The 557,728-nt window shown below is 39.2% G+C and overlaps 6 protein-coding genes and 3 long non-coding RNA genes across 19 annotated transcripts; 4 read left to right on the top strand and 5 right to left on the bottom strand.

The window, feature by feature from the left end:
- Positions 1-27,685: 27,685 nt before the first annotated feature.
- CNGB3 (cyclic nucleotide gated channel subunit beta 3) lies at positions 27,686-158,146 on the top strand (the record flags this gene model as incomplete). Its single annotated transcript, XM_082315882.1, has 18 exons — positions 27,686-27,755; positions 28,447-28,617; positions 96,136-96,247; positions 116,431-116,585; positions 118,024-118,209; positions 118,788-118,996; positions 120,872-120,922; positions 122,863-122,949; positions 124,245-124,309; positions 128,890-129,012; positions 136,886-137,027; positions 138,999-139,158; positions 139,568-139,665; positions 140,720-140,803; positions 142,932-143,050; positions 147,837-147,983; positions 150,911-151,208; positions 152,253-158,146. 18 exons carry the CDS (start codon positions 27,686-27,688, stop codon positions 152,493-152,495), a joined length of 2,520 nt encoding a protein of 839 aa, XP_082172008.1. The 3' UTR covers positions 152,496-158,146.
- Positions 156,008-189,054, bottom strand: CPNE3 (copine 3). Of its 3 annotated transcripts, XM_082319915.1 has the most exons (18): positions 188,664-188,733; positions 188,096-188,203; positions 187,741-187,882; positions 179,252-179,391; positions 178,483-178,662; positions 177,637-177,711; positions 177,102-177,173; positions 176,188-176,271; positions 174,417-174,506; positions 168,986-169,084; positions 166,132-166,218; positions 165,477-165,536; positions 164,412-164,545; positions 163,901-163,955; positions 163,748-163,799; positions 162,959-163,092; positions 160,554-160,790; positions 156,008-159,085 (listed from the first exon to the last, which is right to left on the bottom strand). In XM_082319915.1, exons 4-18 carry the CDS (start codon positions 179,381-179,383, stop codon positions 158,975-158,977), a joined length of 1,602 nt encoding a protein of 533 aa, XP_082176041.1. In that variant the 5' UTR covers positions 179,384-179,391; positions 187,741-187,882; positions 188,096-188,203; positions 188,664-188,733; the 3' UTR covers positions 156,008-158,974. The 3 variants fall into 3 exon arrangements, with proteins under 3 accessions (XP_082176041.1, XP_082176040.1, XP_082176039.1); XM_082319914.1 differs by lacking the exons at positions 187,741-187,882; positions 188,664-188,733 and adding an exon at positions 188,982-189,054; XM_082319913.1 differs by lacking the exon at positions 187,741-187,882.
- Positions 188,986-206,325, top strand: RMDN1 (regulator of microtubule dynamics 1). Of its 2 annotated transcripts, none has more exons than XM_082319950.1 (10): positions 188,986-189,182; positions 189,673-189,784; positions 192,424-192,511; positions 194,262-194,421; positions 195,097-195,186; positions 195,844-195,899; positions 198,011-198,098; positions 199,700-199,730; positions 201,018-201,151; positions 205,500-206,325. In XM_082319950.1, the coding sequence occupies exons 1-10, from the start codon at positions 189,036-189,038 to the stop codon at positions 205,518-205,520; spliced, it is 927 nt and encodes a 308-aa protein (XP_082176076.1). In that variant the 5' UTR covers positions 188,986-189,035; the 3' UTR covers positions 205,521-206,325. The 2 variants fall into 2 exon arrangements, with proteins under 2 accessions (XP_082176076.1, XP_082176075.1); XM_082319949.1 differs by lacking the exon at positions 205,500-206,325 and adding an exon at positions 203,214-203,361.
- A 118-nt stretch (positions 206,326-206,443) lies between these two features.
- Positions 206,444-272,305, bottom strand: WWP1 (WW domain containing E3 ubiquitin protein ligase 1). Of its 7 annotated transcripts, none has more exons than XM_082319850.1 (24): positions 271,783-272,305; positions 243,675-243,765; positions 239,799-239,937; positions 237,291-237,415; positions 234,428-234,490; positions 234,194-234,257; positions 231,862-232,043; positions 228,387-228,735; positions 226,155-226,250; positions 225,335-225,509; positions 221,877-221,931; positions 221,698-221,782; positions 221,471-221,599; positions 220,461-220,533; positions 220,299-220,370; positions 219,177-219,265; positions 216,308-216,467; positions 213,350-213,483; positions 213,111-213,251; positions 211,630-211,750; positions 210,323-210,427; positions 208,962-209,058; positions 208,567-208,639; positions 206,444-207,373 (listed from the first exon to the last, which is right to left on the bottom strand). In XM_082319850.1, the coding sequence occupies exons 2-24, from the start codon at positions 243,742-243,744 to the stop codon at positions 207,274-207,276; spliced, it is 2,697 nt and encodes an 898-aa protein (XP_082175976.1). In that variant the 5' UTR covers positions 243,745-243,765; positions 271,783-272,305; the 3' UTR covers positions 206,444-207,273. The 7 variants fall into 7 exon arrangements, with proteins under 7 accessions (XP_082175976.1, XP_082175974.1, XP_082175973.1 ...); XM_082319848.1 differs by having other exon boundaries at positions 234,353-234,490; XM_082319847.1 differs by having other exon boundaries at positions 234,194-234,260; positions 234,353-234,490.
- A 22,180-nt stretch (positions 272,306-294,485) lies between these two features.
- Positions 294,486-312,588, bottom strand: ATP6V0D2 (ATPase H+ transporting V0 subunit d2; the record flags this gene model as incomplete). The annotated part of the gene is made up of 8 exons (XM_082307709.1): positions 294,486-294,647; positions 295,158-295,235; positions 296,606-296,782; positions 300,075-300,152; positions 302,012-302,091; positions 304,037-304,215; positions 306,123-306,294; positions 312,459-312,588. 8 exons carry the CDS (start codon positions 312,586-312,588, stop codon positions 294,486-294,488), a joined length of 1,056 nt encoding a protein of 351 aa, XP_082163835.1.
- A 113,852-nt stretch (positions 312,589-426,440) lies between these two features.
- LOC309595897 lies at positions 426,441-435,426 on the top strand. The gene is made up of 3 exons (XR_014229397.1): positions 426,441-426,624; positions 433,318-433,463; positions 435,324-435,426. It is a non-coding gene; the product is annotated as an uncharacterized lncRNA (long non-coding RNA).
- A 445-nt stretch (positions 435,427-435,871) lies between these two features.
- On the top strand, positions 435,872-448,437 carry LOC309595851. 2 transcript variants are annotated; one of them, XR_014229364.1, is made up of 6 exons: positions 435,872-435,992; positions 436,319-442,460; positions 442,944-443,048; positions 444,557-446,060; positions 446,157-446,244; positions 447,339-448,437. It is a non-coding gene; the product is annotated as an uncharacterized lncRNA (long non-coding RNA). The 2 variants fall into 2 exon arrangements; XR_014229365.1 differs by lacking the exon at positions 447,339-448,437 and having other exon boundaries at positions 446,157-446,842.
- A 13,541-nt stretch (positions 448,438-461,978) lies between these two features.
- On the bottom strand, positions 461,979-468,242 carry LOC309596840. The gene is made up of 3 exons (XR_014229634.1): positions 467,365-468,242; positions 467,158-467,269; positions 461,979-466,480 (listed from the first exon to the last, which is right to left on the bottom strand). It is a non-coding gene; the product is annotated as an uncharacterized lncRNA (long non-coding RNA).
- Positions 468,243-469,704: 1,462 nt separating this feature from the next.
- LOC309596829 (carbonic anhydrase 2) lies at positions 469,705-487,187 on the bottom strand. The gene is made up of 7 exons (XM_082325564.1): positions 487,018-487,187; positions 486,259-486,456; positions 476,475-476,593; positions 474,957-475,049; positions 474,140-474,202; positions 472,938-473,093; positions 469,705-470,566 (listed from the first exon to the last, which is right to left on the bottom strand). Exons 1-7 carry the CDS (start codon positions 487,049-487,051, stop codon positions 470,447-470,449), a joined length of 783 nt encoding a protein of 260 aa, XP_082181690.1. The 5' UTR covers positions 487,052-487,187; the 3' UTR covers positions 469,705-470,446.
- Positions 487,188-557,728: the final 70,541 nt, after the last annotated feature.

Here is a 557,728-nt window from a genome sequence, read left to right on the forward strand (position 1 = left end):
GGGTTCGCCTGCCATCCCAAGCATGGACTTGCCTCCATTCACTCTTTTCCTTTAAGCTACTGCCTTCAGCCTGGCATAAGGAGGATACAGAATCCCCTTGATCTTGTTTTTTTTTTTTTTTTTTCTGGTGGCTGTTCCTGTTTCTGTCTCAGGGAGGCAGAGCATGGTTCCACCAGTCTACCTCATTCTCAGACTCCCAGAACCGTGAAGAGAACGATAAAGGTTGAACTGGTTTTGTCTGGGATAGAGTTAGTTTTCTTCATAGTAGCTAGTATGGGTCTATGTTTTGGATTTGCAACCACAACAGTGTTGATGATATGCTGATATTTTAGTTACTGCTGAGCAGTGCTTGCACAGAGTTAAGGCCTTTTCTGCTTCTCACACCACCCCAGCAGCAAGCGGGCTGGGGGTGCACAAGAAGTTGGGAGGGGACACAGCCAAGACAGCTGACCCCAACTGACCAAAGGGCTATTCCACACCATATGATGTCATGCTCAGCAATAAAAAGCTACAGAGAAGAAGGAAGGGGGTGCGACATTTCGAGTAATGACATTTGTCTTCCCAATTAAAAGCTATATGTGATGAAGCCCTGCTTTCCTGGAAATGGCTGAACACCTGCCTGCTGATGGGAAGTAGTGAATGAATTCCTTATTTTGCTTTGCTTGTGTACACAGCTTTTGCTTTACCTATTAAACTGTCTCTTTCTCAACCTACGAGTTTTCACACTTTCACTCTTCCGACTCACACACCCATGCTGCTGGGGGTGTGTGAGCAAGCAGCTGGGTGAGGCTTGACTCCTTACTGGGGTTAACCCACATGAAGTGCATTTTCTGTTGTCATTAGAATCTGTTAGATGATATAACAACATGTGAATTTGATTCTTTTCAATTATAATCATCAGCACATTTTACCATTCTTCTACATATGAAATATATAATTCCTAATGTTTCCTTTTTGTTTAAAACAACCTTTCACTTCCACTTTTAAACCACTGTATAACCTTCAAAATATATAAAAATATACACTTCACTATAAAAAGGTAAAAAACCTGAGCATTACCTTATGAGCTAATAAAACACCGTCGTTTATAGTTTTACAGTATTAACAATATGTGCTTCATTAAATCTTAATTTAAAAAGGAGGAAAATTAAAACCACTGGGTTTTTTACTTGCCCATAGGAAACAGCAAATTAGAGCAACAGACAGAAGGAACTTACTAATAAATGTAGACTCTTGATTAAATTTAAAAAATGAAAATAAGACAATCTAAAATTATCAAATATAAGTTTGCAGAGAAGGTCCTTTCTGTAATAGTTTAGAATAGATTAAAATGTTAAAATTCTGGCTATCGGAATGTCAAACAAGCAAGGCACCACAACCCCGAAGTGCTGGATTCTCATTCAAACCCTGAAGTGAACATGCTGCAAGTTTATCTGTTGTTTTCCTCTTACTATTTCTTATAGGCTGCCTAAGACAGTATTCCATCCTACAGCAGATTTAAGGTTTCTCTTTGGTCAATCCAATGTTCATGGATTTTGCTAAGATTTCACCCCTTTCTGCTTTTTTCTACTGGCTTGGCGTAACTGTCATTTCTGCAACCTGTGTTAACCTGAAGATGAATATAAAAAGAGGCACTGACTAGCCAGAATTAAAGAAGTATAATTAGGTGTTTACATACTCAGCCTGGCTTCTCTATTATTCCTCCTCCCTTGTTTTTATTTTGTCCATGACCGTTACCTTGCTTGCAGATTTTACAGCCCACAGAAAAAACTAACTCCTCCCTTAGAGATAGCTAGTCTATTTTCTCTCACTTGGGAAATAAATCTGCTCCCACAATATTTATTTCCTATATTACTGCTCTTCATCTTCTCTAAAGGAGAAAAAGGAAGACTAATTAAGCCCAGCAGTGTCAATACAATTTGTGTTTCACTTGATACAGATACACCAGAGAAAGCTATTTGCACATGCATGAAAAATGAAATAACTTCATGGGTAAAAAAAGATTGCAGCAGGCTGAATAGAAGTTATAGAAGCCTCAGGAAGAGGCATCCTTATTTTTAAGCTATCAGTTAAATTAGATCCTGACCCAAAGTCATTGATGATAGGGAAATTATCATCTATTGATGCTATAACCATGTCAGAATTTAATTTAGCCTTCACTATAGCCTCCTCATCAGAGCTTTGTAATTCTTAATAATAAAATATCTGCCAATAGTACCAATATAAATATAGTGGTATAGCTCCTATGTCAACATTTTTGTTGGTTGTAAATTACCCTACTCTTTCTTAGCCCCCAATTTTCAAATTGCTCCCAAATTACCAAAAAAATCAAAAAATACTGTTTAAAGTATAGCAGAAAAGTGTTTTTTTTCAATAGCAATTAGGAGTTTTACCACTGTTAGTATAGAGGTATAATTGCTTTGCAATGTGTTTCCTTCATACAGAAAAGTTCTGACAATGCCACATACTAAATTATCCAGTACAACTGGATTCAAATGAGATTCCCTTACTACAGATTGCCAGTTTTGCTTCCATCTGTAACATCAGGGAGTTTTGAGATATTCAAAGTATTAAAGTTAATGTAATCTGTGTGACTAAGTTAAACAGCTTTAAAAATCTTTATTTCATGACTGTAATCAAAGGCATTGAAGACAGCAGTTGAATAAAATAATAATCAATAATAACATTCCAAAAAGTGAGTCAGTGGCCCCGAGTATTCTAGCAAACAATACATTCATTAAATTCAGATCATCCTTCTGTTTGTGAGTTGTCCATAGACAGACTATTTTGAAAAACCAACACGCTGTTCAGAAAAAGGTATTTTGTGTGAACACATTGCAAAACTGGCACAATACATGTGATTTGTTCATTTTAAGCAAAACTTCGAGTAATACAGAGTTGCAATTCTTAGAAGAATGCTTTGGTCTGTATCACATGGTAGTGCTATTGCTCCACAACTGATCAACACAAACTTTTTAAAGAAGGTGACTAGATGAAAAACAGCATTTTGATTCTGAGAGACTGGATGGGAGCAATTCAGATGCACAAATAGCAAACCTTGTAATTTAATTAGAATCGTAGAATAGTTTGGGTTGGAAGGGACCTTTAAAGGTCATCTAGTCCATCCTCCCTGCAAGGAGCAGGGACATCTTCAACTAGATCAGGTTGCTCAGAGCCCCATCCAACCTGACCTTGAATGTTTCCAAGGATGGGGCACCTACCACCTCTCTGGGCAACCTGGTCCAGTGCTCCACCAACCTCATCGTAAAAAATTTCTTCCTTATATCGAGTCCAAATCTACCTTCCTTTAGATTAAAACCATTACTCCTTGTCCTATTGCAACAGGCCCTATTAAAAGTTTGTCCCCATCTTTCTTATGAGCCCCCTTTAAGTATTGAAAGGCTGCAATAAGGTCTCCCTGCAGCCTTCTCTTCTCCAGGCTGAACAACCACAACTCTCTCAGCCTTTCGTCATAAGAGAGGTGTTCCAGCCCTCTGACCATTTTTATGGCCCTCCTCTGGACCTACTCCAACAGGTCCATGTCCTTCCTGTGCTGAGGACCCCAGAGCTGGACGCAGTACTCCAGCTGGGGTCTCACCAGAGTGAAGTAGAGGGGCAGAATCACCTCCCTTGACCTGCTGGCCACGCTTCTTCTCATGCAGCCCAGGATACGGTTGGCTTTCCGGGCTGAAAGCATACATTGTCGGCTCATGTCCAGCTTTTCATCTACAAAAATCAGACCGAATTAAACTTTGTGATTTCTTCTCCTTGCCCACATGAAAGGATCCCAGATTTCAAAAATGGCCTTGTATTTCTTCCTCTGTCTGAGTATAGTCAGGTTTGTGGAACGTGATTTGCAATTCCTCTTGAAAACACCTCAGGTTAAACATGAGAGTCAGTCACAGCGTACCTTGGAAGTTGTGAAGCTAGAGTCAACTGCAAATGGTTGAAACTAGGGTTGCGCAGATATTCAAGAGACATTCCTCAGGATATGGTTATTATGTCTGTCAAAACAGTGTTCTGGCCACTTCTGAGCATACAAAGACGTATCACACCTCCTTTCTTCTCACAGTAGTTTGCTCCAAGTGGCATGGACAGATAATTATAAATCTGAGAAAACTGAAAGATGTGTGGCTACTAGTAGCAGGGAAAAATTAGAGCAGAAAGAACACGGCAGGAGCCAGAGAATCAACAGTAAGCCTCTACACAGTAACCATACACGCCATTCACAAAATAAACACATAAAACAAACTGCCTGGCAATGATCTTACTTCTGTATTGCAATTGTTTCACGTCCTTTCCACTAGAAAGTGAAATATTTGATATGTCAAAGATGAGAAAGGTGGGAGACTGGGTAAACAGGGCTAAGTCAGTGAATACAAGCATCAACATTTGGAAGCCATCACTAATAGGCAAACAAAAAAAGCTGCTAGCAGCAGTGAGAGTCTGGGTGTCAGAAATGTTTGTTTCTCACTCTTGTGAAGGGCTCCTTTCTGTGAAATTTAATTACACAATTAAAGTCATGAGTGTTTTCTCCACACGTAAAATCCACAGTCTGCTGAGTAGAGCAGCTCTGTTTCGTAGCTTTATACTCTACAAATTCTGGGGTAGAAATTGTCTCAAGCTAAGCCCAATGGACCACTTATATCTGACTGGGGCCCATAATGGGCAGTAAACAACGAGCCTCCTTTTACATATACCATAGCATAAATGGTGTGTACTGGGAAATATATGCACTCCTTGATGCACCCACAAATGGCTGTGGAAACGGGCAGCAAATGTATTAGGTTTGCATAACAACATCACATTAACACCTCTGCTAAGACAAGATTCACTTGGGAGAAGGGCAAGCTGTGACACTTGTGCATGAGATGAGGGTAATTCTCCAAATGCTGTCAGAAAGAATAAGCATTTAATTTACGGGCCTCTATTTAACTGTATGTCCCTCCAGTACCAGGAGTTTGCCTACATGATTGCAGCAAGTGTGATGCTGTGTACTTGAAGAATAGAGCAGTATCAATACGAGTAGAGATCTGCACTTCAGTTTATAGATCTAAAGATTTTGCTGCCTATCATGTAACGTCATCATAGCTTAACCACAAGTACAAGTGTCAGTTGCACTTAAAATTAAAGAAAAAAAAAAAAGTAATGACAGGCATCACAGTAGGAAAATGGCTCAAACGGCTGCATGTGCAGGGAGAATGGGAACCAAAAGGGAGAAGACATAAAAGTTTCTAAATACTACTTAGAAAAGTGGCAGTTTAACTTAAATTCCTACACAGATTCACATTTAAATTCAGAATAGTTTATTTCCATTCAGCTTGCACTTATGTCCAAGTCCACTTAAACCAACCCCAGATAACCATCCAAACAGTCTTCCACTCTGTAGTAACATTATTTTTAAACAAGGCTCAGGACAAAGCTAACAGCACAGACTTTATACTATGGAAAACATACATTTTTCTGAAAATTTAACTTAACTTTCCAACATTTGGGAAACACCATTATAGAGCAGATCTTTTGACCACCTCTATTTCATTTTGATTAAACAGCTATCCATTTCGCCTCTCATTTAAAGGAAGAAATTTCTACAGCTCTGCACAGACTCACACACTGCCAAACCATAATTTTCTAAGAAAACTTGATTTAAGTTTTAAAACCAGTACAAAAGCCTTTAGCTGAACAAAACTTGCGTCGGTTAACATACGTCTCAACTAGTGCCCATAAGTTACAGTGATGAATATCAACCAGCTGTTGGTCTCCTACTCCAAGGAATGCTGCTTTATAAAGATACACTGCTCATGAGATTGTTTTACCGGTACCTCTGACACTGCTTTATGAGAAAATGGGTCAAAAGTTTCAAAAACTGGCAAAATACAAGAAGCAACTTAATAAAAAGTCATAAAGCCAGTTTCCAAAAATCCATCCTTTCTGGGCTTTCAGGTACATTGAATTTGCTAGATCTTTAATTCTTAGAAAATTCTGGTGGTTTTAACTGGATTGTGGTGTCCTTTGGGGGAATTTTTTTTTTAAATGCGGGGTGGGAAAAACCAGCAATCAAACCTTTTTTTTTTTTTTTTCACTGAAAGATTGTTTAAACTTTTTCCATGTAATGTGGAAGCCCCTCTTCAGCTCTTGCAAAGTACATGACAGGTTGTCTCCATTCTTACTTCCAGGCCCAATAAGCTACTCTCCCTTCCCAGTCCGAGAAACTTTATTAAAGCATTGTCTTTATGCTATTTGTATTCTCTGGAGTGTAAAACTTGGAATTTGGTTTGATTAAGTAGAATGGGTTTTTTTTGAATGCTTGAGCATTTTCTTTAGGACCATTTATATTCCTCAGAGAAAACTAGAAGGGAACCGTTGACTACTTCCCCCCGCCCCTCATCTAACAGGATTGTCCATCAAGCAATAAACAAGTCATTAGTATGTAGGTACATCTTTCTTTACTCCTTATACCCTGTAGTTAATATATGTGTATAAACTTATTAGCTTATTCATCTTTAGTTCAATTGTAAGCTAAACTACACAGGATATACAACGATGATTTAATGGGTCATTCAGAACATATTTCAAGAAGTTTTGAGTGCATCAGCAAGAATGAAAGCTTCTGCTTCAAAATATATGTATATATATTTCTTCTGTCTGAATCTTGGACAAAATCATCGCTGCTGATCTGTATTTTCTCTGTAAGAAAATAAGTAACAGTCCCCTGAGTGCTGTAATTTATTGAATGGCTTCCTGAAAGAAAAGAGATTGACTGTCAATGACTGCTACAAAGTCCTGTAACTGTAAACACTAGACTAGATTATATTTTAAATAATAAATTTCCATAAAGGAATTCATTCCATCCTATAGCCATCTCCCTCCAAGACATTTCTGTTAACTTAAGTATATCAACTCAGACGATTACTGCTAAATATATAATACATCCTGATTGCTCTTCAAGATTAAAAATTGAAAATGATTATGATGCTGTGTTCTCTGTATCTAACAATATACATTAGGACATTAAAACTGCCCAAGTAACGCCAGATTTTAAAATTTTACTTGCAGGAGGCAGAACGTGCAAATTTGAAGCAACTTCTCTACACTTGCATTCCTACCTTACAGTCTTCACATTGCAATGGTTGGCTCCACACAATTGTGAAAAAACTTCTGGAAAAATCATAGTGGTAAGCTTGGGTTTTACTTGTTCAAGACAAGACATGAGCTTGACTGGGACCTTAGATACAGTGTCTAAATGCAGATGTTCTTCTCTCCTACTTTTGGACTACTTAAACATCCTCAGATGTACACTTCTGTGATAGGACTTAAAGATACACTGATGTAATGGGGAATACTACAGAACTCAAAAAGACCTGAGGGAAGAAGAATCTTCACACTTTTTTTTTTTAAGTTGGTGTCAACCAAAACTACCACAGGCCAAACGTCCACTCCTCAACATTCAAAGCTTCTTTACTTCAGGCAGGAGAGCAAGCCATTGAGCCATTCCCCCACAGCGCATTGCTAGTTGTGGCTCACGTTTAGTGGAAGTTGTAATGATAGAAAGTTCCAGCTCTATCTTCATTGCATGCTTCAGTACTATTTAAGAAGCCCCAAGCTAGCAAATCTATTGCCACAACAAAGGACAGCATATTTGTGCTAGAACCTGTATCACTCAACCCAAAGAAACAAGGCTAATTATTGCTAGCAGAGAGAACACTAAGAGGCCATGAAAGTGTGTTGTACAGTCCAGTGTGCACTCCACACTGCAAGCATGGAGAGCCATAAGAAGTCAGCAGTGATAACTGTGCCACAGGTCTATGCCAAATGGTGCAGACTGCCAGCCCATTCCCTACCCTTCATGCAAATGGCTGGAATCCACCTTCCAAGTCTTCATTCAATAGGCTCAAAACACACTTATCAACTGTGCTGATATTGCACCGTCAGCGAAGCACCAAAGACATTATTCTAGGATTAGCTAGAATGGCCAGATGAAAGGAGGGGATGAGGGAGAGGAAACTCGCAAGCATGAGAACAGTTCTCAAAACACTGGACTCCTGTTCAGTTGACCTTTGGCCAGCAATGGAAGTGAGTTAAATATCTTCATTTTCTCTAGCCAAAAGATTTAAATGCTGTGAAACAGCAGGTCCAATGAGACGAGACCAAGAGTACTTCATCCCAAAATACCATGTAATCTACAAGATGGGACAAAGATAGAAAAATTATTTCAGATCTCCCTCCTCTGAGATGGATGCCAAAACCAAAAGAACGCTGCATAGAAGAGATGACATCCTCTTTTTTCATCTTTGTTGGTCTCTTGAAAGAGAGGACTGATGGATGTGTGTTTATTTAAGACAAGTCTTAAGATTCACAGCCCTGAAGCCTCTCCTGGAATTACATGCCTAAATACCTGCTACATGCTTAAATACCTGCTACTAATTCTTAGAAAGTGCAAAATGATGGCACTTGCATCTCTTCAGGACTTCTGGTGAGCTATTTGCCTGGCATATTAAGAGTGGCTTTTCATTCTAACATTTAATTCGGGTTTGTAAATTCCTGCTGGCAGCATTTCCTGGCTCCATCTAAGCACCCTAGTGCTTTTTTGTTCCCTTTCCTCAAGCTGCTGTAGCCTGTTACAACATCCCCTACCAGGTTAACTGGGTGATCTAGTTGACTGGTTTTCCATTAATCTTGTCCTGTCCTGCACCAGACTTTTTTTTCAACATGAGAGCCAAAACAGAACTTTAACAAGGCTGTTGTAATGAACTAACTGCATTATGTATGGAAAAAACACCCATATCATATTAGCCACAGACATTCAAACTGTCTTGCTTTCTTCCTATCTCTCTGACCTTTTGAGATGCTTTTTGGTATATTTAGAGTGCAGCTTTCAGAGAATGCTCCTCTTAGGGTTCCAGGCTTGACCTGCATCCATGGAAGCCAACAGCTTTCTCATGTATCATCCAAAGATTTATTAAGTGAGATACTGTACTAGTCACACCATTATTGCAGTGATTCTACATCCTGCACACATATGCATTTTAGGAATCAAAGTCAGAACAGATTAGTACTTTCAAAAGACATTCATATGATCAGACAGGAATTTTAAAGGGGGACGAAATGTTTGGGGCAGGAAATGTACTGGAAGACATGCTTCCATAAAACAAAAAGAGAACTGCCCAAAATAAGCAGTAGTAAATTATTCTAAGCTGGGTGGGTCTTGCACATAATTAAGATCTTGCATTCTAACTTCAACAGTCCCAGAAGAAAACAATTGCAGATCGCCTCAAAGCCTGAATTCAGCATCAGGAGAATCTAAATATGCAAAGCTCAAGACTGCTTTGCTCAGTGGTGTTGCTGCAAGGCTCTTGTCTATAATCTAGCAATTACAATATTTGCCTAGTACTATGAACAATTCCCTATACAGCACTCTGCAGCTAAGCCTGATGCAAACAAGCTCAAGTCACTAGGCCAAATTTTGTCTTCAGATACACATGCAATAATCCCACTGATACCTGCAAAGCAAATTCTTTCCAAAAGAAAAAAAAGGAGAGCTTTTTCCACAAGTTTGGATCCCAGTCCCTGTCAGCATCAACAAGGGTAAGGTAGACACAGAAACAAAGAAACCATGTTACTAACCCTCTATTAAAAAAAATTAAAAAATAGAGAAAACTAATACAGTGAGGGGGAAAATTACAGTACTTTTAGTTCAAAAGTGTCAACACAGCTTTTACACATCTCAATGTTTTGTAAGAGAATCACATGTAAAAGCAAGATTTGTAGCTCTCCTTGGAAGGCCATGAGTCTGTAAATCAAGGAATAATTTGATCAATGGCCTAAAAATGTAGGGGTTTTATTTTTTTTTTTCCACCCAAACTGTAGCCGTATAATACTGATAACCTTCATTTCACTTCTGTTTTACAGGGCATCGCTTATGTGAAAGAACATGAGAGGATGTAAATTATAAAAAAAATGTGAGCAGAGGTAGAAGTAATTCATCATTATTTCAAGCCACCAAAGGCAAATGCTTCTATGAAATGTACTTTTTTTTTTAATTCAGGGTTAACTTTTCAGACAGAATAATCCGCGTCTGAGGACACTGATTCCCCAAAGCAGCTTTTTATACAGCAGGCTTAAGACTGATTCAAATACAAAATTAAAAGGAGTTCACATGATGTTATATCCTATATTTCCTAGAAAAAAGTGAAAATTTTGGCAAAATTTGCCATTTCTAGAGATAGCTCACAGAAGATAATTTGATATTTGCCTGTAGTTTAGTTATTCAAAACCATACTGCCTTTTCTATTACCAATTACTAAAAATATTTATTAAAAAAATAAGTAGTACTTTTAAACAGTTACAGAATAGTTTCAGAATTCATCTTCAACATACCTTCACAACAGGTAAACTTGCATAGTAGGTGCTACAGCATAGCACATTCCTGAGGCATCTTGACTCCACTGGTATTTTAATACCAATTTAAAAGTCCCTCTTAGTCCTTAAGTGCAAGATCTTGGACTGTAAGTCATCCCTAGAGTACTGTATATTGAAAAAGTATAGGAAGTCTGTTCTTTTCCAATATCGTTAATGGATTTCATGCATTCCTGGAAGACCATTCATTTTAGGAGTATTCTGTTTAAACACAATTATAATCACCATTAGGCTTAGCAAATAAAAAGTACCAGACTCACTGCTGAGTTGTAGAAATAAGACTCACTCCCAAGTATCCATATTCTTTTTTTCTGCATGTGAATAATACAAACAGATTCAATTTTATGGCTTGGTTGAAAAAAATCTCACCAAAATGTTTTCCTTTGAAAAATCTGACTTTAATCTAAAGGAAAAATATTAAATCATTTTGGTGTACAAGCCACTAAGTAGTGTACTGTGTTGGAGAGAAGGAAAAAAAAAATTCAAACCAAACCTGTAAGTTATCATCACTTAGTAGACCACATGCAAACTAATACTTATCAAAGGCATCTGTTTCAGTAAGCCACAGACTTTGGGGGTAAAAGAAGTCCACTCTGCATACCACCACAGTGGCCAAAACAAGATATAGCTGTACTTCAAGCAGCTATTGACACTGTCAAGGCTAAACACAGCCCATGGGCCAATGTCTGCTTGGGAGGGCATTGGGGCTGGCTGGGATGGAGTTAACTTTCCCCATAGCAGCCCTCATAGCACTGTGCTTTGCATTTGTAGCTGGGACACTGCTGATAACACACCAATGCCCCATAGACCTGTGTGTGTCTAAGTGGTGTAGCAGGTCGCTAACCATTTCCTCTTAGATTATGGGGGCTTCATTCTGCTCCCCGTCCCTGTCTGCCAGCTCAGGGGGCTGGGTACCCTGAGAACAACTGGTCTGACTATTAAAGACTAAGGCAAAGAACCTATTAAGTACCTCAGCCTTTTCCTTGTCCTCTATCACTATGTTTTCCCCCCATGTCCAATAAAGGATGGAGATTCTCCTTAGCCCTCCTTTTGTTGTTAATGTATTTATAGAAACATTTTTTATTGTCTTTTACAGCGGTAGCCAGATTGAGTTCTTGCCAGGCTTTAGCCCTTCTAATTTTCTCCCTGCATAACCTCACAACATCCCTGTAGTCCTCCTGAGTTGCCTGACCCTTCTTCCAAAGGTCATAAACGCTCTTTTTTTCTTTCTGAGTTCCAGCCAAAGCTCTCTGTTCAGCCAGGCCGATCTTCACGGCACATGGGGACAGCCTGCTCCTGCGCCTTTAAGATTTCCTTCTTGAAGAATGCCCAGCCTTCCTGGACTCCTCTGCCCTTCAGTATTGCCTCCCAAGGGACTCTGTCAACCAGGCTCCTAAAAAGGCCCAAAGTCTGTCCTTCAGAATTCCAAGGTAGCAGTTCTGCTAACCCCTCTCCTTACTTCTCTGAGAATTGAAAACTCTCATTTCATGATCACTATGTCCAAGACGGCCTCCAACCATCACATAACCCACAAGTCCTTCTCTGTTCGCAAACAACAGGTCCAGCGGGGCACCTTCGCTAGTTGGCTCACTCACCAACAGTGTCAGGAAAACTTTGCTTCTGCACATGGCCTTTGTTTTTCTGTATTAAACTGTCTTTATCTTGACCCATGAGTTTTTTCATCTTTTTTTTTTTTTTTTTCCCCTACTGTCCTGCTGAGAACAGAGAGCAATAGAGCAGCATGGTGGGCACCTGACAGCCAGCCAAGGTTAACCCACCACAGGGAGTAACTATGATCTCATAACCAAGCAGTCTTGTGGCCAGGAGCTTATAACATGCGTGCAAAGTACGATGTAACTAGACTGGCATACATGTATGCTATATGTACTTTCTCATCAGCAATGTACTTTCTATACAGCTCACATTTTTGCAAACAAAATGCAATAAATAAAAGCAGCCACTCTTTTAATCTTCCCCCTCCAACACACAAACACATCTTCCTCCTGAGAAGGGGGTATGTATAACTAAAATTTTTTGAAAGGTTGGACAAATGAACTTCTCAGCAATGAACAGATGTTTCTGCTCATGCAGAAAATTAATTTACCACTAGCTACTAATCTTTGTCTCCTCCAGCTGCTCCATTGTATGCAGTGGTAAAGCTTGACCTGACAGTATCTTATGCTGTTCTTTCTTAATCTTTCTCAAGAACAGCAAGAAAATAAACTTTTTTTTTTTTGAGTGCAATGAAATCAAAAGTATTTTTATTGTCTTTTGAGATGTGCTTCAGCAATTCTTGGCAATACACTGTTTTCCTGGTAGAACACTTTCAGATAAAGTTCAATAATCTTTTGATGAGCTCCTTGCATTAACTGTTTTCTTAAAAAAGACACCACAATGAAAACATAAAAAGTATATCATAGAAAGAAGGCACAGATACAGTGTAACTAAAAAGATCAAATTTGGTTTCTCCAGAGAAATAAAACTACCACCTAAAGAGAAGAGTTCTCAAAATGATTTTAAACAGTTGACTAAAGTCTTTCAAAAACAGCCTTAACAGGGCACCAAAGAATTCAGGATTAACAGTATTCATCTCTCATTCAAGGAGCTACATAGAAGTGTTGGTCTTGTCTGTGAGCATCTATAAACGATGCAAAACTTCTTGTCTCCTGCTAGAGTACATACATACAGAAGATTGCCAGGTGTCAGCAGTGCAATTCTACTGTTATGCTGTAGACTTGTGGCAGGCGTGCAATAGAAATAACCTGGAGAAAGTACTGAAAAAAAATTTAAAACCAGTCATGGGTGTCACAAGGGAATTACTACATGGCAGGTCAAAACCAACAAGGGAGGGAAGATTCTGCTATGTTAGTTGATTTGGAAAGAAATTTGAGTTTCCCAAAAACTTGTTCTGTTTTTCTTCATTTAACCAGTCAGCCTCATAAAAGATACTGAGATACTGCCTCTTTGTTTTACAGATACCTGCTTTGTAATTCCCTCTCAGAAGAGGTAGTACTTTATAATAAACAGACAAGCAAAATCTCTTTGCATTATTAACACACTAAGTAAATTTAATCAACTGGGCACAATAAATAAAAAAGTTATGCTCATAATAAAGAGTGTCATAACACAGTATCAAGCCCTGCCAAAGTCAATGAAGACTTGCCTATTAGTTTCTAAGAGAAGAAAATATCTAAGATCAGTCTGGTATGGTTATAAATATATGCAAGTTAGGACATTCATCCTTCTTTCTTTGCATGCTAAGATCATCCTTCAAATTTGTTAGGCATAGAAATAGTCATCTAAAGCACATATTTTTTATTGAAAGAGTCAAGGGAAATGAAAATTTATATGTTCCACTTCATAAAAAAAAAGGAGTTTGATATGTTTTTAACCAATTTCAAAAACATCTGAATATACCCATTGCCCAATTATTTCAACTGGGTACTATCCTGAAGAAACTTTTACTGGAATTATTCAGAAAAAACACTCCTGAGATGTCCCAAATGAAAAGCTTATTGCCATCAATAAATTATTCAGACACAGCTTAAAATTCATACTGTTTCCAAAGTATTTATTTTTGGATACATGTGTTACATTTGCTGTTTGTCATAGAAGAGCAGAGCCATGTGTGGGTACCGTGTTCCTTGCTGCCGAGTGACCGCTTCCCTTTTCACTTTATAAGGGGACAACTCGGCAACTCAGAGTAGTTGCACACGCTTAAGCTCAGGGGTCAGTCTAGTCCTCAATGCAGTTACATTGTTAGAAATGCACAAGGCGGTAGTCTTAAGGTTTCAGGCACTGTTGTGGATTTTAGTTTTCTTTGCTCTACAAATATTTGAAGTTGAAAACCACATTCTGCAATAAACTCTTCATCATAAATGCAACAACAAATTATACCTTTCTTCTCTTCTGAGGAGAATTCATAAGGAAAATTTAAAATTCTGTAGTCAAGACCACGCAATTATTCTCCTAAACATCACCAATTTAATGTTTCCCCTGGCAAAATATCAAATAACCTTTTTTTCCCCTCAAAAAAGTAGAAGTAAACAGGCAAAATTTGCATGGAACACATCCTGAATGTGAATTGCTTTATGAACTATAACAGCCTAGTCTGGAGATTTAATAAATGTACTAAACAATTCTCTTTGAGCTGTCTGATTTTATACTGACAGATATATCACATCCTGTACCGTGATCAGTAAATGTCTATAGTTGCTCTGGCTCTGTATGAAGGACTCCTCAGAGTGAAAAGTACAAGCACTTTGAACCAAAATAAAGAGGTCAGTACCATAAGAAGCATATATTACTGAGTAAAAGTTATTTAATGCTTGTAGGTTTTGTTGGGTTTTTTTTGATGTATTTGCTTATGGATTTTTTTTTTTTTTTTTTTTAAAGAAAAAACCCAACTTACACCGTGTAAATATTAAAAGTGAAATAAAACTGGTGAGGATACATGTTGTGTACCTGTTTCCGGCTGCTTCTCCCCTCCCAACTAATTATTTGAAAGACCATAGGATTGCTTTAAGTCAATTAAAGTGTTCGGAGAGCAGTTGGCATGCGTTTAAAAATGGTATTAATTAATGTATGAGGTAGTGGTTTGTTTTTTTTGTTTTTTGGGTTTTTTTTGTTTGTTTGTTTGTTTTTTACTTTCTCAGATGAACCAAACAAAGACATTGAGAATTCCAAAGATTTTTGCTAGCATAAGGCTAAATTGCAAAGTTGCTTTCATGCCATCTTCCCTGTTCACATGCTCTGTGGTAATTGTAAGCTTGGGTCACATTAGGCAGACTACACTCTCTCTCTTCTAAACGGAAAAACAATGAACAGAAACTCAGCCTCATACATGGTCCTATTAAAAATTTTCTGACCATATCATTCCTGTAATTTTTTTCTGTGGAGATCTATCATGTGGGACTTCATATTAAAAAAAAAAAAAAAAAAAAAAATCAAACAGGATTGCCACTTCAGCAGAGAGGATATTTGCTTTTCTGCTGGAGGACATATTTACATTATATATTGCAGTTATATACAAACATTGCAAACACTGGCGAGGCCATTTCCTAGCAAAGTCAAGTTTCCTCATTTCCAGTCTTTTGTTTCCTGGATGATCTGATGCCAGGACTAACAGATTATGGCAGAAAGAGTAATTCCCAAATATTATAGCCTCAGCATGAGAGTTCAAGGTAAACTCTACACTAGCAGGTAGCAATAGTAACTGAAGCATGACCCATAGGAGAGGCATGCACATCATGCTGGAGCTGTGACTCATGGCTGAATTTCCCTGGTAACACATGGAAAGGATCTGTATGTTTCTGGATACCTGATGTTGTGGTTTAACCCCAGTCAGCATCTAAGCACCACACAGCTGCTTGGTCACCTTCCCCCTCCCACCCCCGGTGGGATGGGGAAGAGAATCGGGGGGGGGGGGGGGGGGGGGAAAGAAGTAAAACCCATGGGTTGAGATAAAGACAGTTTAACAGGACAGCAGAGGAAAATAACAATAATAATAATGATAAAATAATATACAAAACAAGTGGTTCACAATGTAATTGCTCATCACCCGCTGACCAAGGCCCAGCACGTCTCCGGGCAGCGATTGCTGCCCCCCCGGCCAACTCCCCCAGTTTATATACTGAGCATGATGTCTTATGGTATGGAATAGCCCCTTTGGCCAGTCTGGGTCAGCTGTCCTGGCTGTGCCCCCTCCCAGCTTCTTCTGCACCTGGCAGAGCATGGGAAGCTGAAAAGTCCTTGACCAGTGTGAGCACTACTTAGCAACAACTAAAACATCAGTGTGTTATCAACACTATTCTCATCCTAAATCCAAAACACAGCACTATACCAGCTACCAGGAAAAAAATTAACTCTATCCCAGCTGAAACCAGGACATCTGAAAAAGAAATCATCTAGGCCAGAGAAACAGAGGCAGAAAAGAGCAAGGTAGGACCACAGACTATAAAAAGACCAATAGGAGCATAGCCCTAAAAAGCAGCTGTGTGAGTGGTTTAGGGTTAAGCAATAGCAAGGGAAGTTGGGATCACCTCCTCAACCACTTCATCCTCAGGGGCAGAAGGGAAGCCATAGAGAAGACAATCACTCTTCCACTGAGCAAGTCAACAAACATGAAAGTACATTTGACTGCAAAAGTAGCCAAGGGATATGCTTCCCTAGGCTAAAATTAGTCTTGTTAAATATCTTCATGCTCACTGTATTCTGGCAACCCCTTCTCTCACTCATGCAAACACCCTAGAAGCTTTAAAACTTACAAAAAACTTCCTAGTAACTATAGCAAATGAGTTGAAACTTCTAGTGTATATGCTGCGTAACATCACACTCTTCCTTTAAGTTTTCTAAAATTGAGAATAAAGAGGTCTTGAAGCTTTGGAAGAACAAAAAAGTGCATGAGGCTTCCTTTTGTTTGTTTCAATGCTCAGAAAGTGAAAACCTATTTAAAGTGAATCCTTGAAGAAATGCATTGCTTTGTAGAAGCCATTCTTCAAGCGAACTACTCAAACTTTCGCCTTTCCTAAGGATCCTAACAAATGGCCAGCTATAGGATTGATACTAGCAATCAGTTTAGCCTGCATGTGCCTGGGCATTAACAGCTGTTGTAACGTGTTTTTAATCTGTTTATACATAGGAAAATTCTCTAAGCTATGATAATCAAAATTAGTCTCATTTACAAAGAAGTTCCGGAATGTGAACAGGATGAATGCACATGTTTAGCTAATTCCCTTGCCACTGCTGTTTTAATCTGCATTTTGCTATTTACAGGAGTCCAGGAAGATCAGTATTTAATTCCTGAGACTCAGAAACTGACAATTCCTATTTGGCTTCCTGAAGAAAAAAAAAAAAAAAAAAAAATACTGTCAGAACACAAACCACTAAGCTTTCCTCTTGAAGAATGACATTACATCAGTCCTATTGAATATTGTCCATTTTAATTCATCTTGATAAAAAAATATATGCCTGCAATCCTACTTGCTTGTTCTGATGATCTATACCATATATGTGTAGCAAGTAAAAAAAACTACCAAGATAGAAGTGAGGCACTTTTGCTTTGAGTAGCTGCTTTTGTTAATGGATTCTTGATTTTCAGAGTAAAAAAGAAACCCTCAACAAATTCATGTAACACAACATATTCATGGAATCATAGAATGGTTTGGGTAGGAAGGAACCTTTGAAGATCATCTAGTCCAACCCCCTTGCCATGGGCAGGGACATCTTCCACAGATTAGGTTCCTTAAAGCCCCATCCAACCTGACCTTGAACACTTCCAGGGATCTGGTATCCACACCTTCTCTGGGCAACCTGCTCCAGTGCCTCATCACCTTTAACATAAAAAATTTCTTCCTTATGTCCAATCTAAACGTACTGTCTTTCAGTTTAAAACCATTACCCCTTGTCCTATTCCTACAGGCCCTGGAAAAAAAGTCTCTCTCCATCTTTCTTATAAGCCTCCTTTTTATATATTGAAAGGCCTCCCTGGAGCCTTCTCTTCTCCAGGCTGAACAACCCCAACTCTCTCAGCCTTTCTTCACAGGATAGGTGTTTAACAGGTTATGTCTTTCTTGTGCTGGGGACCCCAGAGCTGGACACAGTACTCCAGGTGGGGTCTAACCAGAGCAAAGTAGAGGGACAGAATCACATCCCTCGGCCTGCTGGCCACAGTTCTTTTGATGCAGCCCAGGATACGGTTGGGCTGCAAGCATATATTGGCACAGGTCCAATTTTACATCCACCAGTATCCCCAAGTCCTTCTCTGCAGGGCTGCTCTCAATCCCTTCATTCCTCAGCCTGTACTGATACTGTGAATTTTCCTGACCCAGGTGCAGGACCTTGCACTTGGCCTTGTTGAACCTCATGAGATTCATATGGGCCCACACTTCAAGCCTGTCCAGGTTCCTCTGGATGGCATCCCTTCCCTCTAGCAAATCAACTGCACCACTCAGTTTGATGTCATCTGCAAACTCGCTGAGGGAGCACTCAATCCCACCATCTATAGGGGTGATGAAGATATTAAATAGTATTGGTCCCAATACAGATCCTTGAGGGACACCACTTGTTAATGGTGTCCATTTGGTTACTGACTGTAACTCTTTGGATGTGGCCATCCAGTCAACTCCTTATCCATCTAACAGTCCATCTGTCAAACCCATCTCTCTCCAATTTAGTGGCCAAAATGTTGTGGGGGACCACATCAGAGGCTTTACAGAAGCCTAGGTAGATTACATTGTAGTTCTTCCTTGTCCACTGATGCAGTCACTTCATCATAGAAGACCACTACTTATTAGTAGTAAAATAGAGATTTGGAAGAGATTCCAGTTCCTACTACACTTATATCACTTGGGTTTTATTAAAGCCATAGTAATGTTGAAGACAGGGAAAAAAAAAGGATCAGCTGAAAGAGAAAGTGCTTCTGAAAAAAGAGAAGTTTGCAAGAAGATAAACTGCACAAGACTGGGAAAGGCATTAACCATTTTTACTACATATCACACCTGTCTTTTAGAATTATCTTAGAAGTATATTAACACCAGATTTAGGAAGACTCTGAACATGACTGGAAATTGCTGGAAAGTGACAGCACATATGACTAACAGCAGTTGCTACAACCTTCTCTCCACCTCACCTGACTACTTTTGTATCTTGGATTTCTTTACAGTCTCCTTGCTGGACTTAGGAATAAATGTTTGAATGCCCCTTTTTCTATTAATTCCCTCTTTCTTCTTGCTCTCCTCTTGCTGCTGTTCATGAACTGCTTATCACAGGGCAATATGATTGTGATACCTGCAATATATTAGTCAGTCACAGCAATATGCAGCTCACTTCAGCTTTTTGCATAATGCAATCTCTCTGTTTAATATGCCTTAAAACTTATTTTTAATTATAAAACAAAAATCTTTGATTTACAAATTTTGAATGGCTGCATATCTACAAAGTGATTTGCATAAGATTTATCTCTTCCAAAAATCAGAGAAGCAACTCATCACACATGCAAACAAGTCAGCTTTAGCATAATAAATGAAATCGCCGCATTAATAAAGTGCTGTGGCTGAGGTTCTCCATGCTCCGAAGTCTTGACAGCCTAAGACTTCTGTTTCCTTTCAAGGACAGACTTCTGTGTACTTGTGTTATTTAGAAGACCATATCACATTAAAGCATTTAATACAAAACACATCTATACCAATGCATGACTTAAAATACATGATGTCTTAACATTAACACAGCTGGCTGTATTTCCATTTAACGCTAGGTCATTAGTAGCATAGACTTGATCATCATGAGACTTTTTTTATTTTTCCCATATGATATTGTCAAGTAATAAAAATTTGTAAAAAATATTTCTTGGAGTGACCCACCCTGCCTTGTGTATTCTAGTTTTAATATGGTCGCCATTCTCATCAGTGTTAAGCCTACTTGCAATGTGTGTCAGAAGAGATTATTTTCTTCTAAATATCACTGAAGACTTATTAGTACTGGAAAAGTGAAGAAGTATATTTCCATGCTATAGTACACATCAGTTTTGCAAAGCTGTCCTAATTCTGTAGTGTTTGTCAGTATAAGTTGCAATACTCCCAGCCCCAAAGAAAGGAAACAGTGCTGAACATAAGCAAGGAGCAAATTACAGCAGGTATATTTTCCCCACAGACTTCTCAGGCCAAAACCACGCTTCAAGAGTCTTCATAACTACTTTCCTCCTTCAGTGTAACTCTAACAAATACACTGGCATCAGCTTACAGTTACCTGTTCTGGAGCCCACTGATGTTACACAATTCATCCAAGTCATCATAATTTACTTTTTGAGTTCTTCTCTCATCTGAAAGAATAAATAAGAAACTATGAATTACACCCTCAGAAAAAGTGAAAGCTCTCAAAAATATTCAGAAAGGATTAATATTGGTTTTGGACAGGGTTTTAGATGTCAATCACAACCAAATGAATGACAATGATACCTGGGGAAAAATAAAGGCCAAGTCTGAATGGCCAGGAATAGCCTGAAATAGAACCATAAGAGTCTAACACATATCCCACTGGAACTGCCTCTCAGTTTTTATTTCTCTGGCTTTTCTGGTTCTGAAACTTTCAAGTATAAACTGCTGTGTGTAGCCAGTTCAGAAAAACTAGCATTTCTCTTACATGAAGAAATAGAACCAGAACTTAACCTTTATTTATCTAACATGTAAAATGGATTGAACTAATGAGGTAAAAGAGAAGTGAATTAATACATTAATATTTTTCCTCCATCAAAAGAAAACTAAGAAGTCCAGGTCCTCCGTATAGCTTTAACATTTACAAGCCTGAAATAATTGCATAGAAGCTTTTTCACAGGACTTACTTCAGGCTCAGTAACACAGGATATTAGAAAACTGTGCAAGATTTACACACATGAAGCTATTCATATATGTAAATATTTATGTAACTAAGGATACAAAAAAATATGATGAAGCTAGATGGGTAAGAAAATGTTGCCTAATGCAATTCCTTATAAGACCAGTTTTATTTATTTACAATTTTGCTAAACCCATCAGGCTGAAGTCTTCTACATCAGCTAGAATCCCAGATCTCAGACTGAAATAAGATTGCTTCTAATAATGCTTAGATCAGTGTAAGTCAGAAACAAGTTCACTGACTCACAGTATCACGCTTACTTTCATTGGCTTTCCAATGGTTTAGCCAAACTCAAATTACCTAGTTTTCTTCCTTCTGTTACCTTTGCTTTCCAAAGAGAACATTCTGAAACAAAACTATTTATACCAACTTGTTGAGGTGTAGCCTGAGATTTAACTATTAGTTAGTTTCTTCTCTAGGAAGAAAAATATTAACTTGAAAGTCCTAGACAGGAATGCTAGATATTACCATTTTCTGTACCAAAACAAACAACGAAGATCAATCATTCTTATTTGCCCCAGGTTGAAAACTACTGAAATCCAGAGAGTAGAGAGACAATGAATTCCAGAAAGCCTTGCAATTTTATTATGGAGCCAGGGAGCCAAAAAATGAAGCTCTTGGCCAGGACCAGCGATATATAAAGTTACTCGGGAATTTATGCTACAGAGACAAAAGGGTTTTTTTCTGGATATGATTGTAGCGCATGCCTGCAATAGAAACAGGACAACAACTAGAAGCTGAGAGAGAAGACACCAAAGCAGCACAGGATGCAGCCACCTTCTTCCCAATGCATTGACCCAAATCAGCAAGGAAGAGGCAGAATGCTTTTGATTAAGTGTTGCCTTAGATAGTCTTGGGGCTAAGTGCTAAAGAACTTCTCCCTTTTTCCACCCCACTGACATTCAGGAGAGCCTTACTTTGCATGTGAGACTTGAAACCACCTTTAATTTTCACCTCTAGCAAATCTATAAGGAACAGGATCCCATCCTGCCACCTCTCACAAGAAACTCATGTTATTCTCACTCCAAAAAAACCAGCAGATGTGCAGTAGAACACATTTTTTCTCATAGCCAAATCAATTTGGAAAGCTTATGACATACCTGTTCTGCCACACTATATGGAGCACATGTAAGTTGCATCACAAAAGATTCAAAAGGAAAAATAAGCCTTTTTCTAACAGCAGACTACATCAAACACCAAGCCTACAATGTATACATTAACATGACTTGCTTTAACATTATCACTACAAGCTTTTCTCTCAGCTCTCTTCAATATAGGCTTTTCCCTTCCTTTTTATTTCTTCCAGCTGGCAAGCCAGGATCATGCTTGAACATTGCAAACAGGTGCTTTAAGTTAATGTCAAAATCAGCTCATTAACCTCTTCTTTCCCTGATACTGTCTAGGTTTTTTCACCTTATCTCACAAAACAATTTATCAATGATGTGTCAGAAATCAAGAATTCAAAACTTGAGTTCATTGTTGTATTACACTTAATTTTTCATTAACTTTAAAGATCGCCAGAGCTACCTGTAAACTTGCATTATTTGAAACCCTAAAGCTTACAAGGCCAAAAAAAAAAAAAAAAAGAGAGAAATTATTTCTATGGGACTTGGACAGGCCATATACAAATTTGAAGAACATCCCATACAATTCTCACCCTAAAATAATTGTACAAACATAATCCACTGCCCTAACTGGTCTGGGAAAAGGCTGCTCTCAATCCCTATGAAATGTTTTCCTGGCTGCATGTTATAATCAGCTACAGCTATGGTAGTCCTCTGAGTTGAAAGCACTGAAAGTTATTGTTATTCTTTGTCACAGACCAGGAAAATTTGGCATTTGGTTTCTAATTTCCTAGTGTGAAGATCCCAATTTTTAGAAAAGTTGGGGTTTTTTTTCAGTACAGGGAAGAAGATTGTGAGTAAGTGAAAATTTTGCCCCAGTAACATAGGCGGATTAAGAAACTGATGGCAAAATTAGTCCAAACAGGTCCTTCACCATTAAGCAAATATCCTAGAAGCTGTAGTGAAGGTCGATGTCCAGTCCTGAAATGGCACATGCAAGGTATGTCTTGGTTTGATGGCTTTGACTACCTGATTTCCCTGTGATTTATTATGCAGCAGACTAGACTGGAGCCATACATGCTAATCTTGGCAAAGAAACAGATCAAAAAGTTCCCATCTTTCTTGATCTCATCCCTATTTCTGCCCATATGTTGCTGTCTGTGCCTTCTTTTCAGGTTATCTTTTAGCTTAGATCAGCCCAGTGATTCAGTTTTTACTGAAGACAGAAAAAAATTGCCAGCACAGCCAAGATGATCGTGAAATCTGGCAGAGAGGTGAGAACAAGCAGTAGGAGAAGCCACTTCATAAATTACTTCATAAACTACCTTTGCTGTTAAATCCAGCAAATCCTGAAGTACAGCCCAAGTAGAGCCTACAAGAGAAGCAATATAGTAGCTAAGCAGACCTAGACCAGGTCATCAATCAGCTGTACTCGTCTTTCCGTAGATAATATATATCGGATGTTGTTGCAAAAATTAAGCAAGCACAACATTCTGGCATCCCAGTAGCTGAGTGAACAGATCAGGGACATTATAATTTTCATTTACTTATGGCAGAAAGCTTTTCAAGACAACAGCCAAAATAGCAAATACGGGTAAAAAAAAAAAAAATACTAGTACAACTGAGGCCAAAACCAAGCTTCTACAGACCAAAGCAGGAGCACCAGAGGTATTTAAATCTTTTGCAATTTAGATGAGACTTCTATTCTTCACAGCCTGATTTTGTAAAGCTCTTCTCTTCCTACCACTAGAACAGATTTTCATGGACTGCTGAGCCCAAAATGTGTAAGCTTACAGCAAAAGGCTTTAAGAAAGAAATGTCTGTTATTTTCTAAGCCCAAAAAGAACTGTTCGGGCTCCTTCCAACCAGTGCTGCTCACAGAGAATGGTGCGGATCCTGCTGGGATATTCTCAATTACAAAATTACAAAGTGAAAAAGCTAAAACCCCCAAACTACTACCACTTTTTATTTCATATTTTTAGATAATGAAAATTTTGCCTTGGTACACAGTAAATCTTAATGGGAAGATAGAGCTGTCTCCAAATTAATCAGCAATGACAGATGCCACAATCTAATTATAGCACTGAAATGTGCAAAGAACTATAATGAAAACTGATTACTATCCACATAATTTCTACAATTTTAATTATAATAAATACTTTAAATGACTGATTAAAGTATGTCACATTTGCCTACTCCATTCCTCATAAAAATCCTACAGCAATACAGTTGCTATGCTCTACATTTTTATTCCATTAGTTTACTTATTCCATACAAACTATTTTAAATTGCTTTTTCCAAATCAGAAAATTTAACTTGCATGTTACGTCTGTACGAAGATGCTTAAAGAAGTAACCCAAAATATCTCATCAGTATTTAAGCCACAAATAATACAGAAAAAGAAACACAACAGTCTTACCCCTTTGAAGATAAAAACAGTGAATAAACAACCAAAGACAAACACCCTGCATAAACTTCTCTCTTTTCAAAATCCTAAGACAACCCAACAAGCCCTAATATATGTCCAGAAAGTCACCATGAAGGGCTGATTTCAGGCTATGTGACAGAAAATAGAGGGAATCTCAGAACTCAGGAAGTCTTCAGAGAAAGTGATATGTCATCTGAATAAGCAGCATCTCCTATGCTATCTTCAGCTAAAACATTTAAGGATGATTATAGATGAATGAAGTGGGGCTACAGAGGTCTGAAGAGCCCAGAAAAGAGAAAGATGTGTACAGAACAGAAGCAAAGTTTTCTCCCCCAAAAAAGAATATTATGGGTTCCCCTGTGAAGGTCGACCTGGAAGAACCATACTCACCTGGGCACTGAAGTTCCATTTTGAGTTCAAAGCTTCCACCACCACCCTACAGTAGGGCACTCAAGCAAACAAACCCATTTTTGGTGAAGAGAATGATATACAAAAACTCTCTCGTGCATTTTAGGGACTTAGTATACTGAGTCCTAAGAGTTAGAGTTTTATGGTAATCATGGAGAAAATGGCTAGATAGAATCTCAAAAGAGCACTGAGTCCTTCATTTGGTGCCAAATCAGTTTCAACAATATCAAATTCAAATATAAGCAGTACTCCCAATATACAAAGTTCATGCACAGTGCATGCAAGCAATACCTAGGTGAGTACACACACACACAGCTAATTTTTATCAAACGGGAACAACTCCCCTGCATGCTCTTGGGCAGGTGGTGTAGGAATAACAACTCCCTTCTGCACCCCTCCTCTAAGCACTGCTGCACCCTAGCTCTGCATCCACACACCCTCATGCACAAGGAATTTGTGTGCACATGCTTAATTCAAGCCTATGCAAAAATAGCAGTATAGTGGCGTTGCCTCTAGCTTTCAGAGGCTGGCCCATAAAGCTTTATCACTTGATAAAACACTTACTTTACCAAAACAGGCTTTGCACATGGGTGAATATGTGTCTCCTTTTAAAACAACACTGCATATCTTTCAGTGCTCAAGTCACTTTATAAAAATCCACTCAAATTGACTTATATTCTGAATATGCTAACACCTAATCCGCACTATGGGAGTGGAAGACAGAAGAGCGTGTTCTGATGAGACTGGGAGAAGGGTGGGGAGAGATGCAAAATATTTAAAGAAAAAGTTTCGAAAACATAAAAGTCTAAATTGGGCCAGATGCTTAACTGCTTTGAGTGTCCCTGGGCATACAGCTTGTGCCTAATGAAGCAGTATTAGTATAGCCTTTCAATGTACACAACACATTCAGTTGCCCCTGACTCATCACTGAAAATAATTGGGCCACCCTAAAGGATATCAGATGAGTGCCAGAGATACGTGTCATTCGAGGTGTAAATGTCATAATTATTTCAACTAGGATAAGAAATGCCCAAAATAAAGCCCTTGTAAAGGCTGGCAACATAAAGTGCATTCTCATTTTGAAGACAAATGCATTTAAAAACAAAACTGTTTGCTTCTCAGAGTTGCAGTGTTTTTATCCGTAATTTACTGTCATTCGTTATTTAATTCATTTTAATTCTGGTAAATTAGTTTTATTTTGTAATCCTTCTTAGCAAGTCGATGTGACAGATGGAAAACTATCAGTATTAGCACTCATATTCTTCACTGTTCAGGGATTTTCATGGGGTTTCCAAACAAGAACGGATGGAATAATTGTCCTGCTTGTACAATATGATGTTTGACCCAGAAAGGAGCAGCAGCCATTTGACAGCATTACAAAAAAATGTTGTAGGGTAAAATCTCATCTCTTCTATTGCTGTTGAACTGGATGGAAGTTTTGTCACCAGACACACAGAAGTCTTAACTTGATAATTTCAAAGTGCCACAGTGCTTCAGCTCATAAGAACAAATTCTGCTTCCTCAGCATTCTTCTCTGCAGCGAGGGTAACCCTGCCTGCTACGTCATCTTAAGGACAGCAAGGAGCCTACTACAGCCTTGAAACAAGCAGGCGCAACAGCTTAGATAAAGCACTAGTGGTTGATTATTTTAGGTGAAAAGGTTTCAGATATGATTCTCCCAGCCAGTGACATTACGGTGCAAGTATTGTGCTTCACCATGGTGCATGGAAGGAGGATGAGAGACAATGGACATAAATTGAAACAAGGAGGTTCAGACTGGAGATAATGAGGATCTTTTTCACCATGACACTGCTTTGAGTAGGAGGCTGGATGGACTAGAGAATTCCCGAGGCCCTTTCCAACCTGAATCATGGTCCTGCATGTGCAGAAGGAATAGCAATATGGTTATTACTAGGACTGGCTCTGTGCATTTGAATGAATCAATGCAGCAATAGCTGCTGCTACTCCATCTGAAACTGAAGAGACTACATCCCTTTCTGCTAAAGTTTCTGATAAAAAGCTGACTTTGTAGCACACGTGGAGTTTTTAAGGCTTTATGTAAAACATTAGTCTTTATGAAAATAAACACACATCATACAGAGTAAAACATATGTACCCCTTACACAAACTTGAATTGCACATTCATTTACTATTTCTTCAATGGTCATAAAAGTCTTTCAGATTATTTGAATAAATGAGACATCAGAGGAATCTGACCTTGACATATCCTTAGTTTCAAATGAAACAAAAAAATAAGAGCCAAGAGTCATTTTAAGCACTATATATTATTTGAGTCTCAAACCAAGACATCTTTAAGGTGCGGTTTTTTTGTTTGGTTTGGTTTGGATTTTTCCCTAACATAAAAGTTCCTCTCTCTTTCCCACTTCTGTTTCAATAATCTGAATAAACATCGAGGAAAACTGATCATGGAGAACCTGTCACTGTGCCACAAATGCATAATGAATTCAGAAGAGTAAAAGAGAATTATTTTCTTACTCCCTTGATTATAAAAAACTATGTTGTTACTTGTAAAAAACAAAGAACAACATAAGCAGGAATGTGATTTTAAAATTGCAAATCACCTAAATTGTTTAATAGCTTCCTAGTTATTTTTCCACCATTCTAAAGAATTTGATAAGAGATAAATGATTTTCTCAAAAGGAACTGCTGACTCAGATTCCTAGAAGTGTTTCTTTTGGCACAAGTGTGCATCTTCAATCCTCTATAACATATAGACCTCAGTTTGGCTAGGATACTAGATGCTTACTTTCAGCACTTTGATTTTTAGCTTGTGTTAGAAAAGCATCAATCTGGTTGTTTATGCTGCAGCGCTCATCGCTGGCCTGGGGTGTAAGTGGCCACAGTGTCAGCGCTGGGGCCACAGCCCTTTCTCTCACACACATTGCTTAATGAGACAGCAGTGGATGTGCAGTGAGGACTCTGAGCAGGGAGAAGACCCAGGCTCTGACCACAGGCTGAGATGTCAGAACCTGCAGCATTGCAGAAAGCATACAGCAGGGAGCAGGATTTGACCCTGGAGGAAGTGGAGGGTGAGGAGGGCTGTTGAAACATAACTGCACTTGCAAATCCTGGGTTTCATACAGTAATTCTCTTTTGCAGTCTCTTTTCTTAGCCTAGAGGGCACCGACTGTTTTGTTCCATAGCAGCACACTTCCGAAGAATAACCTGTGCTCAGGGCATTCTTCAAGTAAGGGCAAATATCTGTGGAAACATCACAAGCAGAAGCAGGTCTTCAAACTGGATCTGCCACATATAAATCAAATTTTAGCATCCTGGTGTTTCCTGATGGCACTCTGCTAAATCACTGGAACTGAACCATAGATAGTGTTGTCAGAAGCATCCAAGATAGGCTAGAACACTGCCTCCGAAGAAGAAAGTCAAAAGATTTAAAATAAAGATATGACAGACAAAGAGGAACAGCAATACTAGGACAAATTAATTTTAAAAGGATCCCTTATTAAGCTGTTGAAAAACACCTAACATTTTCCCGCTATATGAGATTTAAAATCTTCACATGATGAAGAGTGCGTGAGCAAAAAACCAAGTTGTGATAGCCGTTCCCTGTTTAAAACTTCAAAAGGATCAAAGACCTCTTTGTCTTTTGCTTCATGCTCCTGGAATTGATTTCAGATTTTAGCACTGTCTGTATGGTTCTGAAAAAGGACGATCGTTGTCAACACAAATTAAGTTGCTGAATTTTTTATTTCAATTCCATACTAGTGACCAAAACACTTCTAGTCTTGACAGAGATTTCTCAAGAAACAAGACTGAAGCACTTATTTCAGCTCCAGCAGAGGAAGACAGACAAAGAGAAGGCCAAGGACCCAGTAGAGTACTCTGAGGAAAGTGATGAAAGAGAACACGCGCTTCCAATTACAAATGCAGAAACAAGTAAACAAAATCCCAGAAGTTTTATTAACTGGTGTTACTCTAAAGAACTTTCTTTTTGACAGATTGAACATCTCACAGTTACAAACTGGTAGCTAATGAGAACCAGTGTCTTGACATGTAGTTTCTGCTTTGGTACTCCAACAGGCAGGGCCCCGTGAAGCTCCCCCTACCACTACAGGAGTGGAGGGTGGGAGATGGTTATTCAGAGCAACCTATTCCCAGTTTCACCATCTGCTATCTCTTGTTTAATATTTACATAAAGCTTACAGAAAAAATAATAACTATGCATCCAGTAAGAAAACCGTGCATAAATATTTCCTGAAGCCAGGAATGTGCTAATTAAGGTGCACAGATATTTATCAAGAGACTTAAGAAGAAGAGAGAAAGGAAGGGACTTCGTTCCCTGCACTGGAAGATGATATCCTGGTGCTAATTCTCAGGAAATGTCAACCAGACAATAAACAGGAAAGAGAAATGCAGATAATTTCATCTGGGACTGAAGAAGAAAAGTCTTGCCCCAAGCCCTAACCTGAATGACTTCAGTAAACAGCTTCCAAAACACAAGCAGGAGAACTGCAGCTCCAAGAACTCCCAAAGATGCACCAGTCCCTAAATGATTTTTTTTGGTCAGTTAGCCACATTTGAAGGCCAGCTTTGATGCTGAAACTGCATCTTTATTGTTAAATACATTTTAATAATTTATTTTATGAATTTTTTAGTAAGTTTGATTCATTTTTCTAAATCTCTGATCCTAAATCTATTTTATTTTAAATCCTGTTACATGTAACACGACTGAATAAACAAGGCGTTCCTCCATACAGAGTTGGCAATTTTGAAAAACATCCCGGATCATCTCCTCCTGTTTCCCCCCGCCCTGAGTACTGAGTTGTAACAAGTTCTCCTGTGTTCGAGCTGCACAGCCAGGCTCTGTACAGATGCAACCTTCCCCAGGGATGAAGGACTAGCAAGGAAAGCCGCTGCTTGTAACACGGCACGGCAGGGGAGACGGGGATTTCCTAAATCTCAGTGTGCAACGGTTCAATGTAAGAAGTGGTAGCTCAGGGAAAAACTGAGGGAAAAAGTGGCTGTTTGCTACTCCATGAAAGCACCTAACACATAAATACTCAAAGAATAAGATGGAGGTTAATAAGTAAAATACTGCAGAGATGCTGGCCTTTGCTACAGACAGCTGTGGGAGCAGGGCAGGAACCACACCACACCTGACATGGAGCAGCACTGATGTTCTCCAGTTTAGCCAACAAAACTTCCTAAACTTCCTAAACTTCAAGGTATTACTCAGCTAATAAAATGTTTGTCTGTTCTTGTAATCCTTACACATCACTAATCCCTACTCATACAAGAGTCCTAGCTCTGATCTCTCTTGTCTCTGAACAAAGAGTAGTTCTGTCAAAATAAACAATTACAGCAGAGAAGCTGAGATCAAATTTGGGCCAATTAATGTGAGGTTCCCGTAACTTCCACCAAAGTGCCACTCATGCATTGCTAATGACTGGAGCCTCATTCTCCCATTTGTATCTTTTTCTTTTTTTTTTTTCCCTTTAGTCTTTATTATCCGCAGTCCACTAAACATCACCCAAATTTCTTAATCATAACACACCTCTTAATTAGACTTCGTCCTAAAAAATTATATTCTTCTGTGATACTCCTGAACACACCACTAAAATGTTTGCAATGAAGTAAAATACTTTGCTGACACCATTGCAGGGTGGATCCAGGCTCTGTCTTCTCCCTGTTACGTTTCATTTCAAAGGACTTAAAGATTCCTAGTGTTATCATGCAGCATCTTCTCCCAGTCCACAGCCCAGTGTCCTTCACTGGACATCTTCTAGGATGTCAGAAGCAGAAAATGCTTTTCTTTTAAAGACTTTAAAAGAAAATGGTCCCCCTTTTTGGACACAGGCTTAATGATAATGTACTTACACATACACTTAGAGCTGTATGCATTTTTTCATAGTGTTTACCAGATAACTGATGTAAATGACTAAACAAATTTTGAAGAATGGACTTGAATTTGTGTTACACAAAAAAAAAGAAATTTCATTCCCTCAGCAGGAGGATGGTACTTTCATTTAGTCTTTTCATCTTAACAATCCTTTATTTTCTTTATTTTATTATGGAATAGAAAACACATATCCCATAACCTAATGGATAAGATAAACTCACAGGAGATTTGAGTTTGAATCTCCTGACCAGGAGGAACTGAAGTTCAATATTTTTTGTCCTGAATGTATGCTTTGTACTCTGCTCTCCTGTATACAAGGAGTGACATCCCTAGTGACATACCTCAAAAGAAAGCAGCTGCCATATTTCAATCTTGTCCAAACTGATGCATTTAGGACACACTGATAACGCTTACTAGATCTGTGTCACGGAGACAGAGCCATACCTAAGCTCTGGACCTTAACCAGACATGAAACCAAACTGAGGCGTTTGGTCGTATTAAACCTGAAGTATTTCTGTGCATTTCCAGACAAACCTTTGTTAAAAAATGGTGCACCGAGGAAGCTTAAGTATCACAATCCAACTAAAAATCAGCAAGGATTTTTCAGTCTCAACATTTTGAATTGAGATTCGAGCCATAGGAGTCTCAATTTATGGGAAGGTTGGGATGTTAGCTGAAGAGTGGCATAATTAAAATCAAATACATTCTTTCACAAAGGAGACTGCTATGGATGAACAAGAATCTTTGATGCCAGAGACAATGAAATATAGATTATTTTAGAAAGTTTAAGGGTTTTCTTTAGCTATTTTGAATTATAAAATATCCTATATACCAAAGATAAACATGAATTTGTAGAAAAGTTTCAGTGGAGGGTGAAAAAGCAAAGTGTAATTATAGGGCTGAAGAGATCTAATTTCTTTTTATCCATTGCTCTAGAAGATATGCATTATAGAATTGTGTGAGTTATATTTAATAGAAGCCCAAAGCTATTGCTATCAGAGGGGAACTTAGGCTTTTCCAAAGCAGCTTATTCTAAGTGAAATTAGTAGAAGAGTTGAAGAAACCTGATAAGTTTTCTCGGGGCGGGGGGGGGGGGGGATATCTTTTGGGGCTTTGGAGGGGGCTGCCTTATGAAAGTCATGATAATTAAATTGATCCAACAAAAGGTGAAGTTTGCTGGACATATTGGTTCATTAGGAGTGTTTCCTCTAGAGGTTTTCATTCTGCATTTGTTCATAAGTCTGACATGCACAGACATCATAACAGCCTCAAACCAGAAACGTTCACTTTTTTATTTTCCGTAGTATCTCGTGGCCAGGAAGACAGAGCTCCTGCATGGCTAAAGATGATAATGCAGGACTTCTTTTTACTCTGTGAAGCAGGAAGATATACGAGGTATACACTGCCTAAAAAAGAAGGTATAAATCTTATAAATTAATGCAAAAGGAGTAGAGGGGAAATCTAGAAGAAATAGAATTAGGTACTGGGTTTTCAGCTCATTCAGTTTCAGGCCTCAAGGACCTTTTTCACTGTGTCAGCAACAGGAAAATATCCTGGACATTTTGCTAGCATTTCAGAAGATTTGAAGAAAGATCACAAATACCTTATCACTGTGAATCCCAAACCACTATGGCATAATCTGAAAGGGGGTCCTAAAAATGTACAAACATATTTCACAAATTTACCAATATCCTTGTGCTTGTGACTCATGTTGCAATTTGACAGAATAAGCCTGTTCTAGCCACTTTTAATAACTATTATCAAAATTTAGCAAACAAGTGCACTTGAGCAAGCATGTTACTATGCTAATTATCTTAGTAAAGTAAACTACCTTAGTCAAAGATACACTACAGTTTCAAGGTAAGAAAGACAACATTCATAAGTTCATGAATAAATTTAGCAGATAATCCAATTAAATTGTCAGTCTGATGCTACAGGGCAAGGGATCTTGCATGCTTTTTTGCTTTTGCAGTGTACATTTTTCCATCTACTCTGCCTCAGAGACCACCTTTGTAGCTTTGGATTAATCAAGTAAATGCAAGTGGTTTTTTTTTAAAGAAAAAAACCAAACAAACCACAAATCCAAATCCTCTTCTGGCTTAAAAATTGTTCCACTGAGTCATACTGAGAAGTTTCATCATCTGAAAAATTAAATTAATCAACTATAGATTAAGGAATCTTTTGAGAATACAAAATCTGAAACATAGCTAATAGCATCCTGGCTTGCATCAGGAATAGTGTGGCCAGCAGGACCAGGGAGGTGATAGTGCCCCTGTACTCGACACTGGTGAGGCCGCACCTTGAGTACTGTGTTCAGTTTTGGGCCCCTCACTACGAGAAGGACATTGAGGTGCTGGAGCGTGTCCAGAGGAGGGCAGCGAAGTTGGTGAAGGGTCTAGAGCACAAGTCTTAGGAGGAGTGGCTGAGGGAGCTGGGGTTGTTTAGCTTGGAGAAGAGGAGGCTGAGGGGAGACCTTATTGCTCTCTACAACTGCCTGAAAGGAGGTTGTAGCGAGGTGGGGGTCGGTCTCTTCTCCCAAGTAACAAGCGATAGGACAAGAGGAAAAGGTACCAAGCTGCGCCAGGGGAGATTTAGGTTGGATATTAGGAAAAACTTCTTCACTGAAAGGGTAGTCAGGCATTGGAACAGGCTGCCCAGGGAAGTGGTTGAGTCCCCATCCCTGGAGGTATTTAAAAGACGGGTAGATGTGGTGCTTAGGGACATGGTTTAGTGGTGGACTTGGCAGTGATAGGTTAATGGTTGGACTTGATGATCTTAAAGATCTTTTCCAACCTAAACGATTCTACGATACATTCTTGGAGAACACACCTTCACCTTCTAGCTGATTTTAGCGATCCACAGTCAGTAGTAGTAGTTTGTTATAAAAAAAAGACTTTAAAGAATGCATTTTCTCTGTAAATTTTTAACATGTCTGTTAGTGTTTTCAGCATTTCCTAACATGATCTGGATTTCTGACTGACAAAGAATAAGGGAAATAGCAGCAATAACTTCATAACTTCTCAGGATGGCCTCTGTCCTGAAAATACAAGCTGCCTTTTATATTTTATCAAAGTAAAATCTATGCATAAACAATTAAAGTTTTCCCAGATTTAAATCATATTGTCCCCAAATCTCACAAGCGTATATATTAGTACTAGAGTGGCATATGGAATACTATGAGCACCTGGAAATTTACAGAGAGAGAAAATTTGTTGAAAAGTATCCCTTGTATAATATAAAAGATGGATGACATTCTCATCATAAGCAGAAACAAGCTGAACATCTGTCCACTCCAGAGAACTAACTTCAAGAGAGAGAGACATCAGGACATGGTTTGAAGAAAGTGCATTTCATGAGTCCAAAAAATGGTGTATGCCAGCTACAGATAGATAGGAAATTCACTCAGAGGCAAAATCACAGCAAAAGAAAAAACCTCAATACTACACAAAACATGACTATATTTATTTATCATCAATTATTACATTTCTCTCAAGTGTTTCAGGCTATTTCCAAGTCTTTCATTACCTCCTGGGTAAGGATATCTTTATAATATGAATATTTGGGAAGTCTAAAAAGCTACTTGGAACTGTTTGTTCATTTGGCAAGACAAAAATTAAACCTTTTATGCAGTGCTTCGTATATCAGACATAGACTTGTCTCATCATACAAAAGATATTAAAGATTTGCCAGCTTACTATGTTTCCAGGTCAGAAAGTAAGAATGAACAAAATTACTCTTGCTTTGAGAAATAGAAGTTTTGTAAGAACTAGAAAATATATATAAAAAATTAGATTTTTATGTGACACTTTGGGCAAATTACATGAATTTGGTATTATTCTTCCATGAGAAGACTATGGCAGCCAAAGCAGATGTCCAGCTGCACACTGGGGTTTAATATTATCAGCATGTGAATTAAATGGTCTAAAAAGCATGAATTTAGCTGTCTTCTGCTGGACAGACTTTTCTTGACAAACTGGTACCAGAACAATCTGCTTTTAAGGAGCTTTCAAGAGAAAGTGTTACTTTTATAACAATGAATGAGAGATAGTGAAATTTCACAAGCAAGAAGTTGGGTTAGGGAAGATGTGATCCCATCCCTGTATATCCTATCAATTTGGAGCCCATGGTACAGAGCAGAGCAGTCATCACTGGTGGGACACCAGTGGTTCCAGCCATCCAAGCTCCTGCAATCTTGGTGTGCACTGAGCAAGAGAATCCAGTGATGGGTAGCACGAGTGCCTACACATCAGGTGTACCTAACTATGGCACAGGGGAAATATCTTGTTCAAAAGTCTTGTATTTGGACACACCTCATCTGTAGGATTGTATCGCTGTCTCTGCTCCAGAGTTCACACAGCCACAGCTGGTCAACCATACAAACCCTACAAACTTGCAATCCCATGCAGTGCAAAAATGTTTTACTCATAACAATGCTATTGCCACATAACAGTAAGTGCATACAATGACCTCAGACAGCTCTGTGGGCACATGTGAAATGCTCATAAAAGTTTACAACACTTTGCAACCACACTTGTTACAAATGGCAGACCAAATTTTACAAATGTTGAGTTAAAAGACTTTCTGAGCAAGAATGAGACTAAGCAAATTCAGAGTTCTCCATATATCTTACTTCAAATATTCTGGCAGAGAGAAACCTAGGATTGTTTAATTGAGCACAGTGTAATATCACAGGGAATACCTGAAGCAGTATTCAAGAAGTACCGAAGTAGGATCAAAGACTATAGAGGGATTACAAGGAGCAACACTCCATAAAATGAAATGCAACATTTAAGAACCAAGTTTCAGGAATGGAACTCATAAATCCAAATTAGGAGCCTAATTACCTTCTTTGTTGAACAAGAAGACCTAGATTCTTTTAAATATGGTTTACAAAACACATTATGCTAAACAAGATGACATTTCCCAAGGCAACTGGAAATGCTGGAAAGCTGCCTCACCTCTTCCTGCATTTAGAACATGTTCTCCTCTCCTTTTTCACCTGTCAGACCCCAGAGCTGGAACTAAATGAAATATGGCAGAAACATTTGAAGTGAAATTCATGTTCACTAACTTTAGAATGCATAGTATTTTTATACAGGCGTGTTTAGGGACCTGGTTGACAGAGACCCTTTGGAGGCAATACTGAAACGCAAAGGAGTCCAGGAAGGCTGGATGTCATTCAAGAAGGAAATCTTAAAAGCGCAGGAGCAGGCTGTCCCCATGTGCTGAAAAATGAGCCATTGGGGGAGAAGACCGGCCTGGCTGAACAGAGAGCTTTGGCTGGAACTCAGAAAGAAAAAAAGAGCGTTTATGACCTTTGGAAGAAGGGGCAGGCAACTCAGGAGGACTACAGGGATGTTGTGAGGTTATGCAGGTAGAAGATTAGAAGGGCTGAAGCCCGGCAAGAACTTAATCTGGCTACTGCTGTAAAAGACAATAAATAACGTTTCTATAAATGCATCAACAACAAAAGGAGGGCTAAGGAGAATCTCCATCCTTTGTTGGATGCAGGAGGAAACATAGTGACAGAGGACAAGGAAAAGGCTGATGTACTTAATACCTTCTTTGCCTCAGTCTTTAATAGTCAGACCAGTTGTTCTCAGGGTACCCAGCCCCCTGAGCTGGCAGACAGGGATGGGGAGCAGAATGAAGCCCCCATAATCCAAGGGGAAATGGTTAGCGACCTGCTACACCACTTAGACACACACAAGTCTATGGGGCCGGACGGGATCCACTCAAGGGTACTGAGGGAGCTGGCGGAAGTGCTCACCAAGCCACTTTCCATCATCTATCAGCAGTCCTGGTTAACTGGGGAGGTCGCAGTTGACTGGAGGTTAGCAAATGTGACATCCATCTACAAGAAGGAACGGAAGGAGGATCCAGGGAACTACAGGCCTGTCAGCCATCACGCAGCACGTACAGGACAAGCAGGGGATCAGGCCCGGTCAGCACGAGTTTATGAAAGGCAGGTCCTGCTTGACTAACCTGATCTCCTTCTATGACAAGGTGACCTGCTTAGTGGATCAGGGGAAGGCTGTGGATGTTGTCTACCTGGACTTTAGTAAGGCCTTTGACACCATTTCCCACAGCATTCTCCTGGAGAAACTGGCTGCTCACAGCTTGGGCGAGTGTACTCTTTGCTGGGTAAAAAAGTGGCTGGATGGCTGGGCCCAAAGAGTTGTGATGAACGGAGTCAAATCCAGTTGGCGGCCAGTCACAAGTGGTGTTCCCCAGGGCTCAGTACTGAGGCCAGTTCTGTTTAATATCTTTATCAATGATACGGACGAGGGGATCGAGTGCACCCTCAGTAAGTTTGCAGACGACACCAAGCTGGGTGGAAGTGTTGATCTGCTGGAGGGTAGGAAGGCTCTACAGAGGGATCTGGACACGCTGGATCGATGGGCCGCAGCCAGCTGTATGGGGTTGTCCTGGTTAATAGAGTTAATTTTCTTCTTGGTAGCCGGTGTGGTGCCGTGTTTTGGGTTTAGGATGAGAAGAATGTTAATAACACACTGATGCTTTGGTTCTTGCTAAGCAGTGCTAAGTAGTTGCTAAGTAGTGCTCACACTGGTCAAGGACTTTTCAGCTTCCCATGCTCTGCCCATGTGTATATAAGCTGTGTATATAAGTATATGCTCAGTATATAAGCTGTGGGAGTCGGCCGGGGGGCAGCGACTGCTGCTTGACGGATGTGCTGGGCATCAGTTGGCAGGTGGTGAGCAATTGTACAGTGCATCACTTGCTTTGTATTATTATTATCTGTTCTTATCTCAATCCATGAGTTTTCTCTTTTTACCCTTCCGATTCTCTCCCCCATCCCACCAACAGGAGAGTAAGCGAGCAGCTGTGTGGTGCTTAGCTGCTAGCTGGGGTTAAACCACGACAGAGGTTCAACAAGGCTCAGTGCCGGGTCCTGCACTTCAGTCACAACAACCCCAGACAACGCTGCAGGCTTGGGGAAGAGTGGCTGGAAAGCTGCCTGGCAGAAAAGGACCTGGGGGTGTTGATCAACAGCCGCTTGAACATGAGCCAGCAGTGTGCCCAGGTGGCCAAAAAGGCCAATGGCATCCTGGCTTGTATCAGAAATAGTGTGACCAGCAGGACTAGGGAAGGGATTGTCCCCTGTACTCAGCACTGGTGAGGTCGCACCTTGAATGTTGTGTCCGGTTTTGGGCCCCTCACTACAAGAAAGACATCAAGGTGCTGTAGCATGTCCAAAGAAGAGCAATGAAGCTGGTGAAGGGTCTGGAGGACAAGTCTTCTGAGCAGCGGCTGAGGGAGCTGGGGTTGTTTAACCCGGAGAAAAGGAGGCTGAGGGGAGACCTTATTGCTCTCTACAACTACCGGAAAGGAGGTTGCAGCAAGGTGGGTGTTGGTCTCTTTTCCCAAGTAACAAGTGATAGGACGAGAGGAAATGGCCTCAAGTTGTGCCATGAGAGGTTCAGATTGGATATTACGAAAAATTTCTTCACTGAAAGGTTTATCAAGCATTGGAATGGGCTGCCCACGGAAGTGGTTGAGTCACTGTCCCTGGAGGAATTAAAAGACGGGTAGACGTGGCATTTAGGGACATGGTTTAGTGGTGGGCTTGGTAGTGCTAGGTTAACAGTTTGACTTGACGATCTTACAGATCTTTTCCAACCTAAATGATTCTATGATTCTAATTTTATTCTCCCTTTAAAAGCTGTAGAGAGAAATAGGTACTTACAGCATGATTCACTGGACCCATTTAAGGCATCTATAATACTGACCTGTGACCACTGTGTTAGAGGTCAGTCTGGACAATTAGTCCCACTAGAAATATCTCCAGTTGGTTGAGATGAATCCTACATGCACTATTAAAACCAGTGTGTATACCTCATTGTCTATATACAAATAAAGAAATTTAGGGAAGTAGCAAAAACTAAGTGATGAGTCAGTTTTCCAATTAGTAGATAGTTCTGAGATTACTCTTCTTGTCAATTAATTGTTGTTAATTAGACTGCTGACGGAGTTCAGAAAGCCAGCAATTATGTAGCCTGAAAAGTCCCAGGAGGAACAAGCGAACCAAGAACAGCCAGCAATTTTTTTTAGCCAGTCTGCCTTAATAAAGAGGAGCGTATTAGTTTTCCATATCTTCACCAAGTGGAAGCTCAGGCATTTCTTTTTTTTCCCCCACTGACCTGTTGACACTTACCCCACCAAATTCAACAGAACCTGGCAGTTGTTTATAAGAGTCTGAAACTCCAAGTAGCGCAGCTGAAGTCCTAGATTCTGATCCAGGCACGACAGACAACATAAGCGTCATCAGGTCTGTGAGCAGAAGGTTCTCACCTAACAACTCCTTTCTAGAGTTAAACAGAGTGACACTAGCAAGGTAGTGATCCCTAGCGTCAGCCTTTTACATCCTGGCTTCTTGTTGGTGTGCTTGCTCAACGCCTTAAAGTTTAAAGCTGCTTCTCACCTGTGTCTTTCATGACACAAAAAAATACCTTAGATGAAATATTGGGATAGAAGCCATTTTATACCTCCTTGCTGAAGCTGAATGACTATCCTAGAAGAGGTTTACATGGTCAGATACAATTAGTAAGACGGTGCTAGACTCTACAGCTCTACAAAGCTATCTTACGACTCTTGTTCATATTCTCATTTTGCTCTTTAACAGAAAAATATAAAAAGCATCACATAATGTCTTGTAATCCATTTATTTCAATCAGATACTTCAAAGTATAACCTTGTCTCTTTATGAGAAGAAAAAATATTGTGAAACCACAGATTTTTTTATGTAATTCTTTTAGAGTAATTACAGGAATTGACAGAGGAAGTTCACTGCAAGACGTAAATATACACATTTTAGACATCTCGATTATATAAAATTCTCAAACCCCTATGCAGTTATGAGAAAACAGATCAATTATTTACGCTCTCTCCTGGCTATACACACTGAAATTTCTTAATTAAAACCAAACAAACATATTTAATCTATACCAAACTTCACTTTAATTGACTGTGGACATGAAATGATTACTGAGAAAATACATTGCAATTTTGCTTGTATGAATTTAAAAAAAAAAAGTAATTTCTTAGTATTTCAAGTTCCAGGTTTTTACTGGGCTAATTAGATCCAATTTGACAGAGTTCCCTTCTTGTCATGATACTCTGAGCCAGCAGCTAAAGAAAAAAGCAGAATTTGTTCATGACAAGATAGAAAACACTTTTTGCTACAAAAATGGAATCCATCTTTTCAAATTTGTTGCCACTCTGCTGTGCATGGCAGTAGAGATCAAGAAGGCACTTACAAATAATGGAAAACAGAATTCCAGTGGCAGTGAATTTTTACAGACATGCTTGACTAGAAAGAAAGATGAATTTATAAATAAGGATCCTTTTCCTGGGTTTGTTCATCAAAGATAGCTGCAAGGTATAATACACAGGAATAGCTGTCAGTAGAGGGGTAAGGCTGTCTAAGTGTTATTTTAATAACAAAAAAAAAAAGTGTTTCATGGTAAAAGACTTAAAATGTTTTATGTTCACGTAGAAGCTTTTTCAACATTATAAAAACAATACACAAAGGAAATTTTTCTATCAGAAGTATTAAGGCATAAAGTCTCTTTCATGAGATTTCTGAAGATACTTCATTTAAAGTCTAATAGTTTATTCTAAATAATAGAGAGGTTTTAAAAAAACTAAAAAAAGATTAAGAGGTACATTCCAATCTTACTACACTGTAATAGAGTGAACTGTCAAATGCCCTCATGTAGATGAAAGATATGTTGAAAGACAAATTCCTTCTTGAAAAAGTTCCTTAATGTAGTGATATCAGGTTGTTATGCATATGGTAATTGTGTAGTTTAAGCATAATGAAAAACCCTTGGGACACAAAATTGTATGAGACCAATGAAGTCTTATTTCACATCTTAAAATTTTAGTTATCTTACCTTATAAATTATTCATTGTGAATACTTTACAGCTTTGTTAAGCTGTTGGAATTTGGGAAGAGGATTTTTTTTTTTCTTTATGAAACTTCCCATGACAAGCACATACCCAACATTACCTTAAATAAATACATGTTATAATATATTATTTTTTATGGTATGGCCAGACCTTGCCTAAGTGTCTCCAAACTGATAATGAAACTACTCTTCCTTGCTATTAAGCTATTGTGTTTTTTTAAATCAGAGTATAGAGTGATAATATGGAAAAAAAAAAAACAGAAACATGAGGGGAAAAAAAAGGTAGAAAAATTAAATTCCCTAGCAGATGTAGTGAATGACCATAAGAAACTACGTATCATTCATTACATTGCATGTGTATGAAATGTTGTTAACCAACCATGGCACTCTTACAGAGAGTCTTAGAAATTCACACTAGAGCTGAACCTATGTGAGTTTGTCATGGTTTAACCCCAGTCGGCATCTAAGCACCACACAGCCGCTTGCTCACCCTCTCCTCTTCCCCCTGGTGGGATGGGGGAGAGAATCAGGGGGGGAAAAAAAAAGTGAAACCCATGGGCTGAGAAAAGACAGTTCAATAGGACAGCAGAGGAAGAGAAAATAATAATGATGATAAAAAAATATACAATCCAAGTGATTCACAATGCAATTGCTCACCACCCACTGACCAACGCCCAGAACATCCCCCAGCAACGATCACTGCCCCCCTGGCCAACTCTCCCCAGTTTATATATATACTGAGCATGACAGCATATGGTATGGAATATCCCTTTGGCCAGTCTGGGTCAGCTGTCCTGGCCGTGCTCCCTCCCAGCTTCTTGTGCACCTGGCAGAGCAGGGGAAGCTGAAAAGTCCTTGATTTAGTATAAGCACTACTTAGCAAGAACCAAAGCATCACTGTCTTATTAATATTATTCTCATACTAAATTCAAGACACAGCACTACACCAGCTACTAGGAAGAAAATTAACTCTATCCCAGACAAAACTGGGACAGTTATACTCACATAAACCAGGGTCACACTGGAATTAAGGAGTGATGTTATTCCATACTACTAACCTGGTGAACAACTCTGGTGGTGGCACTTCTACATACACATACACACCCACCCCTTGCTTTTCTCGGCTTTGTAATATCTCCTTTATGAACTGCAGTGGGTCTTGATGATAAAAATACCTGTGTAAGAGGCTGACATTGAGCAGGGAAACATTAGTTTTGAAATGCAAGGAAACTGGTCTTTGTTAGATTCTCTGCATTCAGACCATATACCCAATGGGCAGTTCATTCCAATATTTCCAAGAGGGAATTTGAAAGCCAGTTCTGAAGCAAATGTAACATCCTCCAGGAGCACAACAAAATTAAAACAGGAGAAATGTCCTGGGTACCAAAGATCACTGGCTTTGGCTACCCCTAACCTTGTGCATAGACAAATTTCCTTGAAAATCTGGGAGAGGCACAAAGAGAATATCAAGTCCCAACAAAAAAGCATTTGGGATAGATCGTCTACTGTTACTGGCTAACGTACTCCACTGCCTTATATCAGGTCCCCACCATGTAAAATTCAGCCTGTGTTGTCGCCAGACAAGAAAAGAAATATAATGTGGGGATTGTGCAATTGCCTTGATTCAACCGGTTTGTATGCTTGGACGTTTTTAAGTTCTCAAAGAATTCCTGTTCACCTATTAGTTTCCATCAGGAAGAATGAAATAACAACGAGGGTATTAGGGTTTTTTCTTTTGAGTAGAAATGCAACAAATATATTTCCACAAGTAAATAGTTCAAAAGCACCATTCACAATTGGCTTTCAGCATGAAATAGCAGAACACACAAAACATTTTGGAACGTTAGTCTGGTTTCATACGGTGCTTTTCAAATGTTGTGATAAGAGGTCTTTTCAAAATAGAAGACTGAACGATGGAAATGTATTGACTGAAGGCAAGATCTGCCTTTTTTGTTATTCCATATGTCGTTACAAGCTTTTGACATTAGAACAAGTTTTATATAAATGATGTACTCTGCAAGAACTGCCCTTACTCTAAGAAAAATATCAGAAGCCAGTCAAGACAGCAAGGCAAAAAGCAGTCTAATTTAAAATCTGCCAGAAATACAGAGCCCTCCTGGTGAGATTCTCTGTGACAAGGTCTTAGATATGAGATCACATCCAAAGCCCAAGTTCTGTATAGAAGTTACAGCTTCAACTCAATACCTTTTATAGCCCCTCTCTTTTACCAGAATTGAATTATATCTAATAAAGAGCAAACTTTATCTCTGTCTGTCGCTGAAGAAGCAAGTGCTGCTGAGTCGTACGGAGACTTAACCAAGGCAGTAACCAGGGCAATTCACTTATAAAGTGTTAACCTGGCAAAGACAGCAGAATACTGTAATCAAATTCAATAGGATTACACCAGCAATTAGGCCCAGAGGTTTAGATTCTCTGCTGTGCTATACCCTTTAGATTTGTACATCTACAAAATGCCTGCATGGGAGATTCTAAACAAGATTAGAATGGTAGCATTTTACGTCATGGTATAATGGCATAAAAGCCACATTGCTGCAGAGACTGTATTCCCTCTTGTATAGCCTTTCTGGATCATAAATCTAGGCCTCCTGGTTGAACCTCTTGCATCACGGAGTCCAGTCCCCTGTCAACACAGCCACCTATCACTCTGTCATTGGTGCATTTAGCATGATCTGCAAAGCAGCTAGTCTCTTTGCCCCAGTGCTGTGATCAGAAGCAATTCCAGAACCCCCCCCCCCCGTCATTGCAAATCCAGGTTTGTTCATGGCCAATCTACACCTAACATCAGGTAAGATAACACAAACACACAGATACCTTAATGATCTGTCTTATATTTAACAAGTACTTATTATACACAAAATGCTTTTTTAAAATGAATATACAGAAATCCAGGTTATCACATAACCTCCAAAGCATCTCAGGTTCATTAATGGCCATTATGAGTCCTGCTACTCTTTCCTGTTGGTGTCTTATCACATGGGTACCAGAGCCCAGAAGCTTCCTCTTCCATTCTGTTGTAGAGCACAAGCATTTTTCCTTTATAATGGAGAAGGGCAATCATTTCAATGATACACTAGAGACCACATGCTGACTCAGCAGCAAAGATGAGCCATCCAGCATTCACAGCCACTCCTGTTTGACCAAAAGCTCTGGAGAGCCCCACCACTGTGTAAGAAAGACCCTCATAAACACTAATCTCTCATGAGGATTACTAGGGTGCTGGAGAAGGACATCTTGTTCTGTCAAGATCTTCAGAAGTCTCTTGCAAAGTGGAAGGGTACCTTTAATCATAAGAACTGTCCTTCCTCAGCTTTCTCATCCATCCTCAGCTTTCTCATCTCATTTCCCTCTGAACTCAGAGATGGTATGCAAAGCATTTGTATAGGTGGCCAGTTTAGAATGGTTGCCTGAGACCTCAGAACTGTCCTTAGACAAAGAACAATCCCTCAAAGTATAACTTCCTATCCTTTAAAACAGAATAAGTTTTCGAAGTACAGGACAATCAACAGTTTTCAACTTGTGAAGACATTAAGGGTACAAAAGAGAAGGCCTAATGACTTTCCATGCTGATTTACTTTTGAGGGAGATAAAGATTTGTACGTTAAATGAAACTCAGCATGAGGTTCACATCAGCTAACCTCATACACTTAGACTGGTATGCCTTTAGAGTAAGTCATCTGACCTATTTTAGGAGATGAGCTGGCCTGTAAAGATCCTTGTTTCTTTATTTCTGTTTCCAACAGAAGGAGTCTGATATAGTAATCTAAGATTTAGATGTCTAGGCTTTAATTGACTAAGAGGTGACTCTCACGGGCAAAGTACTGTCACTCAGAAGAAGTACCTCCAATGGTAGAATTCAGCATATCTAATAATTTGCCTTCTCCCCAGTATCACTTAAGCCTACCAGTAACATTGCCTCAAATGCAGCATATTTGAAGCTGGACTAGCAAAAGGTGTATCAGTGAATTAAGGGCTTGTGAAAACAAATATTAAACCTAGTAATAAACCAGATTTCTTCCTTTCTTCAACTGTTTCTGTGCATACTATTGTTGGTCTACAGGCTTCTCAACTCTGCTGTCCCTAAGACTTTTTACATGTCTGAAGATTTTAGTTCAGATGTTTTTTCCAACCAACCATTTTCACCAGCATAACGTCTTCAGGTGACAAAAACCCAAGCAAAGTCTAGGGTTGAAACTCAAGTCTCTGGAGACTTGCTGTGCTAAGCTTCTGTGCTAAGTTTTACAGCTTCTGTGCTAAGTTTTACAGCAATCCCACATTGTCATCACTGTCAACGGCAGACAGTGGTGGAAAACAAGGCCCTACTATCTTCTATATCATAAATCTGTCCTCAAACTTAATAGCACAGGTACTGTCACTCACTAATTTTAAGACACAGAATAAACCATAAACCAGGATTCTGGCACTGACAAGAGGAATAAAAGGGGATCTCGGATCTGACCTAAGATCTCCCTCTTTCTTGTTCTGGATAAGAAGGTGGTATGTCCCTGTATTTTCCCCCCAACAATCACTGATTTTTCCAGCGGAGCAAAGGAAAACAAGGAGAGCTGAGGAGAACAAGTCTAGCCCCACTGTACTCAGACAACACCTTTTAACCTTATTTTTACCAGACTTCTAGGTCAAACCAGATCCCAGCATTCAAGTCCAAAAAATTACATAGATGTTGAGAAGGATTAAGCAACCTGCATGGCCATGTAATATTCCCAGCGCACTTCAAATGTAACTTTAAGCCCAGCAGGAATTCATAAGGCATTGCATAGAACAGCAACAACAATTATTCTTAACTGTAGGCCCAGCTGGCTCCCAATCTTAAACCAGCAAGAGTTCTGCTAATAACCGTAGCAATAGCAGAAAAATAAATACCTTTGCTCAACACAATCATTATTTACTTGCATCCACCCCACTGGTGTAATTTAACATGGACTCTTTATTCTATCTGCTCTCTTCATGTCTCCCAACCAGAGTATCCAGGACATATGATAGCAAGGGACATTTTGAATAACTGCTCTGTTCCCGCACTGCAGAAGATCCAGAGTGGAGCTGAGAGCACTGAACTAAAAAGAGACTCATGAAAATCTGTACAGGTCTCTCTTATTTAATTAGTTTACCTCATAGACTGAATATAAACTTGTATATCAAGGTAAGGAATATCATCAGAGATGACAGCGTTGCGGACTGTGATTTGTGTCAGGAAAGAAGATTTCAGAGTAGGTATCTAGAATTTAATTTTTATAAAATGAATGAAAAAATACAGTTTGCCAGTCACAACAGTAAAGTTTTCAAGGAAGGAGGAGAAAAAGAAATGAGTGCAACTGAGTCAGAATGTGAAATTTGAATGTCTCCAGGCTGTTAATTCAGGAGAGGGTGTAGAATGGCAATTGCTAGAAATTAAATGGAAAGTAAGTTGTGACATTCTGTCAAACTTCACCTGCAAGTGCAGAATATTTATAAAAATAAACTCAGCTCAACCCTTCTGTTTCCACAAAGCATGAAAAATAGAAGATTGAGGTTATTTTCACAGTGTAATAAAAATGAATCGGTTTAATATATCCAAACTGAAAAACATGTTTTGCAATTCTAACTAATGTATTTATCACACTTACTATATTCAGGAATGTAGACTAACATTTTCAAAAGCGTCCAAGATTTTTCACTGGCCAGACTTTGAGTTCTCTTGAAAAGTTTCTTTTTAGTTTAAATGAAATGTGCAGAACAGCAGTTCCCAGCCATCATTGGTCCTTGAGCAACAATTCTGTGAAAGCAGTATTTTGAAAGCAGCCCTGTATTGTGTCCATCCCACTGTGCTCAATTTTAACCTTTCAGTTCCCTCTGACTGGGAGCAACATCACAGGATCGTACACAGTACCCCCCCCCCCCCCCCCCCCCCCAAGATATGAATTGGGAACCATTGCTCTGAAATAGCTTCAAGAGAAATAAGTGTTAGATAGGTTTGTTTTACTAAAGATATCTTAGACTATTGAAATTTTACTTTTTACTATTTATATTAATTGTTCAAAACCCAGTCCTGCAAGCTGATACATGCAGATGGATTCTAGTTCTTGTATTAAACCCCACTGATTTCTGTGAAGCTTTTTTCAAGCATATAGTCATATGGCTAACACAGACTTACAGCTCTTTGCACCTCATTCTTTCCGAAGCAAAAACAGATAGGCAAGTACCATTTGTCTCTGTATTTGCCTTTTCTTGGCTCTAATGTAGCAACATTACTGTCCAGATTCATTGTATTACTTTATGTTTGTTTACATACAAAAAATATATGTACTATAATGGAATTCTTTTATATAATTATCAACATGCTTCTCTTCATATAACACCTCTTTAAATCACTCTCAATCCTTCTCAGTGCTCTTTTCTGTAAAGTTTTGCAATAACACATTTTAATTTTTTGCTATTATTATTTGGCACAATACCATTGTAGTGACTTCTGCAATCTTTGCAAGATCTTTGGAAAGTATTATTAGTTCAGAAAAACAGGACTTTTTGTGACCTAGAGGAGTGAAGATCTCATTTGTTTAAAAGAAAAACATATTTTTTGAGGAATAAAAATATTGAACTTTGTTTCCCACTCAGACTAGGAGGAAAGGGAACACACAGAAATGATGTTTTAGAAGTTTCCCTCAGATGGTATGCACTTTGCAGCCATTTCTGGTGAGATGTTAGTACACAAATCAATTCTTCTCAGACAAGCTTTGACACCCTCCTCCACTTAAGATTTTACTGACACAATCTTTCAGTTATAAGTATAATGCTTTACTGAACAGAACATGGGCACGTGTCATTGCATGTATCTTGCATATAACTATACGCTTATAATAGGGGAAAAGGAATTGAGATGAGGGGGTGGACTGGTTTACTTACTGCACCAGTCTTAAATCAGTATAAATTTCCAGTGTAGGCAACAACTTACCTGGCTTCAGCAATCACAGTGTAGTGTGTAGGAGTTTTTCACAGTGTGGTAGGAGCCAGACTGCTCTGAACTCTTGCAAGCTCTGAGAAGGTTTTGGGAAAACTGGGACTGAGACTGAGAAAGCACAGCAATGAGCAACACCTGAACTTCATGAGCAACCAGCAAAACCCTGAATGAAAAAGATGAGTCAGTGGAAGCAGACTACACAACTGAAATACCTAGAACAACTTTGGCTTTGTGTGTAAGAAGAGTATAACCTACTTTCATATTCTAAAAAAAAAAATGCATTAAAGGGACTTGTATCCAATAATAAAGACCTGTCTTTCATTTACAACACGAGATCAGTGCTGCAACTCGGCTATATTCCTAAAGGATGATTAGATCAAATGCCAGGATCAAATGATCTAAATCACCGTGGATGATGCAGAAAGCCAGAATTGCGGTACTGAACAGGGAACATATCCTGATCATGTTAAATTTGTGTGAAATTAGGCTGGCGAACAGCCGCTGATATTCCTTTTCTTGCAAATAGTTCATTAAACTGCTTGTAAATAGCACCCCACCTCCCTTCAGAAGAGAAACTAAAAATAAAAAAGTACATTAAAATACTCTAAAATAAGGAAATGACAGAATTAAGATTGCCCATAAGATCTTGACAAGCTTCCCTGTGTATGGTGATAAGACCTCTTGGTCCTCAGGACAGCTGTCTCATTCATTCCAAAAAGGACAGTATTAACTGAATGAGCATGTATACCATGGGTTTTTTTGCCATAACTGAAAAATCTTTTTCTAGCAATTTTTAAATCACTGACCTTAAAACCCTGCTCTGAAGGGGGTGATTAATTCTTCTAGTCATCTCCTGATGCTCTTCCTTCTAACAGGTGTTTGACAAGCAATGTTTAATTTTCTTAAACTGTCCCTGACTGAAGACGAATGAGGATAATCCCTATTTTACAAATAGAGAAGGCAGTAAGATATCCCAGCCAAATCTCCCCAAATCTGCATGCCTGGTTTGAGGTACTGAATACTTTACTCACCTCTTAGCAGCCTCACTGAGCACTGGCCCGCTCAGTCCGCAGCCATCAGAGGGTTACAAACTTCTTCAAAGTGGAACCCAAGGCCTCCAGTCAGGCCCCCAGGAGACAAAGCATCAGACGTTTGGGGATCAAAATGATAAGGCTGGTTTTAGTGGCTTCCCTGCTATCAAAGGGAGCTCTGTGGACAAGGCAGAATCAGCAGTCACTTCTCCAAGGTGGAATTCATATCATTTGGGAGGAGGCTCTTCTTGCAATACCATCTGATTCAATACTTACCTTATAATTGAGGTAGGGAAGCCATAGAGTGCAGTCTCCTTCACAGATGCTACAAATCTGAATCATGACAAGATTAGCCACAACCCTATACTACACACTGGATAATCAAAAAGCAATCTTAATCCTGCCATATTCTGATCTACAACTGTGTAGCATTATAATCTCCAAATTTAAGAGTTCAAACATGAATGCCTAGGTTAAAGACAAAAAAACCCAGACAAATCTCATCGCGTGCCACCACACACAGCCTTTTGGCAGTATTTTGGAGAGGCATTATGACTTTCATGGAGTCGTGCATTATAACATTCTCTCTCCAACCAGCCTAATATATTATTCAGTATCCCTCAATGTACAGCAACAGCTTTTCTAAAAGATATGTGGAAGTGCTGTATATAGGTTTTAATTTGATATAGGATTGCCTAGTTGTGGAAAAGTGAGTATCTTTAGCTGCTCCAAGCAGGTTTGGATTTAGACTTTAAGGCTTCATAGTCCAAAGAAATATGTCTCCCAAACATTTCTGGTCATTGCTTAGATCTATTTTGAGTCAAATCACAGAGAAAATCACTTGTAAATGGTCTCACCACAGCCTCAAGTTACTCTCCTGAAATATGCCTGAAGCTTTTTCTCCAAGGCTGGCCTCTAACCCTCTGGCCATGAAAATCCCTTTGAAGCTCCATAGCAGGAACTTCGGAGTCTCTTGCTTGTGTTACTCAGAAATCCAGTAATTAGAGAAGAAAAACCTGAAAGCATCTCTGTAAAGCTTCAGATGGATGCTTCGTTTTCTCCCAATGCAGCTTTATTAGGCATGTTTGTTGCTTATAGATTCTGTATGTTCTGTTCTGATGTTAGGACTAGATTAAGGACTTTTTGGTATCATTAATTATTTCAGATAGTACACAGAGATGCAAGCATACTTTATTTCAAGTAGTATACCAGATGCCATCATAAACATGTTGCCCAGATCCCCTGCACAACAGTGGTCGACAGCTAAGTTGCACGCACACAGTCCTCTGGCTGAAGATGCTAACACACTGTAGAGATGGTTAAATTTCTTTTCAGAGTGCTTTCCATCAACCTATTAAAGTGGGCGACAAGATCTCCTAGAGGCAGTGGTAAAAGGCTATACAGACATGCAAAAGATATCACGTCCCAGAGTCAAATTAATCTATTACACTGAATCAGATGTAACTCATTTTCCACTACTCTGTACCAATACTGGGATTTATTTTCTTTACGTCTTGGTACCTGGTATTGGTGTGGTACCAAGCAGGATCCTGTATACCATATTGTTTATAGATGGTCACAGCAAAACAGTATTTCTGTCCTGTTCGCCATGGCATCTATTGGTAAAAAACATGTCCCGCTCCAGACTGACAATTATCTGAAGAAGTGACAAGGCAAAGTGAATTGATAAAATGTTATTTCTAATTCTTTTTGGGGGACCAAATCTGTCTCAAATCATGGTAATGTAAATTACTGTGGCAAATGTGATATCTCTGTCTGAGAGCATGTTAATGTAATTTACTGTAGTGAATATCACATCTCCATCTGCTAAAGCAATCTGTTAAAATTCACTAAGATTATTATCTTCAAGAGGCAGAGGTTTTTAATCTTTCAGGTTGTTGTTTTTTAAGTTCCTTCTGATGGAAATAGTATCTAACATGTGATGCTGACTGACAACATTTGATTAAATTAAAAATGGAGTATGTAAATTCCTAGCTCTTACCAGCTCACTGTAAAATAGCAGCTGGTAGGAAGTTAAGGCCAGAATTTCAATAGCTCAAAACATTCAGTTTCAGCCAGGATTTCATCACGAGTGGTAGATAGAGACCAAGACTGTGAGAGTAATATGATAAATTTTATATTTGCCTAAATAATGTCAGCTTTTAACAAGTCTTTGCTTATTACCAGATATAAAAAAAAAACTGTTCCAAAGTAAAATATCCTACCTTGGGAAGCTATGTAAAAGTAAAAAAAAAAAAAAAATCAGTGAAAGAATGCAATGCTTATAACTATTTCATTATTATGGTTATGCAGTGTTTAAAAGAGTAGGATACAACCTGTAGGAGCTACTTCTGTGAAAATCAGGAAAAAAAAGCTGAACTATCTCAAGGAATCACGTATCTTTCCTAAGAGCTACCCATTCTGTACCCATAATGCTTAACCTATAATAATATGGAAAACGGGATATTTTTACTCTTAATTGAAAAAGTTCCAAAACCTCATCTGGGGAGGACATGTCATGTAACTACATAAAACATTACAAGACTCTATTTCATGAAAGTCTAGAACGGGTCCAAAAAGACATTACTTACACATGATCATATAAATGCTGAAATTTGTGTTGAAAAGAAATTTCACTTTAGATTTTTTCACTTAAGCAGCTGACAGGTATTATGATCTTAAATAGAAAAATATACATTAATATGTATTAGAATAGCATCTTTAGGAGAAAAATAGATAGGGTACAATAGCCCTTCAACCGCTTTGATTAGGGTCCCTTGCACTGATTAAAACAGCCAAGTATCCCACTCTTAGTCACTTTTCCAGTGTTTGGGTGGATTTGGCCAGACTGGCTAGGGAGCACAGAGGCTTGAAAGCTGAAGTCAGAGACTACAGAGCTTTGGAGTTGTGGGGACGGGGAATAAAAATACTGTTACCAGGATCAGTAGGAAAAGAAATTAAGAGGTACCTCCTTTCTGGATGGAAGGGTTGCTTAATTTCCCTTCCCTCATTCCCCTCAGAAGATGGTTTCCTTCCTAGTGGTGATGAAGCACAGAAGAACTTCACAAAGTCAGCTTTCAAAGTGAGACATCCAAAATACATCCACTCCCTGTTCCAGCCTCACTCTAACTCTATCTGGCTGCTGGGCAGCTTCTTCACTTTGGAATATTGACACCTGCTGGCCAGTATAAAAATAGCAAACTGGCTTTTCTCAGGAACACGGTCCCAGAGCTGGATGCATATGGTTTCATATTCTTTCTCTACCATATGGCAGAAACTTTCTGATTCAAAGTGGTTGCAAGTAAAAATCGTAATTTTAAAACTATTACATCTTTAAAAAGTATCTGCTTTGGAATTTGTTGTACTACTAATGCCAAGACACCCTGAACAATGGAAGTGTTACCAAGTCTTTCCAAATACTCCAGTATGGTATGAACAACAAAAGTGTTCCTTGGTTTCTGATTTTCGTGGATTTCAATAAATCCAAAGAACTGTGTACTCCAGATTTTGCTGGAATATATTTTGAAATGAAAGAAAAAATAAGGGTCCATATATTGAGTCTATATATTGCTGCTTTTACTATGTATATGTAAATCTCTACCTCCACCTCTTCAATTGTTTCTTATGTGTTTAGCTGCAGAATCTAAATGAAGGACAGCATTGTTTTAAACATTTACACAAGCTGAAAGATTTTCAGTGGAAGACTGGAGAGATTAATGAAAAAAAAAAAAACCACTGAGAGTCAATAACTGCACAGGAATGACATTTGGCTTGATCTTAAAAAGACTGGAGTCTGAGAGATCATCAGGGGAAATGCAATATACTTGTTATTACTGCTTTCACACTTCATACCATTTTTCCTAGGCATGCCCTTTTGACTATTCTCCATGACAGGAAGGGTCTAGAGCACAAGTCTTATGAGGAGCGGCTGAGGGAGCTGGGGTTGTTTAGCCTGGAGAAGAGGAGGCTGAGGGGAGACCTTAGTGCTCTCTACAACTACCTGAAAGGAGGTTGTGGCGAGGTGGGGGTCGGTCTCTTCTCCCAAGTAACAAGCGATAGGATGAGAGGAAATGTCCTTGAGCTGCGCCAGGCGAGGTTTAGATTGGATATTAGGAGAAACTTCTTCCCCAAAAGGGTAGTCAGGCACTGGAACAGGCTGCCCAGGGAAGTGGTTGAGTCTCCATCCCTGGAGGTATTTAAAAGGCAGGTAGATGTGCTCGAGGACATGGTTTAGTGGTGGACTTGGCAGTGCTAGGTTAACGGTTGGACTTGATGATCTTAAAGGTCTTTTCCAACCTAAACGATTCTATGATTCTGTGATTCTTAAATACTGGAAAACATCTATTAATGAATACATCCTACCACAGATAAATGCTATGACCAGCATCCTACTCCTTGCAAGCTGGGGCTTAGGGAGAGATTCATTTGTATTCCTTTATGATCCCACTGAAGTCAGAGGCTCACAAGAATTTTCTGCTTAACTCTACATCAAATAATATCTCATTAAGTGTTTTACCTAATTATCAAAACAAAGCTTTACATTTGATATTCCACCACTAGTACTTGCTCACTCATATTTTGCAGACAGTATGTTCAATATTCAAAACAGTAAGGCAAACACATTAGGGGTGTAAATTTGGTTCTCATCTTCAGTTCACATTAAATCCCTATACAAACTCCTTCATTTAAGAGACTGAAGAGTAAAATGGTTTTAATTAACTGCAGAATAATCCTTAGAACAGTGGCACTGACTTAATGATCTCCATCAGTTTTCTTCAACGTTTCTGAACGTTTCTGCATAAACAAACCCTGAGAAGGGTTAACTTTGTTTCTCTCAATCTTTATTTTGGATAAACTATTGTATTCAGAGAGTACAAAAATTAATTAGCCATGCTGAAGACTCTAATCTGATTGTCATCATATTTTCACTGCAGGCAACATAGAACCACTCATTTTCACCATTTCAGCACCCTTTGTATCATCCAAACAATCTGAGCTACTGGAAACTGAAATGGCATGACGCATGACTGACGGGACATTGCAATATAGTACATTTTTAATGCCAGCTATTTTACATTTCAGTTTATACAAAATCTTCTCCACCACCTCTAGCATTAGTAGACCACTTTCCTACTCTATTTCATGAGAAGAAAGAGGAGGAATTATAGTCATTACCAGACAATGAGAGGCAGGTACTGAAACATTAATTAGAACAAGAGGAAAGAGGGGAGGGAAGAAAATCTTGTAATCTTCATAAGTGATAGTAAAACATTTAAATAAGCAAACAATGTAAGTCCGCACTGTGAACAAATAGAAGTGTCATGTTTCTCATTGTGAAAGACTCAGTCTAAGACAGGACACGACAAATAAAAATCAGTAATAGGCATGGGATATTAACGAGGTGAGGGAAAGAAGAATGCGAAGAAGGAATAGTGGTCGGGAGTCGGTGAGCTGACAGTCAACAACCTGAACAATCAAAACCACTCTGTGTTTTGACAGACTTTTGTAGATGGAAGAAACATCCTTTCAATACTCCACAGGGATTGAATAAGTTTCTTCATCATCACCAAGATGTGCCCATATAAATACTCTTACAAATAAATGAATAAATAAAGCCCAGAAATTAACTGATTCCTTGCAATACCTCCTCATGCGAAGGAAACACTGATTAGTAGCCTAGTAAAAACACAAACAAACAAAAACATACAGGGGTGGTTGACTTCTTAAAATAAGTACAAATCCAGAATACAGCATGTGATAAAAATGACTGCAAACCACCGTGCCTGGAAATAGGTTGTAACTTACATGAATCACTCTGGTGTTCATGATCTTCTGCTTACTTGCCTTACTTTAATTTGCAATTCTTTTATTTATATGGTCAGAGTATAACACTGTTTCGCCGACACAGTTGGTGCCAGTTTCCACGTCTTGCTGAAACCAACCAGAACTGTCAGAATGGAGGTAAGAGAAAGTGAATGCAACACCATGACATCTGGGGAGCTAACTCAATTTTCAGTTTAGTTTTAGAAACTCTCTGAACAACCAAATGCTCTTGGTTATCTTTCCCTGTTTCTTAGCTCTAATGTTTTTATATTAAGAGGAAAAGAGTTGCATTTGGTCGTGTGTCATAGCTGGAACGGGCCCAGACAACACTTAGAATATTCTTTCTTTAAAAGAAAAGAGTTCTGGGAGTGTTGTTGATTTGCTAATGTTTCTATCATCCCTGTTACCCCTACTGAGACAAAGGAACAAGGAGCGAGCAGACACATGACTTTAAGACACTTATCTAATCCAATGCTAACATACCACCTGAAACCTGGTAACATTCCACCTGTTTGCAGCATTTATTTCCACAACTCTTTCACAACTGGAAAACAGTATTCCTCACATTATTCTTCACATTCCTCAGGGTGAAAGCAAGCACCTGCATTGTCTGTAATTAAAAAAAAAGTATTAAGCACTGAGTGAAAATGAGCTGGTATGGAAGCACATAAGTGAGAAATGCAAACTACCAGCAGCATACCTTGACAAGTTTTGCTAATGCTTATGGTCAAAACTCTTGGTTTCTTCTCTGTGCTGACAATTGTGCTCCCCGTTTCACATGCAAGCCTGTTTACAGTTCACAAGCTAGGTATCCCAGCCCCATGGAAATGCTAAGAACACTCCACCAGTGCAGAAGTTCATATAAGGCATAGCAGTTTCAGCTGTTCCCATTAAATACATAGCTTGAAGAGAAAGGAGTGCTGCCAGCCTTATACTCTAGTCCAGAACTTTCCTCTAGGGAGCAGGACAGCTGGGCTTTCCATATATCAAAGAGAAATGAAGTTCATCTTTTCCATAAGAATATCCTAACCACCAGACAAATAAGGCTAGGGCACTCCCCCCAGAAAAAAGAAAGATATGGTTACCAAACTTTGTTCTTATGAGTATATGGGGACTTCGTTCAGTAACTGCTCAACTTAAAATGCATAAAATACCCTTAGGAGCAAGGACTGGGGACTGGCACCAGCCCTTTCCCCACTATGTACCCTAACATTAATGCAAAGGCATGCTCCCTCATACTCATCTTTTTTTACTGTCCCTTGAATCTTGTGTTCCCAACGGCATAATGGTTCAGACTTAGCAAAAAGGAGGAAAAACACCACCACTGCCCTCTACCCTGTCTGTACTGGTGCTCTTCTGTAACACAGTAGATGTGTCTAGAACACACAGTACTAAAGAGTGCATAGACCTTAAACTGACTGCTTTGTTTGGTAACCACAAATCTGTTACCTGCCCCAAATAATATCACTTTGGTTTGCACTAAAGGAGACAGGGACAATACAGCCAGTCCTGCACAAATGCATATCCTCAGTACCTAACCTCAGGTAAGGCAGAAATTTCAGCAAGGTCCTACTGCATGGCACAATCTGTTGGCCTATTTAGGCACCTGGCACTTGGCATGTGCTTGTGAATCTCAGGTTAGGTCCGGACTTAACTCAGGGTTGAGATTTTCACTGTTGGATCCAGACTCCAGGCTGAGATTTTACAGACGTGCATCATGATGCTGAAGTTTCTTTTTGTATCCAGAACTTCTGAAACATTTACCAATATCTACTTAGCTGTATCATCAAGCTGATTTAAAAATCAGAGATAATAATTTTAACCACTCGGTCCCACAATAAACTCTGAATCATCCTTCTGTTTCAGTGGTTCAGAACTTTACAACTTGATTTTAATTACCCTTAGATTATAACTTTCATACCTCCTCTAACATTAATGATTTGAAGAGACATGAGACTGCCAGAGGGGAGAGAAGAATGGATTTACAAATGCAATAATAGGACAACTTATGAAACAAGAAGCGTTCTTTGTTTAATTTGCATTCTGTATTTGATTATGTATCTCTCTGCATGCAGGCCCTGCTTTTTACCTTTCTGGATTTCCAGAATAATTTTGTTAATATGCACATTGACCTTTTGCAAACAATATAGGGAGAAAGGGAAAAATGTTTTATCAGTTTAATATTGATTTCAATCACTGCAAAGGTTTAACGCAGCCCACAAAATATATATGGAAATGAAGTTTGTTAGTCTATACTGGTGATGTGAGGTGTAATACAATAGCTATCTATAAGCTTAATTTATAAAATGTGGGCCTATATCCACTATTTCTCTTTTCTCTGATAAATACCACTTTAATGAAACAGGAACTTTTCGTATTAATTTGGAGTTCTTGCTTTCTGAAGGACTTTGCATGTGGTAAGGGAGAGAAGAGGGAAATGAAGACAAAGGAAGCCGAAGTTTATCCCTGAGGTTTCAACAGGTTGAGACAACTAAGCTGTCTTTGCCAAAACTGTACAAAGAGATGCCTGATGGCCTGCACCATGTGGTTCTTGGCTTTGGGAGTGTCATAGGAGGCAAAGTTCAGTATTCACAACAGGGCTGCATTTACCTCTAGCTATAAGCCACTGAAATATTGCACAGAATCCGCATGTGAAGATTTAGGGTAATTTTTTGTATTACAAGGCATTTTCACTTAGAGTGGAACATTAACTTTTTCGTGTTCTGACATCAAGCAAAACACTACACTTCTGATTATGGCATTTTAGTGTTTGTGAACTCAGGTTAAATTACGTGGTTTAACCACTGCATGTGATCTTCCTCTGCAAATAAAGGAGTAGGACAGAATTATGACTATGTGAGTGTCTTGGATAAGTATTTCCATACTCTTACACAGCTGGATCTAAATTCATTCCTCCCTCTGAACTCCCTGGATAAAAAAACATTTGGCTTCCTAGCAACCTCATTTGTCCTAGGCCATTCAGACACATTATTACAACTCTGTTCTAAAGTCTGCTTTGAAATTACGAAAAATAGCCGTGTTGCATATGTACAGTTTCCTTTGCAGTGAAACTCTTGTAGCAAGCAACAGAAGCAAGGTGGAAGAGACGCTTCAAGTACCATGCTCTGTTAATTCCTCTCCTGCTCCTTACACTCAGTGAAAGGATTGTGCAGGTATAAACCAGAAAAACCAAAACCATCTCTTGCCCTTTGCATATAACAGAAACTTAAGGAGGGATACAGAGGTGTCACACTGAAGGGAGCCCAGCAGAGTTAACCCAGATGGACAGTGGGCTGAAGCTCGTGGCACACAGAGTGAAGCTGAGAGCCAGGTTTGTTCAGTTTTCAGGAGAAGGCTAATGGTGATCAAGCTGAAGATGCTGCCTAATGGGGCAGCGAAACACTGGAGTCAGACTGTTCTTGGTGGGGTACAGCAATAGGATGATGGGTGTTAAGACACAGGTATAAGGAAAAAAACATCACAATGAAGGTTATCAGCCATGGGAACAGCTTACCTATCTGAGTAATCTTCATCCTCGAAGGTACTGAAAACTTGACCAGACAAGGTCCTGAGCAAATGGCCTAGGCCATCCCTGATTTAAGCAGGGGTTGGATGAGATGACCTCAAGAGGTTCCCTTCATTACTCTACAGTTCCAGCTTCTGTACATGCTACTGTTGCTGAAGCAGCTATGTTTCAACTACCCAGATGTGCTAGGGGATGCCTACTGTACAGAGCAGGTCCCAGACTCACATCAGCAAAGTCACTTTCAGGTTCTGCAAGTGCCTTCAGCAGAAGCAGGCCCTTGGCTTCAATCCCAACTATTTGCATTTATTCATCAGTGCAAGTTTACAAGTTCTGATGCTCATAAAGAAATGCTTGAAGTTGCTTCCTAACAGTTCTGCTTCATTTAAAGTATATGCAAGAGTAAAGGAATCCAAATTCAAGTGACTTGAAACTACCGTTAATCTCTCCCCATGATGAAATATTTTGTTTCATCTCAAAAACTAATTTAATAGCTTTGCTTTTCCATCCTGCATTTGCATCCATCCCTGTACTTCATTTTTTCCATGGTTTTTCCTCTGACACTTCAAAGAAGGAAAATAGAGCATGTAGTGTAAATCAGACTGTTTTTCTTGGGTACCTACTCTTCATTTTTATAAAAAGAACTAGTACAGAATTTTATGGTTTCCATGGCTGCTACTATCCCATTGAGTTCAACATCCCAAATGATGTCTTACAGCAGCTCCAAGAAATAGCCAAACACAGGAGTCCGTGTGCTTCTAAGTTTGGGTTTATTACATTTGATATTGCAATTCTTGGATTATTTGTTGCCATTGTTTTATGCAGATGTGTCTCAAACCTTAATCAGACCTGGAATGGACTTTTGCAAGGCACACAGACTTGAGGACCTCAAATTTCTATGTAATGTCTTTTGCATCTTTTTGAAGGCCTTCACTTCACTAAGCTATACAAAAGAACAGATGATAATTTAGACTGTACTGACACAAAAAGACCTGAAATTTCTCCCTACAACACACACATGGAAGAGAAGGGGAGGAACAGAAACGTGTGCATGACCAGCACAGAAGCATTCCCCAAGCACAGAGCCTGGTGATCAGAAACAGGACCAGTTTAGAGGGAGTAAGTTGCTGTTCCAGCACCTACAGGTCAATGGGGATATCACCAATTATTTTAGGCAGAGGAAAAAGTGACATAGCTACTCTGACGGTATTGCACTCCCTTGTAAGGAACATCTCATTGATTGCAAATCACTGGGTTTCAATAGATTTCCATAGTGTGTACATAGTGGTGCCCAAGCTTTGTATTCATCCCTCTCCAGGTTACACTGCCACTCTGAAAGACTGAAGAAAATCTGCTTTCTCCCCGTTTTTCAGTGTGAAAGATGAACATATTAAGTCTGTTAGAATTTATACAATCAGATCAGGCAACATTTCCTGCATGCATTTGGACAGTGTAATTCAAAGTTGGCTTTTGCTTAAGCCCAGTACTATTTTCTATCTGAAAATGTTAGTAAATAACGTGTTTCTGCATGTGTAATGTGTTGTTTACATCAGTTAATGACATTTTTAAGTGGCAGTTAATTTGTTTCTGGTTTGTTAAATCATTTTTGGTTGAAATTTTCAAAATTTCACATTATTTCCCTAAAAATGACACTTATAAGAATATCTATGTAAACATTTTCTCACTACAGCTAAACATAATAATTTCTGGGAAATTATATGGAAACATCACAGGTGTAACTATGGGTATGGTTCTGACCAGGCAACTGACGTACGACTGTCAAGGACAAGGATGTAGTGGAAGCCAGATGAGATGGAGCTTTGCAACACTGGGTGGACCACCGTGCCTTCTGGATGCACATCCAGAGGAACAGCTGAGGTAGAAGTTTCTAGCTACCTATGCATCTGTGTTCCCTGCAGTCCAGCTTCCTCAGCTGAAAATTCAAAACCTGCTGAATTTTACTGCTTCCAGTAACTTACCCAGTCTAGTTCCTCCACAGATATTTTGAGTATTTCTACATTGCACTGGACCTCGGCTTACTGGTGTGTCTGCAGCTGGACTACACGCTACTGAGGTAGGAACTAGCACCATTCAATTTTAAGGATGAAAGTAGTATTACTGTTTCTTCTTACCCAAGCCTATTCCTACACTGGGTGGAGTTTAGGTAGAAAAGAGAACCTGGGCCAAATTATAACGGTATCAAATACTACGCTAGTGACAACTGATTTTTTAATGGTGACAAATTGGAAATATACTGATTTTTTCAGATGAAAAGCAGAGCAATTACACTACTCACACATTGCAAGGAAAATAGAGAAATACGTCTGAAACCTTTGATGCTGACGTACGTGATTTAACTGCAAGACTACTGCTCTTCGCACATCAAAAAATGGTAATGACCATCTTTCCAATACAGAGTTACTGGAGAGACCGAGGGGAAGCCATCTCCAATCTGAGTAGGACTAAATTTTCCCTGATCTTACATTCTCTTTTTCTCACTAAGATGAGTGAGGAACTTCATATGCCTATCTGCCACCCTTTGGATCTCAGTATGCAGAGCGGTACATCTCACCTTTAGATGTTTTGAACACTAGAAACTCAAACTGCTGATAATTACCTTAGGTAAGTATAATTTTCAGAGTGTGACCAATGTATTTACTCTATTGACTGTACTCTCTGAAGTACAGTGCGGTGAGAGAGATATCCTGCAGAGACTAACGGTATCTACTTCCCATGGGTAAAACTGCCATCATCTTTTCTGTATTGCCACTAAGTGGCCTGATTACCCTCACGACAGAGCCAATTTTACACTGGAACAATTCCACCATCTTCAAAGAAGGTTGTCTTCATTTAAGTTTAATCTGAGGAGTATCAGGCTCCAAACATGTACAGGATTATTTTCTTTTAATCCACAGAAAAATCATAAGAAACTTAAAGTAGGTCAGTTTGAATCTTAAGCTATGTGATTTTGTCTCTTTTTAAAGAAAAAAAATAATCTTTTAGCACTGAAGAAGCAAAGTCAAGAGGTTTAGCCATCATAATCATTTGACTTACATAAACTGTTTTGTGCGCCCTTTACTCCGGTGTTACTCATCTCTTCCAGTTTCCTGCTTTTTTACTCTACTTCAAGGGAAATGAAATTAGCACTGAACAAAACCTGTATTTTTCAGGCTTGAGGTCTCAGACACATAACATTTTTGAACACTCAGCAGAAATTCTCCAGGGTTGTAACAGGTATTACAGTGGTTTATAAAGGCAGAACTGCAAAACAACTGGAGAGGATTACTCAAAATAAATTAAAACGAAACATAAACTGTAGTACTGGGATATACCTTATATTAGATACACTTATTAGACTTCCAGGGCTTCCTTTTCTCTTTCCAAAATGGTGATGTGATTTTTTAAGTGGAAATAGTATAATTTTGAGCTTTGAAGACACAGCACTTGCTCCAAAGCCCAAATTATTACAAAAAGTTAATAGGCATTGGATAAAACTCAAAAAAGTATTCAGATATTCAAAATAAAATATTCAAAATAAGCAGATCTATTTCTAGATTTGTTTTTCTTAAAAAAAAAAAAAAAAAAAAAAAAAAAGTGTGGCCATCACTTACCTTCCAAGTTATTTCCTAAGTAGAAATAGCAAAACTCTGATCTCTGAGTGTGTCCCATAGCACCTCTCCCAAGGACAGTAAATTTTATTTTCCTGTCCTCCTCCAGATCCCAGACTTGTCCTTCATCCTGCCCCACCACTTTGACCAAGCACAGGCCACCATACAGTTGGTTGATTCAGAGCTATGGACAAACTGATAAGTATTCATAGACTTCTTGGCTGGCTGATTTCTCTTTGATCAGCTCAGGGCTAACATCTACCTGCAAAATCAGCAGAAACACAAATTCAGATCTCTATCTAATTTTGTGAGAGTTTACGTTTTTGTCAGATTTGGCTAAACTGGACAACGTAAAAAAATTATTGGGGTGAACTAAAGACAGGTAACATGACTGTATAAGCCTGATTTTATAAAAAAAGTCAGGCTAAAAGCATTATCACTTTGTTATTGCAAACAATGCTGTTCTGTTACACTTTGAGTCACATTTGTATTGGGTAGTTTAAAGAATTGTAAAATCACAGAAATCCTGAACAAGTATATACTGTAAATACCAATAAAAGATTGTTTATTGTCCCCTGGAAGCACTTTCATCTTCTAGTTCTGTGAAAACTTTGCATGATGTTCTAAAAGCTTAATGCAATGCTCCATGTAACTCTGACCTTAAATTCAAGCAGAACAATGGAAATGCTATGTTTGCAGTATTATTTATTTGACCTAAGAATGCCTTGGGATTTATTGTAAACTTGGAGGCTGCAGAGCTCTGGAAGAAGCTTTTAGCAATTCACTAACTTACTGTCTTTGGACATATCCTGAAAAGTAGAAACACTCAATTTATTTTTATTTTTTTGCTCAGACTTGGACTCTTTTATGCTTACGTTGGCAAACACAAAACCATTTATAAGCAGAATAAAGAACAACTTTCCAAGAAATTAGTGAGGCTCACAGATGAAAGGGCTAGAGCAGTTACCTATAAAGGACTGCATGTAGGACTATTATTACTTAATTTCACAGTGAGTGATATCTTCAGGAAAAAAAAAAAATATTGTTCAGCATTAGAAAATAGAACAGTACACATGAAGAATTTTTAGACCTGTGGAGAAAGGAGTACTGAAGAACAGCTACCCTTCTATACAGTAATATCCACCTTCTTGTCCATGAGCAGGTCTGATGGTCAACTGGCACGCATTTCTCAAGGGAACTGACACCATCACTCTCCTAATCAATTCAGTTCTATGTTCGAGGATACTTTTCTTAAAATTACTCATAACTCAAGGAGATTAACCCATTTGAAAAAAATTTGAATTATTCCTACATAGACTCTTTGCCATCCAGTTCTGATATTTATACTACATAGTTTAACTGTACTGTGAAAGTTTTAAATATTTCTTTTATTGTAGCAGGAACTCCTACTTTTAGAAAAAAGGTGAAAAATCTGAGGCTACCTTACAATAACCAGTAGCTGAGTGGTTAAGATGCAAGAGGTGTGCGTGGGTGTAAAGATTCAAGTTTCTGCATAGTTTGGAGTTGCCCCCAAATCTGACCGACAGAAAAACGTGGCGAGCGATCATCCATAGAGCTGAATGATTCTACTTTCAACTGTCTGTCTTCCTTGTGTAGCCCTTACTACTTTTAAACAGGTTATAAATCAAGATACAAACTTAATCCACATAACAACAAATAACCTTTCTAAAAATAAAAATAACTAAAAAAAAATCCATCTCTCTCCTGCTCTTTTCTTGTTGAAAAAATTCATCCCTCACTTAAAGAGTGTTTCCTGTCAGATTCTGTATGTGCTTTTCCAGGAAAAGTTCAGTTTTGTTGAAGCAACATTTTCTGATGGAAAAAAGCCTTTCCACTGGAAAACTCCCCACTAGCTCTAATTCAATTCCCTTCCTTGAGGTCATAATGAGAGTTATAATATTCATTCCTGCTACACTTTCACCATAACTTCAAATTGGACATGCTGCCGTTCTAGAAGCATTATCCCGGGTCCCTTAAATTGCTGCCCCAGAGGTATTTTGCCCATCTAAAAGCCAGTTACAGCTGAAGCTTTCACTCTCCCTGTATTAAAATGCCTGCTCTTGAAGCTGATGTGAGCAGCAGCCACAGAAACCAATTGAGAAGGCAAAAGTTTTAAAGCACTGACAAGCCTCAGATGCGCTGCATGTCCTTCAGCACCACCTCCTGCCACACAACACGTTTATAACTGCGCAGGACTGCACAGGGTCTCAGAGCAGCTGCCCCCTGCTCTCCCCAGCCCTGAGACTGCAAAGCGGTAGCAAGGGGGCTGATGAGACAAGGCACAGCCTGTTGCCATCTGTCCCCAGCTGTGGTGCCTCTTCCAGTCTAACACAGCCATCCCATGGATTTGGGGAAGTCACAGCAGCGAAGGATTCTCGCTCACCCCTACTTGCAAGGCAGTTTTTCTTAGCGCAGAAGGTGCTGCAAGGCAAGACACTGAAAAGACACATCTCATTTCTTCAGAGCCTGCTTTCCCTCCTACACTGCTTCATTACAGCTTAATTCTGACCTTGTGCCATTACAAGCTCTTACAGGTTTGTGCTGCCCCTTTTTTTGTGACTTTGTAGAGGAAGTCTACATGTCCGTACCGGTAAGCTGCAAAGACCGCTAGGCTTTGTCTCTCCAGATTTGTGGCATAGTTGTACGAAAGAGTTTTACAAGATACTTGTTCCAAATTCGTAATTTTTCATTGTCTCCCATTCAAAAAAAAAGCCTAGTGTGAAACTGAACAGAGACATATCACCATCCAAGTTCAATCAAAAAGACAAGAAATTCAGCATACAATCAGCAGCATTTTATCACTTTGCATAGCTAGGAGATGTAAACCATTGCAAATATAGTACTCGATATGTATGGTATATGTAATACAATGCCATGTGAAAGCTTATTTATGTGACAGTGGCCTTGACGATAAATAAAATAGACTTGACAAGGACAGACTTAATGATGTGGTACTCTCATTTGAACTCCTATTCTGTCTCAGGACAGTGGGTAAGAATTCATCCACTCTTAAATGGGTTCTTCTAGTAAGAACTCCCATTAACCTTTTGTGAACCTTTTATAAACTGAGTAGTATTGAAAATGTTCTAAACCAGTAAATGGTGAAAATATGAAATAAATGTTGCAGAAACACAAATCCGCTGGGATTTATTCTCTGAAATCTTTCACCTTGCATGGATTTGAAGACAAGGACTTTCTTTCCTTCATAATAGGTATAATTTGAGTGATTGATTGCGTGTTTGAAAATTGAATTTAGTATTTTTGAAATATGCTTTGTTTAAGAACCCAATATATTTGAGCCTCCTTTTGTTTATGGCTCAGTAACTGCTCCACTAGCTTGCTTTCAAAGATGCAGGAATTTTTTCCCTCTGCTTATTGTCAGTTTCTCTAGAAAACTATGTATCTTGTTTAATGATTTTCTTCTCAAAATCTCTTTCAAGTAATTTAAAACTTTTTCTTTCAAATAGACAAACCTATATGAAGAAATCCTATAAAGATTCTTAACCCAAGGGACTGCAAGACTGATGTTCCTATCCAAATACAAATTCTCATCACAGACTCAGTACAGTCCATGATTCACAAATCCTATGGGATTATTGCAAAGCATTAAAAACATATACACACAGGCATACTTTTCATCAGTAAAAACAGTGTAAGAGGAAACTACAGAGAACAGAGATCACTCTATACAAAGACGTGGCTCTGAAGTTTATCGTTTCATAGAATGAAGCAGAATCCACAGAGAAATAAAGAAATGTTTTATTTCCTTAATTTGTTTATTCCCAGGAAGACGCTTACTGAACAATTAAACAAACCCCAAAACAGTGGGAGAACCCACTCACTATGGCTCTACAACACAGCAGAAATGAAGGGACAGTCTTTAAACCTAAGACGTATTCCAGGATTAAGATGCCACTGTAAGTGAGAAGGGGGAGAAGTTTCTTCCTCTTCTTCTCACCAGTAGAGTTTGGGGCATCTGAATTCATCGTGACTGTGACATCAAGTCACATTTACCTGTTTGTCCTAATGTGCAGCCATGTATAATCATCACATGCTCTATATACAATTCTCACTTCACAATATGCAAATATCTCAATACTTTTACCTTCAAAATTCTGTGGAAATTGGTCTCTCATCCTGGATTTTTCATACTGAACATCCAAATAGCCTCTTGACTCTTCCAGTCTTAGCAGTCTCATTTTCAATAGCTTATTTAATTGCTACTTCTGTTCCCCTTTTAATCATTCATGCCATGTTCAACCCATGCATGGAACATAACCTACTCTCTTCAACTAAGTCTCTGTTAAAATCCTATTTCAAGTGAGAACACTTCATTATTTTTTCCAAATATGCACATATTTCTTGAATTTATGAAAATATCCTGCCTTCTTTGTGCCTATCTTTTATATCATTAACTCTTCTTAGCAGAGACCACGTTTAATTTGTCTATTCAGAGTTGTGGAGTCAATTTCTGAAGTTGAATAAATATTTGTATCTCTTGTAAAAGCATAACATCCTTTATATATGTTGGATCATAAACTGAACTCTGTATTTTAACATCTCATGGATTTCATGTATTTTTGAACTTCATGTATGTATTTGGCACATTGATGCTAGGAAGTATGGGTCTGTTAATAGACAATGGTGCCTTTTGAATAGCTGGTCGAACAAGAAGATAAGTGACATAACATCCATGGATATTATGGGGACTTTTTTTAGTTTAAAAGTCACAGACAACTACATTTTGGAAGTCTAAGATAGACAGCTAATTGAGAGCTACATAAGCAAAAGAGGTAGTCATCTAAGACAGCAAGGCACTGCCAGCTACCCTTCCTACACTAAGCTGTCGTAACTTCTGCATCTGAGGAAGTAATAAAGGTGTATGCCAACAACTAATAGGAGTGAAGGGATATCATCTCCCAGCACTAACCTCAACCCTTCCATCTGTCCACAATGCAGGAGCAGCAAACTCAACCATCTAGCATGCTCTCATCCTAGCTCGCAGCCTTGCCACGACAACATGGAGTAGTTCCTTGTCCTTGAAGAAGCAAAATTCAGTTTTAACAACATTTCTGATAGACCATGAGCCAGTATTTGCCCCCCATTCATATTACATGCATCCAGTAACTATGTCTGGTACCTGGAGCATATCAGTTCATTAGATTAATCTAGCATCTAAAGTCAGCAAGCATTATAGGAGTTTTCCTGTCTGCAATAATAGTCCATCTTTTCCCAAATAAGAGTACAGGGCAAAAACCCAAAAAACCTCAGCCCCACCACCCCTCCACATTATTCTTTGAATTACCTTTGCAGAGGCAAACAAAATATTGAACAGCAGCCATGGTCTTCCACTATACAGAAAGGAAAAGGAATATAAAGATGGTGCAGGAGAACTCTAAACTACAAATTATGCTAAGAGCAGGACTTGGTGACTCAGCCCAGAACACAGAAAAGCTGTGCATCTTCCGAGATGGGAAGGAAATATAGGACACTCATCCTTGGGTACTACTGCAGTATCACGCCTTCTGTGCTATGACTTATAATAGAGTTAACATGCACCACTGAATAAAATTTGCCCATCTGTTAGAGAAGAACTCTTGATATTTACATTCTTGTGGCTTTGCTACAAGACCTCTAAGACACCATGTCAAGTAACTTCATCTACAGGCACTCATCTGAATTGCCCCACTCAAGAATTCTGTTGTCCTGATTCCTTTCATAATGTTGTGAGAAGGAAGGCATAAATGAGCCTAATCTCCCTTCAGGAGGTCTACTGCTCCCCCTCCAGATAGCTGGGATGAATCTCAGTCTCTGCACTCAGCTCCCCAGTGGTACTGCTTTAAGACATAGCAAAGAAATGAGAATAAACATGTTACAAGATGGGCATGTACTCAGATACTGTGATAATGGAGTCTCACAAATGCCGAGGAGAAACAAACACAGGGTAAGCAGAGTACATGGAGAATCTTGCAAAAAACCTTGCAAAAACCTTTCCTTTGCAATACATTTTGTTCATATGAAATACAAAGTTTTCCTTTCTCTTCCTTTAGCTTCATAACTAAAAGAAAAAAAAAAAACCTGTATACCAGTGGTCCTTTCTTTAGAAGGGATCATCTGTTAAAGGCATTGTAGCCAAAAAATGGAGTACAGTGATTTACAAAGAAAATACATACATGCATATAGACTTCCCACGTGTCGTGGTTTAACCCCAGCCAGCAACTATGCACCACACAGCCGCTCGCTCACTCCCCCCCCTCGGTGGGGTAGGGGAGAAAATTGGTAGGGTGAAAGTCAGAAAAACTCGTGGGTTGAGATAAGAACAGTTTAATAATTGAAGTAAAATGAAATAGAATAGTAGTAGTAGTAATAATAATATAATACAATAATAATAATATAAAGCAAGTGATACACGACACAATTGCTCACCACCCACCAACGATGCCCAGCCCGTTCCCGAGCAGCGATCGCTTCCCCCCCAGCCAGCTCGCCTCAGTTTATATACTAGGCATGATGTCATATGGTATGGAATAGCCCTTTGGCCAGTCTGGGTCAGCTGTCCTGGCTGTGCCCCCTCCCAGCTTCTTGTGCACCGGGCAGAGCATGGGAAGCTGAAAAGTCCTTGACTGGTGTGAGCACCACTTAGCAACAACTAAAACATCGGTGTGTTATCAACATTATTCTCATACTAAATCCAAAACACAGCACTATACCAGCTACTAGGAAGAAAATTAACTCTATCCCAGCTGAAACCAGGACACCATGTGACCTGAGAACTCTTGTTCCCAGGCTGTTTCCATGCTATGACAGCAGGCTTTAACCATTGCCATTCAAAACACTTCTCATGATACACTGTCCACAGATCAACAACATATGTAATACAACAGAGAAGAAAAAAAAAATCTATAAATTGCATTAAATTATATTAACACGGAAACCTGAAGGATAATATCTCCTCTTAAAGAAAATGTAGCAGTCAAAAAAAAGAATGATTTGCATTCCTGAAACCTGCATTCCAAAAATAAATATATCTCAAGGCAAAAACATCTCCCTAGACTACTTCTGGCACTGTATACTTGCAAAACAATCTCCTTATTTGAAGATATTTTTTTTCTGACTACCAAAGCAAGTTGGAAGAAACTTTGTTGGGTTCCAGAAGTAAAATAAACCATATCAAGTCAGAGTTTTTAAACACAGTGCTTATTGTCAAAGGAATCCTTTTCCAAATTGTCCTTTTCAAATTCATCGGACAGGTGTGTGACAAAGAGTAAATCAACATTAAACGGAGAGCAAATGAAATACACAGCAGGATTAAGAAACAATTAATACAACACAAAGAGTTGGCAAGAAAGTGACTGATGATTTGGAGCCTGCTATTTATCAAAGGATAAAGCATAGTAGGTGGCTGAAGTTATTGTATTTTTCTATCAATCAGTGACATCTGGTTTCTTGGCAGATTCTGTAGGCAGCAAGCACCTCAAAGCCATTTTTAGCTTTGCATGTGGTTAGGCTACTGAATCCAATGGAAATGCATAAGCTCTTCCGTGTAGCTCATCCTATAGGACATATTTATCTCATGTTATTGTGCTACAGAGCAGTACAATAAAATCTGCTTGCTCCTACCCAAAAAATACACACTTAAAGAAACACCTATATTAAAATGTTTGTATATTCAGTATGAACTACTTATTTCATTTAGGAATAGCAAAATATAATTTTCAGTCTATGTTAAATGGAACTGTAAAGACATGACATTATCTTACCAAACAGGCTACTCCTCCTGTGAGTCTAGGATCATACCTGCACACTTAGAAAATATTTGTTATTGGTTTTACCTCTCTTGGTCCTTCAAAACCAATACAGCTGAGAGTGTATGAAAAAGATTACACTTTTGTCGAGCTGACAGTGGCGAAATTATCTGACAATTTCTCCATCACTTGTGCCTGAGGGCACCACTAAAGCAGGAATAGTGCTAAAAGCAGAACTTGGTTATTCGTGAAGAACAGCAGGACAAATCAGTAATTTAACTACAGGATATGCACATTTTCAGAACAACCTGGGGATGGGAGAGTGGTAGTCGAAAGTTTGACTAATGCCTAAGATGAAGTTTGATTAATTTCCAGAAGACTGTAATACGTATCTACGAACTGTAATAGGGAAGCAAGACCTGATGACACAAGAGGCCCCTTCTTGTACAACAACATTATCTGCTAGAATAAACTAATACATGAGCAATTTTAAGTACTATCCAACAGGAGAGTATAGACTGCAGCATGAGGCTCTAAATCTATAGCATTTCACTAGGCCTGGTCCCTACGCATTCAGGATTACATTCACAAAAGGCATTTATGTGCACCTTATACTGTAATAGTCATTTAGTATTTATTGACTTTAAAGGGAGGTAAGCAATGAAACTTACTGGTATGAAAAGGATGCATGAAGCTACAAAACCCAATCTTTTATTGGGGCTTTAGCGTTACCTTCAAAACTGCTCAATATGTGTACTGGAAAATAGCAGGACTCTTCAACTCCGGACCTACTAACTACTTTTGGTCAATAAGCAGAAAAAAACATATCTGGTTGTGGTGGGTTGACCCTGGCTGGACTCCAGGTGCCCACCAAAGCCACTCTTATCACTCCCCCTTCTCAGCTGGACAAGGGAGAGAAAATATAATGAAATGCTCATGGGTCGAGATAAGGACAGGGAGAGATCATTCACCAGTTACCATCACAGGCAAAACAGACTCGACTTGGGGAAATTAGTTTAATTTATTACCAGTCAAACCAGAGTATGGTAATGAGAAAATAAAAACTAAATCTTAAAACACCTTCCCACCACCCCTCTCTTCTTTTCTTCCCAGGCTTAACTTCACTCCCAATTTTCTCTACCTCCTCCCCCCGAGTGGTGCAGGGGGACGGGGAATGGGGGTTGAGGTCAGTTCATCACACGTCGTCTCTGCTGCTCCTTCCTCCTCAGGGGGAGGACTCCTCACACCCTTCCCCTGCTCCAGCGGGGGGTCCCTCCCACAGCAGACAGTCCTCCACCACCTTCTCCAACGTGATTCCTTCCCATGGGCTGCAGTTCTTCACGAACTGCTCCAGCGTGGGTCCCTTCCATGGGGTGCAGTCCTTCAGGAATAGACTGCTCCAGCGTGGGTCCCCCACAGGGTCACAAGTCCTGCCAGCAAACCTGCTCCAGCATGTGCTCCCCTCTCCATGGGTCCACAGGTCCTGCCAGGAGCTTGCTCCAGCACAGGCTTCCCACAGGGTCACAGCCTCCTTTGGGCATCCACCTGCTCTGGCATGGGGTCCTCCATGGGCTGCAGGTGGATATCTGCTCCATCATGGACCTCCATGGGCTGCAGGGGGACAGCCTGCCTCACCATGGTCTTCACCACAAGCTGCAGGGGAATCTCTGCTTTGGCGCCTGGAGCACCTCCTCCCCCTCCTTCATTGACCTTGGTGTCTGCAGAGTTGTTCCTCTCACATATTCTCACTCCTTTCTCTGTCTGCAATTGCCCAGGGTGGTGTTGTTTTTTTTTTCCCTTCTTAAATCTGTTATCCCAGAGGCACTACCACTGTCGCTGATGGGCTCAGCTTTGACCAGCGGCAGGTCCATCTTGGAGACAGCTGGCATTGGCTCTGTCAGATACAGGGGAAGCTTCTTGCAGCTTCTCACAGAAGCCACCCCTGTAGCCCCCCCCACTACCAAAACCTTGCCACACAAACCTAATACACTACTGAACCATTGTCATCCCTTGCTTGGTCTAAATATCTTCTCCAAACACCTAGCTGAAGAGCCCTGGCTGTGATTTGCTTAGTACATTAGTGGTACAAGAATCTCCACTGACCACCAGAAGTTACCACTGCTCTTGCTAATAGAGCACCAACTGAGGATCCCAAAAAGCATCACCATCAGCTTGTACGGGCGGTTTCTCTATGACAGATTTGGCAGAGCAATAGAAAAGAGATTAGAGAATGGAAAATAGAGTCAGGAAGCCAATGAAGGTGACCTGCTATAATATCTAGCATGATTTTAAGCAGGACACAGCACTGGAGCACTGACTGAAGAAGCAAGAGAAGTCTAGTGGTCTCACAACAGAGTGATACTGGATCTCTGGATTCTCTGGTGTCGGCATGGTCAGAACCAAGATAAAGCATCTAAGGAAGAATATAATATTTAGTGGTTGTAGAGGAGCTGAAGAGGGAAATCAGAAGAATTAAGAGATATTTTGCAGAATGGGAATGAGGAATAAAGGAATTTTGGATTATTATACAAGTAAAAATTAATAACTATATGACTGCTAACATGATTCATGGGTTTTCTGGGTTGATATTTGGTTGGGGGTGAAAATGGGGGGAAGTTTTGCTAAACTACCAAAGGAACATGTTTCTCACGATACACAGGGGCTAAGGATGCAAAAGACCAAGGTAACTGGAGGTATGAGTAGTTGCCATCCTCCATGCTTATACACATGCACATAGAAGGAAGCAGAACAAGGTTATCCAGGAGCTCACAGTGCTTTGCTTCTAGTTCACCTCCATCAGTCAGATGCCCTTAAAAATAGGGTGTCTTTGCTAAAGACCAAAGAGCCATGTATGAATAAACAGGAAAGTTGTAACTAAGAACTTTTCCAGGATTTCATCTGAAGGAAAACTGACTGCTGGTCTGCTGCTTTATAACTCTGGAAAAACTATAATTTTAAAGAGAGACATAAATCTTCCACTTTCCCTGATAAAATTTACTGCTCTTCATGAACTGCTTAATCACAAACTTACTAGTGCTTTTGATTAATGACTGGGGAGAGAAAAAAAAGTCATATTTTATCTGAATAAGAAATGGCAGTTTTGTAGCAGTGAGAGCCATAACCAATCTAACTCTATAACAGAAGGGAAATGGCTTCTTCCCAGCTTTTACAGCACTGATTGAGCTTTTAAATACTAAATAAATCTCTTTTCCTACACTGCTAAAACTTTCATTGTTCCAAGAACAAGCTTAAACCTGAGATGATAGCAAATACATTAGCAAAGTCTCATACAGGAGGGGGGAAAAAAAGCCCTATTTTAACCACTCCTTTAAACTCTTCAGGTGTTCTGTGGGTTTTTTTCCCCTCCTTAAACAGAAGTAGACTTCCAGGACCAGAGACCTTAAAAAGCAAATACTTTATTGCATCTTACCACCAAACATATTGTATCACCTTTGGAATCTCTTTATCTAGGATTATCTCCAGTGCACAGTACTAAGAGTCTAAGAACATTCAAGTGTAACTCCTAACACTTAAGATAGTCTTCCAAAGACTTATGGACATGGTGAACTTTAAACAGACAAATAATTCCATCAAATTCATTTTTCCCCTCACAATTTCAGTGAAGGAATTTACCTTTTTTAAAGTTAGCCATATGCACATATCTCAGCAGACCCAGAATCAAAGAGCACGATAGCTGACGGCAAGTAGAAGAATCACTAGCGTAAGTAACTGTCTCACGCAGCTGCTGTATGTATACAGGAATCACTCCAATGTTATCTGGGGACACAGGAGACAGACTGGTATTTCAAATGGGTGCAAGCTAATTTCAGTACATTGAGTTAGAGAAGGTTAAGTTACCCTTTGCGTTAAATTATATGACAGCTGGGTAGAGGTAACCTTAAAAGTAAAGAAAGATGCTTTTGTGAAGAGGTTGGAATATTGAGGTTAAAGAGACAATCAACTAAAATGAAAATAAATCAGTTAAGTTTAAAAATATTGTTGGGGTTAGCAGGGCTCCAATGGATGTTGTGGGATTTTCCTATCCAAAGGATAGGAGAGTCAGAATTAGAAGAATTATTTTTAATTAGGAGAGCATATGCTAGTAACAATCTATCAATTTAAAATTTGCAAATGGAAGAAGAGCTTTTCATTCACATTGCCCTGAAAAATCTAAGTAAAAAGGGAGCATGAATTCTTCACAGCATTACCTGAACATAAGTAAACCCCTTCCTGCAAATATAAAGTGAATACTGTAGGTCAGCCAAATCACTAAAGGACTTTCTTTGCCATGAAATGCTTTTCTTTTTAAACCTCATTGTTTAGCAGGAGTGACTCTTAGTGGTGAAATACTAGCCTCTACGGCTTCTCTTAGAAGTGATCACATGTTACCAGAAGTATAATCCATGTTATATTTGCGAATGAGAGGTCCAGGAGAAGCAAGAAGTGGATCCTGATCTGCTCATAGAGTCAATACTCTTCTACCTTTTGCTACTGAATCAATTGAGTTGCCAAATCAAATCCAATCATTAACACCAGACCCTCGTGAAGTGCAAACCAAACAGGTCATGAGTACTATACAGGCCAGGCTTATTTGAAGTGTTTTCCTTTTGATTTTCACTCCTACAAGTTTCACATATTTTATCCAGTAAGTTGAAATGAAATTATTTGTATAAAATTTCCTGTCTTTACAGTAGAAGCTACCACCCTGCTCTGCCCTTCTGAAATGATGGAAGTGCAGGGCTAACACGTGCTCTTGCTCTCCCTCTTTTTTTGTGTTTCAATTAATCTTTGAGCTATAACCTATACAGCTATACTGATTCAACAGGAGATGTTGAGAATACTTCTTTTCATCTTTACAAAAGGTCAACCTAGTACTGCAGAAGAGTGGGAGCTGTGAATACGAATCCCTTTTTGTCAGAGGTCAGAACCAAAGCCACGTCTTGTATTTGAGCTTAGAAAACAACCCACTAGGCAGCTGCATTAAAATATTCTCACTGCTCTCTTTTAAAAGATAAGAAAAGAAAGCAGAAGTCACTACAGCACTCTGAAGAAGTTAATCGTGTTAGCCACTACTTTTTTGAACCAAGCTACTTACACGAAAAGTGAATGTTTGCCTAACATCTGGTTTTTGTAACGCACTGTCTCACCAGAGTGAACTGGGCTGTTAATTTGCCTTAGAAGTACCATTAGTAATGGATTAAAAACAATAAAATTTCCCATCCCTTCCACCAGAGGTTTCCCCATCCAAACAACCAATCTGGCATTCATCACAACTGCAAAAGCACTAAAAAATGCTAAAATCGACAACAAATAGATCGGTCTCAATCCATGTGTGGCAGGGAAAGCCTCCTCAGACAGTAATTACAACTCTACCTTTAAGTAGAGAAAAATACAAAGGAAAACCGTAAAAGTCTGATGGACTGGTTGAAACTGGGGCAAGTCCCAATTCACTGCTTTATCAACTATATCAAATTAATTCCATATTTAAAGAGGTTTTTTTAAAGATTATTTTTTCTCTGCTAAGCCACTGTTTGTGCAGTGCTCAGTTCTCAGTTTGTTGCTATGTTGTTGATTAGATTAGATAGCTTGTGTTGGTGGCATGCTTTAAATATTTATGTTAGCAAAAACATAAGGCTTAGCGTCACTGCAGTGGGAAGAGGATGCTCTGAGGGTACATATAAAATATGATGGGTTTAGAGGAATACATTACGCACTTCTGAGAGCTTTCATTCTTTTGATAACACAGTGAATTTCAGATTTCCAGAAGAGATGCAATCTATAACCAAATTCCTATTTCCATTTCCCTCAGATAGAAGTGTTAACGTTATACAAGTGTTAACATTACTGGCATAAACAGCCTAAATGCATCACCCTCTCCTCCTCCCCTCCCCACAATGATCATTTGCTTACAAGAGAGTATAGGAAAGCAGTAGCTACAGATGTTTGTCCTCCACGCTTATTTCTGCTCTTCCCCTGCCTTGCACCTCTGGGTCCTTTTTCATCCAAATTAAGCCATGTGTTCATCTCCCTAGTCCCTCTTAAAGAAAGTATGTCAAGCTTTTATAACTAAAATAATTGAAAAGTAAACTAGTCTTAGTAAAAAAGTAATGGGACTGTATCACTTAATTTGTCACATTTGCTTCTGTTTCTTCTCAATTTTATTGAAAAGGGAAGCTTCAAAAGCTCACAAATACTGAACATGGAAGTCCAACTCTGTCCCGATCACCTTCAGGTATTTTTCAGTGTAAACAAAACAAAAATATTTCCTTCTCTAAGTCTTCCCCCCACCCCCGGCTTGCTCCTATAAGAGAATATAATTGAAGAATATTGAGAGGACATTGGTCAGGCACCAGGCACCAAGAATGAGATTATATCTCGAAAACATTCTGAACAAGAGATACTTATTTCCTTTTTTTTTTTTAAAAAAAAACAGGGAAAAAATCCTTTTTTTAATGGGGTCTGCTTTTCACCTCATATTAAATGGTTTTAAGTTCCAAAACAGAACAAGTTCTAGATCTAAACCTTACCAAAATTTGAGATTCAGTCATGGTTCAAGAATTTCTCTGCTTTTAATGTACATTGAAGTTTCCTTTTCCTGATGTGCTCACACGTATGAAAGTTAAACTCACCTGGTGTTTTCTTACAGTTTTATTTAAGGGAATGAAATTCCTTTCTACCACTCCACAAAGATAAATACTGCCATCCTTGTTCTCCATGGGTATTCTACATAAGAGAAACAAATATTAGCTGTTAAAAAGGTCAATCATAACCAGCTAGTCGTATGTGAAATCACATGAATGCACTGACTAGAGAATAACTGTTACATTCTAGCTTTGAGTATACAGTTACATGTAAAGCAGTGGTTCTGAAATCAATATCACAGTATCTTTTGCAAATTGAAAATACTGTGATATTTTCAAAAGATATTCAAAATTTTTAACAGCAAGATGCATTCCAGGTCGCTGCTATTTTACAAGGCTAGAAAACAAAGCAGCAGAACCACATCTTCTTTTTTGGGAGTCTTGGCATTTTACTGAGCTTTTCAGCAGCCTACTATACAGTGTGTGCTTGCATGGTTCAGAAAAGATCTTACTGATCCTACTAGCATTTAGGGGAAAATCATTTTACCAAAGTGACTTACTTTTCAATCTCTTGATGTAAATAGCCTTCAGGCAGAAAAAAAAGAAACTTGTCCAGGAACTATGACCTCAGTAGTATAAGATCACTAAATGACTACACGTGGCATGAGAGCACTGCTTTTTAGGTGGTTTGCTTCTGACACAAGAATGACCTCTTTCACATTCAAAATTAGTACTGCTTACCAACTAAGGTTGTGAAGAGACCCTAAGTTGCCAGTTTGAGATTATGTGGTCTTCCAGGAGGAGCTGGAGGAGGCCCAATTCTTCCAGTGACCTAGCCCATGTCTGAGACTTGTCCAAGTAGGTCTCATGACCACTTTTCTGGAGAGGCGGTTCCTTTTTTCCCCTAGATCCAGAGACTTATTTTGGATATTCACTTAAGTGAGAGAGAAAAACTTTTGAGCACCACCCTAGCTGATAAAGCCTTCTCATGTGATGAGTCACATTTTAGGCAGTAACACACTGTTACTAAAGAAATTCTGCCCATAAGGACACATAAGAAATACAGGCAATAAACATCTAGTGGCGGTGCCTTTTTTGTTCTGAGGGGAAAAAAAGGCAGCAAAAAGACAGAGAGAAAAAAAAAAAAAAAAGCCACACATGCTAAGGGAAGTGTACTTTCCACTAGTACACATAAGCGTTTCCTCACCTTTTATTAGGCTTGCAGACCAATGGCATAATTAAACATACGTGGGCTTACATTTTAATTCTGTCTTATGCCCTATGCCTTTGATTCACATGTTACTTTCATCAAAAGAGGTCACTAGCAAGAGGTGGCATCAGCCATCATAATTTTGGCAGGCTGACAGTCAATTTTGTCACCTCCTCCAACCCACCCATCATGTTATGGCACGATGATAGTATCACACTCAGAGCTAGCCAGGATTTGGTGAAGGCTCCAGAAAACGAGTCTTTAGGATATGGCTCCTACCTTAACTAAGTAATTTTATATAGACAAATGTGAAAACGAATAGGAAATAGCACCCTGTCTTTTCCAGCCTATTGACACAGAAGTGTTCCCATCTGTTTTTTCTTGTAAGTTGAAGAAATCCTGTTAATTGGATTTGACATATAAAACTGAATTTGAAAGGAAAAATTAGAGTCTGCATTCCTTGAAGGCAAAAACAATCAAGATTATTGTGTATTTCCAGATTCCTCCAGACCATAAGACCTATCACTGCCTCAAACTTAGGGTGCATAGGCTGATTCTGGTACATTTGTGCCAGTGTATAAACTGCAATATAAGAAAAGCCTTATGAATCAGTGTCAAATTAGCTATATTGAAGCAACAAAGAATCACCTTTTAAGTAACCTTTGTTATTTCTAAAGGTACCTTACTGAATGCTACAGTTATTATGCATATATCTGTCTGTGACTGTGATAATACACTTAAGGAGACATATTTCCATTAAAAGTATGAATTAATTTTCTTTATTAAGGCACAGTTAGCTAGATGATAGTATCATCCGAGTTTAAAAAAGAAGACGATGAGTAGATACAAAAAATCCGAGATCCAGAACTGTTTTTTTCTGAGAGAGGAAAAAAACCCCCTGTTTTAACAAAGTCCTCAAAATTAAGGAAGACAGATAAGTTAGTGATATGATTTTTGTTAATCCACAAAAATAGGCAAAATTGTCAAATCTTACACTGTGCAGAGGAAATATTATAAGTGCTAGATTCAGCTTCTGTCTGACTACTATTACAGAGCTCTAAAGAAAGATGTACTACTCTTAGCTGTCAAGATCCTTGAACCATGGAGAGAAACTGAAGAAAGATACCTATGAAAAACACCTGCACATTACATTTTGCATCGTGGGAAGATCTAGAAGTGAATCTCAGGCTTTGATCTTTTTTAACATGCTACACCAAATTTAATACAAAAATAAAAACTTCAGATATCTACTGATCTGTACATTCAAACAAATGGAGCAACTGACATTGCCTGTTGAGGAATGCAAAGCAGTCCTTGGAATTCATTCTATGCCTATTAAACACACTGGTAGTCAAATCTGGGTTCACAGGGCTTTCAAACATTTTATAACAACAAGTACCAGGAAAAAAACAAAACACACACAAAAAAAACCCCAAACACCTCCAAGAACAGTCCTGAAGAAGGGAATCTCTTCTCATTAGCAACTGTCCTAATTATTCAGAAAAAGAAGTCATGCTTCCTTTTGCATATTCTTATGATTTAAGAAGTACTGCATTGTTTAACACAGCTTCAAATTGGGTGGCGGAAAAGAGTCCTGCCAATTGTTTTAGCAGTGATTACGAATCAAGTGAACATATGGCATTTAAACTACCTTAGTTTCTAGACACCTGCTATGCTTCATTGAGAATGATCTCTTGCACAAATTTTGAACGTAAGATCCAGTCTGTGAGTGCCTTGTTTCAAATTGCTTTTGGATTAAAAAAAAAAAAATCCCTCTAATAAAAATGTTATCAGAAGTTTGGAAAGCCGATGCGTATGCCAGATTTTTAAATGAAGGAGCGATATTTCCTTGAAGGAAAAAAATGGGAAAGAGGGTACATCATTAATAAATATAGGATGTACTCCACCTGTATCTAGAGAATGTACGAGACAAGCTTGAAATCCCTGCACCCTGTAGGGTTTACCATAAATACAGCATACAGTAAGCACTGGTCAAAGCCAATGTAGCTAAGAAGCTAACTGGATACAGGCTATCTGCTTTGCTGCTGCACTCTTAATCTTCTTACTTAACAGTGCATCACGATATTCAATTAACTGAAGTGCTTTTAGCATGTTCAGAGCCTGATAAAAATAACTAAATAGCCATAGTACATAGAAGAGAAATGAAATATTGAAGGAGATTAATCATCTTAGCAGGGTCAGGAGGTGAACTTGTACCTTCATTGGTATCAAAATATTAGATTTGTTGTGGTCTGCTTATTATTTACAAAATCAGGTCATATGAAGGGGTTTCAAACATTTATTTAATTAGTCACAGACTAAACCAATATAACATTCATTAATTGCAGACGTCAATAGTTATTAACAGGTTCCCAAAGGCACTTTCCTTTTAATGTCTGCTACATTCCTTTTGCATGCCTTTTAATTATAAATTAAAACCAGCATAAACACTCCAACAAAAAAAAAAAAGAATTAAAACTTGTTGTTTCTCGGCATTTTTTAAAAGACAAATGTGCATAATTTTGCAGAAATTCTTAAGAGAGAAATGTATTTTCCTTTAATAAGAAGTGCTACATATTTTCATTGTGTTATGCTTTATGCACAATTTCATCATTTTTAATAAACAAGGAAGAAAATTACCTATTCTAAAGAATTCTAAAAATGAAGAATTTCTTTTTTATAATGAGAAAACAGCTGCTCTCAAAAAGGCTCAGTCTGCAGGTATAGTTTGTATGTGGCAATTCATTGAAGTTCCCTGCATTAGCCAATTTAATCCACTAAAATTTTACACAGTAAAAGGAAAACTAACTTGTTTTCTAGGACTTCTTCTGAGATTCTTCTGTTAGGAGCCAATGTAAAAAGAGCACGGAGGCAGAATTTCACATCCAAAAGAAAAGAAGCTACCTATTGTCCAGACCTGCATAAATAAGTGAAAATACTTTAGATATTAATTTATAATTTAGTCATTCAAACACTAAGCTTAAACACAGACTGAAGCATTAACAAGAATGGCATTACTTTTAAAGTAAACCAGAACACAGACCTTAATAAAAAGGGAGGCTCCAAGCTCTTGCTGCATCTAACAATTAATTACAAAATCATGCATGTGGGGTAGTTCCCAGTTACAAGACTGAAGTCCGGCCAACTATTATAAGGTTTGCCTCATAATCATAGAATCATTAAGGTTGGAAAAGACCTTTAAGATCATCAAGTCCAACCGTTAACCTATCACTGCCAAGTCCACCACTAAACCATGTCCTCGAGCACATCTACTTGTCTTTTAAATACCTCCAGGGATGGAGACTCAACCACTTCCCTGGGCAGCCTGTTCCAGTGCCTGACTACCCTTCTGGGGAAGAAGTTTCTCCTAATATCCAATCTAAACCTCGCCTGGCGCAGCTCAAGGACATTTCCTCTCGTCCTATCGCTTGTTACTAGGGAGAAGAGACCGACCCCCACCTCGCTACAACCTCCTTTCAGGTAGTTGTAGAGAGCAATAAGGTCTCCCCTCAGCCTCCTTTTCTCCAGGCTAAACAACTCCAGCTCCCTCAGCCGCTCCTCCTAAGACTTGTGCTCTAGACGCTTCACCAGCTTTGTTGCCCTTCTTTGGACACGCTTTAGTACCTCAATGTACTTTAAGGTAGGAAAAAGGTTTGCAAACTAACTAGTGAAAATTGTTGGTTCATTCTTACAGTTACTACTATGGTAGAAGAAGGATTAGAAACCATTCTTGCCAGACAACAGAAGCCCCAAGGAGGCAGCCATTGGGACATTTTCAATACTTCAATATAATTGCTAAATATGTAATTATGGAAATTACATATGGACCAGCACAAATCAATTATAAGCTTTTAGTTCAAATTCAGAGCTTAAAGTGAAGGCGTAGACTTGTAATAAATAAAGTGGAATTAAGGACAAGAGACAATTAAGTCATAAAGATCCTTGTTAACAGGGGTGGAATCAACATGGACACTAGAGGTATTTGAAATTGAGTTTTACCTATAAACTAAACCATGCTTGATTTTATAGGGATTTATATAGGATGACCCAAAGCCTATAGAATCTCAAATTATGTCCTAGTTATAAACTCTATAAAAATTTATATTTTACTAATTTGTAGGACATTCACCTAAAACTTAACCTTATCAAAGCTGTAGCTAAGACTCTGCATAAAATAGTATTGTCTGTAAATACATTGGAAAATGAAATATGAAATTATTTCCATATTATAAAAGAAGAAGGGTGGAATAAAGTCAGGTATAAACTTGCTAAAACAAACCCCAACAGAAGACCTTTTAGTGTCACTCAAAAAAATAAAAAAAACTCTAAAAAGTTCAGGACTGCAGAGAAATTAAACCTCTTGAGATCTCATGTAATCTACTGGGTAGCTAACGATTATTATTCAATTAAGCTTTTTTTTTATTTCCTGGCTAAACTACAGGTGGATTTAAGACTTAAAACTTCATTTCTAAATATAAATTAAATGCTTAATATCCAGTACATAAAAGATTAGACACTGATTTATTCTAATCAGAAAGTGTATGCGCTCCTCTGAATCTGTGCATGAAAAGTTGAGGCTGCATATAGTGTAACCATCAACACTAGAACTAGTTTAGTCTATGACATAAAACAAAAGTACTAATGGTGAGAAAAAGCCATCACTGAAACAGACTGTGCAAGGAATTTCTTTAAGGCATTAATCAGACCTAAACCTGATTAAGTGTCTAATTGGCTTGATTACTGATGGCAAGAAAACATGTGCTATATACCTGTTCATGGTAAAAGCACTAGAGAAACTTCAGGAGAGTTGAATGGGCAAGATGTTTAAAAAACTAAAAGCAGTATTTTCTAGGGCAAAATTATCACCTGAGGAAACAGACTGCAAGAATGAAGGTGTTCCTCCGCCACCAAAGGCATCTACAGGCCAGGTACAGTTTTTATTGTTTAGTATAGACTCAGTAATATTACCTTTTGTTCAGAAAGTATTCATGTAAGTAAATGCCAAAGGTTAGATTTTCAAACATACTTACTGTGCATGGTATCAATCTTTATTCCCCTCCTCCCTCCTGCCTTTTCTTTATGAAGAAAATACAGGATTTCCTCCTTTTTCAAGTTGCTTTCCAAACAGGACTAACCTGAAATAGTACAAGCTTATGAGAGGTCTTGATCAACATTGCAAATGGAGAATTAGAAATACTGGTAGGGCTGCCTTTGATGTGCTGATGTATTCGTCTTCATCTTGTTCCCTGCTGGCAGAAAATGTCAGTATATCCTTTCTGAATGTTGGAATGGCATATCAGTATATATCAGCCTGCTTCCCAATCACTGTTGGAAAGGCAAAGTAATTTAGTAGCTTTTTAAAGAAGTATTTTATTTGGCTTGGTTTTACTAATAAAACTCCTGTTTGAAAAAAATACAGAAAGTCATGTTAGTCTACAGTATATATTTTTTATTTAGCAGTTCTTTAATGTAAAAGTTAACTCATTCTTTTCATTTTAATTAATGGAATATTTTAAAATGAGACAGAAGGATAGATACTCCTTCATTTGTTACCTTGGAATTTTTATCTTTTCCCAATAATGTCTTAGACAGTGTTTCGGTTTCTTCCAGGTTGACATAACCAAAATTTTACAAGACAAAAGGGCAACAATTTAGCGTTTCACCCAATAATTAGGAAAGTGAAACGAATTCTTTAGTATCAGCCTGAGCTATTAATCTGAATTCAGGCTTAATGAAACAATTGAAACTCCACCATTATACAGCTAAAATTAACTAAGCAGTGTCTTTTAACACATTCACAACAGTCAAGCATATACAAAGACTCTGACTTAACTTCTGGGAGCCTTGATACATGTACAAGAGTTCCATAAATTTTACAGTTTTAAGCAAAACTGATAGAAACATAAATGTTCGCAAGACTGAATCATTTCCTAGAACTGATGTTTTTCTGAAGTTCATAGGTTTGTACAACCTCAAGAGGAGGTGCAGTTCAATCCAGCTCAACTACATCTCAAATTTGATTTGCCATTATTATAAATGTGCAAAAACCATTTGTTTGATGAACAGGCATATCCACACTGCCATCCACACAAAATGGCAAAAATGTCTATGTTCAGCAAACTTCAGATACTGCAGATCTGTAGGCAAAGTATTGTTCATGCTTCTTTTAAAGTTCTGCGCATCAGTTTTCTTGGGTCAATAAAACATTATCTTGAAAGAAGAAAAATCCTGAATCTCAACAGCTGACTTCCGTGCAGCCTGACAGCTCACTTAGCAAACTGCTCTAGGAAAAAAATATATATATATTTAGATTTCTCTGGAGACATGGATTACTCTCTTCACCAGAATAATTCCATACATCAGCGCAACACTCGGATCATATCACGATCAGCCTCCACTATTATAGATAGTGTTAAGATGGAGGCAGATGAATGGGTCAAGGATTAAGACATTTTCTGCCTGCAAGGAGACATCATCTAAAGAGAAAAGAAACATACATAGTATCTGCTAACTGTAGAGCACTATTCTCACATTGATGTTCTTACACTATTAAGAGGAAGCCTGAAACAAAGAAAACAAATCTTTAAAACAAAATACCATACAAGTACCTTTAGTATGCACAGAGATTGATTGGGCTTTTAATTTTCATTTTTATATATATATATGTAATTTTTATATATGTATATTAGACTTCAGTGCCTGTCTGAATAAGAGCAGACAGGAAAAAAAACAAGTACTTTCATAAAAAAGACAAACCCCAAATTAATCTCAGAAACTCAAACAAAGAGGGAGAAGGAAAAAAAGTGCATGAAGACCTGAAACTCCTAAAGTCACATAATTTTCCATATGCTTATATTATCCACTATCTTTCTCTATTAACCAGCATGATAAATACCAGGCAAATTCATTCTATCTGGGATAACAAACGCTCATGGGCTTCATTAGCACTACGTTGTTACATGGTACTGTGAACACCTAAGACTCCCTGTACACTTCTCACTCCCTCCTCCAAGGGCCACTCTGTCAAAGCCAAGATGAACCAAGGTACAGGTACATGAGGACTTGGTTCATGGATCTAAGCCAGTAAGTGTGGGGAAGAAGTTTTCTTTTTGCAGTGAAAGTTGATACTGTCTCTGTATTTCGTAAAGATTGAGATCTGCCATTGTGGTAAGGTAGCTCAAAACACACCAGGTCCAGCAGAAGGTTTAGGCGGAAGAATGACTAATTCAGAGATGCAGAATGGCTTGTGCGCGGCAGCACTGAACAAGTCAGCCTTGACAACATGAAGGAGGCTCTGGGAACATGCAGCGGCAGAACTCCAGGCTTAGTAACTGGGTTTGCACAGCAGATGTGAAGACACCAGCTTTTGATTTCAGCATCCAAGTCCTTTTGTGAACCTATTTGGAAAGTCTCGTCCAAGAACGTACACAGAACACCCAGGAACAAAGCTCAGCCTGTGTCAACTTGGTTAATCAAATTCCTAGGAGAATGTTGCTGACATCAAACCATCCTTATCATTCTCAACAACGAGCATCTACAGTTTCTAATCCTGTTTATTTTTTTTTTTTTAAGGGTGAAAAGAAAAAAACAGATGAACCACAGAAAGCAGAAGCCAACAATAAAGCAGAACCTGTACCAAAGCAACAAGGTCAGTAATAAGTTACTTATGAGTATTCAAAGATTATCTGGACAAAATATATGTGCAATATATAGGGCTGTAAATAAAATTGTTCTTCTTCCAAATGTTCTGCCAGGTACTGATCTTGTTTTTTATTTGTGGAAGAAATTAAGAATTCTGAATTCCCTTTGACCCCAAACCAATGATTTGTTACAGAAATATGAGCACTATCCAACAGTAATAAAAGGCAACAAGCTTTGAAGCACACGGTCCCTTTATGAGCTTGTCCACTTTAATCGGCTAGTCTAACAAAATCTATTTCCTCTTACTGTAAGTTGACTTTTTAGAAACCTTACTTTAAAATAAAGGTATTTAGTAGCTTAAGAAAGAAAACTGTATATTTTTAGTATATCTTTTCGGTATACTTCTCATATGTATTAAAAAGCTACAAAGATGAGACAGATTTTAAACTATCTGACATTCAAAACTTTTGTTGAACAGCCATTCAGAACTTTTTCAAAAAAAGCAAACAAACAAATAATTAAAAAAAAAAGCAATGGCATTAAAATTGATTTGCCATCACCATTCAGAAGCAACAACTATTGCTGTGCCATGTCCCCTCTTCCCTCCCTCACAGCATCAGCGGCGCAGCCCTTTCCTTTTCCATCTCCAGTACTGCAGAAAAACACGAAGTCTGGTTCTCCTGTCACCTCATGCTCTTCCTTAGGGAGAACAACTCGGGTTCATTTCACTGGAGCAGCAAAGCAAAGGCTGAGGAACCTCCAGCTTTCTGTGATAAAGATGATTTAAGGAGAGAGGAGCAACTGGAAAAAGACTACAAAGAAATTTGCATAATCCTTACTTGTGCTTTGTGTAATCACAATAAGTATCACAATTCCTTTTCTCATATAATGAAACTTTAAACAAAGTCCATTTAATGCAATTATCTTGTTATATAATGGCTGTAGCACTAAATCAAGAGAAAACAAAATCTGACATGAATTAACTGGAGCAATAAGCCAACAATGGAAAAAATCAAATCTGATGTTTTGTGGCTTTTTAGCAACATTAAATCACAGATGCTATCCCACAACAGAATGAAGCATCATTATAGAAAATTTTTTTGTCTCCATCCAAAAGCTGATCTAATTTTACAGATTAATGTAATTCATTAATCTGTATTTTGGGATACTAAACTACTATTTCCCCACCCTTCTGAAATATGAAATAAGTGGTGACATAGAAGGAACTACCTCATCAGTTACTTTAGGAAAATATAACAACATAGTTAGGCTCCATGTTTATTTGTTTGGTTTTTTTTTAAATCCATAGTTTTCTGGAAGGTGCTTTAAGTCTCATTTTCAAACAGCCACAAGACAATTTCTCCTTTTGCATGTGGGTATTAATGAGTTCGAGAGACAACAGCAATACAGCCAGAGAACTTACACAGGCACCGCACCTCAGGAGAAGCTTCTGAATTCTAGCACCCTGTACATAAGTCCTCACCATCTGAGCTGAAAAAAAGGAACTCCATTATCTCCGGGCAGAAAACTGAGGCTGGTCTCCAGCAGTTCACAGGAAGGTCTAGATAAAGACTCCTGCAGAACTTGGTGAACTTTGTAACAGACCTAAAATCATGTAAACAGCTGCTAGAAAAAGAAAATAGGAATATCTGTGAGTAAGCAAACGACAAGAGACCAGCAAAAGCATTTTGCAGTGTATGTACAAATTTGGAGAGAGTTATTAAAAGCACAGCCACGGCTCAACCAACACTAGTTAAGGGAGATCAGTTAAATAGAAAAGTTAAAACTAGTTAGAGAAAAGCCTTTCCAAGATCTCTCATTAGTTTCTCTGGTATAACCAGAATAAAATAGACCAGTAAAGCCTCTAATCATAGTCCCATTTTGCAGCTCCATAATCCTGAAACACAAACCAAAGACTGAGTAGAGCTTATCTTCACCTTCTTCTTCTCACATGGCCAAAACCAGCCATCACCTTCTCCCTTTCTCCTAGCACTTCACAAGGCAGCATGATGTTCCCAGCACAGATGAGAACTCAGCAGGAAGCACAATTGGAGCCCGTTTGGTTAAAACTTGGCCACTTACATCACTCAGCAACACCTGGTACTTTTGGCTTCTTTGTTGGCTACTCATTGCCTCATCTCCACCTCCTCAGTTGCCCTCTCTCTCACTAGCTTGCTTTGTGATTAATTCTCTGCATAATTAGTTCACTCTGTAATTAATTCTCTGTGCTTAGTCAGTTTGTTCCATAATGGATCTATTTTTTAATTTATTCCCTGCATTTCTTTATGTACTTAACAAAGTGTGATTCACCTAATTACAGGTTCTCCGTGATATTGAATCCAATTGCTATAGTTTCTTTGCATATTTATCACCTCCCATAACTGACTGGCTATACAAATGCTTCACTTGTTTTACACACTGTTGTTCAATAGCTCTGTTGGTGGTTATGCTATTTAGAAGGCCACATCCAGCCTCCACCTGCTAGCTGGTCTCTGCATTATCATTCTCTGTATCGCAGTTTCTTTTGTTGTCCTAGCAGATCCTTCCAGTATGGTTCTCTCCAACTCAGCCCTTTTCTTTCCCTTTCTCTAAACACTCTCAGCACTGCATTTAAGTACTGCTCTTCTGAAGTCTGTCCTCATCTCCTTCTCACTTTTCCCTCACTAGAAACTGGCCTATTTCCAATATTCTGGTTTTTGGTCTTCCTATTTATACTAAATCAACAAGTGTCTGAAAGATTTTTTCCAGATTCACAGCCATATTTATGTAGCTTTTACTAAAGTCCAGTTTGACATTACCTTGTTCTTGGTAGGACCTGAGTGAGAAAGCTAGACTAAAACTATCATAGGTATTTCTATACATGCTACGATCGCACCTCTGGATCATAAAGTAGACAGAACCTCCCATCTGGGAGATTACCATGTTCATTTTCAGTGATATTTAGTATCTTCGGAGCCTAGATGCTTTGGAATTGACCCAGAGGAAATATAAAAGGTTATATACCTGCCCGCAAATTAAATTCAAGTGCCATTCTATAGCGTATGAGATTTTGGTGCTTTTGACAGAGTCAGAAAATCTATATCCTAAGTGAGAAGCCCAGACGGGGGTGGGGGGGGAGGGAACAACAACAACCAACCAATCTAGAATTTTAATCAGCGTCCCTGAACGTGTGACACCTCAAAGGAAGGGCTGCTCAAAAGGAACTTCTGTCCGCTCCAGACTCTCTCCCAGTGAGTACGCTTCTGTTTAAGTACCCAAGGAACATTCACTTTTCCAGTAAATGTTTGAATAAAAAAAGGAAAGCAGCAGAAGCTGGTGATAGCTGCCACCTTTCATGTATTAGCCTAGCTGTTTTACCTCCACTCTTTCATAATAAGGGAGTTCAAACCCATTTCTCTCACATTCCAGTAGAGTTCCCTAACTACCTACATAAAGTCTACACTAGAGAGATGTGGGAGGAAATTCTGTGGCCTTCCTAATTGCTGGGCCATCATACAGAAAGGAATGCAAAAACCTGTGAAGTTTGAGAAGACAGAGTACAACATGGAGCCTGGAACTAACCTAGAAGTTAATTGAAGCACTAACCTTGTAGGAGGAATGAAGAACTTCGATTTCAGTATGTATTTATATTACAACATTGTTGAATCTTAAAAAAAGGAAAAAATAATTCTCACAATGAGTATTTGACCTTATCGTAAATGAACAAGGCTGAGAGCGAAGATCTCCTCTCCGCAGAGGAAAGCTTTGATCTCTAGCTGCTATAGAAAAGATGGTCACTCCCTCTTCCTGTAGATAGAAATAAAGCAGATATATTTATTGAGGGTATCAAAATCCTTTTGCTGTGAAACCCTGGCTAATTTCTGCTATTTAGGCACCAACTAACTCTACATGGACTACAACCGAGTTATAAGCCTCTGAGAAGGGAGATTTGAATTAAATGTGAAATTTCACAGCTAAAACCTGCCTTTGGCCTGCTATGAATCTGACTCTTAAGCTGCTTTACAAAACTTGTCCCTAGCACCTCAAAATCCAGGGTTAAATAAGTGGTATTTCAAAAAATACAAATCAAGTACAGCATTTTGATATAATATGCTGCAGCTCAATGAACCGAACCTGTCAATGCAGAGACTTTTAAATAATAACCTTATTCCTTGTCTTCTTATCCTTTATACTCTTCACTGGCACGCAATCAACAGGCAGCTATTATTCCCATTAAATGTATTTTTTAAAGATTACCAAGAACTTGAATACGTTTAATCGGCTTGCTGCCACTCCTGCTGATGTGACGTCTTTTAATTCCTTTCAGATCTTCATTTTTCACAAGTGACAGGGCTAAATGTTAGGAAAATAAACCCAGCTTCTTCATACAATCTTTCTTTCTTTACATGGAAAATAAACTTTTATAATGCTTTTGTTAGCCACTGAAGTTGAGGGTTGAGTCAAGATGGACCTTCTTACTGATTGTTTTACTTCAACCCCACTGATTTCTGAACTGTTTTCCCCTGCACAGAGCATTTGTGCAAAAAATTTTGCTTGGAAAGTCACAAAGGTGTGTATTTTGCAATGTCAGAGCTGAAGCCCCTTCTCTCCTTCATCCATAGGTTTCTTGTGTGTTTATTTTTCTTGATATCTTCATAACCCTATAGCCATCTTTCAAGTATTTATGGACATAGCTCAAGAACACCTCTGGGAGGCAAGGACAATCAAGCAAATGATTAACTATGTCAGAAACTTCATATGCAAAGTCAGTCTCTACCCCTGCTATTTAAGAAAACCTGCTCGCTATGTTATTTGGCAGGTATTTAAGAGCCTATTTGAGACTTCTAATCCATTGTGAAACTTTTAATAGTTTGCAAAAAGAGGAAATGACAAAAAATCACTGATTTTAAGTGCTTAAAATTATGCTTCTAAGGGATATATGTCACTGAGACAGCTAAAAACCAAATTACTCAAACATGAGCCACTCTGCCTCCTACTAGCAGGCTCTACCCATGTCTTTATGCAGTGTTTCCCATTCCAAACAATGCTGTCTAACCTCAAGTATTTCCACGCACTGTTAAAATTGCCAACATTGTTGCTTATATATTAACTAAAATAGTTTTATCATATTAGCACAAACACCAAGCTACACAAGGTTTTCAGGCAACCATTAACTATACATATTCAACAGAAAGAAGATAAAGTATTCCTTTATCTTTAGCTTTTTCTCTCCCATGACTAATTCTCTTCTGTGTTTCTACCAAGTATCGAGAAGCTGATCAAGGCAATTCAGGCCAATCAGATTTTCAGGACATTTTTCTTTACTGAAGGAATACAAAAGAACAACATTCAATGTTCTTTAAATAAAGATTGCCTACATTAATCCCGGTAATAAACATCAGAACTGAGTGTTAATGTTTACAACTGTATTACATACATGGCAAGCCAATTACCTATATTTAGTACAGCACTATCATTGTGAGGTAGTATAGTATTTTTTAAGCATTTTGTACAGCCAAAAGAAGAAGCCCAGGGAACTTTGTTTTTTATATGAGGACCATGAGTAACTGCTAGCCATTAAAAGTTCTACCTTCACATATGCCCAACCAGTCCAGAAAAGGAAGGGAAGCATAGATAAGATACTGGTCAGACTTGCTAGTACAAGGCAATGGAGCTGGCTGGGAATTCTGGGGAAGAAAGTCTTCCCTTTCCGAATTATGGCAAAGCAAAAACACTTTTTCTGTTTTGTACTCAGGAATACATTTAACTCCTACTATCTAGCTGCTGACATTTATTCATATATTTATCTCTAAAAACTAATCTTTTGTTTGACATTTTGCTTCTCTTTATTTTTTGCAATAAGGATAATATATTTTGTAATACTAAAGGCCAGTTATTATGGCTACGGAATGTGTACCTGGACATAACTGATCCAAGAAATAGAACTTTTAAAGCCAGCCCCATGACTGAGAGATTTATCTTTTATTACTTTCTGGAAGAAAGTCCCTTCAGATTGCCTGACTGCTCCAGAGGCACACCTGCTGATGCTGAATAACCAGTAAGGCTCATGGTCTCCACAGCACAAAGTGCTTTCTTTCCTGTCCCTCAGCCTCCTGCTGCTGTTTCCATGGACAGAAGCAGGGGTCAGATAGGAGAAAAGAGCCTGCTTGCTCAGGCGATCTCTTCCCTTGCTCTGAACAGCAGGCTGGCAGCTCAGCACCTGAGTCTCCACATTGACCTCTGGAGGGAATAAGAGGAAGGAGATGTCCTAGCCAGGCTGGAAAGGTGGTAATTGCCTTTTGCAAACCTAAGGCTTTTGAAGAACACTAGTAACAGCAGGAATAGCACTGGGAATTAGAATAAATGATGAATTAATGTAAAATGACTGATTTAATCTGCGCTTCTCTTTGCTAAGTACTTACTGTGTTAGTAAATAACATTTTGTGCTCTACTGGTGGAAGGATCATGATAATATTCATGGTCACAAGGTAATACTTATCTCAGTGGATCCATGAGGTTTTAGAGTCCTTTGCTGACATTGCCTGTTGCCAGAAGAGAAGTCAGCAACACCTCTGTGGGGCTAGGCCTATGACAGAGATTTTTGGATCCACCAATACTTATATACGTTTAGGACTGAAGGCTTTAGAAGAATCAAAATGATTATGGCAAGAAAGAAAACTCTGCAATGCTGTGTCCTGGCGTTGACAGATCTGCCTATACCAACAGCTTCCTCTGTGGAAAAAGGTCCTTAGGACTAACGCCTACAGTTTTAGGACAGTGTGTACAGTGCTAAATTTTAAAAACATGACAGTGGAGTTGGTCCTATGTGAGCAGGTTTAAACTAAAAACAACTTTGCGAGCTCTTGCAATGTTGTGCTTAGCCTCAGAATATTCTGCTTTTTGCGAAGCCTGAACTCCTGGTTTCATGTGATTATTACGCAGTTTTAATAAAAACCCCAACATTCAGCCTTTTGAGTTGCAGAGGAAAAAAACCCTAAATTATCAGTCAAAAACTCTTAAACCCCATAGATAAGTACAAAGTATTGGGTTGTTTTGCTCTACGGCAAAAATGGGAAATACTGTGCTACAGGCTATTCTGCCAGTGTGTGTGTGTGTGTGTGGCAGCAGGAAACCAAATGAATTTGGAAAGACTGTCAAGGGCCTCTGTCCAAAACTGTGAAGTGAAAACTGAAGATAAAAACTGCTTTATGGAAACATGAACAAGGGAGTTGAGCAGCTTCAGAGTAAGTTGGATATACTCTTCCAATATGCAGAGATCTTCTGGCTGCTCTAACCTAATCCTGCAATACTGTTCCAATGTTGTTTTGCTGGAAGTATGAAAATAGAGGACAAGAATAAACAATGAAGCTTTAATGCATTGTCAACCTGACTAAGATAACATAGGTAAAAGACTGATGTCCCACCAATAGCCTTCTTTTACTACTTTTTGCCTGGCCTAGGTCTCTCCTGGAAGAACAAAGACCTGTGGAAAATGAGAAAAATCTGAAAGACTAAGAGAGGGAAACAAATAAATCTTATAACCTGCATCTTGTTCCTTGCTCCTTGCTATCCTAGGCAGATCACAGGTATGATGAGGTTTCAGTGGGCCTCTCAATTTAACCAGCTCTCTTTCTGAGGGATTCCACTAAGCAGTGTTTTGTGCCCACAAAGTTACACCTCCACAACTGGCGCTCTTCCCTTCCATCTTAAAACAGAACCAGCCACACTTATCCCAACTCAATTTTAAATTATATTATTCTTATGGGGAGGCCAAATGATGTAGAATACATAGACACCAGTGGGCTGCATTCCTCAACTCCCACTACTAATACGTTGGCAGCTTTACCTACCTATATTCCAATATAATGGGAATGGATATCATTTAGAAAAACTCAAATCCCATATTTTGTCGAGTAAGTGTGGATCTATCTGTTTTGAAAATTGCTTTAGATGTTAGTGCCTTGGAATAATTCTGCCTTGCTTTTCTCATTCATGATTTCTTTACCATGACCAAAGTTACGTAAAGCCAACAGAAGATTTGTTGTCCTGTAAGCCTTGCCATCTACCTGATGGATCATTATTTATTCTAGAAACCAACTGTTGTACTCTAAATGTTCCCTAAAATGACTACCACATTGTTCTTAAAGCCATTCCTCTGGGGCTGGTCTCATAAGTCAGAGGGGTATGAGCTAGATTTAAGCAGTGAAGAGCAACTAGGGTATTTTAAATGTGACTACACAGACAGCCCTCACAATTTCATACAGAAAGAAACAACTAAAACTTGACACACAGCTGGCAGAGGTGCTAGGCTGTGATATCCTAATCCTAATGCAAATAAGCCCTGTGCTGATCCTGGAGATTTATGAACTCTAAAAACTTGTGGAAGTTTGGAATATTCATGGGATTACAATGTTTTCCATCAGTCTGAGTCCAGTCAGCATTGAATGGCTGGTGTGCGTTCAGACTTCAGGCTGAATACTGTGAGAGTATCTAGCAGGCTGAGAAGCCATTATCCTTCTGCAGTAGGGTGCTTATGTGCAAACACCATATTTTTTTACTTTGTGGTCTTCCCTTCCCATACACATGTTGTCATTCCAGAGATGGATTGTCTTATTCAGCAGTCTGTTGCTCTAAATAGTGTGTCTACACTGGCATTTTATTTCAGATGAAGAATGCCCTCCTGAACCAAATTCCCTGATTGTCCCCCACTGCGCTCTGTTTTTTCACCAAAAAACCTCTACGAATGTATGACTGGATTCCTTTAGAATAAAATCAAACCAGAAGAAACACTCTGTGAGTCAACCTACTTTACTCGAGCTGCTGATGGTCATTCATTTCAGAGGATCACAATAGAACTGGTTTGAAATATAGCTGCCTGAAACAGATATAGCTTGGATGCCAGGCCTTCAGCATCATTTCACTGCTCTGATTATTCCTATCAGGTTGTATTCTCCGCTAGTCTAGATGGAACTAGGGGTAATCACTATAACAAAGAAAATTCCCAAAGTGAGGTAATTACAGAAATGTTGAGATTAGCCTTGCTGTCACTCTTGAGTACATGGCTTTTTGGCTGGGGGAGTCAGGGCAGGGAGAACTGGGAAACTACAAACCATGAATTCAGAAGGGAGCAGAAACCACAGCAAGTGCTGAAATTTTTGGCTCTTGCATCTTCTTTTCTACATCATGTCATGTTGACCACAAAACCACAGGAGGATTGTGTGCCAAAGTCAGTAGCATCATTTGTAGAGATCTCCTGGGGAAAGGGTTAAATAGAATTTTAACAGGTTAAGGTTCCATAGCAAGACCCACAAATTAGTCAGTTATAAATAGGTCCAAACCCCCTTTATTTTCTGTAACTGCAGCTCCACTGCAATTTTCCTCCACAGGATGTCTATGAAATTCCTAGGAGAAATAAATTCTATTTCACTATCAGAATGTATTCACTGTGCTAGAAGCCTGAACCCATTTTAAAATTCGTCCTCCCTAAAAAAAAAAAAGTCTTTTTGTCTGGAACTCCCAGAAAAGCATTTTTATCCTCTGTAATCAAATGGTAAGAAATGCTTTCATGGTTGCTTGAACCTTCCTGGGGACAGGAACAGCAAGAGTCTTTGGAGTCCTCATTTCCCTGAATTTGTGCTATTCTGTACCTTGAAAATTCCCTGGCAGATCCTTCAGGGAAGATGAAACATTCTGTAGTGTTATATCTTCAACAGACTTTTCCTTAAGATAGTACTGCAATACTAACTGCTGCAGAAAGGAAACAATAATCTGCATTTCCATTAAGTGGACAAGATACTGTTATCAATTTAAGCCATAAATCCAATCGAACATCAGAGTTTTAAATGGAATTGCTCACAAAAATCTTCCCAGCTTACAGGTGGTAAGTAATACAAATCCTGCAGACTGTCTCTTCATACTCAATAATGCTACATTTCTCCAAGTGACTATTTGAAAATTAACCCCTAAACTTGCTAAATCAAAACCCAGTTGACCAGCACATTGGGGAACATGGATTTCTTTGCTTTCTCTTCAGTTCCTTGTCTGACTCCGGTTTCAGTATTTCTGGCATCCACAGGTACCTCTGTCTAGGTCTCATCTCTGATCCGGTTTAAGAAATGAATTCCTCTAAGAGTAGCAGGGCTCACACAGGGCATTCTCGCTTCTTAACCTAAATACTAAGAAAAAACACTGGAAATACCCCACTGGTCCTGTAATCAATTGTCCATCTGGTGAAAGTCTGAAACTCAGCTCAAGAAACATTGTGTCTGTTCTTAATAGATGCTTGGAAGAAAATATTATCCCAAATCTGAATAAACGGTGGTAGGAGGGTAGTTTGGTTTATCAAGTGCTGTAAACAAACTGACTGGCTCTCCTTCACTCAGTTTTGTTTCAATACCATTCCAAGCAACAACCTTCCATCTGAGCAGCGTTACTGTTGTAACTGCTTTTACCCCTCTGAAATTAATAACAACTCTCTAAATATGGAGATTAACTATCAGAAAACTAATCTTACGCTATCTATCCAAAATACTCAACATTTCATTTTCTTTGAGCTGTCTTGAATTTAAAATACAGCATACACAACAGGTCCCTGATTTATTTGTTATGATGTTTTGCTGCCAAGCTTTTTCCTCTATAATCATATTACTTAAAGTATTTATGAAGGCTGAGTTTGTTCCTCCTTTATGCAAAGTGTCAGACTGATGAGAGCTTTCAAATTATTTTTCTGCATGAAAATTTAAAATAGAGATATAGGACTAATTGTAAAAATTAATCACATAAGGCCACTTAAATGGCAAGAGACTATACCACTTGCATAGAGTTTGTTTCAAACTCTACAAACTTCCCACTTAAACTCCTTTAAAAAAAGTTACTTGTAACAAAACCGAAGAAATAGACTAGCCAAAGTTCTACATGCTCACATCTTTAATGATATATTTCAATCATAATTTACCCAGCAACATACAGGACTGTCATGGCAGCTGAAGCAACAAGAGGTTTAATGCAATTCAAACACTGGAGTATAAATAATGTCATTAGCATTTGCTATGCATAAGCAAATAATAAGCTACTCTTCATTTTTCTTCCTGTATTTCACAAGGCATTTCTGTACAGATCTATCTATCTGTCCTCTACATATTTTTTTTAAATAAGCACACACTAAAATTCTATCATACCGCATGAGTTCTTGTCGCTTATAAATATAGAAGAGCTCTGTATTGATCATTGTTGAGCTGACTACAGATGCATCTAGTTTAAAAATCGCAAATCAGTTACAAATTCTAAAAGGTATGCTCATCATAAACATGTTCTGTACAGCTGGCACAGAAATAGATTTATGCAGGAAATTATTCAAATGTCAGGTCCCAGAATCAGTGTTGTGTACTGCTTGTCCACTGAAGAGATAATGGCAGCCAAGCTGTGATTCCTCCAAAAATATTATCATAATTCTTTAAAAGTTGGTATTCAAAAATTAAAACCTTTTTTCTAGATACAGTACCAGCAAAAGCACCTGAGCCTTCAAAAACTGAAAAATCAGCTGAACCAGCTAAGACAATTCAACAGGAACAACGTCAACTCAATGATGGGAAAGAAGATGCTAAGTGAGTAAATTAAATTAAAAAATTTGGGGCTTTTTTCCTGACATCCTGACATCCTGACTTAACATTTCTGTGTGCCATGCTTCAGTTCTTTAAAAGTTCCTCCTGTCCTGTAAGAATCTGAAGAGATTTATTTCAATTCTAAGGCAACCATATATATGAGGTATTCATTTAGTATGTGCTTTTGATAGTTTGTTTTGTACATCATCCTAAATTGCAGGAATGAGGAAAAGGATTTGCTCAACTACACTTATATACTAATCCTAACAATGCTGCTGCTCAGTTATTATTACTCTACCTTAGCAAAGGAGTAAGGCCCAGGATGCTGCCCTGAATAGCTGGAATGTTTGTCACATCATTCTGACCTAAAAGCTTTTTACCCTGTACATTTGTTTGCTGAGCTATACCGTTAAATCAGCATTAGTCTCTGCAACCAGAGTATTAAGACTCTCTCCTCCTCAGAAGAGACAAATAAATTAAACAGTAATGTTCCTTCAGGGGAAAATCTAGGGTCATTCAACCTTTGGAAAAAGCTTAGGTGATTGTTTGTTTTTTCTAAAATAAAAATAAATATGAAGTCGGGAAAATAATAATCTTGGAATAGTCTATATTTATAGAATCATAGAATCATAGAATCATTCAGGTTGGAAAAGACCCTAGAGATCATCGAGTCCAACTGTTAACCTAGCACTGCCAAGTCCACCACTAAACCATGTCCTTGAGCACCACGTCTACCTGCCTTTCAAATACCTCCAGGGATGGAGACTCAACCACTTCCCTGGGCAGCCTGTTCCAATGTCTGACTACCCTTTCAGGGAAGAAATTTTTCCTAATATCCAACCTGAACTTCCCCTGGCGCAGCTCAAGGCCGTTTCCTCTTGTCCTATCGCTTGTTAGTTGGGAGAAGAGACCGACCCCCACCTCACTACAACCTCCTTTCAGGTAGTTGTAGAGAGCAATAAGGTCTCCCCTCACCCTCCTCTTCTCCAGGCTAAACAACCCCAGTTCCCTCAGCTCCTCCTCGCAAGACTTGTGCTCTAGACCCTTCACCAACTTCGTTGCCCTCCTCTGGACACGCTCCAGCACCTCGATGTCCTTCGTGTAGTCAGGGCCCCAAAACTGAACACAGTACTCGAGGTGCGGCCTCACCAGTGCCGAGTACAGGGGCACTATCACCTCCCTGGTCCTGCTGGCCACACTATTCCTGATACAAGCCAGGATGCCATTGGCCCTCTTGGCCACCTGAGCACACTGCTGGCTCATGTTCAGCCAGCTGTGGACCAACACCCCCAGGTCCTTTTCTGCCAGGCAGCTCTCCAGCCACTCTTCCCCAAGCCTGTAGCGTTGCATGGGGTTGTTGTGACCCAAGTGCAGGACCCGGCCATTGAGCCTTGTTGAACCTCATACAGTTGGCCCCGGCCCATCGATCCAGCCTGTCCAGATCCCTCTGTAGGGCCTTCCTACCCTCCAGCAGATCGACACTTCCACCCAGCTTGGTGTCATCTGCAAACTTACTGAGGGTGCACCCAACCCCCTCATCCAGATCATCAATGAAGATACTGAACAGGACCGGCCCCAACACTGAGCCCTGGGGAACACCACTCGTGACCGGCCGCCAACTGGATTTGACCCCATTCACCATGACTCTCTGGGCTCGGCCGTCCAGCCAGTTTTTAACCCAGTGCAGAGTGCGCCCATCCAAGCCATGAGCAGTCAGTTTCTCCAGGAGAATGCTGTGGGAGACAGTGTCAAAGGCCTTACTAAAGTCCAAGTAGACAACACCCACAGCCTTCCCCTCATCCACTAAGTGGGTCACCTTGTCATAGAAGGAGACCAGGTTAGTGAAGCAGGACCTCCCTTTCATAAACCCATGCTGGCTGGGCCTGATCCCCCAATTGTCCTGCACGTGCTGCGTAATGGCACTCAAGATGATTTGCTCCATGACCTTCCCCAGCACCAAGGTCAGGCTGACAGGCCTGTAGTTCCCCGGATCCTCCTTCCGACCCTTCTTGTAGAGGGGTGTCACATTTGCTAACTTCCAGTCATCTGGGACCTCCCTGGTTGACCAGGACTGCTGATAAATGATGGAGAGTGGCTTGGCAAGCTCCTCTGCCAGCTCCCTCAGTATCCTCGGGTGGATCCCATCTGGCCCCATGGACTTGTGAGCATCCAGGTGGAGGAGCAGGTCGGTGACTGCTACCTCTTTGACAACTGGGGCTTCATTCTGCATCCTATCTCCATCTCCCAGCTCAGGGGCCTGAAAACCCTGAGGATGACCAGTCTGACTATTAAAGACTGAGGCAAAGAAGGCATTAAGTACCTCTGCCTTCTCCTCATCCTTTGTGGCAAGGTTACCTTCTGCATCCAACAAAGGAGGGAGATTCTCCCTGACCCTCCTTTTGTCGCTGATATATTTATAAAAACTTTTTTTGTTGTCTTTAACGGCAGTGACAGTCAGAGACTGCTTTCTCTCTGCTGTGTTGTATTTCCAGCAGATAGCTGGTAAGTTGAAGTCTCCCACAAGAACAAGGGCTAGAGATTGTGAGACTTTAGCCAACCGCTTGTAGAAAACTTCGTCTGTTTTCTCGTCCTGGTTGGGTGGTCTATAACAGACTCCCACCAGGATATCTGCCTTGTTAGCCTTCCCTCTGATCTTAACCCATAAGCACTCAACCTTATCATTACCTTCGTTGAGCTCTTAGACAGTCAAAACACTCTCTAACGCACAAGGCTACCCCACCACCTCTCCTTCCCTGCCTATCCCTTCTAAAGAGCTTGTAGCCATCCATTGCAGCACTCCAGTTATGAGTCATCCCACCATGTTTCCGTGATGGCGACCACATCATACTTTTCCTGCTGCACCGTGGCTTCCAGCTCCTCCTGTTTATTGCCCATGCTGCGTGCATCGGTGTAAATGCACTTCAGTTGGGTGATTGATCTCTTCTCCAACACAGGCATGCCACCCCTAGGCTCATCCCTAGCAAGCCTGGTTTTATCCACTTCCCCCTTCGAATCTAGTTTAAAGCTCTCTCAATGAGGCCTGCTAACTCCTGAGGCAGAATCCTTTTCCCCCTTTGTGACAGGTGAACCCCATCTGTCTTCATCAGAAGTGTAGATTCATAGAATCATAGAATCATTTGGATTGGAAGGGACCTTTAAAGGTCATCTAGTCCAACTCCCCTGCAAGGAGCAGGGACATCTACAACTAGATCAGGTTGCTCAGAGCCCCGTCCAACTTGACCTTGAATGTTTCCAGGGATGGAGCATCTACCACCTCTCTGGGCAACCTGGTCCAGTGTTTCACCACCCTCAGTGTAAAAAATTTCTTCCTTATATCTAATCTGAATCTACCCTCTTTTAGTTTAAAACCTTTACCCCTTGTCCTGTCGCAACAGGCCCTGGGAAAAAGTCTGTCCCCATCTTTCTTGTAGGCCCCATTTAAGTATTGAAAGGCCGCAATAAGGTCTCCCTGCAGCCTTCTCTTCTCCAGGCTGAACAACCACAAGTCTCTCAGCCTTTCTTCCTAGGAGAAGTGTTCCATCCCTCTGATCATTTTTGTGGCCCTCCTCCAGACTCACTCCAACAGGCCCATGGTTTTCCTGTGCTGAGGACCCCAGAGCTGGACGCAGCACTCCAGGTGGGGTCTCACCAGAGCAGAGTAGAGGGGCAGAATCACCTCCCTCAACCTGCTGGCAACGCTTCTCATACAGCTCAGGATACAGTTGGCTTTCTGGGCTGCAAGTGCACATTGCCAGCTCATGTCCAGTTTTTCATCCAGCAGTACCCCCAAATCCTTCTCTGCAGGGCTGCTCTCAATCCCTTCATCCCCCAGCCTGTATTGATACCAGGGATTGCCCCAACCCAAGTGCAGGACCCTGCATTTGGCCTTGTTGAACCTCATGAGGTTCACACAGGCCCAATTCTCAGGCTTGTCCAGGTCCCCCTGGACGGCATCCCATCCCTCAGGCATGTCAACCGCACCCCTCAGCTCGGTGTCATCAGCAAACTTGCTGAGGGTGCACTCAATCCCACTGCCTATGTCATTGCTGAAGATATTAAACAGCCTCATAGAACAGCTCAGGTTGGAAGGCTGCTCCAAAAGGAATGAGGTTCAAACTCCTGCTAAGAGCAAGACAAATTTAGAGGTTAGACCCAACTCCCAAGTTAGATCAGGTTGCCCAGAGCTTTGTTCAGTATAATTGTGAATGTGTATCATCTCCAACAATGGAGTTTCCACAGTTTCTCTGGGCAATCTGGTCCATTGTTTGACCATCCTTATTATGAAAATTATTACCTTACGGATAATTGAATTTTCCTTTGCTCTAACTTGCTTCTGTTGCCTCTCATGTTTTTGCTGTGCACCTCCAAGAACAGTCTGGATTCATGTTCTTTATAAGCACTCACTGGGTAGTGGAACACTGCAATTACCTCCATCTTGTCAACTTTTCATCTCCAGTTTGAACAAACTCTGCTTTCTCAGCATCTCCTCATATATCCTGTGCTGTAGTCCCCAGTCATCTTAATAGCCTTCTGCTAATGTTGCACTATGCAGTCAGTGCCTTTCATGTACAGGGAAGACTACGGCTGGACACAGATGCAACCTCATAAATGTCACACAGAAGGAAATAACCGCTCACCCTGAATCAGCTGGCTACACATTTTCTAAAGCATAGCATGTAGTCAGCCTTCATTGCTGCAAGAACACACTGTGGATTCATATTCAAGTTGTTGGCCACCAGGACCCCCAGATCCTTTTATGCAAAACTGTTTTCTACTCAGTCAGTTTCAAGCCTTTACTCTTGCATGGGGTTATTCCATTTCAGGTATGGAAACTTGCATTTGCCTTTGCTAAGCTTCATTTAAGTTCCTGCCAGTCCATCCCCCCACCCTGCTGAGACCCCGTTGAGTGGAAAATAATGGATACACTCAGTTCAGAACAGGGTAGAAACTCCTCCTGCCTGCTTTTGCGTTCTATTATTTTGATTATCCTGATGACACAAAATAAAAGCCTTTCCCTGACACTGAGTTATTTAGTTTATAGAGATTATCTATTTCCGCTCCTTCACCAAGACAGACTTTGTGCTGCAGTGACAAGGAATAATCAAGCAAAATACTAATGCATACGACTCTATAAAATAACACATGCAATTAAAAATAACTCTGATTAGAATGACTGGAAATGTTATAAATAACTTGGTAATTTAAATGTGAATCAGTAGGTCAACAATGAAAACCTAGATAAAGCATCTCCCTTTTTGTTGTTGTGGGATATGTTATTAGATGCTTACAGTTCCACTGGTAAATCCCGTAACCATGGTTAGCATAATTACAATCTGCTTATGAAACAAAGGGGTTATTTTGCTTATTAGTAGAAGACAAAATCTGTCTGTTAAAAGGAAATCAAAAATGTTTATGTTAAACATTCTCTTCTCAGAGCTGTTCTGACTCAATGTCGTGTGCATCCAGATATATCTAGTCAGTCTAATTTGAGCAACGGCTTCTAAAAATACAGTAAATCTTTGGTAAATTCTACTGTCAGAACAGTTACCCACTAAATTCTGCAGTAGAGCTTGGAAGGCATGGTGCTAGTGTCATTGCATCGGCATGAAACTAAACTAAAGAGATCTATTCTACGACTTTCAGAGCTGGAGGAAGAATCATTTTAAAAATGTGCCTTTGAGAGAATTTAATTCATTGCCCCTGAAGATTCATGGGAGTCTGTTCAGACATAGTTCTTGATCAAGGTCACTACCTTTTTGAGTCTATGTGTTCAAATTCACTCACTAGAGTATTTTTAAGGAAACAACTCCCTTTATGACATGAGGAAAGCTACATAAATATGTATGCATATGGAGAATTTGAGTCAAACAGATGCACATAGTCTACAAAAACAGCAGCAAATGAAACATGCTCAAATCACTCTCTAGCACTGAGGCCAACTGGAACAATACAAAAATGCCTCCTGAAAAAGTGTCAGTTGTGAATTATCTTTGCTCAATGCTAATTTCTGGGTATTCCTATACCCGGGAATTATTTGGAAGTGTGTCAGTTTGACTAGTCAAAACCATATCAAGGACTGTTCGTACAACTCAACAGGACAGTCAACTGAGAGTCCCACTGTCCAGGAGTTTTTGCTGTCACTGTTTAATCTATATTTGGATAATGTCCAAATGGAGATTAGTAACACGTGGTGTCCCTCGGGGGTCTGTACTGGGAGCAATACTATTTAATACCTTTATTAATGAAATAGCAAGATTGAGTGCAGCCTCAGCAAGTTTGCAGATGACACCGAGCTCAGTGGTGCGGTTGATTCACTGGAGGGAAGAGATGCCATTCAGAGAGACCTTGACAGGCTTGATGAGTGGGCCCATATGAACCTCATGAAGTTCAACAAGGCCAAGTGTAAGGTCCTGCACATGGGTCGGGACAATCACCAATATCAGTACAGGCTGGGGAATGAATGGATTGAGAGCAGCCCTGCAGAGAAGGACTTGGAGATATTGGTGAATGAAAGATTAGCTATGAGCTGGCAGTGTGCTCTTGCAGCCCAGAAAGCCAATTCTATCCTGAGCTGCATCAAAAGAAGCGTGGCCAGCAGGTTGAGGGAGGTGATTCTGCCCCTCTACTCTGCTCTGGTGAGCCCCTCTGCCTCCAGCTCTGGGTCCCCAGTACAATAAAAGCATCGGCCTGTTAGAGCAGGTCCAGAGGAGGGCCACAAAAATGGTCAGAGGGCTGGAACAACTCTCCTAGGAAGAAAAGCTAAGAGAGTTGGGGTTGTTCAGCCTGGAGAAGCGAAGGCTGCAGGGAGACCTTATTGCAGCGTTTCAATATATAAAAGGGGCTTATAAGAAAGATGGAGAGAGACTTTTTCCCAGGGCCCGTAGCGACGAGGGGTAATGATTTTAAACTAGAAGTGGGTAGATTTAGATTACATGTAAGGAACAAATTTTTTTATGATGAGGGTGGTGAGACACTGGTTGCCCAGAGAAATTGCAGATGCCCCATCCCTGGAAGTGTTCAAGGTCAGGTTGGACGGGGCTTTGAGCAACCTGATCTAGTGGAAGATGTCCCTGTCCATAGCAGAAGGGTTGGACTAGATGATCTTTAAAGATCCCTTCCAAACCAAACCAAACCAAACCAAACCTTTCTATGATTCTATGATACTGTTATGGAAAGAGCCATAATTTTGTTGGTTGAATGAAATCAAGGTTGGCAAAATGGCTAGTAGAATTTTCTTAACTGGAATCTCAGATTTTGTGCAGCTGTATTTCAGGGAGCAGCAAGGGCCAGCTGCTCCTTGAAGGAAGGGGAGATGCGAGCCAAGGGTAACCCCAGAGCAAGCAGTGTCCTTACCAACAAGGTGCAGTCCTATGAGGTCTGAACAGAGCAAGCAGAGCAGGATCCTAGTAAGAGGGTAAGACTAAGAATAACAAGGCAAAGTGAGGAACTAAGTTTAGGGTCCATCCAGGGAGTCCAGTCAGGAGCAAAAAAGACAGAGTCAGAGACAGGACTGGAGACAAGGCTACAACATGGCTCCAAAGCCCATCCAGGAGACAGGACTGGAGACAGAACTGGAGCTAGACACACCTAGGCGTAGCTCAGGCAGTGACTAAGGCCTGAGCTTAAGTGGACACCCCAGGCCCATGGGCAGAGGGCGTGGGTGGAAGTCCCACTGGGAAGCTGCTCAGGGCCATTAAGGCCTGTTGGTGTACTCAGGGTCCTGGTACCATGTTTTGACTTAGATAAGACTATTTTCCTACACTAATCATCCTCCAAGAGGCAAAGTTTAATAAAAAGTCACTTGATCTGCACAGTAAGAAATCATCAGTATGCCCATATCTTATGTGAGTAAGATACATAATAAGGTAAGGTTTGTGGATATGTATCTGTTCACAACCCATATACATCCAGAGCACCTCTACTTTCATGGAGATCACCTTACCTTCTGTTACTGTGACTTTTAATTTTTTAAAATGTATCTGTGCAGGCTCACATACATAGAGTAAGGAAGAGGGAAGAAGGCAGTTGTCCTGTTTGAAACAGCACACTTTTCATTTAGATCAGACCTGTGTCTCTCCATGCAGAATTTCAGGGGAAGGTAATGAGCTTCCATGTAAGGACTTTAAATTTTAAAATCTTAGGTAATATTGCTTTATGAACAATTATACTAATGTAATTAACTTATCTGTAATCAGTAAGACTACTTATATGTATGGCAGTTTGGAAGATTGTGCACCAGCTGTGTCCTTCTTCCAGTTCAGCTGCTTTAGAGTAGCTTTTTACTCACGGTGCTGCACAGCCTGTATTATCTATTAATAGGAAGACAGGTTTTTGAACTTCCTCTGAAAGAACAAATAATTTTTGTCACTCTTGCTAAGTGAATGACAGCTTTGACAAAGACTGCATTTACTCCTGAAAATTCCCATAGAAACTGTTTGTCCACAAGAAAAAAAAAAATATTTCTGGCTTTCCCTCTCAGCACATCCTCATTTTTAAAACACAGCAGCACATGGTGATGGACGTTAATAAACAGTAGAGAGAGACAGCATTGGTCTCAGCCACCTGAACACTATGTCTGAAAGAGGAAACACACAAGAATGCCTGATGTGCCAAGGCACTGAATTACGGCCAAGTGACTGAAACTTTTAATGTCTGTTTCCTAATGGCCTTGACAGGATTGCACCCAAGTCAGCCCTGTCTGCCAATATATTGTTTCTTCCCTCCATCTTTAATGATAATGTAACGAACGATAGGTAATTTCCACGAATAGCTATTTGCTGAGCAATAATAATCTCTGGGAGGGCGGGCTAAGACTACGCTGTCTCTTCACAGCAAGAAATGAGGGAACAGAACAACACTCAGGACCTAATTTGCACTCTAATAGAAGACAGTGGAGTCTTACTAACAAGGAACTAGCACAAAACATCATTGCAGCCTTTATAATACATTGAGATTGCTTTCTGCTGGGGAGGGTTCATAAAAACATGCATGTGCACACACAACCCTGCACTTATTTGAAATGCAGTGCAAGCATTTTACATGCAATACTGTGTAGCACTTAAGCAAATATGGCACATCACCAGGGAGCCACAAGGACCAGTCCCTGCCTCAGGGACGGGGAGCTGGCAACGTGGAGGACAGTGCAGGGGCCTCCTCAGCCAGGGCCCAGGCCCAGCCCTGAGCAAGGCAAGCAGGGCAGGCCCAGGGGTAGCAGCCAAGGCCAGCCCAGAGCCCAGATCATCAGGCAAGTCTGTGGTGACAAGGCAGGCCCGGGGCCAAGCCGGGAAGGCAGTCAGCCAGTCAGTGCCGGGTGAGGGGAACCGGGGTCAGACACAGCCCCGGGACAGCCGGGCAGGGCTGGGCTGAGGCCAGGTGGGGTGTCAGTCTGCGGCTGTGGGTCAGGATCAGTGGGGCCCACGGCCAGGCCCAGGCACAGTCACAGCTGCCACTCAGCCGGAGCCACAGCTGTGGCCCAAGCACTACAGCCACCACCGAAAGCAAAGGTCTCCAGACCACCTTGACCTGCGAACAGAGGAATATAGCCATTTGTACACAAGAGAAAATGACAACATGCTTTCTGAGGGTACTGTCTGGAACCCAAAATCTAACAAAAAAAAAAAATTAAAAAGACATGATTTAGATGATCACAAAGGTGGCATAGGAGAGGCAAAGGTGAGACCTCTGTATGTCCCTACACTGAAGGCTGGGAACCAACAAAAAGCCTGTGGCATGTGGTAGCTGATGAAGAGGAGAACTGTATAAAGTGCTCTGGCATGTAAGAGTAAAGGGGAGACAGATGCCCAAGGAACAAGTAGTAGTGGATCCCTGGCATCAGGGGATGAGACAAAGAAGTTGCAGCAAGTCCTAGAAAAAGTAGAGTATGGAAGAATGGTAAACAAAGCATCAGAGAGCATAGAGCAGAGAAAATGGAGGGATGCGAAGAGCTTCTATGACCTCTTCTCTCCTCTGTGTCTTTTAAAAGCCTTTAAGCCTGGCTAAAGTTGTAAAAGCATTTCATCTTCCCAGATTACCAAGGTGATTACAATGTACTATTAATACTAAGGCAGTACTCTGAAACCCCAGTCAAGGATCATGAACTCTACTCTGCAAAATGCCGTGTTAAATGACAATCCATATTCACAGGCTGCGTATCCAGGAGTACATAAAGAAAAAAATACAGTGGGCAACCGGGACTTCGGATACTTTTAGATTTCACCTCATGATCTCACGTATTCTGGGTTATGTTTAGAGAGGAACAAAAAATTATATCTCATATGACACCTTCAGAATCTAGGTATTATGAACAAAACATGTTTATATAAAATGCACTAAATAAATTTTAATAAAATATAAAAATTATATAAAATATGTTTAACATTCCCACCCAGTAAATGTACTCTTCTGATTCTGCTTTTGCAAATGCAGAAACCCTGCTTTCAACATTTTCAGAAAAAGGGAGCTCCAGTGTTGCAAACTGCCATATGAGCACAGGTGGTTCAGTAGGACTGAGTTTTGTGCTCATAGTTTGCCTTTTCCATAGCCACATCCTATTACCTAGTAGGCTACACCACTCCTTCTCAGGCCCATAAAGGAGATTTTTTTCCTCTCTAATTTGGCTAATAGCAAAAAAAGATAACAAAACAAACAAAGATTAAGAGGCAATTTGCTATGTGGTGCATAGCCAGGTTAATAAAGAGAACTCCTGCTGGTAGCATGTTCTTAGTGAGTAATGCACTTCATTTAGCTCAATTACCTCGACCAAGAAAATTACCGTGCTTATTAGTGCTTGCCATCCACTAGTTGCAACACATCAATTCACCAAGCAGATGCATCTTAGAGAAACTATGTCCTATCACATGAACAAAGTCTCAGCACCCTGGTGAAACAGACCCAGTATCAACCCTCTGCACAGTCTTTAGAAATTCTTGATTACTGTAGGAACACCAGGGACCCAAAAAGATGACACTCATGGCACTAAACTCCAATTGACCTGAGATAAAGTAAAACAAGGCCAATGCTGGGCACTTCTGAAAAATCCCAGCTTAAACATAGTTACAAGCATATTTTATAAAGAGACTAGTAGCTTTCCTTAGTTGTTTCCAGCTAATCACTGCAGTACTTGAAATTGTAAACAGATCGAACGTATCCAGTACATTTTGTAAGCCTGACTGAAAAGACATTAACGTATTAAAAAATAAAAATACTTTTCTTAGCACTTATATTCCTTCTGCTTAGGTCTTTCTTTCACAGCTTGTCACTTTTAGTGCTTTGATTTGAATTTCTGCAATGGCTAAATTGAGAACCTGCAAACTAAACAGAAAGGTGATGGTGTGCTGCCTGTACCAAAATGGATTAAACTTGCTGTAATCATTGCTGAGATGTATTTTCCTACAGCCTTTAAATTCTATCCGTTCTGCAGGATGCAGTTACCCATGCTATTTAATGCCATTCACTCTGCACAACAATCAAGTAGGTAGCCTGAAGCTAAAAAGGTAGCGAATTTGGAAGTTTTTCCTTGAAGACTAAATGAAGCGAGTAAAGGGACAGGAATGTCATTACACAGAGTGAAATGCTGCTTGTTTTTGTCTTTCCTTGCATTATTTTAAATTATATATTTATAATATGTGTATATATTTATTTCTGACTGTATAAATGGGAGAAATTCTTTTTTTAGAATGTGTAAGAAAACAGGGTATAGTTTGTCATACTTTGCCACTGATTTATTTCTTTAATTAAAAGGATTTTGTGTAAATCCTCCATTGACCTAACATTTTTCAAAGTAAGAAGATACCTTTTTTTGTGAAGGAAGAAATGATAATTTATTAAAAATACTATCATCTCAGCTATTATCTGTTGAGTCAATTGTGGGGAAAGAAGCAAAGCAATGAGCATTGAGACAGATACATTAGTGTGTGTAATATAATTGCACCAAACAATTGCAAATATATCTGTGTCTTTCTTCATAAATCTAAGAGACAAATAAATCTAAGACAAAATGCTTATTTTCATTTAGTAAAGGAAAACTGATTATTACTTCATGACTAGTGTAAGTATTCATGCCTATAATTAATCTTGTCCAATACTTTTTCTTAATATACCATCTCCTGTTGTTTACTCATTTTCCAAATGTTAGCTATTTAAGATTAAAACATCCCATTCTGTGCAGCACAAGACAAGATATGAGAATCAGATGAGAAGTCAATGGGGTCTGGCAGCCCAGTCTTACTCCATGCCCCAGATAAATGATACTCGAGAGGAAATGTGTGATCGTCTGTTGTCCACAGGGAACTTGCCTGCTTTGTTGCTGAATTTGGAAAAGAATGTGGCAGGAGCCTGCAGAAGGGGAAAGGATGGTCTTAGATAGGAGTAACTGAAAGTCATCTCAGAGGAACAGGTTCCTTCTCTCTCTCACCAAGTTTCATTGTCATACTAGGAAAGCTGCACGAAATGAGCTCCTGCACAAGTGGCTGTATAGCAGTTTACCACTAACCGAGGTAGAATTGCAACAAAGTTGGTTGCACAGAGCTGATTTTATATAATTAGCATAGGCAATAACAGTACATGGCAAGAAGTTCAGTATATTGTGAAAGTATGCCAGGGTTCCCAATAGCCCGCTATTAGTTGCCGCACAAGCTGATTCTATGCCACCGCTTCCTTCTCCTTTATTTTTACCCTTGCTAGTTGAATTAAAGCTTCCTGAAGCATAGATCAGCTAAAAGATTCTTATTCAGGTACTCACACCTCTTGCACACCAAAAATTATAAAACTAACTAATATTCTTAGTCATCACACAATTATTACCATTTTCCCAAATCTTTTTCCTTTGCAGAAAAACATTAATAGAAAATGAAAATGTTCAAATGGCCAAAAAGTAAGACAAAAGAGAAGGGACTATACATTTTATCCTGTGTTCACAGTGGATGGGATAAATTGTACCAAAAAAGATTTATGTTGAGAAAAATTCGTACAATGAGGCTAGTGAAGCATTAGAATAAATTCTTTAAGAAGATTATGTAATAGCCACCACTAGACATCTTTAACAACAGGTTAGACAAGAATCTGTCAGGAATGGCCCAGGTATACTTCATCCTGCTTTCAGCTGTGGGGACTAGGATTACAGGATGTCTCAAAGTTCTTTACAGTCCTATGCCGGTGTGATTTTTTTAGGATCTGTATGAAAACAGATGAGAAATGAAAGCATCTGTTTTCAAATTTGAGACGTTGTATTGCAACTTTTTTTAAAATTCACTATGGGAAACATTATAGTGTTTTCATTTTAGCTTTTTATTCCCTGTATATTAATAAAAACTGAAGAACAGAAAGTTTGAAGAAGGATTTGTGCTGTGCTCATGAACTCTGTGTAGGACTGGATCATACTCTAATTAAGACTTTTTTTTCCTTAGCCATAAATTATTATATGCTTATGTAAGTTATGAGTTTGCATTTAGATGTGCTTGAATGTAACAGATGTTATGTGTATGTAATAAGAAATACCTTTAAAAATTCCTGATAAGAGGCAGACGCCCCATACAGATTCGATCACTTACAGATAAAAAAGCCCCAATGATACACCACCACCAGATAAGGAAATACGTGAGGCAAGACTGCCTGACTTATTATCATATGGTTCTTTCTTAGAATATTATACTTTTGTTCTAAAGCGATTAGTGTCAGAACCGATGCTGCCCTTATTTTTTACATCATAGTAAATATCCAGTGCCATTAAACAACTTTTTATCACCAGTGACATTAAAGAAAGGCAATTTTTCAAAGTTAATTGATACTTTCAACATTCATCCTACTTTCTTTTGCATAGTTCATACTGCAAAATTACTAATGGAAATAAAATCTTATTCACGTTTTAATCTGGTACCTCAGTGAGAGCTCCATGTGTTCAGCATTGAAACAGACTTCTCCTTTGAGAGTACTGTAAAGAAGATTAGAGGATTCACAGCCTGCTGTGACTGAATAACTAGGAGGATTGTCAGAGAAGCTGCTGTGACAAACCTTTGAACTAAACAGGAGGAATGTCTTGCAGCCTAAATTATTAGATTTCAGTCTGCACTGCATCAAGAAGTTTGTTCTGAGTCCAGTGCCAGTAGATAACTCTGAAAGACAGTGGCTTCCTTGCACATGGTTGCTTTATATCCGTTTTGCTGTATGAACACAACACGAGATCTGGGAAAGGGATGATCTCTGCATTTTGTTCCAAGAACACTTGCTTAGGGCCAAAACGAGCATAATTTCTGTACAAAGACCCTGAACTAAGGGAAAGTCATGAATTGCAACAGAAAGTTTTATTTACATGGTGTCCATATGAAGCTTATTAATGCTTATGGCCTATTCTTGCTTCTGTATATAACCAAAACCAACCCAAATATTATTATATCGCTATGTTCAAATTAACGAAATATGCAAGAAAATAGACAGGAGAAACGTAACATCAGTTTAGATTCCAATCGCATTGTGAAGAACAACTCAATCCTAAAATAGAATGAAAATAAAAATGTATTTTATTCTTTTTTATTGCAAAGAAAAGTTAATATACTGCCAGAATTTCAAAACATGCAGCAAATAGAGAAAGACATCATCTGCTGGCTCACTAAAGATGGGTCTCTCTCAAACACTTTCCCTCTTAAAAGAAGAGATGATGGGACGGAGGAAGATACTTGTTTCAAGACTGCTAATGAAAATTAAAATTTAATTAAGAGCTTTTTGAAATTCCATGGGATCTAACATGTCAACAGTTTGTTTCAAGACTGTAAGATAATATATTTATCTTAAAAACTCACTTTCTTAGCACTTGAGCTGTTGAGATTTTGGTAGTAGTGGACCTGGTATGGTCTGTCATGCTTGTTCCAACTGCTACCCACCCATATTAGAAGGGTGTCTAGAATGCCGGTCTTCAAAGATTAAAAACTTTCTTCAGACCTTTAACTCATGCTAATTTGTGGTGTTTCTATTCACATTTATTCTTATTAAAATACTGTTCCTCAGCTCAAATACCTCTTTCCCCTACATGGTTCTCCACCAAAATTTGAATTTATAGACAACAACCGTATTGCCTCTCAATCTGTTTTGTGTTCTTTTTAAAGCCAGCTTCCCAGTAGCCTTTATCATTCTTGGAGACTTTATACAGTTTCCTACATGAATACATCTTTTGAGTACAGCTGGTCAGAATAACTCTCACCATTGGTTTATACGCCAATATTAATGCTTCCTTCACTGGCAATATGTCAGATGGATTCTAGGGTTACATTTGCACCAGTGTTTTTCATAGTCACATTACAGCATGGCTCATGGGCACCCTGGTGTTGACTAAAACACTTAGATATTTATCCTTTTGTAACCTGCAATTTATGATCCCACCATGTACAAAACAAATTCTTGCAATTTGTTTCTAAATGCATGTCTGCATTATGTGGCATTAGATTTGTTCTCGTTTCTATTACTCAGTCTAAATAAATAATTCAGTTTTTCCTGTATAGGAATCAGTCCTACTTTTTAATCTTCCAAATCCAATGCCCTGTCAAACACCATTAATACACTACTACATTTTGTACCAACGTCATTAAAGAAAATATTAAAGCTTACTGCTAAAACTCTGTAAGCTTCCTGTGCAGGCAAAGGAGAAGGACAGGCTCCTTTCGCAAGCAATTCAGAGCAGAAACCTATCTTAGTAACTCTGAACCTCTCCTCAGAGAAGCCTTCTATTGACTACAAAGGGAGCATAATCAGAATAGCTAAAGTTAGCTTTTTGGAACACCCCTATTCCTGTACCAAGCAGATGACCAACATAATTTTTTCTGTTACAGAGGAACATTAGGTTTCCTAGTTATTTAGGATGTGTGAGCTTAGACTTGGAACTGGGGACAGATAGAAGATTCTGGTTTCTGTAACATTACCCACACTCGGACTGTCAGCACAAATTGAAGACGTGTTTTTGAATCGATACCTTTCATGATGCCTAGAACTACATTTTTCTATCATCATCTCACTGAAATCTTTCTCAGCTATACCATCATGTTTTGTGGACATTTGTATAGTTATGCATTGTCATATCCTTCCGAAGATTGATTGGTTGAATTAGAGATTCTCCATAATTTATTCAAGACAATAAATTATTTTTTCAAGACACAGGCTGTAAATACGATAATAAATCATAATGTCAGTGCTCAATAAAAGCATTAAAAGTTCTATTGCAAGATCAAGAATTCTATTTCCAGGTAGACAGGAGAAAGTTTCTGAAGTGCTGCAAAAAGAAGGGTTATAACTGAAATCAGCAAAAAGTGGTACGGATTTTTTTCAGGCAGCAGCATACATTTATGAAATACATTTTCTCAGGGGTCATCTGGTAGATGAAAGATGCAGCTGAACTCAGGTATTTGGTGTTCATGGCAAAAAAGCAAGAAAGAATTAAACTCTAGGCTGCAACTCAGAAAAGGGTAAACTTGATTTATTCTGAAATAAGCTATTACATTTCTCGATCCTTGTTTTGTTTGAACTCTTAACACAGAAAACTTCAAAGCCACAGTACTTAACAGATGTTACATACATTAGCACACTCAAAACTGTATTTCCATGGCCTGCTCTTTCAAGGCCATTTTCTTCCATTATGCTGTAGGTGTCTAAATCTTTTCTCTTGGTATGGGGAGTATTAAGGCATTGTAATTTCATTCACTAAACAAACAAGTTAAAACCTACAAGTTAAAAAGATAAAACCTACAAATGAAAAACAAGAAAATGACTATTATTATTATTATTATTATTATTATACTTCTATTGTTACATATGTTGCTATTGCTAAACAAAATATGTTTGAGATAACAGCAAAACTGTGTGCATAGTACATGAGTTGTGATCCTGACATTTTCATTTCCTAGGCCATGTGAAATTATTTCTGCAGGGAATAAACATTTCTGCTCAGTAAAGGACCATACGACACAGTAATATAGACCTAGGCCTATTGTAACATATTGCACAAAGGTCTGAGATGAATTTGCTTCAAGAGTAACCTATCAGCTTAGAGACAAATCCTAGCACTCAGCGCAGCTCAGGACAGGAAACCAAAGGCAAAGTATCTCTCTGCCCAGCTAAGCAGTGTTAGTAAGGGAGCAGATTTACCTGCGACTGTGCAGATCTGCCCCTGTATGGCACAAACAATGTAACACAGGCAGAGACAAACCAGGAATTGATCGATATCCACAAGTTTGATCACCCTCTGAGATCTTTAATATGGAGAATAAAACCAAAAAGAGCCTGGTATGAAATCAATACAGTCTGTAATTATAACTGTGAGGTGAGATGAACATCATCATAGATTCAAAATGAGGCATTATCTCCTTAACAGAGCATGCTAAAAACATAAGTCAAACTAAGCTTTCTCACAGGCACAAGATCTGAAAGTCTGAGCAGTAGCAAAACAGAACCAGAAAACATCGCAATGTAGTACGATGGACAAATTACAATTATTAAATGTGGTGTCTTCAAAGAGAATTACCTTAGCAGGGTCTCTGACCTGGAAAATGTACTTGTTTCTGCCAGCTGTCATGCTCTGCTGGCAGCTATATGTTTATGTATATGAATTTATAAAACATATATTAATAAGAGTTAATAAAAAGTTTACCACATGAAAGAGTACACGCAGTGGAAGAAACATCACCAAACAAAAAAGACAGGGGAAAGAGGAAAGCACCGCAACTCTGCTGGGGAAATGATCTCAGGCCAGTCAGGAGGTGCTGAGCCAGACCCTAACTTCCACCAAGAGTGCTGCATGTGGTGAAAGGCATCTGCACGGCACTGGTGTCAACGCGTTCATGGCAAAGCACCACCTAATGCAAGAGATGGAGCCAAGCTTGAACAGGCTTCATTAGCCAAGGCAATTTAAAGTGCACCTCCACACGAAGCACAGGTACAATACACATCTTCAAATGAGCAGTATTCAACATGCAACCTCCTCCATCTGTATTAACCAGTGAAAATTTAAAGTAAGCATTTTGTTACTAGAAAATAATAGAGGAGAAGATAATGCAAACCAAATGAGAAGCAGAGCAAGGAAAATCAATTTCTCATCAACTGTGGGGCAAATAACGTTCAACAAACACACATAGTTTCTAATCAGCACCAAATAACAACATGGTCCCTTTAGGCTACACTGCAATGATAAAGCACCAAATTTATGATAGAAGAGACTTTAACTTTTATTGGAAAGGCTGTGAAATAACAAGAAAATCCCACACATCTTATAGCTTATCCCTAGAAAGCAGATAGAAGGGGCCTTTGGCGAGACACTTGTGATAAGTGTCTTTTACTATAAGATAGCTAACGCCCTGAGCAAATATGGCAACAGCAAAGAGTAAGAATTATTTGAAATTCTTTGCATAGAAGCTGAAAAACTAATTGTGACATGTTAGCTCAAAACAAGAAAGGATTTCATTACACTGCAGATGGCCTGAGCAAAGGGAAGCTGTGACACAAAAGGAACTGTGATGAGATTACAAAGTATATCAGAACTGTTTGATTAATCTCCTGTCTGGTGAGTTTTAAGAAATAGACACTACAGAAGACTTAAATTAGAGGAATGATAACTACATACTTCCAGACCTATGCGTCTTCTGGTTTTAACAGCTTATCTCCATTTTATCCAATGATTTTATTGCTGAAGGATTTTCACATCCTTAAATCATACTTCCTTGGGCACTGTGATATGTGTTGTGTCTCCAGAAAACTGTGCTTCTCAAAAACCTGCATGCATCCCACTCTGACACTTTCCTTTTTTAGTTACAGCTCCTTCTGTTAGGAACTTCAAAGTAGGTTTAGGTCTTGAGGAGGCATGGTGTTTATTTAAAAATCACTTTGGAGTGTTTTTAATTTCTTCCCTACTCAAGATGCTGTCATACCACTTTCCCTCTACTCATCTTTGGGAAGGTCTTCTCAAGAATTTGGAAATTTCAAGCATGCCTCACTCTAGGTCTGCTTCTTCTCTTGCTTTAACATCTACATCCCCACGGTATTTGGGATAGAGCTGAAAAACTGACAAGAAAGAAAGAACAATTTTCTGCTGTACTCCCTGTATTGGGCATAGCTGGCAGGGTTTCGGTGCAGGGGTGGCAGTTGTGACCTGTGTGGGAGGAGGCATCAAGCTGCCCTGTGCCAGTCACAGCCACTTCCAGCCAGCTCTGACACCAGCGTGTGACACCAGCTGAGAAGCGTTGAGTCTAGGACACGGAAGAAATCCCGTATCCTGGTCTCCACACAGAGGAAGTCCAAACGCATGGCTCATCTGCCAGCTGGGTGGTACTCCGAAACAACCCCAGTCTGCATAATCAGACGCTAGCACATAATCGAGGATGAAATTAAGAAGAGTTGATCAAGAATCACCTTCAGCTAGATTTTCTAAATGACTGCACAGTATGCATAGATCCCATTAAAAACATTTGTTTCAGTGCAGAATGTGAGAGTGCAGGTGTTTAAAAATGAAATGGTCCTCGGCTTTGAAGAAATGCTGTGAGTGCTCAGTGTTACTATGACCCCAAGTAAGTGTGCAGTGGGGAACTTCTTGGTAGAAGCAAGCAGCTTCAGCAAGAACACCATTGTTTTGCTTCTAATTGGTAAAATGTGTATTTTTTACCTCATATTAGCTGATATCCATTACAAAAATGAGATAAAATCCATTTTCCCAAGATTAGGAAGCATAAAGTAAGCATAGTCTCTCCTCCCCTACCTGCACATCACAGTCTTTAACTCAGTTATGTCTTGTCATCTTTAGGATATTACCATAGAATAAATGAGCACATTTTCATTCACAGTTGGTAAGAGCATGCCTTATATTTTAGCGAATACACAGGATAAGCTCTAGGCCTTACATAGCCACAGCAGAACTTGGTGAAAAGCAGCACTGGGAAGTCATTAGTGTAGTGGGCTATACAGAGCACAGGGTACAGGGACCTCCTCTGCCTGAAATATTGTACAGGCTGCGGCACGTAGCCAGCAGCATCAGTTGACATAAGCAGGAAGTAAGAGCAGATAACTTACTTAATGTCCACTTACCGTGAATTAAGCGAATAAGCACTGTGGCCAATAAAGATCCACTCTTACTGTCTGACTTCTGCTCAGAAGTAGAATTAGCACTGTTTCTTTCCAGTGCTTTCCAGTACATTAAGTTTTTTTCCTTTTGTTTTAATTAGCACACAGAAGCCAACACCTTCAGGTTTCCAAACAAATGAGTATGCTGATGCCCAGCTTCAAGACATTGTCAGAAAAATGCGGGAAAGGGCAACAGTCTATAAGGAAAAGCTGAAAGACCCAGTTCTGTCCTCCCCTGAAGGCAGTCCTACAGCTTGTAAGTGACTCCAGAAATAGCTGTGCATTTGTTGAGTTTAAAGATGAAAATTATTTTGTCGGAACAGAAAATACTGTGATAAAATTTTCAAGTAAGTATAGCGTGTTTATCCACTGAAATGCATCAGTTTGTGCCCACTAAAGTCAATTTATCCTCATGAGTCTACAGTAAACCAGGTCCTTAGGTACGAGCTCCCTTTGAATCACATCACTAAAGAACGTGGGGGAAAATCTTGGGCAATGTCTAGAAACACCTCTGTCAAGCAGTTTTATATATTTTAAAATACTTCCCAGATATGTTTATTCATGGAGATAAATCTGAAACGTATGAAGAAACATACATATCTAATGAGTAGATATTAGTCACTCTGAGATTAGATCTGCTGTCCAAAAGTAAATAAAATTTTAGCCACAGCAGCAACCTTCCAGACACACTGAAGACTCTAAGTACATGCTTCGAATGGAGCAAACTCATCCAAAATTGATTAAACAACAAAATATGAAACATAAAACAGATAAGGTATTTTTCCTCTTTAGAGGAAAGTTTGACTTTTTTTTTCCTTTTCACAAAGAAATGAGTGTGGTGATTTTATATTCTGACATTTTTTAGAAGCTGTTTATTGCTTACCTCTTTTTTAATAAGCTGGGAAAAATAGTGCCTGAAGTATTATAAATGATATCAGATGATAAAGGAATTCCTTTTTTTTATTATTATTTCTTAGCTCATTTACTTCTTTTGTTCTCTTTGTAGAACCTACAATCATTTACTTCCTAAATCATTATAGATGCAGTTTGCCAGTTTACTGCTGGGACTGTGTATCCTATTCAGAGGTAAAGCCACCATAATTAATGAGACAAATGTGTGGACAAAATTATCTTTGCCCAAAGATGGAAGAACTGGGCTCAGAGGAGTGCCACAAGACTTTTGTAAGCCTAGAAACATACAAAACCATAGGCCTCCCCTTAGTTTCACCTGCTGCATCTTGCATATCAGTTCTCAGGAGAGGGGAGAGATCAGCCCATGACACAGACATCTTTTCTTGTCTTCATCGTAATTGCATGCATTATTTGCAGCAATCATGTAAAGAGAAATGCCCAGTTGCATTAAGGAATGCTGAATTATAAATTACCTTATTTCTTGTCAGTGTTTTATAGCATTAGTTGTGGGCACTGTCCAAGGAAATACGGGAATATATATTGCACTGTAACACGAAGTGCCCCATTCTTGATAGAAGAGGTACGTGATTATATCAGTGGTGATTTTATTCTCCAATCTGTTTTCTAATGCATTCCGTGTTACAATGAATTGTAGCTTTAGTCACTGCCAAGTGTTTTTAGGAGAGTTTTTAACATGATGAGGCTCTTGTACATGTTAAAACAGGGTGTAGTCGTTGAGCCGTTATTAAAATGTAAACCTTTGTGGCATTCTATGTGGCTAGCACCATCAAAGAAGAAGCCTCCACACCCACCAAAAGAAGAAAAAAAAGAAGAAAAGAAAGAGGACGCTGAAGCAAAGCCAGAGGAGGATCATTACTGTGATATGCTGTGCTGTAAATTCAAAAAACCTCCACTGAAAAAATACATGGAGTATCTGCAGCTACCAGACAGCATAGACTCATACACAGGTAAATTAAAAGCTATACAATAGAATGGGGTAAAGGCATATTGAAGTGATCAAGTATTACACAGTACCTGTGAGCCACCATAAGATCTACATTCCAGTTTGCTACTCAAAGGGATGCATAGATCCTGCCCTAAAGAACATTTATTTCAAACAGGGAAAAGACATGGAAAGTGACAACAGTTGTAAAGATGGTATGCACAAAGCTGGTATGCAAACCAACCACAATTAAAACCCTAGTCTTCTGATTCTTGATCTAGAATTTGTCCCATTCATTAGGGCCAAATAATTCTTTTGTCAGTTATAACATACACGAGCAGCATGCAAAATGTATCAAGTTTCTTCAGATGCATTAAATTCTATATGCTCCCATAAACTCATCTTTTTTCTGTGTTGCAAATTCTTTGTGTGACTCCTAGTTCCAACCTATATCACTTTAGCAGCCTGTGCCATTGAAAAAGGGAGAACGGTAGGTTGCTCTGGGCAGAAACATTCCCAGATAGTGCAGGAGAATAAATGTGTCTAAGAGAATGAGAAAAGATTCTAAGTTCATGCTGTAAACTGAATGGTTTTTTCTTTCAGATCGCCGTTACGTAGCATGGCTCATGCTTGTGACAGTCGCCTACAACTGGAATTGCTGGTTTATTCCCCTTCGCTTTGTGTTTCCGTATCAAACCCCAAGTAATACAATATATTGGTTTACCATAGACATCATTTGTGATATCTGCTACCTGTGTGACTTACTAATTTTCCAGCCCCGAGTGCAATTTTTAAAAGGTGGAGATATAATAGTAAGTATTGGAAGTGGGATTTCCACGGGTAGTAGTTGTGTGTTAAAGTACATTACAGAAATCCCTCTAATCTGACACATTTTTTCCTGCTGTGTCAAACCTATGCAACGTTTTATTTATCAAAGCATACCTATGTTGTTCTCCACTGGCCTTCCATTATCCTATTTTGGAAGAAGGAAACATATCCATTGTCTGCATTCTTAAAAAAAGAAAAACCAGATTTGAAAGTAACAGATGAGAGTAGTTGGAACAGGCAAAAAGCTCTTTCTCACCAGGAGTAAACTGGTGCAGCTTCCCTGGAATCAGCGATTATACGACTATGTACTCATACATGTATGCATGTGTTTTTATGTTTGTGTGAAACTTTCAGCTTTCTATTCACCTTGTGCACAAATCACAGTTGAAGGCAGGGCATATTCTGGTAGGGCTGGACAGGATATGCATGTTTTGTTACAGATTGTGAGACTGTGGGGTTTTCTGCCAAAATCAGAGCAAATCCCTGTGATTTCAGGATGCTTTGAAAATATTTATTTGATGTATTTGGTGAAAATATGTACATTCTATTTTGCTTCTTGCTATTATTTTTGTGTTAACTTTTTTATAGAAAAATGCAAAATAAAACTCTAAGCAAGTATCTGAAAAAAGGTAAAAGCTTGCCCTTAACATATCAGAAGGGCATCTAGAACATTAACTTTCCTTTAAAATCTTCCCTACTTTTCTTTAACTTCTTATAGAAGAAAACCTAATGTGGAAAAAAATGAGTTTAGATAACTTCAGTGTGACACTACTGTGCCCAACAGACAGAAAATTCAAAATTATATATCCTCAAATGTAATTTGGAACTAGCTTTAGTTCAGTGCTTTACATAAAATTTTACACATTGTGCATACAAGATATTACTGATACCTTTGCAGAGGAATCTCAGATAAAACTCCGCAAATATAGTTTGGATAGATATTAAATGCAGTGCAGTGTAAGGTATTTTTCCATGCCAAGACATTCAGTAACTGGCAATCTTGCCTATATCCTACAAAACTCAACTTTTATGAACAAGGTTAAAACTCTAAAGTAGGAAGCTTACCTTGTATTTCCCTCAAAGCTGTTTGTACAATTCATAGATTTTAGTGTATGAAGAGATCATCTACTGCCTGATCTCCTGCATTTAGTTTAATGCTTAAACTGATAATAGTGAAAAGTTGGCATGGAAATACCCTTAAGATTTTAAAGCTATTTTTAAGTGCCCCTGGTATAAATACTGAAAGTATAATAATAGATAGATTTCTTTAGATACTTGTGATTACCCTTTCTTAAGGTATTAGCATCAGTTCCCATGGAGAGCAATTTAAAAATAAATAGCTAATCATTACTAATGAATGCAATGTTGATTATTATAATGCTAATTATGCTAGCATGTTAATGCTAGCTTTCAAAGAGCTAATTTTGTACAGCACCGTCAGAAATGTTCTTTGCATTTTTCTTGGAACCACTGAAGTCAAATGGAGTTTTTGGCCCCAAAACTGAAGGGGTTTGGGTCAAGCACCAGCTGGTAGAGATGTCTTGAGAGGGAAGATTTGTGGGAAAAATGTAACATGCTTTGCTAGACCAACAGCCAGACCTGGGAAAAATCAGACAAACCCCAAACCTGATTTTTTCAAGTAGGTCTAATAAAATCTGGTCCAGTGTAAATCGGTCTAATAAAAGTACTACTTCTTCCTACAGATATTTCTCCATTCATACTTTTAGACCATAATTAATACAACTGTCATCATTCCTACTATCATAAGAGAATTATTATTGTCAAGTAGCAGAGGCTCATTCTTGCTCATTCTTGACATTCTGTTCTTGACTATGCCTTTTTCTCTTTTCTCACTGTAGTCAGACAAAGTGGAAATGAAGAAATTCTACCACAGCTCTGTGAAGTTTCGGGTAAGCAGATCCTGTGTTACTGATGTCAATATGTAAGTTCTGGCTGTAGGATTTCACAGGATTTTTTTCATTCACTGAAAATCTCTGTTGGCTTCAGAGCATCACCAGAAAGCATTGGCTTGATGGCATGTCAGTGCTCACCAGCTGAAGACTGCCATCTTCATACATAGTGTTTAATTGTAAAACAGAATAATTATAAATGCAATTATAAATATAAATTCTGAATAATAATAAATTAATAAAATAGAATTAATAAAATTCTCTGTTTTGATGGGTTTGTGCAAGGTCATCCCCGCACACACACTGAAAGACAATAGCACAGTTTGCTAGAGATTCATTAAACAAAATAAAAAGTCTTGAAGTTAGATGATAACTCTATTTGATGAACTGTTATGCGTGGTACTGAATAGGTCATCACTCACACAAATAAGCAAAAATTCAGACCAAGATTTTTGATGCTCATTGCACTTTATAAAAGCAAAGATGCATTTAATTTAGGAAAAATGTTCATTTTGTTCGTAAGTATTGGTTTTGCCAACAGAGGATAGGTAGTCTATTGAATTCCTGACACACATACAGCTCTGTGACACTGAGCCCGCATCTCTGAAATCTGTTATTGCCCCCTCCTCTTCTGTAAATACTTTTGCACCTGCCTTGTTTCAGAGTTAAATTTGTCTCAGTGACTGTGGTATCATTACGTATATTCTTGAGGTTCAGCTATCCAAAAGTGCAGGATATACATTGTACAGGCAAGTGAGTAGGACAGAGTCAAACTTACAGCAAGAGAACTAGGTGGATATGTATGGTTTTATTTTAAGTTCACACTTGCAGTATGTTTAGTGCTCTTGATTGCTGCAGAAACTAATGAAAGTTGAGTGTTCTCACCACATGCAAGATATAATCTGGGAATTTGTCATATGATTAAGTACTAATTATCAGTTACTGATATTAAAGCACTTCTGACTAATTTTTGCCTCCTCTTAGACATGTGTCTGAGACAGGGAGAGAGGCCATAAAAGGCTCTTTGTCCTGAATCAATTTTTTGGTTTGCTTTGCTTTTTTCACAGAGTTCAGGTATTAACTGCATCTTACTTGCATGGAATAAAAGGTCAGTGCTGCAGGCTAGTTGCTGCCAACACAAGTTATGTCTCCCAGGGCAACAGCATTTCTGATGACAGTGAGATGAAGCCTACAGTTCCACATCCCTCTTTTGTTCCCAAATGATACCAGCAACAGGGCAAGGCACCACAGGATCTTCAAAAAGGCAAAGCCAAGTTTGCCACAGCTTTCCTTCTCTCTTGGAAAGAATAAAGCAGTCAGATTAAGAGGAGTAATCACACGGTTGATGTACTGCAGGGAGATGTTGAAAATCCTAGTGAGATGGGAACGAGAAGCATCTGAATATAATAAAAGACAATACCTATTTTAAAAAAATACATCCAAACTTATCATCCTATGATGAATCTGTTCTTTGGAAGACATGGCTTCTGCAGGTTGCAAGCAAGGAGTCTAATTCATCATGTTCCCCCAGATTGCTTTAGGCAGCCTGGTTTTAAAAGCTGTAGGAATACTAAGAAGTGCTTGTGGAGTGCTCTCCTTACATCCACTCACCAGCCACATGCCTACCATTTTAGTCTTGTCAGAACTGTAACTGAAATAACAGGATGTGTTAGTAATCAAATATCTGAGATACTGTCAATAATCCCCATGAAACAGATGAAAATCTCAGGCATGGGAGACTTCAAAACAAGGCAGAGCAAAGCTGTTGGTGTTCTCAAAGAGATAATCTTGCCTGCCAGTACTTTGGAAGTTACAGGCTTAGCATGCTGACTGTTCAAATATTACACTCAATCATGATTCAGTCTAAGTAGGTTTTTGACAGCCAGTAAATGCATTATGATTATTGTGAAGTTTAAATTGACCTCTCTGCTCTTCAACAGCTCGATGTGATATCAGTATTGCCATTTGAAGTTTTATACTTCTTCTTTGGATTTAACCCAGCATTTAGAGCAAATAGGATGCTAAAGGTAAGATCTGTGTTAGTGATGGATGGCTAACCACAGATAAATACTTTTACAACCCAATGGAAAGTTATTCATAATATTTAAGAATACGAAATTTAGAAATTGGAAAATATCTTCAGGATAAGCTACAACATCAGTAAACAAACCAACAAAAAATACAAGACATAATCCAGCCAAATGAAGCCCTTATTATCTTATTTTTCTTCTGATTTTATTATTTCCTACTTTCAAAAGGTGTTTTGTGATTAAAGCTGGTTTGTTTCCATTATTTAAACTAGATTAATCTTAAATTACCTGTTTAGTTTTCGAAGATCAAGAAAAAATTAATTTAAGATCCCTAATTAATGCCAATGTATTTTGCCCTTCTGCTGGTAATGTCAGTGCTTAAAAGCAAGGGAGGGAATTTTAAGGACAACATAAACTACACACAGCATATTTAACAAGCATAAACCCACTTCAGTTATTGAGTACAAAGACATCTGGAGTTGTGCAATGAAGTGGCTGAGAAGGCATTAGACTACAGCCCTCTCCCCGCATTTCATGGTACCTAGCAGGCCACTTTGTGGCTAAATACATTCCCCTTCACACAAGCAATATGTTGACAAAGAATTGGCTTTCACATAAGGCTGGAGGGGGAACAAGAACTCTGAGAATAAAATGAGGGTGCTCTTCACTTCAGTTTTCAAAAAAACTTCAGAATTCCATAAATCAGAATGAAAACAATATGAAAGAATGAAAAGTTAAATAGTACCTTGTGTTAGGCAAAGAGACGTGTACTGAACAAAAACAATGAAAAAAGCTATATGCGAATATTAAGGGCTATCATTAAAGGTAAATTACAAATCATTAACAGGAGGAATTCGATACAGCAGCAATTATTACTACATGGTATCATCTAGTATGTGGTTGTTGATATGTATGATCACTTACTGAGAATTACTGGAATTTCAGAAAGAGTAAAAAGGGATTTTAATGTGTGTAATTCTCTCCAATAAGGTTGCCCAAGCAATTATATATGTTTGAGGAAGTAGAAGTCATTCATCTGCAGCAGTCTGACCTAAACAGCAAGGTTATTTCTATAATCAGATTAATGGGACACTCAACACCCAAAATAATGTTTAACTCAATTTTCATTTTTGCTTTGCAGTTCATCTTTTAGTTAAATGGTTAAAGAAAGTCAAGAATACTGAAAAATCCATTATTTTCAAAATGTGTATGAGAACTAATGTCTGTACTATTAGAAAAAGATGTGTGGTGAGGAATAGTGATGGGATTACTTTCATTTGTTTTCCATTCAGCATAACACATTCTTTGAGTTTAATGATCGGTTGGAAGCTATCCTGGACAAAGCATACATCTACAGGTATGTGCTTATTAAACTCTTGCAGCATGCAAAGCTTGGCACAGAATGCATTTCATTTGATTTCATGACTTGTCAGTGAAGCACTGGATGGAACAGGCTGCCCAGGGAAGTGGCTGAGTCTCCATCCCTGGAGGTATTTAAAAGACGGGTAGACGTGGTGCTTAAGCACATGGTTTAATGGTGGACTTGGCAGTGCTAGGTTGACGGTTGAACTTGATGATCTTAAAGGTCTTTTCCAACCTAAATGGTTCTATGATTCTGTCTTTAACTGTTCAATTTAAGATTTTTAAAAATAACTGTCTTTATTGTAATCATTAAAATAATAAATGTAAAGCTTCACTCACATATGAAATTTAGCTCAATTCAGCTGACCTGGTTCAGGCAAAATGTTCACCAAACTGAGGCTCCTGACAAAATTTAACTGATCAGAATTATCAGGAAAGAGCTAAAGAATGATTTCTTTAGGTTGCTAATAGCAGTGCCAAATCCCCAGTAGCTGTTTATTTTTACTTAATAAGAGTCATGAGCTGGAGCCTGGGTCAACGTTTTTCTTCAAATATGCTCTCACCATGAACGTGGCATATACAGAAACTTGATCCTCCACTCATTGGCTAAACTTGGAATGAGAATCAATTCGGCACAGATCTCAAATAGTGATTATAACTCTTGTCTGCTGCACTTTCTCACCTTCTGCATTGACTAGGATAATACTGGAACCAACTCAAGCAGTCCATGGACATGGGTATGGCAAGTGTCATAGGCCCCTCAGCAGTCAGTGATGCTGCTAATACCCAATGAACCCATCTACTGTGTCACCATTATTGTAACCTGTCAGTGTCATCAGCTGTAGGTTATCCTGTGCAATTCCGACACCAACAGATTTTTTTCCCCTGTCCCGGTTTTGGGATATGTACTGTTCCTGTGTGCTGCTGCAGCAGAAACAAGACTTTGTTGTTTACCATCTTATTCTATTTTGGAGATTATTGCACTTAAATGGTAGACTTGGTATTTATACATTGCAAATGAGATGTTTTATGAGATTTAGAAACTAGTTAATTCGAAAAGGAGTTTGAAACATCATCTGTTTCATATTATGTACCTGCAAAATAAAACAAAACTTAGAAGTCTGAAAGTTCTGCTAAAGTATTTTTGAGATGCTGACCTCCACAAAGCTTATTCTTCTGTTGCCCTCTCCTTTCACTTATTGAAGAGACTTTTCTGGTTTGGGGTTTTTATCCTTTTTTTAAATTCTTGTTGGTACATGTTGCATCCTACCTGGGGGAAGAGGGGGAGTGACTAAGATTCACAAATCCTCTCGGTGTGGATTAAGGTGAGCCAACACTCAAGGTCCATACACAAACACCAACTTTAATGGAAAGCTTCTATAGAAACAAATATTGAGGGTGAATGTTTGATGCCTGCCAGCTCTCTCATGATTATATCTACCCCAGCTATGCGGCTAAGCTATGTGGCTTTATGGAAAATCAAGGTAGGTCGTGCAGTACTTAACTACAATTTAACAACTTTAAGAACTTAATAACCTTAGGAGAAGTGAAAGGCGGGGGGGGAGAGGAAAAGGAAAGAAGAGGAGGATCACCAGTCCTGGATCCAGCGTTGGGCCTGCCAATGGGGGTACTTGGTGGAGAGAGCCCCCAAGAGAGAGCCAGAGTCCCTATTTATAGATTTCAGTCTCTGGACCTCTGGAACCTTCTCTCGTCCCAGTTCCAGGAGTGGTTGAGATACCAGTCAAATCAAGAGAGGCGACCAAGGCTGTTTGAGACATCTCATCGTCTTGCACTAGCAATTTTCTACAGTACAAGAGAAAGCTTGTCTGAATTTCCACAAGATGACGAAATTGCTTTTCAGTTTCTGAATCGCTGCCTCCCTATCTTCTCCAATTTCTAATCTCATTAAAAAGAATGTTTTTTCATCTCTCTTGCTTATATTTTTTAATGTTTTCTAATGTTGAGATCTTTTAAAATTAATTAATTATTTTCCATATTACTTCCTCTGCTTCAGAGTCATAATTCAATGACTTCTCTATGTCTCCTGTAATATTTGCAGTGAGTACTGGGAGATATGAATTTTTAATACAGATGATTTTGCATCAAGTAATTAGCGTGTATGTAACAGTAATGTTGTGTGTATATGGCTTTCAAGGAAACAGGAACAAATTAGCAAACCCATTTTCACCCAAATAGGCAGTTTTGCAAGGGACAGAGTTTCACACTATATAAAAGTATGGAATGGGAAATGGTTGTTTAAAGGGCAATTTGCGAATGAGATGTGTATATCTTCAAATTACTAACTCTGAAGGATGTGATGTTGATTTGTGTGTAAAAAAAAGAGAAAGTGCTCATTTAGAAATGCTAAGACACACCCAGCAAGATCTCACTGGTCCTGTAAAATGTATGAAGTGGCTGGAAAGACAGAGACAGTTCACTCTGCAGAGCTGTTCTGCCTTGTTAGTTGAGATGGTTTTGTAGCATGGTACTGGTTGAGTGCCACATCTGTGTGTTGCTTCTTGTGTCTCTGCTTCCTGGTCACGGGCCCACTTACGTTTTCCAGTATTACATCACTTGCAGAATATAAACTGCAGAATGTAAATATTACAAATTGAATCCATTTTCTATCTCACACTCTTAAGAGGCTAGAAACCTGAAATGTGTGAAATAGAGCACTCTTCATAAATAAAATGCAATTTTAAATCCCGCTGAAGACGTACATAAAAACAATGGTAAAGCACATGGACTTCAATATTGCTCAGCAAATATAGGGTTAACAGTACTGACACTTTATTATCTATAGGATTTCCATCAGTGCATTGCTAAGGTCTGTGGTAGAAAAAAAATGCCTGCATGCTGTACCACCAAAATGTTATATTTTGTATTTGCAAAAACACCTATTAAATATGTCATGCCATGCCCTGATACAATTCTTTAAAACGTCCTTCAGAAAACACCGATTCTCACTTTTTGGGGTGCTTATTGGTAAAAACATTTATATGGCAGAGATCTTTTAACTGGCTTACCAGAAGGCATTAGGGTAAGGAAAGAAAAAGGAGAAATGGAGAAGAGAGGTCATTATACAGAAGAAGAGTACAAATGGGAGCTAAAAAATATTAAAAAAGACAGGTTGTTTGTGCAAACTACTGCATTTTATTTGAATGTAATAATGTTGTTTTGATCTGAGATCCTGGTATGGTCACCATTTGAGCAATAAGGCACCAACTAACTGGATAACATCAAACTAAATTTCTACACAGCAAGTGTATGTGCCTGGGTGGATTCTCTTCTCAAAGTCATTGAGTTTGTAGGAATAGACCTAACAAAAGTTACTACATCTTATCTACCCACTGTGGTAGATTCAACATGTACCTAGAGAAATATAATATATATTGTAGCAAAGGCTTCCAGAACCTCTACTCAGACCTCAGGAGTCAACTTGCATGGATTTAAACTCGTGCACAAGACCCAGCATGGTCAATATTGCAATGTTACTAGATCACATCAGCTATCTGCTGTTCTTGATAGCTTGCAACCCTAAGCAGAGCTGTCCTGGAAGCACAACAACATTTAAACAGTGACATTCATTTGTCAACATCCTAAAGAAGAAGAGTACACATAGGTAGATTGCTCAATGGCATGGAAAGGCAAAAGAGGGCATGCAATGGCACCGGCAGAACTAGCAAAGGAATGCATAATACAGAAGCAACCACAGAGATATTATCTCCCATTAAATTAGTTTATAGACCTAACTTAGGTAGAACTTATTAAATTTTCATAAAACCACACATTCAGTTACTATGCACTGAGAACTGTATTGAATTCTAGCTGTAGCAGATAAACTCATTACATACCAGCCTCCCTGTGTTTAGGCAAGCCCTGTACTTTTCCTGCTTATTTATCCCTTGCCTGTACGAATATTTGAATGGAGAGCTAAATCCAGGAGATCTTTCTTTTGATGCCCATGCACTGAACAGAGGATATACAATGAGATCATTATTGTATTAAACAGAAAGCTGCTTGGTGCTTAAGTAGCTCATCATTGGTGTTCTTCAAAGAACTGGCTATAAGCATAAGAATGGGGATTAGGAATGATGAACTCCCACTGTAGCCACCAAATCATACTATTTAGCGGATCTACTGCAGGCTTCCTAGCACAGCTCTTGTGAAGCAGCTCATTTCTGACCTCAGATGTTTCTTGGCTTTGGTTCACAAGTTTAGAGCCTATCTTGAACAGAGTTTGGCAAACACATTAACCCTCTAGCCTCATTAATATAGCTTCCAATTTCTGTAAATATTCATAGCCAATTAAAGAAGTGGATTATAAAGTCTTCAGGGAACCATAATTTAAGAATTATCCTATGTCAAATATTCTAGGAAAGACATTTATTTGACCTTGGACAAAAAGTGAGAGACAGGTAACTGCCAGCTATTTTTTTCACGGAGTCAATACAGGCGGGGAACTACTTAGTGGATGCTTAATATAAACACTGTTGATCCAAAAAAGCAGTGGGTTCCATATTAAAAGGAAGGAAAAATGTAAGTTGTTTTACAGTAATCTGTTGACTTTTACAGGGTCATTCGAACAACTGGATACTTGCTGTTTATCTTGCACATTAATGCATGCCTGTATTACTGGGCTTCGGACTATGAAGGACTTGGCAGCACTAGATGGGTGTACGATGGCAAAGGAAACATGTAAGTCCTTTTCTCTTGCAAGAGATTTTTGTTGATCTTGCTCCTTCCTGCATACCCCCTCCTTTTCCCATGCCTTTGCTTGCAGGGTATGCCATTACTTTACAAGTGCTTGGATAGCAAACTTTTAGCACCATGACTGCTGATTAGCAGCTTTCATTACTAACACATATTTGGAGGGCAGGTGCAGTGAATAATCAGTTTACCACTTTCAGCTTTTATAGGTTTATGAGTCAGTGCTAAGCACTAACTTAATTAAACATTTAGAAAGCAACAAGGGTCATAAATTCAACTTACTGATTGCATATGCACATGGGAACCGTTAGAAGGATTGCAGAACAATCCCTCAAAGGAATCGGAGGCACAGATTTTTCTTTCCTGCCACACAGCATTGTCGCATTAAAATGCAAAATTTTAGACCCTTTAAACAAAATGGTGATTGGTCTGAAAAAATTCCACCCACTTTCTCTGCTCTTTTGAGAGGGTCATGCTTAAACATGTGGCAGGGTGTCTCCAGTGGGAAGGACTGGATATTGGCACACTTTTCCCCAAACTTCTTGTGACAGCAGTAGGCTGGGTGCCAAGTAAGGGACATTCATGAAGATGATAGAGAGGAAGCAAGAGAAAATAGCAAAAATATATTTTGTGTGTAGTTATATAAAAACATATCTAGTAGGTTCAGATGTATGAACATTCATTTCTTTCAAAGGCCATAACAGTTAAAGCCACAGAAGCTCAATTTGTTCATTAATTACATTCTTTGCAAAACCACATATAATATACTACTGCTGTCATAAATCACCCTTCAAACAACTTTTCACGTTTCTCTTGGAAACATGCTCCTCTTGCTTGTAATTTTGTCAAGACTTCACAAGTTTGGTGTAAAGTCACTACCTTGAAGGGTAAGAAAATAGCCTTTGAGAGTAAAATACACTTTGTGTAAAGCAGCAGTTGTTTTTTATAATTATGGTTCTCTCTCAAAAAAATGAGATGTCTGAAGTTTCCACACACCACTAAAATACACAGCTTGAGTACTCCAGTCAGACACATGCAAGCAGGCTGATGGAGCTCAGTGGGACCACTTATGTAAGTGAAGTTGTACACAGGTATTTATTCACAGGATCAAGGCTTCCAGAAATCTGACAAGAAAAATGCAGAACGAATCTCCATTATAGCTATTTTTGTTAATGTCATTCTTGGGAATACTTGCCTCATAATTAAAAAATAAGGTAACTAAGACTGAGCAACCTGAAAACTCCAGAAGTAGAGCGCTTTCTCAGTCTTCAAGTTTTTAATGTTTCTTCAGAACAGCCTAGAGAACAGGCAAGAAAGTCTTCCCGTTTTTCACGGACAAGAATATTTTACATTTCATTCGGGGAAACAATTGGTAGAAATTATTTGCTAGCTTGATCACAGAAAATGCAGTTGTGATCAGAGGCAATGGTCAGGTTTTTTAGTATTTTGTGATACCTTTTCCATGAGAGGACAAAAACACTTCTCAAATAATGTCACACTGAAATCACATGGGATTTAGGGCAGAATTTTTTATAAACAATAATAATAAACTGATAATTCAAGGTCTGTGTTAAATTGAGATGCTGAAATAAAATGCATATTAGAATATATCCATGTAAGCCTCATTAAGCCATTAATCTACTTCATCTTGACATTGGTTGATGAATGTATGACTTCATTCTTTTGCTTGTATCTAACTCATACTGGATTATATGGTCTCATGTACATGGAACCCCAAGGAGCATCCCATGTTGAGGTGCATTTCATAAAGTATAGCTTGGTATCCCAATAACAGCAAATACCTTCTGTATAGGATAGTCATCGCCTCAGAGAATCAGGCACAATGTTTTATCATCTGGTTGTTGAATATTTGGGGATTTTTGACAGAGAGGTATTGTATGAACATTAGTTATTATTGGAGATGCAAAGTGAATTTAAACATATCAGACAAGATACTTCCAGGTAATTCATTTCTTTGGAAAGCAGGAATTAAGAGCAATCTGGGAAAAATCTGTCAGAAAAAGTGACCAGAACTGCAGTATATCATGGCACAGCAGTGCAGATGTAATTTCCTTTCACACAGCAGTCAGAGTTGCCCATATTTGAAGCAAAATATGCCATTGGTCTCATGTAGAATGGGAACGCATTCAGAAAGAAGGTAAGATAAACCTCACTTTTTAGCTAATTAAAAAAAATGACAGTAAGCAGTTTGACAAATAAATCAAAGTTCTAGTGGTCTCATATTGCACTACCCAAAGCAAATGATCTGGCACTGATTAGTGGCATGAATGTTTTATGTAGAATCCCTGCTGTGTCCATAAAATGTTGCTAGTTATGGCCAAAACCAGTTCTTAAAAATGTCAACACTTCTAGGATCATTTTTTTTTTTTCTTTCTAGGCTAAAAAGGATACACAAACAACAGTTTCCCTTATCAATTTGATTATATCTATGTTCCTGAGCAGGCACACTAACTGGTGAACTTCAATTTATAACTAACAGCTGTACACAGCACTCAAACCACAAGCAAAATCATCAAAGTAGCTCTTTTTGCATTTTCTGTTAGCTGTATTCTTTTCCAGCTCATGTGCAGATTCTAAAGTGTTAGTGCCAGTCCAAGAAGATCTGAGGTCTTTTGCATGGCAGCCTTCAATCAAAGCCTTTGACCTGAGGTGCAAAAGGCAGTCAACTTTACCCCCTTGCAATGCACCCAAATCAGCTACACAAGATGTTCCCAGCATTAAAACTGCAATCATGAGCTTGGTATAATTAGGCAGACAGACCCCAGTCTCTCGTAATGCAGAAGGATAGCATCCCTGATGCAACACCATAGTGTAGAGCCTGTGTAACCACAGCAGCAGGATATTGAAAAGGTCTCTTAGTTCTAAGTGAACAATTTGAACTATATGTGTTTATTTACAATCTAATTTAACTACCTAAGATCGGTCTCTCTAATTCCTCAGGAAAATGGACAAATCCTCTAGAAAGGGATTCAAGGCTGGAATGCAATGTCGTCGTTCTGACTTGTGCCATGGAAGTATCTGTCTCTTTCACCACTGCCCGTAAGGGGAACTAAAACTAGGGAGCTGAAATTCCCATGCAAACCCCCCAGGTCAGCATTAAGTTTGGGCAAAGCAAATCATTCCATTTTGCTCACGGTATATTTCTTCTGCTGTTCGCAAGTCATCCACAAGTAGTCAGCAAAATTCTCTGTCATATTTATTAATCAAGACAACTATGTGCATCCTGATATGTTTCTGTATAGCTTGCTGCCTTCCTGCTCTGGGCACAGACTTAACAGATATCTGGAAATCCCAGAAAATGGTCGCTGTACAGGTCTACAGCAACTCTACTTCTTTCGCATGCATTGCCCAATATGCAGTAAGACTGGCACACCTTAAGAGGTGTCTTGTGGGTATCAGCTATATACATCGCATTTGCAACAGGTCTGATGTGTCCCCTCGCAGCGCTTGCTATACAGAGGCAGTTTTGTGCCTCCAGACGATCTGTGAAGGCACAGCCCAACTCGAGTTATGTCAGACCTAATGCTCTGTCACAGAGGTAGGCTAAAACTAACCCAAACGAAGGACAAGCTCCAACAACTTTATTTCACAAAACAACCAAAACCACACAACAGAAACCAACGAGAAACAGGGGTAAACCAAAATCAATCAACACTCCAGTAACATTTAACACATAACAGGTGTTATGTTATGTTACGTTACCTCGAACGAGGTGCCCGTCGGGGTATTGTTACTACACATCAACACACACAGGAATGATGATCCGAAGTGGGCACACACACTCACTCACAAGGCGGGAAACTCTCTCCCTCCCGTGGGTACCCAGAAGATGCAGTCGCCCACCCGGGGGCGGGGGGGTGAGGGCTCACACAAGGCTATGCAGAAGAAATCACTCACCCCTAAGGAGGTGAGGGCACTCCATCCCCTGAAGTTTCCTCAGGCGGCGTCCCAGCCCAAGAGGAGGGGTTCCAAACACAAACCCACGACTCTCAAACACTCCCCCAAGGGCGTCTCCGGCGGCGCCCCATCTATACCCTGGGTGGGATCTGAGCTGTGGCCATCACTGGCCACGATCCAGAAGCCTCTCCGAGCCCAGGCGCCTGACTGGCTGCGGGCCCTGCCTGGCGGCCGAGGGGCCGCGCTCCGCCGGCTCCCCCTGCCGCAGGGTGCGCCTGCCGGCGGGCAGGGCACAGCACAAAAGGCGCGAAAATGAGGCGCGAAAAGCCGGTGACCGCCATGTTAAAAGCCCCGCTCGCCATGGGGGCCGGGGCAGGCAGAGGGTACCTCTGACATGCCTTCAGACCTGCTACTTGCAACCATACTTTTTGTAGGTTTTGTAGTTTGGGCTTTGTAGTTTACGTGATCCTGTCTGAGATCATCAAACCCACAGACACCTGATGATGAATAAGTGACTCAAGAAAGAGAGCTACCGAGAAGGAGGTCCTTAGAGTACCAGTTCTACAGAGGCCACGGCTTAAACCCCTCCTGGTTGTAACCTGAGAGGAGTCAAACGTGACAGCCCTGAAATAATGCCTCCCTGGGCTGAGATGAATGTGTGAATACCACCTGAAAATCTGATCGCCCCGTGCACAAAGATTTGATTTACCTGGATTAACCAAAACCATGTGAGCACTTCAGCGCATTCTGAAATGGACTTTTGTGAAAAAGATACTTCTATTGGCATAATATTACAAAGTATCTTAGTTGCAGTGTTTCTGCATGTTTTCATACCTAGGACTTATTTTAGGGAAAAAACTAGTAGTCTGATTGCCTGGAGGATAAACACACGCTCTATGTTGTGTAGAGGGAAAATCCCTTTCTTGCCTCATGTTTGCTTCAACAGTAATTTTATAGCAGGCTAGTAAGCCGTATGGTGAGCAATGATGGTTTCCAGACACCAGCTAGTAGGAAGCAGAGCTGCTAATGCTGTTGAAACAGGAGTCTGTTTTTTCTGGCTTTGCTTAAACAAAATTTACAATCCCATTTCTCCCTTTCTTAGGGAAAAAAACTGCTTTATATTTCAACTGCGTAACTTTCATTTCAGATTAAAATGAAAACAATAAAATGCGTAAATGGAGAAAATATAAAACCTGTGCCAAAGAGATAGTGATTATCATGTGACTTTGCCAGTAGAAAGTTTCTTTCGAAGTAAAATTACAGAAGAATATACTGTAATAACTACATCTTCAGAAAGGGGTGGGCGGATCTGAAAAAAATCTCTCACATTTTGGATATACAACACTGCAAAGAAGACTGTGACCCCTAAATTCCTTTGAGGAGCTGCTCTCATTCTTTGTAGACATTCCCAGAACGAAGATTATATTGTCTGTCATGGTGGACTTAGCAAGCTTGGCATCCACAGCCATTGGGGGTGAGGGAGCTGGTTAATTACTTTCATTTCCTACAGTAACTAGCACAGAAGTAATGTTAATTTCTTTACTTTTATATTCATAAATTTTACATGTTCCAAGAACAGCAGCATTCTCAGTTATGGCAAATGAATATGATATTAATATGCTTTATATGATAATTCCCCTCAGACAAGCTAAAGACATCATTTTATGCTTCAATCTGCAATTCCTGCAAAACAGATCTGAGGCTTTTTCTTAGTATTTATTTATGCTACAGACGTCTAAGATAAAGCTGCCACTTATGCATACTTTGCTGGAAGCATGCATAGGTGATGATTTTTTTTGAACCCAAGTGAAAATATTATAGCGGTGTAATCCAGCTGTTCATTTTGCATCTCTAGCAAGGGAAAATGGTATGATGGCAGATACACAATGAATTTTTTGATTTAAGGACTCTGAATGAAAACAGCCAATATTGCCTGTTAAAACCTAAAACTAGAAAACTATGGTAAAAGTGATCATTGTTACTGCATTTCATTAATCTGCAACCAAGAAAAAAGTGACTTTGTACTGAAAAGCAAAAAGCGATTGCTCGGTAAAGCCTGACATTTTAGGTGAAAGACTTGGAAACACTTCTGAGTGATTTAAATAAAAACCCTCATTGGAATTGGTTGCTATTGTGAGTTTATTTTCTCATATTTGCACAAAACTGACCCTCCAATTGTATTGTTATATGGACCATTTTTTATTAATAGGAGTGGAGTTCATATCTTAATAAGAGAGGAGCTTAAAAGTGGAGGCCACCAAATTACACATCTGAAGTCTGCAAGCAGATCAGGTGGCCTCAGGTTCAGGGTAGGCATGAGAAGATACATGCAAGACTGTATTTCAAAACAAACATCTCCAAAAGTATTTCTTCTGTGTTTTGTTTTTTTTTTTAATTTCAAACTCAATAAAATTCAACATATAGAAAGAATCTTCATTGCCTCAGAAGCAATAGTCATAGATGAAATAATAGAAAATCTCATTGTACAATTAAGGAAAATGAACTTCCACTCCTAATCGTTAGTGAAGCTGAAGGCTGATTGTACAGAGATTTAGGAAGTCAAATTCTAATTAATAGGGGGCCTTCAAAAATATTCCTAAACCAATTACTTGTTAGCTCAGGAAAGAAGGAAATGATGGCACATTCATGACAATGATTTGAACTAATTAATCCCAGCTGCACAGTATGGGGGATGCTGCATTACTAGTGGTGCCATGTTCTAGACCAAAATTTAAAACAGAAGCTTAGAGATGCCAAGGCACTTTATATATATATATTTATATATATATATATATATATATATAAAAGACAGTTAGTATAACTATCCTCAAAAAAATGAAAAAAAAGAATTCTGTCTAGGTCCTTTGTTGTTTTCATAAACTTGTGTTATCATACTAATAGAAATACACCACTTGAATGCAACGGGCGCTGTCATGCACAAGGCTGTACAAAGAGGGCTGTACAAACAGAACGAAAAGTCTTTGGCCAAAGCGCTCGCAATTCAGGTATGAGAAGTAAGAGACAGCGGACGGATGCAGGGAAGGAGTCAATATAAGCCGTACATTGAAGCAGAGTCTTAGTGACTGACCATTACTCACTGCTATATTTGGCTTCTAGATCAAGAGAGTTCTGAGGAAAGTCTTCAAGGGTGTTAACAAGGTGGTTTTGTAGCCATTGATGGACAGCTCTTCCCAGGCATGAGGGAAAGTAGTGAAGAAGGCAAGAAAGTTTTGTTAAGGTGATAGAAAGGGTAGCGGAGGCCAGCCACTAGGAGAAGTTAATGCAGGTGTCAACCTTTCAGTGCTGAATAAGTGAAGTGGCTTGGAGAAGCTGGATTAACATTCAGATTGTGGAAGCATGTAACTTCTGTTTGACATAATGCAGGGGGCAGAGCCAATGAAGGGTGCTCAGAAACAGAGTGGGAGGAAGACCAACATGGGTAAAGGGTTAGGAAAATGAACGGGCCGAGAAGGTCAACACTGCATTTGTCGTGCCCACCATAAGGCTTCACACTGGTGTCGTCAAGTGAAGCCATGGAAGAGACCTTCAGAGGTGTGTGCATCTAGTATGCTACAGATATACTCTAGGAAGTCTCTAACACTTTTACACTGCTTTTAATGAAGAATGGCATCTTCGCTGGTAGCGTTGTAACACTGTAATGTCCACCTTGGCAATTTGTTACAGAAGTCTTCTGTAATGCTGCTTAGAGTTACTGGAGAACAGTCAGTAACCGCTGCATTTCCCATATATTCTTATTCTGCTGCCAGTGAGGACATTCAGCTCAATATGATTTACATAACTGTATCATTTGTAAAATCATAACCCTTTATAAAAAATGCTGAAGGCCTTTTGGACTGAAAGGCCCAACTCAGGAAAGTATATGCTTAACTTCAACCACATAAGTACCTATAGTCAGTAACAAAAATGCTGTCTGTATCCACAGGTATCTGAGGTGTTACTACTGGGCAGTTCGTACTTTAATCACCATCGGTGGCCTTCCAGAACCACAAACCCTGTTTGAGATAGTTTTTCAACTGCTGAATTTTTTCTTGGGTGTCTTTGTCTTCTCCAGCTTAATTGGCCAGGTACATCAAGAAATCAATAACTAGATAACGTTCAAATTACTGTAACGTAGTGATAATATATTCAATTTAATGAAGTTTAGTTCTGGGAAAAAGTTTAGCTTCCATCTCAATGTCCCACTATTTAACTGTCATCTGTACTTATTCTTCTGACAAATACATATGTTTAATCAGTTCCCAGTTTTGTAGCCCTTTTGTACACAAGCTGATTTAAAGCCAAGACTCTGCAGGACACGGATGATTCTTGGAGCTATGTATAATTCCTTTTTTCCTCCTCACAGCCAAGGAGACAGTTCCTTAACATTCACACTATACTGTTAAATCTAATATAAAAATTATAATTGTAGGTATGATATTAATATGTACACATTATTGAATAAGTCATGCTTGATACTCCTGCCAATAGAATGCTGTTAATGGAAATCCCATGATTTCTGTCAAACTAGAATTCTGCTCTCTTCCACAACTTACAATGTATTTGTTAACCTGAAAATTAACTGTTTTCTGTTTCTCTTGGTTCTCTCAAAAAAAAAGCCCATAGCACAGCAAAACAGTTATATTTCCAAATGAATATAACTGAAATATTTCTGGCTTGAAACTATTAAACTTGGGCTTTAGAGCCATAGGTTTTAAAATACCTTGCCTACAAATGCCATGGTTCCTATTTGAGACTGTGTCTTATTGAATTCCTGTAGAAATTATTCCAGACCTTTTAATTTGTACATGTCTGTTATTGAAGGAATTATTATGAAAAAATAAAGGTGAAAACTGAAATTTAATTTTTATTGTGAATACAGGATTTGAAAAGTTCAATCAAACAGCTAAAAATTGCATGTCTCTTGCTGTTTATAAGTGCAAGAAGAGACATCACAAAACAGACTCTTGCTTATAGGATTTAAAATTCATCCACAAACAAGAATTACCAAAAATAAACCAAAGTAGTTCATATAAAATATTTCTTCTGCAAAAAGTATTGAATTCAAGTATATTGGATTAAACTTCAGAGTTTGCATATTTATAATTTTTCCTAAATTGATGTAACTGTCAATGAAAGCACCATTCCCCAAGAAGATTCTGCAGATTAGTTTTTATAACCAGTGTAGTCATTTGCAGATTCAAAATCTTAAATTAAAACCTTAAATTAAATTAAAACCTTAAATCTTAACACACAAACAGCTTCATTGCAGTTTGTTATAATTCCTGTTTACAAAGTGCTCTTAAAACTACTGAGGTATTCCTGGTTTAGCACACTTGCCTAAAAAATGTTATTCCTACTGCAATCAATTGCATCTCTGTAACAAAGAGCAGAATTCAGCCCACCGGCACGCTAATCCTTGGCCACTGCAGTATGAAGCCATTCGACTAAAACCACGTCTATACAGTTATGCTTTTGAAGAAGGAACATCTAGGAACATTAACTCATCCACTTTCTAAAAACTAAATTACATTTGTGTTGGAATGTTAAATTATGTTCTTGCACTAAAATCGTCAAGGACAACTTTCAGCGCAAAGTGCATTTTTAGGACTGATCTAGATTCACTTAACTATTTAAACAGTGGCAGGTTCTTAATTCTAGTGGTGCCAGCTGATGTTATTTAGAGAAATTTAGCCCAGTTTGCTTCACTTCTGACTTGCATTGCACACCAAATGCAGAGCAGCTTTATTATGGATTTTTAAGAAAATCATTATCTATATTTTTCTTCCATGTCCAGAAATATGAGGCAGAAGAATAAGCTAAAAGCCACAGATGATTCCTTTAAAATCATAAATATAGACTTTCCAACACAATTGGATTAAATCTGTAATGCTTCTCAAAAAGCAGGTGAAGCACCTATTCAAAACATGCAGTTGAATGTATAATTAATCAGTGATTTTGCAAACAAGTGTTTTATTCTTTTTATATGTTGTTGACAAGATATTCAAATCAGGACTATTTTTGCTGAAACGTGTAGTAACAACAACTGATGTTTGCAGATGAGAGATGTAATTGGAGCAGCTACAGCAGGACAGAACTACTACCGTTCCTGTATGGACAACACTGTCTCCTATATGAACACTTATTCTATTCCAAAAGTGGTCCAAAATCGTGTTCGAACCTGGTATGAATACACATGGCAGTCTCAGGGGATGCTGGGTAAGGCTTTCCAATTCCAGTTACGTAGCAACTCCAAGTGGGAATGGTTGTGTAGGTACAGATAGAGGGTGAAATTCACATTTCCTCTTTTCTGAATTGCATGTGAGAAGCGAGGAGGGTATTCAGTTTACTTTAGAAAAGAAAAAGAACTCCAAAGCAGTATGATGCTTACTATTTCACAAAGTCTGTTAATTTATACAATGTTCTGGTTATAACTTTAGACAGAATATGCAACTTAAAAGACAATATCTTAGTAAAAGCATATTAGCAGCTTCCTCATTTGAACTCATAAATGCTGGTATAGCTCCAGTAAGTTATTTTTCTGTACAATGCTCATTTTTATGGACATTCTTTCATTCTTCATTTATATTTTCTAACTAACAGAGTTTGCTTTTTCTTTCTTTTACAGATGAATCAGAATTACTGGAGCAGATGCCAACCAAAATGCAATTAGCCATTGCAATTGATGTGAACTTTGCCATCGTCAATAAAGTTGACTTATTCAAAGCAAGTAGTTTTACAGGGGAATGCGGAAATGTGTGGTATTCCTGAGACAGAAACCTTGTTTTGTGCATCTTGCAACACTTGAAAACATGTTTGTTAATATGCAAGGCAAAATAGGTCTAAGAAATATTTCAGTCAATGGAGACATGTCAGGACAAAGCCAAGGGCCCGCCTTTGAATTTTTTGTGTCAAAGAAGATTAAAAAAAAAAGCAAATGAGATTAAGACACAGTCCGATTGTATCAACATATTAAAGCTGATGTTATGGTCAGATTGTAAGTGATTTCAGAGTATAACTCATCTCAAGAGTCAGACATAGAAGAATGTGATTTTTAATACAGTTCATCTTGCCTTGCTGTATACCACCTAGCACTGCCTGAGAGATCACTAATGCTATGTGTACTGGCAATGTAACTTCGATGTAGTGAATGCTACTTTTTGTGCAAAGGAGCTTTCTCATCATGATAGTTTTCCAGAGATCCAGTTTAAATGTGGTACTTAATATTGGATTTTTGACAAAACCAAGGAGACACTGCATTTTTAGAAGTAGTCTCGACATGTAGTAACCTTAATACTAATTTGTTTGCTAGGATAATTGCAAAAAAATCACATGATATCTATGTATAAACATTACATATCTTCATAGTTTCTGCCACATGTGATGAAGAGATGGAATTCATAGATTCATACCAACATTTGGCATAATCTGGGTTTTTTTCCCTGGATCAGTAAAAAAAAAAATCACGTAAGAGACCCATAAAGCTGTGAACATTGCACTAACTGAGCTTCCACACCAAGTTTAGATGTACAGAAGCTTACTTTATAAAAAATGAAGAGATGTTCAACCTAAAGGGAACTTTATAAGTATCTGAAATATTACAATTCTTTCAGTCTCTTCTCTGCTCTAAAAGCTGATCCTTATGATGTTTTGAGTTTGCATTCCACTTACTAATCCTTGGATCATTCATGTGTTGTTGGGTTTTGCTACCCAGTGTAAGCACTAATAATCACTTGCCTTACTGAATTAATAGAGCAATCAATTCTAACTATTTTAACAGGGGTGCGATACCCAGATGATATATGACATCCTGCTGAGGTTGAAATCCATTGTGTATTTACCTGGTGACTTTGTCTGCAAAAAGGTGAGCATTGTCGTCTCTTAAATAATAATTGTAGTATGTATTTTAGAAAAAGAGTTCAGATATCGGTCAACAGTGTCCTTTAAATAAAATTAATCCTGAGTGAATTAGATGCCATAAAAGTAATTAAGGAACTCTGTGTAATAGTAACAAATCTGCTCTCAAGTTTCAACCTAGAACAAGACAATATGGATTTTATTACTTACATTATCAAACATAAAATTATAGTAATGTGGGAAAGTACTTACTGTAAATACGGCTTATCTAATGATACATCATGAAGTTTTAATATTTAAAATGGAGCAAGCTTAATTTTTTTATACATATATACGTACAACCTAGCCTGCAGATCTCAATCTATGCTGCTTTGCTTGTCCTTCATTTGTGTATTCAGAAACTCTTAAGTGGAATTACCCAAGAATGTAGAAAATACACTGCATCCCATACCGCTCCTTACAGCAGGATCTAATCGGGCTCTACCTTCCCTCGCTGCTCTGAGCCATCTCCAGACTTCCAGCTGAATGCTGTCACACTGTCCCTTAGCAAAGACATCGATCTTCTCAGCATTTTGGCTCAAACATGGCCGTATAGTAACACAGGTAGATAGCTCAGCTTCTGACCAAGTGAACCCAAGTCTCTTTTCAAAAGGCATGTAAACATACTTATAGGCAGCGTTGGATGTAATTAAAGCATGGGGGATGGTGAAGTATCAGTACTGTTACTGTTCTGGCAAGTGACCCACAGTTCATACCACACCCAGAAGTGACCATCAGAACCCCAAACTTGTCTTTAGCAGTTCTGCTCCAGGATTTTCACTGCGGTCCTGCTCCCTCCAAGAGTTAAGCATATGATCCTCTTCCCAGATGCCGAGTTAGTCCCACTGACTCCACAGTGTAGCAAGTTAACATTTGTGAATGCGCTGAAGGATCAGGTGTGTGCCTTCAAAGACCAATCCCAGAATTACTGTCGGCTAGGAGGGGTGGAAGAGTAGTTCGGTGTGTTTGCTTGTATGATGCACAGCATGAAAGGATCTTAGACTGCAGCTGGGACTCTGCCACAACAGAGATAATAAATGACAGTAACAGATTCAAGGTCTTGATCCTGCAGCCAGATGCAAACAGTTCTCAAAAAGGATGGATTACAAGAAGTGGAAGAATCATTTTATTCCAGCTTGATCCAGAGCTAAAAGGCTGCTCACTTGTATAGATCTACTATGTGGCCAACAACCATAGTAATCCCATTAATGCTGTAACATGTAGTAGGGAATAAAACCCTGTTGGAACTACCTCATCCTTGGATGTATGTTGGCCTCATCGTACTTTACCAAGGACGCTCCGACATGCAGGCTTGGAGGCGCAAGGGAAGGGATGGGAAGTGCAAGCCCTGCGTTTTCAATTCTGGCTTTGTTGCTGTTGCCTTTTCACTTTTAAAATGAAATTGCTGCTTTGCCTCAGTTACTCCAGCTGCATGAGTAGAAAAATATTTATTTGCCTGTCTTACTGAGGTGTTCTGGGGACTGTTAAAATCATGTTTGTGAAGTCCATTATATTACTCCAGTTTGCCTGCTTTTTATTGTGTCATGTTTTGAAACCTAGTAGATCATATGAAGGATAATAAATAAACTAATAATCTCTTAAACCATCCAGCGATTACATAAAAGTAGACAAGGTTTTGAATGATTTTTTATTCTTATTTTCCTTTTAAATTAGGTAAGTGATGATTAGAAATAATAACGTAAAAAATGAAGCTTTTTAGACCATAAAGCATAGGCTATTTTTGCACTTCTCTGTTATTAAATATGCTGCTGAAGTACTTTAGTTTCCACCAGAATAGTTGATGGAAATGACTGCTACAATTCTGATTATTATCTCGTCTTCTTTTTCCAAGCTGGCTTAGATGGTCCTACTCCTGTTCAAATATTGTTCTACATCACAATTAGATCTGCCAAAGTCAGTCCTCGCTCTTGTGCTCAGTGCTAGGAAAAGTAGTGCAAACATTTATTTCTCCATAATACCAGTAAACCTGTTTAGGAGACAGTGGAAAGATATTTAAAGAATAGTTTCTGAGATTATTCTAACAAAAAAACACTGCCCTGCTAAAACATGGGATCTCTATGTGTTTGTGTGCCCAGGGAGAGATCGGCAGAGAGATGTACATCATTAAACAGGGTGAAGTTCAAGTCCTTGGAGGCCCTGATGGTACAAAAGTCCTGGTTACACTAAGAGCAGGAGCTGTATTTGGGGAGATCAGGTGGGTCCATCACTAATTTTAACACTTTCTTTAGAACTGGTCAAATAATCAATGGCTGTTTAACTTCTCTGTGGTAAGCATGACAGCTACCATGGGGAGGCTGGAAAGCTGGTAGGATCAACCAAGATGACACTGAGCAAGAAGATACAGGTAAGTGAAGGAAAATGTAAGTGAAACATCAGAGACTAATCTGGCAAGATCCGAGACCAGCGTTTTGGGCAACGTACACAGGGGTATGTACACTATGTATGATTCTTCACTATGAGGGTGGTGAGGCACTGGAGCAGGTTGCCCAGAGAAGCTGTGGATGCCCCATCCCTGGAAGTGTGGAAGGCCAGGTTGGATGGGGCTTTGAGCACCCTGATCTAGTGGGAGGTGTCTCTGCCCATGGCAGGGGGGTTGGAACCAGATGATCTTTAAGATCCCTTCCAACCCAAACCATTCTATGATTCTATGATACACAGACAGATTTCTCCTTCAGCTTTTAAAAGAATTAACACATCTTCCTGTTCTGAGGTCTGCAATACAGCAGGACCAAATGCATTTTATTGCCTGTATAGTGAGACTAGGTGCCTTTACACAGCAGGTGGTAAAAACGATAATTAATTTCCAACAAAGGAGATAAAAAATCTAAAATAGCAAATAAGCCTGTCTCATTTAGGAGCTGAAATAGGAATTAAGTTGCCAAAAATCAGACATCCACATTTGAAAATGTATTTGTTTAAGAGCATACAAAACAAGAAAAAGGCTGACAGACCAGATTTTTGGGTATGAGTTTATCTGGAGGAGAAAATTTTTCTGAGGTGGTTACAAATGTTTTTTATATTCTCCATGTGGTTGCTATGCAAAATCCATTAACTCTTATGGGCCATGTTCCCCAATTAGCCAACCAAGTGCTAGGTTTTAGGCACCACATCCCCTGCTGAGGTTGGCCTGAGGAAAAGTAATAAAATACATGTGCTGCTGCATGTGATAAACTGGATTCTTGATTTCTTCCAGCTGCCTTCCTGTTATTGTTAATCCTCTTGCTGGTAGCTTTAATCTGTCTTTTGAAAAGCAGTAATCAGCTCTGTGCCAGGTTTACATTTATCTTCTACTTGTGTCTCCCTTTGTGGTAGGGGAAACATTCCCATTTATCCAGTGACATGCGTACAGAACTTGCTGAGACCTCAAGTGGAAAACACCTGATATATCCCATAGATACAGACCTTTTTCATTGAGTGGGAAAGTGAAATTATGTCAGCTCTTTGAGAGAAGGTTATTTGAAAGATATTCTCTGTGTGACAATATAATATCTGACCAAAGCCTCAAAACAAAATGCTGTATTGTAAGTTATGTAGAAAGGCTGAGAATGCACTGGTTTTCAGTAAGGGCTGAATAATGAAAAGATAAAAGAAAAAGCTACAGCAGCCCAGATATGTAACACACACATATTTTCAATTATTTATTAGTCTTGCACTTGGAGCGAGGACTTTATTTTTTAAACTGAGAAATGATAATGATTGGTTTTAAAACAAGGAAGGAATTTTCAAACTTTTGATCTAATACCGGTGAGCATTTGTTTCCGTGTGAGAACTACACAACGGCCTTTAAAGATTCATTTCCCAGTAGGTGTTACTCTCCACGTAATTGCCAATATGGCCAGTAAACCCCTCAGCAATGCTATAACCCTACGTTCCCAGTCTTGTTTTATTCATCATTGACCTACTGCGGCAGCATACCAGTTCAGACACATGTAATTTGCATATAAATGACAGGCAGTCATTTACTCGAGGAGAAAATACACAACAACTGGCAGACATCTCCAAAATTGAAGAAAAGCAAAGACATGAAGCACCAAGTGTATCGGTAGAGATTTATCCTCTTCCTTGTCGTGAAGTATTAGAAAATAATAAGTTTGTATAGCGCCTCTCTCTATGTTTTGTCAAGGTCTTCTGAATACTGTATAGAAGAAGAAAATGAAAAAAAATATTCTTTAAAGGATGAAATGTTGCTTCATTTAGCACACCCAGGTTTTCCCCTCAGTATTCATAGCATGGTTATCACCTGATATCAGACTGATTTCCTTCTGATTTCTGATTCAAGATTTGTTTAGAGAAATATGTCAGCTTCATTCCAAGGGGTTTAACTACATGGTTTATAAGACACTTGCTATTTAATTTCATTCTGTTCAAAATGCATGTAAATGGTGCTTAAAAAGTCTCTGTGAGCAAAGGAGTTGAAGAAAACAAAAAATGTTTATTTCAAAAAATTTCCTTGAATTATACTAGAAGGCCAATGCAAGACTAATGTCAAACAAGTCCTTTGCCAATTTCACCCTTGAAAATTTTTACAGAAACAGATTAAGTAATAGCAGTTGCCTTCCAATTAACATCTTACCCTCGTTACTACTTTCCTGCATAGATAATATCAGTTTGGGGAAGCAAAATAATCTCGGAATCAGAGGCAAACAGATTGCTGCCTTAATGAGAGCCTGTCTGCACAGACAATTGAGAAAGAGAGAAATTCAACTATAACACAACACTTCATTAGCCCAGAAAAATTTACACTTTAAGCCAGATGTCCTTGTTCATCCACGTACTGTTATTTCACTAGAAAAAATTTCCTATCAGAAAATGGTAATTCTGGAAAAAATAAAATATTTCTCCATTATGTGTAAATTTTTGACAGTAAGATCTCTAAATGTTTGGTCTCAGCTTCAGCCCTTCAGCTGTTTTGTAACTTTAACTTTTAGTAAAAAAAATCAAAACTAAAGGGAGTATTTAGCTTTGTGAAAGATGACATTTTCCACTTTGGCCCAGGATTTCCCACAAAGTGGCAGCTGCTGCTTTTCAGTGAGCTCTGCCCTTTGGTGTGTGACATCCTGCTCAGAAGCAAGACCCAGACCTATTTCCCTTTCCTGACTTACCAGTTCTCTCCATAAGCACATAGGTGCCGAGCTGAGCCGCCACAACCCTGCAAGTTCAGCTGATACCACACACCATTCCCTGGATCAATTTGCTAATTTAAATGAACAGCAGCTTCCTACAGAGATCAGTTATTAAAAAAAAAAAAAAAAGCTGAGTCATCACTCTGACAACTTTATACCTCTAAATTAAATTTGCTAGCATAAGGATTCAAAAGTTATCATCTCATACTAATATTACAGCATTTCAGGCTAACAACTGGACTAAAAAATATAAGGTAAAAAAAGCAAATTTCTCTATTAATATAGATATTATATTATGAAGAACCATTGCAAGGCAAATGTAGGGGTTTTTTTTTTTAAATTTGGTCTATCATGTAACTCCTAGCACGCTAGCCAAAACAGATTCAACGATGAAGTCCATAACGCTGCCCTTAGTCAAAGCTGATTCTGTTTGAGCAAGGACTGCTTTACCTGTAAAATTCACCTCACATCATCACCATAATGAAAAAGTTGATCTCTTTAGTTCTAGCCTGCCTCAATAAAATGAGCTTTCTGTTAGGAAAGCCTGAAAATGATTGTTCAATGACTTGTTGAGAAGTGATTCATCAGAACTCAAAAGCTGTTTGCAATTTTCTTTAGCTGCTTTTCTTATTGTGCAAATAGTTTTATTCTATCTGAGGAATTGTACAGAATTGTTTAAAAAGAAGACAATATACTGCATTTTCAGCTTGAGTTCATATATTGATTGCTATCTTGGGTTGCAGAAAAACACTGTGTGTGTGTGTGTGTCTATGTGTAAAAATAGCCTTGTACACACAGTTGCAGAGGTCTCATACTATCCTTTATAAATCGAGTATAATATATTATCTGCATTATCTAATATTTATATATGTTCTATAAATATATTTAATAATAAAACCAATATTTATATATCCTTGATTAATATTTTGGATAAGTATTAATTCACATTTTATGGGGTCCAAACTATCCTTTATTAATAACTTTTAAATTTAGAGATTACTAAATATGCTCTAAAAATATTAACTCACTGGGAAATATTTAAGGGATGAATTTTAGGGTAGATCTCCTTGAATACAGTGAGAAAGCAATTTTAGTATTAAAAGCAAAATGCAACTTGTCTTGCTTATCACCACAGTTGAGCAGTGAAGTCTCTTCATTTCATTTGCTTAATGCAAGATGAACAATTTAATTTTTATTTGTACAACTTCTAATTTTTATGTGGATATCCTTCCAATGGCCAACTGCTGCTTCCTAAACTGGTCTAACGCCTTACTTTGAAAACAAAATAGCCTTCTTTTTCTGGCAGACACATTTGTAACTGTCAGCTTGAAAGACCTTCCTAATCCATATCATTCAATTTGCCAACATTCAAATGTGAGATGTGGTATGTGAGAGAACTGAAAACCAGAGTCCCACAGAAGTTATTCACTCAGGAAAATTAGAAGTCTTGGAGAATCATTCATTCATTGTAAATAACTCAATAATAACGGACGTCTGCTGCTCTACTTCTGATGTAAATAATTTTCAACAATAAAATTGAGGAAATGCCAAGTTCACATGAGGACTAAAACAAATGCAGTCCTTGCAGTGGGCGTCTCTCAGGAGAAACGTCTCTACCTAGCAAGACTTTTCACAGTCCTTAGCATCTACATATGCCTGACCAGTAGTGACAATTTGCCTTCCTGAGGCAAGAATATATTTCTAATCCCAACTGCAAAGGGACTTTACAGAACATCAGATAGAGCAGCTGGGTACGTAAGTGAGCTTTACGATGACTAATGGAGAACCACCAGCAAAGAGATTCCTCACTAGGGCAAGTAACAATGTGACTGATGATGTTTATTATTTTCATTCCAGCCTGTTAGCCGCAGGTGGAGGAAATCGAAGGACTGCCAACGTGGTGGCTCATGGTTTTGCCAACCTTTTCATTCTGGACAAGAAAACACTCAATGAAATCTTGGTGCACTATCCTGACTCAGAAAAACTTCTTATGAAGAAAGCAAAGTATGTCCTAATAACAGTTTTTAAATCACATTATTTAGCTGAGGAATGGACAGTTGTGGCTTCTAGACAGATAGGCATTCCTTTCTTGCAAGAGTAACAGATGTAAACACGTTTGTATTTAGAGGTCAGATTTGCCTGGTAGTATCTAGTGGAGGTCATGGTCTTGGCAGGGATTCCAAGGGTTGTGGAACTGTAGAGAGTAGAATGAAGTCCTGAATGTCGTCGCCTTCTCCCTTGTATTTAAGGTAACAAAACAAATAGGAGATTGCATATCAGGACTCCTTATATAATCAAGAAAGAAACTGCAGGACGGATGTCAGTTAAGGAGTAGGTTTTCAAAGATGCAACCAAACACTCGCAATTATTTCTACAGAAATATGCTTCAATGCGCCCACAGACTTGTATGCATTTCCAAAACCTTAAGCAGTAGTTAGGAATGGATTTAAAGTAAGGCCCAACAAGATGGAAGTACACAGATTAGAGAGGTGTGCATTTTGTTCAAAAGGATTCTAAAATGGGATTTCAAACCCAACCTGCTTTTCATCTTGCTTTGGCTGTAGCTTGCTAGGATCACCATTTCCCCACCTTTGAAAGGGCAAAATATTGTCAGATTTTGTCATAAAATTATGACAATATGAGTACCCTGCTACCTTGTAAAAGATCCAAATCCATGAAACAGTTTGTCATTATTAGTATACTTCAGCACTCTTACTGTTCTCAGCTGTTGCCTTGCATTGCTATCAAAGGTTGGAAGGTTACTCCCAGACTTGAAATTCCACCAGAGAAGACTAAACATAGCATAGGAGTGACATTTTGTTTAGGGAATTGCTAGCAGATGGTTACATTCAGCATGTTTCAGCAGCCCTGGCTGTCAAACGACAGTAGCTTGAGAATCATCACATCCCTGAGGAACAAGGAACCTAGACACAGAATGGGCTGATTGCCCAATTTTCAAAACCAGCATCAACAGGTAGAAAGGTGGAACAAATCCACTGACTGATGGTCCCCAGCATTTATCCTTCCTGACTTTTCTCCACCTTCTTTCTAAACAGTTGTACGACCATCGTTACTTGTTATTCCCATCTCTCTGTCCCACACTACCACCTTCTGCTTTCTTGCCCACCCTAATCATATGCTGCCAAGCCATTAAATTCTGCTTCCTCCAGATAGATGGATAATAATCATCCATCCTTCATATCTGCACTCCCATTTGGGCCCAAAGCCCTCCCTAGATACCAGCCTAGATACAGCATTTTAAAGATAGGCAGTACCTGCCCTGTGCTGGAGGCCATGTATTCTGCTCACCTGTCTAGGCATCCACTAATTCTTCCAAAACTCCTGTGCTCTATGTATGGTCAGCCATGTCCCTAGAAAAACTAGGCACCAACAGGAGACTTGTGCATTGTTTTGATAAAGATTGCAGTTATGTTCAGTTTTGGAATCAAGTTATCATTTGCTCTGCCCTGGGAGTTTTACGTTAAGAGTTCTCTGTAGGATTGCATTGGCCATCCCACACCTTTAAAGGGCTCCTTGAAATAAACTCAAAGGAGTTATTCAAGCAAGAAATTTGTTATATTATCACCTGCCTGATTATCACAGTATAGTCTTTACATAATAAACCCATGCAAGCTGCTGAAGCGTACTTTTAAAATTCATTACAAATAAAACTTAAAAAAAGTAAAGTCTTCACTTCTGAAGTTCCCAAAGTTACAAAGTACAAGACGCTGGAGAAAATTATAGTATTATGGGATTTACTGTACTTCAGACTGCAAGTATAGTCCAGGCTCATAAAAAAAAAAAAACTTAAGTGAGGGCTTTTGCAAGGACAGAAAAGTTGCCCTGAAAACTGTACAGTAACCTAATAGAAATTGAAAGCATGGGAACCCTCTGTTTTTCACTGGTTCCATCTATCTTGGAACTGTCATCTAATCTTTAGCCTTGTCACTCATTCTCACTTCTTGTCATTATGGTTGCAAATCCGTACAGCTATGGAAGGTGTGAAAATCTAGTCTGCCACATGATTAGCAGTAATTTTTATATCTTCAGGGTATCTTCTTCTACTGAAGAAGAAGAAAAATAAGTACAGTGTCTTACCTGACCTATGAGAGATGAGCCATGCTGTATTAGAAAACCTGGCTTGTATCAGGAATAGTGTGGCCAGCAGGACCAGGGAGGTGATAGAGCCGCTGTACTCAGCACTGGTGAGGCCGCACCTCTAGTACTGGGTTCAGTTTTGGGCCCCTCACTAGAAGAAAGACATCGAGGTGCTGGAGCGTGTCCAAAGAAGGGCAAGGAAGCTGGTGAAGGGTCTGGAGCACAAGTCTTACGAGGAGTGGCTGAGGGAGCTGGGGTTGTTTAGCCTGGAGAAGAGGAGGCTGAGGGGAGACCTTATTGCTCTCTACAACTACCTGAAAGGAGGTTGTAGCGAGGTGGGGGTCGGTCTCTTCTCCCGAGTAACAAGTGAGAGGATGAGAGGAAAAGGCCTCAAGCTGCGCCAGGGGAAGTTTAGGTTGGATATTAGGCAAAACTTCTTCCCCGAAAGGGTAGTCAGGCACTGGAGCAGGCTCCCCAGGGAAGTGGCTGAGTCCCCATCCCTGGAGGTATTTAAAAGACTGGTAGACATGGTTTAGTGGTGTATTTGTCAGTGTTAGGTTTATAGTTGGACTCAATGATCTTAAGGGTCTTTTCCAACTTAAATGATTCTATGATTCTAACTCCAAATTAGAACAGTAGCCTCCAACTCTACCAGAGCCTAGGGTAAAACCCTTACCCTTTCCAGCTTTGCTTTTGTGACTGGACCCGGGACAAAAAAAAAATTCACTGGAAAAGTTGCCAGATTTTCATCCATGAATGTGACATTTTAGCTTTCCAGAACTTTGCTCGGTTTCACAGCACTGGTGTGTGTTCTCATTTCTTCCTGTCTCCAGGGTGCTGCTGAAGGAGAAGGGGAAACCTGCTCCAGGACCACCAGTGAAACCAGCACTGGGCTTGGCCAGTCTGTTTGGGAAGAAACAGGAAACTCCAAAATTGTTTAAAGCGATGATTGGAGGTGGAGGAAAAGAAGGCCTTGCTAGGCTGCTGCAGCTGAAGAGAGAACGAGACATTCAGGTAATGCCACAGAAAAGAGCGTACATAATTCCAGGTGCTGAAGAAGGAAACAGGAAAGATGGTGGGAGGGCCTGGGCAAACAGAGTAGATGAAAACGTAGCCTTACTGCAATCCACGGCAAAAACTCCCAGTAGCTGAGATATAATCACAGTACCTAATCTCTGTAAACACCAATTCTAAAATTTAGCTCAGATCTTCCTGGACCTGGACTCTGTGCAGAGCAGAGAAAACAAAAGCAAAGAAAAAGCAAGCAAAAAAGCAAGCAAACAAAAATCCTCAAAGAAAGTAAGGATAAAATAGACTTTATAAAGACCCTAAGGGCATCTGATCTTCTAATTTTATGTAAACAACAGTAAATACAGAAATATCCTAACACAGTAATCTGATCCAGCTGACTCAAGCACACGGTGAAGTTTCCAATTAAAAGTCAGATCTTTAGTTGCCACAAATCCTGAAGACAAAATTTAAAGTTTAGCCCACACATCTAAAACTGATTAAATCTCTAATATATTGCACTTATGAGAAAACTGTTATTTTAGTTGATGAAAAATAATTCCCACATTATACTCTGTTCTGAAAAATTTTAATGTTAATAAGAACTAGCTCAGTTCTACATATTTACCCAAAGGTGGCAGAAGTCTTTTCTGTCTTTATAGCTGAACTGGCAGTGGTTTTATTTATTTTTTTAAGTTAAAGAACTTTGACTACAACACTATGATTGGAACAGAAACACTGCTCAATTTCATGTGTATTTGTGAACTTAATAGCAAACAGGCTTGGCCAAGGAACTGGGGCACTGGGCAATATGTCAAGATTTACGTAACACTTTTTCTTTCTATATTCGTGTAAGTACATAAAGGAAGGCAAGACCTAAGGAAGGGCTGTGTGCCCCAAAACGAGCCTGTTTCATCCTGCTGTATTAATAAGAAGCAGATACTACCACTGTCCACAAGCTTTCCCTAGGTTTTATATTGACATTCTGATTCTGAAATTGCATTTTTCATTTAGAAACTGATTTTCAGCACCTAAATACAAATTTACATATGTTGCATACCATTAGTCACAGTATCCATGCTGCGCCTTTCCACTGCATACACAGAAGAGCACTACCTCCTGAATTTCTTCTGCAGCATTGGAAAACATTTAACTTCTTGTTTCTAGGAAACTCAAGCTGAAGCAGAGCATAAGCCTGAAGAAGAGGAGAAGAAACCTGTGGAGCCCGCGGCCTCACCTGCACCCCCTGCACAAAAGGAAGAGCCGAATGCAGACGCTAAGCCTAAACCACCTGCAGTTATGCAGAAAGGAACCTCTAAAGAGTCTCTGATCATTACTATGTCTCCATCCCCCAGAGCAGGAGAAGGAGAGATCCTTAAAGTTGAAGTTAAAGAGAAAAAAAAGAAATAGATGGTGCTTTGGGCTGTGGCCCCATCTGTTGTCTTGCTGAATTCAGAGGGCTAGTGTGACTTTGCTTTTGGGTACAAAAGATTAAAAGTAGAGACTACTGAAGAGAAAAATCTACCCCACCACCTCTTTTTCTTTCCCTCTTCTCCTGAGACAACTGGACAAATTTATATACTTACCTCTTCACCTTGAGCCTGAAGAGAGAACTGCTCATGTAATAGGAATTAGAGCTCAGATTGTATTTCAGGACCACTTGTTTCTTGTTTGATCCATGCTTTCCCTTATCTCTTACTCTGTCTTGTTCCTCCTTCTCCTCTTCCCTCTCCTGTTCATCCTCGCTTTCTTATTGCTGTTCCTGTTGCTCAGTTTGCTCTTAATTTTTGTATGTGTTCTTTTCTATTTTCTTTTCTGGTTTCCCATAGTTATCCTTTTTCTTGTTACTGCCCTACTGTTGCTGAGGTTACTTATGTTTCTTCCAATTCTTCTCTCTCCTCCCCTTATACTTCTCATCAGTGATGGGCTTTTGTAACCAGCGTGGCTCAGTGCAGAAAGCTGTGATGCTCTGTGGTGGCATGTTTTAAGTTGGGACAGCAGGCTACAAAACAAAACCATTGTCAAAAGAGAAAATCACAAAATACACAAAGGGGGAAGCAGATTGCAGAATTATTGCCAGCCTTTTGAAAGCACGAGCATCGGCTCCAGTTGTCTTTGGTGAATAAACATGGCAACGACTTGGATATTTCCCCCCCCACCCCAGGGCTGACCTTTAACTGTGGGCTGCCGATTTACACGTTTGATCTTCTCAAGGCATTGGGCATTAATAACGCTCTCTGAAGAACAACCAGATGATACTGGCTAACTTTTTGAAGAATCTTGCAGTCTAAACTGGCCACTTTCAAAAATAAAGGCTATTTTATAAGAAGCAGGATTTACACTTTCTGGCTCCGTGGTGCATAGTTTCAACCAATGCTCCAGTTGTTCACTTCCACCACAGACCTCGACTGATGGTGCAGAGTGAGCCCCAGGCCTTACCGGGGCAGAGCTACACCGCACCTGTGAACAAAAGTAAATCCTTTACCAGCCCCGCAGCTGGGATGCAGCTTCCCAACGAGGAGCTCCCACGCTGCCAACCTTCTGCATCAACTCATCACAGAAAGGGATGCAATATTAAACAAAAGGCTAAAGCTGTGTCTTAAGCTTAATTATCAATTACTTTTTTCTCTTCCATGCATTTGCATCTCCTCTCTCTACTTATCCACTTTCCGTCCCCACTGGATGAACAGCTCTGGGAACTAAAACCATTATGCAGAGGCCAAGCCAAGAAATCATAACGGCAGGCTTCAGAGCTCCTCAGCTGACCGGCCACCTAAGGCAGGCACCAGGCCAAAATTAAACATTTACTTTGCAAGTTATATATGATCCTATAGGCCATGCATTCTGTAGGCCTGTTCTTTAAAGCCTTTGAACTTCTCTCATCAGAGGCAAAGCTGGCAGCCCAACCAGAACCAGTGGGAGCTTTGCCCAAGGAAAAGCTGGATGACTGAATTCTGTATGTTCTACGTTCCACACATCGTCTGACGTGACCAAAACCCAAACCTCTCTCAAAAAACAAGTTCTGTCACATTAGCAGTGAGGTCAAGGTTCAGCTGCTAAAGATGGGAAGAACCATCTTTATTTGTACGTTACTTGTTATTTGATATGTAAGAAAAAAGGATGTCACAACAGAGGTAGAAAACGCTAAGATGCATCATAAAGAATTATTCATCTATTGCACATCCAGGAACACCTCAATACAACCCCAAAATGAGAAATATTGCAGAACTGCTTCACAAATGAGGCCTTCTGTGAATAATAATGATCTATGAATTCATTACAATATACAGTTCTCACATCTTTTTATTCAGAGAGAGTTGTCAAAACATTATGGAAGGGGGAAAAACACATAAACCCCCATATTTTAACATTTTGATATTAACAAGTAAAGCTTTCTCATTGCAAAAGATCCAGTCCCCTTCTGCCTACACAAATGCTGCCATGTAACTTCAAACATTTTCACTGTTGGCATATTTGAGTTCATCCATCACACGCTGACACATATTACAAAGTAAGGGCTGAGACTGCAGCAGCAAGCATGACACTGCAGCAACAAAGCATCCCACGAGTTGCAGCTTTGCTACAGCTCTTAACAGCTCAGGATTGCAGGAAAACCTGTCAGTTCTGCCTGCAAAATTACCAAGTTATGCACAGCTCCCACGTTCCTTAGATCCAGAATGAAAGACGAGAAATGTCAGTATTTGGAGAAGATCACGGCCACACAGAAGTAACAGCCATCTGGTTTTCTCTGGGTCCAGAGCACAAGTCTTAGGAGGAGCGGCTGAGGGAGCTGGGGTTGTTTAGCCCAGAGAAGAGGAGGCTGAGGGAGGACCTTATTGCTCTCTACAACTACCTGAAAGGAGGCTGTAGCAAGGTGGGGGTCGGTCTCTTCTCCCTAGTAACAAGCGATAGCATGAGAGGAAACGGCCTCAAGCTGCGCCAGGGGAAGTTTAGGTTGGGTATTAGGAAAAACTCTTCACCGAAAGGGCAGTCAGGCACTGGAACAGGCTGCCCAGGGAAGTGGTTGAGTCCCCATCCCTGGAGGTATTTAAAAGAAGGGTAGACGTGGTGCTTAGGGACATGGTTTAGGGGTGGACTTGGCAGTGATAGGTTAACAGTGGGACTTGATGATCTTAAAGGTCTTTTCCAACCTAAATGATTCTATGATACAATGACATCCTACTTTTCTGTTATTGGAGTATTTTCCACTTCCCAGAATTCCTCCATTTTTGGGGGTGGACACAGGCAGGAAGGGTCCAGGAATCCAAGTTGCAACTATTTATAGGGCTTTCACCAGAAGGAAGGACACAAGAAAGGTCAAGACCTGCTCCTTTTGTAAGATGTATTAAACACCTTTCAGGAACTTACTCTAGAGCACTTACAAAATGCAACTTCCAGTGTCAGACCTCACTAAGGTTCTGTATGACATCACACTCTGCTGTAACGCTGTCTCTCTAGTATCTCTCAGTTTCACAATAAAGTATCTCAGACTCGACTACATTTGAGTATCAAGAAACTGAAGGGTGGAGTAGGACAATGTATCTGAAAACTAAAAATAAGCAAATCTCCATGTCTCTCTGCTTAAAAAGTAGATGCTGTTCTGAAAAAGAGATTTGGAAAACCTGGTAATAATTGTATGAAATAAGCATGCATGGGAGAACTCTTACATGGCAAAGAGCATGAAACAGTCACTGCTAACACTGTCCAATTTTAGAATATCTTCTTGCTAAAAGCCTGTACGTGATGGTTTATGAAATATACACTGCACATTCATAACCTGAGTGAAAAAGCATTTTTCCTCTCATCTGATAATACTTGTTATAAATCTGAGCTGTTCAGCCTGTGGAATACTCATCACAGGAACTGCAAAAGCGGCATTGATCATTACACAGAAAATGCTGAACATAAAAGTACAACAGAAGAACAGTATACTGAAATTATATTTTTAATGCATAGGCATTGTAAATCAGTTACCTTCATCAGAACTGAAATACACAGGAAAGTAAAAAATTCTGGTTACGGGTTATTTCTCTGCTGTACATATGTATATATTACGAACATTAAATGGCAAAAAGCATCTGATTATGAAGACTGCTATACATCATTTTCATCACAAGGTGGTGCAAGTGACCTACAAGCACATTCACTTTATAAAACTTTGAGGATATTTTGCTTTGTCACCCTCACACTAATAAGGCATTTTTTACATGTAAAAATAAACAAACAAAAAATGGCAAAACAACAAAATAACTCCCCCCCCCCCCGCCTTGACTCACCATCTGCTGCATTCCTTGACTCAGAATATCGCTTCAGCCTAACTTGGAAGTACCCAAATTTTCCAACAGGCTGTTAGCTGCACACCTCTAAGAGGAGTTATACTGGGGAAATGGTTCTTGTCGCTATCAGGTCTGAAACACTTTTCTTTTACACACAATAGGGCACACTGAGAAGTGTCGTTGATATGCTATTTAATTCCCTAAGCTTGAGGAACACGGGGCGCTTTTCCAATAAGAGATAATGAATTCTCTACTGTAGAAACTCAGAATTTCTGTATAGAATACAGACAAAACGGTTTATGTATTTTATATGCAGCACATATTTAGTATAATAATAGCTATTAACACACTTAAATGCATTTAAATGCATGTCTATGGTAGCTTAAAACAGAATTGGTAACAGAACTCAGATGCAGCATTATATTTTTGGCAGAGAGCTCAGAGGCACTTCAGTAGTATCCCGTACTCCTATCAGCAGTAGCCATCCACATCAATGAAGCTAGACAAAGCATTAATACTGCATCCCGTTATCTCTGTACATGGAGGATGTAGCTGTGAAACAGTTTACTGTTCCAAAATCATACAATATCAATTTGCAGCAGTGTGATTTATGTTCATTATAACTACTTCCTTGATCTTAGTATTTTGTGTTGCATATCTGGCATGACACTTCATTATAATTTATGTATAAAGTAGTTAACATGTTTGCACTACACTGATAAAAAGCCTGTAGATTTTTATATAAACAAACACATGAATTAGATTTAAAAAAAACAAAGAGCTTGGCTTAATATGAAACAAAACCTCTCCCTTAGTATTGCACTACCAAAACTATTTAGGACCCCCTTCCACCAAAGAAAATGGAGTGGAGAACAACATACTCACTTGTGATAACAAGTAAACTGTCTACAAAACATTTGGTATATTTTACAGGTTGTGTAAGACAATCTCAACATATATAATCTTTCATCCATCAATGTTAATGTGAATTCAAATTTTTGACATTATACATGTATGAAAAAAAAAATTAAACCACACAGAGCAGCTCCCACAACTAAAAAAAAGTAACATATAAAGTCTCATACACTATGACCTGGTGCAATCTTGAGTGCCCAAGTATGCTAAATTTAGTATTAATCCATTCTGTTCTTACATGTTGCAGCTAGACCATCCAAAATCAGATCAGCTGGATGTTGAACTCTAAACCACTTCAAATGTGGAACTGCAAAATTAATCTTCAAGATGGGCATTTTGGAAGTGATAAATGAGACCTTTACATCCACTTACGTTACATGCACTGACAGGATCAGAAGAGATCCTCAGCAAGCAGTATGCAACTGGGAGACGAGGAAGCTTCATCTGTTCACTAAGCAAACGGCACATCATTTACACTTGGTGTAAACGGTGAAGAGAAAACTCAAGCCAAGAAAATAAACCAGAAGTTGTTTTCCCTAGAGAAACACAATATGATTATAGGATTAGAGCTTAGAGACTTCCTTATGTCTTCCTACTGGGAGGGAAGATTGGTTTTTTTGCAGGCACTTTTCATTAGTGAGCTCATGAAAAAGAAGCTTGATTCAAAATATGACAAAACCAATACAAATTGGGTAGCACTTTCAAGAACTGTCTTTGCTTGAAAATATGCAGTTATAAATCAAACACTTTTTAACTAAAAGGTGAATTCCCACTTCACAAAAAGCCCTTTAAAGATCAATAGTCGTGACTGTTTTACGGGGAAAAAAAAAAAAAACCAACCAAAACAAACAAAAACCAACCAAAATAAAATCTGGAGTTCCCATTTTCCAGTATGGTACACACTGAAAAACATCTTACAGCCTTCACAATAGTAGCCTCAAATGCCAATGGTATTCTTCTGAGATGATAGAGGTTTACCTTGATTCACCCTAGTTCTTCCTGTACTACCTTAAGACACTTCATATTATGAAAGAATACTTTAATTACTTGTTTGGCTCATGTTCACACAGCCCCGAATCCCAGGTTTTGGCCAAAGGCACTGAAGTGGCAAATGTGAAGTAGGCATGCAAGGAGGGCCTTTACACTCTGTTCTGGCACTTGTCTAATTACGAAACTCCTGTGACAAAATTTTGTTATGGTGGCTTAATAGACACAGAAGCCTGAAGTATTCCAAATTTGTTGAAGTACGTACAAACTTTTATCTGCTTGGTGGGAATATACCCTCTTTTTCATTTCAGAATGGTTTTATGATCACTGAGAAACTGCAGTCCTCAGTGCCGATCCCCACAAAAGTAACTGAACGCTCCCACTGGCCATATTTATCAAACAGGCAGCTGTTCTGCTTCCAGCCGTTCTCCCCCTTCTCTCTGCATATTCAACCTCTTCTTCTCCACTCTTACTTTTCAAAATGAAACGCACCCGTGTAAGCCCTATCTCTCAAATCAACATCAAATATTAACACAATTACAATTTTGGCCCTTAAAAGGCACACTTGGCAAAGTGATTTGCAGGCAAAAGCTAACAGACGTTACCATACAGAGGTGCGTGTATACATGTATACAGAAGTATCTTGAGACCAAAGTCTGTAGTACAGCAAGTAAAGCAAGCGCAAAGTCTCAGCTCCCCTGCTCAGCCCATTCACTTTGCAGCAGGATTCTTAGGAGGTTGCAGTTTGTAGGTGCTGAAGTAGTTCACCACTTGCTGCGGGACTTCTGCGAGGACACACTGCGCCAGAGCTTCTTTTGGAGACTTACAAAAAAAGAACACCAAGTTTCAGTTTCCACTAACTGTTAAAGGAGATCCTAAGATGGGTAATAAGCACCTTCTCTACTAGGCCAAGTTAAAGTCCGACATTTTACAGAGGACTTTACACAGCACCCTGGTGGGACAGACGAAAGCTTCCCTGACGTCTTTACCTTCTCACTCGCATTACCAGGAACCAGCTGGCTGCCTTGTTCCACTGAACTAACAGGAGCTGGGTGCACAAAAGGGCTGCCGTGTCTGAAGATACCTTCTGTCATATGAAGTACACACACACAGCGCAGGCATCGAACTTCAGCCATGTAAACACACTTCCACTGTCTGCTTAAGATGACACTTCAGGGGCTTGTCTAAACATCTGCAATCTCTTGCACCGAGTGTCATCCACAGTAACTGCATTGCTACAGAGCAGCTCTTCTAGAGACACTGTTTTTACTCTAAGACTAAGTATCCATGGGGAAAAAAAGTGCATCTTTTTCTAGAAACTGAAAGCATCTGAATATATAATTTTATACTGAATATTGACCCTAGTTAATCTACATCCAAACACATTATTCGGTAAGCACATTCTATATTGATTTTGCTCTCTTTCTCCTTTCAGTTTGCCTGAGTTGCTCTGAGAGTAAACAAAGAACTTGTATCAAAGGTAAAAATAAAAATACAAAGTCAAAATAAGGAGGTATAAGGAATATTATTAACAGGGTTGCTATTAAAAAACAAAACAAAACTAGAACATATTAGGATGGAAATAAAAATATTGATCTTACCTTCGGCATCCTGAGAAAATTTTGGGTTGTTGGGTTTTTTGGTTTTTAAATCAAGTTTTTCCAGTTATACGACATTTAAAAGCTGGACTATATTAGTCTGTGCATATTTTATTGGGTTCTACGGCAAAATAATCAGGACTCCAGTCTTTCACTGCCTATTTTTTTGATATATTTGCTTTAATGAAAATGAAAACTATCACCACTATTCTGCCCATACACAGTTTCTACTGATTATGACCTCCCTGATTTAGTCTTGAATTTTAACACTGCACTGAAATGTGAGACTAATCCACATTTACAAATGGGCATCCACAATAAAAAACACTATTCCAGAAGAAGAAAACCACATTAAGTTCTTCCTCCCAAATGAAAAACACATCCATTTGTTTAATCAAGTCTAACGGACATTTACAAAGGTCATTCCCCTGCAGCAACTTGTCAGAAATGCAGTGCTCAAACCAGAAATGGAGTCTTTTTAAGCATGAATCAGCTCACCTAATGGAAATTCTACAGATGCTGAAGTCTTCTGTCCTTTTTTTTTTTTTTTTTTAGCATTTGATAAAAACTTATCTCAGACTTCAGAGTTAATTTTAGAGACACTGCAAAAGCTTAGGACTATACGTAGGATATCCTAGCAAATCCAGTATACCTCTAAAATATTTATTAAGCATACCATTAAGATTACTTACATTTTGGAACTTCCTGAACGGCACAAACTGGACAATGTCTCTGACAGCTGGTTCTCCTGACGAGGACCTAAGAACTCCATTGTCACCATCAAGAAACTCCATAGCATCGAAGTCTGCTCCTCCAACACCAACAATGATAATGGACATGGGCAATTTCGAAGCATTAACTATGGCAGTTCGAGTTTGATCAAGGTCTGTTATCACACCATCCGTTATGATCAGAAGTACAAAGTATTGCTGTCAAATCAATAAACATTGTGTTATGACAAAGAAATAGAAAGCATGCAGGCATGTACACTTAGAAAAATGCACATACAGACTACATACTGTTGTCACTTTGAGCACGTTCAATGCACTCACTCAATTTTACAATCAAATATCTAAGCTGTGGTCAGGCTTCATCTGTACAGTCTGAAGAAATTTATAAGGACAATGTAATCTTTTAAAAGAAATCATCTTTAAACAGCCACCTCCCAAAACCCCAATGGTATCACCCTTCTCCTCTCCAAAATCCCCAGACAAAGCAACAGTTAACCGATCTCCCAAGTACTTGTTCTGGGACAGAAGGCAGTTTGTTGAGGTTTTGGACAGGTAACACCTGTAAAACTTGTATCTGTTTCCTTTCTGGTCTATCAGCACCTTAATGAAATGCTACTGTTTGCTTCATTCAGTTAAGAATGGATGAACAAAAGAGTGCTACCACGGGTAATGGAACAGGCCTTCATTTTTCAGTGTATCCCTAAAATCCTAATTATAGATTAAAACATATCTTTTTGTGCTGAAAAACAGCATGCTGATTTTCAAATTCCTTTAATCATGATTCCTAGCTGCTTTATGAAGTTAATTACCAAGGCATCTGAGACCACCTTGCAGTACCTTCAGTAATTTATTCAAGTACCACTTGAGCTGCTTCCACTATACTGCCAGGGCTTCTAAAAGTTGGCATCTTTGTTCTGGACTGAAGTATCAAGAGTAAGCTATAAGTACAAAGTTCAGAAACTATCAAACACTTTTTGAACTTCTGGTCTTCTCTCACTTGGTTCATTTCAGACGATTACTGGGCAGCACAAATTCAAGTTCCAAAGGTACTCCCAGCATTCTTAGAAGTCTTCCTCTTCAGTACTTTGCTTCCCGTCTTCCCTTATCTGCCTCCAAAATAACTGGTTTTCCCTTCTCTCCTGTGTTCAAGTATCACCTTTTCTCATTGCTCCCTACCACTCCATTCCCCCACTCCAGCAAGAATGTCTACAAAGCACCCATGATCAGAGAAGGCTATGACCAGCAACATGGTAGCACATCACATTGGATTTATTTCTCTCTTCTTATACTTCCCCCATACTGTAAAAAAAACAATGCCAAAACCAAAACCCAACCCGAAATAGCTACGATATGCATTAAATGGCAAGGCAGCAAAATTTCTTCAATACATCCTTTCAGGCAGAAATAAATAAATCTCTTGCTAGGCATATTGCACTCTCAGGAAAAAAAAAGAAGTACAAGAGGTTTTTCTACTTTCCTAATATATATATACACACATATAATATATATATATATATACACACACACACATATATATCTATATTGATGACAATTACTACTGAAAGGCTACCAAGGCAAAAACCTTATAAACCTCTTGGCATATGAAAATCCATAGTTCTTTTCCAAATTGGTTTCCACAGGTACTTTTATATGCAGAAATAGCTAATCTTATTTTCTGATTTTACATGACATCTGAGATACCAGTATTTGCTATCATCAGTTATTTAGGATATATATAGCTTCAGATTTGCTGAACTTGCACGGATTATTATCTAAATTATTCAATACTCAAGACTTGCTCTTCAGACTTCCTATTTCCTAATATGGTCAACAACTCATGCACACAATTTTAATAGGGAGGAGGGCACAGCACATACAACACCTAAAGCATTATAGTAAGGACAGTTAATTATCTATGTTAGTACCCAGGTGTCAGGACCTATATCCTCCATTTCTTTGTTACCTTACTTCTCTGTCTCAGCTACCTGATGTGAAAGAAGGTCTAGTTGATTTTTCTCAGCTGAGGTTAAATCACTCTCCTATATGCAAAGGCTTAAATTAGACTTTAACACCTGTATAGCACTGCAAGAGCTTTGAATAGAAGATACCATAAAGGTGCCACATATTTTTAAGTTGATATTTCAACTCTGAAGAGTTTATTTAGTTAATTTAGGAGAGAATTGTTCTGTACAATCTGCAAAAAATCAGTTTGCTTTTATCTCGTTTTAAGGGTACCAATTCACAAGGTAAATGGCCAGATGCCAAAACAAGTACACTTACAAGCTTAAAAGAGAAATATAGTATTTATAAACTAGAAGGGAAAGAAAAAAGTAAGAAAAATACACACACTACCATAAAGAACTTACAGATGCTGTTTGCTGTTGTGTAGCTGCAGCAGCAAATCTTGCCACATGATTTATAATTGGAGAAAAATTTGTTGGCCCATATAACTTCACTTGAGGAAGACAAGCCCGATATGCATCAACAATGCCTTGGATTCCTAGAGAACACAAACAGATCATATTAATTTTTTCGTATTAGAATTAGGATATTTTGAAGCACTCAATCTTCCTGAAACACTGTATATATCAGTTATTTGAAGTGATGATGCAAAGATTTAAAACTAACCATGATGAAAAAAGGATTCATGAGCAATCGAGGCCTTCAGCTTGACCAATGCTTAATGAACATACTTAACATGCTTGGCTTTATGTGACTAGAAAGGTCAAATACTGTACGCTCAAGTGCGTGTAACTGAATGACAACAGTCCTCTTTGCCTGGCAGCTTGTGGTAGTTCGTCGTGTGAACAGAGAGGCCATGTTGAACAGGCACTAGCAGCATCATACTCAAACCAGACAACTCCACACCAGCAGTTGAAGTAAAACGACGTGGCTTGACAACATGAGAACCATTCCCAGCTTACCTGTACTGCGCCCTAGCTGTTTAAAACACTTCTTTCACGACTCATTACAGAAGAGAGACCAAATGCTATTTCTAATAACTAAAAAAATGGTTATAAAATTGTTTCCCGCTACACAACTAAACTCATTATTTAATTAGAACAACGTGCTTTACAGTTCACCTTTCAAGCGTTTTTATCCCTTCACCCTAGACATTTTATTCTCTAGGTCTGATGTTACTTTCTCAGACTTACCATTACAGAATGGGTTTGATGGGTTAAAATTTAATGGGAACTCATGTGATACCTGTCAATACACAAAAGACATAGTCAGGACTGTATATACAATCTCCTCCTGAAGTAAGCACTTGTAGTTGTCTTAAGTAGTATATTTACATATTCCATTACCTGAAAGGAAGGAGGAATTTGTGCACCAAATCCAAAGGCTGGAAACATCTTATCTCTAAAAAAGCAATTTTAAAGAAAATTATGTCAGTGCTTTCCTTTAACAGCTGTCATGGTTCAGTAAGTTTAGCTAATCAGTGCTGCTTTTGATCATTAAAAATATTGTTTATTAAGCATTAAGAAGCAAAATTAAATGGAAGTTCCCCCCTGTAATTGTTTCTAGGACCAAAACCAGTCTTTAACACCAAATTGGCAAGAATACAAGCATTTATTTAAATTAATGCTCCTCTTTACATCACAGATGAAAAGCCTTGCTTGTCTGCTGTAAACACAAGCTTCTGCTTGTGATTATGTGATTTTGCAGTGATTATGAAGTCTTCTTTAGCTCAACATTTCATTTTTCAGAAGTTTAATTCCAATATATTTGCTGGCATCTTCAACACTGGTTTAAGAAACTACCACAAAAATCTATACATATCTAAAAAATTCATTTAAATACAAATCTAAAACTTACGTATCATAATCCTGAATGACCATTCCTACAGACCAAATGGCTGTTAAGTATTCATTAACTCCATTAGGGCTGAGGTAATGCAGAGAGTCTGGAGAGCGAGGGTCTCCATTGGAGCCTGTAAAATCTATCCCCACCTGTCAAATGCAGTATTTATATCAAATTGCTGTTAGAGGTAAAATTTTGTTTCTTATCTCTGGCAAAGCCAAAGTGAAAATCATGGAAGAGTTGTAAACAGTAGTTACCAGGACATCTACAAATCTAACAGGCACAATACTTAGATGTAGGTTTCTTGGAATATTAACACTCTTAAAACAATGCCACTAGAAAACCAGCAGAAACTCTGCATCTCTCAGAAGGGCTGAAACGACTTTAATCTGTTAGGTTTTCACTGTGTTTACTTTCACTTACCATTCACAGCAGCTCTTCAACAGCTGTTAGATTACTTTCACCCTGTATCTTGCCATACACATCTTTCCTCTCAGAAGCATGACTAGCCAGACACCACAGAAGCCTAGAGATAGTTCTTTCTCTGACCTCCATGGGTCTTTGCTTTGGTGATGAGGCATATGGCCAGGGTGAAGACATCTTACTGTTATTTGTGCTGCATTTGGTTTGCGAATTACATAACTTAAGGGTCCTAACCCATATGATGACTTCTGTATGTTGCTTTCATTAAGCAAAGGGCCTTGAAAACCACCATCAAGGGCAAAAGTGAAATCTTTGGTCAGGCGAAGGGGAGGGGGGGGGGAGGGGGGAAAAAGAGCCCTTATGAAAAGGAAACCTGAAGTAAATCAGAGAACTGTAAATTTCTCCTTGGTGTCCATCCATACAGCTCAGCTAAATCCTAATGAACGTAACTACAGGTTCAGAACTTTGTGCCACAAGTAAAGAAAATAATTTTTTCTAAACAGACTAGATGGACTCTGGCAAAATGGCTTCCCCCCTCTATGCTACAGAACAAAAAAAAAAAAATACAATAATCAAATGAAGAGCACAAGCATTCAATTATATACTTCAGTTTCTTCCAAAACTCAAAAGCTACTTTACATAAATGATTGAACTTACTGTGAAATTCAGCTGACACCCACCCATGATGTAATCAAGGAATGTGCATTCTACTATGATCTAAAAATAGACATTAAAGATAGAAATTAACTTTTTTTTTTTAATGGGAGAAAAACCGTAAGTATTATTGCAGCAACTTTTGAGGTTCCAGATTTGTTATCTTTATCCATGCAAAGCACTACTTTTACTCTTATAGATATCCCACCCACCCACTGCAGTGAGGATATTTACAGCATGCGCCATCACACACTCAGTGCATCAGAATCAGGCCTTTTACAAAATTACAGGCAGACAACAAAGCAGCTCCAAAAGTAATATGTTGTTTTATAAATGATAGTGCAACTGACTTACCAGATTTTAATTCACCATAAACCGGTGAGTTGGGAAATGCAGTGGTTCAGGAATGGCCTTACAAATCGGTAAGTGACCTTTGCCATATAGATGGCATCTTCAAGTGAGGGGACAGGGAAGGACAGACGTGATTCAGCTGTCAATCTGTCTCCTTATATGAATCAGAGCCCTTAAATATTTACTGTGTCTGGAACTTTCAGACATTTTAAAGTTTCTTACAGTTTGAGGGTGAAGGCATACTAGATGTGAGTTGTTACGCCTGAACACTTAAAAATAAATAATCATACCAGAATATATTACTGACCTCACAGTGCTTAACGGTCACAATGCCAGAGTTTTTATAGTTCTTTTTCTTCTGTCTTTTCTTTTCATTGATGCACTCAAATTCAACCTGCATGAATGCAAAAAAAAAAAAAAAATCCAACAAAAGCACTATAAATATCATTTATGCAACAGATTTAAAAATTCTTTATTCTAGGACTGATACTTTGGGCTTGTATTAAAAATGCAGTTTATTTCACTATCAAGCAAAATTTAACCCAGCCTGCCCAATATCAGGAAGAAGAAACCCATTATCAAGACAGAAATCCTCTCTTACCCAAAAGCTTGCAAAAATGTTCATTTAGACAACCGTACTTCAACCAGACAAAGAAATTCCGTACCATTTTCCCTCTGAGAATTCTGCTAACAACTTTCTTTTTGGTAAAGACACAGTGAGATTCAGGCAAAGCATGAATCATTTCCAACAGCTGTGGCAGTAACATACAAAGTAAGAGGTATATGTTTAAGCTTTCCAAAATCAGTTGTTGAGGCTTCATCAACTAAACCGATACCTTAACCTCCAAGTGCAATCAACAGCTAGCCAGGTTAAGCAGCTCCTGCCATCATACAGTCACGATGGCACAACGCAGCACGTCTCGTGCATAAGTAGTCTGAGGACGTATTCCAGACATGGCTTCTGGCTCAGTGCCAGAAACAGGTTCCACTGCTTTGGTTTAAGTTAATTAAGGCTTAAAAAGTGATCTTGCAATTAATCTCAAGCGAAAAAATGTGCTAACAAGGTCAGCACCTGAGAAGTCTACGTGCCTCTTCTTTACCTTCTTTTTTTTGGACATTTCACCACTAGCATCACTTCTATTTGATAGAAATTGTCTTTCAGGGACTTCGTTTTGTACTATGTCAGTTGGTGAGGTACTCACTAGTAACAGCCATGGGATACACAGCATGTACAATCTTTCAACTCCATTTTATAATCCTCCAACCAGAGCAAATTAACAGCATGCCTGGGGGGAAGATACATCTTAAGGGAGGGGGGCACCGGGGGGAATCAGCAATTCTCTAGAGAATGAAAAGCTACCCATTCACTCCAGTCATACAAGATCAGCTTTTTCAGCAACTGAGGATAGAGGCACACCCATGCTTGCCTCAAGTAAACTTGAAAGAAGTTGTACCAGATCTCCCGCAGGTGCAGCTGATGTCAGAATTGTGAAAGTAACTAAAGATCACACTTGGAAGTACATAAAGTCAAATTCTAATGTGCACTGGAAATATTTTACAGACATTATCAAATTAATCAGATCACACAGGATAAGTTGGTTCCTTTTAAAAGTAGAAAAAACCTGGAGCAAATTATTTGTGTTGTCTCTTATCTTCGTTTCATCTTACTGACACAGCAATAAGTTATTTAGAATAGGTATAGCCACAGTTCATATGAAAACAACTTAAATCATTTCCAAAACCAGCACAGGCAGATGATAACTTAAAACATCTTTTCTTCAAATTCAAAAGAGACTGCACCTATTATGCTACCAGGGGAGCGATGAAAATAGATATTTGTATTTTCAAGGAGCCTTTACGCAACACACTTCACACTGCACGGGAACTCACTATCACAGTTGTTACAAAAAGTATGTGCTTGAAAATATGAATGTACAAATCTGCTAGGTTTAATTTATGATACTGATCTGTAACAAAGGTGCAGCTTTTTTTTTTTAAAATGAAGAAAAACATCTTGTTAAAAGATTCATAAAAACTTCATTAAAAAACAGGAAAAATGATTTTATGAAATCCTCCTGCTCCCCTCTTTTTTTTTTTTTTTTTTTTGTACATTTTAATCACAATAATAAAAAGGATCACTGTCAGCATTGAAAGCTAAACTGATACCATCTGGCCCCTGAAAATCTAGAAAAAATGAGAAAAAACAGATAAGAGCTCCAACTAGGCAACATATGAATTACATGTGTACAATACGAGTCCAAAATTCCTTACAAACAATATAAAACTAAGGCATGAAACTGAACCATGCATAATTCAAAATGAATTCAGAATAGGTATATAGAAGAAAAGCATGGCAGGGCACAAAGGGGCAATAAAAAAAACCGCTACAGTCAAGGTTGACTCTTCACATTCAATAGCTCTGAAGAATTTAGTACAAATGCAACACTCAGGATGTCAGAAAAGTACAAGCAGGCACTCAATATATACCATTATTATTAATGCAGCAGCAGTTCTGCAGGTTTTACAGAAATAAAGGAAAATATGGTAAAATATTTTGACAACACACATGTCCCTAAAACAAAGACTTTTATGTTAAGGTTGCTATGCTATCTTTCTTCTTCTAAATGTAAACATCATTATCGTTCGTAAGAACAGGAAGGGTAATTTCACTTTAAAGAAGAGCCACCTAATGTAACACATTCAACTGTGTTTTTGTGCAGTGGCATAAATGTTGAATTTTTTCATATTCACTAAAATATGCATGATAGTTGATAAGTGCCATACTTGAAGTAAAGGACTGAGTAAAATCTGAAAAAAATACTACAAGCTTTGGCCGTTTAACTGCAGTGACATTTGTACTGCATCCTGTCTTTGACACTCTAAATTTTTTTATTTCTGTATTTTTATCATTAGTGAAATTCATTTGTGCTGACAGTTGGGTATTTAGATGTGCAATATTAAAAACTGTAACCGAGATATTAATCCTAGGAAAGTGGATGCATAATGTACATGCTGAGTCAGCCTCAACTACAGTAGCATTGTTGAAGGCGTAGCCTAACACAACTTCGATACCTACAAGTCAAGTGACCTAAGTTTTGCTCCAAAATGAGTAAAAAGGCTTATCAAAAACACACAGGCAGTTTAAACTATGTAAGACTTACAGGTGAGGACCGAGATGCTTCCTTCAGTTTTGACATCGTAGTTTGAAAACTTCCTATGAGATCATGAGACCCATCACTATCATAGTCATAGCACTCAACCTAAAATGAAGCATTATTCAGTGTTAGTAACAGAAATGGCCCTACAAAAGCAAGAAACGCTGCAATGGCATTTCTAGTTCAGGCAAACCTGAACTTTCAAAACATTCCTAAATCTCTTATCTCATGGAGTTTTTCCTCACATTGCAGTCTTAGAACTGCATAGTTGCATCTAAAAAATACGGATTGAGACCGGGTAGAAGCCAATATACCCAGTTTAGATCAGATCTTCCACTGAAGTGAAGGAGAGACAAGAATACTAAGCAGTATCAGGTCCCACACGAGCAGGTAACATCCATTATATTGAACTGTGTTTTGGAGTGAACGGGTGTCAGGAAGAGTAGGAAAACAATCTGTAGGGTTTTTTACCGTCATCATGGATTAAGAGACTTAATTTTTCGGAGGTATTAAGGAAGTTTAACTATCTCTGAGCATCCAGCTAAAAATTTAGTAAATCAGTTATTCAGGGATCACAGGAGTTTTATTAATACTTTTATATTACTTTACTAATCTTCAGGATAACTCAGAATTTATAAGTATATGAACGTTCAGCCCTAAATCTAGAAACAAAACTTGAATATTTTTTGTTAAGATTAGCAAATTTAAAGTCACTATGATCCACACTTCAAGGATCTGAATGTCAAGTAAAAATCCCTCTTTTCCTGTTTTTTTTTTTCCTCGATGTTTAATGCTAAGCTTTACTATTTAATCAACTCATCTTTTCACACCCCAACCCACAAAAGAAGGCAGAACAAGTGAAAAATAGACTTTTTTTTTTTCTGTTTGAGAATCTATCGGTTTGAGTGAGCATAATTTTACCACTGTTACTTTAGCCTTATAGTCTCCTCAATTTTTGTGTTTTTAAAAGCTCAACTTATGAATGTGCCCCAACTGCCTTTCTAGATAAAAAGCTGGGCATTTATCTATAAATAGCATATACTAATTCCATCCACTTCTGATATTTTATTTCAGTTTAGCAACACAGACATGCTAGCTAACTTAATCAGTCACAGAAAAACAAATTAAAATAATTTAATTATAATAATTATAAATAATAACGATAATAAATCAAGAATCAAAGTAGGAATTCCCCATTATTTGGAATCAAAACATAAATATCAAGAAAAACTTTTCTGAATATATATATGGCTTAAACTGAACAGCTATTTTCATGTCCGTCTTTCCAGACTGAAAAAATCCTACGTTACATTCAAGAAACAATGTAGTTGATTACTTGGCCACTTCATTTAGCAATAACAAAGTAAAGCAAACAGCTTCAACATGCACTTCAGCTTCTGAGAGGAATTCACTTTCTGAAAACAAACAGTAATGTTGAAGTACAAAATATGATGCGTAGATTGCAGGTTCTACGCTGCGCAGAACATGCCTCTGTGTTGCGGTTTGCACTACTCCTACAACATTTTGAATGCACTAATAAATAAAAAAAATGCATGCACATGCACTGAATAGCAACTTAAATCTCACACAAGCAGCCACAGTACCAACAGACTAATGTTCATGGCAGATGCTGTGTAAAAATTCTTTCGAATGCCATAAATTAAGCCAATCAAATGCTCAGCCAAGTGCTTCAGTACCTGAAATTTATAACTGAAGACATTTCTTGAGCCAAAAGTTATGAAACCTGTCCACAGTTAGCACCGTTATTTCTTTTTCCTTTTAAAGGGACTAAAGTTTGTCTTGCTTGATATATTTGACCCATCTAAGCCAATTTTCAATACTTACTCCAGGCAAGACAGAAACATTTCTTTTGTTCCATGTATACTCTCCCGGACACGCAATAGCACTAGGGAACCACATGATAAAATTGCATATATATTTTCCCCAACAGAACTAGGCATGCTTGCTCCAGATGAAAGGTTCACATTTTCAAGACAGAAAGACTTCACTGACTTCAAACACACTCACATGGAACACAGCAACAAATCCGAAGATAAAGAATCAACTTGGTTTGTGCATTGCTGGGGATACACAAACTAAGCCATTAAATAAGTGAAAAGCCACTCATTATGGAAAAGTTGGGTGGTTTTACTTACTATGACAAATAGCCCATTATGTATGCAACTGTGCACATATAAAAGTGTTAGAAGTATTGTTTAATCTTTCAACAACATTATAATACAATTCTGTCTGCATTTTAATGTTTGAAGTGATAGCTCCCAGATTTCTAAGTTAAGATATAATCCTACTGTCTGTCTGCAAGGCCTTAACAACTCCAAGTAAATTCTATTTCCTCTGGAACTAAACCTACGCTTCTGAGGTAAGAGTCCAAAGAACAGACTTTATTAAAATGATGACAGAGCTCAGAATAACTCCATCTTAATAGATATATTTTAATCAATGGTCTATAGTTTTAGTATGGCTGTTTACTGAAAAAGAGAAATATATTTACAGTGTATCATAGAATGCTTTGGGTTGGAAGGGACCTTTAAAGGTCATCTAGTCCAACTCCCCTTGCAATGGGCAGGGACATCTACAACTAGATCAGGTTGCTCAGAGCCCAGTCCAACCTGCCCTTGAATGTTTCCAAGGACGGAGCATCTACCACTGCTCTGGGCAACCCGTTCCAGCATTTCACCACCCTCATAGTGAAAAATTTTTTCCTTGTGTTCAGTCTAAGTCTACCCTCCTTTAGTTTAAAGCCATTATCCCTTGTCCTATCGCAGCAGACCTTGCTAAAAAGACTATCCCCATCTTTCTTGTACGCCCCCTTTAAGTATTGAAAGGCCGCAATAAGGTCTCCCTGCAGCCTTCTCTTCTCCAGGCTGAACAACCCCAGCTCTTTCAGCCTTTCCTCATAGCAGGGGGGTTCCATCCCTCTGATCATTTTTGTGGCCCTCCTCTGGACCTGCTTCAACAGGTCCATGTCCTTCCTGTGCTGAGGACCCCACAGCTGGATGCAGTACTTCAGCTGGGGTCTCACCAGAGCAGAGTAGAGGGGCAGAATCACTTCCCTTGCCCTGTTGGCCACACTTCTTCTCATGCAGCCCAGGATACGGTTGGCTTTCTGGGCTGCGAGAGCATGTTGCTGGCTCATGTCCAGCTTTTCGTCTATCAGTACCCCCAAGTCCTTCTCTGCAGGGCTGCTCTCAGGCCCTTCATCCCCCCAGCCTGTATTGATACCAGGGATTGCCCTGACCCAGGTGCAGGACCTTGCACTTGGCCTTGTTGAACCTCATGAGGTTCACATGGGACCACTTCTCAAGCCTGTTCAGGTCCCTCTGGATGGCATCCTGTCCCTCAGCCGTGTCAACTGCACCACTCAGCTTGGTGTCATCTGCAACCTTGCTGAGGGTGCACTCGATCCCGCTGTCTATGTAATTGATGAAAATACTGAACAGCATAGCCCCACTATGGACCCCTGAGGGACACCACTCATCACTGTTCTCCTTCTGGACATCAAGCCATTGACCACTACCCTCTGGATGCGACCGCCCAGCCAGTTTGCTATCCACTGAACAGTCTGCCCATGAAATCCATATCCTTCCAATTTAAAGAGAAGGATATTGTGGGGGATTGTGTCAAAGGCCTTACAGAAGTCCAGATAGATGACATGCATAGCTCTTCCCTTGTCCACTGATGCAGTCACTCCATCATAGAAGGCCACTAGGTTGGTCAGGCAGGATTTGCCCTTGGTGAAGCCACGCTGGCTGTCTCAAATCATCTCCCTGTCCTCCATGTGCCTTAGCATAGCTTCTAGGAGGATCTGTTCCATCATCTTCCCAGGGACAGAGGTGAGGCTGACAGGTCGGTAGTTCCCCGGGTCCTCCCTTCTACCCTTTTTAAAAATGAATGCAATGTTTCCCTTTTTCCAGTCCCCAGGGACTTCACCCGACTGCCATGACTTTTCAAATATCATGGCGAGTGACTTGGGAACTACATCAGCCAGTTCCCTCAGGACTGTGGGATGCACCTCATCAGGACCCATAGACTTATGTATGTTCAAGTTCCTCAGGTGGTTGCGAACCTGATCTTCACTTACAGCAGGAGGAACTTTGCCCCCCTGATCCCCATCAAATGGTTCGTTGACTTGGGAGGTGTGAGGAGAGAGGTTGCCAGTGAAGACTGAGGCAAAAAAGTTGTTGAGTACCTCAGTCTTCTCCTCATCTGTTGTTACCAGCTTGCCAGTTTTGCTCATCAGAGGGGGTACGCTTTCTTTAACCTTTCTTTTCTGGTTGACGTACCTGTAGAAGCCCTTATTATTATTATTACTCTTTGCGTCCCTCATCCCTTCTTATTATTCTTTGCGTCCCTATATGGACATCTAAGAGCCGTCACAGCTATTTTGGGGAAAAGGGAAGCAGAAAGGAATAAGAAGAAAAAAAACACAGAAGCAGCAAGGGAAGCAGGTTCTGGGCTTGTGAAGTTGTTCATTAGTCCACTCTATAATTATGTACTTAAATCTGTACAGGTGCTTGTAACACCCAGATCCCTGTGGCTGTTAAGCATTTTCCAGGACTGCCTCAAGTCATATGACTAATACCTGTCACATGCAGATCATGCTCTCATTTTTCCTTCCCAGAGGAAGAATAGCAAGTATAGTGGTTTGTTTCATTTGTTTGTTTTTTTTTTTTTTTTCCAAATGCTAAAATACCAGGTTCCTAACATGTTCATAATAGCTTATAAATGGCATTTTGATTGGTTGTTTAGCTTCCCCTAAAGGGAATTCCTGAAGAAAAACATTCAGAAGTTAAACATAATTTATTCAAGATAAGATTTGAAGATACAAAGAGTTGAAGACCAGTCCTGGTAAAACTGTCACTTCATAGGTTTGGCTGACTTTCTGACAAAAGTTTCATCTGAGGAGAAAAGTTGCTACATCTGGTATCCACAAGATGCATCTGGTCCACATCTGTTATCTCAGCTAGTATATTAAGTGCAATTAATTTATCAGGTAGTATATTAACAATTTCATTACTGTTCCCTGTTGCACCAGTAACAAAGTATTACAAGATCCGTAACATAGAGCAAAGCATATTCTAGCCTTTATCACCCATCTTTCACGATACAGTATCTTAACACCACCAACACTGGCTGATGCAACACTAAAGCTGTACAATCTAAATAACAAACTGAATTGGACATTTCAAAGCTACTTAAGTTCAACTGGTTTCCCAGACTTTCAAAGACCAACTTTTACCAGAGGATGCATCACAAATGTGAGATTTTTTTTTTTCCTAAAACTTGCATGTATCTCTGTGACTTTCAAGTAATAAGAAACAGAAAGAGGCAATAACAAGAATAACACATCTTCCATTTATTACATATCCTACTTTTTTTAATGTGTTGATTCATACACATATTTCACATACACTACCTTGATTGACTTATCCATGTCACTGTAGCACAGAGAATTGAGGGAGATTTTAAAGGGCCTCCAAACAGGATTCAGGTTGTTTTTAATAACCTGTTTGGGGAAAAAAAAAAAAAAAAAAAAAAAAAAGAAAAAAAAAGTAAGAATAGTATCCTTCACAAGAGAGGAAAGTTGTCATTGTAATTGGTCATACCTTCATGCCATGATTTTTCTAAGCAAAAACAGTTGACTAATACTGCTGTCAATCACTTCCTGCAATCCAAATCCTAACATATAGGATAAAAACATAATAAACATTCCTAACATGCAGTAGTATTGTCCAAAAGAGACGGTATCTCTCAACTCCATATTTTTCTACACTGCAGTGATCTACTATATCGTTCAACTACTACACTGCAAAAAATTACATTTCTTTATCGTTACATAAATATTGGGGCTTTTTTAATAAGCCCACACATATGTACATACACACAAACATATATGAAAGCATAAATTACAAAAAAAACATGGAAAAAGATTACACTGGAATTTCTGAATACATCAATGCTCTGGAGATTACAATTCATTCCAACTTATATTTATTCTGAAATGCCACTTATAGAAATGTTCCCTCAAGAAACTCATTATATAGTTAAGCAGAAACAGTGAATGAGGATAAAAAGACACCCTACTGCACACAGTCTCTCAAGCTGAATGCTAAATAAGTGATATTTAAGAATAATACTGAAGAATCTTCAGAATTTGTCAACTGGAAAGCATCTGTAATATACCCAATACACCAGATGATGATCTTAAAAAGCACAAGAAACTACACACAACAAGCAATACTTTATTAATAATACCTAATAATAGTAATACTTATACTTCCAGCACTGTAGGAGTGCAGAGAAAGAAATCTCTCTTTTGAAAATGAAAACAGTAAATAATAGTTAGTAACATAAAAAGGTTTTTAAAATCTGTAACATAAAGAACTAATCCTCCAGACAGTTCTAGGCTGGAACAGCAAATTCTGGATTCATTAGTGAAATTGAAGATGACTAAAATCCTCATGGAAAAGATCTATTTTATGCAGAACAACCACCTCATGAGAGAAACTATTTTTATAAATCTGACACAAAAGGAATTTATACTTCTTCAACATCCTTGCTTCAAAATTAATATGGTCACCACTTCAAATGCGCATAGTACCTCAGTTGTGACTAGGGCCTGAGCTTCCACTACGGTGAGACATGTTGAACCTACTCCTACCCTGTCAGTTACTGCCATGGGACCTCTGCACCTCCTCCTGGATGTAAGGCTGCTGCTGCTCAAGCACGTTTTCCTCTCATGCAGCACTAGCCTTGGCTTGCCCTTGCTATGCAAGCATTCTGTATAATTACTTTCATTAGTAAATGGTTCAGCTAGGTGACACTGGCGTAAGAACAGCACAGTCACAGGAATGCCCAAGTTCTAACCTCAGACTAGCATTGAGACAAATGTCCCTGTGTGAGTATGCACTACCTTTTCAAAATATTTGTTTTCTTCTAGATTGCAGAAAGTTTAAAAAACAAAAAAAAGTATTTTCCTTTACAATAGGAAGGAATAAACCCAAATCAGAGTAAGGTAGACTTCCCGTCCTATCACAAAATCAGTGGAAGAGCTGAGGTGATTTCTAACTGGTCTGCATGTCAACTACCAGACCATTCTCCTCTTTTTGTAAGGCAGTCTCTAGTCCTGTGACACACTGGAAATCAAATAACCTTAATCTCTAGGTTGTTGACTGAAAATATCCTACCTCTGTTCTGTGAACCATCACCCAGTTTCCATCTCCAGTCTGCTTGTGGAATTCCAGATAAGGATCTGACTTTCCAAAAAAATCCTGTATTTAAAGAACATGTAATTATCCCAGAACTGCCTGTGGCATGAATGCCATTAAATGCTAGTTAAAACACACTTAGATTAACAAAAAGTAAACTAAATATTCAGGGAACAAAAGCTTTAGATGAAGAAATGCAAGTCTGATTATATTACCACCTGTGAAAGAGAGGAAGAAAACGGGGCGTGTCCATCAATTTATGATAAAAGTTCTGCAGTGTCCACATACAAAATACCTGACAGTTCAGGCAAAAGAATACTTACACTAATAAGTACTATGATGCATAGTTAGGAAACTAAGGATTTCATCCAGTTCAAAAAAGTATCATTAAATCAACTAGGGAAAAAATAAAACTTTTTCCATTATTAATTTTTCCTTAATTTTGTTTCTAAAAGTCTTTCTAAATACAGTATTTTTAGCCAGCACCAAAATATTTAACATAACAGATTTACACACTCCAAGTACACTCCTTACCATTTATTTGAGAGAGCTAACAGGTAATCATTTATACATCTATTAAAACCAATGGATATACCAACACTCCTTTATCTTTATGATTAAATGTAAATCTTTACATTTAAATGGAAGTGTGTTATTCACAGAATATCCCTGTAATGCACTTGCCTTATTTAGAAATTTTATAATTCATTTCAAAACAGTCAATTAAGTTACTCTGAAGCCATCTTTCTTCAATTCCTTTTTTAGTGTAAGAAAAATCTTAATGGATTTAATTATTTCAGCAAAAAAAATAAGAAAAAACATTTTAATGTTTCCTGTTCTGACAAGATTTTGATTTTACTACTTTATCAAAGAAACAGCAATCATGTAAATACCTTATTGTCCAGTTTCCTTGCTTCTACTTCAAATACAACCACCCTGTTATCCTTCACTTCTTCTGCTGTAATCTAGATAGGCAAACAAAATAAAATACTTATATTGTATTCAGGAACTACATAGTTTTCACATATTCACAACATTCCTATGACAGGTCTATTAAAAAAATCATGTTTGCTCACAAATGAAGCATTAAAAAAATGAGGTGGGGGAGGGAGGAACAATTTGATTTGACATTGGGATTCACTAGATCATGACACTGACAATTAAAGATACTGCCCAAACAGTAGCACATCGGATGGCCTAATTATTTTGATGGGGGCATGAGACATAGATTCAGAAGGTGGGCTGCTCTCTTTTTGGATGACAAAGAAATACTAGTGGAGGAAAAAAAAAATGTTTTAAGATGCTTTTTACAGCATTATAGATTAGACATACTGTGTTCATGCTACTAACTAACTAAAAAAAAAAAAAAAAACCACAAAAACATTTAAGGATAAACGCTGAAGAGATTTATTGTCTTAATTGTCTTACCGTAATACTTCCTCTTCCAGCAGGTCTGCCATTTTTAAGTACTAATGGTTTTGTTAGAGTCCTGCTAGAAACTATCTGCAAAGACAAAATTGAGTATCAAGCATTATTAGCACAATTTAATAGATTTTTCAATGCTTTCTCAGAAGTGTGTCTACTCATCCTACAGGTCCTTCTTTACTTTAAGAATGAAGGATTCATTTAAAATGGTTACCGAATTTCATTTCACAACGCCTTCATTTTCATAATGCACTTAAAATAAAAGTACTTGAGACACAGGGGAGGAAAAAATCCCAAGACGACTCTCCTGAGAAGTGCCTTTGAAGGATCTATTAGAAAGAACAAGTTAAAAAGAAGCTGCCCCATTATGATAACACCAGCAGCAGAATTTGACAGAGAAATGGAAGTGAAATCAACAGTAAGCGGAACCAGAATCACTGCTTGCCTTAAGTGGAAAGCAAATTACAACATTAACATGGCCCTTGTGAACACTCTTACGTTGCTATACACCGATTCTCTTCTTCCGGAGCATAAAAACAAGAATTTGAATATTAGAGTAAATAAACAGCAATTACTACTTCATGCTCATCAACAGTCAACTAACTTTCAGACAGCAATCTGGACAGTCAACATTCTAGAGTACATTTCAGGGCATCATCTCAAGACCTTTTGCAAATAAAATGTATATACACTGAACCGAGGCTTGAAAAAACAAATGAAAGGCATACTATTCAACTTAAGAGTACCCCAACTACACAAGAACATAGTGATAAATTTAAGATAAAAGTGGTTATGATCTGCATTAACTTATATGTTCTTAATTCTAAGGGATATCATCTGTGTACTTACTTGTCCCAGCGTACATTCAAATTCTCCTAAGAAGTCATCATCATTCAGATCAAAGGTTTTGTTATCGATGTCATATACTCCAAATTTAAGTTTCTGAACAAGCTCAAAATAGTAATCAATTAGGAATTTCTTAGCAAACTTTGGGTTCAAGGAATTCTTAACTCTTTCTGTGCGATCAACCTGCAGTTAGAAAGATACCACTTTAACCAGTATTTCACCAACCAAACAAGCACTCAAATCAAGCATATTATTAAAGACTTTCAAAAGTTCTTCTTAGTATAAAGTATAAAGCCATATCTTCCTACAAACCTTTCATCAAATATAAATAACCACATTATATTACGAAACTAACTGCTCTAAGTCAGAGATATTTGAGGACCTGGGTTTTTTTGCTCACTGTAAGGATTATCTATTCCTGCATAGGGAAGACCAACATAAAAATGGTACATTGTCAAATCCAGGTTGAAACCCTACTTTTGGAGTACTATAGTTACAAAAGCACATTTAAGCACTTGGAAGGCTGCTGCTGTTGGTACACACGTAGCTGGGGGAACAGTGCTAAAAATCAGACAGGTGTAAGCCTTTATTAGAAAAAAAATTATTAGCGTGCTACCTGTATAACTATTATAGACATAATCTAATGGAACACATCCAGAGGTGCTGGTATATAATTAAAATATTTTAATGAAATCATACGCTCCAGTGTTTTAAAAGGTCCAACAAGTGAGACTGTGTTTTTAGCAGATTCACGAGAAGCATCACACTGTACCTCATACCACTGCTGACCACTCGTGTTCTGGAGAAGCACACACAGAGGGTCCGACTTGGAACCAACATCTTTATCCAAGAGATTGGTGCAGGCAATAGTCAGCTCCACCTTTGTCACACACTGTGCCGCCATTTGTTAAGCTAGAAAGCAGCAACAGAAATCATTACTTTAAAAATGGACTAAAAAGCAAACAATGGGATTATCACAATGTATTAATTCTCTGACTCATCATTAGAATTATTAGCTTGTCAGGAGAGAGATTTTGAGTGAGGCCGCACCTCGAGTACGGTGTTCAGTTCTGGGCCCCTCACTACAAGAAGGACATCGAGGTGCTGGAGTGTGTCCAGAGAAGGGCAACAAAGCTGGTGAAGGGTCTAGAGCACAAGTCTTAGGAGGAGCGGCTGAGGGAGCTAGGGTTGTTTAGCCCAGAGAAGAGGAGGCTGAGGGGAGACCTTATTGCTCTCTACAACTACCTGAAAGGAGGCTGTAGCGAGGTGGGGGTCGGTCTCTTCTCCCTAGTAACGAGTGATAGAACGAGAGGAAACGGCCTCAAGCTGCGCCAGGGGAGGTTTAGGTTGGATATTAGGAAAAACTTCTTCACTGAGAGGGTGGTCAAGCATTGGAACAGGCTGCCCAGGGAAGTGGTTGAGTCTCCATCCCTGGAGGTATTTAAAGAACGGATGGATACGGTGCTTGAAGACATGGTATAGATGGACTTGGCAGTGATAGGTTGACGGTTGGACAAAATGATCTTAAGGGTCTTTTCCAACCTTGACGATTCTATGATTCCAAATGCAAATTTTAAGATTTACGATGTACCAACATTACAGTATTACTGTCATACTCTTGGCTTTGCCACATAGGTATAAAACTTCATTTCAAAATTTACACATAAGAAACAAGATCAGGCTTCTTAGAATGCTTGAGGAACCAAATAGAAAACAGGATACACCACAAAGAAAGCACGGTGGTTTGAACGGCTGACAATAAAACCTCACAAGCCTTAAATTACACACTGTAAAGCCCACATGAATGCCAGTATCTTATAATGTAGATATTAATAACAATTCGATAAACAAGGAAAAAAAATCACATGATATACTCCCCCACCAAACCTTTGTAACAGAATGCTGAAGCCATGAGCATGGCAGAATTGGAAAAGGAGTTTAAGTGGGTAACAGGAATAGGTGGTCTTGCTTTAGCAAATCTTCAAAAACAACTACACTTTTTAATAATAGGGATAAACAACTCTGAAGTCAGGAAACAACTGAGAATTAGGAGGAAGTGTTCTTTCTGGAGGTTCATTTAAAAAAAGAACAACTGAAAGCTTCCTCTTAAGTATCTTAATCATTCTCCACTGGAACTGAGAAAACCAGCAGATATTACAAACCTACAGAAACAACTTCATTATCAGTTATGAATCTCACTCTGGTATAACCTACAGAAACAACTTCATTATCAGTTATGAATCCCACTCTGGTATAACAGGCATTTGCAAGCCTAATTAGGTCTGAGCAGCAGATATTTTCTATATTAAAAAAAAAAAAAAATCTCTATAATTATACTCTTCAGGAATGCAGTTGATCATTTCCAACACCTCTCTGGGAGGTGAGCCTCTACAGTACAATTGTCCTTGACACTAAACAGAATAAGGAAGGAAAGCATCTGCTTCTATCTAGCTAGCTCACTTGCATCATACACATATAGTGTACCTGAACATGAAACTATACTTAACCAAACACATCTCTCTTCCTTTCACTGCACTCACATGACTTTTGGTGAAAAGGAACTTTTTTTTAGAGGCAAAAAGGGAAAGGAAGATGGAAAAGAGGAACAATGAACTGAAAACAAGAGAAAGCAAACACTGTGGTCTGAGGTAATTTTCCTGAGGCTTCCTGTATTCCACTAGGGCACACTTCACACATTGCCTCTCCATCTCTGTTTTGCCATCTTAGAGATGGACCTTTTGGAGACTGAAGTAAATATAAATGATCTGTAAAGGAACCACTCAAACATCCATGCACATACATTACTGGTAAGAGGCATGTCAGATACATGGAAATCCCCCTGCACCTTCCAAACACCTAAACGTGATTCCATCTTTGAGTATCTTTTGCTCCCATGACTTTACCAAGTTTCAGTCATTGTCCTTGAGGGGTAAAAAGTGAAGCTCTGAGTTCTAAGCATTTAAATTGTTTTTAAACCAATGTTTTTTAGGCTTAGAAAGCATACCTTTAAAAAGCAGTCTGCCCCCTTTTTCCTGGTTCTCTTTTTATACTGGTATTTTCCATTCCCTATTGCTTTCCTGGCTGCCAGACAGAGCTCATTAACAGTCAGTGGCTTTGCCCATAGAATCCAGTACAGACCAGTGCATGACTCCTTAATGGCTGTTTCCAGAAAAACAACTTTCTGCTGACAAAATGATGCTCTAATACCCACTGATGCTGCAACAGCAAGTAGAAAGGGTTTTCATGAAATTCAACAGAATTCAAAGTTGAAGTGAGACATATTCCTCAAAACAGTGAAAATTTTCTTGCTCTAACTTCCCTGAAACTCCTTATTACTATGAGCCCCGAAAGGACTTGTAGCCACATTTCTTGTGTTAAAATAACATTTCCAAAATCACTGGTAAATGGATAGCATCCAGTCAACCTAAAAATCTGGTCAGCCTTTTCTACTTAGCCTGTGTGTGTGTGTGTGTGTGTGTGTGCATGTCCCACTTCTCTTACATCACAAATACTTTCTCACATGGAAACATCAATTCTGTTACTTCCTCTCCTCCTCCACATGTCACTGACTCTCCCACCATGCATCTAATGTGGGAAATCTAATGTGGGAAAAGAGCAGATTTAGCAAAAGAGTTGCTGTGCAAAAAGCATCCTTTAACACGCAGAGAAAGGAAGAATAAAAAGGCTGCTTCCCTTCCCTGAAATGCAAATGCTCTTGTTTGAGACCTAATAATTGCGTCCATATTAGATAAAGACAACTTATAACAAGAACGCGCATTTATCCAAGTGGAGGATGCTCAACCTGAAACCCAGATACAAAAGCAAAACTTTCCAAATCCTGAGAAAGCCCTTTAATCTTTTCCATTTCCAGTTTTGCAAAATCCAAGATGAAAAATAATGCAAGGCATTTTCCTCAGAGGTTTTGAGAATATTAGGAATCAGTATTTGTATAATGGGTTAAAGAGTTCTGTAATACTTGTTATGCATTTCAAGAAATAATTTTGCTATTTTACTTGAGCAAAAGACAACATGATTATCCATAATACCAATATGCTTTACAGTAAATAGTTGTATACAACCTGATTTTCAATAACATTATAAACATTAAAAGTTAGTAAAATACTTACTAGTGAGAAAAAGTCCTATCTCATTAACCCAAAACAGTATTTACAGTAGCGAAACTCAGTACATGAACAACAGATACTTCTCTTATCACAGTCATTACAGAACTTGCAGAGGGCACACAGATGCTTCACATGTGTGAACTCAGAAGTTTTTTAAACAGCAATAGCTGTTGGAGCTCTACATACGCTGCACGAATCCTCGTAATCCCATACAGCATAAAAGGAAGAATGACTCCAGCTCCACCCAATTCTCCGAATGCCTGTGTTAGCTGAAAACTTCCAAAACAGGTTTGGGAAGTGGGTGATAGGATTCCTAAAGATGATAAACATCCTCAAGGATCAGAGTCACTGTCAGGTAAGTAAGCATGCTCTTTTTGAAGACTTGATAGAATACAGAGTCTGTCAAATTGCAGTGTCTTCAGGATGGTGGAAATAGGAAACCACAGCTGCACTAGTGCATTACCTTTCAAAACACCATTCTACAACACACTATCAGATCTAGTAGGCAAATCAAATGCAAAATATTTTAGATACGTGACTGGATGACTTGCACATTTGGGATACTGGGATAACTTTACATGGACAGATGACATTGTTTGGGCTCCGGTACAATGAGCTTTGACTGCCAATAAGTTACATCGCATAAGAAGAGACTTATTTATTCAATTAGTTATCATTATGGAAGTAACTATGCTCCCCATTGGCCAAATATAATTAAAACCTCTGCTTTTCTCAAGCTGTTTGTCCTTCATGTAGGGTACACCATAAAGTGAGGTAAAGCACGCCAGAATGGGGACAAATGACAGCTCAGTAGTCCTTTTTATTGGAATAGCTTTTATGACTGCAGGAGCATATCAGGCTCTTAAAAAAAACACCGATAATTCTGGACGGGAGAAGACTAAAAATTACTATGTAAACTGCATGGCAGACCTTGTGACATCTAGACTCTGAACTGCAGGAACGTACGGTCACAAAGGAGATACTTGTTCCTCATCCTATGCCATGTCTAGGCTGCTCAAGAACACGATTAGGTCAACTAAGTATATTACAAGTCCTTCTGCTTGAGGTGTCATTATCAAAGCAAAACTCTAAGCCAAGGACTAGTCTTGCCTTGCAGTTCCACTGATCATAATGTTCTTTGAATTCCACTAATGATTCTATTGAAGATAAGTGGTGTCCACCAAATAACCCAGCCAATGTCTGCTTTTCAACAGAAACTGTAAACATGGCATTCTACTTGGAAAGGAACAGATCTATTATCAGAATAATCTTCTAACAGAGCACTTGGGAACTGTCAGACTGCAGCAACCCTGTCAGTGCTGCAATACCAGAGGAGAGTACAGGCTTGCCCAGGTAACCTTCCAGAGTAGTACAATGATATGTTCATAACTATAGGTGCTTCCCAATCTGGCAAGCAGAAATACGTAACTAGAAGAAGACAAAAAGATTACTGAAGCGAGCACAGCTCTAGCTGGGTTTGGCATCACTGCTTTTAGTCACAAGTCTCAAACCTGTTCTGATGTAAGCTACTGCTGTCATAGAATGTTTCCTAGTTCCTGTGAACTACTAATGACAATAGACCAAAAATCCGTATTTTGTAGTTACCTCCGGGCCCAGATGGACACAGAAAAAGCAGAGGAAACATTTCAGAACTTGCTAATAAAGTCTATTGCTGACCAGCTGATCTTCTAGCTATAATGCTACACTTAAGCATTTTATGTAAACTGTGTGCCAGACTGAAAAACTCAGTACCATATACAAGCAGGACTCCGATCCTTCTTGGATTATTAAGTATCTCCCATGAACCTGGGCAGATTACAACACGGAAATAAATTAATTATTCAGACAGACTACAAAAAATGAAGTCTTGAACCAAGCCTAAACCTGAAATAATGCACATGAAGCTTTACTGTCCTGAACATTCAGCGTATGCAGTTGTTCAGTCCCTAATGACCACAGAACTCATTTTACTAGCAATGATGCCAAACAAAAGTAAGAGCTAGTATTTAAGAAATCTGAGGCATATGAGTGTGTGAGAAGGGAGACATTGTTTCCTCTATGAGAAATGAATCATCTATTTATATAGGCTTCATCATACTCAGGCAGTTCAAATATTTATCCACTGGTTTGGTAGCGCACTGTTGTAACAAGTCAGGCAACTATTTGTAGATAGTTCCTACTTACAAAAATCTACCATTAAGTTGCATCGCCAAAGAACATATTTAGAATTCTATTTTAAAAAAATCCCACTGCACAGACCAGAACCTATGAATTTGACTTCTAGGGTCCCTGTTCACAAGATGACTTAGAAACAACCATTTCTAAATATCCTTCTGTTGACCTTTTTATTCCTGAATATGTACGTTCACCCTTTAGGCGCATCTTTAATGCTGAGGGTTATTCCCAGCATTCTCCTCACAGAAAAGTATTTTAAGAATTTTGGGTGATGTTTTGATCCAAGTGAGCTGAACTATAAAAGGTAATATTGTGCCCTGAACAAGAAAATTAAGAAACACAGATCTCCTGACTTGAAAATTTAGTTGTTTTAAGCAGACAGCATTCAACCAGGGGAAAATGTCCTTCCTGCATATATGTTTTATCAGAATATTTTTATGTCAATTACTTTACGGAAAACTATCTATCAACTATGCAATTTGAATAGTATCTTAAATGGTGTATTCTTCATTGCAATTTCTCTCTGTAGAGCCACTGACTGACTTCACATAATTAACATTATCCAGAAGAAAGAGAAACTTGTATCTCACTAAAACTTGCTGAGTTTTATTGCAGAAACAAGATGCAAGTGATCACATGTTTTAGACTAATCCTTCTTACAGTCCATTTCAAGTCTGGCATGTTCTAACACTTCACTGTTAGAAATACCAGTTCTTAAAAATGAGTTTATGGTAACTTACCTCAGAGGTCTGCCTCTGGGCTTCTCGGCAGAAGGCTAAAGCTTCAATAATAGCATTAAAATGTGAAATGAAAGTAAATTAAAACAAAGACTTGCTATTCCCATATATCAATCAAAGTAACAGGTTCAAATGCATATCCTTTGAGGAACTACAGCTCCTCTTAAAGTAAATAACCTGTCCGATGGTTTTATGTGTCCATGACAGCAGCACTGTAAAGATTATTTATGGAAAACTCAGAGCCTTTGTTAGAGAACAAAGTACAATATAAATTAGATATTTAAAAAGTCCAGCAAGAAAAGCCCTTTAAGATTTTAAGAACAAAGATCAGATTTCCTTTTTTGTCCTATTCATTTAATGCTTTTTTTCCAATAAGGTGATAATGCTTTAAAGTATGTAGACCAAAACCACTGGCTTGCAAGCTCCCAATGTGGCTTATGCTCTAAGAAACCTATGCCTTCCTATGCTGCTGAAGGTTGCCCAAGAAAAATTTATAAAAACACTATCCCACAATGGTCTGACATATCATTTTTTATCTCAGTATAAACAATAACACTAACTTCAAACTAACAATCACAAAATTACATTTTTTCTGTAAGCCGGATGTATTTCAAACCTTCCTATAGGCAAACCAAGCGCTCTCCAGTCAGCTGTCCTTCAATTCTGGACCACAGCAGCTACTTGCCCTCTGCATTCACTGTGCCTGGGAGGCATCACACATGCTCTGCATATACACAGGCAGTGGCTCTGAACGCAGGCACACAGCAATCATGCTACTTCGTGGAACCATCAGATTATTGCACGTGTGCTAATCACCTACCGTGAGGACTTTCCGGGTACGAAAAGCACCAGAAGCAAGTTGGCACCACTAGAACTAATTCAGCTGGCTCCTAGCTGTGCCTTGGATAAAGCACTGAGTGAACATGTGCTCTCGATTCACCTACAGGATGGGAACAATCTACAGGACACAGTCTTCTTTCAACCACAGAAGAAAGTATGAAGCAAGTGACCCAAATCATCAAGACTATTTCTTAAACAGAAGCTCAGACCCAGCAACCCAGCCCCAAAACTCCTACATTCAGAAATCCTTCAAACACTTAATAATGCCGTTTCTAAATCCCTGAGCAACAGCATCTCATCAAAAGCAATATTAAAGACAAACCAAAGAAATTAAACATAAAACAGTAAAGAGCACCATAATTCTACTTCCTGTCTACTTGTTTCCACAAGCCACACCACAACTTCAAACGTGATGATAGAAGGGGTCGTTATTAATCTTAGCCTAATTGATCCAAGAATAGAAGTAACTTTGTTGGGTTTAACAAGAACTAATACCTACAAATACCAACTTGATCATGTATTACTTATATTGGAAAAGCACCCTGACTTTCACTGAAAAATAAACAGAAATAATAAGGAAGGAAAAAACTTATCTTACTGCTTAACTTTGTCCTTAAAGGTATTTCCTAAAGGAAACCATAATAATGACAGCATCTGATTCTAAATCAGAGTAAGAGGAAAGACAACCTAAACTCCACCCCAAGCAATAACATTAACCTATCTGTGGAGTTTTTAGTTTTATTACCCCTAGAAGAAGGATCTTTGGTGCTGCTTGTATAAAGCAGCTACTATGGCTTCCCTCGAGCCTTAAGTTCTGGAGAAACATGAATGCCTTGGGCATAACACAAGGCTGTAAAAACACTGTGGTACAGCACTGCTACCTTGGAATTCTGGCAGATAACATTTAATAATGACTTCTTCAACCTACAAGAAACGGACTTTTGCTTCCAACAACTGAACTAAAATTAGTCTAAACGTCACATATAATGTATTTATATAGATTAATTCCAAGATATTTAACAGAAACATACCTGTTTGAAAAACACTGCATTCTCCCTAACACCATAACAGAAAAAGAAAAAGACCTATGGTTCTCCTTGCTCCTCTACACATCTTCCGTGCTTACTTTTTTTTCTTCTAACGCTTATTGGTGTTCTGCATGCCCTTTGAAAAAAAATCTCACCTCTGTGATTACACATATATAAAGTTCAAATTGAAAAATTCAATTGAAAAAAAAATAATCTGGGATTAAGTGTAACTCTAATTACTTTTACTAAATAAACTTTTTTGTACCACCACAGAACTATCTTCAACTTGAACATTTGGGGACATAAAACTCCCAAGAAAAGAAATATAAGCTCCAGAGGCAGGGTGATATATATTACCTTGATGATACTTAATGCACTTTGAAGATACGAGGATGGAAGCAAAAGTGAAGATCTTTCATATTTTAACTTTTCCCTAGCGGAAGAGTGAATTATGACAACATGCATGGCAGCTAAGGTTTGTCTTACACGTATGATGCAACTGCAATGAAGAAAGGAAAAAACAACAACCCACTCTAACAGCAGCTCAGAAAGAACAGCGTATGTTTTTTTTAGGAACGATGATGACTTATGACAGTCTCCTTTCTGTAGGGTGAGGGCGCTTTTCAGAGCCGTGTTACACACCGCCACAGACACCGGCACCCAGGACTTAGAAGTTTTGGCGTACAGCTTTAACTTCACCGAGTTTGGCTACCTGAGGGACGGCGAATCCGGCCACCGATTCCTCGAGCTCCGCAGAAGTTTGTGTCTAGTCCCCCGCAGAGAGCTGCCCGTCTCCGGCAGCAGGAAGCGCGCCAGCCACCTGAGGGGATGTTTCACAAGAGGAGACGGTTAGGACAGCGGCGAACCGCCGCCTGCAGCCGGGGAGGGGCGGCCGCCCCGGCCCGGCCCGGCCCGGCCCAGCCTCCCAGCCCCGGGCCCGCACGTCCCTCCGCTGTACGAGGGGGCAGCCCCCGCCTGCCGGAGGAGCGAAGCGGCTCAGGCGGGCGGCAGCTGGAAGGCGCGACGCGCGGAAGGCATCCCCTCCCTCTCCCCGGCCCAGAAAAGGAAGCAAACAACGGGGCCGGGCAGAGGACTCGCCCCTGAGGCACGGGAAGGCGGCGGGGCCCCGCCAGGCGACGGGCCGCCGTCCTCGGGCCCCCAAAGCGCTCTGCCTCGCCCGCGGACAACGCCCCGTCGCGCCCCGAACGGCGGCACGGCGCGGAACGCCGCTGCCCCGCGGAGCGGCCGCGGCCCCCGGGCCCCGCGGGCGGCGCCCTCACCTGCCGGGGCCGGCGACGGCGGCGGCGCCAACGCTGCGGACCCCTGGCGCCCGCGGCGGCCACGCCCACGCCAAGCGGGCGCGCCCCGCCCCGGGGCCTCCGCGGGCGAGGGGCGCATGCGCAGGCCGCCCCCCTCCCTCACACCCCCCAGCCCGCCCGCTCGCCCGCCGGAGGCCGGCCGCCCGGCCCGCGCCGAGCCACGCCTCAGCCCCGGGGTCGCGCAATGGCTGGCGCTCGGGGCGGCAGCGGGCTGGCAGGCGGAACGGGCGGCCGCTGCCCTCGTTTCCCGCCTCTCCCCGGCAGGGCTGGGGGACGGACCGGTTCCTCCGCTGGCGCGGCGCGGGGCGGTGCCGGCGGCGGCGCTGGGGCGCGATGGCGGCTGTGATGGCGGCGCTGCTGCTGGCGCGGCCCTTCCGCCGCGGCCCCGCCTGCCCGGGGAGGCTGCTCCGGCGGGAGGCGGGCGGCGCGACGTGGGGCCGCGGGGGGCCCGGGGCCCGCCGCGGGGCCGGCGGGAGCGAGGTAGCCGGGCTGCCGCTCTGGGGGGCGGCGGGCGCGGCCGCTCCCAGGGTCTTTTCACGGGCGTGCGGCCGCCGCTCGCCCTCCCCGGGGCCTCTCGGCCGGCGGGGAGGGAGGCGGGTGGAGGGAACAGCGGAGGCCCCGGCATCGCGGGACGTAGCGAAGGGCTGGTTCATTTTTGCAAAAGCTGCGATTCCTGTGCCCGTTTGAAAACCACAAGTTTGCTTCATTTGCTTCTTACCTTGTGTTGGCTCCGTATTTATGGTTTATTTTCAGTCGTGCTCTGTTCATATTTTAAAGCGTAATTGTGAGCCCCTGTTGAAAAAACTTAAAAAAATACCCACTTGATGACGTTGATTTTTTTATGAAGGTTTTTTCTAACTTTCAAAAATCTGTTCAAAATCTGAAATATAACTGGGGCTAGAGACGAGAAAGACTTTTTTAACTCAAGAGTGATGATGTTTATTAATACATATCTCATGATCCCATGCAGGTGCTTAGAAAAAACCTTCAAAGGGGGTTGGCGCTCTCAACAGGGTCCTTTTTGGTTTTTGAAGCTCACAAGCTGATCTTTGGCTTTGCTGAGGTTCACGCAAGCTTCAAAGGTAATATTTTCAAATTTTGAAATACGTAGGTTATTGTAATGCAAAGTTTAAAATTTTTAGTGCCAGAATTATATCGGAAAATGGTGCGATGCTTTTGATTTTCTCCATTAAGACTGCATGCAGTGTGTGTCTATGGCAGGATGCTTTTGAATTTGTTCAGGGTAGCCTTGTAGCAGTTTAACAAGCGATTCTTTCAAGTGTCACTGAAAGCAGATCTAGTAGCTCATGCTGTCTAGGCTATAACACACGCACAAGGTGTATGATACATAACTTGTTGCCCAAGCTTTAAAAAACTTACTGAGACAGATATGGTTGAGTTAGGAATGCAGACCAAACCTTAATCAATTTCTAGAAATCTTCATTAGTTCAGATTTCCAATATGAACACAGTGCAATTTCTGTTTAATCTAGTTGAGCAGCACTGAGACTGCATTTCAAACAAAATTGAGAAATTTTTGTCACACTGAAAAAGGGGAAGAAAAGCCTTGCTTTGCCTACAACAAACAAATAGAACAAGTGATAAAAATGACCTTTTCGAGATCTGAATAAAGATAGTCTCACTACTGGAAGAAAAGTAACATTATCTTGAAAGGGGATATTGTTGCAGACTTAGAACTTGTCTATCACATGGTAAATTTAGGGTTTTTGAGAGTAATCCTAACTGAATGGAGAATGAGCCTAACTGAAATGTATGCTTACTGTGTAGATTAGATAGTAGTTAGTTCAGATAACCTGTTCCTCTGTGTCTTAAAGAGAGGAACACCTTAGATGTTCATGTTTATAGAAATAAAAAAAATCAGACAATAGATTTTTGAATGGATAAGGAACTGTTTCATTTGCTGTAATAGAAGGAGGTTCAGTGAATAGATTTAAGATAGCTACTCAGTCCACAAATAAGACAATTTCCCATGAGGAAAATAAATGACACTACTTAGTTGCCTCTGGTCTTTTTTAGTGCTCTCGCTTGAATCTGGCATTTACATTGCCAAGAAAAGCAATGTTAGTGTGCTTTCTATGCAAGACAAATAGTAGATAAGGATGGAAATAGGAGTAAAAAAGAAATACCTGAAAAATACTCTTAAAGAAATAAAAGTCTAATAATTTATGTAAAACACCTTGTGGGAAATATGTTCAGAAATTTGAGTTTTCAGCATTTAGTCATTAGATACGTTAGTAGTGTTCAGGGAGTCTCAACAAGCAAACATAACGGTTCACTGAAGATAATACTGAAGAGGTACCATGAAGCTAATTGTAGACAAATCCAAAGTCCATGTAGACTGTTATCTTACCATATCTTTGAAATAGTTGATAGAAGGCATTTAGACATGGCAGGGTTAAAAATTATCCAGAATGCTCTCCTAATCTTCAGTGATTTATACTCTAGGATCTTTTTAAGCTGAACAGGAGGCTTTTGTGTTTAGTAGCCTTCAATGTTTTATTTCTTCTATAAGTTAAACTTTGCTGCTGTGAAACATCACTACCATATTCGGTAGATAACTTGAAAAAAGAAAGCTTATAAACACGATTAATTTTTACAAGTCAGGGGACAGAGCTTATGTTTTGACTTAGAAGTTTGATCACGGACCCAGGAGTAATACCAAAGAGACTCAGCGTTTCTTCTTCTCCTGTACAGTTATATAATTCAATAGAATTATCTACCTGCTTCCCTTTGGGTATTTTTTCTCCTAATTCCATCTGTTCTCATGCTAGAGTCCTGTATTGTGTGGTGTTTGATATTTCTGTTTCTGGAATGCTGTTTTATGTACTAGTTACATATTATATTTATTTATATATTATTATATTCAGCCAGGTGTGGAAATCGTACTATCCCATTTCTGTTGTGTTTTGAAATATTCTATATAAAACAAATTCAAGTATCATAAGAACAGTGGGTACTTAGTCCATAAATTGATACTCTAGAAAGCCAGTTCTGATTTTTCAAATTAATTTGGCTTTTAGTATCTTGAACGCATAGAGGTTTCAGTAGATGAAATGTATTTTATGGGGTCGTGTTTGTGAAAATTTTAAGGACTTCAGTCAGAAAACCTTTGAGCAATGTTTCATTTTGGCTTCTTGAGTAAGATAAGGGGACCAACTCAATCTGCAGTCATATTCTGGGAAATCTATGGAACCATATTGAGAATGAATAATATTTCAAAATATTCTTTCATTTTTGTTACTAGATTTAAATTCTGTACATACACTAATGAAGGGGTTTTGTTACTCTTAGGTCTCTACTGCACTTGCCCTCCTGGTCATATTTTTCATACTTTTTTTTTTTTTTTCCTTTTCTGCCGTTTTCACAAGAAAACAAATTGTGTCTAGTAGTCTGATGCATTGAGAAAGACACTTTTGAATGTTAAATCCAAAGCTCTGTTGCTGAAAGCTGTTCTGTAGTTCCCTGAGAGAGGCATGTATTCAGCACTGTTTCTCTTCCTAGCTGTTCATTGTAAATGTAGCTTATCCAGTCCTGCTGTGCGTATAAGTTGTTTGGAATGATGGCCTAAAAAGGAACTACATCATTTGTTCTTTTGTGTTTCAGCTAGGTTGTCTTGCTCTAAAACTGTTTTGTTTATGCTATAATGCCCTAATTACATGTAATTTGTTCTTCTGTTTCCACATTTTTAATTCCTTCTTAAGTGGAAGAAGTTATAGAGCAAGCAGACTACCTGTATGGGAGTGGAGAAACTGAAAAGCTGTATCGGTTGCTGGTTCAGCATAAAAATAGGTACTTGATTGCCTTGAGACATTACTGTGACTTCTTTTCTGTGCTCTTCTGTATCAGTTTTTCAACTAATGTTCTCGTTGTGGTATGCTGGAGAACCTTGCTTTCATCCTTATGTAAGTAGGAAAGAAGGATTCTTGATCTTTTTCATTCTGATGGAAAAATGAACGAAGGCAGCACTGGTAGCTGTAGAAGGTGAGGGTTAACGCTTGAGTTTTTCAGTCCTGCAAAGGAGGCTTTTTTGCTTGTTTGTTTTGTTATTCTACGAATCCTTTAAAATACAATGTGTCTACACATTACTAAATGATCAAAGTGCCTAGAATTCAGGTATTGAAAGTTTTTGAGAGTAACTGTTTCATTTCTTTTTCATTGCTGGCCAGCTGTTTATTCTGTTTTCATTTGTCTCATGTTGGGATTCGAGTCTGAATAAAAAAAGCTCCTTACTCATGTAGCTATGTCTTAACTGCACAAAACATTATTGATAAGCAAACTGGGACAAGCTGTTTAAGGCAAAAGCACAAAACGCATTGCAAGCTGAAGAGTCTATTCTTTTGGAGGAGACAAGGCACCTCACTCCTAAAACATTTCTGGAGGAAATCAACTGTTCAGTTGTTTTCAGTTCTTTTGGTTTTTTTTCCTCATTCTTGCCAGGGGTGCAAGTATAAAGCCTGGGAAGGTAAATGAAGCTCCTAGCCTGTAAGGGACACCATGTCATAAGCAAGGTGTAAGCTTTCTACTAGGCGTATAACAATGCTAATTATTCTGTGAGCAGTTACGATTCCAGTAGCTGTACCTAACAGTTTTGTGACTTGGCTGAAAAACGAGTCTGCTGCTTCTGTGTTACTCTGTTCATTAAAGAAGGGCTGCTGCGCAGCGAGCAGTGACTCAGTTTTATTCCAGATAAGAAAACTGTCTTTTATTGACACCATGAGGTTAGCAGTAACTTGTGTATGCTTTTTAATATTTTTGGATTCTGGTAGTTTTGACTTCAGTATTCCCGTTGGGGGGTGGGGCGGGCAGGAGGGGGAGTTTTATAGCCAGATAGCCAGAACCTCTGAAAGAATTTCTACACTTTAATATTAAAGTCGCTATTAAAATAGTAAGCCAAAATTAAAATGGTAGTTAGGTAAAAGTATAGTAAAGTGCAAGCAGTAGTGTTTCAAAACAATATGTTAACAAAATAATAAAAATTAAAATCCCTTATCTTTGGCTAAGGCATACAATACATCATTTGATATAGTGATATAAATAAATATATAAATGTACAGCTTTATGTCGTGGTGGTATGGCTAATCTATGGTTTTTTCACTGTTATTCTAGGAAGAATTTCATTATTTAGGTACAATTATAGGGAAAAAATACGCGTAATATTCTAAACATTCCTAGTAAACGTGAATATCCTATCAGTGGAATGCTGCAAAAAATGCCATCTAGCTGAGAACAAAGTAGTCCTTGTTTTCCTTCTGATGTGGTAGTGTTGGGTTTTTTAAATCTGCATCTTTTTTGAGAAAACAAAGTCCTTTCCTACAGATATGTTTGCTTCACAGACCAAAATGGCAGAACGAAGGTATCCTCAGTCTATAAGGGAGGGCTTTCATTTGTTGGTTGTTACCTTGGGGTTGTACAGAATGAAAGATGATATGCTGTTGTCTTATCACCCACTTGAGATACCTATTGAAAGACTCGTTTAAGACCTTTGCTTGCTTTGTTTCCATTATTGCTTTGAAACGTTAGTGTTTCTGTTCATAACTAGTGATGACGCAGAGTTGTTATGGCGGCTGGCGCGGGCATCACGAGATTTAGCTCAGCTTAGTAGTACATCTGCAGAGGAGAAAAGACGACTGGCATATGAAGCCCTTGAGTATGCAAAAAAGGCACTTGAAAAAAATGAAGCGAATTTTGCAGCGCACAAGGTGAGCCAAGCAAAATAACAAATCTTGTTCTTTGATTTCTGCCAGTAGAAACTGGAACAAATGTCATTGTGCTGTGTCAGCAAGCTTCAGCATAATTTAACTTTTCCGTTGAGAATGAGTGAGATTTCTAATTCTCCCTAACTTTTTTGTAAGATCAGAGTTCAGACACTTGCAGCTACATTTCCTATACACAGGAAACAGGAACTGGTTAAATGTGTGCAGGACCGTGGAAAGAGATGACTGATCAGGTTGATTACAGCTGAGCTGTAACCAGCTCATCTTTCTCTGATGTAGCCTTAAAAATGTTGTACGTGCCCCCTATTCAGCATGCTGTTTCTGGGCACAACAGGAGCCCTATAGAGTTTCACTGGAAGTACTTCAGGTCTGGCTTCATTCTGCTCTTTTTTTGTTTTGGTGCTGCTTCTCTCACTGGCAGAGAGGTCACAAAGTACAGTCAATTGTGTTGGTGTTTTGGATAAGAAGAGGACATTGATTCCCTTACACATGCAGACCAGCAGGTTGCTCTGATGCTGCCTGAACTGTTCATAACAAATACTTCTTGCTTGTTGTCGTTAGTGGTGGTGGCAGCTGTTCTGTTTTGTTTTTTTTTTTAAATTTCCTATTAATGGCTGTAGTGCTGTATTAAATGTTTTGTGCTTGTTCTTTGAATTACAGTGGTATGGAATTTGCCTCAGTGATGTGGGAGATTTTGAAGGAATCAAGACTAAAATTGGAAATGCCATTGTTATCAAAGAGCACTTCCAGGTAATGTAAACAGTTTTTTGCATACGAACAGCATTAATGTGTCCACTATGTAGATTGTGTAACAGTTGTGAACTATTTTTTGGCAAAAATTTGCAAGTGTACTTCTGTTCAAATCTCCTGGTGACACTTTGTTTTTTGGGTTATTGTGACAGTCCTGAATGGCCCAGCAACAAGAAATACAAATTATCTCTGGCAGTAAACTAACTCCCTATAGAAGAGAGTCCTGAAATAGCTTAAGTGCTTTTGACACCTCTTAGGACTAGATAAAATGTAACTGTGCTATTGAGAAATGGATGCGTGTCCGTGCTTTTAACTGTGGATGTGTAGCAGTAAAGGACAAATACTGGAGAAGATAAAGGACTACTAATTTTATATCACCAGAAATTATATCAAAATCTGAACACACCAAGTCTCATGTGAAACTCTTAATGACCTACTAAACAGAAGTGCTTAGAAATCTGTCAGTGTCTTCAGTTTTTTGGAGCTGAGCCGATTTAGTTGTGCACTGAATAAATACCGTATCGCCTTGAAGTTCTACACCCTGTTAATCTGGTTTAATTAACAGTAGGATAACAAGTTACTTCTTTTAATGTATTTTAATCCAAATGTGTCAGAACAACTTTTTACATCTTGTGTTTTTTTCCCCCCCCTCACTAGAGAGCCATTGAACTGAATCCAAAAGATGCTACAACAATTCATCTTATAGGCATTTGGTAAGGCCTATTTTCAAACAAAAGTTAGCATGTGGCAAAGAAAAATGCCAGAATATAAAATGTCTTATATGAGTTGCAGAAATGCATGGAATAATTCAGTAGCTTGCAATTAGTTGATGCAAACGCGAAAACCTATTGAACGGGTATAGGACGTCATGCCTTGAAAAAGTCTGGCTGTTAATTCTTACACAGTTCAAAAAGATGAAAAATAATTTTTCATTCAATTTGTTTTACTATATGGAACTATTAAAAACTCATTTTGCAGATGTAAGTATGTCTCTGTAGCAGATACCAGAGATGGTGAGTACAACTCATTTTGTTCTACTGGTGTGAATGGAGACAAAACTCAACACTGAACTTACATTGAATTTCAGTGATGGCTGCAACTTAATACAATCTGTGTATAGTGAAAAGCTATCAAAAGTGAGATATGTTCCTAAAATACTTCCATTATTATCTGTCATGATACTGTATTTTAAAGGTTACGTTTAAGTAAAGGCAGCTTATAAATGCATATGCATTAACAAAAATCTCTGAAATTGAATTTACTGCTCAGTGAAATTGGTACTAAAAATTACTGTTACATAGCAGGCGAAGGGACTGGAAGTACAGCTTTCCGTACTAACCAGGGCACTCTGTGGAAGTAGTGTGGTTGAAAGCAGTATCTTTTATGTGTTAGTGAGAGACTCCTGACAGCATTTCTGGTTATTTGTCTGAAAGAGACCAAAGCTGCTACCTTGTTTTACAGGAAGTCTCTACTGTAAGGTTTAGAGATTGAAAATAAGCCAATGTATTTGTAGCTTAAAAAAAATACTAATATTAAAAAAATACTAAAACCCACAGCCACCTTCTCTATATGTTTTTTTTTTCTGGACTCTTGAGTATCAGAGTAAACTACAATCTATTGTTCCGGAGTTTTTTATTAGTTTACAAACTCGCATCCATTTTTCAGCATCCTCCTGTCCTTTCCACATGACCTAACAATTGCAGTAGTCCAGATTTCTCAACAGAAGCATATGCTACCAAATTAATGAGCCTCAAGGTCAGTTTTAAGATAGGAAGCCTGTTCTGGAAAGTACTTACGGCATTGTTCCTAAGGAAAATTAGAAAAGATGATCAGAAATGTGAGATTGTTACTGCTTTTGGCACTAAAATATCCCCATATTGTATATTTAAGTATACTCGTTATTGAATCCTAGAGCGTCTTCATCTGAAACTGGGATTTGGTATCAGCCAATTCTTGAGTATTTTTCTCCTTTCTCTTTCTAGTCTATCCTGGATTGAACCTCTTTTATTGGCATTTCTGATAAGGCACATCTGATGACAAAATTTCAACTCGGTGTATTTCACGCCTTGCCCTCCTCTCCTCTGAACACTTCCATATTTGCATTTATTAATTTTTCACCTCCTCTAGAGTGCTCTACTTTACACAGTGAATAATATTTTTATACTCATTGTGGGAGGGTAATGAAGTGAACAGCATTGTTTAACATTTACACCTGGAATGTTCTACGTATTTGAAATACTTAACAAATGTTTAATCCTTTCAGCATCTCTAAGATAGGTGGCTGATTACCTTTGTTATTTAGTAGATAGGACAACAGCGTAGAATGGCCTAGCCTAGAACACAGTAGTCTGATTCTTGGGTTTATTTTCATTCTTATAGATCAGAGTCTTTCAGGAACATACTGCAGATCTGCTTTATATTAAGTTGAGAAAAACAAGGTAGTGCTGAGGTAAGGCAATGGCAGTACTCAGTTGTGCCCTGTTTTTGCAAATATATTCGAACAACATCAAATACACATAAATTGTTAAAATCATTCAAGCTGAAAAGCTGTCTCACGGTTAATAACTGTCTCCAGTTTTGTCTAATGTAATAGCAGTTCCCAGTGAAAGACACACCAAAACTTCTTTAGCAGAGCTACGCAGCAACTTCAAACATCTTGTTATTTTGTTGTACAGTTGTAAGAACTTGCTCATAGAACTTGCAGTGTGGCTGGAATTGTTGTGACTCTTGGAAACAACAATTATGACGTCCAACATACGAGAATGTTACTTGAAAACGAGAGAAAAATGTGAAGGGTATATAGAAATGTTTCTTTTTGCTCCAGGTGTTACTCCTTTGCTGAAATGCCGTGGTACCAAAGAAAAATAGCTGCAACGCTATTTGCCACACCACCAACCTCCACATTTCAAGAGGTACAATATGAAAATGTTTCACAGATTATTATTCCCCCCCAAAGCTGCTGATATACTTTTACTAATTTTCCTGACAAAGCTGACCTCTGCTTATGGAATAAGCATGGACTTGTGAGTTTACAACTTCATAAATAAAATGAGAATGTAACAGGAGAGTGAGGGATATCTAAAAACAGGAAAATCTTTTAAGTTTTTCAGCTGTAGCACACACAGAATAGTGAAAATTATTTCATGTGGTTTGTGCAGCAGAAAATAACAAGCTATATGTAACTTAGTTTGTATTTACTATTAGGATCTGTTGCAGATAACTGTCTACTAGTTCCAGTGCTGATGATTTTTCTTGTGGTGTTATACCATGTACTTATTTGACAGACTAGTAGAATTTTTCCCTTTATATTAAATGCAAAAAACAACAGCTTGCTGTTGTGTGGATTTTTTCAGTTGAAAGTATTTTTGTTCATCCTTGCTGTGAAACTTCCTGCTGTCGTACAACCTAAATGTCCAGATGTGTATCTTCTAGGGTGTCTAAGGTGTCTAACACAGTATGCATCTTATTTAAACCTTTGTACATATATGGAAACTTGAAAATTAAATTGGTAATAGGAGAGTTTGCTGCAGCTGTTATAATCTCTGATTGTTTAGATCAACCAATAACTGGCCCTCTATGTTTTGGTTTTTTAAGGTGGGGCGGGCAGGAGTTGCTAGAAAGTAATTGTAGAAGGCTGCTTGCTGTTACACAGAAAGCAATTTAAGCTCTGATTGAGAAAGAAATAAAACTTTTTAAGGGAATGTCAAGCTTGTAAGTTTTGCTGAAAATCAGTTTTGGAGGAATACAAAGTGTCGGCCAGGATTTTGAATACTGCAGAATCATGCCAGTCCCAGCATCGAGTTCTGTAGCACTTAAAAGCGGCTGAAGAAGCAAACTTGTCCCAGAACCTGTAGTTGAGCCGTACTGGTAAGACTTCTGCAGTTCCAGTACAAAATCTGTTTTGTAGATACATCCATGCTTTAAGTTTTCTGACAGCTTTTTCCCTCCAGCTAGTAACACCAGGAAGAGGTAGGAATGGACTGAAATTTCTGATGTGCAGGATCAGAAACTAGTTGAAAAATGTGTGTGGATTTCATAAAGGTTTCTTCTCAAGTAAGAGGATACTAACTGGTGCTCTGTAGGAATCGGTTCTCCCTGAAGTATTTGTCAACATTAATGACCTGAATCATAAGATTTGTTTCATCTATTAAATTTATACATGAGAACTGGCCTGGGGAAACTGCAGATACGCTGGATGGTAGAAATACAGTTCAAAATGATTTTGACAAGTTGAAGACTGGAAAAACCCGATCCAATTTGCTAGGGATAAATAGGAGGTACTGTACTTGGGGAGGAAGTGGCAGGGGAATAGTTGGGTCAGTACTAGTTCTGTTGAGAAGATGGCAAATCCGATTACATTGAATTGGAACCGTCAGTAGCATGCTGAATTAATAAAAATGAGATCATGGACAGGAAGTCCTTCAGCTATGTTAAGCATGCACATAAGGCTTTAGTTTGACTACTGTGTTCAGTTTATTCTCCGTTTTAAAGAAGACAACCTTATCTTTTGCAGGCTCTTCGTTACTTTCACATGGCAGAGGAAGGTAATACTTCTAGCTTTTTTTGGACAGACTAGTATCTTTTATGACTGATGACTTGCAATAAACCTCTAGCTTTCGGTATTATCTTAATAGCATATGATCTGCTGATAACCATATCAGCTTGCTGTGCTAGTCAACACACTGGACTGTTACATTGGACTGTTTCATCAGAGATACTCAAAGTATGTTACACGCTTACTATCATCACTTCGAGTGTAATGTGAGGGTTTTTTCGGATTAAGTATTAAAGGGAAATTTGTACCCTATTTAGTAACAAAGTACTCTTCCCCAAGTCATTCAACTGGAATGCAGGGAGAAGAAGCAAGAAAGGGAATTGTATGTTACTTTTTCTAAATTTTCTTACAGTTCAAAAGTCCTCTCTGTTCTAAATAGAACAACAGAGAAAGCACATTTTTTAAATTATTTCAGAAGCTATTTGGATCAGAGTGGCCATCTAACTGGCAGTAAAACTGTCCACACGGAAAAGAAAATATGGACCTATTATTTCTCCAAGAGAGAAGCCATAAGCAAAACTGACTGGCTGAAAGGAAGACAAGGGAAGACGGTGTCCCATGAAAGATTTGTATATAGTTAGATCAGTGAATTTTAAAGGGGAAGTTCATTGTGTATCTTCCCCTGGCTGTCAAGTAATGCAGCTGTGAACTGGAATGGTGGACTTAATCTCAAAATTTGCCTCCAAAACACCTTCATATATTTTGAATCCTGACCTTTGATCCAGCAGCAGAGAAAGCTTGTGCTATAAGTATGAACAGTAGGAAGACTAGTTAATGATTGATAGACAAAGCTTGCTTTATAAAAGCAACTTCTTAAATCTCTCCTTAGAAAAAGTTCAGTGCAGGTACAAACAGTTTCAGGTTTTCTTCCTGCGTAGCAAAAGCTAACGCCTGTATGTGCGTGGCCTGAAGCTAGGAAATGTGCCCTTATTTCCTTGCCTGTACTTGCTACGCTGGTTGCATTGCCCCTTGCACCTACTAGGTCCAGCAAAGCACAGAATCTGCAAAGCAAAGCTGTTATGCATTACGCTCACTGCTTTGCTCTTTGTGAGGAATCTAGTTTCATTTAGTGTATCAACTAAAATGCTGCTAGCTAATGGAACTGTATGAGACCAAAATCTAGCAAGTAAAAGTTTTACCTTGGCTTCCTTCTGATCCAAAGCCAAAATACTATTCATCTTTTCTGAAATAAGTGTTTGAAGGAGTGACACGATATCATGGCTTCGACGGTATGCTGCTCGTTCTCATTTAAAGCTTTCCTCCCGTCTCTATACAGCTGACCCAAATTTCTACAGCAAAAATTTGCTCTTTTTGGGGAAGACGTACTTGAAGTTAAACAATAAAAAGATGGCTCTTCTGTGGTTAAGCAAAGCGAAGGAGTATCCTGCACATACAGAAGAGGACAAACAGGTAGGAAGTTAAGAACTGTCGTAGTACAATTCTATCCTGCAACCAACATGTGTGACATCATGGCAGTGTAATGTTTTACAAAGTTAACTCAGTAAATTGTAGTTCAGCACCTATGTTCCAGGATCACATCCAGACACCGAAAAATTCTAGTGTCTTGGTAACTGCCTCTGAACACAGTGGTTGGAAATACTCTGTTTATAATGAAGAAGTGTTACGCTTTCTTCTTCATGATGTTTTTGTAGTGCCAACAACAACCCACCCTCAACTGTGGTGCTGAAGTTAAGGCAGGCACCCGAGCTCACCTATGTCTATGTGAGCACAGATTCACTTTTCATATGCCTAAAACTGTAAAGGTAGAAATCGTATTTTGGAAGAGCTAAAATCCACGTGAACAGGAGAAAGAAAAAAGCAGAGATGTATCAAAAACTTGCTAGATCCATAAAACTTAACATTGCAGCCCTTTCCAGGCCCCTAGGGAGAGATTCAGACTACCTGAATTGAGACAAATGAAGTAACGTGTCTTTGACAGCAAATCTCCAACGCTAGGTGACATGAGGCACTTAATTACCCTTTTGAACTGCTCCGAAGGATCCTGGTTTGGACGGGTAGGCATCTGCTTCCTACCTCAGCACATCCAGAGTACTTCCAGGAGGGTAATCCATTAGACTTGTTCAGACCCAATACTGCATTGAGTATAGACCACAGCAATTGCAGTTACATTTCATAAACAATCCCGTTAGCATCAGGACTAACAAAGCCTGATTTCCAATTGCTTTTTCTTATGGTTGATTGACCTTTAATTCATTTAGCATTAAGCTGCAGTGTGAGATCATGCTTTAACTGGTACGGAAAACATCCAAATGTGTTGTGACATTCCAAATGTCCTAATTGTAAGAAATGCTTTGGTAGGATTTTGCAGTTCACAGCTCAGAAAAAAACATGACTCGGGTTTCCCTCTGTAGATTCTCTAGTAAGGCTCAAACTGTTTCTCCCAAAAGCGAGCTCCTTCAGTAACATCTTTCAGTAGAAATAGGAGTAAGGGTTCCATTCCTCCACTGCTTTGCAAAATGTATAGGAATTCAGTAGCCTAAAGGAGCAGCGGTCGCAGGTATGTATGAAATCGGTTGGTTCTTCTGACAGTTGTTAGGAGCTGGAGGCACACGCGAAACCAGCGATCACAAAAGCTTGCCTTTCTTTAGAAACCACGCAAGAGGAGTCGGGGGGGGTTTTGTGCAGTAGCCAAGTTGTTGAATGGCTTATCTATCTGCCGCAGCCGCGCTTGGCCGCCTGGTACAAACATCTACGTCCTTGCCCCCAGAAGGGTGCAGAGCTGCTGCACCGAGAGGCGGTATTGTCACCATCCTCTGGGTGAATGCGTAAAATGCAAAATTTATGGGGGACTAACTTGGTAGTCCAGTAAGAAGAAAACTGGCCTGTGCAGAGAAGTTGGCATTCGTGTCTCTGCGTGTAGCAGAGGTAGGCATAAGTAGGTTTTTCTGAACATTTTTTACCTCTGAGTATCTGCAGTATCTGGCTTACGTCGTCTGCACTGCTTGCGCTGTCAAGGCCAGAAGTTTGTTGGGTTGTTTTGTTTTGTTTTGTTTGTTTTTAATATAGATGTTAGAGGTCATACTCAAATTTTATTAGGTCTTACCTAGACTCCCTAAGGGCAAAGGGAGTCTCGGAAACAGGCTTCTCGCGCTTCCTTAGCTGCTGTCCAGAGTTTTGAAAACCCTAAGTTGGGTGTGGTCAGAAACGGGACAACTTACTACATACTACTACTGGACTACAGCAAATCAAGAGCTAATCATGTGCATTCCACCCAAATAAACTTACTATATATCGTAAGTGAATGATGCTGAAGGCACTGCCTTAAGTGGTTTTATTCCCATTTATGTTTCAAGTGTTGAGCATCTTGAACTACAGAACAAGGACTAGTCTTAGGAGGGTTCTGAATTTACAGAAGTGTGGTGAAACGTTTGGGTGCTTGCATGGTAAGTTCTGCTAGGAGAGCCTAAACTACCTGGCACTGTTGTGTTATGAGTGTATTTATTTCTTTCAGGTACAGAAAGAAGCTTTGGAGTTGCTTAATTCTATATAACGAGAAACAAGATACTAGGAATTCAGTGCCTCAGGTTTGAGCAGCATAGGAAAAAGACCCTAAATAGTACTTTGGTTTACTGAAGCCTATAATAAAAGTATAACCTAAACCTGCTATCTCCATCTCGTTTCAATTAAACTGTCAACTAGCAGCTCTGTTTCACGACGTGATCCTGTCTGGTGATTCACATGGGAATAAAGGGCTTCATGGACACGCAGGGTGTAGGTTGGAGGGGCAAGGCTGGGACAGTGCTTGTGCAGGTTTTTAATTACGTTTTATACCGTTCAGCTACAAGTTACGTATGAGGAATAGTAAGATACATGACTAGCGTAACTTTAAAGGAAGTACAGGGCCATGACGTAATGATAAACGTGCAGTTTTTCCTAGAGCATTCTCCTTCTCTGGGGTTCAGCGGCCTCAAGGGTAATACATGTTCACATTAGATGCTCCTACAGATTTCTCATTAAGGCTGCACAAGCAATCTTAAGTCCAGTAGGCTTACGTGCTAGTGTTTGACTTTGCAAAAAGTGCTGTGGTTTAAAAAAAAAAAAAAAAAACAAACTGAAGTAGGGAACACCTAAGAAAATCCTCCTGTGGGTGATGGGAGCAGCGTTCTGTGAAACACGAGTACTTATTTGCACATTGAGCGGCTGTGAGTTCTGAGGACTGAGTAGCTGCACAATGTTTCCTTCCCCTAGACGATGATGACGGGAGGAGTGCTTACTCCCAGTACGTTAGAAGGGAACTACAATTTGGAAGCACATAGACTTCTGTTTGTAGAGATAAAGTAAAACTTTCTTTTTGTTCTTGCCACTATTTTAGCAGGAACTTTCACCATAAAAATAAATTAACCTAGGTTAGATATCTGGCACAGAAAATATTTACAGACTTTCCAAACAATATTACCAGAAGAAATATTACAGTATTTCTGATTACCCAACAGAAAAAGAGGACCAGATAATGAAAAATGGTGAACAATCAAATACGCATAGTATTGCCAGTAGGTGGTCTAACAGTCTAGAACAAATTGACTACAAATACTTAGCGTTTGCTTTAATAGAAAAGGATTTGCAATCTATAGGAGAAAGATGAAGAAGGGCATACATTGCTTAGACTAACAAACCAAGCCTGTGCCAAGTCAGTAGTAAAAATCCACAGCCGAGAGACAATCTAGATCTGTAACCTAGCCTCAGATCACAAAACTAGTGGAAAAGATGGTTTTCTCCACTACAGTAAAGTAATTCTTATTTTTCTATTAGTAGAGCAGCAAAATGAAGTCTTCGCTATGTCAAAGTCCCGGGGCGGATGCCATGTAGTGTTTCAGAGAGATTCTTCAAATTTTCTGTATTCCTACACTACAAAAACATCTGCCATGCATAAAACTGCTTCTAGTAGCTTTGCGGCAGAGGCACCTTACTTCCGTGCCTTTGCTGCTGCAGAAAACGGCGCCTGCAGGAAGGGGGAGGCTATGCAGGTACCAGGGAGAGAGCCTGGAGTGCTTAGGGAAGAGCAGCCGCGCTGCTTGCAGGAAGAAAGGAACAAACGGAACCCGTGAACTACACAGCGGCTCCTTCGGGAGTGTTCCCTCACTGGTTCCCTCGTCTCCCCTCCAGCATTTGCTGCCTTTTCTCTCTTCGCTGTCTTCCCTCCTGCAAGTACAGCTGAATTATGGGGAATGCAAATGGGAAAAGAAGTTGTTACAATGCAGCATTGCTGAAATTCCCAGAAAGTCCAAGATAACTGTGCGCACGCATGCACAAGTCTATAAATAGGTTTTTTTTCTCTTAAGAGCCGTGGTTTCAGTCAGTCCTTTGAAACCAATTAAGAGATCATATACATGTACAGAAGGCCACTGGGTTTGTCTTTTTCCTTGCTTACTAACCCTTACCCACAGGAAAAACTGCAGTTATGAGACAGCTAAAATTATTAAAACAATAAAGCAACTACATTCTCGCGATGTGCTGTCTTTTTTATTATTATTTTGTTCACTTAGTCACAGATTCACAAAATTCAGCAGTTGGTAGTGGGTCACCAAGCCATTCATTAGTGCAAATTCATGAAGGTCAACTCTACGACATTTAGCCCTCTTAATTGTCCTCTAGGCAAGCCACGCACCCTTCTGTTGCCCGGCCTTTGACGTGCTCCCCCCGTCAAAGCTTCCTCCGTTCTAACCAGCATAAGTCATAATTTAAGTGGATTTGCACTTGAAATTAATTTAATGCTGTGTTTATGAAAATGGTTTTGCAGAAGACATTTGGTGGAGTATGAAAAACCCTCAAAGTGGTGGGAAGTTCTGAAACTCTTACAGAAAGTTCCTGTAAGACAGCAGTCTATCGGGCCTGTTGCACTACCGGTGTTACCGAAACTATGTACAGGCTAACCGCTCCACAGTACGCCGTGCATAGTGAATACAAAGCCTCGAGAGAATCCAATATGTAGAAAAATAAAATTTTGGAAGAATTCGGTTGCTGTATTGGAAAGATACATGAACAGATATAGCTATTTTTTCTGCATGTACACTTTTAACAGTGCAATATGATGTTACAGAAGTGTTTTTAATCATGTTCTAAGAAATCATTTTCATGTGTGTACAAAATTCTGTATAAGTTAAATGTAATGGAATTTACAGTTAATATTTAAAGCATAATACAAATGGTAATTTTAAACATGTTTTTACTCTATAATAAGGAAGCACAGTTTGCTAAAAGTAGCATTTAATATAATTCACATGAATAACGTGTTACCTTTTTTTTTTTTAAAACACATCTTTGCAGTTCAGCAAATGCCCTCAATGCCAATAAAACTAATTTTAAAATGGCTTTATATTATTGTGCACTTAGGACAAACTTGACCTACATAAAAGAATGACAGGTTTTAGACATACTTCCTTAATTCAGGTACATCGGAATCTCTGTAAGAACTTAAGAGGAATGAGAGTGTTTAACACTTAAGAATATTTTTATCTGTGCAAAGCTTATGTAACTTTCATTTCATTTGGGTTTACTAGACCCGATAACTGAAACCGAACATGAACATAGAAAGCAGCAAAGTTCACATTACCTTTTGTATACCCTTATAGTTCAGTTTACATTAATATACTCTACAAAGTTGTAAAAAGGACATTACGGATTGAAAAGGGAAGCAAAAACCAACAAAAAAAAAGAAACCTGTAAGACACCAGACCAAGGAGAGAATGTGTAATATTTTCTCTTTTATTATTTTTTCTTTGAAGATTACCTAACATCCTCGTGGTAATAACCCAAGGTAATATGTAAACAAATTTCAATGCTGCTCAAATGAATTAAAATATTCTGTTCAGCTCCTACAGTAAGTCAGAACAGTGGCACCAATTCCTTTCAACATTAAATCACATTCACCTTATTGTACGTGACTCTTGTGCAAGTAGTAAAGGCTTTATTCATGACCTTGGCTACATCAGTAGAGAGGGATGTATCAGCTATTTACGTATTTAAAAAAATTAAACTGACAGAACAACATATTCCGTCATCTCAAATACCAGCAGCATCTTTCTACATATTTAGGATACGTTTGGCCTAAGCCTTTAACAACTTTTAGAACAGCCATGCAATAAAACAAACTTGGAGATGTTTCTTAAGAGAGAACACAGAGCAGTTTAAACATTTTTCTGAATAGTAAAGCCAAGATAAAGCAAATCCAGGCCCTTTTAAATGGCTGCAACTTTTCATACACTTAAAGCTCTATAAAACTAGAGCCTATTAGTATATATATTTTTTTTTTTATATATATATTTTAAATAAGTCTCTTGTCTGCTTTCAAAATTTATGAGGGGTTTTTCTGGTCTTTTGGAAGGGCAATAAATAAAAGTAGAAAAGGCTGAACTGTTTTGCATATCTTTGTGGAAGAACAGAGAACAATTATACTTTTAGAGTTCCAGAAAGGTCACTGTACAGAACAAAAAGCTTATATACAATTAAGTGTGCAATTTTAGTTGGCTGGGCCTTTTATTATGCAAGATCTCCTTCTTGACTAGAAGCCACTTCTACTCTTGACCAAATCCCTCTGTTTCTTCAATGGCAAAGAGCAGCTTCTCTTTCAGTTGTTCATAGCTTTTATATGGTGGCAAATCCAAACGATTAAAACTGAGCAGAAAAAAAAAAAATTTTGTTAAATTTATCTAAATCCCATGTAGAACACTACAGAACTCGGCTGCTATAGTAGAAGTTAAAAATGTTCTGATCTAACAATTAGAAATGAAGAAATAGCAATCGGTGCAATCTCACGGCCTTGACATTTCTATGAGCAGTAAAAACAGACAAAGCTTGAGAGGGATACTTTAAGAAACAAAAGACTGTTACCAGATTAAAAAAAAAGAACCTTTGAAGACTAAAGACAGCCCAAGATACAGAGAACTATAATACTCAGAAAAGGAAATGTTCACCATGAAGTTTAATATCACCCTAGTTTGATGCATCTCCAAATGCCAGCAAGAGCATGAAAAAGCTGAATTTTTCTCCTTCCTATGCATGCCTGGATACAGGGGTTTTTTTTCTCCTCTAAACTTTGCCCTAAAAGGCTTCTGCCAAAATTCTGTTTCATTCCATGTCTTCCCCAAAATTATCTTAGACAAAGAAGGATGTTTAACTCTTGCAATCATCACTTGAAAAAACAGCACCAGTGGAGAAAATGGTAAAATGGAGGATTCCCTGAAGTAGTTTAAAAGTATGATGAATATTATTGTCTCAACGTTGCCAAAGGAAGGCAACATTGTGTCCATTTTGCACACAGTATATACGGGAAACTGATCTGTGCACCTGTTGCACCCGTCTGGCACAGGAATGCCAAGCCAATAATAGTCTGAAGCCTGGCAGGAAAAAGTATCTCCATTCTTGGCTAAGCATCCTTGTTTTGAATGTTTGCTGTGATTTCTTTCACACTACTTTTTCTCATGACTATACACTTATCTTTTATAATGTTACTGTACAATAAGTGTATCTAATAACTGTATATACTTAATGCCAACATGACTTTTGTTCAGTTATTTAATATTCTCTAAAATAAAGAGTTAGGGAAACACCTCTCAGTTCTATGCAAGAAGGATGATATCACACCTCTGATTGATAGAACTGATACTGACAAACTGTGTACAGTGCAGTAGAAAAATTTAAGAATAGGGCAACCAAAAAAGTTTTCAAAACTGGCATATCGGAGCAATCAAAGCAGCTGAAGATGGAGATAGAGAACTGATTCAAATTAGACTTCATTTGATTTGGTAAATGCAAGACCAGAAGAGAGAACCACTAAAGGTACAGAAAGTTTACATGTGAAAACTCACCAAGTGTGACTTCTTGGTAACCAGGTTTCCTTACCAACTTTTTCAATGCAGAATTTCTGAGGACCATTACTTCCTAGAAAAGAAGATTAAAAAAAGTGTAATCTGTTCCTTTTAAGTAGCACACATGCTACATACTTGACATAAGACACAAATCAGATACAGCAGACAGAGCTCATTAGGTGCTACTCAACGTTGCATGAATATGAACATTCTTCTCATAGAAATGAGCTAATTTCATAGTAATTTATAAATGTATTAATGGGTTTTCTGATATAAAAAGCCCTTCTAGATCCAAGCTGATGAACATGAAGTTCCTGCTATCCGTACACTTGCAGCATGGTTCACCTGCAAATGGAACAGTTACAGTATAAAAGTTTTGGTCACCTTTTACTTACCCATAAGTTCAGCAAATCCACCCAGTGGTAATCTGCAAGTGCCAGTGACAAACTGCAGAAGTCGCATGCGAACTTCGTTGTCTGTTTCTTTTACAAACTAGGCACAGAAATTCAAATTACTTAACATAAATCTTTAACATAGCTGGAGAAAAACAAACACCCCACGAGATTGTTGAAAAAAGTATAATTCCATTGAAAAAGACACCACCTTGAGAACAGTTTAACTTTCTTGATTTCAGCAAAATTGGGTGGAGGGAGAAGACAGTGATTTCAGATTATATGCACTGTCGACCGTTACAACGTGAAGGCTGGGAACAGCAAATAAGAAGAAATTTTATCTATTTTATTCTACACTAAAATATAAATCATGCCAATGCTTTATATGAAGACTATTGCCATTTTGATTAAACACAGCAATAGCCTAGCCACAGGCTCTGGGTATTTCATGACTGAAGCATTCCCTGCATGTGGCAGTCTCAGCAAGAGGAAACACCATCCCTAACAGCTGCATCACTTTGTAAGGAAATTCACTGGGAAAGGGAAGAGGAAGAAAAGAGAGGGGAGACAGAGAACATCTCAGTAAGAGAGGGGGCATTGATACAACTAGAATTTTGACTCAGAAAAAATGAATAGTTTTGTTCTATAAATGTTGAAACCATATCCAAGTTATATGAACTTCTGGTTAAGATTCTTTCAGTATCAAGCTTCTTTAAAAGAGATCGTATCATCAGATTTTACATTATTCTGACAATATAAATAAGCTGGGAAATAATTGATTTGCATCATTTTCTTATAGGAACTTTGTCAAAAGCATCTCTAAAATGGTGATTTATCACAAGACAGGAACTGCCTAGCTGTGACTTCTGTTTAGGGAAATTCATAGAAACTGGGAGCCTGTATAGCATTTTTGGAGGTTCTTTTCTGAAAATAATTCTTAGCCAACTTCATTAAAATGTGAGTTATAATCAGTCAGTGCTAGAATGGCACAGTTAACATGACAATAATCATAATCATAAATAATCATAAATAATATGTGGCATTTCAGATGTACAGGTGTACTACATATAAGAACATTCAGAAGGTAGATCACTGCTAAGAATACAAAAAACTCTATCGTTGTATAATCAGTAAGAAGGACAAGATATAGAAAAAGTATTCATGATGCAGCCATCCAAATGTAATGTGGGTATCTATCTGCCATTTCCCACCCTAAGAACCAGTAATCCTCGTTCCCTTCTCTGAAAAGAAAAAAGAAAGGAAGCAGCAAGAACCTTCATTCAGATGGCATCCCTCCACTCCACGTCATTTGTGTTACAGAACAAAACAAAATCTAAAGCCAGAAATTTCACTGATCAACATACCTGCCAGAACCATATGATCTGCTTGCTATTCCTTGTATAATGACGATAAACAGTGTTCCTCTGCCAGTCTGCTAAATCAACTTCTTGCATACCACAGAGCATGACCTAGAAAGGAAAATGATTACTTGACAATAGACATGTCTACACAAATAAATTAATTTTCTATCTTGTATGAGACACACTAACAAAAATGGAAGTTCTTGCTCCCCAAAAAGGACTAGTATTTTTTTTCATTTTACTCCACAGTTAGATTTTCCTTTATCTTAAGTTTACAGAACTCCTCCAAAATGGTTTATGTATTTCAGGGGTCTGAAAGTCTGCATACCAGAAACTTAGTTTCTTCCGACTAATAATTCAGTAATAAAAGATATTACCTTTCCCATAAAAGGAAATTTTATATTAAAGAGGATACTACCTATCCTAACCTTGCCTCATATTCCAAGATGATGATTGCATTGCTGCTACTACTATTAAAGATAAAACACACTGCAAAGTGTAAGTCTGCAAAGTATTCATTATGAGAGGCAATGAAAGCTGAAAGTGCTAAAGGCAAAGCCTCCTAGAAAACTGAACACTAAATAAGAAAGATCAAAGTCCTTTCTCAGGAAAAACTCCACTTTAACTTAAGAAGCTTTCAGAACACTGCTCATTATATACAGGGAACCTTGGCAGGTCTCACAGAAATAAATAAGCTTAGCGCTAGAGAGTCTTTTGTCCCTGCTCCAAATCACAACTCCAACAGTGAACATAGGTCAGGCTGACTGTTAAGTAAACATGGTGCACACAAGCGACTCCTGTTATCAGCCCTTGGGTTACATATTGAGGATCTGCAAAATTTAGTTGCAAACCCTGTTCGTTCCTCCAACTTTCTGTCCTTAAATGGAATAACCCTAGAACCTATCCCAGACTATGTCTGTGAAACTAAGCGATCACTATACACCAAAATCAACTTCAGTGTCATCTGTTACAAGGTAATTCTACCCATCTACCAGAGGGAAAAGTTTTCTATGACTAATAGATCCATCTGTGACCTCACATTCTGATCCTTTCACAGAAACTTGCAAAACACATTTTAATACTGAGGATGGAATCTAAAATTCCCAACTGCTGAACACAACAAAACATCAATTCAATAGATATTGGCTTTTCACCATGATTTACCCCCACTGCTCCTATTAAATTCTCCATGTTCCAGAAGCTATCAAATGCAGCATGCCACAGATGAGAGATTCAAGCTGACCTATCCATTGAATCGTTCTGTTGTATTACCTTTGCAAAAGGTAAAAATGTTGAACAGAAAACCTCACCTCCAGCTCCTTTTCATCAAAATAGTGTAGCCACTGTAGAGGAACAACTTCATTAAAACCATCAAGAAAAGCTTTGGTTTGTTCTCTAACTCCCCGAGAAAATCGCCACTCAGCCATTAGCCTGGGATGGAAAAAACCACACATAAATTAAACATCAATTAGCACTCAACATGAAGAAGTTCAAACATATATGATTGCGTGTCTGTGTTCCCATGAGGTAACGCTCCCTCCAATTTTACTTTCTTACACTGTATGATTCCATAGACTATAAGGGACCTACTATACTAATATTATCACAAATCTCCAAACTCAGACAACAGTAAAAGTTGGATTACCATTCTAGTTACAAAAAAAATTAGTATTATTATTAACCTTTCAGGAATCAAAATTCTGCAGCCTTTTCATGAAAATAATGCTATTCAGGCATTATGATTTTGTTATGGCAAAATTTGCTTTAGCTTAAAAAGTGCATAATCCCAGTGTTTCAATGGTAGAAAAGAAAAATTTCCACTGATTTTAAAATATTCTGTTCTTGAGCAAAAAACACCATGTAGGCAGAGAATAATAAGAAATACTGTTGCTTATAATACCTATAACTATGGTTGCCCAATACGTTCAGCATAAGACTATTCCCAGCTTGAACAAAGAGTAGTCATTTTCTGGTTTGAGCTTCTGATTTATGCTAAGATTTGGAGGAAGAGGTAATGTTTTTTAAGTTTCAACTAAAATGGTCAAGCCACTTCTGAATTAGAAAAAAAAAAAAAGACAATAAATACATATACATACTATAGAAACTATTTCACTGAGAAACTAAAGACTGGTAATTTAAGTGGAAACTTTATGTGCAGCACTGGACGTACACTGTATCACAGAAAAGGATCTGTGTACATTTGCTTTTGAGATCACTCTGAATAGATGGATCAGAAATACAGGTTCAGAAAAAGAAAGGCAGTGATAAGATTAGGAGAGAAGCAGGAAAGAGCAGCATAACAGAACAAAGAGAAAAAACAGTTTAAGTCACACCACGTTATACACCATTCTGAATTTTAGTTTCCAGTGTGACAGCAAAGTTCTGAACAATTTTGAAATCCTCTGTCAAATATGTGTCTTCCCTCCACCTGGATTTGTTACCTGGAGTTACTGAAAATAGGTTTGCTCATTTTCAGTTTCACCTGTTCTCTCATTATACGTGTAATAACAAACAAGACAGGTCATCTCTCTATCAGGTGTTCTCTTTTTTTGGAGGGTGGGGGGGTGGGGAGGGGTGCAGGAGAGGGAAGAGGGGAATAGGACAGATCAAAATGTACCAAGAGATTATGTGTACCGAGATACCAAAATGTACCAAGATACCATTTCAATAATAGTCCCAAGAATTACATAATGAAAGAAAAAAAAAAAAAAAAATCATATACTGTGTCAAAAAAGACTAGAGCAACAGAAGACATATGGAACACTTTTTTTCAACATCTACACCTTCCTACCCAATATATTCTTCTTTGTTCTCCTCAGTCACCAAGATATTTGAACCTCCTGATTTCAGCTCATGTGAGGTTACTTTTCCTAAGAGCTCCATATCCACACAAAAGTACATTTCCAAGTTACACTCTTCGATGTTATTATCCCTGAATGAAAAGAAAAAAAAAAAAAAAGCATAATGAATTCTATATAAACAAAAAAATCCATAAAACATCACACGTGCACAAAAAAATAATCTACAAACCTTATCCAAATTAGGGAGTTGTAAAACTCAGTATCAATAGATTCTAGGTCCTTAATAGTAAGTTTTTTGCTCAGCATTCGTTTGTAGAAAGGCAGAGAAAAACCAGTGTCAATAAATTTCCCATGAAACAATGCCTGTTGAACAGAAAAAAGTCCGTTTAGCTTTTATTGAACTACTAAATTATTGAAGCATTTCTGGACTTGAATTCTTTTTTTCCTTTTTTCCTTTAAGTAATAAAAAGCACCAAGTAGCAGTAGCAGCTTGGTATTTAAAAAGAACAAAACATTACATTAAATGGGAAGAAAAAAAAATTATTAATTGACAAAATTTATCCAAGCATGTTATCATTAGAATTTAGAAATTCTTTGATTAAAAAAAAAAAACAAACCCTTCTCATAAAAGGATGAAGCCTATGAAAAAAGGAAATTACTACGTTTCCTCTTCATTATGTGGATAGGTATATATGCCAAGTGTTATTTGATCCTAACTTGATCGTAATATTTGATCCTACTTGAGTACTACTGCCATTTTTTACTACATACATACATACATCCTGCAAAATCGTCCTTCACACAATGCTACTGCAGCTTGTAAAAAACAGTTTAAAAATGCAATCACAGACTGCTTCGGGAAGAGCTTTGGGAATCACATTGTTTATAGGTAACAGAACTGAGAAATGAGATTCTTCTTTCTACTGCAAAAATGAAATTGAAAAAGAACCAAAACATGGTCACACTTGTCTCGCCACACGTGCACAAAGGGTGTAAACTAATTTCTAGTACTGAAGCATAGCATTACACACACACACACACAGTGTTAACCTCTATACTGATTCAGTGTGTCTGAGAGCTAACAGAGCACAGCTATAACTACGAAAACATTTTTTTTCCTCATCTTTATCAAGTACACTTTCTTCACTAAAATACCTCTTTAAAAAAATCATCCTAAACATAAGCCACGTATGGCATTCATTGCTTGTCTTTCCTTACAGCTGAAATTCTATGAGCAGAAGAGCCAAGGTAACGGCCCATTTCCTGTAGAAAAGGGTTAGGGTGCATGCTCCACCTTTTTTTCCCCACCTTCTAATTTCCCCCGCTAAGGCTTAGTCTAGCGTGCATTTTCTTCTGCTTTAGGAGAGCTTAAAAAGGTTTTCTCAGAGGCCTTTATTTATTTATTTGTGTATTTATTTTTAAACTTGTCTATACTTCTTATGGGAAACGGAAAAATTAAACGTCAAGTTTAGCCTCCAGCCATATGATTTCCTGCTTTTTTATGTCTATGATAATCTTACAGCACAATATAAAAGTTGCCTCAGCCAACCTCATTTAACAGCTTTTTGTTACAGAGTAAGATGTGTATTCTTTATGTTTAACACCATTTCAGTCAAAAATGTCTGTGGTTATTTCAGTACTTAAAAGCAAAAGAAGTCTTTATGAATCTGAAAATCACAACTATTTTAGAACTGTGAGAAGCACAGAAACTACAACTGCACTTAAAAAGCCTATCTAGACTCCTTAAAATGATTCCCACTTACATTATTACCTGAGCTATTTTAAGCCACTAGAGGGTATCCCAGGAAGTACTGCAGGAAGAGCCATCCATTATAAACCATGAATATACTCAAACTTTTCAACTGACCACATTAGGCACCATTACACAGGTCTCTCTCTCTCTCTCTCTCTCCCCCCCCACCTTAGAGAATTTAAAACAAAAATACAAGAATACTTCAGGAAAGAAAAGTTTGTCTTTTAATTACGTCAAATACTTTAAGTTCTCTTCTATGATCTGTACTTTTATGAAGTAGTTTTCCTAAAGCTAACATTTCAATTATGAATTTATCTTACGCGCAAGATCAAGAATCACTGACTAAAAGAAACAGAATTTGACTCTAGCACCTAATTGGCTTTATCATGTCTTCCTGCTAAATGGCATTATAGCTTGCTAAAAGAAAGAAAAAAGTTGGTAACCTATTGAAAGTGTTAACCCAATGAAATAAATTTCCATGACAGCAAAGAAATGGGGAACTTGGCCATAAAATCCTCGAAATCAGAGATACTATCATCAAAACTGAACAAATTTGTTACTCAAGAAGCATCTATAATAAAAGCAAAACCAAGAAAACCCCCAACATAACTTATTTTAAGTCTGAAAGTATTTTTCCATTTATGTTACACTTTGCTTGTATTTATTCTAATTTCATACAAAAAGCCTGAACAACAGGAGAAGAAAACAGTCTCTTCAATCTGAAAATGCACTTTTATCTACTCTCTTTAGTTTCACTATTCACCATGTTCAGCGATGTTGCTGAGGACTACCTGTAGACATCACGATGATTATATGGAAAGATGACTATATCACTATATGGAAGGAAAGAAATGTGACAGAGCAGGAGTCCACTACAGAAAACCGACTCGGTGATACCAGAAGAATAAATGATACGACATGCCTCGTCAACTTTTAGTTTAAGAGAAACCTGATGGCAGAGAATCAGCCCCCTGCCAGCTTCTGCTCTCCTCAGTATCTGATCTTTGTATCCAAGTACGTACATTTAAATTAAGGCTCAGTGTACTCCACAAAACATTTCTAACTCATTTTTTCGAATACAGCAAGGTACGCCAAGTCTAACTGATAAGCCTTTTTCAGAAAATATTACTCACATTTTTCAGAGCATCAGTATTCAGACACTCAATCAAGCAGCGGTTTGCATGAAGTACACACATCCAATTGACAAAAATAAATTATTATACTGAATGTCATATTAACTTTCATTACTATCCCAGGAAACTTGAGTGTGTAAGAGACTTAACTCTCAGGGAATATTTTGGCTCAATAACCTTACATGCCTTAATCTTCCATTTCTAAGAGTTAATATAACCTTTAATAACTGTAAAAACAAGTATTGTTCAGGAATAAATGTATAGCTACAGCAAATAATAAAACCTTAAAAATCTAACCTACCATGGCAATAAAGCGCCCAATGAAACAGAAATATGAAAGATGGTCAGGATTGATTGTTGATGCTGGATTTATCTGCAGGCAATAGTTGCTCTTGCCAGCATATTCAAATAGGCAGTACATAGGGTTCAGTACTTCATGGGAAAGCAAGAAAAACCATTCTCTAAGGAAAAAAAACATGTATACACATAAAAACCATCAAATACAGATGTTTATCACCATTCCCCTTAGGTAACTAGCAAAATGGTCAAAATATAGGCAAACTTAGAAAAATAATATAAACAGTGTTCTATTAGAATCACAGAATAATATATGGCATTATATACTTCTTAAATACAAAAAATTTCATTATTAAAAACAATAATGTTAGAAAGTCATGGTTTCCAAAGTTTAGAAATGATTGTTAAGATTGTCACCTTGAACACACCCTCATAGCACAGGTTTTAGCTGCACATTAGCAACATTTTTGCCTACAGAGTCCTTGCCTCAACCAGTACACAGTATTTATCCTCCTCACGCCTACTTTACTGCATACAACTCAAATCTTTATTCAAAAAAATTAGAGATTAATCCATGGGCAGTGCTTATTATAAGCAACCTAGGTAAAACAAAACAAAACAAAAAAACCCAAACCACAGCACACCTTATTTGCTTTCCCAATCTGACAGCAGAACACACACTGAGTTACTGTGGTTTAACAAATTACCGTGCATCAGTTAAGCCCACAGGACACGACAATGTGAAAATAAATTTTTGTTGAGGTTTAACTAATACATGTTAGTCACCACTTTCATAGTTTCCAACTCAGCTGACCTGAAATAATAATAGAATCTGGTATTTCAGTGTTAGGATTGCTGATTTTTAGAATATTTGTTGCTTTATAGTATTTGCATATAATCAGAGACCTCAGAAGCAGTCATATATACTCAGGAGTTTTTGTATCAGGCCCTAAATGCTTGGAACTGAACAACCAGGCTTAGGGAAAAGCTGCAAAAAAGTCTAAAAGTCTATCCTATAATAACTGCAGGGACTGTTTTCCATCCCAACTGCCTTTCAGCTGCCACATTTAAGAGGCATTTTTTCTATCCCTATATTTACCTGAGATCAGGGAATAGAAATGAGAGGTTTGCTGGCATGTTTCTCCTAACAGTTCTATGAAACTCAAGTCATGGATCATGATTCGCTACAATATGCTTCCAACCCAAAGGCCAAGTAGAAATTGTAAACAGGGAAAGGCAGCCAGGATACGATAGCCCTAACAGGGTTCTGTGTATCTTTTAATAAGCACAAGAATGTCAACAGCATTCTATGCAAGTTTTATACTGAGACAACTATATTAACTCTGCATAGAAGCATCAAATGTAATAGGCATTTAAATTAGAACAAAGCCAGATAATGAGGAAGGAATCAAAGAAATTGGTCATCAACAAAAAGTTTGCAGAAGCAATGCATTTTTCACGTCAACAGCTAGAACTAGCCACGGGACATAGTGTCAGATTGGTCTTGCTAAACACAAGGTAAAAATCTGGAGGGAACACTGAGTTTAGCCTGCTGAGACAGGTGATAAATCAGGTGCATCAGCTTTCTATATTTGTATTAATGCAGTATTACATTAGCAAGTCAGTACATGAACATTTACTCAGTGTCACTTAAGAATTCTCAGCTAAAGTTACAATGAGATCCTTGCTGCTTCTCAATTTCACATACAAAATCTTGGGCAAGACTTACTCCTAAAACTACGAAACTATACTACTTATATATTTGTTATTTATTTATTTATTCTGCTACTTTCTGTGGCTAACACGCTTCAGTTAAATTATTCTAACATCACTTCTTTGGAATACTTTGTTTCTTTGGAACAGATTACTTGAACTCTCCTGGTTCCCATCCTGTGCCTAGGGCCATCATGATAGGGACACCAACCAAATAAAATCCATGCAAAGCAAAAATTGGATGCCTCCCTGCAGTCACCTATCAGATATTGTAATTCAGAAGCATAACCACACACATATCCAAAGAAGCTCAACCTTCAGAGGCAAGCTTCCTTACTTACTACACATATTCACTGAACTTCATTTTAACACGGTAAGCTACATAAAACCAGAACAAAACCAAACCAGGACACCTTTACATTAAAAAAAAACCAAACAAGCAAGAAAAATTCTATCATCTATGACTAGTTCTAATTCCCTGCATCTGCAGTAGTACTGAAATTTCCATCCTAACAGTAACATTTCAGTCAAATAACTGGCAGCAGTAGTCAGTGGTTGTCTTCTATATGGTCAACAGACGAAACATGCTTTGTCTATGGTTTTCCTGTCATCAGATTTTCCCTTTCAGTTCCACTTCAGATTCTAGAAAAACTTGTAGTCTAGCTGTTTCGCATTCCTGCGCAGCCTACATAGCCTGTTTGTCTGCTGTTACTTCATGCTTGCACTACTCTCCTCTTGTTTATGTCCTTTCTGCTCATATCAGCCCGAATCTGGTGTTCGCTTTTTTTTTCCCAAATAAGCAAAACAATTTACTTTTCCACAGTCCCCACTTCCAGGAAAGTGGAACTTTCTATTAGAAAGTTTCTAAAGTAACTCAGTCTAGAGCAATTAACTGGCATTTAAAAAATTCCAATTTAAACATCGATCTTTGTCAAAGAACTGAACAACTGAGACCACAGTTTTACTAATGCAAGATTATAACCCATAACAATAGCCAGTGCTGCCAGTTCCACTTCCTTAATACACTAAGGGGAGCTAAAAAGGTAACCAGGGTCAGACTGCAAAAGCAAGCAGTTTCTTTGCCAACAGAATGACATTAGAAATCAAGGTTAGAGTGCTATTAAAAAAATAAAAAACATTTTAAACAAATTTTCTTTTACCTTGCCAAGCCACCATAATCCAATCCTTCTTCCCCTCTGAATATAACATATAATCTTCTCCTCAAATCATAAGGTTTTAATGCCATAATCTATCAAGAAAACCCAAAAAATTGTAATAAGTTATAAATTATGCATTGTCAATACAATCGCTCCTTCTTATTCAGATTTTATGTAATTGATACAGAAATACCATATATGTCAAATGTTTACACAGATTTGAGAAGCAATTAGACCATCTCATGGAACATGCAATCAATGAACTGCAGACAAAACACCAGCTCAGACTTAAAATCCTTGAGCAGCAGACTGCTAGCAAGTGGGAGAGCATACCTGGAAAGTATCACTATATGGCTGCCTTGTTCTTATACTCCTCCTGAGGCACTCATTATCATTAAAGGAAAATAGGTGAAAAGGCAGTTCATCTGATATATTAGAGACTTTGGTTTTAGGCAAATCACTTAAAAAAATAATTTAATCCAAAATAAGTGTAGTATTCTTTCATTAATAATATAGGGAATCCCTCCCAAGAGGTTTGGATGTGGTGACAGCAGCAAGAATTTTCGTTGTTACAGAGAAAGCAGGAAGGAACATACATTGGCTGCAGACTGTAAGAGCTCAAGAACTTTAAGTTTCAATTACACAGATTTAACGTTTGAAGGACAAAGCAGGACACCAGTTTTAATTGGAGAAAACAACATTTTGTAATGTATATAACGACACACGAGAATCAAAAAAAGCAAATCCGATGTGGCTAAGTTAATATGGTATGCAATGTGGTTAAGCTATGGAACTCTTTAGCACAGGATGCTGTAGATGCAAAAAGTTCCCAAGAGGAGCACAGACAACCTCACAGAAGAGAAGTCCCTTGAGGATTATTAAAATACCCAGAAACCACATCAAGCTCAAGAAGCATTTCAATTGTAAACAGTTGGGAGCTGAAAGATCATTTGGTAAAAGTATTGTATACATTACTTCTGTTCTTACAGTCTTTCCTAAGATCCCTCTTTGGCTAACACCAGATGATTACTGTGCCTGAAGGACCATTAGTCTGAACTGGGTATGGCCATTTTTGTTCTTATGCTCTCTCTTGATAAACAAACACAACAATCTTTGCAGGCTTACTTGCTGGAAGGAATCCTCAAACAAAGTCTGTCTGGATACATTGATTTTCACATGACTTGGCAGTGCATTGGACTGTAATCACAAGGCAATAATGTTAAAAGGCAGAACATATAAATGTAAATTCAAATAGTTTCAAAAAGTAAATAACTACTTAATCAGTACCTGACACAAGTAACGGAAATGAGCAAGTTTCCACCTAAAGCTACGCTCATAAGCAATCTGTGGCCCTTTATTTCTGTAAAGAAATATATTTGAGATACATTAACCATACAGACATCAAATAGTACTTTCAATGCTAAACAATAGTGTGCAGATTTCAAAAAATACACAAAAAATTGTTATCATAAGATACGATCAGAAACAAAATGCAGTTGATGGTTTGGTCAGTCAGTCTTCCTTTCTGGCCCCCCCCCCTTTTTTAAGATGCTAGTCAATTTACCAAATCTGAGAGAAAGGTAGAGATCTAGAGGATTTCAAATCCCTATCAATCTTGTAAAAATTACAAGCCAGCTAAAGAAGACACATCTAATTTTTTGTCTTCATTGAGAGAAAGACTGCTAAATTAGCCGTCATAAATTCAGCTGCTTGCGGAACTGTGAAGGAATTTCTAGTACAATACTCTATGGGCTCTTTGAATGAAAGGTCATCAACATGTCATCAGAATTAAACCCTACCCTACATAAAAGACATTAAGACAGCCACCATAGGTTGGGTCAATACTTCTGCCTAAACTATTTTAAAAAAGATTTGCATGTAAAATTTTTGAAAAGTATTTAGAACTACTTTGTTTAGACATTAATATTGCTAGAGGGTGTATAACTATAAGCAATACACATTACAATCATTTGCTGTTTCTTTAAAAATTTAACTATTAGTTACATTAGTTCAGTATTCAAGTTTGCCTCATTTCCCCTCTCTATTTATAGAACAATTACAACCTTGGTACTTGAAAAGTATATAAAAAGTATTGAACCTTAGAGCAGTACAGCAAAGTGTGTCATAGATAAACTGACAATTAAAGCTTAAAAACAGATTAAATTTACAGGACAACAATTTGTTCATAATTTAGTGCTCAATTCCAGCTAAAAGTATAGATTATTTTCTAGTATGAGAAGACTTCATTATTAAACTATAACAAGTTAAAAAGTTAAAAAATATATTTAATTTCTCACACAGAAGATTTCCCAGTACGAGGATCATTGAAGGTGGTGGTTCTTGTATTATGGTCAACAAAGTATCTGACACCTTCTCTTGTATATCTGATTTCCCAGCCTTCTGGAAGAGGGTCCTCATTTTGTAAACTGCAGAAGAAATTGCAGACAGTACTTTTTCCTCCATATCATGACATATAATAATTAAGCAAGATCTTTTAATCTGCACAGTCAATATACACACCTACCCTTGAGTTCGAGGGTCTTCCCACTGTGTTGTCTTTGTGTTATGGTTTACAAAATACACCCTATCATTTGAATCCACTCTCCTTTCTAGGGGAAAAAAAGAAAAAAACTCACTATACAACAATTGCATTCCAAATTTCTGTAACTGTCACTTCCTGAAATCAACAGCTAATTAACTTACCCCAACCTGGCGGTAAAGGCCCAAGCGGATCATTTTCTGCTGACAACATTGAAGCCTATTTAACAACAAAAGGACATTCAGTTAGGCCAAATATTATTCATATTGTTTTTCCTTAATATGTTTTAAGATTATCACTAGTTCGGAAGACTATCCATTCTGAAAAAACATCATGCCATTTGTAGTCTGTTTTTGTGAAGAAATATAGATTATACGATAATAAGATATGATTTGTGCACTGGTCTCCACTGTTTCCAACTCTGCCTTTCTCTTCCTACAGAAAGCTTGAAAGGGAGTCAGTGATATTAAAGACGTACAGTTCATAGAAGTTTTGCAGAAGCACACATAAGCAGAGAAGCACAATGTTCTTGCTTAAGAACATGCTTTACCATAATAAACATTTCCAAGCAGAGTGATTACTGCAAACATAGGGTTTTTTGCTTCCTCAATACATGATGTCTTCCCTGGATGTCTGGCTATTTTCAGTCTTTGTCATTCTCTGCAAATGCAGCTGCATTCTTTAAAATATGCGGAAGGTTAAAATTATACCAACATGCATTAATGTTAAAAGGAAAAAAAAAAAGGTAAAAAAACCCTAGATTAAATTATTATGTAAAACCATGCTAAGCTTGTAAGATACTGTAACCTTGCAGAAGTCCCCCAGTAAGTCCCAAGAATACAAAGCATGGGAAAAATAAAATGTAAAAGGTAGAAATCCCGGAGACTGCAGGATCCATGCTCTGATTTATAACTAAAAGCATTCACCCCTCTAAAATTTTTTGGACACTAAAATTGGTTTTTTTCTATTTTTGTGCAGAATGGAATTTTGATATACAGGAACCAATCTACATTTTCCAAAGAGTATCTTAAGGATCACCTTGCTACTAATACTGCTTTATATAGCATTTGCAATCCAAAAATCTCAAATCCACTGAAGAGTTTACAACAGCAAATTCACAAACAAAAAGCTACGATATTTTTCCTGTGAAACAGAAACAGAGAAAGGATCAGAAGAAAATGCAGTTACACTTAAAATCAAGCTGTCTCGTTGTTCCGGCCACCAGCTACTAGATGTGAACAGAGAACTATCATTATCTCAGCAGCAAACACAGTTAGCCTTTTCTGCTTTTGGAAACTATACAGTCATAATGACCCTGTAACCAAAGACTTCTCTGTGCCGAGTATAAAAAGAATGGCACACAACAGAAAATGCTGTCTGCCAAAGAACTCAGTGGTGGCACAATTCAGAGATTTCTGATCTTCTTAATGGGTCCAAGGATTTGTGTGTGGTTGCTGGCTAATATATATTTAACAGAACACACTGAAACACTAGGCAGTGGCATGGGATGAGATAGATTCAATACCAAAAGGAGTATAACATATTAACCCAGGTAAAAATAAAAGTACATCAAATAACTATATCCTATCTACTTCCCTTCCTTCACATAGTTTAGCTTTGACCGTTCAAAGTAATGGAAACATTCCTTTACTCATTAAAAGTATTAATTCACTTTTTTCCAAAAAATAAATTACAATCTCACTTATAAACTGCTATATAGGCAGAGTTCTGGTATGCCAACAGAAGAAGAAAAGCTAGCTGTAGTTTGACCTTAACAATTCTAGAAGAAAACTATACAGTAGCACTAAAATAAAAAAAAAAAAAAAAAAAAAAAAAAAAAAAGGCATTTACACTTTTTTCAACATAATTTCATTTTTTTTTCCCCCCACAAAACGTGAGTTCTAGGTACGCAACTGATATACTACTTAGAAAACAGAATTCTGAAGAGATGCAAACAGTTGAGTTATCTTTTCCCTTCCTTCAAGTATATTGTGTCTCACAAAAAAATCCTAATTTAATGATTCTAAGATCAGATGGGACATTTTAAGAAATGAGTCTGTGGTTTTCAGTAAGAGTTATCATTAAATGAAGAAAGCAAATTAATTAAGAACTACATTGTTCCCTGAGAGAATAAATCTAGCTCAAAACAAAACAAATCTTAGGATCAGGAAAAGTGAGAGTTTTCTTAGATGTTTAAGCAACTGATCAAAGTACTACACAAGTACAGAAAGTTGCTCAGCAAGAGTTCTTGGCTTGATATGTTTCAGCTGTGATTCTTGGATTTGCATTTAAAGTTACCAATGTGTATGAATACCTGAAGGGAGGGTGCAAAAAAGATGGAGCCAGGCTCTTTTCACTGGCGCCCAGTGTCAGGACCAGAGGCAATGGGCACAAACTGAAACACAGGAGGTTCCCTCTGAACATCAGGATGCACTTTTTCACTGCGAGGGTGACTGAGCACTTGCACAGGTTGCCCAGAGAGGTTTTGGAGTCTCCATCCTTGAAAATATTCAAAAGCCGTTTGGACATGGTCCTGGGCAACTGGCTCTAGGTGGCCCTGCTTGAGCAAGGGGTTGGACCAGGTGACCTCCAGAGGTCCCTTCCAACCTCAACCATTCTATCTTTCTCTAACTGCATAAGATAAATTGACTTTGATGCATAGATCCAGGAGTTCAGAAAATTAGTGGTGATGCATGTTTCTGCTATTGCTAGTGATGAGATATAATGTCTAATTAGATAATGAGAGGCTGAGAACTGTTAAATGTAAGAATACTGCAGCATCCTTTACTTCCGAGCAGTACCTGAATAAAGTCCATCAAATTCAAACCAAAGTTAGGTCTGCGGATGCATAGAGTCCTAGTCTAATGAAGCTGTTTCAGACTTGTACTTCAATGGTTTCTTCTTTAAAACACTCCAGCTTTGCTACATATCACTTAACAAAGTCTCTAGACTGGATCTTTTTTTTAGAGACCAAGCACAATGCTTAAAATGGACTGGTTAGAGTGACAGTGACATGCAGGCACCATCATTCTTAACTCTGAAAAAGCAACTATCCTATTTATCCAGTCACAGACAGAAAAATCTGCCTCAAGAAATATCTTCTTTGAAGCTACTCATGGTATTTTCTTCAGGCAGAAGTAAGTGAGCAACTATCTGAGAGAAATGGAAAACCATGTAGGAAATTCCAGAGCTGAATCAGGTGCATAAACTTCAAAATGAGCTCAAAGTAAAAGAATTGCCACCTGTACTAATGAATGACTTCTAATCACTAAAACAGTTTTGAAGGCCATTTAACGTTCAAAATGCCCATAACTCAGCTTTTACATTCATTTTCAGTTAAGAGACTGCTTTAGTTTTACCTCTTACTACTGTCATCAAAAGTCTTAAGTATTATGCAGTACACAAGGCTCAAGTTAGGAAACAGACTCAGAAAGGAGTACTTTTTGCCTTTAAGGACGATTTTTGTTAACCTTTTTCAACAGAATCAAAATCTGAATTACTGATGCCAAACGTCTTGTAACACATATGGTTGAATAGTTATAAAATCACTTTAGAAAAAGTTCAAAAGCAAAAAGCATACCTATACCTCTCTACTAATTTCTAAATTTTATGTAAACGTTACCGAATAGAGGTATCGTTGGTTAAATTGTTGCATAGCTCCCTGCAGTTGATTCCGTTGAGATTGCCATTGCTCAAAGTTCCTGACTGATTCCATTGTTGGTCGCTGCCACGTTGTTGTTCTGGTGTTGTGGTCCACATAGTAAACTCTCCCACGATCATCAACTCTTCTTTCCCAGCTTTCAAGAAACACAAATGTTAACAGCTAAATTTTTCAGTAATACATAGTACATAACTAATTTTCTCTTTATGTTAAATTCCTAGACAGTACTTGAATTAAGTACTGGAATCACAGGCATGGTTTTAATTTCTGAAGTACACAAAAGTACTCCCCAACTTTATTGGCAGAAGGACAACCACATTGAGCAAACATAGACTTCAAGCAATAGCATGCTCAGCTCTCTGTCACCTCATTTTTTAACTTTGTAAATTCCTGTGACCATAAGCAATGCTGGCAGTTTCACAGAAAACACTTTGCCTGGAAATCTGAAGTTTGGAACAAATGCACTACACCTAGTGGTACCACCTAAACAAAGGTGGTCAAATGTGCATCATTTAATGCTTAAGTTTTGAAGGAAGAACAAAATAATTTAGTAGCTGTATTTGAACAAGTGATCAGAAAATGCAACATATGCAGTACCAACATTCCTATAACAATAGCTGCAATTAATATAATTCGAAATTAACTGAAAGCTAGAATTTCTTAATATATGACTTATAACACAGTTTCGATGAGCTGCTTATAAAAGCCAGTATTCTTCCTGCACCAAACAAACAAACAAATAGTACCTTTATGATATTTAAATCAAAAAAGTCTACATTACCCAGGAGGTAAGGGCTGTGGTCTCTCCCATGTTGTAGTTCGTGTGTTGTGATCAACATAATAGGTTCTACCATGAGGATCCTTTCTTTGCTCCCACCTTCAAGACACAGACTTTCATGTAAGTCAAGGTGAAAATGCTTCCTTAGGACTTATTTCCCACTAAGCCAAAAAAGTACCTTAGTATTGAATGAAAATGCTATGATTCAAAACTCATTCTAAAACACCAAAGAAAACTCACACTAGAATACATATCAGTTACTTCCTACTTTAACTGATATGACCATAAAGACTTCTTTAAGGGACTTGGTGCATAAAATGAGCATACACCAATATTCACAAGCATTTTCAAATTCTATTTAAGATACCTGAAAACAAAGTCAATTATCTGGCTTGGATGCTAAAATAACCTCATTCAAAAAGTGCTTAGAGACGCATTCTTTGCACTTCTAAGTACATGTGTCTCTCAAAAAAAGAGGGAGTTTACATTTTGAAGCACTGTTCCCTATATCCAACAAACAATAGGATCTTTCAGAGTGAACCTGAAATATGTTCTTTCAGATGGTTTTCCTGTGTTTCTATTTCCTATCTTGGTAAATTCTCTATCTGATATCCCTGGGAATTATTTCTTCAGTTTTAGTTGCAAAGCAAACTTACACTGACGATGGAAAGAGGACCAAACATTATAAACAACTGACGTTTCATGCTGCTGAGAACTGCCATAATGCAATAAAAGTATTTATAAATGGGAGAGGAAACCAGGATAAATATTGGACAAAAAGCTGAAGCCCTTGCCCGCACTAGATATATGTTTGTTTTTCTTATATACATAATTAATTAGCTCCTAAAAACGCAGGCAGAATACCTTGCCTGCTACTCACAGGATTTGGTGTGCACTTCCTCACTATTACAGAGTATCCTATAAAACTCCTACAAAATGTTTTCTGCAGTTCAAGAGGTTAAATGCCAAGATTGCAAGAAGAGAGAAGCAGCAGCATGTTAGAGAGTTACTAGGGCTAAACATAATGGAGACTCAACTAGATTGGGGCTGGGGGGGGGGGGACACGACACAGCCAGGGAACCACAAAAAAGCCCCCACAGAAATGTGATCAGGGAGGAATGATGAAGAAATGCATTTGGCCATACTGTGCACTATGCCTGGCACTCATGACCCTGTCCTCAATGGGAAAGCACGTAACGAATTTTTTAAAAAAAAAAAAAAAAAAAATTTGTGTGTGGAGGGAGGGTGGACGACCACAGGAATTCCCACCTATAAAGAGCTTCCATTGTCAAAGCATCGGAAAATTAAAAACTTTGTAACTCTTCCCCAACAATATATACACAATATTTCTGTCTTTTTAGATGCTTGTTTTCCTGTATATCCAACTGCAGAAACTCAAGTGAAGTGTCACTAATAACTTACTGAACCTCCTTCAGAGGGAGCAGGTACAAGACAGGCTCTCTGAAAGATCAGCTACAATGACACAAGGTATATACACTTTGGGTTAAGAAACAATTTCTGTCTTCAGAAAATGCTAAAATAGTTAATATTTAGAATATCACAGAAATGTCAGTATTTTCAATTAGTTACTGAAGACACCTTTTCACCCAAACATGAAAGCATCTATAAAAAAATTTTAAGATTAATATATATATTTGAGCATATACTATATTTTCATTTAATGTCTAAGCACATCTTTAATTTTGCATTTAAGGTTTAGGACTACAGAATTAGTTTCTAACAGTCTAGTAGAATCAAAAGTTTCTAGCTATTCTGAGCACATACACTTGAAATCTGTATTTTTATCTATAACATTATTGATCTCATTGTTACACAGCAAGCACCTACAAGTATTACTAGACTATTTTATTAATTTTCACTTCTCTTTATTTTGGTCCGTACTACATTCTCATAGTTTAAGAACCAAAGGAGTAACAAATTATGACACAAATAAGTTTGAATATATCAAATGAAAAATCTTCATGTCCATAATGCCCAAGAGTTTGTTTATTTAGATCACAGTACTGCCTCAGCAAATCAGTTCTCAGTTGTTACTTTCTGGGACAAGAGCTACTAGCCAGTTATAGCAGCAGTACAAACTTCATTTAGATCAAATAACCCCATCTCAGCCAACTGACTTGCATTTGGCAATCCCAGTATAGAATTAAATTTCTGTGTCTTTATATGCACATTCAGACAAAACACAATCATAGCATTAAAATCAAGCCCACATACCCTGGTGGCAAAGGTTCTGTACTGGCATTACCAGGCTGCTGTCTTACAGGTTCTGCAGATGCACTTGAGGTGGAGGAAGATTCCCGTGGTTTTGCTGCATCTGCTGCTACGCTGTTTCTAGCATTAGGTTGAGCACAGTCTGTTGCAGCTGTAGGTTCTAGCCCAGCAGACACAACAGGTAACGGAGAAGTGTGGCTTTCAGAACAACCAGTTGCTTCTGTTGTTGACTGAGGTTCTGCTGTAGTGTTAGTGCAATCTGAAGACATGGGAGCTTCGGCTGAACCTACTGGAGCCTCAGAGACAGAAGAATTACCAGCTTCTGGTGCAGAGACAGATGACTCGCCATTAACTGAGAAATGGGAAATAAGAAGATTTGTGTATCAGAATCTGATGAGATTTACTTTTCAAATGACCAGCTTTTGCAGTAAATGACACAATAGGAATATGTTTAAGTCACACCTATATGCCATAAGCAGCATTTTTATCTAAGATGACAAAAAGTCACAATGTACCTGCCTCAGTTAAAGCTGTAATTAAAACTTACAGTCTGAAAGCCATTCTCTATACTTCCCTGCTGAGGTTATTTCTTAGTTTCTGCATATCTTGGTCAACTCAACATTACACCTTACTCTTTAGATTAGCAAAAGGTACCCATCTGCTTCCCAGAAAACAGTACTGCTTTCTTTGCTTTGAAACTTTGAACTTATATCAACTTCAGAAAAGAATCTTGGTTAGTATGACATGAAAGAAAAATATTAAGAGAGAAATAACTCTATGAAATTTGGAAAACTAAGAGGGAGTTCTTACAGGTGATTTTTTTTTTTTTTTCCTTTTTCAGAGTTGAGGTACAGAACCCTACAATTAAGCAAAAACCACCTGTGTGTGACTTGAAAAAAAAATCCCCCTCCAAAAGCGGGATTAAAATATAAAAATTACTATTTGGCTAATATAACTTACGTAGCTCAATGACTGAAGAAAATAATTTTAGAATCACAAAGTAAATCAATTTCTGTCTTTTAAAGAACAATACAAATGTCATCCAACTCAAGCACGCATAATCTCATAAAAGGTTTAAAGCAGGCATGGATTTAGCAGGAAGAGGGAGCTAAGCAGCTTATTACTCCCAAGCCCACTTGGCCAACACTACATCAATACCAATCATCTGCAGAGCTTAACAGAACAGTATCTCAGCACAAGATCTTGTCTTAGACAAGCGAAATCAGCTATACGGCAGCCCGTAGGACCCCCACTGAAAGTCAAGGCCCTATTAAAAGCAGTGAAACACTACTCACAGTCTTCATTTTCTGCACCACTAATCAACACCAGAAAGTGACAATTCTATTTAAACTCATCAGTTTGTACCTCTTCTAGAGTTGGAACTACTTTTCTACAAGACTAAATACAATATGCAACGTAGACTTCAAATAATTTTCTATCTAACAGCATTTTCTTCCTGTCAGCTTACAATTCTAAGGACTGAGGCCAATACAATTGCTCTATCCTCATAACCTTATTGATACAGATTTGCAAAATGTAACCCTAGACTAGTGCCTATAAAACCCTGTTCCATCATTTTAAAGAGTTCATTTACTTTAATTCTGTATAACATTCTTACAAATAAAATAATAGCTAGATTCTACTTATTACTTGCAATATGTATATAATGTCAGCAATTTCTTGCTTTCCCAGATGGTCAGAAAAGCAGGTCAAAGAATTACAAACAACAAAACTGTCATCAGCAATGTATTTAAATTAGCAAGTCAGTTTCTTTAAGGAATTATCACTGGGCCATAAATATTTTCTTGATATGCATAGTAAGTACGATTTTACAGGCAGCAGCAGATTTGTAAGATGTCTAAAGGCATCGCTTTTTGAACACAATTATTCCAGGGTAATACATCACTACTACTAGCTCACACAAAACACGTTAACTACATTAAGACATGTCACGACTTTATATTATTTCAAGCAAATGTAAAGCATGACAGTAAAAAAAAATCATAACTACAGACAATCCGATCAAGTTTCTTCAAACTTCTGCTTTAACTAGCAACAATTTTACTTAAATAGGAAAAAAGCCAACTGAAATTTCAGCTTTCATTAAAAAAAGCCACTCAATACATACACATGAAAGAGTGAATGGGATTACATAACAGAGTTAGAAGCAAAATAACTGACAAATCATCAGCTCTTTTAGTAAACTGATCTCCAAAACAGATCTATAAAATATTACATCAGCTGATTACCTCACCAATTAGATCTAAAACAGCAATTCTGGCAAGATCACATGAAATTACAATCTTGCTAAGCACAACAGTGAGGGAAAAAAAAAGTCTGTCATCAACAAATGCTGGAGACCTGTTTTATGCCTTCCCCTAAAAAAAGTCTCCACCAACTGGTACAGTAGTTGAAAACTGTTGTATCAATGCCTCAGTGTAAGCTCAGTGATGATTTCATCAATAGTACTATTTGCACAAATCAATTATTTTTGCAATTACCCTAGCCTAATACAGATTTCAAATGGATCTCTGCTGTTGAAGAAAAAGCGAGCAATGCCTATATAATATATATGCCCTCTGGCCTTCAACTGAAAAGAGAAGGTAATCAAATTCAAGTTCTCCAAATAGAGAAAAGCTTCAGAGAAGGCCTAATTTAATTATTACCTTTTAAAGTTCGTAATTGTTTCTGCTGTCTTCCCACCATAGCCACATTTCCCACTCTTTGGACAGTCTGACAGCCTCTGTTCTACTGTTTATTAACAGCTTGCCTACTTCTATTTAAGGTTATCTTTCTCCTCTGCTATCACTGTAATCTCTCTCAAGCAGCTGAGAAAAGGCAGAAAGTGCTTAGAAAGCACAGTCTTTATTAGATGCAAAGTTTTGCCAGAGGAACAAAAAAAAAAAAAAGACTTTCTTTTCCCTTGTTTTACTGTACTGACTGTTAGTTGTAGTCATAATCAAAGTTTTTGCATTTAAGAGAAAAACAAAATTTAGTATTTGACATATCTGTTTTGAAACAACGGGAGGCAAGGAGAGTCTGCAACACATCTCAACTCAAAGCACAGCAGTTCCCTGACAGCACTAAAAATCAGATTTATCTAATGGCAAAAGAAACTTAACTATAGTTACTCAAATTAATTGTGAAAGAAATCTGATTTTTCCTGCAGACCATCAGTAATATGGTTTAGTCATCTGGGACAGAGAAATGGAAGTTTTGGATGCTTTACGTCTTTCTTCATCAGAGAAGAGAACTGATGGGAAAGTATGAAAATTAGTACATTTAAGAATGGATCTACTCCAGAAACATTCATAGCAGTGGACACGCAAGATTATAAATCCAAGCCCAGAAACATCCTTTCAGTATTTTTGAAATCTAACAAAAGATATATAGAAAAAAAAGTGGCTCAACTTCAGATACATTTGAACCAGATAAAAAAGCCTTATGGAACATGTTCTCATAACTCTCCCATTCTTACCAGTGCTGTTGGCAGGCTGAGCTGCAAGTGGTTTTGGTACTGGTGTATTTTTGGGTCTGGCTGCAACGTGAGTAGGAGATGGTGTGCTGTCTCCATTAACAGCTTCTATACAGAATGTATTCTGTACTGCAGAGTTGGAAGGTACTTGATTGTCTATCCCGTTAGAAATGTCACAAGCAGATCTTGGTAAAAATAAAAGATCATTTTAGGTTACAACAAACAACATGTTAAGCAGTTATGCAACTAAACCAAATTCTACACTAAATCACTCTAAAGAGACAAATAAAGAAACAGACCTGAATTCACAACAGTTTTTAACACAATGTTTGCAGCCTGGATGACAGTCAAGTGCAAGACCAAAACAATTAAGGAACAAAAGGCAAATTTTGGTTTTGAGGATTTCAGATACTTAGAACAGATAAGATTTTCCATTTCCACTTCATCTTTTACTTGTAATGACACATTAGCATTGAGTCGGGTAGACTGATGTGCCTGCCACATCTTCCAGAACTGCCTTAGGGACCCTTCCAAAGTGCAGCTATGAGCAGGAAAACTTTTTCTCTCATTAAGAAAGTGGAACGATTGGTTTTGTCTGTCATATCTCCAAGAATTATTCTAGTCATAACATAAGAATGTAACAACACTCTCCCCCAGTAAAAGGAAAATAAGATGAGCTTCTCTATGCATAGGCAGGATGGGACATTGCGAGGACAGATACACATAGGCAGCTCTGTGTTTATAAGGCCACATGGAAACAAATGTAGTGTAAGGGCTTGTGAATGGAAAGTCTGGTTCAATTACACTATTTTTACTTAAATCTATCCCAAAATGCTTAAAGCCACCCACCAGAGACACATATTGTGAAAATTACTTTCAATGCCAACTCCCCATCTTTTCAAGGAGTAGAGGCTAAAAATTAAGAGGTTAAACAGATGACAAAAAATGTGAGAATTGTTAGAAGTCCCACTTTGCAGAGTAAGAAAAGAAGCAGCAGCATTTCCATGCTACCTTACCCAACTCCAAATGAGTAGTATAAACAGAGAATTAAAGTATTATCCCTTTTCAATTCTAAACTACAAACCCAATTTGCTTACTAAAGACATGTATGGAAGCTACCTTAAAATTTGTCTTCATCTCTTAATTTCAAAACTGTAAATCAAAACTACTGGATAGTTGTATGGAAAACTGCTGTAATTGAAATATCAACATCAAGAGCAGAATCCTAGTAAAAGCCACACCTCCAGCAACAACAGCTGAATTAAAACAAATGATTGTGACGACTGTTTCAAAATGGTATGCAGATGTGTTTCAAATCACTTTTAACAGTCCCAAACCTTTCTAATGAAAACTAAGGAGAAGCAACTTTTTATCGTCACTCCCTCATATTGGGCACCCATAGGGGAACAAACATCCACATATTCAAAAAAAGAATCAAGTTGAGCATACAAGGACAAATATGTCCCTGTCACTCAAATGCATAGCAACTGTATGTTTTTGCACTCCAGCGTGTGTCAAGAACTTAAATGGCAAGGGGTTCACTGCCAGGTAACTGAGCAGGCCAGTAACATTAAATTGATCTGAATGTTGACCTATTTGACTCACTCGTGGTGAGGGGGCAAAAAACCTACTCCTACTTCTCTCCAGGCAGTCCTTGAGCTGGTATAAAGATAGAGAAGCCAAAAATGAAGCTCTAAATTGATCCCAAAGCCTTTTTCTTGCCACTTCAGGTTGAAGCATGCAAAACCTTTGCCTCAGTGTTCTGAATACTGCTTCCTAAACTCAATACAAGTCTCTTAAACAAATTCCTGATCACGACCTTAAAAAGGAACTGGGTGAGGGGGAAGTAATTTAGGCTTTTTTTCCTTCTTTCTTCCATTCAGATGGTACACTGCAACAAGTTGGTAGAGATGAATAGAAAAGGTTCTTAATCAGCAGAAAAAAACAAACAGAATAAGTACACAAACCCACACTGAACCACTGCTTCCCTAATCTCTGCTGCAGCATTTAGACGACTTCCAAGCAGTTGAATTTTTATGTTCAGAGGGCTACACATCCAAAAGGCAATGATAAAGTAGTGGACAGCTGACTCTACCAGCACAGGAAGAGCAGAGTTGTAAATTTAATTCTTCTCAAGCTAAATTATGTAATTATCATACAGGTAATGTTTCTAAAACCTGTGGTAACATAATTTAGGCCTTGACAGTTAAAATCTATCCCCTTAAAAAAAAATTTAACAAAAACAAAACAACAAAGCACAAACAACCCAAACATTTCAACTGATAAATTTGCTAATATACTTCAGATAGCATAAAACACAAAAATAAATTCCAACCTGGATGTACTTCTTGCTGAAGCATCTCTGCTGTCATGCACAGCCTCGCCATTTTGCTGAACTTCTACTGAACAGTAAGAAACAAATTCAACAGAAATATTCTATCTGTTTGAAATCTTAATGAAAATATTACCATCTGATTTAATTATTTTAACTTACTGGTTGCTGATGAACCGAGATTTGTAAGAGATTCTTGTTCAACAACCAAACCATCTAGCACAACTGTCAGTTCACCTGTTTGCACCATGCCACTCTTGTTTTCCAGAGAGAGTTTCAACTGTTCTTTCACCTTCTCCACTAAAAATGGAGTTGGGGTGGGTAGGGGGAGAGAAGGAGAGAAGGGGTAAAGGAAAGATTAAATTCTAAACAACATTAAAAGAGATTTTCAGCACAAAAATGGGATATACGTATTTAATTGTAAAAAACTGAACATGAGAGAGATTCAGATGATTCAAATCAACATAGAAATCACTAAGGAGCTGTGTAAATTTACATCTGCTGTGGGTAAAAGCACAGTTTATTGTAAAAATAAACTGGTCATTTATATAGCGTATTCTATAGGTATGCTACAGGATCCACATAGTTTCAGTACTTAGTTGTTAATGATTTCCCGGGTTTGCTATTTCTACTAAGCGCTTTTGAAATTATGCACTACTTACATAACATGGGAAGGCTTAAAGTCAAACAACTTCTGCACTACACATCTGAATATTACAAGTCACAGGGAACCTCATTCTACGACCAGAGCTTATGTTCATTTCTCATATCACCTTCCAAAACTAATTCTAAGAGACCACTGAAAAGAACATCACTTTGAGGAAGAACTAACTGCAAAGACTGCATAGAGTCCTTCCTCATTTCTTAAAATTATTTTTAGTAAATCCTTCCTGGCATTTTCATAGATCCCAACTCCAAGGATTAAACAGTAACAGAGAGGATACCTCAAGTAACCAAAAATTAAATCAGAAACTATTTTCATCAAAAGAAATTTTGAGATAATTGAGATATGCAAAAAACCGTGTACATGGTGCAGTAAAAGAATTCAATATGACTGATAATTAATGCACACATTTGTAGAGAGACATATATAATCCAGAGGTAAAACATGCTGTGGAAGCTGTGTAATTCTCTCTAAATCAACTATTACTAGTACAGCAGTAAAAGCTACATGTTATAAATCCAAACACAGTCAGCTATGAGTTCACATTAATCAGGTTAAAATGGTTAAGGCCTTTTAGTATTTGCGGTCTCAGATTAAAAGATTAATGTTTCAAAATATACCACTGTATTTCCCTCGTATGATAGCATTTCAAGCTAAAGTTAAAGCTCACTGTGCACTTCTATGCATTAAACTAGCATTGCCTTATTTTTTTCATTCTTAACATATATCATAAATGAACAATAAACGTGAAAACAGGGAAGGCTACCATAAGCTATTGCCAGATACTCCCAAGCTGTTACTTTAAAGAGCAGGTTCAACAGTGTAGTTGGGCAGCACTTACTAGCAGTCACTGCTATATTACAATGGATTTCAAAATATTTTAAATCGCTGGAGCAAGCACAAAGCTCCCAAATCTGCAGAATTACTGATTTAGCAATTTGCATTTTGGAAAATGGTACTACCTGAAAGAAGAGAAAGAAGAAACTAGCCTACCACTGAGTTGTTAAATTAACATATTTATACATCATCATTTCTGCAAAGAGTGACTGGTTTAGCCTCTGCTATTTTAACAGGTTATCTCCTCAAACCAGATCAACAGTTGGCTGTATTCCAGCTGAGCTGGCAAGAAAGCTGGAAGGGGTGTGGGCAGCAATTCAATACTGGTGGTGGTTAGCAAGAGAAAGTAACAGCACTAATCTAAAGTTTCTGCATTTACAGAACTTCTTCAGTAAAGAGCCTTTCAAGTGCTGCATTTTAGATTAGGTATCAATAACTGAACAACTGAAGGATACCAACCAAATTATTCTACTACTGAACTATTGGATAATCTGGTGTGTGTCAAACTGCTGACTTGCCCAAATCAGAAACACTGCGCATGAATTACTTTTGGTGCAATGTACAGCTAACTCAGTCAACCATTCCCTGAAAGAATTTGCCAAGTTGTTGGATCCTACGTCCCCTGGCTCTATAGTAATAAAATATTAACTATTTTCTTAGAAATAGTTAAAATATTAACTATTTTCTTTGCTATCATTATTACAACCCAGTTTCTTCTGATACAGTTTTTTTTAATTTAAAACAGAAGCAATTTTTCTGCTTAACTATGGAATCTTGGGCAGAATCTTTATAATACTGCTGAAGAAACCCCACTTGATTTTGGATTCTGTTTCAATTTTCTGTAGGAATCAGAAAAATGAAGCTTTTTTTCAGCTCTCCCTTTCCCCCACCTCCTTAAACAGAGCTCTCAGGTTTGTATATCTAACTTGTGAGAAAGGTTAGAGATTGGTTTAGCTGGAATTCTACTGCCACTCTGGAGTGGAATTTAAAGTGTGGATTCACCATCTTCTTGTACTAATGAAAAAAAATTTAAAAAGCAAATTAGATAAAGAAGACCTGTTTTAATTCTATTAAAGACAATTAAAATTAGAAGTTACATAGAACATAACAATCTCTAATGTACTAAAAGGAAGTTCTCAATTGTTTCATTAATCAGTGGTTCCTACTGCTCTCTGGGTAGCTAAATTATGAGGAAAAAGTACCCAGCCTTTCTATTAGCGATTCCAGAGAAGGAAAACATGAAAAATTACTTAGATGGCTTTTCTGAAAGTTTAGACTTTTTTTTTTTTTTACCAAGTCTAAAACAGATCTTCTAGCAAATTAGTTACTAGTTTGCCACAAAACATTGTATTTAATCACTTCTGCTTTTACTTAATTTGTAGTAACACATACTCTAATGTTTGTTTCAAAATTATTATATCCCATTGTTACATTTAAATTGCTCTCGATAGCACAGACATCTCTAGAAGAGACAAGTAAAGACATCAACTGAAAGTCAGTTGTAATTACATGTATAGTTAGTAGTCTGGTTGCCAGTTTCATATATACATTAGTAATTATAATTCTACTTTACTCAAAATATCCTTCATGATAACTTACATTTTCTATTGTGTATTTCCAGAGCTTGTCTCAAGTCTACAGTGGCTCTTCCTAATAAAGCATCTGCTTTTAAAGTGTGATGGCTCCACACTCTAAATTCCAGCGTAGTCTGTGGAGTCACATTCCTGCACATAAAATACATTCTTTTAAAAAATATATACAGATTTTAAAGTATTCGTTCTTGTTATTAGGAATATTTGAACTTAATTCACTTTCTCATATTTATTGTATTTCTTGATACTAATTAGCCAAAAGAAGTTTTTGTACTGCAAGGGGAAATTTTTAACTAAGAACTGCAAACACTATGATATTTATACTTAAGATGAAACTTAAAGTGCATTGCTACGATAGCGTAAGGAATTTGAGGAGTATCAGAATAACCTGCACTAAGCTCAAATCTCAATTATACAAAACATATCTTACTTTATTTATGAAAGACATATCTTCCTTATTCCTCACTACTCCAGAATTCTAACTAAAAACTCACATTATGAAATGTGGAGGAAAAAGTGGTAAGTATATTTGTCTGTCACCAGAAAGAAAAATACTAAATATTTTAGAAAAAGGAAAAAGCAACCAATCAGCTACTTGCAAGCAGGAAGAACCCACTTAATAGGTGTCAGCTTGCCATGAACGTGTTGATAAAACATTATTTGTGAATCCACAAATATATATAAAACCATAATGCATACTCACAGAAATCAGAGGGGAAAAAATCAAATGATGAAGCTAAAGTAAAAATTGGAGGGAAGCAGAAAAGTAAAGGACCCAATTACAGTAATATAATGATAACCTTTGGCAGTGATCTCTCCCCTGCTCAAGAAGGAAAACGGGAAGCTATGCTAGGTCCTGGAGAGTAAGTTTTGTAGTACAGGGTCTAGTACTGCAAGAGTGCTCCTGGCTGCGAAAAATGGAGTAAAATCACTGTACAGCAAAAGGTCAAAGGCCACATATCCATCCATATTGGATACAGAAAGTTATATCAGCATTGATGAAAACAATACTAAAAACAACCCCCACCCTCCCAACAACAGGGCTAGCTTTATAGTCACTTGAACATGTTGGACAATGTGGATCATTTTTGCTGAAACCCATGAGCAAATATTTTTTTTTTGCATTTTGAATGGGCTGCCTTCTAATGGAAGTCTTACTAAAAGACCAGCTCAACAAAGAAAAGAAAAGAAAAAAAACCCACCTACCCACAGAGAATATATTGCTGGTGCTCATACAGACCCATAAAAGTGAGGGGAATTTGGTAAGCCAGAGATTTCACTTAACCTCAAATAGACTGGGCAACTGAAGGAACAATACCATTCCAATAGCCAGAGGAAGAGGCAGCCAGAATACCTTTTATATATATATATATATATATATAAGGGTAAGATCCTAAGTTAGTAATACTAATGATGGAATGAGTCTGTTTGGCAGTACTGTGCATGCCAAATTACCTCATTTCTATCAGCTCACCAAATCCCGCCAAATCAAACCTGCCTCCTCAACAGAAACTCTGGTATCTGTGAATATACTGATAGCTCCGTACTTGTGCTAGTAATAACTCCTGGAAGTCATCGTCAGGTCCCAGACTATATTATTCTCTTTTGCAATATTGCAAAGGGCTAATACGCTCTACTAAACCTGAAACATTGAGAAATGTGGCACAGGAATACCCTACTTGCTTCAGCCCAAGTCTGTAGTTAATAAGTAAGTGCTCCCAAGCAAACCGTTCCCTAAAGCTAGGTATGTTGTACCACTCTCCACTCTCCAGCACTCTTAGTTATAGGAACCTGGCATGGTTCCTACTACTAACAAAGCTGGCTATTGCACAAAGATAGGTCAGATGCTGTAAAATGTACTGGCCCATGCTCAATGCCACTTGACAGTAGCTATGCTGTTTCCAGACCCAAATCTGAAGCAGTACAATCTTGCTTGTATAATAATGCATCCTAGCCAACTGCACAGTGCAAGATTGCGAGCTCTTCACAGAGTCATACTCAGGTGTATCTACACCTGTAGCACAGTTAAACCAAATTAAGCCACAAGAAAATTAAAAAGGTCAAATGTTAGGATAAGTTGCAAGGTCACTTTGCAGTGAACTGTTTCTGTGTGTGTATCCCTTCATTAGGAAATTTACAGGAAAAAGCAACCTTCCTCATAACTACTACTTATCCAGCTGAGATTTTTTTCCTTTTAAAGTTGAGAATGACTTGGTTACAATTAGTAACATCTTCTAGAGAGGAATCTTAAACTTGAATGGTCCACAGTGATAACAAATATCAAGAGTATATCATATTTAGCAACTGTATGCAAGGAACACTCTCTGTCCAAAAAAATATTCTCAAAACATTTTAAGAATTGAGAAAAAAAAATCATTTGAGATAAGTATCATCTTATGTCTGCATTTAGTCATCAACAGCCAGAGAAAACTATGTAGGCAGCCAAGCTTAGTAAATATTTGCCTGCAATGTCTGCCTAATAAATAGTATTAAACAACCAAAAAAATCTACTTACACTGTCAGCTGCTCATCCCATTTTGGATTTGAAGAACTACTTGATTTTGCTGTTTTCTTAATTTCTCCATCTGCAGTTAATTCAGTGTAGAAAGTTGTTCCAAACCAATTCTTTTTCCGTTTCAGTTTGGCACTAGAAACTAATAAAATACATTGCTTTATCTAGAACAGCATACTGTTGCTGAAGAACAGAAAATGTACTGCCTACACAATGTATGAAACACAGCACGGCAATGTTATTGCTCACCTTTTCTACTTCTGCTGAACATAAAGAGGTCAATACTAAAATGGCAGCTTTTATTTTCAAAAGCTACTTTGTCAGATAGTTGAAACCAAGTGTGACATATTCTCTTCACCACGTACTGGCAGGATGGGTTGGAGAGACAGCACAACAATTATTTTAGGGATAAACACTGAAAATCATGTGGGTTCTTTTGTTTATTTTCTCATTGTTCTTCCTACTCTTCCCTTAACTGAAAAACATCTAAGTATGATACATCTGAGAGATTATCAGGCAGACTTTTTTTTTTTTAAATTATATGTAGTTATGAAAGCATATGCAGTTTAGGCCTATTTCAAAATGTCCCTGTATAGCAAAGCCTGCATACAGAGCTTCATTTCCTTGGCCTGCATTATGTGTGTGGTTAACCTGTGGTTTAGCACATCAGTTTGTTAAAAGAAATCAACTCTCAAATTTCCCCTATTTAAACAGCTTTGCAGATGAACTTAAAGTTTCAGCTAAATATTCAACAATTAAGAAATAGCAAATGACCAAAGAAGCTATTTTTTACCTCCGAATCACTGGTGAGGTCCTCAGTGCTCCTGAACATAAATCTGTTCTCCCACTTCCTCATCCAGCTGAGGAAGTCACTATAAAAAACAACAGCAGCCTAACTGCCAACATTTTAAATCCTATTTCAGGCAGATGTTGTCTTCAGAAGACCACATCAATAGACTCACAGCTGTACCTACCTGCTGACTATGCCTTCTCCCTCATTCCTCCCACACTTCAGTGTGATTCTCTTTCCCTTCACTTCCAAACTAAAGCAAAGCTGAGTATTTTCAGCCACGTAGAAATAAAACTTCCCTGTTATTTTTCTGTATGGTACTTGTTAACTCAAAAATAAGTGGAAGTTAATTAAACTGTGTGAAAGGGAGACAAAAAAGGTCTGTCATTTATTTCTGGATTACAGTATTCTGAGATGTATACATTAGTTACTTAGAAGTTAGCGGGATGCCAGCATCCAAGATTCTAAAAGCATTAGCCAGACTTAATTTCAGTTAAAAGGTGCACACCTAAGTCCCTCACATTTGTAAAGTCCAGTCTAAGTCATGCGTCATGTGTCATAAAAAGGAACTGCAGCCTTGATAATGATGAAAGATTAAATGTGTAAGACTAAAACCATAATTCCACACATGGGTCATATTTGTTCATCTAAAATCTTGATCAATTTTTAGGCTTTAACAACCTCTACTTCTTCCACATTTTCTTCTTCCATATTTTGCTTTCCAAAAGCAACTGCAACATTTGTTAAAATATACATATTTAGTTATAATATTCAAGCTTCCTTTTAGTTTCCTGCCTTTTATCTGATTATGTTTTAAGTCATTAAGTTTTGAGTCCCCAAACATGAAAGGAGACCATTATTATTTTTTGGTTAGGACTGCTTTTAAAAAAAATTAGGAGTAAGTAATAAATACTAGCAAAAGACTTCAAAAAGAACTAACAAGAAAAGATATCTCACCAAGTATATTTGTAAAAATACTGATGGCAAAACTTGTTGGCAACATGCTGTTAACTGTCCAAACTTGAACAAGTCACCACTCCCTATGAATTTCCTTGTCTACAAAAGGAGTATATGCTACTGGCTGCCTTTATAAAAGGGCTTTTTAAGTATAGTTCTTGAAATAGAAGTCTAGATTCTACAGCAGCATAAACTAATCTGAGCACAAACCAGTGTAGGTCAGCAATACTACAGTCCCACACTCCTGTGTCTCCCACTTCTTTCCCTGTACTGCCACTGGCGTTCCTCTGATCCTGCAATAAAGACTGTTTAGAGAACTAAACCTTCAGAAAACTAACCCTAAAAATTGTATGGATTTTCTTCCACTTTGATCCTTGAACCAGATCTCTCGAAGTCAAGAGAAGCTCCAGTGCCAGAAAAATACAAGACTACTTACATAAGGAGCAGTACAGTACAGGACATCAAAATGATCATTTCTGCATACACAGATCTGGAGTGACAGGTCATTTGTGTAACTCACTTTGTTACAGTTATATATATTCAATCTACAGGTGGCTCCATCTATGCTATTAATTATTGCCAGTTTTGATGATTCATCACGTTGTCAAGTTATGTGATCCTTACACAACGTTAATCAGTTATAAGGTTCCTCTCTTATCTAATTTGATAAAATATCCATTTTGGGGACTCTCCAACGATGTATTTTTTCTCAGATAACCTGGCCATCTTTGGACCATCCAGCACGATGTATCTTTCTTGAGATGCAGCTTTCTTTAAAACATGGTATCTTACTCATGTTTTTTCCCAATTTTATTCAAGATGGCCTTAATAAATTCTTGGTCATGCATTCATTCTTACTTCAGGGTTCCCAGATTTCTCAGGATCCCTGGAAAGTTCAAGTTATTCATCAATGGTAAAATAATACTTATATATATACGTACACACACATACATTTATGTGTATATATATTTATGCACAATACTACTTGCTGGTAACATTTCCACTTTTAACTACTGAAACACTGTCACAATTAGCTATCAAACTTGTTTACCTAGATGCATTTTGCTTATCTTCAGACTACAACAAGTCTTTGTTCTGCTCTGCCATCCCACAGAAAGAGCAGCTAAGACTGACACCAATTGTCACATCCCTAACCAGTTCTTATCCATGAGAAGCAAAATGCACAACCTACTTGCCCTGCTCAACATCTACTGAAAAAAGTGTCCCCAACACAATCAGAAATTCTGAGAATTGCTTGTAGCCCACTGTGTTTCCCTTCCAGCAGATATTGGGATGGCTGAATTCTGCCTCCAACTATGCAAACCAGCACAGCAAAAAGAAAAAAGTAAACAGTCACAAAATGCAACACAGTAAATTCGAATGGGAAAGAAGGAAAAACATTTTCACAGTGATGCGGTTTATCACCAGAATAAGCTGCCCAGGAAAGTTGGTAATCTACAGCCTTTGAGATACTGAAAATTCAACTGGACAATACCCTGAGCAGCCTGATCCAGCTCCAAAGGTAGCCCTGCGTTCAGTAGAAGAATGAACTAGGAAATTCCCAAAGGTCCCTTCCAACCTAAATTATTCCATATGTCTGTGTAATCCAACCTGCTGCTCTAAGGATAATACAGGATACCTGTATTATTCTCAACAGATGTTTACCTGATATGTAATCAAGACCTTTATCTTCTGAAGGGCTAGCAGATTTTGTGATCTCCTCCAGTTCTTCTCCAGCTTCACTATAACATTGCATCCATTTGCAGCTTGGGGTTCACTACAACCGCCCACCTTTTTTGTAGAATTTCAATAATATGCATTCCCTCTACAGAATTTGTGCCAGTAATCACTTGTTCCCAAGAAAAATTCCTTACATTTGTCCCTACTGTTGTATTGAATCTCATTTTTTTTCTAATTTAAAGACATCATTAAACCCTGTCATCTGACTGTATTACCTCTACCTAGCTTCAATTCATCTACATATATTACAGTCATATTCTTAACTGTAACATTCAAGTTATTAATTAAAATATTAATTATACTAATCCATTTTTACACTCATTTCAAAGATTGCTTTTTTAGAATACATACATTTTCCTGTAAAAATCACCATGATACAAATCACTACTTGCCTGTTACTTGCATCTGTAATCTTCCATTATGGTTGTTACTTGTATCAGATCTTGGTGAGGCTGTGGCCATGTCAGAGGTTTAGGCTTTAGCCTAAAAAAAAGGCACACAGGTAACTTATTAAAAAGTACTTATCTCTGCATGTCAGTTGCAACTATTAAATAAAATGTTACTTAGGTATGGCAGAATGCATTATTTCATAACACCAGTTAAAAAAAAAAAAAAAAAAAAACAATTACTTTGGAAATTTGTCCCACATTAGCTTTGAGGATGCCAAGACACTTCAGTAATGCATATATTTATATAGTTTAGAACAACTGTGTAAGGCAAGAAAAAAAATTCAGCTGTGATATATCAATCTCTCAATCTATCTCCAGAAGGTATGCTTATGGTCTGACTTCAGATGAGCTAAGCACCAAGAACTTCAAATGAACAAAACATCTGAAACATTTACATGGTTGAAAATCAAGCTGTCCTCAGAACGATACACTCTAGCAATAACGCCAGTGATTCAGACAGCAAACATTTGAATTCTATCCCTAGATCTGCAATCACCTTTCTATACTACTGTTGTCCACCCACAAGTCACTTCCCTCATCTATTGAGACAGTAAGCACTTTACAAGGACCACCCCATCTTATGATTCGGTGACTAAAATAGTGTGGCTCTGATCTTAGCTGGGGCACCCCAGCACTTCAAGCAAGTGCAGACAACATCACTCCCATCTTCCTGAATTACTACACCTGAAACAAAGCTCCAAGTAAAATATTCTCTGTTTCTATCAGACAACTATTTTTCATGAGAAAAGAATATGTACATTTATAGTACACTTTCCATGATCTGGATTAAATTCCATATATTTATTTCTGTTAACATTAATTTTTATCAATAATAATATTGGAACAGTTGTCACCAAACCTTTTTGATCGTGCACCTCTATCAGTAAAAAATTTTTGAGCATGCACCCCCAATGCGTATATTTATTTATAAGTTATATACATGTACTACTGTGCTAATATATTCTGTACATTAGAAAACATAAAATAGAAATTAAAAAGGATGAGATAAAGATGAAATAGACATGAAATAAACAGTATTTTTAATTAATTTTTATGACTAATGGAACAAAAAACTTTTTTGCTCTCACTACAAAAATTATTAATATTTTTTGAGAGAGAGCCATGTGATTGAATACGCTTCATGATTTTTTAAAATGTTGGCTTAACACTTTGTAATACAGTGATTTGAAGATCTGGTTCTAAATTCAGTTTATTTCAATACTTGGTTTTAATGGCTGTCATAGCTGTAAAAGGCAATTTACAAAGATATGTACATCCAAATGAAAGTGCATCACTGGCTGCACTTACTAAATCATGTTACTCATTTTTCATTCCCATCCACTAATTATACAAGGTTTTTCTTGAAATTTGGCCAGTAAATTTCCATCTTCCCTGATATCAATCAGTTGTTATTGCAAACTAATGGAAGGTGTTGCAGTATTATATTTTTAACAAATGGGTTCAAAATCACCTGAAACTCTTCATTTGGAAGACTCTTAAACAGGTGAGGAAATTCTGTTTCCAAGTTTAAGTGTACAGATATGAGAGTTTTTATAGAAGACACACATCTTTTCTGGCAACAAAATCACACAATGATGGAAACATTTCCAAACATCCATTTTCAAAATGCTCTCTCCATAGCACGAGTTTCTTTCAAAAAGCAGTCACCTTCTTGCTCATTGTTAAAATGTCACCTTCACATTGAAGCCACACATTAAGTGTCTATTTTTTTGAAAACATCTGTTAGTCAGCACACTGCTGACAGCCACTTGTCATCACAGAACAGGTCAGCAAAATCAGAACACTCGTCTTTTTGTGAAAGAAAAACGTGTAATCAATCTTTAAGTTTTACAACTTTTCTAAGCACTTTGCCATAACCAGCCAACCCCTCTGCATGGTACAAAAGATTTTCCTGGGCACTCCCCAGGTCATTACAATTATTGGAAAGATTCTACTATTTAAAGGTCTTGTTTTCATACAGTTAACTACATTGATGGCATCCTGCAGCACTTTGTGCACCTCTGGCTCCAACTTCCTTGTTGCTTGCCTACGCATGATGCAGTGAATGAATTCCACGTGATGCTCTCCTCCTAACCTTACCCCAGAATCCTTTCTACTTCAGTCAAAGCAGACACTCCATCAATGGTTACATTTGCACAGTTTTTCCATTAAAAAAAAATTTTGTTATTAAAGAAGTCATTTATTGTTAAGAATGTATCTTCTCCAGTACATCTTTCCTTAGTGACTTAGTTCTTTGTGTATTTCATTATCGACACAGAATCTAGCAACTACCGTAAGCTGACCCATGTTACAAACTTCTATACTTTCATTCAACTGTATAGCAACCCTCCCACGCTGTGTAAGTTTTTCTAATATTTGTTTCTTCAAATCTTTGCCAGTGTTTTCCAGACATCTTCCAAAAGTATCTGCTGACAAAGGAATGCATTTTAGTTGGTCACCATATTGTTTTCCATGTATTATTTCAGACATCTTTACTCCAGCAGGAAGATCAAGTGTTTCCCCAATAGTATGTGGCTTCTATGTCTTTTGCTATTGAGAAACCTCAAAAGATGCTTCTAAAGATCTATCATTAAGTTTAGTCAAATCTTGTAAAGTACTGGACTGAGTATCACATGACTTTAAACATTGCTGAAAAAATTGTAGAGGTTTGTCTTCATGTTCTGGATGCTTAGTTTTTAAATGCCTTGCTAATTGTGATGGCTTCATACTATCACTAGCTGATATCTCAAGGTACAATATCCTCTTAGAGTGAGGTTCATCATTAACGATAGTGGATGTACATCCATATTTCAAATAGCCTTCTTAATAAACCCACATTTTTTTTTGCCAACATCTTGTCAGATCTAATTGCCATTGTTTTTACCTCATAATGCAGCTGACCATGAGCTCATACTAGGAGTAGGAGAAGCGTCAGCTCTGCCATGTTCTTATTGTTCACTTGTGCTCACATTATTAGCATTATCTTCAATCCGTGGTCTCTTTGCAGGAGTTTTTTTTAAGCCACTTGCCCATTTTGTGAGTGTTAGTTTAGTTAAAACTAGATAATATAATCCATAAATCCACCTAGCCAGGCACACATAAACTGCATACACTGCAATACACTGAAAGCGGACGAATAAGTGAAGGTGCTACTGTGACCCCTCCACGCCGTGGAATACTAAATCTGCCCTCAGGACACCTTGCGAACCATACATGACACAGGACCATCTGAAATATGGACCGAGTGAGGGTGCCGATGTTAATATGTATATTAAATAGAGCTTAATTTCTTTCTTATTTTTCAGATAAAATGTAAGTCCTAATATTTTCTTCCCACGCCTCAATGGATGGTCTTGCACACCCCACTTTGAAGGCCACTGATATGGAAGACATCAAAGGAGGAATACATGCAATCAATTCTGAAGCAAGTAAACTTAAATTCTTCACAAGAAACCAAGATCAGCTATCTAGTTCTAATCATACACTAAAAATTTAGCTTAGGCATACTTTTGTTACTGACATTATTATTATTCTTACTGGGTTTTTTTCCTCCTACTGTTCAACCTGCATAGACCTAAATTGCTAGGGTTTTTGGGGTTTTACGTGGTGGGTTGGTTGCGTTTTGTGGTATTTTTTAACTCTAGTCCTAGCATGCACAAAGCAAAATAAATACAGAAATAAAGAAATAAACTATGTAAAAGTCCTCAGGTTCATTGCCTAATCTCCTCAGACTTCAGGTTTCAGGTGCTGGTTTATCTGCAAGGCATACCACCTGCCCTAACCTGACTTTCTGGCTCTGCTTGCTACTAAACTGCTAACTGCATTTGGAAAACACATGTTTGCCAATCTCCTGATAACAGGGAAGTGAGAATTCGCTATACTTAGCTTTGCATCTTTCCCCTTGAGGGAAAAAATGACGATGCATGGGAGAAATTATTACAATGCCAGGGAGATCCCAACAGAGGACGGAGATGAAACAAAGTTAAGCTTGAGGTTGGCTGAGGGGCTGCATGTTTCTGCAACAACTACATGACTGCATTCCACATCAACGGTGCCCCAATGTTGTGTTTCTGCCCCTGTAAAATAAGCATCCTTCTATAATGGAAGTCTATATCATATTCTTGCCAATATGGTACACCTAGGTACATTTACACAGCAATGATTACAGTTCCAAATTTTTACTATATTGTAAACAAAATACTGCATTAACATGTATGTCAAATACTATTTAGAAAAACAAATTAAAATATATGGAAGTGCAAAAAAAGCATTTCAAGTTTTTTCAATAAACATAGTTTTCTATCAACAATACATGAAGAAAGTGTTATGTCATATTTTATATTCAAAAAGGCTTTACTGAACAGAGTAAATCAGCTGAACTGACTGATTCTGGTCTCACCATGTTCCAAAGATTCCAAAGCTGCAGCCCCCTCAATCCTTGCTTAACTGATTAGGAATTAAGAACTGGTTAGGAATTAAGGGGGAAGGGAACATTAAATTTTATCTGAGTCAAAAGAAGAAAACTGATCAATTGGTTTTTCTAGTAACTTATTTTTCAGGAATACGTCAAAAAAATTATTTAAGGCTTCAGTCATCAGTTATTTTCATCAGTAACTATCCAAACTCAGCCACTGACATTTTTAAATGAAGTTAACAGGTTATTGTCTAAGCAGCTCTGATGCACATTGGTTCTCTTGGGAGGAGAGAGAGCTTGCTCAACATCATGACGTTTATGATTTCCATTCAAGATCCAAAAAGCTACTCTTACCATATTATTGAAAAAACAAACAAACAAAAAGTCTTCACTGCCTGATGCACACTGGGTCACACTCACTCTCAGCTGAACATGTCTTTCTTCCAGGTAAACAAAGCCTTCAGGAAGAAAAGTTGGCCAAATTACATTGTACACGGTGAAGGATCTTATCTAGAGTTTTGGACACCTACTACTCCCTGAAGGCTGTTCTGGATATATGACAAATGCTGCTGCACAATTGAAGAAGAGAAGCACAATCCAAAACTTAGCCCCTCAGCCTTTGACAAGAAAATTACTACCATGATGCAGCCATGAGGGGAGGGAGGGATGGGACACAGGACAACAACCCAATCACATGAACTGTTTGCAATAGTGATAAAAACAGTGTTAGTGACATTGTGTAAGGTACTATTACTGATTGTCACATTCAAGGAAAGGACAGAACAAGAGCACTATTGGAAGACTAAAGACAACGAAAGAGTCTAAATAATAAAGACTGGAAGTAAATCTGCTCGTCATCTACAAATATATCAGGAACATGCAGAAAACAAAAATAAAGGCTACTGAATTAAAAGGCTAGTGTTGACATAGATGTTTCCAAAAATCTCAGGTTTCTGGGGGGCAAGATTGCAGCAGAGAGAGAGAGCAAGCATATACTGCATGAAACTAAGCAGGGACAGTAAAGAAGTCACTGACTGACAGACTTCCACCAGGATGGGATTACACCATCACTCTCTTGCCTCATTAGAAGTAAAAATTTTAATAAGCCGAGAAAGATTTTTAAAAGTTTTACAACTAGAAATTCTTCAAATACTGAAAAACTGGAAGTTTCAAGGATTAGCAGCCTCCCATCTTTATGAGCCAGAAGAAACTCTATATGCATGGCCCAAAATAACCAAAATTTCAACTAAACAAGTTGTCTGATCTTCGTGAAGGAAGAGATGGGACAGCAATTACACGAAGTGAAGTGATTATATTCATTTGGAGGACTGAGAAGCTTTCACAACCAGGGATAACATCAAAAGCAAAATACCAGTACTTTCTTGATCTAATTTGCAAGAAAGCCTATATGAGAATGAAAACAGGTGATGAAGAAGCACTGAAATATGCGGGGAGGGGTGTGGTGCGCATGTTAAATAAAGAATTTTTTTAAATTTTATTTCAAATAGTGCAAGCCCCAACCACTAATGGGCAAGGGAACAATATGTCCTATGGGCACCATTTACTGCTTTCTTGCATCATGCACACACCTTTTTTTCCTCAGCCCTAAACCCCTTTTTCTTGTTACTTAAAATAACTGCTCAGTTTGGCTACTGAAAATGTTGATTAAGGGTTAAAATCTTTGAGGTTATCACTACATAATCTTGAAAAGAAGATTACATATGGCAATGTAAGGCACCATCCCTTTATTATAATCTTCCTGAAAATCAGGGGATTAATTCTAACAGGGGTACAGTCACCACACACTCCCAAATATGAACGTGCTACACCTCTTTATTGAAGTTCTAGGTTAAACTTCATTGGTCTAAAGGATGTGAAGCTTTACTTTCAGAACTGTTTCACTGACACACACAACACCCCTGCCCCAAAATTCCTGGACACCAAAAATGAATGTAGAGAGTCTTGAGAGCCACATAAAGATTATAGTTATCACAACGCTTCTGTCTAAACCATCCTACTTCAACTGAAAGAGTACAGTCTGTTTATTAATGCCTATAACAGATATTTTAAAAATTACTTCAGTTGTATAAATTATTTTGGGTAACTACAGATCAATTAGGACAAAATAAGACCCTAGCAAAACCACGGAATGGCTGACATAGTAGTCTATTAAAGAATTAAAGGACCATTTCCTCATTCATGTGAATCAACAGTTTCATGGAAGACAGTCTAGTTAACAATAACAGCATTTATAAATTTACACTTCTGTGAAGAATTTTCTCTAAATCTCAAAATGCTATTGAAACATCGGAAATAAAAGACAACCACACTAGTGGATATCTCATTAATTTATTTTTCAGTCTTTAGTAGATGATTTACTTATTCATGGAATTTAAGCAGATAGATAAATTTTAAATAACATTACCCATTTGGTAATGAATGCACCCGGTTGAGACTTACTATTGTGCTATATTGAAACAAATGACGGTATTTCTTGTGAAGTTGAAAGCTAAGAAGTTTCACTAGAGCAGCAAACACATACTTATAAATTGACCAATGCTTTGAATCAGTAATTGAGGAGATTTTTCATGAAGAACCAAGAAACTCAGATGTAGAAGAGTGCAACAACCAACACAGAAAGTCCTTTCCTTACTCATATGATACCACAGGAGTCAAGCTAGGAGTAAAACAAGAAAAAACTGTACCAAGTTTAAGATAGTAGGGTATAATTACCTGTGATATCATTTCACAACAGATGCAAAATCCTATCACATGAAACAGTTCAAATATAAGAATGTTAAATCTGCAGAAACAAGAAGTTATACAGCATGGCTTTTCAATTTAACTTTAAATCAGAAGATCTGCAAATGAGAAGAGTATCAAGGGAATATTTATCCAAGAAGCATGGTCTGCCCCCTACAATTACCTACAGAAGGTCAACCCACTAAAAAAAAAAAAAAAAAACAACAAACCAACCAAAAACCACCACCCTAACCAAAGAGGATGACATAGCCAGGAAACTGCCCAGAAACCACCCATAACGCTGTGGTAGAGGATTTCACAAGTCACTGTGTCCCTCGGTTGAAACTGACTGCAGTTTCATCTGATACAAGACAGAATACTGAACAGAAAATAAATACAATTGTAATTTAAAATGAGTTATATTCAATCACAACGTATTTGGGCTTACTGATGGTGCTTTAATGAATGATTTATTCTTTTGCTAATCTGACACTTCTGTTCTAGAAATAATATAGAACATCGTGGATAAGGGAAGAGAAAAAAATAAACACGAACAGATTACACCATGAATGAGCACTGTTGAATCAAAAGTCTTCCTGAATGCCCAAAACTGGAATAAGAAGACTTGAGATCTAGTTGTATAAATACACTAAGCAAGGAAAAAGTACATGAGCAAATGCCTAAATATTACTAACCTCCCCATTAATGTCTTTAATTCAATTTACTGTAAGTATAAGTAAGAATTGAGTTGGCCAGGTAAAATCACCATAATGCCATAAATATTATTTTTCCTATATCAGAGCATATCTTCCAAACAAGAATGGAAATGCAGAAAAATCTTTTCTCAGTACATTTTTTTTTCAATAAGGAAGCTCATCTATTGAAGATTTTTCCTGCCCCCCTCAAGCAAAAAGGTAGGAAAGGTTGAAGGAAGAAGGATACGGTGTGGAAGAAATAAGTGAACTGAAACTCTAAAACCTATGGCTATTTAACATAATAAATAGTTCCATGGAGAGTCATGGGAAAATAACATTACTACTGACATGAGTTACTTTTCCTTGTTACAAAGCATAAACACAAACACCAGAAAGGCCATGGTACTTTGATTAATGTTCGACACATAAGAAATCCTTAAAAAAAAAAAAAAAAAAAATCATTTACGGTTCAGATTAACAAGCTATCCAATGACAGGATCATGCCTGTATCAGTATTACTTCGTGCTGGATTACCTGAAGCTACCACAATACTGTAACAATTCTATTAGATGTAAAACTGAACAATATGTGCACTATCACGGTATTAGCAATAGGAATTTGTGCTCTGCGCTTCAGACATTCCCTTCCTGTTCTCCTGCCTCCACATACACATGCTTTTGTTTTTGAGATGGGATAATGCTGCTGGCAACAACCTCCTTGTTCCTTCAGTGGAAAAAGAGGGCCTGGAGGCAGGACTAGAAATGTGGATGATTTCCTACTCTCCCCAAGACAGTGGAACAATTATCTTTTTCCTGAAGGATGCTCACACACAGTTGCTTTGTCACACTGTACTGTGTGCTCCACCATGAGCAAAGTCTCCCAAGAACATCCCTCCTTCCCACACCTCACACTCCAGAAGCTCAGAACAGCTACATTACACAGAGATGCTGACCCCTGCAGCCTCCTGAAATCACTGGTCACTTGTCCAAAACCTTTAGCAGTGTTGCAACAATTGACCTTTTTACATTGTCGAAAAAGCCAGTACCATAAAAGCACAAGATAAAACCAAAAATAGGTGTTATTAAGTGGTGGTAAAACCAGAAACAGAAAAATTAGACATAGTAGAGTAGCATTTAGGATAATACAGTTCCTAAAAACAGCATACAGTCGGTGACCTGCTCCTCCACCTGGATGCTCACAAGTCCATAAGGCCAGATGGGATCCACCCAAGGATATTAAGGGAGCTGGCAGAGGAGCTCACGAAGCCACTCTCCATCATTTACCAGGAGTCTTGGTCAACCAGGGAGGTCCCAGATGACTGGAAGTTAGCAAATGTGACGTCCCTCTAGAAGAAGGGTTGGAAGGAGGATCCGGGGAACTACAGGCCTGTCAGCCTGACCTCGGTGCCAGGGAAGGTCATGGAGCAAATCATCTTGAGTGCCATTATGCAGCATGTGCAGGACAACCGGGGGATCAGGCCCAGCCAGCATGGGTTCATGAAGGGAAGATCCTGCTTGACCAACCTGATCTCCTTCCATGACAAGGTGACTCACTTAGTGGATGAGGAGAAGGCTGTGGATGTTGTCTACCTGGACTTTAGTAAAGCCTTTGACACCATTTCCCACAGCATTCTCCTGGAGAAACTGACTGCTTGGACAAGTACACTCTCCACTAGGTAAAAAACTGGCTAAATGGCCAAGCCCAGAGAGTGGTGGTGAATGGAGTCAAATCCAGTTGGTGGCCAGTCACAAGTGGTGTTCCCCAGGGCTCAGTATTGGGGCCAGTTCTGTTTAAGATCTTTATCGATGATCTGGATGAGGGGATTGAGTGCACCCTCAGTAAGTTTCCAGATGACAACAAGTTAGGTGAAAGTGTTGATCTGCCTGAAGGGAGGAAGGCTCTACAGAAGGATCTGGACAGGCTGGATCGATGGGCTGAGGCCAACTGTATGAGATTCAACAAGGCTAAGTGCTGGGTCCTGCATTTCTGTCACAACAACCCCAGGCAACGCTACAGGCTGGGGGAGGAGTGGCTGGAGAGCTGCCTGGCAGAAAAGGACCTGGGGGTGTTGATTGACAGCTGGCTGAACATGAGCCAGCAGTGTGCTCAGGTGGCCAAGAAGGCCAATGGCATCCTGGCTTGTATCAGGAATAGTGTGACCAGCAGGACCAGGGAGGTGATAGTGCCCCTGTACTCGGCACTGGTGAGGCCGCACCTCGAGTACTGTGTTCAGTTTTGGGCCCCTCACTACAAGAAGGACATCGAGGTGCTGGAGCATGTCCAAAGAAGGGCAACAAAGCTGGTGAAGGGTCTAGAGCACAAGTCTTATGAGGAGTGGCTGAGGGCACAGGGCAGATTTAGGTTGGACATTAGGAAAAACTTCTTCACCAAAAGAGTACTCAGGCACTGGAACAGGCTGCCCAGGGAACTGATTGAGTCCCCATCCCTGGAGGTATTTAAAAGACGGGTAGACGTGGTGCTTAGGGACATGGTTTAGTGGTGGACTTGGCAGTGTTAGGTTTATAGTTGGACTTGATCTCAAGGGTCTTTTCCAACCTTAACGATCCAATGATTCTATGAATAGTCCAAAATAGAAGAGATAGCTTTTAAAAACAATGAAATTGTTGATATACCAAAGAAAACTTAACTTTCTACTTTTCCTCTTCAATTCTCAAAAAGGGTTTACCTTCAATGGGGGGGAGGGGGCGGAGGAGAAGGAAGGGAGGGAGGGAGGGAAGTCATGACTTCTCTGCAACAAAATCAAAAAGTATAACATTGGAAGCAAGTTTCTTGATGTGAAAATACAAACAAAGAACAAAAATAAGAAAAAAAACACAAATTTTCTTATCTCAGATGCAAGTAGATTTCTTAACTCATTCCTTTCCATTCAGACTTCTAAAATCCAGAATTTTTATTCAATGCAATTCTTATCTGAAAGTCTATTTCACTATTTATCAACTATAAAAATGGCGATGATTGCTAATCCCAGGAGGGACATTAAATTTAAGTGAACACTCTCAACACTAAGAACCCTTAAATTTACATATATTCTGATCACATCTCTACCAAAGGCACAGTATTTTTCTAATTTTGTCACAGCCAATAGAATATATGTCTAATTAACTGTGGGGTTTTTTTTAAAAAAAAAAAAAAAAAAAAAGCTACAGATGTTAACTGTATTCCTAACAGAGAGAACCAGTAATTCTATATCATTAAAAAAATTAAGGGTATCTCCCTTTGACATTGGGAAAGTTTCATCTCAGGAACTGGTTACACGCAAATAGAGACCAGATCTGTTTCAGATCTGGACAAGAATCTGCAGACCCAAAAATGTGTTGGCCTTCATTAAACTGAGCAGGATAGTAAAGGAACATTTCTACAACTCCTCTTGCCTATAGCAACACTAACAAAAAAATTCTAAGAGTTGACACTCCCTAAACCAGTAACTTTGGTCATTAACAACTAAAATTACAGTAATATTTACACCTAGGCAAATAGAGAACTTTAAAGTCAAAGTTTTATTTCTCTGAACACCACAAGCCTGCTTGCTACTTTAAGAAGCAATGGAAAGACTACACTTATCAGCAAGGGATATCCTCCACAAACACCAACATGGCCATCTGAAAACCACTGAACTTTCTGCTTCATGTTGGTGACAAAATTAACTCATTGTTCTTCATGAAAATTTGATCTGTCCTCTTCCATTTCAGATGTCCTCTTCCTTTTTAAAATCTACTATTACAGGCTAATTCAGAATGGCTGCAATTTCATTCTCCTTTCTGACCAAATATATGGTAACCACGAATATACTGTGAAGCCCAGTAGGTACTTTGTTTTAGGTGTGATGGACTAGGGATACAGACAAGAGACATTATGTAGGCCAGGGTATTAGCTTTTATTAACCAGTAATTCACTGGTGTATGTGAGGGGGAAAAAAACCTTTCCTGTGAACAGAAGCTTCGAGCAAAAAGCTATATTCATGGACATCTTATATATTTAATCAAAATACTTGCTGGTTTGATTCCTTTCAACAGGATGCCAGAATTTAAAATACTCACACATTGTTTTACAATCCTCCTTTTCACATATAACTAATTAAAGGTGGTGAAACGATACCTTGACATGTTGCAGACATTTAGAAGGTTTCCTTCATGTATGCACTATGTTACACTCACTCTTAGGGAACCAAATTGTTTGAACACAAGGACAAACTTTAAGAAAAGGAAAATATTGTTTAGTCCTACTATTATCTTAATTATCTCACATTACAGATCCTTCTAGCTAGCAAGAAGTTTAAAAAAGGTTATATTTAGTTGTAAATAAACATATTGTAACAGTTACACAGCCAATAAGACCCCCTTAAAATTACTAAAAGTTGCAAAAATGTTAAGATTTTTTTCTTTTAATGTCAAATAGAAAGCCTTGAGATGTTTTAATTTATTGAGATTTAAGTAAAGGACTAGAACAAGAACTACAGACTAATAAAGCACCATTAAACTGCAGGCCTTGTTTTCTCTCTCTTATATATACACTGAAAGAAACAGTCCAGCAGCAAAAAACAGTAACCAGTGCTCTGACCTATGACTCCCACTAGACACATGCAAGGAAGGCAAAGTCCAAGTTACACAAACAGCTCTAACCTTTGTTTTCTAATCTGAATGCTTTACACTGAAGGTCTTAGATTCTTTCAATTTAACTCAATAAATCTGTTTATATGACACTGAAACGTTATGTTTTTTTCACAGACTAAGTCAAGTTCCTTGTCTTTTGGTATTCTGCTTTTGCCCCAACACAAGCTGCCAATTCCCAATCACATTTCTTTTTTTACCTGCATGAGTTCAATCACTTCCTGTTTTTTAAACCCCTTATTTTATGTTGTTTTCACCTTTACTACCTTTAACTTTCAGGCCTATGTATATTTTTATCTTTGAGTTTTACACCTAAATCATTTAGCATTTTTGGGGGAAACATTTTAATTATCCAGCAGAGAAGTACACATTAAAGCTGTATGTTACAAAATAAAAAATATTTAAGATTGGAACTATGCAACATGTATGTTTGCCATCAGTTTTTGTTAACTATGTCTTAAAATTATGCATCGTGAAGATGAAAGAATCTGCAACATTACCAGTCCTAACTTCTGTGTCAGCATGTTTAAGGATGGAAAAGTTATTAACTTTAAGAATCTCTGTGAAAATAATTTAAGCTACAGTCCTATGCTCAAACTGGAGGCAAAAGATGGCACAAGACATATTCGGAACCATAAAACACAGAATAACTTTAATAATTAACTTGGAAATTTGTAAGATGCAGTGAGTAGTATTGAATGGTGTCCTTCACCTATGAAGTATCATTTGTAAAAGTATTATAAAGAGTAGCTTAAGTCATTGTTTAACAGCTTAGAAAATATTAGAAATGGAAATCAGTTTTTCACTGACCATTTAAAATAATACTGCTAGGAGCACTGATTTTACTTCTCATCACACAAGGGAAACGCACGATGGCAGTACTTTCAGGACAGGATTGTAGGAAGATCATCATTTGCTGAGCAACAAATTATTTTCTGTGGCACCTACTGCTGGTTTTAAACTTCAGTCAGACAAATACTGATGGACTGAAATGCAAGTCTCCACCTTAAAAACACCCAAAAATTCTAGGATACAGTTTATTAAAATGAAAAACTAGCAACTTCAAACTATTTAACAGAATACTTAGCTACTTATCAAGATGACAATATTCCTGCAGATCCCTTTACTACTTACGTCTACTTAATAAGTTGCCCTAATTCCTTGGATATTGGTGAGTTTAGAAAATATATATGTAAAAAAAAAAAAAACCAACTGTATTCCATCAGACTTATAAATATTACCTATACAAACATGTAGATCTGAAAACTTGAAAGTACAGTAGTAGGTACTATTCAAAACATTCGTAACTGTAGAACATATTCTATGCTAATAGTGAACATTGGAAACTTTTTTTAAGTAATGGTCCAATGAAAGTGCTCATAGCACCAAACATTCATCCCATAAACGACACATTCACTACATATAATCCCAAATCACAAAATCACAGAATGGTTGAGATTGGAAGGGACCTCTGGAAGTCACCTGGTCCAAGCCCCCTGCTCAAGCAGGGCCACCTAGAGCCAGTTGTCCAGGACCATGTCTAGACAGCTTCTGAATATCTCCAAGGATGGAGACTCCACAACATCCCTGGGCAACCTGTGCCAGTGCTCAGTCACCCTCACAGTGAAAAGTGCATCCCGATGTTCAGAGGGAACCTCCTGTGTTTCAGTTTGTGCCCATTGCCTCTGGTCTCATCACCGGCCACCAGTGAAAAGAGCCTGGCTCCGACCTTTTTGCACTGTCCTTCAGGTATTTATATACATTGGTAAGGTCCCCCCGAGCCTTCTCCAGGCTGAACAGTCCTAGCTCTCTCAGCCTGTCCTCAAAGGAGAGGTGCTCCAGTGCCTTAGTCATCTTCATGGCCCGTCGTTGAACTCTCTCCAGCGTGTCCGCGTCTCTCTCGTACCGAGGAGCCCAGCACTGGGCACAGGACTCCAGGTGTAGCCTCACCAGCATTGAATAGAGGGGAAGGATCACCTCCCTCAACCTGCTGGCAATTCTTTGTCTAACACAGCCCAGGACGCCATTTGCCATCTTTGCTCCCAGGGTGCATTGCTGCCTCATGTTCAACTTAGGGTCCACCAGGACCCGCAGGTCCTTTTCTGCCAGCAGAATGTCTTGCTCCTTCCTGTTAAAACTCAAAAGTACTACCAAAACCATATTCAGCTGACAATATCCCTCACTCCTTTACCTAGGAGTAGCTCACAAGCATTTTCCAAAAAAAGGAATTACTTGAGGCTGAGAGGACTGAAAAAGGACCCAAAAATGTTAAGTAGTAAATCCAACTTTGATAAAACAAAGGAGAATAAAGCTATGAGAAAGTCCTCATACTTTCTGTTATCATCAACACACCTTTTGGAGTGAATTTTCAGACCAGTCAAACCAGTAAGGGACACAATAGCATTTCATTTCTCATGCTTTCACGGAGCCCATAGCACATACTGACAGGTATAGATACCCAGTGGCTTCCTTAGGATCTGCTTTGACATCAGTAGAATTTCAGCTTCAGCAGTCTCCTCCTCATGATCTACAAGGCCTTGTCAGCAAGGCAAGGCATTAGTTCTTCCTGACAATTAACAGCTTCTCCAGAGATAGTTCAATATCCATGATACATTGCAAATATTTTGTTATTAAGTTCCAAGCTGCTAACCCTACAGCAGACCTACGTAGAACTGAACTGGAAAGCAAACTGTCATTCTTCTTAAATCACAGAACATCCTGAGATGGAAGAGACCCATGAGGATCATTGAGTCCAACTCTGGACTCCACACAGGGCAACCTAAAAGTTAAATAATGTATCTAAGAGCACTGTCTGAACAATTCTTGAACTGGAAGCGTTGGTCAGTTCCCAGAGCTACGGTACCATTGGTATTAGTGAGACTTGGTGGAATGAGTCCCACAACTAGAGTGCTTGGGATGGAGGGCTACAGTCTGTTCAGGAGGGATAAGCAGGGCAGGCGAGGTGGAGGAGTTGCACTGTGTGTAAGGGAGGGTTTGATTGCACAGCTCGTACAGTTAGTAATGATGTGGCTGAGAGCCTCTGGGTAAGGATTCGGGGGATGGAAAACAAATGAGATGTTGCAGTGGGTGACTACTACCAATACCCCAGCCAGGATGTAAGCACTGATGAGTTACTCTATAGGCAATTAGGAGAAATCCCTGGATCTATAGCCCTTTGTTCTTATGGAAGATTTCAATGTCCCAAATATCAACTGGGAATACCATACTGCTGTAACAAGCAAGTCTGGGAAATCCTTGAAGTTTGTAAGAGATAACTTCTTGTCACAGGTACTCAGTGAGCCAACTAGGAAAGATGCCCTCCTGGACTTGCTATTTGTGGGGGATGTGATCATAGGTGGCTGTCTTGGCCACAGTGATCACAAAATGGTTGAGTTTAAAATTTTCAGTATAATGAGAAAAAAAGACAGCAGAGTTGCTACCCTGGACTTCAGAAGAGCAAACTTTACACTATTCAGGGAGCTATTTAGCAGAGTACCCTGGGAATCCACTTTTGAGGGCTTAGGAGTTCATGAGTGCTGATCAGTCGTTAAGAATCACCTTTCAGAAGCACAGGAGCAGGCAATTCCACTATGTCCTAAGCCAAGCAAGCAGAGCAGAAGACCAGCTTGGCTGAACAAGGAACTCCTCATGGAGCTAAAGAGGAAAAAAATATTGTGTGATCTCTGGAAGCAAGGTCAGGCTTCGCACGAAGATTACAGAGCCGTGGTTCATTTATGTAGGGAGAAGACACAAAAGGCCAAAGCTCAATTAGAGCTGAAACTGGCCAGTGTTCTGTCAGATAGCAAAAAGAGCTTTTTAAAGTATGTTAATAGCAAAAGGAGGTCTAAAGAAAACATTGGACCCATACTTGTTGAAGATGGTCATCTGACTAGTAGGGATGATGAAAAAGCAGGGGGCATTCAATGCTTTTTTTGCCTCAGTCTTTAATAATACTGATAGACCTTGGGCTGCCTGGTCCTCTGAGTTGGAGGGCCACGAGTGTAGGAACAGTGACTTTCTATTTGTGAACACTGAAACTGTAAGGGACCAGCTGTATCAGTTGAAAGTTCACAAGTCCATGGGGCCTGATGGGATTCATCCCAGAGTACTGAAGGAGCTGGTGGATGTTATGGCAGGACCCTTCTCCATCATCTGTCAAAGGTCTTTAGGAAGGTCCCTGCTGACTGGAAGCTGGCCAATGTTATTTCAATCTACAAGAAGGGTGTGAGGGAAGACACAGGGAACTACAGACCTGTTAGTCTAACCTCATTTCCTGGAAAAATTATGGAGAAGATCACACTTGGTACTACTGAAAGGCATTTAAAGAATAATGCAATCACCAGGCACAGTACACACGGGTTCACAAAGGGAAAGTCCTGTTTAACTAATTTGATATCCTTCTGTGATAAGGTCACCCACCTTGTGGATGAAGGGAAGGTGGTGGATGTAGTTTTTCTGGATTTTAATAAGGCTTTTGATACTCTCCCTCACAGCATCCTTCTGGACAAGTTGTCCAGCTGTGGGATGAGCAGGTTCATGGTGCACTGGGTGAAGAACTGGCTGAAGGGCAGGGCTCAAAAGGTTGTAGTGAATGGGGCTACATCTGGTTGGCAACCAGTCACCAGCGGTGTTCCTCAGGGCTCAATTCTAGGGCCAGTTCTGTCCAATATTTTTATCAATGATCTGGATGCTGGAGTTGAATGCACTGTTAGCAAGTTTGCTGACTGGGAAGTGGAAAGGAAGGTGCTGATCTCTTCTGCCTGGTATACAGTGATAGAACATGTGGGAATGGTTCAACGTTGCGTCAGGGGAGGTTGAGACTTGACATTAGGAAGCATTTCTTTACAGAGAGGGTGGTCAAACACTGGAACAGGTTTCCTAGAGAGGTGGTCGATGCCCCAGGCCTGTCAGTGTTTAAGAGGCATTTGGACAGTGCCCTTAACAACAGGCTTTAACTTTTGGTCAGCCCTGAACTGGTCAGGCAGTTGGACTAGAAGATCACTGTAGGTCCCTTCTACCTGAAATGTTCTATTTTATTCTTGCACATTGACGGCTTGGGGCCATGACCACCTCCCTGGAGAGCTTGTTCCAGTGCCTGACCACCCTTTCAATGACTAACTTTTTCCTAATATCCAATCTGGACTTCCCCTGGCACAGTTTTAAGACAATCCCTCACACCCTATCACTGGACACCAGAAGGAGATCAGCACCTCCTTCTCCGCTTCCACTCATGAGGAAGCTGTAGACAGCAATGAGGTCACCCCTCAGTCTCCTCTTCTCTAAGCTGAACAAACCGCATATCCTCAGCTGCTCCTCATAAGTCATGCCCTCTAGTCCTTTCACCATCTTTGTTGCTCTCCTTTGGATAAATTCTAATATTCTTCATGCACCACATCTGACACAAAAATTTCTATGTTTATCTTTCTTAAGCCAACCTATATGCAGTTGCCACCCCCCCACACACCAGAAAACAAATCTTTGTCTGCTCATATTGTCATGGAGAGCAAGCTACATATAATTATACTTCATTTTCTGTATTTTTTCAAGCACGTTCACTGACCATTGCTTCAGATGCTGCAATATTGATCCATGCATTCTCTACAACATATTGCCAGCCTCATATTAGGGTCTAAGCAAAAATATAGTACAATTACAGAGGGTTACAAAAACCTATTTTTTTATGCAGGAGGTCCAAACAAATGACACTGCACATGCCTCCTGTTCTCTTTTGCCTTATACTTAGACTAGCAGAGACCTTTTTAGCCTAGTTTCCCAAGCAAACATCGCATGTATGACTCATTGTCCACCTGCCTCTTCCCACTCCTCCTTTCATCTCCATCCCTTGAAATGAATCTGTTCACCACCAGATTCAGTTAAAATATACTGAGAAGTAATGTCCTCTGACACACTAAGTTCCCATGAGCTTCATGAAAATCAACAGCTAGGTAGAAGAAAAAGAAAATTTCCTGTGCTTGCTGAGCAAAGGGCTGCAGCGTGAACTCAAGCTATCCACACTGCCTGGCTCAAAGGCTACACAATCACCACAGACACAGCTCTGAATCAGTCTAACCTGGAGCTGTGCATAGTGGCTTTTTTACTACAAGTAAGAAAGGTCTAGAACAGCAGAGGGAGAAAAGAATTGTAATGATGTAAGAAAAATTTGCATGAAGCCTAGTTCCACTGCTCACAGAGCAGCTTATCGGCAAAATATTTAGGGTACACCTCGTTTGTGAATCTTAATCACAAGGATGCTTCTAGGTCCTACCATGATATGAAATAATGAAAAATATCACAATGCCTCCTCTGTGTATTACAGACAGGACCACAGGCACAGTGAAACAAATGGAGTAAATGACTTCCAGGTTGCCTGAACAGAACAATGGTAGTTAAAGGCCAACAGTCCAACACGTATGTCAAGAAATCAGGGAAAAGTATTTCTCCCTCGTTTTAACATTCAGCTGATTAGCCTTCATATCTGCCAGAATACATAATATGCTAGCTACACACTAGTCTTCAGCCTCTCTGGGTTGCCTTCTGCTACGCATAATCCTAACGGTTGGTATAAATTATTGTTTATCAGACTTGCATCAAGAGCAATAAACTAATATACTAAGATATAACTCTAAAATACGAGCAGATTTTAGTAGACCTACACTGCAAACAGAAAACCTTACCATAGTTACATGTAGGCACTTCCATATTAAATTTAACTCTATAGGTAACATATTGTAACAATATGGAAAATGGAAAAGCATGGACTTCAGAACAGGCAGGCAGCTGAGCACATACAAAGAGTGCCCAGATAGCTTATAAAATCCACTCGCAAGAATTTGTGCCTGTCACCGCCACCTTATTAGTCACAACAGCCATGACTAGTGTAAGCACATCTCTACTGCAGTCACAGCAAAATTAACAAACCAACAAATTCCAAAGGAACGTAAAACAACATTAAAGATGTTAACCAAGGGTGCTGCTGTTTCTGTTACATCAAGAAACCATGATTAAGGAATACCAGCAATGGGAAATACATTAATACTGCCCCACAAAATGGTCTCCCAGTCTCCCCATTGTTCCGGTATGTCAGTAGAAGACAACAATTCAAAGAGGGGAAGAGAAACCTACTCAGTGTTATGGGCTTAAGTGGCAGAAAGGGTCTTTGCACATTTTTCAGCAGTGAGAGATTTCATGTGATCCACCTCTCCCCAGTAACTCTATCTCAAAAAATAGCTCAAAGAGGTATAAGTAGAATTCACTGCATGTTCTCACTCTCTTTTCTCTGAATATTTGCTTTTTCAAATGTGCTACACAAGCCTCTTTCCAGCTGTCAATCTCAGCAGAGTTAAAACACTAAAACATGTCTGTCCTAATTCCAATCACAGACTGCACTAATCTTACCTATTACTACCTGAGAGCACTCACACCAGCATTGTCACTTATTTTTTCAAAAATATCCCTTCGGCCTCTACAGTGCTAGAGAATTCAACCTGATCTTTAGTAAGGCTCTCAGGTGACAAATAATTCTCACTTCTTAAAACAAAGAGTTGGCTGCTTCTGCTAATTATTTTCCAATACAATTCTAATCTGAGTTAATCTGATTCCAAAATTTAACTACACAAAAATGACAAGCTGAGAACATGAAAATTAATAACACTTAAGTCCTACCAGAAAAGCCCAAAGCTTAACTTCTCAAGGGTGAATATTGGACCACATCAATATATTGCATATTAAGTTTAACTCAATGCTACAAAGGAACCAGAGGGCTATAAGAAAACTACTTAAATTTTGTAGTAAAAGAGTGTTTGATATATTAGTTTTCATTTCAGGTGAACAGATGGAGTTCATGAGAAATGCAGATGCTCTCATGAGGGTCAGTATCCTTTCTGGTGACAAGCTAAAGACTAAATTATATAACTTAAAAACATTAACAGCTAATTCTTGAGAACAACACTGCCTTGAAACCAAGTGACTACAAAAACTGTACAGAAAAGGTCATCCAAATCCCCACTGAAAGAAGTCAATTTTCAAAATTATTCCCTTATTCATGTTGATTTTCAAGGAACTTTTGAGGGTAGATATTAGAGACAGAAGAAAGACAAGCAAGGGAAAAGGATCTCCAGCATTCTTTACCCACATAACATACACTTGCACGGCATGGTCAACACACAGGTCTTCCAGCCTGAAGAGTATTAAGAATCCTTAGTCATTCTGTAAGTCTTCTTCCATATAAATCAGTCATCCTTACTGCCCTTCTTTGTACCTTCTCCAGTTCTACTATATACCTTTTGAGACAGGGTGGAAAGTGGAAAAGATGAAAAAATGAACAAAGCATTCATTCCAAATAGGAATGCGCTGTGGATATAAACAGCGACATGTCTGTTTTATTCTTTATTCTACTCCTACGTCTTCTACATCAACCTTTGAAACCATCAACTTTTAAGCTGGGGGTGTGTCAATAAACATCTGGGAAAGTGTTCTTATTTCCCCTCTGTTAACGAGGAGGGATTGAAACACAAAATTCTCAATTATGCAGGAAAATAAGCCCAAAGCGTATGTCTCTGCTAATACAAGTTTATTTAATCTAATTTTAATTTATTACAGCCTTTAAAGCTTTGAAACTGAAGCAACCAGCATAACAGATTTACTCAAAATAGACAAGAACATCAACCAAGTCTGAAAGCAAGCTGTCCCTGGTAGTTTTAAAATAAAAAAAAAAAAAAAAAAAAGAAAAAAATCCAAGAAAGCTGTAGTGGGCAGTCTACACTAACTTGCTCATAGGAAGCATTCAAAAATGCAGTTAGTTTATGCACTGAAGTGCAATCTGTATAATCTTTTTTATTAAAACTCCTATTACTTAGCAACGTTTTTTCTCCTTGTCTGTATAACAACCTATTCCTTATTTTGAATCATATATCAGCCAATTCCAACTGAATCTTCTAAGAATTACTTCTTGATAGACTACCCTACTCAACTTTTCAAAGTGTACTCTAACATCTTCTTGGTTAGTTGTATGACAGAAGGTTAAAAGCACAGGCTGAAATTTACTCATATTCTATTCAAGGTTCTGTTAGCCTCTGCTGGAGGCCTCTCTTCCTTCACTTCTTTTTATGCTAAAAATACACAATATTTTCAATTTTATTTGCACAGGAGCAGTACTATTCTAATAATTTTCTCCTGAATTAGTTATTTTTTCCTGCTCAAAAATAGAATACAAACGACAAAGAAACACAACAGTCTGCTTGTAAAAGAGCTAAAGCTAGGAGGTCTCCACATAGTACCAGAACCACTTGCCATAAAATAGTAACATTTAGCAGTTTTCAAATATGCTTATGTAATTAATACAAAAATAGTATGCAAGCTAGTGTATGTTATATTCTTAACACATTCCAACATTTACTTTTTATTCCATTCCTAATGGGACATTTTCATAAAGCAATTGATAGTTATATCAGGCTCTTATTACCAAATACTTAATTTACACCCCATTTTGATGAATAGTTCTAGCTACTCCTTCCAATATGCATTAGGTCTCCTATGTTAACACACAAATGCACCTATCACCAAATATTAAACTAGCCCCTGTTATGTCCCTCTGAAGTTTCCACTTCCAGTACTCAATAAGTAATTTCACTACTCACAGATTTTGTCAGTTCATTAGTAGCAGTCTTTTTGTCATGTTACAAACTAAGACTCCAACTAGCTTTCTTCCCCATAGCTATTCCCTTAACAATGCAGTTTTACTCACCATGCCATGACATCACAGCTGTGTCAGCAACCTCTGACAAGACATTCAGCCAGGGATTTATTTTATTTTATTTTGAAATGACATACAAATATCAGTCTTCCACCAGATTTTCAATACTAACTGAATTTTTTCCTGTCCTTGCAACTTGCACCCAAAAGTCAAGATACACTTTTTTCTTTTAAGCCCCAAATTTTTCCAGCTACTACAGTAAGACAGTGATCATTTTTTAAAAAGATAACACTGTAAGAAGGTAGCTGGAAGTGGAAAATAAAAAGTGCCAAGAATGAGGAATAAAAGGAACTGAAATTTAAGAAAAAGCAGCTTCCACACTTCTAACCTGAGGGGAAGAGAAAAGGGAAGTTTGGCAATCCCGTTGCTCTTCATCTTCTATTTAGCTTTCCTCTTTCTTACATTTTATTTTGCTTTTTGACTGTTATGTTTATAGACAAATACTTTAATGTCACTGTGTATACTAGAAAATGCAAGAGAGCTAATTCCAATATACCAGTTAGTGAAAACAAGGTAAGTTTTTAAGACGAATTTATCTTGATCTGTTCAGCAGTTTTAGTTCATGCTTACAAACAACCAAAAAAAAAAAAAATCATCTTACTGAATTTCTCAAGAAGTAGCAGAGCACTGTGTTTCAAAACTGAACATGTGTTCTTTTTTCAGTTCTGATGCCCAAGTATGTTGTGCAATTTCACAGATTATGAATTTTATCTTTCCGGTTTACTTTTCCCTATTCTAAAACTACAACTCCTTTGATGTGTTTTATACTGACAAATCACTGACTACCTTGAAATACACACACAATGCAAAGTTCTCTCATATTTTTCACCCACCTCTATGAATAACAGACAAAGAGGTTTCATTTGTTTCTTTTTCAAAGGACTCTTCTGCTAGTCTCCTGCTTCATTTAAATGCTTATAGCAAAAATCTTGGTTAGAAACCCCAGCAACTAGAAATGTGCACAGAATATACTCTGGATACTTCTGTACTCACAGAAGCACAGGCAAGAGCTCTCTTCTGCCCACTTCAGGCTGCAAGGTGAAGATACTCGAAAGTGTAAAACAATTATTTTTCTGTTTATTTTTAAAACGTGACACCCTCTTCTCGTCATTTTTTAAATTGTTTTCTTCCATCTCCACAGCGATTTTCAGCAAGATAACTCTAAAATCCTAATAAAAAACGTAGATGAAGTAATTCTGTGCCATTAGAACTACTTGAGGTCAGTTACAAACACGGACTTGTATTCTCAATGCCACTTACACAAGACAAATCAAGAGAACATCCTACTGTGTTTTCAGTAACAGATATTTATATTTGAAAGAATTATTCTGAAGCGATTCGAGCCAATGAAAGACATCAGAGGCTGAATTTCACTACAAAAGAAAAGACTATTGGCCATACTAGTTCCATCACACCAAGTTAACATCCTTAACAGCGAGGATGTTAAGTCTTCAGGTTTTGAACTGGTTACTTTTAAGTATGCTAAGACCCTAGTCACTTAAAGCAGAACATAAGCATCTCTAACATATTCCAGCAATAAGAAAAATTACTATTAATAAAAAGTTTCAAAAGCCCAAGAATGTAATCTACTTTGTTAAACACATGCTTCGCTCCAATTTTTATTAAAGACTTTATTTTAGTCAAAAGCCGTTATAAAGTAACACAACCAGCTAAGTAAATTTCAGTTTATTCATCAAAAGCAGGAGAATTTGTAATTTAAATCCAAATCCATATTCTCTTTAAAGACGATTTTAAAAGTGCTTTTTTGACAATACCAAATTATCAAACTGTACTTTAGATTACAAACTTACACAATCTTCAAGACAGACTAAGGGGAGAGGGAATAATAAAATTCATTTGTTTGCCATGTATCTCCTGTTACAAACAGTAGTATGCAGTCATGCAAACCTGCAATGATTGTTTCATAGTACATACCGCATGTGTAGTAGTTCCTAAGACCTACACGTAACACGAGCATAAATGTTTCCCTGACATACTTTCCCTGTAATGCTAAAAAATTTAAAACAAACAAACAAAAAAAACCCCAACAACAACAAAAACAACAACACATAGCACTCTCCCAGGTAAGTAATTCTGACATAGTATAACTACTTCGAGAGCTGATAGCTTCCCCAGAACCTCTAGTGTTCCTCTGTAAAGCAACACTACACTTGCAAAACAGAGCTAAACTTAAGTATGCTTCTGGTTAAACTATTAGGTACTCAAACACAGCGAAAACATACCCCAAGAAGCAGTAATTAGAACTTTTCACTTACAGAAAGCAATTAAAAAAAAAATTCCCTCTTAAAAGGTACTGTAGCAAATTTTAGCAAAAACCATGTTATGTCACTGTTCTACAGGGAAAAAAAGAGGGTGTACCAGTCATAACATCTGTTCTTTTCTAAAAACCTTTGGAATGGCTCTTCTGGACACTCCAGTTCCTGCTGATAAGGAAGAGGAAATTTCTCTCTCCAGCCATATCCTTTTCCTTCAAGAAAACAGAGGTGACATCTCCAATACTTCTGACGGTCCTTACCTATGATTATTTTATGTCACTACAGGAGACTGTCAGCAGATTATGATAAATCCGAACTAACACCTACAGAGAAAGTGGCCTACTGATGCAACGAATACAAAATTTTAAAGAAGGACCTGGATGCGACCAACTCCTATTGTCTGTATTTGTACGTAGACCAAAGCAATACAGAAGAATGTCACTAGACATTGCTTAACTCAGAATACAAAGGAAAAGTTTGGCAGTTCTGGTTTACAAGTGTCATAAAGACAGCAAAAATGACAGGATTTTGCTTAATCTGACACTATCATAGAAACTGGGGAACCCTGCCCCAATCCACACACTTTTATATAGGAAGGCACACTGGAGCAGCTTTTCTACTGACTTTGAGTCGTATGCAATTGATGCAGAGCTAGAAAGCCAATTTTTTTAATTGAGGTGAATGATACACTGTGCAGAAGTAGGTAAGAGCAGTACTAACCTAGCTTAAAAGATACATTTCTATCAATAGCTTCCCTCCTTCTCTTCAGTCTTTTATGAAAAAAGAGATTCTTTTCAACCAAGTTAAAAATAACTTCCAAGAATCACTTAAGCATAGTTTGCAGGAAGCACTTTTTTGTTTTGTTTTGTCTATTACTCCATCCATTCTCTCTCCAACCCTTCTCACTTCATTATCTGCATTTCATCCAAATAAATTCTAGGATGGACTTGGGTTTTTTGGGGCGTTTGCTCCAAGTGCGTAAATAGTAGCCATTTCCAATTAATAAACATGGCTTAGGTCATGATTTTTTTGATTATGATACCTTAGTTTTCACATCTAGTGTTTTAATGGCACAGGAATACTGAGGCATGAAGAAACAGAATACAATAACAACTTCCTGTCATAGATCCTTACCCCTGACTCTTCTTTGTATCCAAAGACCAAGAGAAATCTCTTTCCCCACACACATTCTTTTAAGAGAAAAAACAGAAAAGTGGGTAGGAATTCCAACTTATCAAGATTTCCAACTTCACATGGAAACATAAGAAGGAAAATGAAAAGCAATGGAACTAGCAGACATTCCTCCTTCTTCAAGGGTTCCACAGACTCAGGAAAAGGGGTTGGCTTTAAACTCTGTAAGTATTCCTACGATTTAAGAAGCACTTGTAGACAGGTGATTATTTAAACTTTATTGCCAACCCCATAACAAAAACATCCAGGCTGACTTACAATGTTTTGTTCACTGATGTTTAGCAACAAATGTAAACAATTTTTCCAACAAGAATGGTCCATATCCTTTTGGGAACAAGGTGTCCCACGCCAAAAGATTAAATCAGGCCCAGGTATGTAAAATTGCTTTCACGTTTTCAAGTATAATTATGTATTTAAGGAATTATTCTACAGTATCATTGGAAAAAGACTAACAATAGTGGTAAATTACTCAAGCCAGAAGCATTTATAGGATCAGATCTTTAAAACGCAGCTCAAAATACACACCAAAGAGGTGACAAAAGGATTCTAAACCCACAGTTTCACAAGCAACAAAAGCTAAAAGTATTTCTAGTTGCCCCATTTGAAAGCATCTTTGTCAAGAGTCCAGATAAGCTGTGATTTTACAACTGTAAAATTTTTCTCAAAAGGATGAAAAATCTTTCAGATTCTTTTCTATGTAAAATTTCTTTCATCTTTATTAGTATTAAAATCAATGAGACGTAATAATTCAGTTTATACCTTGACCAACACGGACTCAGATAATGCAGCATACAAAACTGGAAAAAAAAAAAAAGAAAAACCAAAAAAACCAACAACCCAAGTTAGTGAAGCATTATCACAGCCCACTACCCACCAATAATCAGTTTGCTCCTATATCATAAAGGGATTAGACCAGAATATGAATTTTAAGGGGAAACTTATTACTGTGAAGGCCATATTGCCTTTCACGTGTATGACCATATATAACCCAGACACTTGCAGTCAGTGACAGTATCACCCAGTAAGCCAGTGTTACTAAACCTGCATAACCTGGGGTTTCTTTAATGCGAAATATCCTGATGATTTTCTACATGACAGAGGTGCCATTTGAAAATACGACTGAAATATGAAAAGCTCTTTTTACAGTTTCACCCAAACATCGAAGAGCTCCCATTAAAATGAGTAGATGGTGCTAAGTCCTCTTCTCTCTTTGATGTACAGTTTTAACGTTTATAGATCTGGAAGCAGAGCCAGATCATCCTGGTTAAACTGGAATGATTTTTGGAACAATACCAATACTAAGACATCTACCAATAAAAACAAGTAAATAAACACTTCCACTGAGTTGTAACATTTTGCCACAACATAAACAAAGATAAATGACATAAATAGGTCTTTTGAGGTCTTGAATTCACACAGTCTGCTCAGCAAAACATACATTAGGAGGACCCAGAGAGACGGGCAGACACGTATCACTTGAGCAGTAACCGTAACGACTTCCCACCCTGCTGTGCCCCCTCCCCTTGAGAGGAGGCACACTACACGTATTGTGAGGGGTGACAGCAGCTCATTGTAGAGGGGAAACGGCTCTTCACCTCCTCCCTCCCCAGTTTCGCCAAAGGAAGGTGAACTGAAACGTGACAATATCCTTCCCCTCTGCTTTCAACCCGTAGATAACCAAGCAAGGGCCGGCCGTGGAACTGCCTCACCGACTCCCAGTCACTAATGCCTCTCGCAATCCACGCAGCGTTGACACAGGTCAGGACTCAGCCCTCAGTCACCCTCACCCGAAAGGCCGTAGACAGGAATAAACAAGGTTATTCGCCTGATACCGGACACCAGCGACACTCCCCCTCTCCTTCCCCCCCGCCCCATACCTCCACAAGCTCACCAAAGTACCGACCCTCCCTCCCCTCGCCAGGTGTGGGCCAAGAGGCCCTCAGCCCTGTCCAGACATGAGCCAGGGCGGGAGACGGCAGGGAAACACAGCAACCCTCCGGTCACCAAACGGGGTCATCGAAAAGGGCGAAGCAACAGCCGCCACCCCCATTCCACCAGGGCCCGGGGGGTGCGACGAGTGGAAGTGCCGGAGAGACCGAGACCTTACTACAGCTCCCTTCGCCATTTTAGCCCCCACGCCCATTCCCCTCCTCCCCGCCCCTCAGTGACAGGGGCAGCTCGCACCCGTCCGGAGCCCACCCCCCTGCCCTCGCCGCCCCCGCTTCCCCACGGCCGAACGGCGGCGAAGAAGAGCGAGAAAAACGGCAGCCGTTTTTCTCCTCAGGCCGGTCGGGCTCTGCCGGGCCAGACCGCAAAGCGAAACGGCTGCGGCACAGCCTGTTTTGTTTCCTTACCGTGGCTCGCAGCCTCACAGCTGCTGCCGCCTCCTTCTCCTTCCTTCCTTCCTTCCACCTTCTTCTTCTTCTTCCCCTTCTTTTTCTCCTCCTCGCCGCCGCCGCGGCGGCTCCTCACCCCTCCGCGCCGCGCTCCTCCGCCGCCGCCGCGCAGAATGATGCCATCTCACAGCGGCATCGGCGGCTCCTGCACAACAACCCCCCTCCCGCCGCGGCCGCCCCTGCTGCTGCTGCTGCTGCTGCTGCTGCCGCGGCCGCCCCTGCTGCTGCTGCCGCTGCTGCCCCTGCTCCTGCTGCTCCCGCCGCCGCCGCGCGCCCCCAACGGCCGAGCCAGCCTCGTGCGCGCGCCCCGGGCACGGGGAGCAGGAACTTGTGCAGCCGCCGCCCGGGCGGGAGGGCCCAGTCGGAACCAAGTAGTGCGCAGCGGCGGTGGGAGGGAAAAGGAGCCTGAACCGAGGCTCTTCGGAAGGGACAGGGCTTATTCCTGGCGCCTGCCCCGGGCTGAACCAACTCGGGCGCTGCGGCGGGGAGAAGAGGCGAGCGGGCCGAATCAACCTCTGGGAAGGCAGGGGAGGAGGGGCCAGGGTGCAGCGCCCGGGTGCCGTCCCGGGGGAGAGCGTGCTGGGGCAGGATAAGGCAGGCTTTTGTGAGTCACTGCCCCCCCGAGAAGGCTCCTCCGCGGCGGCGGCGCCGGGAGCCAGCACACCCCGGTGGTGGTCAAGCGATAACGACGGGGGGTGTCTTCTCCAGCCGCCTCCCTCCCGGGCTGCGCAGGCCGGGCGGGCTGCTGCGCCCCGCCGGGAGGCTCCGCCGCGGCCGTGACAGCCGCCCCGGTTCGCAGGCAGCGGGATCCATCCGGCTGGTCCCCTTCCTCCGCCGTCTGACCTCTTCTTCCTCTCGGAATAACTTAACATGTGCCCGTGCTTAGGAGGACGGCGGCGGCGGGGGAGCAGCTGGCGGGGAGGGCTGGGGCCCGCGGCGGCCGCCTGGCTGCCTCCTCACTGCGGTGCGAGTTACCGTCCACCCCAACAACACCTGGAGGGCAAGGGGCAGGGTGTCCTTAGCCACCCTTAAAAAAGGCACAGGCGTTCCGTACAGGTTTACAAACCTAAGCGTACTTCGGCGCACAAACATGCGAGGCTTAAGTTGTGCCTTACATTGAAGACTAACGAAGCTTTAGTTTCGAACCGTGTGACATAATGCTATGGAGGCAGCGGTAGCAGGAGCTTCTGGGCATAAACAAGGCCTTTGAGTGGTTGTCTCAGAAAGTCCAGCACCACTGTTAATTGAAAGGAACAAAAGCTTACAGATGAGACCCTGAAGCAACTTCCAGCAAAGTCTGGTATTTTGGTGTTTTTAAAAAAACAACATGAGGGCCAGCAGTCTGATTTGGGCATGTAAATTCCTTCAGGAAGCAAAAGGGAAGCTATTGAAAGTACTGCTTTCCAACCTATGCATTCTTCATAGAAAATCTATGGATTTCTATCTATGGAAAACCGCAAAGTTTGGAAAAGAAAGAAACATTACGTACAGTTCAACTTTAGAAAGTATCTCAGACTAGGCTTTTCTAAAAGAACAATACCAGTATTCTCTTAACTGGTAATATTAGTACAAGTGCCTGAAAACTGTGGTATTTTGAGTATTTGCATGCAGCAATTGTAACAGAACATGTGAACTGTACACTCGCAAAATCCATCGCGGGCGGTAAGACTAGCTGTTTACAGTCAGCAACCTAATTAATCCATCTGATTTGCAGAATTCAAGAAATACTGTTTTCTGTACATCAGCTACAGCTTACATTTAAAGAAAACTACAGTCCTGCTTTTGTTCTCAGATTGTCCAAAATTAGGTACTTATTCCAAGGCACTAATTTGCAATCCTTTGGTAGCACTTCCAGAGTCTGCTAGTGAGCTCCATCTCTCTTTTCTGCTTGTTTGTTTGTTTGTTTGCTTCTGATGTAAAGCAATAGAATTGAAATCTAGAGAAAAAAATACCTGTACTTTTAGGTAGGAACACTTTTTAATGGGGAAAAAATTATATCTAGGGACTTTCCACTGGATGCAGCATTATATTCCCAGCAGCAAAGGGTGGGTGAATGTGTAAATGGCAATATTTCTGTCTCTGCTCTATGCATAAGCTATTAGTTTCTCTACTCCTAGGCTTTGCTTGTTACTAATATCAGTAATCCGATACTGATACTTCATTAAAAGTAAGAGCGTTATTTCTTAATAGACTATATGGGTAAAATTGCTAAGTGCTTCTTTCTTGCTTCATGAAGTATGAAAAGTGTGTAGTGACTTGAAACAATACTCTACACACAAGCTATGGGCTTCTCTGGCTTGCCTCCTCCTTGTTTCAAAACAAGCTTTGTCATACATTTGTCTCACCCTGGGGAACAGTGACATTCCAAGTATTATTCCCGCTTAAAAGACATTTGATACACTTATGAATGCAAAATGTCACAAGTTTGTTAATGTCACAAGTTTGGTTTCAAATGTCTTATAAAACCTCAAGATGCTTGCATTTTTCCAACTACTTTTAGGGCAGTAGGTAACAAATAAATAACAGTTAGAAGCCATATGTTGAAAACTTGCTGAAAACATTTAAGTGATACTTTAGAGTTATACTTGTTAAGTGTCTGAAAAAGTACAAACACAGTTTTCTTCATTTTGCAGATAACCACCTTTATTTTTTCTACTGTGCTGTGGCCAGTAGAGATTACAGATTCTATTATACAGTGCTGAAGGCTAGGAGGAATTAATGTAGGTTTGGTTGCCTCATTGCTTCAGAGCTTTGCTCTTTAGAGGGTTGAAATGCACTGTTAACCTCAGGTAAGGTCTCATAAACCGCTAAACTTATCAAAACATAAATCAACCAAAGTTGAAACTTTGCCAAAGAGTCTTCATGAAGATTTATTTTAAATAAATATAAAAATAGCTTCTGTACAGAATATTCCTGAGATAGTAATTTATGAGCCTATTGGAAGTTTTTAACAGCATCTCCTTGGGTGTATTTCTGACATTTTTTTCCTTGCAAAGTAAGGAGAGTTTTGGAGAACTCAGATTCAGAATAGATATCTATAAAATAGACTGCAGAATACACTGGGTTTATCCTTAGATATTAATAGATCTTTTCTGGCATGGTTGAGCAATGTACATTTGATAAGCATGGATTTTAGGATGGGCTTTTGGAAAATCTAGGTTATAGAAGACTAGAGTGTCCACTGCCTGGAGTTGTATCTTTCCTTTTCAGTGAATGTTTTTGCTGCTGTTACTGTACGCAGAGGATTGGCAGTGAGCACTGCTAGCCTTTAATTGGTAGGTCTAGGTGAGTGGCACTAGTTTTGCTCAAACTATACTTCTGGAGAACTCTTCTAGAACTTAATAGGAAGTGAACCAGTAAAACTGTAAATTAATGTCTCTAGTAGCACATGAAATTACTATACAATACCATCTGTTTGCATTTCTGCTCTTTTTTTAATTTCTCGAACATCTTACGAAAGCCTTACGTTAAACTATAATCCCCTCATGCTACAGAATAATTTTAAAAATTCTGTAGAAATGTAAAAGTGAAGTATAATAATTCAACTTCCTTAACAGTAACACAGTAGTAAAAGATGATTCTGAAACCAAATCTTTCTGCCTTTAATAAACTCAAATACAAGCTGATTTCACCTGAGCAAAGGCGTGCAGAACTAGTCTGTGTACGTGTGTGGTTTCTGTTGTTTGAAATGAGCAAAGTTTTATAATACAAGTCTTAAATGCAAGTGGTTCGGTTGGTTGCTTATGCAGCCCTAATGTTCCAACTATGAAAAATCCAAAAAGCAGTATCTAATGAGAGTAGAGGGAAGACTTCTCTGGTAATTGTTGTTATTTTTTGCATGGAGGTTTATTATTACAAAACTCATACAGAGTAAGAAAACTTTTGAATAAGTTTCTTTGGACTATATTCAAAAAAGCATTTAGGCACCTGAAATGTGGTTTAGGGAGAACTTAAATTCTACCTTCAAGAGCACAAGCCACAAAACCCTGTAGGTGTAGTCACCCAAGTCTGCCAGTGGATGTACTCGGTGTCCGTAAGCATGTGCAGTGGGTACCTGAAGTCTTCATTGTGACGAAAGAATTGCTGCTTGACTTATGCCTGTTTTATTTGGGGTCCAGACGGTGGATAGTATATCATCTGAAATACATGGAGGGGTGGATCAGAGAGGCATGGTTAAGGGTATATGCAGTACACAAAATATCTGAAGTCAACACAAAGTACAGAAGTTGCAGTAAGGACAGAAGCGGAGGGAAACACGGTAGCAGTGATCAGCAGGCCTACAGTATCATAATGATTAGAGAACTTGGGACCTAGAAAACCTATGTTCTGTGCCCTCCTAAGCTCAAACCAATCTCTTCTCTTGAGGCAGACTATGACCAATGAATGCTGTCTGATTTGGGATCAGGATTCTCTCTCCTGTGCCAGCTCTGTGCAGCTTCACAAAGGCACACTGAAGTAGTGCGAGAGAGTATTGCTGGACAACTCAGCAATTAGGGAACATAGCTAGAACAGCTGGAAAGTTTTAGTTTCTGGTCCTTCTTCCCAACAGTGTTCAGACATTTTAACCAATGGCTTTTCAATGCACAATATTGGCTCCTATTCCAGGACAATAAACACTCCCTATAACAACTGAATGTCTGCGCTGTTGGCATTCGGTCAGAGTATCCTCATATTTCTCTCTCTGATTCCATGATTATTATGTTCTAAAAGCAGACTGAATGTAGTTATGTATATGTTTTATTTATATACATATATATGTTTGTGTCTGTAAAACTATACCTTAAATATATCTTGTCATTACAAAATATCTTATTTATGTGGTATGTAAGGGGCAAGGGTTTGTCCTTATAGTGGTGTATGTTTTTTTATGTTGAAGTAGAATCCTACTTTAGACATTCTTCTACTGCGTATAATTTAAAGTCTATAGTTTTACAGTGGTTAGGGAACTTGGGTACTGCACCATCCAGTTATTTACTGTCTCATATTTCCTCCCATCTCTCTGAGGTGTGCATATGTTGCTTCTCATTTAAGGTATGAGATATGGATTCTACTATTATATATGCAATATTTGACACAATAAGGTTCTAGTCTGTAATACGAGGTTTTTTGCATATGTAGTGGTGTAAATAATACATAACAGTAATCACCTTGGGCACACTTAATTTAACTTGATGCCTAGCAAGAATTTGGTGTCTGATTGCATTAAAATGATTAGGTTTTTTAAGCAGCATTGTGGAGAAATTAAAGAATGACAAATTGCAAAGACTTGACTCCAGTTAGTAGAAATCAAGAAAATTGCTTGCCTCTGGTTTTAGACAATATTAGTTTCTTTGTCTAGAAATTCGGAATGATAAGGAGAATATTTTTCCTACGCCTTTTTCCTAGACCAAAAAGTGTTAATTCAAAAGTTGTAACTTTAAAGGATGAGTGAATGATTGAGAGGGGTAAAAACCATCGATTTTTATCTACAGTTCCATAAAATGTATTTTCCTGTGTACAAGCATATTCCAAAATGGCTCTGTGTTTTGAGAATACAATTATTTCAATACCTTGACATTGTTGTTTTTTCAGATCTGTTATTCATCATTGAGGCACTGCTGAATCAGCAATGAATTTATTAGTTTTTCATGTAAGCCTAGAGGTTTGTGTGCTGAATCCTAAAAATCTATGAAAACAACTTGTCAAAGTGTTGTTGTTTCTGGTGGGCTGTCTCTTAGCAGCACAGGATGTATGACTTATTTTGTGGAAAAAAAAAAAATTTACAAACCAGTACATCTCATCTTCTGTTGTAATGAACACAAACATTTGCTTTAAGTCTGGTACTCTAAAGTACTCTAGGTCTTCTCTAAACTCAGGAAACTCAGATTTTATGTGAACATATTGGAATGTATTTGAACGGCAGACAAAGCATACAGTTACCTTTTTATCAAGTACTGTTTTCACACTGACAATAGTGTGAAATTTATTAATGTAAATTCTGATCTGATCTGAATTCTCTCAGTGCCAGGAGGCACACAAGGCGCGAACATCGTTCTTCCACTTCGATCGGTCTGCGGCTGCGTGCTCTGGAATCAAGGGCCACAGCGCAGTCTTCCATCGGTTTCCCCCTCAGGACACGACCGATCCAGCTCCATCTCCTCCTCCTCACTTCGTTACCGATTTTCTCCATCCCCGCCATTTCTGATGCTCGTCGTTTCTGCAACTTTTTATTTTTTTTTCCGGGAGGAGGTAGTTGGCCTCCTGCCCAACCCCCATGACTTGGAGGGCCAGTGGTTTTTCTGTGAGGGTGGCCTTCCCTTAGGCTGCGTTGGTTCGCAACACCTTCTTCAGTTTTATCCGGTGCACCCTCCAGAGAGGGATCCCCTATCCACCACCCAGGGGACGCGCCTTCTAGCCGTGCAGCCCCAGCCGAAGGAATGTAAATTCACCTCTCTTGAAATTGTAGCAGATAAATGTTGAGCCACTGTTTGAAGTCTCTTGCTTCATACAGGGTTACTGTTTTGAAGCATACCTGCACTTCTGGCTCCGAAGCAAGGCTGAGATAGGGTGAGGCTGGGAGCAGGTTATAAGTAGGCTGGGTGTGGCTTAGATGTCTGAGGATATATAGAGGCAAGTAATGCAGAATGGGGGACTCTGGTCCTAGGGTATGAGAGTAAGTGGTATGCAACAGAAGAGTGTGGGAGCATAGCAGCTCAGTTTGGGGCTGGAGGAAGAAGGAGAATAGGATTGTCTAGAAGGCATGAGGTATGGGGAGGACATTTAAGTAAGGGGAGGGGAATGGTTTGCTTTGTTCTGTTCATATTTCAGTAGCAAGATCTTGTATTTTTTTCTCCCCAATAAATGGACAATGAGTTTTGGAAAAGAAAATCAGAGTATGGCAAATTATTTAAGCCTCACTTCCTGTGGAAGCAAGATACGTGTTTACGAAGTGTGTGTTCAGTGACCAATTACCCCTACATCTCCATAATAACCTTTTTGAATTCAGTGGCCAACTTCAAACATGTCTTACAAAGACTGATAAATTCCTAGAAACTTTGAGCAAATAGATGGCAGATTATAGTAGAAAGCTTCTGTAAATGTCCCCTGGAAGGCCTACAGACAAAGAAAAAGCTACATCATTAAATTGCACACTATTAACCACTGGAGAATGGGGAGCAGGGAGAGAAAGAGTAAACAATAAGCCAGCCAGCCCTTATAAATGCCTGCCATAAGAGAAGGCTTCAGTTGGAGTTTGCATTCTTAGGCACCAAAGTCAATCAACCATGAAAAACAAATCTTTAAGAGACCAAGCTTCATTAGTTCCAGTACTCACTCAGTGGTGTGATTTAATTGCAGAACCACCTAAAGCAATGCTATGCAGCCCATAGTCTGCAGATAATTGATGGTCAATAAAATATCAAAAGGGAGCTCAAAAACCAAGTCAAAACCAGGAATTCCTGCACAGCCATATTCGCCCATACCTACAAGCAAAATGGAAGAGGAGAATAAAAATTAGGATAAATTTTTAATCTTTATTTTTATTTGTCTCTAAAAGAAGGCCATTGTGACTACTTCAGCGCAGTAAGCACAAGATGGTCTCTGAGTTGGTTTTTCTTCCACAGGTTAAGTGTTCCTTCAATTAAAAAGGTTGAGAAATGTAGTGGTCTAGAGACTACAATCAGAGAATTGAGGTTCTGGTTGTTGTAAGGGACCACATGTCCTTTTTTCCTTATTTAGGTAGCATAACTGAAAATGCTGAAGTGGATGTAATTTGTGTTCATCCTTTGTGAGAGCACGGCCTAAGTGAACCAGAGTCAGCCATCAGTGTGAGCTGCAAGTTACTCTTGTCTTTTCTTGATCCTTCCCTGAGCGTTAATCAGAAAAACTAAGAAATTTGAATCTTCAACTTGGTATTTTCTAAGACTTAACCATCTATTTTTATTCTTAACATTAGAGTGGTTGTTATAATGTTGATGGTCATTTAAGACCTGAGAGCTATTTTAATATAGAACATGTGCATGTTGCATTTCTGTGCAGAACTCTTGTCATGACTTTCTTTTATTCTAAGGAAAAAAAAAGATCTTGAACCTCAGCTTTCTCCTGACCTGCCTCTGACCTTTCTTGGATTCTTACCTGCAGGCCCTTTTTTTCTCAAGCCTTAGTACTCCTTTTGTCTCTGAAAATCCTCTCTTCTTTTCCTGAACCGGAGATAAGAATTAGACCGTGGTACTCCATGTATATCAGTAAATAAAATAGACTTACAGATCTATGCATGTGTTTTAACAACTTATGAAAGTCCTTTTTTTTTGTCAAGTATTTACACTATAGTACTGTTTTGTTTCTTTATTTATAATTCCAATGTTTAATGTAAGTTAAATGCATTTCAATTTTAAGGCAATACACATCCTTGGTAGAACATAGTAATCTTGATGAACAGTTCCTTCCACGACTATTTAAACTGTTAGTAGGAATAGACTAGAGAATGTTTAACTTTGCCACTTTTGACTTTCCTATTATTCTCTGTTTTAATGCAGCTATGAGACATTGTCCCCAGATTGTTATTAAAGTTTCACTGGCAATTTGTGCATCTTCTGTATTTTAAAATGAGATATACATTTTATACTCATGTATACTTAATTTGCTATTTAAAATCTTTTAGGCGCAGAAGGGAGTAATAGTGTTTTTAAATTGTTATTTTTAAAACTTTTTTTTTTCTTATGACTTATACAGGAGTGTTTTAACCAATTAAATATTAAGACTGAATAACACTTGCATGTTCACTGTAGAAATCAGTGTACTGTTGCTCCTCAAAAGCATTTAAAATGCACTGCAGTTCTTCCACATTCTGCATATTCAATTTAACATGTAAAATTTTTAGCACAAATCTGATGGAATGACAAAAGTCACGTTTGAAATAGAGCTGTTCTTCCACTTTCTTTTGTCTTCTGCATTTACCTAGATGACATTGGTTGCTTTGGTGGGCCAGTTTGTGACATGGTCACTAAAATATTGGCAATGTTACAAGTAATTCATTGAAGTCTAAGTCAGTATTTCCTGCTGCAGTCTCAGGTGTTTGCGGTACAGTGGAGGGAAGTGAGCTGCTGCCCTGAGTGAAAGCCCACGACTTTTGGTTCAGAAAATAAAGGGTTTTCTATAGCTGTTTCTCTGTCTGATGTAAGACTTTGAAGAAGAGGCTTAGCTCAGAATTTTCAAGTGCATAGATTCCTATATGCAAAGGTATGTGGAAGATATATGTGGGAGATAAACTCAAATAGATTTGTTTTGTTGTGTTTTTAAAGGGTGAGTCCAATCTTGCACATCTCTGTGTATGAACTGTAGGCGTCTCCTTTGGCTCTCTACCAAGCACTGAGTGAATTACAGAACTGACGTGAGATACTGTGCACAAAAAGTCTGCTTTATGAATATGGCCTGAGGGATGGATCCTGTTTTCAGAAAATAGTACTACCCATCAGCTTTCTTATGTTCACTGGGTGGTAGGTAGGAGACAAATGAAAGCAGGGATGAAAGGAGAAAGGTGATGGAAGATGGATTGTTTGGAATAACAGAAATCAGCAAGATTAATGTCCGTATACTACATCATGATCATCATCCTCATTTTTATTACTATTACTGTTAGTGTTACTATTATTCCTGCTAACAATTCTAACTGTTCCTAAGGGAGAAACAATATATAGTATATGGCAATGAAACATGCACCAGCATAGTTCTTTTTAAGGTGTGTTATTTTTTCTCTCTAGAATTAAAAGACAAATACTGCTTTGGTATTCATGAAGGAATGATTAACTAGAGGGAGTAGTATTTACATGGAATTTGTTAAATTTAACAACAGTCTGTCTTACCTACAAAAAATAATAATTTTGTAACCCCAAAGACATGACTCATTTTCAGCCCTTTCCAAAAAATTACTAGGAAAAAAGGTATACTGACTGATGTAACTCTTTTCAGGCAGTTGATTACTGTCTTTAAGTCGACACAATGTTCAAAAATAGTTTTCCAGCAATATCCAGTGATGTTTCTTGATACTTGCTTCCAGTAAAATAAGTTTATTTGAAAAACCTGAAACATTCTAACTTGTGTTGAATACCTATAATAATATAAAAATGTCAATTAGCAGGACCAAAGTCCCTAATGATATAGATTTTATTATGAATTAAATGAAAAACTGCATTTAGGAAGAGAGGGTTAGTTTGCGTTTCTCAAATATAAGTCTTTTATTTTCTCCCCTCTTTCCCAAGATGTATCACATCATTAACTTTTTTAAGGAGCATGCTAGTCTTGCTGTGTTCAGGGAAGTCACAGACCAATTCTGTTGATTGTCTTGGGATACAAGTTTATTTTCATATTTAATTTGTGAAAGTAAAATGCAAAGAAAATGAGAGAGAAATTAACAAAAGTGGAACTCAACGAAACAAGAGGGGTAAAAGATGCATGTAGGAACAAAGTGAGAACTCATATGATTTTGGGTACTTAATTTTTTTTAATGGTAACTCGCCTTGCATCTGAGTGATTTTATACACTCATGAAGGTTCAAGGTCAGTCACTATTTGAAAGGGAAATGATAAGAAAAGCAGAAGGAAGTGTAGCTATTTCTGCGTAAGTAATATCCCTTCTAAGGCAGAGATAATCCGGAATTATTCTGAAATACTTCGCTCATAGCAAACAACTGTTGGGGCTTTCTGCAAAGCTATGGCAATCTGTTCTTGTTCAATTACATTAGCCTCTTGGCAGTAATTGAATCGGATTTCTTTCCTAAAATGTGATGCATAAGAGTGATCCATATACTTAGCCTTTGCTGTTTCCAAGGTATTACTTCTATTTTTTCAGCAGCTGTGCTTGCTGCACTACCAGTGGCCAAACAGCAAACACAAGACTTGGACAACAGCTAAGATGTTGTAATTGCATCTTCAGTCAATCTGGATTACATTGTAATGGAGATGAGAAGGCATTTTCTTTTAAAAAGCAAAGCTTGAACATACAGGTTTAATGTAAATGTTACAATTTTTTTTTTTTTTAATTTTTAAAAGGATTCTAGAGTTTCACTGTAATTTATAATATACTGAAATACCTGCAAATAAATAGTTGATAACAAGACTGAGCTGTAAACCATGTGGTTTTTATTGCAACCAACATAACTGACAAAGCTGGATAGACTCCAGTCAGAAGACTCAAGTCAAATGATCTTTGTGAAGGAATTTAATTTTGTAAGCATTAGTTAGTGGACTTGACTCTTTGCCCCATGATGATCAGTTGTTAAAATTTCTTCTAGTTTTTAGCATTGTCAGTAGTTCAGTTATGAAAGGGTTGTTTTCTTGTACTGCTGACCTGGAAGGTCTGTGTGAGTTTAATATATTTTTTTTCTGCATGTTTTAATGCAAAATCTGCCATCTAAAATTCAAAAATATTTTGTTGTTGTTGTTGTTTTTCTCTTATAATTAAAAAACTTCTGAAAATCACTGTTAGGAGATTGTAGAGCAAGTGTGAAGTGGATCAGGGGAGGTCACTGTATGGGGAGTTTTTCCATTGAGTTCAGTCATTCACATACTGAGGAAAAGACCTGACTTAGACTTGGCCTGTAAACTGGCTTGTAATTTCTCTGATGTATCTAATCCACTTGATGGCATGGAATGTTGACAATTTTATGAAGAATCCTATAAGGAGTTATCAAGATCTGCAGCAATAGCATTTGTTTTGGGTTTTTTTATTTTGCTTTTAATAAAAATTAGTTTATTCTGATTATTTTTCCCTTCTGTGTTTTTGCCAGAGGACTCATTTGCGAACTAATGTAGTTCTGTCTGGCAAAGTAGTATAATTCCTGAGCATTTAATTTTCAAAAGCCAGAGAGGTTAGGTTAGTTTAAATTCATCAAGTCTTATACCTTCATTGCTTTACATACATTTCTAAGTTCACTTTTACCCAATGCTCTCTTTGAGAGACAAAGGGCATGAAATATGATAAATTTAATTTTCCGTTGCTTTTGGATGGGAGTAAGACACTTACAGCTTGGAAGCAGCTCATTAATTAATTTCACGTGGCTTGCAGCCTGGAAGAAAGTGGGAACAAGATACTGTATTAATGTGGCAAAAAGCAAGCCTAATTGTGTTCGGTATTATTGATAATGATAACTCGTATCTTTGTGTAGGCCATAAATACCTGAATATCTTATATAGGGAGGAGGTAAAGATTTTTTGCTATTGTTTTAAGAAGACAAAGAAAGTGTTTCAGTTTCTGCTTCACAACTTAAGTTTCATCTTGACAAAAGGATTTTTGCCACAGAACAAGTTTATTTCAGCTTAGCAATAAGTTTACTGTTGTCTGGTCTTCTTTCTGAGACAGGATCCCTTTGCTATTGAGTATTTTCTTATATTAAGAATATAAGACAGCGCCTGATTGTGGAGGGCAGGAGCGCAGCTGTATCATGCACCGTGAATCTATACACAGATACGTGACCATTTCAAACTGTCAAAGCTCCCACTAAGTTGGTGGATCCCATTTGTAACAGGGAACTCATAGATTATTTTCTGAAATTTTGGTATTAGTTATGTTATAAATTACTGTGTTATATGCAGAGAAGCCGTTGAGCTTAGTGAGAGCATCATTTTTCTTAGCCAAGGAGAAACTGCAACCAAAAACATTTGGACAAAATATGACTTGGTCTGCATTACTGCTTATCTTGTAAAAAATCATCCTATTGCAGCTAGTATTAACTTTGTATATGTTAGCAGATACCTCCTGAAAAACAGCTTTTTTCCCCTCAGATTCAGACACGTTACTTGAGATAAATACAATACTGTCTTCAAACAAAATTTCTATAAAGTTGGACAGTTCGTAACAGGTATCAGAGTACCATTAGATTATGTCATTGTACTTTTTCAGTAACAGGTTTTGGTATTGGTTCGTATATTTCTGAATTTCTGATTTCATAGAGACAAACTGTCTAACTGTTTTTCTTTCAGTGGAATTAGATCATTGTCCCCATTCTGGATGCTATGTGACTCTGCCAGAATATGCCAGTTATTTGCTCTTTCTGTGACTTCAAATACTGTCTGAGTAATAATCTGACTTTGTTTACCAGCATCCTTGAGTAGGTGATAGAACTCTTTTGGGACACTTAAATTTCCAAAAGGTTTTATTTATTTTTCTTTCCGCTTATATTGTGTACTTCATAAGTGCACAAACTGAAATGTCTTGAGAGAGTTTTTAATAATCATCATTCTCATTAATGTGCCTGGTGCTGTGCCAAAACTAATCTTAATTGGTGCACTTCAGAAGATGTGTACTAATTGGAAAGAGTCCAGAGCAAACGAACAGATTTTATCAGAGATCTAGAAAATGTGATCTACAAGGAAAGACTGAGTTTGTTTAGGTTGTTTAGCATAACGAAAGAGAAAACAGAGTCTTTTCAGGGTACTTTTTCTTTGCTGATAATTTGACCTACTCTTAGGGGGGTGAACTATGCATTATTGGTAAGATTATTTAGGAAATAAATCCTTTAAAAAGATTCTTCTGATGGAGATGCTGGGCTAGGACTTGAGAAATGTGTGCTCAGTTCTTGTCTCTTTTGCCAAAGTGGCCTTGGGAAATCACTCTGTTCTTTGATCTGCCAGCACTAACGTGTTAATATTTTTCCACTCTGTGTTGTTTATAGGGCTTAAACCAATTAGGACTTTGGCACTGAAAACAGAACTCTGGCATGCTTGGAGCATTTGATTCTAAAATTGCTCCAAGCAAACCTTGTTCAGCCTCTGACTCTTCAAAATGTCTAAATTCACCTGTCATTTGATTTCAGTTTTCCAGTTGGTTTGCTGGATTTCTGCCTGTCTTTTGCCCACCATTGTCTCAGTCTGAACAAGTTAGTGACTAACGCTTGCTTAAACTCACTTAGGAGCAGGAACTGGTGCAACCCCAAGTTATTTCCTGTCGTGCAGAGTCACTCTGTACATCTGCAAGAAGTCTAGAGACCTAAAATCCATTGGTTTCAGGACGCACTTTCATCTGGTTTCCAGTGCCTCAGACTTGCAAGTTCATGCTTTAAAATTATGCTGGTTAGGACATTTAATTGAGCCTGGGTTGTTCAGCAGCCAGCCAAAACTGTTTCAGCTCTTTCACTGTTGGCTATAGATAAAGAAGTGGTTCTGGCAGCAGAGACCAACCCCAAGATCTCCCTGCTGAGGGATTTAATTGATAAGTTAATGCAGTTGTTGGCATCTATACCTAGGAGCAGCGTCCTTTTCCAGCACTGGCTAGCCCACTTACGCTCCCGAGAAGTATAGCTGTGCCCTGCGCTTAGCATTTGCTGTTGGTCAGCAATATATGTCTCTTTGCTCAGTGTGCAGGATCCACGTTGAGTTGCTTAAGCCATCCGGACAGCACATGAGAAGAAATAAATCTTAATGTTAGGGCACCCTGTGAAGTGGCCATGCACCTGGCAGTCTTTCAGTTTTTAGCTCTTAGATTGTGTACTCTGACGGTGGGTGAAGGGACTCGTTATCTTGATTAAGAGCTATAGGCATTGTAATACAAATTAAAATATACCTACATACCTACCTACCTCACCTATTTTGTAAGTAAAATCAAAGAGTAGAACATATTTGAAAGCTCCTACATTTTAATTGCTATCACTTCATTAGAATACAAGTGAGTATTGTTTGGTAAATATGTTTTGTCTGCAGCATTTCAGACGTTCGTTACTCATATGGAACTATATTATTACTTTTATTCCCTAAGAGCACAAAGGCTAAGCAGAAGAAAAAATGTTGCAGTAGTTTCAACCTGGTGGAAGGCAGAGAGCTGGGCCGACTTTGTCCTCTACCGTTGTCCTCAGAAGGTACATTCCCCATATTATCAATCTCAACATTTAAACAAAAGCAGTAGCTGACTAAAACTGAACCTAACCATGATTAAGGTAATGCTGATTATGGTTGCACATGCCTGGATCCTGTACCTCCTTGATTGTTGCTACTTTAAATTCCTGTTCCCCCCGCTTCCCAGTGTGTATAGCCATAGTTACGACTAACTGCAGTAAACTCTTCAGCATTAGGGGTTTTGCTTAAAAATACTCTGGGATATTAAACCATATCTGTATATTTCACACCCAAAAATGAAGGTCTCTCTCTTGTTCTGAGCTGCCATTTATTTACAAAATTTAGTTGTCTGTTATTTCTCACAAAATGACAATTCACTGCCTGTCCTGTGCCGATAAACCATAGAAACATCCAGTGAGCTTAGCTTGCCTAGTGATCTGTACTGTTTAACTCTCCTGTAGGGGCAAATCATGTCTGATACCATTCATTGGTATCAATATGGATCTTCCCATAACAGTAATTTTCTTTAGGAGTTGGAAGTCCTGGCTGACAGTAAAGGGGCTTCTGAGATTAATCCTGTATGCAGTTCCTTAAGAAGGTAGCAGACTTTTTTTTTTTTCATTCTTGAGGTCATTAGAGCAGCATATGGACAACTTAGTGTAATTCCAGTCAATAATGCCCATTAGTAAGCCACTCTTCACATCTTCAGTTTGTGTTTGATTCTAGTATTGGCACTGGTTTTATAACCCTAGAGTTTAAATATCCCATTCCTAAAAATGCATATGCCATCCATAAAGTTGTTCCAGTGGACAAGGAATACAGCAGCTTGCACCCTAAGTAATACTTATAAGAAAGAACTTTCTAGTTTCTCGATTGTGTGTTCACTATCCTGTTTTCCTGCTAGGTCTCAAATCCAGTTCAGGGCTGTAGAGTTCAAAGTGCTCCGACTTCTTGAATGAAAAGTTGCAAGCTGGTTTAGTAACTTTTGGTTTTTTTTTTTTAATTAGTTCCAAGAAATGTGGAGCTGCCCACTTCAAGGTCTGGCCCACACCTCTTGAAGGCTTGTGCGATGGAACATTTAATTTGCTGAGACACACTTAGAGAAAATAGCATTTAGTGCACATGTGATTAGCACAAGTAGGTCTGACTGGAAAGGCCAGCATTTTGATCAGTAAGTTAATACTTTTGGCAAGGGTTTGTTTTAATGCAAAACTTGGCTTGTGCTTTCGTAAGGATGAAGTCCTGAGAGATTAAGATGAACTACAAACTGTAATTTATTTGTCATGATTCAATAGCAAGGACTGATCGAAAAACCATAGGAGGAAAAAGCTACACTGTTACAATTACATTTGGACTGATAGCCTCTGTGACACTGTGGAGGCTGTTACTGCTCTTTTTAAGAGAAAAACCTTAAAGCTCACACCTTTAAATGACAGACTCTTTGCATTAGAATGATAGAAATAAGGCTTTGATACGTAAGTCATGACATGATTTTATGCAGTCACTTTTACTAGCATGCTTTAATAGCAGTGGCTTTCACTGGTTTCAGTTGCTTTCACTGTTTGGTTTCTGCATGCTTATATTGAGCAAAATGAGGAGGGTTCATGCAGCTGGTTCCCAATATACTAAATTGAATAGACGTTTAATTAGTCAGACAGTCAAACCTCTGAATCCAAACTGAAACGCACCTACTCAGAAGTGCTCTAATTGTAGATCATGAAGACCAGAGAGGAAAGTAGTGATAATAGTGTTGGCAGAACTTCTCAGTTATTATCTCCTGTCAACAAGGAGTGGTAGAGAAATGTGCTCAAAGAAATTGATAGCATCAGCCATCAGCGCTAATGCATCTAAGTGTTCTAAGAAAATGTTATCTTTTTCAGTCAGCTGCTCAGTGCTTTGTGACCTATGCCGGGCGCAGTGACCACGCTGGTTAACTGCCTCGCACAATAGTTCTTCTCGGCGTCCTGGCTGCTGCAGGACACTGTGCAGCCGTCTGCCACGCTGGGCAGCTCTAAGGACAGGTTCGGGTTTTTCTCATAAACCTTGTGTATACAGCTCACACGAACACAGCAACTTACTCACCCCGGAGGTTCTGACCCAGCTCCCACTGAATTCAGTAGGAGGATTGTCATTTTTTTTTATAGGAGCAGATTAGTGGACTTCTATGCAGTAGCTTTTACTGTATGTATTTATATGTTTTTGTTAAATCATTTGTTTATTTTTTGTGCCATAAAATGATTTTATAACATATTGTTTAGAGTAATTTGGAATTTGTTTGTGGTTTTCATACATCTACAAAAGTCATAATATTTGCTATAAATAAACTTCATCTGTTTTATTTTGGCTCCTTTGGCTTCTGCACATTTGTAACAGTGTTAGTACTCCCTCTTCATGTAACAGATGATACATAAAACACTTCAGTTTTGTAGCAGTTATGATGGTTCAATCCTATGTTTTGCTAAAATATGTATATATTTCATTAAGCCATTTCTGTCAAAGCGCTCGTTGAGGGGGGAGACTTTTTAAAAGAATAATTTCAGCTTTTTGAATTTTTTAAATTCCCTTACTAAGGGCAGAGAATATGTGGCCCCCTTGTCTTTGTTTCTTGGTTTGTCTAGATAAGGTACAGCTTTTGTCCCCAAACTCTGCCATACTCAAGCTTGTTTGGGTTTTTTGGTTAATACAGTCAGAGGTTATAAACAATACTAGTATAGGGCTCAGCTGAACTTGACTGAAGCATTGTTATAGGTATAAAGAATTTTTATGAGCTTAGATTAGGCCTGTAGTTATTTGAGTGCTCTTATTTGCCTCTTGTGCTGTATGGTGTGAACAGAATGCAGTACTTTTCCCAAAGAACTGGTGATCTAAATCAGTTTAGTTGAAAATGCAAAAAAGAGTTTCCTTTGCTTTATTTGACTTGAATGGATTTTATTCCAGGTATTTCAAATGTTTTAATTGTTCTTTACATTTTCACTGGAAAAAAAGTGTTGTGAAACAACTTTTTTTAATTTTTTCTAGACTGAGTTACCCAGTGTTGGCTCTCTCAATTTCTAGCCGGTGTGTGACTCAACAGAAAATTTTGTAGTCGATGCACATGTGTGTGTACATGCACGTGCATATAACAAAACAGAAGTTTAAGAGAACAATATGGCACAAAAGAAAAACAGTATATACCTTTTCAATATCATACTAACAAGATATGAATATTTAGTTTTTCTAGATTGTAAAACAAGAAAATATGGCCATTATCTTATAAAGGACCTTGCAACTTCTAGCTGCTCCTTTTCAAGCTCAGTCTGAGTTGCTTTTACATGTTATAAGTAGCAAGTTAGAACACATAATGAACTTCCATAGATTATATTTTTGTTAAGTAATACTTAAAAGCATTGCTGAGTTCTCTGTATCTCTGTGCCTGTGCAACAGAACTCGGTGAGGGTTTCACTGGCAGTCCCGAGGCTGACAGAGATGAACATGTAGCAACTTGGGCTGAGCATGAAAAGGGGCACATACAACAAAGTTTTAAGGTCCTTTGGGTGGAAATGACCGTTTTCTTCCATTTCAAAAATGTAACAATTAGTTTCACCTTGGTAGTACTTTCTTGGGAATAAATAACCTAAACTTTTTAATCTGATATTTTCCTCTTAAATTTTACTGCATTATGCCACTGCTACATGTCAGTATTAAGACAGCAAAAAAAGATTTCAGCAAGCTTTTTAAAATGCTGGTGACAACAGATTCCACCATGCCCAAGGGTGAGAGCCACCCCTGGGTATGTCATTTGATGGCAGACAATAATTGCAGAGACAGTTAAAAAAAAAAAAGGAACAGAAATTCTGCGATAATCAACTCCTTACAAGACTGTACTTTTTAATCATTTTTAAGGTTAATGCTTCAGGCCTGTATCTTCCAAGAGAGTCAGAACTTTAAAGTTTCATTTTAACAGATGAGTTATGCTCTAAAAATGGCACCTGTCAGTAGGCTTGTGGCTTATATTTATTGCAGTTATCTGTTGCATACTTTCAGAGCAATTAGTTTTTCTTCTTTTTACTCTTGGAGAAGCTCCAAACTAATAGAAAATAGGGCGTTCATCTTTCTGGCTTGCACGCTAACGTGGGATTGTCAATGACTGTGTTCCACATCTGGAATGTTTGCGTTAACACTGCCAGCTGAGTTATGTGGGTTGGATTTTTTTTTTTTTTTTAATTGAAAGTCCCAATAAATACAGGTTCCAAATAGTCAAATGTTTCTCTCTGTGTGTCACCAATATGAAAACTTTTACCTGGGTTCTTGGAGAGGTTTGCCTTGCTATTTCTTGAATCTCATTTCTTATTTTCTCTTTGTCATTTGGGAGATACCCCAATCGATTGAATGATTTTCTGTGTGTTTGAGATGAGGTTTTGTGTCATGTAAAGTGTTTTAACTGCCTGATAGATATTGCCATTTATCATATCTTTTTTCTTGTCATTTATATTACACCAGATCACCACACTCTTTGGTAAAGCAATCCAGTTGTCCAGCACGTCATTGGACTTCATCTCATCTCTTGTTTAAACCATTATAGTAATCTTCATGCTAACAGCTTTATAATTCTGATGCAAATCCAGATGATGGCCAGCTATTACTCCCTTCACATACTTTGGATCTGCTGTTTTGGTCTTAAGTAGAGTTGTTCAAGTGTTAAATATACTCTGTAATTTATGTATACTTAGTAAAAACAGAAAGCATTGTATTGTCATGTATGAAAGAAAATTAAGTTACACAGTATTAGCTCTAATATCCATAAATGTGCAGAACAAGCCAAGTATGGTATTGGATTGTTTTTCGTGTTGCCTGAAAGTCATGCTGGAATTAACAGAACCAGAATAAGAGAGTCTACTATTGTCAACTGACTGTGAGTCCAGAGCTAGTCTTAGGACCACACTCTGATATGATTCATCCTATAAATCTTCAATTCCTAACACGGACACAAATTGTCATATGTGCAGGAAGGAGGGATTGGGCATGGGAAGTGCTTCAAACACTGCAGCCAGGTCCATCCAGTTTAGTGCTGCTTAGCTGTTTGTGAGCAGGTGGCAAGCACTTCAGGCCTGAGCTACAGCAAATGATGGGAAAGAAAGATTCACAGCTCTCAGAGTTCACCAGAAGCTCATTCCTGGTCCTGCTCTTCATCTCTCATTGAAGACACAGGCAAAGGGGCATAGTCAGCATAATCATATTGAACAAATTTGTCTGGATAGGCTTAACGATTTAAGAGTGCGAACGCAAGTTCATGTTGTTTGAGAGGTATAAAGAAGAACAAGAAAAGTAGCTCATTGCCTCATGTTCCCCTATCCTACAAATTCACATTATCATTAAGAAGTTAATGATGCTCATAGTCGTGATTCTGTGATCTGGACTTCCACTATAAGATCTTGTTAGAGATGATATATGACCATATTTTTTTTTTTTTATATTTGTGTATATATATACATACACACCAGCATGAAGACTAATTTGCTAACAAGAGAGTGATGTAGATTATATTATTTATAGAAAAAGCTAGGTGTTTAAGGACTTGTAACTTTAAAGTCCTAATTCCTTTCTTAGTCTGTTGCTTCTCTTGCTTGTTCTTAAATTGAATATAATTGATGCCTAGTACATCCTGTCCTTACTTAGCAAATATCTAGAAAGTTGTTTTGAAAATAGCATCAATCAACACTGATGCTGTCCTTTTCATAGTCTAAAGACCAGTTCTGCTGACAACACAATCATGTAAGCTGCAATTCCTGCTCATTTTTTTCTGAGCCAACAGTATCCACAGACTGTAGCAATAGCAGCTGCATATCTTCCCTGGCACAGAATGATTTAGGGTGGAGAGCAGATTCTTTCCCTTTCAAATCACTTCAGAAAATTCTTGGCAGAAAGCCAGCTGGTTTATTTTGTTCAAGTAGGGAGGTTTGATTTATCAGTACAGAAAAAGTATTTGTGCACTGTGCTGAACCATATGAATTCAGTTTCTGTGTCCCAGACCAGTTGACTTTGTTATTCTCTGCTCACAACAAATTTTTCTAATGCTACTACTAAAAAATATAGAAAAATGCAAGTTGGAGAGAACATAGGCCTATTACTTTCTTCAGTGCAGTTTGTGTTATAGTTTGTGATATAGTTTGCGATACAAGTGTGAACTGGAAAGTGTTGGTCACAATTAGACTGGGAAATACAAATTAAGAAATGCAAGGTAGTAAAAGCAGTGCAAGGAAGCAACTACAAATGCCAAAATGAAATTGCAATCCACAAATCTTACAGTTCAGTTTCTTTTTTTTTTTTTTTTGCTTCTGAATTACTAGATCTGCTAAACAAAGAAGCCTTAATATAGAGATAAGATCTGTATTATTTTCTTATAAACTTATTTCTTTTTAGTCGATTTTTCTAAATTCCTACTGAATTATTTTTAAAGGAAACTCTCTGAAAGTATCTTTTAAAGTAGTAATGTAAGGTTCTCTGTGATTCACAATAAAGCAAAATATTAAAGATCTTCTCAATTCTCTATTAAATCAGTATGAGATGTTCTGGGATATAACCCTTTGGTTATGTTTACAGTTTAGGAACTGTGTTTTTAGCTATTAAAATGGTAACATTTTCTACTTTCTATATATGTATACCTGTGCACTTTTATATATTATAGAGAGAGGGATATTATATCTTAGTTCTTAAAACCATGATGCCTGAATGTTTTCTGTAACTCTGAGGTGTTGATATCAGATATATTTTATTTTTCTGTCTACTCAGCAGGAAATGGATTTTATTTCTGTATCGTATTACTGGAGGCACAGTCAGCTGAAGATTGAGATTTGCTATTGTGCAGCCTGAAACTGATAAGTCATGCAGAAAAGGAAGGTATGGCCTGTTTCAAAGATAAAGAGGGCAAATATTTTGAATGGAGTAGGAAGACAGAATGTTGATATGGCTTTCAAAATCCTTCCTTTTTCTTCAGCAGAATTAATCTTGTCCTGCTACAATCTGGCTTCAACTGTTCACTCTATTTTTAGTTACTAATCTTAGCCAGGTCCTCAAATAGCTCAGAGCTGGTGTTGTTTGTGTCTGATGTAAAACTGATACAGACTTGGCTGGTATTTTCATTCATGTTTCATAATCTTCCCTAGTGCATACATAAGACAGTATCTTTGGTGTGCTGGGAGGAGATGTTTGTATTGCCGTGGAGTAGATCAGACACCCGTTGTTTGACACTTATGATGCTCCTCATGTGACCATAAAGGAATAAGTGAAAACATTTTCATGAAAATGAAATTACTTCCTTACATTTAGCTGCAGAGAGGTCTCACAGTTAGAAAGGTTCAGGAAGCTCTCTCTTGAGATTCCTTAAGGGGAATCTCAGAGTAACCCTGAAGTTTCTCTCTTGTTTGTGTATTAAGTCCTTCATACAATCTTGTATGCCATGAAGAAGAGCATAAGTGTAAGACAGAAGCAGTAGTTTAGTTGGCCCTTTGAGAAAACCATTAATTCAAAATTAAGCCATTAAAGAGCTTTTCAAATGTCATTGCTAGAAAGCTTGCTTCCACAAAAGAGAAAGCATATGTATGTAAGACCTTGCAGGAAGTTTTTATTGATCAATTCAGTTAAAATGGCCACAGTGGGAACAACAAATCTACCAACAAAAACTATGCATAAGCCCACTAATATTTCCTTATAAAGTACTCACATCTCTAATTACATTACTTTTTCTTACAGTGCTGTATGTAAGGAGAATCATTAATACAACTTAAAACATGTGATAAGAGTTAACTTTTGAAATAAGATTTTTCTTCTTTTCTATGAAATAATGCATCTTTTCAGGCATTGTAGGATTATAAATTCTCAGATTTAGAAAATCGGAATGTAGTTGTTAATTTTGGTTCTGTGTCTCTGCGAAATGCATTCAGCAATCCATACAATATTCCTGCATTCTTGTTCCTTTAACTTTACATAGGCATAAAATACTCCAAAATGAAACTGGTTGTTGAATGCAAGCACATTCAGCTTTACCTGTGGAAAAGATGAAACAAGTGTTATGATAAAATATTAAAGAAGGCCAATGTGATTTTTATATGGTAGCTTTTATGATCAAGATTTCTATGTAACTTTGCAACCATGACTATATTTAGGAGTCTCTTGAGTATAAATATAATCAAATTGTCATCTCTGGATTCATTTTGGTAACAGACTACAGCAACATTACAGGTAAGTAAAGGACAGTGGTGAAATACCTTCTTCAGTAGACTATTCAAAAGAAATTTCATTAGGCAGTTTATATGAGATGGCTTTTGGATAGGCTATCAGTGTTGACAGTTCTATAACTAGTCTTCAGAAGAATGTCCTGGGATTTATTTTATTTAAAAAGGTAAATCCTTCTATTTTAATTCAGCCAAATGTTGACAGCCATAGAAATACTGTGTTCTTGAATACAAAGCTGAATGTTGCAGTATGGTAGAATCAAAATCAAAATTCTAGGTGTGTAACTTTCATTGTGGTATGTTAAGGTTAAGAAGCTCTTACCTCATGTTCAAAAAATGCATCTTCCAGTGTCTTTTCTCCAGTGCCACTCCCTATGCCCTCAAACACAGCCTTGTATTCCTAAAAGCATAGACAACCACCCAATGGAAATAAGGTACTTTTGCGTTCTGTGCAGCTCAGATACCTTACATTACTTTATTAATCAATCTACGTTAAGTAATCTTTCTGTACAGAAGAACTCATGTAAAGATTACAGTTCTACCAAAAGTTAAAAGCATATGGTCAGCAAAAGAAAGAAAAATCACATTTGTTCTTGTATTTCTTACCGTCATTTCCTACAACTTAATGTAATTTACTGAAGGCACTAAAAGAGGCTTATTGTAAAATGACACATGACCTTTCACTCCTTTGGACAGAGAGCACTCAACTTGTTGTACAAATAGTATCCATCAGAGCCAGAGCTGTAAATGGAGCCAAAACCCTGAACTCTGATCCTCACATGGTGGCTCATTTTATTTCCAGTAGTCAGCTGGATTTGCTTTATCTGCATTAATATTGTACCTAAATCCATTAGTCTGATATGTCACCCTGGAATATTCTGCGCAGATATATTTGACTTCATTTCTTACGTGTTACATTTCTATGTAATTTGCTTCTCTGTGTATTTGTTTTCTTTTTCCTATAAAGTAGCAGTGCGGTATAGGTCTATTACCATGGTTCCCAAATTCATCTAAATATCCTACCATCACATGAATAGACTTGCTCTGTACCACATTGACATGGTGGCACGTGCTTCTAACATTCTGTTTATGCACAGGAACAGATGTGCATCTCCAGCTTTGTTTCTTGTATGGAAAAAGCAGTAGACCAGATGTCCGTTTGTTTTGTGTACCTGCTTGGAGGTAGCTTAAATATTATAGGTAGTCAGGGTACCACAGTTAATGCATAGAGCAAGTGTTGCATATTGGTTCATCTTTAATAACAGCACTAGTCACATCAGTATTAATAACTTCGTCTACTTCTTTGATTCAATCAGTGATTTAGAGCAAGCTTTTCAGAAGGGCATTTTTACGGTACACTAGCAATAAATCAGGTTTGCACTCATCTGTGACATGAATTGTTTGGCCAGCTCATTTTAAAATGACTTACACTTTTGCTCCAAAATCTTGGAGGCAGCAACTGTGAAGTGAAACTCAATTTGTGGAGGGTTAATGAAGTAGGAAGAGTTTTGTTTACTAGAATGTGATTTGGTCTTATTTAAACATCACTGTAAGAGGAACTTTGTATTGCACTAAGGCAATAATGTATCTTATGTCTTCATACCAAAGGCCTTTGATTCCATATACTTCTTTATGGGATCTTTTGTATCTTCAATTATTTTTTTCTCTCTCAGAAGTGTTTTTATCTTATGTGAACACTCTTGCTGACATCAAGAGATGTTAAGTATTTTGTATTTTGGCTTTTTTTTTTTAAGAAATTAGATTACATACTGCATAGTAATCTGCAACACACTTCACTTGCTCGTAGTCATCTGCATTGGCCAACAGCTGTAAGCCTTCTGGATACAGTTTTCCACAGGTTGGATACAGCTTCTTTCGGTCATCTTTACTCAGCTCAGTGCCAAATGAATTAATGGTGATGATAAAGGCACGTCGGTCTGCCTCAAACTTAATATGCAAAACAAAGAATAAAAAGGTGTTATTAGAGATCTCATTCTAAATTAATGTGGGGATATGTTTTCTTTTCAGTAAGCTAAACTATGGAAAGTTAAAAAAAAAAGTGGAGTTCAGAGCATTAGAAACATACCTTATTTTAAAAATTGTAAATCCTTGTTTGCAAATACTTGTTAAATTTTAACTAGAAAATCAAAGTGTTTTGCAAGCACAGCTTTTATTCTGTGATTTTTGTACTGAAAATATCATTGCTGCTACTTCCTCATTTCCCTACTTGGTTACCCAGATGTTGACAACAAAAAATCTCCTCACACACCCTTCTGAAGTTACGAAATAATACTCTTATAAATAATACAGGAGAGGACTAAGAATAAATAGTACTGTTCTGGATTAACTCAAAGTGCTGTTGAGAGTAAAGGTTGAATGGAAATTCTGAAAAAAACATAGTTTCTGAATGCACATATTTGAAGCAATAATTTAATAAAGTGAAGGGGGCTGCTTACTTGCCAAGTTAAAGTTTTCAAGTGTTTCAAATAACAGTTAATTTTTAACACGTAGAATCAAAGGCTATATTTCTTCTGCCAGATTTAAATGCCTGTAGTATCTGTATTTTCCCTGCAGCAGCAGACTGAAAGTCATTCTGATGTCTAGATCTCAGGTTGTTCTTTTGTACAAGGCAAAATTTCACTTGCCATTCTTACAGTATGAATTAAAAATGTAATGGTAAATAAAAATAATCTTAGTTCTGTCTGATTTAAATCTATTTTTCTGTCTTGAGAGCTAAATTGACTATGGGTTTATTTCTTTCCTTTGTTACTTACTTTCATGTTGTAAGAACAGCAGACCTCTTGCTAATTGCAGGGTTTACCTAGGAAAATCTTCCAAGTGAACCATATATAGTATACACACATTTTAGGCAGCTTGCAAACTTTCTTACGCTGCGAATTTTTGAACTGTTTTAAGCAGAAAGGTACTCTTTTCCATTGAATAAGACGACTGAAGTTGCAACACAGTTCTACAACTTTAGCAGTTAAGCACATATTCATAGACCCTACTCCTGTGTACTGGAACACACTGTAACAGGGACCCAACTGCCCTCTGGCACTGACTTCAGAGTAAGGAAAATGAATAAACAATAGAGAAATAATGAGAAGGAAATAAGTGTGCTTGAAAAGATTTCTGGCTAATGAATAACAGGGCCAAATTTCACTTGCCTTATTAATATGAACAGGCATATCAGCCCTAGTGAAACTGTTTTGGAAGGACAAATGCTTTGTTTTTTTAACTTGTTAAAGCCACGTAGAATCTAGCTGTTAGATTTATAATATTTTATTGGGAAAAAAGCATGCTCAGATGCAATTACAACTAATGCTAGAAGGTTTGGGACCTAATTCCATGACTTCCAGTCATGGATCAGTCCCATCCCTACAGACCTCTCAGTTCACCAAATTATTGGCACATGAGGTTCTCCATAGTGAGTAAGGCCACGAGGCAGTTATTTGGCGACTTGAGCCATTTGATTACTGCAGGTAGAGGTGGAGTCACAGGACGACCATTTCCTAAGTGCTTTAGTTTCCATATGGGAAAGTGAAGTAACATGTCTGCTACTTGAGAATTAGCATGAGGCCCTAATAACAGGCACAGCACTAGCTGCAGTGCAGTCCTGCAGTTTCTTGCCAGATTCAGGGTTAAATATGCAATGTTTGTCATCGATGGTGGAAGAGAGATCATCAGTACTTTTAATGTGGAAGGTTGGCACCGTGACTGGTGGTCAAGGAGTTGGCGAGCTAAATACCTCAGCCTCATTCTGATAGGGTCAGGTTGGTAGTCTTACATATAAGATTACAGAATAAATAGCAAGTATTCTTTTGAATAATTAAACTTTGGCTTTTTGTGAATTCAACCATTAGCAATCTGCTCTATGTGTGTCTTCAGATTATTAAAATGTTACAGAAAAGGAAATCTTCTGCAGAAAAGTTGATCCTCCTAGCTGATTGACATTAGATAGGGATTTTAAAGAAGCTTATCACAGACCAAACTGTTACAACTGCTATAAAGAGAGTTTTACAGCATGCTTAAACTAATGTTGGTAAGTAATCTGCTCTCAGCATGAATTTCTAGCTAAAAATGAACTTTCTGAAAAATCCAAATCAGCTGTGGGAAATGTCTTTACCTCTGCCAGCCAATCTCTTGATTTTTATTTTTCGGAAAAGAATACTCAAAATACTTAATTTCTGATTTGACTTGATTAAGAATATTTTCTTTAGAACATAAAATGAAACATTATGACCTGGTTAAATAAAATATTAAATTGCATTCCCTTTTAGAACATTGTTTCATAAGATGTAATATAGGATCATTCTTCCTTCAGGGGTGAGCTCCCAGGGTTATTATCTCTCTCCTATAATGCAAACTTTTAGTGTGATGTCATCTGAGCTCAGCGAATTTTGTTCAGTCAGTTTCCAGGGTGTAAGTTTTGCTTATCCAGAAAAAAAGACTCCTGGAAGCAAATGGGTGATCTGGCTTTCAAACTCTGCAAAGAATTATGATAAAGCATGTGAAAAAAAAAATGGAGCTGAATGCTGAGAACTCAAAATGTTAGGAATTTCTGGATCTTTTATTACAGTAACAGATACAAAAATGTCATTCACTATGCTTTAGGTATGCTTTGGGGAGGAGGACGTTAGGAATTTTTTATGTCATGGAAAAAGTAAATATTAAACTTTTCTGAGGTGAGAGAAAAATAAAACATGTAATGTTGGGCTTTTCTGTATAACACTAGTTCCAAAGGTCACTCAACTCTAACTTCAGCCATTAATTTTAATAGGAAAGTAAACAAACATAATAGTGCCATGAAGCTTAAAGATTGTACATTAGTAAATATACAGTAATGCCAGACCTGAGCTATCCCAAATTTAATTTTGAGCTAGGAGGTGTAAGAATAATCCACTTTTTAGCTTTTCTACATAATACAGGAAAATGTTAAGGGCCAACAGTTTGAGATCAGTGAACCATTTATTCTGTTCTGCTCTCTGTTATAGAAAAATATTAACTGAGGCTAACTCCTCCCTGGTAATGGACTAGCTACTTCTGTAGTCAAGAGGTAAAAGTCATCCTAGAATAAAGCCTTTGTTACATCTTAGAAAAACAGTTATTATTCAGAGGAGAGGCAAACATTTGGCAAATAACTTTGCAAATGGAAAGAGAAGGAACAGGAAAAACAAAGTAACCTAATTATGAAAACGTTGTGGAATACTTTCATATACAAAGACTGAGTTTTTCTTACCTCAAGAATAGGTCTCATGATTTCTGCTGTAGTACCACCTTGTTTTTCACAAAACTTATAGAACGCCTCAAGATAAGACTACATGAAAGAAGAAGAGAAATATTTTAAACACTACGTAAGACCTGGACTAACACGGCACATAGTCATGAACCTCATTTTTAAATACTTCCATTAACTGTGGTAATTCTACCTATGAATTTAAATTCAAATATGTGCTTAATTACTTTGCTGGATTGAAAGTTGAAATATTAAAATGCAAATGTCTTGTTATTACAATACGGGTTCAAATGTTTTTAAAAACTGTTATAGGACAAATATTGTGTTTTCTTTGCTCTCTATAGAAGGAACTTCTTGAGCTCCGTTGAGCTTCCACTGCGTAATAAACAGATGGCTGAAGGAAACTCTGCATTTATAGTGTGGAGGAGGGGATTTAGGAATATGCCATGGGTGTTGGGCCAGCACTATGAGGATACACAAACTGATCCCTCCTGCTCTACCCTAAACCCTGGATTAGGACAGAACAGTGGACAAAGCTTCTGTAATACCGGTCTGCAGAGCCCTCTGGTCTGTTAAGGTTTCTGGCCTTCACACCCATTTCAAAATACCTGTGCAGGAAGGACCCTAAATATCTGAGAGATGCTGTTCCACCTGCCTCTCCATTCCCCAAAATACTGTCTTAGGGAACATTTATGTTATCAAAATGCATTTGCTACAACTTCATGCAATCTTCTTATAAGAAGCTGTCACTAAGTATGCAATTAAGTGAATTTTAAGTAGAGGCATCTCAAGGGGGATCTGCTGCATGGGATTATGTGTTAGGTTCTGTATAGTGCTATCTGATAGTAGATCTGAAACATAACTGATCACATTGACAGCTGAAGCAGAGGAGACAGGATATATTAATAATTTAGATGTGTGTGAAGAATGATCCCCCTGATACTTAGAAGAGTGAGAAGAAAAAAAACCAAAAAAATAGATTTAATAAGTGTAAATGTATGGTTATCCACAGAGGATATAAGAATCAAATCTGTATGTCATCAAATGGAAAAAGAGTGTCTAGTTTAGTAGTACTGTGACAGAATTAAAATACTTGGGCATAACTGATCTTGTTTTGAATGAGAGAAAGTAGCAGAATATTTAAGAATCAAATATTGGTTTGTGAATTTATAAATATAATTTGTAAGACAAACAGAAGATTTTTTTTTCTAGTGCAATCAGATCACTGTAAGAATACTTCCTGCAGTCTGGGGCATCCACTGTGAAAGAAAGATAACAAAGAATTTGGAGAGAATGTGCCAGGAGGAACCATTAACAGAATGAAATATGTATAGCCTTTAAAGAGACCATCCTAAGAGTATTGGCCTGTGTGATAATATTTGTAAAGTACTTTGAAAATGCAAGGCACATGTTAGAAGCACATCCTTACAGCAGCGTGCTGTAGCAATGCTAAAAATAATGTAAAAAGGAAGAAATTATACAAAACCCTTAAGTAAAAAAAAATGTTAGCTAGACTCAAAGCAATTAGACCTTTTCAAATCACATCTACCTTCCATAAATAAAAATAAATGTTAGCCAAAATCCTGTCTAGGCTCACTTAGGAGCTAACAGTTCTGTGGCATTTGGTGGATAACCAAGTTATTCATAAACAAATGGATCTGGATATTAGCCTGACATCTAAAGCATTTTCATTAATGAAATATTAAATTAGAATTTGGATGCAGACCTAAAATTTGAAAACTCTCCAAACAGTGGAGTAGAAATGAAAGGAGCTGGATTTGATTCCTGGACTTGTCATCAACCAGCTGACCTTAGACAGCTTGCTTTATCTCACCATGCTTCTGTTTCCCCATCCATAAAACAGGGTTAATGATACTGACCTCCTTTTCTGAGACACTTTGAAAAACCCCAAGTATTATCGTTATGTTGCAAGAACTTGCCTTGTACAGTTTGTTGCGCATTATTTCAATGTTCATTTCATCCAGGTCATTTTCAGACAAGCAGTCTTGAAAGAAAGCAGCTGAAAGCAGAGTTTATTATATTGCAGTATAAATCTACATGCTGATAATACGCATCTCTTGTCTATTGCCATTCACCAGTCTGTGAGCAAGAATCTGAGGTTTCTGTTGTACAAGAAAGAGTGATGTAACAGAGAGGAAGAGAAATCCCCTTGATTTCCCCCTTATCCTCCTACTCCCTCCTTTTTAATGAGAATCTGCTGTGAGGGGAATCAATCAGTGCCGCAGCCAGATTCCACATCTCCAGAGGGAATCAGATGAGAAATGCTAATGAAAGCCTTAATCTTCTCCGAAATATATGGTTTGGGCATGAGGGAGATTTTCTAGTGAGGAACATGAAAGATATTTTTTGTCTTAAATCATGCAGGTATTCTGCAATTGTTAAGGAGAATCCTCTTCCTCTTTGGGTATGTCTGTAGTGGGGGAAAGGCAACAGGTTGCAACTAGTAAGGGGCACAAGCTTTGACCCTGGCCACCTGTGCTTTCAGGTCCTGTGCAGAATTGGCTAAAGAGCAAGCTTTTGAACAGGGAGGCAGGGGATGAAGTTCATTTGTGCAGCTGGACCGGTTAAAAATACTGTATTCATAACCAACACAAGTATGCCAGTCCGTCACTGTTCCTAAGTAATGGCAGTGGGACAGACCAGTGCTGCGGGACAGAGTGTTGTCTCAGACAGTTCAATGGGAGGTGCTATTTAAAGAGACCATGTGAGCCTGGCTGTGTTTTGTGGTGTTCTCCCTTCATACTCTCCCAGCATCCAGTTTTTGGATGAACAATATTAGAGGATGTAGCCCTGACAGTTCCCTTTATTCTCTCAAACTAAAGAAAGAAACCGCCGTGTACTGACTGTTGCCTGTGCCGCTCATTGCCTCTCCAAAGGGACTGAGTGTCACTTGCAGTGATAACAAGGCGGCAAAGGAGAGGAGCCTGGAGCAAAGGAGTGGGAAAGGGGGGAGGAAAGGTGTTTTCCCTAAGTATGTAAAAGTTTGTTTCTTTCTGTTTGTTTGTTTGTTTCCTAATGCCTGAAACAGTAATTAAATATATTAGTATTAATCAACAATAAATCAAGTTAATTTTCCCCAATCTGTTTTGCCTGCAACAGTACTTGGTAGGTGATCTCAACCCACAAGCTCCTTATATTTCCCCACTGTTTTCTCCCCACATTGTGCTGGGGGCGGGGGCTGAGCGAGTGGCTGGGTGGGAGTTTGGCTTCTGTCTGGGGCCAACTCACCACGCCTTCTGGAGAAGCAGAACCCAAACCCACTCACAGTACTCAAGATGAGGGCACACAAAGATTTCATATATGTTCAAATCCATCCAGTTCCAACTTATTCTCAGTACTCTTCCCAGCAGTACCCCAGAGCTGGTTAGTTTTTGTTTTTTCATGTTGGCTGCTGCAGCACATTGAGCAGACTTTCATCCCAATTTCAGAATGCGACGTTCCCAAGCCTGGCTCTGTTTTGCTTTCAGATTTAGTTCTTCAAAATAGGGAGTTTCTCTGTGTTTGAATCATGCCCAAATCCCAAGAGGGAATCTAGGTTCTACCACAACATCTAATATTTATTAGTGACTGTCTGCTTCTTGATCCTTATTGAGGGATAGGCAAGATTTCATCTTACATTTTTTAATTATAGATGCAGATGTTGAAATAAAAATCTAGATGCTCTAAATCAGTGGCTACTTTGGGTATAAAAGATAGCCATTACACTTCTTGAGTAGCATGTTTTCTTTGTGTCTGCTACCCAAGGTTGATATAGAAGCTGTTAGTAAATATTACTAGACAATGTCCTGAACACCACTTTAGAAGTGCTTGATCCACACTTCATGTTTCATGTTACCAAAACACAGCATATCCAGTGGAAAACATGTTACTCCATCTGAGATATTCTTAAGAATACAGGATGAGTAGTTTCAAGAAGCAAATAAGATATAATTTAGTGTTCCTACCTAATGGTGTGTCAACCAAAATTGCATTGAACAGCTCAGTGGGGTTTGAGGCAATGCTGACTGCTTCCATTTGCTCAAAACTCCCCAGTGGATGGCACTTGGGAACAAGTTCAGCTATGGGCCGCTGATGTAATGTGCCAGTTATTAAAAGAATTACGTTGTCAATCATGTAGCTGTATCTGTATTTGAAAGAAAAAGAAATGAACCTTATCTTTATAAAGAATTTTCCTTTGAAAAAATACCAAAACAAGGTTTTTGAAAATTAGTAATAATACTAAGGTCAGAAACAACCACAGTATTTGCAGGTTTGTGTGTTCACTCTGTATCAATGTCTCATTTATCAAAAACCAACAGAAGTTTTTAAATAGCCAGTAGGTAACACGCAGTATTAATTTTAAACATGTGACTAAGTTGGGGAAAGAGACACTTTTAAAGAAGGGGAAACTGAAACATGAATATAATAAGCATAACAGCTGTGAAATGTCAGTTCACTATAGCAAGTGACAATGAGTGGTATCAAAAAGTAAATCACCTGAGCTAGCATCTTCTCTAGTTTGGGATTTTGTTATTTTATATGGACCATCTGGACAGAGAAGTGTGTGAGAATCTGGGCACTAAAACTGCAGAGTTAATGCAGATGGACCAATCTTAGGGCTTTCTTCTCACTCAGCTTTAAACATCCTCCCACGAGGAAACTAAGAACAGGTTCTCAGAAATTTCTTCTTTATTGCTAAAAGTTTTCTTTTCAGTAAAAGTTTTCTATCAATCAGCTTCTTACTAGTTTTACTGTCAGAGAGGCTGACAAGACTTTTGTAAGTGACTTGGAAATGTAAAAGTTATTCCCTTGGGATGCTTATAACAAGACCGCCAGTCTTCAGCTTGCGTTGTTGATTCAGAACAGCTAGAGACAAATAGGGATTAATACAATCTCACACAAAATCTGGGAGGGGGCCTGGTGAAATGTAGTTCAATGATTTAATAGTTGTGTTAAATATCCTAAAATAGTGTCTCCATTATGAAAAAACAACAGCGTGCAGAGATTGTGCATACACGTGTACACGTGCATGTCAATCAGTGTGAGGAAAGAGCTGCCATAATTTTCATATTTTCACTTTCATTTCTCTGAAGCAAAAGGTAAACCTTTTGTATGCCTCAGGTCACAGCTGTCCTAGGGCAGTCTTTAAGATCCTGTTGATATATTCACCTAGAACTGGTCAGCTACACTTGACCAAAAAAAAAAAAAAAAAAAAAAAAAAAAAAGACTAGTGATACTTTAATTTTGCTGTTGTGATAAAAATACTCCTTAAAAATAAGGTAAACAATCTGGTGTTCTTGTTATAATATATGAAAAAGATAAGATCAGGGGGAGTAAACAGGTAAAATATCCTGCTGCCATTTCACTAATCCATGTTGTTATACTGTTATAAAGCAGATCCTTGTTCTTAATGTTGTTTAAGCCATTCATCGACAAGTTTTATCTGTTTATAACTGTATTGAGATCAGAACTTTCTCTTCACCTGGCATTAATCAGCACTTGTACTTTTTAAAAAACCTACTTGGATCTAAGTATCTTACTATACACAACATAAAGTTTTTCTGCTTTTAATGTACAAAGGGTATAAAAAGTATGGCAGGTGTATGATGTGTTGTAACTTTCCCCCTTTAAAAAAAGTCTGAAACTTGCCACATGCCTAGGAACTAAATCACTGCCCTCTACATCATGAAATTGCTAATCTTGCATGAGTCACCCCCCCCAGACAGTTTTGCAAGTTCTTTGACTTAAATGATGTTTGAAAATTGTAACCATTTTTTCTCAATCTCTACCACTCCTCCTGCCACTGTACACAGAAAAAATCTGCTTGTGTCCTTTAAAATAAGAAGTTGCAAAGACAACAGCTCTTCATATTTGCAGAACTTATATTAGCAAATAAAGTATATAAAGTATATAAATGCTGCAGTATAAAAGTAATTTTGCTATTTTTGAAACTTAATAGAAATTCAAGTATGATGCATTTACACTGTTTTAACTTGTAGCTATGCTTTTGCTTTGAGTCTATGTGGTAAGCTATGTGGTAACGTTACTTACGTGATAAAATTCAGAAAAGTGGCAAGTGGTTCAAAAGCATGATTTCTAAAGTAATGAAATTCTGTGAGTAGTTTTGCTTTCAGTTTATCATCGATGGTGGAAATAGTGAGAGGGCCAGTTTCGTTAGCCAAGAAGTTGCCATAGTCTGTAGTCTGTAGATGTAACTTCAGATCTGAAATTAGATTCAAGGAAGATCATGAGAATAAACTGTCATTATATTGTCTCCAAACCAAATAAAAAAACTTCTAAAATGTTCATTTCTTACATTATATTTTCATATTAAGGGTCTGATCATGCTCTATGGAAAAAGTTTTGCCATAGATTTAACGCAGAGTAAATGCATAATTACTGCAAATTTGTACTGACTTCTACCAGTAAGACTTACTGCGTGCCACAGGAAAGCACAGATAACTTATATCTTTATCAGAAGTTTCACTGGCAACTTTAGTTTCCAGCCACACCAGGCACAGTGTTAATTACTGCTCTTCTGAGCCCCTTCCCAATCAGGTTTGTTCAATGTTTTGATTTCTCTGATTTATTCAGGGCACCACTCTTGCACCATTATAATGTTTGTTGTTTTGTCTCCTGCATTCCTAGGGACTGTTATGCATCAATAGGAATCATCCTTTAACTTTATTAAGATCTTAAATTTTCATTTGAAACATTTAAATCTCAGGTAAGACTATAATCTTATGTTACCAGGCTGCCCGAAGAAGAGGAGAGAACACATCTTGCCTCGCTCAGGTTCTGGGCTCCAAATGGCTTCTGCAGTGCACTTGAAAGGGCACAGTTACACTTTCATAGCATTTCTGGTTTGGCTTTGTCTGATTTATGGCTGCTACTACCAGGTTCTAAGAAGCTGTTCCAGAAACTTGGGTTATCGTGACATATTCTGTCTGAGCTCCCAACCCTGATAACTGAGGAAAATGGGTTGATTAGACAACAAAGTTGAAAGAAGCTTTTGTAATATCAAAGAATTCATTTGACAGATTTCCTCTGCTAGCCATTTTCCACCATGAGGCAAAAGTAAGGATTTGAATCAGTTCTTAGTGTTCAAAGCAGTTTAACATTTCCTTTTAGAAAAGCCCCTGCTATATTACATAGTTGTCTTCAAAGGCTATATTAAAACTACTGTAAATTATAGATTGGGATAATGTTATGTGGTTTGGGCATTCATAATGATTAGATTTCCAGATAAAATCTGAAGTGATATTTAGGGAAAAGGAAGCAACACTCCCACTGACTGAAAAAAAGGTGTACCTATAAGGGAAGTTAATATGCAGTTAGCAAGGTGTGCTTTTATCAGTATAGTAGCTACTCTTTCCTAATTCCCCATACCTGTACTTTCTTAGTATGCAGTAAGGTTGCCTACACTGAGACTTAAAGCAAAAGAACTAGTACATCACAAATTCAGACTCCTACGTCTAGCACTCTAGCTTACTGAGATAGATAACCCTCAGAGTTTTCTATTCAGTTTAGCCACCACTCGAGCTCATTTTAGCGATTACATCAACAGACCCTTGGATAGGACAGCCTTACTCAGCTAGCTCTCTGCAACTGTTAGCATTTCTCTAGATCTTCCTGCAATAGACTGAACTTATGCTAGCAGTGTTTCTGGCATAATTGCTTCTTAAAATTATATAGGTTGTCACAAAAGTGTTGACAAAAGAAGGCAGAAGAAATTGGTCTTTCAATGGTCAGAGCCAGATACTAGGAAATAGCCATAGTTTCAGTACAGGCTTCCATGTAGAAAGAAGAAAGAGAATCCAAATATGAAAAAAGAAAACCACTTACTTCAAGAAAGAGAGAAAGGTGAGAAAGATTAAGAGATAAATAAAAATGCTGAATTATGCCCAGAAATGAGTCTAAATATGTAAGACTAACTTTTAAAAAAATCACTAATATTTTCATATCACATCTACATTTCCTGTGAAAACTGATTTTTACTTTCTCTTTTTGTTGCAAAGAAGGTAAAAATACTTGGCATATAGTGGGATTAGATAATACTACCTCATTACATGCAGAGAACTGAATTCCAGCTTTCCTTAATTCCTTTTCAGACTAACCACTGATACCTACCTTGACTCACGCTCTGTAAATGCATTCCAGACATGGTGGTTTTCAGAGGTTTAGTACCTAAAGCAGACTCCAAAACCCACATATCAGCCCCAAGTGTTGACCATTCTGAAGTGTGTTTAACATTGTCATGAGATGAACAGAAAACAAACCCAACTGGTTGAGAATAGTTTGACAAGACTGTGTCACCTTCCTCAGTTCTCTTATTGACTGACTGGCTTCAAAATCTATGCCCTAATGTAAGGCATGAAAAATATTAGCTATAGCACATTAAATAGCCCCATCTGGCTCTCAAAAGCTGTGGAGGAAATACTATGCCCAGGAATACTGGATTTATGACCCTGTCACTTCCATGGTCTGCTTTAGAGAAGTATTTCTTCATTCTTTCTAAATGATTTAATAAATGCCAGCATGCATACTGTATGTAAGAAACAGTATTCAACCCTATCTCACGGCCTTGGCCAAAACAATTGAGAAAATAGTCATCCACAAGCTCCAGTACCATATAGTATCGATCAGGAATGACATAATCAGAGTTCACACCATGACAGAGTTCAGTGCAGCTCAGAGGCTGCTCTGCTGGTCTTAAATGGTATTCTCTTGGCTGTTGGCCTAACTAAGACCTGTGAACTAACACCATCAGACACTTGTACTAGTAACGTGACCTGATGACCTGGCAGGAGTAGATGGCTGAGCATTACAGGGGCTTCAAACATTCCTGTTCACCAAAACCTTTTAGTGATGGTAGCTGCTCCTTTTCTCAGGGGCTCTTGGAGACCTGCACAAGACCCTGGGCTTTTCAGCATCATCAAATCCCTAGGAAAGAAAATTCCTGTGTTTCAGGTGTCAGTATTATTGCCATCCATCTGCATCACTTATTTCCTCATACAGTTACATGCAGGGAAATCGTATGTGGGAAATGTATGACTCTAAATAATGTGATTTTAAATCACATGATTTTACTCACAATTGAACTGCAACCAAACACAATTAACAGTATGTCTAAAGGGAATTGATGTGCAGAGGGAGACTAGTTTAAGATGAATACAGTTAAGACAGGAATGGCGCTGATCAGAAAGGACTATTGCGAGAACTTGAACAAAGCGTTAACCTGGACTCTCGGCATCAAGCACATGGAGTCTTGTCTGAGTCCTCACTTTGGTAGCCGACTACCCCCAGTTTTCACTTACACTGTTACTTCAGCCACTGCGTGCTGGTATGTCCTGGCAAGTTAAGTGAACTTATTTCAGTGATGTTGGTGGGAGCAGAGCTGGGCTGCTTGTCCTTCTGTGACCTAGTCTTCCTTCTGGAGAGCAGTAGTCTTTCCATCATACAAGGAAGCAAGGAAAGAATAAAGCACTGAATTTAACCCCCTCATATTCTACTTCAAAGCCTGTCAGCAGCGTTCCTCTGAGGATCCCATTCCCCTGAAACAGAGGGTGACATAGGGCCAAACTAGTAGCATGCCGTGTTGCAGAGGTTTCAGTCAGTGTTTCAGCCCACAAGGTAGCTCCATAGAAATTATAATAATTCAAACAAGCCTCAAAGGATGTCTAAGGTAAGCTGAAGGCCTCTTCTTCTCTCTGTGTGGCCCTGAATTGAGAGGACACAGTGGTATCGTAAGTCAATTAGCATCCTCCTTTTTTTCTTTCCCTCTCACTGTTATACTTACTCTGTGATTATCAAGCAGATGTAAAGCACTAACCTGCAGTTTTTCTTGTGGTTCTTCTGTACTGACATTTTGGTTTCCCCTCTAGAAAATCAAAACCACTTTGAAATTAAAAGATCTTTTTGATTCTATTTATGGGTTACTTGGGGTTGTTTTGATTTTTTTTATGCTTGTTAGTTTTAGCATATTTATAATATTTTTAACTTAGGCCAGTTTTTGTGGCGTGATGCTATGCCGCAGAATGCTGAATGGCGTAAATTTATTACCTTTTAAAGTGAAGACATGAACTGAATGCACTATTGGACAAGCAAAATAGTATCACAGTGCAAATCCACACGTTGGATCTTTTCATTGGAAACAAAATACAATGTATGCATAAAGCTCAATTTTTTACTTTAGAGGTAAGGGTCTGTGGTTTTGGTGCACTGTACACTCATGGTGCAAGTTCAATATTACAGCATCCTATATGTGCAGAGAGGTAAGTGTGTTTAGCCTTGTGTACAAATCCAATACTTCTCATATTTTCATTATAAATAATACATTTGGTAGATAACTGGTGGGAATCTGTTAGCTGTCTGAAAGAAGTAGAAAATGTTACAATGGAGAAAGATGTAGCTGAATAGAGAAAAAAAGGAAGTCATAGTGGGTAGTAGAGATGTGCTTGTAGGTGGTTGCTGCTTCTATTACTGAAGTAATTTACGTTCTAAAATTGAATGAACATTAGAAAGAAGGTTCAAAAATAAAAAAGTCATTGTTCTTTCTACTATAAATCTTACTTAGAAAAGGATTTTATCTCTCTGTTGTGATCTGTCCATCTGTTGCATGCTCTTAGTAATGCTGAAGGTTTTTATGTCTCAGAAATGTTTGAAAACTACTTCCTCATTGTAAATAACTTTCTTGTAGCTTGACTTAAAATTTAGATAGTTTTTCTTAACTATTCTTAACTTACCATCAGCAGGTATTCTTCTGGGAAGGATGAGGGAAATCCTTTTTCCTTTTATGTTTCTAAAAATATTAAACCTGTATGTTTTCATCTTATTCAGAAGTAACCAGAATTTTATGGGTATTTTTTTTTCTTAATGGAGCCTATGGTGACATAAGTTATTAAGCTCCTTTGCAAAGACAGGTGGAGTAAGAGCAAGGTTTAATAATTCCATCATTCTGTCCTTTGTGTCTTTTATAGCTGTTTGAAGCTCTATTAGCTTTTTCTGAAGTCAACAATTAAATACAGTATCAAGAGCGTCTGTAGAGTCTTTAAGTTGCATAGATCACAACTGCTGGTACAAATAGTCTACGGAAACTGTTGGTTTTATCTAGCTGACGTGAGTAGATTTCAGTTCTCGAAGTATATACATGTGTTCTGTGTGTCTAAACTGCAATTGTATGAAATGGAGAGCTGATACAACTCTCCAGCTTATCAGCTGAAGTAGGTACATGCACTTGGTCAGTCGAATAGTCTCTAGATCCCATTGACTGTACTGACAATCTCTTCTTTAACTATGAGAGGAACATTATCCTGCTGACAGGTAAATACCTACATGTATCTATTTGAATATAGTTGTTTTAATCTGCAAGATGGATGGCATGCAACCTTCCCATACTTATGTTTTTATTATATTAATAGTTTAGAGACCCTCAAAACTTGATTGTATATGGGAATCATCAGATTCTGCACTTCTCATTTCCCCAAATCCATTACTGCATACACAAAGCAACCCATGCAACAGAGCGAGCTTATTATTTCTCCTTGTTGCTTTTTCAAATGAATCTAATATACTACATGCTATAGAAATTATTTCAGTGGACAATCATAGCTTTTATTTGGAGTCAGGGAAAGAAACTCTATCTTCCTTTAGAAAGGTGATTTTTTTTTTCTGTTACATTTTCTTCCTGGCAAAGGTCTAGAGGTATGTCATATGATTCTTTGTACAAATCTGTCTTCATCAGGCTGTGACCAGTCTTGGCCACAGAAAGCTGTTTTGAAAACTAGTCTGTGTTCTCTTTATTACTGTGGCAAAGTCACCTTGAAAAAACTTTTTTTTTTTTTTTTTTTTTTTTTTTTAAATCTTGAGAATAGTTCAGTTTTATCTTTGTGAAGTCTAGTTTTCTCTTCCTGGCAAGTAGAATGTCCCCCACTGCCCTAAAACTCATGAAGTAATAAAGTACTAAAATTATATCTCTTATAGAGAAACTCAGTGCCAAATGGTAAGCTTTTAATAAGACTTTTGTGAACTATTTTATCCAACTGAAATGATATGAAACTTCTATACTTGAACAGTTCTGTAGCATGGTTAAAATCTGTGAGAAGGTTACCAGTCTCCATAGGAAATCTATGGATGAGATTTCCAAACTTTATCAGTAAACTAGAAAATCCCATCATCTGGATTGCTTTGCAAACTACAGTCTGTAAAATCCTAGGGTGATTTCCATGGAAAGCTATTAACTTAAATATGAGAACAGTTCTTCAAAGCACATCAGGGTTATCTCTGGTTTTTAAAATAAGCTCTCAATACTTCAGTCTTTTACCTTGCCTTCTTCAAAGGTCTAAAGAACAGTATTTCTTCCAAAATAAAATAAACCAGTAGACTTACCTTCTAGTGTCTCGCATTGTGCTAAATTGACATAGTCTGCACTTGTCAAGATCCCAGCTTTGAACCCTCGGACCAGACCCTCCAAGTAGCCATGGTCCACATTGAAGTAAAACTCAGAGTATCCTGGCATGGAGAAAAGGAGATTTAAGCTCTCTGCTGGATAGTTGATGGTACTGAGTATTTGCTACCAACTGTTTTACTCCTCTTTGGAAGGAGTGACAAACAGTCACTGATTTCCTGCCAGCCTATGATTGTGTTTTACCAACTGGTTTCTTCCTGTTTCTTGCTCCCAGTGTAGTTCCAGTACAGTTGATGCTTACACAACAGCCAGCCAGCAAATCCAACTCCCTCCTGTCAGAGCCAGCAAAGGAACCTATTATTGTTGAAAGAGAAGCCAAAAAGGAAGTATAAGCTTTAACCATTGCTTACAAGAATGCTCTGTACTGATTGGCGAATGAGAAAGCGTATTACAAAGCTTGATAGCATTTTCACATTTGTTAAATGCATTATAAACAGGAGGTTTTTAGTGTCTCTGTATACCTTTTGTTTTTTAAAATTTTTGATTGCTAGAAATTTTCTGCTGCTCATCTCTATCAATAAATATGTATATTAATTATAAGTTCCTTCTAATAATTACAGTGAACATTAGGTCATGCCCATAGGTGAAAGGTCTTTGAAGGGTTTCATTTTCATTAGCCTTTAAAGTGAGTATCCAGAACTTACCTCAAAACTATAGTTTCTCCAAGTTCCATTCAAAATACTCTGGTTATAATCAGTAAGATGGGGAAATAACTCATATTTTTCCTCTTACAAAATGAAGACTATAAAAATGGGAATCTTTGTTTCAATAATGCAGATTTAGAGCCTTTTTAGATTTCCTGATTTTGATTCAATTTAAACTTGAAACTGCTAAATCTATCAGTGACTTTTATATGGAACTGCTGTCTGCTGCATTTCAGATTTAGATGCCCCAAAGCTGACAGTTCAAAGTGGCTTTGCTTCTGTAATCAACACAAAAAGTCCTTTTTCTCTCTAAGTTCACTAGTGTATGCAACATATGTCTGCAAGCTTTGCTGGAAGGGAAAGTCTTATCGCACACTAAGTGATGTTTAGATATGTGGTTAACTGGAGCTTGGGAACGTTGCAATGAGGTGTCTGAAGACTGCTGCGTGGTTGAAGGGTTAACACCAGCAACAGAAACTACAACAGCTGTCTGCCATCCACATTTCAACACTTAGACTCAGTTTTCAGTGCTTTGAACACATTTGGTGTATTGTGTCGGCTGAAGACATGCGGCTTGACTTTTCTATTGATCCCTTGCGCTGAAATGTGGCTGCCGCGAGAGCTGTGAGTTGGCAGCCACGGGGACAAGGCTGTGAGTATGAAACTTCCACTCTTATCCTGGGAGTTGAGAGACTGATGACAGCTTGGTACTCACCAGGTGATTCCTGTCTATACCGCCTCATTCCTGGCCACAGCAAGTCTTTGTAGGCCATGCAACGAGGCATGAGATGCCTGGGTGTTTGCTGCCCAAGCAGCCACCCACTGCCTCCTCTAGGAAGAAGGTCACTAGCTAGCTGGCTTCTTGGCTGGCCAGCCATGAGCCACTTGACCAGGCTCAGCCAAGGGAGTAATATTACTGCACCTTGAGGGTCAAATTAAAATTGTCTCAGGCTGGTTATTACCACGCCTGTAACTGACTGCGAGGGAAATAATGACAGCATTTAGACATTTAAAAAAAATCACATGCTCAGATATGTAAACTGGAATTAGTTGAGACTTCAAATGGTGCCTAGAGTATTGAAGTTTTCTCCTTGTAAATTAGGCTTACAGTTTTAAGTCAGGCAGTTCTTGGCATTGCAGAGTTAACCCAGCTAAAGAAAAATGAGACATATTAGGCCTATTAGACAATAGAAATAAACCAGCTCCCTCCCTGACATAAACAATTTGTTTTTGTCTCCCAAGCCTGCATGCCGGCGGTGCTCAGAACCTCCTTGTGCAAGAAGTTGTTAGAAGTTGCTTGTTGATGATGTTTCAAAAGCCAAGGAGATTTTGTTGTGATATGTGACCACTGTCAGTGCTTCCTTATTGACAGATGAAGATAACCATATTTTAACTTAAACCTGCTTTTTTTGTTGTTGTTGTCGTGATCATTGTTCTAGTGTGTTTCACTCGACAGCCTCTGATATTAATTTTTTCAAAGAAAAGAAACTAGGAGAGGTAATAATAGGAGGCACTCATTATTGTGTAACTAAGAGCAATGTTTGTTTTTAACCCACACATCTCTAAAGTGTGTGTTACATAAACAAGTAAGGGCTCACAGCAGCTGAATTCAGGCCTCCCCCAGCTGCAATCACAGCGTATCAGAATGTGGCACATATCCAGCTGGTGGCAGTCCAAGGTTATGCCGCTGCCGAGCTTCCAAAACTTCACACAGCAGAGCCAGTGCAGAAATGGCTTTGCAATAGATCCTAAATTTAGTAAGGTGCGGGGTCATGTGAATACTGCCTGGCAGGTGCAAATACCACCACTGGTGATCCTTCAGAGAGAAAGTGCTACCACGAGATCCGTAAATACTGTTGGGACCATCACTTGAAGTATAATCGCTCAGCAAAGTTGTTTCATGAAATCTGTGTAATTTTGAATGATTTCAGGAAATTGCAAAATCAGGCTAAAGTCTTGAGTGATTTTTATCTATTAAGGGATAAGGTGTCAGATGATGTGATCCAGGTTAATAGACTGCATTCAACAACACCAGAAAGAGCTCAGTTCTCTCATTTTTGTTACAAGAAAAATTGGTGAGACAGCTTTAGCAGCAATTTAGACATGATACATATAATTAGCTAATGCACTAAAATTTTATATAAAAATATATATATTCAGTTTCTACTGTTGTAATCTATCAATATCATGTTCAATATCTATTGTTCTAATTTCTTATAATGAGTGGTTAGTACCATCTGATTTCTTTAACATTTTGTAGTTGGTAATTTATTTTTTAAAAATTACAGTTCTTTATATTAATGAATTTATTTATACAGAGCTGTGAATTGGCTTTAACTAATTACCATGTGAGAAAATACGATACTCTCACCTGTTAAGTTTGTAGAGTGCAAAGGTTGAGATATTTTTAAAAGAATTTTTTAGCAGTGAGCTAAACGAATACTGGTAGCATGTTTGGGAGGAGAAATTAATTCAGTTAAGCAGAATTAGCAACACAAAACTGATCTAAGAGCAGAATTTAACCTTTGATACTGTCAGTTTTTGAGAAACTGTGAAACAAAATGTATTTATTATTTAACCACAAGGGGTCATCGTAACACTGCTATAAACCACCTTTCTTCAGTTTTTTCACCTTCACTGAAAGTCATAAACTTGGAAAGAAATATGAAAAAAGTTCTGTGTCTTTTTATTATTTTTGGCTAATCTAAAGTTAACAATAAAACCCACGTATATTTGTCACTCAGAAGTGACAAACAAAATATTTCTGCTTTACCTGTATTTTTGCTATATCCACAGATTTTCTCTGAGCTTCCTCTTTTTTTCTTTTTTTAACAGTGTTGACAGCTCTTAGCCACGAGGTTAATAATGAAGAACAAATGACAAAGAATCAGCAGAAGAGTGAGTAAGTGGCGATATACCAGTGGAGTGTTGATCCTAAATCACATGAATTCGAAGTTACCCTTTTTTCATTAGAAGTACTTAAAGATGCTATTTTATTCATCTTGGAATCTCATTTAGAAGTCTACTTATAACAGCTTTAGCCAGGCAGATCTCTGCTTAAATTATGCTTTTGCTCATCCAGAAACAAAATTCACTCAAATCTGCACTGTGCAATTGCTTACGCATATAATTAACATTATGTGTGCCAGATTCACTGTCATCAGTATATAGTGCTCCTTCAATATGTTGGTGAAACAGATTTCTTCATCTGTGTATATATTGACTCTTTTTATTTGGATGTGGGAGATTTTTGACCTAACCCTGGCTTCCTTTCCTGTCAGTGGAAAATGCACATTCCTTGCTTATAAATCAGAAATATTTTATATATGTCTCAGAATATATTTTTAAAAATATAACCTGTTCTTTCAGCTGTTCTCCTCCCCCCAAAAAATGGATTTTTTTTTAGATCAGGTGGGTAAAAATTGTTATGAGCTGTGTGCACTATTCAGATTAAAACTATTTTAATTTTCTAATGCAACTTAATGGTATCATCTAAACTGATCTAGAAACTTCTGGAATGGAATGTTTCTAGTGTTTGGGTTTTTTTTGTCACATATCTTTGCACTGGCATTGAAAGCCAATGACAACAAAACTCCTTAAACTTTGTAAGGTCTGGAATGTTCTGCTGTAAATTTCTGATGGGTGTGGCCCATTCCTAAAAATCCTTCCAAAATATGATCTGTTGAAATCCCTCATTTTCTGAAATAATAGTAAGACAATTCTGATTGCAATATGTAAACTGAGATTCAGCCTTTCTGAGGTGTTGAGTACCTGCAACTCTTGTAAGATGAATATCAAACACGACTTGATACCCCATGGACCCCAGCAGTCTAAGTAGGTAGAAGTGTGCTAGCATGGGTAGCAGAAGTGTAGCTCAACTACAGCTAACACAATGTTTGTCCCAGCTTCTGAGCTTTGCTGAACTGCTCTCAGCCATGAAGAAACAGCCCAAATGCAGTTGTATCTGTGGCTGCTTAAAAAATAAAATACATTAAGAAAATAAAATGTGTATTACATTTGCATAAAATATCTCAAAAATTGAGAATGATGGTAGTCTAGACCTATATAGACACAATCCAGCTGCCATGCTTTCTAGCTATTTTTAAATAATGATAGAGGTGCATTCCCATGCAGATCTTATTGATAGCTAAGCCCCTATGCACAGAAGGCAATAATCTCATGCTGACAAAAATGCTGTACCTCGCTGACAGATCCAATGCTAACCCGCCCCCCAGCCAATTTACACTGTCTTTGCTGAGAGTCTTCACAGCGATTCTGCTTCCCCAACTTTCCTATCACTTGATTAGCTTTTGATCGAATAAACATAAAATACGTCTCTTACTCCTGTTCCTCGTTAGAAGTGTTATTTTGATATTGGGTTCACAAACATCACACTGACATTATAAAATACCAGAGCTTCCTTTTCCTTGCCTTTTAAAGAAAATCTAGCAGCTCTGTAGGTCAGCAAGCCTTTTGGTTTTTTGGTCTATGTTCAAGAAATTACATGCCAGTATAATAAGGATTTTATCAGAGACTTAAAGTGGTAAGTCTGTGGAGAGAAGCCAGGAGAAAATCATTATCAGTAGATGTAAACCTAGAGAAAAGCAGATTTGAGAGAATTAACAAGGCTCTGGAATGCTTTCAGAAGTGAAGCTGGAATTTTACAAAATTTATACACTCATTTACAAAATTGGGCTACTTTGGTGTGAGTAATTTGTACTTTTGAGGGCTGACATTCACATGAACTCAGCAGCCTTCTGCTCAGGACTCAAGTTCTGGCTAATTCTAATGAGGACGGCAAGAATTCAGATCCTATGTTTATCTTTAAGGCCTTTAAGCCTTTCTCTGCACGCTGTCAGGTCTTTTCTCTGTTATTGTCATTTTTATTCCACTTCCTGAGAAGTTTTTGTGCAGGTGAGCACACTTTTCTCTTCTTCATGGATCTGTTATTCATTAACTGTCACAAAATTCACTATCAACAGGTAATATCTCCAGATTCCTTCAGGTATCATGAAAGTTTTATCCATGATACGTCCTAAAAGCAAAATAAGGATGATAAAATTTTAAAATATGAAGTGCAAAAAACTCGATGTGAAGTGCAAATGGTCCATTACTTCTCCACAGTTACAGTTCTCTGCTGTACCAACTCCCCCACTCTGAGGACCATAAATGGAATGGTTTCCTCATCTCCCTAATGATTTCTAACACAGATACAAATTCCCACAGCTTTTTTTGCTTATAGACCAATTGGCCATTAATATTTCTTTTTGACTGTCAACTTTATGCGCTTCAAAAAACAGCCAGAAGATGGCTGCAAAATGTAGCGTTCTATTAACATGACATTGATTATAGATTACAGAAGGAGCCTTTATTTCTTGGCTCTATAAACACAGCAGTTAAGCACTCTGAAGCAACATGACTGTGAGTGTACTGGTGTTACCCTGTATATGATACCAGACGCCTGCTAGCTGTCTTTTTATGGCAGATAATTACAAACCTCATTGAAACACAAATGGAATTGGAAAAATAGATTTCACTGTACTTTGAAATGGTAGTTCCTTGAAGGGTAGAGTTGCAAGATATTAACTTTTGGATATCGTTTAATACATTATAACAAAAAAATCTTGTTTCAGATGAAGTAGTAACAGATATTGTCAAAATTCAAGTTTAAACATTGAACAAATGGATAATTACTTTTAGTGACATAATGGTCTTTGGTGTTTCTGAGCTCCTTCAGTTTTAAACATTGATATAAGGAATCTACTAAATGAAGAACATCATTGTTATTATGATTTGTTGTTTTTCTTTTGCTAGCTGCTACCACCTCTCTTAATTCATATTTTTGAGAATGGATTCCAGAAAACAGGATAAAAACTCAAATTATAATATGGTTTGGATCTGATTATGACTTGAGAGAAAAGCTGCAAGTGTGAAACCTATTAATTATTCACATCCAGAATGAGAGAGAATAAAATTAGAAGCATTAAATTCTTACTTTTGGCTGTCTTCATATTATGCTGTCACCTTAAACTTGGTTTCAAATCTTCTGAATAGTAGCATGTTCCTAACTACATTGGGTTTTTGTTAATAATTACTAAATGGGAAAGAGCACCTATGTATTCCAGACAATGAAAAGAGATCTCATTTATTTCTTCCCTCATGAGACCTAGGCTGTTGCACCAGTTTTCACAGCATTTTGTGTTACTTTAAGTTCTACAAACATTAGGTACAAATGGACAATGTGCAATGCATCATGTAGAAATAATGTGCACAAATGCAAGATGAGTCTCTTCACATGGGCTAAAAAGGGCTGTGATTTAACATGTGAAATCCAAAAAAACCTTCTATTAATAGGAGATACTCGATAGGGTCCAGAATGAATGTGTTGCTTTTTTTGATTTGTTTTCATTTCAGTATTCAATGTAGAACAAACAACACAAAAATGAATTTGAAAATCAAATTCTCAAGAACAACTGCAAGAATAAGGTAGAAATACCAGATGAATAGTAGGGATCACAGAGGATTTTATTGCAAGAGGAAGCAACCAGGGATGGGATGAACACTGGGATGACTTCAGTCATTTGGGATGGAGAACATCTCCTACATCCTATTTCTTGTACTCTTTATTACAGTTCAATTTTCCATTTATGGCTTTTATCTGAAAAGATTGTGAATAAAGTCTTAAACCTGTGATGTACTGCAAAATCAGAACTCTCCTTTAACAGAGGGATGAATAGAATTTGACTCTAGGATGAATATAATTTTTTTGGCTACATGAATAGGGTAGATTAAAAAAGTAAGTTGTTCAGCTTCAGACTTGAAGCCTGATGTGTTACAAATTTTTCACTAGATGGAGCAATAGTATCCTTCTTAAAATGCTAGCAGTTCACTGAACAGCTGTCCCAGGAACTTTAAATATGCAAGGACATTCTGAGCTAAATCAGTATATGTTGTAAATGAAGCATTTAAACTTGAGAATATATTTTTATTCAAGTTGAATATTGATTTTAAATTTCTGATAAGCATTTTGCTAGATCTGATACCTGTTAAGAATTATTCAAATGTATGAGTATTAATTTTAGGTCTATGATTATTAATTTTAGTTCTATGATTATTAATTTTAGTTCTGTTTTATCCTTATCTTCCTGAATGGTATATAACTGATGGAAAAAGTAATATAGAAAACAGTGCAGATAACAACTTAGTACGTACATTTTTTTTGTTTAACGCATGTAATAAGAAAGAAAAACAAACTGGCTCATTTGTTACATAGATATTTGTGTAGTTAATATTCCTTAAAATGCCATTTTACATAAATGCAAATTTTTGCAATCGTTTCTTTACATTTTGTTCAAAAATCTCTTTTCAAGGTAGATTACTTTAAAAGATAGTGATACATAAATCAAAAACTAAATCAAGAAGCCTTTCAATCACAGTCTATCTTCTCAAGATTTTTGATTCAAGAAATATTGGTGATAAGGTTTAGAATTTTTCAAGATACAGCATTTATGGCAAAGAGATCCTTCTCTTGATACCTGCATGAATAATGATTCTTTATCAAAAGATTAATTGATCTTTTCTACAGGACTATATTTTCAGAAAAAAAGATGACTATTATTTCACCGAAGAAAGAGTTTCCAAGAAAATGTCAAGGTGATAAATTTTTAATTTTTATTCAGTGCTCAGTAGTATTTATTTATTTATTTTACATTTATCCATACATTTCAGTTCACAGCTTGATTTGCTCCTGTTATATTATCCCAGTTCTTTGGCTTCAGGCCTAGAAAGTAATACCCAAATGTGTGTTATTCTGATGATTTATGAAATTACTGTTATTTTTCAATCTTGCATTTGTTCGGTGTCTGACGTTTTTTGAAAGAGCAATTGGTTAGAGTAATGGACAGAATTAATTTATAAAATTAAATTAATATATTAGATATTGATTTACACCGAGGAAAGAATTTAGTCTGATAATGCATTTGTTTACTTCATTTCCTCCACACGTAGCCGAACTAAAATGTTGTTTGTTTAATTATATGACAGGATTAGAAAATAAATAACTATCAGATAATAATAAAGACAATAAAGACAGCTTAGGACTGCTGCTGGAAAGGCTGATAAAATAAATCCTAAATTTAGAAAGAAAACACATTGAAATTATATTCTGTTACATTTTAATAACTGCCTTACTAGCTTCGTAAGCTCTTTTTTGATAGATTGATCTCTCTCTGACACACTGGCATCTCATTCATAAATCAAACTGTCTTCAGTAAAATGGCAGAGTTGGTTTTAAACAATTCCTGTGTATTTTTGAAATCTGGATGTAGAGTTCTTTGAACCCCTTTATTCATTCCTGGTTAAACAAAACCGTACGTCAGCACTCTGCAGGACAATGGGTGACTGAGCTGCCAGGGCACACCAGCGTAAGGACGTAAACACTAGAAGAAATGCAAGTACTATTCAGGATAAACATTCTTAATACCGCATTTTCCTACAAACCCTAATGAGTCACGGGAGACGTTATTTCAGGACAGTGATTTCATTTTTACCTTTTCCAATAAAGAGTCATATACTTTAGTCAGAAAATGTGAAATTATTTAATAGTAATAGTAATGCAAGTGAAGTAAATATTCTGGCCCTGCCTCCCTTACTGAAAAATAGATGCTAAATCTTCTTTAATGCCAGTGCCTGATTATCCATATGTAGAGGGATCCATGGGATGGGTGGGAGAGACAGTACAAAAATTTTTTACCCCATTACTGGGGCAGTTAGGATCTGATTTAGCATTAAAAAGTACAAACTTGGATTTCTGTGGCTCCAATGCCAGGAATATTGAATGAAATGTCCAGAAGTTTTGCATCTCTGACCCACTTAATCCCAGACCCAGTGTGTCAGAAAATGAGGTATAATGATTTATCAAACTTTTCACAGCTTTATGGACAGGATGAATGCCAGCAAACAGGTCAGAGTTTTGTCTGACTTCAAGTAGAAAAAAAAAAACTATGAAACTTAAAGGTACTTTTCTCTTTCTAAATATCATCATTTGCTTACTTAAACGGGTAAAGTAGCTGATGTTGTCACAGCAGTAATTTGTAATAAATATGTATGAAATCTTAAAATACTTTGAGAGTAAAGGATCTGGTCCACAATACAAATGACCAGCACATTCCTGCCTGCATATATAAAAGCAGATTCCCCAAACTCAGACCTTAAACTTTATAAAAAAATGTGATGATTGTATGCAAAAGGTCATAGCAGACAGGTAAAGAACATGTTTAAAAATAATGCCTTTACATGCCTGGTTAATTCCCTAATCTCCACGTGCTCTATATATTATCTTAAGCAAATTACATTTACAGTTCCTTGCCTTTGATATTATGAATAAAAGCAAACCACAGCAAAGGTTTAAGCTGGTACTGTACATAGTCTTTTCACTCCAATTGGTACATGTGTGAACAAATTATTAGATATGGAAAGAACTCCAATTACAGAGAAAATAATTTACTGGGAAAAAAAGTTAGGTTGGCCTTCTTACAGTAAAAATTGCTTTAACTTATACTTCTCTACATCTTCTGCTAGTGCAATTTCAGATAAATCTACTGATTACCAAGGAGCCACATAGAGTGCGTAAATACGAAACAAGTGTAACCAAAAGGTGCTGCTGAACAGCACCTGGTTATTGTCTTGAATGTAAAATTAAATTAATAGAAAATATGACATTTTTCAGCATAGTTTGCTAAGTGATATATTAGGTACATAAATTTTGCTATTAGATTTTTGATTTAAGGAATTTAATTTGACTATGACCCAGAGAATTTCCAAGTGATATTCACAAGATGATACTTCTCAATGATTGTAAAAGATTCATGACTATAAAACAAGACAACATGCCAGAAATTACCATGATTAGTTTTCAAATGGTTGTACTTTTTGCTTTGTTTTTTAAAAATTTTCATGTTTTCCTTCCTCTTCCTTCCCTTCTCCTGCAAAGCAAATAAATCTTCTTAAGTACATGTTGCTTCAGTACTTTTCTGCTCAGTTCATATTCTCTGGCAGGCTCCCGTTCACTGATTTTCTTCTGATTCATGATGCTATGCATTAATGCCTGCAAAGATTCTGCAGAGGTGTCTTTCTATTCCTGCAATGGTTATATCACATCTGAACAAGTTTATAGTTGTTTTCATTTTCAAAGGTTCTTAAATAGAAGGGAATTTGTTCCACTTTGTCTGGCTTGTATAGTGTCTGCTCATAGCTGCCAAAGACATTAATCCTGTTCATTTTTAAGTGGGTCTCCATGGACATAACAATGCAGATTGGCGTCCCTGCCAGTTCATTGACTTCTTAACTCGGATTCAGTTTGAAATTTCCAACGTTAGCTGTAACTCAGAAGACAAGTTGACAAAATATCCTTAACTATAAAACTATTTCTTTGTGCTTGGACTAAAATTCTGAGTAGATTTTGCTGCAGGGCTGAGATTTTAGATCAGATTCACCTGCTAGCAGACTAAAATTGTGCAGGCAAATGTGGTATTAATTAGAATAAACCCACACCTTTTCATAAAGAGAGTTTTAGCATAACTATATATTTTGAATGAGTTACTTCATAATTTCATAATTTTGCTTTGCAGTTAAAACAAAGAACTTATTTACATTAAAGGTACAAATAACCATTTTAAGTAATCCCTCTGAAGTCAGTGAGTCTGTTCACTGCAAGTTAGCAGTCAATTATTTGAACCTGATTATTTACACATGAAAAGAATGAATTTGAACTTTATGAGTTGAATATATTTTTTTATTTATTAAACAATTAAGATTTGAGATATTGAATGTAAAGGTGAGGATTTAAAATTGCAAATAGAAAGGGGCTTGTAGGAATTTTGGAAGGAGAAACACATTGCTTTCTAATCTGTTCTTTAGAAAAACAAACCATAGACTATAAAACTGTTTCAGACTGATTTCAGATGCCTATTTCAGATGCCCTAATGAGGGGCAGAGAATCAAAACTTTGGGGAAGATGAACTGGATAATCCATTAAATACTTTACAACTCTACGTATATGCAACCCAAATTTCCCAAAATGGTTACTCATTTTTCCATTTCACAAACCTAGTTTATCTGTAGATATTGAGAGCTATAAATGCTAAATGTCTTTGAAAATCTGACACATGGAGGACAGTTCCTAGGCTAAAGGAGGCTGTAATGCAACTGACTCCCAAATGACATTGGTGAGACTGGCGTCCTAATTTCCACTTGTCTCTGGAAAATGTGCCTCAGGGTGTCTGGGATGGAGTCACCTCAAATTAGTAGCCTTTTCTGGAAATTTTTGTATAGGATTTTATGGCTACATCTGCCTCACCAATCAAATCAAAATACAAACTACTGACTAAAACATAGAAAGACTATATTCAATTGGCAGCATTTCATATCACTTAAGTTACTGCTAGTAGTATTGCCAGAATTGCCACTAAGGATAAATATCAAAAAATGAGATGAGAAGAAATGGTAATTGTCATATGCATGCTGTGTGTTTGAGAATTAGCTGAATCATCTCCTGAAAAGAGAATTCCTGTTGTAATAGCAGCACAGTCACTGTATAGAGGTCAAGCATGCCTTCCATGAACTAACATCTGTATACAAACACACACACACAAGTATATATATAAAGTACTTCTGTAGAAGTTTCTCCCCGTTTCTGTTAAGAGGGAGAAAATTGTTGCCTTCAGTTAGCAAAAATACCAGCAAGTTTCTTATGTAAAATATTTAATTTTTATTATAAAAGCAGTTCTGATTTTTTTAAAGATTTTAGCTTTTTATGGGAAAGTTAACTTTCCAAGGAGATAAGCACAGCTTAGCTGTGTAAAATTGTGTGGAATAATAAAGCATCTGAGCTCAGGTATACCTAACTTTGACTGTCATCTGCGAATCAGCATATCCACTTGTCTGCCTTTTAGCATCCTGATTATCAAGTCAACATTTTCTTTGGACAGAGTACGGCTTATTGATGGTGGTGAGTGGACTTATGTATAAGCTTTTTCAGTAGGTAAAATTGGGGCAAAATGGCCTTTGTATGAAATGAAATGTGTTCAGATCTTAAAACTAGACTGTGCTATGCTCTGATTGCTACAGGAACATCTGAAAAATTGAGAGTTCTCTTTTAAGCCCTTTTGGTATCTAGGAGTGCTTTTAGTTTCCAGTTTGTCTAATTAATGCTGGTTTTCCACTGATTTTTTTTTTAAAGTAGCACAAAATAAAGCACTCTTATCTTTTAGAATTACAGCTTTTAAGGAATGGCCTAAATATTTAACTATCTAGACAAGGAAAGAGAGCAAGTTTTGTGTTATCTGACCTCTAAAATTTAAACTAGTGGCTTTGGTGAATGCAACTGAAACTCGGGCCCTGCAGTTCCTTTCCTTGCCTGTTCTCCCCTTGTCTATCTTTCTGTATGTTTGACTTCTATGTTGAGCAGTCTCTTAGGCCAAAATTATATTTAGTTACTAGGGCAGAGATGTGAGGCTTCAATTCTGTCGTGTATACTTCATCCAGTTGCACCAAAAGTAAAACATGCTGAATTAAGAGAAAACATTCCAAAACATTCTAGCTTAAGCAGTGTCAGAAAAATATCTAAAATAAATGCATGATACCAAGTGGGCCAATTTATAATATTTCACCTTTTCATCAAATTTATAGAATGTTTACAAGGTGCTTGAAAACTGTAAGACAGAGTATCAATCTATGCCATCATAATATCCCTTGCCCATGCCATTCCTTCCTCTGAAAATGCAAAGAATCACCTTTGATTAAAACATTAGAGATCTATAAAAAGCATTTGAAATTGAATGTCCATTTTTGGTTTAGTCAAGCCCTAGTTGGTAAAGTACTTTCATTTTACTCCAGAAAACACAAGAGCACATACCTGCATCCTCGCAAAATTCCCTTCTGTAATAGTACCTGCAAAGATCAGCTGGACCCCTCCCTGTCTGTGGTAGGATCAACTGCTTGTGACTTCTGACAGATATTAGTCTGCTTTTTTCCTAAAAACTTCATAAGCAGTTTGCTGCCATGTTCCACTGTCCATAGTGGAACTGTCCATAGAAAGCTTGTCTTAATATCTAATACGAATTGTCCTTACTGCAATTTGAATTTATTGCTTGTTTATCCTATCTGGTATGGACATGTAGAATAAATACTAGTATTATTGTTATGCAATTATGTATATATTATTACAATAAATGTTTTTTAGACCTCTGATCATTCTCTTTGCTCTTCTTTGGATTGTCTTCCATTGCTTCATATTTCTCATGAAGTGCAGCAGAACTTAAGTAAATGATTTGCCTGTGTCTGAGCTAAAATGGATTAAGATATGATTAAGTGTACTCCAAAGTGAAGTTGCGGATTTTATAAATGGTAACCTTCTGATAAGACTGTTTTTATGATGCTATTATACACTCTTGTCGTCTCAAGACATTTATTGTCTTAAGTCTCTGGAGAATATTCAGGCACCAAACATTGACCTTTGGCTAAGTACAATATTCACAGGATAAACTAATGTTACCTCTGCTTCTCCATTCCAGAGCTGTGCTACATTTCATGTAGACATAAATGAGTTAGCTTAGTGACTGAATACCTTCAACAGAGCACAAGCAGCACGGGCAGCTGCAACAAAACTCCGTGTCATCAAAACTACTTTGCTTTTAGTACTTGATCTAAACAGTTGTTCGTCCTCCTTGTATTGTGCTGTGGATATGCTCTAATGTCAGGTTCCAAGGCATAGTAAACTGAGAAAATATCCAAGTCAGCAGGACAGGACTCCACAACTGACTGCAAAATTTTTACATGATTTGGAGATTAGGGATTTTTTTCTATATATTCAATTGCATTTAGAGGTGAAAAGCATGTGGAAATCTAGACAAGCAGTTTTGTGATCCTGCATGAGTGGTATGATTATTTTTTTCAGCAAACAATGATTACTTCATCATTTACACTAAATTATGTCTATTTAAGGTGAATTTCAATGAGAATCTTAAAACTTTTTTCTGACTTCTAAATGTAGATCGTTCTTTTGGATATCTATTCTCTGTCATTTAGCGAAGCAGCACACAATCTGACGTCTCAGTTTGCTGTATGAGTGAAGTGAGTCCCATTTTAGGCTACTTACAGCCTGAAATAAAAGAAGGAAATAGCTGTTATTAGAATTGATAATGATTTAATCTATAAAATCTAAATTATATCAAAATGTATATGCCTTGCTTCAGATTACAAGTTACAGACAAACAGTCTGATGTTATCCCCTGTGGACAGGGGGCATTACAAATGTTTTGCATAGTCAGATTCTGGCACTACTGGAGGACTAGGCAGACCATAGATCTCATTCGGTTGCCCTGTTTCTGGAGAGATAAAAATAATTCTCTGAAATGTCATCTTTCTGTTTCCAAAAGTTGAACAGATGATGTTTCAGATTAATTTAAATGTATTTCAGATTAGTTTGTTTCCTTAACTATCTCCAGATAACGATGGTCTTCATCATTGTCTGCACACTCAATCATATATTACAGCATAAGTTCATTAAAAATATATAATTTTATTGCTTTAATTTGTTGTAGCTGCTGAACATGTTGATTCAAGACAACTGCTTAGGTATAACGCTTTTGATCCAATGTAAAACTTCTCTAGTGAAGCATCCTTTTCCATAATCTTCTTATGGAAATCCTGTGGCTTGTTGTGACTTGCCTTCAGAGCTGCCTTTCCAGGTTAACTTGGCACATAAACTTGGCTTTGTTAACTCAAGCAGAGGAAAATTGTATTATTTCTTTCTGTCACCCTTATGGTTTAATGACAGATATGGGGGAATATTAGGGTATTTTGCCCATAAATTTATACAGAGATGGACTTTACTTCAGTGCTAAGGGGCTGAAAATTATGATAATATACTTAGCACTTAAATGGCAACTTATGTTTTTAGAACTAGTAAATTAACTTTAATTATTTAATAACTATTAACCTTTTTTTACAATAGAGAAAATGCTTTGTAGAAAGCTAAAGAGCTTGATGAGGTCACATGGGAACGATTATCGTATTTGGTTTATATATAAGGCTTCCCACCTGTAACCAATTGCCTATTTTACTACCATCATTAAAGGTACTCATTAGCAACTTAAGTAAGTTCCATTAAACAGTAAACTTTGAAAATATCTGAAAAACGTGAGGGTTGCAGTATTCTGTTTCTGGCTCTAATTGACTATTTCAGGCAGATGTGTCTGGGTTAATAATGCTTTCTATTGAAATTTCAGCTCTGTGCACTACAGCAGCTGCTAAAATGAAATTGCCTTTTAGTCAATCTTTACTAGAAATGTTTGTATAAAGGCTATATATGTCCTCATCTCATGTATTGTATGATTTTTAGATGGATTCAATTGAATTCATACATTGGAGAATATCCATACTCTTTCTCATTCTTGAAAGGTTTCTTAAAGGCGTCCCATAGACTTCTGAGAATTTGACATTCTCATGAATGTACAAAGCAATTATATATTTGATGAATAACAAAGAAGCCAAAAGAAACCTAAACTCTAAGTTAAAGTTTTCTTTTTCATATATTTTTCTAAGATTTTGCTACGTACACAAATTGCCATTTTATCTCTGGAGAATCCAGAATGTTTTTTCGCAGTATCTTAGATTATTTTCTTTTACTTTCTTTTCTTTTCAAGCAAACAGAACATGAGTCAGCAGAGAAGGCCAACATAGTAAGGAGAATCTATTTGCTGTCCTCAACTGTACAATGGGAATTTATAGAGAAAACGAAACCAGACTCTTTTCAGAGATGCACAATAAAAGACAAGAGACAAAGCTACAAATGACAGCAAGAGAAATTCTCACTGGATATAAGCAGAAAAAAAACCCAAACAACAATTTATAACAAAAAGCACTGCAAATGAGACCTTGACTGCATCTGACTAGGTAACTCCAGTATGAGCTGGAAAAGAAAGAAGTACAGATGAACCTTGTTATGCAACTGCTGCTAGCTGCACACAACATTTTGGAGGCAGGAGACCAGAGGGTAACAGAATCCCTAGAGACAATCAGTAATTGGTCTTAGATAAGGGGAAAGTCAAAGAGATTGGCCTGGGGCTGTGTGATTAGCAAGGCCATGGACAGCTTATGTTTGCAATCTAATTTAGAAAGCAATAAATAATTAAGACAATAGCCCCTAGCGGCTGGGAAGAGAAGGAAACACCATGAAAGGATGTCCAGACATGTAAAAGGCAGAGCCTGAAGTGGAACAGTTATGTGTTAGGACCAAGCTGCCAGCCAGGACCCCATGCACTGAGTGGTCAGAGTGAGTGCCTGTTCCCCCTGGTTCGTGGTGCAGGTCTAGGCTGACTGGCTCAGAAGAGCTGGGATCTGATTTGTGAGTGTGTGATATGAGCGCATGCAGCAGAATGGAAATCTTGGAACAAAAATCATTGCTCAGCTGCTACGTCCGTCCTGTTAATAGGAAAGTTAATAACTTTTGGATTATATGAGATATATGGGTCTGGTTTTGTGGTTAAACCACCCAATTCCCCTGTAACACCATCCTTGGAGATTTTAAAAACTCAGCTGGAGCAACTTCATCTAATGTAAGGAATGGCTATGCTTTAAGTAGTATTTCAGAATAGCCTCCAGAAGTCTATTCCAACCTAAAGGATTCTGTGATGTCATGACTACAACTTCCAAATAAAACTTCAAGAAGTTGGTGTTTCATGATTTCTTAAAACATTTGACTTTATTTGTTATGGCAGCAACAGAAACAACAATTTACAAATGTAAAAATCCTATGATATATAGGTACATGATGACCATGTACTGTCACATTCTATGACTGTCATCCTATGAGGTACATGGTTAAAAATACAAAAGAATTACTAGCTTCTGTACATGTTGAAATGTTATTCACTGAGGAAGATAATGAAATAGTAACATTGATGTTATTTATATGAAATCAGTTTACCCTTCAACAAAATATTTTTGCATGCCTTTGGATCCCAGGCTAGTAGATAAATAAGAATCACAAAAGAAATGTCCAAATGGCTAAATCCCGCTCCCAGAGTAGTATGTCAATTAGTGCAATTTAAAGAAGGATCAGAGATCAGTATTTGAAGAGTGCTTTTCAAGAGAATGGAGTACTGTTAATATTTTCCCATATTACCTTTGCCTTTTATAAAGTGAAAAGTTTTGCTGCCTTGCATGAGTTTTCCTACACAGCAGCCTCTTTAGGTTTCTTCTTCTTTAATATGTCTCTGATCATCCACTCTGGACTCTTTCACAAGACATTGGATGGAAATGTAGGTACACGTACCGTGCAGGACGTGGCAAGTGGATGCAGCACATCCTGTGTATGTCAGACAAACTGCACATAAACTGCCAGCAGAATCTGATACATTCTACCTGTGTTGGACTTAATGCTTATATACAAGTGTGTCATGGTTTAGCCCCAGCCAGCAACTAAGCCCCACAGAGCCGCTCGCTCACTCCCCCAGGTGGGATGGAGGACAGAATCAGAACAGTAAAAGTGAGCAAACTCATGGGCTGAGATAAAGACAGTTTAATAGGTAAAGCAAAAGCCGTGCACACAAGCAAAGCAAAACAAGGAATTCATTCACTGCATCCCATCGGCAGGCGGGTGTTCAGCCATCTCCAGGAAAACAGGGCTTCATCACATGTAACAGTTACTTGGGAAGACAAACGCCATCACTCCAAACGTCCCCCCCTTCCTTCTTCCCCCAGCTTTATATGCTGAGCATGACGTCATATGGTATGGAATAGCCCTTTGGCCAGTTGGGGTCAGCTGTCCTGGCTGTGTCCCTTCCCAGCTTCTTGTGTGCCCCCAGCATGCTTGATAGTGGGGCAGTGTGAGAAACAGAAAAGGCCTTGACTCTGTGTAAGCACTGCTCAGCAATAACGAAAATATCCCTGTATTATCAACACTGTTTTCAGAACAAATCCAAAGCATAGCCCCACACTAGCTACTATGAAGAAAATTAACTCTATCCCAGCCAAAACCAGCACAAAGTGACAGATGCTCAGTGAGTCCAGAGAAATCTGGGCTGATGCAGAGTCAACATGGGTCTATGGCTATTCATCTAAGATTTTCAGTAATTTTGTAGCACCATCAGAGAAACTGCTCCAATCTGGAGTGTCTGGCTTTTCCAACAAATGAAGTCCTCTTTTTTTTTTTGTGCTCAGACAAAATTTCCAGGTGGAACAAAAAAGGAACCATCTGAAGAAAACTGGTTGCACATCTCTAATCTCCTGCTTATTCCATATTCTGGGAGTGAGTAAAGGGTCAGTGTACGTATTCCTCCCGATAACTTGAAAATAACATGGTTCTTGGGACATACACAGATCAATTGAGTACTGGTCCAGGTACTACCATATGATCTGTTTCAGAGCTTCCAGTAGTTCATGAATTTTCCTGAATTTTGACATTGGAACTTGGCTTGTGCACCACTAACAGTCTTTGATGTTCTTTATGAATGAATTCTTCTGATTGATTGTTTTTAGACAAATATTGACTTGGATGGTGTATCATCTAGAGTAACTTCTCCAGTGGAAGGAGCTCTAAAGCAATGATGAAATGCAACAGTCGTGCAGTTATTCTTTGTGGTTTGTTTTTATTTCACCTAAACTTGCTAGCATGCTCCACACTTTGCTTCAGAACATAAGAAATGGCCCTCTTTGTTTTATTTATATACAATAGTGAGTTAAAAAACAGTAAATATCCGGCAAGGAAGAAGAACTAGGAAAGGAAAAATAAGTGATTACTGTTTTTTTTTGGTTATAGCTGATCAGAAGATAAAGCAAGACATAAAAACTAGGAAATAGGAATAATATGGATGATATAATTTTATTTTTAGGCCAGTCCGTCTCTGTGTGAGGAGATCAGGAAACTCTTCAGGAGGCATTGTCCAGAAAATTGCATGAATGACAATAAAAAAGGATGTGAAAGACCATCTGTGCAGATCAGGGTTTAAGTCAACAATGACCCTGTGTTCTTTTAGTATCATAGTTTCCTTGGTCCCAAGAGGCTATGAGTGACCTGGGACATTTTTTTAGTAACTATTTGCCACATTGCACCTCCTGCAGTGACATTATGGTGCAAAAAAAAGTCATATACTGGTGTCTGATGTAAGAATATTTCTAAATAGCCTATGAACCACTTGCAAGATAAACTTGTGGGACGCTATGCCATACTGTTAATGGAACCATGATAAGGGAAGGGATTTAAAGGAAATTTCAGAGTGGTTTATATCTAATGAGTCTTGATGAGAATGAAGTTTTTATGAAATGAAGTAAAAGGCTTGTGGGATGATAAAGCATCACGACTAGTAACAGAAATTTAAAACTTTCATAACGAACAGCATATAGTTTTATGGTAGATAATGTATATATTGTTTCCTTCCTCTTTAAAAGAAAGAGGATAGGAGACATGCATTTTAGAGGGAAATGCTGACTTAGTGTTGCTTTGAAGTTTCTTACTCTCAAGTGTTAATCTTAACTTTGACCTTTCTATCACTTAATATATTTTGCTTATAATGTTTTGTTCACATTCCTATGGGCTTTTTATGGTACTCAGTTATTTTACTAAAAATGCTAGCTTCCTACACTACTCTCCCCTACAATTTAGGTTAAAATAGGATTGTGTTTTGCATTAAAGATTCCATTAGGTGATTACATTTTCCAAAATCCCGGAAGATAAATTTGCTTCCACAACCAGTCAGCTAAGGGGATATGAATAACTATGGATCCAAAATCCAAAGGGGAAGTGACTGGTTAGAAAACAAGACTTACCTTAGACTCTGTGCATGTTAATATTTAGCAAAGCAGAATGTCACGTAGCTGTGTGGAAGTTTTCAGGTAAACAATCTGAGTCAATATTAAAGATTTTAACTGAAGTCTATTTTAAATAGTCTCTATTGTCCAGTCAGCTGCTTTACAGCAAAATTACCAATTTCTAGTCCTAATTATGCCCAAGTACTGGCAACACTGCTGCCTGTGAGATAAAAGTGTCTTGTTATTAGAAGATCTATCCTCTGTGAATGATTTAATTTTCTGCTCCTGAAATCATCTTAAATTATGTTGTTCATAAGAAAGTGACTGCAGACAGAGGGTTATTATTTGGACAAGCCTTTATGAATGAAAATTCAACGGCCAGACTCTCATTTGTCTGCCTAAAAATGCTGTTGTATTTTAGGTTCACTTCATTTTGGAAAGTTTGATGGTAACAAAGGAAGACAGTTTTTGCTGGAGCTTGTCTGGTGTAGGGAGGTCCAACTTCCATCTCTCTCATCTAGCCTAACAGAGAAACATGTTAAATCCTGCTAAACAATGGCAATATTGGCCTTCCTTGCAGAGAGACTTTAAATAGGGTCTTCACAATGTTTTAATGGAAGTGCCTTATGCCTCACTGGTGTTCAACTGCTTTTCAAGCTGCTGGTGGGCCCTTCACTAACATATATCTGATTTTGGTTCCTACATGTTCCTTTTCTATTGTGGCAAGGAAACCTTTAGGAAAGGCTTAGCCTGTGGTTGGTTCTGCAGTGGCAAGTGCAGAACTCAGCTCTGCAGAAAAGGACATCTCTGGAAGCAGAGGAGGTGCTTTCACAAAGAGTTTGCTAGGTTGTGTGTGGAGAAGCAGTAGTGAACGTTTCTCCGCTGGTGAAAAACATAGCCCTGCAAAGGGATGGCATTGGGAAAATATAGTTTAGACTGGAGCTGTGCAGGCACCAGTTCTGCAAGCCACACAGGAGCTTATTAGGAAACATTACTTTTATACATTTTGCTGTATAAAACAACAATGCAAAGTTTTGAGCTACTGTTACAGCTAGAAACTAATAGCTGGAGACTAATTCTTCCCAGGTCTGCTGTGTATGTGCTTGATCTATGTGTGATGGGATACCATTTTTGTGCTAAAGGAGAAGAAAAAAACATGCCAATTGCTCCTCAAATGCTTGTCACAGAACACTTTCAAATGTGATTTATTAGAGAGCATTAAGAAATGAGGAAATTATAACCTACTCTTCATGTCTTTCTTACACAAAAAATAATTTGGAAAGCTTGGATGAAATTAATACTTTTGACATACTTTACATGGCAGCATATATTTAGGCAGAAGTGATAAATGTAGAATAGCAATAACCTTTGGCTGTCTTTAACACACTCAACCAGTTAAATATACTCAGCCAGTTAAACATGTTAGAAAGGATTTTAAATAACAATTCAATTTCTGGGCATCTTCAAACAGCAGATTTATTTTCCTGGTCTTCTAGATTGCTGCAAAAGGGCAGATTGCTGCCTGAACCAGAACAGTAGGAAATGAGTGCTAGCAGTGTACAGGTTGCTGCAGAAAACAGAGAAAGTGGTTGATATCGTTGACAATTTGCCATCAGTTTGACTTTGTATTAAAAGCTATGGGTGGCACTGAAGTATTTTTTGACAAACAGTAATTCAGAATATTCTGCCCGAGAAACAATGCTCTTCCTGCATAATGCTGTTAGCAGATTTATGTTGTCTGGCGTTAGGAAGTTGCTGTTCCTTTTGCATGTTAAAGAGTGCATAGCTATGTTTTTTCAATGTTTGAGATGACAGTCAATGTACACCTACTTAATGCCAATATCATATTTCCTATGTCTTCTTTTAAGAGGCGTTTTGAATCTTTTAGGTTTCTGTGTTAGTTTATTTATATTAAGCATTACTGAGACATCATAATTTGTTTTTTATTGAACAGAAGCTTACAAACCAGTCATATATAGTTTCAAGCAGAAAACAAGAACATTCATTCTTAGTGTGGCATCAGTTTAAGAAGTTTCATCAATTTTCCTTCATTCATCTATACTGGCACTCCAAAGCAGATCCTAAGTGGGAATGTACGTGCTGTTCATCACACTGTGGTGCAGATGCAGTATCTAGGTCTCCGAAACATGTGACTCCAGTGAACGCTGTACGGGTCAGTTGCCATTTAATTTCTGTTTCACTAATAATCATAAAGAATGCCGCAGGGGCTTTTAACAGGCAGTAACAAAACAGTGGCTTTTGAAATACCACTCTCGAATCTGAATGAAAATGTCTGATAATTGAATTTAGCTATCTCAAATCTTGGCTTGGGTTTCCTGTGTTTTCCTAGTGACATTCCTCCATGCTTCCAATAACATGGCAATTTCTATAGAGTGTGTTTGTGTGTGCAGGCAAGCAGCTCCCTGATGACACTTCTCTTTTGTCCTTGCAATACAAAGAGGGATATATTACTCCACTGAATACAAAGGACTAATTCTACTAAATCAGCTTGTGGGCTCATTAGTGGACATAGCAGTTTGCAAAATTTAATTAACAAAGATTTACAATCACCTTTGCTAAATATTATTAATTATTAGTTTTCTTTATTATAAGCCATTTTACATAATCTGCCTAACTGCTACAGATGCACGTGTTTATAGAATATATGGTTTTCATTGTGATTACTTTAATATGAAGGACACAGTGATGGTAGATCTTTTGAGTAACTTTTCAAAATAATTTCCTTGCATGTGAATTCAAAAGGTTTGTTATCACAATTCAATTGGATTCTTTTTATGAGCACAATAGATGGTTTTAGGGACATGAGGATATATACATTTTTAACACATTATCCTCATTTAAGAATATTAATAGCTAATATTAATAAATAACTCATTACAAATGTGTGAAGAGAAAGCAGACATGATAATAAAATGATTATGGTATCTCTGGTCCAACTAGTGAATTCATAAACTATTTAGGTTTTGTGATACACTAATTCCAGTTACTGTCTGGTACTTCAAAATACTGCTGTACAAACTAAATTGCATAAAAGTGTTATTTGCTCTTCCATCAAAAGTGAGATAAAAGCTACTAAATGAGTTGCTGTGCCACATACCAGTGATCCCAGCTCTGTAAAAAACAAAAAGTACTTCAGATATTTTGAATATTTTAAAAAATCTTCTTTGCACATTTTTAAAAACTGCACCTGAGACAGGCATGCAATAGGCAAGACAGAGAATCACTTTGAGATGGAGAAAAGTTCAAAACATAAATGTATTTGCAATGTGTATTAAAAAGGTTTTTAAGTTTGTGAATTACAAAGTCCTCAGAGAGAGTTCTCACACTCCACTGTATATATCTCATTTTGGAAACAACCCAGTTACTTGAATCAGAACTGGAGCTTCTAAATAAGTTTTGGAATGGAAGCCCAGACGCATTGCAGAATACGAGCTCCTCACCAAGATGTTTGCAGGATTTTCCTGTCTACAGCATGATGTTGTAGCTCATGCTATCCTGTGAGTGTCTGGCTTTGCAAAGTGATGCCTATAGATAGGCAGAGTATATATTTAATATTTGTTGGCTTTCGTTATTAATGTAGTTTAGAGTAAACACCTTTGAAATTGTGATGACTGATGATAAAATTCTTGACTGAATTTTGAATATATGAATTTTTTGAATATATTGTTATTTGTCAGTCCTTTTTAATTTATCATTTAATCCTCTATGTTAATTCATATCTCCAAAAATGGTTTTCTATTAAGATAGCTGTATGTCATTGCTTGCCTGATCATGCAGTTCAAAGTCTAAACAGATCACTTTCATTAGAGTAAGGCCCCCAAGGTAGGCAGTAGGTTTAGTAATTGTACCTGAAGGCTCAATGTTACAATTTATAGCTCAAAGCAGAGGGCACAGATGTGCAGAACCACTGAAGTCTGCACCTGGACATTGTCAGTTCCCAAATGTACCTGAAAATCAAGATCCATGTCCAAACTGTTTTCATAAAAATAATTTTATCAAAATTCTTTTACATCCTACATCATATTTATATAAGTGTGATAAATGTCCTTCATTCACAGAGTAGGCTTTAGGGCATACTCATGTTACTGCAACTAAATAATTTGGCATAATCCCAGCTCCACTTTCTTGCTGCTGGTATTTCCCATACTGCTCTGAACATAGTAGGCTATATTTTTCCATTATGGAAACATTACTGCAGCTTTCAAATTTTCCTCAGAAAACACTTTGTGTTTAAGTAAGTTTGTATAAAAGTATAAGGCCTTCTCAGTGGCCTTTCATTGACAGGAAACTTTATTTTGCTGTAGCAAGAAAAATAGGTTTTTACAGTAAGGGTTATTCTGCATATTCATAGTATTTTTATTTAAATGTTTTCAGTATTATTATTATATTAAAATTGCATTTTCTATTAAAATCTTATATGTTCACTCATGCTCAGCATTTCATTTAATATCCTTTCCACAGTGAAATAAGTCAATTAAACATGAATTCAAAGTGAAATAAAATAAGGCCACTGCTGAAAATATTTTAAAACCTCAGCTATAATGTCTGAACAATTTTATCTTTCAAATTTGAGTAACTGGGTTAACTGACAGAACATGAACGAGTGGTCAAAAAGTATTTTTTAAGCCTAAACTTGTTTACGTTTCTCCTGTTCAGATACAAGCTGACTAAGGATTTCCAAAGTGTCAGTGGGGTTTGGCTCTGTGGTTTTATCTGATATTAGTAACTCTGGATTCCTCTCCTCTGCTTCTCTCCTCTTACCTGGCTTGGAAACTGTGGCCATACTTCTTGGTATGAAGTTAGCACAAAGATTTGCTGCTGTGGGAAGGGCAGCAAGATGATCCTGGGGAGTACATTCAACCCAAATTCGTTTAGTGAATCTAAAACATAAAATATGTGGGGAGGGAAGAAAAAGACTGAGAATTTGTCTGAGCCTCCCCTCCTACAGAAGTCCACCCAGATGCTTGTGGTTAGTGTGAAATCACAGAGTATGCAGTGTCACATCTCTTTTTTTGCTATTGGAAGTGTTGTGCATTTAAATGTAATGCATTCCAAGACTTGCTAACATGTCTGCTGCAAACGAATTTTATTCTATAAAGATACATCTTCCAGTTCTGACTTCACACTCTTAGGCAAAGAAGCACATTGAAGTGATCCAGTAAAATGGGAAGAGGTGGGAATGTAAGTTTATCCTGTGTCATTGAAATTCTAGCATTTTGCAGTAATATTTTAATGTGTCATTTCCATAATTGTAATGTACTTAGTAATGTACCAAATTAAACATGTATTCCTGTGGAAGTTATTTTACATACATAATATAATGTCCTTATCATACAAATAAGAACGTGGAGTCTGTGTGCCCATTTTTTCAACAGCAGAAAAGCAGCACCTTCTTTAACAGTCACAGGGATGTACAATATGTCATATTAAATTATTAAAATTTCACAATGATCTAAACTTACACAATTTTCTCATTCATAGGTTCTAATACAATTACTCACTAGAAGAAATTAAATTTTAAAAAAAGAGAAAATTATTGCAATAATGTTTCAAAATATTCACTTGTTAAGACCAGGATTCACTCAGAAATATATATAGCCTTTTTGATGGATGTGAAACTCCTGACTGAGATTCACTATTCCTAAAGTATGAATTGCTCCTGATTTGGAGGACCTGACTATTAAAGAGCTCTGCCCATTTGTATTGGGGTAAATTTAAGACTTTACCTCCCCAGCCCAGTACTCTGCTATGAAGGATACACTTCTAGCAGAGTGGAGCCTCCTTGGTATCTCCACTTTCAGCTAACTGGCCTTGTCAGCATTTCTCAGATGAGGGTTTTATTCCTCAGGATCCCATAAAAAGTCTTTTTTGATATTGGTGACAAAAGCTGACTGTATAGCCTGATAGATAGGGCAGTCACTTGGCTGAGAAGTAACCAACATTTGGGTTTGTTATTTGATAATTACTTTCACCTTTCTCACTTCTCTAAAAAAGACCTTGAACATATGTTTTGAAGTCAGCTGTGTGTGCATGGTTCAATTCAGAATTGATCTCCAAGTAGGACATTATGATGAAATTAATTTTGGAAGAATTCGCATACATTTGAAAGGGTTCATATCAGCTTTTAAACTTCTTTTGGAGAAAAAGAACATGGGGAATGAAGTGTGAGGAAGAGTATGACAATTTTTTATCTAATATTGTGATTGCTTTGATATGCTATATGAATGACTACCCTTTCATCTGTACAATTTATTGAAAAATTTTGCGCAAACCATGAGTGCTACATCATGAACAGAAAATTAATGAAAATTCAATTCCCCACAGTACAAAGTCTTGTTGATCCAAGAAGCGAAACCGGAGTATTGCCTAAGGAAGAAGACACCGCATAGGGGTACATATGTACCTCCTGGATGCTGCTCCACTTCTACTGGCATTACTGCTACCACAGGTGGCTGGCTGGAAAGGCAACCAGCCTGTGTCTGTGCTTGTAAGGAGCCAGACAGAGAGCACTGCGAGGAGCACACAGGGGAAAGCTGCTCATGCCTGGAAGGGATTGCAAGCAGGGGCAGACACAGGCTCCCTTGGGCATGACACTGCTGCTCTGCATCTTTGCTCATTACTCAGAGTTAGGTAGAATGCTTTTGCTTTGATATTGAATATGATTTTTGCATCCTCCCTCCACTCCACTGAAGTACAAACGACTATATAATATCACTCAGCTGTAAAAAAGGTAATTTCTACATGAAGTTTGTAATGAATAGACTATTCCACAAGCCATGCTAGTGAAAAAGTGTAGAAACATAATTAAATAGCAGTACTTAATAATATTTTAAAAATCATAGGCATGCTGCAAAATAACTTTGTGTCCAGGCAATTTTTTGTTCAAAAGAAATAATTCATCTGAACCAAATTTTCAACTCAGAGCTCTGTCTTTAATCAGCAGCACACAGTCTCCCTAGCAGTGAGAGCTATTATTACGATAAAGTTAAAATGAAGTAATCAAAATCTTGGAGAAAAATACCTGAGCATCAGTCATGATGGTAGTAAGTGGGATGAGGTAAGTTGCAGACCATGGATGGTGCTAAGTTATGTCCATGTTGGGGAACAGCTGCAGTGGTGGCATTGGTGGCAATTTTTTTTTGTTTTGTTGGTCTTGTGATTTTTATACCATTCTTTTTTCTTCGGCACTGGAAAAAGGCATTCTGGTGGTACGCTTTTGTAGTACTATGTTTGTGCCACACTAATAGAATAGTATGTTGCATGTACATTCTCGTTTTTATATCTTAGTTGTAGGTTCACGGACAAATATAAGAAGAAATCAGACTGCAGTGCAAAATATCTAACAAGCTCATCAGATACTTGGGTTCTGATTTGCTGCTGAAAGAGGGGCTGTTCAGATCAGTCATAACCACCCTGTTGTGCAGTGAAATTCTCTCACACTGTATTTGTATTTCAAATCAATAGCTGCCCTGTAGCCAAGGTTACTACGATGCAACACCAAAGCCAGGGGAGAAACAGAATCTCAGAGCTGAAGTTGGTTAGAAACTGGATAGATTTGTGATGCATCGCCTACCATGGGATATAATCAACAACATGATGTGTGTGTCTATAAAAGGAAATAGGATGAAAAGATGATGTGTTAGATTCAGACATGGATAGAAAAAGGTAGGGCTGATCACATTCCTAGTTTTGATTTGCTTTTTCTTTCAGAAATTTATTTTTTCTACTCATATTTTTTCTCTGCCATTCTCTTCATCTTCTGTTCTCAGTCCTTTCATCCTTGCAGACTCACAAGGCTACATGAGGCTTTGCTGCTTTCAGTGTCCCAGTGTTGAACCTCTCAGGACATTGAGTTTCTGATGCCTTTTTTGGCAACTGAAACAAGAGTCAGTGTTCAGATCAACAGCTGCTTCCTGATACCACCATGTAGTTGCACAGCCCTTTTGGTTGCCAGAGTTCCAAAGTGGACCCCTAAGCGGTTCTATTGCTCTTCCAGTCTTGGGATCATAAGAGTCAATGGCAGCATTCTTGTTAAAAAAAATTATCTAACATAAATACTTGAAAACTTTCCAGTTGTGTTTCTACCTTCTCAGGAGGAAGGGCTGGAGCATTTTGTATGACCACTGAAATATGCTTTCAACAGATTTCATTTTATATTGAAGATGGACTCAATAAATGTTGCACTGCTTTTCAGGCTGGGATGTTTAAAATAGTTCTTAGTAACTTTTCAATGTGACATTTCAATTCAGTACTTATATTTTTTGGAAAGCAGAAGCAGATTTCTCTGGGGGTAGAGTGTTATGTGTTAGAAGAGTTTGGAAGACAGTTTTTTCTACTAAAGAGGAACATGTGGTGCAAAACTATTCAGCAGCTTTTTAGAAACATGATGAAGATAGTTTTTCTCCTTTTTCATCAGAGCTGTTGGAAGCACATCTCATTTTCTATGAAACCACTTCTACAGTAATTTCATACTATTTTTTCCCAATCATTGATGTTCTCTTTCACTTACAATGTTTTTTACCTGATTCTTGGGGGGATACATGATGCAAAAAGACCAACGTAGTTGTGTACCCCAATAGTGTGGAAAGGGAGTATAAAAGGTGTACCGCAATAGGCAGAAAGCAGAAATATATAAAATGTCTGTGTCTTTGAGCCTGACTGAATGGAGGCTGTCGCCCAAACTATTCTAAAGAACTGCTTAGATGCCAGGTGTAGGCAGTAGAAATAACCAGTCTTTATTCAGATAAATTTCTAACTTTGGGATCTAGTTTTCAGCTATAGTAATTTCTTCCTGGCTTTTAACAGATGCCAAGGAATGATATTAGGGACTTTAATGTGGGTTTTATTTCTTATGTTTTGTTAGCTGTTGAAAAGCGGTGAGATCCTGTATCCTGAGTGTGGGGAACACAATAGTTTTTTGGGGGTATTTCCTTTTTTTTTTTTTCAGTTTAATTTCTTCATTTTACTGAAGAAGTTAGACACATGCATGAGAAGCATGTACCTATATCCGAAACCAAATGAACACAGAGCTCCTAATTACCTCCATAATCCTTCTGAAAGGCTGTAGGATTCAAGCAGCCCGTAAAGGCTTCGAGATGCTGGGAGAAAAGACCTGACAAAGGGCGGTATGCTTTTGACTGTGGGAATGGAATGACAGCGGCACTGGTTGCTTCAGTTCATCCACAAAGGACGTTTTTTAGAAATGCTTATTTATAATTGCCCTAAGTTTTCAAAATTATCACTGCCATGGGCTATATTACACATATCTTTGTCGGTAGGCAACATTTGAAGGTGTGTATTGGAGAAGAAGTAGGCCAGATATTTTTGTAAGTGAACTTTTCTCTATTATTTTCCCCTTTTAATAAAAGGAATATGTAGCCTTTCATGGATTAATTTTGATCTTATACAAGCCAGGCCTGGAAATCAGCAGAAAGACAGTCATTAAGTATACTGTTCTCCAAGGTATAACAATGCATTTATTCTTTCTGTCTGCTGTGACACAGTTGTTCCCAGCCCTGGAGTTGTGTGACTCCAGAACAACCCATTGCGGCATTGTGGAAAGCACACTGAATATTCTTTCCCTCACCAGTAAGGAACGGCATTTGTAAAAAAAGATAAAAGGAATTTTTTTAAAAGTCTCATTCTCCTTCATATCTCAAGGGATTTCCTTGCAAATCTCTCCCATTCAGCATCTTCAGTGATCTCATTGTCAAATCCAAACTGTGGAATGGGTTAAAAATAATATTGCAGTGTATTTCCAAATATCTTTATTTTTTCATATGAGTAGTATGCCAATATAACTGTCTCTGACTTGTAGTTTTATTTGTAGTCCATTTATCAATTTTGACAAAAAAATCACTTTTTTTGTGTCCACCAATAGAGTAATGAACTGTTTCCTATACTCATCAACATACTAGGAACTTTTATTCAAAGAATTCTGGAGATAAGTAATTTGGCTTATCAGGTAATAGGGGAAAATTCTTCATGTGTCAAGAGCTGCAAAGTGTTTTATCGCTGTAACAAACATCCTGCAGATAAGCAAGAGAAAAAAATGGCTTTGCACTTCATTGATGTTTGTAGTTCATGTTGCGACTTCCGTGACTTCTAAATTTTTTATCAATTAAAAAAGTTTTTTTCTTTTGCCACAAAGCAAACAAAAATCATCTGTCAGTTGAGCTTATAGCTTATTCTTGGTTTAGTTTCTTGAGCCAAGAAAAAATGTCTCCAACTTGTTTTCAGATTAAACTGTATATGTAGAAATGTTAATGGTGTTTGTTTTTTTTTTTCGTTTTCTCCCCTGTTGTAAATTTAAATCATATTAAATATATTTTTCAGACTAGGCTATTGAGAGAAATGTTGAGTACATAAAAACATATAAGAAAACAGAGTGGTGGTGGTGGTGGGGAAATAAACACAGTTCAGCTTCTAAAGAGGTCACAGACTGAATTTTATCCTCTTATGTACTGTAAGATCTCCTTCAGAAATGGGTATCAGACAGATAATGCTGTAATTCTGTAATTTGAATGTAGCCATCATCTAAACCTCAAACCTTTTCTTTCACAGGACTTATCTCTCTGTTGTATGTTCTGTTCTGTTTAGTTGAAAGTGTGATTATAAGTTAAACTAGACAAATTGACTTAAAGTATTATTGTATCCTCAAATGGAAGCTACTGCCCGTTCAGAGAGCGAATACTGAAACTCAACTACAAGGCAGTAAATGACTGAGCACCGTCTTCCAAAATAAAGTAGATCAGGTTCACTTCAGCCACCATGGGAAAAATAAGCTGAACTGACTGACAGTGATGTCTCAAGTCCCTCTGTCATGACAGGAAGTATTTGTCACATCATATGCAGTATAAGTAGCTTTATCTTTTACAGGATGTGAACTTTTGATTGAATTCACCTGGGAGGCACAAATACAACAGACTTAATTTGGCGAACATCATTATTTTAGTTTCTGCATTTGGCACGTTTTCAAGAAAGTATGCAGTGTGTGAAGTATATAAAATAGCATATAGTGGGGTAAAGTGAAAAAAATGATGTATTTTTTTTGGAACTGCCTGCCCAACATGTTCAAGACTTTAAATTTTTGTTATGTGGGCTGTCCCATGCTCCTTCCAACTGAATATACATATGCTCCTGTAAGAAAAGTAATCCATTACTTTTGAATGTCACCAAATTTTGGAGCAAGATCTAAGCAGTTGTTGGTAATTTTCTGCATGGAAGAGCCAAAATTTCTCACTAAGTTGTTCCATACAGTCAGTCCTCTTCAGACCCTTTATGTCCAGTGATAAATATGTTCCAGTTAGCAACTAACTGTCAACCATATCTCTTTGAGACTTAATAAATGTTTAAAGTGGCTAAAAATAAACCATTGACAAAACACTAGTACACAAGTTTGGTGGATTTAGGTCTGTTTCACTTTCATATCTAATTTGGAGTCTTAAGATTCCTTTGTTAGGTCCTGCAGCAATTCTGCACCCAGCAACCTTTCCTGTTTCTTCTTTTGCTTCCCCCTTTTCTCATTGTCAACCGTAGGAATTGGAAAGTCCTCCAGCTTTCAAGGAGCTGGGAAAGACTATTATAACAGCAATGGTTTAGTGCGCAGCTACCCAGCCTTCAGAAAATCTGCACACAATACATCTTCTATTTTGGGAGATACCAGTTCTTCCTGCAATAAGACAGAAAAGTGTTTTTTTTTCAGATTTAAGATGTCAGTACACTAGCAGGAAGAGAGCAACAAAACCAACTGCAGGTAGAGGTACTCTCTGAATGAACTGGGACAGCCATACCAGGATAACTCCTCTGAAGTTCAAGGGGATACAAGCTAAGGTTTTTTGTCTGCTGTGTAGAAATGGGGTCTGAAAGTCATTAGAGGTAAGGAGTTATAGAGCAAAAAGAATAAGGAAACAGAAGTAGAAACCAGCTTTGTATCCATAATTTTAATGTCTGACAACTGACTTTTAAATTCAACTGTGCTGCTAAGGAAGTGCATATGAAATTATTTCCAGTATGCCAAGGCCAAAAAAGCAACATAATGGATGATCTATGTATATATACCAATACATAGGTATGTATGTACATACAAAATAGAGCTAACTATATGCATTAGTGGTTTTTAAAGCCATAGTCATGATGTACCAGATGATGCACTCCATGAAAAAGGTCAGTGCTGCTGAAGTGCATTTCTCCAAGTGGAAAACATCTTATTGCTGCTACAAATAAAAACCTGTGGGTCTGATATAGCACAAAAATTGAGGGAGAAAGTGCTGTTGTCTCCTCCCAAGTTCCTAATCTTTTCTGTAGTGGCCTGAGAAGGATCATGCCAGAACTTCTTTTGCCTTTCCAGTCATGGTGTGACTGCTCAGCTTCAGCTATTTCTCCCAGAGGCAGCAGATGGCACTTTTCAGCCACTTTACTTGGCTACTTCTCAGTGCAGAAACAACGTAAGAAAAAAATATGTTGCTTATAGAAAACAAGTGCTAATATACCTATGAAAATACTTGACAAACAGGGGTTTTAGAAGAAAATTCTTCCATACTTTACTTTCAAATTAGCACCATCATGGGAGACTGAGGTCTGGAGAGAAGACAAAAGCTTTATTTCAGGATTTTTTTTCCTCAAAAAAATTTCTACACAAATGGAAGCCAAAAATAGTCTCCCAAAACATGAATGAAATATTCCATTAATCTGCTTTCATTAAGCAAATTTTATCATTATTTAAACCTCACCAGTTTTATTCTATTTTGTGTATGACAGTGATTCCATACAGAAAACCTGCTGTTGTTTGTTTGCTACCAATGCTCTCACCTGGAAAATCACTTTAAAATATGGGATAGCAGAGCAAGTATTTATGCAGTGTAAAAAATAATGGTGGCATGTTATTACCTATTTGAAAACAGTTTAGTGTGATGTATTTTCTCAAGAAAAAGGAAAAGAGAGATACATTTTTTTCCTAGTTCTAATTACCAGTGTGTGGAGACGTTGAGTCTATAACAATCTCCTAGAAAAAAAAAAAGGCGGGGCGGGGGGGGGGGGGCGGTAAAATGTCAGTTTTTATTTTTAGGAAGTCAGGAATACCATGTTTTCAGATTAATTTGATTGTTGAAAGTGAGTAGCTTGGATCTAAATATGTTCTGTTTTATGTGTGTGTGCCTGTGTGTGCAGGTTTAAATGCTCATTAAAAATATACTCCTTGTGAAGTTAATTGTAAGTAGCATTAGTTTCTAAATCCTTACTGTTATACTGGAAGAAACAGTCTCTATTACATGCAGGTTAATTAGATGATTCCATAAATACTATACTGTCAAGTACTGATTGTTCCCATGTAGCCCAATAGAAACATTCCCTGAACTGCAATATTTTGTAACGGGTGACTCCAAGGTGAAGTCAAACAGATTTAATGTTCACTCTGTTTCTTCCAGGCTCATCCTGCTTCCACAGGATATCTTCATATAGGATATCCGGCACTATATTGGAAAATTAACTTTGTAGTTCAGTGAGTGATGATGTTGCATCTCAGAGAGTGGGGATTTCCTGAATGGAACTTGCAAAACTATTGAGAGAGGTACCACTCCATCCTTCCCTGCAGTCAAATTGTTATCACCGTCACACTTCTGCTGTGACTTCCCTATCACTCAAGGACCGGCAGCTAAATATGGCTCTTATCCTTTTGTCTTAGGGTCACCTAGGACTGTCTTTCACAAGCTACTTTTGGAAATCATGTTCTGTATTAACATTGCTTCAAGAGTGAAAAAATAACTCCACCCAAATGTGTGTTAGGCTAGGCAATGCTTCACAGATTTTACTGGAATGTGAGTAAGGGTAAGATAACTGTGGTGACTTCAGCCTGGCACTGCCATGCCTAGGCTAGGTTTTAACTAGCCATGTTGGGCACTGATTATGAAGTCTGTACCAGTATTTCCCTGATAGTGAGGATCATGTAGACTGAGATATTGTGAAATAACCTGCCAGCTATAACACGGTAAATAATTTGCATTGATACATGAATCCCCAGGATCACCCAGTTTCAGGTTACCTTTGATATTTGACTCAGTTCAGTATTTTTTAACCAACAGAGCATTTATCAGTGAATTTGATTTGATTTGATCAGGCTTTTCTCCAGCAGGGAATGTTGAGATAACTAATGTTTTATAAATACTGTGACATAAAATCTTGCATTTTTCACAAACAAAACACGTCTGAACTGTTTCTGGTCCTGAAGGGAGACATGAAGCACCTTCCAGAGACGTATCTAGGAAGAAAAAATTATTATCTTAATGGGATTCAAAATCAGAGAGGAGGGCTATTGCTTCTATGGCACATCTTAGCCTCCCCATCCCTTGTCTGCCCACAAGCACTTCAAGGTTCCACTGAAGATCATTTTTTTTTCTCTCTTTCTCCTTCTCTCTCTGATCTCTTCTTATACTCCCCTGTTCTCTATAGACGTCAGCATCTTTTCTTTCAGATTGTCTAGCTCATTAACATAACCTAGTTAAACTCAGTGCAGGTTTTTTTTCATCTATGCTAAACGGAAGGTTGCAGTTTTGCCCAAAGTGTACCTGTTTGTTTGGTTGTTTTTTTTCTCCCAATTACATTAGTTGGCTAAAAGAAGATATCTCCCTTCAAATGACGCTTTGCTAATGTAGTCACAACAATCTGTTGTCTTCTAATAGAATAACAGAGCTACTAATGAAAATGATAGCATTATTCTTAGCATGCCATTCTTTGTTATTACTATACCTTTTATTCTTTAGGGTTTACTTTGTGTTACCACAAGTTATTTAAAGAGCATTAAGAACAAACTTTCTTGAGAAATGTTGTTTCCATGCATAATTTCAGTTAAAACTGTAAAACTATGTGACTTCATGTTGATTAAATGGCAGATCTTTTAGTTCCATAGACATGGCCAAATCTAATATATCACAGAAACAGTAATTATCTGCCCCTTTGAGCTGTGTCTGAGTTCATTTCTCTGTGTAAGTTTTACCTACCTAGAATCAGATGTCAACAACATCCTTCTTTAAACCTAGACAAAATCTAGGTTAAGTTCAGTTTTCTCAAAGCTGAATGTTGGTATGGATCTCAGGTTTTGTGGGATTTTGACCGGTTCTTAGGAACAATGAGTGTAAAATGGGATACGTCTGTATTGTTTTCTGCAGATCTAGCTATAGTTCTTCCTGCTGTGAGGAGAGATTTTAAAAAGGACTACAGGGCAGCAGACTGGAGATCACTGTACTCCTGAAGCCTTTTGCACTTTGATATGAGAGGTACTAATGTTTGTCAGCATAAGTTTCTCTGTCAATGCTAACACCCAGCTGCACCGTACTGCTGCCTACCCAGCCCTTCCTGATCCCACTGCAAAGCTACAGTATGTCATCTCTCTGTGAAAAGCGTCGTGCAAATTTATAGTATTGTATGAATGTTTTGTTAATTCTTTGTGTCTTCACATCAGAAAAGAGTAACTCATCGCTCTTAAAATTGCTGAACAACTTTCATTACACTTACCGGAGCATTTCCAGAGAGGAAGGAGGGAAAATTGAGATGAGTAAATGTATAAGTACAACGTGGCCCTAGGAACAGGTTATCACTGTCACCCTTTATCAAACTTCACTGTAGCCAAAACAGGGTATGTAATAAACTTTTATGGGAATTTTGTTTGTTCTTTTTCTCTTACTGCACTCCTACATCTTGAGCATACATGGGCCTAAGCCATGGACTTTGGAACAAGAACTGAGCCTCCCTCACTACACACACTTGTTGTGTGCCATGAGCCATGCTTCAGGGTGGTGGATTCAAATATTTTCAAGCTCATATGATTAAAAGGTGCATATGCCAAAAGATTTTATTTCCTTTTTTCCATTACTAAAATCCATCACCTATAAGCTAGTGAATATATTAGTGCAAAGTCTCTCACGCTTGATGTGGGGACATTTTAAATGAAATTTTCTTTTGTGGAAATATGTCTAGTCATCTGTAATTACTTGCCAATAGGAAGACTAAACACAGAAATTATTCTTTTCTGACCTACTGTACAGTCCTTCCTTCCTTCCTCCCTCTCTTCCTCCCTATGATTCTTGCCATTGATCTTTATTTTTAAGCAGCAGAAACCTGGCAAAGAGCTGTAGCTTCTTCTGAATTTTTAATACATGTAACAAAAAATATTAGTGGGATTGGAGCTCTGGACATACAGTACATTTTCACCATTGCTTATGTCTGTCCAGTATCTAGATACATAAAGATACATAAAGTATGGTAAGATGCTTTTCAGTACCTTCTGGACTGCAGTATTGAAGAGTGTGTCTGCAGGAATATATCTGAAGTATAGTAGGCAATCTGGATTTTAATCTTCCAAGGCTATTGGTGAGCATTAGTGTTCAGTGACAAAATTAATTTTTACTGGACAGAAGGCATGGGAGTGGCTGACAATTTCTTCAGTGACTTCAGGTCTTGGACTAATATTCCACTTCTCCCAGTGAAACTATGTATTGATTGAACTGATTTAAACTGAATTTTAATGACTCTGTGCAATATTGCAATTATCCAGGCAGTGAATTTCATGGGACGCTGCTGAGAATAATGTAGGTTATGTAATGTGTAAGAGTTGTGCTGTTAAAATTAATGTCCACAGCACTCTGCCATGAGGCGATCACTGTAGAGATATTGTGGCCAGGAGGCAAGGAGTAAGGTGCTATTAAATAGTACGTATTAAGCTCCAGAGACTAGTGCATAATTATTTTCAGCCATAAAAATCTCATCATTGCTCAGAGAGCATTTGGTAAGCTCTCACCAGGAGAAAGAGAAGAAAAAAAAAAGAGGCAGAGAGCCTGTGTTGGACTCTTGCAATTTAGAAAATGATCTGAGTATATATTTGGTGTCCAGCAACCATCAAGTTTGGCTGGGCAATGCTGCCTGCTTTCTCCGTGAGGCACACCGGAGAACATGGGAACAAAGCAGGGCCCCAGCTAGCTCTGCTGCTGGGCAGCCAACGAGTTACAAGCCCTTTGAGATATGGATTAAAAAACCAAACCTGATGTTCCAAGTGACCTTCAGTCTGTACCTGTGAGAGTGCACACGGCTGATGGTGTGCATGTGTTGCCTATTAATGTTTTCTTTAAAACCTTGTTGAATAATAGTTACAGCTGTCATTAAGGAGAGCTGTGCAAGTTCATTGCTGTAATTAGGCAGCCAAATGCAAGCCTTTTTGAGAGTTCTCTTACATGTTTGTTGTTTAAGTGATGACTGGTTTTGCTAATTACAACTAAACCAGATTAATATTCCATTAGAGAGAAAGCCACACAGTTTAGCCTATTGATAGAAAGATTAGAAGGTGACCTCCTATGCTTGCAGTAACGTAGTCAAACTAGTTATTTTTGTTCTGCTGAATTTGTCATTTGTCTTTGGGCCTGTGTTTTAATCTAGACCCTTGTTCTCACTAACTTTTCACTCTTTATCAGGTAATCTCAAACCTCTTCCCTTTCCCTGAGTAACACTGGCGTGTTCATTTCTCAGTAAGGCTGGAGTGTTTGCACCTGAGATGTTTCATAAATGTATCCAAAGTAAATTCAATCTAGTGAAAAGAGTGATAAAGCAAGGTAGGTTAATTGATAACTTAGTCTACTGCAACTCTATTGAAATTTGCAGCTGCCTTGGACAACAAGGATATGACTATTGGCTCAGTATTTTGAAAATACTCTTTCAGTATTGTTTTGCTCACTGAAGCTTTTTGAGAATAGTCTTCTTGGAGGGGATCTGTTGGAAGTCCTATCTGATATTGAAGATCACCAAACTCAGAGCTAAAAATGCAAAGTAATCTGACATGACAAAGAAAACACATTGCTTGTGGCTGGATGTCCATGTCCCAGCATCTGGTTTCCTGCTCCCTTTGGCAGCTGGAAAGAGTGGAAAGCCATGCCTGGACCCTGCAGTAGCAGCTTCTAGGCACTACAGAACTTCATCTTAGGACTGTACTTTTGATAAGTATTTAAACAGGATGGAGCCCTTTACATGATGATGAATCAGAGCAGCAGATTTTCATCAGTGAAAAACGGCCAGTTTCACAAAGCCACAAATGCTTATCAGAGAACTCACTGTGACGAGTGGTATGATCTTTGCAAGTTTCCTTCTAGCTCTAAACAACCCACATAAGACCAAAAGAACCTTACTTTTTTTAAAACGGTCTTTTTTCATATTCAGACGCATCCTTTCATCTTTAACTGTTCATGGTTTTTGTTCGTAACCCTGCATTTCAAATATGTTCTATGGAGACTTACATCCTTCTCCCTCCCCTTCGCGCACACACACATGCACACCCCACCCCTGGTATTTCATGGCACTAATTTCCAACTTCTTAGCTTTTTATAGGCAAATGAATGAAAGGCAGACACCAAGGCAGGTCCAGAATCCATCTCATCCTGCTGCCTTCTAGCAAATTTAGCACATTGAAAGTCGAGTTGCATTTAAGAAATTCACAGCTTGCAAAGAAACTACAATAGTAAATTTTGCGAATGCAAGTACAAACTGGTATCACGGTTGCCCAGAGGTTGAGTCCTGATGGAGATGAACCTGAGGGACTGTGACACTGGGTGTCCTTTTGGAGTTCCCTTCCCTAACCAAAGGCTTTGGAGTTGCAGATGGGCTTCAGGAGAAGGAATGAGCTTCAAAGACTGAGCTTTGAAGAAGAGAAGGAAAAAATGGTGGGACACAGCCATGTCATCTTGTACTGCTTATAATTCATTAGCACAGCTCTTTGAACAGTAATGGGAACCTTGCTTAGCACTGTTTTTGATGAAAATCTGATAGGACATGAAGCTATCAAAGTCAAGCTTCTTTAAAGATCACAGTTCACTGAGCAACTTGAAAGCTTTTGTAAAACAAAGCACATGCAGCCCTCCATTCTGGTGCTCTGCACAAGATAAACTTCAAATAGTCTCTGCAGAAATAATGGCTTATTATAAGAGCTATTCACATTTAGTCACTAGACAATACTGTAGCTAAGGTAAAATGCAAAATGTTTTATTTGTGGAGAGAAAACTTAACAATTAACTTTGTCAAGTCAGCTGGTTCAGAGCCTCATTAAAGGAAAGTGTGTGTTCAAAGAAAGGTTTGGCTCCCACATGTAGATATTGAAGACATATGTATGTTTGTCCTGACAGAAAGTTGAATGCCCAAGTCTGGGAAACATGTGCGCCCTGGCATGGCATTGCTTTTGCTTAGGTGGGTGAAAATGCAAACTAAAAATACACGATTTCCAGAACATCTAGAACACAGAGCAGATGTTTGAATTCAGAGCACAATATGGTACATGCAGATTGTAATTAATTGGCAAATACTTAAAGACCCAAACACCTCCTAGAAATGTGTGTTTTGTTGATTCACAATTAAACTGCTAGATAAAATGCGATGTAGGTTAATACATGTGATAAACAGGGTTGTCTGTTTATGACATGTGAGAAGTCACCTGAGCAACTGGGAGGTATTCATCTCCATTAGCTGGTGCTGTGGCTCACAGCTGCATGGATTTTATCAAGGTGAGCCTGAGATAATCAGTTCACAACCTGGATTTTAAAAGGGCAAGTGGCCAAAAGGATGTGTTCGGTGCTTTGTAACTTTCAAACCTGTTGAGAGTTCCAACCTACAGAACTGCGTGAATAATTAGATGAGAATGATTGAACAGAAGTGGGTGCAAAGGCGAAATGTGTGTGCAGATATTGGAGTAGGAGAGCGCTCAATAATATTCTGTCAGGTTTAGGAGGAGAATATATCAGTTTGAGCATCTCCAGAAGAGATGAATAGACATTACAATACAGATGAGCTTGGGAACATCTTGTGCTTATGCTGCTTAGGAAACTACAGAGAAATGAGATCATGGTTCAAACAGGGGGGTTGTTGGTTAGCGCATCGTACACAGGATTAGATCTTGTAGGCATTGCCTTGGGCTCTGCTGCTGATTTCCTGTATCACCATATAACCTGTTGGCCTCTGTGTTCCTCTTGAGGAATAAAACCTACTTTTTGCATACTTGTAAGCCTAGTAGCAAATGAAAAAAAGGAGTAAACCTACCCTTTTGCTGAATAAAATCTGGAAAAATTCAAATCTGATGTTCCAGGGAGATGAGAAAATGGCATATATTTTTGCTCATGCTCCATCAGTCAGAGTTCAGTTTTATTTCTCTTGAAATCAAGGAAGTATATCCACACTGATGTAAATGCATATAGGTAGGATCCACCATGTTTATTTAAAAGTCATTCAGAACAGCAAATTCTAATTTACCTTTCTTATATACAATTGGAATCCAAAGAGTGTCAGATCCTGCTGTTCTATAATTAATTTACTTTTGTGCTGTTCTTTTACAGTTTTGTGTAGTTTGGGGCAAAAGAGTTCCATGGAAGTATTTGCCACTGCTGTGATAAGTATGATCCTTTCATTCTCTACGTGCGAACATCAAAGTGTGTGCCATTGTAGCCAGAAGGGAATAACTGGTATCTGAATGGATGGCAATATTAGATATAAGGCAGAGAAATAAAAGGTCTTTTATTGATCTGCATGATTCTTTTCAAGCAGTTTTGTTGCCTTATTACCTGATTTCATGTTCAAAGTCCTCAGTTATGCTGGTGTCTTTTGATTATGTACGTTCAGAATGTGCAGTAATGCCCTTGTATTTTTGCCATCAGTTTAACAAATGTTTTAACTTCAACAACAGCTGATTACCTTCTAGTACCATATCATCAGCTACAATCCGACAATACTGTTTCACATTCCAGAAGGTATCTTATAAATACTATTTTGTTGGAGGAAAAAACAAGTATAAAATACAGAAAAATCACCAAAGTACTAGCAGACTCTGCATTGTCTGCTAATCCCCCTGAAAGTCTGAGAAGAAAAGATTAGATCAAAAGGGCTGGGAGACCAAACTACCCTTTAGCCCTTTCTCTAGGGTAAGCTAATCTCTACAGGTCAAGGTTCAGCATAGTGGCGCAGCAGGAAGGAGTTAGTACTAGAGTGATAAAGCAGGGAGTCAAATTGTGAGGTTTGAACATGCTAAGAAATGTGTGGTCAGTAATTGCAAGCATCTAGCTGAAAAAAGAGGAATTATACCCATGGTCTTCAACATAAACAACATAAAGCTGTATTAAAAGAGTCTTTCCTGGTCTTCTCCCTCAGCCAGTTTTGCTTTGGCATTACTCTTTTAAAAATATACGAAGGATAAGTAGCCATTTGTAGTGAATTTGCTACCTGACAAAAAACTCAGTTTCTGTTGAAATCATTGATCAAGTTACATCTTTCAGCAAAGGGAAGAGCACACTAATAGTATAGAGCAATATTAAAATGTCAACATATATTAATATTAACAGATATTATTAATATTAACAGATATTATTAATTTAATATTAATAGAGGTAAGCATAATAGAGAGAAAACCTTAAAGGCATAATTTTAAATTCAGGACATGAAACCAGGGAAAGTCTGCAACTTACATTTGTCTTGAAGATTGCTAGCCTCTGCAATTCTGAGTATCATCAGTTACTTTAAACTATAAAACATAACAGACTAGAAAATTAAGAATATATTTAATTATTTAAACTTAAATGTATGTATATATTCAGCTACGTTATTCTCCAGTAAAATGAAAGGATAGTTTTTCTCATATAAATCTGTACCAGTTGAACGTGAGCTTTTATTTAGAAAGGAATGGCTGTTGTATTGTGATATATTTAAAGAAGGCCTCCAGCTCAGGTGCAGAGCACTGATTTTATCTAATCAACACCCTTGCGTGCTGCCTGCGTGCCCTCCTCAGCTTCCTCAAACCCTTAAAGGTACCAGAGCAATTCTGGAACTGCGTCAAGGCTGAAGTCGGGGGCGCTGTGGGATGATACAATGGACCAAATGCACAGTCCCTGGTCACACAAGAAGACCCAGAGACTTTTATAACCAGGAATCAAATGCAATGATATTGCACCTTTTCTTGCTGCCTCCTGAATTCCTTTCAAAATCATGAGGAGATGTCAGAAAGATTGTATAACATTTTCACTTGACATATGAGGAGACAAACCTGGAGTAAAGAAGTCAATCTCAGTGTAAGCAGCGTAGAGGTAACACTTGACCTACGTTTTTGAATGAGATGAACAGAAATAAGGTGGAGGCAATAAAGGTGATTAAGACTGGAGCCCCTTCAAAGAGGGGCCAGATGCACTGGAAGCTTTTAGGGAGCAGAAGGAAGGAAAGTGCCACGGAGGGTGAGGGAAGACTTGGCACCACAAAACAACGTTTGTCACTGTAGCTGTCATATTGCTATGAATGGAGTTGAGTTCTGACCTTGTTGCACAGTATCTTTTGAGGTTTTGGTTGGAGTAATTTCAATGGGCTATAAGGGACCACTTTCTGCTTTTGCAAAGGAGCTCAGAAACTCCTCAAAACACAGTGGTGAGAGAAGTACTAACCAATCACACCTAACCACTTTGGTAATTTCTAAATGTACAATGTATTTATACTTTCATTTCACATGTGTCTAAAGAGCAATGCTCAATTTTCTACAGAAGCAAGTAGCCTAAATTTAATTCATGCTCCTTCGGAAGTTCTCCATAGGCAAAGCCTCCCCTCCCCACCATGACTTTACTCAAGTCTCATTATCATATAGCTACCATTTGCCAGGGAGCTAATTCCTTTCTAACACATACTTTTAGTTATCCTCATTCCAGGACTAGCCTTGCTGGCAGGTCAGAACAGAAGCCCCTTCAAACAGTATGAAGGTTTGACTGACAGCAGAAACATTCTTGGATTTTGGATTAGCAATCACATGAGCAATAGAACAGGAATTTGCAAGAGGGTTCTTTTTTGAGGATTAGATTAGTATAAAGCAGATGGCAGGGTAGATATGGGCTGCTAGCACACAGCAGTAGAGTTCAGCGGACCTGTTATGTTTAGGACTGACAGGGAAGAGGCAATGATGAGATCTCAGTTGTGATGAGCCTGGGTTTGGGAACAGGAATAGACGTGGGGTGAACTGAGTGGATAGAGGCAAGTACAGACAGAAAAAGAACGAGCATGGGACCCAAAGCCAAGTTGTCACGTTCACACTGACACAGTACACTGACTTATATGTTCTCTTGTGATCTCCAATCACCTTGCTGAGCTATTGTACAAGCCTTGGAGCTCTCTTGCACTCTCTTTTCTAGCACAAATGCTTCAGGAAGTTTCATCAATTAAGGGTCTTGTTACTACAGAAAAAGCAAGGCATGACAATTTCATGTTAGAATTTATAGACTTAAACTGGCAATGGTGATTAACATCTGTAAAAGATTCAGGAAAATCTTTGTCACAATCTGCAAAATGTTTTAAGTCTTTGGGTTTTACTTGTAATCTGTTAGGGTATGGTCTTCTGGAAAATGTGGTATTTGGTTCTCTTTTTTGTTAGCATATGTTCACTGAATAATTTAAAAAGGCAAAGAACTTAGGATATTATGAAACGAGTACTTGGTTGTTACTCTCCCATGTTTTGTCAGTCTTGAAAATCTTACTTCATATCGATGAACAAACTTAATTCTTTGCCTTTATTGCACTGTATAATTTTCTCATCCTTATCCTTCTCTATTCAGACGTCTATATTTTCACCACTGCCATGTGCTTCCTACTCTATTGTAAATTACTCTGTTGCTCTGTACCTCACTCATTTTCTTCTTTAAAAACAGGGATGCAGAGGTAGAAGTGGTAGAAAGCAGAGTGAAGAAGTGAATAATCTCCAGTACAGGAGTGGTGGTGCAGACATTCATGTATCATTACTAGGGAAAGCTCTCTGTATAAAGCTCTATCATTATTAATGAATTGTATCTAAGAGGGAAGCAAGGTGATAATTAGAATTCTAAGTAGCTTTGTGAAATTTTTAGATTAATGAATTCTCCAAAGTAAAGTGGGGTTTTCTAAAATGCCATTCAGCTACCTGGCATTTCTCATTCATTTCCCAAACACCATTGTAGGGACAAGCATGGGGGAATTATGCCTTTTATTTATCAAGACAGGGGAGGAGGGAGGAAAGCAAACAAGTGTTTTGACTGCCCCTGAAATGAATTTGGATGCTTGAATTGAGCTCCTCAACAGTACAAAATTACATTTTTTTTTAAATAAAAGAAACCAGTCAGAGCAATGAGGTTTCCATGAAAATTGTCCAAGGCAGTAGTATCAGGGCAATCCAAACTTTAATCAATTCACTGATTACTGAACATGTATTTTAAGCTCTTTATAAGTAGTGCTGTCCCAGAAAAGGCCCAGTTATAACTGGGGGGTTACTGCAAGGCAAGGATTACATAGAGCAGATGGTAAGGATGAGACCAGTGTGTTTTCAGGAGGATGAAGGTTTAGCTGCATAGATGTGAGCTGTGCTGTGCCCCTTTGCCAGAACCAAAGACCCTGTTCCTCTTTAGTTTACTAGTATGTGTGTAGTATGTATATAGCCAATGCCTCTGCAGACCAGCCTGCTGTGTGGGTACCCTTCATACCTTCTGCCAGCAACTGCAGACATGAAAGTCACAACATGATTCTCTCAAATGGGCAATGAATTACATCCCTAATAGAGGAAAGGAAGGAAAACACAATGGGACATATAGAGACATAAAAGAGAACCTAAGAAGAACTTACAAGAATTGGCAGCATTGTTATCTCTAGATGCTAAGCACTCTGCCTCCACCCAGAATCTCTAGAGCTACCTTAGATGTAATGATTCCTGTGGCTAAAACCCAAGTTAGGTATCTATATACCTGAAGAACTTGTTTCTGCATGCTTTCTGGTGAAGAAACATTTGCAAGCTGCTGAAATTTCTGTTGCCTTGAAAAGTGGGAACCAACTTTACATGACTAAAGGACCAGTCATACATCCAAGATGTGAAACAGCAGCTCTGTCAGCAAACAGTAAAGTACATTGGATTTAAAATACATGACATGTACAATTCTGTGGTATTTTCTCAGGCTTAGGGAATATGAATAACTAAATGAGCTGGGGGAACCCCAGTTACCACATAATGCCAACAGGAATATCATCAGGGAGGAAAAATTTTTCGCGGTGAGGGTAGTGAAACACTGGAACAGGTTGCCCAGAGAGGTGGTAGGTGCCCCGTCCTTGGAAACATTCAAGGCCAGGCTGGATGGGGCTCTGAGCAACCTGATCTAGTTGAAGATGTCCCTGCCCATTGCAGGGGGGTTGGACTAGATGACCTTTAAAGGTCCCTTCCATCCCAAAGCATTCTGTAATTCTATGACTTATTCTGAAGAACGCTAATCTCAGCAATTACCTGCTCTGGGGCTCTGCTTCCAGGGGATGACCAGCTGCAAAATTCACTGATCTCAAAGTTTGCTTATGAGAGCATCACTAAGTGACTTTGACACAGTCCTCTGTCTGCACCTTGGAGCCTTTATATTCTCTTCTTTCCAAAATTCAGGGCTGGCATAGAAGCAACTGCTGTTTGTTACACTGACAAGCTTTGACATGTTTCAGGATAATTGTACCAACCTTAGTACCTTAGATTACTCTCCCAGTATCACAGTCTGAGAGACCATCAATCAGAATAGCTGACACATCCTGACACACTGCACACTCATTTTACAATGGTTACCACTCTCATTATGTGCATTATAGAGATGAAATATTGCATAAAGAATCTGTGTCTGTCCAACACAAATAATCTTTATAGAAAAGAATAAGGTAATCTGGCCCAATCACTCCTAGCCATGTCTTCTTGTAGCTTTCTACTAGAGCAGGATGAAAAGATTCAACCTCCTAGTGTGTTTGTGCATGTGTGAAACTTTGTGTCAAAATTGCCTGTATATAAACAATTGGAAAAAATCTAATATTTGAAATAAAATCATACTATAACACTTTAAAAACATAGAATGATTTGAACTCTGAAATTCTAAGCTTTCAAATTTAATGAAACATATTTTTGACCAGAGACCAATACTTTTGTCTATTCAGTTGCACATACCATACAATCTTTATCAATCAGATGTATTTGAATATTTTTTATGGTAATTTATCTTTTATTTTTTAATCTTTAAAAAGTTTTAACAGTAAATAAACTAAAAAATAAATAAAGCAGCAGCTCTGGTTACCATGCATGCAAATTCAAAGCAAACTGTCTCTGTGTAGTAAATAAGTGCTCTTATGTTACTTAAAAGAAAAGAAAATCTTTTATTTATGTAAAAGTAGCTTAACTTTTTGGGAGACCACACGTCTTTCATGGCTGAAGCATGATGTTGTTGAAAGTATGTATGTTAAGCAGAAAAAGATGTCTAGTGAAAATGTCACTCTGAGGGATTCAAGGATATTTGTTTGGTTTTGTTTTGCTCTTGGGAAAGATCTAGCCCTGTCAAATATATATAACAGAAGTGTGATATTCTGCTGAATTTCATATTTGAAAATTTTCTTTCAAGCCAAAGGGCTGAAGTATAAATGAATGTCAGAAGTCCTCTCTATGCAAGTGGGAAAAAGACTCTAAATCATTTCTTACACTGAATATAGTATTCTGACTTCTCAAATTAAGGAGTTACACCTATTTCAGAACAGACTTAGGCCTAATATATTCTGAAGTAAGTAATGAACAGATATTTCCTATATAAAACCATAATTTCATATTACCTAGTCAGTTAACTGGGGAAAGATAAAATTTTTAAATCAGTTTCTCAGCAGAAATATTAGCAAGCTGGTTTGTAGTTCCCAAGATCTTCCATTTCTTATTTCCCATGACCAAAGAAACCCATTTAAGGTGCTTTCTCTGGAGATGTGAGCCTTATATTGCCAGAGGTTTTATCCATCTATTTATTTATTTAGAATCATAGAAATCATAGAATCATAGAATTGTTAAGGTTGGAAAAGACCCTTAAGATCATCAAGTCCAACCGTTAACCTAGCACTGCCAAGTCCACCACTAAACCATGTTCCTAAGCATTGCACTTACATGTCTTTTAAATACCTCCAGGGATGGAGACTCAACCACTTCCCTGGGCAGCCTGTTCCAGTACCTGACTACCCTTTCAGGGAAGAAGTTTCTCCTAATATCCAATCTAAACCTCCCCTGGTGCAACTCAAGGGCATCTCCTCTAGTCCTATCGCTTGTTACTAGGGAGAAGAGACCGACCCCCACCTCGCTACAACCTCCTTTCAGGCAGTTGTAGAGAGCGATGAGGTCTCCCCTCAGCCTCCTCTTCTCCAGGTTAAACAACTCCAGCTCCCTCAGCCGCTCCTCATAAGACTTGTGCTCTAGACCCTTCACCAGCTTCGTTGCCCTTCTCTGGACACGCTCCAGCGCCTCGATGTCTTTCTTCTAGTGAGGGGCCCAAAACTGAACACAGTATTTGAGGTGCGGCCTCACCAGTGTCAAGTACAGGGGGACGATCACTTCCCTAGTCCTGCTGGCCACACTGTTTCTGATACGAACCAGGATGTTATTGGCTGCCTTGGCCACCTGGGCACACTGGGTTTGGTTTTGTAATTTTTTTCCAAAAAGAGCTATGAAAATGTATTGAATTGTGCAATAACAAATAAATGGAGATATAACAAAGAAGCACAACTATGTCTCCCAGAATCAAAACAGTGGAAGAACTGTCTCACATTCCCAAGCAAGGACAGCTTACAGAGTAGCTACAATACTCCCTTCCCCCAGCTCTCTGTCCCATCCCTTTCTTGCAGTTTCTTATCCCTTCTGCATGGATGGCTCAGCTGTCCATGCAAAATAATTTAGCCAGCAAAATTTACAGTTTTGCTTCCTTAAGTAACCTGGAATTTGTGGCAGTGTACCATTATGAACCATCTGCAAATGGCAGTGATATAGGAGCAGAGCCTTACCTGACCTGGGGAAAGGAATTACTGTGAGAGAGTCAGGAGTAAGGAGCCCCAACCACCCCAGAGCAAGCCAGTCCCTCTCCTGGTATCAGTGATTTTAATGGGTGGGTTAGTAGCATTCCTAAAAGGATACCTATGAAGTATGTAAAAGAGCAGGTAATAAAGCAGTAATTTCATACAGAAGTGAAAAATGCATTTTAGTTGATGTGAGAACCAGAAGTGAATGTGTCATGACCCTTTCTGTTGGCAGTATCACAGATACTGGAATAAGTACACTTACATGTGGTTATACCTGTAACTGTGTGAAACTAGCCAAAGCAAACCTCAGCTCCAGAGAAAAATGTGTCAAAAAATGAAGTGGCAAAAATCCTGTGCTAGGTAAAGGACAGTGAATTAAGAACAAAATTAAAAGAAGAAATAGATTAGTCATGCCCAAAAAAACCCAAGGTGACTGTAGAATACATATCACCTCCAGGGGCAATTGGTAACACTGCACTAGTTGATGGGTCTCTTAAAAACCAACAGGCAGAGATAAAGACAGAGAGCAGAAAGCAGTGATATAAAGTTTTCAAGATGTGTTGAGCAGGTCAATGTCAAGGGAAAAAGTGACATGGAGAAAAAACTTTAGCACGTGGCAAAAGACATCTTGCTTCACAAACAAAGTATTGAAAGATGCAAAATTAAAACCACAGAAAAAACCAAAAATCAGTTCTCATGAAAAATGTGGAAAATCTGTGACTGATTAAACCACTAGTTAAATTCTAGATAGTGTAAATATATATTTCTGCCATCTTAAAAGTGGTCCTAGTAAATGACTCATTTCTGCTTTGAAATTTTCAGTGCCTGAACTCTCCATAATGCTGCATGTGTGCCTGAGCTACACAGCCAATTTCCAGTTGTTAACTATTCTTTGCCAGATTAAAAAAGAAACAAAAGAAGAAAAGAAAAAACCCACCACTCAGTGCAATGTCCAAGGACTTCTTTATCTGTCATTTGGAGGAGAGTGGGCTTCTTCCCCAGCCAGCTCGAGTCCTCGCTGCCTTGTTCTGCGAGTGCTTGGCTGGGGAGGGCACGGCTGCCAGCGGATGTTGCCCAGAGGTGTGTGTTATTTCCAAGCAGAGAATATGCAAACTCCTGCCAGTGCTGCTGATACATGGACCGGCTGGAGACGGGTGATAGCAGGAAACCGGGCAGTTCTCCCAGACACCAAGTGCCATGTTATGCCTCAGTCTCAACCACTCCATAGAACTTTACTCCCGAGAGCCAGTCTTAGAAATGTATTTCAGGAGACTGCTGGTGTGGCTTGCATCCATTAAGAGCCGTGAATACTCATGTCTTGGTTCACTTAAAAGGGACAGAGCAAAGTTAAGCCAAACCTTCAGAATAACACAAGGCAGAGACATCTCCTAATGGTGGTCTGCGAGGAAGAAAACACCTATGCAAGTAATATATTTCTTATTTGAAATCTAAGTGACTCAGATGTTGCCTCGAGAAAATTTTCCCTAAGTTGTGTGGTGTCCCAAATAACAGGTGCCGTGTGGATGGTAAAACAGTTGTGCTTTCTGGAGGCAGCATTTGTACTTTCTGGTGGCTCAGACAGTTATTGTACATCTTGTTCCTGTGCTTCCTTGTTAGAAAAGACTAAAACACTCCAAATGCTTTCTTTTACAGAAGAATCCATTGTACAAATGTAGTAAAAAAAGTAGTGATATCTAATCTAAGTAGTTAATAGGTTTGGGAATCACAAGATACAGTGAAAGATGGGGGTTGAATAAAAGAAGTGAGAAAAGAAAGAAATGATAAAATTGGCAGGTTTTGCTTAGTGAGTAGCTGTCTTGGCTTTCTACCAAAGCTGTTATTTCTGTGTCTCTGCAGACTGAGATGACATACACCGTGGATCTTGTATGTCATCCTGACTAGACTTTGGAGGAGGCCCTGCACTGATTCATGCCTAGGAAGTTTTATGAGAGACTAGATCTATTTTTATTTCCTTCAGATAAAATGTAGAGAAACTAATGTGCCTGTGAGAGCCATAGAGGTCATGTAGCAGGTATGAAACATCACACAGTTATTAGTTTGTTTTTTTGTTTTTTTTTTTTTTTTACCAAAATGTGTATCTTGACAGAGTGTGCCTACCTGGCACATAAATTTCACAGTTACTGGAAACTCAAATGTAGAAATCAATGGAAGCTTCAAAGAAAATGCTCCCACTAAAGATTTACTTTATTAATGAATTAAACCTAAATACGTTTTTGCAATTTTAAAATTGAAGTTGAATTGCAGCTGAATTCTTCCTAAGCATAAAACAGCATGAATGGAGCAGCTGGAAGTTTCCTTGAGAGAGTTCATTAGCTATTCTGAAAGAAAAATAAAATGTTCATTCCTTGACAGCACCAACCTCCGTTTGTCCCATGTCTTGCAACACGCAGTGCTGTGGAGGTCTGTATCTCAAGCTGTGGTGCATCTACCAAAATGGAGTGTGTGCAGCTAAAATCAATGAAATACGTTGAAGAAGGGTGAGTTGTTGACCCTGCTGTCCTGCAGAGCAACATGGAGGGAAAGTGTACAGCCATTGTTGGACTTGAGCATGAACACCTGATAATTGCTTCACACTCTGAAACAACTGGTGACTCTTTCTGTCCCCCCTGCTAGAGAAATCAAGGCTCTTGGTAGTCAATGAAGGGTGCACTATGGCGATGTGAACCATGGTCTCCTCACACTGCCCAGTTTTATTGCTGGACAAGTGGGCTGAGACCAGGATGTCCTCTCTGTCTTATTCAGCTATACCACGGCTATTAGTTATGCCAAGACTCTTGCTGCCTTTTTTTAGGAAATAGGAAGTATAGAAGAATTTATGAAATCATGATGCAGCCCAAGAAAATCTTTGACAGAACCTGCTGTACAAATGAGTTTGAATTGAATGGAGCGGACTCCAGGCCACGAGCTTCTTTCTAGATTTCTGAGAACAGAAAATCTCAGACTATAGTCATGCCTTTCTTATATGTAAGAAATTTTTCTCTGTGAGTGAATTGTACCTATTCCAGACCTTACGCTCAGACAGCGTGGGCAGTGTTGGGTGGAAATTCTGTGCCTGGAAGAAAAGGTTGGGTTTTTTTCTCAGCTTAACCTAAAGTTTTTGGATCTGGTTTGAGACTTGGAACAAGAGTTAGGGAGATTAACTAGAGGACAAATTCAGGCAACAGTGCTAACAGTCTTAATGATGCTAGGCTAATAGAGCTGGGTGGCATGTATAGCTCTACCCATGGTACACCTATGCATCTAGTTCTCTTCAGGCAGCTATGAAAGAGACACGTATCACATGATGGTTCATGCTTTTCTGGAAATACATACAGCTGACAGTTTACAGAAGTTAGCAGTAGAACAGAAGAATGATTTGACAGATTAAGAGGCATCATATAATGTAAATATTCTTTTTTAAAAGAATAAACAATGCAATTAGGTGGAAAGAGTGATATTTGAGCTCGTGATGAAGAACAGAAAGATGTCACTAGCACTTTGATGCAAAATTATCAAGGAGAGAGATGAAAATGAAGAATGAAAGATTAGTCACATGTCTTGTTTATACTAAAATCCCTCACAGTTTTTCCATAAACAAATGGTGTACAGGTGGCAGATTTATAAAGCAAATATAAAAATAAATGAATTTTAATAAAGAAAGTATGTTAATTGGGTTGTTTGAAAAGTGTTGAATAGCTCATTTAGCAATATAAAAATCTCATGAGTGAATACATATGCATGCAACTTTATTTGCCCAGGTGAAGAATTAATTGCCTTGCCTATGAAGAAAATAGTATTGCTGAGGAGAAAATAAATTATGAAATATAGAATGAAGCAAAAGCTGATAGAGGACTGAGTGCAAATTATTTTTCTGTATCCTTTATCTGAATTCAAAGTAGTATCTTTTTGTAAATGGTAAAATCAGCTGTAGTTTGTAATACATCACTTCAAGCCGTAAGAGTGATGACCTGGGTGGTATTTAGTTTAAAGTTGCTATGTAGCATTAGTTTGTCCCACAGCAAACTGTGAGTTAATTTTTTTATACTCTAAATTCAATACAATGGCTAACCTGGAGCAATGTCCTATTCCTCATTATTTTGTTCTGTTTTTCACTTTGTTATGTAGTCTAACAACAAAGTTTAACAAAAGAAAAAAAGCTTTTCTTTGACAATTCTTATCTGGGGATAGATAGAGTCCCAAGGAAACAGATGTCTCTTTCCCTTCTGTCAGATGGAAGTAAAGGCATCTATGTAACTAACCCCCTTTAGTTTGTTTGGGTTAAAAGACAGTAGCAGGCAGCTGTCTTTCCCTTCGGTCCCTGCTACAGGAGGATCAAAGGAGACATTGTAAGTCAAGAATTGCCAACACTGTAGGGACATGATAGAATATAACACACGCTGCATGGCATCGCACAATACTCACTGCTCAAACAACAGTTGTACGCATTGCCTCGATGAGAGGGTAAACTCCAGGACTGTATTGTTCAGCAGCTAAAAATGTCTTTTTCCTTAACAATATAGCTAGTGTATTGAAATTTCTTCATGCCATACTCACAAGGACGCATGGAAGCTACCATCCTAGAGCATGTTACTGGCCTGTTTGAGTTTATGTGTTTTCTCTGCTAGCAACCAGCACCAGAATCTTTGGAGGAAATTCTTCAGGGAAACTCTGAGGAGGAATACACACTTCTGTCTACCTTTAACCAGCATGGCTCAGTTTATAACTGATTAATGAAGACTTTTTTTAAATTTTATTTTTTAAAAAGCAACTGTGTTTATCTTTTCTAATTTAACAAAGTGGTCTCGTTAGCTATAAAAATATCTAATGCTTTAGAATTTGCTGGCTTTCAAGTCTTTCTCCATTTGTTTTAATCTAGTTATCATAGGCAGACATGAAATGTAACACCCCCTCATTAAAATAAATGTAATGTTGTGACATAAACTGACAGAAGCAAGTAAGTCCCAAGATAGTGTTCTTCTCAGCCTCCTCTCTTTCATACTGCCAAGATACGATATAAAACAAGATTCCTCACTCACAGTGTTTAGAAGGAGCAGGGTTAATGCAAAGAGAAGTCAGAACAGTTTTGATATTTTTATTCCTGTTTTTCATCCTGGAACTCCATAAGTAATCCTAGCACATTGTTTCAGGATACCTACAGGGATTGACATTATTGTGATTAGGGTGGCAGAAAGGGTTCCTTAATGTTGCCTGGAGAAAGGTTTCTGATAGAGGTGGCATTCTAAAATGGTGGCAAAGTAACCAAGCAATAAAAAGACATCAAAACCAGAAAGCAAGCAGAAAAAAAAATATTTATGCCTTTTTAATCTCTTCAATTACATTCTGTGTTGATAATATCATTACATGGCTCTTTGTTATACTTAAAATGCACTTTTTTAATAGTCATGGTAAAGTCTACAAACTGATTTTTTTCTCTGGTGATACCACAGAGAAGACCATTCTATTGTGCCTCCCACTGCATAGCTGAATAGCAGAAATAAATTATTACTATTTGACAAGAAGCATCACTTCTAGATACCAAGCATGTCCAGAAATACCATTTCCCAAAAGAATGCTAAATCTCAAACATGTCACTGAAGGAAAAAAGTACATTTGTGTAGAGGTTGTGCTGTGATATTTACCTATGACATTTCCCTGGTAAATTGAGTTGGAATATATTTTCCCAAGTAAGGTAACATTTCAGTTCTGTTTGATGTGTAAACGTATTGACATAAAACATATCCACTTCAGTTTTAAGCAAGTTTCATGTCCTAGACTCTGACTGAGTTTGCAGGAAATGAGTTGGACAGAAATTCACAGCTTCAAAATACAGTGTATGTGCGGAGTTTGGAGGCAGACGGGCATGTTACAAATGCTGGTGACTAGGAAAGGAGGTGAAGGACAGTTTTTAGCATCATGGTATCTAAAATCAAGCTGTATCTGCATTGGATGTTAGAAGGACTCTGTTTAGTAGCAAATGGGAAAGGAAAACCTAGGCGTTTTAGTGACTAATTGGTGCTAGGCCTTTGTAATTTATTTTTATCACAGGGAAAATTACAGTAAGTCACTGCATAGACAAGGTCCCTGGGAGGATTTGGGATGGGATACCCAGCAAAACTGGGCTTCCAGCTACAAACAACTCACTCACCTCAGCTTTGCAGGTCTTCATCACAAGCTTAAAGCTGATTATAACCCTGACAAAATAAAAGAAATTAAGTCAAAAGTTTGGATTGGCTGCCAGAGCAGGCAATTAAATCCTTAAAAATGCTTTTGGCAGCAGCTTTTCTCAAACTCATCTTCCCAGCAGACATTGCCAAAGAGTGACAGCGTTTCATGTTCATTTTAAAAAGGCAGGTTATAATACACAGAATGACACCACAGGCACAAACAGTGCAAAATTTAGCAAGTTCAGTTTAGTCTGAACAACATCACGTCTGAGCTTTTGCCCTTTTTTTTTTTCTGAAGTGTTCAATATTTTCTGGATTTGTACTGGGAGTCTGAGTAGTTTGAGTTGCCCTACCTGGTACCTAGAGCTCCATACAGAAGTAGAAGACAAGTAAGGCAAAGCCTCACACAGTTTGAAACGCTCAGAAGGCTTCATTCAGTTGCAGTTTAAGAAGGGAAAGTTTTAGAGGACTAAAGCAGATCTTTGACCTGAGTTACACGTGCTACTCCTCAAAGGTTAGAACTCACGTGTGTGTCCCTCTCCCTCCCTATTCCAGCAGAGTGTGCCAAGGTGGAGCTATTCTACCTTAGGCTAGCAGGGTCTGTGGAAGGTGGTGTGCGCCGTTGCAGTTTCAGCTAAACATGAAAGATTAATGGGGTTTGAGAGGAGACTCCGTAAACACAAGTATGGCTCTATAATTTTTACTATGCCTAAGAGAATAGGCAGTGATTGTTCTGGCTGCCTGTCCCCATTCATGACTAGTACTGTGGATTTGTTATGATGCTTCAGAACGATTGTGCAAGATGATATCCTATGTTTTAGTGCAAGAGGTGGCTGGCTGTGCCTCTCCCTCCTCCTGTGGCCGTTGCAGGTGCCTGTTCTTAGCAGAAGGATCAGTCCTGAGTGAATGGAGGCGCCTACTGGCAGCCCTGGGGAAGATGCTGTAGCTAGAGAGGAGAAGGGAAGGCTGAGGACATATGCTTGCACTTACCCTACTGACTGTCTCAAGGCGGGTCTCCCTGGGGCAGCTGCCTAACCCCATCCAGGTGCACTGCAGTGAGCTGCAGCATTGACTGTGCCATAGTTCTTCATCAGATCTAAGCACGATCTCTAATCACAAACTCATTTCCAGAGCTCTATGTTTATGATATTAAAAAAAATAGAATAGTTGTTCAATACCACAGAGCAAACACAAGGTAGCAGCGGCACCGTATCTTGCTGGGATGACCCCTCTCTGTGGAGGAGGAAGCCACGAGGCGGCACTGAAGCATTACTTTCCCGGGGGGAGCAGCGAAGGTGCAGAGAAACGGGGCCAAAACCCTCCAACCTCTTTCCCACTGCGTCATGGGTAAGTTTTGCAACCAAACTGGAAGCTGTATGCTCTGATATTATTATGATTCTTCACTAGAAATACAAATGAGCCAAACCCCAAAATACTGAGCGTTTGAAGTGGCTTGGCTTTTAGTGTTGTTTTGTTTTGGTTTTTTTTTTTAGTGTCTGCAAATCTATGTGCTTGTTTCTGCCTGATGGAATCCCAGGCAGCCCCAAGGAAAGTTGCTTTAAAATCCTTCCAATTAGATTGCAGCCAGAAACTCCAGGATATGCTTTGAGTGCACTTGTGCCTATGCATCCCTAACCCAAATCCCACATCAGACGTGTTCAGATAAGTTTGGAAAAGCTTTGCAGTGAGTCATCAGCGCTTTATGTGCTTAGCAGGATAGAAATTCAGATACTTCAGAGGTTTTTTCTTTACAAGGTTTATGTAAAGCTTTACCTCAGAGCTGAAAATATTTAGGAAAAAAGCAGAGAACAGCAAACCCCTCCGTGCTGCATTTGTTAATAGAACATTGTTCTCCTGCTACTGACTGGAGCTTGATTTAAACCTGACTATTGAGTTAAATGCACACATTGTATTTGTCAAACAGCTTCTGATAATGGATACCTTCATGTTAAATCTCCTAATCTTAAACAAAGTAGGACAAATTCTCCATGGTGAAAATTCAAGCCTTTACTTGAAAACAACAAAGATCAAACACTCCAAATGGAGGACTCCAAATGAGAAAACAATGAAGATACACTTGGTAAGGAGTAGATTGAATAATAGTCCTTCTGACTAAACTGACCACAAGCTTTTTTGATTTAAATTTAAATGATGGAGAGCAACTTAAATTAATTCCTTGAATTGTTTAACACATCATATAAAGTAATCATCAAATAAATGAATTCCAGAAGCTGGGCTGCTGAGACAGAAAGAAAGAAAAAGAAAAGAAAAATTTGCAAGTAAGAGGACCTTTGTCACATTTGAGTTGAACTTGGATGCTGCAAACCTATCCAAAGGCCAAAGAACTGATAGAGCCCAAACACACATTTGAAAATCGTCAAACAATGGAGCACGGGGAGTGCCTACGTTTTGAAGCCTGAGCAGCCATGCACATAAGCTCTGCAGGACCTGTGCTTCCAGAGGCCTCAACAGGATGCATCTCCCAGTAAACACCACAACAGTAACAAATCTTGGTGACTGTCATTCTTATGTTTCGAAGCACAAGGATTATCCTTAGCAACTTTCTTTGGCATCAGTTAACGCTTGTGAGCAACTTCTTTTTCTTTCTTTCCTTTTTTTCTTCTTTGTTTCCTTCTTTCCTTCTTTCTTTCTTTCTTTCTTTCAGGCAGGTCTATATGAGGTGGTGAGCAGCCCTCACTACTTTGAGAGTGGAGAGAATGACAGGCAGAACAGCACTGCCTTTATGTAAAGTTGCCTTTCATCCCAGCTGGGTTTTAGCTTGCAAAGCTCTGTTTTTGAAAGGAAAGGTTGCCTGCCAGCTGACACTGATGTTTTTATATATAATGCATGCTAGAAAATAGGTCTTTCTACATGTTCCCTCAATTTTTAAAAACAGCTATTAAGTCTGTCAGTCCTGGAATAGGGGATTAAAGAGAAATTGCGTGGGCAGATAGAGCCTATGAAATGTGTTGATTAGCAGTCCTGGAGAGTTCTGTCCATGGAGTATGGACAACAGCGTGGTCTAACCTTGACACAGCAGGATAACGTACAGAGAGTTCAGTCACCAGCCATTTCAGCCTTACGTATGGCTGCTGAGACTTTAATCATTACTGCTAATTATGGCTTTGCAATATGGTTATCAGCCCATGATAAGTGGAATAAACAGGCCACGTTCCCTTTCATGAGTCACCACAGAGCCATCAGAAGTAAGCTACTTTCTATTGCCAATGACCTGAAAAAGATGGAAGCAAAATTCTAGAAGCAAAGGAATATAAGTCCTGTGATCCTCTCTCAAACCCAGTCCCTTTCTATGGGTTTCAGATTCCTACAGTTGACTCTACTTTCTCAGCAGGTCCACTAGGCCATTTTCCCCAGAGCAAAGACTGGCCTCCAAAGCTAACACTTGGGTGCTGTGCTTGAAAGGACTGATTTAGGTCAGTTGAGAAAAAAAGACTTTTACACATACACATACTTTTAAGTCCAATGATGATCTTCAAATAGCTGTGAAAGGCAGAGAAAAAAGTGAAGAGATCATGAAAAAGGAGATTATAAGTCTTCAGTTCTTTGGAAGTGTGTCTGACTTGCTCTGAGGGAAGCAGTGATGTGCTGACTAGATAGATTTTTTAGTTTGGGGCAGAGGTTCTCAGCCTCTTTTGTACCTGGAGACTCTTCAGGTCATATACCAACACAAGCAGGAAAGTGTGATTATGACCAAACTCCTTGTAATCTGGAGAGCAGTGATTTTCAGTTTGAATCTGTTTTTCTTATTATTCAGAACACTTTGTATGTTGAATGACTTGTACAACATTGTGGGTGTGAATGACTCCTTACGAGCTCATGTAGGAAATTCTTTGTTACAAATAACTTGCCTTGCAAAGAGCCAAATTATGGAGAAAAGACATGTAGAAGAGTTGTCAGTTTGCCACCCAAAGAATTGCTGTGGATTCTTGTCTGAAACCTTTCCTTGTTCTCCCATGTTTGTAAGCTCAGACTCCTGACAAGAAAGCAAGTAAACTGCAGGTAAGGAAGCAGTCACGTTTAGCTGGGAGGTTCTTGGTGATTCCCGTCAGGAACTGTTCTGTGCTGCAGCTGCTGCAGTACTGGCAACAGTAAATAATGTCAATTTTAGCTTATTGGAATGGGATTATAGTCCTAAATCATGCAAGAACAGGTTGTGAGAAGAATAGTGCTGGTAGATGCCAAGGAGTACTCTCCCATGAAAAGTATTTGAACATCCAGAAGAAAGGGCTGAGGTCTACAGAAAGCCAAGGGTAGACGGTGAGGTCAAACATGTCTCCTGAGAGCTCAGAAGCTGGATTAGAAATGTGCTGAGGAGCTGAAACACCTGGGAGCAGAAGAGCTGAGTGAGAGCTTTGCTGTCAGCTGTGTGTCACTTGCTGCCGAGAGCAAAACCCCAGAGCTGCTCATGGGGAGGGACTGAGCAAGAGAGAGTGAAGCAAGTGAGATGGGAAAACACAGAAAGAAGTTCAGTGCTGACTCATTGATTTGAACTGTAAATGTCACTAATGGATTAACAGAGTGCTGAGTTTTCCAGAGCCCCTGGACTGATGATTGCAGGAGCTACTGCAGGGCCAGTAAACACTGTCCCTTTGGGCTGGGTGTTAAGGAGGTTGCCTGCACCATAACCAAATGCACTCTCCCAAGGCACTGGCAAGTCCTTGGGGCTCAATGAGAGAGCAAGCTGCTGCACTGGTAGTTACCACTGCAGGAGTGGATGGTAGGACAGTACATGTTTTCATTACAAAGGCACTGCTCTAGACATTGATGGAATATTCTTTGTTTATTGGATGTTCTGTCATCCCATTAAAATCATGTGTTGCATGCATTCTTAGTTGAAGATTGGCTTTTTCTATGTGATCATTTTAAAATGAAAATGTTAACCATTACAAACTAATGTAAATGATAGCAAAGCCTAGATTCCAGCATTCACATGTTACTGCATACTTTAGGCAGTGAAATACTTAAGATTTTATTTAACTACTAAAAATTGCTGTTAAAACAAGAATCTGGGGGCTTAGTAGTAAGGTAATTCTATATTAGAAGTAAGGTATTTCTAAATTAGAAATATGCCAATTCAACATGGTTATGAAAATGGGACATAATTAAAATCCACTCTGAATGTTTTGTGGGTTTTTGTTTGGTTTGGGGAATTGATTTCTTTATTACATTGTCATCTCTGCACTTTTACTGCAGTACTTATATTAAGTGCCTTACCTCTGCTATTTCTGGAAAGTTCCAGTCAATGACATGGAAGTGATAGATTACTATCTGCCTTTAAATGTTATTTGCCCCCCCAGAAAGGGAAAAAAATTACCCACAGGCAAATATTCCAGCTTTGCCCAGCTAAATCACAATTTCTGGATCACGGTGTAACACACACAACATATGTCACTTGTTTTGGAGTGAAATGCAGTTATGCAGAACCTTTGCACTGCAGTTAGCTGTCTTTAGCAGTAAGCAGTAGATGGTAAGGTTTATTTTAGGCAAATGCAGAAAAATTAAGGAGAAGCTTCACAAGTTTAAGACTGCAAAGGAAGGCTTGACATAATCCTCACAGGAGGATTCATAAAATCCTTTGACCTTAGATGACTTATGAAAGGTTGTTTACTACAGATTGATCAGTGGTGTCTCATATTTTGAGATGATCAATAATGGATTTTATAGCAATAACTGAAGACTGATTATTCCTGTGCCAGCTGAGATGCCTTAGGACATTTGAGACATCAACAGTAGTAGTGCCACACAAAACCTTCAGAAGACACATGCCCTTCTGGAATAACAGCTGAAGACCAGGTGAGAAACCCTAGGGATCTTTAATGATAAAGGACTATGTCTGGGCAACTGAATTGTGCCCAGTGGTATTGTTATTGACAGTATCATGTATTTTTATTGCAGGAAGGTGATATATGTGCAAAGACATTCCCATGAGTGTGAAGAAGATGGCGCAACCCTAATTGTAAACTCTCATCTGTTGGGAATTCTGAATAGAGGTTGAAATATGAAGATAACAACTCCAAAATCTATGTTGCAAGTAGAGAACTACATTTTATTTGGCTTAAGGGGAGGAGAAAATCCCAAATTTACAATGCAGCGCATGCTGTTGTCTCTGTGCCTGGGTTTTTCTCTTTGGATGCAGTAAATCCCAATGTCCCTCAGATCAGCTTTTTAATATTTCATCACACTGAGTTCAAGCAGTCTCAAGCGAACAGCTCTGCAGGCCCATGAGTGCTGCTCCTTCTGGGATGACATTTACTAGCATGGCAGGTCTCCAAGGCTGATCCCTGAGCAACGCGGAGAACAGGTGCTATGCGATCTGAATTGGTTTAGCTGTGGTAAAAGCATTCGTATAGAAGAGCAAACATGCTGAAAATCCATATCATGGTTTACCTACTGCTTAAACTTGTTCATAGGCCATATTGGAAAGCACCTGTTGTTTGATAACCTGCCAGACATAAACCCCTCTGTGTACTCTGAGACTGATGATAGCCAGTCCTGGTGATTGCTATTCCATTTGTAAGACTTTTGCTAGTATAGGTGCTCCCAAAGTGTTCATCTATATGTATGTTTGCCAATGTGTTTAACATTGCAGGATATCTGACTGAACACATGTGGAAAAGACAAAATGGTCTCTAGAAACTATGAAGGACAGGCAAAATATCAGCAGGAATTGCTTTGGCAATCTGTTCCTCTTCTACTTGCAAGGAAAAAATCAGAGAGGCAGAAGGCAAGTTTGACAGGTTTGGCCAGCCAGTGTTGAGGCAGCTGCTGTTCTCTTTGGGACGTGAGGTCACCAGAACAAGGTCATACCTTTTCCAGCTGTTTTTTGCTATAAGCAGTGTTCCTGTTTTCCTGAGCCTTGAAGGGCTTGTATAAGGTCTTATAGGCTCTTCAGGCAAAAAATTAGGGTCTTATTCACCGTTATCACCAGGTTAAACCTATCTGAGATTTTCTGAAGTGAGCTGGGACACACACACAGAGGCCTTCTGCCACCTGAACACTGGGACAATGGCCTCCATCAAAGAGAGAGAAACAAATAACCGGGGGAAAGCAGAGTTTGTCTGCTGCAAAACAATAGTTTTATCTGCTACCTAGCTACAAAACAACAGTCTGTCTTTAGCCTTAATCTGCCATTAGCTGTCAGAGAGAGAGGTAAAGACTTTCAGCATGTAGCAAACACATCCATCCTTGTCTTCAGAAAGTCCACCACTTCCTTAAGTAGGTGACGGCTTTGTATCAAGGTATCTGCACAAGAACAAAGAATACCCATGTTTAAAATGTACTTCTGTGCTTGATTGTATCATTATTCTGAGTCCATAAAACGTCAGTAAATTTTCTGAAATGCATCAAAACATTTCAATACTCAGAGTTTCATTATTAATAATATCTGTTATTGAATATATGAAATTATCCAGTCCTTGTTGACTTGATTAGCAAATGTTCATTTCAATGAAACAGGAGAATATAATGATTGTTAGAGAAGATAGTTGTGACAGCTAGTTTCGAGTTATAACAGGTGTCTCAATGACACTAGTTAGCCATGCAAACAGTCACTGGACATGGCCAACAACAAGACATGGCAGGATAAGTTTTGTTAATAAGCTTTAGATTTTTATTTGTAGGCTAGGATGATGTAACCTATCAAACGTGCCTTCTGCCCATACTTTTCTCCATGCATTTGAGGAACCAATTCCCGAGGTAAAATGACTGCTGTCATTTTACTTGGTCTTAATAGTTTCCAGAAACTTTATGTTTTTTTCACTTACATTCTGTATACAGGAAGGAGAATTGCATCACATTTAAAATAAGCACAGGGATTTTTGTTTTGCCATTAAGTAACTAAATATTTGCTATCAGATATTAATGATGGATAAGGTAGATAAAGTTTTCTAATTTCAAAACACATCTTTGTGCTTGGGAACAGCTCAAATGGGCAATTAGGAAATACATGATGATAGCTAAAAATGCATTTTTATCCACAGAAAAGGAATACAGATTTCTTACACAAATACAAATTATATATAACAATTTCTATAGTCAGTGAAAAATGCATCAGCTTAGTAGATAGAGCAACAGCTGATCTTCTGGATACTTTTCAGTCTGGCTCTAGCTAGTCTGTGATGACTGTTGTTTCACCTCTCTAATCCTATATACAAATGAAAATAAAAAGTGTCCTGGTTTCAGCTGGGATAGAGTTAATTTTCGTCTTGGTAGCCGGTATGGGGCTGTGTTTTGGGTTTAGGATGAGAACAATGTCGAGGATACACTGACGTTTTGTTCTTGCTAAGTAGTTGCTAAGTGGCGCTCACAGTGGTAAAGGACTTTTCAACTGCCCATGCTCTGCCTGGGGCACAAGAAGCTGGGAGGGGGCACAGCCGGGGGGAGTGCTGGCCCAGACTGGCCCAAGGGCTATTCCATACCATATGACGTCATGCTCAGTATATATAAGCTGGGGGAAGAAGAAGGGAGGGGGGACATTGGGCATGATGGCGTTTGTCTTCCCAAGTAACCATTACGCGTGATGGAGCCCTGCTTTCCTGGGGATGGCTGAACACCTGCCTGCCGATGGGAAGTAGTGAATGAATTCCTTGTTCTGTTTTGTTTGCGTGCACGGTTTTTGCTTTGCCTATTTAACTGTTCTAATTTATTTTACTTCAATTATTAAACTGTTCTTATCTCAACCCACGAGTTTTCTAGCTTTTACCCTTCTGATTCTCTCCCCCATCCCACTGGGGGGGAGTGAGCGAGCGGCTGCGTGGTGCTTAGTTGCTGGCTGGGGTTAAACCACGACAAAAAGAAATATGCTTTGAGATCATTAATGTATCAGAACTAGGTATTACAGCCATAGTAGAATTTAGGAAACTTACATCTTATTATAAAACAAATTAAAAGGAAAGACTATGGTCTATCCTGAGGTCTCAGGGCTCAACTGCTTTTTGGCAACACTACTTGTTTGGATGCTAGCTCTGCTCATCAGGAATTATGGTGCCCAGTGGTGTAGTTGATAATCTGAGTAATGCATTTGAAGGAAGCCCAGATGGCCAAATGCTGCCCTTGATTTTTTTCTGAAGTAATATGTAGCCCAAAGTTAGATTAGGAACAAGTGACAGATGTATAAGTAAGTCGTTCCTTGGCATAAACTACCCTAACCATAATTATTTCCCAGTCTTTTATTGTTCTTTGCCCCTTGTCTGCATTTCTGTGGAAGTAAAATGTGATGTATGGTGAAATGATCTATGGTCAAGGTATTCAAGATCCAATCAGGCACAAAAAGGATCAGCAATATCTTAAACTGGCTTAAGTATACAAACTTCACTGGGTTAATGGATATAAACTGTATATTGATTCTTTGGGTATTTATTCAAGCCAGACATGCCAATATCAGTTTGTTGTTAATGAAGAATGTCATGTAAACCCTAGTTATCTAAAATATTTATATAACATGATGCCCTTTGGCTCAATACTTTTAATGTAATTACCTTCATAATACTCCTGTGAGGTAGGGAAGTACTGTCAGACAGCAATATCCAAGCTTTTAGAAAAGGATTGGTGGAGATCAGGGTATTGAAATTATATTTCATTAGACTCAGACTGGCATTCTAGCTACGGAGGCCCTCCTTCTTTTCAATTGTTTCATCTTGTTCATCAAAGAAAGTACCGATGCTAATAGAGACTGATTCCAACCTACGGGAAGCTCTTTTTTGCTTAATATTGGGTTTTGGGTAACATTTTAGAATGACTGCAACTATTGAAAAATATATGTTTAAAAATGTATGTGTGCCCTGACAAGAAAGACAAAAAGAAACTTTTTTTTGTGGCATTAAGGGAGAAATTATTAAATGTAGCCCTAAATAAGCTCCTAGAGTTAAAGGCAGTGTTCAAGGTCAGGCTGGATGGGGCTTTGAGCAACCTAATCTAGTGGAAGATGTCCCTGCCCGTGGAAGGGGGGTGGACTAGATGATCTTTAAAGGTCCTTTCCAACACAAACCATTCTATGATTCTCTGATTCAAGCATAAAGTGATAGCTCAGGGCTGGTGGTCCTATGGTTTGGTCTTTGCTGTTACAAGGAAACTAATATTGTAGTCAGTGGGATAAATGCTTTTTTGCACTCATAGGGTATAGATCCAGAGCAGTTACATTGCTTTTCACAGAGGAAGAACAGAAGTACAGTTTGGGGCAATCACTCATTAGGATTTGGAACTGCCCTTTAAATACCGCTTATTGATTAATAAAGCTATTTCTCTACTGCTTGCCTCATGCATTTGAAGAATTAAAACTCAGTTGAAAGAATCAATACAATTTATTGTCTGTTTTCTAAGGATTGCTGGTCATGATTTAATTTGACAGTAATCTACATCAGAATAAGATTTTACTGTAAGATTAGTTCTACTGAGCCCATTTACTATGGTGGTTACTTCAATTAAATACCAGGAAATCCATTCTCGAAAAATTACCACATTGCAACTAAGCACTATTGTTATTGTTGCCATTAATTACATTGTGTCTTAGATTTTAATAATTCATTACAGATTAACAAAACCCCATATAAATCATAAAGGAGATGCTAGTTCTGCTATTGCATTTACTGAAAACATTTTGACAGAATAACATAACAGTTCATGTATTATTACAGCCTATTAGGTCATTCTTCTCCTTTTGGTGTCCATATTGTATTTAACTTTTTCAACCTGCTTTCATAATATTTATTATATAGGCAAAGTAGACTTAATTTTACAGACCTTTAAATTGCTTTTTTTTTAAACCTTCCCTTTGGGAATACTAAGGATTTAGCCAGTCTATGAGTTTCCCATTTCAGGGCATTTTAGCAGAGTTCAGTAACTCTTCACTTGCTGGCAACACAATCATCAATTGTACTATCTGTAATTTTCCATTCTGAGTAGCAGCCACCAGTATCTTATGCATTCTGATATAAGTATTTCTATTAATTAGTTTTATTGCTAAAATGTAGAAAATATAAAGTCAAACAAACCAGTTTCCATTGCATTCTCTCCCTGCAAGTGTAACTACAAGATTTCCCTGCAAGTGTAACTACAAGATTTCCCTGCAATTGTGGTGATTTTGACTGTGATATAGGGGCCCGATCATGAGAATCTCATGGAATATCAGGGTTTTTTTCTTCCGAAGATCTCAGATGTTATGGTAAATGCCTTTTTATGAATTTTTGCTAGAAATCCCCCCAGACTTCGCTTCCCTTTGTGCTTTGGAATCAAGAGGAATTGTGGATACTCCCCAGCCATAGTTGACGTAAGATGCCCACAGGACACAAAAAAAAAGTATTGAGGCTGTAAAATCTAAAAAGATTAGTTCTTTCAGTACTGTTCTACATCAAAGCTTACATTAGGCCAATAGTAACATAGACAGAAAGAGCACACAGGGAATTGTTCAAATAGGCCAACTACTTAGACAACTTAATTTGTCTAGTCAGTGCAGGTTTTTGTTTGACACAGACTCTTTTCTGATTCAATAACTTACTGTAAATTTTGCTTGGATTTCAGAGACTCATGCAAACTATACCATTGATCCTGCAATCAGATGAGTAAGGCCTGACTGTTAAACCAATGTGGAGCCCCATATGCTTTAATTAAATTCTGAATGTAGTCTGTTTTGAAAGACAAATAACATCTAACCAATCTAAAGCTGGAATTGTGTCTCTCGGTAGAAATGCTATCCTTTAATTCAAAGAGCCTAATTTGATGCTTTCAGCTACTGCTTTCCTCTAATTGTTGAGATCAAGTGTTTGAGGCCTCCCTGCTGTCTCGGTGCTTGATTGGTCTCTTTTGTATATGTAGGATATCTGTCCGCTTGCCTACTAGCCAGGATGCTGACGTCTGAGCTCTTAAAGTGAATGTTCACTGGGGGTATACACAGCGCACAGAACCCTAGGGCACCAGTGATGCTTGAAAATACCTCTGATGTGTACGGTGATGGCAAACTGGTGAAGTTTAAAGTACATCAAAAAATATCATTTCAATAGTAATCATCCTTTAACCATACTAAGAAAAAAAACTAGTACTTTTTCTTTTAATTAATGTACTAGCAGAAAGAACTGTCACTGGAGACAGCCTAAACTCCCATGGTTTGAAACAGTGTGTAGTCACTCAGACACTTAACAAAAAAACTATTGGAATATGTTTGATGAGTTTTTGACAGAGAAACTTATCTGTTGCAAGTTCTTCTGGGACACTCTGACTAGCAATGTGCTGCAAATGTTGCCATCTCAGAGTTTTGGTACTTCTTTTTTTGTTTACTAAAACAAGATATGAAGTAGTTGTGTGAAAAAAGAAAGCTAAGGGAAAGGACGTGGATTCTGAGTTTTGGAAGAAGGTTTACAAACTCCATATAATATAATTGCTTATAATATGTCTGCTGCATCAAAGAGACTTGTGTTTTTCAAATGGAAAAAATTGTCAATTTCTGGATGAAAAAGTTGTTTCCTAACCTCCACTTCAAAAAATACCAGCATGAAAGGCAGGTTTCGTCTTCCCAATGTCTATGGAGAAAGACGAGTTAAACTGCCCTCAAAGGACTCCTGTCTCTCTCCAGAGATTATAGAGGCATTCCTGATGTCCAGTTAGGACTAGATACTTCTCTTGTAGATGGTTAAGTTAGGTGAGAGGAATTAAGTAATACTGCTTTATGGAGAAACATGGATTCATGTACTATAAGAACTGAAAGGACTTTTAGAATCACCTGTGTCTGACCTTGTAGGCACAGGAATTCCTTGAGTTAATTCCTGTTTGAGCCAGAGCATATCTTTTAAAATCTATTCAATTAGATTGTAAAATGGCACAGATGGAGAACCAACAGCATTCTTTTTGTGTTTAGTTGTTTCATGGTTCAACTTCCATCATTTTGAGTCTGCTGTTAGATTTACAGCCCAGCACAAGCTTCCAGTATTTTGGTCTTGGATTCACCTGTAAATTGAAGACCCTATGATTATCAGATGTATCCTCTCTATGAAAGTAATCACAGATTCATCACCTTATCTTCTCCTTATTCCCAGTCCTTCATTGTTTTTTATGGGAACCTGAGATTTCCTGATTGAATCCAAAGTAAGAGTTTTGATTGATGAAGCCCTGAAATAGTTGGTATTGTACGATTTCAGAGGTCTCCCTTCTTTTCATATCCTGCGTATGCAACTCCCGGAGGGAGCTCACAACAGAGGTCAGTGAATGAGGAACTCCATACTCTAAACAAGCTTTTTCTCTCGTCCAGCACAGCTCAGGTGCAGTTCCCTTCAGAGCAATCTGCCAGGGTCCTCTGTTTACTGGAGCATATGCAGAGAAGAGTCTGTGACAGGTCTTTGGTACGTGAGGAAAGGGGTATTTGATGCTCTGCAATTAATTTACGTGGACCTCAAACTTCTATTGTAGGAATCCTGGAGAATTAGACACTGTGTGTGTGTGTGTATGTGTGTGTGTAACTCTTCTGATAAATAATAGCTTTCTCTAATAAGAACACAGAGATCGCAGGGACATAACCTCCTTCCTGCATCCTTTTCTCAGGGAGAACTCCCTATCTGAGAACAGTGACATTTTTGTCAAGCTAAGGACTTCATCTTCAGATATTAAACATATAATTTACAAATCTTTTTGTATTTGTAATTATTTTAGAACAAAGCTTGATCACAATATCATTTTTACTTGGACTTCCCCTCAACATTTGCTATGTTTTTGTGCTAAAAAAAACCCACAACAGAAGACACATCTGTCAAATTTACTGGGGGTTTCAGTGTCCTTGTTCTCTCCTACTGTCATCAAAATCATGAAGGATTTTCTGTTGCTATATTGGTCCAGGTGCCATCAAAGTTTCATTATGTTTCCCTTCCCAGCCAAGTTTAAAGGAATTTCACTGAACAAAAGTCATCCTTGGTGACAAATATTGCCAGACAGACATAGCAAGCTCTCCAGAAACCACACCTTGAATGTTTTGCGTTAAACAAGTTTTATTTGTACTTTCTGTCTATCTATGTGTCTCTCTGTGTGTATTTGCACTTTACATATGTACACAAACTTTGGAGGCTCAGTGGCTCTTTGATGTGGGTTTAGCTAACCGGTTCGACAGTGTGTCCTCAAGTATATTAATAAATTAAAATGCAGCAAAACTTCCCAAATCCAAACAGAACTTCGGAGAAGTTTGAATCCACGTCTTAACTTCTTGGTATAACATAGGTTCATCTATTATTATAAACTAAGGATGCATTTGATTATTCTTTAGTGCTGGCATGGAATATCTACTGCCATACTCTTAAACAACAAGTAGTGTAGCTCCATGCCAATTACTAACCAAGAATGCTTTTGGCTTATGCTAATCACTGAACCATCACCAGAAGTACTCTGGGAGACTATAAACTGGACTGGCTAAAACACGTCAAGAAACAGTATACAAAATCAAGTGCCCAGTATTGTTTCCCCCCCAATGCTTAATTTACTTCTGCAGACATAGCATAAGATGATTAATATTTTGAATTACCTACTTCCCTACTTGTGATTTTTGTAAACAGTGCACTTTCTCCCTCTTTCTTTACATGGTGTTTACACTCCTTGTGAAGGACCTTGCTTGACTGCTATGTAGTGAGCCCCCAAATTCACCAGATGAATAGATACTTTTGAAAATGCTGAAGATATTGTCCAATGTTATTCATAAAATGACTAAAACTGTTTCTATCACTTTGGAGTCAAAACAAGTAAGTTTTAAATAATTATTATCTTGTGTCCTTGGTTTTGGCCCAAGCTGACTTACTAAAACTGATTTATTTAATAGCAAGATATACACAAATCAGTAGCAACTAATGAACTTCATGCTAAAATACTTCAGGAACTGGTCACCACAGCGCCTGTACCACTAACGAGGAAGGGTAACATCACAGGGTACATGAAGGACAAGTATACTACCTATTTTTTAAAAGAAGATAAATGGTGCTCCAGGGAAGAATCTATAACAAATTACTAAATGACAAACTTGCAAGCTCTCAGGGGAAAGTGGAATGCTAAGCAGCAAGCATTACGGATGTCAAGAACAAAACATATCAAACTAATCCTTTGTGCTCCTTAAATTGAAATTGAGCCAGAAATATTACGATTTTCAAGATAAAAACAACAAAGGCTAGTTTTAGGTCTTAGTTAATTAATAAGTGTTGTCTGTTATATTTGGGGGAAAATTACTACAGTTTGTTTGAAGTTGGTGAGGCCCAGTTCTTCACTTGAAAATCACATTGGCTTTTATCTTTTATGTGTAGGAGAATAAATTGAAAAGAGCCCAGAAAAAAGTTATGAAAATATAAGACGTGAAGAAAAGTTGAAAAAATGAGGTTTGCTTAGCCTAGAAAAGAAGCAGCATGGAGCGAGAGAGGTCTTATATATGTAAAGGGTTGTTTATAGACTGGATTGGATCAACAGTTCCAAATGTTGGCTGAGGAAGAAATGAATGAAATAATTTAATTTCCAGTAGGTAATTTGGATTTTTTTTAAAAAATATGAATTATTAAATATGAGAACTTTGAAGTGCTGGAATTGGAATCCCAGAAATGGAAGCTTTAAGTAAAAGCCGAGATAAATATCTGTCTGGGATAATGTAAGTGCATTTGACCTGGCATCTTAGGAGTGGAACCACCTTAAAGAGCTCCAAGAGAGGGGCTGACATCTGGCTCCCAATAGCACCAAGTGATGAAGTCCACCCTTCTTTGAACTAGTCCCTTCTCTAGTCAAGCTGTCCTGGGGAGAGATAGTTACTGCAATGCAAAGGGAGCCTGGGAGTGAACAAACAATTTGACAGGACAGGTAGCACTTTGATGCTCAGCTGTCCCCCGAGCAATACAAGCGTAACCTTCTGAGCCTGCATTTTTCTTAGTCATTATGTAGTCAGGGAAGGGATTGGTTATTTACCTAACACAGATAGGTAAAGGACAGAGCATATTTCCAGTTTGATCAATTTTTTTTAAGACTAGAAATTAATTATTAATATTTTGTAATGATTACACTATTAATAACACGTTATGGCATGTCATTACCATCTCCCGTATTTATCTTAGGTGCGTAGGTACAGAAGCTAATACACTCTCTGTAACTCTGAAATTTGAAGAAAGTGAGTTCTTGTTCAGAATATAATGAGTCCAAATGACAAGACTGGTCAGTTTTTTATCTATAAGCCCATTTTTGCACCTGTTCCTGCCATCTCTGTAATATGCCCTTTTTAATGAGGTGAATTCCAATTATTTGACTCTCTAGATTACTTCTTACTCCTTTCTATGATCTCCTGAGGCACCAGCTCTGCTTCACATTAAAATATGACAGAAGAAATACTTTTGAGATAATTGTCATCTAAGGCACATCCATGATATTCATATCAGAATCTGTAATGTAAGTCTGAGATTAAGAGCAGGGTCACAAGCCTTGTGTTTTATTAGCAGATGATCTAAATCTGTGTTTCTCCACTTATACAAGGAGAAAACAGGTGGTGACAGATCTTGTCATGGTAGTGAGACCTTTCTTTTGGTATAAAAGCAACCTTACAATAAAGAAGACCTGGTTTTCTTTTATTTTAACTGGAGAGTCTTTCATTGCTCTCACATTTAAAAATAAAAATAAAAAATCTCTAAAAAATACACAGCTTGGTGGAAGACTGTGTTGAAAATTGCTTTCCTCATCTGTGCTTTTCTGTTTCTCTGGCACTCAGCTTCATTTCCAGTCTCTGTTTCCACTTCACTTCAGTATATTTTGTTTTTCCGGGACAGTCATTGAGTGACAGGAATGTCACATCAGGGAATAAACCAGCGCAAACTGCAATATGTTGCCAGGACTAAACTGCAATTTGAACAATGGCTAATATGAAGAACCCCAGATAACTGGTAGAAATATATCAACATATATATACAAAGAAGTTATTATACAATAGCTGACAGCAATCTGCCTTCTGAAAGCTGCTTGAGGGGATATTTGAACCACATATTGTACGTCCATTACAGACAACTTTCTAGGGAACTGCACAAAGAAAGCAAAAATGAGGAAACACTCTTTCTACGAACAGGTTTGACTGCTTATTTTGTCTTGTAAACTTTACCTCTAATTCCAGTGACTTAAAAACAATCTAGCAATGCACAGCTTGCAGGTTTTGGGTCATTCTCTGCCTGTTTTTTAAATGGAAATCTACAATTCAAAATTTAAATGTATCTGCCTTCCCAATCTGTGCAGTTACTGAATATGAAATTGTACACCCTGCCTACCTGTAAAACGTCTCAGTCCCCATTGAAATAAGAGATCATTCAAATAACATATGTTTGGATTGAAGAATACCTGTGTGAAAACTATTTACACGAGAGGGCAGCCAGCTTCTCCACACCATACTTTGGATGTCCTTTCCTGACCTTTGGTTCTATTTTCTGATGAGAGTCCTTCATTGGTAATTGATGCACTGCAATTCACTATCACAGAAATGAAAATGTCCCACATAGCGATCACACCCTCAGACTGCTAAGCTGCTACAGACACCGCTTTGTTGCTTTGCCACCACCCACATGTCAAAGAAATGCATTGGCTAGACTTGCTCGGCAGAATTCACTACACTGGTTCTGGGTTTCCACTTGAATTATTTTGACATCTGCTCATTTTGTCATGTGCAGCAGCATAAACTGAGTGAGGCACAAAATGTCCCTCCCAATTCCTTCTCTGCCCTTACTAACTAAACCTGGCCAATTTGATCTCATACCTCCTGGGACAACAGTTACTTTGGTGGTCTTTGGGGTGAAATATGGCATGGCCATGTGCCTTAAGAATTGAACGGGAATAAATTCATTCTCCTGGTTCAAGTGTGATTTGAAATAATTGCACACAAAAAAAGTAAAAACTTAATTTCATTTTATCAGCCCTTATGCCTGATTAGTACTATTTATCCCTATGCAGCCAACAATAAGGTGACAAAACAGCATATTGTCTGGTTATTTCGACAGAAAAGTGATTATGGATTTATGCCTGATCTAGACTAAATTTGTACTGGCAGGTGGTCTGCTAATTCATAAGTCAAATATTAATGAGTGTCGAATTAGGGCTGCAGAGTTCACGACTACCTGCCGCCTTCTTTATTGGTTATTCCCTGAAAGGGAGGGCTTAGCCTGATTAGATTACTGGTTAATAGGAGCAGGTGACTTTGGAAGAATCAGCTCATTAACTGTTATGGGTAACGTTAAGCATGCATTCCAGTGACATAATTAAACTAAGTACTAAGGATGTTAGTAATGGGAGTAATGGGAGGTTGCTCATTAAATAATAACTGTGTTTACTTTCAAGCTTATTGCCAGTTTATTTTTTTCATCGCTGTCATTAACAGGTGTGCTGTGATGGTGCATTCTGTTTCATAGACAAAATGTCAGTTGTTGATAGCAAATGAAAATACACTCAGGACAGCAGAATTACAGAGCACAATCTTCCAATGGACAATAAAAGGTTGGTTACATCTAGACATTACTTTGTCTTCTTAAATTAATTCGGTTGACATTTGTTGAAATCAGCTGTGATCAGAGCAAATTAATATTTTTCTCTCTAAAATATATTTAGTACAAACATACTTGAATAAATTGCAGGAATCTACTTAGTATTAATTGTCCTATGTGCCTGTTTTGAATAAATGTCAGTTGTACAAATGAAAAAAACAAATAAACATCCCCAAATATGTATTGAAATGTAGTACATCTGATCATAAGAGCCATTTTAAAGAACACATTGCGGCATATGTCAATGAACTGTTTATAGGAGATATACACACTTGAAAGAAAAATACTTGTTACTCTAAAAGGAATTGTTTTCCTACACTATTCCTTAAAATAAAGCGTTCTTCCTTCTTTCTAATTTTGTTGCTTTTTATTTCCATTCAGCAAAGTTGCTTGCCCTTGCCACTGCAATGCCACATCTAAGTCCTGCTTAAACATCTGGCTAAGATTGCCCTATATATCCTGATAAAATTGGAACACTTGTAATTGTTCCTTAGTGACTTTGTCCCAAGAAAATGGACATATTCCATTTTCCAGAATGGAAATATCCCATGGAGGGAAATGGAACTAAACATGTCATCTCTCAGTCCCCGTTCCAGTCCCAACATTTGCTTCTTGCACTGGGCTCAGCCATTCACCAGGCTCCCGGCTGCTGTCGCCCAACAGCTGAGTCTGCCACCAGAGAGTGTGCTGAGGCTCTTAAAGCATTCATATTCCTCTGGGCTGTTTTAAAATAAATTACATTCTCTGTAAAGGAGGAAAACATGTAAGGAATCCTGAGGTTTGAGGTGAACTGTTTCTAGGAATGCAAGTGATACAGCTTTTTGGACAAGGACAAACTTTGCCAGCTGTGACCAGAGAACTGCTCTCCTGCATTTCTTGCCTGTTGTGGCCAGAGTGGACACATCTGCCAGCTCTGTGTTCCTTCTAACTTTTCAGTGTCCATGGATAAAAGCTTTGGGTACCAAACAATAACGAGAAAGAAAGTATAAAAACAGGCCAAGAGACATATGGCAAACATGAGGGTGATAACTGCACAGAAAAACTTAGCACATTGTTTACATTGCTCTTGTCACGAGAAGACTGCTCAGAATTACAAGGCTGACCTAGTTTAGGGTTTGACATTCTTGTTAAATGCTCCAGGGCAGGTACTTTTTAAAACAAGATACTTCTGTTCTGCCAAGGTCCATCTACAGCATACTAGCTGCCAGTACTAATATTTCTTTTAAAAAGATATTTGAAGGACAGGTTATATGCACTGTTAGAACAGAAAATTTGAAGGAAAACACCTGTAGGGTTGAGGGAGAGGAATTGCATACCCACACCATAGAACAAATGCTGCAATATTTGTGAAGCTATTTGTTACATCGTTTATATACCATCAGCTTCCTTCCTTTGGAATAACCGAAACTAGGTAACTAAAAAGGAACTAAAGGCCTTTGCCAGATGTTTGTCTTCAGAAAACACTGATTTCCAACTAGTTCCATTAAAATCAACATCCATAAAAGTCAGGGAATGAATTTCAGCAATATTTTTGACAATTTTGGTTTCAACTTACAATAATAATTATTTTCAATAAAATTATTTACATGTCAAAACCAGATTTTAAAACACAGATGCATTTCCCCTTATCTGTATCGCCCCCATAGGAACTGGCTTGTATTTATAATAAACAACTCTGTGTACAGTGAACTTTATGTATTTATTTGTTTCATTTTGTAACTTTTGGAATAATAGGGTATGCAGGAGTAGCTGTGGGAAAACACAGATCAAGCAATATTAAGCCAAGCTTTGTTCTGTAATTTCTCATTTACTCTGGCAGTTTTTGACTGGAGAGGGAGCTGAAATAGCACAGAAGACTAAATGGGACAAATTTCAGCTTTAACTCAGAATTCTCTGACTGTTGGATCTGATCCAGTTTTCTCTGAAATCACTGAAAAAGTTCACATTGATTTCTCTGAAAGCTGGATCAGACCATCTTAGTCCCTTCAGTTAAATCCCCTGAGACAAATTCTTTGTTCTGCTGGATCTCACTAGTCCCATGGAACTAATGAGTTAAGCAGCTGTAGCTAAAGGATAAAGTTTACCCTACGCTACTTTCTTTATATAGCTTCGTTAGAGTTACAATTCCCATTTGCCCTTCTGTAAAGGGAAAGAGGGAAAAGCATAAAAGGGAGAGGTTATAGTTCATTTTTTATTATGAGGTAAACAAGAGAAAGGCACATTTCAGATATAAGGCTCATATTTTGACCTTGAGAACTCAAACACTGTTGTCCTACTCTGTACTTTTGAAAATTAATTCAGCAGGGGTTCATTTGCCTCACACTTCTGACCTTAATTTAACTGTAAATATTTTGCTCATAATTTTGATGACTGAATTAGTAAATCTGTCTCTACAGTATGTTCCCAGTATGTAATTGTTCCACTTCATACCCAGGCATAGCTGAGATCCACCTTGGTAAGCAAAGCCCGTTCTGACGTCTGAGGAACTGTGTCACGCTGCCCATATGTTCCTTACGACTAAGGAGGTCATCCTGCTTTATAGGAAGTTTAAAAGGTCCATTAGAAATTGAATTTGAGTAGTTTTAATAAACAGATGCTAGGTTACATGAAGAAAAACTCCATTTTATCAAATAAAATTATATACTGCACCAGCACTTGTATACTTTGTAATGTTCAGTGTATTATCACCAAATGAGCACCCTTTTAACCTTTACTTTTCGTTGCAATAGCCTACGAAATCCTTTTATCACTTTTCAAAGATACTTACTGGTTGCTAAGCAAGTACAAGTCTCCTATATTACACTATTGTTATTAACTGTCACTGCCATAACCAATAAAAAGGGAATAGCAAAAAGTAATTTTCAATAAGCTTTGAATTTTCATATTCTATTTTTCATCATGACCTGTGCCCTCCATAGAGGAAAACACACTAGCTCAAGTCAATGTAGAAAGCTGATCTGACTAAATGGCGTGAGATCTGTTTCTGTCACAGTAGGTCGTTTCAGATTGGAACGCCAGAAACCATTTCAGAGCTCTGTAGACCTTCCCATTATCTCTGTAATTCCTGCTGATGTTAATCAAAACTATTGTCCTATTTGCAAAGTACTTAATACCATTTTGATTTCCCTTCATTTTATTTAGCCCTTGCCATCTGTTTTATTTTATGGTTCTCTCAGGGCCATTTGGAATAATGTCTCAAATGTTATTTGTATAGTGTTCATTTTGATCAGCATATAAATGCATAATAATATTTTATGTAATGTATAATATATTAATATGCAACTAAATTCTGAGGAGTTATATTAGAGTTTATAAGTAAGTGCTTTTTGGGTTTGAACAAGACAGAAAAGTGTTTTTCTAATACAGCTAGCTTTCAACCCTATGGACATTTTAGACAGTTGAACCTGTGCACCTCAAAAGCTGGTTCCCGACAGAGACTTCAAATGTCAGGAATATACTATAAGTATGTTTTCTAGCTATAGAGAAACTCATAAAGTTAAAAGTAGAAACATTACATGTAAGATTAAATCTTAGAAAGAAGAAAAAAACCTGATAAATTCTAGTTTTAACAGTGCTGGGATCAATGAACTAACAAGTTACTACATCAGCTAATGCTAAGCAGCTATATTCATTTACATTCTCATTATTATGCTATTACGATTAGACCTTTGAGTGGAAATCTCTAGCCATTTAGGTCAAATTACTGCTACAGGAGTTCACCCAACACTTGCTTCTCTTACAGCTTTCCAAACAGTTCGTTTATCAATGTAAAGGTGAACAGAGCACACTCGGAGGAAAGAGTGGAGATGCAGAAAATACAAACACTTGCTGTCACCAGGAATGTGAGCGGAACATTTAATCCAAGCTTTTTCACAAAGGCCTCAGCCACAGAAGAAGGAGATAGTAAAAAAAATGCTTTAGCAGTAGAAACACCAGAATATGAACGCTTAGAAGGTCCTATAGTAGAATTAATGATGATAAAAAGCTTTGTTGTTCAATATATTTGTCTTGAAGTCAACGCTGACATCGTTAAATAAGGCAAGACAAAATCTCAGTGATGGAGTAGTTAGTTAAATAAACATCTGCAGACAGCTCTGGGACAGTTAGTTTTCAGAAATGTTCTGGCACTGTCTAGTGAGCCTCCTCACTAGTATTTATGAAATACAAAATTATTCTATTGTTTGTCTGAGCTCAGTAAAGATGTCAACAACTTCAATGGTGCATGAAAAAAGTGTCTAAAGCACAACTTTGTGAAAATGCCCAGGAAAAGTCTTAATGAAAAAAAAATTACTATTCTGAGGAGCCAGTTGTATCAAAAAAAAAAAAAAAAAAGCATTACACTTTGCCTGACACAAAATCACAGGGTGTCCATCAGAGCGAGCTAAATACAAACAACAAAACGAGCAGTCATTCCGTGCCACAGATTTAAATCATGAGGTATTACTGTGTTCTACCTGCTGTAGAAATGTGCTCAGAACAATGGGGTCCGTGTTCCTCTCTATTTTTAGATCTGTTTTTTTTTCAATTTTCCTTTCTATTTAGGTGCTGGCTCCTCTTGCTCGGAGCCAGCCAGCAACGGGCTCACTCTCCCCTCCCACATACACAAGATTAAAAACTGTGTGAGTTTGTTCTCTCCCTCTGGAAAATGTAATTATCAGGCCATAGAGCCTTGCTGTTATGGGAAAATGCAAAGCTGAGTAACTAAGTAGTTCACAATAGAAATATTTTGATTATTAAAAGACCCATTGTTTGGTTCCACTTCCAAAAGCTGATGCAATATCTGGAAGCATGATATTTCCATTGAACTAGGCATCCCTGCCTGAGTCCCAGGTGGCAAAGTTTGTAAGCCATGCTTCATTAAAGATTTTGTTCCTGTAAACTGAGTTCTGCCAACAAGCCTATATAGCCTCTTCCTTGCAGGTACTAACCTTCGTCTCAACAAATCTCTGCACCTCCCACCCATTTCACATCATTCCAAAACAAACCCTACAGCTGAACAGGCTCCTGCTCCCACCCCAGCACAAACTGAATGACCTCTCCCTTCCAGTTATTCCATGTAGTGACTTGTTGAGCTTCCTTCTTTAGTCATTTGATATTGTCTGAGGAATGAGGAAAGAGAGAACATTGCTTTTGACAGCAGCTTAACAGATAAATTAAAAATAAGCAAAGTTTGGCAGGCTTGCTAATGGATGTGATTTCAAAGATATCTCATACACCCTGGGACACAGTAGAGAGTGTCTTTGTTTGTGAAGTGCTCATGATGTGCATGACCCTCATCCTGACGTCCATGACCTTCATCCTGACGTGCATGACTCTCACCATTTTAAGACTTGTGTTGTCTGGACCTGAGAGAAGACTCTGGGGAGTAATTTTCCACTGCCACTGAAATGCATCCAGGCTGTTGGAAAGGAAGGAATAAGCTATTGTTCTCATTCTTCCATTTCCCTAATAGAGAAAAATTAAAGGTATCAGAATTAGAGCTAGGCAGCAGACACAGATTGTGGGACTATAATTGGGAGGAAGATGTGCTGCCATCAGAATATAATGGAGAATATCTTCCCGTCTAATGCTGAACCTTGGAAAATGAACTGCAGCAAACAGTTTGCAAATATGCTAGGTTCTGAATGCTGCAAGGTTAGTGTTAGAGTGTCAGCTTTAGTGCACTGGCCACCTTCCAGTCTGGATAATTACATGCTGCTTACTCAAACAAGTCTACAGTTTCACTTGCACATGGTATTCCTCTCTTCCTATCCTGAAATGCAGTACAGAGCTGCTGTGAGTTCATTAATAATAGAGCATTTCAAGAGTAAGCAATCAGCCATTCTGTCATACTGTTTGCAAATTGTCTTAGAGCAATGTAGGTGTATATAAAATGAACAGCCAGGCACAGTTAGACCCTGGCATTAGTGAACTATTTGCATGCCAATGACTTTAAGCAAGGTTACTTTGGTTCTTTGTACTCTTTGGAAGGTCACTAATTTTACTTGCTTTGCTCTGAATTCTCTTTGTAATCGTGTTAAGGGGTAAAACAGTAATAATATTGTTCACATGTCTGTGGGATTTTGTGCTGAAACTTTGGGAGTTTTGAATTTCTTCTGCCATGTGTTCTGAGAACTAGAGAAAAAGGGGTTCAGTTTGAGACTAAAGCAAGTACATGTTGCTGTTCACACATCCAGTAGGTACCTACACTCTCATTATAGTTAGAAGATAACACGATGCTCCACACTGAAGATTAATTTAATTTTTAAGTGAAAAGGCCGATATAGTTTGCATCTAGGACAGCACAACAGCTCTCGGTGCTTGGCAATTATGCCCATAGACCTCATCCAGAGAACTCTGTCTGAAAGCAAGTCCAGGTTATTTATTGCTCCTTATTGTCCTCCCACATTATTCACTGCTGAGCCTTATATCAGACCTCCTGTGCACATGCAGATGTGCTCCTGGACTTGTGGATATTGTATCAGAACAACTCTGTGATCTCCTCTAATTCCATCGCAGTAGGTCATCTACAAACCTATAAAGCAGTTGATGTGTATGGGACTGCAGGTTAAGGTGGTCACTGACAAACCTGAGTGTCTCTCCTTTGCTCATAAAGCATTCAGTAAAGTTCTGCCACCTCTATCAGCACTTCTGCACTGTTTTGGTTTGATATGCATGAGGAAGAACCGAAAACTAAGAGTAGAAAGTAGAAAAGTAAACATCAAATACAAGAATGGCAGAAAGTAGAAAGCAAATAGTGAAATGGTCGTGATTATAATGATTATTCTTGATACTACAAATGAGAAGTAGGACCAGGGACAGCATGGGAAGAGGACCGTTAAGTAAAAAGCAAGCCATGCTGTTCTACGACGTGATGCAAGGAGATCCCCTGTCTGTTAAGTTCACCCTTGCTGGGTGTGCTCAGTATGCCAGTGAATATGTCAGGGACTCTTTAACCCTGGAGGGCAGCAAGGACATGCCCTGTATTGATACACATAGCGATTCCTATGTCTTCCCCCTTCAGTCTCTGCTACTGGAAATCATGGCACTGCCCGCCATACTGGCTTGTGTTTTAGATAGTGACAAAATCCAGATTCCTCTGTACATCAGGGTGGACCCTTCATTTTTCCTTTCCACTGGTGATTTTTACCAACAAGGATAATTCCCTTCTTATTGACTGAAAGTTTAACACAAAAACTGTCACATTTCTTACTTTCCTCCATCAGGGAACTGCTGTGCCTCCAACCTGTGTCATCAGTACCTTGCTGACTGCAGCTCTGGTCTCCCTGGAACCTAAGGGAGAAGGGCAATGAAGACAAAGATGAACATAAATCATGGCAGCTGGGAAACCAGTATTAACATCCTGGCCAGTGCTTTGAATGTGCAGGTTTACTTTTGTGTTTATCCAAGTACAGACAGAGCAGTTCCTCTTCAGAAAAACTCAGGGTTATAGAACAACAATTTGTTGTACTGATTACCCTCTGCCAACATAGTGGAGGGAAGCCTAGGATGCGTTGACACTATTTTGCGTTCACCAAGCTCTGAGCATAAATAAAAGCTAGTATCACTGAATGTCAATTAAGAAGACAACACAGTTTATCTGACTCAGATATAAACTCGGAGTTTTGTTTGACTTCTTCCTAAGAGAATAGTCTACTCCTACAGGCTCCCAAATGCAGCAATCAAAAATCACAACTGCAAATTCAGTAACTGACCTCCAAAGAGAAGGCATGCATCCCCCTGGAGAATGATCAGCATCTGGCATGATTAGAGCTTTGGTTGTTCTCTTTTATCCTGGAAATTGTAAACAAAGTGGAGAGGCATAAATTCAAATTCTGGATATTAATCAGGAAAATGACAGTCTTTCAAAACACTTGTCTATTTTTGCATATCAGTCTGGACTCATATCTAGTCTGAGATAAGCCAGCATAAAAGTCAACATTTCAAGTAAATTTTTATGTATAATGAAGGCGATTCTTTAGCAGAGATTCCCAGACACTGCCTCTGGTTTGTAGAGAACTGTGGTAATCAGGAGGGAAAGATCCCTTTTGTGACTGAAAAGAGACACAGCTGAATGCGGAGCATAACAGGTTACCTGGCATATTGTACATCTTCTTGTGAATTGCGGAAGAAAACGGGCTGTTTGAAACTACAGTCATCCCCCAGGTCTTTCCATGGAATAGATCTTTGCTCCTTTCTTGCTGACAAAATGACAAGTTCACAGTAAATTGGTCTTGAACTACTTTATCAATTGGTTTTGCAAATGGAAGTTATAGGGATATAAAGGTATCACTTGTCTTTGTACCACTGTGTTAGATTAGCACTTATAAAAACTTATGTGGCTCTCAGTAAGAAGCAGCATCTCTGTACCATTAAAAATAACCAATAAAATCACAAAGAGGACTGTTTTCAACAGACACTAGGAGAAGAAACTCAATTGTTTGCCTTTTCCCTCGTCAGTGTGTCATTTACAGGCTAGGATTCAGTGCTGTCCTCTCCCCATGACCTGTTCAATTTTGATCACAAATGCTTCATGAAGTTATATAGCACAGAAAAAGAGATATTTATTCTAATATATCAATATATATATATAGTTTGCTTCCTGTTAATATCCTGCAGCTAATCTTCCTGGCTTCAGTTCAGCGAAGCCCTTAAAAAGAAGACTATTTATTTTAAATTAACTTGTTCCCTGAGACAGTTTTTGCAGCTGCCTGTGATTAATGGGTTTTATGGGTGAGCACTGAAGCCAGAGCATGTAGAGCAACACACGTTCTGAGTATATTCACCATCTTCCGACTCAAATTAAACTTCAGCAAAGTAGGAATTTGTAAATGTTTACTTCATTGCTTTAGATTTGAGTAATAATCTAGCCCTCCTGACTTGAAAAAGTATGAAATCACTATACCGGCCACATCTCTACCACAGCCCACAGAGGAACAGAAGTCTAAATATCAGGCAAGCTAGTTTTTTTCCCCTGGTAAGGCTGTGATGTTACCATGAGTGACCTGTCCTATCTCTCAGAACAAAGTGTGTTTCAGTTGAAAATATACCCTGGCACCTGTAAAGGAATATGACTGCAGATTCTTTAACGGAAAAAAAGGGTGAACTCATGGCCTGAGGAATAAACTACAGCATGAGTCTCTGCAGACTGCAATTTTAAAGAAAAACAAACAAACACACACAAAATAAAGCTTTACTGCTAAAAGAAAAAGTGTAAAAATATTTTACAAAGTTTTGTGCAAATTTTTAGTTGGCAATGGTGCCATTTAGCAGCCTGTTCCGGCGGCCGAGGCGACACACACGTGCAAGTCATTTTCTGTTTATCTGAGGCACATATTTACCAGGGAAAGCTTCCTCTTTGCTTAATCGTTATGATGACGAAGTTTACATTTCTCAGGCTCAAATTTATACCCGTCCAGAAGTTGCACAATGACAGGTGATTACAGAAACCTTCTTGGTACTGCGCCATGGCAGGGCTGTGCACGCTAGATAGACCCGGGACTGGGGACTGTCCCTGGCCTCTTTCATCCATCTCACCCAGGCTCCTCATCCCTTTCAGTGTCCTAGCTGGGGCTCACTGGTAAGTTGCATTTTGAACTGCCTCTGCACATGCAAACTTGGACTTCATTATTAAAGAACGGGATGCCACAGACCCTCACAATGAATATCCCATTGTAATTTGTATGCTTTTGGAAATGGCTATACATTTTCATTTATTTTTAACCTCTGGTAGCATCTTGGTGAACTTTTTTTGGAGCAGCGAAAGAACTGTAAATATATTCCCCTCTTTTTGCCTTGTTACGGGAGTGCCCTGTGGATAAAAGAGAAAGTAGATCTGAGCCAACAACACAGATGAGGCACGCCAAACCCTCACCACTCGATAGCTGTTTAGCCCGATATATCTTTTCTAGGCAGGAATTGGTCTTTATTCATGAGGAACTATAAGCATGCCAGTCCTGTAATTTTCCTCAAAAAAACTGTTGGCAGAACAACGGGCAGGGAAGAACTGTTGTGGGACTAAAGATCCAGTTATAGTAATATAGAGAACAGAAAGCAAAATTAGCTTTAATTATGGAGACATCTTGAAAAGTAGATATTTTTTCTTGGATTTTTGTTTGTTATGTTTTTTAAACTAGAATATGGTGTATTTTAAATTCATGTTTATCGCTGCCGTTCAAAATGAGGATTTACCATCTTAAAAGACAGTTTTGATACTGAAACCTCTTATTACACCTAAAGTTACAGAAAGCTGTGTATCTAAGATGATACAAAAGACATCTCTTCTTGGAGTTCCAAAAATTAAGAATTTTTAAAATGCGTGTTGCCAGAAAGAACGTTCTTTTAACTATGTACCCCCAAGTATTTCAGTAGCCATCATCAGGCCGTAGATTTTTGCTAGTCAATGTAAAATTTGTTGGAGTTCTTCGCATAAGTTGTTCATAACATAATGCAATGAGACGTAATAAATGTTTCATCACTGCAACAGATTTTTATTAAAGGCCAAATTTGTATGTATGTCAATCGTTCTGGTGCAACAACGTTTAAATCAAATGATGTAATTAAAAAAAGGGTAGCAAAACATACGCACCTCTAACTGGGCAAATACGGAAACTGATCCAGCTGAGGTGAGAAACTTAAGAAGTTCTTACCTAGAGCAATTCCCCAAAGGTTAAAATGCCAATAGGTAGACTTACCATTCTCAATATGTTTACAGCAATTTTCCTTGTGTTTCATTGATCTAATGCCTTTGCCTTTCAATCAGTTAGAAAAAAGGTCATATTCTGAGAGACCGAGCACAGAAGTGTAGGGGGTGACTGAGTCTGGTATATATCAGCACACATCAGGGACTAGGCAGGATTACAAACACAGAATTATTTCATTTAGTGTTCTAAAGTAATAAATAGTTTAGGTAATGTCAGTATTTAGATCTCAAATGCATTGTACTTTCATTTTCTGTAAGTGAGAAGCAGAGGAAACTTCAGACATACATCCAAGTCTCATATATATATGTATTATATGCCTAGAGAAATGCAAGAAGCTATGAATTTAATCTGCATGAGCACTGACTGGAGTTCTTTATGGACACAAGATCATGTCTAACTCTGTTTTAGCAAGTAAAATTAGATCAGCTGTATTCACTGTCTTGGCAACCACACACTTCAGGCAAATGTATGTATGTACACATTGTACATACTTAACTTTGAAAACTATCAGTCGCACATATTTACTTCCCAGGAAAAGTGAGCTGTGCCCAACCTCAAATTAGGTACATGTGAAAAAAAAAAAACAACCAAATATTCAATGTTGTTTTAACTCTCATGCCTGGATTCAGTCCATCTAATTTTAGGTACTTAGCTAAGAGCTGAGTGCAGATTCCAGCTGGCCCAGGCTCCCTGGTCAACGCAGGGCTGGACACCCTTATTCATCTGGTGTGACATGACCTCTCTGAAGTTGATGGGAAAACTCCAGTATTCCTTCTCCATCTTTAAAGACAAAATACAATGGGTGATATCCTAGCAAACTCACTGGGAATTTTGCTCTTGACCTAGGTGATGTTAGAATTTCACTTGGGCTGTCCTAGGAACAGTGGGATATAGGATCTGGCTGTGTGGTTTGGCTCATTGCCATGCATATCTATATGGGTGGGCAGTCTCCTTCTGACAGTTGCTGACACAGGATCACCGGATAACCCCGGTGAAAGGGAGGTCAGGAAGTCTCCAGCGCAGCCTCCTGCTCAGGCTCAGACCAGGCTGCTCAGGGCTGTGCCCTGTCAGGGCTTGGAAACTTCCAAGGATGGAGCCAGCACAGCCTCGCTGGACAATCCCCACCCCTGCCCAGCTGTCCCCAGGGGGAAAGGGTCTCCTTGTCTCCAGTCTGAACCTCTCTTCTTTCAACTTCTGCCCATAGTCTCATCTCCTCTCACCATGCACTGCTGTAAAGAACCTGGCTCCAACTCCACATTCCCTTTCCTGTGGGTGTTGGGGGCTGCTGTGAGCCCCCATGCAAGCCATCTCTTCTCCAGGTTGAATAAGCCCAGCTTCTGCAGCCTCTCCTCACAGGGCATGTGCTTCAGCCCTAAACACCTTTGGGACGCTCCGCTCAACTTATCAGTGTCTTTCCTGTCTTGGGGGCCCAAAGCCGGTACGGCCTAAAACGTGCTGACTTCTAAGAAACTGAAAGCCAGCCAAGGGTGCTATAATATAAGTGAAGGAATAAATCTCTCTCTGATCCATTATGTTGATGAATCCACGTTCAAAATTACCTTTTGAATTTCGAATTTATCTTGTCAAAAATATTTTAAATTTATCAGACTGACTACACACTCTGCACAATATTGCATCATAACAATCAATAACTATTTTTAAACAGTCAGCATTTTTCTGCATGACTACTGCAAAACCACACAGTAAATGCTATTGAGATGTCTTGGTAGATTATCTCTATGTAAATATTAGACAGTGATTTACAAATAAAATGTCTATGCTTTGCATTTTGAAGTCAGAAACCTGCTGCACTGGGAAATCCTGAAAGTTTTGCACTACTGTGAGCGTAAATTAGATTATTATCAGCACAAGAAGCAATGATACTGCTACTTTTAACAAAAAACTTCTTCTGAAGATACTTCTGTCTAAAGATCATAAAATACATCATTCCTGAACTAGTACCCACCGCTGTGGAATACACACACTTTCATACATGTACAGTTTCAGGCTCGCAACATGTAACTGAGACAGGCAGAATTATTATTCCATTTCAAAAAGGGCAAAGATTAAAGACGTTATTTCACTGGCTGTATTTCCAAAATAAACACAACTAATTCTCAGAGTAAATTAGGATTCCATTTAAATAAAGATGATGGAAATGGATTCTTAAAGACTTTTCCAATTAAATAAACAGAATTGGGAACCAGCAAATCCTGCCTTATCCCATATCTGCAAAAGCACTTGTCTTTTTGCTTCCTGTTATTACATTTGGGTTACTTTCCCACAGAGGAACTCCAGTTCACAGTTTATAGCATAAATATGTAGTGGTAAACTACTTAGATTTGATGATGAAGTGTGAACATTTAGTCATGGTCTGCACACTTCATTCAACATCGTTTGAAGATTTGTAAAGTCTCTTTTGCTGGGAGTGCTTCTTGTCTATTCATTGCTTTATGTGTTTACCCTGCAAGGCAGAGAAGTACAGACAGAAAGAATAATCCTAGGAACAGCAAAGTTAAAATGTGTTGAGGTTTTTTAACTTTTCATCTCTGTTTCTCAGAATGACAAAGATGCTGATAAATGGGCAGCTATAGACGACATTTTTTTCATCTATCCACTTAAGTATATTGCCAAGTCTGATATATATTTGTCTGTGGTTTGGGATTTTTTTTTTTTTCAGTGAAAGGAGACACTGATAAGAACTAGATTAAGAGATCAAGAGAAAAAAAATATGTCTGCACAGAATATGAAATGAGCAAGAGTAGTTGCTTCTTTTTGACTGTTGCTTAACCTTGAATTGGGACAATGATACGTGATAGTTCAGCACCTTTTCTCTTTGCTCTTGAAGTTGCTGGGAGATTTCTTTTTGTCTTTTGACTGTTGTTACTGTCTTCAGATGCAGCAAGCAGCACAGATGCTTAACTGTGAAGAAAAAAATCCCATATATTCAGGACTGAGTCACACTGGTGGAAATGGAAATCTGCTTCTGTCCATCTTGTGAAGATGTTTTCTTAGCCTCCAGATGCATATGATCAGTAGATACACTGATAGCCTTCAGTATTAGCTGTCTTTGTAAATTAGCGTCACCAGTGGTGCAACATAGATGTCTGTGAATCAAGTATGAAATCCACAGATTTCCCTAAACACAGCAAACAGACACCAGCTTTTCACAGCCTCTAGCACTGGTGGGTACAGGACAAAAACAGATGAGAGGAGTGGGAGGGACAATGTAATCACCAGGAAGGGTCTGCTGTGGTCACAGGTGACCAATTATCTTCTGAAGATGTCACAGCACATCCATTCCACACTTGTTGCTACCTCTCATAAATCACAAAATCGTCTTAACTCCTTTTCATAAGCTTTTGACTTACAGTACAAAACTCTAGAGTACCAGTTGTATTGGGAATAGGCAAGTGAGATCTTAGGCACGGTGAAAATGCCTAAAATATGAATCATTCACATTATGAAGACAAGCTTCACTTACTGTCCCCTAAAATGAACATGGGAAAAATTACTTCCTGGCTCCTTGATTTATTGACTTGTTTGACATTGAACATGTGTAAAATTATCATTCTAGCCCCCAGTACATCACATCCCCATCACTGTCTTCATAGACCCAAAGGTGATGATATTTTGGATGGCATTGCTTTTATCTGCAGATTCTGTGCTGCTCACCTCCAGGACCAGAAGATTTGAAATGCATGTGATTCATTCAGATCTTATGTGCCCATACAGTGATTTTGCACCGTTGAATTTTTATTTGCAAGACCTACAGGTTACTTGTAAAATAAAATCTATGATTCAGCAGCCGTGTGGATTACCAACATGAATCTACGTGTTGGTAAATTGAAGAGAAATTTATGTTCTCCCAGAGGACTCCCTCTTCTCTCCAGCACATACCCTGTCTTAGTTCTGATTTTTCTTCCTTTTCTACCCCTGAGTTTGGAAGGTTCTTAAGGTTTATTTTCAAAAATGCATTTTTGTAAAGGTGAGGGGGTCTCCTAAGGCACAGATAGATATATGAAAATCTAGTAAATGTGATAGAAGCCAGGAACAAACATGGTGCAGAAAAATTGCCTTTTAAATTTAGTGTTAGTTTTCCATGGGAAGTAGTGGAATTTACAGTCAGTCATTATTCAGATGTATGCACAAAATATAAAAGAGGAAATGGTTAATTGTACAGCAGCTCTACACTTCCCTTTTTCAAGCTCGTGATTTTCTATCCCCACATCATATGATACAAGGCTGATCTTACAGCTCAGCTTGTCGAAAACTTGTTTTGAAGTCTTCCATGAAAACAAGGTGGAATGAGATGTAAACTCCTTTAGCAAATTAACAATTTGAATGCAGTTCTTTAAAATCGCTAATACTGGTGACAGTACATTTTCCTGTAATGCCTAGTTTTCATCTGCATTGCTCCTTTAACAGAAGAGTTCAGCCGTACTTACAAAGCTTTAAAAAAAACCCCTAAAAATACCAATGATACTTCTTGATTTGCAGGTACTCTTCATTAATTTCAATAACTAGTGGATCTTCATCAGAGTTGCTGTCCCTAACTGTGACAGCACCTGATAGCCCAGAAATTTTTCTGATGGGACAGATATAATTATGCAAAAGTGCAAAACTATAAACATTTTAATAGATGTAGTAGAAGCATTCTTTTAGTAGAAGCATTAAGAAACATAACAGGTACCTATGAGTGCTGTTAAAACTCTCTGCCAAATTTTGATTGCTTAAGAAAAGAAAGTTCAAGGCCATGGAAAAACAACATGGCTCTACTATTAAAATCACTACTCATTTGTTATATATATCTTCCATATCAGCAGTCCTTCAGCCTGTCATCTCTGGAAAGCCATCTTTGTTGTTCTTTATCTTAGCCAAAGCTATGTTGACCCTCATAATCATGTCTTCATTTCATCTCAGCTTTATTGTTGTAGTCTCATCATTTGTTAATTTAATGAGTTAATTTACTTGAGCTAAAAGCACCTATTCCGGCCTCAGGCTCCTAGTGGTTTCCTTTTAATTAATAAACTGAGTAAAGCATGAATGTCACCAGCCTTCCAGGTATCAGTTCACTGAACTCGGATTTGTTCCAAATTCAAAAGTATGCTGATTACTTCTTCATTTGCCACAAAATAAGACAAGTCCTCAGTCATGAACTATATCGATTTTCTTTCACTTTCTACTAGGTCAGTTTATCTCTTAGAAGTTAAACCAACCTGAGGAACCACTTCATAGTTACCATTTCACAGCCAAAAAGAGTCATTGTGCCGGTACAGGTCCTTTCATCCCTGCTCTTTATGTTGGCTGTCTAAAAGCCAGCATTGTCTGTTTTTTAAAGTTTACCACTAAGATGTGACAAAGGTGACCTGTCTTCTTGGACAGGTTTCTATGCTTTTTTTCTGGAGTAGCACCAAAGAGACAGAGTGGGGATTTTTAACTGCAAACTATTGCTTCCATGCTTATTTATTTCAGCATCTAGCTCAAGCTTGACAGTTCCAGGGAGTTAATCTTCCTCTTCAAACCTGCCCTTTCCAGTTCCCTAGCTCCTCCCTAAAGTTGCTTCCCCAGTTCTAATAAGTGGGTTTATTTTCCCAGTTTTCTACGTCAAGACAGCTCTTAGCACCCAAATGGCTTAAAACCTACTTTCATGTCTTTGAAAAAACAGTGGTCTCTCTGGTCTACGATTGTCATAGAAGCATAAACATGCTCTTGAGTAAAACAACATCACACTCCCTGAGTCACAAAACTTCCCTGAACTCAGTCATTCTTTCTGAAAACTCTTCTGTATCCTTTTGCCTTCTTACCCTACACACAGTCATTATTTGCACATATCAATTGTATTCAGATATGTAGGTTTCAAAGGTCTATTTTTATGAAGGATGCAATGATTCATGGTCCACAGACCATGAACAATTCACATAGTAGTCAGCCATTCTGTGTTCTGTAGGAAACTGTCTGTTGGAGTGCCTTGTTCTAGGTATTATTGCCTGTTTTATATCTTATTATTGTGAAAAGATACATATCAAAACTTCTTGTAAAAACATGCTGTTGTAAGATTTTTATTTGCCCGTAAGACTGAATGTGGTATTTGAGACTCAAAAGGAGTCCCTCTGTTTGGATGTGACCACATTATGAAAATGGAGAACCCTTGGTTTATGCAAAACTGTCCTGCATGCATTATATATAGTTACCTCCAATAGCGGATAGTGAAAGAGACTGCCAAACTCTGCATCTTATGAGAAAAGTTCTTACAATTTATTTGAACATACAGTGTACCAAAACTTTTCTGTTATCTTGAAGTTGCAGGTCAGTGGACAGGGTCCTTATGCAATGGATGTGTGAACAGATGTAAGAGCAAGGCGAGTTAATGCCCAAAAAGCTTTCCCGAGCTGCGTCACCATCCTGACAGCAGTCTTGGTGTAGGCACAGACTGAACAGCTTTACAAAGCCTGCCTGAGTACAGAGTTCCTTCCTTTGTGGCTTGTTATAAAGGAAGAACCACAGGAAACTCCTTCACTTGCAGCCTCCTACTTTCTTCCTTTGTCGACTGGCAAATTCAGATATTCAAATTCAAATCCCTCATAAATTTCAAATGAGCTTTCCAGATCTATTGCATTTTTCTTTTTCTAGTCTGTTTTGTTTTTCAACTAGAACATTTTACCACTCCACTTTTGGAATACTCAATGATAAACCCACAGAGAAATGTAGAGGAGTTAGAAGCGGAAATAATCCACAATGTGTATTAACAGGCAGAACCTGGATAAATACAGATTGATTCTTAAATAACTTATTAACCAGTGTTTGATCCAGTCTGTGAAACATTTACTTTTCCTGACAAGAACTTACTGATGTGGGTAGAAGTTGATGCAGATGTAAAAAACAGGTCTTGAACAAACTTGTTCTTCGTCACATTTCTTTTTGAATACTTGCAAAAAGCAAGGGCTTTATAATTCTTTCTCCTTATTTATTTGAGCATGCCAAATTAAGGACATATTTTGACAACCATGATGTTTTATATTTCATATCATGAATATCCCTAATGCAGTCACTGGAATTTCTTGCAGAGTACAGTGTTGAATGTTAATACATCTACTTTAGTAGAGTAGAATCTTCCCAGCATGAACCCATTAAATTAATCTTCCACAGCTTTTTTTTCTTAGTAGAACACAACTGTTGGAAAAACATATGAAAGTGGTGGCAATTGGCAAAAATAAAAATCTTCAGAATTATAATGAATATTCACAGCAGTTTGTTTACATTATTTACTCTACTGTAGATATTTCATACACTTTTTTTAAGATCATAGTATCTTAAAAGGGTGAAGGTACTGGGTTAGAATTTCATATGGTACAAATAGGCATAGATACATTACATACCCATATTAGAGTAAAATATATATTTGTATGGGGTGAGGGCCGCAAGTGAATGCGTAATTGTATATAGATAAGCAACTTTTTCACACAGATTATATGGAGCTAACAGAATAGAATTATTTAATAGAGCACAGACAAGAGAAAAAAATTGTAAAAATAACATAAATAAATTTTAAAAGTAAAGTAATTGGTCTCCAATCATGGTACAAGTGCTAGTTTTACTTTACTTCTCTCATCAAGTCTTTCCATTCTTATGTTTGTGTGTTCTTTTATTAAGAAACCCCAGAAGCTTCACAGCTGCTACAAACCAATGTTACTACAACAACAAAAATCTAGCAAGTAATACAGAAGAATTCCCAAACGTTTTACTTACCCTCACGCATATAATACAACACCACTGAAACATAGCTGCTTATGGATAAGGAACCTGGCAGCTTTTTGTCAACATCCAACAACATACAATGGTTTAGGATGGGGCACTGGAGATTCTTTCATCAGGCAGAAATTCTATAGGAAGTTTAATTTCCCAAGGTAAAATTTCATCACTGTGTTTTAAAAGCTCATTCTTATATAAAGACCAATGGAATTTTTAATATCCTCAAGTTTCAAGAGCATCATAGTATATTCAGTAAGTAAATGCTCATACTTTGGTGCTTACTGAAGGAAGATGCCACTGTGTGGTCACCCCCACCACATCCTGAGAAGTCCTCCATCCAAGTATTGCTTAGCTGGTGAAATCTAAGTTAAGGTATTGCACAAAGCTATTTTTGAGCTATACATGGAAGGGCAAACACTGAATTTAGTCTCCTGTTGTGCAAAGAGTATTCCATCCAGAAAAACAGAATTATTCTTCCTAATCTTTCCTGGTTTAGGGCAGAATTTCCACTCTGTTATCAGAATAGATTTCCTCAGGATAACTTCATATAAACTTAGTGTTGTTGAGAGCAAAATCCTGTAGACTACAGGGGTCATTAAGAGCAATGAGACAGGTATGGTAGATAGAAGTCATTGATGCAATTAATATGAAAGGAAATAAATCAATTAAAGGGAAGCAACCATAGAAGGCACCTCACTAGACACTTTTATCTAAATCAGTGTGACTTATGAATCAGTTTTCAAACTCTGGAAAATATAGAGCTTTCCCATTACCAATCAGTCATTTCATGTTTCTCAGCTGCCCAGTGAAAGCAAGAACATGCACTTATTTTTACCCCCAAATGTTTGCTTGCAGTCTTCATTTAAAATTGCTAGATGGGGAAATCAAGCTTACATCACTTGTATGTGCAGGGGCAGGGTGGGGGGGGACATGCATGCATGTGGGTGGGCATGTCCATACACTTGCGTGCCTAACCAAGGACTACTAACTTGTTGGCCAGTTGCAACCAAATATGTCACAAGAGTAGCTGTCTCTTAAAAACGTATACCCTTAAAAGTTTCAGGAAAAGAAAAGAGGTTGCTAGTGGAGAGGAGACCTCTCCCTGTAGGAAAGAAAACCCTGCTGGTGCCTGAGAAGTTGCTTTTCATAGTGGGCTTCAAGGGCAAAACATGATTTAGAGAAAACTGAAAAGAATTGGCTATGATTTAGGAAACAGGCACACAGTGAGAAAATAACGAAATTCAGATGGTACAGCTTTTCAAAGAGAAGGAGATGACTCTGACTCATGACCACTGTGGCTGTTCACCTCATGTAATTTTAGTGGCCTAAAAGGTGGCCTCCAATTCAACTGCCCACATTTTCTCCGTAGTTAACAGAGGGGGAAGAGTCCTACAACGGCCTCTTTTTCTTTACCTAGCCCTAGTTAGGTGTCTAAGGCTGATCAAATGAACCGTGTATGTCTTTTCACAAGCTAGAGAAGGAGGCTATACAACTTATTTAAGTTAGAAGTCCAACTTTTAAAAAACAAAGATTGGGAGAGGGTGGGTGAGTTCCATACTTGGTGCTTAGAGAAGAAAATCATTGATTTCTGTTTCACCTGACATGGCAAAATTCACTGGCCTAGGCCAATAAAGCTAAAAAATGGCAAAACTGGAAATGCACTGCAGTTCATTAAGTTAGTTAACACCTGGGAGAGACCCCTGAGGCTCGTGGTGAATTTCCCATGAGCTGGAGAAGCCTGTATATTTTTTTCTGAAAGGCATGTTGTACTTCAGTTGGAAGCTGTAGCTCAGTTGCAAGCTATTTAGCTCAAGGTGGGAATTACTATGTGAAATCGACAGCTACATTGTGTAATAAGTCACTCAAGATGGGCCAACATCATTAGTTATTATAGTAATTATTTTTATAGAAATAGTAATGCAGGTAATCTGAACCTACATATCATGAAAGAATTTGTCTCAGATTTAACAGTCTCAATATGACAGAGCTGCAGACTGAAGCATTAGGTCAATATTTTTCCTCTCATGATACCAGAATTCATCCAGTTTGAAAGCAGTTACTCTTTATGTAGAGTTACTCCTGCTGCTCCCCTCCCCAGCAAAGGGGAGGGTAAGAAATGCTCTGAGTGCTGAGAAGCCTCATCTAAAATAGCAAGGTGTGGTGTGGTGGTGCATTCTCCCTGCCTTTTCTTTTTTGACGGTGATTTTTAAGCAGCCTAACCACTCATCTGTGACATGTGGATAGCCTGGAAAGCTGCATCCCAGGGACATACCTGTAATATGTCAGGGAGGAGGGAAAATGTTGGGCAATGACCACAAGGGCAAATCTGGAAGGATTAAAAAAAACCAAATAGAACATTCTGTTTGGATTTAGTTATCAAAATTTGCTTTGTAGACCTAAGGTGGCAAATGTAAACACATACCTATGTATCTAGCCAGAGCTTTAGTTCATTCAGTAGCAGCTCTGCAGCATTATCCCATATCAGAAGTATAACATATTTTGTTTTTAATAGTTTCTTAATGACAGCCAAGCGGAGAAATTTAGAATTAACAAGTACTCACCACATGAGCAACCATCTCAGGATGCCCCTTTTGAGTGTTTGGGCTGCAATACAGAGGTTTTATGTAGTTGTTAGAAATTGTTAAAGGCAAATGGAAAATAATTTGAAGTACAAGATGATTGCTGCAAAAAAAATTAAGGTTAGTGTCTTACATAATGGCTCAGAACATTAGATATGTTTCACACCCAGTAGGCTTTATGTAGACTTTTTCATCTCCAGTTAGGGGTTTTTTTGCATGTGATCAGTGTAAAATTCTATTTATGAAATGCAAAACAGATTTTCACTAATCTATCAGAATTTTGAGGCAGACTTTTTTTTCCTTATTGATTCTTATTCAGCATCCGCAGTGGATTTAAAATATGCTGCTTTGTTGAATTCCTTCTCCTGTTTCTCTCTCTTAGACTTATATGCATGTGTTACTAAGGCATTATTTGTGAATGCTCCTGGCCCTGGATGGCTTCAATTTCATCGCAGGTTTATGAAAACCCTAAGAAAATGAATTAAAAAGTAATTTTCTTTTTTGAACTCCTTTTCTTACTAATTTTCTTTAAAAAAAACAGCTTTTATTTAAGAAGCAGTAGTAACCACAAAGAGCTATTTTACCTCTACTCTCAGCAACAGAATACTGAAAGGTGTGGAGTTGGCAAATATTGCATGACTCAGCCTGATATCTCTATCACACTCCTATATAACAATAGATTGACCTTAAGGAAATGCCATTACAGAGAACACAGAAAATTAGGCAGAACAGTAGGAAGGAAAGAAGGAGAGGAGAAAATAGAAAATTCTTTGAAACAGGGAGCACTCTTCCTGCCCCCCTTCCAGTTTAGTTTTGTTTGTCTAGAGGACTGTGTAAGTGGTGGACTGCTAAGGACTACTACTTTCCTGTGGAGAGACCTGAGCTTTCTTCTCCCCATGAAACAAATATAGAAAGTTTTTGAAAAAAACAATATTAGTGGAGCTTTAAGTACACTTTTCAAAATTAATCACACATCTGAGAGCCCAAGGACATCATCACTTTGGAGTCAGAATGCAGATCAGATCAAACCTGTTTGCTATTACAGTCAAACTGAAGTTTTGACAACTTCTCACTTTTTTTTGGTAGTGGTAAGAGGACAGGCTGGTACTGCTGAGCCCAGAGAAACAAGATGATCTCTCTAAAAAATTGCCATCCTCTAGCAAGGTCCTGTAAAAGACAGTTAGATTTGCAGCTATTCTCCATTCAGCACTTGCCTTCTCAGTATTCCCCCAGGACAGTCTCTAGCACCAAAAGGGCCTATGAGACCTGCCCAGGAGATGGAGCCAATCACACTGCTCAACCTCATGGTCTACAGGGGTTCCAAATGATGTTTTACAGGGAGACTGAGGAACTATAATTTTTCTCATTAAACACTGAGTGATGACCACTTTAAGCATGTGGTCACATAATGTGAGCACTGTGCAGTTCCCCTCTTCCCACCCACATCCTAATACCCCTGAGAGAAGAGTAGAAAGCTGCAGTGAAGGGGTTATAATAATATCTATTGTCTCTTTATGGCCTGAATCTTTGTTTTGATAGTACCTTTTGCCTCGTTATGGCCTGAAGCTTGAATTGGACCTCCTGAGGTCCTCTGTCTCCAAAGTCCCCACTCTGCTCTGTTCTGACCTGTCCAAATGACACTTGTTAGATTTGAAAACCAAACCTATTTAATTTCAGTCTCAACAGTATTAATGTAAATTATCACATTTGGTATTTAAAATATCTAAGGCAATTATGTGGCTGATATTGAAACACTTGTTTCAAGGGAAGGAGCATTACATTGTTGTGTAGCTTTTTAAAGCTGGAAAGGACCATTAAATATTATAATGGCATAACACTATCCACAGACTTTTTACTCAGCAGTCACTACACCGAGCTAAATGCCTACTTGAATAAAGAATCATAGAATCATAAAATCATAGAATAGTTTGGGATGGAAGGGACCTTTAAAAGTCATCTAGTCCAACCCCCCTGCAAGGAGCAGGGACATCTACAACTAGATCAGGTTGCTCAGAGCCCCCTCCAACCTGACCTTGAATGTTTCCAGGGATGGGGCATCTACCACCTCTCTGGGCAACCCATTCCAGTGTTTCACCACCTTCAGTGCAAAAAATGTCTTCCTTATATCTAGTCTAAATCTACCTTCTTTTAGTTTAAAACCATTAGCCCTTGTTCTATTGCAACAGGCTCCATTAAAAAGTCTGTCCCCGTCTTTCCTATAAGCTCCCTTTAAGTATTGAAAGGCTGCAATAAGGTCTCCCCAGAGCTTTCTTTTTTCCAGGCTGAACAACCCCAACAACCCCAATCAGCCTTTCTTTATAGGAGAGGTGTTCCATCCCTCTGATCATTTTCAAGGCCCTCCTCTGGACCTGCTCCAACAGGCTTTCGTGTGCTGAGGGCTCCAGAGCTGGATGCAGTACTCCAGCTAGGGTTTCAGCAGAGCACAGTAGAGGGGCTGAATCACCTCCCTTGACCTGATGGCCGTGCTTCTTTTGACACAGCCCAGGACACAGTTGGCCTTCTGGGCTGCAAGTGCACATTGTCAGTTCATGTTGAGCTTTTCATCCACCAGTACCCCCAAGTCCTTCTCCTCAGGCCTGCCCTCAGTCCCTTCATCCCCTCCCAGCCTGTATTGATACCAGGGGTTGCCTCAACCCAGGCGCAGGACCTTGCACTTGTCCTTGTTGAACCTCATGAGGTTCACATGTGCCCACTTCCCAAGCTTGTCCAGGTCCCTCTGGATGGCATCCTGTCCTTCAAGCATGTCAACCACACCACTCAGCTTGGTGTCGTCTGCAAACTTGCTGAGGGTGCACTCATTCCCACTGTCTGTGTCATTGATGAAGATCTTAAACAGCACTGGGCCCCATATGGACCCCTGAGGGACACCACTTGTCACCGATATCCAAAGCATGACCTGCCAGAAAGGTGTTCACTCTTGAGGAAGATGGTGGTGCTTTCCCTGCTTTTCTAGAGGTAATCCTCTCCATTTGGCATAGTCCTTTTAAAATGGACACACAGGAAGCTTTCTAACCAAACTATCAGTAGGAGTTAAGAGTGAGGAAATGCAAGAAAACAAATGTAGTATAAACACGTAGAAAAAAAATATAACTATCACAGCAACAACTGTTCCAATCAGCTGTATTAGGGCAATTAAAAAAAACCAAATGTATTAGTCTTTCTTAATTATTGAACTTGATTTATTAAAAATAGCATTATTTCTAAAGAACAATTAAATATAAAGTAGATGCAAGCCTTAAGGTCTGTTTAGTCAGCTCTAAAGGTAGCAAGGCTTTGCTTTTCAAAAGGACTTGGCTGGCGTGTCCAAATGAAAGGGAATGTCACTTCAGCTCTACAGGCATTAAACTATTAATTTTTTTATAACTTTCACTCACCAGTCTGACTATAATGTGACTCTGAGAGTAAGATATTCTCATTTTATGCAAGATCATTTCTGTTAATATGATTTTCTCAACTTACTCTTTTGTGTATCCTTCTGTTTGCAGGGCAAGCAATAAGAATTCACTCAGCTTTCGCTTTGAAACTGGTGACAAGGAAAGGAGAGAACATACATTCAAGGCGCATGAAAGCTGACTTGCAAACTTCTAGGGATGTGGAAAATTCCAGAAGATACTATTACCGTGCAGATTAATTGCTCTAATTAATCTTAAGTTTCCTTTGTAAAATGTAAAAAGAGGGATCTACCCTTCCCTTAATAGGAAGCAGCTGTTCATTAAACAAGCCCATAGGAAAGCATCCTTTAAGTACCGTTCCAGCAGCTAAATTCATTTCATTTTAGGCCCCACCAAAGAATATAATGTTTTTTCCTTAAAGCTGGATGAATTAACATAGCCTGATGTTTGTGATAAAAATACAAGCATACACACACACACACAGAGTCTATGCAGGTAGCTCAGGCAGTTGCAGGAAGCAACATCACTGAGCAACACTGGGTACCAACAGCCCATCCTCATGTTGGAGACAGTGAACCACCTTTAAAAGAGGGCAGACTGTACTCAGCTTGTGCTTAGCCTTGCAGCCTCCGGTCAGCCTTAGCACTCACATTAGTATACGTCACTTCCTTAGACTGCTGAAACGTAAGTCATTTCCATGGTAATATCCAAACTTAAGAAAGTTAGAAATGCTCATGTAATCTTTATGTCCAGTATAAATGAATAAGATTTTGGACTATGATCTGCGTGAGTGTGTAAATCTTGCTTTCTTTAGCAGTATCTACAGCTCTGTTGATGATAATGGCAGTTTTCAATTACCTAAGTTCTTTACTGGACTGAAGTCAAACGTAATCGCTGCGTTCCTTAATCTCTGTGTGGTCTCCAGTAGTGTCACAACCCAGTTACTCATGAAGTTTCCTAATATTTCTGTGAAAACTGGTGATAATCTCATAAATCTTATGACAAATTTTGTAATAAAAGTACAATTAAGTAACAGCAAACTTTCAGAGGATGCAACAAATTTTACATAGAAATAAATTTCACTGTTGAGCACAGGGTAGTACAAATCTAAAATCAGTTTGCTTAAATTCATTTTGGTGGATTTCATAGTGCAACTTCAAGTGAAAATGATGGGGGGATAGACCTGAGTCACTTTTCACTGGAAATTATAGTTGCAGTTGAGCTGCATTGAGTTTAACAGATCCAGGACTTAACTCTGTTTTGAATTCTTGCTTTCATGGAGAAGAAGGAAGACTCTTTCTCTAGAAAATTTCCATTTCTGCTCATCAGACATTTGCTAGATATACAGAAGATAACAGGTGAGAAACTCTCTACAGCCCAAGTTTTTCCCTTTCAAATGTAGGATGTGTCTGTCATTCACTGGCATTTACCCTCATCCATATTATGCACAGGTGTAACTTTAGCTACAAAAGCAGCTCTACTGAATGCAAAGGAGAAACCCAGCTGCATAAAAGTAGAGTATGCCTACATGATTGGTGTTTCTACCACCAGAATTGAAGCCTTGCAAAAATGTTTAATAACAGGATAATTACCACGTGGAAAGGCTTTCAGAGGGTAGAGCTTCAGAACTGACATTCAGAAGTATTACCTTACTAAATCCAGGAAAAACCAACTTTGTAATACTTTCCCAATTCCAAATTTAAAACAAACATGAGATGATCTTATGAAAATTATAACCTCAGATTTATATTGAAATTAGTGTTTTCATGTAAAATGACCAATGTGTAAGTCTGCCCAAAACCTAAGAAGCAATACCTTGTGCAAAGATCTGTTGGATGGGACCGACAAGTACTTCACCTTTTCTTTGGAGACCTTGAATTAGACATCAGATGTGAATTGCACCTTTCTTAAAGTTTTGAGTTCTTCCACCGAATTGATTCTGAAGTGCTCAAATACAGTTTCAAAGCCAATTACAAAAGCACATTAACAGTGGTTACACAACAATATAGCTTCATTATGACCCATAAAGTATTCTTCCAAACACCCATTTGGATGCAAATCTTCTCTTTGTGTGTTTGAGCACACTGATGTGCAGGCAGTTGGGGTCATTACACCTGTGGTCACTTATGGGTCAGTGAACTCTGTGACTACTGCATGTACCGTCAGCGAGGTCGGATGAGAACAACTAAGTTTTACGACAATAAATAAACAATTTTTATTAGAGGAAATAAAGATTTATTCAGGAATTACCAATGTCTCTGTGAAAAAGTATGGATCATACTGTTCCAGAAGAAGGCTGATATTAAAAAACAGAAATTCAGCCCAAGACCTCAGAAGAGTTTCTATACCTTGTGGTCTTGGAAAATATCTATCTTTTGACTTGGAAATTATTTGAAAACACTTCTCGCAAGAGCCAAAACGGAGCTCACAGGGCAGACAAAGCTTTACAGGGAAACACGGTGCGATCAGCACTTTGGGGTCTTTAATGACATACTGGATAATGCCTGAAGCTTGAACGCTGTCAATGGTAGCTGCTGACATAATGCAGGGAGGGGACAAGGCAGCTGAGGTGAGGGGACACACTAATATCCTCCAACTTTGGCTTGGTAAACTAGCCAAATAGACTCCCTGAAGAGCCAATGAAGAGCTAGGAGCTCTTCTAAAGGGGACCTACATCAAGAAATTAATTTACATCCCTTGCATCACCTTCTGGAAGAATCTCTCCGTTGCTTACAGTGAATGTTTAAAGAGACCAACTGGTTAACTTATTTGGCTAAATTTAGTATCCTTTCCATTTCAACATCCTCCTCTTGAGGCAGACACTCCTGCACCTTTTTCCGTACTGTGCAAGTTAAGTGCAGCTCTCAAGTTGGTGTGCAGATTGCTAATATGATCCTTAGCTTAGTGTGCCTTTGCCCTACAATGAATACTGGCAGAGATTTACATGGTGGAAAGCACTGTTTCTAGAGTAGCTAGTCCTAACTGTACTGATTTATAGAGTGATTCATTACCATAAGCAAGCCTCCTAAGTAAGTGTCTCCCCTCCCACATTTACTGTTCACTTATCACCGAATAAGTAAATAGAAATAATATCTTGGGGTGGCACCATAGCTACCATTATGTGTATTGCTTCACCAGAGCGCGTTGTCCTACTACTTCTATGGAAGTTCATGTGAGCAAAAATCATGCACATGATTGGGAGGAGCTATAATGATTGTACCAACAATTTCCTGATATAACAGCATTGCATTAAATAGACAAGAAATTCATTTAGATATTAGACAAGTTAGGATTATGTGAATCAATAACAGTGGTACAAATACCAGCTATTGGCTCCTGACAGTTTCTACCTGATCTTGTAAGACAGTGATCATTCTGAGTACAGTGGAAACTCCGAGATGCTTGAAATGATGTGGTAATTCATTCAAGATCTCCAAATTATTTCTTTAATAGCACAATATTCCCTGCTAAGTAGATGAAGAGCAGTAGGGGGATCAAGAGAAAGAGTACTTGGCAGTCTAGGTGGGAGGGAGGAAAAGGGTGGAAGAGCCGGTTAAGTAGGAAGAGCCATAGCTATACTAATGACCGAAAATTTGATGTGGTGAACAACAGAGAATAATATGTCTCAGAAAGTGAACTGTCATAGCCAGATTTATATACACAACTACTGACATTATAACAATTCATGAAAATATTAGGCAACATAGGTTGTTTTTTTTACTTTGATTTTTGGACTGGATGTTGACATTTAAATGCAGCACTGGATAAGAATCATAGGAAGCAAAGTCCGATTAGACATTGTTGGTGCAGAGACAGCAGAGGAAATAACTTGGGCTGCAGTTATATAAATGGCTCATCAGGTAGCAACTTATAAAGAAACATGAACAAGTTTGGAGGCAAGGACAACAGGATCTTTGTCATGCTCCTTGTTGAACTTGCTGAAAACAAATATCATGTACGTTAACTTTGGAGATTTAGAGAAACATCTATGTCTTCTGGGAAACTAATGAATCCTGCAGATTTTTGTGATTTCCTGGTGCATATTGTTAGAATTATATCTGATTTCAACTTCCACTCAGGAAATGACTCCTCTACCTAACTGATGCTATCAGGTCTCAGAGGGGGCTTTTGCTTCCTCTCCATAATGCAGAGGCCTTCATCTCTGCTTTGCTGCTGGTGCTCACTGACCACCATATTTCTCAATGATGACTGATGAACTGAATTAGCTGTGCCATAGCTTTGGAGATCTTTAAAGACTTTTCTTAAGGTTCCTAAATGAATGTACAGTAAAGCCAAAAGAATTTACTGGGCATTTCAGAAGTTGTTTGGCTATTTGGGCACTGCATGGTCAGATGAGATTGTAATGTCTTTCCCCACTACTTGGAAAAGACAGGCAAGACATTCAGAGTCGGTGTCTCCCTGCTAGCATTTATTCCACTTAGTGCATTCGCTTCTTTGCAGTGTTGTGAATTGAGATCAATAACTGTACCTTTTAAGAAACTGCAGTGATTAGTAATAGATGTGTGCAGACATGGATGGTTATCCAGGAATGTGCCAAAATGGATTTGTATTCGCATTTGGTTTCAGAAACATTACTTAGTTTCATGTGCTTAGTTAAACATTTCTGTTACCCTCAGCCTCTAAACAAGTGCCTGTATATTATTAAACAAGAACTATGGCATCATCATGTCTTAAATTTCTCTTCACTAGCACCTCGAAGACCACCAAAACTAGAAGTGGTTTGTTGAGAGGGAGAAGTACCTGTCAAGCACATTCACTGAGATCTTAAAAGAAGCACACCAAGGGGTCCCTTCCTTCTTTACCCCAAATTTGCCTGTGAAATTGTCTCAGCAGCATGCTATTATTGCAAAACCAAGCACCTCTTTTCTTATCCTGATCTTCGTTGCACGAATAATTAGCTGACATGACAACAGATGAGCAGGTAATCATGTCTGTAGGTGGTGTTTGTGGCCAGCTGCAGTTTTCAAAGGGAGTATCTTCTAGACTTTTCTGCTGACAAGGTCCAATCCAAAGGTAGTTACAAACTTTTGTGTAGGACTTTCTTTTGCCATGGATGGCAAAAGACAGACACCAATCAGGGAGTTATGGATAGTGGCTATAAAGAAGACTTCCCAATCTCATATTAACTATCCATTGTTAATGTTAACATAGTGTATCATGCTGACCCTGGTTACTCTATAAATGTGAGTTAGTGTCCCATGCCTAAAGAGCAAGAAGCATAGTTCCACTTTCAAATAAAGACTTTCTGATCAAATACAAGTCTCTCCAGGTTTCTGGGAAGCCTAGATATCTCTGTCCACAGCAATTTCTTCTTATTCTTGACATAATTAGGCTAGATAAACTCAATCTTTGCTGTCAATCCTGCAATTCAGTGGGACCAGTTATTCATTCTGTATGTGGAGGGCTGTAACCTCTTACTTTCTGTTCAACTTAGTGGGCTTTACTGTTATTTCGGCCTTTTAGGTCATCCCCATTCTTGGTGTTTGTTTCTGTTTCAGGGTTGAAATAATCATACCCTGCATTTGTGAAGTACATCTAATTCAGGAGAGGAGGGAATACCTAAAAGAATATATTGTAGAATAGGGATTTTCAGACTATTCTCTGGAAATCCCTGAGTTCTGTGGACTATTCCTCAGGAGGTCGTTAAAAGCAAGAAAAGCAAATTTCGATATGCTATGGCAGGTATGCGAACACTTCTGGTAGTAACACTGCTGTGTGGATCCACAGCTCTATCAGAAATATGTAGGATTTCACAAATAAAAGAATTTGTAAAATGTCATAACAGATGCTACTAAAATGTGGTTACTACTAGGGTCCAATCAGTAGCCTTTCTGCCCCTGTAAATAAACTCGGGAAAAAATCAGTGTGTTCTCCTTGAACAGCTTGTTGGATGACGTAGAGCAGAGGTTGTAACTATGGTATGTTTCAGAGTAGTTGGTATCATGGCCCATACATGTTTAAAAACACAAAATATCACAAAAAGGCTTTTTCATTTCTGAAGACCTTTTTAATAATGTGTATTCAGATGCAAAAGAGTCATTACTATTGTGATTTTTGCCATATTGTTGTGATCAGTTATCATCAAGACATTTCTTCCTGCATCATTCTTGAACTGTTTAATATTCACCTGCTTAACACTCACCATTCAATACTTAATATTCATTTAGTGTTCAACTGTTTAATATTGACCATAAACCATTGGAAGATGTATATAATAGAGAAAATTTATTCAGAGTAGGGTAGGGAGCACTGAACATCATACAGTTTTGGTAAACGAGTGGAAGAAGGGAAACGAGAAACATAGCTGATATTCTGCTGTGACATCAATACAAGTGCCAGCTGGATACAGCTTCAAAGTAGAACAATTCCTCTAAGTATGGCATTGCTGTATTTTTACATACTTATTTTACACATCATCTAAGCAGCAATCAAGCTGAGAAGAATTTTCTGAACTACCGTACTTTTAATTTATTTCCTCTGGAAAAGCTGCTTTCAGAAATGATGTCTGGATTTAGGGGCTTGAGGTGTGTGATTCAAAAGGAACATTTTTCTTTTAGGCTAGCTCATATCTTGACTAAAATAAGCATTTCTTTCCTTGGAATACGTCAGTTAGTTAAAAAAACAAATCTTAAAACATCTGTATTCTGTAGCAAACAGTAAAACTAGCCAAGAATCCAGTAGTTCAGAAAAAAATGTAGGGAATCAAAGAAGAGGCAGAAAGGTCAAGATAAGAGAAGCAATGTGTTGTTGTGTGGAGAGGGTTCAGTGCCTCTCTGACACCCACATGGAATCATTTCCCATAAAGTGGAAAAGTTTCCCAAGAAAGGTGGCAAAGCTTGTTTCTGTGGCTCACTAGCCGCACAGTGCCGTGGTGCTGTTAGAGCTGAGAAAGGAAGATGGAACCTGTGTGGCCCAGGCAAGGGTCAAAAAATTAGAGAAATAAAGCACGTGGGAAAGGAAGCAGGAGTCAAAGGAAGCAGGAACAGGCAGGGGGGCTCTGTTTACTCTTCCAAGTGACTGAAAACACTCAGCACATGCCACTGAGAATATTATTCTATCTTATTTAAGGGAATATTTGTTTAGGTGAAGATTAAACTAAGAAATTTCAGATCTATGGGAACAGGACCATGTGATGCATTATTACACATTGTGAGGGGCTATTTCTCTGAAACAGTACTGGAGGTCTGAAAAAATAACAGGAAGGAGTGTTACATAAATATTGTATTTTTAATGCAATTTAAAATTCCATGTGGTCATGTGCTTCCAATCCCTCATTCAAAAAGATCAGTCCACTAGCTCATTTTCTGATTTTAAGATTCTCCTGCTGATTCTTCAAAGCTGAAATAGTTTAAAGGGGCATTTGTGAGCTCCACTGAGCTACTTGCAAAAGCACTCAGAAAGAAGTAGCTCAGGCTTTATCGCTGCTTTCCACGTACAACTTCTCCTTATACAGAGAAGAAACCTTTTTCTGTAAGTGCAGCAACTGCTAACGGCATCTAATGAGGATCAAGGGAAAAATCAGTTCTTTCTCATGTATTTTTTTCAATGTTGGTAGAAAAGGCCATCTTGTTTGTGGTTTTTATTAAGAGCACATAAATACGTATTTTTAGAATAGCTACTTTCTGTCTTCTTCTGACCCATTGCACTGCTCAGACACAGAGCTTTCTGTTCAGACAAACTTTTTCACTGTTCTTCTGGGCAGAGAGCATCAGAGAAACTCATGTCTCTGTCCTGTCTTTATGTGAGTACAACTGATTTTATTCAGCAAATAAATAAAGAAATTAACATCAGGACAGGGGACATTTTTTGTTTACTTAGTTTGGAGCATGCTGGCAAGTGAATGCTTGTTATAATTCAACTGCTAAAATATGTATTAACAGTGTGAGGCTATAAAAAGAATATAGTTTAGGATCATTTCAGACTTTTTAACGGTGATCTGTGGTTTTCCTTTTTTTAATACAAGCAAAGGAAGGCAGGACTGAGCATGAGTCATAAAGGGAGAAAAAAAAAACAGCGAGCCAAATTTTCAAAAGCAATTCTTGATGATAAATGCTCAGCTTGTGATCACTGATTACTGACTTTCAGGACTCAAAATGGAGAATCCTCAAATCACTAGCTGCTGTATTTCTGGATACCGTTTCCTGCTTTGTCTGCACTACTGAAGACAAATTACACAGGACAAGATCCAGAGAGAAACCCTACACCCCCAGCCCAAGCAGGGTGTTGCAGGGTGTCAGCAGAAAGTGCGTTATTTGCCCTTGCAGCGGTCAGTGAGGAGAGCTGACAGTGCGAGGAACGTGCAGGCCAAAAGATTCACGCTGATGAGTTTAGGCATGTTGAGAGCTGTACAGGATCTTCCTGAACCCCTTTCCCATAGGCACATAATTCTGGCTAAATACCCTTTTACACCTCAAAGGAGGCTCTTCAAAACTCTCTGCTGAGCCCAGCCCCTGAACTCCCACTGCTTTCAGTTGGATTTGATGCTTCTGGACGAGGCATCAGTTCCCTTTACTTTCCGGTACACAAGAGGATACATAATTTAGCTAGGTGACCTCAAAGAGCTTATCATTGATAGCATGGTATCAGGAAAGGGGTGACTCCTGTCCTGCCTGCTCTGCCTTAGAGCATGTCTGTTTTGAGCAGGGGGCTGGGGCCCCTATTTGGAGCGCTCATCCATGAGGACAAAATCTATCTGATTACCCCTAGCACTGAGCTGTGCAATAACAGTTAAACTCTGTAATATTAGCTGTGGTTTCATATACAAAATATTTATATTGCTTTTTCTAAATTTTTAATGAAGTGTCTACACAACTTTGGCTGGTAATGCCTGAGAGAAACATGCTGCTTGCAAATGCCTTGGCATGTATGTCACGTAATTTTCTTTTCCTTTTTTTTCATTGCTAAAAGCAATTACCAACAGAAATTTTGCTTTTGAGCAGTTCATCTATGCATGCTGTTTATATCTGAAGTTATAATCCCTGGCTTTTGACTGAGGTCCATAAAGATCATAATCCTGTTTTAACTCAGATCCCAGGAGTTCAGACTCTAACTCTGTTGTTGCTATTGCAAAAGCCAATTAGATCAGACGAGACTCCAACAGCAAGTGGAGAACAAGCAACGGGAGCTGCTAATCTGCTAGAAATCAAATACTGCACCTTGTCATACAAGATTATGAAATTGTGGTGTTTCATGTTGTATGCGCTACACTGTTGAATTTCTGGGACTGCAGGGCTAGCTTATCACTGGATTGAACTTTGTCTTGAGGTATTCAGGGAATGCAAACTGCTGTTGTCCTAGCTGGCTTTAAACTCACACATAGCCCTAATTACCTGGGACACCGGAGCATCAGGCGTTCTGCAAGGGTGTTCATCCTAAGGACAGTGCTCCTGTGCTAGGCTTGAATGCCTGGCAGGCCCATGATGTTTAGGCTTGCTTTTAAGAGTTTGCCTTGCTGAGCTGTACACACCTCACAGCAGTTATATCTGTGTTTATATTTAACTCCGTGTTTTTTTGGACTACGCGCTGCAATTCTTAACGCCTCACAAACAAGGGCTGCTGTAGGACTTGGTTTGAAGTGTGTGGCAGAAGAACATACTGGTCCAGTTTGGATTCCTATAGGAAAGTGATCTCAGTCTAGTAACATATTGCCAGAGACATCTCGCTTTCTGTGTATACCTCATCTCTGCCTGTTCCAGCCAGGGAGCCATGGATCTGTTGGGTGCACTGCTCTGTTCTGCTAGTGAATGGTTTAGACAGCCTTTACAGTGACATTTTAATGCCTATGATGAAATTTTAGGTGCAGAAACAGCAGCTCCTTTGCTGTGCAGAACACGTTGTCTTGGTCCCCTTGCATGGAAATTTTATCTTTTGTTCTTTGCTGTTTTCTGTAATGTAGTCTGAACAGAAATGACTCATTTGTGGTGTTGAGTAATAAACTGCTGAAGAACAAATACAAGCAAAAATGGATATCACTTTTGATACTGTAAAGGCAGAAAATGTGCAAATTAAAATATTGTATTTTTATATAAGAGCTCAGCACACTAGTCTTGTCTGTTCATTATTTAAAAGATGAACCCATTTAAAAAAGAAACTTTTAAACTTTGAATAAGAAACACTCATTTCTCAGAGTAGCTTGTTTGCTCCAGCAACAACATTAAACTGTGTGGTTTCATCACTTCCCAGGATATTTTATTTCATTGAGTACCTACCATTATTGGCAGGTATATGAAAGACAATTTCCCTCCTTCTTATACATACTTGTCTGCTTGGTGGCTCTTCTTCGGGGATGTCCTCTGGGTCCTTTATCTGCTCTCTCCATTTGCACATGAATTGGTGCTAATCTCATACACCAGTGACTGGCATTTTTTGTTTGCTGGACTACATTTTTTACACTACTGGAGCAGCTGCTACTGCTGGTATACTGTGATCTGCACAAACAGTGTGTGACCCTATAGCCTGAGGTGACCTTATAGTTTGAGACTATAGGAAACAAATTTTTCAGGAATGTGATGCTATCTCTGAGCCTGAGGACTTTCACAAAGATCCCCAGTAAAACATCAGTGATGCAAAGTGGTGGGAGAGCAAATCTGCAGCTGAACTCACAGTGATGACTTACAAACTATGAATATCCACGAAACCTGAGTGCAAAAATATAGTTCTCAGTCATCACTTTTTCTGTGGTAATGTCAAGCATGTTTTAGATAAATAAAAAATGCATAGCATAAAAGAATTGAGCCCTGCAAAACCGTAAACAACCTTGAAAATTTTCCTTTTATCTGTCATTTCTAAAGTCTTGAGACAGGCTCTTAAAGCTTCTAGAAATATTAATGCTGAATCTTTGTGAAGTGTGTGCAATGGCTATGCATGGAGACAGAATATTGATTCAGGCAACATTAATACCATTTTCCAAAAAAACAAGGTCAAAAGCCTTTAAAAAAGGATTTTTTTGTTTCTTTCATTTAAGCAGGCAAGGACATGATTTAGCTAACACTCTGACGTGGATGCCTTATCCAAACCAAAAACTACGCTATTTCATGTTGAAACACAGCAAGAAGGAATGTGTCAGTTCTTAATTATATTTTTACTGGCTTCTGGGTTGTTTGCTTTTTTTTTTTTTTTTATTTCTAGGATATAATCCCACGTCTAGTACAGGAGAGCACAATCTGTGTGAGGTCTCCTCTACCCAGCTGTAATTAAGCTCTTGCCTCTGGGACAAAGATAGGAATTATAAGGTGGTACATCTGGGAGGCTCAGACCACCCCTTTTCATTCAGGCATGTATACAGGTGCTACACAAAAAATACCAGAGTGGCTCAGCTGGCAAAAACAACTAAAGTGTCTCAACTATGGGCTGTCTACAGGAGGGTCTGAGTCAAAAATCAAGTGAAGTCAATAGGGCTTTTCATTTTGCTTCAGCATGGACTAGAGCAAGTATTAGGGTATCTTCTTGACCTCCTCTTCCTAGCAGATGCTGAGTTTTGGGGCAATATGGGGGCAATCCTGGGTTTTCCCTGCAAGGCAGGGGTGAGGAGCACTATAGGCCAAAGCACCCTCTGTCTGGTACTAGCTGTCTACAGATCTCAGTGCTCCATGGAGTGGAAATAAGTCTATACATATTGGTAGCATAACCAGTAGGTTAGGATAGCACGGTGTAAAATTAAAATGAATTTCTGATTCTTTGGCTCAGCTACATTTGCTTCTTAGAAGTCAATAAAAGGCATGCAGAAATGTGGAAATTATGACCCTGATACTTTTTCTTTGCCTCACTATAAGGACACCTTAGATTTTTGTAAGGATGTATGACACCCTGCATATTTCAGGTCATTTGTACTGCATGTTCCTGCCTGATGAAATAGCAGTAACTAAAGTGATAACTTATTCTGTCTCAAGAGAGAGACAGCTGCTTCAGAGATGTTAGCAGGACAGTTTGTTCCCCTCTTACAGCATCCCACTGTTCACGTCTGCTCTGCTTTTATATTTAAGCGGTCATACCACAGGTTGTCCATGGAGCTGAAATTAACTTCTTTTTGTCCCCTACCTGATATCACATTATGTGGAGTGTTATAAAAGATAAGGAATGGGAAGGCTTCTGTCCTACTGGCCTATAAATAAAATGTTTGTGTGTTAGGGCAGGATAGGTTTTTTGGCCTTAGTATGATAAAATTATACAGACTAGCCCCAGTAGACTGCGTTATCATAGATGTGCAGTGGCACAGAGGTAACTTAACCCATCGGAAGGAACAGATGAGCAATAGTCTCACAAAAAAAAGTGTAAAGTTTGTGAAATAAGATGTTAAATATGCTTTATATCTCTATAGCCTACACTAGATGTAGCATATGCACACACATGTGCGTACACGCACACATTCCATCCCAAGGTTCAAGCAGGTCATTCCTTCTAAGAGAATTATTAAATCCAATATCTCAAATACCTTTGTAATTTTGCTTTCTCCTGGCATTTTCAAAAACACTTGCTTTTTTACTTAATTCCCCCACTGATATGAGCAAGACTTGCAAATTTAGAACACTTTTTCTATATTTTTCCCTGAGCTTGCACCCAAGTAAGAGCGGAGCTTTTGTTATTTTGCACTGGATACTCACATAGAGCAGAGTGGAGGAGGAAGGGCACATCTACATTTATACGTTATACATAACATATGCTTTGTTACAACTCTGTTCTTAAGCTCCAATCTTCTACACCAGGGCCTGCAAATGAAAACTGCCTAATATATAAGCAACTACAATAATGCAGCTGAAGGTATTAATGATCCTCTAATTACTCAACATTCAAGAAGTCACGAAATCGAGCCTACTGAGCAACATGGCTGCAGTTTCTGTGTAATGGGTTTCCTCAGGGCAGAATGTAAGTTAAAGAATATTGGCTTTTTCCCAACCAAGAACCTTTTTTAGCAAATGGAAAATTTTGCTGATGGTAAAATGTACGAGGAAAATTGGTTGTTGTTAAGTTGGCTTTAATTAAATATAATTCAAATGCTTGCCAAACTAACTGACCTGACCAAAAGAAGGAATAAACGATGTGACAGGCCACCCACTGTTCAGTGTTATTGATCCATCAGAATGGATAATATGTAGCTATCTAATGTAGCACCACATGGGCTCAGAGCTGTGAACTCGTTCACACACAGTAATTTATTTGGTTATAGAAAAAGCTTGTAGAATCAACAAATGACTCCTCCTTTCTTTTTCTTCTGTTCGATACTACCAGCCCTGCCCTTTGTGCACAGATAAGTGCTATTTGACCTGAAATGTAAAGAAATGCCATCCCACAGCTGCCTGTACGCAGGCAATTTGCCATTGAGTGAAGCATGCCAAGGCAAATGTTTTGGTGTAAGCCAGCAGTAACTTGTTGCAGTGTGAGGGAGAAACACGAAGAAGCCCTGTGGAACGTCAGTATGCTCAGCGCTACCACTAGCACGAGGGTAGTATGTACCCCTGTGCTTCACGGTGCACAAATTGTTATGCAATGTAGAGTAAAAATTTTGAACAGCCAGCTTCAGAGGATTTGTAATGGGTTTAGACTGCACAGCAATTACATAACCATAGGCCTTGAAGGAATTTTTTAAAAGTATATGTTCCCCTCTGGTTACCAGGATTTAATTATTAAACCTGACTTCCATTAACATGATGATTTCCATCACTTCCATTGTGCCTCTAAACTTGCTAACAAAATTTCTTAACTACCAGAAAAAAACCCGATCCTGTAACTAAAAGCTGACTGCAAACATAACAGTGTAAAATATTCATTCTTTCATGTTGGTAAAATTCATAAGAATTTTAAAAATGCACATTTTTAAAGAGGTGGGACTTCATTGGATTTTAATGACAGTGATATCAGTAACAAAATCTGCATGCAATTTATGCCACCAAACCTTTACAATAAGCTGCAACCAAAAACCTGTATCTGACTACCTTTTAACAGTGAAGATTTTAATATTGACATTGGAGCACAAACATTTCACACAGAAATTACATTTTCTTAATATTTTTGTTTATAAATACTAGGGTATCTGGTTAAGAGGATATCCTCCCTCCAAATAATAGACAGTGTCTAAATATTTGCCTGTCTCTAAAAGAAACAAAATATCTATCAGGATAAAAGATTCACTTCCACCAAATACAATATGCTCTTTAAAAGCTTTGTAATGCCAAATGCTTTCCCAAAACATTGCATTTGTCAATAATGCCATATATACCATCATTTCTCTCAGTGGTGAAATACTGAAATTATCCCACTTGACTCTTTCGATTGTGGATTTGTCAGCATAAGGAGGCTTTTGTTTTTAACATGTGGTTGAGTATTTTGAATTCTGTATGATGTTATGTACAGTATTATTTCTAATAATGGTAATGCTTTCTTCTGTCAGGCTAGTGGCTTTATCAATGCCATTGTGAAACAGAAAATGCCTTCTTCCACTGATCCTTCATAAAATGTTGTGTTTCTGGTACCTAAGGTAGTTTTAAGCTGTGGAACATTTGAAGAGCTTTGGAAATTGTGGATTTCTTGCTTAAAGCATAACATTAAAAGTTCTGTCATGCTCTGACTGTAATGGACTCTTACAGTCCTTAACATAATGTTATGCCTCATGTTATGCACTAGAAATTAGACATTACATTTCCTGTTCAGCTGCAAGTTTCACTGATCCCAGTGTATGTGTTCTGAATAACATTTCTATTTTTCCACAAATCTAGATTATTTCATGTCTGTATTGCATCAAACTGCTGCTGTGTGAAGTAAGAAAAGGGCATAATGATCCTAAATACTTAACAATTAACATTAAGTAAAAACATGACCATACGTTTATTTTACTTGCATTCATTATTAAAAGAAAAATCAATTATCCTACTAACTTTAATATTCAGCTGATAAGAAAGACAAGTGAGACACATCAGGTACAAGTGAGAGGGGTATACACAAACATGCCAGCTTCTCTTTGCTCTTGTAGCCAAAGCTGAGCTCCACAAACACCGATCAGTACGTGGGCTTGCTAACAGCCTGTGGCTGTGAGGGAAGAGGCCAGAGAAGCATGCCTGGTGAACTGATAGATTTGTGCTCTTTTTCACTGTGAGCTCCAGATGCCCTTTGGAAATGACGGGCCCCTGCCTGAATTCACCGTTTGGTAACAAAGTGCAAGTTGAAGCAGGGGAGAAGAGATCTTTCCAGCAGGGTCATGACCCTGCAAGAAGAGACAACTTCATCCAGCCTTTTGTACAGGTCTTCAATTCCTTGTGTATTGTTTACCCTCTCGCCTTCATTAACCTGTTTGGTTGGTACAGAGTGTAAGTTTTCTAAGGCAGACAATTCCCTGTCTGTATGAAGTGCCTACCGTGATATAACCTCACTCATTACTTGGTTTGCTAGACACAGCAGCAGTAACGAGAGCAGCAACCTGTTACTGGACATGTAGTATTAACTGATACAGAAGACATTCTGCACTGTGTACATGGAGAAAGATGCAGCAGCAACAAGGTCTTTAATTCTGTTGAAGGAAGGTGCGTGTGCTCTATTGATATTCTTCTCTGACTTTCTGGACTGTACTCATTCATTAGCATTCAGGTCTTCTGCTTGTAGAGAACAGCTGAATGAAAGACATGTTTCTTCTTTTAATCTTTTTGCTGCTAACGTGCAGAAATTAGGGTTCTCATGTACATATTTTGTGTGGCAGAAGAGATAAGAACCAGAAGATAAAGTTCAAAACGTCAGTGCAACGAGGTTCAACCTGTGCTCCATTTCAGTAAGGGACTTATCGAGAACAGGCGCAGCTGGCTTTCCAGATAATGTTCTTAACCTTATAGGACCTTTCAAAATATATTGCAAACATGCCAAGGATTACTTCTTTCTCATGTTTACTTCATTTTTTATTGTGACAGAGAGGGGATGGTATCAATGACTGACATGCCCTTCCATTTAGGACTATTACAAAAATGAGGAGGTTAGAAGGATCTGGCTACGGCTGACCTCTGTATATCAGGAGTTCTTCCCATTGCAAGCCAGTCATAATGGTGTCTCCGTATCTTTCTGACTGCAGAGACTGCTCCATTTCCTGTGACAATAATCTCCTGGAACAGGGCAGGAAAAAACAAACCTCAAAGAGGTGCTGCAGTCCTATCACTTATCTTTCTCCCCTGGGGTGACTTTTTCTCTCCGGAGAGCATGGAGATTGCAGCTGTGTTCCTGAGAATAGTCATGCTAGAAAGCAGGAGGGTCCTTGCCCCCATTAACTACATTGGTTATTAGCTAGCCAGTCTGGCTCTCAGGGTACAGAACCTCACAAATACAATTTCATGAGTGAGTAGCTCAGTTTTGTGTTGATACTGCACTGCAAAATAGTCCAAAGCAACATTGCAGAACACACGTGTGTTTTAAGGCAGGCTTAGTGGTGATAGTGTCCTGTCTAACAGTCAAACCAAAATCAATGCCATCATTGCCTTAGTCAGAACTGGATAAGAGTGGAATGCTGAGCAGGTGTTGGAATAACTTCTTTTTTTTTTTTTTTTTTTTTTTTTTTTTAATTAAATGGTTGACTTGTCCTTTTGAAGTTATGGGAGACAGTTATTTTTGTAAAGATTGTATCAACATTTGTGGCTGTATTTGAGACAAGGATCACTACTTGAAAAGGTAAATCGTCACTTTGCATAGCAACTGTATTTTAAGTCAACTGACCATGTGCTTATCAAGGGTGAGCGCACTGGCAATTTCCATGTCATAATAGTACCTATTATGCCAGTGACTGAAAGACTAGCAGAACGTCAGGGAAGTTTACAACATGAAATTTCTCATACCTTGATAATTGTCTAGGGAGTAACACCAAAAAAATAGATGTTGTTGCATAAAATTTGAGTTCCTTTCTTGAAATCATCTACATGCCCCCTGTGTGCCTTTTGCATATACTACCAAGTTATACAGACTTTAAAAAGAGAATCATAATTATAGGCAAGACTGAAAAGAAAAAAAAGCCATCACAGGCTTTTCCTTTTAGTGACTTCTAGATCATTTTTTCCCAGTCAAGCTGACATTTAAATTCTAAATAGCACTTTGTTGAAAATCACCAAGGTATGAAATAGTTGTCTTGCAAAGAATAAAAATAGCTTAGCACATACTGTCAATAGAGAAGCAAGAGTTTCTGTTATAAAAATTTGTCTTTTATATTATTTGGTTGTTGACCTCTCTTGCGCGATCTCAGACTTCTTGCTTAACTAGATTCTCAGAAACTTATCGTGCTGACTCACTACTGGAAACTGCTAACAGCTCTTAAATCTTCAACCTGATATTGGACTTACATGGCAATTGACTCTATATCATCTGTGTGGTTGATTAAATTTTAGTGTTTCAACACTAGTGAGGTTAAACTGCAAAAACTGTGTAAAGTTTTGGGCTCCCCAGTACAACAGAGAGATGGACAAACTGCAGTTAGCACAGATTCACTAAGATTAGAGAACTGGTACAAATGCATACAAGGAGAAATTAAGAGACCTGGATTTGTTCAGGAGAAGAGAAGGCTAAAGGGAAGATCTAGTTGTCTTCAGTGACTAATGGGGAGTTACAGAAAAGAGAGCCAGATTCTTCTCAGAGGTGCACAGGGAAAGGAGGGAAGGCAATGGTCTCAGGCTGCAGCAAGAGAAATTCTTGTTGAATATAAAGAAAAAAATCCCTATGAGCGTTGTGAAGCACTGGAAGAGGTTTTTCAAAGAGGCTGTGGAAGCTCCACTCTCAGAGATTTTCAAGTCATGACTGGGCATAGCCCTGAACAACATAGTCTGACTTCAGATTTAGTCCTGCTTTGAGCACGAGGTTGGCTTAGATGTGTGATTCCAATAGCTAAATGGGTGAAACACTCCCTCACACTGTCAGCTTCCTACAGATGCTTCGTGAGACTTTCAGTATCTTTCAAATCTTGTTTATACTGATGAGTCATTAAGGCAGTGTATGGACGAGTGTCCTTCTTTACTCCAGCCTAGCCCAAAAAGCATTCAAAATAGGGCCTACACAGCTCCAAGCTCTCTTCCATCAGATAGCAACTAAATTGCTCATGCCGTATCTCTGTCAAAGTCACTGGAAGTGTAATGCTATGTCAAGTAGAAATCTGATCCAGCCCCAGAACAAGAAAAGACTCCAAAACAGTGCGGGCTTTCTAAGTACTAGCTGTGCAAAATATGACTCATGTTGTGAATGCTTTTGCCATCAGTTTACGTAACACAATTTTTACAACTTTTCTATGGCTCAGGAAACATCTCTCAGCCTTACCTTAAGCACACACACTTACATATATGCATGTATGCATACATACATTTATACGCACATATATAATGTACGTGTATATATATGCATACATAGATATATGTGTCCATACATGAAATGCACACATAAAGAGATATAGTGTGAGAGTAGATTCCTGTGGTTCTAAGCTTTGCAGAATATCTGGAAATGGCAAGCTGAATTCCATCTTCTTTTGCTCCAGTATAATTCCCTTTATCCATGTTCCTGGAAAATCACCTTTTCTGAAATTCTATAGTCTAATAAATGCAGATCATAGTCTTCTGGCAGTAAAAATGAACCTTAGCAGGAATTGTCTAATCTGTTCTCATAACACAAGCCAAATGTGGGCATCAGTCTTGCCTATCACCATTTCTACTGATGGTAGAATATGTAGAACTCTAGTGAGTGTAAAGATTGCATATGAATAATGTCCTGCATGTGAGTGAGTTTAATTACATTATTCTCCCTATGAAAAATGTGCAATTTGGCCCTATGGTGAATTTGTTGCAGCTTCCCATCACTGACTATGCTTTGGGCATTTTTGCATTGTGAACAGTATGAGTCCTAAGCCTCATTAGTTTCATTATTAGCCCTGCTGGTTTTATGCATTTAAAACCCTGGAGTGGGTGCCAAAAGACAGTTTTCGAGGAGTCTGTGCAACTTTCCCCCATTGCAGAGCTAGAAATGTGTCTGATCTCCCAAGGAAGCCTGATGTCTTCCTTTTGATGTGGTCTGTGTAGCATGGTAGTCATTCAATACTATTAAAAATGAAAATTCTTTTTAGAAATCCATTGGTCTCACCTTAGTTAACTGTCTACATTTTTTGGGTGTTTGTTTGTTTGTTTTTTCTTTTACATCTTGTATCTTCCCTGCCCTTTTCCTGGGAATAGAGAATGGGATCTGCAGGAAAAACATTCCTACCAAAGTTTCCTAGGTAATGTCTGATTTGTTACATTTTTCGCTACACTTACATTTTGAACACTGGACTTTTTATTTTTACTTGCATTTCTTAAGTTTGCTTACAGCACATTTGCTGTATATTAACAACTTCTTGCCTACATTTCAGAAAAAAAAAAAGACCAATTATGGCTATGGTTTTCTAGTGGCAGCCTATGATGAAGTGTAGAGTAACAGTAACAGCAAATACAGCAGTCAGATCTCCAATACACATTTAGACTATATTACTTTCAAGCTAATGTTCTGAAATATGAACGTCCTGTCGTAACACTAGCTGTTGTTGGAATGGCATCAGGGCCAAGGGACAAAAATCTCTCCTCTAACTCCAGGCACACAGAAGTGCCACATAGGATCCTGAGCCACCTTGGTCCACCCTGTACAGGTGGACAGGCTGCAACTCAGTGCTGAGAAAACCTTTCGCCTGCTTTCTACCACCACTTTGCATGTCAGAGAGCAGAGTCTGTATCCAGTTTAGCAGAGAAACTAGTACTACACTCAGCCAGTATTCGATGGGGGGGAAAACCCTCTCTTTTAGCTCAATCCAAGAACAGCTGACCCTCGGTGGTCTGTGTAAAATGGGTTTCTATTCTGATTTGTCCATAGCCACTGGACTGTTTCCCTGCTTGGTAGGATACCAGTGTGCAGGATGGGAATGCTTTCTTTTAATATACTTGTATCTGAATCTCAAAGTGTAGCTGTCAGCAACCATGAACTCCACCCTAGTGCCAAAAACCCTATGAATCTCCTGGGTTTCCTGAAAAAGGCTAAGCAAAGATGAAGTGGAGCAGAAAGGGGCGGGCTGTCAAACTTTAAGGAACAGTAAGTGTGATCTCTGCAATGTTTGGCAGAAACTTCAGTGGGGTTTGCACTAAACTAATAGTGCTCCCACAGCAAGAACTGAGCTGTTAGGTATGGCAGATGCCTTCAGCACAGGGCAGCTGCAGGAGAGGAAATTATAGACAGAGTTTCCTTTCACCTGGATCCAAGAATCTGTGATTATTGCCTGCCTGTGCACTGGAAAAAAATGGAAGATACCAAACACTTGGATGTTAGGGAAGTTCTACAGTTCTCTAGCATCAGGAAGAAAATGAAAATCTTCAGCTTAAGTAACACACACTGTTTTCCATCACCAACAATGAAAGACATGGTGAATTTCCAGCTGGTTAGAAAGTGTGTGCCATAAACAAATTACGTAGCATAGATAGCAGGTGCTGTTTCGTTTTCCCCCAAGACAGAGTTTGAGATCAGAAAGAGCCCAGAAGGAGCTGCAGGCCACTAGACTTGCCCCAGCATGGGATGAGGAAGGTACTTCGGAGTTTGGATGAACTTCCAGCTGTACCACTTCAAGTGTAGATAGTATTTGTTTAAGCTAAGAATTATCTAAAACTAATCGGCTGAAGCCCTTAGGAAATAGTCTTCAGTGAAGCAGCTTGCCTTGAGTTCATCGGCAAAACATGGATCTGGCTGCTGGCAAGATGTTATGGTGACTGGATCCTGTTTTCTGGATTCCGCTACTGTACTCAGTACACCAAATGGTACAGTTCAGAGTATCACTAGGAAAGAAACATAAAAGGCTTTTCTTTGTTGCTTACCAAATTCCAGTTACAAAATTAAGCTGAAATTTGTGTACAGGGATTCTACCAAATTGAAATAAATCATTACTGAATACAGTCATAAGTTATTAGAGAGACCAAAAAATACGGACTGGAACAACAATCAAACCAACCACTTTCCCAGGAATTATTCTCTGTTGTGATTACACTAACATGAGAAATTTTGTGCTACAGTGCTGACCAGCAAAGAAAAGTTTCCATAATGTTGTAATACCAAACCCTGGTAGTGTCAGGTTGCTAAAGATACCTATGAAATATTCTTTATAGCCATGAAACTGTTAATCACTTGGTGATGAAACACTTGAGGCATTAGTCTCAGCTGAATTTAAGATGTTTCTGAGCTTCTTTTCAGACCTCAGTGTTCCTAGGGTTAGGTGAGCTATGTACATTAATTGCACTCTAATTTTAATATAACCCAATCCATTAAAATACCAGCATTGCATTTATTCAGTCAGCAAGTCCTGACTTCTTGCGAATAGAGCATATCACACGTAGGACTTCAATACAAGTTAACTCTTCATCTGCACAGCCATAAGTAGAGAGTACAGAAATCTTTTGCTAGAGACCACTAACCTGTTCTACAGGTACCTGTATGTTTCTCTTCCTGTGCTGCCTGCGACTCTTGCTCTTCCATAGTCAAGTCAGCAGGAACATCTCAGTGATACAGAATTGAGCCCAAATATCCACCAGGACTGATGAAAATCAACTTTGATTTTAACACGTTTTGAATGGAGACTTTATCTTTTAGTGCTGTAATGTTATCTGCTGGTATTTTTAGTCTGATTTCCTAAGAGCATCCATAATAACAATTAGAACAGGGCTAGATTTTTTTTTTTTTCATTAGAAATCTGTAGGGTTAATGTAAATGGGATTGTTATCACTATAAGACTTTGAGGCAACTCCCAGTTATTTGGATGAGCCTTCCAACATGTACCCAGAGGAAACGAAGCTTTTTTGTTGGGTGGTTCTTGTACTCAGGGCCTTCATCTTAATCTTCAAAGGCCTTCATTAACTCAATCACAATTTCATAAAGAGCACCTCTCCCCCACTCTCTGTGAGGTTTATATGTAACAGTTCTACCCCTTAGAAGTGCCAAACCCACTGACCTTAAGCATATAAGATGTGAAAGCAGAACACAAAATTTTCTCAGCTACTTCCTCGCATCTCTTCAGCAGAGGGAAATAAGAATGGCCACAAACCCGTCCACTTTGAGGTCAAAATGTCAACTACATTTTTGCAATTGGTTGCATACATACCCACAAGAATAAAACCAGTGATAAATACACACAGGAAATATGTGTGGGGAGGTGCGTATAAAAAGTATTAGCAGAGAAGGGAAGGACTGGAGGAAGAGGGCCACAACTGCTGTGAAAGATAAGCATCAGTCTCACATGTGCTTCTGAGTGCTCCCATGGTCAATATGAAAAGCCAACAATGAGGAATGATTGCAAAAAGTGGAAGATCCTTGGAGAAAAAAACACAGTGAGCAGATGGGGAAAAGATCACAAATGTCTTGTAGGATAGGACTTGGACCTTAACCCAAAACCTGGACCCCACAGCCTCTTACAGTTGTGATATTTATTCAAAGGTGCTAGCATAGTGGATGAAGACAGTAGCATAAGAATGCAGAACAAAGTGACAGCCGTTTTTGAGGTTGCATGAAAAATGGCTATTTTACAGAACATTTTTTCTGGGAGTTGAAAGGTCATTTCTTCTGCCTCTAAGCTCTTTCTACCCTTTTAAGTAGCTAAAAATAAAGCCTAATAATCCATAGTTGATACCCTTAAGTGTCAAATTCAGACACTGAGTGCAAAACTCAGAAACCAGGTAGGAATTTGAGTATGCAGTTTTCATGTTATAAATATCTGTGTGTCTCACCGCACCCAGCGTGTGTACATGCTGTAAAATACAAGACCCTTCAATTTGTAGAACATGAAATAAAAAAAAGGGGCAAAGTCAATGTTTAGGAAATACTGAGGAAAAGAATGCAATAAGAGATACTGGAAAAGAACACTTAATTTGCATTATGCATGAGTTACTATCACAACACCTCTGCCATAAAAGTACTATATGCACAGCTAATAAAATAAACCCCAATTACTTGTATAGTATAAGGTTTTTACAGCTTTTCTAAAGATGGGGTAGCACAGATGATGCTGTAAATTCTTCTGTTCTCCTTTTTTTTCCTATCTTCTTATAGCTTTAACATCTTTCCCTTGTGTCTGCCTATACACCAATGCCTTTTGTCTGGCAGTTGTGTTGGTACATCTCTTCTGTCACCAGATAAAATGCTAATGCCACTGTATTATCTACTTGAAATGTGAAACCAAGGGAAGACAGGTGGAAAAGATCCTACTTCTAGGGGAAAAATACACCAAAAACTTGTTCTCTAAAATGAGGCCTAATGAGAAGAAAAAACAGCAAACACACAAATAGGTTAGTTTACAACAGAGGAAAGACATGTTCCCTTCCCACGGTGCTGCAGGTATCGCATGACAATGTGAGATGGTAAAGACACTTACAGATGTCCAAGACATACTCACCTGCTGTCTTCACTTCTTGAATGAAATCTTTACTCCTCTGTCACCAGCTGTTTCTGCACTCTACAGGCTCTGCTTTAAAGTACAGAAGGTGGGTAAAGTTTCTTTTCCCAAGGGAATCAACAGTCAGTACTGTCCAGCCTTGTCTGACAGGGGTGAGCTACAGAAGCAGAGGCCACAAGAAGGACCCCTTCTCACAATGGGGATGTTGGCAAAGCCCACATTGCACCAGGCATGGGTGGAGGGTCCCTCCTCTCCCTTGCTCTGCAGGTGATGCTGTTCTTGCTTCTCAAACAGGTTTTCCAAGAGGTGTTGGACCATCACCAACATCCAGCTCTCCAGCCGAGATAATTTGAATGTGTCTTTCTTTTTTTTTACCAAAATCCAAATGTAGACTCCCTATTCTCTGCTTTGTATTTTCATCAATTCTTGCACATTTTTGAGCAGCCTTTCTGAAAGCCTCATTTCTGAATGCTTGCTTTGCTTGTTACATGATGTGTTAGGCCTTGTGCTCCAGGTAAGTTAAGCTGGTTTTGTTCTTTGATCAAGAATCTGATAATGTCCAGTCTGAGAATGAGACAGCAGCTTTGCAGTGTGTATGCCTTAGCCCTCAAATCAAGACAATTTAATTTAATTTAATTTCTAAACAGAGGACAAGGCAAAGTAACTTACACAGAAACTGAGCTTGTTTTGTGCTAAATTTGACATTTTCATCAGAAAAATGAACAAGTAAGGCTTTGAACAAAGGCTGGACTGTTGCATGATGATATACCCAGAAAGTTTGTCAGGCAATAGCTGCATAATACTGTGCTTCAGAAAATCAATACCTATACTTTCTACAGTTCTAAAAGTATCCTGTTTACTTCTACAGTGATAACATAATTTTGTCTGGAAAATAAACCTGATATCTAGCATTAAAGTTTAATAGATAAGCAAATCCAGATTTTCCTCTGCTTTGTCCTTTGCTGTTCTTCAAGTAGTTAAAAGTCATCCCACTGTATAGCTTAAAAAGCATCTATACATTTTTATCTGACAAAGAAGGTAAAGCATTTCATCTGAGAGCTAAATCTATAAGCTGTAGTGAGTGTATTTAGGACAGAACAAAACAGAAGGAGTACAAATAAAACAGCTTGGGTGAAACCTTAGTCCCACTGAATCCTGTGGCAAAATCCCTGTTGATTTCATAGAGCCAGGACCTTACCCAGGAATCACAGCACAAAGACAGCTGACACTGCACAACTTTTAGAGGGGGACAAAAGATTAAAAACTCAATATTCAGGATGCAGTCAAGTTTAGATTCAGCTGAACTCTGAGCTGACATCCAGCACATGGTTTATTCAGGAGAGGAAAATTACAGATATGACAGAATTTAAGTGTGGTGTGAAGAACAGTCAAAATGTAGCCTTTTTTTAAATCAAAATGCCAGTCTTTCTCTTTAATTTGATGCATAAAAAACCGCTCTGTAATCTTCACAGGCTATAAGAGTTCAAGGATGACCTTCTAGTCTGGTCAATTGTAAAGTAATCTTCTGAAATACTTACCATGCCATAAGGATAGCAACAATGGGAAGGGGAGGGAACTGAGGGGAAAGAATAGGGCAAAAACAGTCTAGGCAAAAAGCAGCAGGGAAGACCAGAGTTCATTTTGGACAATCCTAGTGAATCATGATGTGCTTGCTTCCATAAAGCTGAAGTTCTTAATATCCCAGAAATAACAGAAAAATACCTGTTTTACATGCCTTCTTAATGCTACAACAGATTAAAGAAGAAATAGTAAATTCTTTTCATAGAAAGAGTCCTGGACATATTATGTAGCTTAAAGAATAAGGAAGGATGCAAATCCTTCAAAGCAGCAAATACTTTACAGTTCCAGCTGATATGAATGACAAAGGTCTATTGACTTCAGTATTGTGGTCTGCGATCTTGAATAAGTATCTCATTGTCTTCTGAAGAGGATCTGCTGGCATCTGGAATAGCAGCGCCTCACTTTCTGTTCTGCCGAACACTGGCCTTTTTGAGCATCCTGAGAATGAAATGGAGAAAGCTGTCTGGATACTGTAGGTAAATGTTATGCAGAAAATTATTGTCTTAAATTAAAAATGACCTCCCAATGAAAATAAGGTTTGTGCAACAATTATGTCATAGTTAAGGTATTTTTCATTTATGCCCTTAATTTCATGGCAAAATTACTAGTACTTACACATTTACAGGGGAATATTGAGATTTAAAAATGATTCTATGGGAGAAGTTGATAGATTTTCTATGAATATATTGCAAAAAGAAGGGAAAGTTCGTTTATTTGGAACTGTGTAGAATAAAAATAATACTGAAGTTTCAAAATGATTTTCAGTTCCCTGTAAGTGCAACATTATGTGCTGGTGAGGGCATGTTCATTAAGGCCTGATCCTTGTGGAACTTAATAATACACCTATTAACTTTAAGCACATAACCAATTTCACTGCATTCACAGTTAAAATTAAACCTGTGCTCTCTGCTTGGCTGAACTAGGGCCTAAGGCTAACTGGATCTTCAATATGTTTTTTGTAACATTCTTAGGGGAGCTGTCAGAGTCCGCACCCAGTGAGGAGTGAAGGAGGGAGGCAGCACGGCTTACAACCAAGGTGCCTGAATGTCAGACAAGGTCTTTGGGCAGGGAGGAAAAGGCTGGCTGGTTTCCAGCATGAAGGGAAAAAGGAAAATGTCCATAGTACTTATCTGAGAGCGTGGGCCAGGGGGACTGGGAATTAGATGGATTTGTGCATAGTGCAGGAACAAAAAAGAGCACAGAGGATTCCTCAGAGTACTGGAATTAACCTTTGGGTCTAATGTTCATGTAGTTTTCAAATCACACTGAGCTTGATGTGTTCAAGGAAACAGTTGCCAAATGAAAATATATTTTTTTCCATAAGAAATAATATTTTCCTTATATTTTCTGTAAAATTGTCAGCATTATTTTAAAGTACCTTTTAAATGCCTGTAAGCACCATTGAAAATCTGGCTTACCTGGGGAGTTAAATGTCAGCTTTCTGCTACAAAGACAGCTCCTGATCCTTCAGGACTTAAAGAAGGTAAATTATTTTGTATGTATTAGCAACACCATTGCTGAATATTTATTCGCATATATAATCACATGTATGAATGCTTGTGATGTTGGGCACTTAAAACAGTCCTAACCATAAAAACAGGAGCAGGAGGGGAGGGGAGGCAGATCTAATTCTACAAGGGTGGTGAACATTTTATAGCATGTGTCAAAGACTGGCTTTTGATAGCTTTAAACAGAAGCAATTTCCGGGAGTCAATCCTTTTTGTCTTGTATTTTTCTTAAATGAAATGGTCTGTACTTCTCTTTGAACACTAATTACCATTAGCCTCAGAAATCACTTTGCAATTAATGGAAGTCTGAATTCTCCATGTTCACTAAGCAAAAACTTAATATAAACAAACACTTACTGCAAACTCATTCCAAGATAATTAATAGTGCTAGCCTAATTTATATCTGTTTAATATCTGACATACAGCTGTAACAGCCAAGTTTCTGTTCTCACTGTTGTCTTCCTATTGCTGAAACTTGTACACTGGATACTCAACAGTCAGCATTGGTCTAAAAGAAATGAAAAGCAATCTGCAGTAACTATTTTACCGAAGCCTTTTGTCTGAAGCAGCCGAAAGCAATAGTCATGGTCTTTCTTTAGATTTTGGACAGATAGAAAGCTCATTAGGTTTCTCAGGCCATTTACATTTCTGAAGCTCAAAAAGTAAAACCAGAAGAGGAGAAGTATCTTCCTGCCAGAACACAGATCAGAGAGGTTGCCTGCAGCAGCAAAGTATTCAGTAGGTGTTTTCATGAATGGTCATGAAGAGGGAGGGACAAATATGCTACAGTTTCCCCAGAGTAACTGAATAATCCTCCAGGGAAGCAATGCCTCGGTAATCCTGCAGTGCATGAGTCAGCATTGCAGTGCGTGGGAGAATTGTTCTCTTTTTTTACAGCTCACGATATAAATTGGACAATTTGCAAAAAAGAGTTTGCAGATTTACAAGTGCAAACGTCTGTAGAATTTTTTTTAAGCTTTACCGTGGATATGAACATGTCATTATAACTTCTATTGTCCATCGGGAATGGGAAAGGGAAAAATAATTTACTACATCTGTTCTGTACTAAGAGGGCAGAAAAGATGAGTTTTAAGAAGATTTTAATCCAGTCTACTTAGTTTCCAGAGCTTTCCTCAAATGTGTGGTACAAACTCTCTCCCTGAGAGCACTCCCAGGTTAAAGAGAAAAGCCGCATGGTTATAACAGACCCTCCAACTCCTTGTCTTTTCTCGAGTGCTCTGCGTGGGCACAGAGTCATGGATCACTGTGCCTAAGTGACCCAATGGTGTGTTTTACCCACAGTTAGTACAGTCCTAAGTTTGCACGTGAAGAAAACGGAACATAAAATAACTACCTGAATTATCCTTCATATATCAGCTAATCTATGGCAGATCTGGACATTAAATTTTTATCTTCTGAATCCTAATGCCGTGCTTATCAACCAAGACAGTTTCCATCCCACCTGACCTTTGGTGGATAATATCTGCTAACTGTTCCCTGTCCAGGGAGCTATGGGAAATACTCCAGGAATTTGCTTCTTCCTGTGTACTGTGTTTGATTATTTTTATTGATGACTAGTTACAATTCCAGTAGGATATGTATCTCAAACTCCTTATGTTTACCTCCTCACCCATATTACATTGGCATGTAATGGTATTAACGCATTAAGGCGTTCTGTCCATCACTAAATTATGCATGCAGTCAGTAGCTGTTCTGATTAGCTATAGGCAGATATGGGTTGAATTACAATGGAAAGCTACCTCCATATCTATAGTAAAGGATGACTTTATTAATGTTACTTACACTTGAAAAGAAAGGGCTTTCAGAAGGAAAATTTGTGTTTTTTTCTGGAAAATGTCACTATATGAAATCAGAATTAGTCTTGTGAACAGCCAAGAGGAATCAGCCAGAAAACTATTCCACTTTCTATCACTTCACTTTTGATCTATCATTTATAGGACGCCCTCATGTAAAACACTTGAGACTTACAAATATTGTGTCCTCACACTACACAGATTAACTTGCACTCTCTCCCCATTTCTTTTAAAATTGACTTCAATGTAATTTGCAGAACTTTCTTCTCTACAAAAGCAGGCTTTTGGATTTTGAAGAAATGCCCATCCATGCGTACGTGTCTGATCAAGGATTCTATGAAGCAATAGCTGGCAAAACTCAAGGATTCATTAGTGTTAGAACCTAATAAAAACTTTCCAAGTGTTTTTCTTTCTAGTCCTATACAACCCATTACTGCATTCTGTGCTGTGTGCGCCTCTATCATGATTTGGAATATGCCACAGGAATACAGTGTACACAGGCCAAGTATTAAATGAAAACCATATATTATACCAGTGTCACTGAGAATAACAGCTTGCAAATAGACAAATTCTGATAATGCTGTTAGGTAGCAGCAACAGCAGTGGATTTCCTAGATGGTTAAAGTTCTTGACTAAAAACATTTTGGAAAATTGGGCTCTGGTGAAAATGAAAAAATTCCTGTGGAATTAATGTTTTTAACAGCGATAGCAAGGTTTCTATAGGGAATTGTAAAGCTTTGCTCTTTAAACCTTTCTCCTACGATGCTCCTTGGTCACCTTTTGTTTTCAAAGCAGCAATGAAATTCTGAAATAATATATTGGAAATGTGCAAAAAGGAGATTTCTTACCGAAATGTGAATGTAGTGAATATTACTTTGTTTCAAAGTTTCCCTATGAGCTGAGCAGAACTGAAGGAATGCTTCCTGTCAGAAACGTCCTATGGGCACAAACTGGGATTTTTGAGAAGATGTAGTCCCTCTTTGGGCTACAGAGTGGTCTGAGGGAAGCTAGTCATGAATCAACTACTCAGCATATCAACAGCATATCAGCTGCTGAGAGAGTTCAGATCATCCCACGAGTTTCAGGGAAGATATTGTTGTTTATTAGAATTGCTTAAAGCTCAGTGTTCTGTGTGCTGAATATCATGTCAAATGATACTCAGGATTTGTAACATTTTTACTTGCATGGGTGAGCCTTTGCTTTTCTTTAGCAGCTGGGGAATCAGGGAGTTACATAAAGGTAAAACACTATTTCAATATAAATAATAACATATAATGTTCTTCCATAAATCATTTGGTCTGTCAGATATTGCAAGTGGCTGCTGTCACGTAATGTAGACCTTTGACAACATAGCCCAGTCCTTTTCCCTGGGTTCACTTCTCGTTCCAGAACTGTGAACCCTTCCTATTCTCAGCCTGAGACCCAACAGTCCTTCTCATATTTTGGGATCACATCTGCCATCTATTCTTGTATTTCTGCCTTCCTGCTGTGCAATCATTGGCATTGTCATCTGGATATAGATATAACTAGTCATCTGGATATAGATACAAATGTCTCTCTGCCACAACCATTGAATTCATACTTGTGGATTAGATTCAGTATTTCCTTCCCCTCCTGCCTGGACCTTAACCAGTACTGACGCTTCACCAATCTTCAGACTTACTTTGTGTGTATTTAGCAAACCCCATCTGTCAGGATTTGAAATGGAAGTAAACATCCAGATAATTGGAAAAGTTCATGTTTATTTTGGATTAAAGAACAAAAGTATTAAAGCAGGTTGTCAAAGAAAGAAATAGGACCAAGAGTTATTTTTGTATTTTATTAGCACCACCTTTACAGTCCACACTCTCTCATGTGGCTATTTAATTTGTGATTACAAAACACATGACTATTTGAGCATTCAGATATATATGCCTAATGCAGATTCTGACTATTTTATTCAGTATCAGTATAGCATCGTAAATAACTTGTATACAGATTATCATGCTCTACCTAGTCAGAGCCATGGTCTCCCAGTGTGAATAGTGAAATAAAAAAGATGAAACTTATTCCTCCATATCTATCAAATCTAAAGACCTTTTAATTTTATTACTGTATTGGGTGTTTTATGGGAAGGAGCTATGGGTCCAGATTCTCTTCTGGTGTAAAAGGCTGAAATTAATGAATTTGCTTTACTCTAGATGGGCCAAGGTTGCAGTCACAGCTCTTAAGGAAATGCATTGTAGACATTATCATCTTATTTTTCATCCAGTTCTTAACAAGTGAGATATTACTTCTTCATCTCCCAGGCTTGCATCTCCTTTTGCTTGTACAACACCCCAGCATAAATTGAACCTGCAGGTCTATATTAACGTGTGCTATGTGGCAGAAAAAAAGTTGCAAAACTACACAGAGCCTAGATTTAAGGGTGGCAATGTTTGCATGCAGAAGCATGTCTGCCCATCAGATGAGCAGTGGTGCCCCAGCCCATCTGACCTTTTCCCGTGTCTAGTCTGTACCTCCCAGGGCTACGGTAGAGCCCCATTACTTGGGTTGGAGCAGGTATCTCAAAGAGACACCTCTTCTCCACCCACTCCCATTTACTTCATTCTAGGACACCAGGAGGTATCAAACATTCACACAACCTGTTTTCTAACATTTGGCCATTAGCGGAAAGCCAAGCTGTCCCCCCACTTGTCTCCTGGAGGGACCAGGACGTCTGATCCACCAGCTATGGGGGATGCAGGAGAAGCAGTGGGGAAAGCAGAAGGTCCAAGCGCCCAAACTGCTGGGTCTGGGCAGCTGAAGCTGGTCTGGGTCCCACTGCTTTTGTTCTCCCTGCTTGCCAGCCCTGTGCCGAGCCACTTCACTGCATAGCCTGGCAGGCAGCAGGCTGGAGGCAGGAGGATTTGCATGGGGTTAGTAGGGTGAGGGGGCTAAGGGAAGGCAGGAGGGGACCATATCGGGTGGTGGGCCAAGAGCAGGAGGGACTGAAACGGCCAGCGGTAAGAGCAGTGCAGGCTGGTGGAGGAACAACATGCAAAGAACCAAATCCTCATTAACAGACGCTTGCATAGTTAATAAACCTTTCACTTTTTCCTATAAATTATCTTTTCATTTGCATCCTGGGTCATGTTTATCAGAAGCTTTTTTTAAAAAAATTATTTTTAGTCTGAGAAATTAAAGATGGTGAGTCAGATAGTGTTCAGCTCTATGTGTTATGCTGAGCTGCCACAGAGGACAGCCCATTTTTCACACAACAGCGACACATTTTTCAGGTCTTCCTAAGTTTTATTTTCAATTCTGTTGTTTCCTTGCTGTGAAAAGATATTGCTATAACAAGACTATATTGTAGTGGGAAATGCAACAGGGTTATATCGAGGAGATTTTTATTAAATCATAGTGATGTATACAGATACACAAAACAAAATTCTGCCAGAAGATAAGTCCCATTCTTAAAGCCTACAGTACATTATTAGACTTGCAGCACACATGACCTAGGAAAGATCTACTGAACCATGTTAAAGCATCTTACAAAACATCTGATAGTGAGAAATTATTATTGATTTTTAACCGAATAATGGGTTTGATTGTAAAATACATCACATTCATTGGTTAGCTGTAAGATGGCCTCAGGAACCCTAGAGCATGGCTGTTAATAACATTGGGATATAGAACCATAAAAACAATAACAGTAGGATTTCTATGTACTATACTTTTAACTGCCTAAGGCTCCTCCTATCTGTAGATAGTCATTATTTATTGAGTTTACAGAAAAATTATTAAGAAAGCATGAAAACACACTCATAGAACGTGGTTTTTTCAATAAGTTTTTAATTATTTTGTTCTCTCTGTTTCTATCTGCCTCCTGCCAGAAAATACAGGTGATTCAGGCAATTTTCAGACTATACACTTTCAGTCTTCCTCTTGATTACATAGCTTTTCTAGATTACCATAGAGACATTTCTAACTTTTGATTTTAACTTTTACCAAAAATATTATTTTGCATAAGAATTGAATCCTATTTTATCATTCTAATTCTTGGATTTATTTTATTTCTTCTGCTGTGTTTTTGTAATACCACTCTGCAACTGAGAAAAATGGGAGACTGAAGTTCTATAAAATATTGAAATTCATGTACTGAAGCTACAGATTCACTCCAATTGAATATTTATTGCAATAGAGAAAGAAAGATGAAGAAAGGTAAATATTATTTACACTTTTAAGAAGGATGTGGACTTCATTCTCTTTATCTTTAATCATGTGACCTATGATATAGTTCTTTATGAGAATTTCAGCATCAGTATAGTTGTTCCAAGATTACCAGCTATCACATAGTAACTTACCTTTTGCCATAATTTCTTCTCTTTGTGATTATTCATTCTTAGTCATTAAATATTCTTCCATACATTGAAAATATTACTAGGGCCAGAATACTTCTTAATCACAAAACTAAATAGTGTGGGATTCTCAGGAATTACTGTATGGTTATTTTAAATCTATTTTAAGTGTAACATTTTTAAACACAGTGCTTTTACTAGTTACACTGTGTTTTTCTTGCATTCATTTGGAAATCACAGTGTGTATATCTTCATGGTGACTAATTCTGTATCACTGCAGATTCTGGAAGAAGAAATGTGTTCTTCCTGAAACCTCTGAAGGTCTAAAATAGGTTTTTTTCTTTAGGAAGTTTCTGTTTGAGAAGGTGACTAATGATCTCCTGTGGGACTATATATTAGAACAATTTCTTTAAGCTTACCCAAAGTAAGAAGACACAAGCTGATGCCTCTGGTATGAATGAATTAATTTTCTTTTCTAAATAAATAAGTTGCAAGTATCCAAATATTCATTCAGCCTTAATAAAAATTTTGTAACAATAAAATTTACCCTTTGATTTTCGTAACACTTCATGCTGAGTAATTTCCAGCACAGTAGGGAACTCCATTCTTAAGAGAGAAGAGCAAGTCTGTTCTAGAAAGAAAGATTAAGGACATGTATATACCCTGAATACTTACAGTGGTTTCTATATTTTCCTTAGACTACAAAGTTAAATGATTAACAATTTTATTTACTGGCTAATTAATGAAACAATGCAACCAGAATGCAAGATGTGTTTCAGAGGATGGCAAGATTTTTGAGTTTTCCTTTAGTTATAGGATACTAGAAAAAAATTGCAGTTGCAGTAGATCACGGACTAAGTATGAGTAAAAGAATCTCACACTGTAGCTAAGCAGACAAATCTTACTCTGGGTCACATTCACAAGAGCTGACAATGATGTGGGAGGTAATTATTCCTTCTACTTGATCCTATTAAGACGGGAAACATTTTTCTCCCTTACATTGCTATAAAATGTTATCACAAAGAAGATGATTATAAATTGTTCTCCAGGGCCAATGGGGTAAGAACAAATATAAATTAGCTTAAATTTTACCAAAAGTGATCTCACTGAGTATAAGAAAAGGCTTCTGTTTGGCTGTTAAAGCACTGAAAGTGTTCTCCTATGGAAGTTGTGAAGTCTCCTTCACTGGAAGTTTTTAGGATGGGTTAGACAAACATCTGTCAGGAATGATCTTCATGTAGACTATTGACTAGCTTCAGTCCAAAGGGCTGGAGCAGATGGTCTTCCAAGGTTTTCTATTCATGTTCTTCTATGAATCTAATTGAGTTTACCACCAGCTGGATCTCTTCTTGTTACACTTCCTGTTGCATAAACTTCTTTCTTGCTGTACAGACTTCATGTTTATCATACTGTGAGTGTACAGGGATCCAATGAACTTCCTGTTATTCAAGTAATCTTCTCACTGCTGCATTTCTGGGGACAAATTTTCAGTTCCCATCTCTAATTGCATGTTGCAAGTCTGAGCTGAGAGAAAGTCAAAGTAAGCAGCAACTTTGAGCCCTGATGTCCAGTGCAAGTGCTGACTCTTTCCTCTCTCCTGGCTGTGCTCCTATTGCCAAAACCAGCAGCTTTCTGCTGCCAGATATCCCATCTCTTCCTTTGGCAGCAGGATCAAAAAAGATGTGCTATTTTCAGAGTTTCTCTTGTAATACAATCATGACATAGAGTATGAAACTGCTAGTTAAACTCCTCCAGGCATTTGGGGAAAGGTTCTTGGAAGTGTCAGCGTTTCTTTAGATGTGTTACTGTGCTACAGTAGCTCCTCCTAGTACAATTTGCCACAGTCTGAACGGTGCCTGCAGGCCCTCTGTGACCTGGTCTGTCAGGCTGCCTCACACAGTGTGGTAGGGACAGCCCCACATATCCACCCTATCTCATAACACGTGTCTTATGTTGTAGGTGCAGACGATGACAGCTCGGAGCAATTTGTGGTAATTCCATGGAGAGATGACACCTGGGACACTCTCCCTTGCTGTCTTCATGCAAACCCTGGCATGTCATTGCAATGCTGAACACAAGAAAGTTGTGGTCATCAGGACTTAAGACTGTCAGTCTGAAAAGTACAGAAGAAATTAACTGGGACTTCAGCTTCTCCTTGCTACTTCAGTCATCAAAATGAAACATTTTGCTTTGCCTTATTTTAGAGTCGTCCAAGTCCAGAGTCACTTATGTACTCATTAGCAAAGTCCCTAAAGTTTTACCTTTGAGTATACCAGAAATGCATCATTTTTAACAATCACCTCCAATTCTCAAGAGCCAGTTGATGCATAAATCCATCAAGCTTTACAAATGAGGTCCTCTCCATCTCTCTTGCACAATTGACAAGCATTTTCAGTCCACATCTATTAGAATAGGCCCTGCACAAAATATAGAGGCTGCGGGTAGTTGAAATACCTCAGAGCTATAATGACCTTCAACAGTTTGAGCCCTCACAGAAGGAGGAACAAAGCCAAGAATACATTTTCTAAGAGAGTAGCTGATAGTAGGCTGGAGCAGAGTTCTCTCAACTTCCACTTTCCAGGGAATAATTAAATATTCATTAGGTCAGAGGAAGGAAAGAAGAACAAGATGAGATTAACACTAAGTGGCTAAGCCTTAGGTTTCTTGTGGAACAGAGTACTTCTTTTCAAATATTTAAATTTTGAATTGGAGGAGAGAGCAGAAAGTGAGATTCTTCCGTTCTCCCAGAGGAGAATCATAAGAAAGCAGTGAGCTATAGTGACATGTTCACTCTTGTCTTTTTTCTAGGGCACAAGGAATATTTAACAGGTCTATGAGGATGGATATAGCTTCTACAAGAGCAACTGAGAAGAACTTTCTCATTTCCATCCCAGGGTAGCATCAGCTCCAGTGGTTTGGGAGTGGAAAATGTAGGTTCAACCACCTTATAGCACAGGAATGAATCTATTCTAGTTGCACTTTTTTGTGCAAATACTCAGATAAGTCCACCTATGGAAGAGAGCTACTGCTAAGGCCATAGTTGGTGAGAAGGACTGGCAGAAGGGCCTCACACCAAGGTGAAGTTGGGTGGTTTGAAATCAATATGGGAGTAGGGGACTCTCCACAGTCTAGAGGTGTGATCTAAATCTTATCAGTTTCTGTAGGCTAACATGTGCCACCTGCTTAGCTTGCTGGCATTGGGGGAATTGTACGCCTAGAGCCTACATTTTTGCATGCATTGCATGTGAAGCAATGCATGCAACTAGCTACGTAACTCCGGGCTGAGGCACCCTGACAGTTGGGTCCTTTAATGGCGAGATAAAACTTCCTTGTGAGCGTCGCTCTGGATTTCACATTTTCAGTCTCCACTGTAGACGGCTGTATTTCAGGAAGGCAAGACGGAAGAACTGTTGCTATTTTATATTGTTGCTAAGATGTCAAGGTTTCTGGACATCATCCAGAGGTGAGTGTTAGCTCAGTGGGTCAGTTGCCAAGAAAACTCTGCTTCTTGTACATACAAGTTTTACTCTTGTGATTCATGGTGTCATTATTTCAACAGATGTAGCCATCAGAAGAGATTATGGCCAGACTTACACTGCCCTTCAGGTAACATGAATCCAGGAAGCTGAAATCTTGAATGGGAGCAGGTATTTATAATCTAGTCAAATAAGACTTAGGCACCAATTAAGTTCTCAGGTGAGCCCTCTCAGTAGATGTTATATGCAACTGAGTGGCTAACTGGTCTGAAGCCATTCAAGCTGGTGATTTCAGGGTTATATATAGAAGACTTTTCATAACAGTCACAAAATTATGTGGCCAGAAATGGACCACAAGTCCACATTGGAGAGGACTGTCTGCAGTCCCACACATGAAAAGAACTCTTTCCTAGTCATGACTCTTTGAATAGTCGGACACAGAGCTAGGCATTTTCAATGTTTTTCAGCTTTTCAGGGGAAGAGAAGACAAACAGGTCCTTGTCAAAATGAAACAAATATTGAAAGAAAATAAAATTTTTATTTTAAAAAAGACTGTATTTCATTTAGAAAATGAGCTTGAACAAGGCGTTTCAGCTCTTCAAAACTCTCTGAAAGTGAGTGATTCGGTTCCATATGAAAATAGAATATCAGAGAGAAGAATATTTTCTTTAATTGCTCCTCCACCAAGCCATTTCTGACTCCTCTCCAGAGTTGGAGAAACAGTCAGCATCGGCGGGGTGAATCATCTGTGCTGCATACAGCCCTGTTTGGCAAACTGCAACCAACCGTCTCCTGGGACTCTGCTCCAGTTTGCACGTTTATCCCTACTGGAGGCCCTAGCTAAAATAAGGAACACTACATCTGCAAAGTGCATTTATTCTGCTTCCTGACAAAATAAGAGTAGATGAACATAAAAGAGTCTTTGAGGGGTGGAAAGCAGGATGTTTGGGGAATGAAGATATCTGAAGAAGAATCTTTTAAACTTTCTGAAGGCTGGTGAAGAGCATGAGGCAGCAGTGTGGTCAGCAGAGGAATTTTTGTGGAAACTTGTTGGACTCCTTGCAGGGAACACAAAAGGGTTTATATATTTCGAGTCAAATGTTAAATCAAGGGTGAACCCACTCTAGCAGAGTTTATTCCTCATTTCCAATTTGGGTAGTTTACTCACTTCTCATGTATGTCAAGTAAGAAAATTTATCCACACTTCATTTTCTCTCACTCAGTTGTTTGCAGAGTCACTAACCTTTCATTGTTTCTTTCTTAAGGATATTGAATTTATCCCAGGACTAGAAGCTGACATTCTAGGAATTTTATAGTATGAAATATGCCATCTACTAAGTGAAGTAACTGTAGTGGAAAAAAGTATCATGTTTTCTAAGAGGCTGTTGAGCAGTGTGCGGCTAAATCTGGTGAAGAACTGAATGCTTGCATTTTCCACTGATGTCAACTCTCAGGACACCGTCTTATAAATGGGAAGCTGTCTGAAGAAGTATTGCAGACTGGCAGTGAGTGGGTAGATTTAAAATAGATTAAGAAATTAATGACATAAGGGAACACATAGCTTGAGAGGATGATGTTTTTAATGTGTCTTGATACTTAGCTATGTATTCAGAGCCACTCTAAGCGTATTGGGTGTTTTTGCAATGTTTATAACCAAAAAGCTCTGCTACATCAATCCTACAACCCAGAATTATTTTAATTGTTCTGATAGGCACGTAATTTTGAGGTTCCATTTCCCTTTAAAAGTCCTAATAAATGGATAATCAGTGCAAGCACATCTCTAGTCACTCTTCTGTGACTACCTGAGATTACCTGATTTAGAGAGATGGAATGACATTAATTCTGTTGCTTCCAAGGGTGTCTCATTGAATCAGTCTGTTCCCTTCTTGACAGGCTGCTTTCTACATATTATCCCCTATAACAGAACACACTGGACTTTGAACTGCCAACTCTGTCTAAAATTACATGAAATTTCTGTTATCTGGAATGAGTTCATTCACTAAGTGAAAGTCACCTTGAAATGCTCTGAATGTCTTGAGTCCCTCAAATATGCATTTTATTCCCTAATTCAGTGATTGCTGCTTGTAATAACATCAAGAGAAATACACAAGAAGACGAAAAGTGTTAATGATGGCTCACAAGGGGAGGTTTCCAGCAGCAGTTTGATCAAACGAATTGAAGTCAGTTCCCATTTAAGACCAGGAATAAATTGTGGAGCTCTTTTTAGCTATTCCAGCTTGTGACTCACTGTGCAAAGCAGTGTTGGCTCTAAGATATCTTTCTGTTTCACCCAGCAATAGAACTAGCCCGGGAACTAAAGAGCAGCAGGATGCAGGGAACTATCAGCTATGAAAAATCTCACAATTTATGGAACTTTTTAAAATAATAAACTGAAGCACCACAAAGACAAAGGTTTTAGTTCTGTCATTTTTTTTTTTTTAAAGACGCTTCTGGTTTTCTTTAATTTCTTCTCCAAATGAAATTTGCTGCAGAAAATGTAGCCATTTTTCAGTTCATTGCAGGTTGGAAAAAAATGTGTTAACTTACTCACTGCTTTGCCCTAGTGCTCATTTTCTTTTATTCTGTAGAGGGCTGAGATCTTTCGTTCCCCCAAAGAAAGGGCTCTGGATCAGCTGGGATGTGATGTTCTCATGGAAATATTCAAATATGCAATTATTATGTGATACGTTCCTACATGTTCTCAGAGCTTGCTAAGTCATATGATACTCCATTCTCCTGCGGAAAAGCCAGCCTATAATCTTCCCTTCCCCCATTTCGTGGGAGACTCTAAGTCAGTTGATGTATGTGCAAAGGGTGTGGGCAATTTAGGTCAAATACAGGGATGAGGTAAGACGTTTTGTGATTTATGCATTGCTGATTGGGTGTAAATTACACTGGAAGGCTAGATCCTGTGAGTTTCTGGTAGTCACTGTCTCAAACAAAATCCAGCTACTTCCTGGCAGTGTCTAGAGAAAAGCAGCCACAGTCTCCCTGGTCTCTCTCCTCTGTTGAGGGGCTAACATGTGCTGGTTAGGCCCTTGAAATAAGAAAGTTTTCAGATTCCCTGAAACCCTTGGGCTTTATGTCAGAGCAGGAGGGAAAAGAGGGTCCTAGAGGGCAGTGTGAGTGTATCTCTTGTCTCTCCCATGAGGAACAGACTCCAAGGGCTTCCCGTTTCTGGAAATGCATGGATTTAACAAACCTCTGGCACCTTCACCTGTAAAAGCAGAAAATAACTCTGCTTCCTGTGTGTTACTAACAGGAATCCCCCATGTCACTCGTCCCCAGATTTCAAACCTTAGGGATATTCTGCCCCACAAGAGCCAGCTGGGGAAGTGATTGTCATTACCCATTGCAATGTCAGTGTAACTGCTTGCTTTATCTCTGTGTACTGTAAACGTGAAAGGAGAATGCCCAAGCCATAAAGTCTTTGCTTGTCCTTCTGAATTCTTCAAGAAGGGAAGCTAGCCTTGTAATCAAGCTTTACCAATTATATATTTTCTTCTTTGTACCATTTCACTGCTTAAAAAAGTGGCAACTGTGTCTACATTTTTTTGGGAAATAAATAATTCAAAGTCAAGAACATGTATATATATTGAAGAAATATTAAGATTTTGGTGGCCTAATCTAAATATTCCATTCTTTGACTACGATTTGAGTCTTCTGGGTGATTTGTACAATAGATAATACACAATGCAGCTGATCATATTGATTATCACTAGACTCTTAAACTCCAGAGGATCTCTGCCACTGGACTGACAACAAAAAATTTTCAACAAGAAAACTTTTCCAGGAGAATGTTACACAGAGATCTCATGAGGGACTATCAAATCCAGCAGAATATCCCCATGTTGTCAATAAACTTTGGCCTAAGAATTATTATCCAAACTGCACAGAGGACATCTTAATTAGGGAAACTAATTTCAGTGTTTTTGCACCATTAGCCCCTGGCAGTTGCAGTATAAAAGGTCTCTTAATAAACCCTCTTATTAACTGCTTCATGCAGTTTGTGGTAGCACCCCAGTATATATTTACCTTATGTGATACCACCTGTCTACTAAGATTTTTTCCTTCTGTGGGAAAAAAAACACTCATAGAAGTTCATTTAAAAAATAGTTTCTAATCTTGCTTCTTAAGTGCACTTCTAAGTTCCACTGAATACAGACAGATATGATCAGAGTATTTTTTGCTTGTTTGTAAAATGTCCATGGAGATATACACAGTGAATGTAACATGAAGTTGAGGCCACAAGGGGGTTATTCTGGTGAGAGAATCAACTTGGGGTGCTAAGTGGATATCAGGGAAAAGATCTGATTAAAAGTCATTGTAAAAATCTCTTTTACAATGGAAATCTTTTTTCAATTTCTACTGCAGAAGAAATAATATCTCTGGTAATGCTTGTTGAAAAGTTGTCGCCATGAAACTATGCAGGCCAAGAAGAAAAAAAATCTCTGTGGCTTGGCTTGGCTTACAGAGCTATGCAAGGAAAACGACCGTACAAGACACGCTTTTACCCTCTGTATCGCCTGTGCCTGTGAGAGTTTACAGCCCACATGCGAAAGGGTCTTCTTAGAAATGTTACTTCCAGTCCTGTTCAAAAGGACCAAGAAGGTGGTAGACCCTTGACTGCAATCATCCCCATTTCCTCAGGGCCAGGCTAAAGTAGCTACTATACATTGGCAGGAGCTGGCCTGGAGAAAAACTCTTCTCTCAGATAGTTCAGTAATACTGGGACTTGGGTAAACTCTCGTCTGTAACCATGTCCATAAGCTACCTGCTGCTCCCAGAGATGAGTACAGTGGGTTCAGGAGTAACAGATTTGGAGAGAAAGGTTGATATTAATCCAGTACTGTGGTGTGGAAGGGACTGTGCAAGCAATAGAGAAGGGTCCTGGTATTGGGGGAACGGCTCAACAGGAAAAAATGAAGATGGGTCTGCACAGAGAGGCTGGAGAGTGAATGTACTCCAAGGTGGAAATTCTTAGTCTACACCTGGTGACCTTGGTTTATCCTGTTGGGAACTCCGCCAGCTTCCTATGGGTTAGGTATATCCTACAGATTGGTTTACTACTCCCCTTTGAAGGCGAACTTTCTGGCCATTAAAAACATGTTTTTAGTAGAGTGTGCCTGGCTGTGTGGTCAGATAGGGTGGGAGAGTTCATCTGGTTTAGACAGTATGCCTTGAGGTGGTTCACACGGAGGGGGGAGGGGGTGATTAGAGGAAACAGCCAACATGTGAATTCACCTTCTCCGTCACTTCTCAGTGAACTACCTCTGGATTAGAGGCTTTCCTCAATTAAACTGATAATCAAAGTGATTTTTTTTTTTAAATTGAGTTTATTTGGTCTTTTCCTGAAAAATAAACCTTTGCTTTTGTCTTGGAAATCTTTATTAATTGCTTGTCCTAAACATATATGCATCTCTCAGGGATACTGGTCCCCTCCCCCCATATCAGACTGTGAACTTTCTTTAACCCAGCCCTTCCCATTCACGAAAATGCCTCTTTGACCTGAGTTATAAAGCAGTTGACCTTTCCACCCCCACATCCCTCATTCATTGTAGTTCTTCCAAGATATCTACATGACACAGGCCATCTTTATGGGTGAATGCAAAGAGCAGTTAGACTTAACTACCTAACAACAATGCCTATTTTTAAAAGCCTTCAACATCTGAAATGTATTTTAGCGTGTATAAATATGTCATTGCTGGGCATCTCTGCCTCTCGCAGTGACCAGGCACACAGGGAACTGGGACGGCAGACAGCCGTCCTCACCTCTGGCTAGGTGAAAACTTTGGGATGAAGACACAGGCAGGATTGTGACAAATATTCCTCCTAAAGCAGCAAGCTTAAAAAAAGAAAGTAGGCAAAGCATCACACTCCCTCTGTACTTGTGTACTGTAAACTTTGTCCCTTGGTATGATAAAGAAACCCAAGACACCATAATTATGTTTAGTTTCCTTACCGTCTCCCCAGATGGAGAACTATAGGCACAGTGCAATCCTGTCTTCTGAGCAGGAGACACACCTTGCAGTTTTATGTGGTGCCAAGCTTAATGGACCTCTAACACTGTCTGCTGCTTCGGGAAAGACTGTTGGAAAGGGCTTTTTACCTTCACTGCCATAACCCTTAGATAAACATTTACTACTTCTAAAAAAAGCATCTCAAAACAGCTTTGTTTTGTGGGTACAATACGCTTGCTTTGCACAGATGTAAATAATTGCAAAGATACAAGAGAAGGGAAGAAGCTACTCAAATACCTTTTATTTTGAGTAATATCAGATTTTCTGCTACCAGCTGCCGTACAGCATACATGTTCCCTATGATACATCCCAGAGCCATCTTACACAGAAAAAATTATGGCATGAAAGAGGCCAGCAACTAGCATTAGTTCTTCTTTTGGCATCTGATATTTGGTGCCACCATATGTTGATCCCACATGCTGAGACTTGTTTCCTTCATCTAATATTACCTTTTTTTCCCACTGCTTCTTTTGTATAAGATGAGAGATCTTAGTGCAGTGGCTGCTTCCATTTGTTCTGCCAGGCTCTGTTTGCTGCAATGGCATCATTATACATCTCATTAAATAGTCAAGGTCAAACCAGCAACTAAGATCTCCTGTATGTGGTTCTCTGTGGGTGGCTAAATAAATGAAGATTTCAATAAATATTTGATGTCTTCTGAGAGATGAGAAGTAGCTTGCTTTGTTTTTACAGAAGGTCCTAGGCTAGCACCGATTTTTAAGGAAACGGCCAGCCCATAAGATATGTTGAAAGGCAATTGTCTTGAATCCAGATGCTACAACGCTGGCAGACCTTCATTTAATGACAATGTTTTTGTTCATATGATTTGTAGTTCCTGATTCATGAAGTAATCTTACACTGATAGGAGCATTCCTTTTTGGCTGCAGAGGCAAGACTTCCCCCCCTGCCCCATTTTCTACACAAGCTCTTGCATGGCTGAGCATCAGCTCTTATTAGCACTCACATCATTAATAAGTAATACCTGCAAACAGTGGCAGACCTTTCTCCAACCAAAATCCCTGCTAAGACATGTCCATGGTTATGGCATCCCCTTTCTGTCCTCAAGGGCCCCAAAAGGAGCAATCAGTTATTTGGGAAATCCCTTGCCTTGAGGGAATTCTCGGATAGCAGAAACCTGGCAAAATCATCTCTGCCACCCAGTCACAGGCTTTTCTCTGAGTAGGAGCCACTGTGGCCATGCCCAAGAAGTGATTGTGTCTGGAGTCTTGCCATACATTAAGGTCTCTGGTTGTCATGTTTCCTAGAAGGATTCATTGTTGGGTGACAAAACCTGGAGCCATTTAGGACTATCTGGATGTGGGGGTTGAATAAACCATGTGTCAAGGAAGTGAAATGGCAGTATACAGTCATCTGGGATTTTTTGAAGGGGGGGCGTTCCCCCATTCTCCCCCTGAATGCTTTGTCCAGTCTCATAGATCAGATCTGATAGGTCAGTGAGTTTTGACCATGTCAAAATATAGTCCTGATCCAGGATTTGGGCTAGAGATTAGTTTAGTTTATGTTGTGTGATCAGTTGTGAAACAGAGGTCTCCAACATCTGCTTCTGTTCTGCCTGATAGTCAGTGGCAAGGGACAGCCCATACTGTGTGTATGACAAGCTCAGGTAGAATCAAACTCCAGAAGGCAAATAACTTCCCTTTCACCCTTCACTACCCCCCAAAGATACTGGATATAAAGGGTTTGTTCACTGGCAGATTATCTCAGGATAGACAATGTAGCTGTCTTTAGGATGTAAATGTTCTAAATTTCAAAACAGGACAAAAGATGTTAATTTGATTGAGTGTGAGGCTGACCTTTGTAGAGACTGCCTAAAGCAGATAATAGGCTTTCTGAGGTCAATAAAAAGAATAATTAAACCCCCAGACTGGGAGTATAGGGACCCCAAAAGTGTAACTCATGATGTAATCCACATGACAAGACATATGACAAAATTTCAAAATATCTGAAGCATACTTATATGAATGCCCAATACATTAGGAATTTAAAGACAAATGTAATGAGTGACACTGGCAAAACTTGCAGTTATTTAATGCCCTTTCTGTTTGTTCGAGCTTAAATCTTTAGTGTTGTTCCTTTCATTCCACGATTATTCCATTCCTAGAAGTAGACTTTTTTGTGCTGATTTACGTAAGACTTTTAGAATTATATAGTGAGCTACTGATAGGCATGTGTATCTTCTTTTATGTGCTAAGTCAAAGAAGAAAAGTTGCATTGACAGTATAACGAAATGTAGGTATCCAGTAATTGTCGGTTTTGGTAAATGAATATGAGTGTTATTCTCTTGAAAATTGCAGCTCTGTTTTATTTTGAACATGAGTACAATCCCTGTCATTAAAACACCGCAGTTCCCTCTCACTCCTGTGGCTGGCAGAAGTTTTCTATTCCAATGAACCATGGAGTTAGTGTCTCAGTCCCCACTCTGGCGTATCCCATACTAGCTTCAGAAAATACTGCATGTCTGAACCTCCATCTGGCAAAACCAAACTGAAATATTAGCATAATCAAAGTAATAAGCACTTCCACAACACTGTCATGGATAAATATATCCCAGTAAATTCACTGTAAGCCATTGAGTGATACTTTTTTTCATAACTGGACCAAAATGGCTCCAAATGTTTTATATTCATTCATTTCACCCATAATTAGAATAGCTACTTTGTTTGAAGCATCCAATGAACATCCCATTTTTCTTGCTCTAAAAAAGAGGTGGAAGCATTATGATCATTACAGAGCTGATTGCCTGGACTGGTTTAAAAAAGCATACATTTAAGCCCTATGTAATGACTTATGTTTTGGAGTTTTGCTTGCAAAAAAATTGACAGAGAAAAAAAAAAAACATAAATTAACTTTACTATACTACCGAGTAAAGCTGCTATACCTTGAGATACTATTAGTCAGGTCTCACTCAGCCTGATGGTTGTGGTTTCTAGAGCTAGTAGCTCTAACAATCATTCTCACCACTGCTGTATATGAAAGATAAACAGAGAGAAATACAGGCAAATACAGGCTAATTGGCCTTGGTTGGGGTTTTTGGTTGTGGGTTCTTTTGTTTGCTTGTTTTTTTGTTTTTTTGGGTTTTTTTCCCTGTAGCAAAATTAAGCAAATCCTTGGCAACATACCTGAGATTTTTAATGTTTTCTGAAAATTGCCACTCAGCTTCAGGACTCAGAGACTGCATGAACTGGAGTTGTTTTACAGCCTCCCTGGTGCGTAGGTTGCAAAAAAACTGTCTCTGCAAAAAGGAGGCTGAATCACAAGCAACCCCAGGCAGCCTGCAACAGACCTTTAGAAACGAGAGACGTCTTGTACCATTTGCCAAACAGTGGGGAATGTGTGAAGATGAGTAAGATGATTCAAAGCCCTTTTAAAAGCCCTTGCATGCCTCATCATGTTCAATTTTAAAGAGAGTAATTTACTCCCACCACAACTTTTTGCTACATTCAAATGAAAACCTGGAAACTGGTCTTAAGTTAGTGTAGTACTAGTGGAAGGTACTAGACCTAATCTTGGAAAGCTTCACTCTCCATGAAGTCTGAATGGGATTCTGGGGGAAAGGGTATTGTAAGATATGGATTTATTGCTCACCTCAAGAAAGCAGGAGCTAAATCTCTCTCCTTGTTCATGTAGGGTGAGGACACAAGTCTACTTACTCTAATGAATTCTTGATTAGAATCTCAGTCCCCATCCCACCTCAGGAATTGCCACCATAGATCTGAATTAATGTTGAATGCAATTATAGATACTAGTCTACAGTGATAAAGAAGAGACTGCAAAACAGTAAGATGAGAAAAACTGTTTTATATTGCCTGTTTGGGCAACAAAAAATATTTTTTCTCATCTTACTGTTTTTTCTGTTTTGATTGGATTTAAGTTAGTGACTTTCAGCAGGAGCTACAAGACTCCATTGCTCATGACCAAACCCCAGTACAGCAGTTACTCCAGCCCATGAATTTTCTAAAAGATAAGGACAAGAAGTATGGAAAAAAGTAGTTACTTTCAATGATAGATTACTTATTTTGTTATCAGCTCAACACACTGGGCGATGTAATGCTATCTGGTTTTAGAACAGATTTCCTACTGGAGTCAATGGCGACCTCTTAAAAACTGATAGCGTATTAAGGTCCGTTGTAGTTTTATTCTTGATTTCTGGGACGAACACCATCAAGTACTGAGGAACTGTTGAAAGTTAGTGTCCTGAGTTTTTCAGAACACTGATAGTGTTTTATCTTCATGGCCAAAAAGAATAATCTCAGGGTAGAAAATTTCCTGTCAGTTACCTTGAGAAAGTAATACAGTCATTGCCATGTCTTTTTCTTCAGTTGGTTCCTCTGTGCTTGGTTTGCTATATTCAAGAGCTTTTATTGTATAACTGACATATTCAAACATTTCTATTTGTCTCTCTCTAGTATATTATTCTTTTATTGCTTTCAGTGGATAATGAAACCATGGCCTAGCCCATAATAAGCCCAGGTGTGGAACATCAAACTGAAAAAAAAAGAGATAAAATGCATAATATGCCTTTAAAGTTTATAAACTCCAAGCTTTCTTCAGCACATGTTTATAGATGAATACTTTAAATATTTTAGCATAAGAAAGTGTTAGGATTGACACTGTCATAGAGTCCCAATTAGAACAAGCCATTCAGGCTGAATAGATAAAATATGAATGACTGAGTTTTCATTGAGCATTATGAATCTGTTGAAAAAAGCTTGAGTTTTATCAAAAAAAGGCATAAGGAACATGGCTTGTGGCACTTCATCTTCTATGACATGAAACAAACAGCACATAAACAGTGACAGAAGACTTGCTGGTGCATGGTTATAGCTGCTGGTGTCCATACTGTGTAGCACTTATCAGAGGCCGTGGTTGCTTCAGTTCCAGGGTCTATCTTTACGTGCTATAAATAACCACAAAGTTGACCATCATCTTCTTCCACAGTGTCTGATTATGTGCCATACAACAGATCAAGTGTTTCTTGTGCTTACACCATCTGGGTTACATTTGTCTCATGGTTATTTTGCCATCAGTGAACTTACCAGAGATTTTCTCTATCCAGCACAACTAAGAACAAAATCTCAGGTATATCTACTCTTGCCTGCTGTCCCCTAGGAAAACAGGTTTGAACTGGCCGCAGAGTATCTTTTTTGTTTTTTGTTTTTTTTTTTGTTTGTTTTGTTTTGTTTTGTTTTGTTGTTTTTTTTTTGTTTGTTTTGTTTTTTTTGTTTTTTTGTTTTTTGTTTTTCTTGATGCTGTGGTTGTAGTAAGAGATTTAACTAGGTGGTCTGGATGTAGGAGGCACAGATGACCAGTGAGGGTAGGTGGAAAAAAGCACTGAAAAAATATTGACAGACATCTTTGACAGAACAGCTCCTATGAGAACACCAGCAGGAGTCAGAGCAGACACAGAGCCACAGTCATAAAAAGGAATTTAAGGTGTATGCATTTCCTGGACCACATTTTAAAGCCCAAACTCATGGAGCACCACAAATGGCTCTCTGTGAAGGAATTCTGTGACACTGGTGTAGTTTATGGTCATGAGAAAAAGCCTAGATTTTGTGTGAAAAAAAACTCTACAGAACTTATAACTGGTGGAAGGGCTAAATAAAGGACCTTTGATTGAGACATGGGAACAGAGGTAGACAGGCTCTAATTTGGTCATAGCATTTATATTCGGTGAAATTCCATTGCTACAAATCCCCGTTGTATGCCAGTTTTCACTGTTAAATCTGTTTTTATTAACATGGAAAATGAAATAATCTCAAGTCCCTGGAGTAATCTGCCCAGTGTTTCACATACACGTGCAATATTTTCAGATTTGCCGAAAGAAAAATAATATGTGCTTGTCTGGAACACTCTCTTGCCTAGCTCCATCCTGCAGTGATTAATTACAGTTGCATTTCAGTCCCTTGAAACAGAGGATTTATAATAGAAATACTGCGCAGCATGCCACTTTTGTCAACCCTGCATATCCAGACCCGGCTTGTTGCAGCAGGTTTCACTTACATCTTAAAAAGCCTTGCAAGAGCTGAAACTGTTGAGGATATTTTCAACCTTATAAGTCTGCAGAGATCTTGAGTCATAGTCTTCATAAGGCTGGTGGTATATACAGCAGCATGCAGGAGAAAAGCTCTGTGGTGCAAAGCTGTCTGCTTAAGCAGAGGCTGCATGAGCGATCATGTTACTATCTGGGTCTCACCCAGATTCTCTTGACTGCTTCAAAGGGCCAAGAGCCCTCATTCTCTCAAGCATGTCTCTATTGCTCTTGCAATCAGTAGCTCATTTCTGACTGCTGGGAAGTAAGAATAGTCTCATAGTTAATGTATGAGCCTTGGGTTTTATTTCTGATTGTACAGAATACGACTTTGGAGGTCACTTTTATTTCTGTGTTTGCTTTTATTTCCTCCATTGTAAAATGCAGGCAATAGTTAGCTATTCCAAATGCTTTGATTTTATCCACACTGCTGCCCAGAGCACTGAAGAAACTCAGTTAGACAGGAAAACAGAAAAACACAGCAAAACAGACAGGGGAATCATAACCTGCTAACCATAACAAAGGAGCAAGTTGCTGTCCCTCAGCTACTCTGCTGTAGGTTGCCCCTATATTGCTTTGGCAGTAGCTTTTTTCTTGTCACACAGAGTGCGACTGCTGCTTTACAGTGCCATGGTTATCCCAGGGTCTGTATTTTTGAGATAGGGACCATGAGATGGTAATCTATACTGAGAGTACATGGTAGGTCTAGATCACTGTACTGGGGTCCTAACTGAGAATGGAGGGAAAGTGAACGTTGTTGTATGAGACCTGAACTAAAGTACAGGGTGGTGTCAGTGGTACTTGCTGAATGAATTCTGCGCTTGAATTTCAGGGCCAGAGGGACGAGAGACTGAAAAGTGTGGGTGACAATTATCTGTCTCTTGAACACCTCTCTTCCCTACTGGAACCCTGACATATAGTCAGCTTTAAATATGCCTCAGCAATTTTTTTCCTACTAAATGAAAAGGAAGGTGCTGGAGGGTTTTCAGACTCCAAGAAGGACTGATACTTTCATAGAATCACAGAATCATAGAATAGTTTGGGTTGGAAGGGACCTTTAAAGGTCATCTAGTCCAACGTCCCTGCAAGGAGCAGGGACATCTACAACTAGATCAGGTTGCTCAGAGCCCCCTCCAGCCTGACCTTGAATGTTTCCAGGGATGGGGCATCTACCACCTCTCTGGGCAACCCATTCCAGTGTTTCACCACCTTCAGTGCAAAAAATGTCTTCCTTATATCTAGTCTAAATCTACCTTCTTTTAGTTTAAAACCATTAGCCCTTGTCCTATTGCAACAGGCCTTACTAAAAAGTTTGTCCCCATCTTTCATACAAGCCTCCTTTATATATTGAAAGACTGCAATAAGGTCTCCCCAGAGCCTTCTTTTTTCCAGGCTGAACAACCCCAACTCTATCAGCTTTCCTTCATAGGAGAGGTGTTCCATCCCTCTGATCATTTTCAAGGCCCTCCTCTGGACCTGCTCCAACAGGTCCATGTCCTTCCTGTGCTGAGGGCTCCAGAGCGGGATGAAGTACTTCAGGTGAGGTCTCACCAGAGTGGAGCAGAGTGGCTGAATCACCTCCCTCAACCTGCTGGCCATGCTTCTTTTGATGTGGCTCAGGATACAGTTGGCCTTCTGGGCTGTGAGCGCACATTGTTTGCTCATGTCCAGCTTTTCATCCACCAGTACCGAAGTCCTTCTCCTCAGGCCTGCTCTCAGTCCCTTCATTCCCCGGCCTGTATTGATACCAGGGGTTGCCTTGACCCAGGTGCAGGACCTTGCACTTGTCCTTGTTGAATCTCATGAGGTTCACACGAGCCCATTTCTCCAGCTTGTCCAGGTCCCTCTGGATGGCATCCCATCCTCCAGGCATGTCAACCACACCACTCAGCTTGGTGTCATCTGCAAACTTGCTGAGGGTGCACTCAATCCCACTGTCTGTGTCACTGATGAAGATATTAAACAGCACTGGGCCCCATATGGACCCCTGAGGGACACCACTTATCATGGATCTCCATCTGGACATTGAGCCGTTGACCTCTGGATGCGACCATTCCACCAATTCCTCATCCACTGAACAGTCCATCCATCAAATCCATATCTCTCCAATTTAGAGAGAAGGATGTTGTGGACGACAGTGTCAAAGGCCTTACAGAAGTCCAGATAGATGACATCCGTAGTTCTTCCCTCGTCCACTGATGCAGTCACTCCATCATAGAAGGCCACTAGGTTGGTCAGGCAGGACTTGCCCTTGGTGAAGCCATGCTGGCTCTCTCAAATCACCTCCCTGTCCTCCACGTGCCTTAGCATAGCTTCTAGGAGGACCTGTTGCATGATCTTCCCAGGCACAGAAGTGAGAATGACAGGTCAGTAGTTCGCAGGGTCCTCCTTTTTACCCTTTTTAAAAATGGATGCAATATTTCCCTTTTTCCAGTCCCCAGGGACTTCACCTGACTGCCATGACTTTTCAAGTATCATGGCGAGTGGCTTGGCAACTACATCAGCTAATTCCCTCAGGACTCTGGGATGCATCTCATCAGGTCCCATAGACTTATGTATGTTCAGGTTCCTCAAGTCATCATGAACCTCATCTTCTCTTACCGTAGGAGGGACTTTGCTCCCCAAGTCCCCATCTTGCAGTCCATCCACTCAAGAGGTATGGGAAGTTTGCTTTCCTAAAATTCAAGGTCCTGACTTTACTCTTCACCTGTCCCATATCCCTCAGGACTGCAAACTCCATCAGTGCATGATCACTGCAGTCCATGCTGCCTCCAATCTTGATGTCACCCATTAGCTCATTTGTGTTGGTGACCAACAGGTCCAGTATTGCATCCCCTCTGGTAGGGCTGTCTATTACCTGGCTTAAGAAGTTATCCTCAATGCATTCCAGGAGTCTCTTGGATTGCCTATAGCTCGCTGTGCTACTTTTCTGGCAGATGTTGGGGTCGTTGAAGTCCCCCAGCAGGACGAGAGCCTGCAAGCGTAATGCCTCCTGTAGCTGGAGTAAGAAGGCTTTGTCAATAGGCTCCCCTTGAGAGAGGCCTGTAGGAGACACCAACCACAAGGTTCCCTTTGTTGCCTTCATCTCTAATTCTTACCCATAAGTTTTCAACCTGCTCGTGGTTATTCTTCAGAGACAGCTCTTCATACTCTATCCATTTCTTGATGGAGAGGGCAACGTCTCCGCCTCTCCTTCCTCACCTGTCCCTTCTGAACAGCTTGTAGCCATTGATAGCCACACTCCAGTCATGGGATTCATCCCACCAAGTTTCAATAATGGCAATTAAGTCATAGCTTTGTAGCAGCATGGTGACTTCCAACTCCTCCAGTTTGTTGCCCATGCTGCATGCATTGATGTAGAGGCACTTCAGCTGGGCTGTCAGCCATGTCACTTTCTTAGATGGTGTCACTGCAGGTTGCGCATGTCAATACAGTTTTCCCTTTGTGATGTTTTTTCATGCTGCCAACATTCACAAATTATTTCTAGTTGAAAAATAATATATCTAAGAACCACCTCTTAGAAGGAAATTGTTATTTTTCCCTATCTTAAGGGAAAATGCTATTGGAATTAAAAAGAATGAAAATGTCTTAAACTTCTCTTTATATTTGATTAGTTTTCTTTCTTTGCATTTAATTGTATGCCTTTAGCACTCTTTACTTGGGATGTTCAGACCAATGTAGGTCAAAATCCTCTTATTGATTAGCAGGCGTCACTGTGAATACACACTAATAACACTGGGGCTCCATGGAGACATAAATATCTGTCTGCCTACACTGCACTGCAGAAATAACAGGTTTAGTCAGTTTTGCTTTTTCTCTTATTATTTTCTAGCCCCTGCTTACACGGTAGCATAAGTTTTAACAAAATGTTCAATTTTCTTAGCTGGCAGTACAAGCAGAGAACAGATTTTGAAACTAGATGGAAGAAGTGTAATAACTTTTTCAGATACCCATAATTAGCTAGGTCACAAGACGTGCATAGAGCATGTACCTATTTCTGTCAATACCCTGCTACCTTAAAGTTAGGCTCTTAAAGTTATTCCTGAATCATTCATTAAACGAAGATTAGACTTGCTGTCTTACCTAATCAAGCTTGCAGGCTTGAATTTCCTAAGGGTCTGGTGTCATTAGCTCTTCAGTCACTGGGAATGCAATGACTAGGAGCGATGGCTGTCTATGACAGGCCTGCTTTTTACTTGCCTCACTATCCCTCTTGAGCAATTAGCTTCATTTGTGTCCTTGAAACATCTTTTAATAAAGCTTTTTTTCAACTCTAGTGGGAATCTCTAGTTCCTGTAAGCAACCATAAGCAAATGTATGGTATCTGAAATGCATGGTATTTTTTGCTAGAGCAGACAGAAGACACAGTTTTTCCCTATTATTAGTAGTGAACATGTCAAAAGGTACAGTTTTGGTCAAAGTGCAAAGGGTTGAAGACAAAGATAAAGCAACTACTAACTAAATACAAAATATTTTGTTTGGCTTGATGTGGATTATTTGTTTTGGATGATAATTAGTATATTGGTTTTCTATTTCATATCCTCTCTAAGACAAATGGTCTCAGAATGACAAAAATAAACACTTTTTCCAAGGTTTATATTACTGAAAGCACAATACACTGTAGGAAGAAAAGCTTTTCCTTCTCATGAATTTGGGCTGACATTTATCATGCAGCCAGATATATTGCAGTAGTTAGATATGAGGCTCAGGATCTAATAAAACATTATTCATATATTTTGTTATTATCACATAACTTTATTAAACACAGTATGGTGGTCTCATGACAGACCAGGTCATTATTACACTGACTTAATTATTCCTCAGAATGAAAATAATCTCAATATTCCACAATCTTAGACTTTTTTCCTGTTTGTTTGCTATTTTTCTTTTGAAAGGCAGATATTTTTACAGTCCCTTCTCTTCCTTTAACCTAGATAGCTGCTCAGTGTTTGCAAAATCCTCTGAGAAATAAGAATGCATTTTCATATGGGAATGATCTGACATTTCCATTTACCTGGGGACTTTACAAAGATTAGATAACTAAATGGAAATAGAACTTTACTGAACAGAAATTAAGAGCTGGATCCTGCAAATAACTTAAGAGCATGGCCAGCATTCTTCACATGAACAGTCCCACCAGCCCAGCTCACTCTCATTCAGACAGAAGCCATCTCTGGAGTGACAAATGGAGACAGAGATTTCAGCAAGGCTACATTTACCCCATTACCTGCTAGACTGTGAGCTTGTAAGATATATGGAAAGTCAAGGTCCTAGTATGGAGGCTGAGGCCACGCGGAGACCATCTGTTACACAGCGCTTCATTGGTGACCTCTGTATTGATTCTATAGGGCACTCTGGCAGCCTTGAAAAGCGGGAGCTTGCACCATTCATGGTTTACTTGTCCTTTAGCCACTACAATATTTGTAAATTCAAAACTGGTATACGGCCAGAAAATAGCCCTCCATACATGTGCTATGCTAATGGGAGTAGTGTAGTCCTCATTTCATCTTCACATCTTTGGGGAGCATCTGCAAAGCTGGAGAAAAATGAACAGCATTTCCTCTAGCCACCTTTACTACAGGTGATTCCTCCATCTTATCCCCTTCCCACTATTCCTCGGGATAAACCCCTAAACCGAAATCCAAAGGAATAGGACACCTGACCTTTCAGGTATTCAGCCTCCTAACTCCACTACTCATGGAAGGAGAATGTCCTTTCCTGTGCAGGGAGTGTGGCAAGTCAATTGAACTTCGATTAATGGATGGGATTACTCATGCCAGTGATTAGTCACATCAGAGTTTTCATGATCAGATAATTTTTTATATTGCTTCCCCCACACCCTTGATGGTGTGACGAATTCTTCTCCAGAAAGAGAAAGGCAGAGCAGAACATGATATTTAAGAAGTCAGAGCAGGGGCATTTTACTCATTCTGGAATAACTGCATTTTTGATCTGTAGGCTTTAACATTCATTGAGTGCTTGTTTATGTCTCTAAAATAATTTAAAATACTTCAGTTTCAAAATGCTGCCTGGGTATGATTTCCATTACTAGTCAAAAAGCATTTAAGAGAGTCTGATGCACTTCTACAGAGAGTAGGAGGAAAAGATGTTTACCACCCTCTTCTAAGTGGATCTGCAAAATGCTGTCCTTTCAAACATCTCTCAGGAACACATTCTGAGTGAGGATGGTATTTCTTTCAAGCTTTGTTTTTATCTTCTTTTCCTGCAAAATGCTGCTCTTGTTTTCTTTAATATTTCTATCTTCCTTCTCAAGGCATGGTTATTAATGACAAAAACAACCAAAAGACACGTTCAGTGCAAGTATCTAGAGGCCTTTCGGTTTTGATTTTGATTCAAGGAATATATTATTTAAGACTGTCATTTAAGAATAATGTAATTAAACCAGTTATAGTGACTTTTGGAAGAAACACAATCAATAAAGCAGTGAAGAGATGCATCATCCAAATTACAATATCCTGCATCATCTGATGTATCATCCTATTAAATAATCTCATGTTCTTCTTCTTATTTCAAGTTCAAGTCAGCTGGTTGAAGAGGAATTTAGGCAGAGGAAAGAGAAGTTCTTCCCTGACCTTTGAGTAACTCCAAAAAAGTATTCTGCTGCTACACAGGATCATTGGCTACCCTTCCTCCTGTTTTTGGAAAGGGCATTCCGCTTCCACCATCCTTGCCTGCTTAGGTGCACTGAAGGAGGCCCAGCTGTGGAGTAGAGCGAGAGGGAAGGTCCCATGGGTCCTTACACTAGACTGCTTTTACCTCTCTATATGGGGTGGCACATGATCAGCAAAGAGAATCCTTACTGGTCATGGGTTCCACTTCTTACACTGATGAACCCTGCAGGTGGAGTCCTCCCACCTTACTGCACTGAGCTGAACCTTTGGACTTGGCCTTTGGGCTAGTAGATCAGTGTCCAGAAGAGAAAGCCTAGCTCTGCTTTCTGTGAAACCTGTCAGCCTTGGCATGTCTGTTGTGCCTCTCAGAGTCACCCTTTGTGTAGCGCTGCAGACAAAGATTTCTGTCTGTGTTATCCCTGGTCCAAGACACCCAAGTGTCACCTAAACCTTTTCCCTGTTTGATCTTGGGGCTTCCCAGACAGAAGACGACAACAAAGCTGGTGAAAGGGCTGGAAGGCATGTCCTATGAGGAGCAGACAAGGACTTTGGGCTTGTCTAGTTTGGAGAAAAGGAGGCTGAGGGGTGACCTGATTGCTCTCTACAGCTTCCTGAGAAGGAGAACCAGAGAGGGAGGTGCTGATCTCTTCTCCCGGGTATCCAGTGATAGGACACATGGGAATGGTTCAAAGCTGCATCAGGGGAGGTTTAGTCTGGACATTAGGAAGCATTTCTCTACCAAGAGGGCGGTCAGACACTGGAACAGGTTTCCTAGAGATGTGGTCGATGCCCCAAGCCTGTCAGTGTTTAAGAGGCATTTGGACAATGCTCTTAATAACAAGCTTTAAGTTGGTCAGCCCTGAATTGGTCAGGCAGTTAGACTAGGTCATCATTGTAGGTCCCTTCCAACTGAAATAATCTATTCTGTTCTAGTACTTTGCAGCAAATTTTCCAGGTCCTTGAATACTGAGTGATGTTACAAGACTCATTAAAACCTACCCCTCAAGAAAAATATGTAGTTAATATCCACCTTTCTGCTCTAGTCACTTGTTTATTGCATATTGTCTCAATGCATTTATTCTCTGTTTCAGGGTGTGAGTTCAAAAGAGCAATGACTGCGTCTTGTCATACATATATACAGGCCTCATACCACGCAAAATTACAAAAACAGGGCTTATATATTGCCTTTTTCAAAATGTCCTGAGGATATCTTTTTATTGTTTAATATGCTGCAGTGCATTGACATCCTCACTGGACAAAACTGACTCTATTCTGGGATTACAAGCAACACAGCTGCGCCATGTTAGCACTGAGCCGTGCTGAGAATCTGGGTCCATCAGCTCAGGAAACAGCTGCATTGCTTCGAGCTCTGAACTAAAGTGAGCATCCTGAAGAGCTCGATGTTGGATGAACAGAAGAGTTTGGGGAATCACTACACTGTAGTTCACACTGGGATGGGGTTGTACCCAAAATGGCTTTGGTTTGTGGCTTGATTAAAAAAATAGTGAGACTTGTGGTCTAAAATTAGTCAGGGGTCCCTGAAAAGTTTTGTCATCATACCTTTCACTGTTTGGTATGGAGCCATGATGGCTTCAAGCATGCGCCCATTGCACTCATACCTTAAGGAAGTTGGTGGCTGGGGGGTCTCATGGCCTGAGTGAATCATTGCCGGCATCAAGGCAGCACAGCTCTTTACCATCATACTGAAAGCGAAAGGGGACAGCAGTGGAGCGTTCAGTTGCCAAATAGACTTAAAGTATATCAAACACTCAGTGTAAGCAACTGTCACCAGGTGCTACGTGACTGTATGAGATGCTGTGGTTTGGAAGAGGAAGTGGCTGACGTTAGAGGACCCATGGGAATTTTTCAAGAAAGCCACTGCCTGTACTTTCATCACTGCTTGTTTCTATGATACTGGATTAGACACAGCTGTTGCTTGTAGGGCTTTTCTTTGAAGAGTTAGAAAATCCTAAAGCTGTCATTTAGTGAGTGATACTCTTCTGTGAACTATCTGGACTTCTATAAATATTGCTGACTCCATGCAGGGCATTATTATCTAATCTCCCACGAAACATCTCTAATCACAGTCTACCCGCCCATGTCAATCTAGGACACATCCAACCCTTAGAAATAGCAGTGGAGAAATCATAAAATGTTCTAACACATGGAGTTGGCAGACAAGTGCGAGACAAGATCACAAACTGTGCAAAATGAACAGTTTGCAAGTGAACGTGCTTCTCTCTTTCCCCCATTAAAGTGCTGGCTGAGTATCTTACGATGACTTCAAATTAACACAGCAGCCTTCTTTCTTTTCTTTTTTTTTTCTTGTAAATAAATTTCCCTTTAAACAGAGCTGCCTACTTAACAGTAACACAATTACCTGCAGTGGATCATCTTCTGTTCCATGACCAAAGTGGTCTCTTCTTTTTCATTATGAATTCAGTTGAAACAGGTTTGAGTGTGTTGTTAGAATGGGTGTTGTTTTAAATCTGCTGTGGAACAATTGCAAGGCCTAATTATAACCTCTTCATACAAGCAAATAGTGGAGAATAGAGGTCAGGACAAAGAACAGGTTTGTTCTATTCACCTTTATCTTAATTCAAGTCACCATTCAGGAAATGAATCACAAATGCCAGGGAAATTGTTGTCTTCATTTCTGGGTTGGCCTTAATATATACGTCTTCCTTGAAAAGGCTATCCATTGCACAAGAGCCTAACTGCAAAGTCTGAATTTGTGATAAGCCCATGTACCATTTTATGCTGGAGATAGATAGGTTTTTGTGAGGATTTTGGGGGGTGGTTCTCCAAGTTTGTTCACTTAAAGAAAAAAAAAAAAAGAAAAATGAAGAATGGTGTTCCCTTGTAGACCACATAGGTAAGACATACAGCAGGCTCTCCCCGTATGCCATGTATATGACTTATGAACACCAGCTTTCATTGTCTGGCTGAATACAAAAGTACTTCATATTCAGCAAAGGCAAACATATGGCACTGGCAACATTCCAGGTAAACAGGCTCCTGCAAACAAGATGATAAATATATGGCTGATCTTGGTCGTCTTTGCTGTTACTTATTATTTATGAAGCAACCTTGAAATGCAATGGAGTATGAGATACGGAACTTTTTATTGCAGCAGTGGCTAGAACTTCGCAGGCATTTCCAGGTTTTTACCCTAGTCATTAGGCAGAAGTTTGCATTCTCTGTCACATACCAGCCGGGGTACTATTTAAGCTGTGCAGGTACCAATGAGATTACCACTTCTCAGAAAGTCTTATTACCTAGTAGTCAGGGTATCATAGTTGTCAAGATATGGGTTTAAAATTTGAAAATCTGAGGCTCTTATATCATATTTTTTAATTTTAGGAGTGCCATAACATGTAATCATTATGCAAAGAGTAAGGGTTGCTACCTTTGAGAGCAAGTTCTGGCATACATGCACAGTTCCAAGAAAGAGTTTAGTGTTTGCGGCTGCTAACAAGCACTTCAGCTTCAGCAGAAGAATGCTACCTGCCGAAATAAGTGGATCATAAGCCTGTAAGTCTCCATCCTTGGAGGTACTCAAATGCCATTTGGGCATGATCCTGGGCAACCTGCTCTAGGTGGCCCTGCTTGAGCAGAAGGGTTGCACCAGATGACCTCCAGAGATCCCTTCCAACCTCAGCCATCCTGTGATTCTGCAAGATGTTTCCTCTTGGCTTGCTCCAGCAGCTTTAAGCCACAATGTATTGCATCTATAATTCTAATTTTAGAGGTGTAACCTCCCTTGCATTGTTTAGGGGACACATTTGTAGCACTCAGGCCTGCAAGTGACACTTAAGAGGCAGAAAAGTATTCAAACCACTCAACATGAAGAACTTGAATTAGTCAGCATAGTTGTTGTAGGAGGAGACAAGTACCTTCATAGCTCCATTCAGCAAAGCTGAATTTAGAACAAATGACCTGTGGCAAAGGAACACTTTGTTCTTCTGTCCTGGTTTTGGGGTTTGGGTTTTTTTGATGGGGGGAGGGGAGTTTTTTAAATGGGGAAGCTTTTCAAAAGGGTAGATTTGACGGAGTTTTCTAAAGATGTTTGTTTGCACTCTGAGAGGGCTTCATTCCCACCTCACACATTTCAAGATCCCAGGAGATTCAGAACCTAGCCTGCCCAACTGATATCTTATAAATTACAAAGTGATCCCTGATGGGGTAGGAAGTTCATAATAAATTACCTTAAAAACTAGGACCAGAATCCAATGAGATGAGAGATTTGAAGATGGCTTTTCTCGCAACAGCCAGGAGCCTGAGAAGGAGGGTAGCCCCCTACAGTATTGTTTGGATGCTGTGTATTTAGAACAGATTTATATTTAGGTATCTATTGCATATGTGTTCATGAAAACACAAGAAATCAGCTAGTAAGGATCCAGCAATGGAAGTTAATGGAAGCTATTGTCTGCTCAGCAACATTTCTGTTGAAAAGATCTTCTGTTGAAATAATTCATATGACATGACATTGTGAGACTAAAAAACAAACACTGGGGATACAGTCTTGAAAGATTTGGTCTAGTTGGAGAAACGGATTGAATAGATGTTCTGCATAAAGATGAGGCACCTTGCTTTTGGGCTGTCATATAAGGGCAATGTTTAAGCAACTGGTTTGGAGAAGCCCATTCTTCAGTATGATTTTGTTCAAAATTCTTGTGAGGGCATCTTTTATTATGCAGTCAACTTTGATGATAATTTGTCGTGATTGCTCAAAACTAACACTTCCTTCTGCTGTCTATCAGGGAGCTACTTAGAGAAAATTTCCTAACATACCCATATAGGTTTGCATTCATCTTCAGTGTCATTGAAACCAATTCCCAATATACTATATGTTTAGTAATTATGTTTAATATGCAATGATGCCAACAGATTAGTGACCCCTTTCCTGAATTAAAAGAACAGCATGGAAGCAAAAATAGAAGTATAGATTTATTATTAGAGAAGTTATCTAAAATACAATATTATTTTCCTCTTTAAATTAGAGCATATATTATTTCAATGAAAAGATATTTTGTATTATTTCTACGGTAATAACAACTTTTAAAGATAACACTTAATTTAGGACATTTTTAATTAAAAAAATCCAACACTACCATTAAGACATAATCAATGTTGTTGATAGCATGGGTAAAAATGTAAAACAGTCTCAAAAATATTTACATGTCAGTTTCTTAAAATCTAAGAAGTCTAATTCTCAATATTCATTTTGCTTTACTTTCTCAAAATACTTTTTTCCCTAAATCATAGCTATATTCTGTATTCCTGTGCTTTTCACAAAGCTTCAAGTTATCGTTAGTTATGTGTACTATCACACCTGTGGATGAGGTTTCTTAAAATGACTTATTCTGCTATCACCATATCTTCTCCCACCATACCCTTATACTAAAGCTTCAGTCGCAGTAACAGTCACCAAAATGCACACAGCCACCCTCCCCATGCCTGCCCCAACCCCACACCTTAAGAACCCTTTCCTATTTGGCCAAGAGCCTTTCACATTTCATTAGCTGGCATTTTAGACGCAGAGCGAAAGAAAGAATGGATCTGGGAGACAAGATGTTGCCAGGGCACACATGGCAAAGGTTTGATTTGTGCTTAGCAAAAGGGCATCCTCACAAACACAGCAATTTCTAACACACTCAGCGCTGAGGTTACTGGAAGGAAGCTCTGACTTCTCTGCTCTTCAAAGGCTGACATGGGCGCCAGTTGTCCACCATATGGCACACGGGCTCATTCTCAGCACTGAAGCAAAGGCCACGGAGTTTGCACATCTGTGGAAAAAGGCACAAACACCCTCAAATGCATACACTCGTTTTAGCTGGACTATTTGAATTATACACCTTAGGCTCGAGCTAGAAGTCCAACTCAAAGTTTCACCAGCACTTATGGTCTAGAGATGGCATTACCACTCAGGTGTCTCTGCATTTCATCCACACCATTTCCCACCCCTGACACAGGCTCTCCTGTCCACAAAATACCCTAGCAAGAAGAACTAAGAAAGCACAGAAAACAAAGACCTAGGCACACATTTTCTAAATTCTGTGGACAGAGTGCTGTTTGTCCTTGATCCAGATCTGAATTTAAACCCTTTCAGAATCTTTGTAAGTTGTACCGTTTTGGCTCTTTTGAAAGTTGGATTTTTTTTTTTTAATCCAGTTGAAATAAAAAAAAAAAAAGCCACAACCCACACACAAAAAAAAACAAAACAAAAAGACCTTTTCCTTGGGTCAAATTAAAGCAGCCAAATGTCATTCAAGATCATCTTGCTTTTCAAATACCGTGAGAGGGAAAACTGCTCCACATCAATAGGAGCATACTGTAAGGTTTTAGTGCTTGTTCCTGTGTTTGCACAGTCTGATGTACTAAAAGCACCTTGATGTCTTAAGAGGTCTAACTAAGAAAAAGACTGGGCCAAAATAATAACCTGCCTCAAATGCGATCCCACATAGACAGCTGGAACTGCTGACAGATATATGTAGGTGGGATACAGCATTTTGTACGAGTCAGGCTGCAGGCCAGGCTTTCCCTCATTCAAGGGGGAAGGCCCCCAGCAGTGACCAGCCCAGGAGGGGTTTTTACCTTCAGGACCAACCAGAACAAAGTTTGGAGCTCAACCTCTGCCAGGAACTGCTGTGTCCCTACAGCAAGTAACAGGCTCCCTACACCCTGCTGTAATATCCAGCTTTTATCTACCTTTGAAAAACCAATTCAACTCAAACCCAGTGTCAACACTCTGCTTTATGGTTTCTTGTTTTGATCAGCTTGGGAATGAAAAGGCAAGCTGCTGCACACACTGTTTTGATCTCAAATCCATCTTTGAAATGTCGATGGTAGTATGGAGGGGAGTGTGTGGGAGAAACAAGTGGTGTCTTTTACCACTTGTAGGTGGATAAAGTAGGTGTAGTAGGAAAAACAACTCTATTTTGGTGAATATGCTCCTGCCCTATAATAAAACCATATTTGCAAACCTTGGATTATCAATAGCAATACCAGTAGTTTAGAACAAGTAAACAGTGTCAACTTTAATGCTCCCTTGCAGTTTATTAATGGTAATAATTGCTATAATTATTATTTCCAATAGTTCTTCCTTGTCATTTATTCTATCTTTTATTACCTTAAGTCCCACAACAGCTCAGTTGCACTTTTTTCACATCAGCTGAATAAACCTCCTACAATTATGCGTATATTGTTAGCATGTCTGCCATTGATAAAAGGGATTTAAGAGTTTGAAGGGTAAACTAAAGCCCTTTAGGGCTAGTTCATATTTACAGGCTCTAGATTCTATTTATATCTCCCCAGCACACAGATGCGAACCTGAGGATGGAATCTTGCCTCTATGCAATTTCACTAATGGATGGTGCAGAAAGCTAAGGCCAGAGCGATTTAATTGACACAAGCTCCTTCCTACTACGAAGACTCTATCCTCCTCAAGCTGCTCAACAGAAGAAAGGATTTTTTCAGGCAGCAGACTTCTGGAATCTGCAAGTTTTCTCTCTTCCAAACAATGCAGTTTTGTTAGGATTGTCACAATTCTGCGTGGGATTTCCCAGTCTGTTCTGTGCTGAATAGAACTTGTAAAGTGAGCTCTGTGTCCTGGAAATGCTGGAAGATCAACAAACCAACTACAGATCTACAGTGTGAGACTGCGGATGCAGAATACATGCTCTTCAGATGCTTGGTGAACCCAGTATTTTCAGGGCAAGTATACCCAGATAGGTCATTTGTGTATGTGCAGCAAACCTGCTGATGCTCACAATACACGCTAGACTAACTCTGCATGTGCAAATGGTCCTTTCATGCATGTGACAAATTTCCCAGATTTTTACCACATGGCAGCTCTAATCATGTATCTAGAAAGCTTGATTAAATTTTTAAACTCCCTCAAATTACCCCTGGACTGTGTCCAAATGGAGGATAGCCTTACATTTTACAGCAAACTCTACTTCCACACATAGAAGCAGAGCCCTACCAGAAGAGGATAACCACTTCAGATATACATTTTTGACACGTGATGCCAGCTATTACCCTGCACAACTCTGCAGTAACATAAACTGCCATTTCCAAGATCACCAGGAGGGCTGAACCAAAGCAATAAATACAACTCCAGTACACATCTGCTGGCACCATCCATTGGAGACCTACCTGCTCGGGGCTCACAGTGATGGGCTCCTTCAGAACGTGCCAGATCACACATTCAAGCAGTGGGGGAGTGGTCAGTGAGCCAGGGTATGTCCAATAGTCTCTACATGCAGGAAGCAGTCCAGTGGGGTCAAAGTTTGTGAAGGAAGCTTGCTTCCCCTACAATAAAGAAAGTAGGTGGGCTAACATCAGGAGAGAGACCACATACACACACTGGGCTTGCAGTAGTAAAGTCTCCTATGGGGAGCTCCATGATTGGAGAAAGGCAGAAATGGAATTTGGCATGCAGTGTTGAGTGCCTCCTACAGAACAGTTGGGATTAAAGACTTTCAGCAATATACTTCATATATTATAAGACTTTCAAGACATTGTTTCTCATTTTAAATGTTGAATTTATGTTCCTTGCTCCTAGAGATATGATTGGACCCTGCTTGAAGGAACAATGAGATTTCAGATGCCAAATACACTGATGGCACTGGAAATACAGAACCTGGGAGACCTGTTGGAGAGTCCATTGCAGTAAATGGCAACATTTATTTAGCTCAAAGGGAACCTGATGACAGAAGTGACAGCGTAGTTTCATTCTTTACCTTTCATGTCCATGTTTCTCATTGGCACAGGCCTTAAGCACTATGAAAGTACCTTATTACTCAGTAAGTACTTTTAGTTTCTCAATACTCACCTCCTTAAGATCACACACACGTTTCACACAATATTTAAAATACAGAAAGGCTTTTTTTCCTAAGAGTTATATATCCTGATCAAACTTCTTATCTGGACTCCCTCTATAAATAGCCAAGAGAAGCATGCCCTCCTGGAGGAAGGAAATTTATCCCACAGATGCAGAAACGAGGGGAAGAACCTTTTGCATCTGTCACCACTGACTAGAAAGGGCACCTAGAAGAGTAGTTTAGATTAGGAAGATGAATTCTACCCTATAGGTTCAAATGCAGTTAAAAGACAGAGAAATGTAGTCACAGAGATGCAAAATGATCACAGTTTCTAGTATTCCCTGTCCTACTACAACTTCATTTGAATCTCTTTTGCATTTAAGGTTACAGGAGCATCAGTGCTGATGGCAGGAAGGTTTGTTTTACTTTTATACTTGTAGCAGGCTGGGAAGAAGTGAAAAAAACCCACTTTCTGAAGAAGACAACACAGTATGGTTGTGACTGGTGTCAATCAACACAGACAGCAAACATTACCTTGGTTTGAATGGAGTTCAGAGCATCCACAACTTTCTGTATTTCAGGCTTGGCATTTCCTACCTGTAATACAAACCATATGAAAAGAAAATAACCATGCACACTCATAATGTCCTTAGGTTTCTCTTACAGTTCTCAAGGAAACATTTTATACTACATTTTCCCAGCACCATTCCATTACATAACAGGAGTATTACTGCAGGAGTGACTGGAACTGTCTCTGTAAAATCATGCCAGTTGACAGTCAGCACAAATGGGTCAGCCAAGGACACTGGACAGAATAAAGTTATTTTCATTTACAGTGCATGGATTTATTTTTAGACTTGAGCTGTTCTTTTTTCACAGAAGTCACCCTCCTATATAAAACACAGTAAGCCCAGGACAGAGTGCACACTGCTGGGGCCCAGTCACCTTCTTCAACTAGCTGTGAAGACAATTCAACTAAGACAAAATGCTCTGGACATTTAACAATGACAGGAAAAGGAAAATAGGTGTTATTTAGGCTGGTCCTACTGCTGATTCATATGCACATCACCTTTCACTGATAAGAGTTATGGCAGTGTCACTGTCATGATGAAGGCAAGTATGCTGCTTTAGGGCTGCCACAGTGATGGACGGCAGTCATACTCCATGGTTGGTGTACGATTTTTATATGTACAAAAAGCCAAGAATTTGGAGCACCATCTAGTTTGCTAAGGGTTTATGCAGTATAACACAATACTGCCTTATTCTATATTTTAGGCTCTTAGGTCCCCCTGCAACACAATGAACATACTGGACTCATCCAAATAATACAAAAAGAAAAGGTTTAACTAACCTTCATGAAGATGCCTACCACAGCCAAACCATCAGGATGCTTCACAGCTTCAGCAAATTTACCATATTTTACATTCCAGTGAACAATATGGAGCTAGGAACAAGAAAACAAGAGGCACTATGAAGATGACATTTCATCCACAATATTTTATAAACGAGGGTGCAGGGAAGTAATTTATTAAACATTAAGAGCAGATGGTGTTTTACTGCTGAGATTTAAAAACTTTTGTGTACAGCTAAGAATTTGTTGAATCATTCATCTACTTTCAAGTTTCATCTATGCAAAGAGATTTCTGTCATGCATTTTATTTTGCTTCTCACTCTTATTCCCAGCTGAGTTTCAAATGCAAACTGTGGCTGTATTGTTCTGCTTTTAGCCTGGTAAAACTCCTGTTACATTCAGCATGAGTCTTCCTGCATGCAACCTGCAGGATTTTGATATAGTATTTTAATGCTACATATTCTGGAGTTCTTATCAACACTGAAAGACATGATTGTCCAGTGTCAGGGAAAAGAGTCATTAACTACAGATCTGACCTGCAATCTAGAGAGTTTTTGAAAAACTATCCTGTCCTTTTCTGGAAAGCCTTTGAAAAGAATACGAAATGAATCTCCAGGTCACATTAGCCAGGATGTTGCTTTATTTTTGATTTCTGAGTTATTTCTAATTTAAGTTCATCTGTCTGTTTCCCCATATCTGCAAGTCAAGCAAGTAATTATGGTACTATGAACAGATATAAGGCAATGGCAAGTTTCTCAGATAAGACAAAAGCTACTTTGTCTCACGAAAAAAGCAGCAGAGCCAATGAATTTGTGGCGCCATTTCTTTTATCCATTAATGCAAACCACAGGTTTGTTCAGCCGATGTGCATTTATGAAAGGCTTAAAAAAGTCTGTCACAGCATCCAGAGGCAGATTCCTTAACAGGGGACAAGGAAAGGTGGGATGCAAGGCACTGAAGTCACTCAATTTCTGTAGTGAGCCTGTAATACAGTCTTGAGTGGTCCAAAGGACATCTGGAGTTTCAAGCATATTACACAGAGTGTCTGCATGGTCTCACTTTGCTACCTGCCCTCTTCACAGCTCCCTTTGCTTCTTTACTACCAAAAGATGAAAGGGTCTGCCCCACAATTATTCTGTTGTTTATAAAAATGTCTCTGATGTTAAAAACTGAAGCCAGGAAAAGGGGATGTGTGTGTATAGAGGTGCTGCAATTCTATTTCTTCATAATGTTCAAGAGTCACCGAGAAAGCAGGGGAAAAACAGGGATAATCAATGTGGGATTTTCTGCTTCTGTACTCTCTTTGATATGAAGTAGCTGAAAAAAAATTACAATAGTCCTCCAATTCTAATCTCTGCTCTTGCAAGGTCCTGGGGTGGCAGTGTACCAATATCTTCTATGGTAACCTCCACAATCTCTTGCTTTATGAAGATTTGTAGAGAAGCTGCTACTGCGGTGAAATATTAAAAAAAATACTCATTATACACAAAAGACTGGAGAAGGTAAAGCATGTCCTACCTCTGCATCATACTTCACACCATCAACAGTGTGCTCAGACCCCTGGCCCTCACAGGATCCCCAGTGAATGTGAAACTGTGCCAGCCTGTAGACTCCATCCAGTGCTCCTCCTTGCAGCACTGCAAAGCAAAGAGCCTCCATTAGCATCTCCCATAACCTTTGCACTTCAAACTGGAACTTCCATCTCAAGTCTTCCAAGTGAATTACAGTTCATTGCTCTGCATGCTGTCATGCTAATCCAGATCGTCCTCAATGGTACGTTGCTGTAATATGCCAAAATCAATAATAAACATATAAAACCATAAGTGACTTGACAGTGAGTGTCTCATCAGCAACTTAACAGGCATGCTAATATTACAGGTGACGAGGGGAGAGCTAAGGATGTAACTTTTCTGTCACCAAATAAATAAAAAAAGGCCAAGAATAGCCTTTGTAAGAGGCCCATATAGAGTTATTCTATGAAAGTACACTTGAAGACCAAATCATCTTTCACTTCCTAATGTACTTTGTCTCTTCATTTTTGACACTTTATCCATTTAGGCTTTAATCCTGCAAATCCTGTGGATGGATTGGATTGAGCAAAATGCTATTGGTTCCAAATTAAACCTAAACACCTGTTAGACAGGGGTTGCAGCAATGTAAAGCACTAGGCACAGTGCATTGCAGAGATGTGAATTCAAATCTCTTGTCCCTCCCATCCTTTACTCCTCAAGAATGGGTTTAAAAAAATGGTGGTGAAAATGGCAATGCCTGCAGAGGCAGATTTTTTAAAATATTGATTGGAAATGAGGCATTTACTCAGGCTCTCCACTATCTGACATTACTCCTGCTATGGGACTGCTGTAAGTGGAGTGCCCAGCCACATTTTCGATTATACAGGAGTGAGTTCCCCTGAGCTCCCTTACTCTGCTTGTTAGTTTTAACCTTGTACTTAAACTGTGACCAATCACCATTATGATATGCAGGATCAAGCCCTATTACTGTAAAATGCTCAAGCCACAGACAATGTCTCCTCCAGTGCAGCATAAAGCACAGAACAATAACAAATAGTTCTATTAAATAGAGCTATTTATCTAAGTTATTAGAGCAAGGTTTCACAGTGCTTTGTGGTTTCTTTTTTTTTTTTTCCCTAAGCATCTCAAATTCACAATTATATGTTTAAGATGTTAATATTTAAGAATAAAAAAATATTTTAAAATGTAATTTGAAGTGTTATATATCTTAGAGATCAATTTCTCTCTCTGTATACATCAATATATATATATATACACAATAAAGTGACAGAAGAGTGTTGACATCAGACATTACATGTAAGTGTGCTCCGTGTATGTGCCACAAACAAAATGGTTCTGTGAAGTAAAGATGCTTTCCTCTCAGTCTGCAATTAGACTAGACACTATCACAATACGTGCATGTGTGAGAATATACATCAAATGCAGATACGAAAGGTCACTGTCTGTTCAGGTTTGAATAATTCTGATTATATGCAAGCATGGACAACAACAGCCGCGGATACTTGGCAATGGGGTGGGAAGGATTTGACTAAAAAACTGAAATACGTGAAAATTAAATATAGGATATATGTAAAACACAGTAGTTTCCACTGGTGTGCCTTACACATGCAAAATTTGGGTTCAGTGGACAAATTGCGCATTTGCCTGGGGCTCCTTCTTTGGTAAATATATTTAGAAATACATGTTGGGAGACTTCTATTTAAAAAATGTGAATATATGTTCCACTGCAGTCTTTGTAATTTCTGATGCTGTAGCCAACACTGAACAGCCAACAGACCAAGACTTGCCCTATGTATTGCCAAGCTATGTGACACAAAGAAGAATGGCTACTTAAAGTAATTAAATAGGAACATATCTTATTCTACTTTTATGTTTCTGCATGTGCTAGTTGCCAAGAAGCATAACTGTTTCAAGCACAGGACTACAAATCAAATACTTTTTTTCAGAACGGCGACTGTAATGTGCACTAGTTCCTTTTGAAAATGAAGTAATTGGTTGCTATGTCTTTACCAGTGCAAAATCATTTAGTCCACACAATGCCATGTTTCATTTAAAAATGACGCCATGGAGTTGCAATATTTTGGTTTCAGTTCCTTTGGCTAATGGAGTTGCTGCTCGTTGCAGGTACAAATGGACTGAGGTTCCACCATTCCTCAGCCTCAGAAAGCACTAGCGCAGCACAGGTTAATCTGCCATTATTAATCAATGGAAAGCATGCTGAAAAGCAGAACCATGCAATCTTCTCAAATCCATTTGCAATGTTATGTCTCTATACAGTTTGCTATAGTCTCGTAAAACTCAAAAGATGCAGAAAAATCTCTTTGCAGTTTTTGCTTACTTTTCTCTTTCTGTGGTTCTCAAATCCAGCACTAGCTCATTTTGACTCACAGCAGAGCATTCAAAAAAACGTAATAATTAGATTAGCGTAAATGCATACAAATTCAGCAGGCTTAATTACAGAACAGCCCTTCTTGTTCTAGCCTACATTAAGCAGTTATTTTTTTAATACTTCTCAGCCTTTCCTTACTTATAAAAGTAAAATTTAAAATTAAACTTAAAAGGCAAAGTAGAAATGTTAGAGCTTCATTTTTTTCCAGCACAAGCTTTTTAAACCATGAATAAATGCTACCAGCTGTTGCAGAGTAAAAGTTCATCCAGAATCAGAGCAACATTCATGCTGGGAACTTTCCTGTCCCCTGTGACATGAACATCGATTCAGGCCACATTGATGATAGAATTCCAACCTTTCCATCCCCTTTATTTGAGGGAAGGGGAAATTCTGATCCATATTTGAGTATCTCATCATTAGCTCCCTTCCTTTTGAAATTAGTATTAGTGTACATACACCATCTTAGAAATACATATGTAGCAGGAGACTAATAAATCTCATCAAGGCAATAAACCTGTCAAAGAAATAATCAAAATGGCTGAACTACAAGATCATTTAATGAATTAGAATGAATTCCTTCCTGTCATACAAATTGGTGTGGTAAGAAAAACACTGCTCTACAGTTTGTTACTCTGAGGAAACGCAGAATGAGAAAATGTTCTTCAAGCGGAAATCACTGATAGCAAAGCTCCTTCCAGTAGCTGAAATAATGGGTCCACTAGAGCACAACAGATGTCCAGAGCTCCAAACTTCAGAAATTTAGTTCTAATTGATATTCCACCAAACAAAAACCTAGCAGCAGGACATTTCAAGCACCTACCTTTGAGGACAGCTTTCTTGCACACACATTGCTTTGGCATAAAAAAAGTCATGATTTTGTATTAGTCTACAGTCGACGTGCACGTGTATATGATGTTGTAGGTATCTGTATATGTAAATATATGCATGGCATATACATTAATGTTAATGTTTTGTAAGCTTTTGCGTATACACAGACATCTGTATGATAGAAAACAGGCCTTGAGGAGACAAAGTAAATGAAGCATTACTTGAGAAAAAAGAAATCTCGAGCACCATGCACTATTAATGGCACAAAAAAGGCTCTTAGGAGGATGCTCAGGGATTAGCCTTGTGTTCTTATGCAAGGATGGGCTTCCCCATCTGACAGACTGAAGAGTTCAGTTGGGGTGTGCTGTCACTTCTGTGAAACTTGGAGTACAGAGTGTCACATTTCGTGAGATGTTCCCTCTTTGTTATCTCTTTCAGACATTCCTCCTAGGACACTGTATCACGATAAGCAAGGGAGCAAGACAGCACGCAAGCATCTGACTGTAGGGATCGTACTTGCAGAAAACATCTATAAGGGGGTTCACCAAAAGAAAAACTATGTAACTGGTATCTCATAAGAAAAAAAAAAAACCTACTCTGACCTTGCTAGAGGGTTAGACTGATAAGGCAACAAGGATGTTCCACAGAGATAGACCAGAATGAAACATCTGCCAAAATGTAGGTCTGCAGACGTGAGTATCGGCAGGAGGTCAGTGATTCTGATTCACCTCAGCTGAACTATTTCATCCAGACTGGGTAGCAGCCAGAGAGACTCTGACCTGCTTAAGGATACAAAGTCATTTAGGTTCTTAACTTTCTGCCCACTCCCTGGGACCAGTGGAGTTTATTTCTCATGTAGTCTCTTAAATGGAAATTCTCTGAGGTGGTAAGTAAGGTGCCGTACTGAGTCCCTGATCAGCCTTCAATCCTCATGTTTCACGCTATATGAGCTGACAATGACTTTGTAAGAACTGAGTTGGAAGCATTAAAATTTTCTTAAAAGTAACAATTGGTTTACTTTCTGATTGTAATAGCTGTAATACTGATCTCAGTGACTGCTTACAGTACTGAAAACTGTGTATTGGACATGGTGCTCATACTACGTTGATATCTAATGAAGGATGAACAAACTTAATGTGTCAGCATTGCCTCTAAGTACACAGCAGTCCCTCATGCCTATAAGTAAATGAACAAATATATTGGCTGGGAAGAGTAGTCATGGTGACATCTGGCACACAGCTTCATTACGTCTTAAAAATAAACTTTTCCAAGTGGCCCTAGCTGATAACAGCTGACTAGTTTCTCCTGGTTTTGCACTAAAAGTGCCTCTAGAGGAGAAATTTGGAAGAAGGGACAGAAGCTGCCATGATTCTTAAACACGCAATCCATGTCGAATTTCTGCTCAGAAGTTGCAGGTTTTAAAAAAAAAAAAAGTTGATGTAAGTGAAGAAGGGCACTTTTGGGCTCTGTAAAGAAATGAAGGCCTAAAATATGCAGGACTGATCTCAAGCCCTCTCATCTTCCTTTCCAGTTCCTGGAAGCACTAGAACTATTCTCAAGTCACCTGCTTATGTAGGCTTTGCAGCTTCTGGTGATCCCAGTTCGCTAGAGAAATGACTTAATGATCACACACCCTCTGGGACCTCTGACTTTCTAGTCAAGCAGTGCACAAAAGTACTTGTGACACATGGGCAGGTGTCTGAATACTATAAGCAATCAGTTCCCCAATTTATGATTTGGAAGGGTCAGCACATTGCTTAGGCTATACTGTATTGTGGACCTTCAATCGATGACTGTATACTGATAACATGCAATATTATTCTGGCATAGCTAATGTTACATCTTCAGAGCTGGGAAGCCTAAAAATAGCCCAGTGGCAGTGACTTGGATTAAAAGTTGTGCCTTAAGGACAGCAGACCTGTGTGTTTCTTCCACAGTTTACCTGTTGAGGCAGAAGTGTAGGAAAAGAGCAACAGTGGCACAACTTTCAGAGTAACTCACTGCCAACCAAGCAGTGCTAATGCACTGGCTGTTGAATAACAAATATAACAAAATAAATTGGTTTGTTTACAGCGAGTCATAATTTAAGACAGTTGAAGCTTCCTCATTAATATTTACAATTATAGGAAGAATTGGGCAATGTATTTGATTACAACTACTGAAAGTCTCCCAAGGGGTGCTAGTTCCAACGTCAATACAGTGTTTTCATTTACCTAGGTCTCCTCATAATTTTAAAGTTCTACTACGACTGAATATCTGCAAAAGTGTCAGATTTACTTGGGACTCTATCTTGGATTTCAATATTATCTCTAGCTCAGCAGCAATGAAGGAAAAGGAAATAATTAAGAGACTCGTCCACCAGCAGAAATTACTAGTACATTTAGTAATGTCTCTAGAGCCTTACTCCATAGTTGCAATTCATTTCTGTCAGGTTCTACAGTGAAAATATGATATTTTAACATTCTTGTTATGGAATAAATTAATTGCTGATTGACTTCTTCCTTTTATAAGCTCACTCATACACATGATCAGAAAATACTAATACAGTATCTACTGCTGTGAGAATTTCCCATTTGAATTTCAGGTTTTAGGTGAATTCTGAAAAGTTTTCCAGGAAACTTGCATAGAGAACATCTTGTAATATGTTACAAAATCTTTCGGACTCTTGAGGCTTTCTTAAGCAAAGTCAGTTCCTGTGGTTTTACAGCTCTGAGAAGTCGCTATTTATTTCTATTTTTAATGTGAGTGAAACGATACCCTTGTCCTTACAGCAGACTATAATATAAAATGTTTCATATGGTAAAATAAGTACCCTTAATGAGACCCTCTTCTGCTATAAGGTTCCTAAAATAAAGTGCATTATTATAATTTAATAGTTATCAACACCATTTGCTTCACTTATATGTGGAAGGTCAGGTCCCAGGATACAAGAGTGGATGAACCTGAATTTGTAGTGACACTTTTATCATAATGAATTTTTGCTTTTATTTAAAGTTATAGAGATTTTAAAGATGAATGCCTACAAATACTTGAACTTTCACCATTATTAACAGATGGTGGACATGAGAACTAAGAATGCAACTGCAAGACCTGAAGCAGAAGAGAAACCAAGTAACAACTGGAAGAGGAAGTTCACTGTTCACTTTCTACATACAAGTCCAAGAAAACATTCTGAAAGACTGCAGTGAAACAAGACAGAAGGCAGCCTTTTATCTAAGAGAAAATCATGGAATGTCAGCAAACAAAAAAATGTTCATAAGCACGGCAATGCTGATTTGCGAATTTTCTTTCCGTACACCTTTTCTACCAACCAGTAACTGTAAAATATGAAGGGGATTCACTTTGGGAATTGACTGAGCCTTTAGAAGTCTATTCTGGAATGTAACAGTTGTCACAGAACCCAAGCAATTCAAAGGCTGTACGACAAGAACTGAAATAGAAGATTTGGGGGCAATTGCTTAGGAAGAGGGTTTTTCTAAGCATGCTTAGTAATATCTAAGCATATCTAATTAAATTAGCAAGGAAGTCAAACAAAGTCGGGTTCTAAAGCTACCAAAGATTTTAACATCATTTCTCTGTTAAAATATCATTATAAGAGAAAACTGTTTAGGTCATAGGTATAATTACAACCTGAATCAAGAGTTATGTCTATAAAGCTCCACTTATTAGTAAAGAGATCTTCTAAGAGCAGAGAAGGTGGCATTTTCTTCTGTGAAGACACCCTAGTCACATAAATTGCACATAGACTATTTTGTTTAAAAAGTTAAACTTTTATTTTACATCCTTACTATGCTAAAGAATAGAGACGGGATGTCATTTTAAGAAATCCTATTTTTTTCTTTTAGATTTTTAGTTTTTCACTGATACGGGCAGAAGCTTTATACTACGTATTCTTGTATGCACACACGTAATGTAACAAATATACATTGGGGAGGAAGTGCCTTTTATTTGGGGGAAAAATATTTTACATCAAAATTTTGAATATTCCGATATCTGCTTGTTGTTACTTGTGATCAACAGCATTCACATTACATATTTTCTGAATCAAAGAAACAAGTAACAACTACTTTCAAAGAGTTTTATCTAAACATGTAGTGTAGTAAAAATAGATGAGAAAACTAAAATATTACTACCTGTATTTTTTTATTGCAAGAACTCACGTTGCATACCCTGAAGAGCGGGAGTCATGAAACAGACATTAATACCTAGAACTGCTCTTCAGTTTACTTCAGCATCATTGGTTATGAGCCTGAAGGTTCTTAATGAATGGATCTACTTCTTTGTTTGTGAATAATCTTCAAGACATGAGTAATTGCACACAATGATCTTATTACTTCATTTTGCGCCTACTACCACAGATAAGTCATTACTGCATATGGGACAGCTCATAGCAGCAGGCACTACAGCCTGTGGGAAGTATTTACAGGGCTTTGTTCAACTGTCTTCTGTAAAACACACCGGCACATCGCATCATTTCATATAGTTTTTCCTTGCGACTGTCGCGTGATGCCTAACCAAGAATTGGGTACACGCATTATAGTTAGTCTCAAACTCAGAAACAGGAGTGAATCAAGCACAGTCAAGTCAGACAGCTCTATTTTGTGTAAGGAAAGTAGGTTACCTAGTTAACTGCATACAAATGAAGCCATTAAGTGTGCTGCCAGGTAGATTCTACGCACTGTAATTTTCAATAGGAAGCGTGATACTGAAGGACCCACCCTTACCTGGCCTCATAGAGATCCGTTTAATGCTTTTTTTTCTAAAGAATAATCAGTTTCTGATTCACTAATAGAGCTACTGAGAATATTTCTACTTGCATCTCCTATCCTCCCACTCTGAAAGCTGTGTCACTGCATATCTGTCAGAGGATCCCTGTCACAGATGTTCTGGTTCTGTACCGACTTTTCTCATAAAAAGCATCCTTCCTACAGACATTTCTTTAGATTATTATATGTTACTGCCATTTTTTTCCTCCCAGGTTATCAAATACAACCTAATTTTCACAGTCTTTCCAAACTTATGCACACACAAAGTGAACACATAATAGTTTTGTTATACTGCGAGGACCTGAACCTGTTTCCTTAGGGCACAGCGAGAGCAGGATGAGTGAGAGCAGACTCGCATGTATCTGGTGAAAACATAATCCCTTTTTTTTGTACTCTGAATCATTTACCTTATTCCCCATGACACTGTTAAAATGAACATGCATTCAGCTCCTTCAGGTCCTCAGTGTTTCAGAAAAATAAACACCAAGAAGTCAAAATACCTTTTTCCTTTTTTTTTTTTTTAAACCATACAAATATTAATGTGGATGCTCTGCGTAAATTATACATGGACCTACATGTATTTATACAACTGTGAACACTTGTAGCTGACCACTTAATATTGTTCAGTATAAAGACTAATTAAAATACAAAGTCAAATTCTTAGTGCAATGCCGAAAGACTGTTATACTGTTATATTACATTACCTGCAAAACCCCCACATTTTTAGTAGGCATGGATCATTTGTTTTCAGCACCATTCCCTAAATGACATTGCCAACGAAACGCTTAGGAAAAATAGGGCACTTGCTCAAGCAAGCTAAATCAGGCAGTGTCTAGAGAAGGCAGTGACTTACAATGGGATTGTTTTTGCTGTCTAAATTAAAAATAGAGGCACATTCATTGTAGCAGGGTGATGATTTCTGCAAATTCAGCCAGCTGAAAAATTACAATTAAAGACAACCTCCAAAACCCTTGTTGTAACTGCGGCTTGGATTCCATCTGTCCATCAATGCGGCCATTCCTTTTGGTAAGGATTACGAAAAGGTTTGCAGGAATCAGTGCTTAATTTCACCATACAGTACGATGAACAGCAAGACGCTGTGGAACGACTGCCTGCTAGCAAACTTTGTAGGAATGTGTCAGATATATTATCTTTATCTAGAAAGCCCAGCGTCAAGAAATGTCACAGATAATGCTTGTTTAAATTACAGAAGAACAAAGAGGTATTTTCTAATCATTCCTCTGTTTCCATGCTAACCTGGGAGCGTATTGGCTTCAGAAATATGAAATAATATTTTGATAACCAAGAAAACTATTTCCAAACTATTTCTACTTCAAGTTGTTAACTCTAATCCTTTGTTATTTTAAGGCCAGTTTCCTCCTGTGATGTATTTTGCCCCTTCTTTTAACCATTTGGTTCGTAGCTTATGATGAGCTGTGCCTAAAATAGTTCTTGTCAAATAATCTTTTTTTTTTCTCTGTACAGGTGAGCTCTTATCCGAATCCTTCTGATTTATACAAACATAAAGTAATTCACTTGTCTGGAGCTTAGAGCAGGGCAGCTCAAAACTGCCCAGATAGATTTAGTTTTGTCCTACCAGGAGGTCAGTATCCTTCTAGTCTAAAGGGTTGATGCTGAATCCTAAGGGCTGAATCCTGACCTTACAGAAGCCAAAACACTTTGGTATTTTTTGTCTTTGAAAAGCCCTACGGCCTCAGTCGGCATTTTAGCAGCGTTAGTAGCAGTCTCTCCCATCTCCACCCCTGCACACGAAGATGAGGTCTCACCTGACTTGTCAGAAGAATCATCAAACTCCACGTTGAAGGAGTGCCCATTGTTGACGATGTTTCGAGCCGTGCCGGCATCATAATTGAAGCTGAGAGGCTTCAGAGAGGAGTCGTACTTGGCGGACTTGCTGCAGATGGCAATAGGGGACTGGCGCTCCCCATTGGCGATGGGGAAGTGTTCGTGCCAGTGAGCGGGTCCTGCAAGACAGCGTAAAGCGGCTCAGTGGGAAAGGACACCACGCTGGGGGGCTACAAACGATAATCCTTACTCTAGAAACCGGGATGTTTTAACGCTATCGTCAGCCTTTAATAATGTACCATGTGTGCGGGCTGCCGGTGCTGGCAACACAGACGAGGGGAAATCCCACCTGGGGAGCACGGCAGGGACCCGGCAGTCCCCGAGCCTTGGAGGCCGAGGCTGGGGTTTTACCGGGGAGTCCTTCTAGAGGCCACCCCGTCCTGCCGGAGCAGCGCCCCGTCCTCCCCTCTTCCTTGCGCCGTTCCCGAAGTAAAGGAATGACAGCAGGAAACCAGAAGATGCTCCAGGCAGAGCGCGCGGCGCGCCTGCCTCGCTGCTCAGGCGCAGGTGGCATCTCAAGGTTAAAAGGCAGGAAAAAAAAAAAAGTGCCACCGAGCTCATTCCCGCTCAGCCAAGGGCTCGGCGCGACGCGCAGCGGGCACGTCCCGGGCGCTGCCGCCGGGGCCCTGCCGGCGGGGGTCCGCTCCGCGCCGCGCCGGCCGAGCCCCGCGGGCACTCACCGTCGTGGCTGCCGTATCCCCAGTGGTGGGACATGGTGCGCTGCCCGGCGGCGTCCGCGGAGGCTGTCGCAGCGCCGTGGCCCCGGCGGGCTCTCAGGGGCTTTTATAGGCTCCCGCCAACTCCATGCCCTTCTCCGCGGCCGGAGAAAGGGGTGGGGAGCGGGGGCGGAGGGAGACTCCGCTGGGGGCGGAGAGAGCGGGATCTTATAATCCGCGATCCGCCGCGGCCGCGGAGCTGCGGCGCGCCCGGCCGGCAGCGCCCCCGGCAGCCGGGCGGCGCGGAGCGGCCGCAGGCAGGGAGGGGGCGGCCGCGGCCCTGCCGCCCTCCTTCCCCGCTTCCCTGCTTCCCCCTTCCCTGCCGCGCATTGCGCACCTGCGGGCGCCCGGCCGCTACCCCGGCCGCGACCTTGGGGAGGTGCCGGCGGGGCGGGGGCAGCGCGGCGGGAGCCGGTGCGGGGCGGCCGTGAGCGTGCGCCCGTATGTGCGCGCGTGTGTTACGTGCGTGTGTGTGAGCGTGAGCGCGTGTGTATGTGTGTGTGTGTGTGTGTGTGTACGTGCGTGTGTGCGGGAAGGGCGCCGCGACCGGCTGCTGCTCCCTGCCGGGGGTGGAGGGAACGGCGCGGCAGCCGGGGCGCTGACCGCGGGGCGCCGCAGGTGCCGGGCTTTGGAAGGGACTAACGGGGATCTGGGGGCGGAGATCAGGGCGCTGAGCCGAGGGGAGCTATGGGCGCTCTTCAGAAGAATGAGGACGTTATTGCTTATTACTTCATAGCGTATTTTTTCTAATCACTTTCGGAGAAGACAGCAGGGAGAGCTGTGCTTATATTCACTTCTTAGCGTTTAGGAAATACATACTTACTGTGAGAGCGGTTCAACTACCGCTCCCGAGGATGGTCTTGCGAGAATAAAATTGAGCAATACATATTTTAGATGTTTTTATATTGCTCAAGACTCCGGTGTTTTATCGCAGGACGGGAGGGATCAGACCTTGACAACCCTTTTCCCAATGGCTGAATTCCGTCGGGTGCCGAGCCGCCTTGTCCCTGCGCCGCAGCGGGGCTGGCTGGCCCCGCCAAGCAGCTCGTACACGAGTGGGGTTGCAGGTCATCCTTTTTGAAGGCCTTCCTGCGTCCTCTTGCTCCGAGCAATTTTTGCTATGGGAATGACATTGTAACTGTAATATTAGTTTATCCCATTTTCTTATTAAGACGGTTTATTCTGTTGTGATTCAACCACAGAGGTCCAAATTCTGTTGTCAGTGAGGTCATTGTAAATCTTGAATAAAAGCACCAGAATGACTCCATCATTTACATTCAGCATTGTAAAATGCATGTCATTTGTTTTTATTGGGGGGGGGGGGGGGGGCAATGAAGTCTATTCATACAATGTGGTTACTGTTGCTAACAGCAAAAGGAACCAGCTGGGAAATTCCTTATAAAAATTAAAGGCATTTCTCAGACCTCTTTTGAGTATAAGCAGAAAATATTTAAAGCTTATTACTGATTAACACAGTGTGTATCCTCTCGCATTTGCATGCCTCTACTCAAGATGATTTAGCGACCACAAAATGGAAATGTGGAGGCAAAACTGTATACACAGAAGTTATTTAGAAGTGGCTGTAGTGTATGTGATGTAGAACAGCAAACGGGAATGCACACGTTAGAAATTTATTAGGAATTCCCTGTTTGCTCATTATAGATACTTCCCAGCAATCACTTTTAAATCTGCCGATTGTGCCGTCCAAGTGTATTGACAGTCTTTCATAAACACACATATATACGAATTTGTACAGGTAAGAATCCTCAAAGAATAAAGCAGAAAACATCCTTTTGTGTTGTAGGAAGGAATAAGATTTCTGTACATTTCAGAAGGCTTCCTTCCATTTAATCTTACTATAAAAAAAATCAATTCAGCCTGATTCCTCTGCACTCTCATATGACAAGTTTCCACTGACGTCAAAGGGAGTACCACATAAAGGACAAGCACAGGATTAAGCACGACACAATGTTTGGCATGGTAGGCTTCCTCGAAGATCTGCTTAGAGTTCTTACCAGGGAAATGAAGTCAGTCAGCAGCACCACCGAGGGACCGGGATTTTAATTACATGAATCTTCAATTTATCACATTATTTCTATCAGTAGGTATGTGCTACATGCTAAGCACACACAGACATACATCCACAAATAGAAGGTCCATTGTTCTTAAAATCAAATACCCATTTTCTTTGATCATTCAGCAGTTAGTATTTGCAGGCTTGAGCCCATGCCAAGAAGCTGCTATTGAGAGCCAGGCATTGGCCTGGACTTGTAGATTCCAGCTGCCGCCTTTTATGTCTCCTGCCTGCACCAGACTCCTCTAATCTGGGACTATGGTTTTATGGCAGAATGCAATGCCTCAAAGAAAGCCATAAGCTAGCCTTGCGAAGAAGTTGGATACTGGAAACAGTACAGCCAGATAATACTGCACCCTGGTGAAGCTGCTTAGCAGTGACAAAAAGCAAGGCATGCCAGCAACAGCAAAAGGACATAATACACATCAGCACGGTACCTGCGCTAGCTCAAGCATCTTGCATAAATCCACGCTATGCTCCGTAAAGCTGCCCCTCTCTGTCACAGTTCTGCTGAAATCGGTGGAATGACGCATACCAGTAAGGCCTACTTGCATGTACAGAATGTGTAGGAGCAGTTCCTAAAGCAAATGTTCACAAATCCTGTGGCGACAGAAGCATTATAAATACACTTCAAGCAATACAAATACAGGAAAGAGATTAGATAATTAATGTAGCCATTTGATTACTCATGACTCTGACATTAACATTTTGGGTAGAAAAGATGCCAGTGTAATCTTGTCTCTCATTTCTGTCATTACTGATACCACATATTGTGAGGGGTTTTTAGAAACTAATAAAACCAGATACCCTTCTTCATCTCTCCTCTGTTTCTTAGAGTTAGATCATAACTGAATATGGTAAACAAATATGTGATTCTAGATTCGATGGTACTTTTGAACCATATTTGTAAATACAAATAGGAGCAGCATCAATAGTTTCAGTAAGTACAAACTGTTTACTCACTCAGATATGTCCACACTGTTTATGGTACTCATTCCTGGCCAAAGGACAGTGCAAAGCCTATGCATCACTTAGGCCCCGTTTGGTTCCTGCCTTGAAAGTTTATGTGTCATGGCACGCTTGTTGATGCTGTGCACAGGAAGGAAAGCATCCTGTTTGTGTATGACTTATCAAGTGTTCTGAAATATATTTTTATGATCATTATTATTATTTGTGAAGCATTGCAAATGTCAGTACAGAGGGGGAAATGGCACAGATCATTCCATAGCAAAGGTTTTTTTCTCCTTAGTAGACAATTGCCAACTACTTAGAGTATTCTGGCTGAAGGAGTAGTGACATGTCAAATATGCATCAACCTGCATGACAGTTTCAGCAGAAGTGCATGCAATGATCATGTTGTAAATCCATCTTTTAATATACACGGTAGATTTTCAACTCTGAAAATCTATGTGCAGTCATTTTTTGACATCCTCATCTCTCTTCAGTGCTGAGAAAGATCCAGAAGAACCCTGCATCATTCTGCTTCATTTCAGCTAGTCTGTGAAAGTTAAATGCAATTATGAGAGTAAAAATAATATTTGGTCCTTCACTGAGGTCAGGTTGGAGCCCTTCCTTGTATTACAAAAATGATCCTTTACTACTAATTTCTAATGAGGGGATTATACAAGTATCAACAATGCAAGCTTCATGACATGTCAGTGCAGCAGAAAAAGCCTGCCTGCCTCTCCTCTGACGTCTGGCCATTGCCAATACAGGCTGCTTTGAAATACACATTTTGATACACTTTGAATACAATATTTAAGTAATCTGGTATGCAAAAATGAACCGGCTTGACTACAAAAATAAGCTCATTTTCCAGACTAAAACTATCTGTCATGATTCAATGAAATTAAATCCACATGATGAAGCCCTAGGCAGTGTAAATCTAATGTCAACAAGGGCATTTTAGTCTTTGTTTTAGTTAAGTCCTGCAACTTTAGGGAAATATTCGTGTACACGCCTTCTCATTCCAGGCTAATGTACTGGTTTACCAACTGTATTCCATGATGTTTTGAACTGTCTCACAACCTGGCCTTTACTTGTCTGGTCTTTACAGCTCCAGATGCTATTTCCCTGTTTATGTGTTAGTGTGCCTTCCTCCTTACACACGAATGTGTCGCTGGTCATCATCCTGACTTCTCACCTATGTACCTTTTTGCAAATACGCTCCATTAGTCTTGCAAACTACCTTCTTGCGGCTTCTGCGATTGGCATTGCACCATGTGGTGAGCTTGTAGCAACTCACACTGGAAGTTGGTTACCAGGACGTACCTAAGGCAACGTGCAAGGCAACGGCAGCAGAAGCTCACCAGCATGACTCAGTACAACTCTGCACAAGCAAAGGATTTAAAAGTGGTTTATAAACTAATCAGAGCCATCAGCTTCCAGCTGGTCACGTGGCAAATCACTTCCTATTTGTCTGAGGATAAAATCTTGGCAAGAGATGCCAGCACTATTTGGAAGATATAGGAGATAGATAACCTGCATGCTTACTCTAGAGTTCCTGCCCACCAAGGTCAGCAAGTTAGAGATTTCTCCTTTAAAAAGTTCCCAGCAGCCCAAAGGTTCTTGCTTCTGAGAGCCTCAGTGATTTCACCTGGCCAAATGCAGAGTCCCCACCTATGCAGAACACCGCGATCAGTTAAATTTTTAGGAAGAACAGATTCTGGAAATTCCAACTTCATGTTATTGTCTATATCCAGTCTGCAGAGATGACAGCGCACTTGACGCAGTGGTCAGCTGGGATTTTTGCACAGAGGAGAACCCCTATACATAAGTGCCATGCCTTGGCTCAAGTAGAGAGGAGGAGGCTTTTGTCAGCAACTGATGCAATGTGGGAATCCCAGACTTGCAGAGCTTTTCTCTGGCCCAGAATAATCATCCACAAAGTGTAAGTGCCTCAGCCATACTATCTCCTGGATTGTATTCTGCATATGATCATCTTAGTCTTCTTTTCTCTCAGCTTTTTAGAGACTCCTTGTCTTCCTAAACTGTATTCCTAAAACAATAGATAATGGTTGTCCTACATGTGAGCAATATTAGATGCCTCCCAGTCCAAATATCACAATGTGGCAATGGGTCAGAATTTATAGGGTGAGCTGGTCCCACACAGGACTGCGAGATGTCTATTGTACCGTCATTTCAGAGGAAAACCTATTATATGGAAATAATGAACCACGCTGTGGTAACTAGTGGCTATTTGTATGCACTTATGGCAAAATGTTATCTCCAAACTCCTAATTCAATGATTTCTACTTGAAAATAAACCTGTTTATGTCACTAAAATCCTAAATTTCATGCATAACCCAGGGTCAGGAGAATATCAGAACTTAATTACAAGGGAGGATTTAGACAGAGACAATAAAAATACTAAAGCAAAATGTCATTAGATTATTGCCTCTGTACAAAAAAACAAAGCTCTAAAATTTTCAGTTGACACCTGGACCAAAAAGCAACATCTTATTTGAAAATAAAATATTTTTGTTGTACTGGTATACTGACTAAGTGTTGGTCCAGATGAAAATGAACACTCTCCTCTAATAAGAAAATGTTTCAAATAGCATATAAATGCTCATAGTTGGACTGACCAAATATTCTATGAGTTAGAAGGGAATTCTCAAAAGATGGAATGGAAAGTTCTCAAGGAAACTTTTGTATCTTTCCAACAACAAAGGAAAAGGTAGGAAATCAGTTTATGCAACTGAACTACAGAGGAGAGAAACAGAAACAAAAAGAGAGGAGTACCTAAGAAAAAATGCTGGGAGGTGGCTGTGGAAAAAGGATCTAACTTCACCTCTAAGTACGGATGAAAGAAATAATAGACAAGATATTTTGTGAGAAAGTTTAGTGCATACCTTGATATCAACTATGATCATACAAATGCTCATATACTTGACTAATTTTATGTATGTGAGTAATTCCATTGGGTTCTCTGATGAGTTTATTAATGCCATCTGCCCTGCTAAATGTAAATCAACTAAACCACCTGCACTTAAAAAAACCCGCCACAACTGTATCCCTTTCACCTTCATTGCAGGTAAAAGTATAACATACAGGAAGAGCTGAGATCTGAATTTCCATGACAACTTCTTACCTGCACTTCAAATTTAAAAAAACACACTGTGAGGTATTCTATTTTTGTTATTAGAGACCATGGCATACCCTGCTTTGTTTGCTGAATGTGTAAAGTGAAGACACTGAAAATGGTATTCAACCAGATTCCCCTGTAATGGGCATTCTAAGATTTAATTTATATGAGATCCTATACTAAACTCTTAATTTGAACACAGGAATGTTTCTTCTCAGGGTAAGAGAGAATGGTGACGTGCTCCTTTTTTACTCTTTGCAAGAACTTTCTACCTCAGTTATAAACAGCGTCAGGAAAATGCTCATGGATTGGAAAAAAACAATACTGGGTCTGCAAGGGGACCGTGACTGCTATGTGTAGAGCAGTGACCAAGGAGAAGTTGCGCAGGAGCTCTGTGAGTTGCCCACAGGATAGGAGTTCGGATGCAAAGCCATAGCTTTCAGAAATGGCTTGTGCTTGCACAGAGATGGATGGTGGCTGAACACCAGTGACTGCACTGGGCAAAACTGCCAAGTTTCATGTCACAAGGTAATAAATACTCTATTGATTTTCTTAGTTTCTCTTGCTAAAGTTTCACATCCAAATGAGCAGGAAACTGAAGAGCAAAACCTATTAATAACAAAAACCCTTCACCTAGCTTTGTCCAAAAGCCATTCACATGAATCTGTGATTTTTGCCATTGATGGCTGTAAACAAGAACGATGGGCACGAACCCTAGCCTTCGATCCAAAGCCTACAGCTGAGGCCTCTAATTCTAAGGAAAAATTGCAAACTGGACTGGGCAATCCCAGCAGCTGTGTGAATCTGTCACTGAACTGGATGTGGTTTCAAAGTAGTAATGAAACCTGCCAAGGTTTGCAAACGCTTCATAAATCAATGAAATAGCCGTATAATACATACTACTTTTTAATTTCCTGGGAAAATAATTCATCTTTGTTTTGACAAAATGTTTGTTGGTTTGTTTAAATTTCTGTCTAGGAGTAACTTATAGTAAGATACTGAGAAATCTATTTCTCTATATATTTCTATGCCAAGCTGCCACTAAATGACAGCTTCTGCATTCCCAAGAAATTCTCTGATATGCTGAGTTATTGAGCAAAGGACCTTCAGATTTTTTAGGGTTAAGTATAAGTCTGGATTGTAACGGAAACTAAACCTCAAGCTTGTGTCTCTGAACTCATCTTTCTGTCCGTACACTATTACCTGCTCACTCATTCTCTTCTTCCTGGGTAAAAAATTGACATTATTATCCTACTTATGTCAGCACTGTATTAGATGCCTTACTCAGTGATAAGGAAACAACCTACTGACTTCAGAAAGAACGCTTTGGAACTTTTCCTGTTCTTATATTTATGTACTGATTTTTGGATTTTGAAGGCTACACAAGCCAATGGGAAGTACACATGTCATCACAGGCTGGTTTTGTTTGTGTTTTCCTCTCATCCACTTCATCTTCCTTGCTCTCATTCCAGAAACGTATGAGATGTGCACACGCACACACACACACACACACAGAGACATAACTTTTCAGCTTGTTGTATGATTCCAATGTTGACCTTTTTTTTTTTAACTCTGTTTTAGGGAGGGGAGAGCTACACTGCATTCAGCAGTGATGAACAGTGACTTCACTGATGAAAAATGAGTATAAACTCATCTGCTTCATTTTTAGTTCTCATTTTTTGGTAAGATACTTCAGTATCTGGCAATGAAAAATTTGGTATTGGAAAATCTGGCAGTGAAATATCGTTGATTTAAAAATAAATACTCTCCATGGAATTTGAAAAAGGAAAGCTCATTATGGGTACTATATATGGTTAAGGCTTTGTATTTACTCAGGCAGGGTTTAAGCCTAAATTGGTCGTTTTAAATCACTTAGTACAACAGCTACTATCCATCTCACAAAGTTCAAATCGGTTCAACCTCTTCACTGGCACGTGGCATCAAAGCAAACTGTAAGACCAGGCTTGTAGCTCTAGCTAAACTGTTTTCAGCACAGACTGTGAAAAAGTAAATCAAAGGTGCTTTCACATAAATTTTCTGAATTTTGACCCATGGGGCTTCCTCACCCATTGACACAAAGTATCAGAATGACTATTTCAGGTATGATATGTCTCAAACAATTTAAGTTGGGAGTAATACTTCATCTCCTACTCAGCTCAGAGCATGACCCCAGAATGTCCTCTGCAGATTGGTGTGAAAAGGAAAAGCAGTTTGGAGCTGGCTGAACCTGTTTTCAGTCATTTCTCTAACAGCTGTCAGGAAGTCATTGAAAAATTCAGTCCCTGTGAATGGATAATATCACTGGTTAAACTAACCACGTTTAAGGCTTTGTGTTGAAATATATATTGTCTGCACTCCACTCTATTCCTTTCTATTAAAATCTTCTACATGCTCATCCATCCTGGAGACCAGTGATGCCGATTTCACAGTGATGTCACTTCTACTTGCTTAGGATCAAAATTACTGTGCAGTTACATTGCAAACAGCCAGGCTAACTAAAGATATCAGTGTCACCCTGCAACGTTCCCTGCAAAAGATTAAAACACACTAGTGACAGAAGTTAGCTTTGCCACAGCTTTTCTGTGGAAAAGATAGTTTTAGGTAAAGTGAAGTGGGCTACCTGCTGCTATCAGAGGAAAATGGCAATTATCTCCAGAAACAAGTAGTGGGATGACAACATTTTGAAACAGCATAGGAAAATGTAGAAAAAGACAATTGTTCACGGCTCTTCATGTTTTTAGCATTTTAAGATGTTTGCTTTGGGTATGTGAGTTAACACCCATTAAAAATGATGAAAAGATTCGTGTTAGAAACTCATCAGAGATTCAGACACTCTACAAAGTCAGGGAGTGTAAACTGTGTCTACAGGGTTCCTTTTGTTCTTCATATCTACACAAGCCATACATTTTTATTTTTCAGAAAAAGTAGAAAATGGAGGAAAAAGAATGACTACAAAATTTGTGTCTGGTTTACAGCCAGTGGAAGACTCTATTTGTAGGTGGAATGCAAGGACTTCATCTTCTACTAGAATGAATACAAAGTAGAGGTTTTGAATTTGGACTAATCTAAACTAATCAAAATTGAAAATTTTAATATTAGCTGAATACTTCTAACTTATCATATTTAGATTTATGACATGTCTCACAAAATGGACATTTCAGTTCAGAAATCAAAGTTCAGTAATGTAGCTACTATTTTCATATTCCATAATTTTTAATGATATTTCTCACATGCAGCTCTAAAAATTTCTATTCAGTAAACATTAACATTACTCAATCTTCTTAGCGATTCTGATCGTATTAGTATTCTCCCAGGACAGATATACTACAAAAAACTGGTTTGATAATGCAGCTCACTGTAAAAAGCTGTTCAAAATGTACAAATAACTGTACACTGTGTACAAAATTGTCTGCTATTACAGATATCAACTGCAAATAAATGATGAGCACCTACCACCTATTTTATATCAAAACATTACATAACCTATGATTGACTTTAAATTCTAAGTATCTTTCCATATTGGACTGGCAGCAGGACATAAACTCTTTCCCACCACTTGTTTTGACCTGAATATTCTTCAAAGAATGGAACTCAAACTGAATTCAGACCATAGGAATTAATTACACCTCATTGCCAGAGTTCAGAGGAGAAATAGTCCTGATTCCCTGAAACAAAACATACAGATTTCTCAGGAACAGATTACTAGCACTGAGAACAGCTATACCTTCTTATTCTTGGTCTTGTTGCTTACAAAAGCTGATTTCCACGTTTCATTCCATTATCAAGCACATGACTTTTGGTAGTCGTGATTTTGTCTGTCAGCAATTCCCTGGGAAACAGGCTCGGCTGACCAGTTAAACTATGTATGTGGCTTTGTCAGAATGTGCAGTTGACGTTTTTTTGAATAAGTTTAATTTTGACATGCAAATTGTTGGTTACAAAAATGGTGAAAAACCTATATAATAAGTTCACAGCAGTGGAGACACTTAGCACAATGATGTATTGACCCAGAAAAAGGTCCGTGAGAGTGCTGTAAAAGCCATTATAGCTCTTTCAGTAGCAGTGATGTGTTGCAATTGCCCGTACTGGGGAGAAATCCTGTAGAAAGGGATGAAGGCAGAAGGGTGGTAATGTGAGGAAAAAGCTGTGTACAGCCAGCCTAGAATACAGGGTGCTGTAATAAAATTAATAAAAAGACAACCGCACTGTTTTGTGACTTTTCAGATAACTTCATATTGTGAATCAGGACTACTGAGCAACCTTCTACAATGGGAAAGAATAAAAATGGCTTGTTTTCCTAGAAGGCATCACATGCTGTGTCTGCTGAATTCTTCCTTGCTGTGGTCAAAATCAAGCATTATGGCAGTCAATTACAGCTACCATTTGAAATTTCTATACACAGAGGGGAAAATTATGAAACAGCCTTTCAGAATGCAAAGTAACACTGAAGGGCAACTGACGTAGCTGCTGCACTGAATAAAAATAGCTGGTGAGGTTGACTGTGCGCAGTCACACAGGATATACTTTATTTGAAGAAAGTGCTCAGATAAGGATTGTCATTTAGCACGAGGATGGTTTTACAATATGAAGTAGAAGCATCCAAGCTGATTTGCTGGCAGTAATAGGCCCAGTCAGCTTCTGTTTGAAAAGGAAAGAAGCACTCCTCAGACTGCGTTATCTTGGTCAGACATACCTGCTGACAGGCTGGATTAAAGTCAATTTGTCAATGAATCCAGATCAAGTCATATGACATGAAAGCTCTCTGTGATAGACAGAGCACCAGTGTTGCTGCATTCATATGCTGCCAATACTTACTATAAGAAATCAAAAAGCAGTTTTCAGGCAAACAATGGAACAATTTCCATAGCATTTATCACTATACAAAGGCAGGAAAAGGGAGAAGACATAGACTTTTACATAGCTTCCATTTATTAAAACCTCTGATGCAATCAGAAACACAGACTCGGAAGATTCTTGGAAAGTCCAAGAGCAGCTATTAATTTTAAAACACCTCCATGATGTGATGCAAGGCAGAGTAAAGGTCAGTCAAGCTTTTTCAAGCACTTTGTTGTTATAAGGAACATCAAAAGAGGATGCATCTTAGAGCATGTCCTGCTTGTCCTGCTTAGGACATGGGACACAATGATCTGTAACCTCCAAAATAGTTCCTCAGACTCGATTCAAACTGCAAAAGTTTGTTTTTTTCATACAGCTCTGGAGGAGGGATTAATAGAAACTGTTCATGCTAATGATTCACTTACTGATGGCCTACTCGGAGCAACACTTTATGCCTGTACTTGTTTTGGAACAACTCTGAATAAATCACTAAGATTATTTCTCAGAAAGTTTTGGAAAAGAGTGTACTTCTCTTTTTGTATCCATCAACAGAACTGAATTTTAAGTCATTAATGAGTTCACTTACATTATAAGCACCTTGAATGAGAATGCCATTAGAGACACACAGGCAATCTCCTGCAAAGAATCATCATTTCTGATGGTCTCAAACTCTCACAATGAATATGTGGTCAACACAGCATCAAGCACTCTACTAGACTAAAGCTATACCAAGCTATTGTACCTACCTCTCTGTCAGACAAGTATGAAACCTAGCTATTTTACAGAAGATAACTTTTTTTCACAACTGACATGGCATAATTTATAAGGTGATATAACAAGCTGATCTATGATGAAGTCTGGTAGCATACTGACTACATTGTCATCAAGGCATTATTGATGATAGTTCCACCATGACAGGCAAAACACATAACACATTTTGACACTTGAAGGACTAGGCAGCTCTTGTTAGGGAAAGTATGAATGTGAAAAGATCTGTAGCTGATCAGAATGAGCTCCAAGAATCTGTGATCCGCAAAAGCTCGCAAGCACAAATGAAGCACAGAGCTTCATTTGCGTGGTCATGAGACGTGCCAGATCCTTTGAAAAGCTGAGGGAAGGAAGGATTCTGGGGATAGTTCACGGATGACAGCTGCTTCTCACTGTGGACAGGGCCAGGCTGTGTGTGCTGCATGCACACCAAGTGCTGCTGTGACTAGCCGGATTCATCAGCTTGTACTAGCTCACTTCTTCTAGAAGAGACCAACCCCCACCTAGCTACAACCTCCTTTCAGGTAGTTGTAGAGAGCGGTAAGGTCTCCCCTGAGATGGCACACCCCTCCAGCATAGAAGCTGTGTTTGAATTGTTTGCAGGTTACAAGGAATTCACATGCCAAAGTATGGCCATCTCTACCCTGAAAGACATATTTGACTAGGTGCAGTTAACATCAATTCATATCATTTGCTACACAGAGAGTAATGGAGACTAGGATGAGGCAAAAGCCCCTGTGAGCAGGAACAGCTTGCTTTTGGACTGGAAAGCACATAAGACAAAGGACTAATCAATAACGTCAGCAGAACAACAGCTGCAAACAGAAGAGGTCTGAATACCATTGCAGGTTGTGCAATACAGGGTGTTTATTGCGTATAGACCTGCACCGTCATTTGTACACTCGCTGACCTTGTTAACTCACTCTCTCTGCTTTATGATTATTCTTTACAAGCGATGTACAAGAACAACAGTCTGACATTACACCACAATAAGTGTTCTGGGGAAAAGGTTACCCAGTATCCACTGTGTAGTTAAACTGTTCCAGACCCAAGAAGCTACTACTAAACTGAAAGACACTCTGGACAGTAACTATATGGTGCTTCACTAACAAATTACTGTTTTGTCAAGTTGTATAATTTGCCCATTTACAATAACATTCCAGTGGCAGCATCAGCCCTACAGAAATAGTGAACTGTCTTTATCATTACTTGTAGAAGAATCTGTAATTGTGCTTACCAAATAATTGCAATATCACTAAGTTCAGAATCCATGGACTTTTTCAATATGCCTATATATAATGAAAATATGCTCTATTTTGTATTAAGCGCTCTATGCTGTATTAAGAACAGAAACATACAGTGACATTTCAAAGCCTAAGCAGTCTTATATACAAGGTGTTTTAAAACTACCTCTTAAAATAATTTTATCAGAATAAACCTAAATTTAAATGAGGCTTAATTCAACATTCTCTGAACTTTCTGCTTGAATATATTTTTATGCATTATCTGTATAGTTTTTGCCAATAAACTCCTTTAGCTGATAACCAAACTGAATTTTCTCTGAAAGAATCACCCATCTCCTTTCAAAGAGAGCAACAACCAACACCACCCTTAAATCCCTCCCACTTCTGTGTTTGACTCTACCTTACGCAAGAATGAAGTAGTGGGTGTGGATAGCTCAGAATTAGGTATATGGGATAATCGTATCGTGGTCTTCATTAAAATTCTAGTCACTGAAAAGCAGATTTTATCCAATGACTTGAGTGTAGGCATTTCATAGAAACTTGTGCCCTCTTACATAGCAGAGGTAGGAAAAAGTGACCCTAACTTACCTTGCCAGCCTTAGGTTTGGTCAGAACTGAGACAGGACTCAGGGAAGGAATTTATATCATCAAAGTCTATTTGCTTTACCTGTTCTACAGCCTGCATATTAATATTTCCATGCCAGTATTAAACCTATATAAATGCTATGCTGTATTTATCCATCATTACATACCAGGAAGAGTTTATGTAACAGCAGCAGCACATGACTGCAATGACCTAATTAAAAAGGAATTTTTTTCCTTAAGAAGACAGATAAGAGGCGATAGGGTATCCTTTAGTGTTAATAAAGTGCTAAATAAACTTGACTCTGAAACAAACTAAATATTTTGTTTGATTACAAGGCATGTAATAGCTTGTGCATGTGGTATTGAGCTGAGACATCTTCTATTTTATATTTATACAGGGGATGAGCAGGGTTTTTAGCTTAAGCATCCTTAATATAAAAGTCAGAATGATTAAGGTAATAGCATAGACACACAATATAACATTTATTACCTTTTCTCCTAACTGGCTCTTACTTTAATTTCTGGGATTCATGAACTACCAGCTTTCTCATAATACATGTTGGTATTAGTATTTCATGTTTTCTGTTGGTAGTGTCCTTCAATCCAAGTTTCTTCTACTTATAAATTACGGTTACTTCAGTAAACATTATTTTTTCCCCCAAAATATCCACATTTCTTCTGAAGCATCTCAGTCTCTGTCTTGGTCCCACTCTTAATTCAATCTTTCTGAACTCCTGATGTGTTTTATCCTCATTCTACAATCTAGAAGGGCCAGTTTTGGAGCAGACATTTTCCTTTCTCCAAATTCTCCACTACATTGTTATCTCTTTCCCTTAAGAATGGCTCTCTTTCCCCCTTTGACTCTCCTTCTGTGGCTAGTTCGTCCAAATGATCCAACCTTTTTATCATTCTTTTTCTGCACACATTCAGCAGTTCGTCTTGCTCTGTTCTTCACTGTGATTTGATGAATTTCTGATAATACCAGTTCATGCCTTATTTTTCAAGCATTTTAGCTTGGCTTTTCATCTTCCTGGCTGTTTCCCAGCAAGGTCAGCTAGAACTAAATGTGCATTTGTACCTCATTTCTCCCTTACATTTTCCAGAGTGCACATACAGCTTTTGAATCTTCTGGGAGGACATCTAAACTCTTCAAATAAAAGACTTGTCTACATTGCAAGCAGTTTTCCTGTGAAGTGACATCTATACTCTATTCCCACAACTAAGATTTCAAAGCCTCTATATGTGTCTTGATAGCAGCCTGAGTTAGCAGACTTACCTTATGGGGTAATAAGATCTGAATTCGCAAAATATTCTTATGAGAATATATCTGAATTAGCAAACTAAAACTTGCCTTTTTTCTCTATAATTTCTCAGGTTAAATGTAACAGAGAGAGGAGTAACCAGGATCAGGCAGACTGTTCACATTTCTGTGTCTTCCAGGCCTTGTACAAACTGGCTATTCACTTCCCCCAACACTCCTCTGTTTTCTGAAAACTGTATAGCCATGCCATACTGGTGGTTAGCCTTCATTTTTCCTCAAAGACTTTCATCATTAATATTAATTCTTGCCCTCTCAAATCAAGGAAGACTCCCAACCTGAAACTCATTGATGTTAGAAGTATACTAGATTTCTAGTAGGTAGATGGAAAGAACAGCCCTGGAAGGATTACATTAGAAGAATCTCCAGGCATCGTTGTGCCATGATCTTGCAACACCAGGTGCAGCTGAGCATCTGCAGGTTGCTCTATCAATGACATTAGCAGATCAACATGCAGCAGTGTGAGCCTAAGGACATCAGTCAAATGTTTGTCTCTTACACACATCATGAGCCCTACTACAGCTTTTCATTAAGGTCCTATCCAGTGCATGGAGCACAAAACTCTCTCACTGTCTCACTGTCATTCTCTGGAAAGTCTTACTTAAAAGAAGAGGATGTTTCTGAACAGCAGACTACAATCACGTGAGACCAGAGTGCATCTAACCAGGAACAATATGCTTAGTAAGTTTTTTCCAACATTCTACTCCAAAATGGACATCTTACAATTTTGGGGGGAGGACTGAAATTAGAGATGATCTGGGAGAGGAAGATAAGCTCCATAAGCTGTAGCATTAATGGAGTCAAGCTTCCTGCTCTCACAGAAGTTGTCTGTTATTTCTGTACAAAAAGTTTTGACACAAAACGGATGAGACCATAGTTAATGGCTGTTTTCATGAAGGTTATTGTTTCCCATATGGAACATTTTAGTTTTAGCTAAGAGGAAGAGACATGTAAGTACCTTCCCATGCTTGTTTTCCTTTCCTTACCCTGCTGATCCCCCCTAAGCTACATGCTTTCCTACCAGAAAGTGACAGTGAAAAAAATTTCAGCACCGAAGTCCTTCCTGCATTATAATACCACTGCATTATAATACCAGTGTTGCAATTTTAAATGAATAAGCACTTTGTAGGTAAAGGCAATCATTTTCTAAAACTGGTGAGAGCCAGCGGGTGCAGAAAAACTCAGACTATGACATGTAAGTCTGTTTAATGTGTTACAGTTTTCAGTCCTATAATTATCAAGCATCACAGTCTTGGGTTGCATGGAAAATGTCCAGGAAGAGAGGATGAGTAGAAGCAAGATAGTGTTGATAACATGGTTCCAAACTTGCAAATCACCATGGCTGAAATGCTCCTTGTGACCCACTCTTATGAAATCCAGGTACTACAGTCTGCAGGTTTCACTCCCAGTTCTTTTTTGCAGGTCCAAGCACGGTGGCTTTTCAGCCCTAAGACTGCTCCAGACCATACAGACATTAGTACATATTGCAAAGTGCAGGACTTGGACGCCCCTGGGGTTGCTGGGTAACCAGAAATTCCAGGCATTTTGGGAAGGGAGGTACAGACTGCGGAACAACGAGCTCATGTGCTCGAGCCCCTGCTGCACTGTGCAAGGTGTGCTCAACATTTTATCGGGGGCAAAAAAACCCAGAAGGGCTGCAGACAGGCAACAAATTATTGCTATTACGTAACTGCTATTCGGCAGGCTGCCTGCAAGCCTTTGTTGAAACTCAGTTTCATGAACGTAGGGTTAATTGTTTCACTTTTGAAATTATTAGTATGTCCTGCTCGGCTTGTATTATTTCACTGGCTACTCTTGCTATATTTATTTGCTCAGTATCTTTTGTTTTCTTGTAGTTTTAAGCTTACAAAGAAATAAATATTGATACTTAAGGATATGATTTTCATGAAAATTTAAGGAAACATCAGTGCCTTGGAATATAAATCTAGAGGTACCACCATTACACAAAGTCCATGAAAGAATTCAACACAAAGTGATGCTAACAGGAAAAAAAAACAATATGCAGATAGGAAAAGCAAGAAAGACTCTTTTCCATAAAATGCAAATACAATGCAAAGAATGCTAAGACATACCTCGTCACAGTTACAGCAGCTCCATAACTTGAAAACTAAGCATCATACAGATAAAATAACATATCGGATGACCATTGTCAATAGAAACACACATGTATTTGCATTCAGTCACTCACAGGCTTCACCTTGTGGTGACACCTCTTACATGTCATGTCTCTGTTTCTTGACTTTTAACAAGTATAGGCTATCTTGGGTGCACTCAAAACCTATTGGTGTACAGGCCCCATGAAATCAGATGACCTAAAAATAACGTAGCATAGTTTCTCTTCTCATAAACAAGGAAAGGAGAAACAGTGATAATAGGCTTACTGATGCACAAAGTCACTGATTTAGGGGAGATAGGGAAGACACTGTATAGGTTAAAAAGTCATACACAAGAAATCATGCTATATAAAAATAGGCATTACATGCAACCGTTCTAGAAAAGAGGTCCAGCTCTTAAATTTTACGGCATGTTAATGTTTGCTCCTGATGACACAAAAAAGCAATGCCTTGGCCAGCCCCGGCTGCAGGCGGGCTCTCTCTGGTTTTCCTTCTGCCCGCCCTCAGAGGCCTCAGAAATGAAAGCACGGCTGAACATTTCTCCCTTGGCTGTGCAGAGCTCCCATGAGGGCACCTTCTGTAATCACCCGCCACTGCTGCTGGGCCTGCCAGGGAGCAACTGGAGGGAAGCTCTTCCTACAGCTTTGCTTGGAGCACTCCTCAATTTAGATCAAGTTTAACACAATCTCTATTATGCAAAGGAGATGTTGACCCAGAATTATTCCTGAAGTTACAGAAAATATGACCTATGTAACAGAAATTGATCCTCCACTATATTGGGATTCCTCTTTTTCCCTTCCTTAGATGAAAGGATTTAGGTAAATGTGACAGATATAGAACCCTCTCTTGTTTACTCCCTGAAACACAGCAGAACATGCCACACAAGACCACTGCCTCTGGAAGCCTGGCCCTGCTGGATCTACGGGCATGAGTTTCAGAACCACTGCAAATCTGTGACTTTTTGGGCCTTCAAAGTGTACCAGAAAAGACTTGATAGCCCTTCTGCTGATGAAGGCTTTATGTTTTAATCCCTGCCACCTAACAACAGTGAGTCTTTCTCCTGCCTATGACAGGGTTTATAAGGTTTGTTTCTGCTTTCATCATGGAAATCTAATTACTTGGATACAGTGTGCATGGTACAGGGCATACAGATTAGGAGGAGATAATTAGGGAAATGGACAACAGGGCTGACCCAAGGAGACCCCAAAACAATGGAGCTCAAAACCACAGCCTATTCAGAAGGCACAAGCTCAGCTACATTTGCCTGTGTGCTGCCTGCATTATTACTTTTGTTCAGATGTGCACATAAATGTGGTTTATGTCCCATCTCTATTGCAGTGGGCCTTGTGACTGTATGGGAGCTGTATCAGTGATGACACCACTACAGTGATGAGAAGTTTCTCTGAAAGGTGAAGGCAAAGAACTACATTTGTGCAATTAAATCCAACTTGCATATAGAGGGGAGAGGAAAGATTATATCAAACGTAAACACCTTGCAAAAGCCAGTACCCATCGCCCGCAATTCCCTCCGTAGTGAGTTCAAATCCCCATTAATCTGCTCCCTGCTTTCAGCTCACAACCCCATTACATCTCCCCACGTCCCACATTTCTCAGCCCGTACGCTCGGCCCCGCCGCGGCGGATGCTCAGTCACCGCGACCAGAGCCCGCTCTGCTCCCCGCTTCCTGCCTGGGCCGGCGGGAGATGGCAGAGCCTGCGCCTCGGCACAGGCCGGGGTTTACGCTCGTTGACTGACGCAGCTGTGATGAAATGGCACAGTTCAGCGTTGGGTAACCCATGCCATGTAACGGGAACTGGTAGAAGTGTGGGATACAAAGCATGTTTGCGCCTAAATCTGCCAATCCCTGCATTCACTTCTCCGTATAAATTAAAATATACTATTAAAATGGGCAACTGGTGCTGTCCACAGACTGCCAGGAGCGCTGGCACAGGCAAGGCAGACTAACCAGATAGTTTGCTGTAACGCCTAAGTTAGGGCTGCCCGTGCGTGAGGGAGGAGGTGACGCCGGCCCCCATGGCCCAACGCAGCAGGAGGACGGCGAGGCGCCGCGGGCAGCGAGTCCAGCCCAGCCCAGCCCGGCTCAGCCGGGCCCAGACAAGGAGAGGAGCGGGCCAGAGCCGCCTGTGGCCGTTGGGTCACTGCTGCCGCCAGCGAACGGGCGCGGCCTCGTGCCCGGCCGGGCTCATTTCCAGGCCCTGGCACCGAGCGTTGCGGCACCAGCGTGGAAACGGGAGGTGATGGGAAACCTCCTTCAGTGTCACCCCTTCCTGCGGGCAGTGCGGGCTGCCCCGTGCCCACTCACGGGTGACTCTGCCTTGGGCTGAATCTGTAGCAAACTCTGCCCCGCACTGATGCCTACGTTAGAAATAGCCAGGCCTGCACTTCTGAAATTCATAGCGTCAGCACATAAACAAGTAGAAACGAATTGTTGTGAACGACTTTACGAGTAAAAGGACTTGCTCAAAGCTGTCCTGTGTGCCCGTGTGGGACAGGCCGCCATTTCCAGCCGGAGAGAGGTGACGCTCCTCTGAAAGAAGACCAGGCCCTTTTACCTGATCGAGGTACCTGCACTTATCAGGATAACGCCTCTTCAAAATCCTTCCCTCGGTTAGATCCAAGAGACTCTACACTGCTCTCGTTTGGAAGGAGATCAGGGACGGAGGTGGAAAGAGGAATTTCATGTATAAATCCTGCCCTGCCACACTGCGGTGTGGTAGATGCTCCTGCAGTGCTGGACGTTCACAGACAGCCCTGGGAAATGCGCTCTTAACCTCCAGCGTGGTGTACGAGGCTCAGGGCAAGGCGCACAATTCCACGACAAGAAACAGAGCCACAGTATGCACATGCAGGGTTCAGCATCGAATGGTAGAGGTTATGTTCTGGTGGAGAATCCCTGCCAAAGCCCTCTATGAAAATACATGCGGGCCAGTGTGTTTCAAGGTCTTCCATTATGTATGTTTATAAACGGATGCCAGTTTATAAGACTAAATTACCATACATCATTTACCAAAACTAGAAAAAAAAACTTGACAACATATAACTGAAAATGAGGAGCAATTATTTTCCAGTTCTTTCAGGCCCCTTATTAATCGCTGACCAAGACTAATGTCATTTACAAAACAGATGAAATCTCGTGATTAAAAGCAGCCCAGAGACTCTGGAGACAGTTGTTTTGTGTAGGATGCAGAAGCTGCCATGAGACACACAGCACTCATCCCCATGACAGTTCATAGGGAGGATTTCTTCTTTTACTGACCTGTGTAAAGCAAAGACTGTGCTCTTTATTTGGACATTAAACTCTGAAAAATTCATAATCCTTGGCATGCTTCATCAAATATTTTCTTCTGAAAAAAAGAGAGTAAAATTTCTTTAAAATTTGACATTTCGCACTAACAGCATGATATCAGTGGGCTGGAAATTCACTGACCATGACCAAAAACATTTCTCCACACTTGTTTGTGTGCTGAATGCTGCTGCAAACATCTTTTTTCTTTTTTTTTTTTTTTTCCAGTTTAACCACCTCTGCTACACCACTACTTTTATCTACAATCTTCAGTTTCATCAACTATCAGCAACTATTCTACACATTCAAGACCCATTACAACTGTCTCCTGTGCTGCTTCTCATCTATTATTCACCATTTAGCACTAGCTAAATGTCTGACCCAGTGGACCAATTCCAACCACATTTATCTAAAAATTATTGGTTTGTGGTAGAATAGCTATTGATCCCACAGATAAGGAAAAAAACACAATATGAGGTCAGTCTGGCTGAGGTCCTAGACAACATGAATCTGTTAGAGAACATCCTTGGAAAACAGATGCCTTAATGACCCAGTTAGAGCTCACATCTCAGAAACCAAGACAGAGTTGGCAGAACTGTCTTAGCTATATGCTCTCTCTTTCCACCCGAAGACATAAGTTAAGGAAGTAGGAGAAGAAAAAAAGATTGTTCCCACATAGGAAGGGTTAAGGCAGAGTTTCCTAGCAAGTCCCTCACTTCAGTGGTGAGCAGAGACAGAAGATTTATCCATATCAAGTATTATTGACTACAGCATTAAAGCAAAAAGGTTATTTGATCAAGCCTTTGAGCAGCTATAAACAGAGCTGCCAGTGTATTTCATTTTTATGAGAAAGCTTAAAATTCCCTAGCAGGTGTGATGGAAGCCAGAGGTAGCATTTTGCATCTCTTTCCTAGGACTCTTGCTATATTTTTCTCAAGCCTCATTTTCAGTGCAATCCACACCTGTTTTACCCACTTGCAGCCACATTTCTCTGTATTCATGGGTGCGTGCATCTGGAATTGCCACCAGTGCCACACACAGAGGTGGAATTGCAGCAGCCAGCCTGCAGATTGGGGTAGTATGTGGCACTGACGGACCGGCTGGTGTGAAGACATTGTTCCCAGAGGACCTGTTGCACAGCCCTGAAAATCTGCTCCAGTGTCCCAGCCCTATAACAGGGATGGCCTTGTTTTAATGTCTAAAGCAAGGTCCTGAGGACTTAAAATCTTACCAGAAAGTCTGCTATTAAAACTCATCTGGGGCTTGGCATTAGATAGTAAGTACTTTGAGGGCAAGAACCATATATTTATTTCATGTGTATACAGTACCTACTATAGTATAGCTCATGATTGAAGGTATTGCTACCATACACACAGATAAATAAATGAATGACAGATAACTATCTCTGAAACACTGAAACCCAAAATATGGGCGCGGCCATGCCAGCTCATCATTATTAAATGGTAAAATCCTAGAATAAAAAAAAACCCTGCCAAAATGCAAGGAGCAATTGCTCATTTATCTTTTTCCTGAGAATAATCAAATTAACAGTTTTTAATTGCCTTTGGCTAATACCATTCTTGAGGTCACGTATACCTACATGCTCTATTTTGATTGGGATAAGTGGCCTTTCCAGATACAGACTTGGAAGATTATTTATTATGTGGGTTTTACACTTAACCAAAATAGCAGATACATTGTTTTTGAGTAAAGCAATTTGAGCTCAAATCTTTCCTAGGCAATTCTGGAGAAGAAAATTATTCATTTATTGCCTGTTTCAAATATATTGATTTTTTTTCAAAACTTTCAGTTCCTGAGTTGTCATTAATCACTGACTAATGAGAAAGGCTTTAGTTAATCAAAACCTACCTTGGCACAATGTCTGAAACTTACCTGTTAATATAGTACCTCTTAAAGTTACTTTGCTCTTCTTCCAGTCCAGTCATGCTCATCCATTCAAATCCCCTCTGCGTGGCTCAGAACTGGAACCTGGACTTGGCTTACCCACCTCTCAAGAAAGAGGCCTCATCAGCAGTTTAGGCAGTCAGGAAACAGGTTTCTCTTAATTTCTTCTTTTGAAACTCTTCCCTGTGGATACACTCAATTAAACATTAATTGTCCCCAGAGGAAAAAATAGGGAGAGGGTGACTTCTACTGGGTGAAAGTGGGAAAGCCTCTGCTCTGATAACTATATAATTATATATGCAAAACAGAGCAGTTTTTTACAGGGAACAGAAACCATTCTGGGGCACCTCAGGTGCAATAAGTCAGCTTTCCACCAGTTTGTAACTGGAAATGTTTTCCCTATTGAAAGAAGTGGATGGTGCAGATGCAGCATTAATAGTATGCTCCCTGGACTTTTTGTGCAGGACTAAGCATATTCTGGGCTTTGCACACAAGCCAAAGTAAGAGGACAACAGCCCATCTTTTAGACACTGTCTAGCCATATATAGAGGGCTCTGCTTCATAGGTAACAATGGAAATGGGACATAACTAATGGATAAGAGGAAACACACCAGTGAAATCCAGCTGATTCAAATTTTCCATGGAGCACTTTTTCACACTGAAAAGTGCACGGGAAGACTGATTTGGAACACTTTTATTTTGAATTTGTCAGATTGGCTTGGCCTCCCAAGAACTGAAACAGAACTTCAAAACAAGTTAAAATGTTTCAGTTTGACATTTTGAATTTTTTTCCACTTGTTTCATTCTCAAATATTTTATTTTAATTTTTTTTTCTTAGAACTGGGTAGACACCAAGATAATTTCAGGAAACGTAAGTCCCTATTATCCCTGTCCTCCTGAAACAACCTGAAAAGTCTTTTTCAGACAGAAACTGAATTTTGTTTTGGCTTCAGTGAGAAAAATTAAAAAGCTTTGGTTTCACTTAACTTTTTTATTATTATTATTAAAGTTCAGCTATGGAACTGAAAACTCAACTGCTTACAGAGCTACAAACTAAGATGATGGTGCTTTAGTACTCCACGAGTCAGCAGTAGCAGCCCATCAGTGTTGATGGCTTTGTAGGCATCACAGAAGAAATTAGCTTTCAGGAGCGCTTAGAAGGAGACCAATGCAGTGACTACCTGGAATTTGGCAAGGGAAAGCATGAAAGACCTGGATGGGGGGTTGATGGAGAACAGGATCATCAGGAAAGCAGAGAAAAGGCTGATTCTTTTCATTCTGAAGAAAGGGATTTCATCGAGCTGAACTGCCACACTCTTCCCAAGGCAAAGCCCATGGTCAGTGGGTTGATGATAACATCCCCTCAGATTCAACAGGAAAATAGAGTCAAGGATAAAGCAGCAAAGGTTTGCAAGTTCAGTTTAAATAAGCACCCAGAAGACTGGAAACTTTATCCCAACTGACTGAGACTGCAAAGCAGAACTAGAAGTTACCCCGGAGCAACCTCTTCTATGAGCTTCCCAGTGCTTTTCCCAAGTCATGGAGCCGTCTCTCAGCTCTGCCAACTGGTGAGCAGGGCTGAGGGAACTCATGGAGCTGATGAACCAGCCAGCAAAGCCTTCTGCCAGGGGCGGCATGCCTCTTGCACCTGCTGCACCTCCAGTACAAGGTGGAGGACAGGCAGCACAGGCCTCAGTGCTGCCCTCACACCTGCGGTGTCATCTGAAGGGACTTTTTTCCCTTTTTCACAGAGAGGGGGGTAGGTCTGAGGGAGGTGAGGGGCCGCCCTGGAGTGGTAGGAGTGCTCGGCCCTGGCGCCTGGTGGGCAGGTGCCCCGTGTTTTCCTTTTTTGTTCTGGCTCAGTTGTGCGTGAATGAAATCTGCTGGCAAGAGCAGCAGGGCATGGGCGCCTCTCTCCTTGCCTCTGCCAAGAAGGTGCCAGGGCCACATCATGCCCCTGGTAGCTCAGGAGTCACAGCTCAGCTAGGAAATCTAGCCAATAAAAATAAATCAGCACCTACAACGACAGATTCAGAAAGCACTGATGGAACCATAAAGGCAGGAATAGGCATGATTTAGTTCCTCTTTCTTTGGGAAATACAATTCAAAAGGAATTGATTATAGCACAGAAGAAAGAACTCTTACCAGCAGTGACTACAGTATTCTTGGCCCCTTCTAACCATGTATAATAACCTCAGAGAACTGTAAGTTTACAGAGATTTACAGGGCCCCTTTGCCATGCAGCAGGGCTCGACAGAGAGCCCCTGGGTAGCTATGATGTAGTCCTTTGCAAAACCTGAGCAGCATAATCCCTCACTGTACCTTGCTACCAACCCAGGTTTAGAGGCCACACACACTCCCTCAGGAGGAGGCACCAAGCTGGCCGGGATTATGCTGCTTCCAGGACTTAAGCCCCTCATTCTGAAAAACACCCCACTGAGCTGTCTGGTTTGATCAGTTTGCACTGAGCCATCCAGGACTGCCTTGCTCTCTAGTGGACAGTGCAGAAAAAAATACAAAGGTACCAGACCAGATCCCTTCTGTATAGGGCCTAGGTGTTTTTGCCTTTTTAAAAAAAAAATATTTTCTCTAAATTATCTCAGGTGAAATATGACCTTTCTAAGAAGTGCCAATATTGTTTAAAGCTACTTGGAACAAATCTTTGCTGCTTATTTGGGACTCAGACAATATAAGCCAGCATTAGGATTGCCAACTGACATGAACCAAGAAGTGGGACTTTGCCTCTTTAATTAAATAGCAGGTCAAATAGCTAAAAATAGTGATTCTTGTGACCTTGCCAGGGTGTCTGCTTACCCTTGTACAAACAGAGCTTCAACAAGTATAAAATTAAAACCGCAAAGTTTGGAGTGGTATTTTTCTCCTGACTTTCCTATTTTCTCTCAAATGCAGGAGCAAGCTTCCCTCATGGGGCCATCTTGCTGCATCACAGAAACATTTCATATACTTAGAGCAGTGTTCAACGTGTTGAGAGATGGACAGCAGAGTCTGTTACACATCCAGCCGCCTTGTTCTTCTCAGCCTTCTTGGATTTTTTTCAATTGCTGATCCCTGAAAGCTCCTTTTCTCTCTTTCTCCTCCTCATTCCTGGTTTACTTTCACATCCTTCTGCATGGCTAGGTTTTCTCTTTCTGTTTCTGTGGTTTTCGTCTTCCTGGGAAGAGCCTGCAGACCTTTCCAGTCAACAGTGTTATTAGATGGGTAAAGCCTTGGTAAACTTGAATCAATTCTTATTTTCATCAAAGCTAGCTCATTTTACCTTCTTTCCGCTGACAAGCTCTTCAGTTGCTCAAGGCACAGGAGGGAGCCTGCCGCGCTTTCTGCAGTGACCGGAGGCAAAGCTATAGGCACCTAAAATGAAAATGTGGAAGTTACCGGGTGGCAAGGGCCTCCCGGGAGTAGTAGGGTACCGCTTGCCAAATTTCTACCTTAGCTCTTAAAAGCAGATCACCTGGATTGGTTTGCATTATCCCCATTCCGCACAGTCCCCGGGCCCAAAAGAGACTTCATGAGGCTCTGATGAAGCAGGATCTCAGCTCAAGTTTTCTGAAGCGGACAGCTTCTAACAGGACAGCTCTAATGGGATCATGGCACAAAGTGCAAAGGCAAACCTCCCTCAGCCCTACTGTTAACTTTTGCAGAGCTGCAGACCGATGGATGCCCGTGCTTGCCCTTTCAGCACAGCATTTTAGTCCACACCAAGAAAGAAGTCCTTTCTTGAAAGACACAAATGCACAGGACCTTCTCTGAAGAGGATCATTGTTTCTCGCTTGTGTTAGTAACATGACATCCTTACTTCCCAGTCCACACTTGTCTGCTTTGTCTCTGTCGCAGAGGCACAAGTTTGGGGCATTCAGCACCACTTGAGAAACAATCTTTCCATTTTTTCTTATTATCTATCATTCTGGGGAAAAAAACACAAGAGATCTAATGCCAGGACGAGGCACAGCAGCTACTTGGAGTCTGTTTCTGTGTCTACAATGGAGAGAGTAATGCCTCAACATTCCTAGCTTCGAGAAGGAAAACCACTGCTCACACAGAAGCAAGCACCTGCCTGCTTTTTGCTGTTCAGCTTATAGTCGATGCAAGCATATCTCATTCCTGCTCCTAGTGAGGAGAAGACGCTATACATTTCAGCCTCGGCTTTACATGAGAAACTATACCATTATCCATGAGACATGTTTTCACAGTGTTTGTGGACCTGACATACCTCTCCTGTTTCTGCTTCCACCAACTTATCTCCCCCTGCTCCTGGGAGGAGGATGACCAGAGAGGATGGTGCGCCCAGAAGTGTTTCTGCCTGATGCTCTGGATCTGCTTCTCCTGCACGGCCATTTTGCTCTTCCAAGCGCAGCTCTAGAAAGCAAAGGCATGTTCTGTGAAGTGACTTCTTGGAACTGAAAAACAACAAAAGCAAAACCCACCTGAAGCCCTATACCAGTTTTCTTTGCCCTCTGATGCCCTGTTTTCTGCCATGTCTGCTGTGCTGAATGGAAATGATCAGGAAAAGGCCTTCTCAATCAGCAGCTTTCAGAAGTCAGTTGAGGCCCTCAGGCTTGAGCTCATCCTGAAGAGTAAACCATTCATACCCTGAGAGGCAGTGACCAAACAGAGGCCATGGGACAAGTGGGGCTGACAGAACAACACTCTATGTCCAGCCCCACCAGAAGCAACATCGAGGTAAGAGCATTACTGTCAAAATATCTGCTTGATGTGCAAGTGAAGGGCAGATGCAGGAGAGTGGCTGTGAGGTTTACTTTGTGAATCCTGCCATTCTGAATGTATGGGAAGCAACCTGTCAAGTTGGAAAAGCACCTCTGTCAAGTCTCAAGCACTCAGCAGCTCCATTTGCACAGATGAGCGCCAGGAACATGCTAAGGAATAGGACCAGAAGCCCCAGCCTGTGACAATCCTCAGTCCATCCTCATACCTGTGGAGCTGTCAGTGGGTGCTGCTGATTCCTTAGCTGAGGGCCTGGAAAGGCCACACATCTCCTTCCCAAAGATTTCTCTGCAGTTCTCGATGAAAAGCTCCACCAGGCCTGTCACCTGCACGCCTCAAACCCTGGGTTTCAGTCCAGGTGGCTGAAAACGTATCAAACAGCCTTTCCCATTTCTGACCCTTGCTTTTGCACAGAATGCTGCAGCTGTGGGGCTGCTCTTTCAGGCAGCTACTTCACAAGTATTGTTCAAGAGAGGAGGCAGCAAGGTACCTCTGAACAGCAAAGCTCTGATGAGCCTGGAAGGCTGTAGGCAGCTGTTAAATACAGCATACCTTGCCAGTCACCTGCACTAGTACTTCCAGCAGGTTGTCCTCAGCTAGGCTCAGTATATTTGGCCCAATGCAGATGGCCAGATTGCTGGACCTCATCCTGCTGCTGGGTGTCCCTGTCCTGGTCTCAGGGCTGTGGCTTGGGAAGAGGAAGCTGTAGCCTTAGAGTCTTTAATTTGGTGATGAGCAGTGACTCCCTGAAGAGGAGAAGGTGCCTGTCTGTCATCATGTGGCCCCGGGTCACCCGCATGCCCTCACTGAGCACCAGCTTGGAGCTGATGTTGGGTAATGCTGAGATGGGTGCACGCTGCTCCATGGGGCCAGAGCCTCCCTGCAGAGCTGACAGCGGCAGGCATGAGAAACATTGCTACTGTGAGGCCTGGCTGTGCCGGTGCATCCCTGAGCCACAGGGGAAGCCCACCTGGAGACACAGCAGCAGTTCACCTGGCCCATCCTGCTGAGGCCTGGAGGACCATCCCATGGGACACACTCACAGGGCTCAGGACAGTGCCCAGCTGGCCCGAACAAGGCTGGGAAGTGGGGTCCCAGTGCTGGGCAGTGCTGCTTGGTCAGAGCCTGCCTTTCCCCAGCGCCGCTCTGTGCTGGCTCACTGCCATCCCTGCAGGCACTGGGGTCATGGCTGGGGCCAGCACAGCATCAACAGAGCATCTTTTCTAAGCCCAACGGTTGTGCTGAGGGTCCTATCTTCCAGTGTTCAGCAGGGATGGTCTTCACTTTTCTGTCAGCAATTTAGTGATGAGGCTGTGGCCTGGGTTTCAAACCAGCAGGAATGCGGTGTTGCCATATGCTTAGCAAGGAGGTCCCTAAGCCACTGTGTTTTGTTCACGAGTATGTGTGGCTTTCCCTGAATTCTTCATGCCTGTATCTGTGCCATGCACAGTCAGTCTCTTGTTGCAAGTCTCCCTGTGCTGCTGCCGTAAGGATCAGAAGTGCACGTTCTCTCTAGCCAAAGCAGTGGCCCAAATGGAAAGGTTATCTATCTCTTGTTATAGGACAGGGAGAGAGAGGATGAACCTTGGTGACAGGGTCCAGAGATGGAGTTTCCGCAGAACTTCATATGTATCTTTTTTTCTTAACTCCACTGTTTTAATGCCAACTTTGTACTTCTTCATATATCATCCAGGTAGAAGGTAGTGGTAGGCACTCTCATGAAAAACTAGAGAGGGGTTTGCCTTTGCTGGCTGCAATACAAACAGCAGCTGCCTCCTTTAGTGAGCAGCTGTCTGCAGAACCCCAGTGTCTAAAACATGGGGTGGGGGGAAAATAAGAAGCAGAGCAGGCCCAAATAGTGCAGCCCCAGAGGCTGCAGACATGTCCTGCCCAATTCCCCCCCTTCCTGGGGCGCTTTACATGGTTGGCAGAGAGAACAAAGCAGTCCCTCTGCCTGCTCAAGCCAATGCTGTTGTCGCTTCAGCTCAGAATTTATTAAGCACAGTAAGAAGCCAACGTTGCACCATACACTTTGCCCTGAAACTATCCTGGAAAGCAATTACTATAAAATTTACCTGGAGGACACACTACCTGCTATGCTGTCTGATTAAATATGAATGTATAGATTCACATGCTTCTGTGATCTCACTATTTGATACCAATGTCCATGTAAACAGCAGAGGGCAGGGGAAGAGTAGAGACATGTTGCTGGTCAGGAATCAGGGCTGTACCGGTCAGCATGTCACAGCAGTGACTGTTGACGATTTCTATGACCCGAGACTCTGGGCCACTCTTTGCAAGGCTCTGCCCTGGTGAAATGCTTCTCCCAAGGAAGACTGCCATGGTTGCCCCAGGAAAGCAACCTAGATGTCAGTCCCTGCTCTGACTGCAGATGTGGCACACCCTTCTGGCTGAAGCACAGGGTGCGCCTCAGCGAGCTGTCGGGGGGGGGGGGGGGGGTAGCAGCAAGAAGGCAGTGTGCGGGCTCCTCTAAAAGGAGAGAAGAAGCCATAACCTTTGCAGAGATGCTGTCCTCCATGATACTTTGTCCTATGTCTGTGACTTTCCCCACGTGGTGTGGAAGGGTTTAGAAGCCTGTATCTCTCCCATAGGTTAGTAGTAATGATGGGGTATGCTGCTATTTCTCTTTTTCTTTGAGGTTCTGGGAGCATGAAAGAGCTCTAGCTGAATGCAATTCTCAGGTAAGTTTTTCTGGGCAATTAAACCTGTGGGGCCAATGCTGGCGCTCCATACTGCCTAATGCAGCCAAAAGACACAGCAACCGGGTCAGTCTGAGATGAGGCAACTGCAGCCGGTCCCCAGCTTTGTCCTGGTCACTTTTCCCTGCCACATTTTGCAGCATGAGCAGCTCTTGCTGGGTAACGTGAGGAGAGGGGGTGACACTAGCATCCTGGGCTCGTCTTTGCTCAAGGCTGGATCAAGTGTTTCCTGTTTCAAAACTTTGCTGTGTCCTGGATTTCAAACTAGTATATACCATAATGTACAGTCAATGTTTACTGACTCCCTCCAGGTCTTAATGAGGAAAGACTGTTAGTACCAGATAGAGATGGCTCCTTAACAGGGATTGTGGTCATCAGTTAGAAGTGGGGTCTAGGTCAGTGTCTAGAGCTCCCTTCCTGGGAGGCTGAACAAGTGTGTCTGTGTAGATTTAAGTCATCAGGCTACAGCTCTGAGATTATGGGCTACATCAGTTTAATGTAGCATGAAGACATAAAAAGATTGCTCTCCAAGTATTTTTGGTAATAAGGGTTCAATAATCTGTGTTTTTCCAAGCATATGGAGTGCATTTTTTCAGCTGGCTGCTGAGTGGTTTTTTTGGTTTGATATGGACTGCCACAAAGCATAAAGCATAAGTACAGGAGCATGGCTATCTGTGCACTAGAAACCTCACCTCGCTCACAGAAAGGGTGCTGGAGCTGTGCTGCAGCAGAAAGGGATTTACCTCCAGAGAAGGACTGAGCCTGTCCCAAAAGATGTGCTTGTTATCTGTGGGATAAAGCCACCCCTTCTCAAATGCTTGTATTTCATTGCTGGCTATTGATCAAAACTAGATGTATAATTTTGACTAGACACTGACCTTCCATGAAAGCGAAGGGGGGAATAGGAATCCAGCAACCCAGTTGCTGTCAAATGAGGTTAACTCTCCTCACTACCAAATGCCCAGAGTTTGAAGCACAGCATCTGAGGAGTGCTTGGGTACTACACTAGACATATTGTGTATCTGCTGTCAATACACATGCATGGAAGAATTGACAGAACAAAGCTTCACACTAGGGGCGATTAATTCAACTGCCCTTTAGGACGATGCAGAGCACTTAAGACAAAGTTTCATTATAGGTTAATTCTAAGGGACGCTATCTCCACAGCCACTGTAGGGATACTGAAATTGTTGACATTTTGTTAAATTCAACTTCTGGCAATTGTTTCTCTTATTCAGATAATTCTTGTCCACTGAAATTTGCACTACATAAGTGCTCAAAATTTGAATACTCTGTCTGATATAGTGGGAATATGAACTTCCATTTCTTTCAGGTAAAAGATATTTTATATGCTTTTGTACTATCATATATAATGATATATATATGATATATATATTATATAGATCATATAGATAATATATATATATGACATATATATGATATATATATGAGCTGCCTGGCGGAAAAGGACCTGGGGGTGTTGGTTGACAGCCACCTGAACATGAGCCAGCAGTGTGCCCAGGTGGCCAAGAAGGCCAACAGCATCCTGGCTTGCATCAGAAATAGTGTGGCCAGCAGGACCAGGGAGGTGATCGTCCCCCTGTACTCGGCACTGGTGAGGCCGCACCTCGAGTACTGTGTTCAGTTTTGCGCCCCTCACTACAAGAAGGACATTGAGGTGCTGGATCGTGTCCAAAGAAGGGCAACGAAGCTGGTGAAGGGTCTGGAGCACAAGTCTTATGAGGAGCGGCTGAGGGAGCTGGGGTTGTTTAGTCTGGAGAAGAGGAGGCTGAGGGGAGACCTTATTGCTCTCTACAACTACCTGAAAGGAGGTTGTAGCGAGGTGGGGGTGAGTCTTTTCTCCCAAGTAACAAGCGATAGGACGAGAGGAAATGGTGTCAAGTTGCACCAGGAGAGGTTTAGATTGGATATTAGGAAAAAATTCTTTACTGAAAGGGTAGTCAGGCACTGGAACAGGCTGCCCAGGGAAGTGGTTAAGTTTTCATCCCTGGAGGTATTTAAAAGACGTGTAGATGTGGTGCTTAGGGACATGGCTTAGTGGTGGACTTGGCAGTGCTAGGTTAATGGTTGGATTTGATGATCTTAAAGATCTTTTCCAACTTAAACAATTCTATAAAACTTCTTATGTCTCATGATGATTAATAAGTACTGCACAAATAAGCTAGGGTCAGCATTTTTGCCACTGCATAAAAATCTTGGCTCATATTAGTGTGCCATACAAATATGTCTGCTTATTTTTAATGAAAAATGGATGACAATGATATCACTCAAGTGCAAATATGATGTGAACCATATTCTTTAGGGTAAAGTTAACACAAGCTATTGCACAGCTGTGTTTAAATATCAGTATTCACCTAGCTCATTTGAACGTAGAGCTGCCTGGAAGGCATTTCTCCATTTCTTATTTGTGGTACTGAAAATTTTTGATATTTGGAAACTTGTCTCTGCATGCAGGTGTGATCTCATCAGCTTCTGGCTGCAAAACACATATCTGTTTGGAGCCTTATTTCTGACTCAGCTATCTACGTTGCATAGCATCAGCTACAGATTTATCTGTGGCTCAGATGAAAGCAGAGTCATTAGTGACTCACTGTTGCCTCAGGGACAAAAATGTCAACATCCTGTCATCTTGCCCACCTTAGTTTATTCATTTTAGTATGATATTAATTTAGAATAAAACAGATAAGTGCTGACTCATTGGTCCAATGTTGTGCAGCATGTTTTTGATCTGCCTCAAGAGTCTCTGGATCACTTTTAATCACGAGATTTCATCTGTTTTGTAAATGACATTAGTCTTGGTCAGCGATTAATAAGGGGCCTGAAAGAACTGGAAAATAATTGCTCCTCATTTTCAGTTATATGTTGTCAAGTTTTTTTTTTCTAGTTTTGATAAATGATGTATGGTAATTTAGTCTTATAAACTGGCATCCGTTTATAAACATACATAATGGAAGACCTTGAAACACACTGGCCCGCATGTATTTTCATAGAGGGCTTTGGCAGGGATTCTCCACCAGAACATAACCTCTACCATTCGATGCTGAACCCTGCATGTGCATACTGTGGCTCTGTTTGTTGTCGTGGAATTGTGCGCCTTGCCCTGAGCCTCGTACACCACGCTGGAGGTTAAGAGCGCATTTCCCAGGGCTGTCTGTGAACGTCCAGCACTGCAGGAGCATCTACCACACCGCAGTGTGGCAGGGCAGGATTTATACATGAAATTCCTCTTTTCACCTCCGTCCCTGATCTCCTTCCAAACGAGAGCAGTGTAGAGTCTCTTGGATCTAACCGAGGGAAGGATTTTGAAGAGGCGTTATCCTGATAAGTGCAGGTACTTCGATCAGGTAAAAGGGCCTGGTCTTCTTTCAGAGGAGCGTCACCTCTCTCCGGCTGGAAATGGCGGCCTGTCCCACACGGGCACACAGGACAGCTTTGAGCAAGTCCTTTTACTCGTAAAGTCGTTCACAACAATTCGTTTCTACTTGTTTATGTGCTGACGCTATGAATTTCAGAAGTGCAGGCCTGGCTATTTCTAACGTAGGCATCAGTGCGGGGCAGAGTTTGCTACAGATTCAGCCCAAGGCAGAGTCACCCGTGACTGGGCACGGGGCAGCCCTCACTGCCCGCAGGAAGGGGTGACACTGAAGGAGGTTTCCCATCACCTCCCGTTTCCACGCTGGTGCTGCAACGCTCGGTGCCAGGGCCTGGAAACGAGCCCGGCCGGGCACGAGGCCGCGCCCGTTCGCTGGCAGCCCCACGGCCGGAGGTCCTCAGGCCACCAGCCTGGCCGGGCAGCAACGCACCCGTTCGCTGGCGGCAGCAGCGACCCAATGGCCGCAGGCAGCTCCGGCCCGCTCCTCTCCTTGTCTGGGCCCAGCTGGGCTGGGCCTGGCTGGGTTGTGCTGGGCTGGGCTGGGCTTGCTGCCCGTGGCACCTCGCCGTCCTCCCACTGAGTCGGGCTGTTGGGGCTGGTGTCACCTCCTCCCTCGCAGGCCTGGCTTATGTTTTATGGCATGTTAATGTTTGCTCCTGATGCAAATACAATGCAAAGAATGCCAAGACATACCTCGTCACAGTTACAGCAGCTCCATTTTCTAGGCTTACTACATAACTTGAAAACTAAGCATCATACAGATAAAATAATATATCGGATGACCATTGTCAATAGAAACACACATGTATTTGCATTCAGTCACTCACAGGCTTCACCTTGTGGTGACACCTCTTACATGTCATGTCTCTGTTTCTTGACTTTTAACAAGTATAGGCTATCTTGGGTGCACTCAAAACCTATTGGTGTACAGGCCCCATGAAATCAGATGACCTAAAAATAACGTAGCATAGTTTCTCTTCTCATAAACAAGGAAAGGAGAAACAGTGATAATAGGCTTACTGATGCACAAAGTCTCTGATTTAGGGGAGATAGGGAAGACACTGTATAGGTTAAAAAGTCATACACAAGAAATCATGCTATATAAAAATAGGCATTACATGCAACCGTTCTAGAAAAGAGGTCCAGCTCTTAAATTTTACGGCATGTTAATGTTTGCTCCTGATGACACAAAAAAGCAATGCCTTGGCCAGCCCCGGCTGCAGGCGGGCTCTCTCTGGTTTTCCTTCTGCCCGCCCTCAGAGGCCTCAGAAATGAAAGCACGGCTGAACATTTCTCCCTTGGCTGTGCAGAGCTCCCATGAGGGCACCTTCCGTAATCACCCGCCACTGCTGCTGGGCCTGCCAGGGAGCAACTGGAGGGAAGCTCTTCCTACAGCTTTGCTTGGAGCACTCCTCAATTTAGATCAAGTTTAACACAATCTCTATTATGCAAAGGAGATGTTGACCCAGAATTATTCCTGAAGTTACAGAAAATATGACCTATGTAACAGAAATTGATCCTCCACTATATTGGGATTCCTCTTTTTCCCTTCCTTAGATGAAAGGATTTAGGTAAATGTGACAGATATAGAACCATCTCTTGTTTACTCCCTGAAACACAGCAGAACATGCCACACAAGACCACTGCCTCTGGAAGCCTGGCCCTGCTGGATCTACGGGCATGAGTTTCAGAACCACTGCAAATCTGTGACTTTTTGGGCCTTCAAAGTGTACCAGAAAAGACTTGATAGCCCTTCTGTTGATGAAGGCTTTATGTTTTAATCCCTGCCACCTAACAACAGTGAGTCTTACTCCTGCCTATGACAGGGTTTATAAGTTTGGTTTGCTGGCTAAAGGTTGGAAGGGACCTCTGGAGCTCATCTGGTCCGACTCCTCTGCTCAAGCAGGGCACCAGTGAAAAGAGCCTTTACTCCCTCCCTTCAGGTATTTATATATGTTGATGAGATCCCTCTGAGCCTTCTCTTCTCCAGGCTGCACAGTCCCAACTCTCTCAGCTCTCCTCATAGGAAAGATGCTCCAGTCCCTTAATCATCTTCATGGCCCTTAATTGGACTCTCTCCAGTATGTCTATGTCTCTCTCATACTGGGGAGCCCAGAACTGGACCCAGAACACCAGTGCTGAGCAGAGGAGCACGATCACATCCCTTCACCTGCTGGCAATACTTTGTCTAATGCAAAGCAGGATACCATTCACCTTCTTTGCCTCAAGGGCACATTGTTGGCTCATGTCCATCTTGATGTCCACCAGCACCCCCCCGGTCCTTTCTGCCAAGCTGCTTTCCAGATGGGTGGCCCCCATCATATACTGGTGCATAGGGTTGTTTCTCCCCACGTGCAGGACTGTGCACTTCTCTTTGTTGAACTTCATGAGGTTCCTGTTGGCCCATTTCTCCAGCCTGTCAAGGTCCCTCTGGATGGAAGCATGACCCTTGGGTGTTTCAGCCAGTCCTCCCAGTTTTACGTCATCAGAAAACTTGCTGAGGGTACACTCTGCTCCATTATCCAGATCATTAATGAAGATGTTAAACAAGACTGAACCCAGCATTGACCCCCAGGATATACCACTAGTTACTGACCTCCAATTAGGCTTCATGCCACTGATCACCACCCTCTGGGCCTGGCCGTTCAGCCAGTTTTCAGTTCACCTCAGTGTCTGCTCATCCAGCTCATACATCAACAGCTTTTCTATGAGAATCTTATGGGAGACAGTGTCAAAGGCCTCACTGAAGTTCAGGTAGACAATATCTGCTGCACTTCCCTCATCTACCAGGCCACTCATGTCATCATAGAAGTTTATCAAGTTGGTCAAGCATAATTTCACCTTGGTGAAGCCATGCTGACTGTTCCTGATGATTTTCTTGTCCTTAATGTGCCTAGAAATTGTTTCCAGAATTAGTTGCTCCAGAAGCAGTCAGAAGCTGATGAGATCACATCTGCATGCAAACACAAGTTTCCAAATATCAAAAATCTTTAGTACTACAAACACCGTGACTACCACCAGGAACGGAAAGGCAGCCAAATACCCATTGAGGACTACAAGAACCTTGCTAGGGCATGCAGAGATGCAGTCAGGAAGGCTAAGGTTCAGCTAGAACTGAACTTTGCCAAAGATATCAAGAACAACAAGAAAGGGTTCTTCAGATACCTGAGCAGTAAGCAGAAGCATAGGGAAGACATAGGAAAGACATAGGCCTATTGCTAAACAGGGCAGGGAACCTAGTTACTAATAATGCTGACAAGGCAGAGGTTCTCAATACCGTCTTTGCCATTGCCTTTACTGGCATAGCTGGACCCCAGATCACAGGATCAAGTAGCTACGGCGACGCATGTGTCAGTGCAGCAGTAGTGGAGAAAAGACTGGCCTGCGGCCTCTTGCAAGGGCTCAACCCACATAAATCTATGGGCCTGGACAGAATCCGCCCCAGAGTGTTAAGAGAAGTGTCTGACATTGGTGCAAGGCCACTGTCTATAATCTTTGAAAAGTTGTGGAGATCAGGGGATGTCCCTGATAACTGGAAGAGGGCAGATGTCATACCCATCTACAAGAAGGTCCCAAAAGAGGACCCAGGAAACTACAGGCCCATTAGTCTTACTTCAATCCCTGGTAAAGTAATGGAATGAGTCCTCCCAGAAACTATCACAAACCAATGAAGCAGATGATTGGGAAAAGCCAACACAGGTTTACCAAAGGCATGACAAACCTGATCACCTTCTACAACAAAATAGCATCTTCTGTTGACATGGGGAGAGCAGTGGATGTTGTTTACTTGGACATCAGCAAAGCATTCAACACTGTTTCCCACATCCTTCTCTTGGACAAACTGGCAAGATACAGATTGGACAGGTGGTCTGTGAGATGCGCAGGAAACTGGCTCACAGGCTGCACTCAGAGTGTGGTGATCAATGTTTTTTTACTCAGGCTGGGAGCCTGTCACAAGTGGGGTCCTCCAGGGATCAATACTGGGCCCTACACTGTTCAACATCTTCATAAATGGTCTTGACAATGGGATTGAAAGCACCCTCAAGTTTGCTGATGGCAGCAAACTGGGTGGTGAGGTGGACATGTCAGAAGGGAGAGCCATCTTACAGCAGAAGAGTGGGCTGGCAAGAACAGTTATGAAGTTTAACAAAAACAAGTGCAAAGCCCTGCACCTGGGATAAAATAACCAGAGTCCAGTACAGGCTAGGATCCTGTCCCTGAAACATGATATGTGATCATATCAAGTTAAAAGCATCCTTTGTCCTGTCTTTGCTAACCTTTTTGTCTCAGGCAATGACAAAGGAAATGTTATTTGGCAATCTCATGTGAGCCAGGCCACCTTTTGTTGTCCATGGCCCTCATATTCTCCAGCATCCACAGTTATTGCATAAGTGATTTTACAAGACACATTCCTGCTTAGTCCTTCCATTGTCCTTTTATAGACTTTCTGTCCATGAATTTTTCTAACTCCTGTGGCAGTACATTCCAGAAGTTCCGAATATTCATAGAATTTGACATAGGCCAACAAGAAATACAAACAAATAATTGCATAGTGAGGTTAGCAGTGTTTCTGGCAGCAAAATAATGACAAATTTCACTTTGGACCATCTGTTACTTTGCAAAATCAAGATCTGTTTCTGTTGCATAGTTCATTCCAGCCACAATGTGATCAGAAGTACGATCTGCAAAGAAACCCAACAAAAATAAAGCTAATGCAGCTTATAGGTTTCAGGGTAGGCCCACCATAATGAACTTGTTTTCTGAGCATCTGGAAGGAAGCACTGTGGGTAGAAGAAAATAATGTTTCCAAAAGAAGAATTAATTAAGGTGAAACAACGAAGACAAGATTCTTTTGTGTGGCTTTCCATACTGAGTGTTTGGCAGTGGTAGAAGGATGTTAGGCACAGACATGAAAATCTGTGCCTGTCCTTACAAGAAAGTGTTAAAACTTCCACCAGACACCAGTTCTGAAGACTGAGGTGATAGCCCACAGTTTACGCTAAACAGCATGATTCTTCAACGTATAAAATGTTGTCTTTGCACTGCTCCTTTACAATATGAGAAAGAAGCTGCAGAGTTAAAAACATGTTAATTAGCTACAATTAAATTCTAGAAATTAATAAGCATTTGTCTCACCACAGTTCTGTTGTAATAATGAACACCTAGGGGGCACTTTGTCTCCCAAAGTTATAATAAAAATTAGATAGTAAAGGTAAAGTAACTAGAAATGTCAAAGGAGTTACGAAATGCAATTCTACATGTTTCCCCTTGTTCAATACGGCTCTAGCTGCACTGGAATCATAATTAACCAAAATGCTTTGCTTGGCTATAAAACACCAAAATCCCTTATTGCAAACTTGGCTTTGGTGTTGCATTATGCTGTGTAGTTTTATAGCTTTATGATGATTGTTTCACAGGTTATTAACATTGCACACAGATTCCAAGTAGTTCAGACTGATGTGCTCCAGAAGCAAAACTGGAAATTGCATGTGTCTCACTAGAACACTGGTGGTTCAGCTTATGTGTCATCATAACCCCAGATGTGCCCAATTTCTGACATATAAGGGGGGAAAAAGCAAAAATATATCTAGTCAGTGAGATACAAATAATCTGGTCTACAGGATGTATCCATCTGTTCTGTTTTTTTTTTCTGGAGGAAAAAGAATAATTTCTCACACCTAGCTGGGAGGTGCTGCTCCTATCTCAACGCATGGCTAGAGAGATGAGGCTGAAGATTTACCTCCTACAAAGCTTTCAACTCTAGCCCATGAGGAAGATACTGGAACCACAGTTTGTTCCCAAGAGCTGCCAGTGATGAACCACCTTGTTAACTGTGCCCAGAATTTAAAAAAAATACAATTTTTTCTTCTAGCCCCCAAAGCCAAAATGTTGTGTTCCTGGAGTAAAATTCTTTATCTTAGTTATGTTCTTAGTAGAAGTCTCAAGAGAAAAAACATATAATCCAACAAACATGAAAAGCTTCCTCAGATACACAAAGTCCAAGGACAGAAGGGGTCTCTCAAAAAAATACGTGCAGGCACACCAAGTCAAAGGCACCCACACACATACAAAAGTTGCTGATTGATAGAATTTTTCAAGAAAATGGAATTATATAAATTATTTTAAATAGATGTTGATAAATTTAGCCATGCTTAAAAACAATAATCACAGAATCATTTAGGTTGGAAGGGATTTCTTCAGATCATCTAGTTCAACCCCCCTGCTCAAGCAGGACGAGCTAGAGCAGCTTGTCCAGGACCACGTCCAGTCAGGTTTTGAATGTCTGCAAGAATGGGGACTCCACAACCTTTCTGAGCAACCTGTTCCAGGGTTACACCACCCTCACAGTAAAAATTGTTTTCTTGTGTTCAAATAGAATTTCCTGTGTTTTAATTCGCATCCTCTTGCCCTGTCAGTGGGCACTACTGAGAAGAGCCTGGCTTCCTCTTCTTCACTCCCTCCTATCAGGTATTTGTACACGTGGATGAGATTATCCCTGAGCCTTCTTTTCTCTAGGCTGAAGAGTCCCAGCTCTCAGCCTCTCCACATAAAGAAGATGCTCCAGCAATGCACAGAGCGCTCCCACTTCAACAAGAGCCATGGTCTTTGTCTCTGTTTTCCAGGCCTACGATTAACCCTAATGCAAACCCTAACATTAAAACTAGACCCTGGGCTGGCTGAGCCTTACTAGGTAACACAACATTAGTCCAGGTGAAAAAATAACACATAGAAAACTCTTATTGCAGCGTACTCCTTCCATTGGCAGCTTCTTTGTAGCCCCTGTCTAGTGGCATTTCTACATTTTATCTCTCTCCCAGCCATAGCCATAGAAGCTGTAAGATCTCCAGCCAAAGCCCAGGTGCAAAAGTTCATGAGGGAGAACCTGTTTTACAGCTAAGAACAGTGGCTTAGCACAAAAGATGCGAAAAGATCTCTCCCTGTGAACTTTTTCAACAGTGTCAGGATAGAGGTTCTTGGTAAAGGTGAAGGTAAAGTCTGGGAGAGAGACAAAGCATAGAGCTGTCGTTGGAGTGGGGCTGCAAAGAAGCTGCCAACGGAAGAGGTAGCTGCAAAAGTAGGTCTCCCCAGTGAAAATTTTCACCTGGGCTGTGTATAGTGGAGTTTTCATCTCAGGCTCAGTCAAGAACAAAGTCTAGAGTTAAGGTTAGGGATAAGTTTGGGACAGAAACAAAGTATAGAGCAGCCATTGGAAGGAGGCTGCAAAGGGGCTGCCAATGGAAGAAGCAAGCCACAAAATATTTCTCCCTGGAGAACTTTTCCTCCTAGGCTGTCTCTCAGTGTCTTGGTCTAAAGGCTCAGATGAGACCCAAGTCTAGGGTTAGGGTTAGAGCTGGGGCAGAGGGAGAGAAAGCATGGAGCTGGCCTTGGAGCGGGGCTGCAAAGGGGCTGCCAATGGAAGGGGGTGACAGGCTACAAAAAGATTTCTTCCTGGAGTACTTTTTCAGGAGGGCCATCTTTAGCAGTCTGGGTCAAAGCTCAGCTGTGGCAAAGGTTAGGTTAGGGTTAGGAACCACACCAAGTCTGAAGTTGCAGCCTCTCCCTTCCATTGGTAGCCCCTTTGCAGCCCCCACTCCAATGGCAGCTCTGCCCTTTGTCCCTCTTTCAACCCTAAACCTCGGCCGAAGCCGCGCTCCTCCTGACAGCCTCCTCCTCCAAATCCACTTCTTCTGCCCCCCGCTCTGCCTCCAGGCACTCACCACCCCCGGCACGCAGGTGGCGGTTCATAGCGGCTGCCTCCGCGCCCGGGGCCCTGCTGCGAGGGTGCCTCAGCTTTCCAGCATCTTCTCTCTGCTCAGAGCCACTGCCAGTGTCACTGGGGTGGGAGAGGGAGACACAGGCAGAGAACATGGCCGTCACTAGAGGGCGAACAGCCCGCAGGATTCAGGGGCAAAGAGCGAGGACAGAAGGGCAGAAAGTCACGGATACTCCATGTCGCAAAACCATTAAGGAGATCGAGCTGGGCTTTCTTCACATACTACACAAGGGATGTCGACCCTTTTTTCAAGGTCTGGTCCTATGTCTGAGGGGAGGCCCCTTCCAGAAGGAGGAGATGCCCGTTGTGGCCGATGCCGTAGAAAGTGAGTCAGAAAATGGGCATTTACAGGACAGTGATGAAAGGAGGCGCTGAATGCCCCGAGCTTGTGCCTCTGCGACAGAGACAAAGCAGACAAGTGTGGACTGGGAAGTAAGGATGTCATGTTACTAACACAAGCGAGAAACAATGATCCTCTTCAGAGAAGGTCCTGTGCATTTGTGTCTTTCAAGAAAGGACTTCTTTCTTGGTGTGGACTAAAATGCTGTGCTGAAAGGGCAAGCACGGGCATCCATCGGTCTGCAGCTCTGCAAAAGTTAACAGTAGGGCTGAGGGAGGTTTGCCTTTGCACTTTGTGCCATGATCCCATTAGAGCTGTCCTGTTAGAAGCTGTCCGCTTCAGAAAAGTTGAGCTGACACCCTACTTCATCAGAGCCTCATGAAGTCTCTTTTGGGCCCGGGGACTGTGCGGAATGGGGATAATGCAAACCAATCCAGGTGATCTGCTTTTAAGAGCTAAGGTAGAAATTTGCAAGCGGTACCCTACTACTCCCGGGAGGCCCTTGCCACCCGGTAACTTCCACATTTTCATTTTAGGTGCCTATAGCTTTGCCTCCGGTCACTGCAGAAAGCGCGGCAGGCTCCCTCCCGTGCCTTGAGCAACTGAAGAGCTTGTCAGCGGAAAGAAGGTAAAATGAGCTAGCTTTGATGAAAATAAGAATTGATTCAAGTTTACCAAGGCTTTACCTATCTAATAACACTGTTGACTGGAAAGGTCTGCAGGCTCTTCCCAGGAAGACAAAAACCACAGAAACAAAAAGAGAAAACCTAGCCATGCAGAAGGATGTGAAAGTAAACCAGGAATGAGGAGGAGAAAGAGAGAAAAGGAGCTTTCAGGGATCAGCAATTGAAAAAAATCCAAGAAGGCTGAGAAGAACAAGGCGGCTGGATGTGTAACAGACTCTGCTGTCCATCTCTCAACACGTTGAACACTGCTCTAAGTATATGAAATGTTTCTGTGATGCAGCAAGATGGCCCCATGAGGGAAGCTTGCTCCTGCATTTGAGAGAAAATAGGAAAGTCAGGAGAAAAATACCACTCCAAACTTTGCAGTTTTAATTTTGTACTTGTTGAAGCTCTGTTTGTACAAGGGTAAGCAGACACCCTGGCAAGGTCACAAGAATCACAGAGCTGTGAAGAAGGGAGTGAAAGCAAACCAGGAAAGAAGAGGAGAATAAGAGAGCTTTCAGGGATCAGCAATTAAAACTGAAAGGGCAACACAATCATGCTTATTCCTACCTTTACGGTTTTATCAGTGCTTTCTGACTCTTACCACTATAGGTGCTGCTTTATTTTTATTGCCTGGATTTTGCAGCTGAGCCATGACTCCTGGGCTAGTAGTGGCACGATGTGGTCCTGGCAGCTTTTTGGCAGAGGCAAGGCGAGGTGAAGTGTCCATGCCCTGCTGCTCTTGCCAGCAGATTTCATTTGTACAAGACTGAACTGGAATGAAAAAGTGCACTGCGAGGTGCCCACTGGCCGCTGGGAATGAGCGCTCCCCACACCAGCCCCAGGCCCACCTATGCGCGGAAGGGCAACGTCCCTCATCCGAAAGGGCGGGTGGGAGGGCAGCGCTGAGGCCTGCGGTGCCTGTCCTCTGCCCTGTGCTGGGAGTGCAGCGGGTGCAAGAGGCGTCCCGCCCCTGGCAGAAGGCTTTGCTGGCTGGTTCATCAGCTCCGTGAGCAGATGAGAGATGGCTCCATGACCAAACTGCAGCTTTCCAAATTCTAGGATAATAATGTCCTACCAAAGATAGTACGATTCCTTCACCCACCAGCATTTTTCAACATAAAAAAGAGAGAAAATGCTAACAAATAAAATTTATAATAAGAATACTAATGAAGAAAGATTTTTCCATCAGATAAGTGGAATGTCTCCAGTCTCTTTATCAGGGCCTGCCAACTAATTTATGATAGAATAAGAATTTTTCATGTGCTAAACTGTTTTCTCACTAATCTTAAGAAAAGTAACATAATGAAGATTTATTTGAGGGTCTTGGTATACTTTTCTTAAAGCCAGACAAAAAAGGAAATCTGGTATTTGTTTCATTGCTATTGTAGCAGTTTTTCTGACAGCTTGACATGAGAGCAGACATGAGAGTGTAGCTCATTTGTCTGTGTATAAGATGTTTGTCTTAAAGAATCACAAAACAATTTTATTCTCCAAATTATATCAAACACGGTCTGATTGGCTGGCATGGATCCTGTGTCGAAAAACAGTTTGGAAATGCTGTTCTTGTAGCAGGGCAGTATTTTTTTCTGCAATCTACTGCTAAATATTTTTATTAGCTAGCTCTAGGGTTTTTTTCCCAGGTTGTTTAATAAATCTTTGAAAGCTCTCAGCCTCAAATTCTGTCTCCTGACAGAGTGATCAAGGAAAACCAATGCAGTTTTGAGTGGCATTTGAGCAGGCTACTGCCCCGGAAAAATAAAAAGTGCTTTATGAGTGTTTCTCACAGTCTTGTAGCTGGGTATTTAGGTGGAGTTTTGAAAGCAGTGAGTGGACAGTGACCACGGGCTTGTCTGGGAGTCATGTATTGTGACCCTTATCACAGGCTGGATCACATTAAGGGCTTCAAGGGTGTGCATGCCCTGACATTCAATGACAGCATTGAGACATATGTTAGATAGGAGAAATGCCTTTCTGAATTCAGTGAGATAACTAATGCAGTGACGATTAGTGCTTTCTGACTTGGGATCACAACATTCAAAAACTTGTGAGCCCAGGGACAAATGTACAGATTTCCTCATCCCCTTCCTGTTATACACCAGAAGAAAACCACCAGGTATAGATATTAGGCCACTGGAACGGCCATAAAAACACTGCAGTGTTGAGGAATTAGTTAAAAAGCTATTTTGACAAATGGATAAAGTTCACTGATTGCATTTTGCTGTTTTATTTGAAATCTCTTAAGTTTTGCATGTTCCAAATGTCAGCCACATTAGGTAGGTTTCCTGAAACCCCAGAGCAAAATAATAAGCTGTCAGATTCCCTCTTCATCGTATGTTTGCATAAGGTCTTTTTCCCAGTTGATCTCTGCTAGAATTACTGGTTTCTTTAGTTTCATCTGGAGTTACTCCTGTGGGATCTTTCTGTAGTTCTGTAGTATAATGAACTGTTTAGGTTGGTTTTTTTTTTAAACAGATTTGTTGAGGGGATACTACCCCTGCAACAGTAGGGGTTTTTTTTCCTGATGCCCCAGCATGCTGCTGACGTCCCAGGTAATCCCGGTGTGTCACCTCCTCCCTGCTCCTTGGTCGCCTGTGCCAGACACCACTGCCTGCCTGGGGCAGGGAGGAGGCTGTCCCACTCTGTCATGGCCACCGTCTGCTCGCTGCCAGCCTCCCCAGCTCGCAGCAGCCTCATACCTGGCTCTGCGGGAATGGGTCTGGGTAGATGTATGCAAGCGAGAGGAGTCGGAGAGGCTGAGAGTGTATCAAATGGAAAATATTTAGACAAATTAATGAGCAGTTCCTACAAGTGAGTCACCAAAGTATGCACGCTATCACGGAATGGGATCTGTATTCTGCTGGGGAACTGGCTATTCGAAGTGCAAATCTCTAAGCTTTTGCAATGACATCCCTTAGACAGCCTTACATTGTCCTGCAGCAGTCCACTTGTCTCCTCCAGCCACTGTTTGGTAGTTCCATGCCTTCCTGCATGAGAGAGCCCGGCCTCTCCCTGGGGCTTTGCAGGAGCTTGCTGCATACTGTCAAACCACCAGCAGATTGTGGGAACACTGGGGCTGCACTGAGTGCTGTGGAAAACTGGGATCAGGGAAGTTGTGCACAGCCCTCCAGCCTGATCCAGAATTTCCTGAAGTCAGTGGGAGTCACTCCACAGATCTTCTCGGTCATGTACCCCTGGGGCAATATGGGTCTCAATGGGCTACTTGCATGGAAAGAACCCCGCCTTCATGGAGCCTCTGGCAGGACCAACTGCTTTTCTCCTGTTGCTACTACCTTTTAGTGGCAAGGATTCAGAGAGAAACAAACAGCTCATCTGGATCTTTATGGGTCTGTGACAGTACTTTTTGAATGGCAGTCCCCTCCCTGAGCATGGACAACGTCAACGTTATTAACGTGACATTAGCTACAATTCAGTTTCCCATACAGCAGGTGGAGTTTTCTGTTTTGAAATGCAACTACTTTCTGTCAGAGAAACAAGAGGTGGCATAAACCCAACCAAAACACTGGAACCAAGCACCCATGAAATTTGCCTTCTGGATCCATGTGTTGGAGAGCTCTGGCAGGCCCACCTACCTCAGAAAGAGATGTGAGCAATTAATAACTGACTCAAGCTAGCTGCCCCATCCTAGATTAAACACAAGGTTCTGAATCACTTTTTTTTTTTTTTTTTTTTTACCTGACCTCTTGTGAGATTTCTGCCACATGTGGGAGGAATATCAGGATGGTGATATGCAAAGAAACTACACGGGGGATATCTCACTGCTACCCTGAAGTGTTTGGTGCTGGGACTGGTAATGATTAGGAGTCAAAGTGGTGCAACAACAGATCTGTACACAAAAAAGTCTGTTCTTGGACAGAGTTAATGGGGAAAAATCAAGGGGTAAACAATTGTCTTATGTGCTCCAATACATGAATCATTAATAGTGCTACTAATTGGTCCCAGGCAACTTCATACATGCCCAAACCTCTCAGTTCATGATTAAGGTTTATCTCATTTTACTCCAGGTTTCAGTCAGATAAGTATTATCTGAATTCGCATGAAGCAGTGTTATGAGCTAATACACAGGTCTTCATCTATGGCTAAATGTCAATGTCCATGAAAAAAAAATCTTTGCATTCTTCACTCATGTATGTAAGCGTAGATCCTCTGAAATCACTTAAACTGAAATGGAGCTATGACAGCCAAGTATTTGACAAACAAAGCACACTGGCATCATTGGGATGCAAAGAGCTGCTTAAAGATAATTCATTTTCAGTACATTGCAGTGCTCCTGGCCAATCGGTTACTGTTAGTTATCTGTAAAAGTAAATTATTGTCATAGAATGTACAGTATTCTCTTCTGTGTATGTTTTAAAAATGTAATGAGAGTGGGTTGAAATTTCACTGTCACCATGGCTTGTTCTATTGTCCTGGGAATTTTGCATCAGTTCAAGATGACTTCTGTTCTGTTTTAAACTTTACAGCCTCCATAAACCTTACAGGTTCATCAGATGAATTTTTTATTGTGGAAGAGAATCCGGTTGTCAGTTAGTAGCAAAATCTTGCAATTAGTTACACAGCTGCAATCACAACATATGTAATGACCCCCTAAACCCCAGACAGGAGAAGGGCAATGTGCTGAAGAGTGTTATTTTTACTAACGTTGCTCCTTACTTAGCTGCTTTCATTAACATTTGTTGAGCTATCTGTCCCCAGATGCCAATACTTTTTCACCTTTAAAAAGATTCCATTAAAACCTTCGTTAAACGAGTGGCGAGGCTGTAAGGTAAAGCACTCACTAGTACGTTGTACCAAAGGTAAGTTTGCCCATACAATAAAAGCGTTGTACTTTGCATTTGCGAGGCTGGACTAGTCTTGCAAGTAATGATGTAATCCCACGCTGGGTGTCTTTCACAGCCTTAATGAGCACAAGGGCAAAACTGCTTGTGCTCAGCGACCAAAGCAGTATTCAACAGTCACTTTTTATCCTCTTTGTCCAATATCCAGTGGCAAAACTCTTAAACATCTGCAGAGCCGGGAAAATCGTGGAAAGCTAGGGAAAATCACTAGCAAGTTGGATGGGGAGTACTGATTCATTTATCTGCGAGGGCCCACACTAAGCACAACGTGCCCCTGTCAGTGTTTCAGCCGGGGCAAACCATCTACCATCCGTGGTGATGGTGAGGCAGAAATACTGATATACCGGTTTCACTCACTCCACACTCTCCAATGGACTGCCTGAGCTAATTAACGTCCTGGAGAAGTGTCCCTTAGGCCTCACACACAGAAGAAAGTGACAGTCCATCTATTTGTAGTTGGCCCACCATTTCATGTCCTCAGCCTCCTAACCCGAGAGCTGCTGGTGTGCCCAGCCCCTCACAGAGGGGGAAGAGGAAGGGCGATGTGTGCTTTGTCTTACAGGAGCAGGCCGTCTCCATGTGCCGTGAAGACCGGCCTGGCTGAACAGAGAGCTTTGGCTGGAACTCAGGAAAAAAAGGAAAGCCCACCACCTTTGGAAGAAGGGGCAGGTGACTCAGGAGGACTACAAGGATGTTGTGAGGTTATGCAGGGAGAAGATTAGAAAGGCGAAGGCCCAGCTAGAACTTAAACTGGCCACCGCCGTTAAAGATAACAAAAAATGTTTTTACAAATATATCAGCGACAAAAGGAGGGCCAGGGAGAATCCCCCTCCTTTGTTGGATGCGGAGGGAAACATTGCCACGAAGGATGAGGAGAAGGCTGAGGTACTTAATGCCTTCTTTGCCTCAGTCTTTAATAGTCAGACTGGTCATCCTCGGGGTTTTCAGGCCCCTGAGCTGGGAGATGGAGATAGGATGCAGAATGAAGCCCCAGTTGTCAAAGAGGTGGCAGTCACCGACCTGCTCCTCCACCTGAATGCTCACAAGTCCATGGGGCCAGATGGGATCCACCCGAGGATACTGAGGGAGCTGGCAGAGGAGCTTGCCAAGCCACTCTCCATCATTTATCAGCAGTCCTGGTCAACCGGGGAGGTCCCAGATGACTGGAAGTTAGCAAATGTGACGCCCCTCTACAAGAAGGGTCGGAAGGAGGATCCGGGGAACTACAGGCCTGTCAGCCTGACCTCGTTGCCAGGAAAGGTCATGGAGCAAATCATCTTGACTGCCATTACGCAGCATGTGCGGGACAACCGGGGGATCAGGCTCAGCCAGCATGGGTTTATGAAAGGGAGGTCCTGCTTCACTAACCTGGTCTCCTTCTATGACAAGGTGACCCGCTTAGTGGATGAGGGGAAGGCTATGGATGTTGTCTACCTGAACTTTAGTAAGGCCTTTGACACAGTCTCCCACAGCATTCTCCTAGAGAAGCTGGCTGCTTACAGCTTGGATAAGTGCACTCTGCGCTGGGTTAAAAACTGGCTGGACGGCCGAGCCCAGAGAGTGGTGGTGAATGGGGTCAAATCCAGTTGGCGGCCGGTCACGAGTGGTGTTCCCCAGGGCTCAGTGTTGGGGCCGGTCCTGTTCAATATCTTCATTGATGATCTGGATGAGGGGATTCAGTGCACCCTCCGTAAGTTTGCAGATGACACCAAGCTGGGTGGAAGTGTCGATCTGCTGGAGGGTAGGAAGGCCCTGCAGAGGGACCTGGACAGGCTGGATCGTTGGGCTGAGGCCAACTGTATGAGGTTCAACAAGGCTAGGTGCTGGGTCCTGCACTTGGGTCACAACAACCCCATGCAACGCTACAGGCTTGGGGAAGAGTGGCTGGAGAGCTGGCTGGCGGAAAAGGACCTGGGGGTGTTGGCTGACAGCCGCCTGAACATGAGCCAGCAGTGTGCTCAGGTGGCCAGGAAGGCCAATGGCATCCTGGCTTGTATCAGGAATAGTGTGGCCAGCAGGACCAGGGAGGTGATAGTGCCCCTGTACTCGGCACTGGTGAGGCCGCACCTCGAGTACTGTGTTCAGTTTTGGGGCCCTCACGACAAGAAGGACATCGAGGTGCTGGAGTGTGTCCAGAGAAGGGCAACGAAGCTGGTGAAGGGTCTAGAGCACAAGTCTTATGAGGAGCGGCTGAGGGAGCTGAGGTTGTTTAGTCTGGAGAAGAGGAGGCTGAGGGGCGACCTTATTGCTCTCTACAACTACCTGAAAGGAGGTTGTAGCGAGGTGGGGGTCGGTCTCTTCTCCCTAGTAACGAGTGGTAGGAAGAGAGGAAACAGCCTCAAGCTGTGCCAGGGGAAGTTTAGACTGGATATTAGGAAAAACTTCTTCCCCAAAAGGGTAGTCAGGCATTGGAACAGGCTGCCCAGGGAAGTAGTTGAGTCCTCATCCCTGGAAGTATTTAAAAGGATAGATGTGGTGCTCGAGGACATGGTTTAGTGGTGGACTTGGCAGTGCTAGGTTAACGGTTGGACTTGATGATCTTAAGGGCCTTTTCCGACCTTAATGATTCTATGATTCTTTGGGAGAGTGCTGGCACTGGGGCTGTGTGTGCTCTCTTCCTTCTCTCGTACAGCAGCACCCTTTTGCAGGCTGCACAGGAAGAATTTGGGGGCTGCAAGGACAGCATAGGACACACTTTGGGGATCCCATTGCTATAGTGCTGTGTAACTGTAATATTATCCAAAGCCTGTGATGGTGAAGTAACACCATCCTGCATTTCATAATTGCCAAGGGTTTCTGGTAATTGCTCTCTCTTCAGAGTCAAGGGATGATAACCCTCACTACAGGTGGCTGCAAGTTTGAACCATTTGTTGGTACTACACTCTGGAGATATTGAATCTGACTTCAGACACTCTGACCCTGCTGATCTAAACTCTGAATCTAAGTCGTATGAAGTGTAGGATCCAGATAGGCTGTTGTACTTGTTTTGGCTGTGATGGCATTAATTTCTTCATAGCAGCTGGTATAGTGTTATGCTTTGGATTTGTGACCAAAACAGTATTGATGACACAGGGATGTTTTAGCTATGGCTGAGCCCTACTGTCCAGCTGTCTATGCAACACACCACTTACTACTACACCACTGGGAGCTGCCAAGCAGCAGTTTTCAGACTAGCAGAGGCAGCATCAGGATAAGCCCAGTGGTTCCCTCTGTCTCTGTGTGTAAGGAAGGGACATGGGATCCCATCTGCACAACTGTCTTTCCAGCCAGCTCAGAGAGCTGAGCCTGCTCTACTTCTCTGCTGGGTGTTCCTTAGGAGTTTTGAATGTAGGAAGCAAATGAGAACTATTACCCTTTCTTTCTGCTACTCCGTTTTCTGATCCAGCTACACCAGATCCCTCATGATCATGCAAGGGAATTCAGTCCTGCAACTTACATATTGTTATCATTATCTGAGTTTGAATCTCCCTGCCTTCCTCCATCTCTTCCTCCATCTCAGGACACAGGATCTGTACATTAGAAGGGAAGGCAGGTGTAGCTGTTGCTCAATAGTTTGCGGTATATCTGTGACTTTAAATAAGTAAATACAATTATTATAAAAGATACTAGAGTCTTATCTTAAAAAAATCGGGAATTTCAATGAGAATACCTATGTGCTTTAATTGCATGTTTTTGTTTATATATATGTGTATTAACTTTTTTAACTGCAATCCGTGTGACCCACATGAAGTGAGATGATAAATGTGGCCATACCAGTGTGGTAATTCTGCTGGCAATAACATGATCTCTCATTGCTATGTTGATAAGTGTCTGAGAAGAAAATTTATGTCTGGGGTTTGTTATGCCATGCACTACATAAATCACTGTACATGTCAGTACCAGGTAAAAAAAAAAGAGTGAATTGTAGTTAAACATTTATTCGATCTCATTCTTTTCCATCTGGTGATCACACAAATGCTTTTCTACTTTTTTTTTTTTTTAAATAAATGCAAGCAATACATTATCAGCAGCATGCATTTGTTACTCCCACTGTTCTCCCTAGCCCTGTCCTCTGGAGCACTTATCTTTGTATTCTGTCTATTGGTGAACCTTTGCACCCTGTGTTTCTGGTCCATCCATAGTAACACTGAACATATGCAAGTCCCTACATGCCTTTAAGAACATGTATCTAACTTCTCTACATTATTTTCAGAAAGCTTATAAATTACTTATAGCAAGGGAGGTACATAAGTATTCCATAAAGAGAGTTAACCATTTTTAGGTACCGAATATTATAGAAACTGTCTAATCTTGTGACCTCAATTTTTGCTTAGGAATCTCTTATCTGAAAATGCACCTTCTCCCGGCAGTGCAGATTGGCTTTCTCATGTTTTGCAGGTTGAAACCATCAGCATTTTCTAAAAGAAAAGAACACTAATGCGAGGAGAGGTGAAATGGGCCATGTGGAGCAGAAATACATGAGAACAATGTGGAGTGGAGTGATCTAGAGCTAAACACAGTCTAGTCAGGGGGTGATTGTGTGCATCTCACAACAGTGGAAGCCCAAGTACTGAGGAGCCCTGCGGTACTTATGGATGTTCCTCCACTGTTTTGCTTCATCTACAGCCTCTGCCCATGGATGAGTCCCTCTGGGGTGCTTTACCAGGAAAGAATGCAAACTGAGCAAAACATTTCCTCAAAAGTACACTTTATGAAATGCTTAATATATACTTAATAAAACCTAAGAAATGTTTCTAGATGTTGAGGAAAAAAAAAAAAAAGAGATTAGATAGTGTGTCAGTGATCTCCAGCCTTTCTATAAAAAGTGTTGTGCTTCATTTGCAATTGCTTCCTTTAAAACAAAAGCATGCAGAGCTCATGCACAGTGCATACTCTCTCTTTCCTTAGATGATTATTGCCATGCTCTCGTATGTACTCACTTGAACGGTGTGCTTGCTGAAACTCAAGGCTCCAGTCAAGAATGAAAATCTGATCTGAGCTGTCTGCACAAATGTGCTCTGGCACAGCCTGCTTGGAGTAATCTAGGAATGAAAGTTTGACCTAAGCTTGTTTTTTTTTTTTCAACTCCAGACTCACTCACTGTGAAATTCCAGTGGATTGGTGACTCTCCTGTCCCAAGGCAAAGCTTAAGTTTGACAGATACTCACCTTCAGTTGTAGTCTGAAGAGAATACAGAGTCACATTGGAACAGCTCAAAGGAAGAAAATAGAAAATGAGCGATGCAAAGAACTGGGATGAAACTTCAAGGCTAGGAGTGCAAGCAAAGCTATCACTCCTTCACAATCCTTAGCATCAACCGATTTGTCAAAACAGGCTTAAGACCATGACGCTTACTGAGACTAATAGAAAAATAACCTTTCCTAAACTTAAGAAATGATCACAAATTCTTATCTATTTCTATAACTTGCCAGTATCCATATTTTCTGTCAGAGGGAGTGTATCGGGTAATCTTCAGTGCAACATCTGTTAGGAGGCCCATCGAATGTATATGCAAACATAAAAGTAACCTTTTTCAGAATAGTATGCCAATTCCTGTGTCCTCCCTACCTTTTTGCATGCAGAAGGCTGAAATATATCAGAACTGAGACAGTTCTAGCATAGCTGGTAATGAGAAAGTGAATCCACGTTCCCTACTTGCTATGGAAAACCACTCAATGTAGTGCACCCCGAAAGAACCTAAGAACAGAAGAGCTAAACAACCTGTATTTCTACAGGTGAAACTATCCACTGTTTTTGTTATCGCTACAGAGAAACCATTTTAGACAAGTGATCACAGGGTGGATACGCTTGAAATTCATTGCACATTCAGAGCTCACCACTGGAGAGTGGAAAACACTCCTAGAAACCCTGAAATAGCTATTCTGCATAAAGGCTTTCGCTTGGACTGCACTCAGGAGACAGGGGTTATAGTCCACTAAGCAACCAGGTGCTAATATCTAGATTTTATTCACAATGCAAACAATTATAAATGCACATCTCGCCTAGACATATAGAACGTAAGATCCATTAACTAAGAGCTTGTAGTAGTTTGAAACAAATACAATTGCAATTCTAGTGTGTAAGGAGAGATAATTTGCTATCAGATCAAAGATAAATTTTCTTCTCATGTATTTGTGGTTTATACCTCAACACAAAACAAAACTTAGTCAAATATAGATGCCCAAGTACAAAATTTAAATAAAAAGAATTCTGCAGAGCAAATAGAGCAGCCTTCATATCTGGACTGACAGTTACCCCAGCACCTAAAATTTCAACAGTGTGCAAAGGAATGTACATACCCTAGGCTCAGAATTTTGCCATATTTCTTGCTAGACCCAAGAAGGAGCCACAAAGTAAGCATTTTTTTCAGCAAACCTAATACAAGGTGCAGAACAAAATCTCCAAATGCAGATTTTTCCACTGTTCTTTAAAAGGATTGCTGGGACACTGTGCACGTATGAGAACTTGCAGTTGTCCAGCCAGAGGGCATTCAGACTTAAAACTGTTGTGAGCCAAGGTTAATATGGTAATAACGAGGTCCTGGGAGGTTCTTTGTCCTCCAAGAATTGAAGCTGCTGAGTTCCTGAAGAAAAATTTGAAGTATTCAGAGGTCTAGAGAGAGGGGGAAAAAAAGGAAGCTCAACTCCCTTAGAAGAGTTGAGAATTTCACATGGATATGAGGAGACCCATTTCCCAGTTCCCAGAGATGCTGCATTCATTATGCTCAGTGACTGCTTACTTTAAGTCATTCCTCAGGTCAAGCTTTGGCATGACTCTACATGCCTTCTCCTGGGACAAGTTTCTGTGTTTGAGCTTTCAGATGAAAAGAAGAACCTGCCAAAGCCATGAAGTACCTTAGTGGCTTGAGCCATTGGGCTCCACTCATAGGCTGAATAATTTTGCAATGCAAGACTGATATCAATGTTAGTCTGAGGACTATGTTACACTCTGTAAAGACACTGTGAGAAACTCATCCTGGCCTGGCTGGAGAGAGCAAGACACTGGGAGACACTGAAGTATCTGAGGTGAAACCCATCTGCATCTCTTCATAGGTCTGCCAGAATAAACAAAGGAATATATGTCAGTTATGTAGCTTGTATGTAGAGCAAATATACACTTAATCTTCTAGTGAATCACCTTTTTCACACAAAGATCATCAGTGATCCCTAGCAGAACAGCTGCTCAGACACATTCGGCAATGGCCTCAGAAACCTCCCACACCAATGCCATGAGTAAAAAGCTATAAAAGAGCTGGTCTGCCAGATTGGAGGGTCAAATAGCAGCCTGTAACTGCGTGTAATAGGGGACAGTGTGACTACTGATATTCATTCCTCTTTCTTAATGGCCTTATGCAAAAGCAAATAGGAGAAAATCTTTATGAGAAAGTGAAAAGTAGGTGACTTTCACAAGAAATTAATCATTTCCATCACACTTTCTCTTTCATGTTGCCGGAGTATGTGTCTTAGCTAAGAATTTGCCTTGATTTTATTATTTTTTATTATGAAAAAAATATATATTGGAAAGTGTCAGCTCCTGAAACACTGATCTAGAAATATCTGCCTATTATCAGAGTCTCTTCTAAAGAATCTCATTATTTTTATTTCCCTACAAGAGAACCAGGCAGGAGGAAAATGAGAGTGATTTAAAAATCTCAGTAACAAAGAACAGGAACTTCCCAGTTTCAAACAAGAATCATTAACTAAAACAAGCTCACTCTTTATTATATGCCATCAATTAAATGCATTATCTCATGCTTTGTCTTCAGCTCATATCTACAGAAGTTATATTATTACAATATAAATTCATAAATTTTAGCAAAACAGTAAGCCCACAGAAATAGTGTCTTTGTCACCTTATGAGATAGAAACGTTTTCGCAATCACGAAATTTCATGGGGACTGGCTCATATTTTTCTGTTCTTTATAATGGCCATTTTGGTCTTTAAGGCCTGACAAGTCAAGTTGTTTTGTTTACCAAAACAAAACATTCTTGTGCACATCCATATGTGCGTGTATCTGGCAGTCGGCCCCTCCTAGACATGTTTGAATCTATTGGCCAAATTTGATAAAGAAGTTGTCTCAAACTTTTCATTTCCTTCAGGTTGCATGGAGCAGTCAAGAAGGGAGGAGACCCATTCCTGCCCCCTCTGGGGAAGGGCTACAACCTTTCTTGGAGTTCGGGGACTCCATCTAGGGATGGCAACTCCAGGCACAGCTGTGGAGGACAGAAAGCTTCAGTGGTTTTGCTGCTCAGTCATTTGTTTCAAAGACAGGCCAGAGCAATCATTTCCACTGACAATTCTCGCCAGTGACAGAGGCTTCTGAAATTTGTGCATAGTGGATTTTACCCTGATTCACTGCAAAATTAATTATTCATGAACAGCAATAGTGTTATCTTTCACCTGCGATGTACAAAAACCGGATCAATACCAAAGCAGTGAGGAAGTGTGTGAGGCTTGGTTGGTCACCATGGGGCAGCACTGACAGAGTTTTTGTCTGTTTGTCTCAATCTCTGGTTTTGCCTTTATCACTAAATGGGCAAAATAAAGACATGACACTTTTAACTGAATATACAGGTACCTACAATAGTTTTCCTAGGGTATCTCTGCAAGTATCTCTTCAGATACTCTTTCTGAAGCTTATTATAAATTATTTTTGAACTGAGACCTACTTTACCCACTTTTAATGGAGACTATTAGGAATGTCAACATGCATGCCAGCTTACTGCAGGAGCTATCATTAGCTGAATGACCAAACTAGTCAATTTAAGTAGAAACTAGATAGGTCAAGAGTTCACAGTTACTTTGCAGCCCTTTGCTTGTTTCATTAAATCCATCAAGAATTTAAAGCAGCAAGTTATCTAATAAGGTAACTTCCAGAAGAAACATGATAGCAAAGGTCAGAGCATTTCAGGCAGGAACAGGACCACTGCTGAAAGGTTTATGAACTTTCAACTGACTGATTTACCTCCCAGTATTTCAGGTCCAGACACATCACAGTCAGTAAAGAAAGTAGCCCCTTCTCAACTAACCATATTTCTATGTCCTCCTCAGCATTTGAATGGGAACGAAGGCAGAAATAATTTAGAGGTGAGATTTGCAAAACTGGCTAAATGAACTTATGATTTTGTATATCCCTCCTAGATGTGATTTGCATGGGATTACAAAAGAAAGCAGTGGAACAGGAAAGAAAGGAAGAGTAAGGATTTCTGCCTTGAACAGAAGACGATGCCTAAGAACATGATCCCGTACAATAATGCCAAGCGGTAACACCCCAAGAAATGTGGTTTGAAGGTGTGATAAGGTTTAGTTTGAGAGAATAATAAAATCTAATCAAAGTACAGGTTGGGACTGCTAGAAAAGAAACTAAAATTGGGGAAAAAAAGTAAGAAGGGCTAACGAAATGGAGCAAAGAATAAAACACACTTCAGCAGCAGCATTGGTGTTTAGATCTGAAAATACTGGAAATGTTGATGCTCCTTTTCTACTGTTGTTTTTAAAATTAAAACCCAACATAGCTGTCAATTGGTCACAAGCAGGCTAGATGCAATAAAGGTTAAATATGGAGTTTTACTTCCCATGAACTGTATTTGCATAATGATTATAAAGTAAAGATTCTGATGATATAACATAAAACAGGATTTGAGAAGTCAATTTTTTTTTGCTTACAGATTTATGTCAAAGTATTATAAATACAAGTGACATGAAAAATTAGCTGATTTATTGTTAATGTGATATCTTGTCTTTGAAGAAATTACATTTGGAAGTCTTCACCTCCTCTCTGCACATGCAAGATAACAAAGAGGCTGTAAATGTCAGGTATGTTAAGTGCTTGAAATAGCTTTTGCGCTTATCTGCAACACAAAGCAGTCATCTCTATGTAGGATAACTATATACGCCATTTCTATGGCTTTAAAAAGGAAATTGTTTAGCCAGAGTTGAGAGTTGCTCATGCACTCTACTTCTGTGAATATTCCTGCCTGACATTAGCTTACAAAGAAGCAAATTCAGAACTACGAAGTGTTTCAAGGGCTGTGTTGAGCACACACTTAGCATCCTCCTCAGATGCTTAGCTGGCTGACCTCTCAAAGCCTTATGCTGATCCTGATGGCATTTCTCTGTGTATCTATCTGTTCAGATGTAACAAGATAATGTTGTACTGCCTCATCTGATTTCTTTATCTCTAAAGGTCAGGTAATGTTCTAATGGGATTGTATTTGGTTTGCGTGGCAAGGTTTTGGTAGTGGGGGGGCTACAGGGGTGCCTTCTGTGAGAAGCGGCCAGAAGCTTCCCCTATGTATGTCCAATAGAGCCAATGCCAGCCGGCTCCAAGATGGACCCACCACTGGCCAAGGCCGAGCCCATCAGCGATGGTGGTGGTGCCTCTGGGATAACAGATTTAAGAAGGGGAAAAAAAAAAACCAAACAACTTTGCAACAGCGGTCCGAGAGACGAGTGTGAATATATGAGAGGAACAACCCTGAAGACACCAAAGTCAGTGAAGAAGGAGGGGGAGGAGGTGCTCCAGGCGCTGGAGCAGAGATTCCCCTGAAGCCTGTGGTGAAGACCATGGTGAGGCAGGCTGTCCCCCTGCAGCCCATGGAGGTCCATGATGGAGCAGATATCCACCTGCAGCCCATGGAGGACCCCATGTTTGAGCAGGTGGGTGCCCAAAGGAGGCTGTGACCCTGTAGGAAGCCCATGCTGAAGCAGACTCCTGGCAGGACCTGTGGACCTGTGGAGAGAGGAGCCCACACTGGAGCAGGTTTGCGGACAGGACTTGTGACCCCGCAGGGGACCCATGCTGGAGCAGTCTGTTCCTGAAGGACTGCACCCCATGGAAGGGACCCACGCTGGAGCAGTTCGTGAAGAACTGCAGCCCGTGGGAAGGACTCACGTTGGAGAAGGTGGTGGAGGACTGTCTGCTGTGGGAGGGACCCCACGCTGGAGCAGGGGAAGAGTGTGACGAGTCCTCCCCCTGAGGAGGAAGGAGCAGCAGAGACATGTGATGAACTGACCGCAACCCCCATTCCCTGTCCCCCTGTGCTGCTTGGGGGGAGGAGGTAGAGAAAATCAGGAGTAAAGTTAAGCCCGAGAAGCAGGGAGGGGTGGGGGGAAGGTGTTTTAAGATTTAGTTTTTATTTTTTCATTACCTTACTCTGATTTGATTGGTAATAAATTGAACTAATTTCCCTAAGTTGAGTCTGTTTTGCCCATGACGGTAATTCGTGAATGATCTCTCCCTGTCCTTATCTCGACCCATGAGCCTTTCATTATATTTTCTCTCCCTTGTCCAGCTGAGAAGGGGGAGTGATAAAGTGGCTTTGGTGGGCACCTGACGTCCAGCCAAGGTCAACCCACCGCAGGGATATAACACAGGCAAAATAGGCAATATTTTAAGTATTAATGGGGCATAGCACCTTCCCACATCACAGTATCTAAATGTCATTAGCCCTGCTAAAGATAATGGGGCTTCTCACTTGAATGAGACAGGGAGAATATGGACTTATGAATTTTGTTTAACATCATGGCCCAGAAAGCAATATGAGGGAATGGAAAATTACTACTATACATATGAGAAAAGCTACAACTTTTTGTTGTTTAAGACACCTAGCATGTATATGAGTATGAAAGAGGTGTGTCACGCTGTGTCAGACTGTGAAATGCCATTGCCAAGCTATTAGGTTATAGCAAAAAACTCAGATGTGTGCCAAACTATGGAAAATATCACAGACATGTATGGAAACCCCGGCAACAGACAAATACTTTCTGGAATATCTGCCAGAGCAAAAAGAGCTCAAGTCTGGTTCTGCAGAGCCTGTCTGCAGCTGTGTTGTTTAGTTTTCCACCATAACTACCTGGGAAATGTCTGACTGCATATTTCTTTGCTTTTTGCTCCTTTCTGTGGCATGGTGAGAGGTACCCTAACATCCAAAAGCTCTGGAATAGGCCTCTTTTAATATTATAGACCTAACAAGGTCTAAAGGATGCTGTTAGTATGGATGCTGTTACATTAATATATATGGTCGTTGATGAGACTATTCTCTGTTCAATTAGGCAAGTGAAAACTCACATGCTTAATGCTACGTTGTCATGAGCCAGATGTACCCTGATGAAGAACACACCTGTACTGGCAGAGAAAATCTGTTAACATAAGAATAAAATAAACACGGCGCCAGTGCTGATCCATATTTACCTGTAAAATGAATCCGTTCAATACATTATAGGACTCCCACAGTACAACCATTATGTACACACAAGACACGACAACATTTAATGTCAGAAACTCCAAGCCTATTACAGTTTTATTAAAGTAATTCACTTGCACTGAAATTCAAATCTTCACCCAGGAATGGCAATCTGAATCTGTATCTCTTTTTAAACATTCAGGCACAGAATTCAAAGAATGGAAATTTTACCTGAACTGTTTGGTTATAAAAACTCTGGATACATCTATTGTGGGCTTTCATCACACTGACATTTTTCTCTCCTGAGATATGTTTGATCTTGGCCCTGGAAGCCTACAGCTGATGTTCAACCCTGGGCCCAGAAAACAAGAATATTCAAACACCTGAAGTTAGTTCTAATAAAGACTAAGAAATGTTGTGATAAGAAAGTCAATAAGATCTAGAGAACCAGAGCTGCTGTCAGAAGACAGTATTAACGGTATCCATGTGACAATAGGAGAAAAGCCTTAACTTGGCAGCACATCTGCAGATGAGGAAGTATTTGTCTCTCATGAGTTAAAGTCAAAGATAAGATAAATATGGGATAATGCACAGCAGTGAATACTGCCTTAACTAAGATTTTTAGAAGTTAAGTGCTGGGCTGCTTCTTCAAAACCAGTATTATGTTGGCAAGAGAAGCAGTGTTCCTTACCGTCTTCTTTCACAGGATATTCTCCTTTATATTTGCCTGGAAAGGGAATCCACCTCCAAGAAAGATGGTCAGGAACACATACTTCCTGTGATACCCACTCCTGAATAAGGCAATTGATGCTATCCAGGCATCTGTGTGACATTTTCTCCTTACCCAGTTTCATGTATTACCTGTCTTGGAAATCCCAGAAAGCCTCAAGACTCCAAAAGAGGCACTACTGAGAACCCCCCCTATTTGAGACACTCATATACTGTCGGGAATAAACAGAGAGCCACTTGGCCTCTCAGTGAACATTCCTGTCATGTGTTTCACACCATCTGACCATTTCACAGCCTCCCACCAGAAACTACCTGCTTTTGTCTCTCCACGTGCTCTACCATTAACTGTGTATGGGTATAGAGAATATCCCTTGGTTTTATACCGTTTGAAGCATTTGTTCTCAAAATAAAAATCAAATAAAAGAAAACACTGTAATTTTGACTGACAGAAAAAGTATCATAACAGGAGGAAAAAATTGCTAAAAAGTTGCTGTTCTTGTTCCCATCTATCTCCCATATCCACATTCAGATTAAAAGTTTGGTCAAACAGACTTGTTCTGAGTAAACGGAAGGGCATTCCGGCTAGGTATTAGAAAATAAAATCTTTCTCCCTTGATCGTAATGGAAGCTATCACAACAAATTTACCAGTTTCTCCAAGAATACACAGAAGACCATAGCTCAGACATGCCATTCTCTGGTGGTAAAAAGATGATTAGGAATTAATAAGCATAAATCAACAGTATCAGTGAACAAGGGTAGATGCATACCCTTCCAAAAATACAGCCATCAGACACACATAATATACCATGAATTAGTATCAGAAAAGACAGTTAATATACAAGATCATCAAATTTTTATTATTTCTGGAGAATTTTATACAATGACCAGACAATTTTGGACATCAAAAAAGAAGAGAGATAAGTTAAAGGTCCATTACTATCCTTTATGGGCAACATGGCTGATCTAATAATTTTTAAGAATTAGATTTTTTTCTGTTGGTACACTGAGTGTAAAGAAGGTATATATAGTTCTAAAACCTTTTCTACAAATGTCATGGCTCTTTTTCATAGTTATATTGAACACATTTTTCTTATTTCCTACCTAGCATTTCTTGGATGTGTCATTGTCAAGTACTGCTGGATCCTCAGAAAATATATGGCTATAGGTTTTTGAAGTACAAACCATCTGAACTTCCCAAAGGAGTTATTCAGATGAAAAACCAGACCAACATGTCTTTTTCATTGCAAAACTGCCAAATAAATAAATAATAGGACTACACAGAAAACCACAGGATTTAACTTGTGTTTATTCATCCTCAGTAAGAGATCTCCTATGACTTGTTCCTTGGAAGATGCTCTTTAGCTCCACCAGCTTCTGTAAGGGCTTCTTGAAACTTCCAGCCTTTTTCCCTTTCCTTCTCCCTTGCAAATCTCTCATATATGCAAATCCAGTATTATCTCTAAATATCCATTCAGATGGATAATCTTCATGCAGACATGTCTTCTGGTCAAACAAAAATCTTGGCCTGTTGCCAGATTTCTGACTATTAACTTCAAGGTCACCGTGGGAAAAATGATCTTTTAACACTCTTCTTTGCTTGAGCAAGAGGGCTAATACCAGTTAATAATAATTCAGGCCTATGATCCAGGCCTCAACCAAGCTACATGTAAATCTTTCCAGTTCCTTCTGTTAAGATACTAGGGTGCAGAGCCTATTCATCCAACCAGCTAAAAATTAATTGAGGCTCTCAGTGTCTCACACCCTCACTGCTGCAGTGTCCTTTTCTCCAGCACGGCAAACACAACCTTTCCACTGTTTGCTAAGATCGTTTTCTTGTTCTGTCTTTTAGATTGTGTCACCACCTCTTTGAATCCCAAATGTCGTCTTTGTCACATTAAACACACACAACTTGCTTTGACTTTCAAGGTCCTTCGCAGATTTCTTTCTCCTGACTTATTAGCCGAAACTGGGAATCAAAGTGCCAGCTCTTGTCTCTGATCAGCAAGTGTCCATTTATGTTTTCAAGCAAGCACGAATTTAGGCATCCCTTCATGCTTGGGAGAAGCTCTACAAAAGCCACTCAGAAAACTCCTTAAAACTGTCCTTTTCCATGATGCCTTCAAAAATGAAGCCAGATAGCCTTCTGTTTTCCAATTCCACAGCCTACTCTGATGGCTAACACTGTCCATTGTCTTCTTTCATGTCTTCGTTGTCTCTCGTTTTAAACGTACCATGATTTGATGGTTTTTTTTTTTTTTTTAGATGAGGAATTATCTTCTTTTTCCCTGTGTTTCTACATGGTTTAACAGAACAGCTTTCTGGTCCATGACTGGGCTTTTATGCTATGTGTAGATTAGCAAATAGTGTGAACCAGTAGGAGATGATATAGTCAGCAGAACGGTTGTTGCTGGGGTCCTGACATCCGTGCTATAAACATTTCATGAGTTCACTAGCTGCCCTCCTGGAGGACAGGTTCACCTTCACCTAAAACTGCTCCACAATCGCAGCCAAAGCACAGTAAATGGGAATGGCATGGAGAGTCACTTCAAAATTACATTCCTGATCGAAGTACACAACTAATGTAGACGCATCCTTAACGTCACAGGAAAAAGGAAAAAAGTATGCTACTATGTATATTCGTGGAAAGTTAACTGCTGAGTCATTGGGGTGATTATTCTCTCACATATTAATTTCTGTCGCTAAATAATGCACTGAATAAACGGGGAATTTTGGGAAGATAGCAGAAGCTACACTACTCAATAACTCTACAATAAAATACTTTTGAATAAACTACTTGTAGCACAGTCTATTCATACCCAAATATTGTTCTAATGTCTGGATTATTTGAAGACTACGTGCAATCCTCATATTTTCATGTTTTTCTGTTGTATCAGCATCTTCTTATCTGAATCATGGCTCAGAGCACCTTCACTAGCAGACTTTAAACATTTGGGGAATCATAAGCCAGCACGTAACTGGAATACATAATAAAGGAACAGAGTTTCAATGAATAAAAGTATCATTATGTTCTTTGCAGTAGGTTTTTTTGTAATAACGTCAAATCTCAATGAGTAAAAATGACTGTGAGCCTCTCTGGTGCTGATGCTTGGAAGTTGACTTGAGCACTTCTAGGCTTGTGTCAGATGTCGTAACAGAAACCCTTACTCAACCGACAGAGATCCCAAGTGGGATCGTTACCCTAATCAGTGTCAGGCACCTCTGAGAACCCCTAGTTCTAACTAAGGGAAGGGTTCTCCCCTTGACGACAGCATACATCTGTGGTATATCAGATGTGTAAAATGGTCTGACAGCATAAATCTGTGGTATATCAGATGTGTAAAATGGTCTTACTCTTAGTTTTAATTTTGTTTTGGGATATGTACCATTTGTTGCAAGGCCAATTCTATGTCTTAGGAGTTGAAGCTGTGAATTTCCCTCTTGGTGAAAAAACTCTTACCATCCTGCGTTCAGGCCTGCACGATCAGAGCTCTTCTTCGGTCAGAGGCCAAAAGGTGTCCTTTTAAATTTCTAAACTCCATGTCAGGTTTCTGATTCATGAGAAGTACAATACTTACTGTAAAACTTACTGTGAAATGGAGTTAAATGCTCTCCTGAACTTATGTGGCAAGTTTATGGTGTGAGGGAGGGAGAAAAGGCTTAACCCCTTTCTGAAACCAAATGATTAGCTTAAAGCCATTGATGAAAACATTGGGTCTTTATATCAGTGATAGTTCACAGGCTGTTGAGCAGCATTTGGTGTGTCAGAAATTCAAGTGTGGCCTCCATGCCAAGGTTCAACACTTAATATAGGTGCTGCTAGATAATCTAAAGGCTAGTCTGTGAAAAGAAGTAAAGCAGAAGGCTCTGCTGAGACTGATATATCCATTCTCCTCTTATTCTCCAGTGTTATGTGTATACCATGGTTCCTAGGGTCAAGAAAGTTGTCTGCCTCTTCTCTCATATAAAACAATTTCATAGGTTGATGGTAACCAGAAAATCAACAAAACTTTCCAAAAAACCTTTTTGACTGCTTCCAACTCCATGTCCTAGTTTACTGGATGTTTCCACATTGACAGCGTATCTTCCTTCAGCATTCTGATACTCCCAATGGTCACCCACTTTGAAAGTAAATGCATTCGTATTTTTGGAAAGCCACAAAACTGATCTAATCATTCCCTGTGAACTGCAGTGATTGAAAGACCTCCCTGCCATGTGCCATAACCCTTGGAATATAGTCCAATGCAGAAAATCCTGGGGGCTAGACCTTTCCGAGTGTTTCCAGTGGACACTCACCGACACGGTTCCACAGATCTCTGCTGCCATTCTCTGCATCTTCTTTACACAGAGAATCACAAACTCTAGACAGTACTCAGCCCCACTACTGAAGAGCAGAACAAGTACACTGGCATTAAGACAAGTAAATCCAGAAAAAAAAAGAAACACCACTCTCTACATACACCTTTTCCCACAGGAATACAAGGCAAGAATGCAGGTCTAATTAACCATCTAATGCACAAGACTCTCTGCCTCATTACAAAACGTGAGTTTCAGACAGCCACGTGCACTGTGCAACTAGGGGACCATCTCGTTTATTTGCCTAAGTATGAGTGTGAATCCAAGCTGCCCTGTGCCTTCATGTGGGATCACTAAGTCTCTGTCTCACTGTAGCACATAAGGAATGCAAGCCACAGCCTTCTCTCTTCTCAAAGGAGTCGATTTACTCAGGTTCCCTCAAGTGGTCTTTAAGTGGTCCCATGCCTTTGGTACGGCCATGACACCGTTTACCAATGAGGTACACTCCTGGTTTTCAAGAGATGGAATGTGACCCTTTCATGGTTCAGGAGGCCTCACCACTTTCACCAACCAGCAGTGAATTCTGCCTTTAGATCAGTTCTGCACATCTCACTGTGATCACCTGTACCTGTTTGCTATCTGCCCAGTCTTTGCCAGCTCTTCCCTGAGACATTCCACTCACGCAGTTCTTCATCGCCCTCCTTCTTGCATGAGCAGCAGCATCTACTTCTCCCTCTTTAGCCTGACCAGGCATCATCTTCAGCTCCTTCTAAGTTAACACTGCAGTCTGTAGGCTGGCGAGTGGAAAAAGTAATTAATGGCCCCAGTGATCTCAGAAAGAAGCAAAGCTGCTCCAAGCTGATGAGTTTCTTTTGTTCTTGGAAAAGGAGGGAAAGGGAGCTGTTTCCTCAGCTACTTTATTCTGCAAGACAGTCAGGTGTGGCAGGCAGCCAGCCGGAGGCACGTTTGGTAAAAGCAAGACTAACTTCACTAGAAGGACGCTTTTTCTCCTACGAGTCTGAAATTAGTTGTAGTTTCAGTCAAAATGCTATCCCACATTAACAAAAACCAGTAACAGAATGTGTATTTACATAGCACGTATGTGTTTTGTGTATATATTGATGTACATACATACATACGTATATATAGACAGACAGTAAGCTATAAAACCACAGAGGCATCTGTCTATTCAATGGGGAAAAGGCTTTGAGGCAAGGGAGTGAAACATTATCCAAAAGAAGGCAGACTTCAGCATGTTCCGTTAGAGGCACGATGCGTCCCCTAATGACCGTAGCTAGGGATTAGCTGCGTGCCCTCCGGGAGGGATGGCCTTCCCCAGCTGACAGAGCGGAGAGTTCAGCCCCGCTGAGCCATCACTGCTGCCACATGGCCGGTGGACGGGACAGAACGTCCGCGCCCATCGTTTCTTGCGATCCCAAATATTCCCCACAGCATGCTTTATTACGAGGAGCAGAAAAATGCATGGCAGCCTGATTCTAGCCGTAAGGACTACGTTTTTGATGAAACGATGTCATAGAAAACCTCTCCTTTTTCTTTCAGCAAAACAACACAAAAAACAGAATTTTGAGAGTGAAGTTAGCAAGTCATATTTTGTAGAGTAGCTTCAGACATTCCTGTATAGCTGTCTTTGTTTAAATTTTTAAGATTCCAGCCCCATGAGGAGAATTTTGAACTTTTTTTCTTTTTTCAATTAAATCTGAAACTTGGGCAAAATAATTCAGAATTCTTCTCATGGTCTTAACAACCATGCACATAGTTTGCAAAATACTCTAATATAAAAGAAGGGGTCTAAAGATCTGTCCATTTTTGTATAGATGACTTTAATGAAATTTCCAAGGCATAAATTTGGATATGGAACAATTCACATTTAATCAAATGTAGTCCTGAGCCAAAGCGGATTTGATGAGTCTAAATTCTTCAAAAATATGCATCACCTGAATGATTTTGACTCTTCTTCCCCACTAAAATCCATGTCTATTTTTATATAAAATTTTAGATTGATATCTACATCTACCTCCTTTTGCCTGCCTCAGAGACCTTTGTAGAGACTGCTAGTTGATGGTGTCCTGCTCAGCTGCATACAGGTAACCTAAGGTTAGCTTCTCCGATCAGCATGATGCTGGGACTAGAGAGGAGATTCCCAACAAGCAACACGAGAAAATGGACTTCCCACACGTTTACCATGGATATCTTTTAGTCTGACCAAGTTTAGACAGGTAGATCTTACCTAAAATTGACGGTAATTCATCTTCATTGTTGATGAGCATAACCATGTCTCTGGTGCTACGTCAGCTGCGGTTTCATTCCACACGCACCTTCTTACTCACGTTCAAGACTGCCAGTGATGTGGACGCAGGTAGAGCCATCCCTTTAAAATGTTTCAAGTTTGAGGAAGACCCACAGCACCACAGAGCTAGGCCGAATTGAATTGTTTCTGACATCTGCAGCAGATGACAAGTAACTTGGAGAAGAGGCTGCCCATGAGCCGTGCAACGTGGCTGCATGTCTCACGTCTGCATTTCTGTTCCAGAAGGACTGGTCCTAATTAGCACTGGTATCACCAAGTATAGTCAGGCATACGTGGTATGTAAAGTCAAGTAGAGTAGTAACTCAGTGTCTTCTACCCCACCCAGATGAAAATTTGGTATCTTCCCTTTTTACCAGATACTTCTGAACCCAGGCCTCTCTCGCTGTGCACAGAACTACACCGCACGGTGGAAATGTGCAGGTAGAAGTGAGGTGTGGGGGATGTTATTACTACAGTGACCTGCGGTGACCTGAATTCAGTCATATCAGTGATTAATTTTTCTTGTACTTACAGAGAGCTGCAATCTAAAAAGCAAAGGGGAACCTCTGTAAAATAACAATTAACAGAGCCAGAGAGAAAATTGCATCAGACATGAACGCATTCTAAATGCTGACTCACAGCACCCCACATTTGCTCCCTTGCTGCCTTCAAAACTCTTCCCTAATCTCCTCGTACTTTCAGTTTACAGCTCAATTTACAGTGCCCCTGAAGTGCCCCCGCCCCCATTCTTTGGCTTTTTGTTTTCCTTCTACTCCTATGCTTCCCATTTTTTTCCGATGCCTGCTGAACCACTGTTTTCTGGATCTGCCATCATTACCTCAGACAGTCCCTTAAACATCGGAAGGGGGGCTGCAAAACAGCCGCCAAGCCCCATATTCACACACTTCCTCCTGTCTGCAACTGACTCAACACAGTCCTGAGCCTAACTTAGACTCCCTTTTACTAATTATAAATACAGATATTATGAAACCAACTGCATGAAAAAGTCAAATGACACTTTCTTTAGAGAGGTTACTTCGACTTTATGTTTAAAAGTTAATAAACCTGGCTCTAGAGGATGAGGCTTACCTCAGCTTCATTTACAGAACCCACAGCTCCTTGGCAAAGTGTAACTGGGAAACCACCATACCATTAAAACAATCCCTGAGATTACATGTTCCAGATTTGCAATATCATAAATTGCAAGAAAGATAAAGCCTGCTCTAAGCTCTAAGATATGCAACTTTTATAATAAATATTATAAAATATATTTATAAAATTTATAAAATAACTTAATTCACAGCAAATTATGTATTTTAGAAAAATAATTCTTGCTTCAAAATTCCTTTTTCTAATGAAGCAACATGTAAGCAAATGGACATATACTGCAGAATTGACCAGAGAGAAACAAGCAGAAAGTAGAAAGGTGTTTACAGTATTGTTTTCTCGTATTTTCACACCTCAGAGAATTGCCATTTTCACCTGAAGGTAGAAAGCGCTGGGTATTCTATCGGAACCCTGTCCTGCCTGGTCAGTGATGTTCTGTGACCATTCCTGTTCAGAATAACATCAGTTACCAGATACAGAATACTTCCTGATGTGGTTTTGGATATTTACTTACAGGTTTATGCGAAAAAGAAATCTTTATGGATTAAACCTTCCTCTGAATTATAAAGCACAATCCAGCAGCACGTTCTTATCCCTACAGCTAACACTGTGTTGGGTACTGGTGGTCAAACTCAAAGCTATGCTTTGAACTGTCCTGGAACGACCCAGCTGGGAAGAAATTACATTTAATCAAGTATTTTAAAAAAATATGTTTTCAAACATAGGGACCTGCATAGGCTTTATTGGTGCAACTCATCCATCTGAGTAAGTGGAAGCAGGCACATGTAAGACAACCTGTGGCAGAGTCAGCAATACGTGTCTGCAACGTAAACGGCTGTTAACTCATCTGAATCATTTCACAATGTGGCTACAAATGAAAAGTGCAAACACGAACAGCACAATGCAATCCATTTGGGAAATTAGTTGGGAAATACTAATAATGACTAAATGAAATTTCCCAGCCAAAACACTACCTATTTGAAGGAAGAAACCAAAGTGAGGACACAGTCCAGAAATTTTCACAGTGGGGAACCTGGAGACAGGGAGCATAACCCCTGCCTCATCACCAGGCTCAGCAACATCCTCCTGCCCTAGAACGGGGCAGCTGAGTCCAGCCACCGCCAGAGCAGCAGCTGCTCTATACTTCCAGAGCTCAGTGTAAATTACCATTCAGATTAATGGTTTTAGATACAGCCTGCGCTTTTGCACTGTGCAATCAACTTGCTAAGGAGTTGCTTCATATCACATTATGTCCTGGTTTTGGCTCGGGATAGAGTTAATTTTCTTCCTCATAGCTGGTAGAGTGCTGCATTTTGGATTTAGGATGAGAATAATGTTGATAACACACCAATGTTTTAGTTGTTGCTAAGTAGCGTTTAGACTAAATCAAGGACTTTTCAGCTTCCCACGCTCTGCCAGGTGCACAAGAAGCTGGGAGGGGACACAGCCAGGACAGCTGACCCAGACTGGCCAAAGGGCTATTCCATACCATATGGCATCATGCTCAGTATATAAACTGGAGGAGTTGGCCAGCGGGCAGTGATCGCTGCTCAGGGTTGGGCTGGGCATTGTTTGGAGGGTGGTGAGCAATTACACTGTGAATCACTTGTTTTGTATATTTTTTTATCATTATTATTTTCTCTTCCTTTGCTGTCCTATTAAACTGTCTTTATCTCAACCCATGGGTTTCACTCTTTTTTTTCCAATTCTCTCCCCCATCCCACCAGAGGGAAAATGGGAGGGTAAGTGAGCTTAGTTCTTGACTGGGGTTAAACCATGCCAACCCATGACCTGGGCATCAGTCGGCAGGCGGTGAGTGGTTACATCACTTGTTTTTCCTGGGTTTTGTTTCTCAGTCTCTCTCTTTGTTTTCCTTTTCATTACAATTATTACTATTATTATTATTATTAATTTTATTTCCATTATTAAACTGTTCTTATCTCAACCCATGAGTTTTCTCGCTTTTACTCTTCTGGTTCTCTCCCCCATCCCACCAGGGGGGAGTGAGCGAGCGGCTGCGTGGTGCTTGCTTGCTGACTGGGGCTAAACCACAACACATTACAAGAAAGCCATTGTCAGAATAGGGTGATCTCACTAAAAGAATAGATGCAGATGTCTCAATGACGTAGCATATTTAAGATGCTACTTCCTTGCTTGCAGTCCCATGAAATATTATCAGTACTCTTGTAGTTCAAACAAACATCTGAAAAAGATACCATCCATCATCAATTTCCATGAAGGTGCCATACAGAGGACATTGACAAGTCTTTCTTTAAAATTCTGTTATTTTTACATGTTTCTAAAATTGGAAAAAAACATACAGAACAAAAAATCTTAAGTAAATGTATTTATTATTGTTGATTTTTTAATGCAGGAATACTGTTATTTCAAGTATAGGCGTACGATCCTGTTTCATTGTTTTTTATGCCAAAATAAGAGACAAGAACACCCTGGTCAACTGCATTTTGATCAGGGGAGTCAAACCGTGGTTTCAGATATTTATGCACAAATCTCACTGACAGCAGGATCAATGATATTTGCACATGAACTGAGAATCTGCCTTAAAAAAACACTAAAAAGAGTAAGAACTCTTGCTATCTTAACACCCTCTTTACACAGAAAAGCCACTTGTATACATGGCGAAAATATATATTCAGGACACAAAGACCAAGTTCTCAAAATCCATGTCACTTTGACTGCTACAGCATTAAAATGCAAACTAGTCTTTTAATATGGACAACCAGTCGTGACACTAACAGAAACAGCTCTTCCCCCATTCCATAGTTTTAGCTATGTATAACTCTGTGAATACAATTTTCAGAACAGACCTCTGTTTCACCTGTCCATTGTTTTAAGTTAAAAGCTTAGTTCTTTATCAATGGTTATGAACCAATTTTCTATCCTTTCATATTTTATGTGAGTATCACAGAATCATAGAATGGTTTGGGTTGGAAGGGTCCTTAAAGATCACCTGGTTCCAACCCCCCTGCCATGGGCAGAGACACCTCCCACTAGATCAGGTTGCTCAAAGCCCCATCCAACCTGGCCTTCAACACTTCCAGGGATGGGGCATCCACAGCTTCTCTGGGCAACCTGTTCCAGTGCCTCACCACCCTTAAACACCAGGAGAGTACTCTCATTTATTTCCAAGAATGCCTCGTGCATTAACTGGTGCAGCTCAGAGCAGGATATGGATAATGCTGAAAACAACTACTGAGAAATACGTTTTTATGCTGAAAACAATTACTTTGGTTAACTGCAACCTCTTTAGCATGGAATAAGGCAAGCATCAAGGGACATGTGGGCAATAGGAAATGGTTTT

The sequence above is a fragment of the Platalea leucorodia genome (assembly GCF_965183815.1).
Source record: "Platalea leucorodia genome assembly, chromosome: 1".
NCBI classification, from domain to species: Eukaryota; Metazoa; Chordata; class Aves; order Pelecaniformes; family Threskiornithidae; genus Platalea; species Platalea leucorodia.

Coding starts and splice junctions, on each gene's coding strand:
- CPNE3 (XM_082319914.1), bottom strand. CDS start 179,383: ATGGCGGCACAGTGTGTGACAAAGGTGGAGCTGACTATTGCCTGCACC. Junction 163,800..163,900: donor AAATTCCTCCTTCCTTTCAG/GTAATGGAATAT, acceptor GTGTATTGACAG/GTATCACATGAGTTCCCATT. Junction 163,093..163,747: donor ATCAAACCCATTCTGTAATG/GTAAGTCTGAGA, acceptor TGTGTTCTCTAG/GAATCCAAGGCATTGTTGAT.
- RMDN1 (XM_082319949.1), top strand. CDS start 189,036: ATGGCGGCTGTGATGGCGGCGCTGCTGCTGGCGCGGCCCTTCCGCCGC. Junction 195,900..198,010: donor ATTCATCTTATAGGCATTTG/GTAAGGCCTATT, acceptor TTTTTGCTCCAG/GTGTTACTCCTTTGCTGAAA. Junction 199,731..201,017: donor CTTTCACATGGCAGAGGAAG/GTAATACTTCTA, acceptor GTCTCTATACAG/CTGACCCAAATTTCTACAGC.
- LOC309596829 (XM_082325564.1), bottom strand. CDS start 487,051: ATGTCCCACCACTGGGGATACGGCAGCCACGACG. Junction 486,457..487,017: donor GGGATACGGCAGCCACGACG/GTGAGTGCCCGC, acceptor GCTGTCTTGCAG/GACCCGCTCACTGGCACGAA. Junction 473,094..474,139: donor TGAACTCCATTCAAACCAAG/GTAATGTTTGCT, acceptor TCTTTATTGTAG/GGGAAGCAAGCTTCCTTCAC.
- WWP1 (XM_082319847.1), bottom strand. CDS start 243,744: ATGGCCACAGCCTCACCAAGATCTGATACAAGTAACAACCATAATGGA. Junction 221,932..225,334: donor ACCAACGATACCTCTATTCG/GTAACGTTTACA, acceptor GTTGTTAAATAG/GCTTCAATGTTGTCAGCAGA. Junction 221,783..221,876: donor GCCTTTACCGCCAGGTTGGG/GTAAGTTAATTA, acceptor TTTTTCCCCTAG/AAAGGAGAGTGGATTCAAAT.